Source organism: Carcharhinus amblyrhynchos, chromosome 4 (genome assembly GCF_965287045.1).
Source record: "Carcharhinus amblyrhynchos chromosome 4, sCarAmb.v2.hapA, whole genome shotgun sequence".
In the NCBI taxonomy this organism is placed as follows: Eukaryota; Metazoa; Chordata; class Chondrichthyes; order Carcharhiniformes; family Carcharhinidae; genus Carcharhinus; species Carcharhinus amblyrhynchos.
The window spans coordinates 102683568-103260283 of record NC_137327.1 but is presented as its reverse complement, the minus strand read 5'-3'; the positions used below and the strand labels follow the sequence as shown (position 1 = coordinate 103260283).

The 576716-nt window shown below is 41.2% G+C and overlaps 2 protein-coding genes across 6 annotated transcripts; one reads left to right on the top strand and one right to left on the bottom strand.

The window, feature by feature from the left end:
• The first annotated feature begins 17779 nt into the window (after positions 1-17779).
• On the top strand, positions 17780-149971 carry LOC145342282 (transmembrane protein 33-like). Of its 2 annotated transcripts, XM_080187714.1 has the most exons (9): positions 17788-17862; positions 35730-35884; positions 37982-38077; positions 40622-40716; positions 47590-47777; positions 56633-56700; positions 81884-82017; positions 137165-137248; positions 148437-149971. In XM_080187714.1, exons 2-9 carry the CDS (start codon positions 35741-35743, stop codon positions 148561-148563), a joined length of 936 nt encoding a protein of 311 aa, XP_080043840.1. In that variant the 5' UTR covers positions 17788-17862; positions 35730-35740; the 3' UTR covers positions 148564-149971. The 2 variants fall into 2 exon arrangements, with proteins under 2 accessions (XP_080043841.1, XP_080043840.1); XM_080187715.1 differs by lacking the exon at positions 37982-38077 and having other exon boundaries at positions 17780-17866.
• A 45775-nt stretch (positions 149972-195746) lies between these two features.
• dacha (dachshund a) lies at positions 195747-571624 on the bottom strand. 4 transcript variants are annotated; one of them, XM_080187709.1, is made up of 11 exons: positions 571161-571624; positions 393327-393442; positions 334649-334780; positions 285406-285578; positions 276647-276857; positions 264508-264588; positions 234026-234171; positions 230581-230728; positions 219334-219477; positions 217402-217470; positions 195747-196943 (listed from the first exon to the last, which is right to left on the bottom strand). In XM_080187709.1, exons 1-11 carry the CDS (start codon positions 571601-571603, stop codon positions 196909-196911), a joined length of 1698 nt encoding a protein of 565 aa, XP_080043835.1. In that variant the 5' UTR covers positions 571604-571624; the 3' UTR covers positions 195747-196908. The 4 variants fall into 4 exon arrangements, with proteins under 4 accessions (XP_080043835.1, XP_080043836.1, XP_080043838.1 ...); XM_080187710.1 differs by having other exon boundaries at positions 276647-276782; XM_080187712.1 differs by lacking the exon at positions 264508-264588.
• Between the last annotated feature and the right edge of the window lie 5092 nt (positions 571625-576716).

Below are 576716 nucleotides of genomic sequence, written 5' to 3'. Positions count from 1 at the left end.
GGACGGTCAGAGCTTTAAAGCAATAATGAAACTCAAGAATAATCGAAAGGACAATGTTACTGCTGTGTGCATGTTATGGGGAGAGAGGCGGTTTCTTAACAAAAACTGGTTCTGTTATTCGTAACAACTCAATTGTCATATTTCAGGGCTTAATTTTTCAGCACAAAGGTCAAGGATGAATTACTACGTTTGAGATTCTGGACAAGAAAGAAACCATGGAGAAGTTAAATATTTCCTCTGATTACAGAGGATTTTATTTGATTTGACTTGATTTATTATTGTCACATGTATTGGGATACAGTGATAATATTGTATCTTGCATGCTATACAGATAAAGCCTACCATTCATGGAGTACATAGGAGAGAAGGATAGGAGAGGGTGCAGAATGTTACAGTCATAGCTGGGGTGTAGAGAAAGATCAGCCAAATCTATAAGAAATTGAAATAGAGCACTGTTAGAGTTTAAAAGACTTAATTTTAAAAGCATAGAACCAGAGTAAAAGATAGAATTAGAAGGTATGCTAGGGACAGCTCGCAAGAAGTTGCGTTGCTTTGGTGTCATCTTTTTGAAGGAGATGATCCATAAAACATGCAGCAGTTATCCTTACTTGCCAGTGCTGCATGGGGATCAGGGATACGGGAATAAGGCAGGAGAATGGGGGTGGGAAAAGTATCAGCCATGATTGAGCAGATTCGACGGGCCAAGTGGCTTAAGTCTGCTCCTAGGTCTTATGGTGCCAGCTTTGTCAGCCTTTCAGGTGGCCGTGTCTATTCTTCAGGTAAGTACCCCGATAACAGAAAAATCCACAACAAATTCTGATAAACATAAGTGGGCATTAATCAGCTGAGAGGCCAGTGCTGTATTACGGCCTTAAACATGTCAGGATCTTTATTTTGAGTGGACTCAAGAATTACAAAGAAGGACTCACATTCTTTAAATACATATCTGGCTTCAACATTTTCCCTCCCTGCATTCCGTGCAGTTATGTTCCTGGAGAGAATAATTGAGAAGCACCCAGGTCTGTAATGCAGTACACAGTAAAGAAACAAAGTAAATCAGAAAGTTGTTCTTTAGTGGCCTTAAGCTTGGTTTTAGAAGACTGGGGAGTGCAGCAGGAAGGAAAGATTTACTGGGGTAAGGAGTTCCACACATGTAATATCCTTGGAAAGAATTACGTGGATTAGAAGACTATCCAATGAATTTAGTTTGCAGCAGAGTGAGCATGCAGGGACAGAATGGTATATTTCAAGTTTAGAAAATGGGAGTAAAAATCAGAAATGCTGGAAATACTTAGCAGATTGGACAAAAAGAGAGAAATAGAGTTAATGGCAAGAATTCTACACTCCCAAGAGCCAGCTGGTAGGTGCAGGGTGGGGATGCAGCTGGGAGCAAAGCAGGGATGCCAAACATATTGACCACCACTTCCACTGGAATTTTAATTGGTGCCAAGGTGGGTATCAGACAACCCATCACCCTGGGGCTAATTGAGGCCCTGAAGTGACCAATTAATGGACACCCCCTGCCACCGCTGCTATTTCATTAGTGATGTTGGGTGCCTACACCTGGAAGCCTGGCTGCAGACTTGGGGTGGGATTCCCCCTGTATGGTCACACTGTCCCCCTCAATGGTGATTGCCACCCTCACTTGCTCCCATGCCTCCTCAACCTCCCTCCTCCCAGCCTCCCAATTGTGAGACCTGCACCCCTCCTCTCATCAGAACTAGTGCGATTGGCCCCAGTCAAACCACCCTATTTCCCCTGCAGTTCAGCCTCCATGCTGCACCTCGGGGTAGACTGCCTGCAGACCCAGCAGCAGACACCAGGCAGTCAATAAATCTGATTGTGACTACTCAATACTGTTGAGGCAGGCTTTCTTGGCCATTATTCCGTGGAAGGGCTTTCCTGCTTCTAGCAAGGCTCCAAGACCTACTTTCTCTCTTACTGCTGAGTTCCAACTGCTATCAATTCAGCTACAACTAATCTCAAAAAACCTTCCTACCCTCAAGGTGCCAATGGTTGCTTAGCACCATTGCATTCTTTCTCCAAGCTCATGTTTACCTTTCACATTGTAAACTCTCTCAGCACAACACAAACACAGGTTGAACTGAAACCAAAATTCCCCACACATGCCAACACCTTTGTTTTACATGTATAGAACAAAAGTGTTATCCCTTCTTATATAAAAACACTAAATCCATATCATATTTCTAATATCCAACAATACAACTTAAAACTACCTGACACATCTATCATTTACTTTTCAGTGTGATGTATCTGTCCAATTTGCCAGTTGATTCACATGCACTTACCCTGAATAGTAGAGAATAAAACAGATATTGTAAATTGTATTATCTTTCCCAATTTCTGTATATCTGTAAAATTGTAGCTGAGGTGATGGAATTGTGAATATTTCAATCATTTTCTTGTATTTAAACTGAGCTCTTTCTGACCTTTAAGTCTCACATAAAATAATCCATTTTCTTGTTTAGCAATTTTTTTTTCTCAGTGTTAAATGTTCATCAGCAAACTTCTGCAAATTTGTTAACTAACTTATATCCATGAGTTCTAAAAATAAAGTTAAGATCTATCAAGCCAGGTTTCACTCTTGCATTTGACTTGTCCAATAGTAACAGCAGTTGGGACTGTTTCACTGTCATCATCACGGTATGGCACAGTGATTAACACAACTGCCTCACAGCTCCAGGAACCCAGGTTCGATTCCCAGTTTGGGTCACTGCCTGTGCGGAGTTTGTACATTCTCTCAGTGTCTGTACAGGCTTCCTCCAGGTACTCCGGTTTCCTCCCAAGTCCAAATATGTGCTGGTTAGATGGATTGGCCATGCTAAATTCACCCTCAGTGTACCAAACAGGTGCCGGAGTGTGGCAACCAGGGGATTTCCATAGTAACCATAAGCATAGACACAGGTCAAGGGAGGTGTAGGAAAAATACATTGTTAAGATGGCGGCGCGGGCTCGTTGGGCCAAAGGGCCTGTTTCCCATGCTGTGTTATTCTTTGTTCTTTGTTCATTGCAGTGTGATGTAAGCCAATTTGTGATACTAATAAGTAAATGTGCATGGTCCTGTAACTCCAATCCCACACATTAATGTTTTCAATGCTGAGCATCCTAATACTTCATTCCCTCTCCTCATCCACCATATGTCTCTGTCCAAATATATTTCACATTGATACATGCTTATTCCTACATCTCTGACTTGATAGGTGGAATTGATCGAGAGTTTTCATGATTTGGATGATCTGTATCCACCTTTTGGACTTCTTTGCTTCGACTTGACAGCAGACACCAGGCATTCTCCTCCAGAAGGACAGTGTCTGCAGAGCTGTCTCGGGGAGCTAAAGACCTGCAAAAAAAATTAAATAACAATGCAAAACCTTTGCAGAGGGTGCCTATGCAGCATATTCAAACACAAACCTCAGCCCCCAGACATCCTTTTTAGTTTTCTTTCAGCCCAGTCAGTTCATTTCGCACTGGAATGAAGTTGAAGCTACAATGTAAAGGCCACCTGGCCAATTGGCCTGCCCGTCAACTGTAAAAGCGGATGGGCCATGCAAGATTGCATTTGATTGGCTCCATAATGTTCTAAATTGGCTGCTTCTGATATACTTACCAAGCAAAGTATTGCACAAGTGTATAATTTCATACGCTTCTGAGTCAGGCATGTGTCCACATGAGCAACTAAAAGTCTGACCCATAGCTGGTTTAAGCATATAAGATGTCTGCCCGGATTTTTTAAATTTCTGTTGCAGTAGTGGAGACTTTTCCATTCTAATCAGCCTTTCGCCCATACCCTATTCCTGAATGTCACAGAATTTTTAAACTAATCACTGGAAGTTATTATTAAACTCTGTTCATTGTTTTACTTCTGTTTGGGTTTAAGCCAGCGTTCATTTTTTAATTACTGTCTTACGGTTACCATGTGTGATGGCACTAACCTCAAACCAAGACTGCACGCTTACTAAAATGGAATTTTCTCAGTGCAGTTGCTTAAAATGCTGTTATTTTGAAGATTTTGATCATTTTTCAAGTTTTTCTCATCCTTCCTCTATCATGGCTAGGTTGTTTGACTCTGCTGCTGGATTGGGATATTTTTCTGGGACCACCATGTGCCATTAGTAAGCTGAACAGTTGATCTTTTCTGCCACCACATCTTCAATGGAGCTTTTTTGGATGCTTAGAACTGTCATACTGAAGTCTTGGTGCCTTTTTCCAGGTCAGACTCATAAACATTGTTTTAAAATTGATTTTCAGAGATTATGGCTCCTTTGCAGATGCCACCATGTTGTATATTAGTTGTGACTGGCTAAAGAATGGCTGCAAGGTCATAGATATGTTTAAACAATAATTGATTTGTCAGATGAATGTAACTCTATGCTCTAAAACTGCAGGTGTTATTCGGTCTAAACATGAATTTTCTCCTTCTCAGCCCTGTGTCATGTGTCTCTCTTACATCATCATGTGAGTTGTATTGTTTTTCAAGTCCTATACATTAACTTTTCATGCCCTTATATTACAACCCTTAAAGGAGGAAAGAGGAGAATCAATGTATAGAGGTTTGCAGAGGAAATTCCAGAGCTTAAGATCTTGACAGCTGAAGGTATAGCAATCAATGGTGGAGTTCTCAAAATGTGGAATGTGCAAATGGCTAGGATAGGAGGAATACAAATTTCTCAGACATTTGTATGGCTGAGGAGATGATCATATAATCTGTCTTTGTGATGTTAATTGAAGGATATAATTATTGGCCAACAGACTAGGAATAACTACCTTGCCCTAATTCAACATAGTGCCATGGGATATTTCATATCAACCCAAGGATGTATTTAGGCTTTAACGTATTCCCAAAAGGTAGCACTTTCACTGTACCGCATTGGAGTGTCAGTCTTCAGCGTTAAGCCCTGGAGTGGGAATTGAACGCAGAACCTAATGGCTTTAGATGTAAATGTGCTACTAATTGAACCACAGATGACTCTCAAATTAACTCAAAATAATAGTTAATGGTATTAGTAAAGTAAACAATCCTCAGGTTTTGTCTTGTGATGTCAAAACAATAATGAAACAATGCCTACTTGATCTGATAAAACATAGATTTCTCACCATCCTTATCTTCATTTATCTTTCTATCCAAGGCACTGTGCTCATTTTATTTAAATGTTATATTTCCTTAAGCATTTTAATGCTTAACTAATTAGCGATTCCTCAAATCCAAATTGGTAAAAGCATTTGGAAATAATTGTTCTTTGCTTAAATTCTTTCACAGCGACTGTTCAAATTTCCCCAAATTAATTTCAAAGCTACATTGTGTTGATTATTCCTGCTGATGTCAAAACCTGAGTTGGCAGGAATGCCCATAAATGTTAATGTTATAACATCATCTGGATGCTGAAGCAACTTGTCTTTTTTGCCTCCTTCTCCATTCCCCCAAAATGTAGAATGTTGGCTTATTTTACGGCCATGGCTTTTAATAGTTGCTACTCATGGTTAGGTTAATAAGAGGATATCCATTAAAACAACAGTATATGGGGTCAATAAGCATAATATTAAATGTAATGTAAATCTTTAAACTGTTGAAATTAATGGGAATTAGGGAAACCTCTCTAATGGCTGGAGTCATACCAAGCACAAAGGAAGATGGTTGTGGTTGTTGAAAGCCAGAACATTGCTGCAGGGCAGTGTTCTAGACTCAACTGCTTCATCAGTGACCTTTCCTCCCATAAGTTCAGAAATGGGCATAGTTGCCGATGATTGCATAGTATTCAATATCATCCACAACTCCTCACAATCTGTCAACAATAGATACTCAGCACACTCTCAGACTGTTCCTTTTGGTGACAAGACTCATGTAGCAATTGTCTAAGAAAGTTTAGTCTTCTGCAATGTTCTGTTATATATTTAAAAAGGGTACAGGTTTGAGGGTGACTTGAGTGTGTGCTCAGGCTGTTGTTTTACTTTCAGTTTTGCATTTTGATGCAGAGCAAAGAATAATTTTCAATAAAACCTGCTGTATGCTACTTTGAATCTACGGGGACAATTCTCCCAAAAGTGTTGAATTGGCGTGAAAACTGGTCTAGATCATGATTGTTTTTTCAGTGCAGCTTCCCCACTCTGTTCAATGCAGAGGTCACAATCGTGAATATCATTAAAAACCCGGAGGGCAGGGCCTATTCACGCCAGAGGCTGACAGCTCTGGAACTCTGCGTATGCGCTGTTGCCCCGATCTGTCGGTCTCCCCTTTTGCTGGCCAGCTCAACTGCTGGCCCCATGACAATTCCTGAGCCTGGCCCAAACCATCCCCCATCTCAGAGCATCCTGATCTCCGGGCACCCCACCCCCCTCCCCAAGCAATGGTGATCGCCCACAGCCCCCACCACAGCAGGCCTCCCCCACCCTCCTGCTGACCCGCCCCCCGGCAGACCAATCCCCAATGGGAGGCAGACCAACCCCTGACAGAGCATTGCCCCCAGCCTGCCCTGATTGCTGGACTCCCTCCAGCCCAGACCGACACCATGCAGAGTGGCAGCAGGACTCCCCCATCCCCATCGATTGCCCCCCTAGTTCCCACCCCCTTGGCACCGCCTAATTCCAGCTGGGCAGTGCCAATATGCTTCCTGGGCATGGGCACTTTGCCCCTTGGACAGTGCGAAGGGGCACAGGCTGGCACTGCCAGGGTGTCCATGCCCAGAGGGCACCACCCCCCCACTGCCCGATCCCCTAGAGGGCTCTGATTGCCTCCTTCATTGCGGCAGGGTCTCCCGCTAGTTCCCCAAACGTGGGGAGCTACTCTAAACCCTGCCGAAATGAAATATTCCTGGCAGGGTGGGAGATGCTATCAGAGCTGGCAAGTTCCGTGCCGGGCCCGATAATGACATTTAAAACAGATTAAAAATACATTTAAAACAGATTAAAATCACTTACCTCTCTTCCCACTGGTTTCTAGTGCGGTCCTGACTGTGCCTATTCTCTAGCTCTGGGAGACGTGCATGTGTCAGGAACGCATGCTCAAATCCCGTAAAATGGCCAACACACATTTCCTGACCCAACCCGCCAGAAAATTTGTGGGTTGCGATGGGAAAATTGCCCCTAATGTGCAAATCAAGTCTTTTCATTTTCTGTTAAAACCCACAACCCCGAACATAGTTAGAGCATTACAGCCTGAAACATCAGTCTGGGAAGAAAGAGGACTAAGTATCAGTTCCAAACAAAGTCTACAGAGCAATAGCCTTGCCCACGCTACTCTAGGCATGCAAGACATGGATGGTGTACTAGTGTCATGCCAAGAAGCCCAACCACTTTCACCCGAGCTGCCTTTGGAAGCTTCTAAAGTCAGAAGACAGGACAAAACGCCAGACACTGAAGTTCTTACGAGAGGGCATGTTAAGCATTCATACCACATTGAGACAGTCCTAAAAATCAAAAGAACTACTAGTGGAGTAGACAATTTAGCATCTTAAGCCTGCTTCACCATTTAATATGATCAAAGCTGGTCTCACCTTGGCCTCAACTCCACTTTACCACCTGCTCACCACAGCACCTCAAGCTATTACTAATTAAACATCTATCCACCTCTTCCTTAAGTTCACTCAATGTCCCTCATTCACTATGTTCTGGTTGTAGTGAATTCCACTGACACATGGCCATTTGAGAAAAGTAACTTCTCCTCAACTTTGTTTTAAATCTGCCACTCCTTTCCTAAAACTATAACTTCTTGTTCTAGATTGCCCTACAAGAGAAAACATCTCCTCTATGTCCTCTTAGTCAATCCCCCCGCTATCATCTTGTACACTTCAATTAGATCACCTTTCATCCTTCTAAACTACAGGGATCATCAGCCTAACTGCCTAATCTCTCTTCATAAAACAAACCCCTAATCTTTGGAATCAATCTACTGATCAGTCACAACTGAATTGTGCTGGTATTGTTACTTATCAAAACAAATTTGCAATGGAGAACTTGAGCCTGAGTTGTGTTCTCATGGTGGCCAAAGAAAGGGCTACAAGGACATTCTGTACGCTTCACTGACGAGTTTTGATCTTGACATCAAGTCCTGGCATAAACTCGCCCAGAATTGCTGCACCTGGCGCAGCAAAATAAAAATGGGTGCGGTCATCTTCAAAAGAAGCACACGTCTGAGGCAGGGAGAAAGCACAAGGAAATCCCAGCAACTTGTTCAAAACTCGTGATATCCACTGATTGGCCTTAGCCATTACCTTCATACTCACAGGAACACGACAGAAAATCCCAGATGATGAACATTGTTGCTTTCATCTTGAAGGACAAACAAGACAACCCCTCAGATATTCAAGCAATTCATGGTCACATTCAAAATGACCTGCATAATGTTCAAGCTTCAGCTGATAGATGACTTATACCATTTGTGCCACACAGTTAATAACCATGTCAATAAGAAAGTTAAACAAGTTCCCCTTGATATTCCGTATGATTATCATGGCCTAATTTCCTAGCATTAGCATCCTATGGCATCACCATTGACTAGAAACTTAATTCACTAGACTTGGGAGAATTTTATAAGATTGTTTGTCAGTGCCCATCTAGTGTGAAAATGGGAGAGTTCCTAATCCGTTTTTCAGACGTGTTTTCACGCTGAGTCTTATGCACTCAGTCTTTGATAAAATGGGCTAGATCGTTTCTAGCCACGAGAGGCCTTGGGCGGGGCTTAAATCACCAGACAGCCAGCGGCTTAGATCGGTGCCACAAACTGTGTATGTGCAGAAAAGGTAAAAAAAAAAGCAGCCGTCCTGACAGAACAGCCTCCTCCTCCCCACCCCCCACAGACAGCACAGACAACACCCCCCCAACCCCTTTGTGCATGGCCCCCTTATCACCCTCCCTAACCCTGTTGGCTGACCGACATGACCCTCCCATGCACCCAATCGTCACACCCCTCCCCCACCCCCTCCATCAGCACACTTGCAAGTGATGACTTGGCTTCCTCTCCATGGTAAGAAGGCAAACTGTATTAAACTTGCTGGAATGCTCTACTGGGCGTGTGACTCACCCGAAATGCCCTAACAAGGGAAAACTCCATTAAAAACACCAAGGATGGACAGACAGGCAAGCAGTGCAGGAAGAAATGGCCTTCAGGAAGACAGCTCTCCATTTTTCTGATGCTGATCTGACCAGGTTGCTGGAGGCAGTGGAAGCAAGGCGAGACACCCTCTTCCCCCCAGCAGCATGGTGTCCCAGGGAAAGGGATGCAAATGCAGCCTTTGAGACGGTGGCAGCATGTGTTAGTGTCCTAGCACTGGCCAGGAGCACCAGGAAGCAGTGCCGCAAAAAACCTAATGATCAATTCTGGGCAGCTTATTTAGCATCTTCCTCCTAAATGATCCCCAGATCCTCCCACACCCAGCACCCTGCATGCTTCCAGCCTCTGACACCCCAAGCCCCTCTCTCCTCCTGCCTAAGAGTATCACAATCCTTGCCGTCTGAAGGCCACCCCGATACACTCCAGGACTCATGTTATCAGATTTTACATGAGACAAAGATATGTAGAGGGACAGGTAGAATTGAGGAAGCGGGAAGGCTGCAGAAGAGTTTGGATAGGTTAGAAGAGTGGGCAAAGAAGTGGCAGATGGAATACAATGTGGAAAAGTGTGAGGTTCTGCACTTTGATGGAGGAATGGAGGCATAGGTTATTTTCTAAATGGAAAAATGCTTAGAAATCAAAAACACAAAGGGATTTGGGAGTCATTGTTCTCTTAAGGTTAATGTGCAGGTTCAGTCGGCAGTTAGGAAGACAAATTGCATGTTAGCATTCATTTTGAAAGGACTAGATTACAAGAGCAAGGATGTACTTCTGAGGCTATATAAGGCTCTGATCAGACCTCATTTGGAGTATTGTGAGCAGTTTGGACTCCATATCTAAGGAATGCTGTGCTGGCCTTAGAAACGGTCCAGAGGAGTTTCACAAGAATGATCCCTGGAATGAAGAGCTTGTCGTATGAGGAACAGTTGAGGACTCTGAGTCTGTACGCATTGGAGTTTAGAAGGATGGGGGGAATCTTACTGAAACTCACAGGTTGCCGCAAGGCTTGGATAGAGTGGACATGGAGAGGATGTTTCCTCTTACAGGAAAAACTAGAACCAGAGGGCACAACCTCAGGCTGAAGGGATGATCCTTTTAAACAAAGATAAGTAGGAATTTCTTCAGCCAGAGAGTGGTGAATCTGTGGAACTCTTTGCTGCAAAAGAAGGTGGAGCCAGGTCATTGAGTGTCTTTAAGACAGAGATAGATAGGTTCTTGATTAATAAGGGGGTCAGGGGTTATGGGGAAAAGGCAGGAGAATGGGGATGAGAAATATATCAACCATGATTGAATGGCGGAGCAGGTTGGATGGGCTGAGTGGCCTAATTCTGCTCCTATGTTTTATGGTCTTACTTATGGTCCTTCTGAAGAATGCCTATAATCGCAGGGAGAGGGCAAAGACTGAGGTGGTGTGCCTGACATTCAGACCCCCACCCTCTTTGAGGAACAGGTACTGGAGCTTGCAGGAAAGGATGGGATATGGACTATTATTCACAATATGGTCAGGCTGGGGCGTAGGAGTGAGCATCTGCCAATCCACCGCTCGGAGATATCTCAAGTAAGTTGCATGTAGCCTGGATTCCTTTCCCTCCCTTGCACTTAACTTTGTGTCACATGTTGCAGGAAGGGACCTGGACATGCTGGGGCCACTTGGCCCCCTCTGCTGCTTCCACCCATTCTGCCCTGACAGCTTGAAAGACTCCTCAGAGAAAATGGGATGAAGGGAGCTCTGCAGCCAGCGTCAATTTTGCATCAGCTTCCACCTCGCAATTCACCATCCCAGAGACTCTCACATCTGTGGGTCAAATTAGTGACGAGGCACCTAGGTCACTCTCTGGTGCACATGACTCATCCACTGATTTACATCAGGTGGAGGAAGGAATATCCGAGGCCTCTGACACGTGGGGACCTGCTGTAGGCAAGGACTCACACCTGCCGCAGGTGAGGAATGGGCATGAAAATGGGCGCCATTCCGCGAGTCACATCACGCCAATTTTATGACTTTTTCCTGCCACAAAATGGACGTGATGAAGTTGTAAAATTCTGCCCGCGGCTTCTGCAAGTATAAGTGCATAATGGTTAGCATTGTTGCCTCACAGCACCAAGGACCCAAGTTCAATTCCGGTCTCAGGTGACTGTCTGTGTGGTGTGTGCATGTTCTCCCAGTGTCGGCATGGGTTTCCTCTGGGCATTCCAGTTTCCTCCCACACTGCAAAGATGTGCAGATTAGGTGGATTAGCCATGTTAAATTGCCCCTTAGTATCCAAAGATGTGTAGGTTAGAGGGACTAATGGGGTAAATGCATGGAGTTATGGGGAAGGTAGGAATTTGCATGGTTTAAATGCTCTGTCAGAGAGCCGGTGTTGACCTAATGGGTCGAATAGCCTCCTTCTGAACTGTAGGATTCTATGGCTATAGAATGTAAACTATATATTTGTAAATATTATTGGCCATCTTTTTGTTCCCTAAATATTGAACTATTTGTGGTATAATTTATGATTTTATTCAGTATATAATCATTTAATTATTTAGTTAATATGCAAAAAAAAGCCAAACTGTTGCAATATGACGCACTGTTGGGAAATGAATATGATTTAAGTTTTATCATCCTTTCCGCAAAAGAGAACAAAACTAGTCGTTTGATATGCTGTAAAATAAAATTGATATAACAGAAGCGAAAGGGTTAATAAATGTTCCAAATATATGCGGGATTATGTTTGGAAAAATTATTATTTTAGGAAAATTATGTTTTTCATTACTTTTTTCTCAAACTCAAGCTAAATTTACAAAGCTCCTCCCTTAGATTTAATGCTAAATTCTCTTGTACCACTGGCATTATGTCCCTTTTCCCTACTAGTAAATGATTTAAGATACTTATTCGATAAATTTAGTCTTTCCTGATTATCTATTCCTATCTTGCTTGCATCCTATTAATGGGCTCACATTCCCTATTTCCTTTCCTTTTCTTTTAATGTATTTATAAAATAATTTGCAATTAGCCTCATATTCCATTTTGCTCCTCACATCATTTCTTTCCTGCGTTGTTTTTTATAGCTCCCCCAGCACTCTTGATTTCCACTATCCCTTATAATTATGTAAGTATTTTCTTTCAGTTTGATACTGCCACTCGGCATATTTGTTAACCTCATTTGCTCAGCTACATATATGACTGTATGCTTAGGGCATCTGTGATCTTGAACATAAGAACATAAGAAATAGGAGCAGGAGTAGGCCATCTAGCCCTTCGAGCCTGCCCCGCCATTCAATAAGATCATGGCTGATCTGTCGTGGCTTAGTTCCACTTTCCCGCCCTCTCCCCATAACCCTTAATCCCCTCTCTTATCAAGAACCCATCAACCCGCTTCTTAAAAATATTTAGCGAGGCAGCCTCCACCACTTCAACAGGCAGAGAATTCCAGAGATTCACCACCCTTTGAGTGAAGAAGTTCCTCCTCAACTCCGTTCTAAACCGCCTCCCCTTTATCTTGAGGCTGTGCCCCCTAGTCCTACTTCCTTTTTTGAGTGGGAAGAGTCTCTCCACCTCTATCCTATCCATCCCATTCATCATCTTATACGTCTCAATGAGATCTCCCCTCATTCTTCTAAACTCTAACGAGTACAAGCCTAGTTTATTCAGCCTCTCCTCATAGCTCAACCCCCTCAACTCCGGTATCAGCCTAGTAAACCTCCTCTGCACTCCCTCCAAGGCCAAAATATCCTTGCGCAGGTGCGGCGCCCAAAACTGCACACAGTACTCCAGCTGCGGCCTCACCAATGCCCTATACAGCTGCAGCAAGACGTCCCTACTTTTATATTCAATCCCCCTTGCTATGAAGGCCAGCATCCCATTCGCCTTCCTGACCACCTGCTGCACCTGCAAGCTGGGTTTTTGCGACTCATGCACAAGGACCCCGAGGTCCCTCTGCACCGTCGCCTGCTGCAGTTTTTCGCCAAGTAAGTAATAGTCCTTCCTACCATTCTTCCTACCAAAGTGGACCACCTCACACTTGCCAACATTAAATTCCATTTGCCATTTCCTGGCCCATTCGCCCAGCCTATCTAGATCCTTCTGCAGACTCTCCACACCCTCCGCACAATTTGCCTTTCCCCCAATCTTGGTGTCATCAGCAAATTTCGACACCCTACACTCGGTTCCCTCCTCCAGATCATCTATATAAATGGTAAATAGCTGAGGCCCCAGCACCGACCCCTGGGGCACCCCACTAGTCACCAAGCAGCATAGATTTCTTTTACTATAACTCTGGCTGGCTAGCCTACATCAGAGGACTGTTAAAAGTAACTATGCTGTTGTGGTTCTAGAGTCACTTAGGCCAGAGCAGATAACGAGAGATGAGACTATAATTGGAAGTGTGGGGAATGTGGTATTGTTCACTTAATATACAATGAAGTAGGTTAATTTTTGCCTTTTGTTTCTAATTTTCTCCACTCCTCAGGCACTGATCCCTCACTGGGGTTCAATTCTGTATTCTAAAATGTTGACTTAAGTGATCTTTATTCACAAAATAGAAATAGAATGGTGATACACAGCAGATCAGTCAGCATCTGTAAAGAGAAGGCAGATATCATGGCATTTCAGCTGCATGTCCTTCATCAACCAAAATATTAGAAAATATTTCTTCCATTAGTTGTTTAATTATTCACCACCATTGATAACTGGGTGTGGCAGGACTGCAGAGATTTAATCTTACTCATTGGATCGCTTAGCTCTGTCTATTCTTCTTTCATTATTCGACATGTTTGTAGTCCAGTACTGGAACTCCACCAGATTAGAATTTCATCTTTAGATATTCCCTGTGCTATTCCTGGCATTCTGTTCTACACTCCTCATCGAACCACAGTTGAAGCGTATAAGATTTTGAGGAGATTTGTTTTCTGAGGGTAGATGTTGAGAGTGCATTTCCCCCAGTGTGAACCTAGAAATAGGGGACATAGTTCAAAATTAAGAGAAATGTCTTGGCAAACAAGGTTTTTTGCCAATTGCTGGAAAATGGGATTAAAATAGATAGTTGCTTGATAGCTAGTGCAGACACGATAGGCCAAAGGGCCTCTCTCCATGCCATAAAACCCTATGCTTTATAGGTTAGATGTGTTGCCCATGATAAATTTCCCTATAGTACCATAGTTAAGTGGATTAGCCAGGATAAAAAATATGCAGGGTTATGGGTGGAGTGTAGGCCTGGGTAAGATGTGGAGTTGATGTAGACTCAATCAGCTGAATGGCCTCCTACTGCACTGTAGGGATTCTACAGTTCTTTGATTCTATAATCTCCTATTTAAGACAGAGGTGAGGAGGAATTCCTTCCCTTAGCGTATCATTTGGACAGCATGGTAACACAATGGTTACCTCTGCTGACTCATTGCGCCAGGGTGGATCCCTCTTATCTAATCTGTTCATTACGTTCTCAAAACATTCTAACGTATTTGTCAAACACAATTTCCTCTTCATAAAACTAAACTGGCTCTGTCTAATCATAATGTAAATTTCTAAGTGTCCTGTTACCACTTAGTAATCAATTTCAACATTACTACAATGGCTGATGTCAGGCTAACTGGTCCGTAGTCCCTTGTTGTTTCCCTTCTTGAATAGCAGTGTTATACCTGCTACCTTCCAATTTATTTGAACTCTTACAGAATCAAGAGAATTTTGGAGGATTATACAACTGAAATAACATCTTACGGAACACTTGGATATTGCTCATTCGATCCAGTGTATTTTTCAGCTTTTGGTCCTGTTAATTTTTGCAGTGCTTTTCTTCGTTAAAATTAATTACTTTAAATTTCTCACTGCCATTTGAGCTTTGATTCCCCACTATTTCTCATGTGATACCTGTTTACGTTCACTGCTCATTTTCTTTTAATATATATGCAGAAACTTTTGCAATGTATTATTATATTTCTCGCTGGTTGGCCATCATTCACTATTTTATTGCTTTTTATCAATTCTTGTTTGTTCCTTGCTGGTTTCTAAAATTCTCCTAATCCTCACACTAAAGTTTATTAGTCATAAGTAAGACTTACATTAACACTGCAATGAAGTTATAGCGAAATTCCTACAGTCGCCATACTCTGGCACTTGTTTAGGTCAAGGCACCTAACCAGCACATCTTTCAGAACGTGTGAGGAAACTGGAGCACCTGGAGGAAACCCACGCAGACACGAGGAGAACAAGCAGACTCCAGACACACAGAGATCCAAGCTGGGAATTGAACCCAGGTGCCTGGCACTGTGAGACAGCAGTGCTAAACACTGTGCCATCATTCTACCCATGCCATTTCTTTGAATTTTTGCATGCCTTTTAGTCTAATTTTTCAATTTACCTTAGCAAACTATCATATCTGCGTAATCAGTTTTATTTACATTTAATATTCTTGTTTTAGTACAACCCTTCAAAATACAATTGAAGAATTCTATCATACTATGATCACTCTTCCCTAAAGGATTCCTTACCATAAGACTATTAATTAATCTTGTCTCATTTCACAAGACAAAATTGAAAACAGCCTTTTCATTGCATGGTTCCATGATTATTATATGATACTGTTTCAAATGCATTTCAGGAACTTATTCTTTAAACTAGTGTTGACAGTTTGGTTTGTTCAATGTGTATAAAGGTAGTGATTACTGTCCTTGTTACAAGCTTCTTTTAATGTGTGATGCATATTATGTACAAAAGGGAGGCCACTGTTAGGAGGAGGCTTATAGAAAACTCCCACCAGTGTGTTTTACCACTGTTACTTCTAATCCTATACACACTGGTTTTGTTTTCTGATCATCTGAGCTAAGATTCTTCTTCATTGTTGTTTTTATGTCACCTGTTATTATCCTGTTTCTGTTCCATTTTGCATGTCTCTGAAATGTCAAGTTTAATTCCCAACCTTGTCATAATAAAGCCATGTGTGTATGATAGCTACTCTTGCATATTCTGACAAAGCCACTTTACTTTTAACTTGACAGTATTTTCCCTTGATTTTACCTTATTCACTGATGCACTATTACTGTTAAAATCATTGCCCCTTCTAGTTACATTTATCTTCATTCAAATTACTACACTGCTTTATGATCTTAACTTTCATCTTTGGATTTATCTTGAACCCCTCCCAACTATTTTAGCTTCTACATTTTAATTATTTGAAGTGCCAAGGCTCTGGCCTTACCCTGGCTGAAGTAGAACCCATCCCAATGAAACTGTTCCCTCTCTCCAATACTGATGTCAGTGTCCCTTGTATGAATGAAAACCTCCCTGTATCCCACACCACTCTTTCAGCCTTGCTACTTTCTCCGATCTATGCCAATGATGCTGGAGTAAGGTGACTGCTTACAAGCTTTGCCCACCATACCCTCTAATTCTATCTTTTACTCTCATTCTCTGCTTCTAAGACTCTATTCTAACTCTTTGACAACATATTATGTCAATCTCTTCATATTAAGTTGATCTTTCTTTACACCCTAGCGATGACTGTAATACTGCACCCTCTCCTTTCCTTCTCTATGTCCGGTACGCTTTGTCTGTTTAGTGTGCAAGAAACACTATTTTCACTGTATTCTAATACATGTGACAATAATAAATCAAATCAAATTTGAGTGTGGTTCAGATTGCAATTCAAAGATTATTGAGTTTCTGCTTATTCATTTGCATTCTGTAACTTCCTCAGTAAATCTTAATTCCACCCTCCAGCTTTGGTCCTGGATGGACCACAAGTGATAATGTGGAGATGCCGGTGTTGGACTTGGTAAGAAGTCTCACAACACCTGGTTAAAGTCCAACAGTTTTATTTGGTAGCGCAAGCCACAAGCTTGCAGAGCACTGGCCCTTCATCAGGTGAGCTGGAGCTGTGTTCACAAACAGGGCATATATAGATACAAATTCAATTTACAAGATAATGATTGGAATGCGAGTCTTTACAGGTAATCAAGCTTAAAGGTACAGATAATGTAAGTGGAGAGAGGGTTAAGCACATGTTAAAGAGATGTGTATTGTCTCCAGCCAGGACAGTTCTCTTTAACCTTGACAGTTCTCTGTGCTTAATGCTCTCTCCACTCACATTGTACCTTTAAGACTTGATTATCTGTAAAGACTTGCATTCCAACCATTATCTTGTAAATGGAGTTTGTGTCTATATATACCCTGTTTGTGAACAGAACTCCCACTCACCTGACAAAGGGGCAGTGCTCCGAAAGCTTGTGGCACCAAATACACCTGTTGGACTTTAACCTGATGTTGTGAGACTTCTTACCAAGTCTCACAACACCAGGTTAAAGTCCAACAGGTAAACGCCACTAGCTTTCGGCGCTTTGCCCCTTTGTCAGGTGAGTGGGGAGTTCTGATCACAAACATAGCATATAAAGGCACACACTCAATTTACAGAATACTGATTCAAATGCGAGTCTTTACAGCTAATCAAGTCTTAAAAGTGCAGACAATGTCAAACCAAATAAACAAACTCAAGTTAAATCAGGACAAAGTAAAAGGGGCAACTCCCCAAAAGGAAGGGGAGCAGCCCGAACAAAAGCAAAGTACACAATGTGAGTGGAGATAGCATCAAGCACAGGTTAAAGACTTCTTATTGGACTACAAGTCCCAGAAGGCAGCGGGCGGCCGCGTATTGACGCATGCGTGTTTCTCCCACTCTTCTTCCTGTTGAGGTGACAACCGAACCTGCTCGTGCCGCGGTGCAGGCTCGCTGATTGGTGGAGTGCTCAGAGGCAGCTGGCCTGCTCAGTAGTGCAGCTGAGGCTGTGGTCGCGGTTGACGAAGCTTCGGAGTTGCTGCCTTGTGAGTGAGTGAGTGGAGTATTTAACCCTGGCGCCGAGTGAGGGGGTGGGCAAAGAGGGGAAAGGGTCTGTGTGCGCGAAACTCCTGTCGCTCCCGCCCCACAACTTCAGTCGGGGGCCGGGTGGCGGTGCTTCAAGCTGCTGTTGTTGTGCACTGATCGCAGGAGGGGGAAGTCTGGGCCTGGGCCCAGCTCCTGCTCCCTAAGCAACCCAGCAGAGTGCGCTGATTTGCGGCTGATTGAGGGATGGAGTTAGCTCTTCAACTACAGAGGGCATCATCTGCCAATGAAAGCACCTTTTCCCATCAGTTGGTGATGTCCTCTTAGGGATCATTTCTCGTGTTTCTCTAGAGAAATGTTTGTCCCCTTCATGTCCGGGGCTGTCGTGGGATCATCGTAACACTTTTTTAATTAATGTGGGTTTTACTTTTGCAATTGAAGTGCCTATGACATGGTGAACGGCTATTGTCACTTCTTTATGTCTTGACTTGGTAGCTTCAGTAAGGTACAAATGGTATTTTGTTACACATTCATGTTGATACAACATAAATGTAACTACAGGAGAGGAAAGCCCGGTGATGACTTGCATTTAGAAGGATGTCACTTTCAGAAAAAAAATAGGATAAAGTGCTTAGCAGGAGAAACGTTATGATAACTTCTTTGTGAGTTGTACCTTGACAGCTGTTCATGTTATGAGTGCAATCAGTGTTTAATTCTCTGATATTTTTGCTTAATGTTTTGTTTAATCTGTACCTCAAGTTATGTGTAGTTTCTTTTAGGAGTGTTTGTAGATTTGAAGATTTTTATCTTCCTACCTGAACTCTGCAATTTTATATGGATGCATTTGTGTTCTCTCTTTGTGAATGTTCCTCAAGTTGAGAGAGGGGCATTTCCACGTTATTAAAGTTCTGGCAAAGAATTCAGAGCAGAAGGTTGTCTTGTGAGCATTGCTGTTGATGAATGTGAAGAATGGTGTATTTGCATTTGCAGCGTTGAATGAACATGAGAATAGATCAGAGGATCATTAAGCAAAATAGTTTTGATAATACAGGGTTGAAGATAAGGGGATCACCAAGCAAGCAAAAAGATTTTCCTTTATAATTATGGTTCATGTGAGCAGAATTTAAATTTTTGACAGAATTGGGTTTGGAGAACATTAAAGGTTGCTGAAATAATTGAGCTCAACATGAAATGTCCTTTTGGAAATATTTTTGGATAACTGGAGACTTGATAGGAACAAGGATGTTGATTACTTCATCTACAGTTACTGTCTTTGGGTAACTTATAAGATGGTATTGTTGGTTAAGATTGGAAAAGTACAATAAGTACTTTGAAGAGTTGAAAGAAAGAAGATTTTTATTTCTGAATTAAAGAACATCAAACTGGATGGCAATGTAAGTTGTGAGGAGGATACAAATTGGCCTGCAAGAGGACTTGGGCAGGCTAAATGAATGAACTAGAACATGAAAGATGAAATATAATGTGAATAAGTATTAAGTTATTTACTTGGTGGGCAGAGTATTAATTAAATGGCGTGAGGTTGGAAAGTGTGGGTGTCCAGGATGGGGGGAAATCCCAGGATAAGGGTAGACCATTTAAAACTGAGATGACCTGAGGGGGTGATCTTATTGAGGTGTACAAAATCATGAGGGCATAGATAGGATGAATGCACATAGTCTTTTTCCCAAGGAAGGGGAATTGAAAACTAGAAGGTATACATTTAAGATGAGATGGGAAAGATTTAAAAAGGACCTGAGGGGCAACATCTTCACCCAGCATATATGAAATCAGCTGCCAGTGGAAGCACTGAGCCAGGTACAATAATAACATTATAAAAGCATTTGGGTGGGAAAAAAACTGATACAAGGATGGAAAAAAACTGTACAAGGATGGGAAAGGCTTAGGGTAACATGGGCCAAACATGGGTAATTGGGATTAGTTGGGAGGGCATAGACCAGTTGGGCTGAAGAGCCTGTTTCCATGCTTTGACTCTATGACTCTGAGGAGAAATCTCTACCCTCAGAACTAGTGAACCCAATTGGCCATGATCTAATTAAATGGCAGAGCAGACTTGATGGGCTGAATGGTATACTGCTGTTCCTGAGTTCTTGAGGTATATTGTACCCACATGCTTGAGTGTAAATTTGATTTGCTGCCCTCTATACAACACCTTTTTTCATATCTGCAGCATCAGTGTTATCCTCAAGCAATAAATTGAAAAAAAAACTGAGAATTTAGTAATTCATTAGAGGCATGCAGGTAGTGTGAACTGATGACACTTAATCAAATTAAGTTTGGTTTCGTTTATTAGTGTTACAAGTAGTCTTATGTTAGCACTGCAATTAAATTACTGTGAAAATCCCATAGTCGCCACACTCCAGCACCTGTTCGGGTACACAGAGAATTTAGCATGACCAGTGCACCTAACCAGCACATCTCTTAGGTTGTGGGAAGAAATTGGAGCATCCAGAGGAAACCCACGCAGACACGGGAGAATGTGCAGACTTCACACACACAGTGAGTCAAACCAAAAAAGGGAAATTATTAGAAAAGGATAAAAGCAAATTGCTGCACATGCTGGAATCTGAAACCAAAAGAGAAAATGCTGGAAAATCTCAGAAGGTTTGGTCAAAGGTTTGACAAAGAGTCATCTGGCCTCAATGCCAACTCTTTTCTCTCCTTACAGATGCTACTAGACCTGCTGAGATTTTCCAGCATTTTCTTCTTAGGTTATTAGGAAAGGGTCACTTGATAGAAAAGAGGAAAGGAATTGTGGCCCAGGGAAATCTGAATTGATGAGCGCAGATAGATGAACAATTGGTTGCAGCATAGGTAAACGATTAATCTTGCAATCAACTAGTAGCTGACTATATCCTTGGGTCATCGCAAAACACTTTATTTCTAAAGGCAGTTACTATTAGCTATAATCTATTGTCACGTAGGCAAATACTGCAGTTACTTTGCACACAGTCTGAATGTACAACTGGCCAGTTAAGTTATTTCTGGTGTTGTGAAAGAGGAATTTTGCACAGGTGAGCCAAAAAAGTATCCAGTGTTCTCTGGATTACAACCATTTCAGGCAGGAGAGACCCTTTGGATCTCCTAATCCACAGTATTCCTTTGGTGCGTTTCTAAAAACAGTGAATTTGATTTGTTAACAGGGCTAACTAATCGCTCCCTGATACCTATTCAGGTTTCTTTTGCTTGTAATCTATTCTTCTTCATACTGCTCTTTAAATTTACAAAAAAAACTCATCTGCAATTCCTATTTTCTTTTAATATCTTGAAATGTGATTGTTTGTATTTAAATTGTGTGTGAGGAAAACGCTTACCTAAATCCAGTTTGTTCAAGCCTTTCATGATTTCTAATGTAATGTGATGAGCTGGTAATTCTTTGTCTAACCCAACATTGCTATCTCAGAATGGAACTTTAATGTGTGCAAATTTCTTGACCTAGACAGTAGTTAGAACATGAAACTTAGGCCATGTGGAGTGATTGAGACAACTGACAAATGACTTTAAGGGTAAACTAGATGATTTCATAAATGGAAAAATGGAAGAAAAGGCTGTGCTGACTGTTATGGTGGGCAAAGGATCATATGAAACATTTTCCTGGTTAATACATTACCAGCTCAAACAGGAAAGAGGCATTGCTGGATCTGGGAACTGAGGTGGATTAATTGCATGACGTGTCAGCAGGGACGCATTTAGAAAACAATGATGCTAGTACCATAAGGTTTAGCTTAACTTGGAAAATAAGGAGCAACCCAAATTTTAAAAAAAAATTACTCGGTAAAGGTCCAGTGTCAGCGGATTGAGAACGGATCTGTCCTAGTTAAATCAGAATTAAGAATGACAGGCAAAACTGTAATTGAACAATGGTTGCCTTTAACAAGGACATGATTTGACCACAGATGTGGTACGTTCCCATGTGGAGGAGGTGGGTGAAGGAAGGAAAAAAGAGCAACAAAAGTCAGAACTCCCATGGCAAAGAATAAGATGAAGCAGAAAAATGTGCAATGTTAGTTTGCTAATTCAACCGAGAACCAGGCTGAATATAAAAAATTCAGAGGGGAAATGAGAGACCAAGCAATTGCAGCCAGTGTGAAAGGAAATCCAAAAATCTTCCATAGGCATTGAAGTTCAGGATAGGTGAGGCTGATTTGGGACTGAAAAGGAGACTAGGGCATGGCTGAGGTATTAGATGAGGACCTTGCAGCTGCCTTTATCAAGGAAGAAGATGCTGCCCAAGTCGTCATCAAAGAGCAGCTGGTTGAGACACCAGATGGGCTAAAACTTAATAGAGTAAGTATTATTAAGACTAATAAATTATCAGGACTGTCAGATTCATCTGATGATGCTGACGAAACTAAAGATGGAAATGGTGGAAGCTCTGGGCATAATCTTTCAATCCTGCTTAGAAAAGGGGGCGATGAATCAATACTTCTCAAAGTTGAACACCAATTACAAGAAGCACTGAAGGTGGCAAGGGCACAGAACGTACTCTAGGGGAGTGAAGGTGGGGAGGGCATTGTCCATCACAAAGACTGGGCTCAGTCACTATGATGGAGCTGGCCAAGCCCTAAAGGACATAGTTGCTAGATTGGCTTCCTCACTACCTGCCACAGATAACAAAAGACCTACTTGTCCTCACCAGTCGATGTGTCACAGATGCATCTGTCTATCGCAGTATTGCCTTTCCTGTGGTGATGAAGTTCTGCCTTCATGTAGGGGATACACACCATGTTATGAGGCACTACACCATGCTAAATGGTATTTAACAACTCAAAACTGGGCATCTATGAGATGCTGTGGGCCTTGGTGTTTGACTTCTCAGTCCTAATGATACCTCCTCTATTAAGGCGCCCATCTGGTATCTTAACCAGCTGCTCTTTCTTGATGACTTTGGCAGCACCTTCTTCCTTAATAAAGGCAGGTGCAAGGTCTTCCTCTAATGCCACAACCTGTAACCTCATGAGCCTGCAAATCCCAAATTCTACCATTTAGCATTAAAGACTTGTGTTCCAGAAATTGCCGTGCCCCTAGTTAAGCTATCCCATTATAGCTATAATATTGGCATCGATTTGGCAATGTGGAAAATTGCTTACAAGCATTTCTCATTGTAAGATTAAAACCAAATAGATTTTGAACAGAAGAAACAGAACAAATCCAACTCAGCCAATTACTGTCTCATGAGCCCACTCTCAATCATCTGCAAAGTGATGGAAAGGGTCATGAACAGCGCTATCAAGTGACGCTTTATTCAATAATAATTTGCTCACGGATGCTCAGTTTGGGTTTTGCCAGGATCACTCAGCTCCTGATCTCATTACAGCCTTAGTTCATTCGTGGACAAAAGAGCTGAGTGCCAGAGGTAATTGGGCTTGACATCAAGGCAGCATTTCACCAAGTGTGGCATCAAGGAGCCGGAGCAAAACCAGAGTTAATGGGAGTTGGCAGGGGGAGGAATCCTCTGCTGATTGGACACAAAGGAAGATGGTTTGATTTGACATATTATTGTTACATGTATTAACATACAATGAAAAGTATTGTTTCTTGCACAGACAAAGTATGCCATTCATAGAGAATGAAACAAGAGAGTGCAGAATGTAGTGTTCCAGTCAAAGCTAGAGTGTAGAAAAAGATCAACTTAATGCAAGGTAGATCCATTCAAAAATCTGATGGCAGCAGGGAAGAAGCTGTTCTTACGTCAATTGGTCCATAACCTCAGACTTTGCATCTTCTTTCCGATGGAAGAAGGTGGAAGAGAGAATACCCAATGTGTGTGGAGTCCTTAATTATGCTGGCTGCTTTCCTGAGGCAGTGAGAAGTATAGACAGAATCAACGGATGGGAGGCTGGTTTGCGTGGTGGATTGGGTTACGTTCATGACATTTCAACATTCATGACAGGGAGGCCATGTCTTAGTGGTATTATTGCTAGATTATTAATCCAGAAACTCAACTAATGATCTGGGGCCCCAGGTTCAAATCCCACCATGGCGGATGGGTGAAATTTGAATTCAGCAAAAAATATCTGGAATTAAGAAGCTACGGATGACCATGAAACTATGGTCGATTGTCAGAAAAACCCATCTGGTTCACTAATGTTCCTTTAGGCAAGGAAATCAGCCATCTTACCCAGTCTGGCCTACATGTGACTCCAGAGCCACAGCAATGTGGTTGACTTTCAATTTCCCTCTGAACTAGGAAGGGACAATGAATGCTTGCCAGCCAGTAACACCATGTCCCAGGAATTAATTTTTAAAAAGTCATAGTTTCTGGCAGTCTTGGGCAGAGCAGGAGCCATACATACCAAGCTGTGATACCACCAGAAAGAATGCTTTCATTGGTGCATCTGTAAAAGTTGATGAGAATCGTAGTGGACATGCCAAATTTCCTTAGTCTTCTGAGAAAGTAGAGGTGTTGGTGGGCTTTTTTAACTATGGTGGTTGGAGGTCAGTCATCACAGTTCCAGGACATTACTACAGGAGTCCCTCGGGATAGTGTCCTCAATCCAGATATCTTCAACGGCTTCATCAATGATTTTCCTTCCATCATATCAGATGTGGGAATGTCGCTGATGTTCAACACCATTCACGACTTATCAATCTCTGAAACAGTCTGTGTCCAAATGCAGCAAGACCTGGATAATATCCAAGCTTGGGCTGACAAGTGGCAAGTAACATTCACATCACATTTGCCAGGTGATGACCATGTCCAACAAGAGACGATCTAACCATTGCCTCTTGACATTCAATGGCATTACCATTACTGAAGCCCCCACTATCAACATCCTGGAGGTTACCATTGATCAGAAACTAAGCCAGACTAGCCCTTTGAATACTGTGGTTACCAGAGCAGGTCAAAGGCTAGGAATCCTATGGCTAGTAACTCGCCTCCTGACTCCCCAAAGCCTGTCCACCATCTACAAGACATAAATGAAGAGTGTAATGGAATACTGTCCACTTGCCTGGATGAACACAGCTCCAACAACACTCAAGAAGCTTGATACCATCCAGACACAGCAGCCCACTTGATTGCTACCCCTTCCACAAACTTTCAATAATTAAGAACTCCTTGCACTGTGGACGTACTTTTGTCCATCACCTTTTGGAGAAAAAGATACAGAAGTCTGAGGACATGTACCAACCGACTCAAGAACAGCTGCATCACATATTTAAATGGACGTACCTTGCATTAAGTTGTTCTTTCTCTACGCTGTAGCTATAACTGTAACACCACTTTCTGCACTCTTGTTTCCTTCTCTATGAACAGTATGCTTTGTCCGTATAGCTTGCAAGAAACAATACTTTTCACTATATGCTGATACATGTGAAAATAATAAAATCAAATCAGTGTTGTGATTTATCCAATGATGTTTATGTCCCTTCTAAGAATAAATAAAACTATTCCATTGCTGTTCTTGACCTCATATTCTTCGCCATTGCTTCAACTCCTTTTAACCTCTGACTGTACGTTGTCCTGCATCATCATCCTTTGCAGCCTCTGCTGAAATGCAGTGGATCCTATGCCCCCTCCAATTTCTCATCACTGTATTTACATCAGATTTTTGAATGGACCTACCTTGCATTAAGTTGATCTTTCTCTATGACTGTAACACTACATTTTGCATCCTCTCCTTTCATTTTCTACATACGGCATGCTTTGTGTAGCGCACAAGAAACAATATTTTTCACTGTATTCTAATACGTGTGGCAATAATAAATCAAAGCAGTCCCTCCACCACTGAACAGCAGCCATGTGTACTATCTACAACATGTACTACAGGAACTCAACCAAACTTCTTAAGGCAGCACCTTCCAAACCCACGCCCACTACTATCTCGAAGGATGAGTAGCAGATACATGGGATTACCACCACTCTGAGGTTCCCCTCCAAGTCACTTACCATCCTGACTTGGAAATCTATCACTATTTCTTCACCGTCACTGGGTCAAAATCCTGGAACGCCCTCCCTAAAAGCATTGGGCGTACTCGCACCTCAGAGAATGCAGCAACTCAAGAAGGCAGCTCCTCATGTGCCTACTTGCCCTTCAGGAGGTTGAGCAATAAATGCCCATCATGGTCTAGCTACCAATGTCTACATCCCATAAAATGAACTGCAGGGGGGCAGAGATCAAATTGAGCTGGGGAATCAACCCTGGCTCAATAGTGTGTAAAAAAAAAAAGTATGTTGGTGCAGTACCAGGCACATCATAAAATGAGCTTCAACCTGATGAAGCTACAACACAGGAGTATTTGCATGCCAGACAGCAAAAGCAATGTGCGATAGGCCAAGCTAAGCAATCTCACAACCAACAGATCAAAAAAACTCAGTCATGAATGATGATGGACAATTAAACAATAACTGAAGCAGGAGACTCCACAGAGATCCTTGTCCTCAACAATGGGAAGCCCAGCACATTAGTGCAAAAGATAAGGCTAAAGCATTTGTAACCCTCCCAACCCTGAAGTGCCAAGTTGATGTTACCATCTTGAGGTACACAGCATTACAGATGCCAGTCTTCAGCCAATTTAATAGCAGGGAATGGTTGAAAGTACTGGATACTGCAAAGATTTTGGGTCTTCCGGCAGTAGCAGGAGACATGTGCTACATAACTAGCTGGGCCCCGCGCCAAGCTGTTGGGTCCACAACTTTTCACTTCATTTATCGATCTAGAAAAAGGAACTGAGGGCGCTGTCCCTCCAAAGTTTAGAGATGATACGAAGATGGGTGGAGGGACAGGTAATATTGAGGAAGCGGGAAGGCTGGAGAAGGATAGAAATCATAGAACCCTACATTGCAGAAAGAGGTCCTTCGGGCCATCGAATCTGCACCGAACACAATCCCACCCAGGCCCTACCCCTGTATCATACCCAATAATCCCTCTAACTTATGCATCCCTGGATAGTAAGGGGCAATTTCTTAGCATAGCCAATCAACCTAACCCGCACGTCTTTGGCCTGTGGGAGGAAACCAAAGTGCCCGGAGGAAACCCACGCAGACACGAGGAGAATGTGCAAACTCCATACAGACAGTGACCCGAGCCAGGAATCGGACTTGGACAGGCTGGGAGAGTGGGCAGAGAAGTGGCAGATGGAACACAATGTGGGGAAATGCGACATTTTGCACTTTGGTAGGAAAAATAGAGGCATAAACTAGTTTCTAAATGGATAGAGAATTCAGAAATTGGAAGCACAAGGGACTTGTGAATCCTAGTTCAGGGTCCTATGGTTAACTCGTAAATTGAGTTGGTAGTTGGGAAGGCAAATGCAATGTTAGCATTCATTTCAAGAGGACTAGAATACAAAAGCAGGGGTGTACTGCTGAGGCTTTATAAGACTCTGGTCAGACCACATTTGGAGTATTGTGAACAATTCTAGGCCCTATATCTAAGGAAGGATGTGTTGGCCCTAGAAAGGGTCCAAAGGAGGTTCACAAAAAGCTTGATGTATGAGGAGTATTTCAGGACTCTGAGCCTGTGCTTGATGGAGTATAGAAGGATGAGTCTTTGAAACTTGCAAAATACTGAAGGGTCTGGATAGAGTGGACATGGGAAAAATGTTTCCATTGGTCAGTGAGACTAGGAATCCAAAGGCACAGCCTCAGAATAAAAGGACGATGCATTAGAACTGAGATGCGGTGGGGGGGGATTTCTTCAGCCAGAGAGCTGTGAATCTATGGAATTCAGTACTACAGAAGGCTGTGGAGGCCAGGTCATTGAGTATATTTAAGACAGGTTCTTAATTGGTAAGGAGATCAAAAGCAAGAGACCAGGCTTGAGAAACATCAATCATGATTGAGGTGGGGCAGACTCGTAGAAACATAGAAAATAGGTGCAGCAGTAGGTCATTTGGCCCTTCAAGCCTGCACCAGCATTCAACATGATCATGGCTGATCATTTGCTTTGAATATCCCAGTCCTGCTTTCTCTCCATACCCCTTGATCCTTTCCGCCACAAGGACCATGTCCAGCTCCCTCTTGAACATATTAGCAATCTGGTCCCAACATCCTTCTGTGGTAGAGAATTCCACAGGTTCATAACTCTGAAGAAGTTTTTCTTCATCTCAGTCCTGAATGGCTTGCCTCTCATTCTTAGACTATGACCAATAGTTCTGCACTTCCCCCACATCGGGAACACTTTTCCAATATCTAGTCTATCCAATCTCATCAGGATTTTATGTTTCTAGGAAATCCCCCCTCATTCTTCTAAATTCAGTGAGTAAAGCCCAGTCGATCCAGTCTGTCATCTGTATGTTCACCCTGCCATTCCAGAAATCAGTTTGGTGAACCTTCACTGGATTCCTGATGGTGAGAATGTCTTTCGTCAGACTAGGAGACCAAAATTGCCCGCAGTACTCAAGGTGTGGCTTCACCAAGGCCCTGTATAATTGCTTCCAAAAACTAGTGCCAAATAAACCTGTTGGAGTTTAAGCTGGTGTTGTGAGACTTCTTACTGTGCTTATCCCAGTCCAACGCTGGCATCTCCACATCATAACTGCAGCAACGCATCCTTATTCCTATACTCAAATTCTCTTGCTATGAAAGCCAGCATGCTATTAGCTTTCCTCACTACCTATTGTATCGTATGTCAAACTTCAGTGACTGTTCCACCATGACACCAGATCATGTTGCACCTTTTTCTGAACTGCCACCATTCAACCAATCTTCCTTCCTGTTTTTCAGATATTTATTCAGATAATCTTCCTTCCTCACGTTTATCCACTTAACATTGTATTTGCCCACTCAGTCAACCTGTCCAAGTCACCCTGGAGCATCTTAAGATCCTCCTCACAGCACACACTGCTGCCCAGTTTAGTGTCGTTTGCAAATTCAGAAATATTGCATTTGATGTCTTGATGGGCCAAGTGGCCTAATTCTGCTCCTATATCTTATGGTCTGTTCTAGTACAGCAACAGCAGAGACATCCCCCAAAAATGTAGAGAATGACCCAGGTATGTCTTACCCTCAAAATGTAGAACAAATCCAACCTACCAATTACTTCCCCATTGATCTACTCTCAATCAGCAAAGTGATGGAAGGTGCCATTGATGGTCATATAAGTGACATAGCAATAACCTCAGGTTGGGCTCCACAAGGACACCCCAGCTTCTGAGCTCATTAACAAAAAGAACTGATGAAATGAGAGTGGCCTTGACGTCAAGGAAGAATCTGACTGAGTATGGCATCCATGAGCACCACCAAAACTTAAGTCAATGGGAATAAAGAGAAAATCTCCACCCATTGGAGTCATACCCTGCAGAAGATGGTTGTGGCTGTTGGAGGTCAATCATCTTAATCCCTGAACATCTCTGCAGGAGTTCCTTGGTAATATCCCAGGCCCAGCAATCTTCAGCTGTTTCATCAATGGCTTACTCTCCATCATATGATCAGAAGTAAGGATGTTCATTGACTTTACATGTTCAATACCATTTATGACTCCTCAGAAATGGAATCATTGTGTTCATGTTCAGCAAGACTGGGACATGATTCAGACTTGGGCTGATCTGTGGTGCCACTGTCACTTGTGGCTTCAGTGGCAGGCGATGACTATCCCCAGCAAGAGAGAATCTAACCATCACTTCTGTTGACATTCGGTGGTATAGCTATTGGTGATCAATATTCTGGTGTTACCATTAATGAGAAACTGAACTGGACCAGCCATGTAAATACCCGCTACAAGAGCAGGTCGGAGGCTGGAAATTATGCATCGAGTATCACACCTTCTGATTCCCCAGAGCTTGTCCACAAGTTACTTCAGGACTGCAATGAAATACTCTCCACTTACTGGATGAGTGCAGCTCCAGCAACATTCAAGAAGCTCAACACCATCCAGGGGAAAGCAGCCAATTGAATTGTGTCTAATTCAGTCCCTCCACTACTGTATTCCATCTACATGTTGCACTGCAACAACTCAGCAAAGTTACTTCGACAGCGCCTCCTAGACACAGGGTTTTACCAATTAGAAGGACAAGGGCAGCAAAACATGAGAACACCACTATCTGCAATCCTTCTCTATGCTGCACACCATCCTGACTTGGAAATAATACATCGTTCCTTCACTGTTGCTGGGTCAAAGTCCTGGAGCTTCCTGACAGCACTGTGGGTGAATCTACACCACATGTACTTCAGTGGTTCACAAACCACTCACCACCTTTAAGGGCAATGGGGGGGGGGGGGGGGGCAGGCAACACGATCATGCTCAACACCGGTGCCCCATAAGGCTGTGTTCTCAGCCCCCTACTGTACCCCTTATACACCTATGACTGGCCAAATTCCCTTCCAACTCAAGTTTCAAGTTTGCCGACAACACCATCATAGTGGGTTGGGTCTCAAACAATGACGAGACATAGTACAGGAACAAGAGAAAGAATTTGGTGAACTGATGTGGCAACAGTAATCTTTCCCTCAATGTTAACAGCACGAAAGAGATTTACATCATCTTCAGGAAGCATACAGGAGAACATGCCTCTGTCTACATCAAGGGGGACAAAGTACAAAGGGTAGAGAGTTTCAAGTTTTTAGGTGTCCAAATCACCAACGACCTGTCCTGGTTTCACCATGCCGACACTACAGTTAAGAAAGCCCACCAATGCCTCTACAGCCTCAGAAGACTAAGGAAATTTGGCAAGTCGGCTATGACTCTCTCCAACTTTTACAGATGCACCATAAAAAGCATTATTTTTGGTTGTATTGCAGCTTGGTATGGCTCCTGCTGTGCTCAAGACCACAAGGAACTACAAAAAAATCATGCAATCCATCATGCAAATCTGCCTCTCATCCATTGACTCTGTGTATGCTTCTAGCTGTCTCGGCAAAGCAGCCAGCATAATTAAGGACCCCATGGAGCCTGGACATTCTTCCACCTTCTTCTGGAAAAAGTCTGAGGTCATGTGCCATCTGACATGAGAACAGCTTCTTCCCTGCTGCCATCAGACTTTTGAATGGACCTACCCTGCATTGAGTTGATCTTTCTCTACACCCGAGCTATAACTGTAACACTACATTCTGTACTTTCTCGTTTCCTTCTCTGTGAACGGTATGCTTTTTCTCTATAGTGCCCAAGAAACAATACTTTGCACTGTATGCTAATACATGTGACAATAATAAATCAAATCAAATCAAAGTATTGTGGTTTATCCAATGATGTTTATGTCCCTTGAAAGAATAAATAAAATAAAACTATTCCAATGCTGTTCTCGATCTCATGTCCTTCATCATTGCTTCAGCTTCTCCTAATCTCTGTCTGTATCTTGTCCTGCATCAGCTTCCTTTGCTGCCTCTGCTGAAAGTGAATCCTGTGCATCCTCGAATTTCTCATCATTGTATTTACATCCTTTGATATCTCTGTTTATAATTATCTGTGTAACAGTGACTATTTGCTTACTTCTGTTATCCAACCACCCATTTACGTTTTGTGAATTCCTCCCTGCTCTCTTTTACTCAGAGGCTATACCTTCAGTCCTCCAGGCCTAATTTTCTCTTCCTGAATCCTACTTCCATTTCCCTTTAAGAACATAAGAACATAAGAAATAGGAGCAGGAGTAGGCCATCTGGCCCTTCGAGCCTGCCCCGCCATTCAATAAGATCATGGCTGATCTGTCGTGGCTCAGTTCCACTTTCCCGCCCTCTCCCCATAACCCTTAATCCCCTCTCTTATCAAAAACCCATCAACCCGCTTCTTAAAAATATTTAGCAAGGCAGCCTCCACCACTTCAACGGGCAGAGAATTCCAGAGATTCACCACCCTTTGAGTGAAGAAGTTCCTCCTCAACTCCGTTCTGAACTGCCCCCCCTTTATCTTGAGGCTGTGCCCCCTAGTCCTACTGTCTTTTTTGAGCGGGAAGAGTCTTTCCACCTCTATCCTATCCATCCCATTCATCATCTTATACGTCTCAATGAGATCTCCCCTCATTCTTCTAAACTCTAACGAGTACAAGCCTAGTTTATTCAGCCTCTCCTCATAGCTCAACCCCCTCAACTCCGGTATCAGCCTAGTAAACCTCCTCTGCACTCCCTCCAAGGCCAAAATATCCTTGCGCAGGTGCGGCGCCCAAAACTGCACACAGTACTCCAGCTGCGGCCTCACCAATGCCCTATACAGCTGCAGCAAGACCTCCCTACTTTTATATTCAATCCCCCTCGCTATGAAGGCCAGCATCCCATTCGCCTTCCTGACCACCTGCTGCACCTGCAGGCTGGGTTTTTGCGACTCATGCACAAGGACCCCGAGGTCCCTCTGCACCGTCGCCTGCTGCAGTTTTTCGCCACGTAAGTAATAGTCCTTCCTACCATTCTTCCTACCAAAGTGGACCACCTCACACTTGCCAACATTAAATTCCATTTGCCATTTCCTGGCCCATTCGCCCAGCCTATCTAGATCCTTCTGCAGACTCTCCACACCCTCCGCACAATTTGCCTTTCCCCCAATCTTGGTGTCATCAGCAAATTTCGACACCCTACACTCGGTTCCCTCCTCCAGATCATCTATATAAATGGTAAATAGCTGAGGCCCCAGCACCGACCCCTGGGGCACCCCACTAGTCACCAACCGCCAATCCGAATAGCACCCATTGACCCCCACTCTCTGCCTCCTATTTGACAACCAATCCTCTATCCACGCTAACACCCTACCCCCAACTCCATGTCCTCTGACCTTCTGCAGTAACCTCTTGTGAGGTACCTTATCAAACGCCTTCTGAAAATCCAGAAAGACCACATCCACCGGCTCTCCTCTATCCACCGCCCTAGACACATCCTCATAGAACTCCAGTAAATTGGTCAGACACGACTTCCCTTTAATGAAACCGTGTTGCGTCTGCCCTATCAAGCAATTCCCTTCAAGATGCCTCGCAATTTCCTCCTTAATGACGGATTCTAACATTTTACCTACCACAGACGTTAAACTAACCGGCCTGTAATTCCCCGCCTTTTGCCTGGCACCCTTCTTAAACAACGGCGTAACATTAGCCGTTTTCCAATCCTCCGGCACTTCCCCGGAATCCAGCGACGTCTGGAAAATAACCACCAAGGCATCCACTATCACCTCCGCCATTTCTTTCAGAACCCTCGGATGCATTCCATCCGGTCCTGGGGACTTGTCCACAATCAGCCCCTCCAGTCTGTCGCGCACCACCTCTCTAGTAACAGTAATGTCATTAAGACCCTCCAGTCCTACCACCTTTCCATCGCTAACACCCGGCAAATTATTCACGTCCTCCTCCGTGAAGACAGAAACAAAAAAGTTATTTAAGACCTTAGCCATATCCCCATCCCCTACCACTAGGTCCCCTTTCTCATCCGCTAAGGGACCAACGTTCACCCTAGCCAGCCTCTTCCTTTTTATATATTTATAAAAACTCTTGCTATCCTTTTTTATATTAAGTGCTAGCCCAGCTTCATAGCTTCTTCTACCCTCCTTTATCAACTTTTTTGTCAATCTTTGTTGACATTTAAACCTTTCCCAATCCTCTTCTCGCCCACTGCTCTTAGCTACTCTAAATTCCTCCGCTTTTAATTTAACACTTTCCTTCACCTCCTTCGTTATCCACGGCTTATTACCTCTCTTCCTACTGTCCTTTTTAACCATCGGAATAAATTTCCGCTGAGCACCAAGAAAGATCTCCTTAAAGATCCTCCACTGCTCCTCAGCAGACCTACCTTCCAACGCGCTCCCCCAGTCCACATTCGCCAATTCTTCTCTCATCCTACCATACTCCCCTCTATTCAAACAAAGGACACGTGTCCGGGAACCCACTTTCTCCTCCTCCATCTGCAACAGAAACTCCACCATACAATGATCACTCTCTCCAAGAGGATCCTTCACCTCAAGGTCCCTAATTCTACCCGCCTCATTACATAGCACCAGATCCAAGATAGCTCGCTCCCTCGTCGGCTCCAACACACACTGTTCCAGGAAACTATCCCGGCAGCATTCCAAGAACTCCTCCTCGAGCCCACCTCGTCCAACATGGGTCGACCAATCAATATGCAGATTGAAATCCCCCATAACTACTGCCGTCCCATTCCTGCACGCCGCACTTATTTGCGCGTTAACAGCCCGCCCCACCTCCAGATCATTATTCGGGGGCCTATAGACGACACCCACCAGCGTCTTCCTCCCTTTGCTGTTCCTAATCTCCACCCACAACGATTCCACTTTCTGCTCTTTGGCTCCGATATCATCCCTTGCTACCACCTTGATGCTGTCCTTAATCAGCAGAGCTACGCCACCCCCTCTTTCCTCCTGCCTATCCTTCCTAAACACTTGATAGCCCTGTACATTCATCTCCCAGTCCCTGTCACCTTGCAGCCACGTCTCTGTAATGGCCACCAGATCGTATCCATTTGTGTCGATCTGCGCCACCAGCTCATCCACTTTATTCCGAATGCTTCGTGCATTCAGATAAAGCGCTTTCATCCCAGCCTTCTTCTGGACCCGATTTGCCGTAACGCCACCACTTGGGACATCCTCAGCCTCTTCCCTTACCTGTACCCTATCCTTAACTGTAGACCTCCTAACATCACCTACCCTCGCACCCTCCCCCCCCCTAATTAGTTTAAAGCCCTGTCTACAGTTCTCTTTACTCGATTCGCCAGCACTCTGGTCCCAGCACGATTCAGACCAACCCCATCCCGTCCGAACAAGTCCCACCTACCCCAATACTGGTGCCAATGCCCCATAAATTCAAACCCATTCCTCCCACACCAATCTCTGAGCCACCCATTCACTTCCTTTATCCTGTCAACCCTACGCCCGTCTGCACTCGGTTCAGGCAGTAGCCCAGAGAAGACCACCTTGTCGGTTCTACTTTTTAATTCCATTCCCAGCTTCTCATACTCCCTCCCCAGATCCTCAGTCCGCACTTTGCCTACGTCGCTGGCACCCACATGTACCACCACAACTGGGTTCTCACCCTCCCACTCCAGATTCCTCTGCAGCCCAGCTGCGACATCCTGTACCCGAGCACCAGGCAGACAACACACCCTTCTGTGCACTTTGTCATTGTGACAAAGGACAGTGTCAATACCCTTCACCCCACTATCTCCAATCACTACTACGTTCCTTTTCCCCTTCTCTTTGCCTATGTCCTGCTGCATCACTGTACCGTGTGCAGTTTGCTCACCAACCTCACCTGCCTCGTCCTCTTCCAGACTGGAAGCAAGAACCTCAAACCTGTTATGCAGATTAAGAGGCTGAGGCCTCCGCTCCTCACCCCCCTTCCTCCTCCCAGCAGCCCCCTTTTGTTCCTGACCCTTAGATTTAGACAGTCTAGGGGGGGTGGATGTCACTTGCACCCCATTGACAATGACACCCTCTCTCCCCCTGATGAGCCTCAGTGTCTGTAGCTCAGAGGCCAGCTCATCCACCTTGAGCTGGAGCTCCTCCAGCAACCTGCACTTACTGCAGACATGGTCACTGGGAAGGACCCTGGGGTCCACCAGTTCCCACATCATACAGGAACCGCACATCACATGCCCCTCCATTATTCAATATAATTTGTTGTGGGAAAAAAATATTTTCCTTGTTTTTTGCTGTAGTAGTTTTGAAAAAAAAAATTTTTTTTTTTTTCCTTGTTCTTTCCACCTGGCCTTTTTACCTTCCAGCCCTTTTTGATATTAAGCCCTAATAGCTCACTCTGCTTCCCTCTCACTCCACTGACCTCCCCTTAAGTTTACTTTGGCCAAGCTGTTCTCACTTAGTATCACTTCCTTTGGTTCCGAATTCATTTTTGCCTGGTAACACTCCTAATGAAGCTCCAATAGACATTTATCTGTGTTAAAGGTGCTGATATTGTTGTTCAGATACAATAGCACAAATGCCAAGTGCTTTTTAAAACTAGAGATTTAATGTATTTTTGTTTCAAATCAGAGAACTTTGAGATGGCAGAACAAGGATCAACTGACACCGCCAAGGCTGATAGTTCTACACAACCACCTGACTCTGCTGGAAGTGCTGGTGTTGGCGATGCTAAAACAACCTCTGGTAATGGTGATGTTAAAACAACCTCACCAGTTTCAGTCTCGGTAAATATCTGCCTATTTTTCTATAATTCATCAATAGCAGGGCAGCACAGTGGCATCGTAGTTAACGCTGCTGCCTTACCAGGGACCTGGGCTTGATTCCTGGTTTGGGCTTCTGTTTGTGTGGAGTCTGCATGTTCTTCCCGTGTCCATTTCCTCCAGGTGCCCTAGTTCCCTCCCACAGTCCGACAGACGTGCTGGTTAGGTACATTGGCTATGCTAAATTCTCCCTCACTTTACCCCAACAGGCACCTGTGTGGGGCGACTAGGGGATTTTCATAGTAACTTTAACTTCATTGCAGTGTTAATGTAAGCCTACTTCTGACACTAATAAATAAACTATAAAAAAAGGATTTACCTGATCTGTATGTGATTATAACTTGTGTTTCTACAATAGATTTATAAGAACAGAAACATCATAATCCTGTGTTTAACTGGCATAGTTCTTGTGCAATAGATAGAGAATCTTAGCATAAGAAAATATTTTTACAATTTATTTCTGTCTGCTGTTTATTTTTATCTAAATAGTTCTTGAATGATTTGGAAGAAGTATTGCGTCAGTACTATTATTGAACATGAGTTCAGAAGTTATAATATCATGCATATTTATAGCAAAAGTTCCACAGTGTATGTTATTTAACGACTGAGAATTCAGCATTCTCAAGTCCAGTGTCTGATTTATGTTCATGATAATTGTTTGTGCTTATGTGATATATACCAGTACTTGTCTGTCAAGTAAAATCAGCACATTTAATTTCCAGGTGTGCTTTTTGCCATGCGTAGAAAATTGTGATTTCGAAAGGTTATTGAATAAATGGATAATTTGAAGGAGTGTGGTACAGCTCATACACAAAAAATTAGTACTGGATGAGGGGAATTTTCTTCCGTTAAATATTGGGGAGATCAAAGTCATTGTCTTTGGTCTTAGCTTCAAATTCTATTTCTACTGCTTGCTCTCTGTCAGCAAGGCTCCATGATGAGCTTCTGATATGTAATGCTATCAATATGACTGCCTGTTTCCACTTTGCAACATCGCCTCATTTGGCTCTTGCCTCAGCTCATTTGCTGTTGGAACCTTCATTCTTACCTTTTTGTATTACCTTTTAGATTGACTATTCCAATGCACTCCTATATCGTCTTCCACATTTTACCCTCCCTAAAGAGGTAATCCAAACTCTGTTGCTCATATCCTTATTCACAGCAGGCCATGTTCACCTATCAAACCTGAGCTCACTGACTTGTATTGGCTCCTAGCCGAGAAATGCCTTGACTTTAAAATTCACAGTCTTATTTTAATTACGACCTTGCATTGTCCTATCTCTTGTAGGCTCTGAAATCTCCAATTCTCACCTCTCTCTCCCATTCTTTTTTTAGGGTCCTCCAGTAAACCCTCTTTGATCAAGCTTTTGGCCACCTGCACTAATATTACTAATATGTGACTTCATATCTCGTTATGTTTTATGATATTTCTGTTAAGTGCCATAAAATGGTTACAACATAGATCAGGGCCAACTGGCCCATTATGTCTGTGCCAGCTCTCTGTAAAAACTACTCAGCTGGCCCTGCCTTTTTCCTGCATCCCTGCAACTTTTTCTGTTCAGATGATTATTCAGTTCCCTTTTGAAAACCACAGTTGAATATCCCTCCTCCGCAGTCTGGAACAGTACATTGTAGATCTGATAGCAGATTTAAAGGAGAGAGAGCCGTTTACAATATTGGCTGACGTGGAGGCCAGGAGTGGAAGTTGGCTGAGAGGTTTAGTGGGAATAGGAACAGGATAGGGTCTAATGCACAAGATGAGCTGAGAGGGGACATGGCTGAGAACAATACTAGAGCAGGGTGGAGCTTCAAAAGGATTTTGTCGAGTTGAGCCAGATGGGACAGAAGCAGTAGAGGCATCTAATTGCCTCGATTTTGGTGATAAAGAAGTCTAGGATTTCCTCACACTTGTTTGAGGTAAGAGTATAGGTGACAGAGGTGAAGGGTTTAACAGGACAGTTTGCAGAAGAGACAAAAAGAGACAATCCTGGAATAATGAGCTATTTAGCAGGCAATTGCTGGATTTAATGGTATTTTAAGTGGTCCCTCTATGTTTTGCAGTGGATAGCTAAACCTGTGTCTACCATACCTGTGGGACTGTTCTTCCCTAAGTCAAAGGGATGTAGTTGTGATGGTTGTATCAGGGGGATGGTCAAGGTGAGAAAGAGAGTCTTAACCCAGGACTTTGCATTTTATGTGACTATTCACACACTTGGCAGTAAAATCACTGACTGAGCCATAGGTACCAAGCTAATGCCATCCCTTGCTCCTTCCTCACTCCTTTGTTTCTTTTTGAAACTCTTGCATTGCTCAACTGGAGAGACATGATGATGAGCTGCTGGCAGGCCTTTAGAATATGGAAAGACCCTCTATGTAATTCCAAAACACTGTAGCCCAATCTATGCGTAAGAGACCTCCAGTTTTTTTTTTAGAGGTACAATCATCTGCCCTGCAGTCCTATGACCTACCAATTGTAACAGCTTCCTCTTATTTGGTTAAAGAGGAAAACAATAAACTGTAAATGCGATGCTCCACCATAACTGTTAAACCAGCAATTCCAACAGAATTAAAGTTTATTCATTATTGTCAGAAGTAGTCTTACATTAACATTGCAATTAAGTTATGTGAAAATCCCCTAGTCACCACATTCCAGCACCTATTGGGGTACACTCCAAGAATTTAGCATGGCCAATGCACCTTAACCAGTCTTTTGGACTGGGGGAGGAAACTCCAACACCCGGAGGAAACCCACACAGATGCGGGATGAACATGCAGACTCCACACAGACAATGACTCGAGGCCGGAATCGAACCCGGGTCCCTGGCATTGTGAGGCAGCAGTGCATATCCTTGTTATTGCATTGGATGGGATGCGTTTTGCAGCCTGTGTGAACTTAAGCCTGAAATAATCAGAGAAAGAAATTGTAGTATATTACTGTGCTTTGCAGTCTTAGTAGTGTAACCCTTTGATCAAAATAGAAATAAAATGGAAAAAAAAATTGCCAGTGATTTTAGAGGGACTTAAACAAATGGAGAATAAATGACAAAGAAACAGGAAAGGAAACCAACTAATTAAAGAAGATATAAAAATAGTTGAATCTGGAGGAAAACAGCAAAACAGAATGGCCTGGACTTTCCGGGAATGTCTGTATATGTCGGATGTTAAAGAGACATTATGTTGTGTCTTTCCCCTTCAAGGAAATTTGCAGCAGTTACACTTAAAATAAAATTGGCATGTGCAAATTTCCTCAATCATCTGCTGTTCCGGAGTTATATGTGTCAACTCTCAGTTAGCTTATTAACATAACCCCAGTTATCATTCAAAAGAACAGCATCTGTGCCAGTTCTGAATAACATTAATTTGCGCCCAACTTGTAAGGTAGCAGGATCTAAAAGTTTATTTTTTAACCTGAAAATTTCTCCTTTCTAAGACCAGGTGTAGCTTCCATACTTGGGGTTGATTGCATGTGCTGATTTCTCCTGATTTTATGTTGATTTTTACATTTTTGCAGTTGGCAGGATTGGTGCAAATATTTATCAATTTTCAGCACAAGTCTGATCCCAGCTATTCCACTGCAGAAATAAATTTTATCTTAAAGAAAATTGTACACTTTTATAAAGTTGAGTACAAACAAAGCAAGTGCTGTATTTGCTTCAGTGATTGTGAAAAGTGATGCACTTTGACTTATATATAAAGCTACAAAATAATTTGACAAAGCCGTATTTAACACAGGGTTCAGATTATATTCTAAATGATTAGAATCAAACGGTTTATCAGTGTCACTTGAATTCTAAATGGTATGCTCTTAAAATGCTGTTCTATAAAATATGTTAGTGTGGCATAAATTCAAGTTGTGCAGATCCTTTTTTCAAATTTAAAAAGAAACTGGAGTGAAAGAAAGCATGTATGTCAGGCACCTGCAGTTTAGCCACAGAATTTAAACCAGTATGCCATTAGACTACATGGACTATCACCTCTGTTTTGTTTAGACAAAATTAGATATCATTAAGTTTATTTTAAGAAAACTGCAGACTTTAGATGCAATAACTCATGGAAATGCAAATTGCAGGAAGTATATTACAATGTCATTTGGTAGTACAGAACATGAGGAATGCTGAAAAAAGACAGTTGGTGAAGCTTTTTGCCTTGCATTCAGGACAATTTTCAAGAATACCAAATGTAAAAGGAAAAACAGTTTTACTCCATGAGAAGAGAAGGCCAATTGTTAATAGTGTCAATGACTGACTGTGCTAAGCATTGTTTAAAAGCAAACCAAGCAGGTTGACTCTAGTCAAGGCATTGCCCAGAGGATGAACTAGAGAATGGCTGTCACCTGCTTTGTTTAGTTGAAACAAACACTGTGTGATAGTTCTGCTATTTGTTGTCCGTTTTTCTTTCCTGTTGTACTTTACATTTTTTTGCTTGAAGTTGATCTGCTCACTTCCCTATCTTGGCCAGCTTATTTTAAAATATCTAAGCTGCTTTCTTCAATTCCACGTCTCTTCTCTTTAATACAAAATGGTCAGCCAAGCAAACAATGATAAAGTTTGAGTTCAGGTCATTGATATAAATGAGAAACAGTATTGATCCGTGGAGCTTCCCACTCATAACTACACCACCTAGATATAGAATATTTATTCTAAAAACATGCCTTTTTTAAATAATATTCTCTTTTTATTTCCTGCCACATAACGATAAAAGCAATTCATGATGAGCAACAAGACCGAATCTATCATGTGGCTGCTTCGATTATTTACACTGGTGTCAACATTCTTTTTTCTGTTTCCCATCTTGGGGTAAGTAGATTTACAATGATTGTACACATACATACCTAACATTACAGGCAAAATATTGAGAATTTTGAGATGCTGGAAGTCCTTAAGTTGGCGTATAGCATCTATTGCATTATTTATTAGAAAAGGTTGTGCTTACTGGCCAAAAGAACTAGATCTAGATGGTGTTTTTATTTAAGAACAAGTTGCACCCTACAGAATGTAATCAATGATATATATTTGAAGATTAAGATTAGCAATCAGTGTACTGATAGAACCAGAGATGTTTTGTTTTAAAGGCGTTCGTGAGGATCCAAATGGAATTTTATGACGGCACAGGTTAATAGAGAATGCTTAGATTTCTTTTAGCATTCTGTAACAAAGCATAAGAACTCAGCTGGTCCTGCAATAAAGGCCAACATACTATTAACATCCCTAATTGCTGACTGCACCTTCAGTTGCTTATTGATGAGGACACCCAGGTCCTTTTGTATATTTATATTTACCATTAAAGAAATACTCTGCACATCTAATCCTCCACTCTCACCAAATGCATGGCCTCTTTTTTTTACATTATATTCAACCAGTCATGATCTTGCCTATTCACTAAGTCTCTCCAAATTCTCTGGAAGCCATGTTGAATCTTCCTCACAATATGCATTCCCATCTAGTTTTGTGTCACCTGCAAACTTGGAAATGTTCCATTTGGTCCCCACATCCACATCACTGATGTATATTGTGAACAGCTACAGATCCATACTGTATGCTACCAATCACAGCCTAACAGAGTGGGAGTGACCCATTTATTCCTACCCTCTGTTTCCAGCCTGTTAACTATCACTTAATCCATGACAGTATATTACTTCATATTAAATGTACTTTAATTTTGCTAACTGAACTCCTGTGGGGGATCTTTCCTTTTAAAGATGCAGTATACTTAGGTCCACCAACTTTCCTTTATTAATTCTCAGCAGCACACTCAAAAAAAAAAGCAGGTTCATTAAATGTGATTCCCATTCATGAATCTACGTTGACTATGCCGAATCAGATCATTATGATCAAGTGTCTGTTTTATCACATCCTTAGAATTTTCCCAACCATTGATGTAGGGCTAAGAGGTTTATTGTTCTCTCTTCTTTTTCCCTTCTTAATTTGTAGAGTGACATTTGCTATCTTCCAGTCCGGTCCCTTTCAATCTGCAGGAACCCTTCCAGAAAAGGTAGAACTTTGGAAGGTGATTCTCAATACATCCACTATCTCCATAGCTATCTTTTTCAGCATTTTGGGATGTAGACTGTCAGTTCCAGGGACTTCTCAGTCTTCAGTCCCATTATTTTTTCCAATGCAACTTGCATGCTAATACCAATTTCCTTCAATTTCTCATGCTTTAATTCTATGAGATTTCTTGAATCTTCCCTAGTCAACACTCAATAAATAATCATTTAGCTACTCTGCCATTTTTCTGTTCTCCAGTATATATTCTCCTGACTCTGCCTGTAATGGACCAACATTTGTCTTCGCCAAACATTTACACCCTAGCTATGAGTGTAACACTGCATTCTGCACTCTCTCGTTTCCTACTCTATGAACGATATGTTTTGTCTGTATAGTGTGCTAGAAACAATACTTTTCACTCTATGCTAACACGTGACAATAATAAATCAAGTCAAATGTTTCCATACTTATAGAAGCTTTTACAGTTTGTTTTTTACTAATTTATATTAATATTCTATTCTCCCTTACAGTTTTTGGTTTACCTTTACTGGATTCTAAAAATGCCCTGAATCCTCAGGTTTACTACTATTTCTGGCAACTTTATAGGCCTTTTCTTCTAATCTTATATAACCTCTAACTTTATTAGCCACAATTTGATTGCATTTTCTTTTGAGGTTTTGTGCTTTAAAGGAATGTGCAGTTGCTGTCAACAATGCAATAATTCTGTAAAGATTTTCCATTTCATATGTACCATTATACTGTTTAATCTATTTTCCCTCTGTCAGTTTTCCCCTCATTCAAATTTAAAACCCTGGCTTCAGATTAAGTCGCCTTTGCTGCCACAGAAACATCTGTCTGATATCCTGACCTATAGAATCCCCTAACATTTATGTTCTCCCACCCTTGTTCCTCCTCCTGTCCAGTTGAGTCAGCTCTGGCTCTGGCTCCACTCCCCTGAGGAATCATTACCAAGCAGGATGGACTCATGGGGCTCCTGCACTACCTGCCTGATCTCTTGGCTGCCTGGTAGTCACCCATTCCCTCACTACCTGCATGCTTCTAACCTGTGGTGTGACCACTTCCCTAAATGTGCTATTCACGTGGTCTTCTGCCTCGCGGATGCACAACAGTGATACTAGCCACCACTCAAGTTCTGTAACCTGGAGCCCAAGCTTCTACAGCCGGTTTCATATCCTCCAGATGTGTTCATCTAGGATACAAGATGCGCCCATGACTTCCCACATTTCATTTGGCTGAGCTGACCTGCCATATTATGTCTTTTAAGAGCTATTTATTACAATTGGAATAAGTAGAAAAACTTACCAGTTACTCGCTAATTCCTGTAGTAAAGTAAGAACCGGCTACTGGTGAGAGAAATAAGATAGAAAAAGAAAGAGCATCTCATTTTCCTCCCTCTCTCCAGTGAAGAAGGCCAGTTTTTATGCTCTCTGATTCAAGCTTCTGAAAACCTAATTAACCTGCAGCTAGTTTTAAAGTTGGAATATAACTCAGCTTCTTCCAACCCAAAGAGCAACTTTTAGTTAATTGCTAAGTTAAAGAAAGGACTAGACTCCCAGGACCCTTTGAATATCAACATTTCCCAATGTCTCATCTGAAAATATATTCTGCTTTTTGCATTTTTTGTACCCAAGTGGATAACTTCACATTTCTCTATAATATATCCCATCTCTCATGTTCATCCCACTTACTTAACCTATTTATATCCTTTTTTTACCCTCTGCTCCCTCCTTGCAGCTTACTATCCCACCCAACTTTGCACAATCAGCAATCTTGAATATGTTACACTTAGCTGTCTGATCTAAGCTGTTAATATAGAATCAATGATCTCCAACCTTTCTAAGCCCAAGATCACTTTTAGCATCAAAATGCAGCATGCGATATATTCTTTAAAAACTCTTTCCTAAAAGCCCCCAAAACACACTTGTGCATAACCCTCACCTATTCTTACTGTGATATTTGTGCTTTCACACTATATCTGAGAGTGCTGTGAAGTGTGGATCGTGGTTTGAGATAGCCAGTCTCATGCAGTCCGTCAGGTGGGCATCTGTGAAATGATTGCGATGCTGGAAAAAGGTCACCTCAGTGGTATATGGAACCAAAGTAGGGTTTCACCTTGAGTACGCACAATATCAGAATAGGGTACTTCTCTCTGTTTACAAGTCCCCAAAAGTCTTTGTCCCTTGATCTAGCTGTCAGCTCTGTCATTTTGCATGGTGATAATTTCCATGTAAAGCCCACTGCTTTGCTCCAGCACTTGCCGAAATTTAGCTGTCGGTTCTCCAGTGTACCTTGGGAAAAATGGATTTGAGATAAACATAATGATTTACTCCATCTTGTCTAACACCTGAAATCATCTGAATTCATTTTCCAATTTGTTTAAAATTTTATTCCATCCAAAAAAGCAATTCAAATAGAGTCTAATTTATAGTCCCCAAGTGAGGAACATATAAGATGACTCATTGCACCCAATCTTGGGATTGATCTGACATGTCATCTTTGCCAAAAGACCAAGATGACTTTGAAAAATTGCATCAGATAAAGTCTCAGTTTAACCTCGTTGGCTATTCTGTCCCTTTGCTCTACCCTAGCCTGGGCAAACCACCATCACAGATGTCAACACACCTCCTCCAAGTGCAATGGGTTAGCCTCATCACCTGCTTTATCATTGACTCTCCCCTCAAGTGGTCACAGAATTTGTTTGGGTGGAGCCTTTTCTGTTTGACCTGATGTTGGATTTTCTCCAGATTTGTGAAGTGCTCAGTAATTCTGTTCTTTAACTGGGAGGACCACAGACCCAGTTTCAACTTGAATACGTTCACTGCACAGATCGTATGTCCGCCCCCTGCAGTTCAGTAACTCCAAATAAGTTCCTAGTTTTAGTGCTACGTGTTTTTGAACAAAATTTCTAGAAGTAGAAAATAACACCACCAATTCAGATGCTTGATACCTCATGTAAAAGAAGATGCTGAGACTATATCCCTGATATTATACAGTGGAATGTTATTGTACCAATTCTTTGTACATTTGTCTAGGAAATGTTGTAATTCCTCTACTATTTTTGCAGAGGGTGATTAATTTTCTTGCAGTTAAATCCATAGCATTATAAATGAAATAATGAGATCCATTTCTGCAGGTATTTTCTGGAATTTTAAGTGTATGGAGATGCTATTCCCACTTTCAGGACATCTGTCTTTATTTTCATAATGTATAATGGAAACTACGTTAACTTGTCACACAAGTACGTTTCTCTGCTATCTGACACTACAGCACTTTTAAAAATATTAATTCAAGGGATGTGAGTGTCGCAGCTGAAGCCAGCATTTGTTGCCCATCACAAATTGCCTTTGAGGTGTTGCTGAGTTACTACCATGATCCGCTTCATTCCATCTGCTGCCAATTCTCCCATAGTGTTGTTAAGAACAGAGTTCCAGGATTTTGATTCAGCAACATGAGGGACATAGATAGTTCCAAGTGGAATAGAGTTTGGCTTGGAGAACTTGCAAGTGGTGATATTCCCCTGCAAGATGGTGGAGGTTGCAGGTTTGAAAAACACTGTCAAAGGACCCTTGATGCGCTGCTATGGTGCATATTGTAGATGATACATGCTGCTGCATGGTGAATATGGTGCTGAGCAAGCAGACTGCTTTGTGGTGTGGAGCTTCTTTGTTGTTCAAGCTGCACTCATCCAGATAAATGGAAAGTAACCTATCATACTTCTGACCTTACCTTATAGGTAATGGCTTTGGGGAATCAGGAGATGAGTTACTCACCTCTGAATTCATAGTCTCTAACCTGCCCTTGTAGCCATGGTATTTATATTGCTAGTTTAGCTCCATTCCTGGTCTTTGATAACCCTCATGATGTTGATGATGATGGGGAATTCAATGATGGTAATGCCATTGAACTTCAAAGGGAAATAGTTAGATTCTCTTCTTGGGGGTTGTCATTGTCTGGGCACTTAGCACAAATACCATGTGGGTTCAGTGTGACAAACCTACACTGGTACTTTTCCATGATAAAGTGCGCATTTGACTATAAAATGGAAATTCTGGCAGCAAGTACATGTACAATATGTTAAAGATGTCACATCACCAGTCGATCGATGAGCATGGTGTTATTGGCTTCCAAAGGGGATTTCATCGATTAGACGTTGAAAGATTCCAAGTGAGCTATCCAGTGATTTATTCATATCAGTTGATGGGGGCCTGGATTGATGTATACTTCAGCCTTGATACGGTTCTTGGGGACTGCACTGAGAAGGCGCAATGAACATCTTGTTCTTTCTCATCTCTTTATGTCTGTGTAATATCAACACAGGTTAAACTTCTGGGATGCCAACTTATCCAAAGCGCTTTTATTCACCGTTTAGAAAATTAGGCAACAGAAGTTCTTGGGCATATGTAACAGAATCTGGGACAAAAATGTGAAATGGATGTGGCAAAAAGGAAAAATAGGCAGAAGAAAGGAACAGTGAGTATCAAAAGAGGGTGAATTAAGCCTCATGGATGGCATACCTTTTTGCCGTTAGCGCTTTAGAAGTGGATCAGATTTAAGCAGTTGATGGTGCATAAGGCTGACACATGGCATTGGAGTTGTGCATCTAAAGGATCAAGCTGCAGGCATGATGTAGGCTGCTCAACATTATTTCTTCCAGCATGCTGAAGGCAGACAACTTCACACAGCTGATTAAAATGCTGAGACCGATATTAGAGAGTATTAACCAGGTCTTCATGTGTATGAGAACATGTTCAGAAATCCATAGCTTAATGTGTGAGTTGCATTACCACTGGTGGAACTACAATAAATAAGATCCAGCATGTGTTTGTTTTTGTGGTCAGGAAGATGATGGCAATTCACTTTTCTGTTCAGTGATATTTTGTGTTGCTCACCATGCTGTTTTTGGGAGATTCTTGTAGTTATTGTAGAGCAAGTCACCAGTGTTTGCCAGTGATCTAACAACCAGTTCGATTTGTCTGTCTTTTGGGGAGGGTAAGATGTCATACTGAGCATTGGAAATTTATAACCAATTCTATCCCCCCTAACTAAGTCAGGCAGTTTCACAATATTCCCAGGCAGTTAGTAAATTGAGCAGCTAGTGTAGCTCATAAGTGGGACCTGGCTACGTTGATTTGTCACTGAGGCCTAGTATTGTTCCCATTTTGTTGCAGATAACCCTGCATGTCAAATCCTTAATTTGGTGGTAGTCCTCTTTCTGGATAAGTGAGTGGGAAGCTTATTAGTAATCTACTCCGGTGAGCAACACAATATTAGCTGTTCAAGTTATTAGCACCAACTAAGCACCTACTTGGGACTTTCTAAGCCCCAACTGTGTTAACCTGCTCTTAAGCTCTTGGACTTGGGTTAGTGAGATGTTTTTCTACATTTTGGGCAACAGGAAATTGGGATTTTTTTTAAGCTTTAATTGCAAATTCTTAAACATGTATCAGGTTTCCACATGGTAGATATCCAGTTGACTTTTTAAAAGAAGGGAAAATGTAAATTGTGCATGGATTTTCTACATTAATAATGGTAACTTGCCTTTTCCCACTTTGCATTTCCCTACATCGTACCATAGTTCAATGCTGCATCTTTGACAACTTTATATTAATTGACAATGAATATAAAGAAACTGAATATTTTGTCTTTGTTTCTTCTCCACAGAGTTGCTGAGGGTGGACAGTTCTATCAGAGGGCATTACTGGCTAATGCCCTGACCAGTGCTTGCCGGCTCCATCAGAGGCTACCCAGATTCCAGTTCAGCAGAGCCTATGTCACACAGGCACTTTTGGAGGACAGCTGCCACTACCTGCTGTACTCGCTCATCTTTATTACATCCTATCCCATTACCTGTATCCTTCGCTGTGCTTTATTGTGTAAACTAAATCATTTTTATGACTGTAATCAGATCATGTGGCAAGATTTACTGCAGTTAAGAGGGGAGAATCTGCAGATGAATAAGGTCTTGTTGAGAGGAATAATCTTTTGGGGCTTACTATTTTGATTTTTTTTCTTCCCTCCCCCCCTACCTGATTATTTGGTGTAAATTTATGTTGTATAATACTAGAAGCTTAAATTACAAGCTACCCAAGTAGTTGCACAATGGTCACACTTTCAGTGAAATGTGTGGCAATGAAGGTTTTTTTGGTATTTTCTGTCTCTCTTGATATGGAAATTTACTGATGCCTGTATCTGCCACAGTGAGTTTTTTGCCCTCATCATATGCCACCACACGTTGTGAGGAATTGGTAAGTTATTTTCTAATTGAATACTCATTTGACACAGCCTTAGTTGATAATTATGTCAGTTGATGTTGTAATTCTCATTCTTGATTTCCATCACTCCAGTAAGCTGTTTTTTTATGTCAATACTTGAAAAGCAATGTCCCAGCTTTGAGCAGAAATGGTGGAAAAAGCTGACCACTGTTGCTATAGTCAAAATTTGTTAAAGTTATGTCATGAAATCTATTGTTTCGTGTAGCTTATAATAATAGGTCCACCATGCTTCAAAATCACAGATGTAGTCACTGCTCACCTACTGCTGAAATCCTCATCTCTGTCTTTGTTGTTACGTCTAGACTTAAATTCTAACCCAAGTCTAGCTAGTCTCTCACATTCTAGCCACCATAGAATTGAGGTCACCCAAAACTTTGCTGCCTTCTTGCTTTCCTGTTTTCTCTGGCCTGTATCTCTTGTTTATGGAAATCTGTTCATTTCTGATTTCTGCGTCAACTCTCTTATTGTTTTCCCTTTTCTCATCACTTTTAGACTGATATCAAGTCCCTTTTGCACAACATTCCTGTGCTCATTGTTTGAATTGGAGACAAAGTTGACCAATGTCTCAATTTTAAATTCTTGTTTTCAAGTCCCTCCAGAGCTTCTCTCTTTCCCCATCTCTCTAATCTCTGGTTGCACAACTATCCAAGGTATCTGAGCTACCCTAATTCCGATGTCTTGGGCATCCCTGATTTTAATTGCACCACCACTGATGGCCATATCTTCAACTACCAAAGATTTAAACTGTGAAGTTCCCTCTCTAAATCTCTGCCTCACTACCTGTCTTGTTCCTTAAGCCACTCAATCTTTGGCTAAGCTTTTGGTCATCTGTCCAAATGTCATCTTACCTGGCTCATTGTAAGATTTATTTTCATAATAGAAATATAGAAAATTGCAGAAATAACCCATTTGGTCCTTCAAGCCTGCTCTGCCATTTGACATGATCAAGGTTGATCCTTTGTCAACGCCATAGTCCTGGGCTCTCCCTCCTCCCCGATCTCACTGCCATTTTCCAGCACTTTTCGCAAAAGAAAGCAATGCCTCTGTGAAACACCTTAGGAAATTTTATTATGTTAAAGACATTTTATGAACGCAAGTTGTTGGCTGTGTAAAACCATCTTGACAATCACAGATGAAAGCCTTTCGTAAAAAGGGCTGTCCTGAACTGGAACCTGAAGCTGACCATTAAGTACAGTAGATAAGTGATCTGGAAAATTTACAATAACCTGGATTTGCTCATTTTTCCACAAGAAAGACCTTACTGAGGTCCTAAAAGAACAGGCTAGGTTAAGCATAGTTGTGTCTTAAAAGCCTACCGTTAAAACTGTGCCGCAGGAAAACAGATGGTACTGTCTAAAACTACCAGTGCCACTTTTCAATTCTCCTCTCAATCATTAAATTAAGTTAAGGAAAATATATACTAAGAGCAGTTTTGTTCAGTTTCATAATCTTGAGATTGCTTTTTTGAAAACTGGGAATGGTTCAAGTGAATTTCTAAACAAGGTGGCTATCTTTTTATAAATACATGGGATAGCAAAAACACAAATGAGCTGTTCTGTTCCACAAACTCAGGTGTAGGGTTCTAGAGAGTGTATTAGTCTACTGTGAACAATTTGCTAACATTTTCTAATTTCATTCTGCCTATCAGTCTAAAAGCGGTGAGAAAAGGGAAAACAATGAGAGAGTTGATGCAGAAATCAGAAATGAACAGATTTCCATAAACAAGAGATACAGGCCAGAGAAAACAGGAAAGCAAGAAAATAAATAATCACAATAGCCTGAGATGCAGTCAAATGACAATGAGGAGTAAAAGGGAAGCAGGAGAGGTAAGGAAAAAGAGTACTTGTGGAGATGAAGTAGAATTACGGTCTAATTATACAAAAGTAGATGCAATTGTATTGCAATTTAGAGATGTATATAAAAGAAAATGGGAACCTACCAACCTTATCGAGATAAATCTATGTACTTAGTTGATTCATCAGATACAGCGCCTTACAGAGTGGTAAACTTAAAGTTGTGGATCAGTCTCAACTGGTGCCTGTAAAAGTGGCACTGGTCATAGGCCAGCATTTCTCTGCAAGCCCCATGACACTAAACAGCATCAATGTTGTGATTCTGCCTTAATAGCAAGTAACTAATTTTCCTAGTTTTATAAGAGTGAAATATTTCAAATTCTCTATAATTAAGCAGACCGGCTTGCATACCTTAAACACAAAAAAATTGTAATTTGAACAAGTTATCAATGTATGCCACAGTAGATACCACAACAGATTTGAGTATCTCCTGAAGATAGTTTCACTTTACTTCCTTAAACTGGATTTTTTGACTTACTGAATTACCCTACATATGTAAAAGCAAAATACTGCAGATGCTGGAAATCTGAAATAAAAACAGAGTGCTGGAAAATCTCAGCAGGACTGGCAGCATATTTGGAAAGAGGAACAGAGTTGATGTTTTGTGTTCATATGGCTCTTCAGAGATGAGAAGAGTCCCATGGATTCTAAACATTAACTCTGTTTTTCTTTCCAGTGGTTGCCAGACCTGATGAATTTTTTCAGCATTCTCTGTTTTTATTTCACTATATTTGTGTGAAATAAATATACAAGTCAAAACTGTTTCAAGTTGATGTGAATTGTTCAAATGACCATCTCTGACTGAGTCCCATCTATCCATTTCAATCAGTTAATGTGACATTGGTCATGGTTATATGCAGTCAGGGGCATGAATGACACTCCTGCTGCAGGAAAGAGTATTGGTGTGATGGAGGAGATGTAAAAATGCAAGGCTATTATAAAAGTTTGGTGACAGTTCGGTTCTTGATTAAAATTCTACTGCTACATACATTTCTTAATCTGTATGTTTTCAGAAAGGGTTATCACAACGTTTTAGGTCAAGAAGCTAAATCCGCATGGCCCCACCCTAACGTAAACGGCAACCAAATTCAACCCCTCCCTCTCTCTCACATGCACACACCCACTCTCGCCCCAAGCTGGTTGTTCTTCCTTTGTTAACAATCTGAAATCTTTATCAATTCAAAAAATCCAGGCACTGTTGTGTAGTGCTTGCTTTCAAAAAAAAAAGCAGCAACAAAACAGTACTAGCAATTACTGCAGTGCAGTGAAAGGCATGGTAATGTGGGAAGAGTCTAGCAAAGGCAGAGATGAAGGCTTTGTGCTTTAGCGACACAGAATTACACTACAGAAGGAGAAAAATATCTGTGCCCTCTTTCTCAATCCTTTCATGAGTGGGAACATTTTTTCCCTATCAATGCTATCGGGACCCCTTATGATTTTGAATACCTTCATTAAATCTCTTTGCAAGATTCTTTTCCCTAAGGAAAACAGTCCCAGCTTCTCCAATCTATATTTATAACTGAAGAGGTTCCCATGGATCTTTTCTACACCTCTCCAATGCCTTCATATCCATGTTGATATGTAGCACCCAGAACAAGATACAGTAGTCCAGCTGAGGTTGCACTAGTACCTTGCACACGTTCAACATATCCTCCTTGTACTTTTATTCTATGCCCTGTTAAGAAAACCTAAGATATTGTATACTTTATTAACTGTTCTGCATACCTGTCCTGCTACCTTCAATAATTTATGCTCATATGCATCCAATCTCTCTGCTCCTGTATCTCCTCCTTTTGTTTATATTGTCTCTCCATATCTTTCAAAACAAATCGCCTCTTGTTTCTCCACTTTTATACTTCATCTTCCACTGTCTGGCCATTCCACCAACTTGTCACTGTCCTTTTGAAGTTCTACACAATTTACAATACGCCAAGCTTTATCATTTTCAAATTTTGAAATTGTGCCCTGTACAGTAAGCTCTAGGTTATTAATATATATCAGGAAAAGCAAGAGCCCTAATACTAAATGCTGGGAAGTCCACTATAAACACTCCTTGAGGCTGAAAACATCCATTAACCACTACTTTGCTTCCTGACACCTGAAGTCAATTTTGCATCTGTGTTATTACTTATTTACATCATTTTGTTTATTTCAGTTTAGATTATGTAAATATTCTACAAATTCCAGACTACCAATTGGTCAAATTGACAGTGGTAGTTTGGGGTGGGGTGGGGGCTTGTGATTGGAGCAGCAAATGTAGTTGCTACAATTGGCCTCGGTTATTTTGGATTGGTAAGTGAAAAATCTGGGATCCAGTTATTATAACTCCACTGCAAAATATACATGGAAAACATGATGCACCACTCTGAAATATCATGTCAATATTAATTGGCTCCACATCACACGAAGGCCAATCATATACTCTAAGCCTGTATTTATAGAACCTAGAATCCTACATGTCTTGTTAGCTACTTTCTCAAGTGCCTTGCCACTTTCAATAATTCTTGGTCATATATCCCCAGGTCTCTTTTCCTGCACCCCTTTTAGAATTGTATATATTATTTTTAATTGCCTCTCTTTGTCCTTCATATCAAAATAGATTACTTCACACTTTGCGTCAAATGTCATCTATTACATGTCCACCCATTCCACCAGCCTGTGTTCTTTTGAAATCCATTGCAATATCCAATACTTCTGTGCGTTCTGCAGTCTTTGAAATTGTGCACTGTTACCCAAGTCTAATATATATCAAAAAAAGGTGGTTCTATATACATCAAGTAAGTAGATGAAATGTAACCTCACCCTTTTCCAATCCAAAAAAATCCATTTGCCATTATTCTGTTTCCTGTTAGTCTGTTAACTTGATATTCATGCTCCCACTTTCCCTTGGTTTCTGCTTTGTTGACAAAAGTATTATGTGACACTTTAGCAGACTTTGGAAGTCTGTGATTTATACTCATCAGTCCTCTCTGTTACATCCTCAAAAATGTCATTCGAGTTGGTTAAACACAATTTGGTTTTAACAAATTTGTGCTGGCTTTCATTAATTCATACTTGTCCAAGTGTTGATCCAAATGACCGTTTCTTAAAAACCTGTCCTAATTGTTTCCTGTTTTATCGCTGCTTCCACTTCTGCCAATTAATTCTTACTGAGTTGTGGTTTCACAGGCTATGTCAGTATTCCAGTATTTAAGAACAGTAGGCCATTGAGCCACTTGAGCCTGTTCAGTCCTTCCAGGAGATCAAAGCTATCTGTGATCTGTTGTTAATCAAATTCTCCTGCAAACTGGATTTGATAGGTCAGTTAATTTTAAATCTGAAACTTGTTACCAAAAATCTATTAAAGCTAACAAAAGATATGGGGCAAAGGTGGGTTCATGTAGTTGGGCCACAGAATTGTCAGCAGCAGAAGAAAGGAGAAAAGTGGGGACAAATAAAATTTTAGAAACAATCCAGGACGCGGTTAGCAGTTACTTGCTGAAGGGTAATTTACCTAAGGAAAATTACTGGCATTAAACTTTAGCTTATAGTTGCTGGAGTCATCCTTGCACCCCTGTTTTGAACAACACGTGTAACACTTGCAATTTTCCAATCCTGTGGTACCATCCTTGTCTCTAGAAAAGACAGGAAGATTATGGTGAATGCCTTTACAATTTATAACCTTATTCCTCCAAATATCCTTGTTGCATCCCGTCTGGTGCTGGTGACATATCCATTTCATGTACAGACAGCCCTTCTACAACCTTCTCTTTGTGAACTTGTAGCCCATCCAGTGTCTCAGCTACCTCCACTTTCACTATGACTTTGCAGCATTGTCCTTTTAAATGCAGATGCAAAGCACTAATTTGGTACCTCAGACATGCCCATTGCCTTCATGCATGGATTACCTTTTTGGTTCTTGGGTCCCATTTTGGCCCCTGATGACTTGGGCAAGGACATAATTCAAACTGGAATTTACATGGTTTCATCACTTATATAAACCCTGCATATGTTACCTGACAGTGTCTCAAAACTCCAAAGAGTAACTTGAAATGCCAGTTCTCAGTGGTGTAGATATGTCTGCAATAATGTGAGGAACAAGGTAAAACCCAGTGAGGAACTAATCCAGTTGTGTAAATAATTAATAATAGATTATTTATGAAAGTAAAAGAAAAACACTGAAGAGACTAATATACACCATGACATTTAAATACGTTAACTAAATACACTTTTATCTGAAGTTACCTCTTGTTCCCAAACTATATCCACGTTCCCCAAACTCACTAAGACATCCCTTTTCCGAGACAACATCCACTCTAGCAACTGAGTCAAATCCAGCTCAATACAGCTTAGATGCCCAAGTCTGGCAAAATGTCTTTTGCTAGCTCAGTGAAGGTAAAAAGCTGCCTTTTTTTGGAGGAGGAGATGTCCAATCTGCCATGGCTCTAAATGTTAGATGTAACAGACCTCTGTGTCTTTTTTCGTACATGGCGTTAGCGCCTCTGAAGATTTTGGTCTCTTTGGCTGTTAGATGGTGAATAGCCTTTTTTCCCCAGTGAGAGGCTATTCTGTTCAACTGCTTTGATATCCACCCTGTGGATTTGGCTGTCTATCTCTAATATTTCTTGCCTTTTTAAACAGTGGACAGGATTTTACGGCCACGCTCGAGCGAGACTGGAAATTCCTGCCCAAGGTGAATGGAGATTTCCATTGTTGGACCCTTGCCCACTCTGATTCCATGGCGAGCAAGGTGGTAGAGTTTTGGCATATGTTTCTGACATAGCAATTTTCAATTTCTCAAGATGTCTGTGAATCTTGTTACTTGTTTGCTATGTTTGTTTTCATCTCGAGTTCATTGTTATCCTTGTTAACTTCCAAATTTCTACCAACCATTGCTTTCAAATATTCAGGGAAATGATAACTTATTTTGTCGAGGAGTTTAGCCTAGGGATCATTGCCTAAATAATTGAGCCACGTTTCTTTAGGATTTAAGTCGGGAAACACTTTTACAAACAGAATGGTAAGGCATTTGGAACTGTCCCACAAACTACAATTGATGCTCCTTCCTCAGTGTAAAATCTGGGATTGATAGATTGTTATTCAAAATAATAAAGGAGACTAGGTGCAAGCTTGTTTATTGGAGTTACATCATAGAGATCTCATTGAAGGGCAGAATAAGATTGTCTGGCTAAATGCTTTGTCCTGTTGCAATGTACTAGAAAGCTGTCTGGTCCTGTTAAACCTAAGAATTGGCAGTAGTGGAAGAAGAGAGAAAAGTGGAGGTATGGATTGTGGGTATGAAGACAGAAGAAACATAGTTTTAAGGATTCATGCCATAACAAAATAAATTGCAAACACTTCTGATGGTGATGATGGTTAATGGTGGTTATTTACACAAGTTAATCTTCCTGAGTTTACAAAAAGATTCAAAAATGTTTACCCATCTAAAAACAAAATATGAATTGTGGCATATATGAATATCACATGATTTGAAATGAAGTTTTTGAAAAGATGTGCAGTTGTAGTACGCTGCAATTAAAATATTGATCTTTTTAACCTTTTGAGCTTTTCAGTAGGTCTGAATTTATGCTGGATAGACATAACAGGATGTGGGTAGGTGTTAACTAAGGAATCTTGGAGAATTTGGTGTCAGTTCTGCTCCTTGTAATTGTCAAACTAACAACTGGCCTGTGCTCAGTACAATTGGCACCACTTCAGCATGTTTACAACTGCTGATCAATAAATTAATCTCAAAGTATAAGAACAAAAGAAATAGGAGCAGGAGTAGGCCATCTAGCCCTTCGAGCCTGCCCCGCCATTCAACAAGATCATGGCTGATCTGAAGTGGATCAGTTCCACTTTCCCGCTTTCTCCCCATAACTCTTAATTCCCTTGTCTATCAGAAACCTATCTACCCGTGACTTAAATATGTTCAGTGAGGTAGCCTCCACCATTTCAACGGGCAGAGAATTCCAGAGATTCACCACCCTTTGAGTGAAGAAGTTCCTCCTCAACTCCGATCTAAACTGCCCCCCACCTTATTTTGAGGCTGTGCCCTCTAGTTCTGCTATCCTTTCTAAGCGGGAAGAATCTCTCTACCTCCACCCTATCTATCCCCTTCATTATCTTATATGTCTCTATAAGATCCTCCCTCAGTCTTCTAAACTCCAACGAGTACAGACCCAGTCTATTCAATCTCTCCTCGTAGGCTAACCCCCTCATCTCTGATATCAGCCTAGTGAACCTTCTCTGCACTCCCTCCAAGGCCAATATATCCTTCTGCAAATGTGGCGACCAAAACTGCACACAGTACTCCAGTTGCGGCCTCACCAGTACCCTGTACAGTTGCAGCAAGACCTCCCTACTTTTATATTCTATCCCCCTCGCTATGAAGGCCAACATTCCATTCGCCTTCTTGATCACCAGCTGCACCTGCAGACTGGGTTTTTGCAATTCGCATTTTTTATTCCAGGTTAGATGTACCTCAAGCAAATGAGCTTAGTAGAAGTTGAAATATTCTTGAGGTCTAATGACTTGGATCTTTTACCGATTTCTTTGACTTGCGTTTTCTAAACCTTTTCCTTATCCAGATTTACACAGTATGTTTGGTACCAGTGGCAGTATTTTCTTTACTTCATGCAACAGCTTACACCAGGAAAGTTTTAGATGTAAGTTTTGTTTTCTCAACACTTTTTTGCAACTGTGTACTTTGCATGATTGAGAGTACATTTAAAACTTTATTGTATATGATTTTGTTCCACAATATATGATGATAGTACCAGTTGTAGGAAGTTTGTCTGTTATCAAGTCGTTACACAGCTGCAAAGCTGAGAAATGAATTATCAGCCCTGTCAGAATAGTGTGTTTTTATTCATTTCCAGGATTTGCATACTGCCGGCCAAGGCTGGGATTTGTTGCTCTTTGCAGTTGCCGCTGAGAAAGGTGATGGTTGGCCACCACCTTGAACCACTACAGTGATATAACTGAATGACAAGCCCCTTAGGGGACAGAGTCAACTGCTTTGGGATAGAAGCCACGTGTTGAGAGGTCGAGGCAAGGACAGCAGGTTCCTTTGCCTATGGATGTTAGGGAATGAATTGGATTTTTGCGTCAGTCTGAAAGATTTGTGATCACTTTTATTGGTGACAACTTTGTATTTCCGGATTTTGTTTTATTAAACGGAATTCAAATACTCGTTGCCATGGTGAGAGTGGCACTCATGCTCTCTGGATTGCCAGCTTCAGGATGACTACTCTGGGAACATAACCATTATGTTACTGTATGAAGACCTAAACAGAAAATAATTTAAAGATGAGGAACAGAGGGTGTAATCGAACCAGCCTGCATCTGTTTTATGGTCATCTTCATCACTTTTATCATTGTAACCGAGGCCCTCTAAAACCAGATCAATTTTTGATTCAGACGCATACCACGAGAGCACTACATGACCAGCCATCTTTCTAGATTCATTGCTGTCTCCCCAGCCAAGTTCTTGCTGTTGCATTAGTGGACTTTGGCTTATAACTCTGCCTCAGAAGAAACATTGCATAGTCTCCTGAAGCAATAGCACAGCATTAGAAGCTCTGTTGAAATATTCAAACTCCCTTAACCTAATGTTGGAGCGGAAAATTGTTTTAAAAACTTCTTAAACAAAAGGCTGTGGTCTCTGAGTTGACCTTTTGTATGAACTCATCTAGTGTTTCCTGTATTCTTGGAAATATGAGTGTACACTTAATAGTAAATTGAATTTTAGATTGTTGCAACTGCTTGATGGAAATGGTCAGATTTATTTCAGGTTGCTACTCCAGGTTTCAAGGACAACAGCAGGGCCAACCGCCCCATGATTTTCTAATCCCACTCTTGACCTGATGTCTGACTGCTACCCAAACCATGCAAGTATGGTTAACAGCACCCCACTCCTGTGCTGGAACACTCTTTTAAGTGACACATCGTTACACTGCTAAATTTAGAATTGAAATCATAACTAGGCAGTTTTAAGCAGAGCTTACTATGACACAAACTTTCATGTCAGTGTACCAGATTCAGTTTTAACTATCAGTTTGGGGTGGCACGGTAGCACAGTGGTTAGCACTGCTGCTTCACAGCTCCAGAGTCCTGGGTTTGATTCCTGGCTCGGGTCACTGTCTGTGTGGAGTTTGCACATTCTCCTCGTGTCTGCATGGGTTTCTTCCAGGTCCTCCGGTTTCTTTCCACAGTCCAAAGATGTGCGGCTTAGGTTGATTGGCCATGCTAAGAAATTGCCCCTTAGTGTCCAAGAATGTGTAGGTTAGAGGGATTAGTGGGTATAATATGTAGGGATATGGGGGTAGCGTCTGGGTGGGATTGTGTTCGGTGCAGACTCGATGGGCCAAAAGGCCTCTTTCTGCGCTGTAGGGTTCTATGATATGTGTCTACACCGTTGAACCCTCTCTTAAAAAAAAACTCAGTTAATTTATACGCTTAATGATTTACACAATACAGATTAAACACAGGTTAAAATCTTCTATCTTTGTTCACGGCTAGGATTTTCCAATGCTGCTCACAGTGCATGGAGTTTTGGCTGAAATGTCTAATATGCCTTTCTTGCTCACAATGAGTACCACCATGGATGACACCAGGGAATTCTGCCCATGTCGTATTGTAGGACATAATTTCCAAGCCACAGAGCAGTAAATAGCAGGGTGGGGGTGGAAACCCTGGGTGGTGCTGACTGCTGCATTACTATTTACCCAGAAAAAGTTAAAAGAATTAAAACTAAGAGCTGAGTGAATACAGACTCAAAATAACCGTCTACGACTGCAGTCACACACCTCACCCCCCAGTTCTTGACCGTCTTATGTCAGACATTTGGGGCAGTTGGGACCAAGAAGATTTCCAGGTAAAAAGTAGGAGCAGAATGGCAATCTGACTCTGAACTACAGGCCCTATGTCTTTGGGTCTTGGAAAATTAAGAGCCTATCTCTATCTTCATTATTTGGAATAAGGTATTTTCTCTCTTAGCTTTCATGTCCAACTGGGTTAAAGAAATCTATTAAGGGAGAAAGAAGACAGCTTCAAAAACAGCTGAACAACATATCCTCTAACTTGGTAGGAGTTCTGCTATGAAAGATCTGCTCGCAATTTATTTAAAATCTTGGATGCCCTGCATATCCTGAAAGTGGGTTGCACTCTCCGTTTCAGTTGTCTTTAGTCTTAGGAACTAGTTGTGCAGAATTTTCCACCCAACCTGCCACATGTTTTGTGGAGGTGGAAGTGGCCCACCATTGGTGGTGGGATCTCTTTGTCCCGCCATTGTCAACGGAGTTTCCTGATGAATGCATCCCTCACTGCTGCAAAACCAGCGTTGGGGGTACCCTGTTGCCAAGGACTGGAAGATCCCACCAGTGTGAACAGCTGGAAAATCCCATCAGTTGTTATAAAGTATTGACCAACAATGAGCAATTACTAAATTAAAGACGGGTTGACGTTTTTAACCCTTGAATATCATGAAAATGTTTTTTATTTCAAACCTCTTCAATAATCATTTGTGTTAATTTGCAAATCTTCATATCTGGGAATTGATGATTAAACCAAAGAAATGGGGGGAAAAACATTAACCCAATTTAGGTCATGGTTCTACTGTGTAAAACTCCATCACAAAAGCAGTAAGTTCCTGGTGCTTTTTCTAAATAAGAGCCTGGTCTTTTCCCAAGACAGCAGCTAGAGTGTTATAAGCAGCTACAACTGCCCTCTAATTAACCTCACAATTTTACGAAAACCTGTTTTTCTTTAATTAGGACACTTGCCCACAAGATGTCTGAGCAGTGTTTTTAAAGGAACTTGCCATGTTGCGTATAGTTCCATCTTTATTGCTCAGCATCACAACTGTTTCAGGGTGCATGTGGGTACTGCTGATGGAGACCAACAATGGCAGTAAAAGTCATGGCTAATGAGAATTAGTTTATCAAGAAAAATGGTTGTGAGCTTTGAGGATGAAGAGATAAGTGATGTAAATTAAGTAACAAATTGTTCTTGATCATTGCTGATTATACAATATTCACCTTTTTGTCCCTTAATGAGGTTTTGATTTTTGAATTGGGAATTCAATAGGCAGTAACTGTTATTTCAGTGAGTCTATTCCACCATTCACTTGAGATCGTGGCTTACCCCCATATACTCACTTTTGCCCCATATTCTATTTGATTTTATCATTGTCATGTATACTAGTATACAGTGAAAAATATTGTTTCTAGCACGCTATACAGACAAAGCATACCATACATAGAGAAGGAAAGGAGAGGATGCAGAATGTACTGTTACAGTAATAGCTAGGATGTAGAGAAAGATCAACTTAGAGTTGGTCTGTTCAAAAGTCTGATGTCAGCAGGGAAGCAGCTGTTAAGTCAGTTGGAATGTGACCTCAGACCTTTGTATCATTTTTCCAATGGAAGAAGGTGGAAGAGAATATGTCTGGGATGCGTGGAGTTCTTGAATATGCTGGTTGCTTTTCAGAGACAGTGGGAAGTGTAAAAGTTAATGGATGGGAGGCTGGTTTGCATGACGGACTGAGCTTCGTTCATGACTCTTTGCAGTGGTCTTGGATGGAGCAGGAGATATACCAAGCTGTGATACAACCAGAAAGAATGCTTTCTACGGTGTCTCTGTAGAAGTTGGTGAGAGCTGTAGCAGACGTGCCAAATTTCCTTAACCTCTTGAGAAAGCAGAGCCTTCTTAACTATAGCATCGGCATGGAGAAACCAGGAAAGGTGGTTGATGATCTGGACACCTAGATACTTGAAGCACTTGACCATTTCCACTTCATCCCCGTTGATTTAGATGGACATGTCCTCCACTACGCTTCCTGAAGTCGATGACTATCTCCTTCGTTTTGTGGACCTTGAGGGAGAGATTATTGTCGTCGCATCAGTTCACTTGATTCTGTATCGCTTTCCTGTACTGCGCTTGATTGTTTGAGATCAGACCCACTCCGGTGATGTCATCAGCAAACTTGAAAATTGAGTTGGGAAGGGAATTTGGCCTCACAATTGTAGGTGTAAGGGGCTGAGAACACAGTCTTGTGGGGCACCGATGTTGAGGATGATCATGGAGCAGGTGTTATTGCCTACCTTTACTGATTGTAGTCTATGGGCTAGGAAATCTAGGATCCATTCGTAGAGGGAGGAGTCAAGCCGCAGGCCACAGAGTGTGGAGATGAGTTTTTTGTAGGAATAATGTTGAAGGCTGAGCTGTAATCAATAAATAAGAGTCTGACATAGGTGTCTTTGTTATTCAGGTATTCCTTTAATATCTTGAGCAGCTATTGTCTTGTATGGATGTGTGTTTGAAGCTTCTGCTATCCTTTGAGTGGAGGTATGTTTCCCAAATTAATTCCTGAAACGCTTGGCTATAATTGTTAAACTATTGCCACCTAGTCTTGGCTTCCCAACTAGGCTGAAACAGTTTTTCCCTATCTACCCTATCTGTCCCTTTATGATCTTGGAAACTTTGATCAGATCATCATATAACTTATTAAAAAAATTCATCCTTAGTTTATTTTCCAGTCTTGGAGTCCAGTAAGTTTACATTGCATTCCCTCCAAAGCCAATATATCCTCCATAAAATGTAATGCCCAAAACTGTGTTCTAATCCTCTAAGTATAAGGGCCAACACTCCATTAGTCATCTTGAATTTTTTAATGTACTTTTTTATGACATTTTAATGATCTACCAAACTAAACTCTTAAATCTCTTTTGACCATCTCCTGATTTGAGATTTCTGTAATTTAGGAAATGCTCTGTTCTATCATTTTTGGATCCAAAGTGGCCAGCTTCATGTTTGAAATTCATTTGTCACAATATTGCCATTCACGTATGTTATTATCCTTCTATAATTTTTCACTTCCATGTACATTGCTTATAACATGACCAACCTTTGTGTCACCAACAAGTTTTAGTTATGTGGCTTTCAATGCCATCATCTTAACAATTGATAATGATATTTCCAAAGGTACAAATGTTTAATTTAAAGATGCTTAATAAAAAATTGAGTATGGTAAATAAATTAATGTTGTGTTCGAACTGAGCAATTGCATTATGACATTGCTGAAGCAATGCTGTGCTTGTCAGAAACCTTTGAAAAAAATCTCAATTTGTTATTAATTAGTCCTGCCACAAAAGATCAGCTAATTTGGATAATTTTAAAAATGCCACATTTGTACAACTACAGAAAGGGTTGTTAAATGTTTGTCATCCCTGCATGTTTCAGATTGACAGCAGAAGGTGATTTTTATTTGCCACAACAGTCAAGGGCAATTTACAGATCAGTAATTTTGAAGAAAAGACTTGTTGATCTCAGCACACTCTTATTATAGCTAAAGGTGCGACAAGATAGATTTAGTTGTCACCTTGATAAATTGCAGCCCTACATCTGTACTCTACCAAATAAATAAAACGGCAGTATATCTCTTTTGTTCAGATGCTTAACAAATGTATATGGCTTGTCAATGCAGTCACTAGGAAGTGACAACTTTAGACTTGATGTATGATTTAATAATTCACTCAGGTTTGTCCTTCAGTAGAAATTGATTTATTCATTAGCAAATCCTAATGTACAGGTTTGAAAAATAAAATTCAAAGTCTTTCAATTTTTTTGATATAGCAATATGATTTTTTTACACAATGGAATTTCACTGATTAAATGTTAAATTTGCGGTATACTTTTCAGTGCAGATATGTTCATAAAATCTGCAATAACTGCGACGAATAAGAAACCCAAATAAAAGTCATTTTGAATAAGCTAAAATCAAAGTACAGACAAATGGATTCCAAATGCATTTTTTTGAACATTTGCTTGCTGGACAGAATTTGTCAAATGACTATTTAACCCTTGTGACTTTGAGGGTGGTGAGGGTCTTGCAACAAGGGTTAAATGTTTATCTAGGCTGACACTAGAGAAGATGACTGAGAAACCTGTGCATGATCAAATATGCTGTCCAAAATGTTCCATCAACCATTTTAATAGGGTTCAGGTTGACATTGAAGAAGCAAACCGACCAACATTCTTCGCTCAACCAGCATCACCAAAGATGCATTGTGATAATTCAATTCATACTGTTTGACAGAGTTTGCTTTATAGCCTCATGACCATATTGAGGCTATTGTTGTTCAGTTAAAATGCAATAGTGAGAACATTTTTATTGAGGACGCCTGAAGTATTTTCTCTTCCACGTTATTACCTGGCTTGGTAATATATCGCCATTCCTTCACTGTTGCTGGGTCAAAATCCTGGCACTCCATTCCTGATGGCACTTTGGGTGTATCAACACCTCAAACGGCAGTGGTTTAAGAAGGCAGCTCACCATCACCACCACCACCACCACTCGGGTAATTAGGGATGCGCAGTAAATGCTGGCCCAGCCAGCAACGTGCACGTCCTATAAATGAATGAACTATAGATATTACCTATAACTTAATTCCAGAAATTTGAAAATACACATGGCATTCATTTTTATGTTTTTGATTTACTGGACTTAACTGCCCCCACCCACACCTGCTTATAGCTCAGTGCTATCTGAAAAGCTGACCAATATGTCTTGTGTTTTGGAATGTTATTTTTATATGCAAGGAGCAGAAGGCCCCAATGTTTATCCCCAAGATGTCCCACACGTGAAATCACTGCTCAAACTACAATCAATTGCAATAGCATTCTCCTGAATTGACAATATGGGGGTGCGATTCTCCCAAAAAAATTAAGTGTCGAATTTGCATTAAAACTGGAGTAAATCCTGCTTTTTTTTTCCGGCGGGAATTTCAAACTAGATCCCCCACACTCTGTGCACTGCAGATTGCCAGCATGAATCTCACTAACAGTCAGAGGGTGGGGCCTATTCACGCTAGAGAGGCCGGCAGCATAGCGCTGAGCGGACCACTGCACGTGTTGATCTGTCAGGGCTAAGATTGGCGCCTGCACAACGGCATGGCACTACCAGTCTCCTGAATGCTTGCCAGCTGGATTGCAGGTTCACCAGACATGTCCAGGCGCGCCCTGATCACTGACTTCTCTCCCTCTGAAACTCAAGAGTGCAGAGTGGCAGCGGGACCCCCACCTCTTGGCATTGCCTGATGTGCAGTGCCAAAGTGCCCCCTTGGCATTGGAACTTTGCCCCTTGGGCAAAGTCAGGTTACTCAGGCTGGCACTACTATGTAATAATGCCTAGGAGGTAACAATGTCCCCCACTCTGTGAGGTGCCTTGATTGCCCCCCACTTTGCTCCAGCAGGGCCAGGCCCCAGCTCCTCGCAAATGGGGAGCTGCAGTAAACTCCGTTGGAGTGAAATACTCCTGCCGTGGGGGAGGAGAGGCAAGCAAGCCCCAGAAACTTCAGTCCCGGGCTCACTAATTACATTTAAAATACATGGTGATGAGGATTTGAATAATTTATGCAACTCCATGCCGATTTCTGGTGCAGAGCTGACGGTGCTGGAAATCCAATGGCTGGAGAAGTGCTGGCCTTGGTGCCCAGCGGGGAACCTATGAAACAACTTCTGCTCGAGTCTCCCAGCCTGCTGAGCTACAAAAGCAGTGCAGCGGGGTGGGAGAATTGCCCCCACGATCTCTAATATTCATAACAGGCAATAAATCTTAACTATAAACTTGCATGTTCAAATCTGTTGGTTTATAATTTTCAATTCCGTTCATAGAGTCGTAAAGCAATACAGCACGGAAACAGACCCTTCTACCCAACCAGCCTATGCCAACCTTGGTTCCCTCCCAACTAGTCCCAATTGCCTGTGTTTGGCCTATATTCTGCTAATCCAGTTCAGTTTCACTTAATTATCCATATGGAAATTCATTTTGGGTAACATTGCTTGTTTGATTTTTAAACAAAAATACCACTCACAGAGATCTAATTTTAAGTACATATATGTTTCTTAAAAAAAAATTATTCCAGTGAATTAGAAAAATCAGTCCCATCCTGGGTCCATATCTTCTGTATGAAATCTTATAGAGGAGGATATAAACAAGTTCAGGGACTGATTTGTCCTGCATCTGAGGGATTAGAGCCTTTCCCCAGAACGCAACTATCAATAATACTGAAGAAAGGGGTGCCCCATTCCCCAAGATACTGGTCACTTTTGTTAAAATTCTTTGAAAAGCAGACTTAAGAGAAATGAAAGTTGAATGCAAGGCTCCATTGAGATGAATTGCCATTCTGGAGCCTTGCTTCAAACCTTGCTGTGCAAATGCTGTTGCATTTATGCGAAAATCCTTTGCTTAAAAATGTAAAAATGGATGATGTTCTTTTAAAAAATTGTTGACAAACACTAAGCATTTATGTGTCACCAAATGAATAGCATCATTTAAAGGTCTATGTAAGGTATGAAAAAAATAAGACAGCTAGACTTTGTTGTTATGCTGATTTATAAAATTCTCCCATGTTAGCTATTTTTAGGCTTTCGGCCTGGGGTTCAGACTTGTTTTCCAAGTTGGGAAAGAAATGTGTTTGCTTTCATTGCTAGCATAATAAGTAAGGTCTGAAGGATCAGGCTGTATTATGGACTTCAACATCTAATCAGGAGATAGTAAGTTGTAGCTTCTATGCTAAATAGTCATTAAATATGCTTACCTTATTTAGATTAAATTTCTCCATTCTTGGCTGTTTTATTTCTTTTTTTTTAAGGAAAGAGTAAATACTTGAAGGAAAATCTGTAGTTTGAGAGTGAGGAAAGATATTGACGATTAGAACACAGCCATGAAATTAACTTTTTTTTACCAGATTGGAATTATTGCTGCTGTTACTTAGTATACTTTTCGGCTCATGTAAAAATACGTTTAGTGAAAAATCTTGCGTTCATGTTTGACATGTTATGTACCTGATAACATACTTTAATAATTGTGTCAGTGCAGTTCCAGTAATGAAAACTAAATTCACAATTGCTTTTCTCTCAATAATTCTGAAAATAACAGTACCCCCGTACTTAATTCTAATTGTCTTTGGGGTTAGGAGAGGAATTTCCCAGAATTCGCTTTTATTTGAATTTTTTTGCTGCTTGGGAATTATATGATTAGTAGTGGTGGATAGGGAACGTTGGAGATTGTGGTGCAAGTGGAGAAACCTTAGGGTGGAACTCTCTCATTTGGAGACTGGTTGCAGGTGGCTTCAGCAGTTCTTCAACCAGAACATAAGAACATAAGAACATAAGAAATAGGAGCAGGAGTAGGCCATCTAGCCCTTCGAGCCTGCCCCGCCATTCAATAAGATCATGGCTGATCTGTTGTGGCTCAGTTCCACTTTCCCGCCCTCTCCCCATAACCCTTAATCCCCTCTCTTATCAAGAACCCATCAACCCGCTTCTTAAAAATATTTAGCGAGGCAGCCTCCACCACTTCAACGGGCAGAGAATTCCAGAGATTCACCACCCTTTGAGTGAACAACAAGCTCCCGTGCCAGTTTCTGTGCATGGCAGCTCATCAACTGTACACGAGCAAGTTTCCCCCCCATTTCGCCTGGGGGCCAACAGTTGATACATCCATCTGCCTTTTGCTGATGGGTTTGAAGGTCCTAGCACCATATTTAAATACCAGTCCACCACACTCATATCACATTCTCTTCAGCCCAGCTATCTTCACCATACCGTGAAGGTTGTTAGCAAGGAAAAGGCTAACAGTCTTAAGTCTTTTCCTTGATTCTACCACCTTCCTCTATCAGCTGTGAGGCACCCATGCCCCAATTGAACCTCTACTCATTGATCACAGAATCCCTACAGTGCAGAAGGTGGCCATTCAACCCATCGATTCTGCACTGACCACGATCCCACCCAGGCCCTATTCCTGTAACCCTATTTATCCCGCTAATCCCCCTAGCACTAGAGTCAATTTAGCATAGCCAATCAACCTACCCTGCGCATATTTGGACTGTGGGAGGAAACCAGAGCACCCGGAGGAAACCCACGCAGACACAGGGAGAACGTGTAAACTCCCCACAGACAATGACCCGAGGTTGGAATTGAACCCAGATCCCTGGTGCTGTGAGGCAGCAGTGCTAACCACTGTGCCACCTCCTTTGCATTTGGAATCTTCAACCATACCCTTCCAGTAAAGTATGCTGTGTGCTTTTAGAGTCATAGCGATTTACAGCATGGAAACAGGCCCTTCGGCCCAACTTGTCTATGCCGCCCAGTTTTTTTTAAACCACTAAGCTAATCCCAATTACTTGCACATGGCCCATATCCCTTTTATACCCGATTTACCCATGAAACTGTCTAAATGCTTTTGAAAAGACAAAATTGTATCTAACTCTACTACTGCATCTGGCAGCTTGTTCCAGGCACCCACAAACCCTCTGGGGAAAAAAAAAGATTCCCATGTTTGTGAGCTTTTCATGCCGCCTTGTCAAGGTTCAGCTTCCATTCCCTTGAGCTTCCCCTGTGCCTTCCATTTCATTGTGAGCCTTCACCCTTCTGCCTCCAACTCCCCACTTTTAATACAGCCCTCCTCCCACATAGTCTTTCCCCTTCTTCCCCCTCCTGCTCCTCCTCCCTCCCCATTGAACTTTACATCTTTGCTGTGGTAGCAACATATCACAACACAGTCCTTTCCAGATAAACACTGCTGTGTTTCACCAGGGGCAAGGAGACCCCTGCACTCTCCAACCCCAGACACGGTACTGATCTGACTGACTGTCCAGTTCTGTCCATGAAGATCAGTTAGGCATGGAGAAAAAAGGCAGGAGCCCATATGCCAGGCAGAGTGGCGAAACAGCATATCAGAAGCAGCACAGAAAGTTGTTGCACTCGCCTTGAGATCTCTGGTGAATTGAGGACTGCCTTGTACATGCCATTCATTAGAAACCTGGTTTGGCACTGATGTAAATTGGCTGATTGGGAGAATTCTGCCCATAATAGACCAGCAGCTCATTTTCAGTGTGACTTTTTTTTATGTCTTTCTTCTCTTTTATACTTACCTGCTGTTTTACTGTAGTATATTATTTGTATTGTGTTTCTGTCACTTTGCTGCTCTTATCGTTTTCCTGTTTCATTTATCATTCTGTACATTGTTTTTCTTAAATGTTCCACTGTTTCAATTTATCCTCACCTTTTACTTTTAGTTATTCTTCTCTTCCTTCCAGTGCCTCTGATATATTGTTGCCTGTGCAAGGAAAACCTTTTCACGCCTCAAGGTAATGAGTATTTCAGAACAGATTCATAACTTAATTTCTTTTCTAACCAAATCTTTTTCGTTGTCATAGAATCATAGAAACTTACAGTACAGAAAGAGGCCGGTCGGCCCATCGAGTCTGCACCGACCACAATCCCATCCAGACCCTACCACCACATCCGTACATATTTTACCCACTAATTCTCTAACCTATGCATCTATGGTCAATTTAGCATGGCCAATCAACCTAACCCACACATCCTTGGACTGTGGGAGGAAACTGGAGCACCCGGAGGAAACCCACACAGATACGAGGAGAATGTGCAAACTCCACACAGACAGTGACCCAAACCAGGAATCGAACCCAGGTCTCTGGAGCTGTGAAGCAGCAGTGCTAACCACTATGTTACCGTGCTGCCCACCTTGTCTTGCTTTTTTTTCTCCTTTCCACCCCCATTCCTTTTTTCTCTCTTCATTGTCAACACCAATGCAGCAGTAGTAAGCATTTTCTAACTCTGCATTGTCATCTTAATTTCTCAAGTAGCAGGTTGAGAAAACAGGTTTACAAATCTTGTCCTTGTCCTTGTCATTGTCCCTCCCTGGCTGTGTTTGTCCACACAGTTAAAATTGAGCATTTTGTTTCGTCACAGTTAAGCTTATTCCAAATTTTAAGAATATATTGAAAAGCTTTCAGTAATAAACTTTATAGTAATTGATAGCAGTGCTGTAATTTTATTAAGATTAGTGGTTCCCTCTTGTGAGATTTCAGAAAATGTTTCCATTTCTTCGCTTTATATAATTGAAATGCCCTAAAATTTCCACTAGGTAGCGACAGTGTTCAATGCTATTACCTCTTGGCTGCTCACTGAATTTGTGCTTTAGATAATCTGAAGGCTTTTGAATTTGACAAGATTTGCTTCCACTGACCCACATTTTGAGGGTTTGCATGTGGCAAACAGCTGGTAACATTTCAATTAACAAACAAAATCTCAGCTGAATCCCTTATTACCAGACAGTTCTCTGATGAGTTGTATTTCAAAATGTTATCCAAGAGGTGACCATATTTCATCTGAAGTCCTTAGATGGGAACTTACTTTCAAATGCTAATTAAAAATTAAATTCTGCAGCAGATGCTAGGGTTCTTCGTTTTAATTATATACAATTATTTAAATGATTTCTTATAAGGTTATAGATGTAATACCTAAAATATATTATGCTTTATGTTCACATCCATTTCATTATAAACTTTCAAAGATATTGGACCTAAATGTCTTTCCATCTGATTTTTGAATTAAGGAATGTAGAAAATATTCTTCCTGGCTGAATGAGATCAGTCTAGCTACATTGTTCTGACAGTGGCTGGAAAAAAAAAGCCGATCCAACATATCTTCAGCAACTCGTGTAACTGCACTCCCAAGAATAATAGGAGGGTTACATTTTTATTACATTTATATTGTGTCTTCCATTTATTAAATATGTAGCAAGACTCCAGTGATTGATTCGGAAAGAATGCATTCTAAAGACTTAGAAAATTTGCTTTCATCAAGCATTTTGATCCTCTGATTTGCAAAATTTTGATTAGGCAGTTGAAGTTGAAAAGGGGATGATGTTCTTTAAAATAAATCTAATTATGGCATAGAGTTGTTTTTTTCCCTTGTAAAGAACATTTTTATTGTGTGTGTGTTCCATTACTATTCAATCATCCAGTATCATATAAAAGTAGAATGCCAATCATTGAGAATTTGTAAATGTTGCTTCCCTTATCCTTTTTAGGTTTTTTTTATCCATTAAAACTATTCCAATTTACAGTATTTTCTATACAAGAGTAAGCAAGTGAAGGATTTGCAGTTTTTTCAAAATTACTTGTGTTAATCATGCTGCGTTGCCCTTGAGATAAGTAACCATGACAGAGAGAATGAAGAAATTAATAAATATCACTCCACTTTGTATTTTAAAGATGCAATGAGCATCTGGTAACAATGTGTTTTAATGTGCCAGTTGAATACAGTAAAGTTTTTTTTCTTGCCTCTGTAGTTGCTTTGATGCAGGGTGAACAATGCAGCAAGTTAAAATTGTAGATGTCATCTTGTTTAGTCAGAAAATGCAAACTCATAAATTATTGTATCATTTAAATAAGACAGTGGAAAAAAATGTCTAGTAGTTGGAAAGAATAATTTACAGTGATGAAATATCCTTTGATCTGTTGGCAAATGATTTAATCATAATATGCATTGAAGTAAAAAGGCTTTCAATAAATCGTAATAAAGAGATATGGAAAATTATTTGCCTTTTGTTAGTATTTGTTCAGTTGTTGAGTAAATCGGAAACCTATTTGTAAAAAGACATCTTTCTTTTTATCTCCAAGATATAATTGATTCAAAAACATTTAGATGAAAGCATATTTTCTTTTATCAGATTTTGTTTGTTACAAGAGGGACCTGGCTTTAGGGAACAAGTGGTTTATTGCTGAGTTTGTTTTCATTAAAGAGAGTAGCAATATTGGGTTGAATTGCGCAGAGGTGTGCTGAGATGCTGGAGATTTGCCTAAAAGCCTGTTGTGACACAAGAGGCATTGTACCACTGTGATTTTCAGATATAATAAAAGAAAACACATGGAGATGCAATTCTACTAATGAAAGTACTGCATTAATTTTATTTTCTGATGTGTTGTTGTCATTCAGGAGACGTTTTTAATCATCTTATTGTTTCAGCACAACAAGCCATTTAAATAGCATTTGGCAGGAAGCCTCATACTTGGCTTTCATTCCTTTCATTTTAATACTGTTTGTCAAAATTATACATTAAAGGCTTTTAGCTGCTTCTATTAAATATTTTGCTTCAAATATAATTCATGGGAATAATAATGAACAGGCAGCTACCACAAAGAGTGCTTTATGCTGTGGAAGTTAAGCATTGAAGACTTTCACCATTTTCTTTAATGTTCATCTTTGCTGTTTGTTTAGATATTGATTTTTTTTTTCTCCCTGCATTGATGATGTACATACCAAACTGTACGGAATGTTCTGTTCACAATTCTAACTATTTGATGGCTATTCGATCAAAAGTGCTATAGCTCATTTAAAAATGTTCGTTCGTGGTATTTACTGCTTTGTTATGCTGTGGTTGCTGGTGTACCTGAGGGCAGTTGGTACTGCAAGGTTAACTCATAGAAGCAGATGTGCAAAGATATGCTTTCTACCAAGAAAGTAGACTCTTTATAACTGCTTTCTTCCCATTACAGCAATCACTGCTACAACAATTACTGCTCCCCCTATTTTTCTTTTGGCAGTTAATGGAAATTAAAATTTTTCTGCTTTCATTGAGCTCATCTATAATCGTTTTCACTAACGTCTTGACAGGAAGTTAATTTCACTTTCAGGAAATACAAACAAGTTTTATTTGTTTCTCAAGCTTGAAATTTACTTGCCCCAGTAAGAGAAAATGGGGATTTCATAGTTTTAATCTTTGAAAGTATGATGTATGGATGGGTAGCCCTTTTGAAGTAAACAATTTCAATTTTACTCATAATTTGTTTTTTTTGTGAATTAATCTAGGATATGTTTTCCTTAAATGTGATAATTGTATTCTTAAAAATTTGTCGCTTTATGTTATGAGCGTTTAAAAGCACTGAGAAGATTTACAGAAGCAAAATGACATACCTTTCTCTGCTACGACAAAGGAACCACCTTCACCCAAATCGGCCGGAAATTTCTATTACTACTTATATTTGTTATTCTATGTATGGGGTTCAATACAAATATAATGAGAGCTTTAACATTTTCTCCCATCTGTTGCATCATCTGCCTATTCTGAGGTGGAAACCCATTGTTCACAGTGTCCTTAATGTGAGGCAAAGATGGTAATATATTCACAGGCAAACTTAACCATGGAACCTTTTCAGTGATTCATAGAGCTGATACAGTTTTATAATTGACAATTGAAAATATAAAATCCATTGTTCAAAATTGCATATCCTTTGGCATCTTTGACACAAGTGAAATTTCTTCATAGGTTAATCATACATTCCTCCTCCCCTGCATGTCTTTAAGAATGTAACCTACCTTGACACTCATATTGGCCAGGACTCATTTGGTAGCTTTTTTGCTTCTGAGGCATAAGATTCCAGCTTCAAATCCCACTCAGGGCCAGAGTACAGAAATCAAGGCTGTCACTCCGGTGCACTACTGAGGGAATGTTGCAATACCGAAGGTGCAGTCTTTGGATGGGATGTTAACCTGAGAACCCATTTGCCTGCTTAAGTGGATGTAAAAGATTTTATGGCACTTTTAAGAAAGAGGACCAGGAGAGTTATCCTCGGTGTCCTGGTCGATATGTATCCATCAATCAGTATTGTAAACAGTTGTCTGCTCATTTTCTCATTGCTGTTTTGGGAAGCTTGCTGTGCACATTCTGGCTGCCATGGAACAGTGACTACACTTCAGCTTTATTGGTTGCAAAGTGGTTTGAGACACCCGGAAGGAGAGAAAAGTGCGATTATAAATGAAAGTGTTTCCTCTTGGTTTTGTAGAAATGTGTGTTCTGAGTGTGTACAGTCCACTTACTCCACTCTTGTTAAAAGACCCTGGATTTGCGCTAGTTATATTTTTACATGGCTAACAATTTATTCATCCTTACATCAAACATACGTTGCCAAAATTGTGGAAGAGATATTCAGTCTTTCTATAGAAGTAGCTTAGGGAAGGGTAGACAGATATAGCCATTATAGCATTGTTCTTTCTGCCTTTCTGGCCAAAAATGCTTTCCCTTAGAAGGGATACAGGAATTTAAAATGGGAAAACCAGGGATTTTGATACTAACTTCACAATCCAGTAAACCGGAGCTCCATGTACATATTAATTTGTTTCCTGAAATGTTTAAAACAGATGTCAACAATAATGCCAGACAGCACTGTATTCTACATGGGGAAAATCAAAATTGAATCACTGTCACGACTAACTTATCTGAGATGATGGCAGCCCAATGGCAAGCATAGAATTACTTGAATTGGGGAATGCCAATTTAACTATCTTAAATAACTCTACAATGCTTGGCAGTTAACTGTCAGTCACCATTAATTCTTCATGGCAAAGCCTGTATCAATCAGAGTTCACTTGCACCCAATTGGTACCTAATTCTCTCTCACATGAAGTTGTTGTTTCCCCTGATACTGTTATTCTTGCAATTGTCCTATGAATGCAAGATGAAAAACTACGACAAAATTTCTTTCAACAATATTTAAGTTCTGCAGTATTGCATCTTGGATAAATTACTTTTAAGTACCTTTAGAGGAGACTGAGGCTAATCAATAACTTTAAAGCAAAACTTAAGAGCCAGGTTCTAATGAGTTAAGTCCAAACATGAGCTATTTATTCTTCTTTTAGATGTTGATTTAACCTTCAGGAGTTTAGAGTTTGCTATTGTAATAGTAGTTGATGAATAATTAACATATATTATCAATATTCCTCTCTACTATGTTGGTAGCGGGTTAACCTATGCAATATAATCATTTAATTTTTACAGTAACTTCATCGCAGTGTTAATGTAAACCTACTGTGACACTAAATAAACTTTAGAATAGTAAGCAGAGTAAAGTCACTTCAGTGTGTTCAGTATTGGTCTCCTATTATCACCAGCAGTAATGTCTGATGTTTACCCTTTGACTGCATCAACACAATATTTTTAACCAGAAATAAAATCCATTGAATATTGAAATCATGGATTACAAAAAGTGCAAAAATTCAATTTGTAATGAGGGGGGCTAAATTTTAGGCTTTCAGATGAATCTGATTGCCTGCATTGCTTACATTAGCTGGGTATTGACTGCTCTATTATGGATGGTATGAGAACACTCCATGACTACCATATAATAACAGTGGGAGACTGTTACATGAATATGTAAATAAATTAAAAACTGCTTTTTAAAGTTGCAGAACATAGGGCATTCCAAATCAGCACAAATGCTATTATCTATCAAACTAAATATGGCAATCTCACTAACTCTAGTAAAGCATCACTGTTCAAATGCAAATCTTGTGTTTGTTTCTAAATTCTGGCAATTCTGCAAAAGTGGTAGTGGGAAAGTTCAAGTAAAGTAAATCACAGCAGGAACCAACTTCTTATCTCCCAAATCTTCTGCAACTCATTTGAAAAAAAAGCTTTCACATAAAAGTAACATTCGTGCTTCAGAACACTCCTATGGGGGATTTTTAAACTACTCTTAGCTAGTTATTTATGCATTATATTTCATAATACTGGATTATATAAATATTAATACTCATTTTATTGCAACTCTTGTGCCTTTGTTTAAGGGCTGCAAGGAAAAGCCTGGGAACTGCAGGCTGGTGAGCCTAACATCTTGGGTGAGTTGTTGAAAGGTATTCTGAGAGACAGGATTTACAGGCATTTAGAGAGGCAAGGACTGATTAAGGACAGTCAGCGTGGCTTTGTGAGTGGAAAATCATGTCTCTCAAATTTGACTGAAGTTTTTAAAGGGGTAACCAGGAAGGTAGGTGAGTAGTTGATGGTGTCTGCGTGGAATTTTTTAGCAAGGCCTTTGACAAGGTACCACATGGTAGATTGTTGCATAACGTTAAATCTCACGGGATCCAGGGTGAGATAGCCAAATGGATACAAAATTGGCTGGATGACAGAAGACAGAGAGTAGTTGTAGAGAGTTGTTTTTCAAACTGGAGGCCTGTGACCAGTGGTGGGCCTCCTGTGGATCCACTATTACTTGTCATTTATATTAATGATTTGGATGAGAATTTAGGAGGCATAGTTAGTAAGTTTGCAGATGACACCAAGATTGGTGGCATAGTGGACCGTGAAGAAGGTTATCTAAGATTGCAACAGGATCTTGATCATTTGGGCCAATGGGCTGACAAATGCCAGATGAAGTTTAATTTAGATAAATGCGAGTTTGATGTATTTTGGTAGATCAAACCAGGGCAAGACTTACTCAGTTAATGGTAGGGCATTGGAAAGAATAATAGAATAAAGAGATATAGGGGTACAGGTTCATAGCTCCTTGAAAGTGGAGTCACAGGTGGACAGAGTGGTGAAGAAAGCATTCGGCATGCTTGGTTTCATTGGTCAAAACGTTGAATACAGGAGTTGGGACATCTTGTTGAAGTTGTACAAGACATTGGTACGGCCACATTTGGAATACTGTGTACAGTTCTGGTCTCCCTATTATAGAAAGCATATTATTAAATGAGAAAGAGTGCAGAAAAGATTTACTAGGATGCTACTGGGTCTTAATGGTTTGAGTTATAAGGAAAGGCTGGATAGACTGGGACTTTTTTCTCTGGAGCGTAGGAGGCTTAGCAGTGATCTTAGAGGTTTATAAAATAATTAGGGGCATAGATCAGCTAGTAAACATCTTTTCCCAAAGGTAGGGAAGTCTAAAACCAGAGGGCATAAGTTTAAGGTGAGAAGTGAGAGATAAAAAGGGGCCAGACGGGTAATTTTTTCAGAGGGTGGTGAGTGTCTGGAACAAGCTGCCAGAGGTGGTAGTAGAGGCGGGTACAATTTTGTCTTTTGAAAAGTGTTTAGACAGCTACCTGGCTAAAATGGATATAGAGGGATACAGGTCAAACGTGGGCAATTGGGACTAGCTTGGAGGGTTAAAAAAAAGGGTGGCATGGACAAGTTGGGCCAAAGAGTCCGTTTCCATACTGTAAACCTCTATGACCCAATGACCAAGTATTCTGTCTCAACTTTGTGTGAAATTAATTGGATGAAGTTGTAGTTGATTGGTTCCAAGGATCCTCTGTACACCATCCAATCTATTCAGCAAAGCCATGGTGTCAATTTCACATCCAACTGAAAAATATTTAATTTTCTTATGAGATGTTTCCTTTCCGTTTTTAAAAGCTGACAATCAGCTATGGAGCAATTCCATCCCATTGTAAAGGACAAAGTGGAATACATGTAATTGCCCAACACAGATATTGAGTGCCACCGAAACAGTTTGGCATGGGGAATACTCTAGTACTTGTTTTTTTTTTGCCAAAATTGAGTTATGCTATCATTAACTGAATTACCTGGTATTGTTTTTATCTGTATTTAGGCAGACTGTACAAATTAGTGCCAGCAATGCACATAGTATTAAAAATTATGAGATAACTTCAAAAATACAAGCTAAATGTGCTGTGCTTGTATGCTCATTAAATCCACCTTTTATGAAAAATACATTTATGTAGAATGAATTGACTTCTAGATTGTGCTATGTCTAATCAATAGACCATAGAGATTTTTTTGGTGCTTCGGAATGACATTATTTTCATAGATGACATGCTGCTCACAGTTTGGGTGTCAAAATTGTCATAAAGTCAACTGTTACAGTGGTAAAAGATTTGGAAATTAGATACTATTTGCTAAATAATGCTGATTAGATGAAATCCACCAAGTGATTTAATTCATCTAAAGTTTAAGGAGACAGCTGTGCATTATGAATCAAATTGTACAAAACCATTCTGAAATTCTTTTCAGCTATCATTTTGATCTAGAAATTAGTCCTGTTCTGTGTTTTTAATGTGGAAAATGTTCTAATGCACTTTGCATTCGGGAAAATCAATGCTAGGCATCAGGATGACACAAAACAGTAAAATGGGTAAATTTTAAATGTTTTTAAAGATGGGGGAAACAAAGCAAAACGAGTTCCAGGAAATGGAACTAATGGCCTGGAATTTAAACGGCCTTGAAAAAAGTCTCAATCCCGTTTCCACCAGCTATATCAGCAAGACAGGCCCTGTGTGAGATTCCCATCCAAAAGTGGGTAGGGGTTCTTTAAGACTCAAAAATTGCAGCCGTATGGTTTGAATGACTTGATGTATTTGGCTTTCACCATCACTTCTTCAGGGCTGAGGTGGGTATCCTGATGCTCCATGCTACCATGCCAGTGAGATCACAGTTGAATCTGAAAGTCTAGTCCTTGTTGCCTTGATTCAGAAATGAGTTGGCAAGTTTGTAAAATGTGCAGATGATCCTAAAAGGGCAGAGGACGCGTTTTAAGGTTTAGGTCTGTATGTAGATAGACAAATACAAAGGGCCTGATTTTTACCATCGTGTTGCGTCCGTTTTTGGGCGCAGAAACTTGGTGAAGTCGGGCGTGAGGTGAGTAGTGCGACCCGCACCTGCCTCTGCACTGGGTCACCCTTTGCCAAGGCCCGAAAATGGCTGCAATCAGGACCGCTTAATGGCCTGGCCACCCAACCGTACCAGCACTTCTCCCTTTACCATTGTGTTTGCCCATCCAGAATCTGCGCAAAACTGACGTGCTCCATAGAAGTCCGATTTGGGTGCTCCAGTTTGTGAGGAGGTCACTGCCTCACATCTGATGACTCTCTGCTTGAGATCAGTGCAGGGGAAGGGGGAGGAGCCTGCACTTGAGGGGCGATGCAGTTGTGGAGAATGTGGGCCTGTTGCCACTCTGCCTGAGATCAGTGCAGGGGAAGGGGGAGGAGCCTGCACTTGGTCTGGTTGGTGGGGGAATAAGGGGGTCAGTAATGTTTTGGGGGTGGGGCAATGTGTGTGGAGGCCAGGGGGAGGCACTATCTGGCCAAGGAAGAATGTGGCAGGGGAGCAGCATTCTATTTATTTATTTTGTGCATGCACAGTTGAAGGTGCTGGTTGGAGCTGCAGGCTTTCAGGTATGTTAAGCCCTGCCCACAGACTTCTGCAGCGCTATTCGTAATCGCTGATTATTTTTGCAGGCAGATTGTGTTTATGGGGGCACCCGAGAACGAGTCTAAAAGTCAGACCATAAACAGTCCTAGTTGCAAGTCTGCCCAGCACTTAAATAAAATTTTACCATTTTGATTCTTAGTCACGAGTAAGGCTTACATTAACGCTGCAATAAGGTTACTGTGAAATTCCCCTACTCACCACAGTCCAGCACCTGTTCGGGTCAGTGCACCCAACCAGCACGTCTTTCAGAATGTGGGAGGAAACAGGAGCACCCGGAGAAAATCCACACAGATACAGGGAGAACGTACAAACTCCACACACATAGTGACCCAAGCCGGGAATTCAACCCGGGTCCCTGGTGCTGTGAAGCAACAGTGCTAACCACTGTACTACCATGCTGTCCCCTCTTCTTGTTGGCGGGATCTTCTGATCCCTCCAAAGGCGATCCTTTGTGACAGGTTGGGCGAGCTACACGAAACGCTGTAGACAGCAGCAAAATTGGAAGAGCCTGCGGTGGCCAGTGGCAAACCACATCTGTTGCCAGCAAACATCACAGGTGGGTGATCCTGTTCAAGGTATTGCTCTTTGCAAGAAAGGACAAACATCACTGGTTTACAAGCAGGGAATATAATTGGCAAAGTAACAACTTTGAACAGAAACTGGCAAGTAACGATGGGTTTGTTATTTTTAATGCCAAGATAGTATGTGAATGCATAAGAAAATCAAATGTAGCGAAATGAGTGAAATGCAAGTCTGCAGAGAAATAATGTATAATACTTTAATCATATGTCATTGTACTACTTGCGCTTCAAATTGCTCCACTGTAAAAGGGATACTTAGTGCCTTAGAAAAAGTAGAGAGAACAGTAGTACAAATTATCCCAAGTGTATAGCAGGTTAAATGTGTGTAAACAGCAGAAAAGCTTGAACTCTAGGCTTTAAACAGAAAGTTGAGGCAGAAGTGTGCAGTTCTTTGCAAAGAACGTTGCTTTAAAGTGAGACAAGTTGGGCAAAGGAATTTAAATTCAAGTTACTGCTAGTAGACTTAAAACTATTAAAGTCTGGGTGTGATCTGCAAGTGAATTATGGAATTGGAAGTTATTAAAGGAGTTGAAGATGTTAAATGCTGGAGTGACTGAATTGAAATACCAGAAGGATAATCATAAAAGAAGGAGGCCATTTGGCCCATCAAGCCTGCACCAGCAACAGTCTTGCTCAGGCCCTGGCCGTATCCCTGTAACCCCAAGTATTTATCCTGATAGCCCCACTGACACCAAGGATCAGTTTAGCATGGCCAATCAACCTAGGTCACATATCTTTGAAATGTGAGAGGAAACTGGAGCACTCAGAGGAAACCCACGCAGACGCAGGGAGAACATGCAAACTCCACACAGTTAACTGAAACTCAAATTGGACCTATGCCTCTGGCACTGTGAGGCAGCACTGCTAACTACTAAGCCACAAAGTAAGTAGCCTTTTTTGCATTTCACTTTTTAATTTTTTTCTCAAATCTCAAGAATATATTTTGTGTACTTCCACTTTCTAGTTAAATTATTAAATTGCCTTTCTGACATCCAGTGCTGGGTGAGCAGAAATTTCCTTCAATTAAGGGCTGGGAAAACTGAAGCCTTTGTCTTCTGTTCCCACTGCAAATGCCTTTTCATATCTAGTGATTCCACTCCTCTCCTGTGTAACTGTCAGAAGTTAAACCTGACTGTTTGCAACCTTGGTGCCATATTTGACCAGGAAATGAATTTCTGGCCCCAAAACTGTTCCATTGCTAAGACTGACGGCTTCACCTCTGTAACACCACCTGACTTTGCCCCTGCCTGAGCTTATCTGCTGCTAAAACTCTCATCCATGCCTGTGTATTCTCTAGACTTGACTATTTCAATGCATTCCATAAACTTATGCTAATTTAAAACTTTGCACGTGTCCTTACACCATGTCCTCTCATCCAATGGCAGCTGACCAACATTGACTCCAGGAACATCTCAATTTTTAAGATTGTCACTCTTGTTTTCATGGCCTTGTATATCCCCTTTCTCTCTAGCCTCCTCCAGCCTTTCAACCCTCCAAGATAAATGAGCTAATTTAATGCCAGCCTCCGAGCATCCCTGATTTTAATTGCCACCACCGTGGTGTCTGTGACTTAGCTGTCAAGCTTTTGAGCTTTGGAATTCCCTCCCTAAACCTCTCTGTCTCTTTCATCCTTTTAAGATATCCCTTAAGCTCTACCTTTTAAACTAAGCATTTGGCCATCTGCCCTAATATTGTTTTATGTGGCCGGGTGTCAAACATAGCTTTATGGCATTCCTGTGAAGTACAATGGGACATTTTGTTCTGTTAAAAGTGCTACATCGGCTGTTGATGATTTTGTTGTTGATTTTCCTCCCTTTGTAAGTTTTTTTTACCTCTCTTGAAAATCAGCTGGTCTTCTTTGTGTCTGATGGCCTTTAATCAACTTCTGAAGCATTTGTAATTCAAATAAATGGAAGCTTTAATTGGTAACTATAAATGTTTATAACATTGAAAACGTTGTTAACCAAAAACCCTGAAGTTCAGAAATGGATATTGAGAAGGTGGCTTTTGTGATTGTTCAAAGCATTTCTGATGTTTTTTGTCGTTGTTGTTATGAAATAGTTTTTCCTTTGAGTTACTGAGTGATGTCAGGGGAGATTACCCTATGGATTTAAAATGAAGTCCATACTTGAAGCAGCTGAATAAAGTTGACCCTTATAAATCATTTTGAGGTACATAGAAGATGCTGGACATCCCAACAAAAAATATAAATGTCATTTTATCATCCTGCCCTTCGGTTAGAATTTTATTTTCCTGTCTTAGAATGATTTGCATCTCTAGAAGGTCAAGTTTATTTTAAGTTCCTAGTTTGTAATTATTATCTGTTTTCATTTAAAACCATGTTAGCAGCAAGAATAAATCAACTAATCATTCATAAAAGTTTAAAATAACTGCATGCAAACTATGACGTGGCAATTACGCAGGTAACACAATTAAGACATCGATTCAAAGAATGTGTTGCATTTTAAAGCTAGCACACTGTTCTGTTGAAGAGGTGAATAACCATACTTTGCTTCATAGCTTTGAATTAGTTATAACCTTGCTGAAAGAATACCATTATTTTAGCTTTGGGGTCTTACAAGAACTGTGTATGCGTGTACTTTTCTGAATGACTGCATAAAAGCTTTTCAGCAGCTTATTGCTTCTCAGTTGAAAAGCACAAATTGGGCCTGTCCACGTTTGTGATGTAGTTAACAGGAATACGAAGGGGTGACTGGGTCAAAAGTGTTGCATTTATCAGGATGATTTGCAACTTAAAATATAATGCAGTAGACCAAAAGCATCACTCTTCTATTAATGCACTTCAATTTTAACTCTGAATCAATGACCACGTTCTTTGCTTTCCCAGCTAAAGCTTAACTTAAAGCATATTGGTTATTGCATTAAAAATGAATTAATTTTCAAGTGAATTTGTGAAGACTGAAAATATTTTATGCAGGGCAGCATACTCTACTTTGTTTAAACACTTGAGCGATTCCAGAAATATAGTGGATTTCTTGCTGTCAGCATTACATTTGTTGCATTATGTAATTGATTTGAAAATAGTTGAGTCGCCACAGTTTTGAGAGGTTCCTTTCAGCCCTTGAATGTTATTGTTTCACCTTTTGAATGTTGTAACGTGACATTTGCTGCATACAGTGCCATCACAACCATACATTTATGTTTTTTGATTGGGTTTATGTAGGTGTTAAACAGAATACTTCATACAAGGGATGAAGTTTAATGATGCTTAGTCCTGATGATGTACCCCAGAGATTTCAAACAGTACCCTGTACAACAGTAGTTGCATAGGAAGATATCAACTGCATTTGCTATATTTCCTACTTCATATTTTACCACAATTCATATTTTTAGATGCACTGTTAAATACAAACTAGCTTGAATTTTATGGGTAATGGGTGAGACAACATACCCTTTAGCAACCTTTCTTTGTTTCGTTTCTTATAGATCATTGGCCCCAACTCCATACCGTGGGTGCGATCCTTTTTAGACAAAATGACAACACACCAGCAGAGCCTGTTCAAGTTCATTGCGTGCAATGAGATTCTCTTGATGCCTGCAGCTGTCTTTATGTTGCTTGGGTAAATATTAAATCTAAACTTCACATCATTGTTATCATCTGTTTAATCCTGAAAGCACTAGTTAGTTTTTTTTTTAAATTGCATTGCTTGACTGAAATGTGTGCATTACAATATGTAAAAGCTGACATTTGTTATTTCACAAAGCTGCTATTCATTTGTACAGCGCTGGAAAATATTAGGCATTTACGTGACCATTGTCTCTCCTCGCAGATGTTTGCATACAAATGGTCTACAGCGTAAATGACAAGAATGGACCAATACTTGAAAGACTAACCACCCAAATGATCCCATCGTTAAATATCTTGTTTAGAAATATTTGATCTTTGTGTGTACATGTATTATTATCTCTGAACCAAAGGTTTGCAGGAAAAATCTTACCCTGGACATCTTTACTAAAAAAAAGCACATTGTGAAATTTGGATTCTTAGTGCCCATTATTTGGGTCCTTGAGTTGCCAAAAGATCCAAAACTGAGTCCACAGTACACATTAACCATTCTGTCATGAGAGATGCTCGATGTGATATTAGTACGGTTTTAACATGCACACAGTGTGCATCCCTTGAAAGTATACAGTGTAGGCAATCATGATGTCAGCGCAATACTAATTCAATGACCACACTACTATTTGGGAGCTCTCACTCCAGCTTAGTTACCAGTTAATCATGCACAGTTGAACATGCATTCAGCAGCAGGGAGGGACCCACCAAGACTATTTAAAGCGATTGTCAACAACTTAAAAATTAGTTGCTGATTTAATTTCTGTTAGCTGTTGCTGAATTTGGAGAATTGTTTGATATTGTTATTTAGCCGTATGGTACTTGAGCTCAATAAGACTAATGTGAAGAGATTTACAGCTTTTGAAATGTGGCTCTGGCAAATAGCTGGACAGATCTATGAACCAGTGAATTTGTCCACAGGAAGTCCCAGCATCTCATTGACTTTTAACTGAAGTAAAGTGAAAGTTGAGAAAGTTGATCACCTGAAAAAAACAGGGTGAGAGTCTGTTGCTGGTGACAGTTGAAGGTGAAACTTCATGAAGGGACTGTAGAGGTGGTCAGCATTAGAAATTGGATGGAGGGGAAAATGATAGTGGCATACAGAATTGTAGTGGACAGAGAGACGGCTCCGTAGACTTTGGCTAATTCTGGACAGGTGGCTGGACTTGTTTTGAAGTTGCTAGCGTCTACAGGGAATGGTCTGGCACAAGCTAAAGGACTTTATCCTGAAGTCAAGGCTTCTGCAAAAACTAGGTGCTCCTATACATTTCCCTTGGAATACAGCACACGAGGAAGCATGAGCAGAAGTCACCTAGAGCAGGGCAAACTACATGAAGAGGATGCAGCAGGAGGTGGAAAGGGGGTTTAGGCAGATGCTGTTTCCAGCCAGCATGCTTCAGGAGTAATTCCCCTACCTGAATCTCTTGTGAGGAACAGTCTGAGATGTCTGCACTTCAGTAAGGATTTCCTTACTGAAATGTGCCACCTGCAGCCTACATCCACAACTGTAATCGGAGTGGAGTGTCATGGACAGGAGAGAGAGGCAAACTAAACTACTTTATCTGCTCATCAACTGTCTGTAAGAATAAGGTATTTTTTAAATTGTTTTAAGTAGGCTGTGAAATGTTTATCCATATTGTAACCAGGTGATTTGTAGCAGTCATTTTGTAGTCTAGCAGAGGTCCATTTTTTTAAAAAAAACTCAAGAAAATATCACCGGTTTATTTTGTGTCCAGTGGGTATGAAAAGAGCAAGGGCAGCACTACTAATGATATGGAGATGGCCATGAACATCGATGCATTAGCCTTCTTCCAGACTGAAGACATTGCGAGATCACAGGGTTTGCCATCCACCATTGGCTGAGAGAGAGGACTAAAGCTCTCCAGCTGAAATGAGCTGACTCCATTTCACTCTTTTTAGAGAACATGTGGAGCTGCAATTACTTCACCATTATGCTAGGTGCTATTGACTGCAAGCAATGCGTGTCAACATTGAGACATACTGCAACTGAATAGGATTTAACTTCCTCAGTGTCACGTTGTTACGTGAGCATAATCAGAGAATCACCAGGCCAGTGCTTAGTATGCTAACAACAGTCATAATGCCTTTATTCTTCATTAACATTTGAGCCATTAAAGCAAACGAAAGAATGGCTAGTGGGAGATGAAGTCTATACTACAGACCATGTGCTTCATTATTCTCGAATGCAGTCCAGACTCTCATGAGCAGCCTATGTACAAAGAAAACCAGGCTGGCACCTACAATGTGACAGAGCAGACGGTTGGTATGCAGAAACAATGATTCTGCTGCCTGGGCTGCTCCGGAGGAACCCTGCTGTATTTTCCAGAGCGTGTTTCACAATACAGTGTTTGCTGCATGTTATACAACATTGCCTTTGAGGACAAGCCCATGCCAGCAAGTGAAGAGCAGCAGGAAAAGGAAGAGAGGAGACAATGTAAACTGAGAAACATACAAATATTTGTGGCACAGTTGGAGGAATTCAGACAACTTGTATTTCTGCAGGCTGAAAAAAAGCTGTTCAGTCTAACTTCCAACTCTTGGTATGTAGCCCTGTTGGTTATGACATCTGAAATACATATTCATAATTTAAATAGTGTGTTTTCTGCCTATACTGCCCTTTACTGGTAGAACGTTTGGAGTCCCACCACTTAGAATGAAAAAGTACTCCTCTAAATCTTCTACAAATTACTTTATGCCCCTCATTATTGACCCTCTGTTAATGGAAATCGATCCTTCCTATCCATTCTAATTAGTCCCTTGTAATTTTATACACCTCAATTAAATCTCTCCTCCAACACCCTTATTCCAATGGAACAGATCCAATCTTTCTGATTATTCCTTATTGCTAAAATTTTCCATTCTTGGCAACAATTTTAAAAATCTCCTTCATACTCTGGTATGATCTCTTTCATCCTGTAATGTGACCAAAAGTGTACACAGTACTCTAACAGTGACCTAACATGCCTTTTATATAGTTCTAGCGCAGCTTTCCTACTGTTAATGCTACACTTTTGTCAATAGAGGGAAGTTTGCTGTTTTGTCTTCTTGACCACCTTCAGGAATCTGTATACACATTCCCCAAAACCCTCCCTTCCTCCACACTTCTCTGAATCCTTCCTTTTCTTGTGTATTCCGTTGCCTTGTTTGTCCATCCCACATGCCTTACCTCACACTTCTCCAGATTGAAATCTATTTGCCATTTTTCTACAGCTACAGCTTTCTTTTTCACTATTAACTGTGTTAAGTAGAATAACAAATATTGGTTCATTGCAATTTAAGTGGAGAAAATGGTGAGAAATTATTTGAGTGGTTAATTTATTTCCCCATTTATTGCTGCTGTCATTGATACTTAAATGATTAGTTTGTAGTTTGATTGTGACCAATTATAGCAACAGAATTGCTGAATTACATTGAATAAGTGTACACGACTGAGGACACTTGACCGTTGTAATTGTGAAGAGGCTGTCTCGCTATTCAGGACTCTTAATCAGTTATTAAGCAGTATTGAGCCTGACTATATTGGCCAGTTTCCAGAATTTTGCATCATGTCAGCGTAGAAAAAGCTGAACGATAGATCCCTGACATTGTTGTCTACATGTTGTGGAAATGCCGGCATTGGACTGGGGTAAACACAGTAAAAAGTCTGACAACACCAGGTTTAAGTCCAACCGATTTATTTGATAGTACACTCACTAGCTTTCGGGGTTAGTCCCTTCGTCAGGTGAATGGAGAAACTCTCCATTCACCTGACGAAGGGACTAACCCCGAAAGCTAGTGACTGTACTATCAAATAAATTGGTTGGACTTAAACCTGGTGTTGTCAGACTTTTTACTGTGTTGTTGACTTCAGCGTAACAGTGTCCTGATTTGAAATAGTTTTTTGTGATGTTATGGAGCCTTTCACATCTTCAGGTCACTGGTGAGCAAACAAGTCATAGTCACTATAGAAGTCAAAATAGGTTAGGTGCAATGGCCATGCTAAGTTCTCCTTCAGTGTACCCGAACAGGTACCAGGGCATGGCGATTAGGGAATTTTCATTGCAGTGTTAATATAAGCCTACTTGTGACACTAATAAATCAACTTCAACTTAAAAAAAGTGAAATTCCATACATGCAATGAATAAATGTAAGGAGAAAAGAGAACTTAGTGAAAACAGGAGATTAATTAATGCAAAAGCACAGAAAAGTGAACACAAAATGGTGGGGCAGAGGTAAATGGAAAGGAGTCTTAATAGTTACAGCTCCAAACATCAGTTTTTCAGCAACTGATTTTGACCAATTTTGTGGCAAAAGCAAGGGACTACAGTAATTCAACAATCTGTTGTGTGATTGGAAGAATTACTTTGAGATGCATTTTGCCTAGTTTGCCCTGTACTTCAGTTAAAGGATAAACAGCTGACCAGTCAGATAAAAATAGGTTGTGTTGGCACACTCCACCAACAGCACAGCCTGCTATTAGCCAAGTCACTAATTTAGTTTTACTGCTAAACTTTGTTATCATTTTCTAAAGCTCTTCAGTCCTGACTACAAACCTCCTCCAAAATTCGAGTTCGTACAGTACTGGGTAACACTTCTCAGTTTGTAATAACTGTACAACCTTTACACACATTTCTCCCCAAAATGTAACCTTTATCTGTATTCTCATGTAGCAGTTCCCCTCCAACAAGCTCAAGAAACTACAAAACACCCTGGCGCATAGAGTGCTGGAAATCCATCTCCACGAATTCCCCCTTTAAAAAAAGAGCAGAGAAATCCCCCATTTCCCTGCCCATCAGGCTTTTAGTTTTTTTTTGCAAAAATCACCCCCATGGTTTTTAAATAGACCAATATTCCCGAGACTATTCTTCTATATGACTCATCTTGACCATGTGGAAGAAAGAAATTACATTTGCAATCGTGCCTTTTATGACCCGAGGCTATCCCAGCATGCTTCATTGTTACTTTTGAAATGTAGTCGTTGTAATATAGGGAAAAAATGGAAGATTATGGGACTGTTGTGTGCTAGATATGGCTGATTGGTAATATACCCTGCAATGTATCCTGTTAGGCCCTAAGTGCTGGGCAGACTTGAAACTGGGAGTGTTTCGGATCCAACTTTTAGACCCATTCTCAGATGCCACCATATGCGCACTGCCTGCAAAAATATCAGTGAATCCAAATCGTGCTGTGGCAGCTTGTGGGCGGGTCTTAACGTGCCCAAAACCCTGCAGTTCTGATCGGCTTCTCCAACTGCACACGCACAGGACAAGAAATGATAGGCTGCTCCCCTACCACATCCCTCACAGGCCAGATAACGCCTCCTCCTGGCCTTTACAGACGTTGCCCTGACCCCCTTATTCCCCTCATCCCGCCCCTGACCACACTGACCTCAAGCAGAGTGGCAACAGACACACCTCTCGCACACAGACTCACTCTCTCCCTCTCTCTCTCTCTCTCTCCTCTTCTCTCTCTATCCCCCCACCACCCTCCCCGATCTCCAGCAGAGAGCCATCAGGTGCTCAGCACTTACCTCCTCACTAACTGGAGCACCGGAATCGGACTTATGTGGAGCCTGTCTGTTTTGCACCGATTCTGGATAGGCAAACTCGTTGTTTTAAGGGGGGAATGCCGGTAAACTTGGGGGTGCAGCCATTAAGTCAATTTAAATGCATGCATGTTTTGGGCGCGGTCCCAATCACAGCCATTTTCGGGCCTTGATAAAGTGGGAACTAGCGCAGAGGTGGGTGTAGATCACGCTACCCGCCTCACACCCGACTTTACCATGTTTTCGTGCCTGAAAATGGGTGCAATGCAACGGTAAAATCCTGCCCATCAAGCCATAAGTGTGCTCTAAAATAAACTGAGCACCAATTTAAAAACACTTTGGCTTCAGGATCCAAGTTTTTCAGGTCCATTGCAAACTCTCCCTTGTGCTATTTGCAAGGTTCTTGTAGGTTTGATTTTGTTTTTCTGCTGGTAGCTGACCATGCTCCCGACAATTTTTTCAATATGTGCTGTTTTTTCAAATATCCTCATAATGTCCCAAAACTCCTCACAGCTAATGAATTACTTTTGAAATGTTGGCTGGAATTTTACTATATGTAAAATACCAGATTGCCACTGGAATCTGCGCGAGCGAGGGGCAGACAATAGCAAGGCCCATTGACCTCTGGCAGGATTTTATAGTTTCAGGATGAGTGAGGCCACAAAATCCCACCCGGTGCCTCTGATAAAATGTAGGCAAGCACACCTGTTAATTTTATGCGCAGCAAGGTTCCACAAATGGTAATTGGAACGGCCAGGTAAACACTTTATTTGATGGTGTTGAGGGATTAATAATGATGGGGCATCAAGGAACATCCTGGCTTTAATGATGCCACAACGAGGAATCATAGAATAGCAAAGCATAGAAGAAGGCCATTTGGTCCCTCAAGTCTGTTTTGGCTCTTTGAACAATCCAGTTGGTTCCATTCCATCATCATCATCTTTTTCATTCATCTAAACATGTAATCTTCTTTCACATTGAATCCTAAAGCATAGTACTCCTTCAATACTACATTGTGTTAAGACCCAAGAGCAAGGCTTGAAGAACCTTTTGACTCATCAGAGTGCTCTCATTGAGCTAGATTGACACTTGCAAAATAAATGCCTCATGTTAGTGATTTTTAAAAAGTTATTTCTGTTTTCATGCAATAAAATCTGAGTAACACTCATTAACAGCATTTGTTCCAAGTATAATGATAGCTGTGCAGCTTGATTTCATTTTACAGCAAAGGTTTTTATGGCAGAAGTTATATATCAGCAGTGTAATTTCCTCTATGGTTTCTTCATGTGCCTAAAGATTTGAAGGGACTGAGAGCACTGATCTTTCAGACTTTTCTTTGCAAATATTGACACACACCCAGCCCTCCACCACCAAACCCCAACCAAACATCTCACCGTAACCCAAAGGAAAACAGCACATTCTTTGCAAAAGTATGATGTATTTACTAAACTCTGCTTAAAAAAACTAAAATTTTAAAAAAGCATTCGAAGTATTGCAAAAAAATTGATTTAATTATATACTCATTATAATAAAAATAGCCTTCAAATATTCTTCCATGAGACCTCTCAAAATGTCCAGTAATACTGTAATAAAAAATATTGTTGAGTCTTGGGTTTTGTACAGGCAAAACAAAATTTTGTTCATAACTAAGAACACTTGTAAAGAACGGACATCGCCCACATCAGATTCCGAATCAATGTAGGTGTTAGCTCTAACTTAGTGGGAGCAAATTGATCTCTGAGTTAAAACGGTGTATGTTCAAATCCTGGTCTAGAGATTTGAGCATAAGATGGACTGCTGCAGTGTCTGTTGAGTCATCTTTTGGCTAAACATTTGAACTAAGTAGAAATAAAATATCCCATAACAACACTTCACTGAAGAATAAGGAAGCTGTTCTTGGTTGGTGTCCTGATCAATATTTATCCCTCAGCCAACATCATTAAACAGATGATTTGGTCATTATCATATTGTATGTGGGAACTTCACTGCATGCAAAATGAGCTGCTGTGCTTTCTACACAATGACTATGCTTCTAAAATATTTAGCTGGAAATCATTTTGAGACATCTTGAGGTCACGACCAACACAATATAAATGTAAACTTCTTCTATTTAACTATTCATCATCAAATAATTTGCCCTGTTGTGCCTGTGCCTGCTCTTTGAAAAAGCTGTCCAATTCCTTCTGTTTCTCTGCTCTTTCTCCATAGTATTGTAAATATTTCTTTTCCAGGAATGTATCCAATTCCATTTTGAAAGTTACGATTGAATCTACTTCTGCCACTCTTTTTCAGGCAGTCCATTCCAAATCATAACTCAAGTTTAAAATAAATATCCCTTTTCACCAGGTTTTTCTTTTGCTAATTTTTCTAAATCTATCCCCTCTGGATCCAAATCCCTTTTCTTAGTTGCTCTATCAAAACCCCTCAATGCCCCCAGCATCTTTATTCTTGAACAATATGACATGAAATACATTGGAACAATGTTGAAATATTGGTTCTTGTTTGAAATACTATCTTCTAACTTTCATTTTCTGCTGAATAGCAAATGGCTGCAACATTTTCTGCACCACATATGGGAGGGTACATTTTGAATAACAGGTGTATGGAAATGTTTGCCAGAAGATATTTATCATGTATACATCTTCAGTACTGTGTATGATGCTTTCACGTAAATCTTTTCCACGTATCCCCAGGATTCTTCAAGGCACATAAGGATGCAGAAGACTCACCTGGCGAAAGTGTCTTGTTGTCCTCTAATCATGCATCCAAATCTTCCTTTTTTTCAGGGTATTTACCTCCATTCCCCTATGTGAAAATTGACTCCATACGTTCGTCACTCTGTGTAAAGAATGTTTTTTTTGTTCATCTATATCTGTGCCTTCTTGATCTACTGTAATAGTTGTGATAGCTTGAGGTAATATTCTGGATTTACACTTACTAAACTGGTTCTCTGTAGACCCTTCAGTTCTTTCGTTCACCTTTCATGGCTTTAAAGGTCAAATTTATCCAGTCACCTGTTAGGGAAATGCTCAAGACTAGTCTTGTGATTGATCAAAAGATTGAATGACTTCTTTTACTCGGTGATTATAACTGGACACAATGCTAAAGGTATTCTGACCAGAAAGCCACATGGTGTAGACATGACTCCCAATGACTCTTTAGATGCTACTTATTTTGCTGTTTCAGATCAGTATTTATGTTAAGCATTGATTCTTGATCATCTGGATTTCAATCACCCATTTTTTCTTCCAGGTGCACTTGACAGTATCAAACTTCATCTATCATTATTTTGACCACTTGACTGATTTTGATTCTTATTTAAAAGTTTCCAGCCTTTCTCAACAAGACTCTGTCTCTGCACCTTTAGTAATACCTGATAATTTTATTTAAATCCCAGTTAAAAACAAATAGGAAACATTAGTGTTTGAAAGAGCAATTTGTAACATAATTCCTTAAACACTTAACTATTACTTCCTACCCCGAGCCGACTTCTTATCTGATCACGTTATTTACCATAAATTTTGAGCTTAAAAATAGGCTTTCCTGAAGAACTTAGTTGGATGTCAAGGAACACCACTTGAGATACAACTTTCTGCAAAAACTGAAGAAGATTTGCCATATAGGATAATTTCCATCCTAATCCAGTTGATGACTATTTACTGGGGTTATTGCCGTACTATTAATTCTTACATTTTCTCCTGATAATCGATTTGATTACTTTGAGTTATGGTCTAGGATTAATTACCTTGTTTTATTAAGGTTTTCTCTAAATTGTTCTTTAATAAAGTGATGAAGTATGCTTTAAAGAAAGCCATACTGCAATCCAACAGTTTTGGAACAGATACTGAATTAAAGTCCAAGGAACTTATTTCCCTCTTTCTGCTAAAGTGTCAGTATATTTTGGAGTCCAATTTGCAGAAATGATTACAAGTTTGAGTATCAATGACAGTTCACTTCACACAAAGCAAAGTGATGCAGAAGGTATCAATGAAGAACAAGTAACCAGCGAAAAATCCTGTTTCTAAAAAAAAGGCTGCAGTCAGATAAGTGCATGAAAACAGATCAGTCAAATTGTTCATAATGTATTTACACTACTATTGGCCAAATGTATAAAGATGGAGGTAACATGTAATATAATAAGCACATAAAATCATTTATCTGGAACAAAAATCGTTACGTTTACCCATAAAAATAATCATGGTGTTAAGAATGCTTGAGAGGTTTTCCTACATCATCCGGCACTTAAATTTTTTTGCAAAAGAGAGAAACTCATCATGGTAGTTTTAGTTTAATCTTGCTGCTATGGAGTTTCGCCATGTCGAGCCCACAATAGCAACAAGGTAGAAAGCACCAGGAAAATACATGCTTGATTCTGTGTGTCATCATAACTGTGTCCCCTGAATTATGTGCACATAATTCAGAACATTTTCAAACAGCTATGGGACAAAAGAAAGAAGGGAAAATTTAAACAAATAAAAGGATTTTTTTTTCCCATCAACTAACACAAAATAAGAATTCTAACCTCAAACTTTCGTGGTGGATTTTTGTGGTGAGTTCTGATGTTTGTGTCAGAGATATTTAGGACATTTTGAATCTAACCTCAGACGTCGACTAACTGATTCACATTACATTCAGTCAGATTCCGATCCTGGAAAATTATCACATGCCAGATTCAATTCTGAGTAGAGAGAATTATTTATTTTTCCTGATCAACTATTTATGTAAGGGTTGAGTTTCCAAAAGTATTCCTAAAGCTGAATTTTGTGCCAGTCCTTTTTAATTTTTGCAAAATATTCCTGCCACTTTGCTCCTTCCCTTTCTGTTCTAAAGGGATGCAATGGTACTTTGTGCTTTATGGAATCTCGGCATTTGGTCTTTTATGTATATGGAGACCTGGATAATGAATGTCACCAAACTAGAATCTTGGCTTTACCCTAGTGCACATTTTCAGCAAGATTGCTGCAGCCAATATAAGCCTGGCTAAAGTCAGTTAACTCAGCAGTGAGATAGATAACCCTAGGACTGTCTTTGTGAGGTTTGAATACTCATTCTATAAGCTTGCTCAGGAATCAACCCATCTCCCAGACCTGATGTGAGAATGACTTGCAGTGATAATGGTAGTGAAGATGCTTAACATGTTTTTGTATCATTCTTCATGTGTGTTTTACCAGAACTGTTTAATCTATTTAAAATAAACATCTTGAAAATAGTAGACAAGCTGTTGTCATATAAGTCTGTTAAGCAATTTTTATCTATTATTTAGGCTGTTGCTTATAAGAGACTGCATGTGGTTGCTAAGTAGGCTTTCTAGAACCTGTTTTTGAAAGGTTCATTTGGCGAATCAGCATATCTGCCAAAACGATTTAATGTGCTATAGCGTTTGGAATTTTCCATGCCTGCACTATAACGGTCATTGAAGCTTGGGGGTGGGAGCGGTGGTGGTGGAGTGAAACTGGGGGAAGCTAATTTATCACTGGAATGCTTCATCAGTTTGATGATGCAGTTAAAATTTGCCTTTGATGGTATTAAGTACTTCAGAGCTGCAATACTGCATGACATTTTTGATACAAAAACCAAATACTGCAGATTCTCAGAAATCCTATTTTTAACATTTGATAGCAAGTTTCAAATGTATAATACAATTAGTCTGTCATACTGTATATACATATCTTGCATCACAGGAACCTTAATTCCTCTTGTGCAATCTTTTAAAACAATAAACAGCATTACATTCATTTATGTACTCTGTTTCACTTCAACCATTCACAAGTCTGGTGAGGTTTTTTTGTTTCTTGTGGTTGATGCCGATAGTTATGTTTCATGGACATTTATCTCACCCAGGGTATGTTCCTTGGAAATCTTTGCAATACGTATGGGTACTTTTAGTGATGAAGGGTAACATAATACGAAAGTAAGCTGATTGAAACTTGTCATGAGAAGTCTTAATGTCTTTGAAAGCAATTGTGATTAAATATTGTATCTTGTATTTTAGCCATGTTATGCATACACACGCACTTGGGAATACTTGAAAATTTGTATCATGGTCAAACTGTTGATGGCAAGACTGCTTGCCTGTTTACTTTATTGTAAGAAAATAGCAGGTGATTAAATAGAAGAATCAGTAATAATTGTAACTGTTGTGCTACAAATTATTTGAACCTTTTATTTCCACACCAGCCCCAACTTGGAAATGTCTATACACAATGATACTGTTTAAAATTATATTGAGGGGGATGCGGTATACGCTGCACTTGGAATCATAGAACATTGTGGCATGGAGAGAGGCTGTTTCCTTCTCCAGCTTTCGAGAAAAGTTAACCCTTTAGACATATTTCCCTGTCCAACGTTGTTGGTCGCTTTTATCTTGATGCAGCAACTGGTTGCTACAATAATATATTAAACTACATAGTAAATTGATGCAGTTTTACACGATGAACTCCAGTGAACTGTGATGTTAGAGGTGGGTGCAGGAACAGGAAGGATCTTGGGAGGTCTCATTGAATAGTATACCATCCTAACTTCCACATATAGAACCTTTGCTTAATCAATCCTGAATACCCTGTCCAATATTATTGTAGTGGCACTGTGTGCCTAAGGGCTATAATGGTTCCAGTTCTTCCTTCTCAGAACAACTCAGGATGGGCAATAAATGCAGGCTTGTCGGTGTCGTCTATCTTGAAGTACTTTTTTAAAACGTTTTTCCCACGAAAATAGAGAAAGGATCAGAAGGTAATTAATTCTAGATTGATCTTGCAGCTTGATTTGAGCAGAGGGGATCCAGAAGTATCTGTCCTGTTGGCCAACAAGTAGACAACTCTTCAGAGTTAAAGGATTGGAAAATATGAAATAACTTCAAAATACACGTTTTAAAATAAGTTGCAAAATTTTGTAAAATTAGTTTACACTTTTTTTTAACCCCTTAATGTAGAAAACCTGCACAACGTGGAGTTTTGGCATCGCTGAAATAGGTGGATATTAAATTATATGAATTGGAAAATTAACAGTTCAATACAGTAAGAAACCTTTATGGAATAAGCTGATAGTTGGACATTTTAGTGAAATCTTATTTTGCCCATTAAGAAGAACATAAAAGACACAGCGAATTTAACCAGTATTGTAAGTTTGCGCAAGTCAAGTAAAATTGTAGGCAAGGTCTAGTTTAGGCTAATGAATACTATATTCCTATTATTGTCCTGTATTACATCTGAATTTTTTTTTCTGTGATATCAACAGTGCCTGCCTTTAATGCCAGTTTGATTTCCACTGTATCAAACTTCAGAGGTCAGATGTATTTTTTACTTCTTAACTGGACAGTTTGGACTCTTTCAGTTAGATTTGTTCCACTTGTTGTTACTGTCCCCTTTTAACTTCCTGGATAATTCTTTCGGGTAATGATGCATCGCAGTGATGTATGCACACTTGGCAAGAGCTGATGTGTGGCACAAATTATGTATCACTTACCAGGCAGTAGCCATTCCAACAAGAGGGAGTGCCATCACATTGGATTTGGATATCCAACAACGTTGCTATAATCAAATTCACCACTCTGGGGGGTTGGGTGTCACCGTTAACCAGAAACTTTTCCAGACTAGCTATGTAGATATTGTGACCTCGAGCAGATCAGAGTCTGGGATTTAGGCACAAGCGATCCTCATTTTATGTCCCCACTGCTTTTCCACAATCCTACATAACACATGTCAAGAGTATGATAGAATATTGTCCACTTGAGTGGATAAGTGCATCCCCAATTACTGAGAAAACCCAATGCCATCCATGACAAAGCAATCATTTGATCAGCACCCCATCCACCGTCTTTTGCATTTACTCTGTGCATCATGGTGCAGTTTGTACTATTTACCAGAAACACTGCAACAACCTGCCAAGATTCCTTCCATAATACCATCCGAAACCCATGAACTCAGCAGGACAAGGGCAGCAAGTGCATGAGAACACCAGCACTAGCTAGTTACCCTCCAAATCAACAACAATCTTGACTTGGGAACATATTGCTGTTCGTTTATTATCATGATGTGGAGATGTCGGCGTTGGACTGGGATAAACACAGTAAGAAGTCTCACAACACCAGGTTAAAGTCCAATAAGTTTATTTGGCAGCACAAGCTTTCAGAGCACTGCTGCTTCATCAGGTGAGTGGGAGTTCTGTTCACAAACAGGGCATATAAAGACACAAACTGAATTTACAAGATAATGGTTGGAATTTGAGTCTTTACAGGTAATCAAGTCTTAAAGATACAGAAAATGTGAGTGGAGAGAGGGTTAAGCACAGATTAAAGAGACATGTATTGTGTCCAGCTAGGACAGTAAGTGAGATGTTGCAAGCCCAGGCAAGTCATGGGGATTACAAATAGTGTGACATGAACGCAAGATCTCAGTTGAGGCCAACATCATACGTGTGGAACTTGCTTATCAGTTTCTGCTCAGCTATTCTGCGTGGTCGTGAAGGCCGCTTTGGAAACCACTTACCCGAAGACCAGAGGCTAAATGCCCGTGACTGCTGAAATGTTCCCCAACAGGAAGAGAACACTCTTGTCTGGTGATTGTTGAGCAGTGTTGCTTCATCTGTTGTCATAGCGTCTGCATAGTCTCCCCAATGTACCATGCCTCAGGACATCCTTTCCTGCAGCTTATCAGGTAGGCAACGTTGGCCGAGTTGCAGGAGTACGTACGGTGTACCTGGTGGATGGTGTTCTCACATGAGATGATGGCATCCATGTCGATGATCCAGCATGTCTTGCAGAGGTTACTGTGGCAGGGTTGTGTGGTGTTGTGGTCACTGTTCTCCAGAAGACTGGGTAGTTTGCTGCGGGCAATGGTCTGTTTGAGGTTGTGCGGTTGTTTGAAGGCAAGAAGTGGGGGTGTGGAGATGGCCTTGGCAAAATGTTCATCTTCATCGATGATATGTTGAGGGCTTCGGAGAAGATGTCATAGCTTCTCCACTCCGGAGAAGTCCTGGATAACGAAGGGTACTCTGTTCCCCATGTCTCATGTTTGTCATTTTAGGAGGTTGGTGCAGTTTTTCGCTATGGCGCGTTAGAACTGCCATTCAATGAGTTGAGCGCTATATTATGCTCTTATGAGGGCATCTTTCAGCATCTGGAGGTGTCTGTTGCAATCCTCCTCATCTGAGCAGATCCTGTGTATACAGAGAGCTTGTTCGTAGGGGATGGCTTCTTTAACGTGTTTAGAGTGGAAGCTGGAGAAGTGGAGCATTGTAAGGTTAGCCATGGGCTTGTGGACAGTGAAGTACTGAGGTGACCATCCTTGATCGAGGTGCGTGTGTCCAAGAATGCAACCAATTCCAGGGAGTAGTCTGTGGTGAATCTGATGGTGGGATGGAACTTGTTGATGTCATCATTGTTCGCCATGAGTCCAAAGGAAGAAATCGTCATCGATGTTTCTAGTGTATAGCATCGGTTGAAGGTCCTGTGCTGTGAAGAGGTCTTGTTCGAACCTGTGCATGAAGGTATTGGCATATTGTGATGCAAATTTGGTCCCCATGGTTGTCCTGTGTGTCTATATGAAGAACTGGGTGTTGAAGGCGAAGACATTGTGGTCCAGGATGAAGCAGATGAGTTGTAAAATTGTATCTGGAGATTGGCATTGAGTACTGAGGCAGTTGCAGCAATGCCATCATCATGGGAGATGCTGATGTAGAGTGCCAAGACCTCCATTGTGACGAGGTGTGCTCCTGGTTCAACTGCGTCACGTGCCGAGTTTCTGTAGGAAGTCCATAGTGTCACAACAAAAGCTGGGGGTTCTTTGTACAGTGGGTTTCAGGATGGCCTCGACGTAGTTGGAGAGGTTCTCGCACAGGGTCCCATTGCCTGATACGATGGGACTGCTGGGTGTATTGGCTTTGTGTATCTTCGGGAGGCGGTAGAGATCTCCCAACGCAGGGACAATGTAAAATGAGAGCACAGAGGGTACTCTGAAGGTCCGGATCCAAGGTCTTGATCAGTCCATTGAGTTGACGGTTGTATTCTTTGGTTGGATCTGCAGGTAACTGTCTGAAGTGTTCCTCATTGTTTAGTTGTCAGTACGCTGCTTTGCAGTAATGCGTTCTGTTAAGTATGACGATGGCCCCTCCTTTGCTGGTTTGATAACGTCGTGGTTGGACTTGAGAGCGCAGATAGCATTGCATTGTGCTTGGGTGAGGTTCGGGGCTGTCTTGTAAATGCGGCTGATGAGTCTGGCATTGATGCACCTACTGACAGCTTGGGCAGCGGTCTTCCGGACGAGTCCAATTCAACTCTTTCCTCTTCGGTTGCTGCACCATAGATCTCTATCAGCTGTTCCAGTTCATTGGCTGTCTCCGTCATCAAGGAGGAAATAGCGGGGCATCTTAAGGGGAATAGCTTGATAGAGCAGACGCAGCACGGTTTCGTTAAGGGGAAGTCGTGTCTGACAAATTTATTGGAGTTCACGGTGGTGGATAGAGGAGAGCCGGTGGGTGTGGTCTTTCTTGATTTTCAGAAGGCGTTTGACAAGGTACCTCACAAGAGGTTATTGCAGAAGGTAAAGGGGCATGGAGTTGGGGGTAGGGTGTTAGCATGGATAGAGGATTGGTTGTCAAATAGGAGACAGAGAGTGGGGGTTAATGGGTGCTATTCGGATTGGCGGTTGGTGACTAGTGGAGTGCCCCAGGGGTCGGTGCTGGGGCCTCAGCTATTTACCATTTATATAGATGATCTGGAGGAGGGAACCGAGTGTATGGTGTCGAAATTTGCTGATGACACCAAGATTGGTGGAACGGCAAATTGCGCGGAGGGTGTGGAGAGTCTGCAGAAGGATCTAGATAGGCTGGGCGAATGGGCCAGGAAATGGCAAACGGAATTTAATGTTGGCAAGTGCGAGGTGGTCCACTTTGCCAGGAATAATGGTAGGAAGGACTATTAGTTACGTGGCGAAAAACTGCAGCAGGCGACGGTGCAGAGGGACCTCGGGGTCCTTGTGCATGAGTCGCAAAAACCCAGCCTGCAGGTGCAGCAGGTGGTCAGGAAGGCGAATGGGATGCTGGCCTTCATAGCGAGGGAGATTGAATATAAAAGTAGGGAGGTCTTGCTGCAGCTGTATAGGGCATTGGTGAGGCCGCAGCTGGAGTACTGTGTGCAGTTTTGGTCGCCGTACTTGCGCAAGGATATTTTAGCCTTGGAGGGAGTGCAGAGGAGGTTTACTAGGCTGATACCGGAGTTGAGGGGGTTGAGCTATGAGGAGAGGCTGAATAAACTAGGCTTGTACTCATTAGAGTTTAGAAGAATGAGGGACATCTCATTGAGACATATAAAGTGATGAATGGGATGGATAGGATAGAGGTGGAGAGGCTCTTCCCGCTCAGAAAGGACAGTTGGACTAGAGGGCACAGCCTCAAGATAAAGGGGGGGGCGATTTAGAACGGAGTTGAGGAGGAACTTCTTCACTCAAAGGGTGGTGAATCTCTGGAATTCTCTGCCCATTGAGGTGGTGGAGGCTACCTCGCTAAATATTTTTAAGACGCGGGTTGATGGGTTTTTGATAAGCGAGGGGATTAAGGGTTATGGGGAGAGGGCGGGAATGTGGAACTGAGCCACGACAGATCAGCCATGATCTTATTGAATGGCGGGGCAGGCTCGAAGGGCTGGATGGCCTACTCCTGCTCCTATTTCTTATGTTCTTATGTTCATTGTGTTTGCTGTTAGCCTCTTGGAGTTTGTGGAAGAACTCCCGCAGTCTCATTCGCCTGATGAATTCCACTGTCCGCTGCGAGACTGATGGGGTCTATTTTGGTGGTGGGGCAGAAATTGAGCCCTCGGCTGAGAACTTCAATTTAATCTGTTTGAAGTGTGTAGTCTGACAAATTTGACAGTGGACTTCCCTGCAGTGATACTGTTTCCTACTGTGGTACTGGGGAAGGCTTGGTTGATGCTGATGGCGATGCCAAGTTTCTCAAGTTTCCTGTGTGCATGTAGATGGCATAATTCCTTTGTCTCGTCTGTTTGGCAGAGTTCTGTAGCTGGTCTGCATCCTGAGCACAAGTTGAGAATGTGGACTCTATCTTGGTTTCCAGGATGTGGCGTTTGCTGTGGAGCTGGTATATGAGGTGGTTGAGGAGTGTGAGAGAGGTGCGACAGCAAAGTCTGTGTTATAGGTTGACCTGAGTGAGTTCATGATCTGTATTCCTTTCGGTATCTTGTGTGCTTTCTTGCATCTTTGTAGAAACTTGATGTCTGTGTCGATATGCGCAATCTTCTTGGCAATCCTCTTCACTTGGAGCCAGCAGTTTGCAGTGTCAATGGTAGCCAAGATGTGGAGATGCCAGCATTGGCCATGGGTAAGCACAGTAAGAAGTCTCACAACACCATGTTAAAGTCCAACAGGTTTATTTGGTAACACAAACCACATGCTTTCAGAGCACTGCTTCTTCATCTTGCTTGGGCTTGCAAAATCTCAATAACTGTCCTGGCTGGAGACAATACACATCTCTTTAACCTATGCTTAACCCCCCTCTCCACTCACATTGTACCTTTTGAGATTTGATTATCTGTAAAGACTCACACTCCAATCATTATTTTGTAAATTGAGTTTGTGTCTTTATATGCCCTGTTTGTGAATAGAACTCCCACTCAACTGATGAAGGACTTTAACCTGGTTTTGTGAGACTTCTTATTGCCTTTATTGTCACCAAGGCAAGCGTCTGGAACTCTACCTAACAGCAAAGTGCTTGTACCTTCACTACACGTACTGCAATAATTCAAGACGACAGCTGATGACCACCACCTCAAGGGAAATTAGGGATGGAAATTAAATAATGACTTTGTCAGTGATGCCAGCATCCCATGAATGAATACAACAAGAAGTAATAGCCTATCCATTTGATCATTTTTTAAAAGCTCTTTTAGTCTTCCTCCCTCTATTGAATTGTGAGGAGCCAGTGTCTCCTCTTGATTACACATCATGTGAAACAATACTGTACTCAGAAAACCAGTACAACAAGCTTGCCATTTTTACATTTTCAATTTGGGATCCTGTTATCCATGTTCATTTATCAGTTTTTAAAATACACTTTGTTTTGAGCTTCAAACCCAACTGCTGTCTTTCCACTCTATACTAAGATGGATACTCATATTATCCAAACAATATCATATATTACCAATTTTCTTATTCAGTTTTGATCTCATTAAGGATCCAATTGGAGGAATGTGTGAACAACTTTGAACTATCAATGCCATAAATTTTTTGCTGCCATGATAGTAATAAGGAACTCAGAAGAGTTGATAACCTTAAAATATACTAGCAGGTCTGAAACTGAGAATGGCTAAATGCATGGATAGTATATAATGTTTAAAAATTCAGCTTTATTCCACTGGCAGTTGATATGTCTTGGAAGGAGTGCAGCTCAGATTTTGGCACTGAGGTCTCTTGGTAGTCTCTGAGCAATCTTGGTTTCTGCCACAATGCTAAAAATTTTCCTTCTCATAGAATCAGAGGTTTACAGCATGGAATCAGGCCCTTCGTCCCAACTTGTCCGTGCCACCCTTTTTTTTTGTTAAACCCCTAAGCTAGTCCCAATTGCCCGCGTTTGGCCTTCTATACCCATCTTACCCATGTAACTGTCTAAATGCTTTCTAACAGACAAAATTGTACCCACTTCTCCTACTACCTCTGGCAGTTTGTTCCAGACACTCACCATCCTCTGTTAAAAAAAAAAAATTGCCCCCTCTGGACCCTTTTGTATCTCTCCCCTCACCTTAAACTATGCCCTCTAGTTTTAGACTCCCCTACCTTTGAGAAAAGATAATGACTATCTAGCTGATCAATGCCCCTCATTATTTTATAGACCTCTATAAGATCATCTGTCTGCCTCCGACGGTCCAGAGAAAAATGTCCCAGTCTACCCAGCCTGTCCTTATAACTCAAACCATCAAGTCCCAGTAGCATCCTGGTAAATTTTTTCTGCACTCTTTCTAGTTTAATAATATCCTTTCTTTAATATAAAATATCCTTTATCCTTAAAATACAGCAGTTAGCTATTGCTTTGAAATATTTGCTGGATTCTGAGGTTTAATTTGGCTCACTTAAGTCAGCATTGCATTTCTGATGAAACAACCATTCTCATGATATTTGAGGACCAATTCTGATGCATGCTTCCCGAGATCAGGCCTGTGACTGGTCCCTGTTCTCAGTGCATTTGGTCTTGTGCATCTACTTAAGGGCAGGTTCCTTCTCCTTCCATTTTCGCACCAGTTTTTCCACTAACACCAAATTCCCTCACTGCAGCATGGATATTTGACAAGTTCACAAATATTCTGACTTATGAACTCAGCTCTGTACTTCACTTTTTTTAAAACTAGAGGACCGATTTCTGTTGGTTTGTCACCATGCGTGGTCTCTTCATGCATGACCTGTCTTAAACACTCATGCATCTTCTTGGCTCATTCATATCACCTGCTTGACCCCATGTACTGACAAGCATGCATTTCTAAGGTGAAAAATTGAGGTCCGACCCCTACTGCAAGTTGAGCATTTCTCAGTAGACAAGGCAAGTCAACTGAGCTTAAACATGATCTCTAGTGCCAAAAAATGGGGTCATTGTGTATGCTGGGTCAATTTATATACCATGATCCATGGTAGTTTATTCCTAGTTATTTTCTGTTCATTAACAACTCTCCTTCAACAATTTATTTACAAAGTGTCTTTAAAATAATAGTCATACAAGAGCATTCCAATGCAAAGTTTGGCTAGCAGCTACATGGTGCAAAGCTTAAAACTAGGGATGCACAAGATGCCAGAGTTGAAGGAGCAGATCTCTCCAAGGATTGAGGGACTGGAGGAGATTACCAGGTTCGGGAGAGGCAAGGTCATGGAAGGATTTGAAGGCAAGGTTGTGAAATTTAAAATTGTTTGGCCAGTTGCCAGTGTAGAGCAATGAGCACAGGATGATAGGGAAGCAGGATGCGGGATCCAGGACTGCATTGGACGATTTGGAGTCATGGAAGTGCAAGTTACTGGAAAAAATAATAGTGGTTGGATGGGAGTGGGCACCGCAATCTATAGCAGCTATGTGCAAGGGTTCCTCGCGATTGTAGTAGGGGATTGGCATTCTTCTGTGAATCTGATTTATCTGTTTGATTCAATATAAATTAGATGAGTTCATGTTTTTTTCTAGACCTACCCTGGTTGAAAGATAAATGAGGCATGTGCAATGTAGTTTGTCTACCTCTTTTTGATATCATGGGTAGATTTAACATTTTCTTCTAATTGCAACTTCAGCTGGACTTTGGTTCAAAGCTAAAACTGTTTTTATTGAAACCCTTGTTAAACTGAAAATAGTACTGTAAAATACTTCAAAGAGACTTGTGGCTGACCTGCGGAATGAATGTATGGCTCCAAATTTTATAATGTTGTTAAGCTGATTTCTACTGTGATTGCAGAAAAAAATAATTTTGCTGATGAATAAAAGTTGAGTTTAGCCAACCATGCTCTGTTTAAAAGAACACTAAGTGAAAACCTTCTTAATAGAACCTTGAAACTTGATTAAACTCAACGAATAACATTGAATAACATTTGGAAAAAATATGGTTACTTATAGATTATGCATCACTTACTATCCCCACCACTTGAACAGGCTTCTCCCAATCAACCCCCGAATCAGGCAAATGGCACTGACATGAGCATCAATCACTAAGTAGGCACTAAAACTGAGTTAAACCCATCGACCTTTTCAGGCAATTCAAGTAACCATCCTTGCTTTGTTAAAGCACACTTCAGCCCAGTTCAGTTCTCCTCAAGTCCAGTAGTATCTCTTGCTCTATCTTTCTTCCCCTTCTTCCTTCTTTTTCTTCCATCTCTCCTGTTTGGATCATGACTCGGGAATTTAGATTGAGGGCCAGTGCTGATTTGGGATGAAGATTCCCATTGTGCTTGTAAAAATTTTGTTTATACTAGCTGCCTGCCTATAATGGGCACATTTCTTTGACATCTACTTATAGGAACTGTATATCTTGTAAAGATAGCATACTTCATAGCTAACCATTGTAATTGTTTTTCTTATTCATGTAATGAAATTTGAATTCCTTTTGATCGTTCTTTTTGTCTTTGTTATGTCTGTAATGGTAAAGCCAGTACTGTCTGAGATTTAAGAACTTAGTGTGCCCAGTCAATATTTGTAACATGAGTGCAAAAACCTTTCTCCCAGGCAGGAAGGGGATCTCCCCTCCTCATGACCTCACAAATCCAAGCTCACCAGTTTCTCTCCCCCTCTCCAGGAGGCTCCTGGCTTCACCCTTCAGCCTGTGCTCTTGACTCAGGATCTACTATGGCCGGCTGAAGAATTTGCCTTTTGTCCTGAAGGGCTACTCGGGCAACCGCTTCCCTGGATTCCAGGATTCCTGGGCCGACAACCACTGCTGACAGGGTGTGGGGAGGGGGGTACCTGCCCATCTCCCTGCTACACATTTCTCTGCTTGAGTTGTTCCAGGAACTACACATCACATGGTGACTGCCAACTAAGCAATTGTGTGATTTGAGCCATGATGACTAACATATTAGAATCCACATTAGTGGCAGCATTTTTTTCATGCGTCACTGATCTGGGTAATTGGTAAGGGTTGGGATGATATCTTGCATTTCAACAAGATGATCTCAGCCCAGACGCTTTCAATGGAATTCAAACTTTATAATGGAAAGCCACATAGGGGTCTAAATCAGTCATATCTCCAGGGATTGGCAACTTGTCACTTCAGTAGTAGCCTCACTGCCTGTTGTCTCCTCTTCTTCTTCCAGAGCTGAAGTAGGCCTTCTGTCATTGAGTGCATCCCTTTGGTTCACAACACTCTGGTGCCTTCAAGACTCTTCATCGCTATCTGAGTCTCAAGCCACTGTTCCGCCAGCACTTCAGAATCAGTGATACTGTTGAGTGAGCTGCTTGCTTCCACAAGATTCACCATATGTTTGGCCTCAGGCAGCTCCTCTCTGAACCATTTTCTGAGGCTGCTCTCTCACTGCCAACAACAGATGTGGCCACTAGTGCCAAGCCACTGGATGTCTTGAGGTTCAGGATCAAAGACATCTTGTATCTATCTTATTCTGACTCCCTAATATTCCTGTTCCAGAGGAATACTCCTGAAGCAATTGGAAAGACCACCTTGTCAGCTTGATGATCATGCAGTTTTTTTTCTTCTCTCTGCTTCTTTTGCCTTTTCAAATATCTGATTTAGCCTCTCATGATGCTCAACTATCCACTTGTTAACCTGTTATCTCTGTCTGGATGCGTGATGAACCCAAGGAGAAGGGCTGTGGGTCTGTTCCAAAGAGAAGAGAGTGTGGAGGAATGTGAGATACTGTTATAAGCATGGACCAGGTCCAGAAGATACTCTGGCCCCTTCTGTTTATTCTTAACGCAAGGTGCACAATTGGTCACTTGGAGAATGGTTGAATTGTTCACACTCGTACTGTGGCTTTTGACAATACTTCATGGAAAGCTCCTGTAGGATCTTACACTCGAAATTGCACCTTTGATCAAAGTGGCACGGTAGTACAGTGGTTAGCACTACTGCCCCACAGCTCCAGGGACCTGAGTTCGATTCCCAGCTTAGGTCACTATCTGTAGGGAGTCTGCGTGGGTTTCCTTGGGGTGCTCCAATTTCCACCCACAGCCCAAAAGACGTGCTGGTTGGGTGCATTGGCCATGCTAAATTTTCCCTTGGTATACCTGAACAGGTGCTGGAGTCTGGCGACTAGAGGATTTTCACAGTCAGTTCATTGCTCTGTTAATATAAGCCTACTTATGGTACTAATAAATAAACTTCAAATGGTGAATCCAATCTGGAATACAGAAATAATTGAACCAGTTACATACAAACATGCTGGCTATGGTTCAGTCCTTTTTAATCACAGGCAAGAATAGTGTCTGTGTGAAGGCATCCATGAGACCTGTTTATATTAGACCTTCAAAAGGTCATCCAGACTCAGAGTTAGCTCTGTTTTCTCTCCATAAATGCATCCAGACCTGCTGAGATTTTTCAGCATTTTCTGCTTTTGTTTCAGATTCCGGCATCTACAGTGTATTGTTTATATTTTTAAAAAAGTAAAGAAGTTATGCTTCAGTTGTACAGGGTGTTGGTGAGATCACATTTGGAGTATTATGCTCAGTTATTAGTTAAGGAAAGAAGAAAATGCATTAAAAGCAGTTCAGAGAAGGTTTCCTAAACTAATACCACGGGTGGTTGGGTTGTCTTATGAGGAAAGATTGGAGAGGTTAGATTTGCATCAACTGGAGGTTAGAAGAGTAAGAAGTGACTTGATCAAAACCTTTAAGATCCTGCAGGGTATTGACAGTGGATGTGGGAGAATGTCTTGTCTCGTGAATGAACTAGGGATCACTATTTAAAAATAAAGGGTTGCTCATTTAGGACCGATATTAAGAGAATCTTCTCTGAAGGTCGTGAGTCTCCAGAACACACTTCCTCAAAAGGCAGAGCTAGATAGATATGTTTTTGACAGGGTGAAAGGTTATGGCTAAACAGTTATGTGGAGTTGAGGTTACAAGCAAATCGGCCACGATCTTGCCGAATGGTGGAGCAGGCTCGGGCGGCCTACTCCTGCTCCTCATAGGTTCATATGTAAATCCAAGGCAGAGTTCAATAGAAATTTGGACACCGCGGGCATCAGGACGCAGGATTGGGCAGGAAGGTGGAGTTGAAGTCACAGATCATCCATGTTTTTTTTGAATGGCCCAGCAGACTAGAGGGGCCAAATGGCCTGTTCCTGTTCCGATCGCTTATGTTTTCAGCCATGTCATTGGTCTTTTTCACATTTGGAGAGTTAAAGGTACGTTACAGATGTATGAAAGTCTGTAGATTTTCAACTTGCGTAGGTTATTTGCTATACGTAGTGGATGAACATGTGTGTAATTAAGGATGGTCATCCTATTATTCTGAGGATATTAGTTATATTTACTAAAGATTTTTTTCAGTTTTGATGATGCTTCACACAGGGTATGTTGTGACTCTGTCACAATCTGATTGTGCCATACTTGGTATAAATAACCACATTCATCACACACCTTTTTTCTACAAAATCAACATTTTTTTCTGTGCTCAAATTACATAAGACTCGATGGAAGAATGTCAAACAAATCTGTTTGTGTTATGTATTGTACTGATGGTTTTATTTTTACTATTTATTTATGAGTTTATATTCATCCCAGATGAGATTTATTTGATCTGTCACAAAATATACAACCCAGATGGTGGGAAAGAATAAATAAAATCACCAGGTTACAGTTTGTTCATTCACAATTCATTGCATTGTATGGACATATAGCTATATCATTTTTACTATTAAACCAATGAGATTCTTGCATCCTTTTTGGATCACAATTTCCAAATCCAAAAACAGCATTTAAAAAAAATCAACATTTTGTTGTAACATGTATTTATCTGATTAGATCATTTAGTAATGGTTCGAATACAGCTTAGTTTGTAGTTTAAAAACTTAGCAATATTTTTGTATGCACTGATATCAATAAATATTAATCATCTGTCTTCATTGTGAATGACCAATCTGTAATGCTGACTTGGCAGTCTGATAGCAAGTTGAAAATCTACCCAATGGATTTTTTTTTTAAAGGCCATTGATGTAAATGGACAAATCCAGGTTAAGTGCAGCTGAGTTGGGCTTCTGTCAAAACTAATCAAGACCAGCAGAGAGCAGAAATTTCTGGGTGTATCTTTCAAACTGAATATGGCTTGAATGTGGCACATCTTTCAGATCGCTTCCAGGGTATTAGCTAGGCAGGGCCAATTGTGGAAAGAAACACAGAATCAGTTCCAGAACATCCACTACTGTACTACTGCTCAATATATCTGCACAGGGTGTGTGGATTCCAAGCCTTGGTGAGCTCCTGCCAGAGGCATCTGCTGAGAGCAAGATCTAATCCATTATTGCTGTTGATGAAGGACAGAGCCCCATCCCAGTTGATTTGCAATACCACTCAATTTCTGCAGCTGGCAGACCAAGACAACATGGATTTCTGTCAGTTGAGCCAGCAACACAGAAATATGCTCATTAGAATAAACTTAGTTGCTGAATATGTATTGTCAGATGGACAATAAACCTTGAATCTATCTTCGAAACCGTTCATTGTTTTTGGTTATCTATGTGGAACCTGCTAAAGTTTATCTAAGGTAGTTTGCATCCTTGTAAATGTTTTTGACTGGCCAGCTTTAAAAGTTGTTTAGCATTCTAGGTAGCTATATGATATCGGGGAATGATTGCAACAGCAATTTGCCTTTTATCGAAAAAAAAATTCTAGAACATTTTACAAATGTATTAGAGTTATAAGAGCACAAAGAAAGACATTTGAAATATCAGATCTGTGGTAGCTCTCTATAGAGCAATCCACTCTGCCAGTTCCACACAGCCCTATGTGTATTTCCTATAAGTGCCCATCCAATTTTGTTTTGAAATTGTTGATCGTCTCTGCTTCCATCACCTTTGTGGACAGCAGGTTCTACCTAGGTCATTATCACATGCTGCATTAAAAGGTTTTATCGTACCGCTTTCTCCACTCCTCTCACCGCCACAAGTCTGTTACTCAAATTTGAAATGTGTCCATCCTTAGTCCTCGAAGAGTTAGCTATTATGACTAGTTTTTCCTTGTCTACCTTGTGCACCTCTTTCAAATCTACCCTCAATCTTCATTAGGCCAAGGAGAACAACCCCAAACTGACCTTATAACTAAAATCCCTCATCCCTGGAACCATTCCGGCAAATGTCATTATACTGGAAAGGAGCCTCAAATCTTCCTTAAATCATGGTGACCAGAACTGGATGCAATATTCCAGTTATGGCCTAACCATAAAGATTCCGCCTAACTTCCCTGCATTTGTACACAATACCTTATTAATGATCCTAATAAGGGCTCATTAGCTAATCCCTTATGATTAGCTAATCACTCTCTTGATATGCTCTACCACTGGTTGGTTTTTGGAACTGAAGATGAAACATATTTAACAAGTGCATATTTAAATTGTGTGAAATTAGCCTATAATTTGAGAAATAATAACACAGCTGGAAAAAGTCAGTAGGTCTGGCAGCATCTATAGAGAAAGAAACAGAGTGAATGTTTCAAGACAAATATGACTCTTTTAGAACTGATTTGAGAATTATAATAATACTCATTTGCTTTGCCACTTTGTGGCACATATCACCCCTAAGACAGCAGGAAAAAGAGTTATTGTGTCTGACTATTACATCCTTGTTGGAAAGGATAAAGATTGGTTTCTTACCAGCAGCACAGACGGAAAACGATTAAGGTAATGATAGTAATCCCTCAGTTCAGCCATCTGACAGCAGTGTTGTTTCGTAAACAACAGCAAACATCTTATTAAAGAAAGTCAGGGACAATTTTTAGAGCGTTATAACCTGACATCAGTAATAGCACTACCCATCACAGTGTAGAAGTGGAAGAAGTACTCATCCAATACAGGATGTTAGTGGGTACTTGATGTGTTAATTGTTATGGCTGACCACCAGTTGTAGCTAGTACGTAACTGAAAGGACCCATTAAATGGAGTGACGGGAGTGAGAATCTCGTGGAAATGAGAATTTGGTGCAGAAGGGTGATAAGAATTTTAAGCCAAGGAGCAACAGTAAATGTATAACTCAGTAATTATTTAGATCTGAAGAGATAAAATTGAAACAAAGTAAATAGAGGATGCCAGGTGGCACAGTGGTTAGCATTGCTGCTTCACAGTGCCAGGGACTCAGGTTAGATTCCCGGCCTGGTTTGGTGTGGGTTTCCTCCAGGTGCTCCGGTTTCCTCCCATAGTCTAAAGATGTGCAGGTTAGATGAATTGGCCATGCTAAATTGCCCCTTAGTGTCATGGGGACTAGCTAGGGTAAATGCATGGGGTTATGGGGATTCAGCCTGGGTGAGATTATGGTCAGTGGGTCGAATGGCCTCCTGCACAATAGGATTCTATGATTAAAGGGATCCAAATGATCTTAAATAAAAATCTGGTACAGTATATGTATGTATAGCCAAGAAATAAAAAGAACCAAGAGGGTACTGAGTTTAAAACAAATCTAACAACCAATATCTAAATCTTAAGTAAAGTGATGGAATAGCTGAGACCCTGTGCCATGTGGGAACTCCAGGGTACTATATGTGTGCTCAGTAACCATGTATGTAGCAAATACCTCATGTTGCTCAAACCCCAGGTTTTTTAATTCATTTGTGAGACATGGGTATTACTGGCTGGCCAGCATTTGTTGCACATCCCAGTTACCATTGGCTGGGCCATTTCAGAGGGCAGCTAAGAGTCAACCATGTTGCTGTGGCTCTGGAGTCGTATGTCAGCCAGACTTCCTTCCCGTCTAACGAACCAGATGGGTTTTTTGCGACAATCGATAATGGTGAGTTTCTTAATTCCAGGTTTTTTTCATTCAATTCAAATCCTGTTGCAGGATTTGAACATGGTCCTCAGAACATTAGTTTGACATCTGATTTATAATTTTAGGAATGACAAGTGCATGACAAGAAATATGTTCACGCAAACCCAGAGTCTCTGTTTCTTTATTGCACTTTAGCCTAACAACTATTAGATCCTGCAGGCGTTTCAAGCTGTTGTTTCTCTATCACAGATGTTTCGTTTGAAATAACTGGCAATAATTCTGAGATTTAGGTGGCTTTTCAGAGCTGAACTTATCACCCTAACAACTGCTAGATCAATTCATAATTCAAGTAACTGCTCAAAGGTACAACTTTCTGACAGCTATAAAGAAGGGCTGTATCAATATGTTTAAATGCAATTCCTCTTTTTGCTTTTTGATATAAAGAAAAGAAATATGTACCCACCGTTTTAATACTTTAATGACAACTATTATTGTAACTTGTTTGTAAAATCAACTATCTTAGTGGCCCCTCCATTTGCTACAATAACTTGTATTCATACAATGCGTTTGAAATCATAAAATATTACAAGAGGTTTTACAGGAATGTTGTAAAGCAAAAACTGACATCAAGCCACACAAACTGGTATTAGGGCAGAAGACCAAAAACTTGCTCAAAGACGTAGGATGTAAGTAGAAAGAAGAGGTTGAGAAGCAGGAAGTTTAAATAGGGAATTGCAGAGCTGGGGTCCAGGCAACTGGTAGTACGGTGGAGGAGCAGTTAAAATTATGGTGGGTTTCAAGCGGCCAGAATTAGAGGGGCGTAGATATCTTGGAAGGCTGTGGGATTTGAAAAGATTACAGCAATAGGGAGGCCTTAGTGGGATTTGAAAACAAGGATAAGAATTTTAAAATTGAGGATTTGGGCAGCAAAATTTTGGATGAACTGAAGTTTTATGCAAGATGGGAGTTATTTGGCCAGGAAACTGGGAATATTTGAATGTTGTATGGCATAGATGCAGGATTCTAGTGGCAAAAGGATTCAAGAATGGCAGAGTTGTACAATGTTGTATGCTAGAATGGAAATATTATGAAAGTTAATGCTTTCAGATTTACCCGTGTTTAGCAAGAGGAAAATGCAGCTTATCTAAAACTTAGGTCTTCATCGGTGTTTTATTTCACCTTTTATTTATTACTCTTCTACAGTCGTTCAGGTTTTTTTAATTGGAGCTCTCATGTTTTGTGCCCAATTTGAGCAGAAGGATTTTTGATCATGTTTGTTCCGACCCAGTCTGCCCAGATAAGTAACAAATCAAGCATTTTTAGCTGCCAAATATTGCTCTCATCATGTAACCCAAAGACAGTTATATGTAAATGATGACTTTCTTTTGGAAAGGAAGCCAATAAATGTGCAGTGTTGTTGGGATTTTAGTGAAACAATATTTTTACTTTGTGACACATGCCTTGCTGTGCAATGGTAGATTTTGCAGTTTGTTTCACGATTTGTGCCCAGGAGACCATCTAATAATGCAGAACACTAGTTTGAAGTAATAATGGTCATAGCAGCTGGTGCTACTCCTAAATAAAAGCATAAGCAACAAGCAAATTGTTTGTGCTTTTTGCAGGAGTTCATTGGCCTGAAAAAGCTGTTATGATAGTTTAAAGATGAGCCTTCAAATTTAACTGTCCATTAAGATGAATTTCAGAAGGAGACCAGAACTCAAATGTCTGTGGCAGTTTTCCACAGTTTTGGTATGAAGCATGAAGCTATTAACTCTGTTTGGCACTTTATTTTTTTTCCTCATGCTGATAGATAGCATCAGGGTGATTGAACCTTCAGTTGTCTCCATCCAGGACAGGAAACTGAATAAAGTTGCTTGAGTGAAGAGGAGCGGCTAAAAATGAAACTAACAATGCACATCTACTATGAGTTAAATCATTTCCTTTTGGAGCTGAGTTAATTGAAAAGAATTCTAAGATATTATTCACTGTAAAATTGTTTTCCTCATGCAGTGCATTTTGAGCTCAGAAAACAGCCCTTGCATGTGTGCAGCTATCTGCGTATTCACAGTACAGAAAGATTGTTTGTTCTGCTGCTGAAATTTTAGCTGATAACTGCGGAACTCGTATGAATGAATTCAGCATGTTAGAATCCCAAATTCTAAGGCCTTTCCTAATTCCCTCAAATTTTAATCGCTGCAATGGGTAGCCACTCTGGCCAAGACAACCTTTCTAATTATGGACCTGGGAGATCAAGTTGTTCATCTAACTTGAACATTGGAAAAATTATTTATTTCATTATTTTAATCAACAGTGCAAATTTGGTTTAATATGCTTTTGATGTCAGTAGGTTCAAAAGGGTAAAATAAGAGTTTTGTTTTGAATAAAGAATAACAAAGCATATTGTGATACATTTTTTAATGTTACTGTATGATTCACATTTATATATAATTGTACGTTCAATTGTTTAATAGGATTTAGTGCAAAGTCCATTATCCTTTAGAGCCCTGTAATTATTTTGATAAGACTTCCTGGGGATTTTCAGGTAATAAAAGTAAATGTTTAAGTTTTCAGTATTTTGTAAGCCTCTTACCTGCATTACTGAAAGTGATCAGTGTTGAGGTTTGCTAGGAATTGAGATTGAATAAATGAATTGTTAGGTTTTAATATAAATCTTCAAAATGCAGAGAAGATGGTTGTGGTTAGGAAGCCTGCCATCTTGTGGCACATTTTAGTAAAGAATGTGAACATTATCAAGAGGCCATTTATGGCTATTATTATGAAATATATTCCTTTCAAAAATAATATGGTTTAACTTGTTCAAACAACGCTTAATTGTTTTACCATATTGGAGTTGCTTCACGTAACATCTACGTTTTAAGAATTCACAGACATTCATTTTGAAATATACATCTTATTAAATGTTCAGAAGCAAAGTGGAGATGGTCTAGCACCAATGAATGCCATTTAGAACTGAGACTAAAAGGAATTTCTTCACTCAAAGGTGGCAAATTTATGGAAGTTCAGTCATGGAATATGTTTAAGACAGAGACCAGAAAAATAATGCAGAGAAAATGACATTAACGTAGATGATCAGCCACGAACTAGTTAAATGGTCGAACAGGCTCCAGGGGCTGAATGGCCTACTCTTGCCCCAACGTTCTTACGTTTCTGCATTTCATCAGAATAATTGAAAAGACATCAACTTGAAGTGTGAGGGGGAGTATTATCAGTCACACAGAGGCAGCTTTGGTGCAGGAAGGAGGGAAATCTGTGAAAAGTTGCCCAACATGACCCCACTAGGGATGGATTCAGAACAGCAACCCTGAAGGGGGTTAGCTAATTATTTGGAATTAAATGCCAGTTGTAGGTGAATGTTCGTGGCACCGAGACCTTCACAATGGTGGAGAGGCCTCCTACTGAGTCCAGTGCCTGGCAGGTCTCCTAGTGGTAGGCCAGCGTCCAGCGGGGCCTCATTTAATTCACCTCCCTTATGAAATCTTGGCTGGCAGACAGCCATGGCACTTTTCTCTCCCCCCACACACATGCGTGCACATAGTGGTAGCATTGTCGCTGTGGCCGCACTTACTGGTTTTGTTTTATTCAGGCATCTCCACCTTGAGACATACTCGCTGTCTCCTTCTACATTGGCATCTCCCATCTCTGCCTGTTGGCTGACCTCAGCCATTGACAATCCAATTGTCTCTGGTGCCCACAGAGCCTGCCTACTAGCCCTAATTGGACGTGGTTTTTGGAAATTAATCAGCTGTCTCCAGGAAGCTCAGGCTGGGACCTGCATATGGTTCTAATACCCTGAGAATTTTCTAGTGGTAAGATTCCGCCTGTTAACTCTGCTTGTCTCTCCATAGAGAGCGCATCATGCCAGACCTGCTGAGTGTTTCCAGAATTTTCTTAGACTTTCATAAATGATGTATATGTTTCTCAATTTTCTAGCTTCTATAGTATCAACAGATTATTCATTGAGATATATACTATTAAGCATATCAGTCCTCACACAGTTGATAATACTCTTAGAACATAGAACATTACAGCGCAGAACAGGCCCTTCGGCCCACGATGTTGCGCTCTTGTTTAATACTCTTGTTTTTAATTTGAAGATTGAGAGTTCTATTCCCATTCCAGAGACTGAAGCGCATGTCTAGGCTGATACCCCAGTGCAGCACTGAGGGAATGCTGCATTGCCAGGGTTGCTGTCTTTCAGATGAGGCAATAATTCATAGTCCTTTGTGTTTTCCCAGATGGATGTGAAACTCCAGTGGCACATATCCTGCCAATATTGTCCTTCAGTCAATGTCACCAAAAAGAAGCACTGATTTATGTGACCAATATCACATTGGTGTTTGTGGAAACTTGCTATGTGCAAGTTGGCAGTTTTCTACACTAAAACAATGACTACACTTTAAAGTAACTTTATTGACTGCAAAACACTTCGCAATGTCTTGAGACCATGAAAGGTGCTGTGCAAATGCACATCTTTCTTTTAATTCTGTCTTAAAGGTGGGGCTGAAGTTGGAGCCATATGATGCTGAAATTCCTCTCCATCTTCCTGTGCAGGGAGCATAGTGATTTCAGTACTTTTTAACCTGCTGAGGGTTTTCCTCAATGATTTAACATAACAGAACCCAGGGCAGTGGCCACAAAAGGATACCAGCAAATGCCTTCCGCATTCTAATGTTGTTAAAATTCAGTCTGTTGCAGAAAGATTTCACATGTTCCTACCCTGGTTTATTTCAGGAAATATTGAAGGCATTTGGGAAGAAGAGGGAGGGAGGGGCAAAGAACAGAATCCACCGGGAAATGTTTCCTCATGTAACATCCCCTTGTTGGCTGATAAGGATCAGATGGTCTGTTATTATGGAGGTCTATAATAAATTTCTCCTATTCTTCAAGATGAAGGAGCAAGTAAAATGGGTTGTGAATGATTTATGCACAATCGAACTGAAAAAAGTCTACCAGTGTGTAATATTGTAAAAATAGCTATTTGGCGGGCAGTATTGCTAAATATTTTGTCATTTTCAGACATTTTGTCAAAGCTGTTACCTTATACTCATCAGAATATTGGTATTCTTGTGACTGCCCTCATGAGTACAAGCTTTGAAAAAGTCTTTTTCCTGTCATACTGCAGCTGCAGTGCTGATTTTGTTTTTGGATTTGATTTACTATTGTCAAATGTATTAGCATGCAATGAAAAGTATTATTTCTTGCACTCTATACAGAGCATTGTATTCATAGAGAAGGAAACAAGAGAATGCAGAATGTAGTGTCACAGTCATAGCTAGGGTGTAGAGAGAGGTCAACTTAATGCAAGGTAGATCCATTCAAAAGTCTGACAGCAGCAGGGATGAAGCTGTTCTCGAGTCGGTTAGTACGTGATTTCAGTCTTTTGTATCTTCCTGACGGAGGAAGGTGGAAGAGAGAATGTCCGGGGTGCATGGGATCCTTAATTACGCTGGCTACTTTACCGAGGCAGTGGGAAGTGTAGACGGAGTCAATGGATGGAGGCTGTTTTTTTGGGGGCGGGGAGAGGTGTTTTGTATAGCTCTTAAGAGTTGCTAATATTAATGCATATATATTATCCACTTCAGCCTTACTCCATAGTGATATTGCAGTAATATCAGAAATAGATTATGTCCTAATTCAGTATTTTGAACTAAATCATGTCTGTGAGAATACTTAATACTTGCCTAGCAAAGGTTTTGTTCCAGTTTCCTCCAGTGTGCACGTTTAACTATAGCATGTTAAAATTTGGCAAACAGATGTTTATAAAAGTTACAGAAAAATTGCAAGCAGCTCGGCACAAAATCATGTAATATCCCTCAGGAGAGGAAATGCTAACAATGTTGATCCCTAATAATATGAGCACTATGAATAAAAATGTTTCTTCAGATCTCGTGAGAAAATTGTGAAGAGAAAGAAACAGTCACAATCTTTTGCACAGAGGAAAATAATTTAATTTGTGTAATATTGAGAAGTAATTCCTGGACTCCAGAAGAACAACAGTTTTACTTGGAAGCTCCCATTACCAGATTGTAATGTAATAAAACTGTAAACATCTAAAGAACGGAAATTTAATATGAACATTCTGTGGGAAGAAAAGAGTCAGCTTAAGTAAACACAAGTTGACTGTTCTATATTTAAACTGGTTAATATATTTGATTCAATCTAGGCATATCAGCGAGTTAGAACATTTTAATCTGAACAGAGTGTGTTACAAGTAATGAAAAGATGTGCCAGAATTCTTTGTTTTCTCTTTCAATATTTAGATTAAGCTAACTTACAGCTAACGATTTTAGTGAACAATCTGCAGCTCCATACTGGATTACGGAGTATCACAAATTATGTGGTTTGACTAGCAACATTTTTTAAAAATACTGCCCATGCGATATTTGAGTATTTCAAGCATTAAAACTAAGATTTTTATTGACAAAGATTGGAAAAAGTGATGTAAATTGCAATTGGCTGCTTCAAGATTCATAACCAAGCTTATTTTTCTGTGTCAGTGTGTTTGGTTTGTAACTTGTAAGTAATATTGAGTTTGTGGGTTAGCGGAAGATAGTGTATCTTTGATTCAATAGGACGCTGAGAATTAACAATTGTTACAGGAAGCTGTTTGAAGTGTAATTTTGTTAAGCATTGTTTTTTTTTCTGGATGTGATCTCAGCACTTTGTATATTTATCTAACTTCACCATTGATTATGTTTATGAATGCTGAACTTGTCAAGTTTGGCTCAAAACTTGATTTTAAAGGATAGTAAGTAGATAAGAACAGAAATTTGTTGTTCTGGAGCTCATTTCCGGATTCTGTGCTTGGGTTCAGGATGAATACAATTTGTAATGTCAGGTTGATACAACACATGGCATGATTTTATTGCAAAATGAGAAGAAACATGCATTAAGACAGTGATCTATCAAGTGCTTTAAATAGGCAAGTAAAATGAAGCACTAAAACAGACCATTATTCGTCTCAGCCAATATTTTGAAGGTCGCTTTAGTTTCAGTGACAATAGAGCATTGCACTTTGATATATGTATATTTATATCTGGCTAATTTTTGAAGTTCAGTAAGAATTTGCTTTCTTTTAGTTTTCAATAGGTTTGATTCTCTCAAGTTCTAAGAAAGTCTAATAGACTTTGAGGACACCTAAAAGCTTAGGTTTACATCAGGACTCTACCTGATGTGAAGCCAAACTGGCCTGGGGCAAATTTCTGGTTCCAGTGTACTCAGGGCTCCGAGAAAAAATGTGGCACCTAACTTGCACTGATGTATTTTGTAGGTTAGTTACCTAGCAATTTCCAGTTGGATTTTTTTTATGGAAGAAAATTAATCAAACTTTATCTTCTCTATTATCTTCTCAACGTACGCTGGTTGCCCCTCTCGGAGCGAACTTGTGTAAGGTGGAATCCACAATAGTGTCAGTTGTACATGGATAATGATTTAATGAGTTGATTAGCATTACTTTGTTCCATATTTTGTTCTTGATGCATAAAGCTTCAGATCTGTCCGAACATGGTCAAATATTTCAAGAACACAAGGTTTTTTTTATTTCACAGGATGAGAATGTCACTGGCTAGGCCAACATTTGTTACCCATCCCTAATTGCCCTTGGGGAAGGGTTAGTGAGACTCTGCCTTGAGCCACTACAGTCCATCTGTTGCAGGTATACCCACAGTGCTGTTAGTAAGAGAGCACCTTCCTAAGGGACACCCAGAGACAGTGAAGGAATGGTGATTTCTCCTCCAGTCTAAATGGCTAGGTAGTTTCTGATGTTGCACCCTGTTTCTAGATTTCCCAACTGGCAGAAACATTATCTCAGTATCCACCCTGTAAAGCCCTTGAAGAATTTTATGTTCAATTCAATCAACTCTCATTCTTCTGAACTCCAGGAAATATGGACCTGCTTTACCCAATCTCTCCTCATTGGACAATTCCCTCATCCCAGCAACCAGTCTAGTGAACCTTCATTGAAATCCCTCTGGGATAGTAATATCCTCCCTTAGCTAAGAAATCAGTACTTAACATGTGGCCTCACCAATGCCCTGTACAAGTGTGATAAAACTTTTCTAATCTTATTCTCTAATTACTTTGTGATAAAAGCTAACGTGACTTTTGCCTTCCTAATTGCTTGTTGTATTGCACGTTCACTTTCTGAGATTCACATACAAGGGCACACAGATCCCCCTGCATACAAATATTTCCCAGTCTCCCATCATTAGAAAGTATACTTTACATTTTCCATTCTCCCTTCAAAAATATACTTTTATTTTCCCCCAACTAAAGCAGATAACTTCACGCTTCCCATTTTGTACTCCATCTTCTTACTCACTCCCACAACCTGTCTATATTCCTCTTGCAACAAAAATAAAAATACTGCAGATGCTGAAAATCTGAGAGGAAAATAGAAAAATGCTGAAAATGTTCAATTGGTCAGGTTACATCTGGGGCAAGAGGAAAAACGGAGTTCATGTTTCTTCAGAACAGTTCTATTATCCCTCCATGATCTCTTAGCATTTTTCCATCCATTTAATTTTCCACCCCTTTTTGTTCCATTAACAAACATATAAATGATTTGCTCAGGCTCTTCTAATTCATTTCCATAGATTGTATATAGCTGAGGCCCCTTGTGTGTTACAACCTGTCAACCTGAAAACGTCTCTTTGTTTCAATTCTCTATATCCTCTCCATTAACCAGTTCTAAATCCATGCAAATGTATTACTCCACCCAACCCAATTTTTATATAATAACCTCTTGTGATGCACCTTATCAACTGCTTTTCAAAATCAAAATACATTTCCCCTTATCCATTTTACCAGTTTTTTTTAAACTCATTCATGAGATGTCACAGACAAGACAAGCATTTATTGCTCGTCCCTATTTTCTCTTGAGAACGTGCTTGTGCACTACTTTCTAAATTGCAGCAGTGCTGTTAGGAAATGAGTTCCAGATTTTTAATTCAGCAGCATAATTCAAAATCAAGGTGGTGTGTGACTTGAAGGGAAACTTGCAGGTGTTGGTGTTTCCATGTACTTGTTACCTTTCTTCTTCAGCATCTGCCACGCCATCCAAGGAGACGGGTGGCTCTGGAGTATGTGCAGCACTTCACATACCTCGGCAGCCACCTCTCCAAGGGGGACTATCATCAATGAAGGAGTCCAGCACCAAGTTGACTGCACCAGCACACACTTCTTCAAACTGCACCAACATGTCTTTGACAACAGGATTCAGGTTTATATGGCTGTTGTGTTGAACACCCTTCTCTACTGTAGTGAAAACACCATATTAAAATCCTCAAGAGCTTCCATCAGTGGTGCTTGCAACGAACCCTGGGGAGTGAATGGGAAGACTGCTGGACCAAAGCTAGCATCTTCCCTGAAGCTACATCTACCAGCATCAAAGTCCAGTTCCATTGGAACCAACTCCTTCTGGAAGCTGGAAGTCACCTCCCATGGCAGGCTCTTTTCTCCTAGCACTCCATTGGCCAAGACTCAAGACAACAAAAGGAAAAGGAATAAGGATGCACTCAAGGCTCCCCTGTGGCACTGATAGGGCAGCACAATGGTTAGCACTGCTGCCTCAGAGCGCCAGGTACCTGGGTTCAATTCCCGGGTTGGGTCACTGTCTGTGCGGATTCTGCACGTTCTCCCTATGTCTGCATGGGTTACGTTCCATAGTCCGAAAGACATGCTGATTTGGTACATTGGCCATGCTAAATTCTCCTTCAGTGTACAAACAAGCGTTGGAGTATGGTGACTAGGGGTTTTTCATAGTAACTTCATTGCAATGTTAATGTAAGCCTACTTGTGACATTAATAAATAAACTTTTAAATTTTGATTGGGAGAGAAAGCTGTAGACTGCTCATATGGCTCCCCTGGTCCATCAAGATGTAAGCTGTTTCAAGGGTCAGTAACTTGACAACGAGGTAGAACGGTGGTGGCAGAGTAAGACAAGGCAAGCCAATCCAACCTGCGAATTCCATCCCCCACCCCATGCAACATCATGCCCCCACCGCAGAAGAACTTGTGGATCCAGAATTGGACTTCTATCGTCTGAAGACTTTCCAAGCCTGACATCATCCTTGATTTTGAGGGACTACCATCGATGTCCCTTATTCTTCAAGGTGGTACAGATTAAGAACAGAGGAGGCCATTCAGCCCACTGAATCTGCTCCACCATTCAATTAGATCACGACCAATCTGATATGATAATCCTTGACCACAGAATCATAGCACTGATACAGTGCAGAAGGAGGTCATTTGGCCCATCACGTCCACACTGGCTCTCCAAATTAGCAATTGTTTTTGTGCTTTTTTTCCCCACCTTCTCCCCGTAACCCTGCACATTCTTCCTTCTCAGATAACATTCTAATTTTCATTTTAAATGCTTCAATTGAACCTGCCTCCACCACACTGTCACAATGCATTCCAGATGTTAAGGTGTTAAGTTTTGTTCAGTTGTAAGGTAGTGCACACACTATTGCTGTGAGCTGTTGATGGAGTGAGTGTTCAAGGTAGTAGATGGGGTGCTGATCAGTGGGCTAGTTTGACCTGGATGGTTTCAAACTTCTTGAATATTGTTTGAATTCACTCATCCAGACAAGTGGAGAGTATTCGATCACGTTCTTTACTTGTGCCTTGTAGTTGATGGATAAGCTTTGGAGAATGCGGAGGTGAGTTGCTCAGTAATTCCCAACCTGATACCTGCCCTGTAGTCACAGTGTTTATGTGGCTGGCCTGTTTAAGTTTCTAGTTAGTGGCAACTCCTACAGTGTTTATTGTGGGGGTTTCAGTAATGGCTGTGCCATTTGAATTTTAAGAGGGAATGTTTCGATTTACTTTTCGTGGGGATAGTTATTGCCTGGCACTCGTGTGGTGCAAATGTTACTTATCATGTATCAACCCAAGTCTGAATATTGTCCATATGGAATTGAACTGCTTCGGTATCTGAGGAGGTGTGAATGGTACCGAAGACTATGTAAATTTCAGCAAGTATCCCCTCTTCGGACCTTATGATGGAGGGGAGGTCATTGATGAAGCAACAAAAGATGTTTGAGCCGAGAACACTACCCCAAGGATCTCCTGCATCTGTGTCTTGGGATGGAGACGATTAACCTCAACAATCACAATCATCTTCCTTTTATACCAGGTGTCATTTTTGCTCTTGATTCCCATTGATTTCAGTTTTTCTAGGGCTCCTTGCTATCGCACTTGGTTAAATGCTACCTTGATGTCATGTGATTTATTCAGTTTCTTTAGGAAAGACAAAAATATGAAATAATAGAGAAAATCTCAGTGAATTTGACTTTGCCACAAAGTTGCTGCACAGACTGTAGCCAACTTTTCAGTCCTGACATCATTTGCCTTAATTGCACCAAATTCGGATGAGAAACACATTTAGGCAAGACGGGAAAACGCTGCCTCTGAGCTGCCTGAAAAACATGAAATATTTTTGTTTAAAGGAATATATTTTCTTGCTCTTGGAGACTGTATCCACCCACACTCTGGTGAGTGATTGCACAGTCTGCTCTGTCTTACATCCTTGTGGCCCTCTCTGCTGACTTTTGAATACTGGATGATCCTGAGGTCTCACAGACAAGACAAATAGCTGAGGCTTAAGTTCCATTTGTCTGGCATGCATGTCCCGTATATGGTCAGTTGCATGCGAGACTGGCCTCTGAAAATGATAGGCTGTGCAGCAGAGTGCAATCCACAGCAAACTGCCTCCCATCTGCCAAGATATTTGTGGGAGAGGCCCCAGAATTAGGAGATAATGAAGTATTATTTGCAGCAATGAGCAACAGGCAAGGTTAAAGGGCAAATCATTCTGCATGTTTTAGCAATTAGTTATGGAGCTGTATTTGCTTTGGGCTGAAAATAGGGCACCTGCCCCCTCAAAAAGCAAAAGATGAAGTAATTGTATTGCTTTTCTTGGACTCGGCATCTACAAGGTACAATGGTAGATTACAAGTAGCACCTATTAAGAACTATAGACTCCTTGTTTATAAAGTCTTTAGGCAGCTTTAAACTTTTGGATGTGTCTGTGTTAGAAGCAAACTGCATATGTCATATGAAAGCATATTTCATACAATTTTGAGAGAATTCCATTTCAATTTCTCGGCTTCAATGTAGCTGTCATTTTTGTGGCACATTGTTCAATTCTGATTTTCCAATAGTTCATGTTTTCTTCCGTCATCATCTTCAGTCAGTTTTACATCATTGAGACTGCATTAATAAGAATGTTAACAACAAAACAATTTGTACGTTATGCCTTGAAATGCTGTTTACTGTTGTACCATGTGTATACCTGAAGTTATTGGAGTTTAAAGTTGCACAACAACTTTATAAAATAAGGCCTGTATAATTCTTTTGCTAACCACAGGCACATTTATAAAGAGCCAATTTTACATCTGCAAATACTGATTTACCACCTCACTAACTTTTTAAAATGCTTAATTAGACACTCAGCAAACTTGGTAAATGTTGTCCTCTCAGCAGACTCTCCGTTCCTTTTGAAAATGTGCATGCTGATTTTATTTTGATGTTATAATACACCCTTATTGCTTAAAGGATTAATTAGGCCCTAATGAGCTAGAATGTGTACATAAAACCTCAAGTTTAAATTGCCACCTTTAAACCATTACTGCTGTTTTTGACAGCTGTTTGTATCTGAATGCTGAACCTTCCATTTTGTCACCTGAGAAACATTTCAGGACTAGTTTGTCACAATTGCTAAACAACCAGCAATATTTTGTAAATAAAATTCTATAGTCTTAAATATAAGTTAACCACAGTGGGGCAGGTGATATACTGTAACTTCAGCATGTGGGATGTTTATGGAGAACATTGATGTTTTGGTCTGCCATCCCTGTGGTAATTGTTTGAACCTTGAGCAAATTAGGCTCAAAGTTATTGAACTGGAGTTCAAGCAACATTGGTTGCGGACATCAGAAAGGGGGAAAATTAGCTTGTCACTTTGTTCTGGGGATAGTCACACCCCTTGGGTTAAGTAGAATTGAGAGCTGGTCAATAATCTGGTCATGGAGAGCATGATTGCGAGTTAGGCAGCAGTGGGAATCCAGGATGTGGTGCTGGAGAAGATTTGGCCCTTGGCTTCAACCAACAGATATAAGGTACATGCTGTCTATGTTGATTAGAACAAGGACTGCAGGGTGGATGGGCAAACAGACCATAATGCCGTGGATCAGGATAAAAATGAATTAGAAGCAGGAGTAGGCCATTCAGCCCCTCAAACCTGCCCTGCCATTTAATAGATCATGGCTGATCTGGTTGTGGCCACAGTCCCACATGCTGCGTAATCTGAGTCTCTTGTTACTCAAGAATATATCTACGTCTGCCTTAAAAACATTTGTTGACCTGCCTCCACTCATCTCTGGGGAAGAGTTCCAAAGATTCGTAACCCTCCTGGGAGAAGAAATTTCTGCCCATTTCTGACTTAAATGGGAGATGCCTATTTTTAAACAGTGTCCCCTAGTTACAGTCTCTCTCACAAGGGGATATCAGCATCCACCCTGTCAAGATGTTCTTCAGGTGGGAGGAGTGAAAAGCAGTATGGTTGTAATGGGGGACAGTATGGACACTGAGATGGATAGTCTACCCTGCAGCCACAACTAGGCGTTATATCTTGCCTGCCCAATGCCAGGATTAAAGACAGGAAAAATTTGGAGTGAAAGGGGCAGAAACCCTTTGTGGTCTATGTAGGAATGGACAACACACAACCCTAAATGATCTGCTAAGAGAGTTTGAGGCTTTAGGGTCCCGAATAATAAGCATAGCCTCAACAGTAATAATCTGGCCAGGAGGGGAAAAGGGAATATCTCGGACAGGTCCTGGGAGCCCTCAGAGGGATATTCCAACCCAGCACTCGACACCTATTGCTACAGTTTAACATGCCCATCTTCCTGCTAAGCATGGGCCTTCACCCACCACAGGTAAAACAAGGGTGGCAGCAGGTTGCAATCCTTCGGAGGTCAGTAAATGGCCAGTTAAAGGCCACAGTAGGCTCAAGGTCAGGCATGTCACCTGACCTCTTCCCAGCACCCCACCTAGATAAAAATTTCAGGTACCCGCTCCTCCTACCTGGCATCTTTAGATCCGCTGGCAGGAGAGCATAAAATCTAGCCCATTGTTATTATTAATGGCACTAGCATTTTGTTCCAGATTTTCATTGGTTATTTGAATTATGAAGTATTGGTTTTATTTGAAGGTGGACATTAAGATTAGTCTTTAGCTGAATGCGGGGACTGCTTGGCCACGCAAGAAATTAGTACTGAGTAGGTGTTGCTTCAAACTTTGCTGATATATCGTTTCTTAGGTAATCCTGCTCTTGATTTGTTCCCAAGTAGTCCAACGCATCTGCTTCTCTTGAAGTTGGTAGAAAGTTCAAGAGCACAGCAGGAGGAGTTATGAAATGTGAGACTCCATTAAACTGAGAGGAATGTACAAAATGAGGATGTTTAGTATATGGTACTAAATAGGGGTATGCAAATAATATTTTTCATATGTTCAGTCAGTGACTTTTTTAGCTTTAACTTTTCTTTCAATTAAAATTTAAGATTTAGATTCATTTTGGATCCAAAGTGATTTCTTGTTGAAATATTAACATATTTTTTGCCTTTTAAAGGTGACATCCCTGGCAACCTTAAGACAATGGTTTGTGCCTTGGTAGATCCACTCTGGCATATCAGTTTCTGCCACATTTGCTGCATAGGAAGACAGTGGACTGAGAATGTGAATGGTTCACTGGCTTCTGTTTTTTCTGGTCCTTCATCTCGGCTACTTGAGCTTTTCATTTCTGCTCACCCCTTCCAGTGTCCCTTCAAACAGTCAGTTTGCAGAGCTTATGACTGTCAGTGACTGTCTCCCAGTTGTCAGTTTGTCACAATTAATTCTGTGTCTGTGTGTGTCTCTGTGTCTGTGTGGAGAGAATATGCTTGCCATGCCCATGAGTGTGTAACTTATCCAAGTGAAATAGCAAAATACACTAACTGTTGCACACACATGCACTTGAAGTTCACTGACGCGCACGCACGCACACACACACACACCAATGGATTATAGAGGGAGAAGAGTAGATTTGCCAATTTAGGCCAGGATTGTCCAGGCCCTACGCGGCAGATGTCCGTTGATTTTGGCAGGACCAAAAGATCGCACTGGCAGAAGGGGCTGAAAATTTCCAGTTTTGGAGCCAAGAGAAATAAAAGGGGTCTGCAGTTTTGAGCCTCGGCTGGCTTTATGCTGAATTAGATGGTCTCTTACTTCAGTGGTCCTGATGCTTCTGATTTAAAGATGTGGATGACTGATTTGGCTGTTTTCCTGGAGACAGCAGTGCTTGGTTGAATTCTTTAAGAAGGCTTTGCTCAGATGGCCAAATGCCTTGGTGTGATCGATGACAGCATTATATATCGGTCTCCTTTGTTCACAACATTTCTCTTGCAGTTATTGGACTGAGATGCTAATGTCAATTGTGGATTTTCCACTTTGGAAACCACAGTGAGATTCAGGATAGATGGTTTCAATTGAGTCTGACAGGAGCAGTGCAAGAAAATACTTTTCCCACAATACTCAGCAGGGAGATCGGTCAATAGTTATTTCAATTGCTGCGGTCACCCTTCTTTTGCAGGGACACAATCATTGCATCTTGCACATCCAGGGGTGCTACCCCCTCCTTCCAGCAGAAACAGAGAAATTTGTGCAGGTACTGCAGGAGAGTGGTTTCTCATTCTTGATGAGTTCAGGCAGTGTTGCATCAGCACCTAGAGATTGACACCTGGCATGCGAGTCACCTTGCTAAGCTCCTCCACTGTGGGTTCAGTATCTGTCTTTGCCAGATGACAGACAGGCTTCCTATGATGTCTTGAGTATCCTTGGTGACAGCATTATCTCTACAGTACAACTTGAAATAATGTTCCTCCCATCGCCAACTCTTTATTGCAGTTGGTGATGATCCACCCTGCCTTTGTTTTCAGCAGAGCCATTTTCTTTGCTGATGGGCCTGTTGCCTTTTTGAACTTTTCATAATGCCCAGGAAAAGGCCAAGCTGTGGAATAGCACAATTCTCTTGATGCTGGCAACTGGTATCCAAATGAAGAACTTTCTGTGAGAAACAAGCCAAGTAAAGATTCAAATCTGACCTTGTCTCAAGATGAAACCATATGAGATCTGAATTTTATTACCACCTGGACCTACTGTCCTGAATACTCTCCTGGAGTATGATTCCATCTTGTTTAGAGTTTTGTTCTGTGGGCTAATACCAATTGGGAAATGCATGAGACATCGCAAATCATTTTAAGCGGGTAACTGGATTCAGCAGAAATGATATTCTGTCAGCTTTGTTTTTGAACCAGATTTAAATCTACATTGCAAAGACAAAAAAGCTGTGTTAACCATCCATTACTGCATCTTTACAGTAGTAATCTAGTCATCCATGGAATTTGTATAGTAGTTTTAAACTTTAAACAGATCTTGCATTCTTGAATTCCCCACTGTCCTGATGTAATAATTAATTTACAGTTTTCAAGTAACTAAGTCTGTGAAAAATCCTGATGTCCTTGAGTACAACAAAAGCAGTAGTAATTTGAAAATGTAAATTAAATTTGAAAACACGACCATATTAATTCCTTCTCGTATGTTGTAAATCACCAGACCTGGCATATAAGTCCACATATGCAGCTCCCAGGGTCATGTTTTTCAAATGTTTGATATGTTAGGCGATTACTTTCCTGTCCAACTACCCCTCTTCTCAGCCGCAACATAAAATGCTCACATTAGTAGTCAGCCTCAGCTTTTCGCCTCTTACTTACCAGTATCTTCTAATGGTGCAAGGGATCAAGCAGGTGCTATGGGCTATGTTGCAAAGTTGTGAGATAGTTTAAGATACATTCGCTGTTTATGTCAGATGACACTTCAGTGTGGTTACCACCATGCCTACGCCAGCAGTTCATTTTTTGTTCGGCCTATAAGTAACATTCGAAGCCTCAAAGATCCCTCCAAGAATCATCTACAAGAAATGTTCTCAAATGATTAATGGTTCTTGGGCTGAAGTTTCTGCAGAGTGATCTGACATTCTACTTAATTTTGTTCAATGTTAAATTCACATAACGCGCAAACAGGCTGTGCCACCCAATTGATCTATGCAAGTGTTTGTATTACACATCAGCTTCCTTCTATAATTTACCACTTTGATCCTCAGCCCTACATCTTCAATTTCCTCAAGTCTTTCAATGTTGTATCTGCTTCAGTGGGGACATTGAGAACTAGAGGGCATAGTTGTTCCTAAATCAGGTAAAGAGCTTAGGAGAAGTATCTTCACATAGGGAGGTCTTGTGGCACAATAGGTGGCATCCCTACCTCTGAGCCAGAAGTTTCAGGTTTGAGTCCCACCCCAAGACTTGATAGCCAAGGAAGGTGCATTCATAACATGGCCTAACAGGTTGAGTGTCAACCTGCAAAGTCTTCCAACACGCCAATAGCTGGTGGAAGAGCAAGAGAGGATCCTGGTCAGCCACGCTTGATGTGGAATGGTGCTCCTGAAGCTATAAGCCTTTGACAACGGACTAGTGTCCTGTTCCAGAAATTACTACCTATGGAAACAGACAAAAGTCTGGAATTAGAGTATTTACACACAGTGGCAAGAATGTGGAATTTGCTGCCATGTTGCGTGGTTGGAAGAGTTTCTCACCATCCACCACCCCAAACCCTTCATAATTTTGAAGACCCTAAACAGGTCTCTTCTTGGTCATCTCTTTCCAGAACAAGATTTGTGATATTGAAATTAATGTTCATTTTTTTCCAGCAGAGTGCACTTTGGAAACCAGTGGAATAAACTGTAAATCTTTTAAGATTTCCTGTAAAACAGTAGCTTTCAGGAAATTACTGGACCTTGAGTGACTGCGAACAGGTGCTTTCGATAAATACATATTGCAAAAAAGATGTCTTCCTGGCTGTATTTATACTGTAGCCAAACTACATGTGTTAGAAGTATTTGAAATGTTCAGCAAATATAGTAGATCCATTAAATATGTTTCCACCACTTTGTTTGAATGCTTATGGAACATTGCATTGTGGAACAAATATCAAATAACATTAACAAGCTGCGACTAGTGTTTTCTGTGGAGAGGAGAAATGTTAATTGCCATTTGTTTTACAGGAGACTGGGAGAAGCCACTCGTTTCATCATGGAAAATGCACAATGAATTTGATTGTTTGTTATTTACATGTTTCCTTTGCAAATTTCTGTTAAGTGTTTGGATTTCCTGTCCGCCTCTGAATTATAAGCACCTATCCCAGATGTAGGGTGCGGTCAAATGACTACTTTCTTTAATCTGGAAAGAAGAAAGTGAAAATGTTTCCCACTTTTATTGTACTGGAGAAATCAAATGAACAAACCGAGTTTTCAATTGTGCTTTTGGCACGTTTCCATTCAGTACCAACACAGATGGCTCTGTTGTTGCAGTGGAGGCAGAAATACTACATTAATGTTTAAAGGGATTAAAAATCCTCTTGGCAGTCATGACATATGTTACCACTTAATTGTTGCATTCGTTGCTTCTCCTGCTGTTAAAAAACCTGCAGTCATTTCGTCTGCAGCTTATAAAGTATTGAGTGAGTTTCATGTTCAAACCAAGCTTTCAACAAACCTTGTTCGTTTTTTTTGTGTTTTGTAAGTGTATTCATACATCTTATCAGATGTCAATGGCTTGTCACATTACAACGCAGCATAAGGAGGACATTCATATTACATGATATTGGACCATATGAACAAGAAGCTAGGAAAATGTGGTCGACCTACATCTGCACTGCACAGAGCCATGAAAGTCCCATCTTAAACTGGCCCAAACTGATTTTGTAAAAAACGGGTCATATTGAATAGTGGAATTTAAATTAAAATGTACTTCAATTATTTCAAATGAAGTTCTCGGGAAAGTAAATGTTCCTTTTGATTTGATTCTTGCAGGGGTCAGATAGAAGAGTGGATGTTTTTCTGGTACATTTGTTACAATCCTTGTATTTATTTGTATGGGCCATGCTAAAATCTAATAAGGCTGTTGACCCACTGATTGGCTAGGATGTTTCTACGCCTATTTAATTTGTGAATTTATTCATTGGACCGTAGGACCACCACAGTGGCATAGTGGTTACCACTGCTGCCTCTCAGCGCCAGGGACCCACAATCAGTTCCCAGCATGGGTCACTGTCTGTGTGGAGTTTGCAAGTTCTTCCCATGTCTGTGGGATTCCTCAGAGTGCTCCAGTTTCCTCCAACAGTCTGAAAGACATGCTAGTTCAGTGCATTGACTATGCCAAATTCCCCCTCAGTGTACCCGAACAGGTGCCAGAATGTGGTAACTAGGAGATTTTTACAGTAACTTAATTTCTGTATTAATGTAAGTCTACTTGTGACACAAATAAGTTTTAAACCAGGTGCGTAGAGCTGCATCAAATGATTAATATTCAACAGTTAAGATCATTGCTATGTTCTGTTGCACCATTTTGGTATATTTCAGGAATTAAAGTGTGACTCCTTTCAGCATTAAATGTTAAGCAGTTTTCTATTGAAAAGGTTAATGTATCCATTTTGCTCTTTCCTGATGCAAATAATGGTCACACACAGGGCAAGGTATTTTTACATTGACTTGATCAGTACGACATGTATGAATGAGAAGATATGAGGCCTCAGATCCAAAGGAACTAAAGCATGGTGTGTAAGCCTGCCCTTCATTTTACCAATTATGTATTTTATATTTTAATCTATAAAAAATATATTGGCTCAGAAATTTGAGGATGCCACATTTTCCAGGCACTAAATGGTTGTCTAAGCCTCTGATATGGCATGGCAGGACAGGCACACTTTTTGCAAGCTGTAATTGTGCTGTCCTTTGGCTGGAAAACGGTATTAGGTTCTTTGCAAATGCAGAAAAAAAACAGGTTGTCATTTGTACATGAGGCCCCTTGTTTGAAATTAAATTGCCCTGAAAGAAGCAAGTTCCTCCAGCCTAACAAGCAACCCTTAAAGAGGCCATCACAAAAAAAATGTGGTTTTAAAAAATATTGTATGAATGTATTGTACGAATGGAACGTTGGCCTTTATAGCGAGGGGGATAGAATATAAGAGTAGGGAGGTCTTGCTGCAACGTACAGGGTACTGGTGAGGCGCAGCTGGAGTACTGTGTGCAGTTTTGGTCGCCGCACTTGCGGAAGGATATATTGGTTTGGAGGGAGTGCAGAAGACATTCACTAGGCTGATACCGGAGATGAGGGGGTTGGACTATGAAGAGAGACTAAATAGACTAGGTCTGTCCTCGTTGGAATTTAGAAGGCTGAGGGAGGATCTTATAGAGACGTATAAGATAATGAAGGGGATGGATAGGGTAGAGGTAGAGAGATTCTCCCCGCTTAGAAAGGATAGCAGGACTAGAGGGCACAGCCTCAAGATAAGGGGTGGGGGGGGTGCAGTTTAGATTGGAGTTGAGGAGGAACTTCTTCACTCAAAGGGTGATGAATCTCTGGAATTCTCTGCCCATTGAAGTGGTGGAGGCTACCTTGCTAAATATATTTAAGTCACGGGTAGATAGGTTTTTGATAGACAAGGGAATTAAGGGTTATGGGGAGAAAACGGGAAAGTGGAACTGATCCACTTCAGATCAGCCATGATCTTATTGAATGGCGGGGCAGGCTCAAAGGGCTAGATGGCCTACTCCTGCTCCTATTTCTTATGTAGCATCAGAAACTGATCATATGCCAGCTGACGCAGGCCAGCGCTCCCTCTTGATTGACCCCCTCACATTTACATACCCTTCTCTTTTAACCTGCTTATTGGCGACGCAGCAGCCAGACATTCACAGCCTCTCACCAGCGATGTGCCTGGGGAGGCCCAGTAGGTCTCCATGGCTCACCAGTTTCAAACACAAGGCCCAGGGATCAATGTTGGCACAAAAAAAAGTTAGCCATTTTATCCTGTAAGTGAACTTATGTATCTTCTTGCATTTGAAGATGTTTTTTAAATCTCTTACTGTATACTGCTCACTCCACTCAGTCCACTCTTGTAAGTGGTTGTTACTCATGCTTCTTTCAGTTCAGTTGGGCAAGGCAAGATCATCTTAATTACCCTTAAATCTTGCTAACAAATTGCAGTAGATTATGCTGTTGTTTCTTCCTGTACAAAGCACCAACTATTTTCCTACTAAGGCTCACCAACATAAAATGTACGCAGGACTTAATTTATATATGACATGTTTATTTTGTATGGACTTGCACAGTGACATGGCATTTTGTGAAATAGTGAATGTATTTAAATTACATTTTAGCAAATTGGGAACCAATTGCTCTAAACAGACTATGACTCTTTGATGAAGAGTAAATATTGGGAATGAACTCAACTAAGTGTTATTCAAAGGGAAAATGAAAAACATTTTAACTCCATTGCACTTGTTATTTTGTCTTGATTTGATCGTATTGGTTCTGTGGATGAAGTAACTTACAGCATTACCTCAGCTGCAGCGGGAGCATTAGTTTTGCAGTCGGGCATCAGATGTTGCAGCTTTACCCTATAGGTCTTCAGATTCTGGGTTTTAATTAGGTGAAAACTTGGCTTTTGGGGCCAGCGTTAAAACATTCTAACGTGGATCCCATCTCAAAATTAAATATGGGCGTCACAATAGCACAGTGGTTAGCACTGCTGCTTCACAGCTCTAGGGACCTGGGTTCAATTCCCGTCTTGGGTCACTGTCATTGTGGAATTTGCACATTCTCCTCATGTGAGCATAGGTTTTCTCCGGGTGCTCCAGTTTCCTCCCATAGTCCAAAGGTGTGCATGTTTGCCACTGTAACATTACCCCTTAGTGTCCTGAGATGCGTAGGTTAGAGGGATTAGTGAATAAGTACATAGGGCCTAGGTGGGATTGTGTTCGGTGCAAACTCGATAGGCCCAAAGGGCCTCTTTCTGCAGTGTAGGGTTTCTGTGATTTCTATGAATTGAATCTTCAAAGGAAAAGAGGTGAATCAACTGCTTACGGAACTCACAAGTAAGCTACATTAATTAGAAATTAAGTTAAAATTAAGAGTAAGAGGAGAGGGTGGGAAGAGGGTGTTTTAGTTGTGTGGTTGATACTGGAATAAAACTGCTCCTTGCATGTGGATAGTTTTTCTGCTGGAATGAGGTATCTTTTGACACCTATCTTAACTGGGTAGTGAACTGATAATCACAAGAATTTGAGATATTTATACTTATGTACAGGGGAATGGCATGATGGTTAACAACATTATATCCCACGTTATTACTACTTTAAATGTAAGACTGAGATTATGGAAATGGTTTAAAATTTAGGTCACACCCTAGGTTTCACAGATATTAATAACAATAATTAAATTCTAAGCCCACAACAGTAAAATAAATGCCGCAAGCTACATTTTAGTCAATCTGGAATCAATCTAAAACCATTTAGAGCAGTACAGCCTGTTTATGAAGAATAAAAGTGTCAAAACCTGTTTCAATTATTTATTATTATAACACTGGATTTTCCTGTTGTATTATGTTATTGGAGTGATCTAATAGTGTAAAAATTAAATAAGTTACAAAACTGTTTAATGTGATTAATAAACATATACATATATAAAGAGCTGCTGATTTTTTTTGTCACTCCTATTAAATGACATTGATTGCCTTTCACCTCAGGGGCATGGCTTCAAATCCAGCCAGGACGAACAGGATAAAAGACCCTTTTGTTGGCTGTAAAGATTCTATGTGAAATAAGGTTAGACAGTTTTAATGTAGCTGCACAGCACAAAACTGTCCTTAATTCAGCACTAATTAGCAATCTCACGCAGGGAGGCCACAGGACTGCTGATGTGTGAAGTGCAAGAATACTGCATGAATGCACTACAGAGTGCTGTTCTAAGTTTGGGATTGAGGCACGTTGCTAGACAGAGGGCGATTTTAACTGCATCTGGCTAGGAGTGCTTTATACTAAGTGCCAGAAAAGCAAAGAGTTCCATTCCCCTGCACTAACATTCCTCAGCTTGATAAGCATTAAAATTTTTGAGGGAAAAAAGGGACATTCTTCCTTTTGACAATTAGCAGTTTTGAGCACACAGCAGTGTGTTCCAATGAATATCTGTTGTAGTAGAGTCAGTCATTTGCCAGCATAGAAACTTGAGCATCGCTTGAAAAAAGTGATATGTTACCAAAGCAATGCCTTAACCAGTCAGAGTCGTTCTGCCTGGTTTGAATTTAAATCTTCCGTGGAATTGCCTCCACCAATCAGAGTCCACTTGCCAACCAATCATCACTATCATCTTGGGCAGTATAAATAGTTGTTCCTCCATAACTATTGATCATTTCTTGCAAGCTATCCTGATGAGTGCAAGATGAAAAACTTTGATAGCATCTCTTTTTTTCTGTAATAGAATTGTTTAGTTGGTTTGGAAGTATTTGTCATGGTAACTGTAGCATGCATTTTGTCCATACAGGAATTCATCATATTTTGGTGGAAGAGAAAAATTAATCCTATGATCTATCTAACAGGCATACACATATGTGGTATATAGTTAGCATATGTAGCATGTTTTCCAGACTAAAATTGTTTTTTGCACCTCCAATGTTAATGTATTGAAGAAGAAATCTCTTTATGAATTAATTTAATCTAGGCCACTTCCTCTGTAATAAAATCATAATCCTTTTCTTAGGGTGAACAATGCTGATATTCATACAACATGGGGCCTGATTTTTTAACTCTGCATGAGTATAGGCTTTGAATGAGTTAAAGTCTCACCTTATCTGTGTCAAAATTAATTAAGCTTTGGTAATTGGCTCTGAAGAGAATTGCATAATTTTTATGTTTAGGGAAAAGCTGATATTTTATAAAGATTTCAGCTTCTTTCTTGTATTTCATTATGTAGATTTACAGAACTAGATTATGTTAACCTTATTAAATTTTCGGGTAATAACATTTTGAAACTCATGCCTTACAGTGCCCTCTTGGGTTCAATATCATAAGTCTCGTCCATAAGTTTAAAAATAGGTATCCGGACAGAAGTTCATTAATTTGTTTGAGTAATTTTAAAAACACAAACCATAAGACATAGGTACAAAAACAGGCCATTCGACCCATCAAATCTGCTCCACTATTCAGTGAAATCTTGATTGCTCCACTTTCTTGCCTTATCCCCACAGCCTTTGATTCCCTTATTGATCAAAAGCCTGTCCATCTCAACCTTGAACATACTTAATGCCCCAGCCATTCAAACATCTGCAGTAAAGAATTCCACAAATTCACTATCCTCTAAGGGAAGAAATTTCTCTTCATCTCTGTCTTAAATAGGCAAACACAGTAACAAGTCTCACAACACCAGGTTTAAGTTCAACCAGTTTGATAGTAATCCCACAAGCTTTCAGTAACGGTGTTCCTTCGTCAGGTGTGTGGAAGGTTCTAGTCAGAGAAAGACCTATAAAGACACACAGTTTACAGAATACTGATTAGAATGCACGTCTTTGCAGCTAACCTGCTATTCAAGTCTTAAAGATGCAGACAATGTGAGTGGAGATAGCATTAGCATAAGTTAAAGAGGTGTGTATTGTCTCCAGACAGTTCCTAGGCGCCACAGCAAAAAACCACACCGACCAGCTCAGAAGACAAACACGGGACACGATGGACAGAGTACCCTTCATCGTCCAGTACTTCCCCGGAACAGAGAAGCTACAACATCTTCTCCGGAGTCTTCAACATATCATTGATGAAGACGAACATCTCGCCAGGGCCATCCCCACACCCCCACTTCTCGCCTTCAAACAACCGCACAACCTCAAACAGACGGTTGTTCACAGCAAACTACCCAACCTTCAGGAGAATGGTGACCACAACACACACAACCCTGCCACAGCAACCTCTGCAAGACATGCTGGATCATTGACATGGATGACATCACCTCGTGAGAACACCATCCACCAGGTACACGGCACATACTCTTGCAACTCAGCCAATGTTGTCTACCTAATATGCTGCAAGAAAGGATGTCCCGAAGCATGGTACATTGGGGAGACCATGCAGACGCTATGACAACGGATGAATGAACATCACTCGACTATCACCAGGCAAGACTGTTCCCTCCCAGTTGGCGAACACTTCAGCGGTCACGGGCATTCAGTCTCTGATCTTCAGGTAAGCGTTCTCCAAGGCGGCCTTCACGACACATGATAGCGCAGTCGCTGAGCAGAGACTGATAGCCAAGTTCCACACACATGAGGACGGCTTCAACCGGGATCTGGGGTTCATGTCACACTATCTGTAACTCCCATGACTTGCTTGGGCTTCTAAAATCTCACTTACTGTCCTGTCTGGAGACAATAAACATCGCTTTAACCTATGCTAATGCTATCTCCACTCACATTGTCTGCATCTTTAAGACTTGAATAGCAGGTTAGCTGCAAAGACTTGCATTCTAATCAGTATTCTATAAACCATGTGTGTCTTTATAGGCCTTTCTCTGACCAGAACCTTCCACACACCTGACGAAGGAACACCGTTTCTGAAAGCTTGTGGGATTACTATCGAATAAACTGGTTGGACTTAAATCTGGTGTTGTGAGACTTCTTACTGTGTTTACCCCAGTCCAGTGCTGGCATTTCTACATCTTAAATAGGCAACCCTGTATTCTTGCAATTATACCCTCTAGTTCTAGATGCTTCCATACGGGGAAACAACTTCTCGCATCTGCTCTGTCAAGCACTCTGAGAATCCTATATGTCTCAATAAGGTCACCTCCCATTGTTCTAAACTCAGTGAGTGGGGGCTCAACCTTTCCTCATAAGAAAATCCTCCATACATGGGATCAACCTAGTGAAGCTTCTCCATTGCCAGTATATCTTTCCTTACATAAGGGGACCAAAACTGTTCACCCTATTCCAGGTGATCCAAACATGGTGTGGGAAAGCCCTTTAATCTCACTGTCACTCTGTGAATAGAGTAATAAAGTGCGAATAGCTGCACACTAGAAAGTAGCAGAGTAGCTGAAAGGATACTTGGGGGGAGGGGGGCATTTTCCCTTCCCATCTGCCATGGGAATTGTAGCAGGCGGGATGTGGATCATGCAAAGGTCTGTTGACCTCGGGTAGGATTTCCCGGTTTTGGGGTGAGCGTGGTCAGAAAATCCCACCCTCAGATTTTCTAAAAGTAAAGTTGTGAATGACCTTCACTGAGGCAAAATAAAATGATGGAAAAAAAGACAACATTTTAAATAGATCAAGTGCAATGACCCTTTTATTTGCAAAGTATGGTGTAGTAATTCAGCCACACGCTTGTTTCCATCATTAACACCCTTTATTGTGAACCACAGGAAAAGGCTGCTCCTGCAGCTTAGAGTCTTCACCTCAGGACCTACAACTCTGGTCCAGGTAAAGTTACAGGCTTGAAGACTGCCGCTGACTCCTTCCCATTGGACAAGCCTCCGTTCAATCAATAAGGCAGTTTGTACTCCATAAAGCCCACGGGTAGATCCATTAATGATACTCCGAGACCTTTGTGGCCATCATAACATATGGCACCTGCTTATTTTGTATTATTGCATAAAGATCAGTTGCATTCATTCAACAAGTGTTCAGAATTCTATTAACTATAATTATTTTTGGTGGAATAAAGCAACTTAAGAATTCTTATCAGGACTCTCGTCATTTATTGTTTGCTCAGATATATTGAAGGAGTAGATGTTGAATAGGCATGTTTATCCAAAATATAGTCAGTCACAAGGGAGAATGATTGTATAGCATGCCATCTCATTCCAATACATGTAGAGCAATACAGGTCAACTATTATAAAAGTAAGGTACTACTATAAAAAGTAAGTTTTTAGTAAAACTGTCCACTGTCGTCACAAAGTTGTAACTGCAAGAAAAGGCATTGATATAGTATCAGCTAGTTAACCCAGTTAAAAACTGGCTTATATCTTATTGATTTAATTGCATGACGGGTTTGGGGAATTGGTAATGTCTCAACAGGATTTTTTTTAACTATCTATTTGTTTTATATATACAAAAAATAAAGGTAAGTAAATGTTGTCTGTTACCGTTTGATCACTTCAATCTATTTATCAGTACTTGGTTTAGGATTCCGCTAACAGCTGTATGACTTCGAACTTAATTTTTATGTTCAAAGTTATTAAATTGTCAACCAGCTGTATGTGTTTATTTCACAGAGGCCGGGCTCATTTATTCCTCCCCTTTTTCTACTATCGTTTCCTGACCCTAAGATATGCATCTCGAAGGAATCCCTACTGCAGGTACGTAAAACCTTTTGCCCCGCCCACATCTCCCATTGTGTTTATATGTTTAAATCAGGTGATAATCGTGAGTCTATGAAATAATAAGTGGGTAGGTAATGGTATTCAGATACTAAGGATTATGAACCAAAACATTAAAAAGCTTTAAACGCTTGGTAAATACATAACAAACTGAATCATTTATATTCTGTAATGCAAAGTTTATTGAGTTAATGCACACGTAACAACCAAATATAGTGCCCTGTATCCAGCCAAAATAGAATATTTTTGATTATTTTATGTCTGGTTTTAATGTTAAAAGTGTAGTCATTTTGTATTAATTGTGTCATATGTCTTTGTTACATTTTAATCCTTTAGTCATTTATTTGTGAATTGATGCAGAAATGAATTACTTAGAGTTACTTAAAATTTTAAAACATTTGGATCCAAAGTGACTTCTAAGTAAGTTGCCTCCCATTTAAGGGAGGGGGAACAAAAAACCCACCTTGACATTATATCTCTCCTACATTCAGACCATCAGAAATTGAGTCAGAAAAGATAATCATGCTCTTTCAACTGACTACAAAACTTTCTGGTGTCATTTTCCTTATAGCCAAACCTGTTATTCAACAGTACTTTAATTATTCAGTACTCCTTACAAAGCAAATTTAATGTGTTTTGATGGAAAGCCAATAGCCATTTCAAACATCATAAAATATGACTCTAAAATGACATATTAATTGTAAACTATAGATATTGTAAGTGACTGGATGTTGATTGCAATGATCTCGTTGGTTCTTTTGTTTGTATTTGATCATTTTTTTTCCTCAAGGATGATGCATTGGGTTACTGGCACTTAGGAAGGAGTAGATTTGTTGTATATGTTCAGTTTTGCTCATTATCCTGGCAGTACCTGTTCTGTTTGGTAGCATTGATGAGAAACATAGCCTCATTGTGCTTCCTCATTTGTTCAATAAAAAAGTACAGCTGATAAATTGATTGAATTAAATCAGCAATAAATCTAATGATAATGGGGCTAAAGGCTATTGCATTGTTTTTATCAAAAGCTAAAAGATTTAGGTTACTTGAAGCGAAGACAAGTTTTAAATGTGAGATAGTCATTGCCAGTGCAAGGCCGACCTCCTCAATCTTTTTCAGTGGAGAAAACAAAGTGTAATGTTGGACACCATCATAGTAAAACTACAGAACAAAAAATGGTAGCAAATTTTTATTTCAAGAAAATTATAATACATGGTAACAATATGGAGCAAGTTGACAAATCTGCAACTGGAATGGTACATTGGCACAGTGGTTGACACTGCTGCTGATAGTGCTAGGACTTGGATTCAATTCCAGCCTTGGATGACTGTGGAGTTTGCACATTCTCCCCATGTTTGCATGAGTTTCCTCTGGGGGCTCTGGTTTCCTCCCACAGTCCAAAGGTGTGCAGGTGGATGGATTGGCCATGCTAAATTACCCCTTGGTGTCCCAAGATATGTAGGTTAGGAAATTATGTGGGGTTATGGGCATAGGGCAGGATTAGTCCTGGGTGAAGATGCTCTGTTGGAGAGCAGTGCAGACTTGATGGGCTGAATGGCCTCCTTCTGCACATAGGGATTCTATGATTCTAACAAGAACAGAAATATCAGTGGAGCAGTGGCAAAAGTAACATCAAAACAAAGGCAAGTACAGGAAAGTTTGAGAAAGCAGGAAAAGTGTTGGTGACTGTGAGTGGAAACGGGGTGTCAGAAACATCCCCAGATATGTGAATAGTCATGGATGGAAAAATTAAGAGTCATTGCAGAGGAAAAGTGTCAGTATAACAGGGAAAAGTAGTCTTACTGGAGACTGTTTTGGCAATGTTATGTTCATGGGAACGTGGAGGTTCATTGGGAGGCCAGGCTAAAACTAAGCATGTCAATCGATGAAAAATAAATAACAAGAAAGGAACCATCAAAAGTAAGAGCTGTATGTTGTTGGTTAGACTTAAAAGGTCATAATGAAGCCATGGACTGAAATGTTCATTCTAGTTATATATGGTAGTGTATACCATTTGCTGCAATGGTGATTTTCGAAGCAAGTTGAGGAAATTAACTCTTTTTGAATGATTAAAATGGGAGGAAGTCTATTGATACAGAAAAGGAGCAGCATTGGAGAGGGACAGGCCCCTAGAAATCTTTGAATTGATAGTGATTTGAAATGAATCTAGAAATCTGTGAAGTTAGCTTTTGTGTGAATACGTTTGATAACTCATTTACAAATATATATTGACCAGACACTGCCAAAAAACTTGATGGTGTTGTGAGGGTGGTCCTATGATGTACCTATAGGCATTTGAGCAAAGAATCATTAGGGTAACTTGTATCTTAAAGGAGATAGTGACTTACCCCATAAGAGGCACAGCAGTTATATGGTAATAAATAATTACACCAGCCGTTCTTTGAAAGATCCGGAACAGTTTGGATAATGACTGCAGCAACTGAATGGCAGTAGCTGGATTTGAGGGAAAAAAGTAACTTGCACATCTGCAAACTCCATACATTCACAGTAACAAACTGAGAACCCACAACTGTGAACTTCATGCAGTCACAGAATAAATGGTGAAGTTACACATGCAATTTGAGTTCTTTAAGCATTCATGACATGGTACCTTTAAAATAGACAAAATCAGTTAGTGCCAAGAAGCAATTACTCAATAGTGAGTCATTGAATTTCCAAAAGTAGCAGATGGATTATATGCATAACAGTGAACAGGAGATGTGTGCCATCCATTGCCCACTGTGGGAACAAATGGAAAGCAACTGTGTGAATCTGTTGTAATATATCATGTAAAAGTGAAGCAGATCTGGTTAAACTGGGGTAATTGTAGCACATTACCTGATATTAAATCAATCTTTTAATAAAAAATGGATCACAAAAGTTAAGCAAAGGAACTCTGTCATCTGTGGTGGAAAAGGGGAAAGCCAGATCAGAGCCTGGTCAGTTATTATCAATGATTAGAAATGATACCTCATGAACATGGTCAATTCTTAGAAATTATATGCAGGATTTCCCCTTGGCAAGTTAGCCACATTGGACTAACATCTCAGATTATGGCATGTGTAAACTCATCCTTGGAATAGAGTCGTTCACAAATTTTGCAGAAGTTGCCTGTGGGAACCTGTTACAGAGTAACAAATGAAGTGATAGATGGCTCAGTGGAATGTTGCAATGAAAACGACATGATAGTCATTGTGTTGTGCAGCAATAGTGAATGGTTAATTGTCCCAATTTACTTTTTGGTGCAAGAATAGTTTTACTGTATCAGTTACAACAGAACTCTGTTGTTCAAATTGTTAGTCACTTAGAGGAACTTTGAAATTCAAAATCAAGATCCAGTCAAATAGAGAGCTGTTTGCATGCCAGCACTGGACATATAAATCATACCACCTTTACTGAAAGAAAGGTGTAAGCCAAAAATTGATATAGCTTTGCAGAATGCTGTCTCCTTGCCAACAATCATACATTATCTATTAATATCAAAATGCCTTCATACTTCCACTGTTGATGAGTTTTATGGTAATCACTATTTTGACCTGAACAGGAGATAATGATTGTCTCATGAAGCTTATTTAATTCCCATGTTGTCTTTAAGGGAGTGCTTGATGTGGTTGAAGTGACCAATATGATCATGCTGAATCCAACCTGATTCTACCATAAATGAACTGGACAGTAAACTTTAAACTGAGACTTGTTAAACTTAAGGGGACTGGACGACCTGATGGCTTATTACAGGGTCCTTTCATTTTTAGGGCCTGGCTTTAAGAGGGTTGAGCATGGAATTGCTTTGACACTGTGGTATGAGTTACTCCTTCCGAGTCAACAACAGAGTCAGGAAAGTTCCTGGCTCCATAAAAGCAACCCAGGAGAAAGTGCCCCGGTCAGTAGCTCTGGGAAACAGTTGAAAATGGAAGTCATGAACACAACTACAGAATGAATGCAGAGGCTGCCAGGTGTGGAGACAGTCTGGGAATAAGGCTAGTCTCAGTGCTCCAACAAATGTAAAGTAGCCCTCAAATACCACACCATCCATGACTCGTACATGCCAATTCATGTCACTTTGTACCAATCTATGCCCTCTAACTCACCTGGATGGACATGGTAAGTATATGGGGAGCTGAGGGCTGCTTTGAGGTCTTTTATAATAATACTACCCAACCCCCATGGCCCTTTATACCATCTCTGCTGACACACATCCCTCTACTACCCTTATAGCCACTGTGCCACATCATGCCAACCAACTCCCCAATCCACCATTCTTTGCTGTTATACCCTCTCTAACTCACTTTGTATCCACCATGGGCAGATTTTGAACCCATGCTGAGATAAAAGTTTTACGGGCTAGATTTTGCATGCCCCACTAAGCGTTCTTCAGGGGGAGCATCTGACAACCCAGTACCTTCCTGCCCACCCCAAGCTCACTCTCATATAGCAGTCTGATGTCTGGTGAATCTGCCAGCTTTGATTGTGAAGGGCAAGTCATCGACCCCACTTCCCCACCCCACTACTCCTCAACCCATCATATGCTTCCCTAAGTGTGAGTTACAGATATGACTTTAAGAAAAACACACATTCATAAAAACTTATTCATGAGATTTACATTTGTTCAATTAAATAACCTCTCTCATTCGAGTGTTTTAGTCGCTGATGAAAACAGATGTTGAAACTCGTGGTCCCTCTTCAAAAAGTCTATAACCACTTGTAGCTGTCAGTCAAACTGTAATAGAAGGTTCTGTGATCAGTCATGCAGCAATAATCCAGTAATGGTAGTTCTCAGGCATGTTTTAGTAGACAGAGTAAAATGGCAAACAATTAATTTGTTCAGTGCTTCATACTGTTGCTGTCTTGCATATTCTTTCAAAGTTTTCTTTGTGAAGGTCCAGCTCTGTTTAAAAGATTTTCTGGATTCTGCATCCATCTTCTTTTCTGCATTTGAACAATTCTCTCAACCTTGCCATTTGTTCTTCTGGTTGTGATCTTAAATTAATGCCTCTCATTAATGACACTGACTGGTGGAAATATTTTTTTCCTTATTTTCAATACCAAAGCACCTGATAATTTTGACATGTTGCGTGGAATATTCCCATTTAGAAAGAAAAAAATTCTTAAATGAAATTGAATTGGCTCTATTTGAAGAATTTGAGTTTACAACAGTTTGTTTGATCAGTGATTGAAGTACTTTATTACCTCTGGCACTGAAAATGGACAGAAATAATGTTTTCACCTGTTTGTCTGTTCGTAAACACAATGGGGGCAATTATCCCACAAAAAGTGCTGAATTGGCAAGAAAACAAGTGTAAATCACGACTGTTATTTCAGTTCAACTTCAGACTCGAATCTCTCCTCTCTGTGCAATGCAGAAGTCACAGTCATGAATATCATTAGAAGCTCGGAAGAGCAGGGCCTATTCACGCCAGAGTCTGATAGTTCCAGGCCTCTGCATTCGCACTGGCCCCGAACTGTCAGCCTACAGTTTGCTGACCAGCTCGATTGTTGGCCAGCCCAGGACTGCCTCACCTCTCACCTCCCACCAACCCCCCCACCCCAATTCCTGATTGCAGCCCTCACAAGCATTCCCGGCCCAGCACCGTTTTTCCCGTCCCGTCCAAGAGTGCCCCAACCGTTGGCCACCCTCCAGCCCTGACCAATCCCCATGCACATGATCTCCCCTAAACACTGCCCACAACAGGCTCCGTCCTATGTCCTGCCCCCTTGACACTGCCTGAAAACTAGTGGGCAGTACCAAGGTGCCCCCTGGGCAGTGGCACTTTGCCCCTTGGGCATTACCAGGAGGCACAGATTGGCACTGCCAGGATGCCCATACCCAGGGGGCACCAGCTCCCGCTGCCTAACATCTCGGGGGTTCCCAATTGCCCCCTTCACTCCAGCAAGATCTCCTGCAAATTCCCCGAAAGTGGAGAGTTACTCTAAACCCCACTTGAGTGAAATATTCCTGGCAGGGTGCGAGATGCTATTGAGCCCAGGGAAATTTAGTCTCAGGCCCAATAATAGCATTGAAATCACATTAAAAATAGATTAAAATCACTTATCTGGTCTTCCGCGTGAGTCTTGACCGTGTGTGAATCCCACAAATCGGCGCATGCGCACATCTCCCAACCAAGCTCTCTGCCGAATAGCCTATTCCTGCTTCTAGATTTTATGTTTCTGTGTTATCAAACACCCCTACTTGTGGCAGATACCACCCAGTACAAATACTATGCACTTCTCATCAAATCCTCCTCCTTACTTCTTTCTTCCCCGCCCCCCCCCCCCCCCCCCCCCCAACCAAAAAAAAATGCTTATCACACTGTAAGCCAACTGGTCTCACTGAAACTCTTACGTCTACACAGGTGTTTCCAGACTTCACTCTCAAAAGGACGCATCTTGGCAATTTCTCCCAAACGATGGCTCCTCTCAAATGCTTTCACCATGACCCGCTTCCAGGATTTCAGTGTCTCCTTTCAGTGTTTGTTTGCCTTGGCTTGCCACAAGCATTTGAGTCACATCACACTAACAGTAGTGCTTCATAGGCTGTATTGAGGTGTCACCAATCTTAGAATTACTTCCAATATCGATCTGCTCGCCAGCCAGTGTCTCAAGGTCTGCACTTTTTAGCTCTGTCTTTACCTAGGAGTCTCTTTCTGCCCCTTCCTTTAATTTCAGGGCCACCTTAAGACTTTTATTTCATTCCCTAGTTTCTAAAACTATCTGTTCATTAGCTTCTGGAACTTGCCTTCTTCCCCTTACTCCACTGTACTGCTACTTGTTTCTGTGAGAGCTGCTATTTTGTCAACTACCTTGTTCCAAACGCTACTGAATCTTGCTTAAAACTAAACTCAAACATTCTTTGTAACCTGTGGGGCCTTTGGTTGCTAAGCAACAGCCTAGTCTTTCTTTAAAACTTACTTGTTTTCACGTTGTAAGCTCTCTAATCACAATGCAGCCACAGTTTGAAATTAAACCAAAATCTACATGCGTGCAAACCCAAAGAGAGAAAATGCTGGGAACTCTTAACAGATCTGGCAGCATCTGTAAGGAGAGAAACGAGCTGACCTTTCCAGTCCAGATGACCCTTTGTCAAAGCTTTGACAAAGGGTCATCTGAACTCAAAACATCAGCTCATTTCTCTCCTTCCAGATGCTGCCAGACCTGCTGAGTTTTTTTTAAACATTGTAGTTAGAGCATCAACCATTCAGGGAGAAGCCTTAAAGAAGAGCTGAATAATTGTGATAGCATTGAGTTAACACGGTGTGACGAAATGTGCGTTGTACTGAGTGCCCTCTTCACTTATATCAGTTAATTAGCCATAGACCACAAAGGATCATCCGCATCTGTGCCCATTAGAGACAATTGTTTATATATAATCTGAGAGACACCAGTCCACTAACATAGGGCAAGGCAAGGAGGTAGGCCTCCATGAATTACCACAGCCGGTACTGGGATTGAACCCGCACCATTGGTGTCATCCTGCATCACGCTCCAGCGATCTAGTCAACTGAGCTAACTGACCCCAATGTACTGCATTAGTTCAAGTCATAATTTTTATAGCTTCTAAAATTTAATTCACTAGAATTCTTTTGTTTCATTTACTTTATAGTTTACATTTAAAGCATAAATGTAAAAGGATGCACTGAGCACCTTTTGCAATACTTCAGTTGTTACTTTTTTATCCACAACATGTTAAAACAAATCTCTTCAGGTCACTGTTTGGGATAGCTAGCAATGCATGACCATAAATAGTTAAAATATTCTTTTTGTTTCATTAATATAGCCATTGGTATGTTTTTCTATTCCCATCCTCAATTTAATCCCATTTTGAACTGCAGAAGAGTAAAGGCTTTATATTAAAACTCCATATGTCTGTCAGTGCAGGATTAGTGCTCAGAAACATTTTGATTCTGTACCTATATACCAAGCCTCTGTTAGAAAGTATTTTAAATAAATGGTATCTTCTATTAGTAAAGAGAAAATGTGATGTTCAAAACTACATAGGTGTAGGAACTCAACTGTCAAAGTTAATAGAATTGAATCCCTACGAATGGAACCAAAGTCAATGTTGTGTGTAATGTGTACTGATGCAGCTTGTCAGCCAATCAGAATTATACAATAGCCTAGGGTGCAATCAAATTTTCATTAAATGTCAAAAAAATTCTTTCTAACCCAATTGTCTGAGCTGAAATTATCAAGGGCTTCAGCAGCTCCTACTGTCTTGTTGCTTTGAGTGTCTGCATCTACCGCTGCCCATCTGCCTATTGATTGGTAGGAAGCCCAGAATGGGAATTCCATCTCATTAATCATGTCACAGAACAGGGATTAAGACAAGTCTTTGGTTTAAGCTGCACAGCATCTGACCATTGCCCATCAGTGCAGTTGATAGCTGATGATATGCAAAGAATGCCTGAAGCCCCATGAGGTCATCTGCCAGCAGAACTTCTGAACAGCCTTCCTTCAGAACTTGGCAAGTGAAACTAGATAACATTGTTTTTTGCACCGAAGGCCAAAATAAGAAAATGCATAAAGTGAAACACTAGCATTGTCAATACGCTAATGGCTGAAGAAAAGTTTTTATCATTAACTCTACAGCTGAAATTGAAAGCTGGAATGGCCCCTTTTTTTTTCTTGCCAGGCTTGTGAATCAAATTATCATTATAATTATTTTATACCAGAAAATTGTTTTGGTTTCCAAAAATCAAATTGTTTTTTTTAACAGCGTAGAAGAAGCTGTTGCTGTTGGTAGTACACTGGCAGCTTAACAAATCTCTCAAAAGCATTAGTATTCACTAAAAGTGGTTACAGTATCAATAATAGTTGTTTTTATTAGTGCTGGAAATGAAGGGGTGAGTGCATCTGATCGATTGTAGTAAAATTCATAGAAAAATAGCATCACTGCCATTTAAGTGCTACATTCCAGGCAAGGGTAGTTCTCAAACAATATCTTGGAACCATTCCAAAATGTTGGCACCCTAATTTCATGTTCAACGGGTACATTCATAATGTACTTCCTCCTCCTTTTCAACTCTGCCCAATCTTGGCTTAACTTAATCACTGTTTTAAAACCTGGAGAGACACGGTGAAATGGAAAGTACAGTATTCAAGAGAAAGCTGAGGAATGGAATATGCGTTTTACTGCAGCCGAAGATACATTTTAATTTCTGATGTATGTAACTGATTGATGCCATACAAGTTCTCACACTCAGATACCACTGAGACTCATTCAGTGATTTTTAGTTCCTATTTTTACATTCTGATGCTATTCTAATTCTAATTTTGGAAACTCAGTCACTATGTTTACATGCATGCACAGGCAGTTTCAAAATTGTAAATATAAAATGTACCTTCATCAAGCTGCTTTTCTTGTATCTGCTGCTTTATTGATTGAAGCTGTCATGGAGCAATGAATCCTTTGATTGCATTCTAAATGCAAGCACCATTAATGTGTTTGCTGTCATTGAAAATTCTGAGTATTAATATAGCAGGGAGTAGGGGCACTGGTAATAAAATAAATCCATTAATGGAAGTAAATGCATTGAACGTCAGATGAAAGTGTCTGTATTTTTACAACAGTTCTGTTTTTCATATTGAAAACACTCGATTTTCTTACTAGACTGCTGACTTGTGTGGTGAGACAGATAAGGTTAATTCTACATTAAAATCTACATGATTTGTGTTTTCATATTAAATTGGCAGTGAAAAGAATTTAATATTAAATTTTCAAATGAACAGATGGAACACTCTCCGCACTGCTTTAACCCCCACCTAGCCCCTCCACATCACTGCTGTTGTTTTAGAAACCATATATCTCTATGTTCTCTCTTCCATCAACATTTGTACTATGTTGTGATTGACAAAGAAACTTATTAATGCAATTTGGTTAGGGTGAAAGTTTTTTTTTAAATCCTGTCTGTAGGTTATTGCATCCCCTTTCTGCTTGTATCCTCTAAATTATACATCATCTTGAGTCATAGGGACAGGCAAGCAACTCGCCCCTGACCATCTGGTAGTACTGTTCATTCATTGCTTTGTATATAGTGTACTCAAAGGAATCACTGTCCCTCTAATTTTGTTTCCTTCATGTGTCTCTTCCTTGTGCTAGTTGAGATACACAAGACAAATTTTGGGACTTGTGCACCAACCATTGAAATACTCTGCATACATTGAAATACTCTGCACAATTATCTGTTCACTTTGCAAGATATTAAATTGACACTTTAGGGATTGGGAGGAAGAGTGCTGGGGGTTTGCTGGTTAAAACAACATATTATTGACAAGTGCCGTTATTATTTGACATATCTACCACTTATCCTCCCTGTGATTTTCATAAAGTTGCTGCATTGATTTTTCTTTGCTATATAGTTCCTACCACAACATCCATGTCTTGAATCAAACTTGCAGTCCAGCGAACAGGAAGGGTGCATGACCCAGTGCTGTTTCTCCCTCTATTTTTTTTTTTCCTTCATAGCTATAGAGCCAAAATTGATCATTCAGATGAAGAATGAGAATTAAAGTTGAATGGTCATCATGAGTTCAGTCACCTCATATATTACATTGATCTAATCGTGCCAAACAGCAACATGGTTCCCCACAGTAGCTGCTTCAGCTACTTACTTTTGTTGCATGGAACATTCCAAGTTGTCTTGTGTTATAATTGAATGAAGAAGCCTAGTTAAAGTTTGAAGGACAGCAGAATGCTTCAGGCTTTTCAGCATGAAATATCTTGGGAAGTGGGTAACTGTATTATAGAATGTTTGATTTTGTCTATCGACCAATACATGTGCAACACATGACCTCGGGGGGCTCTGTTTTATGATAAATAACTTTATAATGTAAGTTATTATCATAAATGGAAATTGGTTACAACATTTGATCATTGGTAGTGTGACTGTGTGAGTGAGATAATAAATCTTTGTATCGGTCAATAACATACCTAGAGGATGCCATGTGGTGATTTATTAAATATTTTAATTTTCTTACATTTAATTTAATCAGCACAACTCAAGTGCCATTCTACATTAGCCAGTTAAACAGTCTTGAGCAGACAGGAGAACCACTCGGTATAAAATGGGGAGGCTTTTGATTTATTACCATGCTCTGAATACATTGTCTTTCACAGCAAATATATAACATGTTGTGATCTGAAGAAGTTAACTGCCTTTCTACTCTTTATTAACAGGACATTGTTTTATGAACTTCGAGTGGCAATAGAGCAGATGTCAGCCAGACCTTCCTGCCCAACTTTCGTCCGAAGTGCGTGTCACAAAGCTATAAAGCTCACCTGTAAGCTTGCTCCAGGGTCATAGAATTCAAGATTCTCCTTAGCACAAATACTTTACAAATAGTGGAATTTGTTACAGTTTAGAATTCTGTAGAGCATTCCTATAGTTTATGCCAACTACGTCACGTTTTGTTCTCTTTTTATGGAATGATGTTGAAATGTATTTTGGTACATGTCTAATATGTGTCTGCTGCATATTCAATTTCAATATGACTGGGATTTCCAGCACAGAAGTAAGTTTATGTCTAGTTAATGAGAGGTGAGAACGAATATTGGATGAATGTAGGCAGATAATATGAGGACTATCTACATGAAGTTCAAGCAAGTAGAAATCTAACATTGGTACATGTGTAAGTATAACCCTAACATGAAAACTATTTAACACCTGCCCTCCACAGGTGTTGAGGTACAAGGAAATAATTTATAATGAAGAGATGGATGTATGATATAACACAAATTTGATGCTGGATCAGTGTAAATCCTCAGTAAAAGTTGCATGTTTTGACATAATGGTGTAAATATTTCAGAGATTAGGTCAAGTAACTAAATAATTACTTCAAAATGCACATAACTAAATTTGTTGCTCAACCTCTTCATAATTTGTCAACTTCTCCCATTTTAATGATATAAATGACTTTCATTTTCTCAAAGCATGCCCTCAGGGACTGACAACTTTAAGCTTTTGTCTAATAATATTAATGATATAATTAAGTTAGTGGCTGGAAGTTTCTGGCTCTTAGCATCAGTGGGATCTTTTGGTTCTGCCGATGGTGCACCCCCACCATGGGTTTCTAGAAAAAGTGGGGTGAATTCCATGGGAAATCCCAATGACAGCAGCGGGCCCAGTAGATTACGCCGCTGGCCAACAGTAGATCACCTCCAGCTGCCGAGAAACACGCCACAGGGAAGCCAGAGAATCTCGTCCAATATCTCTTATACTTTTGTAAAAACCCTCCCAATAAAGAATTTGCAGAACAATTTTGACCGTTTTGCATCAATACCAAAAACGCTGTTGTGGATGGGTAACTCTCAGAGACACTGGCCGTAATTTTCTGACCATTCCCACCGGCAGGATCTTCTGGTACTGACAATGGGTTTACCTGCAGCAGGACCTCATACAACGGGGAGCCCCATTGACAACAGCAGAACCAGAAGACACCTCCGCCATCTTGAAACTTGCTGTGAGGGCAGGGAGGTAGAAAATCCCACCCACTGGGAATGCCATTTCTGATTTGCCGGGTTAGAGGAGTAGGTGATATAATGACAGATGTTCTAATGCGGTGAAGCATGTTTTTCTATCTGCCTTGAATAAACAGCTGCCACTTTTACCTTTCAATTCAAATACTCCTTGGACATAGCAGCTTTTATCAATAAATTAAACTAATCCAGATAGAGCAACTTCCTACTGATGTGCACTATGGAATATAAGAACATAAGAAATAGGAGCAGGAGTAGGCCATCTAGCCCTTCGAGCCTGCCCCGCCATTCAATAAGATCATGGCTGATCTGTCGTGGCTCAGTTCCACATTCCCGCCCTCTCCCCATAACCCTTAATCCCCTCTCTTATCAAAAACCCATCAACCTGCATCTTAAAAATATTTAGCGAGGTAGCCTCCACCACTTCAACGGGCAGAGAATTCCAGATTCACCACCCTTTGAGTGAAGAAGTTCCTCCTCAACTCCGTTCTAAACCGCCCCCCCTTTATCTTGAGGCTGTGCCCCCTAGTCCTACTGTCCTTTCTGAGCGGAAGGAGTCTCTCCACCTCTATCCTATCCATCCCATTCATCATCTTATACGTCTCAATGAGATCTCCCCTCATTCTTCTAAACTCTAACGAGTACAAGCCTAGTTTATTCAGCCTCTCCTCATAGCTCAACCCCCTCAACTCCGGTATCAGCCTAGTAAACCTCCTCTGCACTCCCTCCAAGGCCAAAATATCCTTGCGTAAGTACGGCGCCCAAAACTGCACACAGTGCTCCAGCTGCGGCCTCACCAATGCCCTATATAGCCGCAGCAAGACCTCCCTACTTTTATATTCAATCCCTCTCGCTATGAAGGCCAGCATCCCATTCGCCTTCCTGACCACCTGCTGCACCTGCAAGCTGGGTTTTTGCGACTCATGCACAAGGACCCCAAGGTCCCTCTGCACCGTCGAATAGTGCATGATCTAGTTTAAACCAGCACTTGCAATAATTACTGTCAAACCAATCAGTTACTAAAACGAAAGTAAAATGTTGCAAATGCTGGAATAAAAACAGAAAATGCTGGAAACACTTGGGCAGAATCACTGGAGTTACTTCAGATGCTGCCTGGCCTGCTCAGTGTTTGTAGCATTTCTTGTTATTTCAGTCAGTTACTAATGCAGGAGTGTCACTATTCCCTGGTTACCCACGTAATGTGAAGGAAATTCCACAATTTCAGAAGTCAGTAAAACACTGATTCTAATTTTTTTTTAAATCTTATGCATAAATAGGCACTGAAATTTAATGAACCTGATTTGGCTCCAGTCTACTGGCTGAAGAATCATTTGGAAACTCATGCTGCTTCGCAAGGGGAGGCTTGTGCAGCTTAGCTGGCCAGCATAGACCTTTCCTGTGACTTCAGATCTTGTGGGTGGAAAAGCTACCGAGCGAGAGCTGTTAACCAGTCAGAGGCCAGCACTTGCCATTGCTGGCAGTGCCACTGGGAATGATGGCTGCTGTTGATGGTGTCCCATGGTTTTCAGCAGAGATCAGCATTGGATCTCTGGACTCAAAGTGAGGGTGGGGAGGAGGTTGCATGAACAGACAATAGAAGTGATTCTTGGAAGCACAGAAAGGAAGATGGATCTCAGCATCAACTCCCATACCTATTATTCAGCCTTGATCAGGCACAAAGTGTCTTTAAAAGAGGAATGCTACCCCCACCAACCTCCCAGAAGGCTGCAGACAAAGCTAACATGGTTTGTTGGGTGATCTTTGGGAGGTAAACTGAAAGCCTTGCCACTTGCATTTAATTAATTCCTGAGCCACCAATAAATTCTGGTGGACTCAGGGTCAATTGGTGTGAAAGTTTTGAGCCTAATTGACATTCCACTATGGGTGAGCGAGTTTCCCCATGGGCCCGTTCCCACCTCTGATTTGATTGCAGGAACTGCTGGGAGGCTGACTGAAAGTCTGTCCCATGATCAAGTTTATGCCATGATGGTGTGCATTAAATCCAGCCCATAGTCTCAGATGTTAATACATTTTCTCCAGGTTTTTGCACAATATGCACTATATCCTGTTGCTACTTTTAATCAGGCTGTAAATAGATCTGATCATTCCACTGGGAAATGGCTTGGCCAGAACTCTGAGATGAGGTTTTGTATGTATGGACATTGTGCATGCGGTGGGGGCTTACAACTGTGCTGTATTTGCTTCCCCACTTTTTTTATTTTAGTTTAACTTGCCACGCTCTCCTCTTTCTCAAAGGAGTTAAGTAGGTGAAATAGGGATATAACTGGATAACGAATACTAAACATAAGAATTTAAGCAGTTAATCCCATTCAGAAAGTCACCAGAGTCTTTGTCTCTCGGTGTCCTATGTGGGCAATTATTGATGGCTTTGACAGGATGCTGGGTGAAGATGCTAGGCTACTGGAGGAATGGGTAAGGGAGAAAAGGGCCAAAGTGCAAACCCAAACTCAACAGCACCCTGCAGTTTCCACATGCAGCAAATTCTTTCATCTTAGCCAGACAGTGGGAGGAAATGCCAAACAGAAGCTGGCTACTTTCTCATAGGAAAGGGGCAAATGTCAGCTGATAAGTCACAGCAGGCCACTCTTGTGTATTTCCTAGCAACTGACTCAAAAAGAAAATTGCAAAGCCCCAAGAGCAGGTTGCTTGGCCATTGTTCTGGCTGGGACATGAGGCATGTTGGCATATGTTGAATTTTCAAAATTGCACAACTCCATTGAGCAGTCATAAAAATCAGGTAAATTTAGAGCAACACAACTAAAAAATCTTACAAAACACGTCGGTTAGTACACATTTCTCTCTTCGACACTCTGTTGCTATTTTTGCAGTGCTATTAAAGGAACGTCGTCTGTAGTTTCATTCAAAAATTTGTTTTTTGCTTGAAAAAAGATGACAAATATATTGTTCAGTGGAAAACCATTAGATTTGGCATGTCATATCAACTGTGAATCATTGCTCAGTACAAAGAGAATTTTCAATAGAGATTTGAATACAATTTTAATCCATAATCCATGAATGTGAATGGAATCCGAAAGCTTTGCTTATGAGCGAGATAAGAATAGTAGTCCACAGTTTCCCACCAAACATTTTATTTTTATCACAAGTTCAAAATTTGTACCTTTGAATACTGTTGTTTTATTGATAATTATAAGCTTACAGAAGGGTGCTTTAGTGCATTTTATAGCCGTATAAAATGGCTTTTGGCAATGGTATATTTTTCACATCACACTGTAATTTAATGTGACAATCTTAGGATAGATAGTACCTCAAATATTTGACAGATGTATAGCTGCTCAGGGGGCTGTTAAAAAATCTTTAGCACCACCTCTGAAAGGGGATTAAATAAGTTTACAGATATTAATTGGAAGCGTAGGTAGATTTGGGGGCAGTGCTGATATTTGCAATGGAGGTTAAAAAAAAACAAAAGAACAGCTGTGAATGCTGAAAAGCTGTCATAAAAACGGAAATTAGAAATGCACAGCAGGTCCATCAGCATCTGTAATAGGCCCAAAGCCAACACATAAAATGTGGATAAATAAATAATATTATCCCTTGCTAAATAGGGCCTATTTCCAAAAATGCAGGATGCATCCAACTTTACTTTTGTAATCACAAGTCTCAAATCTATCTTTGTGTGGAGTGGAGATTGTAGAACTCCACATTTATCCTGATTAGCCAAAAGAGCTTAATTTTTTTGATTGGAGAAGCCCTTCATTCGAGCTTTATTTTCAGTGGCCAAAATATGTATCGCAGGTATTTGCAAATTTATGCAAAATCTATGTTAATATAATCCATGACTCAGATTTTCATCTCCCAGTAGAGACAAGAATGGGGTCTAGAACCCTGAAATCTTTATATTTTTGCCTGCAAAAACAAAATTTCCTCTCCCTTCCTGCCTCCATGGTTGACAGTAAGAAGTCTCACAACACCAGGTTAAAGTCCAAAAGGTTTATTTGGTATCACAAGCTTTCAGAGTGCTGCTCCTTCATCAGGTGAGATTTCTTACTGTTCGTATTTAGCAATTCTAAGCAGTGCAACAAATTTGTTTTTCTTAACGTGTTATTTTCAAATGCAGTAACGCATTTTGCAAACCTTAAAAATAACATGTCTCCCTAATCAAGTCGTTACCACTTCTGCCAGTGAGGGATGAGTATGGGATTGGTGCAAAGCAACTTTATTGCAGTTTTTTTTCAACTGTTACAGCTCTAACACTTACCTGCCAGCCAAGGGATTCTCTGTCTGGGAGCCTTTAATACATAAAGGAGCCTCTGTAGGCCATACCCAGCTCAGCTAAAAATATGTTAGCAGCAGATCTCCATTACAGCCTTAGAATCTTCAACTGTTATGTACCCCCTTCCTTTTGTCATCGGTGCAGCAACACCTTAAAGTGCCTCATTGAGTACGGGCACACGTCCAAGGACGTGAGGAACCAAGATATGGAGTACCCTGAGGCAGTACCTTGCAAAAGGGGCTACAGCAACAGGATCACTTACTCAAACATGAGTGAGCAGCAGTGGCGGAGGAAGCTCCATCTGCCCTGAGCAGTGGTAGCTGAGCTTGCATTCTGCAAGACAACTCGTAGTCAGAAGCATAAACTCTTAATGGTATTTACGGTCAACATGGCCCTGAACTTCTTGCCAACAGCTCGCTTCAAGCTGAAGCCAACCTGTGCTTCAAGAACTTCTCAGCGATGACAGGATAATGGAGTACAGATCTGTGTAGCAAGCTCCTCAAACAATGCCAGCAGTGTGCAAAGAAGGCCATAAAGGGAAAAAAAAATGCCAGTTGAAGGACCAGAATTCATAGGACCCAAGTGATAAAAGCATCATGGAGGTGGCAGTTTCATTATTATGTGGCAATGGTACTGGACAATGGGGGTGGTCAACTACATGCATGTGGTAATAAGAGCTCCCATCCAGATTGCATTAACCGAAAAAGGCACCACTTTTTAAACGTGCAACTCCTCTGTGACCAGCACAAGAGGTTTCTGCATGTGTGCACCTGTTATCCAAGCAGTTGGCACGTCTTGTTCATCTTAAAGGAATCCAGACTGCCATAACTGTTCTGACCAACCCACCCAGCTGCATGGATGGATTCTGGAGAAGAAGAAAAAGTGGCTGTTCATATCCAGGCTGCAGCTATACAGAACCTTAGTTAGGCCTCATTTGGAATATTGTGTACAATTCTGGTCACCACATTACCGGAAAGATGTGGATGCTTTGGAGAGTGTACAGAAGAGGTTTGTCAGAATGTTGCCTGGTCTGGAGGGTATTAGCGAAGAGGCAAGGTTGGATAAATGCGGTTTGTTCTCACTGGAATGATGGAGGTTGAGGAGCGACTTGGTAGAGGTTTATAAGATTGAGTGGTATGGACAGAGTAGATAGTCAGAAGCTTTTTCCAAGGGTAGGAAAGTCAAGTACTAAGGGACACAGGTTTAAAGTGTGTGGGGGAAAGTTTAGAGGAGAAGTGTGGGGCAAGTTTTTTTTTAAGAGGGTGGTGAATGTCTGGAACATGCTGCCTGGGGAAGTGGTGGCAGCAAGTATAAAAGTGGCATTTTAAGGAGCATCTAGGTAATATGAGTAGGGTGGGAATGAAATAATGCAGACTCCGTAGGTGCATATGGTTTTAGTTTTGCAGGCATCATGACCGATGCAGGCTTTAGGGGGGTGCAAAGGGACTGTCCCTGTGCTGCAGTGCTCTTTGTTCCAAGAGCCATTTCACACAAGAACAATAATTGAACAGACCATTGGGCTACCTAAGATGGGGCATGGATGCCTTGACCATCCGGAGGTGGGAATTGGGCTGGTAGTGCTGTACCATACACACCATACAGGAGTCGCAGACAGTATGCTCCATAACCTGCCACAGAGAAGGGTTTTAGTACTGGAGCCAAAGGAAGATGAGGAAAGGGACCTCTCCCCTGACGAGAAGCAGCAGAAAGAGGGGGAGATTGAGGAGAAAGGCCAACAGGAGGGATCTCTGAGACTAGGCAGACAATATCACCAGTGACTTTTTTTAAATTCATTTGTGGACACTACTGGCTGACCAGTTTTTATTGCCCATCCTTAGTTGCCCTTGAGAAGATGGTGGTGAGCTGCCCTCTTGAATCGCTATAGTCCATGTGCTGTGGGTTGTCATTAGGCAGAGAATTCCAGGATTTTGACCCAGCAACTGCAAAGGAATGATGATATATTTCAAAGTCAGTATAGTGAGTGGCTTGGAGGGGAACTTGCAAGTGGTGATGTTCCCATGTGTCTGCTATTTTTGTTCTTCTAGATGGAAGTGGTTGTGGGTTTACAAGGTACTGTCTAAGGACCTTTTATGAATTGCTGCAGTGCATGTTGTAGATAATATACACTGCTGCTACTTGAGTGGTGGTGGAGGGAGTGGATGTGGTGCCAATAAAACAGGCTGCTTTGTATAAGAACATAAGAACATAAATAGGAACAGGAGTAGGCCATCTAGCCCTTCGAGCCTGCCCCGCCATTCAATAAGATCTGTCATGGCTCAGTTCCACTTTCCCGCCTTCTCCCCATAACCCTTAATCCCCTTGCCTATCAAAAACCTATCCACCCGCATCTTAAATATATTTAGCAAGGCAGCCTCCACCACTTCAACGGGCAGAAAATTCCAGAGATTCACCACCCTTTGAGTGAAGAAGTTCCTCCTCAACTCTGTTCTAAACTGCGCCCCCCCCCCCCACTTTATCTTGAGGCTGTGCCCTCTAGTCCTGCTGTCCTTTCTGAGCGGGAAGAACCTCTCCACCTCTACCCTATCCATCCCTTTCATCATCTTATACGCCTCAATAAGATCCCCCCTCATCCTTCTAAACTCCGAGTACAAGCCCAATCTATTCAGCCTCTCTCCATAGTTCAACCCCCTCAACTCCGGTATCAGCCTGGTGAACCTCCTCTGCACTCCCTCCAAGGCCAAAATATCCTTGCGCAAGTGTGGCGACCAAAACTGCACACAGTACTCCAGCTGTGGCCTCACCAGTGCCCTGTACAGTTGCAGCAAGACCTCCCTACTTTTATATTCAATCCCCCTCGCTATGAAGGCCAGCATCCCATTTGTCTTCCTGACCACCTGCTGCACCTGTAGGCTGGGTTTTTGCGACTCGTACACAAGGACCCCCAGGTCCCTCTGCACCGTAGCATGCTGCAGCTTTTCGCCATGTAAGTAGTAGTCCTTCCTACTATTATTCCTGCCAAAGTGGATAACCTCACACTTGCCAACATTATATTCCATCTGCCAGGCCCTCGCCCACTCGCTCAGTCTATCTAGATCCCTCTGCAGACTTTCTACACCCTCCGCACAATTTGCTGTTCCACTTATCTTTGTGTCATCAGCAAATTTCAACACCTTACACTCGGCTCCCTCCTCCAGATCATCTATATAAATGGTAAAATAGCTGAGGCCCCAGTACCGATCCCTGGGGCACTCCACTAGTCACCAACCGCCAATCCGAATGGCACCCATTGACCCCCACTCTCTGCCTCCTATTTGACAGCCAATCCCTTATCCACGCTAACACCCTACCCCCAACTCCATGCCCCCTAACCTTCTGTAACAACCTCTTGTGCGGCACCTAAAAAGCAGGCTGCTTTGTCCTAGGTGATGTCAAGCTTCTTGAATGTTTTTAAAGCTCACCCATCCAGGCAAGTGGAGACTATTTCATCACACTCCCGACTTGTGCCTTGTAGATGATGGATAGGCTTTGGGAAGTGAGGAGATGAGTTACTCACTGCAGTATTCCTAGCCTCTGACATACTCTTGTAGCCCTGTGTTTATGTGGAGAGTCCAGTTGAGTTTCTGGTCAATGGTAACCCCAAAGATGTTGACAGTAGAGGATCCAGTGATAGTAACACCTTTGAATATCAAGGGGCGGTGATTAGAGTGTCTCTTATTGGTGATGGTCATTGCCTGGCATTTGTGGTACAAATGTTACCTGCCACTTGTCAGCCCAAGTCTGGATATTGTTCAAACCTTCTTCAGACCTGATCACTTCAGATCAGCCATGATCTTATTGAATGGCGGGGCAGGCTCGAAGGGCAAGATGGCCTACTCCTGCTCTTATTTCTTATGTTCTTGCATTTGAACACAGCTTCAGTGTCTGAGGAGTCGTGAATGATGCTGAATATTGTGCAACCTTATAACAGAGGGAAGGTCATTAATGAAGCAGCTGAAGATTGTTGGGCCTAGGACACTACTCTGAGAGACTCCTGCAGTGATGCCCTGGAGTTGGGATGACTGACCTTCCACACCACAACCATCTTCCTATGTACCAGGTATGACTCTAACCAGCGGAGTGGTTGCCATCTGATATCCATTGATTCCAGTTTGACGAGGGCTCCTTGATGCCACATTTGGTTGAATGTGGCCTTAATGTCAAGGCCTGTCGCTCTTACCTCCTTGGATGAGGAGTCCATGCCAGATGACTTTGTGGTCAAGATTAGCTGACAAAGCAGCATTTCAAGTGAACCCTCCAAGAGTGCAAGTGCTGACATGGAAGGCAGACAAAGGAATTAGAGGCACCAAGGGAAAAGCATTGATGCGGTCAAGTGTGCTCCCACATACAGGATTCATGAAAGCCAACTAGATGCTTGTGCTTAGGTAGTGTGTGAAAATGAATACATTTGACCGCATATGTAGCACAACATTTTATGAACCTATTGTAAATATTTGTGGATTCTCACATAGGTTTCTATTTCACTATATGCGTTTTTCTTTTCTTACTCTACATAACACTTGCCTGGTTAGTGCTCTGATAGTGTGCTCCACTTTTGAACTCTCCAACAAAATAGCACCTTTAACTGTTCTTTGGGCAGGAAGAGCCCCCTACACCCCCACCGCAGACAAATCTAATCCTGCATCAAACCACAGTTGTCTAGCTGCACCTTAAATCTGCCTCAGCCTCCAAGACACAAATAACAGGATTTACCCTCTCCCACCAATAACTTTGAAGGCAGAGGACATGTTAATAAAGTGCGTGGCCTGTCTGCCACCAACCTACTTGCCTCTGCCTCCAATGCAATTATACCATTGGCAGGAATGGTATTAGGTGACTTGTCCACCAAGGTTTATTGAGGTGAAGCAATTGATGCCCACTCAAGGGCCTCATCCTACCACATCAAGATTCAGATAGCAGCAGAGAGGTCCATGTCAAACAATCAACCAGGTAGATTTTGTGGGTGGGGGGGTTGGGGTGTGTCTTCTTAACCTGCCCAATGGACCCAATGTCGAGCTTTACCAAGGTGTAAACCTGTCAGACCTCATAGTCTCTCAAACCCCAGCTCTCACACTTCTTTCATCCTCGCTGACCCCTGAACACTAACAATGTTCCAAAACATCACAGCTCGCCTTCTCATCAGCCATGTGCAAAACCAGCAATAGCTACTGCTTCTACCTGCGTCTTCGGTACATTAAGAGTTGCCAATCTCTGACTGACCCACAGCCCTTTGAGGAGATAATTCCTGAGCCTGAGAGACGGAAATTCTACCTCCAACCTATATTACTGGCCATTTGAACAATAAAAGACTGAGGGGCGGCCATTCTTTCCCTGGTTTAGTTCTTCCTGACCACACCCCCTCAGTCCAAAGATGTGCAGGTTAGGTTGATTGGCCATGCTAAAATTGCCCCTAGTGTCCTGAGATGCATAGGTTAAAGGGATTAGTGGGTAAATATGTAGGGATATGGGGTTAGGGCCTGGGTGGGGTTGTGGTCAGTGCAGACTCGATGGGCCGAATGGCCTCTTTCTGTGCTTTAGGATTTCTATGATTTCTCACCCCACTGACTTCTTAGCCAGGAGTAGGGACCACAGCTCGCCTTATAATTCAGCACAAAAATAGGGCATTAAGTGAGCTTGCAGGCAGGCTTGCATTTTGAAAGTTGGGGAACAGTCCAAACTTTGTTTTGCAAATCTGGGCCTGTATTGCAGCAGATGATAAATATTTTTAAAAGCTATTGTATGTTGTTTAGCTGAATGTTAATAGGAGCTTCATAAGCAACTGCTTTACTGTCAAATATGTACTGTTCAGACAGCCCAAGATGTTGCATCGTGTTCATTTAATGTAGTTACCATGGGTTGTATGTGAGGGCTGAAAGCAGTGCCAGTGCAATATTACATGTGTGGCAGCAGAACTGGAAAAAACATTTATAGTGATTCAAAACTTAGACTGGCATTATTTCCTTTGTTGTAAACAGCATTATGGGTAGAGACTCTTGGCCCATTTACACTTATTTCAAAGGACCCAGCATAATTTTTCATTTTTGTAAGCCGTGAAGAATTGAACAAGTGTAAATCTTCTCATTTTACTGTCTGCCAGTGTACAGAAGTTGCCATCCTTTGATTCTGTACTGAGTTGTCAGATCACCCCTGCTGAAAACACCAAATTCTCATCATTTAATATATAATTTGTTATATGGAAGGGACAGCAGGATCAAGCCTGTAATGCAACAAATTGTTGGTAGACTTGGATTCATCAAACTTATCTAGTCATAGTGCTGAAACAAAAATCATGATAACTCTAAATTTCAGAGGGCTGACGGTTTGAGGTTAAGAAATGTAATGCATAATTCCAGGTGTATCTAAAATATTTTTACTTGTTACCTTGAGGCACATTAGCACATTGAGGGATTCTAAGTACTCCATTGTCCCATTAAAATTTAACAACAGTTAATGATTTTATTAACAAGTCGTCTTAGCAACACTGAATGATTGACTACTTGTTATGCTTGTTTACTTGTTATAGTAAGTTCCAATCACTTGTCATTCGTGAGTTAATCTCCACGCTCCTGAAAATATTTATATTTTCCCCAAACATCTATCACTATCCTCTGCATATTTTTATTATCTTTGGTGGAAGTTGAAAGTTATTTCTGTGAGTGGATAGTACTATTAAAATGTGTAATATTAAATATTTAAATAATCTTTTAGTACAATTCTAGCGAAGGTACAGACACAATATAAATAGCAAAATATTGCGTAGAGTAGCAGAGTAACCTAAAATGAATAATATAGTTTTGAAAAATAGGTATTAGTTTTATATTATGTGTTTGGGAACTCCAACTCCATAAACTGGCATCTGGTCAGTAGAAGTTGTCTTCAGATGAGGGAAAAAATGGACATCTGGCATGAATTCATTTTTTTATATATTTAAATAGCTTTGCTATTTTTGTCTGTTCATCAGCTCATAGGGAGTTGTATGTAATGAAGCATGTAGCTGTAACTAGGCTATACCTCAGCTGGAAAATGTCAAATTATATTATGCATTTCTTAAAAGCATAAATCATGCTTAAGATTTCTTTTTTAAAATCCGAAGGTAAGAAGCGACAAATTGAATGATTTTTGCGAATAAATAAGTCACCAGGAATTACATAATGCATTTCAAAAAATGTTGCATGTTACTGTTGTCAGAAACAGGGCTCTCTGGAGATTTTAAGTATTCATGGTACAAATGTGATTATAAAGATCGTAAGATTATGCAGATTTCAAAGGGTCAGGGGAATCTCGGACAGCTTCTATGCTTTGAATGCCAGATTTGAATTTTAAACCAGATCTTTGAGAAGTGAGCACAGTAATAAGGGAGTTTTATTTATTTCTTACGTATCGTCAATCAATAAAGCTGTGTTTTGCAAAGTTTTTTAGTAAAGAAGGCACAAGCAAAGTAGACATTTTTTAGAAATATATATCTATGTCTATTCCTTGTGTCTGCAAACTCATCCAGCCTTTACCAGAAATGTTTATCTTTGAGATGGCTTGACTTCGTAATGAAGACTAAGAACAGAAACTGATATACTGAGGGATCAGATTGCATAAAGTTTGCAATCACTATTTCAGTGATGGCACTTGCAACAGAAGTGCAATATCATCTTGTTATAGATGCTTATTCATAGATCATTATTTTTGTGCTATACATTCTAAAAAATGTGAACTAGAAGTGTCAAAATAATAAACATATTTCCAGTGTCTAATGTGGTTGTTTTGCTTTCTTTAAAAAATCAAAACATACGTATATAATCTATGGCTACACATATTTTGGAATCTGTAGTTTTCACAACATCAAGTTGCTTTGGTCAGTAAGGAAATATATCACTAATTTCTAAGATATTCAAATATCTTATGCTTGGCTAACTAAAAAAGGAGAAATGGACTGTGTCAATCTCTCCTCGAAGAGTGTGATTTGTATTTGTTAAAAATCAAAAAGCATTGCTGCTATCTTGGGTAAAGTGACCATTTTACTAAATTATTCTGAAGAATTGACAGATGACCTTGGACCAAATCCATAACAGCAGGTTTTATCTGTTAATATGACCAGCAGTGCTAAGCACACTGGGAAGTGTGTTAAGCAAGAAATGCAGAGCCCCTGTAAATTCAAATACATGAAATAAAATGCCTTGTTTAGTTTTGTAACCACTGAAAAGTAAGCTCTTTAAGATAATGTATTTTAATTGTACGCAGGTAATGTGCATTAACTGGATTTTCATGAGTACATACGAAGTGATTATAGTTGCTTGATGTGGACTAGAGTAAAACAAGAACAGGTTGACAGACAAAATCCTTGTAGAAATCAAAACTTATTACAACTGTGATGCAGTTGAGTTGGGAGGTACAAAGTTGTAATGTTTAGCACTAAATAAACATAAGACTGACTAAAGATTGATTCCAGCATTATCTCTCACCAAATGGTTGTCCAGAGATGAACAAAATAGAACGTAGAATATTACAGCAAAGTACAGGCCCTTCAGCCCTCTGGTTTCACAGTTCGGCACAATCTAAAGCCCATCTAACCTACACTATTCCAATACCATCCATATGTTTACCCAATGACCATTTAAATGCCCTTAATGTTGGCGAATCTACCACTGTTGCAGGCAGGGCATTCCACGTTCTTACTGCTCTGAGTAAAAAACCTACCTCTGACATTTGTCCTATATCTATCACCCCTCAGTTTAAAGCTATGTCCTCTCGTGCTAGCCATCTCCGTCCAAGGAAGAAGGCTCTCCCGTACATCTTATCTAATCCTCTGATCATCTTATATGCCTTTATTAAGTCACCTCTTAACCTCTCTAACAAAAACAACCTCAAATCCCTCAGCCTTTTCTCATAAGACCTTCCCACCATACCAGGCAACATCCTGGTAAATGTCCTCTGCACCCTTTCCAAAGCTTCCACATCCTTCGTATAATGTTGCGACCAGAACTGTACGCAATACTCCAAGTGCGGCTGCACCAGAGTTTTGTACAGCTGCGACATGACCTCATGGCTCTGAAACTCAATCCCTCTGCCAATAAAAGCTAACACACCATACGCCTCCTGAACAACCTTATCAACTCTCAGGGAACTATGCACATGGACACTGAGATCTCTCTGCTAATCCACACAACCAAGTAATTTACCATTAGCCTAGTACTCTGTATTCCTGTTACTCCTTCCAAAGTGAATCACTTCACAATTTTCTGCATTAAACTCCATTTGCCACCTCTCAATCCAGCTCTGTAGCTTATCTATGTCTCTCAGTAACCTGCAACATTCTTCTGCACTGTCTACAACACCAACTTCAGTGTAATCTGCAAATTTACTAACTCATCCTTCTACACTCTCATCCAGGTCATTTGTAAAAATGACAAACAGCAATGGCTCCAAAACAGATCTTTGCAGTACACCACTAGTAACTGAACTCCAGGATGAACATTTCCCATCAACATCACCCTCTGTCTTATAGCTAGCCAATAATATGCACAGGTGGCAAGAAGTGGTGGCCAATGTCAAGTTTGTATATGAGATCCACAGGGTATAGGAGCAGACGCAGAAGGAGCACACCTTACGGAGCCTCCTGATGCCTAACATTTGCCAGATAGATGTTACCAGCAGCCATTCCACCAAGTTTTTGCTTGTCACCTATCTACTGCTAGTCCACACCAATCTCTCAATTGATTGCCATGCTTACTGATGCTCTACATTGTTTGAGCTGTAGCTTACGGCAGACATCCTTGGTGCATAAACACCTTCGCAATGTTTCCCATGCAAAAGCACTGTTACAGTCATTGCGTATGTATAGTCACTTATTGACATGCAGGCTGGGATTTTATCAACAGCGTACCAATCCTGATGATGTAACTGGAATTGTGCACCACTTTTGCTTTCTCTCTTTATGCCATTTCTCAAGTGATTGTAAATTCTAAATGTCAGTGGTAAGCATGCAAATTGTTTAGGGGGAGGGGCATAAAGTTTATTAGTGTAACAAATAAGCTTACATTAACACTGCAATAAAGTCACTGTGAAAATCCCCTAGTTGCCACACTTCAGCACCTATTCAGATGCACTGAGGGAGAATTTAGCATAGCCAATGCACCTAACCAGCACATCTTTCAGACCTGAAAGAAACTAGAGGAAACCCATGCAGACACGTGGAGAATGTGCAGATTCCGCATAGACACTGACCCAAGTTAGAAATAGAACTCAGGTCCCTGGCGCCATGAGGTTACGGTGCTAGCCACTGTGCCTCACGGCTCGTCATTAGTGATATCTGCTGTCAGCTGATAATGCTGCAGTGCATGCAGCTGGCCTTTTGAAAAGCCTTCTAGTCAAACATGGACATCCTCCATCACTGCAACAACTTTCCTGCCCAACTTCATTGCCTTTAACACAAGACTTGAGACCACAAAGGTGATTTTCAAAATTAAATTTCACTTCTAAAGATTTCACGTAACATTGATTTTACTTCTTCATGTATATATCATCACTGTTTGAGGTCAGCTTAATCAGAGAGCTAAATGTACTGGCATGCCTGATAGTTTGCACACATTGATGATTACCAGGGAGTTAGGAACATTTCCTATATTGTGACAGGAACATTGTTGTGGTTTTTTTTTTAAGTTCACTCTTTATTGGATGGTGATGTGTCCAGTATTGTACTCACCACTGTGAGCAGCACAGCTAAAGTTGCATGCTCAGCAGACCCTCCTTTCTGTACATTGTTAAAGATATTGTCCTAGAACACTCTCAGCTGGGGTAATTGCAATGGTAAAGGTGAACCCAAAGCCCTTGCCAGCCAGCACCCTGCGATTGACACACATTTGGACAGTGCTGACAGTTCCTGTTTCTGATTTGACTGACTTTACCCAACCCTCACCACACCTAGGACACCTGGCTCTTCTAATTTCAATCTTCCATGTGCCCCCCTCCCCCACTAACCCTTGTTGTTTCTAAGACTCCATGTAAAGTGCCATTCCTTTTGCTCGCCTCCCCTGTGCCGTAGAGTTAAAGGAAATCTGCTCTCCTTACACACAACTGCACAAAGCCAATGATCATGACACGGGTCTGCCAAAGTTTTTGTTCATCGCTGTCTTTACACTAAAGGTAGGATGTAATTTTACAATATTGCAAGTAGGAATCCACCAGAGGCTGGCATTATGCTCCATACGTTGCAAACACACCACTGCCTTTTTCTTTGTATATTAACCTACCACCAGGAAATCAAAATTTCTCATCTCCCACCCCCTGCCCGCGCCCCCCCCCAGCCACTTAAATCGCCCTATGTGTCATGTTTCTGGCTCTTGTGGTGTCCATAGAATCCCCCAAGGTACTTAAGCAATATACTTAAGAATGGCCTCATGACTGCTGTCAATGCCCTTCAACTGCGGAACAGGCAGTACTGAGGTAACATTGATCAGCTACCTCACGTTGCTATTGCTCCACAATGGAAATGAAATAAAGGTGTTGCTATGCTTCATCAGTTATTTGTTTGATTTCTGTATGGACAACACTTTTAATTCCATTGCAGCTGATCCCAGTACAAATGGAGGCAACAGCTGACCAGGATTGCAATTGCTTACATCATTATTGCACACATTGGTAGCAGTGGATGGCACCTTTCAATAACTCAGTCCATACTGACCCTGAGCGCACACGGTCACTTTCCAAAAGTTACTATCAAATTGGTTTGCAAAGACCTGCAGATTTTTTGATTCATTTGTGGGACATAGGCGTCGCTGGCTGGCCTGCATTTATTGTCCGTCTATATTTGCCCAAGAGCAGTTAAGAATCAACCACATTGCTGTGGCTCTGGGGCTACATGTAGGCCAGATCAGCTAAGGACATCATTTCCTTCCCTATTGACATTAGTGAACAAGATGGGTTTTTTTCAGAAACTCGACAATTGTTTCATGATCATCAGTAGATTCTTAACTCCAGGTGTTGAATTCAAATTCCACCATCTGCCATGAGCTCTATTTCTGGTTTAATTGGCGATAATAGCAATACGCCATCACCTCCCCTATGGTGAAGTGAGGGTAGTTTGGTACTGTCATCCTTATTTGGATCTTGTGATATGCTGCAAACAAGTGCATTTGTAGTAATTTATAAACAACATCACTAATATTAACCCATTTTGCCAATTCCCAAGGGAATTTGCAGCTTCTACTTGGAAGCTTTGTTCCCTTCCTGAGTTCCCATGAAAATTTGCATTAGAAGAGCTTCCTATTCATGCCCTTTTTTTCCGATGTTCTTAACCTTTTGACTCCTTTAATTATAATTGGTTTCCAGTTAGTTAGACAAAACTGAAAGAACACAAACTTTTTTTTTAAATAGAGCTGAAAACCTTTTGCAAAGCAAAAAACAATAAAGGTCAGCATGGAAAATCCATTACAAAATCAAAGAAAAACTCATAAGAAATCTATCCCACATGGTGCTAAAGAAATGGTCTAAGATCAAGCCAAATCCTACCTTAAAGGTATGAAAAACTTATGCTGCAATTTACCTTAATATATTGGGCGGCACAGTGGTTAGCACTGCCGCCTCACAATGCCAGGGATCCAGGTTTGATTCCCAGCTTGGGTCACTGTCTGTGCAGAGTCTGCACGTTCTCCCTGTGTCTGATGCTCCGGATTCCTCCCACAGTCCAAGAGATGTGCTGGTTAGGTGCGTTGGTCGTGCTAAATTCTCCTCAGTGTGCCAGGGTGTGGCAACGAGGGGATTTTCACAGTAATTTCATTGCACTGTTAATGTAAGCCTACTTGTGACACTGATAAGTAAACTTCATATTTTAATAAATTGATAATGTTTTTCATTAAGGTGACATTCAACTGACCTAAGAGATCTGTTAAGTGCCACTTGAAGTGACATAGGTCCATTATATGAATTTAAACTATGTTTTCCAGTGCCTTAGAATCGATTCTACACTATGCCTCTGGACTTGGTAACTAAAAAATACACCCTGTTAAACCATACCATCTGCTGATAGTTGTTTGTCAAATCTTCAGAAATTCATTAAAATTTGTCAGTAATCTTTTCAGAAAAAACACAGCCAAACATCTTGGAAGAAAGAGGTTGAAAAATGTTTTTTTGTTAATCACTGGACCTAGCTAATCATCTCAAACCCGACATTCTGAGAGTTAGCAGTAATTAGATTGTTCAGCATCTTATTTTTCTACGTCCCTGTTTTTCCACTTTCTGCATTTGATACTAACTAGCTGATTTGTCCCACGCTGTAAAGTTCACTGGACGAGAGTTTGTTGGAGACTTTGATCAAAAGAATTAGTATGTTAAAGGATAGGTTTGCTTATGCTATAGAGCATATTATTTAAATGGAGAGAGCTGAGAGGTATGGAGGGGTGCTCAGTGTTACAACTGAGACAACATCTGGAGAACTATGTACAGTTTTGGCCTCCTTCCTTAAGAGAAGGATATAGAAGTGAGGCAATGGCATAGTAGTATTATCATCAGACTATTAATCCAGAGAAAGCTCAGCTGATGTTCTGGGAGACCCAGGTTCAAATCCCACCACGGCAGATGGTGGACTTTGAATTCAATTTTAAAAATCTGGAATTAAGTATCTACCGATGACCCTGAAACTAATGTCGATTGTTGGAAAAACCCATCTTGTTCACTAATGTCCTTTAGGGAAGAAAATCTGCCGCCCTTACCTGATCTGGCCTACATGTGACTCCAGAGCCACAGCAATGTAGGTGACTTTCAGTTGCCCTCGGGCAACAAGGAATGGGCAATAAATGCCAGCAACACCCATGTCCCACAAATGAATTTAAAGAAGATATAAATGCATTGGAAGCAGTGCATAGAAGACATACCTGACTGATAGATGAGGGGAAAGTTTGGACAAGCTGGGTATGTATCCATTGGCATTTTGAAGAGTGAGGTGAGACCTTATAAGATTTTGAGGGCTCAAACTAAAAGAATGTTTCCACTTCTGGGAGAGACTGGAACTTTGAGATGCAGTTTAGAAGTGAAAGGTCATCCATTTAAGACAGATTTGATGAGACATTTTTGCTCAGTGGTTCATGAGACTTTGAACTCTCTTCCTCAGAGAAAGGTGAAGGCAGAGTCACTGAATATTTTTAGGGCAAAGGTTGATAGATTATTGACTAGTAAGGGAGTTGAGGGTTATCGGTAGTAGTCAGGAATGATATTAGGGCCATGACGAGATCAGACATGATGTTAATGAATGGTGGACATGGGTCAAGGGGTGGAATGGCCTACAGCAGTTCCAGATTCATATGGAGTCTTCCATTGCCTCATGGAGAAGGACTGAGTTTGCAAAATAAACACAGCACAAGTTTTTCACTGATATGAGGATTGTTTCGTGTCCACAATAATGTACATAGTACACATGTACACCTCTGTGCAAACCACATGGGATAACATTTTGGTAACAATCTTAGTCTGCACACGCATTGAATATCAGCCAGAAGCATGCAGAACACACAGATTGTAACCAATGTGTAACATGGATTTGATGCTGGTAGCTGCTATTCTGAAGATCATATTTCCAGCCTACACCAAATCTTAAATACATACTGACTAAACATGCATTCAGTAGAAGGATACAACCCTAAACAGTGCTTTTTAAAGGTATTGTCAATTATTTACAAGTTAGTTGCTTTTTCTTTTACTGGCTGAACCTGTAATTGTGCAAGTATTTGGTTTCCAGAGTTATTTAAAGTTGCTGAAGTCTACAGAGAGTGGTGTGGACATGATGAATGACCTAGCCCTTATTTCAAATATTTAGACGCAAACCACTTGGTTGCAGTCAGATATATTCGCCTTGGATTGTATTATCACAGGGAAAATGAACTGAGACAACATAATAGGAGAAACTGCTGATAGAAGGGCACACAGGAGGCCATATCTGCCTGGGAGGTATTCAGGGAGAAATTCTACCTGAGGCTTAGTAAAGAACAGCACGTGTTTATACAGCAGCTTTGACAATAATAAAACATGGAAAAAGTGCTCCGGGGAAGTTCTGAAACAAAATATGGCACAGAACCATGTGAGGAGAATAGGTCAATGACCAAAAGCTTGGACAAGGTTTTGAGAACTCTCTCAAAGGAGGAAAGCAACGTGAGAAAGTGTAAGGAGGGAATTCCAGAATTTGAGGCCTAGGCAGCTGACTGCACAGCCTCCAATAGTGTGCCAACTAAATTCAGGAATGCTCAGGAGGCCAGAGTTAGAGGGAGTCAATGATCTTGAGGGCTTCTAATTTTGGATGAGATTACAGAGATAGGGAAGAAGAGGGGGGAAATTGGGAACTCTAAAAGTGAGGCCATGGTTAACAGGGCAACAGTATAAGTCAGCAAGCACAAGGGTGATGGGTGAATGGGATTTGATGAAGCTAAATCCTGGGTCATGGCGATAACAGTAAATCAATATGAAGGTGATCATGACCGTGAGTTTTAATACATCCAGCTCCTCACAGGCTGGAGTTGTTTGCAACTTCTCCCAGTCCTTCACTATTGTGTGAGGAAGATCATCCAAGAGAATCGTTGGTATTTCTTTCTGATTGCCTACTCCCTAATTGGGCTTGGAATGAATGCTAGGGAGATTATTAAAAGGATCTTCCTGATTCCGAGTGAACCAGAGGCAGGCTGCCATGAGCATGGTGTAAAACCCATGAAGAAAAATGTTTCCTTCAAAGTGGCTGAAAATGTACCGACTTTTCTCACCCATGGTGCCAATGGGTTTCTTTATTGTTTTCTCACTGATACCGACACTTTGAAACAAAATCTGAGAATTCCACCCAATGTCCCCCTTTTTAGCAACGCCTATGTCCAATCCTCCCAAACAACTCAATTTTTTTTGGCCTTTTGTTAAGATTTGTAGGGTGAAAACTGTGTATACTGAGCAAAATAAAATATTTTGCACATCATTCATTAAGTTACTTGTTGACGCAAAGTCAGTGAGGTAGCATGGGACAGGCAGTATGATACAAACTCTTCCAAGCTTTCAAAATAGTAATGATAAAATGTAATATATGCATTGGTTGCAAATTATTCTGTGTTGCACTACTTTGATCTTATGGTATACAAGGAATGTTGTGAGCACTTTCTGGTTTCTTTCTAAAGGGAAAGTGATGAACCTGTTACCCTCTGTACACAAGGCCTCTGTCATTTAATGCATGTGTGAACAAATAACTAATTTGACACAACATCACTGGTAGGAACAAGTGCATAAGAGTTAATTTTATGCCCAGACGATAGCAGATAGCTTTAAGAAATGCATCTCAAGTCTTTTATGTGTGACAATAACAGATCCAAACAGGATTAAAAAAAATGCATTCATACATATGCAGATTAAGCATGTATGTATTAGGACATAATTTAACTTTAATGACCATAAGAATGACTTAGAATCCCTACATTGCAGAAGGAGACCATTTGGCCCATCAAACGCGCAGGGACAACATTCCACTTAGGCATTGTTCCCATCACCACATATATTTACCCTGTTAATTCCCCTAATACTAAGGGGCAATTTAGCATGGCCAATCAACCTAGACTGCACGTCTTTTGACTATGGGAGGAAACCCATGCAGACAAGGGGAGAATGTGCAAATTCCATCTAAGGCCGGAATTGAACCTGGGTCCCTGGCGCTATGAGGCAGCTGTGCTAACCACTATGCTACCCAACTGGCCCCACGTATTTAACTCTGGCTAATTGTGAGTAACACCATGCAAAATCCACGTGTGTTCGAATATTCTGGTTAGTTATGATTTTGTTGAGTGACAGCAGATTAAAAGTTTAAGCTAGAACCTGCATTTTAGGAGAAGAGTGACAGATAAAAGTTTATTTTTATCAGGTCAGATGAATAAGGTGGAAGGAGACCCATGTTGAGCGTAAATGTCAGCTTGGCCTGAATGCCATGTTTCTGTGCTATCATTTTTATGTAATGTAATGTCAAACTTTAAAAAGCTAATCATTATTTAAGATGAGATTCTCACCTTTGAGAAGCCTGTTCCCATTTACCAGTCCTAGCCAGATATTGTAGCACTTCTTTCGAATCAGCAAGCAACAGAATCTGTGAGGAAATCACAAAAAACCCACAAGATCCAGCATAGAATCATTTTACATCAAATTGGAAGGTTTAATATGATTTATACTAGCCAACAACACAGTCTCAAAAATTGTTGGCCTTTTATTTCATCATAAAATGCTGCCACCTATGAATTAGGTTCACTCAACTTTTTTGTTCCTCCCAGCCAGTGCCAAGAGAAAAGCTTCATAAAATTGCTCCCCCCTCATTTAATCCCGCAAAAAAGCTACCACAGAGATTAAATTCATTTGAAGTCATGACAGACTTTTGTAGAGAGGTTTAGGCTCGGTGGACGGGATTTTCTGATCCCGCTTCTGACAAGAATCATTGCAGACGGAATGGAAAATTTGATGGACCGTCCAAAGGCCCATTGACTTCGGATGCAAATTTCCAGTCCTGAGATGGGTGAGAGCGGAAAATCCCAACCTTTGTGATGAACAAACATTTTAGGGAGATCATGCCGATGAGAATAGAGCTTTTCCTGTAATTGGGTGCAATGATTCTACTTCTTTATTTTGCCACAATTTGCATATTGTTCCCTTGATCAAGTATACTAATTGCTAATGATTAAACCTGCTAAAGGCGGATTATTGAAATGAAGTTCAGTTTTGGAGTACCCATTTTCAGTAACCTCTGCAAAAGAAATTAGCATTCTTATATCTTGTATGTTTCTCAGAAATGTCTCCATGATCTACACAAAATTCACTATTTTTGAAGTGCATTCACGGTATTGCTTGAGGGAGTATGAAGTGTTTTAAAGTGTTTTAATGTAATCAGCCAAAACTCACATTTGCTGTTGAGTTTAATTAGCCAACTTGAAACTGAAGGTAGTTGCAGACCACTGTTGCTTGTATCATATTAAAAGCTGGTGGCACAGTGGTTGGCACTGCTGCCTCACAACGCCAAGGACTCAGGTTCAATTCTGGTTTTGGGTCACTGTCTGTGTGGAGTCTGCATGTTCCCCCTGTGTCTGCATGGGTTTCCTCTGGGTGCTCCGGTTTCTTCCCACAGTCCAAATGACGTGTTTGTTGGGTTCATTGGCCATGCTAAATTCTCACTCAGTGCATCCAAACTGTGGCCAACTTCTGACACTAATAAATAAACTTTAAAAAACTACTGACAATCTGGAAAGGGAGAATCTGAGAGGTAGAGTCCTCACTAAGTAAAAGCATTGCCAAATTACTGACACAAAACTGAGTGGAAGATCAGTCATCACAGAGGGGGAAGAAACCGAAAATATCAGAATTGAGTCCCTTACTATGCCAGAGGTCTAAAGAATTGCAAATGTTGTCCCTTGTTGAAAAAACTGGTGTAAAGGTGAATACAGCAACTATAGGTTTAAGCTCAATGGTGGAAAAGCTGTTTCGAACTTAAAAGTTTTTAAAGTTAATTTATTAGTGTAACAATTAGTTTTACATTAACACTGCAATGAAGTTACTGTGAAAATCCCCTAGTCACCATACTCTGGCACTAGTTCAGGTACACTGAGGGAGAATTTAGCATGGCCAATGCACCTAACCAGCACATCTTTCAGATTGTGGGAGGGAACTAGAGCCCCCGGATAACATGCAGACTCTGCACAGGCAGTGACGCAAGCCGGGAATTGAACCAGATGTCTGAGACAGCAGTGCTAACTACTGGACAGCATTAACAGTCGCTTGAACAAGTATGGATGCATTAAAGAAAGCCGCCATGCATTGATAAAGGCAAATGTTCTTTAGCTAACTTGATTGAGTTTTTTAATGCTGTAATAGAGACCTTCTTGAGGATAATGAAGTTGTTGTGATTTCCAAAAGGCCATATAATAGGATGCCATCCAAAGTTGAAATCCATGGAATAAAAGGGTCAATGGTGGCATGGATATGAACATCACTCAAAAACAGGAAAAAGAGCAGCAACAAATGATTGCTTTTCAGACAGGAGGAAGGTGCATCGTCGGGTTCCCCAAGAGTCAGTACCAGAAACATGTTTTTTAAGATCAGATTCAAGGTTAGTCTTGGGTGTACAGGGTACAATTTTAAAATCTGCCAATGAAGTATAAGGGACAATTTTCAGACCACATTCGCGGCCAGACAGAATGGTGACATGGGTAGAAAATAAGGTGCAAATTGGGAAATGTGACTCTCGCCCATGAGACTGCATTTCCTGATTTTCCCTGCCACCTGCCGGTGATGTCATGAGGTTCACAAGAACCTCATCTTAATGATTTTGCATACATTTCAATCTCATTACCCAGTGCCCCCTCCCCCACCCCCCACTCAATATTCAAACCTCGACTACACGATGTGAGTGAGCCCTGATGATTGTTGGGAGTACTGGGGGATGGAGGGGGGTGTGCCCCTGATAATTCTGTGGGGGGAGGGGGTTTGGGGAGTGTTTAACTTCAGCGCTCTTGGAGGCGCTCTTTAAAGATCTCTGTGAAACCAGCCTTGCCCCGCCTTACCAGATTGATGGAAGAAACCCCAGCCACTTTTTTTCCCTCTGCCTGAAAATCTGAACTAAGAACTTGGCTGTCCAGCTGAAGGACAGAATGCTAGTTTTCAGTCAGAGCCTGAAACTTTGAAAAGATATGGGAAAATTCTGACCATAAATTAAAAATATTGTGAACTGTGAGGAGGATAATGAAAGACTTTGAGAGGGCATAGACAGGTTAACGGGGCAGACAAATGGCTGATGAAATTTAATGTTCAGGAATGTGAATTGATACACCTTGGTAGGAAGAATGAGCAGAGGCAATACAAAATAAAGTATACAGTTCTAAATTGAATGTTGGAACTTGAGGTATATGTGCACAAATTACTGAAGGTGGTAAGACAGATTGAGAAAGGGCGTATCCTGGGCTTTGTGAATCGAGTCATTAAGTACAAAAACAAATAAGTTATGATGAGCCTTTACTAAATTACCAATTGGGCCTCATTTGGAACAGTAATTGTCCGCAATACGTTAGAAAAGATGTGAATGCTTGGGAGTGTGCAGAAAAGATGTTGGAGGAATTTTCCGATCCTGCCCGCCACAGGAATTACAGCAGGCAGGGAGTGGACATTGCAAAGGTTTGTTGACCGTCAGGATTTTCCGGTTTTGGGGTGAGCACAGCCAGAAAATCCCAACTATAGGGAATGGTTCTCAGGATGTTGTATAACCAGACTGGAGGTGCTGGGGTTATTTTCCTTAGGGAAAGGATGGTTGAGAGGAGTTTAAATGATGTTTAAAATGATGAGGGACCCAGACAAAACAGAAAGAGAGAAACTGTTCCATTGGTGGAAGAGTTAAGAACCGTAACTTATGGTGACTGGCAAAAGACCCGACAGTGATGTGAGGGAAATCTTCTCCAAGCAGCAAGTGGTTAGGATCTGGAGTGCATCGCCTGAGATTGTGCTGGAGGCAGATTCAACCCTGGCTTTCGAGAGGGAATTGGATAAATATCAAAGGAGAAAGGTGTTTGCCGGTCTCTTCGGAAAAGTGTAGGGGAATAGGAGTGGCTGAGCTCTTTTTGCAGAGAACAGGTCTGGACATAAAAAGGCAAATGGCCCTCTTTTGCACTATAATTCCTCAACAATTCTATGGTTTAGTTTCTTCATTGAGACTGTTATGAACATGAGAAAATATGCTGTTAATTAGAGAATGAAAGACTATGTCCACCACAGCAGATGAAAAGTTGAAGCTGAAACCCACAGAAAGGTATGGTGTGGCTGAAAGAACTTTCTAGCAAATGCTGTTCTTCAAATAATCAAATGTTTTCACACTGTAAGCAAATTAAAAGTTAATAAAGATAAATTATCCAGTAGCATATGGTTCATCTGTGTCAAATTAGAAAGAATCATACTTAATTTGCATTCTCAGTTTGTGAGGAGAATTAGCTAGTTCAGGCAAGATTATGGATTAAAAAGATAATTTTGAATGGCATAATGGAAATATATATTAACTGGGTCTTTTCATGCACTATAGAACATTGCATATGATTTGATTTTCTTCCCCTGATGTTTCAAACCAGTACTTCAAGAATCATTTGAAGGAAATTAGGATAAAAAACTATCAGATATAATTTTTCAACTTTATTCTTTATTAATTAAGTCACTGAATGTGGCTAAAATGCTCAAACTCAAGAAAGGATTGTTCGCTATGATCAACACATGGTGTCCATCATAGACATGGATGTATGATGGTTGATAAACAAATTCAAAGGTTTAGATGCCCTAAGAACAATCAGAATTTGTTTTTGTTAAAGCCATGAGTACTTTATTTGTTACTGCACATATCTCTCCCCAATATGTCCCAAGGCCGTTGCCAGAATTTTACCGGCCTGCCTGCCACAGGAATCGGAGTGGGCAGGAGCGGAATATCGGAATGTCTGTTGACCTTGGGCAGGATTTTACAGTTATGGGATGAGCGAGGCCGTAAAATCCCACTTCTTATCTCAAAATTGGAACCCGATCTCTCCAAAGAATTCCAGCAGCTTTAGACCTACTCCTGACACAGCTCAAGTGCGCAATTATGTATCACACCTGATATTATGTATTTACCTAATATCAGGTGTGAATGAGGCAGCTGCATACATATTTGCTTCCATGAACTATAGATGTGCATTTTAGAATTCGCCCCCCTTCAACAATTGGAGGGACTGGATTTAGGGATGGAAGTTGCAGATTCATAGAATCCCTACAGTGCAGAAAGAGGGCATTCGGCCCATCTAGCCTGCACCGACAACAATCCCAACCAAGCCCTATCCCTGCAACCCCATGTATTAACCTTCCTAATGTCCCCTGACAATAAGGAACAATTTATTGATTTATTGATTGGCCTGGCCAATCAATCTAAATTGCCCATGGAGAAAACCAAAGCACTTGGAGGAAACCCATGCAGACATGGGGAGAACATGCAAACTCCACACAGACAGTCAGCAGAGGCCGGAATTGAACCCGGATCCCAGGCACTGTGAAGCAACAGTGCCACTGTGCCACCCCCCCATACCCCTCCCATCAATTTTGCTAAGACAGACAGCAATTCAGGCCATAGTGATTTAAGTGAGAGAGTAAAAGGAGGCTTTTGACAATTGTGAGATTCATAACACAGCAAAGAATGGAGCTGAGCATAGCAAGTAAAAGGACATAAGAACATAAGAAATAGGAGCAGGAGTAGGCCACCTAGCCCTTTGAGCCTGCCCCACCATTCAACAAGATCATGGCTGATCTGAAGTGGATGAGTTCCACTTTCCCGCTTTCTCCCCATAACCCTTGTCTATCCTTGTTTATCAGAAACCTATCTACCCGTGACTTAAATATATTCAGCGAGGTAGCTTCCACCACTTCAATGGGCAGAGAATTCCAGAAACTGACCACCCTTTGAGTGAAGAAGTTCCTCCTCAACTCCGATCTAAACTGCACCCCCCCGCCCCTTATTTTGAGGCTGTGCCCTCTAGTCCTGCTATCCTTTCTAAGTGGGAAGAATCTCTCTACCTCTACCCTATCTATCCCCTTCATTATCTTATACGTCTCTATAAGATCCCTCCTCATCCTTCTAAACTCCAACGAGTACAGACCCAATCTATTCAATCTCTCCTCATAGGCTAACCCCTTCATCTCCGGTATCAACCTAGTAAACCTTCTCTGCACCTCCTCCAAGGCCAATATATCCTTTCGCAAGTGCGGCGACCAAAACTGCACACAGTACTCCAGCTGCAGCCTCACCAGTACCCTGTACAGTTGCAGCAAGACCTCCTTGCTTTTATATTCTATCCCCGTCGCTATAAAGGCCAGCATCCCATTCACCTTCTTGATCACCTGCTGCACCTGCAGACTGGGTTTTTGCGATTCGTGCACAAGAACTCCCAGGCCCCTCTGCACCGTAGCATGCTGCAGCTTTTCTCCCTTTAAATAGTAATCCCTCCTACTATTATTTCTACCAAAGTGGATAACCTCACACTTGCTAACATTATACTCCATCTGCCAGGTCCTCGACCACTCACTCAGCCTATCCAGATCTCTCTGCAGACTTTCCGCATCTTCCACGCAATTTGCTTTCCCACTCATCTTCGTGTCTTCAGCAAATTTCATTACCCTACACTCAGCCCCCTCCTCCAGACCATCTATGTAAATGGTAAACAGTTGAGGCCCCAGCACTGATCCCTGCGGCACTCCACTAGTCACCAAGACTCAAAAAAGAGGTCTAAAGAAGAGAGTAAGCGGTGCAAAGTGCAAGATTAAGAATAGATTAGCAGCTAGCATAAAAAGCAACCCAAAAATTTTTTATGAACATTAATAGTTAGAGGATAGTCAAAGGAAAGATGTAGCTGACTAGAGATCAAAAGGAGTCTTGTGGAGGCAAGGGACAAAGCTATGGTACTAAATCAGAACTTTATATCTGTCTTAACTTTATAAAAAATGCTGCTAATGTAGTGGTGAAGAAGGAGGTAGTGGCAATATCGGATAGGATAGAGGAGGGACGAAAAAGATTGACAGATCTAAACGTAGAGTCTTGGGTTACCAAGGGAAGTGGAATGGAAATTGTGGAGGCTCTGGCCATATTCTTCCAGTCATTCCTGGGTGTGGGTATGGAACTGGAGGACTGGAGTTTTGTAAATGTTATGCCCTGTTTTAAAAGGCGAGAGGAATAAACCCAGCAATAACAGTGTCAGTTGTGGAAACACTTTGGAGACGATAATTGTGGGCAAAATTAATTGGCATTTAGAAAAGAATGGGTCAGTATGGACTTATTAAGGACAAATTATATTTGCCTAACTTGATTTGAATTTTTTGATGAAATAAGGGAGAAGGTTAATGAGGGTGGTGCAGTTGGTGCTGCATATGTGGACTTGACAAAGTATCACACAATAGACCTGTCAGCAAAATTAAAGTATAGGATTAAAGGAGTAGTGGTAACATGGAGTAAACAAATCACGAAGGAAACTAAAGCAGTGAATAGCGGTGAAATACAGAGTGATGGACTTTAGGAGTCAGTAATGGAAAGAGTGCTGTTGTTGATTCATATATTAATGACCTGCACTTGGATATAAAGGGCACAGTTTCAATGTTTGTAGCTAATGCAAAACTCAGTAGTATAGTAAGCAATGAGGGACATGGTAACATTCTTCAGGAGGACAGAGGCAGACTCCTGAGAAGTAGACGCGCATGCAGAGATATTGAAATGATACATTTTGGGACGATGAATGAGGAGAAACATATGAATAAAATGGTGCCATTTTAAATGGGGTGCAGGAATCGAGATCTGGAGGTATCTGTACACAAATCCTTCAAGGTTGCAGTATAAGTTGAGTAGGATGTTCAAAAGCATATGGAATTCTTAGCTTTATTAATAGAAGAATAGTATACAAAATAGACTGTAGTATTCTAACTGTAGTGTGAATCACTCTGAATCACACAGTCGTTAACATTGCTGCCTCACAGTGCCAGGGACTCAGGTTCGATTCCCAGCTTGGGTCACTGTCTGTGTGGAGTTTGTACACTCTCCCAGTGTCTGTGTGGATTTTCCCTGGGTGCTCCGGTTTCCTCCCACAGTCCAAAGTTGTGCTGACCAGATGAATTGGCCATGATAAATTCTGCCTCAGTGTCCCCTGTACAGGGGCCAGTGTGTGGCGACTAGGGGATTTTCACAGTAACAATGTTAATGTAAGCCTACTTGTGACTAATAAATAAACTTTATTCTGACACTGCTTTGTGATATATTGGTTAGACCACATCAATATGTGCCACTCAGCTCTGGTCCATCTTAAAATCTATTAAAACAGCATTTATCATAGCCTCTGGAAAACTCATAATGCAAGTACTGCATGTTCCTGCTGTATTTAATGACAGAACATTGTTTGAATTTTTTTCTCTGATCCCAGCTAGCGGCCAGGCAGGCAGGGTTGGGGTGGAGATCAGTGTGGGTTAGGGGAGAGATGGGAATACAGGTCAGGAGCAGAAAGATGAGAGCATGGGTCACAGAGTATGCCGGGGTAGAGGGAGATTGGAGTGTGAATCAGGGAGGCGAGAAGATGAGATAGAAGAAAGCACCAGAATGTAAAGGAGACTACACTATGTGCTGGGGAAAATCAGAGCATGGCTCAAAATGTGGGGAGGTTAAAGGGTGGATCAGGTAGGGATGATTGGATCTTGAGTCTGGGTGGGGGAGATTAGAGCATGGGTGGTGGTATGGGGCAGTTGTATGATGGATTGTGTGGGGAGTGAGATTGGACCATAGATCATTTCTTTTGGACAATGGGAATATTAGTTACTGAGAAAAACATGCAAGACTTTTTTTTCCAAAAAGCATTTTGATTGATTCAGCAACAAACTATCATGTTGAAAAACTGACATATTGAGATAACGATTTGTCATTCCAAATGTTAGCATTTGGCCTTCCATTATAAATGTTGACGCTGGCAGTTTTAATATTAAATGTTGACACGAAAAGCTTGCCTCAAAGTCTGTGATATGAGAAATAAAGTTTGTGGAATGGAAGTGCATGCCATGTACATGATTTTTAATGTATATTAAAATTAAAAGTACATATACTGAGTGACATTGATTTGTGTGACATATTGCAAATTTTATTTGTTTCCACAATTTACATATTTGTTTCGTTCTACTTATTAACTGTTCTACAAATTCTCCTTTAGCTGACAAACACACAAAGGAACCATTGTGATTCCAATGCTCAATAAGCTGAGTTTAGACACTGCAGCGTCTCTGTAACTGAGGTTAGATGTTCTGTTCCAAATGAGAACAGACAACTCCCTAAGAGTGAAGATGAGTATATTATACAGCACTGAAACTCTGATGGAATAAGCACTCTAGCTCAATAGCTGTATGATCATTGAGCACTCTAGCTCAATAGCTGAAATATTATAATAGAGCATTGACCAATTTCAATCTTTGGAAACCTTTGGGCTTGTACATTTACATCTTGTGTTCCACAATTTTGCTGACCAGTTAAGTTCTTTCACTGGTTTGCTCCTATCGTTGAATAAGGTGAACCTATTGTTTGAACAGCTTAATTAAAATAAAGCATTATTCACTAAGGGCTAAACATTCAGCTGTGCTGGGTTTTTTTTAACACCAGTATCATAATTCATGGCCAGCCCACGCTCACTGAGGTAGTCAGCATGTGAATTTGATGTTGCCACTTCATTTAACTGTGTGCAACCAAGCATCACATGCACTGCTGGCTGTATCTGCGCTCAACAGGGAGCCAAGCAGCACATGATAATAATGGGTGGTGCAGCCAGCCTTCCATTCTCAACAGCAGTCTGTCCCTCTTAAAGGAAAGCTTAATGAATGATACTGCTGCAATTGTAAACAAGGAAAACGGAACACCAGGGAGAGCAAATTCCGGAGTCACAATGCAACACTGGAAGCCCTGGTGTGGAATCAGATGGGATGAAGGATGCCATGATTTTATTGGGAGTATTAGAAGCCTTTCAAGGACTTAGGCTCTGAAGATCAGGCAGCTCAGTGCCATAAGGGATGAAATGTTAATTCATCCAAAATCCACTCACTTTTACAGGATTATAATCAGGTCCAAGAGGTTCAGTGACATATGGGTGATCAAGGCTAATCAACGTAGTTTCTCATGAAATTTCATATTCTCCCCAACTACTAGCCTCTCATGTTGATCAATGCACCATAACCTATCATTCACCTAGCTGTATTCACACATCACAACCAAATCCTCCACCTCACCTTCTACTTATACTGGCAGCCTCACACACACCTCTTCTGCCCCCGATGAGAAGACAGCTAGAAGAGATGTATTACTCAAATACAGTGCAACACAATTCCTAATATTCACACTCTGTGTGCAAGATGACATGGAACGGAAGGGAGGAAAGCAGAGCCAGTGGGGGATAAGAATGACTGCATCTCTTGTCCTCCATGTGGGAGATGGTTCTCCGCATCATGAGGCAGACTGCAACAGAGCCATAGCATCTGATATTAATGAGAACATTATCTGAGGATGATGGTATGTTCCTGCCTTCTCCCTTCTCAATTCCCAGCTAACCCTCATCTTGCCACCAGGCACGCTGACAAAGCTGCTTGATGGTTTGACCAGGGATCTCTGTCTTTCTTCCCATCCACCCTTCTCCTGTCCCTTCTCATCAAGCTTCCCCTTCTGATTTTCTGTTTTTAGACAGCCTCCCCAGGAGGATGATACAGACACAATGATGAAAATACCTCATCATTTGATGTCACTTGCACAGTTCAGATACTGACACTCCACTTGAAGACTGGTACAGTGTTGGGTTCAGCATGTGGTGAGCTACCAGTCACACATAGGCTGCACCAGACCAGAGGAAATTATGATTTGTGTGCCAGCCCATTGGAAGATAATGTTATTGATGAGTTCTGCTACAGAGAACTCAGATGAGGATCTTGTTGGAGTGGCATATTGGAAAACATGCACACTCAGATGCTTGGGTGCATTGGTTGGCCTCCTGCCACTGTCAAGGAGCATGCTAAAGTCTGACTCCAACATAGCAGAAAGAATCACTGATACCACTTCTCTCTGTAGCCTCTGCTCCATATCCCATTGTGTTGCAGACGCAGACACTGCAGCTCTGACCCCAAACTTTTTCCAGTTTTTGTGTTACAGGTCACCAAATCCACCATACTCCCGACCAAAACCAGGAACTTTCAACAGAACCTTCAAAAACACCTGAGAATACATCGGGAGACTTTGCAGTAAAATGAGTTATTCAGAAAGACCTTACCTGCAACTTGGATGTCTGATGCTTTAATTAAAGCTAATACTGGACTGTTCTTGTAATTGAATGTTTGATCTTTGGTGAGTACAATGCAAATTCTTTGAATGAGCTTGCATGGTCCAAATGTGAAAAAATGGGTGTCATAAACAGGAATGCATTATGTACAGCTGCCACTTCTAGTGTTGCCTACTTGGCAGGGCATGTTGAGAAAGGTACATGGGGCATCCCCTGCATGCACCAGACGCAGCTAAAGTGGGGACATCATTACGTCACACAGCCCTTCTAGCCAGAAGGGTGTTTGGCTTCTGCAGTGCCACTCCTATTGCTGCCACAGATCTAAATTTCATACCTTAAATGTTTGTAACATAGTAATGGAGCCTTGATTGAAATTTCACCTTTAAATTGAATTGATTTGGTTTATTATTGTCACATATATTTCGATACAGTGAAAAGTATTGTTTTTTTGCATGCTATATAGTCAAAACATTCCATTCATAAAGCACATAGGGGAGAAGGAAAGGAGAGGATGCAGAATATAGTGTTACAGTTACCAATAGGATGTAGAGAAAGATCAGCTTAATATGCAATAGGACCATTCAAAAGTCTGATGGCAGTAGGGAAGAGGCTGTGAAACTTGTGCAAGAAAATTTGCAGAGAAATTACGTTTAATTTCACAATTTAAGAAGTGATATTTTGGCATTTGAATTATTACTCAGATGGGCACCATCCGATTTGAACTTGTTCCTGCAATTTTGAGTTGCAATTCACAAAGCCATGTACATCTCCATTATGTTTTGCCTGTGTGAGCTGCAGTGAGCAGTGCACTCAAATATCCATTCTAGTGCTAAATTTGCTTTTTGTTTTGATGCAGCCATTTGCTTTTCTTAGATTTAGCTCCTAAGAACTAGTGACAACAAAAAGCAATATCATAAATTAATCATTGTTTGGGATGACGGATGTGTGTTTAACAGCTTTTTCGCGTTCACTTTGTGAACCAAAGGAACATGGTGCTGCAAACACTTCCCCAGGTTTCACAAACAAATCCAGGGACTAGAATATAAAATGAGTTCAGTTAATGGACTGGCTGTTTTCACTATTTAATTTCACCTCTTGAATCCTTGCGGCTACTTCATAGGTTGGGCAACATGAAAACTCACTCTAGCTAAAGCTTAATGAGGTCCCTAATGTTTCCTTCATATGTGTTCACTTGTCCTTATTTCACCTTTAATTTAATTTTACTATTACATGTTGGTTACATCGCCATCATTTACTGTTTCTACACTGAATTAAGATAAAAGTGGGACCTTTACTAATGTCACCTTCTCTAGACTATTCAAATATTTAAAATAGTCGCAAAGTTTATGTTTGTAGGAAAATGGCCTTTTAAGTAATTTCAAATGATTGTCACACTTTGCACTTTTCATTTTACGTCATTATACAGTTTTCGTCTGTTGAAATATGTTGTGTCATCTTCACTCCGTTCAAAATGAAGAGAAATTAGAAACCTGTTCTTTAAAAGGTCTCAAAATGATACTATCATTAAGTTTTGGAACTATTTGGTGCAATCATACAATGTGCTTCTCAATTTCTGGTTTCATGGAGAAGATTGTTTTCTTTGTATATTAAAGTGGTTAGTGGCACAATGGTTAGCACTACTGTCTCATAGAGCCTAGGTTCAGTTTTGGCCTTGTGTGACTGTATGTGTGGACTTTGCACGTTCTCTCCGTGTTTGCATGGGTTTCCTCCCACAGTCCGGAGCATCTGGAAGAAACCTATGCAGATGCAGGGAAAATGTGCAAACTCCGCACAGACAGTAACCCCAGCTGGGAATCGAACCTGGGTCCCTGGCGCTGTGAGTCAGCAGTGCTAACTACTGTGCCATCGTGCCACCCAAAAACTGGGAAATTATGCCTGTGATGTCACTGCTAGCGATACTGCACGTAGCATCAAAGAATTAGACCATCTGAAATTCTATGAAATGTGAAGCTATTTTAACAATAGCAGCACCAATAAAATGAGCTCCTTTCAAATGTTTGTCTAATGTGCAGTGTCTTAATTGACGTGTGATCTCACTCTGACATTCTAACACCATGATTAAGGGTATTTCACAGACTATTGACACCCAAAACAACAGTTAAAGATCTTGGGATCACACACATAATAAAATTGAGATTAAATTTCACTGTCAATCTTGCAATCTCATTGGGCGTCCTGCTCCCGCCCTCCCTCGCTGCATCTTGTTTGTCACTCTGCAAACAGCAGTGGCCTGTGAGACCATCTCTATTACCATCCAAAGCAGCAAGCAGAAGGCAGCAAGGGCTTAGAATGGGCATACAACAGTGGTGGGAGGAACTACATCTATGGATGGAATGGATGGCAATTCACTGATCCAGTCCCGTGGGGAATTTTCCCATCCCGTCTGCCACAGGAATCGCAACAGGTGGGGGAAGGGCGGGTCTTGTAAAGGTTCATTGACCTTGGGCAGGCTTTTCAGGTTTTGGGGCTAACGCAGCTGGAAAATCCCATTCACAATGTTAAAGGACAGTTCAGTGCATTGCACTATAGATTCAGAGGTTAAAATGAAAAGATCAATGGTCTCAAGCCCTCAGTACAAATTGTACGCCAACACTCTTGTTAGGACTTTCTGGTCCTGATACTGGCAGGCTGATTGTGGACAAGTCCCCAGGACCGGATGGAATGCATCCAAGGGTCCTGAAAGAAATGGCGGTGGTGATAGTGGATGCCTTGGTGGTTATTTTCCAGACGTCGCTGGATTCCGGGGAAGTGCCGGAAGATTGGAAAGCGGCTAATGTTACGCTGTTGTTTAAGAAGGGTGCCAGGCAAAAGGCGGGGAATTATAGGCCTGTTAGTTTAACGTCTGTTATAGGTAAAATGTTAGAATCCGTCATCAAGGAGGAAATAGTGAGGCATCTTGAGGGGAACTGCTTGATAGAGCAGACGCAGCACGGTTTCCTTAAAGGGAAGTCGTGTCTGACAAATTTACTGGAGTTCTATGAGGATGTGTCTAGGGCGGTGGATAGAGGAGAGCCGGTGGATGTGGTCTTTCTTGATTTTCAGAAGGTGTTTGACAAGGTACCTCACAAGAGGTTATTGCAGAAGGTCAGGGGGCATGGAGTTGGGGGTAGGGTGTTAGCGTGGATAGAGGACTGGTTGTCAAATAGGAGGCAGAGAGTGGGGGTCAATGGGTGCTATTCGGATTGGCGGATGGTGACTAGTGGAGTGCCCCAGGGGTCGGTGCTGGGGCCTCAGCTATTTACCATTTATATAGATGATCTGGAGGAGGGAACCGAGTGTAGGGTGTCGAAATTTGCTGATGACACCAAAATTGGTGGAAAGGCAAATTGTGCGGAGGGTGGAGAGAGTCTACAGAAGGATCTAGATAGGCTGGGCGAATGGGCCAGGAAATGGCAAATGGAATTTAATGTTGGCAAGTGCGAGGTGGTCCACTTTGGTAGGAATAATGGTAGGAAGGATTATTACTTACGTGGAGAAAAACTGCAGCAGGCGACGGTGCAGAGGGACCTCGAGGTCCTTGTGCATGAGTCGCAAAAACCCAGCTTGCAGGTGCAGCAGGTGGTCAGGAAGGCGAATGGGATGCTGGCCTTCATCGCGAGGGGGATTGAATATAAAAGTAGGGAGGTCTTGCTGTGGCTGTATAGGGCATTGGTGAGGCCGCAGCTGGAGTACTGTGTGCAGTTTTGGGCACCGTACTTACGCAAGGATATTTTAGCCTTGGAGGGAGTGCAGAGGAGGAGGCTGATGCCGGAGTTGAGGGGGTTGAGCTATGAGGAGAGGCTGAATAAACTAGGCTTGTACTCATTAGAGTTTAGAAGAATGAGGGGAGATCTCATTGAGACGTATAAGATGATGAATGGGATGGATAGGATAGAGGTGGAGAGACTCTTCCCGCTCAGAAAGGATAGTAGGACTAGGGGGCATAGCCTCAAGATAAAGGGGGGGGGGCGGTTTAGAACGGAGTTGAGGAGGAACTTCTTCACTCAAAGGGTGGTGAATCTCTGGAATTCTCTGCCCGTTGAAGTGGTGGAGGCTGCCTCGCTAAATATTTTTAAGACGCGGGTTGATGGGTTTTTGATGAGAGAGGGGATTAAGGGTTATGGGGAGAGGGCGGGAATGTGGAACTGAGCCACGACAGATCAGCCATGATCTTATTGAATGGCGGGGCAGACTTGAAGGGCTAGTTGGCCTACTCCTGCTCCTATTTCTTATGTTATGTTCTTATTGTGGGTGGCACAGGAAAATTTAGAGAGCCATTGACTTTTAATGACGTCTCAAATGTTCTTGTCCCACCTGGAATGATATCTACTGGTGTCAGAGCTGGAAAATACCACCCTTCATGTCATTGGGTTTGAAACCTCACTAAGAGTTATTATTTGTACTAGTTTTGAAAATCCCCACCGTAATCTCCCCAGTTTCAGCACCGGTTTTTGCCACCACTTTCAGAGCAGTCAAGGCAAATCAGATGTTCAATTAAATTACCTGTATAAGAAGCAGTACAGAAAGATACTGATGTAACCACATTCCTTACATGGTATGAGTCCTCAGTACTTAAATGATAACAATTATAATGTGACCAATACTTATAATGTGAGAATTGTAGAATGGTTTATAATTTTAATATCATTTTAATTTAATATGATCCTTTTAAGATCTGGTCCATCACTCCTGTTACCTGCTGAATTTATCCTTTTTTTGTTGTGACATGGTTGGACAATGTTTGTATGTTTTTATCCTGATTATTAGTTTATTTATGAATTTTTCAACATAAGTCACACTGCAATTCAGCATTTGAACTGTGAACAGGTTTCTTGAATAAAATGCCTTTCCTATCATTATACCATCATCAATGAAAGAAGAGTTGCACGCATTCTATTTATTAAATCCTTTTTTTAAACAATCTCAAATAATTAGATTACAGTGAAAAGCCAATGCTAAATCAGATCAAAATGTACAGTGGTTAAAACAGTGATGTCCCATTCAATAACCGTCATGTTCGTCCTGCTTGGTGATAGATATGTTGTTCTGAAGTTTACTGCGATAGGAGTAAGCTTAAGAGTAAGCTGGGAGACATGTGGTATCCACCTCTGCTCAGCTTCTAATGTGGGTCAGTTTTGGTATTACTGAGTAGAAGTTGAAGTTTCCTGACTCTGGAAGTGGAGGTAATCAGAGAGCAGGACGATACGTGGTCAATTTCTGGTGCCCCTTGGCAGCAATCTACAGGAACTGCTGGGGAAGAAATCAGGCATCTGCCATCTCAACTTCAAATGGTAGACCAGGACTCAAACACTAAAGTGTTCTTGCATAAACACTGCAGTGCGTGGCTCCTTTTTTTTAATTCAAAGGAACTGATAACTCAGATTGAAATCATGCAAAGAAATGTCCTCTGTGCTGTTATATTAAAATTCTTCCATTTTAATTATTGGATCAATTTCCAAGCCAAGAAAGGACTTTGAAATACCAAGAGTTGGTAGTGCCTCACCCCCAAAATCAGAGCAATGCATTGAGAATGTTCAAAAATGGCAGAATTTTACAGCCCCATCACAGAATGGGAAGGACCATAAAATGGGCCATTGACACTGATGGGACTGTAAAGTCCCACTGTCATAAAATTCCACCCACATACTCTTTTAAATGTATGCAGGTTGAATAGAAACAACTTCTACCAAGTTTCAGTTTAACTTCACATTATGATGTATATTGACTCAATCATTTAAGTAATGAGTGATAGCGTGGCATCAGGCGTGACCAAATACAAGTATTACTACTCCTCTGTATCTCACCCTGGAGGAAAAGTGACAGTAATTCCTGGAAAATTGTCTGTTCAAGCTCAGGCTAAATGCCTGGGTAACTTTAAATGATAATTTGGTGATAGTTACAGATGAGGCAGGAATATCACACGGTTCCCATTGTTCACAGTACCTTTTAAGTGAATCAGTAAAGTGATATGTAGGTGCTCCATTGTAATTTAGACATGCATTACAGATCAGAACAGTAGAAAACAATTGGGGAAATTGATGACGAAGATAAAGTGATTACATGGAGCTGTTTATTATTTGTTTACAGATAGAATCAGATTCAAGGAAGAAGTATATAAATTAACAAGAAAAGCAATAGTCCTGAGAATTGGAAGCAGTTTAAGATTCACCAAAGGAGGACCAAGGGATTGACGAAGAAGGGAAAATTAGAGTATGAAGGTAAGCTGGTGGGGAACATTAAAACTGAATATACAAGTTTCTATAGCTATGTAAAGAGAAAAAGATTGACAAAAACAAATGTGGGCCCCTTACAGTCAGAAACAGGAGATTCATAATGGGGAATAAAGAAATGGCTGAGGAATTAAGTTTGTACTTTGCTTCAGTTGTTACAAAGAAGACATAAATAATGTACCAGAAGTGCTGAGAGAAACATGTTTTAGTGAGGAGCTGAAGGAAATCAGCATTAGTAGAGAAATGGTTTTGAGGCAATCAATGAGATTAAAGGTGAATACCTCTTCAGGTCCTGATAATCCTAATCCTATAGTATTTAAGGAAGTGGCCCCAGAAATAGTAGATCCATTGATTATGATTTGATTTGATTTATTTTTGCCACATGTATTAGTATACAGTGAGAAGTATTGTTTTTTGCATGCTATACAGACAAAGCATACCATCCCAAGAGAAGGAAACAAGAGAGTGCAAAATATAATGTTACAACTGTAGCTAGAGTGTAAAGAAAGATCAATTTAATGCAAGTTAGGCCATTCAGCAGTCTGATGGCAGCAGGGAAGAAGCTGTTCTTGAGTCGGTTGATATGTGATCTCAGACTTCTTTATCTTTTTGCTGATGGAAGAAGGTGGAAGAGATAATGTTCAGGGTACATGGGATCCTTAATTATACTAGCTGCTTTGCTGAGGCAGCATGAAGTGTAGACAGAGTCAACGGATGGAAGATTGGTTTGTGTAATTGATTGAGCTACATTCACAAACTTCTGTAGTTTCCTACAGTCTTGGGCAGAGCAGGAGCCATACCAAGCTGTGATACAACCAAAAAGAATGCTTTCCATGGTGCATCTAAAAGTTAGTGAGAGTCGTAGCTGACATGCCAAATTTCCTTAGTCTTCTGAGAAAGCAGTGGCGTAGGTGGGCTATCTTAATTATAGTGTTGGAATGGGGAGACCAGGACAGACTGTTGGTGATCTGGACACCTAAAAACTTGAAGCTCTCGACCCTTTCTACTTTGTCCCTATTGATGTAGACAGGGGCATGTTTTCCATTACACTTTCTGAAGTCGATGATAATCTCCTTCATTTTGTTGACATTTTGGGAGAGATTATTTTTGCTGCACCTGTTCACCAGATTCTCGATCTCATTCCTGTATTCTGTCTCATCATTGTTTGAGATCCAACCAACTATGGTGGTGTCGTCAGCAAACTTGAAAATCAAGTTGGAGGAGAATTTGATCACACAGTCATAGGTGTACAAGGAGTATAGAACACAGCCTTGGTTATTTTCCAACATTCTTTGGACTCTAGAGTAGTTCCTACAGATTGGAGGGTAGCTAATCTAAGCCTGCTATTCAAAAAGGGAGGTAGAGAAAGGGAACTATAGACTAGTAAACCTAACTTCGGCAGTGGGGAAGTTGCTAGAGACTATTATCAAGGATTTCATAACTTGGCATTTGGAAGGCAATGGTATAATCAGGCAAAGTTAATACAGATTTACAGAAGGGAAATGGTGCTTGACAAATCTATTGAAATGTTTTGAGGGTGTAACAGGCAGAGTTGACCGAGGACAGCTAGTGAATGTGGTCTATTTAGACTTTCAGAAGACTTTCAACATTGCATCACATAACAGACTACTTTGTAAAATTAAAGAACATAAGATTGCAGGTAATGTCTTGAGATGAATAGAAAGCTGGTAGGTAGATAGGAAGCAAAGAGTTGGCATAAATGTGTCTTTTTCTGATTGGCAGTCAGTGATTAGTGGGATTCTGCAGGGATCTGTGCTAAGATTTCAACTGTTCACATTACATATTAATGAGTTGAAAGAGAAAACTGAATGTATTATCTCCAAATTTGCAGATAATACAAAGGTGGGCAAGAAGGTGAGCTGTGAGGAAGATGCAGAGCTGCTTCAACATGATTTGGACAGGCTGAATGTGTGGGCATCTCCATGGCATATATAGCATAATGTAGATAAATGGGGAAGTTATCCACTTTGGTAGCAATAATAGGAAGACAGATTATTACTTGAATGAGTGTAAATTGAGAAAGATGGACCTTGGAGTCCTTATGCATCAGCAACTAAAAATAAGCGTGCAGGGACAGCAGGCAATAAAGAAGGCAAATGGTATGTTGGCCTTCATAGCAAGAGGATTTGAGTGCAGGGATAGCGATATTTTGCCACAATTGTGACGGCATTGGTGAAGCCACATCTGGAATGTTGTATGCAGTTTTGGCATCCTTATTGAGGAGGGATGTCCTTACTATAGAGGAAGTACGGAGAAGGTTTACCAGGATGATTCCTAGGATGGTACGTCTGTCATATGAGGAGAGACTAAGTCGGTTACAATTATATTCACTGGAATTTAGAAGAGTGAGAGGGGATCTCGTACAAACTTATAAAATTCTAACAGCGTTAGACGGGCTAGATTCAGAAAGAACGTTCCCAATGGTGGGGAGTCCAGAACTAGGAGTCATAGTTTGAGGCTAAGGGGTAAACCTTTTAGAACTGAGGTGAGGAGAAATTTCTTCATTAGAGGTTGGTGAATGTGTGGAATTCATAAGAACATAAGAAATAGGAGCAGGAGTAGGCCATCTAGCCCTTCGAGCCTGCCCCGCCATTCAATAAGATCATGGCTGATCTGTCGTGGCTCAGTTCCACATTCCCGCCCTCTCCCCATAACCCTTAATCCCCTCTCTTATCAAAAACCCATCAACCCGCGTCTTAAATATATTTAGCGAGGCAGCCTCTACCATTTCAACGGGCAGAGAATTCCAGAGATTCACCACCCTTTGAGTGAAGAAGTTCCTCCTCAACTCTGTTCTAAACCACCCCCCCTTTATCTTGAGGCTGTGCCCCCTAGTCCTACTATCCTTTCTGAGCGGGAAGAGTCTCTCCACCTCTATCCTATCCATCCCATTCATCATCTTATACGTCTCAATGAGATCTCCCCTCATTCTTCTAAACTCTAATGAGAACAAGCCTAGTTTATTCAGCCTCTCCTCATAGCTCAACCCCCTCAACTCCGGTATCAGCCTAGTAAACCTTCTCTGCACTCCCTCCAAAGCCAAAATATCCTTGCGTAAACTACCATAGAATGTATTTGAGGCCAAAACGTTGTCTGATTTCAAAAAGAAATTCGACATAGCTCTTGGGCAAAAGGAAACTAGGAGCATGGGGGGGAGGAAGGTAGGATCAGGATATTGAATTCAATGATCAACTTTGATCAAAATGAATGGTGGAGCAAACTCAAAGGGCCAAATGTCCTACTCCTGCTTCTCATTTCTATATTGCTATTCATCTGGATTATCTCAATTAATATTAGCAGAAATATAGAACCCTACAGTGCAGAAAGAAGCCATTCGGCCCATCGAGTCTGTACTGACCACAATCCCACCCAGGCCCTACCCCCATATCCCTCTAACCTGCGCACCTCAGGGCACTAAGGGGAAATTTTAGAATGGCCAATCAACCTAACCCGCACATCTTTGGACTGTGGGAGGAAACCGGAGCACCTGGAGGAAACCCACGCAGACACGAGGAGAATGTGCAAACTCCACACAGACAGTAGCCTGAGCCAGGAATCAAACCCAGGTCCCTGGAGCTGTGAAGCAGCAGTGCTAGCTACTGTACTACCGTGCCGCCTGCAACACAGATGCAAAGGTGTTATATATTTAAAAGGACTGCAGGTTGCTTTAAGAGTTGATCACATAATTTGATGATGATATCATTAGGGTGTTTGCATAGGCTGCTGTTTTATTTACACCTTTGTACTCTGTGCAAACTGAGAACATCAATAAAACCTGCTGTATGTTCATTTGAACCTATGAGTGCAAAACACATCTCTTTCTGTAGAAAAACCCACAGCCCTAACATAATTAAGACATTACAACAGGGTAGATAATGAGCACATTGTTCTTGCATTAAAAATAATGGAGCATAAGCAGGATTGTGAGGATGTGGATTTCACATCCAGAGTTTATAATTGAGACAGAAATTTCAGCTCTGATTTTAATCTGGCATGGGAGGCGAGTGTGAGGCTGGTACAGTAAGTGGCTGTTTTGCCTTGACTCACCAATATCAGGCTCAGGCTGTTGCGCCAGGGTCCTGGGTTCGATTCCTGGCTTGGGTCACTGTCTGTGTGGATTTCCTCCAGGTGTTCAAGTTTCCTCACTCAGTCCAAAAGATGTGCTGGTTAGGTGCAATGGCGATGCTAAATTCTCCTTCAGTGTACCCAAACAGGTGCTGGATGTGGAGTTTAGGGGTTTCACAGTAACTTCATTGCAGTGTTAATGTAAGCCTACTTGTGACATTACTGAATAAACTTTAAACCATTAAATAAGTAGCCCAAGTGTATTACAGCAACAAAATGCAGAAATTGTGCAAAACCCTGAGTTAAAGCTGAGGAAATGTTCAGATCGATTTCCAATGTCTTAAGTATTGATCAACTTTATTAAACAAAAAAAAACCACTTTATATTACTGGACAGCTTGATCAAGGTGGAGCTCTTGTGATGGTAAAGATTCTCAGGCTTTAGCAGAGTAAAATTGAAATGTTTATCTTACCACATCTTCCACCAATTTTAGAATATGGTTACATTGCCTCCAAGATGAATTGGCAGATAAAAATAATCATAAGCGATGTTGCTACAGTAGGGCAGATGTTTACTGCATGGTAACACTTATAATGCCGGTGTTCATTTTACTTACAAGATTAATAAGAGATCATTTGTCATACACGAGAAGCACTTTTCTCCTTGTTAAATGGATTACTTCACAATAACCTTTTGACAGAGGGCATTGAAAATTAGTCGGATGGCAAAATCTGCCATCTGAATTGAACGGCAGGTATGTTTTTCCAGCTTTAAGGAAACAATGCTCCAGACTCCATTAACCTCGATTTTTGTCCTCCCTGTTATCTCCATTTTTAAACAAAAACAGTATAGGTTTATGATTTAAATGGATGCAGTTCAATAAACATTTTAACAAAGAAGCTTCTCCGCAATTTATTGACCAGAGCAACATTTTGAGCACCATGGCCTGGCACCCTTCAAATTGTTTTCAGCTGACCCAACAATGGCTCGTCAGAGCTCAGTAACATGATAGCCATCACATGCTGATAATTAAACACATTTCAATGTGAATTACACCTTTCCCTTAATGTGTGGGCTAAAGAAAGGCCTGTGCAGCAATGACAAGCTTCTAATTTACGTCAGGCCAAAATAGATTCAGATGCAACTTGTTTGCTGTCCTGAACTTCACAGTTTACAAAAATGTGAGAAACATACAGCAACTGGATTTCGATAGTCATTTTTTTTCAATGTGAAATCTCTTGATAAGCTGTGAGCCGTCATAAACGGAGTGAAGTTTATGCATTTGAAAATATAGGATTGGCTGTTCTGGATGCTGCGCATTTATTTTCTGCAATTCAGTATTCACCATGAAGGAGGAAGCGGGAAGGCACAAGGTTCAGTCTCTAGATCAGGTGAGTACCTTCTGTGTTAAAGCTTCAGTATCTTAGTGGACTGGTGGATGCAATTTGTGTACGACGAGAGGAAACAACTGGCTTATCTTTACAAATCCAATCACTGGTGGTGCAAAACCTAAATGGTTGCCTCACACTGATGGAGCTGTGAGTTTGATCATACCCGCTATGTCTGGTGTGATCACTGTTAGTAAGATAAGTTCATCAAAAAGCAAACACAGGTCAAGCTCTGTAGGTGTTGTTTCCTCCATGTTTATACTGAATGGCATTGCACCACAGTGGTTAGCACTGCTGTCTCACAGCACCAGGGACCCAGGTTCGATTCCCAGCTTGGGTCACTGTTTGTATGGAGTTTGCACTTTGTCCATGTGCGTCTCCTCCAGGTGCTCTGGTTTACTCCCATAAACTGAAAGTTGTGCTGGTTAGGTGCATTGATCTGGGCAGATGGTAGGTGTGGTGACTAAGGGAATTTCACTGTAACTTAATTGCAGTGTTAATGTAGCCTTACTTCTGACTAATAAATAAAGTGAATGAAATTGCCTTGGTAGACTTTCGTACATTCATAATCCAATTGCAATAAATCCAAGTGTTTCTTGTTTATTTTCAATATTATTGGAAAAATAAATACTGCTCACATTTTATAATCTAGTTTCACTGTGACTATTATAAGTATATTGTAATTAAACTATTTGGAAACTCAATTTGCATCTGAAATGAACTGATTCTGACTAGTCCTGAGCCGTGGATTTGAATCCACTGTATTCACTTTGCAGCCATTGTGGAACCCCTCACCAGGCACCAGAACAAATCATCCAGACGTTCTTCACTGTGTTGACAGTAACATGGGCGAGTGGTGCTCATTGCCAATGAGTTCTGGGAGGATTTTAAATACAATGGTTCTTGAAAACTGTTTTTTTAAAAAAAACACACAAAATGATGACTAAAACTATGGCATTGAGAATAGCAGGCAATTTAAATGTGTGATGGGAATGATCCGGCATTGTGACTTGATATTGCTGATGAGATTGTGTGGCCTGCTTGTCAAGTGTCCATCATCAAACACTACTACCACTTTGTGCCCAAATAAAATCCAGCCTGGAAGCCCAAATAATTGATTGTTAAAACACATGGTAATTAAGCTGTCCACAATGTGAATGGAGTACAAACAAATTGAAGGTCGGCCATACTTAAGAGCAATGCCATATGACAGGAAATGATTCAGGGACAAAGCAATGTCAGGAGTGCAGGAAGGGGAATTTGGCTTTTAGTTCCAACAGCTAGGTACAAAAAAAGGTATTCATTATGTACACTGTCATTTGTTTTATGATATTAGAATTGAATGATATAATTAGGAAAACAATGAAACTTCAGAACATTGGGATACTGAAAGTTAAAAGTTGCTCCCTGGGGCAGCGTCATTGATATCTCAGGCTGCATGCGTGCAAAGCTCATCAACAATTTCTGAAACATTTTCTGATGGTTTTATACAATTCTGTATTCTGGTGAGGTGGTATCGCTAGTCAGCGTGAGTTTTAGCGTTTAACAAACCAAAGCTATAAACTCTCTCTAGCTGGGAAACTGATCACATTTGTACGCCACCACATCTTAAGCGTGAATTTCCCCTAAAAAGTACATCGGGAAAATGTGCCACTTGAAAGTGCCTCATGCTGGGAGGTGGTGTTTCCACCGGTACTGATCTTGTGGATTCAGTGCCCTGAGTCAGAGATGAATTATTGAGATGGGTTTAATAGCCGTCAGTTGTGATGAAGCTTGGTCTTTTCATTCGATGGCAAAATTCAGAGACAAATGACGACATGAAATATTGATTATTTTCAAAAATGCCAAGTGGCAGCAATATCTGAATAAGTACATAACTCATCCAATTTCCTGTGCATATGGTGTATGTGCTCTGATTCATTTTCTCACATGTAGCTCCCACTTGCACCCATTTGTTCGAATTGGTAAAATGAATACTGCCTCCATAAATAGTATGCCGATTCTATGTGCAAAACGTGTCTCTGCCAGCCCTGTGAAATGTTCTCAATTAAATCTGTCCCATTTCTGTGATATTCTTAACATCTTCTATCACAAAATTCCATCCCCACTCTTGAAGCAAAGGAATGGGGGCCGGGGGGTGGGGCGTTCTTAAGTGTGTGATAGAGGGTGTAATTCAGCTGTCCCTCTGACTGAGTACATGTCCATAAATCATTAATAAAGCAAAAATATAAATGATCTACATTATCCAACAGAAGACTCTTAATTTACTTCCAGTTATTTACAATTCATTTCTTCACTTAAAGTGATGATTACATTGGGGAATGTTCCTGTTTGGAACAGAGTGCAGACATAAGCCATTTGCCACTGAGGTTTTTATACAGTGCTGCATTAAGTGTTTAAGTTGCTTGTGTAAGCTTTCTTTAACAATGCCTGCACATGATATGCAGGGAGTTTGTGGCATTTTTATTTCACTACAAGGCTATAAACTTAATAATTAACATCAGCACCATTTTACTGTCAAGCTGAACAGCAGGGGACAATGTTTTGTGAACAGCTTTGCAAAGACAAAAGACAAACTGAAAGTTCTATTAACATTGTATCTTTACTAGTTAACATTCCTTTCTCTGATCAGAGGTTGAAGTTTCAACTAAATATTCTGAACAAAAGTATGGTAGCATATACGAGCAACTAGCCATTTAAAAAGGTTTCATTTCCTAACATTCTACTGCATAAATTTCACTTCCTTCCCCCGATATTTGAGCAGAGTGTAAAAGATGTTAATGACAAATCAATGCGTCTCTTGAAGATGGATCACAAAACCCAAGGACGTCATAATTCAGCAAAACAGTTGTTGCTTTCTCCCTTTCTTCTTTCAAAGGTCCTTTTGAAATCGACCAGTTTTAACAGGGAAAGCTTTAATAGTTAGTCTTTTTTTTGTTGTTGTTGCAGGATTCCTTGAGCCATTACAAAGTCCTTCAGTTTTCTCTGGGCTAATTGTACTTAAGAGCTTTGAATCAAGCTTGTGCTGTAAATTCACCAATCCGTGAAGTCACTTCAGTTTAAGTTGGCCACCTGTGTGTTTTAAAATAGCATGACACACTACTTTTCAACCAACCAGCATGTCTCTTGCTATGTACACAGTCTGGCGCAGCTAACCTGTTACAAAAACATCGCTGCGTTTTGGCAATATTACCTGCAGCACAGATGACACTACAGCACAAATCCATCATACTGGGTGCAGTTACTTTTTTTTTCCCTTTTTTAAATTATGAGTCCTGTAGAGTAGACAAATGGGTCAACTGAGGCTGCATTGAAGGAAAGTGGCTTGAAGTACATGCTGTACCAAGCCATGGATTTGTTGGAGTGTGGAAATGTTGTCAGTACGTGGGTCCGTTTGATAATTCTCCCTCAGTACAGGATGGATGCTTTCATGTATGTTCTATCTGCAAGAGAACGAAAACCATTAGTGGACATCAGGAGAGTAATTTAAATTCAAGATTGGATGTGGGAGCACGGAGGGGGGGCGGGGAGGGGGGGGGGTGTCAGAAGTCTGATGACAACAGGAATAGGACAATGATGGAATGAGAAGTCAGCCATTTAGTCTTTCACTTCATCTAAGTTTTGTTTCACTGCCCAAACTGACCATTTCCTTCGCTAGAAGAATGAATCTTCTCTCAATTTAATCCACTTCCCTTTTAAATATTTAGATCATGGCTGAGCAACTAAATCCAATCGATAAGTGAATGGTTTGCCACACGGTGGAGTCAAAATCATAAGCAATATTACAACTGGATGCTGTAATGGATGAGTTGCATTACTGGAGGACATCACTTTCATCCTTGTTGTGTTTTGGCTTGGGGCTCCAACCAGATGAAAATTCCTAGTTTTTTTGACTGTTGTGACTCTAAATATGGATCCACAGAGGTTCTGATGGAAAATCAGCGATCTGAAACATGTCTCCACAGATCCTGCCTGAGTATTTTCAGCATTTTCTGTTTTTATTTAACACTTTTTCACTGGTTTGTATAGCTGCATGCAATGCGTTACACTTCATTCTGATTACTCTAGCTTTATTCAAGGAAATTGATAACTGTTTTCTTTTTGCACTGCATTCAGCTGCATCATTTGGATACATCCCAGATTTGGGTTAAATTAAGTCTGGTGCCCAATGTGCTAACAGTTACCTTCGTAGTATTAGAGTAAATTTATGTGCTCATGTCTTTATATAGATCAGGTTATCACCAAGGCAAATGGCAGGATTTTCAGGCCCTTCCCACTGGTGCGATCTTCCAGTCCTACCAGAGTTGACCCGCGCTGCAGGTTCCCCAGTGGCAGGTTGGGCAGACCATGTAAATTGCCATTGACTTCGGCAGGACCAGAAGCTCCTACCAGCGACCAACTTCAAGCTGCCATTGGAGGGGCTGGAAAATTCCAACCAGACTCCCAACCTATTATCAATTTTTTTTTAAGTAAATGTTGCCATTTTTAAATTTTGGGTAGAGTGAACATCTTTCAAAAACCTTCTCCAGATCTATCTTCTTGAATATACCTTCAGTTTTTTTTTGCTTCCCCCATCTAATCCATTACTACCTACTGCTGTTTGTTTGATATCCTGTGTAATACCATCATTCTTCTCTGAGGAGGTACTAACTACATTAGCTTGCTGATATCTATCTTCTTTACTATCAGATTTGCCTTTAGCGGTCAGCTCCCTTATTAGTCTGTTCTCCAGGGTCCATTTTCCCCTTCCCGCTGTTCCCACCTTCACTGCTGCCTTCATAATTGGATCTCACTGTCAAACTGGCAATAATTGCTAAGTTTCACTGAATCTCTGGCAATTTACCTGCATGCCAGAATGATCAATTATTTGAGTTATTTTGGAGGAGGAGGGCATTCTTGCTTCTTGCCAACTACATCCAGGCCAATCACTTAATTACAGCATTCTTTATTTTTCCACTTTCCCGTTTCCCTCCCCCAAAAATTTATATTTTCTGGGCTGAATTTCTCCCTTTTGGTCTTATTATATTTGTTTTTTGGGTACAAAATGCATGAGTGGTTTCCTCTCTTTTACTGCAGTGTTTCTCCTAAGTCTACAACACTAACAAACATTTTTCAGTGGTGGTTTAACTACTGCGCAGAGATAGGGTGATGTCTATCAGTAGGCTAATCCGATAGGAGGCCTGATTAGTCATTATGCTCAGTCCATGGTGTCTGCATTATTTTGAAGTGGTGAAATGTTTGGATGGACAGCAGTCATGTAAAAAGTGCTCAGCCGCCACCTCTACATTGCAGAAGAGTGCCATTTTTTTCATTAGCGTTACAAGTAGGTTTATGTTCGCACTGCAATGAAATTACTGTGAAAATCCCTTAGTCGCCACACTCTGGCATCCGTTCGGGTACACTAAGGGACAACTTGGCGTGGCCAATCCTCCTAACTAGCATGTATTTTTGGACTGTGGCAGGAAACTGGAGCATCCGGTGGAAACCCGTGCAGACACTGCACAGACAGTGACCCCCAAACTGGGAACTGAACCCAGGTCCCTGACACTGAGGCAGCAGTGCAAACCACTGTGCCACCATGCCACCCTAGCTTTACTGCAATGAAAGACGTATGCAAAAGGGCAATTACATACAATGCTTTTGATGGAAGTTGAAACTGTAAAAAAAACAAATTGTAGAGTTATTAAGAAACTGCCATATGACAACCTTGGCTAGGCATGATGAACAATCTCCCCCTCCCCCCATTCTGTCCCCACTGGGGAACTCTTGAGAATCCAGAGGTCCAGATCCCTGTTTAGAAGCTCATAGTGTAAATTCAGTAATAAGCAGATACACATTTCCTTTGTGCAATGTCTGATTGCAACTTATTATAGAACTTGTAAATGCAAAGGCAGGTTAACTTAACAAGTACAACAGTTCTTTTGTACAGTTTAGTGAAGTTACAATTATCATTTCATACTGTCTTTCAGCACAACTTTACAGTAAATAAAACCATAGCAAGCTGGACAGAACCATGATCCAATCTTAATTCTAAAGCCACTGTTCAGTACATTAAGAACAGGAAAAAGCTAATTAGTAACTGAGCACTTTCTGCATTTACAGTGTTTTAGAGCTTACAATGTGATCTAATAAATGGGCAGGAAGGATATAAACTAGAATAGCAACCAGGAAAAATACGGAATGGTAATTCTCCGGATTGTGACTGAGCTGGGGGAATTTGATGACGACTAAACTTCATTGATACTTTATAAGTAGAAGGCATTGTCATGACATCACCTTGGACATGCAGCAGATTAATTCACTCTGTGAACCCTACCATGTAAGAAAATATTCCCTTAGGTGTAAGACATGGGTAAAACTTTTGTTTTTGAGTAAGCCTTTAGTCCCAAGAGCTGCACAGGAAGAATACTGTAAATGTACAAACCACATTTGGAATCCCAGGGCTATTCCTGCATCTCCAGTCAACCTCCTCTTTTATGCATCTCACCACCCCCATCCCTCCTGCCACCGCCACCCCCCCTTTTACCTCCCCACTCAACCTGGAGAAACCTGTTTACTTCTGAAATCACAGCAGAAAATTTCTGCACTAAAGATGTTCAAGCAACACATTCCTCACACCTCTCTGGGCTCCGGCTCAAGTCATGGCAGGAGCGGATGCTCTACCCCTCCAGCTGTATGTGTGAACACTGACAAACCTTGTCAGTTCTAGGTCTGTTTGTGCATTGCAATGCAGCAAGACCTCCAACTCTGCTGATTTTAAAAGAAGATCAAAGTCATCTTGTTGTTCTAGTTGCATGTATTCATTGTTCATGATTAATTTTGGAAATTTCTTAGTGCTGTCTGTGTGTCCACTAATATTTTTATATATAGATATATGCTTAAAGTATTATGCATTTCCAATAAGCACAAGTCCCTTACTGTATGCAGTAAAAGCATGCTAAACCTAAAACTGGGTAAAGGTTGTTCATCCATGTACTAAGTATGTTAATTGATTTTAAGGAGAGTTAACATCACACCAGCGCTTCAGCTGTATTGCTGCTGACTCCACAATCACAGTAAAAGAACTCTCCAGAGATGACCCAAATAGAAAAGCAGGAGTCTTTCCAGCAGCCCTCAGAAAAGTAGCAGCAGCTAATCTCTGAGACAATCGCAGGAGATTTCATAAAAAAATTATTAAACAAAAGACACATTGTCCATGTGATGCCAAAATTTCCCACAATTGTCTAGAAGAAGAAAGGTATCATATAAGGCTAAATGTTTTGAACAATGATAATGATCCATTACTGCATTGGAATCCATTATATAATGAGAATTTGCAATATGTTTAACTCATCATTCATCACTGCAAATCTAGAACTGGCTTGAGTTTGTACCTCTTTTGCCTATGTGGGAATTTACAAATATTTATGTCTGCAATTTGTGCTAGTTAATATCAATTTTGTTATTTGGATAGTCTGTCTCCAATAGTGACCACTTATCTATTTCATTTAAATGCTATTCCATTTCTGTGTTTTTTTTTTAATGTGTGGATTTTCTCTTCTGGGAGTGATAAATGTCCTCTGTGCCATGATTTTTAAAGGTTGGATCTGGTAATCATTCATCCAATAAAGGGGATCAGAGACCAATGAGAATCCACTTGATAGCTCTGGAAACATAGAAATGCATAATCTCTGAGGGTAGTTGTCAAGGAAAGAAGGGGGAATCTGTTGCCCAAAATATGAGATACTCTGTGCATTCCTTTTTGTTATGAACAGTGTCTTGGAGCAGTTTACACTTGGGATAGTTTGATTAGTAAAAGTACCCTCCCTGCCCCCACTGAATTTGTGTGAGATGAATGAGATTCTTAAAGCAACATTGGAAGTTTCAGGAAAAGTGTCCAAAATCACAGGGCAGCTTTTAATGGGTAACAGCTGATTTCAAGTTTGCCACCTCCATAATCCTGCAGATGTTTGCTTTGGTATTGTACACATGCCAAAAAACCAAATCAGAAAGATATTCTGACCAGAAGCTGAGTATAATTTCTTATGATTTAGACTGTATCGTTGGTTTCTTTCCCCCCTGTAGACTCTTAGAAAAAAAAACAGCCAGTAATTAGAGATAGTGAAGTATCTCAATTGAAAATAGTTAACTTCTGATGAGAAGTTTGCCTCTCGTTGCATTTCTTTCAAAATCGTTAGATGAATGCTTTAAAAATGCATCAGTCCATTGGCCAAATAACTTTCTTCTGAGAAACGTTACTCAGAGCAATCAGCCGAAAGCATCCGATCCTCTGAAAAAACTTTCTAAATGAATTCACTTGATTTGACCTGTCAATCAACCAATGTTGTATTTGTTCAAAATTCCCAAAGCCTTATTCATATCACTTGATGTGTATTACAGCAGTATAATTTTTATTAATTTTGTATTGTTTCCCTGCAACAATTTTCCTGTCCCACGAATGTTAACTGATTGCTGGGTTAGGTGGGGGCAGCAGAGGAAGAATCACTGACTAGAGATCAGGGCCACACTTTTATAACGGTGGGAATCGGAAGATGGGACGAATCCCACTCTCATCTCAAGACTGCTAGCAGCTGGAATATTGACGATGTTCTGAAGAGGGAGTGGACAGGTTAATACACCCACCTCTGTTCCCAAAAAGCCTTGGCCTGATGCTTTGAAGACATTTAGTGACTCGCCAATATACAATTAAATCTTCTGACCACTTTACAACTCCCCTTCTCCTTCACACCTCCTCTCACTCATTCTCCGCTCTATGAACAGATCTCTCAAGACCTCTCGTACCAATACTCCCACTGTCCCTTTTGCTCATGGGCTTCAACCTGCAAACCTCTTGTGTGATACTTGTGTTGCTTTACCTCATCAAAAATGTAGTTAAACACAATTTGTCTCTGTAACATTCATGCTGACCTTTTACAAGTCAATCCATGTTCATTTGATTATTTCATTTTGTGCTGATTGACTAACCTGCACTCGCTGCATCTATCCTCAATGTCTTTTTTTGAAAAACAATGATGATGTTTGAGTGCTTCCTGACTGCTGTGTTCACACAGAATAATATCCTCAAGACCTTGCTTATTCACAAACAATCACCAGACAACAACCAAATCGTGACTTGCGCTGCTTTTTTGGTATGCAGCTGACAAAGATACCGATATCTCACTTTCAAAGCATGCTGAACGAGATTGGAGCAAGAATGTGACTTCATTTTATACCTTTGGTAACTACAAATAGCATTGAAATGAGGCGTTGGTTATTAACTAGGGCCATTGCACTAACATTTAACTGCTGTACAACAACACTCACCAAGCATTGTTGGCTCATCCAAACTTTGTAACAATCTCCCAAAATGCATCACATTTCACAGATTTGTCAATGTAACAATGGAACAGAGATTCTGGTTCTCTTTACATTTTCGCTTGAGAAGTTCTTGTACCAGATGTGAACGCCACGTTAAATTCTGGGATCAGCTTTTCTCCTCACTTTTCCTTCATAATAGGAAAGGCCACAATGCATAAAAAAAGCTATAAAAGTTATCTGGCCAATCAATTCTGCCCCATCCGGACACAAAACAAGAACACTGCGTAACACCAGAAAATTAATGAAATACCAATGAATATTTTGCAAATCATTATTTTAATTGCCAGCAGGAAAGTTCACAATTGAGCCCTCTAATGGTCAACAGTCGCCAACTTTTGAGGATAGGGAGTTAGAGCAAATAGATTTACTAGGATGCTACCAGGTCTTGATGGTGTGAGTTCTAAGGAGAGGCTGGATACACTGAGCACCATTCTCTCTGCATCTGTACTTAGAGATTCAAAGGCTATGTAAATTATTTTTGCTTCTATCACAGTGTTCAGAATGTTATCTTGAATCCATAAGTTTTTATGGTACAAGTTTTCCTAACATGACAAAGATAAAACTAGTAACAAGAGTTCAGTGATTTGCGTGAGTGTGATTCTGAATGGTTTTCTGTGGGGAGATCTCGTACAAGTTTCTTGCACAGGGATTATTAATGACTGGCTGAAGTTGTTCCACCATGCTTCCCTGTGCCTCAACCAGTTTGTCCAAAGTCTCACAAGGTGGCTGCAGGTCTGATCCTGGTCATTGGTGATCTGGGCTGGACAACTGGGGAACGGCAATGAGCTTCCACAGTATTGGATCAGGATGGTGAAAACTAGTCAATAGCTTCTGTTCACTGCTAGCAACATTTACATTGATGCCCACATAGTCATTACTATGCTGATGGCCACCATCAAGGTTCAAATAGAAAATTGATGTCTGATGATTTACCCGAGGATGCTTTTACCACTGGAACTACAGCAAAGAATGGACAGTTTTCAAGAGAGAAGGGAAAAAAAAGTTGCAACAAAAGAAATGCTGTTCATTACAATTACTAGCCACACTTTCTGATGCCATTTTTGCATAGCAGAGAAACAACATCTAAAGTTTGTATTAGGTAATTCAACTTTCCACATCTGTGGGCAGGATTTTCCAATCACACTTGCCCCAAGGCCAGAAAATCCCACCTGAGGTCAATGGACCTTTGCGTGGTCCATGTCCCGCCCGCTATGATTCCCCTGGTGGGTGGGACAGGAAAATTCTGCCCATCTTGAACATATTTGGTTTGGCAAATCAGGCATGCCTTGCTGCACAGTCCATTAATTTGAACTGTTGACTCCGGAGTCCATGTATTCTTAAGAGTTTCATCAGCTGAGCACCATTCTCTCTGCATCTGTACTTAGTCAATAAAATAATGTTCAGCACTTTTTATTTGCTACTCTGCGTACAAATTAATTTAGGAAACTGTGTTGATATAATGTGTGGCTGGGGATTTTGAAGCAGCTTTTAGCTCTGTTTGTGAAATGGAGTCAGTCCCAACTAAGGTAATCAAAATTAATGAAATCAGTCGTCAGTGCCAGCCCAGCAGAATTCTGAAGTTTGACACAGAGTAAAGAGAAATAATTAGATTTCACTGGTATAATGGATAAATAGTAGGAGGCCATTAAGGGGAAACATTCTGTGGTCAGCCACTGTCAGTACTGTTATATACAGCCTAAAAAGCTGCAACTGCGTTTGAAAACAGATTCTGCAACACTCAGCAGAATACAAGGGGGCACTGATAATTTGAAATGACTTTGTATCTTGTAGATGGAAAAACATTCTTCCAGACCTATCACATCAGATTAAGCACTTTGCTGTGGAGATCCTTGAAATTTCATAAATTCCATTTTTTTTACTCCTGCTTGGTAAACCCTGGTTTATTTATTTCTGACCTTATTTCCCTCTTGCGGACGTCCTTCAGCTAAAGAGGTAGCACAAGCGTGGCTGGAACACTCAATACTGTCCAGCTATGTTCTAGCTACCTGTGTGGCTGTTTTGTTTCCATATAGGATAAGTAACTGAAGCCTAATTGCCCTTTTGGGTGGATTTTTTAAAGATCCAATAACTATTTCAAAAAGGAAGAACTCTTCTGAGTCCTGGCTGATATCCATTCCTCTCTGGTCATGTACCTTCCTGCTGCATACAGGATCTAGCCACAGTGATTACACTTGCGAACTACATCATTTGGCGATAACATTTTTTTGCAATGTTGTGGAATAGGGAAAAGCGCTCTCAGAATGCGAGTACATCCTTTTCCTTTATTTTACTGGAACTCAAATCCTTCAAGAATTACATCTCCTATAATTTCTTGTGTCTTAGTCCTACCAAAATAAAGAACAACATCTGGCAACATTTGATTTGTCTTCTGGGCAACTGTCCTTTTAAGTAAAGTTTATTTATTAATGTCATAAGTAGGCTTACATTAACACTGCAGTGAAGTTACTGTGTGAAAATCCCCTAGTTGCCACACTTTGGCACCTGATCAGGTACTTTGAGGGTCAGCATGACAGCTCAGTAATCAGCACTGCTGCTTCACAGCTCCAGGGACCTGAGTTCAATTCCCAGCTTGGGTCACTGTCTGTGTGGAGTTTGCACATTCTCCTCATGTCTGTGTGTGTTTCCTCTGGGTGCTCTGGTTTCCTTCCACAGTCCAAAGATATGCGGGTTAGATTGATTGGCCAAGCTAAAATTGCCCCTTAAGTGTCTTAAGATGCGTACGTTAGTGGGATTAGCGGATAAATATGTACGTATATGGGGATACGGCCTGGGTGGGATTGTGGTCAGTGCAGGTTCGATGAGCCAGATGGCCTTTTCTGCACTGTAGGGTTTCTATGATTCTGTGAATTCAGCATGCACCTAACCAGCATGTCTTTCGGACTGTGGGAGGAAACTGGAGCACCTGGAGGAACCCACTGCTGTGAGGCAGCAGTGCTAACCACTGTGTATTCTCCCATGTAATCTGAAAGAGCCCCAACTTTAGATTGAAAATTTTACCACATCCTGACCCTTTTCTTTCCTAAGAGTCTCCATTTCTTGAATTATCCAGGCCATGGTTATGTAAAGATGTTTGTACAAAGCCACAGAGTTAAGTATGTTTCCCTCTTTCTCTTCTTTTCTCTCTCGTCACCATTCTGATAATGGGTAGAGATGAGAAATGGTTTCTAGCTGTTTTTGCATCTCAAATTTTTTCTCCTTTCCATTGTTTTTATCAATACTTTCCTTTCCTTAACTCCTTGCCCCCAAATGAGCTTTTGATGCTTACTTCCCAATTTTAACTTTGAACATAAGAAATCAGAGTAGCAGAAGACCAGTCACAATAACCTCCCAACATCGGAGCTTGCTCCATCATTCAAAATGACCGTGGCTTCATCTCCCTTTCCTGTCTCCCCTAAAACCTCTTGCAGATCAAAAATCTGTCTAACTCAACTTCAATGTATAACCCAGCCTCCACTGCTCTTTGCAGTAGAGAAGTTCAGAGATCCATGATTGGTTTTAAACTATTCATACTTTTGCATATTTTGTACAACTGTGAAAGTATTGTCCTTGAGTATAGTGGGGACATTTTTAATATGTCCAGCACCGTTGGATTTATAATTGTTTAACTGTCCTGTTCACTGATGTAATAATTACACTGTGCATAACATCACATAACATATGCTGTCATTCCAGAACAATGTGTGCTTTGGTTGCTTATCACAATGTAGACTTTTTTCGTCTGCCATGGGAATCGTAGCAGGTGGAACATGAACCATGCAAAGGTCCACTGACCTCAAGCAGGATTTTCTGGTTATGGGGCAAGCACAACCAGAAAATCCCACCCTACATATCAGCTATATGAATTATATCTTGTATTATTAAATGTGCAACTCCATGTTCATATGTTACGTGGAACTGAAATCAAAATGCACTGAAATGCAACTGGAATATTGATCACACTTTTCTGACTATCCATCTCCATAAACCTAAACCTTGATATTTCCTCTCTCATAAAAGCTATATCAGGTACTGTTATAATCTCCAGAGAGCATCCTTTATTTGGCACAGTCCCATATTGAGATTTGAACAAAATGCCTCCCAGATGATATTAACCTTTATACCACTAGCCTTTTTATCTATGGAGTTAATAAATTGAACAGGATTTTCGGGTGTGAAGAATATATAAAAAATATTATGGAACTAGCACGGGCACTGTGGGCAGGAATACAGGATACAGGTCTCCAACAGCCATTGGGGTCTTTTAATAATTGAGGAAAGCTGATTGAATAGTCCACATTTTTAAAAAAATTGCTGAAAAATTAATTGCAGCACATTAGCCGGCCAGAAGCAGTTTTAAACACAGGTTTTGAATGTTACTGTAGACTTCAAGTTGGCTGTGATTCTGGTATTTCAAGACCATTTCTTCAAGGTGGTCTTGCTACAAATCTGTGCCGCTTTGTCTAGTAAGACTATATTGCATATGTGTTAATATGGGTGCAGCATATCTTGAGCAGTCTTTTACAGAAGTTCAGGTTAATTTGTATTCTGTAAAACCTGAGAACACGCCATCTCCTTTGCATTTGTCAATATTTTAATGTAATTCTTTTAATCTCTTGAATTTGCTACAACTTCAATTTAATTGACTTTAAAGTGATAGTCAGCAATGTTCTACATAACAGCCCTGACACAGTTGAATTCTTGGAGACCACAATAATTCATCATCTAGTTCAAGATTTCACTACAAAAAGGTTTCAGTTTAGCCATTCAAGGTATTATGTCTTCTGGTTCCCATAAACTAGAAGTAATCCAAAATGCTGATGTTTCATTGAATGTATTTCTTTCAGTTGTCCACGTGGCTGGTGGGCTGATTCATTGTTACTTGGCATATGACTACAGTGCAGCAGCAAATGTGGCACCAGGATATAAATTCACGTAATATATAGTTCCTAGTTCTTTTACAAATAATATAACATAAGCATTTAAGCTTGATTTTGGGAATTAATAAATCCTATGAAAAATGTAATCGACTTTCTCAGTTCTGAAAATATTTAGTCAAACTCCAAATATTATCCCCCAAGTCTTTGACACAAAGTCCTTTAATTTTGGAAAGTGTGCATAAATAGAAACTGTTTTAAGGTGTTCAATTTTGAGTAATTACAAGTTCCAAATATTTTGTGGCCTATTTAAAGTAGGTATAATCTATTTGTTTTAATTTGTGGTTATGTGTTACAAGCTGCTACAGCAGAAACACTGGTTTACATTAATAGCAGGTTTAAAAATGACTGAAGGCAATGTTATCTTTTGAGTGTTTGATACACTTGTATCCAATTTCTCCATGCTATTTTAACTAGCTACAACTCGTTTAAATTGATAGTCACGTGTGAAGAACAATAGTGTGGGTTTGTAATTTTCAGACTACCGCCTGCCTCCATTGCAGCTCGGAATCTCTCCCCAACTTTTATCATTCTACCTGTATAGGTAAACCAGCATTCCCTAAACCGGGATTGAGAATTTAAGTCATGCATTAAACTGAAGTAGTAACGTATTCTCGTATGCTGTATTCTTGCATGGAAGTTATGCCCACAGTCCAGATTGCCTTGGCATTTTGCTTTGCCTGTCATATAAATGGTCAGGTTGGAGGTGTGACAGAGTTGCTGTAATAGCAAAGTAAACCAGCAGATAAACAGAACTTAAACTTTTTCCAAAAAGCAAGATAACAAAAGTGATCAAATTCTTGTATAATGGCTCCACAAATTTCAAGTTATGCCATTATAACCTGGAAATACAGTTGAAAGAGTTGAACCAGGACATGCCAAAAGCTGGCTGCATTTATCCCTGGCGAAGAATTCCAACTACAGCTGTCGAATAATCAGACCAATGGGAAATGCTTGAATGCCATCCATGTTAATGAACACTGGCCACTGTTTGTTGCCCACATAGTTTAAAATAATGACCATCTGCTTTCTCAGAAATTCTGATCCACCACTGCTACCTCAATGGGTAAGCTTCAGAAAGCGTAGGGGAATGACGCCAATCTCCTCCAGAAGTTAGAGCAGGAGACCGGAAGAGCCCTGTGGAATTTTTACCCTAGCCCCTCTTATCTGATTATTAATTAACTGCATTTATTATTGTCACATGTATTGGTATACAGTAAAATGTATTGTTTCTTGCAATGCTTTACAAAGCATACTTTTCATAGAGAAGGAAAGGAGAGAGTGCAGAATGTCGTATTACAGTCATTGCTAGGATATAGAGAAAGATCAGCTTAGTGTAATAAGAGGTAGGTCAATTCAAAAGTCTAATTGGAGCAAGAAAGAAGCTGTTCCTGAGTCGCTTGGTATGTGACCTCATACTTTTGTACCTTTTTCCCAATGGATGAAAGTGGAAGAGAGTATGTCTGGGGTGCGTATGGTCCTAAATTATGCTGGCTACTTTTTCAAGGCAGCGGGAGGTGTAGACAGAGTTAATTCTGTAGTTTATTGCGATCATGGGCAGAGCAGGAACAATACTAAACTCTGATACAACCAGAAAAGATACTTTCTGTGTGCATCTGTAAAAGTTGGTGAGAGTCGTAGCAGACATGCCAGATTTCCTTAGTCTTCTGAGAAAGTAGAGGCACGTTTTTACATTTGCTTTCTCAAACAATTTCAACACAGCTCAAATTCACAGGGGATGCGGTGGGCCAATCAAAGTCCATTCAGTTCGGCAGGACCAGGTGATCCTGGTAGTGGGCAAGGCCAGAAAATACTGCCAATTGTTCTGGATCAGGGTGAGTTGTACTGCCAGCTTCCCTATTGTATTGGTCGGTGCCTCTGTTTTACGGGATATTTCTGAATCATTGGCTCAGAACCTCTGTGGAGTGGCAGTCACTGTCAAATTGACACTCTGCTCCTTTTTACTTCGCTGGATGTGGCGCTGCACTTTTCTCACCCAGAAATCTAACCCATGCCTGGTGGCAACAGTTCTGGAGTCCTTCCAGTACAGTACAGACTCATCGAGGGATGTGAAACCACCTCTCTTTTTACAGAACTAGCTGCTGTAAGCCAATGCCAGCCACTTTGACAGGACAGCAAATAAATATATTAAGTAAATGGGTGGGGAGGCAGTGGCATAGTTAGTTAAGGGGGACAAGGGGTGAGAGGTGTCAAGAGGATAGTTGGGGTGGGGAGGGGAGTATTAGAGGGAAGGGTGGAGTGCAGTATTATAGTTACCCAGGTGTTAGAAGTAATTGTAATCCTTCTAATTTACTATTCTGCTAAGGGAGAATCACATTTTGGATGGTTCCAGGTGCAGGGCAATTCTCGTCAGAAGTTCAAACTTCCAGAGCAATTCCCCATGCAATCCTTGCCTGGGAACGACTGGGGGGTTTCCCGTGCCTCTTCTGGCATCATCTGTCAAATTTCCTCTGTCAATTCTCCAGTGTAATGTCATCCTTTCTGTGGTGACCTGCACTTTATTGTAGTTAATTAGTTGCTGCAACTAGTTTTAGACAGTTTGAGCAGAATCTCCTGGCTCCTGTCCTTTACACCTCAAGAAATTAACCTTGCATATCTATCCATAAAGTAGATAGCTACCTTATCTGTCTAAGGTATACCTTATTTACCTGCCCTAATATCTTTCAGGATCTGTGGACATGATCACCAGATCCCTGTTGCCCTATACTACTCAAATTTATTATGCATTACCTTGTGTTATTTTATTTTCCCAAATGCATTATTTCTCAATTCTCTGGGTTGAATTTCATTTGCCACTTTCTGCTCATCTGAGCCGTCCTTTTTGATACCTCCCGAATACGAACCACTGCAGGATGTCACTGGAAGCAGCCTTCCAGTCACACACAACATGCAGTGACCACGGCCCGTGGGTTGCTCCCTGCCACAGAACCAACTCTGGATCTGATCTTGCCACTTTCCTTGGACCCCATGGGCTTTTGTTCTTTTAACCAGACTGCCATGAGGGACGTGGTTAAAAGCCTTCAAAAAATCCATCTAGAGAACATCATATGCACTATCACCTTCAGCCCCTTGTCACCTCCTCAGAATAGTTCAATCACCTTCATCAGAAACAACTTTTAAAGAACACATCCATTTTGAATGTTCGGTCTTTCTAACTGATGATTTATATTATTCCTCAGATTTTTTTCAATAAAACGCCCAATGCCAAGGTTAGGCTGACTGGCCTATAATTACTTGGTCATTTTCTTTCTCCCCTTTTAAACAATGGTCCAATCTTAGCAATCTACCAGTCCTCCAACACCAAGTAACCAGCAAACATTGGAAAATTGGAGTCAGATTCTATTATTTCTTCGCTTACTTCTCTGAGAAGTCTTGTGCTGATCTCCATGGGGGAGCTAGATACCGAAAATAACCGTATTTCACAAAGCACCCCTAAAGAAGAAATGATCAACCTTTTGGATCTTTGACTTTAAATTAAGTACATTCTGATTCATGTTAAACAGGAATTAACCAGCAAATAATTTAAATGCAATGGTAAATTTAACTTTAAATTGTCATACAGCAAAGATGCATCTTGTATATGAACATTCACATCACTCCCGGCACACATGCAGCATTGTGTAGCAGCAGAGTCGGTCAGGAATCCTATCCAGTAACCTTAGAGTTTCATGGGTATGATTGTCATCAGCAAGGCATGTTTCTATGAATCCTCTCCCTTGGGTCATAATAATCCTAATACTGCAGTTTTGAGGAGTGCCTTTTCAACCAAATAAACAATAACACCCCAGTTCGTGATTGGTCTCTGCCGCAAAATGCTCAGCTCTCTGGTACCTCCCAATCTATTCACAAAGTCTTCAAGGTCTCACACATTGCCTCCAACAGCTTCTGTCTCCTTTATTGCCAAACAGAAAAATGGACCTCTTCCTGAGAGAGATTTGTTTCTTCTCATAATAATTTAGCATGCTCCCCTTTCCTGTCTTGTTTGCTTTCTGGAGAATCTCCTTCTGTGTGCTGATTGCCTTCACCCACCTGTTCTCCTTTGTGTTTGCCAGACACATGGCTTTTGGTCTTAACTTCCTTCTTGTTCGCATTGTTTCCAGGTCAAGGGTTGCCAGATCACATTGCTTATTATCCAAAACAAGTATGATCCCTTTACAATTGATGCAAATTTTAAAAATTATTTTACAAACATTCTTAAAAACAATTACAGATTCTACAGACATGAAAAAAAATTACAAATTTTCCTTATTGTACTGCTTCAGAAACAAAAGTTGTGACAATCTGTGGTATATTTGAGCCTGGCCTGGCAATTTATCTCCTTTCAAAGATTTTAAACACCTTGCTATTTCCACTCTCAACATATTAATCTTATCCAATATTTCAGTCCTCTCCATCCACAATGTCTGTATTATTGCCCTCTGCAGACAGATGCAAAGTATCCATTAATAACATGCCCGTATTTTCAACCTCTCCACATTTGTGGTCTCTAATCAGCTTTATTCTATCCTTGGTTAATCTCTTGCTCTTTACATATTTATAAAGCATCTTTGTATTATCTTTCATTACATGCTGATTTTGTTTTCATGCATCACTTTGCTTTCCTAATTCCTGTTTTAAATTTCACCCTTACACTTTCAAATCAACTAGGCTTTTTGCAGTATTTGGCCTCCATCTAACATAATCTTCACCTTTTCCTCCCACTTCTTATCCTGTATGTTGACATTCAGGAGGGGACTGCAGATGAGTGGCCTCCAGGATAGAGGCTCAGACAGGCAACTATACTTCCAGCCTTGGGCTGAGTCCAAAAATCACTTGCTCCAATGATTTTGTATCCAAAGGGTGCATTTATCCACGGAGTAGTGAAGGACAGAGCAGCAGAGCAAAATGTACCCATTTACCAAAACCAGTGAGCATTATATTAATTAGCATGTTGCGAGGAGGAGGAGAAATCTTTGTTCGTTACCCCCAGGATAAGCCCAGTAGGCAGGGAAATGCATTTAAAGCAATCACAAGGGCAGTCATGGCCTTTGTAACCTCCCCCTGTCCAGTATGATTAATAGTGGACCTGTAGCTGTCTGATCACTGACTCTTCAATGCTCATCACCTTTTCCCAACAATAATAATAATGATATGTAGAAATGTTTTGTGTGCATTCAGTGTGCAAGTTTCAGTTTGATGTGCATGAGACAGTTTGTCACAAGCCTTCATTCCATCCATCTACAAACTTGTCTGAGGCTCACTTCTAGACATCCATTAAGCATTCTGTAATTATCTACGAAAGTGCCTATAAATATAGGAATGTGTTTGTGGGTGCAAAAACACACAAAAAAAGGATTTCTAATGAGGTAACTCTAAAAGCAACATATCCTTGCAAAAATAGTTTCTTGATTTCACCCAAAACTAAACACTTACTGAAATCAATTCTGCGTGGGTTCTCAAAATGGCCTTTTACTATTAGCATCAGAAATCACTGATTTGCCGATGTCCTTCTGAGAGATGACAAGGACCGAAAATACAGGATAAGTCATACTAGCACATTCGGAATGCACTCAGCTAAGTACAAGGGCATACTGGAGGTACTTTGGAAAGGTGTTGCATTTCGCATAACTGAAGACCATCAATCTCAGGCCAGGGGATGGGGGTGCTCTGGACTGTAAGTATTATGAAGCACTGATTTTTAAAAAGACAAGTGTGTGGATTTCAAGAACAAAACGTGGTCAGTTTATTTAATATGTGTCCCTTCTTATTTTGTCTAGTCATTTGAGTGCCTTAGTCGGTTAACGTATAGAATCATGATTTCTGATATCTTGATGCAAATGAAGATGTAACTAATGCCCCAGAATGTTTGTTTAATACATCAATAATGTTTGTTTAATACATATTCAAAAAAAATCTTGCAAACAGGGTAAAAAGATTGTTACCTCACTCATTTTCTAAAGTTTCGGATAACATTTCTATGAATTGCATACCTCATAAATTGTATACCCTGTCACTTTAATCTAAACTGTGATGCTTAATTTTGCATACAACGGTCAGATTTGCCCACATTATTCTAAACAATCTTTCACTTGTCATTCAAACAACTAGGCTGTATTTGAAATGGATCTTGAAGTGCAGGCTAACCGCTGAGAACTTCTCAGTTCATGAGTGACAAAAGGGCATTTCACACTCCTGAAAGAGCCCCTATATGTAATTCATCTCTGCTAGTGTGATGCCCTCTATATCCCACTACAGTCACTAACCATGTTGCTATGGGGATGCCAAAGGAACAGTTTGAATGTGCAAATGTTTTATTGCAGTTCAAGGATTCCAGTGTCCCGAGCAGGACTTGCTCACAAACAATGCCTACTTTTCCATTAATGTTTAACATACTTGTAAATGCTTCTATGTTGTACAATTCACTCATTCAACTAAATCATAGTTTACTGATTCCGGTCCTGTCAATTCATATGAAGTTCCTTCCCATTTTGAAACAATAAATGGCCTTCTGAAGGAGTGTTAGCTGCTGTGACTAACAATAAAATGAGACAATTACATTTGTATTCTACATTTTTCTTGTTTGTGTAACCTGAAGCACTAAAAGTTGATGTTTTTGACCCATCTGTGGGATATTCTAAGTTGGCCCTGTGAATTCTACCACAAAAATGTCTTGTCGAGCTCCATTCCAGTGATCGAAGAGTCCTTGCTTTTGCTGCATTGTTCAACTCTCTCTCCTAATGATTACATATGTTAATCAGCTCATATCACACATTGTGCCTGATTAATCAATTACTAGCCCTGTGATCTCGTAGGTTTCTCTGATGGCATTTTTGGAAGAAAACATGTTAATCAGTATGGCTAAATTAATATAAAAATGCCGAGGTTGAAAGAAGGTATAAAATAGTGAAATGGGTTCTTGCAGTTTCATGGCTGATTGCTGGGGGTGCTATTTGGTGATTTTTGTTATCATGGTTTTCCACATCCTGATGTGGAGATACCGGCATTGAACTGGGGTAAAGACAGTAAGAAATCTCACAACACCAGGTTAAAATCCAACAGGTTTATTTGGTAGCAAAAGCCACTCGCTTTTGGAGCGCTGCCTCTTTGTCAGGTAAGTGGGCGTGTCATTGTGCCAATGAGATGTTAATTTAAGTAACTTCTGAGAAGCACTACATGGAAATTGTAATGTCTCTCTAGATCTAACAAAGTTTTCCACAAGTGTTCATTTTTTTCTCATGGAAATTAGTGTAAAGATGGATTACTGAAGTCCAAACTATGCAGTACTAAATTGAAGCTCTGGCTTTTTTTTATTTCCATGTCTGAAAGAAAGCCTGGCAATAAAAAATTTTAAAATTGAGTGAAATAGCAACCCTGGCCACTTCCACTCGGGATAGAGGAGCAAGAGATGGAAACTGATTTTTGTTTCTTGGTTGTTTTACATATAATTTTTTAAATAAAGTTTTCATGAAACTCTTCACCTTCAACAAAAGAAATGTATCTCGTGATGAACAGAGTTTTGTTCCTTAAAATATCGTTCCACAAATTGTCCTTCCACAAAAAATACACACAGTCAATAACAATTCTGAAGTATTTTGCCTGATTACACGTTTTTTTTAATCCTGTATGCCTTCTTCCTCACCCCTGCAAGTAAAAAGAAACTGTACTTGTCACTCCATCCCTGCCCAGTGACACAATGATCAGATAACTAACCACTGCAGGTTACAATCCTTGCTAGATGACTACAGTTACCAAGAACTCTAAATGGGCAGCATGATTTACTGTAAACCTGTGCACCAAGTGCCACCATCCTTCTGATCACACACACATCATGCTTCAGTTGTTTGCAGTCATGTATCTCCAACCTAGTTGGCACTCAGTTCTGGATATGTGATGCATGTTTATATACCTGGCCTCCAGATAATTCCTTCTTGCAATTTCAAAACTGAGTTTCATCAGCTATCTGATGGCTATCTGGCCCTGTACAGGGCAGACATTACTTGAACGTCAACCAACTTGTTCTGGCCATCCAAATCCCTTCTTTACAAATGGAACCATCTCGAGTAAGACATTCGCCTAAATTTCTATCCCCCACGTGAATCATAGCAAATGGAATGGATAATTTGATAGACCGGCAAAAAGTCCGTTAACTTTGGGGAACTAGAAAATCCTGCTCACTGAATAAAATCAGTGCCTCTTTTCTCATTGAGAAAGAGAGACATTTGGTTAGATTCTTTACTTGTGTGTGGTATTTTATGCATGGAATCTTTATGGAGCAATTGCAGTTCAACAAATATTATCACAGAATAGAAAATAAACAAGAGTAAAAATTCAAACACAAACTTCTCAATAGACGAGACTTACTGCTACAGTGAGAGCTTTTACATAAACACAATGGGTCAGCGAAGAGGTTAGTCAAGATTTCCATTATTGTGACATTTCAAGTGGTTTATTTTAGCAATGTCATTAAATATTTAATTTCGAGATTTGCTAAAGGAGAATCTAATAATTTCACCAAATTATTGTACAGCATAGTCCACCAGAAAATATACAAGTTACTAAAACCATTAAGACAGATTCACTGAATATCTTTCAATGTTCCAAATTTGACAAGGTTAGAAATAGAACAGTTTTGTTTGGATTAGTAGATTGAGAAATTTAGAGATGAATTGTTGGTTTCTTCTCCTGGAGTTTCCCTTCCAGTTTTAACAAGTGAATTTATGGGAGGAAAAGTTATTGAGAACAATATAGGAAAGACAAACAAACAAACAAAGGAAGCCTTGGAAAGGAAGAAGCAGCCCACAATCAAAACTTGCGTGTTTATCACATATCACTTGTAATGAGACACAAATCTGGGTTCAACATGTGCACATAGATTTTTCCTGTGGGAAAGTACAAACAAGCAAACATAATAATTTCCAAGACGGAATCTTGGATATGGACAGTGAAACGCTGCCGCATGTCACCTGCATTTGGTGGGATTTTGAATCACTTGTATGTTCTCTTTAGTTAACACATTCTATATATTTTTGTACAAATGATTTGGTGACCATTTGAAATGATAAAGATAGCGAAATGGCTTCTACTAAAAATAGCAGTTTACACGGTAAGGAGGAATCACTGTCCCATCACCTCAGTAGTGGTCGGCATTTGTTTTCCAGCAGTTTCTGGTTCAAGTCTTGAGGCTGCCTGTTTACCTAAGAGTGAACTTCAACAGATTTTTAAGGTGTTGAAGATTACTCTGAGATCAACCATGGTGTTAAGAAGGAGGAAAATTAATGCAGGACAACTCTTGTATTTTTTGAATAATACGTTCTCTCTTGTCGGCCAATGAGATCAGCACAGTTTGCTGCTATGGGTGAAGTCCGTGCAAGAGAATGACTTTTCTTAGTTGGAAGGGGATACATGACCAGGAGGACATGTTAGAGGTGAAAAATGTGAAAACTTTACTTGTGATTTGTATCGCTGTTTCAAATCTCCAAACAGCAAAGCAGAACTGTGATATCTTTCAATGCTAAAATTATCTAATCCTCTTTTTGACTGTTCTTATGCCCCCAGAAAGGCCCCTGAATTTCACTACTTTGTATGTACTTTCACTACAGCCTGTGCCCACCTTGTACTGCTGCTGTTGTGTCAAGTTGAGTCCCACAGTGTTCACCTTCCATCTCAGGAATTACTGCATCTAAAAACAAGAAGATTAAATCAGTTTTGCTGTTGATTTTCAACTGGCTGAATTTCTTATCTTTCACATTTTTATCTTCTTTAAAAAATAACGATTTACTTCTGTATGTAATGTGATACGTTGACTAGAAGGGTGAGCTCTGGTTTGCACGGCAACTATCATGTGATCACTAATGAGCAAAAGGGTTTAGTTCCAACAGTTCAGTAACTCTATTAACCTTTGATCTCATCAAATCCGCAACGTGCATAATGTTCCGAGGGTAATTTTTACACACATCAGAATGTGTGTGACTATAATTAAAATGTGTTCATTATGCATAATGAAAAGCTATAACACAATTTGGAAATGAGTCCAAGTCATGTGCAAAAAAATCATTTAATTCATTTGTTATTATCTTCACACTGCTGAGAGATTTTCAGTGTGGCCATTCTTGGATGATAGGAGCCAGATCACCTTTCCAGAAAGGAACCCTATTTTTTTAGGCTACCTATTCCACGCAGGGTGGGTCACCAGGCAGATTAACTCCACTAAAGTGCTTGGATATTTTGGCATTAAAAGGATGTGAGGCAAATTTGGAAACTATATTAAACTTCTGCCTTTTATAATCTTGCACAATACATAAAAATAAATGTTATTAATATTCTGACTTGATGTTTATATGCCCTTGAAGCCTGTTCTGCATTATGTCTCCATGAAGGCAATTCTTTAATGTTTGCTAATCTTCCTTTTGCATATTTTTCAGTTACTGGCATTTTGTGCAGTAATATATAATTAAAAGAAAATTTCATGTTTATTTTCACCTGACAAAATAATCAGGGGAACAAATCAGCACATTATACTCCCTCACGTCTGCTGTTTGTATAAGCCTTCCATCCATAACTGAGTAATCAATCATAATACAAGCCTCCTATGTAAGGCTATACAAAGAACGCTCCCCATTTCCCCATAGCAACAGAAAATCAATGACCTTAAATTTATATTCGATAATGAACTTTAAAAAGCTCAACGTCATGGTTCAGTTAATATTTATATCTAATTTGCCAAATAAACAACTCCATATGGCCAGCATGTTAACGGTTAATAATATAATCTGTGTCTCCTTATGTCCTCTACTGTGAAAAAGGAAGAAACTTAATTCAGTGCTCAAAAGAAAAAAATGATTTCCATTTTTGGTAGGCACCCATGTCTGGAGGTAATGGAATAAGTAGCCTAATGATGCAGGATTCATTCTAAAGACATAACTCCATTCACCTGACGAAGGGACAAACCCCAAAAGCTTGTGAGTTTACTATCAAATAAATTGGTTGGACTTAAACCTGGTGTTGTCAGACTTCTTGCTGTGTTTAGCTCAGTCCAACGCCGGCATCTCCACATCATGGCTACTATTCCAGGAGCTGCTATTGAACTCACTAACAATGAAGATTGTTAGGGTAAGGCAAGACCATGTTGGAATATATCCTGTGAACAATTATATTTACACTCTAGCTGTCTAATTGGATGACACTTTATTTTATTGTCTGTCAAGTCAGTTTATTCATATTAACTTTTCCTTCTCCTAAAAGTGAGTTAAACATAGAAAATAGGAGCAGGAGACGGCCATTCATCCATTCGAGCCTACTCTGCCATACATTATGATCATGGCTGACCATCCAACTCAATAGCCTGTTCCTGCTTTTCCCCCATATTCTTTGATCTGCCTTGCCTCAATTCTAATCCTTCATTGGTTCTGACAGTGCCTACCAGAACTGTTAACCTAGCTTTCATTTTGCTCCATAATTTCTGATGGATCGTGATATGCATTTCCACTCATTTCAATTTTCATTCATAAGAATTGCACTGCATGTCAAGTGATGAGGTCCATACCATTGAGCACCCTGAGACTTTCTGTAGATGTCGCCTGTTGTAAAGCTTGCTCCACTTGCTCTCGTCGCTTTGACTCGAATTCGAGTGCTTCCTGTAATTTCCTCTTTGCCTTTTTCTCTTTCTTCAGTCGCTTCTGAATTGTTGCTAGATTTGTAAAATACAAGTTCAGAACAATTGTCTTAATGTAATTTTTTAAATTTCACTTGAGACTGAAAGTGTTGTTTTATGTTTTGCGCATTTGAATGATTTATGGAATCATAAAGTTTGTAAACCCTAACCGAGTACAATCTGTTGTTTCAATTGGACAAAGTGTAACACTTTTTGTGTGGGGGATACTAGGTTTATATATATTCCTGCTAATTTCAGGTTTCCCAATGCCCCAGTGTGTGTGTTTAACACAGGATGGGGTTATAAAATGGGTTGGTTGCCCATTCGGCCACCTTCCCACCCACCCCATAATACGGGCAGGCACTGAAATCAGCAGCCCATCCGTCAAATTAAAATGACGAATTTAGGATAAATTACAACTGTTATCAAGCTTTTTGATCCTAAAAATATTCCGCAATGTGTTTGGCATGGGTTGCAGGGTAAAGCAGGATGCCTGAATTCTTCTTTTAATCTCAAATGGTTAAGGAGGGGGAGGAAGGAGGTGAGGAGTTGTTTTGGTTTGGGGGGGTTGGGGGGGGGGGGGGGGGGTGGTGGCGGGGGGGCGGTGGCTGATCTTTGCTAGTCATGAGGTGACCACCTCCATCCCTGCACTGATTCTCTTCAATGCTCCCAAACCCCCTCAGCCCAAGACCCCAGACCTGCCAACTCTAGCGACTGTAGACCCTGGGCTCCTTTATTCGGTTGCAGTCCTGGCAGATGCCTTCTTGGCACTGCTGGGACTGATGGAGTTGCCAGCCAAACAGATTGGCTGGCAGTTCCAGGAGGGTGGGACTTCCACCCCAATCAGGGGCAAAAGTCCCACTCGGCCTTCGTTAATGAGTTCTGTAGTGCTTTATTGCTGTGGGATTGGTTGGCATGGAGACAGTGTCAACCTTTCCCTGTATTATTCCACCTCGCGTTTTATTGGCTAATACCATAATTTTATAATTGTATAACATCATTATCACTACTTTTGGGATCTAAATTTATAAAGAATGATGTTACATTCACGCAGCAATGGTTTAACACTGCATTACAATGTATATTGGCCAACTTATTCATATTAACTATTTTGTTCTCTTCAGATGTTGCCTTCATCATTGCTTGGCAATCCAATGTAATTAATAGACCAAACTTTTGTGAAGTGCACAGGTGAAGCAACACAACATCAAAAAAGGCTCCCCAAAATTATGCACAGTCTTCCTCATGCATACACTGCTGCCAGAACAGAGAAATCAGACTGTGCCGTGAGAGATTTGAAAGCTGTTGGAACTAATTCAATCAGCACTTCCCAACTGCAAGTTCAGGGAGGTGCATTTAAAAATGGTGAAAATAGAACCAGAATGATAGGGTAATGATGGTAACATTATCTGTGTGTGCTTAAGAATTTGGATCTGCTACGTTTCCCTCACTGGGTTCAGTGGTGTAATCATCCTGTTGAACAGTCTGATGGTCTGCTTTTTAAAAATTCTTTCATGGGATGCAGACGTCACTGGCTAGACCAGCATTTTTATTTCCCATCCCTAACTGGCCTTGAGAAGATAGTGGTGAGTTGCCTTTTTGAACTGTGGTGTAGGTACACCCACAGTGCTGTTAGGGTGCGAGATCTAGGATTTTGACCCAGTGGCAGTGAAGGAATGCCGATATTTCTCCAAGTTGGTTTGAGTTTTAAAATCCATATTTAAGTTCCCAGTGTCTATCAGCCTGGGATGAGTGTAACATTGAAACCCTCTTGTGTCTTAAGCAAATGTAATCTCCCAGTCTTTCTGAAAAAAGCATATATTCCCACTTTAGGGAATCTTGACACAAAAGTGATTAACACTAGAAAAATATGCTCAAGTCCACAACCACCAGGGCAGAGTTTACTTCCCTGACAGCCTTCTGTTGATTTTCTATTGTCGATGTTGCATTTTGAACAGGTTCTCTTCAAAGAATCTGTCAATATCAAGGTGGCTTGATGGTATTTGGATAATCTAACATTGCTTCTTTTGTAAATGAATGCCCCATCTGACATTTGAATCACTTCCTGACTGCTGTGGGATGGCCAGCCCAGCATGGGACAATCTGGAGCAGGAAACCAGTTTAGGCAAGCTTCTTTTTAATGCATCCGAAGACCATTTATTTGTGGGTCCTATCTGCCAAAACAGGCTGAGGGTTGGGTGCTCCTCTGAACATCTTCATGTGGAATTAAGTGTTATCCAGTTCCAGCTACAACAATGGAGCTGGGAAGGTTTAATGTAAGAAATAAATGGATGTTATAATATGCAAAAGGGGATTTTTGACACAGCATGGTACAGGGTAAGAAATCAACACAGATACATGCAATAAAATAATCCTTGTCAATTTCAAAAGTTATGATCAGATTGGATTTTTTAAATGAAGTCTTGTAAGTTCTATTGATACTCTTCTGTATTGTTAATAAAAATGATACAATTAAGCTGGAACATTGATGGAGTTGCAATTGTTCTCAGTGAAATGAGGGGCATTTGAAATTGCACTTTAAAAATGGAACTTTTATTTCCAGATGGCACCAGTTGGAGAACTGCAGACTCTTGTAAAGACAAGAGAACACAAAATCACTTCTTTTAAACATTACTTTGAGAATAAGACTGACCAATGTACAGGTGCATTTTCAGGCTGAGATTTGGGGGGTGAGGGGAGTGGATTTTCTGGCCACACTAGTCCCGAAACTGGAAAATCCCACCTGAGGTCAATGGACCTTTCCATGGTTCACCCCCTTGCCTGCTACAATACCTGTGGCGGACAGGGTGGTAAAATTTGCCCCCATGACTTTGATCAGGCATCCTTGAACAGGGTGTTATTTATGCTTGTAAGATGCTTAACCAAATGGTTCTTTTAACAAAAGTCATCGCAAAAATCAATGATGGTAGCGGTATAGTCAAATGAACATTGTTTTCAGAATGCGTTCACTGCTGAAGTGATTTAAAATTTGCCTTTCAACCTATCAGCAATGACAAACGCAATATCTCCTGCCCTTGCAAAGGTACAAAAAGTAGAATGGTTTCCTCATTTAACACAGATTTTGCAAGTGATGTCTGGGGATCTCTTTCCTATTCATTTAGACTGCTGTTTAATTACGTAACCTTTTTAAATATTGGGAAGACGGAAGACATTGCGTTTGGTTCTCACTCCAAACTCCATTTCCTAATTACTGGCGACATCCCTCTCCCTGGTAATTTTCTGAGGTTAAATCAGTCTGTTTGCAACCTTGGTGTCATATTTGATTCCTAGATGGACTTCCAATCTTCTGGTCATGCCATCACTAACACTACCACTTCCATAACATTTGGAGATGGGGCAAATTCAGACATTCATCATACAGGGAGAGGGCTGCTGAAGCCATCATTCATATTTTCAATACTTCTGGACTTGACTATTCCAATATACTCCTGCCAATCTCCAACATTTTTACCCTCCATTAACTTGGAAGTCGTCCAAAACATTGCTGCCTGTGTACTAGTTCAGAGCAAGACCCAGTTCTCTATTATCCCTGTGCCTGCTGACCTACATTGGATCCTGGGGAGGAAGTCTTGTGGCACAATGGTAGCATCCCTATCTCTGCCCCAGAAGCTCTGGGTTCAGGTCCAATGCCATGACCTGTTAGCTATGGAAGGAGTGCTCATAACATCATGTGTGTGCATATAGATATGCTACGCAAATTGGATCTATGTCAAGCGACACTTTTAATTTTAAAATTTTCTTCCTTGTTTTCAAATCCCTCCATGGCCCTCCCTATCTCTGCAATCTCTTTCAGCCCGATAACCCATTGAGATATCTGTGCACCTCTAATTCTGGCCTCTTCAGCACCCTCCATTTTAATTTTGTGGCTGCATCTTCAGTTATCTAAGTCCCAAGATCTGAAATTCACTCATCACACCTCTCTGTTTCTGCTTCAAGATGCAACTTAAAATTTATCTCTTTGACCAAGCTTTTGGTCATCTGACCCAATATTGGTTTCATACTTTATTTTAATGTCCCTGTGAAGTGCCTTAGGATGTTCTCATTACGCTAAAGGTACTATCTTAGTGCATCTGAGGCATTCTCCGAAAGATGAATACATGGGATTTAGTGGGATTGAGGGTTACAGATAGGCCTGGTAGGTAGGGATATGATCAGCGCAACTTGTGGGCCGAAGGGCTGGTTTGTGCTGTAGTGTTCTATGTTCTATGTTACTCAGTTGCTACAATCTTGAGACAGGAAGAGCTCAGATATTCATAGAAACCCTACAGTGCAGGTGGCGGCCATTTGCCCATCGTGTCTGTATCAACAACAATCCCACCTAGGCCCTAACACTGCAACCCACATATTTACCCTGCTAATCCCTCTTACCTACACATCTCGGGGCACGAAGGGGCAATTTAGCATAGCCAATGCACCTAACCTGGACTGTGGGAGGAAACCAGAGCACCCGGAGGAAGCCCAATATTATTATGGTTGTTGTTGGAGTATTAAAGCTCATGTAATGGGTGGTACAATGCTGTTACATATAGTTGTGGTTCATTTAGGTTCCTTTGCAGTCGCTGCGTCAAATTCCTGGAATTCCCTCCCTAATGGCATTGTGAGTCAACCCACAGAACATGGGCTGCAGCGATTCAAGAAGGCAGCTCATCACCACCTTCTCAAGGGATGGGCAATAAATACTGGTCAGCCAGTGACACCCATGTCCTAAAAATGAATGAGAAAAGAAGAAAATATAGAAAATATGACAAACAGGAGAAGATTATTTCTTGAGCAAATATAAATTATTATTCTGGGATGCTTCTCCCAGAAAATATAACTGTGTTGTTAATATATCATTTAATCACATAGGGTGTGCTCTCTGATCTAATTCACAGCAACGTTCAAGTTGCAAAGCATAGATGAGGGGGTAGTCACCAACAATTTTCCAGTCATTGTACAGATCTAATCATGTAAACTTTTTCCATTCGCTGAAGTTGGAAGCTGGCAACTGAGGAAAACTCAGCTAAGTTGTACTTCGGAGTTAAACATACTTGGCTGTTTAAGTTGCCAGTTAGCAGTGCTGTTGAGCAGCTAAGAGCAGTTGCTGGCGTTTAAATTGTAAATTACTTTTTAGTCCATGAACCAGTAGACCCAGAAGGGGACAAGAGTCCCAACTGCTCCAACTAGACTTGCCATTGCCTCTACATGTGTAACGTTAAGTGCAGGGATTTTTTTATTTTGAACAGTAGCACGATTTTAAACAGCTGTTTGGCAAACTGTCAAAATGACATGTACTTCTTCACCCTCCTCCTACTACACCGTACCTGTGGTATTTTGGAACATGAGCATTCCTATCTCCATCAATTTGAGCCACACCACACTAAATATATTTGTACAAACCCCATTATAGAATCCCGACAGTGCAGAGGAAGGCCATTCAGCCCTTTCAGCCTACGCCAACTCTCCAAAAGAACACCTCACTCAGGCCCAAACCTTGCACTATCTGCACATCACTGCACATTTACCATGGCCAATCCACCTAACCTGCACATCTCAGGTCAGATGAGATGCTGTGGAACGAGAGGAGACTCGTAGAGAATAAGTACCAACATAAAGTCAAGTGGCTTGTTTCCAAGCTGTAAATGCTAATTAACAAAGTTGTTGACCCATTTTAAACCTATTACCACCTTTACTAAAATATTAGAGAAGCGAATTTCACAGTCATATCTTAAAGCAGTAGGATTTCAGCTGACTTGTACTATGAATAGTTACCTGAGACATGTTTGTTAGCTCTCTAGTGATGGTTGGAGCATTACTTTATGAAACTAAGTCCTACTTGTTGGTTGGAAATTATTGCTTATCAGAATGTTAAGGTGGTGGAAAATAAAACACCAGTAAACCATATAAATTTAACAAAGAACATGTTATATGGATGCAAACTTACATGAATGACAGACATCAGTTTGTTGCAATTGATAATTTAATCATAAGAGAAAATTATACAGAAAAAAATTATACTGCTACAACTAGGCAAAGTTGGTAGTAGACTAATCTGATTTAGTCTGCTCAGCATTCTTTTGCAACTGATATTCTCATGGTAGGGAGTCAGTGAAATAATGCTCTATATAATAAAAGTTTACTAATGTCCTTTAGGGAAGGAAATCTGCCAACCTTACCTGGTCTGGCCTACATGTGACTCCACAGCCACAGCAATGTGGTTGACTCTCAACTGCCCTCGGGCGACTAGGGATGGGCAATAAATGCTGGCCTAGCCAGTGATGCCCATATCCCATGAGTTAATAAAAAGGGGTGGAATCGCAAACTTGATTTGCCACATGGCAGGTTCACAATCTCAGCATAACGTTTGAGGTGGCACAAAATTGAACAAAGAAAGTTGGATAGGGAGTTTTAACTCATTCCACGTTGTGACGGTCAGCCAAGAGTCGTAAGACTCGCAAATAACAAGTGGATTGATTCTGGTCTGTTTGGCCATTGTATGTAAACTGAGGGGCCATTTAAGGGAAAATTACATTTGTTTTTCTTAAAATAGTTGCTAACTGAATAATATCTTGTGCACATATCAAGATTTTGGAGGTAAAATTGGATGAGGCTTGAAAAGGGGTATAAATGGGGCATTAACCCATATCCAGTCATTGTAATTCAGACAGCATACAGACGAGAATGATGTCTAGTTTAAATGATAGGAGCGTGCAGTCAGCACTAAGTGCATCAAGTGGCTTTGCACCTTAGCAGGAGATCCAAGCCCGTGCAAGCCATGCACCACTGCTAACTTGTGCCACAAAACTGAGCAGAGGTGACACCAAGCTGCAGCAGATGGTGGAAGTGACTAAGGAATAGTATCCTACCTGCAAGAGGAGTGAAGGGGACAAGTGTCAGAGTAATGGGGCGGAAACTGTGGTCCAATGTTCTTTCTTTGCGACCTTGGAGGCTTTGGAGCAGGAGATGGATGGTGGCTGGGCAAGTACTGATATATGCCTCACCTCGACGGAGAAGACCGTGTTGGCCATAATTGGAGTGGCCAAAATGGAAGCTGTAGCGAGGGGTGGGATTGCAACCATTGAAAATAACCATTTTACTGAGTAATCCATATCTTACACCCAACTTCCCCATCATCTTTTCTCACTTACAAGCTCCAGCTGATGTAAGCATGCAGGTCTTATTCCCTCTCACCACAACCTCAACCCCATCCTTTTCTCTTTCTGGATTCCCTAGAACTACAACCTGGCCAGACAATGGTAAGAGTATGAAGTCCAAGAGGATGATCCTGATGAAACATTGTCACTTGATCTCTGACTTGCAGTCATTAGCTCAGATAAAGTGTAAAGTTTATTTATTGGTGTTACAAGCAGACTTACATTAACACTGCAATGAAGTTACTGTGAAAAATCCCCTAGCCGCCACACCCTGGCACCTGTTCAGGTACACTGAGGGAAAATAGCCAATGCACCTAACCAGCAAGTCTTTTGGAATGACACTTGGTGGGGTAGAGGCAGGTCTTGTATGTGTTGAGTCACTGAGTACATGAATTGGTACAGGCAGGTTAGGGAGGAAAGAGTTGTGCAGGTCCCACCTCATCTCGAGGACATGAATAATCAGTAACAGAGCGAATAAGGAAATATTTCCACTTGTATAACATCTGCTCATTGTATTATTGGGAGGAGCAAAGGGCTGCATTGTGTACGAGGGTGGAGGGGTGGGGGGTGAAGGGCAGCAATGTGTACATGGGGGTGGGGGGGTGAAGGGCTATAATGTGTACATGGGGGTGGGGGGGGTTGAAGGGCTATAATGTGTACATGGAGTGGGGGGTGAAGGGCTGCAATGTGTACATGGGGGTGGGAGGGGTGAAGGGCTGCAATGTGTACATGGGGGTGAAGGGCTGCAATGTGTACATGGGGGTGAAGGGCTGCAATGTGTACATGGGGATGAGGGGGGTGAAGGGCTGCAATGTGTACATGGGGGTGGGAGGGGTGAAGGGCTGCAATGTGTACATGGGGTGGGGGGGGTGAAGGGCTGCAATGTGTACATGGGGTGAGGGGGGTGAAGGGCTGCAATGTGTACATGGGGGAAGGGGTGAAGGGTTGCAATGTGTACATGGGGTGAGGGGGGTGAAGGGTTGCAATGTGTACATGGGGTGAGGGGGGTGAAGGGCTGCAATGTGTACATGGGGTGAGGGGGGTGAAGGGCTGCAATGTGTACATGGGGGGAGGGGGGACTGCACTAAAACCTTCATGGTTGCATCTGCTTTCACAGCCATGGCCAGTGTCATCCTCATCCTGCTCCAGTTTGTCTGCAAGAGCTGAGAGCTTTCAGTAAGCACATCATTCGTATAATGGAGAATAAAAAGCTCCCAGCACTGCTGCTGAGATGAGAAAAATGCTCCTTCATGGATACGGCAAACTGTGCAGAGCCCTCCTCCCCATCCTCCTAGCCCTTCTTTCTGTGGGCTTTGCTGAGTCCCGCTGACATGCTGCAGCCAAGCAGAACAGTCAGTTACCCCTCGTGACGGGGAACAAGTAGTCTGACCAGAACCCTTAAAGTTAGCACCACGACATTCAGCATCACCCCCTGACTACTTCACCAATGTTAAATAGCACTAACATCACACCTCTACAAACGTGTGATGGGCCAGGAGAAATGAAACAGTGACTAATTTGAGAGTATTTGATTGGACCAGGAGTAGGTCATTTGGCCCAACGATTCAATTAGATCATATTCATCCAACTCAATGCTATATTCCTGCACTATCCCCTCATTCCATAATGTCATTAGTATCTAGAAATCTAACAATCTCAGTCTTGAACATGCTCTGTAAGTAAGCTTCCACAGTCCTCTGGCATAGAGAATTTCCAAGATTCATCACCCACTATCTCAGTCTGAAATGGTCTGCCCATAATTCTGAGACCATGTTCCCTGGTTCTAGACTCACCAGCCAGGGGAAACATCCTATCTATGTCTATACTGTCATGCTTGTATTAATTCTGGAAATTTCAATGAGATCACCTCTCATTCTTCAAAACTCTATGCCTAGTTTTGTTTCCTCAGTCTCTTCACATAAAACAATTCCAGGGGTTAATCTAGCAAACTTCAGTTACGCTCTCTCTGTGGCAACTGCATCCTTCCTTCAACAAGGAGACTAAAACTGTACAGCATGCTGTGGGAGCAGTCTCACCAGGATTCTATACAAATGCAGCAAATCATCTTTACTCCTGTACTTAAATCCCCCTCATAATAAGAACATAAGAACATAAGAAATAGGAGCAGGAGTAGGCCATCCAGCCCTTCGAGCCTGCCCCGCCATTCAATAAGATCATGGCTGATCTGTTGTAGCTCAGTTCCACTTTCCCGCCCTCTCCCCATAACCCTTAATCCCCTCTCTTATCAAGAACCCATCAACCCGCTTCTTAAAAATATTTAGCGAGGCAGCCTCCACCACTTCAACGGGCAGAGAATTCCAGAGATTCACCACCCTTTGAGTGAAGAAGTTCCTCCTCAACTCCGTTCTAAACCGCCTCCCCTTTATCTTGAGGCTGTGCCCCCTAGTCCTACTGTCTTTTTTTGAGCGGGAAGAGTCTCTCCACCTCTATCCTATCCATCCCATTCATCATCTTATACGTCTCAATGAGATCTCCCCTCATTCTTCTAAACTCTAACGAGTACAAGCCTAGTTTATTCAGCCTCTCCTCATAGCTCAATCCCCTCAACTCTGGTATCAGCCTAGTAAACCTCCTCTGCACTCCCTCCAGGGCCAAAATATCCTTGCGCAGGTGCGGCGCCCAAAACTGCACACAGTACTCCAGCTGCGGCCTCACCAATGCCCTATACAGCTGCAGCAAGACCTCCCTACTTTTATATTCAATCCCCCTCGCTATGAAGGCCAGCATCCCATTTGCCTTCCTGACCACCTGCTGCACCTGCAAGCTGGGTTTTTGCGACTCATGCACAAGGACCCCGAGGTCCCTCTGCACCGTCGCCTGCTGCAGTTTTTCGCCACGTAAGTAATAGTCCTTCCTACCATTCTTCCTACCAAAGTGGACCACCTCACACTTGCCAACATTAAATTCCATTTGCCATTTCCTGGCCCATTCGCCCAGCCTATCTAGATCCTTCTGCAGACTCTCCACACCCTCCGCACAATTTGCCTTTCCCCCAATCTTTGAAGACCAACAAACCATTTGTCTTCCCAGCAGCTTGCTTCATCTACAAACTAACATGTAGTGACTCCTGAACAAGGATTTCTCTCCATTTAAGAAGTACTATGTCTTTCTGTTTTATCTATCAAGTGAACACCTTCACACTTGTTTACATTATATTCCATCTGCCAATGGTCTTGCCCATTTACTTAGCCTATCCAAGTTCCCCTTGAAGCCTCTATGCATCTTCCTCACAAGTTAACATCAACAGTACCAAAACTATAATGCTGTGTGGTGTACTTTTTGACTAAATGTACATTTAAAATTCGGGAATTCTATTCAATAGGGATAATGGAGAATGGTTTTGTACATGGAAAAACCAACTACCTAAATATGAAATTTCCAGAGTTAGTATGTATTAATAAAACCATCTCATTTTTGTGTAACTTTTTCATCATTATAAAGTACTTGGATTTAGTCGTGACAAGATTACAATTCAAAAATTATTTTTCATGGAACTGCTTTTTTTGAAAAGTTAGTACAATTTGGTGATCTAAAATCTCTCTCTGGTGCCAATGAATATTGCAATGGAACTTTCTTGTTAAACATTGAAAACAATGTCTAACTAGGACTTGATTAGACTGAAAGCTCCTGCAGTAATACAGACTTAAATTTATGCTGAGGATTCTTCCTTGTTCCACAGCATCAAAGCTTGGCAGCTGTTGAGATCATTTATGTGCGTGAACTTAGTCTGGATAAGTGGCAATATCACACTCTGAATCCTTATGTCAGGACCTTATGTTGTGACATCTTCATCCACACGGGCTGTAACCGCGACCAGGCTGACAGTCCTTTCCATCTTGCACAGCTACCTCTGTAACTAAACAGAGGCAAACAAACCAAAGCAGACCCAGCTGGAGCATTAAGCTTTGAGTGGGCTGTACTATTTCTGCTTTTTATTTTCTTGCTCAATTAGCATGTGACCTACCTCGATTGTGCTGTTCTGCTGTGAGCTGTCGCTCTAAGGTTTCTCTCATTTCTCTTTCCCTGAACAGCTCCAGTTTAAGTTCTTTCTTCTCCTGCTGTATCTGCTTCTCTTGCACACGTGCATTGTCGACAGCCACCTTCAGAAGACCCTGTACAATTACAGAACTGTGTTGAAATAAGAGCAACTAAACTTCAGTAATACAGTAGAGATCCTCAATACAAGTCCTGCAGCAAAATATTTTTTTCTACATTTTTGTACCGTATCACACTCTGTCTCTTGCTATTACTAATCCCATCTTTACTGCGGCACTGTTCATTACCCGAATTGAAACAACAAAGCTTTTTGAGATCCCACTTTTGATGGTAAACTTTTCTTCTCAATGTCTTCCTCTAATCAGATAAACCGATTTTAAATAAATATGATCTCATTTCCATTCTTAACAGATGCAAACTAACATCATAGCAACCCTACAGTGGAGAAAGAGTCTGTTTCGACAACAATCCCATCCTGGCCCTATTCCCGTAACCCCACATATTTATCCTGCTAATCCCTCTGACACTAGAGTCAATTTAGCATAGCCAATCAACCTAACCTGCACATTTTTGGACTGTGGGTGGAAACCCATGCAGAGACAGGGAGAATGTGTACAAAATCCACACAGACAGTGATCCAAGGCCAGAATCGAACACGGGTTCCTTGCATTGTGAGACAGCAGTGCTAACCACTGTGCCACCATCCTGCCCAAATGCTTTGGATTATCGGTCTTCTAGGAGAATAAGACAATTTTCAAAGGCTCTGTATCACTGAAGGCTGACATTTGGGGGAAAACATTTTTGTAACTCAGGCCAAGAACAGATCACTATAATTATAGCAAATAGGAACTGCGGCATTTATGAAAGATTGGGCAACTTTCTTTGGGGAAAATAGTAATCGCGCACTAATCTGGTACACTTTCCCAAATAGGAACAGAGAATCCTGTTTGGTCCAGAATCATGATAAAGTTTCAAATCAGATAAGAAAATGTCTTGTGACAGTCAGGTTATCTTTTACTGGATTCCAGTTGAATTATTTGTGAAAGATCCTAATGCGAATGAGAAATAATTGAATATTCAAGTTGACTTCCGAACTTATTTTCTTCCACGTGACAGAATACAGAAACGCAATTCACTCCATTGCCATTATGCATACTTTGAAAAATAATTCTGCAACATTTTAAAGGGTTTATTTAAAGAATTCAGAACCGAGCTGTTGAGAAATTATACAGAAAACGTGTGCAATGATACAGAAATTTAAAGTGTCTGTTTAGTTTAAGTTTGTTAGTGTCTTACATTAACACTGCAATGAAGTTACTGTGAAAATCCCCTCGTTGCCACACTCCGGCACCTGCTCGGTGCACTGAGGGTGGATTTATCATGGCCAATGCACCTAACCAGCATGTTTTTCAGACTGTGTGACAAAACCGGAGCTCCGGAGGAAACCCATGCAGACACGGGGAGAACGCGCTGATTCCGCGCAGACAGTGACCCAAGCCAGTAATCAAATCTAGGTCCTGGCACTGTGAGGCAGCAATGCTAACCACTGTACAACTGACACCCAGTTTAGTCTTCTATCTTTTCAACAAGTGTATAAAATTCAACAAGTTAATGACCCTTGTGTAAAGAAGAATATTTTCATGTTTTATGGAGTAGAAGAAAAAGGTGGAACAAGAAAAGCTAGACTAGTCATAGGTGGGTGGGAGGGTGAAGTTTTTACTTGGAATTAAGAAGAGGAATGGCAAAAACACAAATTTGGTGAGTTAGCAGTTAGTATCAGAACAGGCACCATTTGTGGAGGAGAGGGCATAACTAGAGAGTAGCCCAGTTCAGATAAGTGAAGAGGACTTACTGAAACGCAGCTGGAAATGATAGCTCTGATGGGGTTGTAAATCATTTCACATGAAGGAAAGGATTTGTAAGTTGATTAGTTTTCCTAAAAGGGGAAAAATGTCTGCATGGACCTTGTATAGGGGAAAATGTGGGCTAAGGGACTCTGAGTATGTTGTAACTGGTGGAGAAGATGTTGACTTCTGCATTGGTGAACTTGAGCATTGAGCTGTTGGGGTAATAAACTTAAGGCATGTATTGAAATTAGAGAAACAAGTTTCTTAAAAAAAAAATCTGCGATTTAATCAAAGGAAACAACATATTGGACATGCCAACCTTGGAAATGGACACTTTCTTTATAGCATATTTAAATTGGATTCTTCACCTTTAAATAGGCTGGAGTTTGCAAACATTATCCAAATGTATTTTATAATTTAAAATCAATAGAATAGTGTTTCATTAGACTAGGCTCATGTCAATGTTATTTATTATGCAACACATGAGATGTTGAATGGTTAATGATATAATTAATCATTATTAACTACAATTTTCCATATTTATTGCATCACTGCTTTCAGTGATTAGGTCTGCCTCCTTTGGTGGGAGGAAGGGATTATATTCATGCCTGTTGTGTTACTAAAGTAAGATCCCAGCGGATTGCTCAATCGGTATTGCATTGTGGAAAGGGGTCGGAAGCCTGTTAAACTAAATGCAATCTCTAAAGGATAGTAATTTATAATAATCTGGGACATGATTATGGGCCAGTCTGCTATAGAGAATTCCTTTTAGCCAGAACGATTTGCTGCTCCTAAATGGGTGATCCCATTAAGTCGAACTCTTGTTATCTTTCTTTTTACCAGACCTTAGTCTATTTGTTTCTAAATAAAGGTCCCGAGAGAGACTTTGATCACATCAATTTTTAATGAGAACTTGTTGAGCCCAATTATCACCCTGAAAGCCCCTCCCTATTATTGTAACTTGCTACAGAGCTTTTCTCCTTCCCTGTTTTGATTCTGGATTTTTGTTTATTCCCTGCCTTTCACCTCATCGTTTGGTATGCTTTCATCCACCAGGTTCAATGTTCTGAACTTCGCTCCTTAATTCATGCTCTATGGGTGGAATTTAATGCCCTTCCCTGTGGCAAGTTTGATGGTGAGGAGCATTTGATTGGGTGAGAGGATGGCGGACGGGCATTCCTTTGCCTTTTGGGTAAGCTGTTTGGGTAAGCTGACATAATACCTTTGGTTGGTGTCCATTTTCTTTTTGCAATTGTGGGCTATTTTTCTACATTTAAAGTGACTATATAAAGTCATGTTGTTACTTCTGCTGCTTCCTGGTGTTTGCTGTAATGCTATTACATTACAAATACAAGGAACCTTTCTCTTTTATAATGAGTCATTTTAAATTTATATTTTATCTGTCCCTTCCTTTGGCCACTGCAGCATCTGATGCTCTTCCATAAATTACAAGCACTAGGATCGATGGGAACTTGATAGGGTTAGTAAGCTATCAAATCACAGTGAACATCAAACAGAACTCTTCCCTATTCTATTGCTAACTTTTTCATGCTGTTTAGAGTTTACCTGAATATTGGTTAGAAGTGTTTCTATTGAGGACAGTCCATCAGCAAATAAAAATGGTGCTGGAAACCCAGGCGGCAAGGCTTGTCCAGCCATGTGGAACTTCTCGATGCTTGTTCTGATGGTGGGCATCATGAGCTGAGTCTCATCTATATAGTGTAAAAATGGAACCGTTAAGTGAAAATATATAGAACATTCAGAACATACACCAGTAAAACTCTAGTGCATGCAGTTTATGTTGAGCAGCATGTATTCATGGATTGAGCAAGCTAAGATATGGTAGATTTACTTATGGCACAGAAGAGATCAAGAAGTTGAAATCATCCTCGTATACCTTGCATTCCTCAATTCATTGATTATGTACAAACTCCTATAAATGAGAGAATGACACACAGACTTGCATGTGGTTCTGAGTTCAATCAAGGCCATGCTGTGTACACATATAAACCCAAAGTAATTGCACTGTGTACTGACCATCTGTTGTTTTTTATTATTGTATACACAAGATGTGCTTTTCCCCCTTGGAAAAGATTGCATCTTACAGCTGATGAGTTGACTGCATGGGTAAAGGAGTTATTGAGAGTGAACACAGGGTTGTGCTGTCAAAGATACAACAGTACAATAAGTAATTATCAGTCAAAACTCTGAATCTGTAATTGAATTTGTATTTTTATTAGCGGAATAAATAATAAAATGGCATTGTGCAAAAAAAAACTTCACAGTTTAGATGCCTGGCTTTAGAAATGCGTTCTTTGCTCTGTGAAAATTAATCTTCAAATATGGCATTCCTAACATTATTAGTGCGGAAGGTCTTTATACTTTTTGAGTCACAGGCTCATTATAGCAATGCCAATTTATAGATTCCTGCCATTCACCTCTGCATGCTATCCAATCAGTGAGGAAAAATCTGAAGGCACAAGTTGGAGGTTGGTGCCATAAATAGAAACTGAGAGTGACACAAATTGTAATGGTTCATAAAATGGAGTTCAATCAACATAAGAAACCCTTTAACAGAAGTAGACTTCTTCTGCTCCTCACAGCACATGGAATACATGTTTTTATGGGTTCTATAATATTGCAATACCTTTCTGTAAATTCTATGATAATATCTTTCCATACCCCATTCGTTCAAGTAATTGATCGCTTGTCTCAGGAGCAGAAGACTGTTCCTGAGTTGGGAGCGTAGTGACTCTGAAAAATTGGCTTGGGAGAAAGTACCTTGGATGTTCTCATTTCGTTCTGGGGAGGGGTTGTGTTAACAGGAGATGGGCCCACTCTCCCCAGAAACAGATGAGTGTATAGCCACAATGACTACTGAGCACCAAGGGGCAAAAAGTCTAAAAGGTCAGCCTCAGTGGTTCGGGAGGTTTGTTTGCAAAAGACAACAAAAAATATCTCTTTATCCCTTGCCCCTCATACCCATACAAACCACCAGCAACCCCTTCCCCAACTCACACACTCCCCTCGCCACATTGTTTTCCTCCATGGTCCATCATATCTTCCATGCCAACCTATGCCCTCTACCCAATCCCAATGCTCCTCCACCCACCTCCTTTGCCAACCCATGCCACTTCACTCACCACCACTTACCCTTTCACCCTCAATGCTAACTCTCCCTGCACCCACCACGGGCAGACCTCATGAGACGAAGTGAAATAAAGTTTATTGATGATTTCAATATTTAAAGAAACACTCAAATTTCTTTCACTGCTTAATCCCTTTTAAAAGGAAACACTTCATTAATGTATTTAATCCTTTATAAAAATAATGATTTTATTTTTAACTACAAATTCAGAGGCTCTTCAACTCTGTCAATCAAACTGTGAACCAACAGGTATCCCACTGTGATATTGATAAGTCATGAAATCAGTCATTTCACACAAGTCCTATAATGATAGTGAATAGCTAGCAGTCATCTTGTTTTAATTTAAAGAGCAGATGATTTGAATGCCTTGAAAGCTTGACATTTCCAGTGAATTTATTCACTTTAATGAACATTAATGTCTATTTCTAACAATCTCAAATGGCACCTGACATCTTCCAAAGAAGTTTCTGGATCAATCCAAAAGGGCCCCCTAACTCTCTTAAAGGTACCTAACTCTCCAGAGAACTCGAGTAACTTTAGATCTTTCCCTGAAAAATATTAAGTCCACTATTCACTTTTCAGACATCTGAGTGATGAAAATTGCAGCTTTTTAAAGGCAGCTGCACTTCATGTGAACCCACTCCCACTATGGGCTCCAGGATTTGAGGTAGGACTTCCAGAATCAGGGCCCTGTGTCAGTTTGCTAAGCTGGAGATCTATAGAATCCCTACTGTGCACAAGAGGCCACTGACAAGGCCCTCTCCTGTGTCCTTTCCCCGCAACCTTACACACTTTCCATGGTAATCCATCTAACCTACACACCTTGGGACTGTGGGAGGAAACTGGAGCACCTGGAGGAAATCTGTGCAGACATGGACAGAATATGCAAACTCCACACAAACAGTCACCCAAGGCTGGAATTAAATCCAGTTCCCTGGAGCTGTGAGACAGCAGTGTTAACCATTGTGCCATCATGCTACCCCTCTCCGTCTTTGCGAGAAATCGGACCTAGGTGTTTGAATCTCCTGTTGTTACCCAAACTATCTTCACAGTGGTGTTCTCCCCATAGGAGAAGAACAATTCTTGGCAATTAAAAAAAAACAGTACTGAGTTATAAGCAGAGGCTAGATAGATTGGGACTTTTTTCTCTGAAGTGTAGGAGGCTGAGGGGTGATCTTATAGAGGTCTATAAAATTATGAGGGGCACAGATCAGCTAGATAATCAATATCTTTTCTCAAAGGTAGGGGAGTCTAAAACTAGAGGGCATAGGTTTGAGTTGAGAAGGGAGAGATACGAAAGTGTCCAGAGGGGAAATTTCTTCACACAGAAGGTGGTGAGCGTCTGGAACAAGCTGCCAGAGGTAGAAGTAGAGGCGGGTACAATTTTGTTTTTTTTTTTAAAAAGCATTTAGATAGTTACATGGGTACAGTGGGTATAGAGGGATATTGGCCAAATGCGGGCTATTAAGATTAGCTTAGCAGTTTTAAAAAAAAGGGCAGCATGGACAAGTTGGACTGAAGGGCCTGTTTCCATGCTGTAACCCTCTATGGCTCTACTCCTAGAAATGTCCAAGGCTAAACTCGTCTTATTATCCCAAGTCAAAGCTTCATGTATGGTGCCAGATTGTCTTTAACAACCAGAACAAAATGTATTTTCAACCCCAAATAGACAATTTTCCAGTTTTCTGATTGTGACAAAGAATTGAATGCTGTTTCATACTTACTACAGTTAATAGGTTGCAATATTTTTGCTTCAAGTTAAATGATCAATAAGTTTTCAGCTGTTATTATTCCAATTCTCTTTCATACAAGCCAACTGTTTTGGCTTGTCCATCTCCAATCCAATAATTTGGTGCGGTGAAGTCATCTATGTTTCTCCTGATATCTAACAAGATACCTGTCACTTTTTTATTAAATGTGTTCTGTCACTTGAAAAATTCTCCTTTTTTATGTCTTGTTTCAGCCATCGAAAATATCTAAAAAGGTGCCAAGATATCAGTGTCTACAGCATGAGCTGTGCTGGAGGCCTAAACTGGTATAGTTTTTCTTCAATCGACTGCTGTCACCTATGAAATAATTCATCGCAAAACAGCCTGAAAATTGAAATGTAAAACAAACACCGCTAATAAAATACAAGGTCATAAAGAATTTTGCACAGTCTATGGCCTGCCTGTCTGCACTGCTGCTTTCAGACAAACAATGTTTTCCAGCAACTGTGATATGTAATTAACTGTGTGTACGATTCACTTCAGAGAATTAAGGCAACATTTCAAAATGAAAATAAATTATTTTTCAGAATGAACTTTTTAAAAAAAAAACGCCCACGCACACAAAGAAATTTCTGTATTCCTGCTTCTGGTTAGGCTGCAGAATATTTTCCACCCTAATTGCCCAATTTTTCTTCTTATGCCAATTTCGCCACCCCCACACCCCCCCACAGTCGTCACCAGTTTTTTTTGAAAAATGTTGCGAGTATTTAAATGCTTGCTTTACTCAAATAACCTGTTCTGCGCTTGTGCAATTTAATTGGTGGAATTAATTCCTCCCCCCAACCCCGTGTGTGCGTGCACACACACACACACACACACCAGCTGATGCAGGGGGGCATTTAATCAGGTGGAAGTGCCAGGCAAGGACTGCCTCGTCTCCCCATCTCTGCCTGATAAAACCTGGGCAACAAGGCTTGTGAATGGTCTTTCTGCATAGATGCTAACTGAGATTCAATTAATGCTCGTTTAACTGCTTCATCCTGCTGTTGGCATTCAAACAAGTCAGCCAAGGAGTCACCATAGGTGGAGCCCAAAACCCTGTCAGGCTTGCTTATAGGCTCACAGGTGGAGGTGGGGCATGGGGAGCCCCCTCATGCACTTAGTGCCTGATCAAGGACCCCACAGCAGGAAGACAGGGGCTAATATAGAGCTGCCCTTTCTTCCGAAAACCTTCTCTAACCAAGTCACATTTAATAAAAAAGTGACAGGTATCTTGTTAGGCATCAGGAGAAACATAGATGACTTCACCGCACCGAATTATTGGATTGGAGATGGACAAGCCAAAACAGTGATCTTCATCTCTCTCTCTCCCTCGCTCTCTCCTGTGGCTTGGTGGTCTCATTTTCCTGGTGACTCTGCAATGGAGAGTTGCCATCCTCTGGCCAGCGATCTTGGTGGTGGGATCTCATCACGAGGGTCCTGGGATGGCCTAATACTGAGTTATTAAATGGGTGGTGTGATAATGCGGCCCCTTTTAAGGGGCAATCGACAGAGTCATATGATCGTTCCAGGGCCTATCGGAACGGTGCATGTGAATCTCAGCCTATCAGGTGTTAGGGCACCGGTCCGGGTCGGTGGAACCTGCAATGTGAGCCTGGGAGTTGGGGGAACTAGATCTGTACTGATACCGAGCTCGTCTGTATATTCAGGGAGTCAGTTAGCTCGGTTGGCTGGACAGCTGGTTCGTGATGCAAGTATTGCCAACAGCGTAGGTCCATACCAGCTGAAGTTATCCATGAAGACCCCTTGCCTGAGGTGTTATAGTCTTCTAGTTAAATCACCAACAGTCAGTTCAAGAGGTAGAGCAGCCTATGGTCATCTGGGACAATGTCAATTTTACTTTTACCTCTATGTATGGTTATAACTATTGTTCAATAAATTACCATTGAGATTTAAGGCTTCCTCATCAAATTACCTTCTGTTACAAAAGTTGGTGATTTAATTCTGATGAACATTCCAAACAGAGCTCCTGTTGGTGTTCCAGCCAGCAGGATACCCCTGTTGCCTATGATAAATTCTGCCCCTGATGTCTGATGGAACAACTTGTTCAATGTTAGAAGAGTTTGATATTCTATCAGTGTTTTCCCTAAACCCTTCGGTTCCGTGTTTTAATCATCAGCCCTGCAAACAACAGAAACGTCAGAAGAATTGAACTGGGATAAAGCAAAAACCGCTGTGAAAATCTCATTATCATTAAGGTGGTCACTTGCTATCAGATAATGAGAAAAAAAACCTGAGTCTGTCATTTCACACCTTTTTAAAGGCATCATACTTGAAAGTGTGACCTTGGGGCATTGCAGCTCCAAAGTCACACCTCAAAGCTTCACGTCCATAGAGTAAAAGAAATTGTGACTGGCTCAAGAAGTAACTCATCTTGAAAAACCAGTAAAATATCTAACTGTCTAGATGTTGACAAATCAAGAGTAAAAAGTTCCAAACCAAGATAATTAACACAAGGAATCAAAGCAATTAAATCCCTCATTCATCTTTTGAAAGTCACTATTTGAGCTCGAAGTGTGACAAACTGCTCACCTACTTTCTGTACGTTGATCCGAGTTAAAACATTTTGCACTGGCGGAGTTGTATTTGAGCATTTATTAAACTATAAAATGTTGGATATAAATAAAATACAACTCAGGAGGTGGTGTGGTAGTGAAAGGAAGTGTGATGAATCATCCATAAATTTGTTCAGGTAGAAATGCCTCCAACCATATCTCTCAGTGCCCCACTGCCAGTATGGACTATCCCAGCCATTACAACCAATGGTTTACATTGGCTACTTTGCCTAGGCACTGGAGACTTCAAGGAGCTGTGCTTCAATTTGATTGTGCTGCCATGGGAGTTGCAATTTTCCATCTGCCCTTGCAGAATGATGACATCCAGCATGCACCAAAATGACCAAGATAGCAGAATAGCAAGCTAGAAAAGAACAAGGGGATTGATTATCTGCTAAGAAATTGTGCTGTGAGTAAGATTGTAAGAAAGCCTCTTTTGGACAGGCTTGCTCCTTAGAGGCAGTAGGGGTGGATACAAATGTGGGTCAAATGAAGAGTGGGACTTATTTAGACTCCATACAAGACACTTGCAGAAGAGTGTTGGGGAGGGCACTAATGATCTGGCTCATGCACTAGAACTACAGCTTCAGACGTCCAATAATCTTCTCAGTCCTAGTGAGCAGCTGGCAGTGGCTGCATTGCATCTGTGATTCAGTGGTTCCCACAGAGGGGAAAGTAGCATTTGCTTCAAGGGATATCATTAATTCCATTGGATCCATCCAAGCATTTTGGGTGTTGAAGTGAAGGTCTGAGGCAGTCTGGACTGGTGGTGGATGAAAAGAGTCATGGTAGTTGCCAAGAATGGTAGCACTAACATGGAGGCAGGTCTTGTGGCCTTAGACCAGTAGGGCATTGGAAGAGTGGAATCTCTGCCCACTGGTGGGTCTGAGGGCATCAAGTGACCAGCAAGATGCAGTGGAACACAGCAGCATCTTGAAAATGGCTAAGATCTGTGGCTGATGCTTGCAGCCAGGAGTAAAGAGGTTCAAAGCCACGGTGACACTGGTTATTGGCACGGTGACCTTGCTATGAACTGTGAGGTCCTCTGAAATGAGGTCACGGATGTCTGGGACCATACCTGGAGAGACGCTGTCTCTCACTCTACTGGTTCTTTGTTATCTCCAGGTAACTTCACCTTTGGCAGTTGAAGTGAACTGAAGGTTTAGTTTCCCTTGACTTCCTGGCCCTCTGTTTTCTGTGCCCACACAATGCCTGGGGTTCCTGTGGAGGGTGTTGCTCTTCATTGCCAAGCAGCCCAAAGTCCGACAGTTGTGCCTCATTGCCAGCTGGAGTCTTTGTTCTATACAGTTGGCTGCCTAGTTGTCGTCGGCAGCCTTGTCTTCAGCTCTTCTGCCCCTGTGATGCCAGGGTATTCTCAAACTCCTCTAAAGCACAGGCAATGAGTATCCACTGCCACCTGTGCAATGCCAGTTTTGCCCTATGGACTTTGAGGCTGGAGTGATGCCCTTGTGCAGCCATGACTGGTTCTCCACTCATCACCCATTTCACTTCAGATGGTCAGTTTCTGAAGGCATAATAATCTGTCCGCCATCAGAATATAAAACTCCAACTGTGACAAACTCTTAAAGAGCTTCTAACCAATCACTGCTTAGCTCAATTGGTTAGCTGGCTAGTGTGTGGTTTAGAATTACACTACGGTTCAATTCCAGTTCAGACTGAGGTGGACTTGGGACCTGCCTCTTTACCTGCCCCATGCCTGTGGAATGGTGCTCCAGAATCTATATAACCAGTTGCCTCTCTCTAATAGTTCTGTTTGTGTGATAGTTCTTCTATGTTTCTATACTTAGTAAGATAGAGGGTTATAGGCAAGTCTAGTAGGTAGGGACATGTTTGGTGCAACTTGTGGGCCGAAGGGCCTGTTTGTACTGTAGTTTTTCTATGTTTCTAATAGACTAGAAGTCTATGATCCCTCATGAATTCTGCTTAATTACCTACCAACTGAATTGGCCTTAATTGGAACGAGAGCAGAATACTTGTCTCATCTTGTCTTCTGTGTGAGCTTCCTTGCATTTTGGTTCCATTGCTATTTGCGTTGTACCAATGATGGGAAATCTAGCAGTGTTGATCTCAGTAATGCTTACCTTGTGTCAACAGATAAATAGGTGCTCAGTGTTTTTTCAGTAATGTACTAATTATAGTCATTTTTAAATGATGGGTTTACAGTCACAAAATATTAATGTAATCAAACACCTGACCTTTTTGTTTGAAACCTCCGAGTAAAAAAGATTAATTCTGTACTCAAAACAAGAGAAGCTGACATAGTTCTAAAGGTGAAAATAGGCATCTCTTCCTCAGGTATAGTTTTGATAGCATGTGTCCACCACATCAATGCAAATGAACGATAGGGGTTCCTTGTTACTTTACAGCACTGCACCACCAAAATGTAACCTGCATGGCTGAATTCAAAATATGCAAAGCCTTTGAAGGTTATTGTTTTATGTATTGCTTTATGTCAAAAATGACTATTTACTGATTTATTGGGCTGAAACCACCAATCAGCTTCTAAAAGACCAAACAATGGTACTTCTGTGACTTAAACCAGCAGCCTTTAAAATGGCTGAACATTAACATTCCTGTATGCTGCCAATTATAAAACCACTGTAACGGAGCCAGGCTCCCCTAGAAGAATCCATCAGAGGAATGTGAATAGCCCATCCTGAAGCATTTGTAAAATATTCATACAATCACACATTGATTCAACTGGCTATTGAACAAGACATCAAATGCAATCACCTTAAACAATATATCCTAGCTGAGATGGGAACTTTTCCAGCCATAATCTAATGATGTCTAAATTACAGACGTGGAATCAACTTGCTCTGATCATGGTTGGGCAACTGGTCAGTTAGCTCTCTCCCTCTTTATCCAGGTGGCAAGCTTGAGCCCTGCCTGTTGTGTGACCATCTACCTACTACAGATATTTTTTAAAACCAACACAGCAACTGCTGAACTCGATTTATTATATTTAAATATTTTCTTCTAGAGTTCAACATCTTTCTATTGTCTTGACTCAGAATCCAGAAAGACCATTCCATCCAGAAGCCAGACTACAAGATCTTAATATTAATGACTTTTATTGGAAATACTTAATCTATCCTCCCATTTTCTAACTTACACCCGTGTGTGCGAGTGCGAGTGCATAACTCTTGACTGCATTTGTATGTGTGGGAGTTGGAGCATTTTTATTATTTTCATTTAGATTGGGCATTAACTACAATAAATGCTGTTCTCTTTTAAAAACTTTCAGGAAACCTGTCTGAGTGTGCCTTTTACAGTCACAGCACATAAACAGTTAAAGTCTCACTGAATTGCTAGCGTATTCTTAAAGAAAAACCTGGTGCAGTCAAATCAGGGGTGGGAATAGAAGAGATCCATTCACTCATTCTCATCTGGTCATAACAATACAGATGTGTCACTCTGAAGGTATTCACTGAGGCAATTGAATTTTCTTATCCACTGCTGGTTCCATTCAGTTTTTAAGATTTGCAGCATAACATAATGAATTCTCCAGTATCTTCAACCCAGTCTCCACTGTATGTTTGACACAGAGCTTGAAATTTAAATTGTTTCTATGCAACCCCACCCCGGTCCCCACCTCTCCCCAGACAGCATCCCATCAACACGGGGAAATAAAACAGAATTGTGAATGTCTATTCATTCTCATAATCTGCCCCTGGAGAACAGGAGGAGATCACACATTAGATTGAGCTTCCAGAAGAAGACAAATAGGACAGGCAGTGCACTGAGGGTGGGAATTGGGATGACAGTAGCAGAGGTCACATTGATTTCCAGCAGGATTTTCCAATGATAAGATAACCTCCTGCTCTCTCTTACCCATTATTCATTGACTGCCTATCCCATAAGAAATACATTTCTGTTTTGTTTGCAAGGGCATCATCTGGTTTCAGGTTCTTTTTAATGTAATTTTTTTTTGCTGGGTTTCTTTTCAAAGTCATTGGAATGAAATCATGGCATCTTTTAAACTCAAGTTAATACACGTTTTAAAATTTGACTGCTGTCACATTTCCATAAACGCTTTTGGATGAAAGAGGCAGTCTGCAGCCTAGATCCCAACAGTGAGATTCAGAAACACATCTGTGATCATTTTGGGTCATAACTCTCAGTTTTGGTCATTAACAAGTACTGCTGGTGCCAGAGCCTCATTTTTGTAATGACCTTTTAATCCTAATACACAATTTTCTCCAGCAGTTTACTGGTTTGATCCGTGATGATAACAATGAGGTTCTCAAAAATAACCAACTATTTCTTTTCTCAGTAATTCCATAATTAAAACAATATGTAAAATGATCAGAGTATTTTAATGACTTGTTTGTCTCTGAAGTGTTTTTAGACTCTTGCCCCAGGTCAGTATGGCCTGTTAAAGTGATTTTAAACTCGTGTCCGCCCATTTTTGGAATAATTTCAGAGAGCATATGGATAACTGGCTAATTCTTTATCATCATTGATATTTTTGGACAAGCCCCTCTCACCAAATTCATTGTTATACAGGAATGTGGGGTGACAGAGTGAAATTTGGCAGTATTTTACTGGAAAGATGAGTGAGGTGAAGCTTAGAAGGGGTCAGAGGAGTCCCGATCAGCACAACTGCAATGTTGTAACAATGAGGAAATGATTTGATTGACAGTGGCTGCTGCATTTGTAATGGCATCCATCAATTTATAAGTTGCCACCATGGGCCAACCATTCAAAATTATGATAGCTTTTTACTTTGTACACACAAGCCTAATTGCTCCCTGCCAGCCAGAAGTATTTGAATAGCTAATATGACTGAGGTCAAAAATAATCTAAGAGGATTTAACTTGATGACACTTTGGGTTCATGGTTCACGCAGCATATTGGGGGTGGCAAGGTGGCACTATGGTTAGCATTTCTGCCTCTCAGCACCATGGGCCCGGGTTCAATTCCAGTCTGTGTGGAGTTTGCACGTTCTCCCCATGTCTGCGTGGGTTTCCTCCAGTTGCTCTGGTTTCCTCCCACACTTCAAAAAGATGTGCAGATTAGTTGATTAGCCAAGGTAAATTGACCTTTAGTGGTAAGACGGATTAGGAGGGTAAATAAGTGGTGTTGCGGGGATAGGGTCTGGGTGGGATTGTTGTCAGTGTAGGTGCGATGGGCCGAATGGCCACCTTCTGCTAATTTATAATTTATATTTTTAAATGGAAAATTAAAAATCCCTCCCCAGTCCCTGCTCCATTTTCATGTCAAGCTGTAGAAATAAAACGACTTCAAATGCAGCCTTTGTGCGGACAGGCTGCCAAGCCCTGTGCCCTCTTTGTGAGGTAGTAGCAACTCTCTCTGCCAAATCTAGGAACTCCCCACAACATCCCCAAGACCATGGTAGAGCACGTTTAGGCACTTTATCATAGCAAAAGTTGGGTTCCTGACCATTTCAGTAATGTTAGTGTAGGGCCCATCTTGCTGCTAAATGTTTGATTTTTTTAAAAATAAAGTGATGTGCAAAATAGTTGAATGGAGCCAAATTTGGGAAGTGGGCATCACATCAGCTGGTTGGACTGTGTGGCGCATGATAGCATTGATTCAGTTGCCTCCATGACTTCCAGGGGGCATCTATGTAAGTGGCCAGGTGGCAGTGCAGTGCACATCCCAAGGAGGGACACTGACTTCAGTAGTGCCAACAGCAACACTCCAGGTTTGAACCTCATACCCACCATATTTTTATCTGGCAATTGTATTTCTCTAATGCTTGTCAATAGCACTTTAATTAATACCATTCATCTCCTTTGAGAGCAGTGTGTATGATTAGCAGAGTTTAAACAAAAATCATTTCAGGTTTATGTTAGCTGCTTGATTGAAAAGGATTTTAAATTGTAAACATTGGTTAGAAACATGTTTTCCTCTAGCAATTTGCAGTCTGAAATGTTTGTGTTCATTTTTATTTTTATCCCAAATGAAGTGGAAAGATTTGCAACGTTCACCCAATTTTGACATTATCTTTTCATTTTATTGAATTTGAGTCTAGATTGAAAGTCTTCGCGGTTGCTAGTGATGACGGTTTTGCCATGAATGTGGGTAGTCAGAACCTGGTTCTCTAAGGATGTGGCCCCAAACTTACCTGTGACTCACAATAACTGTCAGACATCCTCATAAGGCATAATTTTATGATCCCCCAATGTGGGTTCTGGGGTGGGGTGGGGTGACCTCACTCTGCAGGCTCCCAATCAGGGCTACCACCAATACCATACTGAGTCATACTTAATACTGATTACTAATGTTTGAAAAATAATCCATTCTCCAACTATTATATCTCACATTTTGATCAAAGAAGCATCACTTTGAAAGCCCGGAATAGGTTTGGATAATTTTGCTACAAAGCATTTAGAACTATTTTTGGTGCAATTGACTTGAATTGCGTACGGAAATCTGTAGCCAAATTCTAATCACTGCTAGTATTTCAAACAAAATTTCATTTTGGAATCACCTATTCCTGTACTCGTCATACAATAGCAGATGACCAAAGTTCCAAATGATGGTTAGAGAATTGTAGATAGTTTGGCCAATGGCTTGTATCTGAAAGGCAATTAGTCTATTTGTAATCTTGCTCTACACATTTCTTTCACTATTTATTGCACTTCTTTTTGACTGATGGGCTGGAATTTTCCCAATGCACCCATCACGGGAATTGTAGTGGGTGGGACGTGGATCATGCAAAGGTCCGCTGACCTTGGGCAGGATTTTCCGGCCTGGGCAGTGTGAAAAATCCCACTCACTATGTCAGTTTAACAATGACTGAAGTTCAAGCTTTTTGATATCTGCTCGATATCACTCCTACTATGTGAGTTAGCATTTGATCATTTCCCAATTAACTGACTAACTATTTACGCAACATAATTGTACCCAATGTTTCAACAAATTTGATATATTAGATATATCAAATATACAGGTATTGAAATTAATATAATCAAAACGTCTAATTATTGTGTATGCAGGTCATGTCGAATTATAGAATCCTACAGTGCAGAAGGAGGCCATTCAGCACCGACCACAGTCCCCACCTCGCCCCCCCCCCCCCCCCACCCCCTTCCCCCAGGCCCGATCCCCATTTACCTATCTAGTCCCCTTGACACTAAGGGGCAATTTAGCATGGCCAATCCACCTAACCCACACACTTTTGGACTGTGGTAGGAAATCAGAGCACCTGGAGAAAACCCACAAAATCCACACAGGCAGTGACCCAAGCCAGGAATCGAATCTGGGCCCGTGGCGCTGTGAGGCAGCAGGGCTAACCACTGTGCCATGTCGCCACCTTTCTCCACTTGTGTGACACATGATATCCTATGTGACTCTGAAAAGGTATGCTTTCCCTTTTCATTCTTCTCAACCTGACTGTGGCCTTTAATATTGTTGATTACACCATCCTCCTCCAACACCACTCCACTGTCATCCCAATGCTCTCACGTTGTTCCATTCGTATCTATCTAAACATAGCCAGAAAACTATTTGCAATTTCTTTGTTTCCTGCCACTGCACTAGTGCCTCTGGTGAGTCCCCAAAGATCTATCCTTGGCCTCCTCCTCCTTCTCATCTACATGCTGCTCCTCAGTGATACTATTAAAAGGCACTCCATTAGTTTTCAAATATGCACTGATAATACTCAACTTTAGCAGCACCTACTTACCTCCCCAATCGCTAAACTTTTAAACTGCTTATCCAACATATTGTACTAGTTGAGTAGAAATGTCCTTCAATTAAATATTCAGAAGCTGAAGTTACTGTTCAGAGGCCCTGCTCCAAACTCTGGACCATAGTTACCAACCTCTTTCCTTCCAAAATTAAGCTAGTCTGTTCACAATATTGGTGTCGCATTTGATCCAAGATGATCTTTTTACCTTGTATTTGTGCTTCAATGACTACTTGACAAGGATCCCAAGCTCATCATGATGATCGCAGTGGAGTTCTGTTTTGACAACTGGAGAGACTCTTGACAGCTATTAATTGGTAATAATAAATGATTCTTTCTGTGGCCTCTTTTGTCAATGTCTCAATGTTTGCACAAGATTAAGAGGAGTGAAGCATTTGAAGCCTCTCCCTGATATTTTGGGATTGCAGGAACAGAGGGTTTTTTCCCCAAAAGATTTGTGAATGGATGGGCATGATTTTACCATTTTGATTCTAAGTGCTGAATCTGGGAGTGTTCCAGATCCGATTTGTAAACCCGTTTGCACTCTGCCTGAATAAATTGCAGCGATCCTGAATCACGCTGCAGAAGTCTGTGGGCAGGGTTTATTACGCCCAAAATTCTGCAGTTCCAATCAGAGCCTTCAACTGTGCATGTGCAGTAAATAAATTTTGAAAAAATGCTCCCTGCCACATTGCTTCTGGGCCCAATGAAGCCTTTCCCCGGCCCTCACAGACATTGCCCCATCCCCACAATATTACTGTTCCCCTTCTCACCCCAACCCCCACCACCTCTACTGATCGCGGCCCCCTACTCCCCTTCCCTCCCAACCGATTACATGCAGAATGGCAGCGGACCTCTCCTTCCCTCCTACCAGAGAACAATCTGATCTGCCTCCCTCCTCCCTGCCCTCCACCAGAGAACAATCTGACCAGCCTGTCCCCCCCACCCCTATCACTGATCTGAGTTAGAGAGCTGCTGGAAGCTCTGAACTTCCTCTTTAGAAGCTGGAGTGCCCAAAACAGACCTTTGCGGACCCATGTCTGTCTCACGCCAAATCTTGATGAGTGAATGCAGTAGTAAAGGGGGAAATGCAAGTAGGTTTGGGCTTCCAGCTCACTAAGTCAATTTAAATGCATGCAAAAGTCAATTTAAATGCATGCAAATGCATTTAAATTGGCATCATGCTTGAGCCATTTTAGGCACTTGGTAAAGGGGGAACAGGCAGGAAGTGGTCGTGGATCATCAAACTCACCTCATGCCCGACTTTACCAAGTTTTTGCATCCAGTCGCACTGGGTTTCAGAGTCATAACTTCTTCTCTCATTAGAGCTACAATGCCTGGCATGGAATTTAAAGCACCTAAAGAAACTTACTTTTGTATTCAAGGGTTAAAAGGTGCTATTCATTCCCACTTGGGGGTAATGCATGGAGTTTATTGACCAATCTGTTTTAAGGCTACGTAGAGAAAAACTGTCTGATAAAGATTTATGATGTTTATGTAAACAGTCCCAATTTTTAACTTAATCATTTGTGATCAATCCACACAGGTAAATATGTTGCTAGGCTGAGATCTCTAATGTACACAGACATTTAAGGCTGTAAGACAAATGGGTAGACTGAAAAAGCTGTATATTCAATGAGTTAGAGACATGATTAAATCTCAGAATGACTGGTACAGATGTAAGAACTAGTTGAAAAAGCACTTTTTATGCAGCTAATGAATGACAATTCATTTCATTTTGAGGGAACCTCCAACAATAAAATGATCTATTTGTAGTTTCATTTTTCATACATTTCAAACAAGCTATAAGAATGAATACTACACAAAAGGTCTGGCAATCAGAATGGGACTGACTATTTTTTCTTCAAAGTGTTTCTAAATAAATCACAGGTTCTAAAACAGAGGCTCCCATTCTTGAAGAATTTGTGACATCAGATTTGTAGAGTTATTACAATAACGTGGACTTCTATAACAAATATACAGAGAAATATCTCAAAGTACTTTACAGGGCAGTGGACAAAGTGCACACAATGGGCAGGAGGTGAAGAGAAGCTGAGGAGGGAGATGAAAGCGTAAAACAAAAGAGCATTGCAAAAACTTCAGAAAGCAGTCGGTGACTAGATGGAAATGCGAGAGAGAATAAATTCCAGAAGGGGAGGATGAGTAGTGGACAAAAGAATGGTACAGCTGATTGCAACAAGGGAACCAGTGTTAGAAGAATGAGTGTACAGAGTATGTACTTGAGAGTTACAGGAGAAAGCTGAAACCAAAAGAGAAAACGCTGGAAAATCTCAACAGGTCTGGCAACATTTGTAAGGAGAGAAAAGAACTGATGTTTCGAATCCAGATGACCCTTCATCAAAGGCACAGAATGTTGGAGATATTTATATTGCAGGGTGAGGGAATGAAAGATGAGCCATAGCCACAGAAACCAGGGGAAAAGACTGCTAATGGCAGTCTATAGAGACAATAAAGGGTGTGAATGGCCAAACGGCAGAGAAGCTAAAATCAGATGGTAAGCTGTGACAGATGAAGATGTTGGTTGGAGTGGGGATGGATGGGATATGGGTAAAATTTAGAAAAGGGGTAGAAAAGGTAAGGGAAGAGTGGGGCGGGGAAGAAAAATGAAGAGAAACAATAAAGAAATAAAAGGTGGAGAACAGTTAAAAAAATTAAATAAAATAGAATGAAAACAAAGGGGTCGAGGTGAGGTAGAGCTAATCATTTGAAGTTGTTGAATTCGATGCTGAGACCAGAAAAGTTGTAAAGCTGTAAAGTTCCTAGCCGGAAGAGGAGGTGCTGTTCCTCCAGTTTCCGTTAAGCTTCACTGGAGCTTTGCAGCAGGCCAAGAACAGACATGTGGGCATGGGAACAGGATCATGTGTTAAAATGGCAAACAACTGAAAGGTCAGGATCCTGATTGCACTCAGTAAAGTTTTCACTCGGTCTACGCTTGATCTCTCCGATATAGAGGAAACCACACTGGGAGCAGTGAATACAATACGGCCAAATTGAAAGAGGTGCAAGTGAAACGCTGCTTAACCTAGAATGAATGTTTTGGACCTTGGATGGTAGGCATTGAAGAGGTAAAGGGGCAGGGGTTACACCTTCTGCGATTGCATGGGAAGGTGCCATGAGTGACGGGAGAGGTATAGTGGAGGAATGAACTAGGTTATCCTGAGGGAATGGTCTGGCTAATCTAGACTGAGGGAAGATAATGGAGGCATTGGAAAGGTAAGGATGATTTAATTTAGCTCTGTGGATCAGCAATATAGAGATGTGGGATATGGGTTGCAATGGAGACCTCGACCTTGGAGTAAGGGCAAATAAGGGTTTCAGCAGCAAACAAGGAGGGTTGACACAGAAGTGAGTAAATTGTTGAAGCTGAAAGAAGGTCATTGTAGTAATGGATTTGACAATTTAGATTTTCTAGTCAGTCAGTACAAAAGCAGGTTCTCACTACGATTTTCAGAGGCTGTTCATAGGTAACTAATTTGCAATATGGGGGTGCATAGTTATGTTGGAATTTCCTTGATCTTTTGCACCACTTCTGAGATACACTGGATAAAACCCTCTTTATGTAGTTGAAATCCCCCTGCAAAAGATCAGCTTGCACGTGTTTCCCAGATTTAAGTGAATGATGCGCTTATCTAGGTCTATCCTCAAGAATTTTGAGTGCAGCACACCTGGAGGTCACCTAGTATCAGTGCAATTGAGACTTATGGTTTGTAATTCATGATTTGTTTGAATGTTTTTAAAATCAAGATCTAATCCAATTTCAATTAAAGATGTAGGACAGAATAAGGCCATTCGGCCTATCAAATCTGCTCTGCATTCAATCATGGCTGATATGATTCTCATCCCCATTCTCCTGCCTTCTCCCCATAACCCTTGATCCCCTTTTTGATCAAGAACATATCTATCTCTGACTCAAAGACGCTCAGTGACCTGGCTTCCGCAGCCCTCTGTGGCAATGAGTTCCACAGATTCACCACCCCCTGGCTGAAGAAATTCTTCCTCATCTCAGATTTAAAGGAGCGTCCCTTCACTCTGAGGTTGTGCTCTCAAGTTCGAGTCTCTCCCTACCAGTAGAAACATCATCTTCATGCCCACTCTATCTAGGCCTCTCAGTATTCTGTAAGTTTCAATTAGATCCACCATCATCCTTCTAAACTCCATTGAATATAGACCCAGACTTCTCAACCGCTCCTCGTACGACAAGTCTTTTTATCGCCTGGGATCAGGGCAAGTGGCTGCTATGTAATGAAATTATTAGAACCCCTTCTTCCCTCACAAGTTAAGAAACACTATGCAGCTATATGGCTGTATTGATGAATGTACCCATTCTGGACAATACTGGAAAAGAAAAAGTCTTGAGAACAAGGTGCCAAGGCAGAAGACATGCCTGTTCTTGTCACTTGCACACATTGCCTTGTGGCATAATAGAATATAGTCCACAGGGAATGATAAATACTGACCAAAATATTTGCACAGTCTCAGCACAAGTGAGAGCCTAGAAATTCTGGTCTACCTTTTGGTCTGACTAATTTGGAAAAATAACATTTTGGAAGTTCCGACTAAATCCGTCAGTGTTTGCAACACCATTTCCGCAAACATAAAAGTTTGAAAATAATGGAAATAATTAGCATATTTTAACTTCTGATTTTAGTGGGAAGTAGATATAGTTTAATAGATGTAGTTAATAATTTTCAATCCCCTCTGATTGAGCTGTTTCATGTCATTAACTGCATATTCAATTACATTTTGCACGAGGAATCACTTGGGTATCCTGCGCTGATATAGGCTTTGTACAATGTGGTAATCTGGCAGTTATTAGCTTAGAATTGTGGCATTCCCCAGTTGGAACCTTAATGCGCGGTCTGATTGTATTGGGTGGACAACAAAACACCCTAGGCAAGATTTTTCTGGACGCACTCGCCCCAAATCCCACCTGAGCTCAATGGACCTTTGCATGGTCCAACCACACCCCCATCCCCACCCACTACAATTCCTGTGGCAGGCACGACAAGAAAATTCCCCCCTCTAATTCTCACATAGCAATGCCTAATGAATCCGCCCCCCCACCCCCCTCACTCCTTGCAAGCAACCCTTTCTTTTCTTTGATTTGTCACTGGATTCCCTATGTCATAAGCTGGGGAAATATGATGGGTTATTTCATCTCCATTTCAGCTACCATAGCGGTTTCCTGTAATGGCCTCGCAATGAAGTTTCACTGCCACGTGGCACATGGTCGAACAGCTTGCTTGGACTGAAAACTAACCAAATTAATCCAACTGAAGCAAGTAACAGCCAAAATGCTAAACTATTCAAACCCATACACAACATTTCTGGGACCAGTAGCAACTCCTTGGTCTCATGAGTTTGACTACATCCAGAGTCTTTGGTTGTAAATTATGCAGAAACAATCCAATCATCCAGGAAAGATATTCATCCCAGCCAATGATGTGAATAAATGTCATTAGTTAAAGTTTAGGTGAATATGATATCTCAAACTTTTCCATTAATCGCTTGTAAATATTTTATGAATTGAGTTACAGGTAGAGCAACAGATGCTGGAATTCACGGAATGCCATGCACCTTACATTGTTCCACATTTCTTTAGTTCTCCCCAAACAACCAGGCATGTTTCCATACTGAGACTGCTCTGACACTTAACATAAATTACAATGATCATCATTCCATTCACATACTTTCCGAAAAGAAGGTAGTTTTTTTTTACCGACTAAGAAAAAACTAAAACTTGGCAAAGTAGGGAGCAAATTCCAAACTGACATGTATTAAGGTAGGAGCCGACAGCTGATTGTTGGTTTGGGGTAGTACCCAAGAAACTAGTTAGCTTTCTACATCTGTGGTTATTTGGAAATTCGTTACTCATCCTTTTCATGTGAGAATATTGTTCAGCAGTTACCTCTTTCAAAAGCATAAAATGGAGCTTCTAATTGACTTTTATGTAGCATAATTTTCCACCACAAGCAACATCTGTGCACCTGTGAATATTCTGTTGGTCCATTAGAAAGTTAAACATTTAGCATCTGATATTATGACCCATTACAATATAAAAAGCAGTGCTCTGGTTTAGCTTTGTTTGTTGAGTCATGATAATCTAATCTAATATTTTTTCTATTTTCTGTAAATATAGCATATGGACTGAGGTATGTTGAGTCAATAAAGCTAGGTCTGCAGTAGCCCAGTGTTTGTTGGTGCTCTGTCCCCTTGCCTTTATTAAGAGAAATTAATTCAGTTCTGCTGCTTGATGTAAACAAAAGCTGAACCAGGCCATCAATTATATAATCTTAAATCATGCAATTTGTTTTTTGAATAAAACATAAGCGAAACACAAAATAACCTTGGCTGGAGTTAAATAATAAATACAAGCTGAATGATATAATCTGGTCCATTTTAAAGCACACAAAGCAATTCAACTTCTTTTCCTTTTTTCACTCTTAATTGTATTTAATTATCGTACTGGGATAGAAATTCATCTCTGGCAGTGATGCAAAGCAGATTGACTGCCCGTTGTACACAGTGCCTGATGCTATTAAATTCCACCGAATGCAAGAATGCTAAACATCAAGCGTTCAGTGCAAGGTGCAATATATATTTTCCTGCCTGTTTTACGTCACCACTCTAGATGAATTTCTACCTCCTGGAGTGCAGCATTTGAGCGCTCTTGCAAGTATCCAGATTACTTAACGTAAAAGCAAGATACCTGTCCTGTTGGGGAAGAGGTAGGAAAGGAGTTACACTGATGAGTGCCATCAATCCTAATCCATCTACTGGTGATTCTGAATTATCTGGCAAGTCAAATGTACCTGCATATTTGCACAAATGTTACCTGTAGAAATTTAGCTGTGTGTTGATTCGAAGGAGATGAGTTCATCCACGGCCCAACATTGTCACAGAAATGAGGAGCGGCAATCAGCGTGATTAACTAATATGTTCCTCCCATTATTAACCAGTGAGAGGTGTGCCAAGCCAGTGCAATAGGAGCAATCGCGTTATTGGATTGTGAAAATGCCTTGTTTGAAATGAGGCCAACTCTGCTGTCAGTTAGGTGTACAAACCATGACTGATTAAATCAGTGGGCAAACTAATGTACAACTATTCTGACCTAGTTTCAACTACAATTGAACAGTAACTAGTGGAAGGCTACAGACATCTGGTGTAAATTGAAGGAATGGAAATTAAACTTGTTACTGTTTTTCATGTAGGTGTTAAAATAATAGCAATGACATCAACCATCATCACAGCTAACTATAAAATGTGGATGAATATTAAATTGATTGACAAGAAAAATGGCCCAGAACCAGCACTTAAATCTAGGTAATTTTATATATGGGTGATTTCTGCTCAAAGCTAACGGACTGTGGTTGCTGATTCTGTATGTGATGCTGTTATCACATGGTATGTAACTACTGAAGGTGTCCCATGTTTGCTGAAACAGGATCTTATTCCCAGTGAAATGCTTAATAAACGTGTTAGGACTGAGGATGTTTGATGTTTTAAGGCTGTCGCACTAAAACCTTTGTTAATACCTGAATATATTTTATATTTAACTGATGCTGATCTGTCTGGAGACTTGTCTGTCTGATGTATATTTCAACAAAACAACTCGGCTAATAAATAGTGACTGACAGCCGAATATTTAATGGGAAGAAGTCAGGATGTACCTGCAAAAGAAGAGTGTGCTACTGGGAGAAAATTATTGCAGCTTTTTTGAGGATAGGATTTTACACAAAATTTACAAGGCTACTGAATGAAAATGTCCCCAAATTAACAGGATTGTCAAACAAATATCATTTCTCCGCAGCTATAGACTGGTCTGTCATGCTGAGGTCGTGAATCAATGCAACATTGAAAATCAACCCATTTCCTACTAGGCTCAAAAAAGATAAAGGACGTGATCTTACTGGTTTGACTTGCTGGTCGATCAGTGTGGCAAGCCTGGAAGATAGCATGCGAGGCCAAAAATCCAATTCACGATTGCTACCTTTTTGGCCCTTCTTTACCAGCAAGAACATGCCCAGCAAAGGCACGAAGCCTACACATGGAACTGACCACAACTGAATGTAGTTACCGAGTTTAGCACAGCTGCCTCTATCTTCCTGCCTGCTTCCCCACTCGCTGCTGAGAGGTCACACTGGCGAGAATCAGCACTACCATGCAGTAGTGGGGACCAGGTTTCATGCCCACAATGGGGGGGTCTTGGAGGCCACTGAGGTCACTGTGGGCGTGGCTGGGCAGTGCCTGAATAGACACTGTGGCCGGAATTTTACGCAGTTGACCAGCAGATTGGGACACCCTGTGCATGGTGCCCAAAGGCTCTGAAGCCGGCATCCCTGGTGTACTTAGGCTCTGCCCCCACCCCCCCGCCCACCGCCATTGAAAAAGGTGTGCAAACCATTCCCCTCCACAATAAAATTACTGAATTAACTTGTAATGTGTATCATCAGAATTCTTATTCATGGCACAGCGACTCTGTGGTAGGAATATGCAACTTATTTTTCATCTTATTGAAATATAGTACCTCAGCTATACAACTGGCGGGCTGCAACACCCCAATTCTCATTCCTGTGTGATCTAAGAAAAGTATCTGTTGATGGGCTAAGTGGTTTGGAGCCCAAACCTTCTCTATCAAACACTCTCTCTCTCATGGTTGTTGAGGTGAACCACGGCATCTGAATTGATTACTTGAAACAAAGAGTGCACTGAAGGAGATTGTTCAGCCCAGCCTGCCTATGCCAGCTCTTTGAGGGGACTCCTAATCAGTTTCATTGCAATGGGCATTGTTGCCATTTACAAGTTGTGATCCAATCCCCTTTTGAAAATCAAGACTGAACCAGGTTCAGCCACCCATTCTGATCATTCACAAGGTTTGGTTTAATAAAAATTTCAGTGAATTATCCATAAACACCACAAGATCTCTTGTTGTCTATGTAGCCAGGTATGAACATTTGGTCTTTTGCCATCGTTCTAAATGAATAAATAAACAAATTCTTTGGATTTGTTAATGGAACACGGCTGTTGTTTTTTTGCACAATGGTAAATTGTGGAAATCAGTCACTTCAATGTAATTATTAGATTTTGCTTGGGTTGGCCATGAGTCATTAAGCTTTCTGGCTCCGGTAATGTACCAGGTGTCAGGAAATTCCAGAGCGAGTCACTGTTGCTGGATTTGGTCCCAGATGTCAACAAATCCATTGTTGGGACAAACTGGCCCCAGCTCCATAAACATGAGTTTGTTTAATGGTTTAATCTATGTTGTTAACCCAGCTTTCAAACTAGTTAGGAAGGAAACTGCCATTACTAATCCCCCACAAGATGGCCTGTTGAATTTTAAATCTAACCAATGTCAAATGCCTGCCTGCTCTAGTGATGCACTAAGGTGGGCGGGCTCAACAATTTTTAATTTAAAAAACAAATAAATATTTCTCATAAATTGAAAAGATTTATAAAAGGTTGTGTGGTTAATGAAAGCATAGCAGCTGCAGTCTGCAGGAGATTAATTAGTTATATTGGAAGAAACACTGGGTGGAATTTTCTCCTCATGCATCTATGAATAAAGGGGGAAAACTGTGTGGCATTTAATAGAAAGCAGCCTGGTGTTCCAAGAACTTATGTGGTATTGTGCCATCCTATCCCAGCCTGTGGAAAGTCCCATGCAGTGTGAGTATAAAATATGAGAGTCAAAACAGTTTGTCGGCAGAAATCCAATCCTGAATTTTTTTTATTCTCCTCCTGCAGGAGTTGGCTCTTGCACTGCAACAGTTTGCCGGCATCGGGCATCTTCTAATATCCCACCCGAATGCTTATTGTGCCTTTTGTGAGCTATGACGTTAAGCTAGGGCAGAAGGCATTGCATCTGTCCAATCCTTTCTTAGCCTCCACCCCCAGGTTAAAAAAATATAGAGATCAACTAATCCAATATAGCCAACCACTGAACCTGGAGTCATCTTTTGCCGTATGGTTCAACCGCTTGCTGCGTTTTCAGGGTCACAGAATCTCTTTTCCAGACCAAGATACATTCTGTATCAATCAACTTTGACAAATTTATTATTTGCCAGAGTAGCAACCTTTATTCCAACATCAACCTGTTTTTTCTGTTGGTACATTTAACAACAAGAAATGTTAGGTCATTGAAGTGATGCTCTACAATCCATATTGGGGCATTTTGCATAAATTCAGTTCTGGTTTTGCATTTGAAAGACTTGTTAGATCTTATTGCTACTAGAGATTGCAGACGTGACTTGGACATTTTAGGAAATAGAACCATAACTTTTTGAAAAACACTTAATGGAGGAATACAAAATCGGCATGGTTTTAGCACCCTTTGTAACATCGTGAGGTCAGCAACTACACTTGAAATGCAAAATATCTAAATTTAATTGAATCGTGTTTGTGTTGAAGTACATTTTTTTAAACGGTATTTTCTGAGCATATGGAGTTAAAACAAAGATTTACTCAGCAGCTTGTTGATATTAAAACATGGAATTTGTCCTTTTATTTATATGCATGTGAGCTCAGACTAGCCACAGGGCTGTCATTAATCTTTGCAATAAACTGCTCCAAATAGCAGTAACTGTTAAGCATTAGTTCTGGTTGAAATTAGCATTTTTCAACAGTCCAGTCAGGCATTACTGTGTTGGTGCATTAGAACCAGCTTTCAGTGTTAAAGGCTGCAAAAACTGGCTGTAAGATATGGTTGGTTGCTAGCCAGAGAAAGACCTCGGACAGGGAAAAAGAAAGTCACTGTTTCCACAAGATGAAAGCAAATGGTAACAAAAAAAGATAGATGTGCATAAGAACAGTGATATGCTTAATTGGCAGGCATTAAACTTGAGCTTTAGAACCATTTTCACCTTTGCATCTGAAACGTGAAGCTCATTTCCAAGTCAATCTAGAAATGATAGTGCTTTGGTTTGTAGCTAATTTTCCTACACTCTATCACAATCAAATAAAGGTTCAATTATCAGAAAATCTCAATGTGAGCTATGTTTGCACTCAACTTGTAACGTAGATGATGTTTCCACTGTGAATCATTATTTATGCTTTGCCTGCTTACCAATGATTAGAATAGCTATGGAACAGAGAAATCTGATCAGAACCATTCTCCTGACTCAACCTGTCAGCCCTGATATCAATATGGTATAATGTCAAGCCCAGTACATCATGCAAACCAGCTTCCCATCCATCGACTCCATCTACACTTCTTGCTGCCTCAGAAAAGCAGCCAGCATAATTAAGGACCCCACACACCCTGGTCATACTCTCTTCCACTTTCTTTTGTTGGGAAAAATATACAAAAGTCTGAGGTCACGTACCGACCGACTCAAGAACAGCTTCAGACTTTTGAATGTACCTATCTCGCACTAAGTTGACCTTTCTCTACTCTCTAGTTATGACTGTAACACTACATTCTGCACCCTCTCCTTTCCTTCTCTATGAATGGAATTCTTTGTCTGTACAGCATGCAAGAAACAATATTTTTCACCGTATGCTAATACATGTGACAATAAATCAAAACAATTCAAATCAACATTTTCCGGCCCCATATCATTTTGGAGTCCGGATATTTTTTCTTTTTCTAAGCATTTAGAATAAAGCTGCTTGTAATATATCTCCACTGCTGCTAAGTGCAATGACAAATCGAAAGTCAACATTGGAGTGGCAGTTGGTCAAACCTCCATCACCATTTCAGCTTTGTCCTCTCCAATAACAATATGGGTGCACCTTCATCACATTGCAGCAGTTCAAGAAGGCGGCGGCATTCATAGGCAATTAAAAATGCTTGCCTTGCCAGTGATGTTCACATCCCAAGAACTTTTCTTTTACCGAGTTGGAAATCAGTCAATCTATCCTCTCAAGCAGCCAATAAGGTCTTCTAGAACTCGTATAGTATTTATGCCATTGGGAGTTGGGAGAAGTTGGGCAACAGTCCATTAAATTATTGGCCTTCAATAGATTGCAACTTTTCACTGCAAAGAAATAAACTTACCAACAAATTGTTTGTTTTTAACTGACTGAATACTAAATAGGTCACTTGATATGTTTGTCTAACTTCTGCCTTTAAGATCAGAACTATTTCTCTAATGGACCTTTTGACCACCCGATGTTTTGCTTGATATTAATGACATTTATAATTAATGTTTCAATTTATTTTGTTGAATTTCAATCTAAAAGTGTTTTAATTTGAGATGTCTGCTCAAAGGCCAGTCTTCTGAGTTTCAGTTGCATGATTATAATGGAAAGCCAAGATGCATTTACCTCCTTCATCTTTCAACTGGGTTCCAGTGCTTAGCATTTCATAAGAACATAAGAACATAAGAAATAGGAGCAGGAGTAGGCCATCTAGCCCTTCGACCCTGCCCCGCCATTCAATAAGATCATGGCTGATCTGTCGTGGCTCAGTTCCACATTCCCACCCTCTCCCCATAACCCTTAATCCCCTCTCATCAAAAACCCATCAACCCGCGTCTTAAAAATATTTAGCGAGGTAGCCTCCACCACTTCAACAGGCAGAGAATTCCAGAGATTCACCACCCTTTGAGTGAAGAAGTTCTTCCTCAACTCTGTTCTAAACCGCCCCCCCTTTATCTTGAGGCTTTGCCCCCTAGTCCTACTGTCCTTTCTGAGAGGGAAGAGTCTCTCCACCTCTATCCTATCCATCCCATTCATCATCTTATATGTCTCAATGAGATCTCCCCTCATTCTTCTAAACTCTAACGAGTACAAGCCTAGTTTATTCAGCCTCTCCTCATAGCTCAACCCCCTCAACTCCGGTATGAGCCTAGTGAACCTCCTCTGTACTCCCTCCAAGGCCAAAATATCCTTGCGTAAGTACGGTGCCCAAAACTGCACACAGTACTCCAGCTGCGGCCTCACCAGTGCCCTGTACAGCTGCAGCAAGACCTCTCTAAGGGAGAAGGAAAGATGCTGACACCCGTGCCATCATTGCTGAAGACCTCGTACTTCACAGCCCTGGTCACCATGTTCTCTCAGTGTCTGTCAAAGTCACCATGGCCTTGAATTACTTTACTTCTGATCACTGACGCCAACTTTGCCAAGGCTTGTCAGTACAATCATTCTTATGACAGACATGACTTTGCAGGAACAGGTGGCTCCAGGTATGGCCACCATCACTTGAAACCTCCAGCTCCACTTGTATGGCATCCAGGCACCCAGTGAACGCCCTCTTAGTTTCATCAACAGGAAGGAATTCAACTTTCTTAAGTTCATTCCAGTTGTCTGCGACCACAACTAGAGTTTCTTCTACATGTTGGGCTCACTTTCCTGTCAGCACCATGACTCAGTGAGTCTCTGACAGTCCAAACTGCCTCAGATCTTCATTCCAACCTCCAAGATGTGTACAAGGCAAAGGATACCCCTTGAAGAAACGGCTACTGACCAGTCGATGGGAGCCCCATACAGAGGCACAAATGCAATACTGCCAATAGCAAATCCTCACAAGGGCAACCATTGAGAAGGCTACTGAGCTTCAGAGGATGTAGTTCTGATGCCTAGACTGGTTTGGTAGCACCTTCCAATACCCCTCTACTAAGGGCGAGTCATTGTGCTGGTCTACTGCACTCTCTGGGAGAGCCTAGCTATAGAGAGGTATAGACCTTGAGCTCAATGAGGCCCTGAAAGAGAAAGCACACCCAGGGAGGAAGTGGATGCAGAGGTAAGAGAAGAGATGATGCTCAATAGAGAGGTGTCTTTGTCACATGACGAGGTTACATCCTTCTGCTATCCTTTGGGAAGGGGACCTATCTCTTTGACTTCAAGGTCTTCAGCATCAATGCCCTGCCCAAATGCCAGACCTGTAGCTCTCCTGTGACACCTCATTTCACTCTAGTACACTGGAAGGTTAGAGGTTTCTCCCTTAAGGCAACCTGAAGCCTCAGTAATGGCTGTGCTGGGATGACTAAATGAATCCCATGCCTCATGTGACCCACCTCTGCTCCTACCCCTGTTGCCTCTGTGAATAGGAAGGCCATATCAATAAAGGGCTTTTAGACATGCATATCTTGATTTCAATCAATTTCCTACCAGAGAAGTGTTCTTGATTTTGCAACAAAACCTATTTCCCAACTCCAAGGCGAAAATTAGCACTTTCACTTTTGGTGTAATTAGGTAACTGGGGGTAAGTTTAACCAGCTCCCAGGAGGTAAGTCAGTCATGCTATTAAGAATATTTTGAGCAACCATCTTAATATCATTCCTATTTGTAATGCATGTTAGCTGTGTTTTCTAGGTCTTGGGGAACCCAACAGGTAAAAGAAGGAGGGGCCATATCCCTGAGCTGAGTGCTTTTACAGCACTGTCTGTGGGCAAAGAGGAGTAAGGGGATTTGTTAACTGGTCCTGTCATCTCATCAATCCATACAATATCTTCTCACGACAACTACTATGACTGCAATCCTGAGTGTTTTATGCATCACTCAGCCTCCTCCTCCTCGCCGCCGCCCCCCACCCCCACCCCCACCCCCCGCCCCCACATTGCATCCTTTTGTCTTTAGTTTAAGACATCTGCAGGACTTTCAGGAAAACCAGGAAGTATTTTCCTCCCCAACTCCCCTGGCTCCGAAAACACCCGTTCAGTAAACGTGCAGAAGCCAATGTCCATTTGATACTATTTAAACATTTGATACTATTTAAACATTGATCAAGTTCTAGTACTTTAATATTCAAGTTAGCACACAGAAACGTAACATATCCCTCGGACATCCTGGCTATTTGTGTCACAATAAAAAGCTTAAAAGGTTTGGCATCGGTCCCGTGCTTAATTTAAGCAGTACTGATTGCAGGTGTGTTCCAAAACAATTCATATTCTTATCTCAAAGAATGTATTGCAAATTGCTGCAGAAAATGTCTAATAGCCAGATGTAAATTGCTTCTGATGTGTTTGTGTGTAACTTGAAGGCAAATGTGTTGATCAATTCCATATGTTACATCCAGTTTGCACACGGTGGCTATTAATCAGTGCAGTATTTCCTTACTATGCCAGGGGCCTCTCTGCTTTCTTTGCATCTGTGACAAGGTCACATTCTCTCATCGCTTCAAGTGCACTTTTTATCTCTCAATTTTTTTTTAGGCTGATAAAATGTTTAGAAAAACTCAGGAAATGTCCCACATTGACCAAACCCACAGCACTTATTTCACTGTCAGTGACCATATCAAGTGTTTTGCACCTGTTTTTCTCTCTCCAAAGACCTAATTTCACCTGACAATGATGGATTGGAAGTTTACTACAGGGAAACCCTTAGCTTCAAGACTAAATGAAGGAACATAAGATGGGCTTTATAATTGAACTTCAAAATTTGCATCAAGCAGTTATCAGTGTATAATACTATTGTGAAAATATTGATATGTTTTGAGGATTTAACCTTTAAATGTCTTTAGTGGTTTCTTTCGTTCGTCCTCCCAATTTAAGGCTGCACCTCGCCGCCCCCCTCCTCCCACCACATCTCTCTTTTTATTAATATTTCACACTATTCTTCAGTCAAGAAGGGGCAGGTAACTTATTCAGACACAGGCTTCTAATTAATATTCTTGGACTCGGTGCTAAAAGATACCTGAGCAACAGAGGCTGGCCTGCTTTCTGTGAGGAATACTTCACTCCTGCTTATTGGTACTTCTGATAATGTGGAGTAGCAAAGGTACTGTGATGAGGTGTCCTCTTTGTAATATGATACTTTGCTATATTAATACACCCCCACCATTAACCATCGATGTTAATGGCACATTTCTTCTTCTTTCTACTGTGCCCTTGTTTAATACTTTCTGAATGTGAAAAGCACATTGGTGAAAGATTTGGAGATTATTGTTGCACAATATCAGAAGAATTTCGACCATGATTTCTCCTGTTGCCTGACTTTCTTTGACATATTTAGACACGATTCAATGTGAATCGTGAATTATACTTCACCAAAACGAGGCTTCCCCCACACAGACTCATGCTCCATTATTTTCGATTTAAATTAATTCCAGTCAAAATGAGCTGTTCACTTAAAGCCTTATAGCTTCAGCAACAGGGTACTCCAATTATCTAAGGTGGTCTCACAGCCTCAGCATCAAAGGTGACAACTCTACAGGCTTTCAAATATATTGCACTGTGTTTTATATTAATATCTATGAATAAGAAAAGTGTATTGTTCTGTAGAACAATTTGGATCAATGTTTATATCAGCAACGAGGATTCCTGATGAGATCAATGCCTAATAAAAGCAAAAGCTTTATTGAAAAATGCTACTTGCGCTTAACTGGAAGGAAATGGCTACAGCTGGAAATGTTATACAACAATACATCAATCCTAATGTATAAAATATGTGGCTTTTTATTTGGTTTTTTTTTAATATGGTAGCTTTGGCCTAATTATAGTAATCATTACACATCAATGAGTAAAATATTAAATGACTCATAACTTTTGTTTAAAAACTCATTGTCTGCAGCAGAAGCAACCTTCGTAAATGCACAGGTTGATGCTTTGCAAGTGTCCACGAAACTGTAGCTCGCCATTGAATTCCATCTGCACATTACTTTTGGGTCACCCATTTACATATTTCCACCCGTAATGTTTTAATGGTGACATTAGCCTATTTAAAATAAAGTCATGTACGTTTGCCAGGCAGAAAAATACAGTTAAGATGAGAAAATTAGGATGGGGAGGAGAGAGGCAGAAGAAAAAAGCATTTCTGTAATTACGCTTCTTAAAAAAAGGCGACACAGCCTTTGCTGACTTATCTGAATATGATCTTTCTGATCTCTTCCAGAGACATGGAGATCAAAGCATATTCCGGGAGCTTTAACAATATGGTTATGCAACTGTTGTCTTTCTCTTCCCTTAAATTGAAACTAATTTAGATCGCTGTCCTACCTTTCTCCTTTTGGCTTCTCTTAATGCTGGGCCCATTATCATGATCAGCCAGTTCTCCTTCTCGAGTCCCAGGCTGGCCAGCTGTTGGAAAAGAATCGTAATATTCTACAGTTTATTCAACTGATCCAATACCAGAGATGTACTTTTTCAGCCATTCACATTCTTCCTCATTCTCACAAATCCCAGGCATTAAGCTTCTTACTAACCTGGGGTTTGGAGCCCCATTCCTCAACAGCATCGTATTTATTGAACTTTTTTAACAAAAGCAATTGCTTTTGTTCTTACCAACACAAGAGCACAAGTAATCCAACTCACAAAAACATTCCTTAGCGTAGCATTTTGCAAAACAATGTCATGCTTCTTTTATCTGTTGCCATCAATATTAGCTTTCTTTCCTTTTAAGATAATTGTGGGTTTTTTAATGATGTATAATAATATTGAAAGTAACTTTCACCAATCAATGGTGTGCATTGTCCATTCATTGCAGAAGCTGGCTAATTTTTATTTGCATTGATATCAGTGGAAATGAAGATTGAGCAGGTTCTTTGACACAAGGGCAGTCTGGTCTATTAGTTCGCTGCCCAAGCACTGAAGATACACTCGCTGCTGGATTGGATGTGGTTGTGTGTGGCTGATTGTGTAAATGATGCATTTAGTGCAAATTGTCTGTTGTCACACTTGAGAAGTTGCATCTTGTGAATTGCACAATGGTAAATGCAGATTGCTTGCAGCTGATTGGCTCACAATTTCTATTCATAGAGTAGCAACAAATCTTCAAAGAATAGGTAAAAAGCAGATGAATCAAACCATGGGAAAAGCAGAGAAATAAACGTTGAATGAAAAACTATTGAGGGGGCGTGAAGCAATGCATTAATCAGAATGGTCTGTAAAATCATGTATTACCGGGCATAAGGCTTGAGCCAAAACAGAATTGCTGTATTTTTATTTTTACTGATCGTACTTGGAGAATCTTGAGACTTGTGATCATACAGCTTCATAGCGCCTTCATGGTTAGTTGAAAGACTTTTGGGGGCAGATATTTAAATGTCAACGAGGTTGGGACCCAGTATGTGCACGAATTCAAAATTGCAATCCTGACGGCCATCTCAGCATTCTTGCCTCTGGAAGGATTTGCCCGGCATTGGGGTGAGCTGGGGAAATGGGAAATCCACTTGCCACCATGTAACTGCCCATCAGACTCTCTAAGCTTGGTGAGGGGCCTGACCAGTCACGAATGGGGGCTATTAATTCAGCAAACCCAAACAGTCTGTGCCCATTTGTTCTCAGCTATCGGATTCACCGTGGGGACGAAAAGTACGAGATCCAGCACTATATCCTTTTCTTTGCTTGTATGATCACTGTAGTATAAATGGTTAATGGCTAGAGTGCACCAACAATGAGGTTGGGTCACATGTAACTGGAACCTGAGGGATGGAGGTTCGAATGAAGTCCTGCTAAGGTCTACCTCTGAAAATATTTATATAGTAATAAATGTTCGCTAGTTTGCAACAGCATGGCTTTCAGCTCTTCCATCCAAGGCACAAACAGCCAAGTTTTGATAATAATACATGGTTGCAGTGGCCCGCTGACCATTTACCAAAGATCACAGTTGATGCTGATTAAAGGCTGAAAGAGTTAAAACCATTGGCCCAACAGGGGCTCACTCAAAAGACACCAACAACGCCGATGGAGCATCCAATCTCTACCAGAATCCTACAACAGTCAACTGGAGGTGGACAGGGCCCAGAAAATGTCTTACTTCTGCCCAAGTCCCAGACCTTGTCGAGGACCAAGCTTCACACTGGGGATACTAATGTTGATTCAGTCAATAACAGAGTGTCTCTGGACTTGCTTAGAAAGCAGGTATGGGTCAGCGTTCTCCTTTTTTCAACCGGCAGCAACTCCAACGACATTTTAAGAAGAGTCGTGGAAGAAGCCACTAAATACGAACAAGTCATCAAGGCGTTCAATTCCTATCTTAGCCAACGGTATAATATCACAACAGACAGAGTTAAATTCAACTGGCACAGTCAGGGACCTGAAGAAAATACTGATTTGTTTTATTCCATTCTTTAAATTGCAAAGCGGATGCTCAGTGTGGATCGGGCAAACCCAAATCCATTCCTTGCTTGTTCCAAAAACCAAATTCAAATTCCAATTGAATCCATTTCAAGGTCCCCACAAGAGAGACAAATAAGATCCAAGCTGACAAGATAAGGCACTAAACCCCATCTTGAGCAAGATCTGATGCTTGGTCATAGCCAAAAAGCCGAGAAGCAAGAAAATATTGATTTTTTTTTAAAGAAATATTATATATATAAAAGACCTGCTTTGCTTAGCAGATAACTGTGAATATAGAACATTGAGGGAGGAGCTAATATGCAACCACACTGTAGGGAGGGTGAGAGATAAAGGATTATCAGATTGTTAAGAACCCAGAGAAGAGCTCACTTTGTCCAAAGCAGCAAAGCTTGCAAAATTCAGCCAAGTAGGCTGAACTCTGCAAGCAAAATAGAGTACTTATCCAGGTGGGCAAGGAGCCTTGTTGGGAGGCAAACCACTGACTTGGCCCAATTCATAATCCATGGGGTTATCAACCCACCTGCTAGGGTCAGGAATGAAGGGGTGCAGGCAGCACTATTGTTCCACATCCGTATTGTGGCAAGAAAAAAATCTCATCGGTATAAACCTGACCCAGCCATCAAGGCCGAGTACCGCAACATAGAGTAGAACCACAGAATCCATACAGTGCAAAAGGAGGCCATTCGGCCCATCAAGCCTGCACCAACAACAACACCAACAACAATCCCACTCAGGCTCCAAGCCCACAACCTCACATCATTTATCGCTCTAATTCCCCTGATACTAAGGAGCAATTTATCATGGCCACAGCCAATCATCCTAATCCACACATCTTTGGACTATGAGACAAAACCGGAGCACCCAGAAGAAACCCACGCACACCTGTGGAGAACATGCAAACTCCACATGGACGGTGACCCGAGGCCTGAATTGAACCCAGGTCCCTGGCGCTGTGAGGCAGCAGTGCTAACCACTGTGCCACCATGCTGCAAAAGGGACCATTTTTAGTGTGCTGCAACAGTAAGAATCTTCAATGTTCAAATCAAAAACATGAAAAAAAATTCTACTCTGCAAATATCTAGGAAACAGTTGATACTGAAGAACGGGATGTATGCAGGGTGAAGTGGTAGAGCCATGGGAGCATACCTTTCATGCAACAATGTAGTTAATGACCACAAAACCAACTTTAAGTTGCAGTGGTTGTGGCTAATAGACCTTCAGCCTAGTGTGTTTCAGCATAAACAGCAGGGGACACAAGGTTGCTTTGGCAGATAAGGCAAAGGGGAACCCAAAGAGATTCTACAAATACATAATGGACAAAAGAGTAACTAGGGAGAGAATAGGGCTCTTAAGGATCAACAAAGTCATCTATGTGCAGATCCACAAGAGATGGGCGAAATCCTAAATGAATATTTCTCACCAGTCTTTACTGTTGAGAAAGGCATGGATGTTAGGGGACTTGGGGAAACAAATAGTGATGTTTTGAGGAGGCGGTGCTGGAAGCCTTAAAGCACACCAGCACCATCACCTCTCTTAAAGTGTGGGAGACTAGAGAGGAAATTGTGGGTCCTTAGCAGAGATATTTGAATCATCGACAGCAACAGGTGAGGTACCTGGAGATTGGAGGGTAGCAAATGTTGTGCTTTTGTTTAAAAAGGGCTGCAGGGAAAAGCCTGGGAACTACAGGCTGGTGAGTCTCACATCTCACTTACAACTTAATGAGTAAGCTGTTAGAAGGTGTTCTGAGAGACAGGATCTACAGGCATTTAAAGAGGCAAGGACTGATTAGGGACAGTCATAATTGCTTTGTGAGTGGAAAATCATGACTCACAAATTTGACTGAGTTTTTTGAAGGAGTAACCAAGAAAGTAGATGAGAGCAGTGCAGATGATGGCGTCTACATGAACTTTAGCAAGGCCTTTCACAAGGTACCGCATAGTAAGTTGTTAAATCTAGGATCCAGAGCAAGGTAACCAAATGAATACAAAATTGTCTTGATGACAGAAGCCAGAGGGTGGTTGTAGAGGATTGTTTTTCAAACTGGAGGCCTGTGACCAGCGATGTGTCTCAGGGATCAGTACTGGGTCCAGTTATTTGTCATTTACATTAATGATTTGGATGAGAATTTAAGAGGCATGGTTAGTAAATTGCAGATGATACCAAGATTGGTGGCATAGTGGACAGTGAAGAAGATTATCTCAATTGCAACGGGATCTTGCTCAATTGGGCCAGTGGACTGACGAATGGCAGGTGGAGCTTAATTTAATAAATGCGAGGTGATGCATTTTGGTAGTTTGAACCAGGGCAGAACTTACTCAGTTAATGGTAGGGCACTGGGGAGAGTTATAGAACAAAGCGATCTAGGGGCACATATTCATAGCTTATTGAAAGTGGAGTCACAAGTGGACAGGGTGGTGAAGAAGGCATTTGGCATGCTTGGTTTCATTGGTCAGAACGCTGAATACAGGAGTCAGGACATTTTGTTGAAGTTGTACAAGACATTGGTAAGGCCGCACTTGGAATACTGTGTACAGTTCTGGTCACCCTATTATAGAAAGGATATTATTAAACTAGCAAGAGTTCCGAAAAGATTTACTAGGATGCTACCAGGACTTGATGCTTTGAGTTCTAAGGAGAGGATGGACAGACTGGAGCCTAGGAGGCTTAGGAGTGATCTTACAGAGGTCTATAAAATAACAAGGGGCATAGATCAGCTAGATAGTCAATGTCTTTTCCCAAAGGTCGGGGAGTCTAAAATTAGAGGGCATAGGTTTAAAGTGAGAAGGGAGAGATACAAAAGGGTCCAGAAGGGCAAATCTTCACACAGAGGGCTGTGAGTGCCTGGAACAAGCTCTAAGAGGTAGTGGTAGAGGCGGGTACAACTTTGTCTTTTAAAAAGCGTTTAGAAAGTTACATGAGTAAGGTGGCTATTAAGTGATATGAGCCAAACATAGGCAATTGGGACTAGCTTAGTCATTTAAAAAAAAGACAGCATGGTCAAGTTGGGCCGAAGGGTTTACATGCTGTAAACCTCTATGACCTTACCGGGAGGCTTTAACTTTAAACAAATCAAAATATGGCTTTGCATGATGTTGCTCACCATACAAGCTAGCTACTTAAAGAGCATTGTTCTAGACTGTTCTCTGACATATGGTAATCAGCCCTGCGCCAATTTGGGCGCGGAGCTGAAGGACCTGGGAAACTCACAATTGCCCGGACGCCAGTTGCAAGTCCCTCTAAAGACCCCCTGCTGATGTTTCCTTGCCCACTGCACAAGGCTGGAAGAATCACAGCTATTGTGTTACTGAGACCATTGTACCTTAAAATATACTTTGTAATTTGTGAGTAATTGTAACAGTAAGGGGGGAAGAAGTATTGTATTGTAATCCGATTTTTTCATGTATAGTGTCTTTTCCTTGTCGTGGTCCAAGGGTCTTTTGAGCCATGATTCCATTTTGTAATCTTCCAGTTATAACATCAACTGAAATTGTTACACAGCTCAAACCTAGAATCCTTCCCTCTAAAGATTCAATGCCATTCACCCCATCTTTAATCTTCTATTTATTCCCTGTACCCCCTTCAACACAGTCAGGAGGCTAAAAGCCTCCGCACACCAATTAGTTTCCCTCCTACAACTGTTTTTGCTAGTTTCCCTCAACAGCTATTTTCTTTCATGAGATTTGTTTGTGTTTTTTCCAGACAAATAAAATTAGAACGAAGAAAATGCCTGTCCTTCTCTTCATTTATTCTTCTAACCGCAATCTCCATTTCTTTCTCTCTCCCTGCGAGAAAATAGCATTTAATTCAGAGGAACATTAACCTCTTTTGCCCTCCACTGTGCACGGGTGATAACTCAAAATTGTTTCATTCTGAACTAGTATTGAAAGAAGAAGAACCTCATTCTTCTCCCTCTGTTTCTCTGTCCTCGGGTGTGGTAGCTCACCCTTTCTCTCCACTTATTCTCTCTAATCTCAGCTGCTCATCTCTCTTTCCATTTCTTCACATCTCCCAACTTCAAACCATTTCTGAAGCATATCACACAGCACAAAACAAAAATGTTCTCAGATGTGCAATCATTCACTGCCACCAGCATTCACCTCCCCCCGATACACACACACACACTACACACGGTAACCTCTACCTCCCATCTTTTGAAATTTATTTTCCAAAAGTATTTTGAGGAAAGCTACCAGCTAAATCGTGTAGGGAACTAAAAAATATTCCATTGAAGCAATTAAACAATGAAAATCTGTAAGACTTTAGAGATGCTGGAGCCTCAAATATTAATTCGAATGAAGATGTCAAAAGATAATTAAATTGATAATTTAATAATGTTATTGAAAAATATGTATTTCTAACTGAATTTTGCTTAAACAATTTATTTCAAACTTTAGAAATGGTAGTTACTAACAGAAAAAAATGTTGAATAAGGAAGGATAAAAAAATTCCAAAAGAATTTTAAACAATTTTTGAGACCAAGGAACAGATTGGTTTTTGATTGGATTTACTATTGTCATATGTATTAGTGGACAGTGGAAAGTATTGTTTCTTGTGTGCTATATAGACAAAGAAAACCATTCATAGAGAAGGAAACGAGAGAGTACAGAATGAACTGTTAGTCATAGCTAGGGTGTAGAGAAAGGTCAACTTAATGCAAGGTAGATCCATTCAAAAGTCTGAAGGCAGCAGGGAAGAAGCTGTTCTTGAGTCATTTGGTAAGTATTGGTTGTTTTGTATCCTTTTGCTGATGGAAGAAGGTGGAAGAGAGAATGTCTGGGGTATGTGGGGTCCTTAATTATGCTGGCTGTTTTGTCAAGGCAGCGGGAAGTGTAGACAGAGTCAATGGATGGGAGGCTGGTTTGTGCAATGGATTGGCTACATTCACAATTACAAGTTAAGATAGGAGAATGTATTACAACTATGGACATTGTGTTTTAGATGAGGGAAGATGTTGAAACAAAGGGCAAGATTTTTCCCAGAAATTGGCAAAGACCAATGGTGGGCAGGGAAAGTGGTGTTAAGCCCGCCAATGGCAACGGTGGCTTTTCTCTCCATACAGTGCAGCACTTGTGGAGGGCCGAAGGGCCCGTTTCCTGTGCTGTATTGTTCTTTGTGTGAAAAATTTTATCCACTTGTTCCATGTGTGTCACTGATTCACCCACCCTGCCATCACCTCAGCATTTCAATCATCAGGACGCCAGTACACACCAGCCACAGTTTGCAGGTTGCTGGATGCCTCCCTGTGGAGATCCCTGGAAGCAGTAGAGGCCTGATGTAATGTCCTCTACCCAAGTCCACAAAGAAAACCAGCCAACGAGGTCACCAACCCACCATGGGACATGGTGGCAGTAGCGGTCAGTGCTAACGCCCTGCAGAAAAGGACAGCCATACAGTGCAGGAAGAGGATGAATGATCTCTTCCATTTTGCCAGGGTAAATCTTCTCATCACTCTCAACTCACACATCCTTCACACATCCACAGGGATCTCATTCACTGCCAGCTCAGGAGAAACCATCACTCTCTCCCACGCACATCTTCATCTTCCCTACAGATCATGTCCTCATCAGCTCTTGGATCCCGTTCACCATGCACACATGCCAAGCATTCTTATAATCCATCCAGGCTCATGCCCAGCTTACACTCTCTCCATCTGTCTTCATGTAGGAAATATTGGCTCACAACAAGTGGGAGCAGTCCAAGTGAAGTAGAGGGTGCCAGAGCTTAAGGTGCTCACCATCTTTGAGCACAGAGCCATCCAGCTGGCAGGGAGAGGACGTTGACCACTCCTGTGCTGATGGTGACATCAGGGGTGATGAACCAACATTGCATCATCCATCAAGTAATAGTGCAGAGAGTCATGTCTCCTGTTTCTCAGGCCCCTGCCATGAGCTAATGATATCACCTTTCTGTCACAGGGACATCTCAGAGGCAGCCAATGCAATCCACCAATCAGGCCCTCGATTCTAGACCAGAGAGCAGTGCAGAGGAGGGATTCACAGACCCCGACATTGAAGGCCTATCATTTGCTGAGTCCCTGTCAGATAATGAGCCTCCGGACTCGGTTATGCTTCAGTTGTTGTAGCTCCAAAGATAAACTCATGAAAATCAGGAAGGGATGTCTGGTACACTCTTCAAATTGAAAGGCTGCACCCAAGAGTCTGGCCATCTTATATATTCGGCAACACAACATGGTCCACACTGCTGCAGGACATGCACTCCATGTTGTAGGCACTTGCCAGGATCCATCAGTGCCAATACCAGAGGATGGCAGAGCTTCTCAGTCTCACTCCAGCTACCCCTTCATCTCAAGGAGGTAACCAGGGGCCCTCAGGCACCCTTAGAGAGGAGGATCAGCTGATGCATACCCCGGGGCCATCCATCCAGTTGGTTCCAGAAGTACCCCAATCCATCTGAATCCCCTCTTCCTGTGACCTCTTCAGCTGTAGCAGAAGAGGGCAAGGTGGATGGTACTGCCACACAGCAGGATGCCAAAGTCAGGCTGGGGCCCTGCAGGTCTCAGTCCTCCAGAGGATGCTGCCGAGGTTATCACAGCCAGCAGGACAGAACAGACACAAGCTGCCTCCACTTCCATTGTGGACATTGGGGATGTTGTAGCAGCAGGGTTAGAAAGGTTAAGAAGCTCTCGTTTCTCAACATAGGCACGGGTGTTAAGCACTTGTAAATAAACTCTCATCATTTGCACCATATCTATGGATCCCATGTTGTGATGCGCTGTGTTCCTGTAGTCCTTACTTGAAAGCTTGATTTCTACATCAAAAAAAAGGCTGGATGCTCGATCCAGCACTTCTTCCATGCGTCTTGTGCAAGGTTCCCAGCACAGTGGTGGCTTCCCCTCACAGTGACTGAACACATCAGCCATGTCTGTTTCTCATAGTGATTGTGTTAGATGCCCATAATGTAAATGGCCCATGTCACTCATTTCAGTGATCGTCAATGTGTACTTTCTGAACCTTTGAGCTATCTTGCCTACCTCCCCCTCCATCCCATATGCCTCAGCCCTGGGTGACACTGAACCTCAAAGGTACAGGTGACAAAGGATGATGTTGGATTGGGAGAGGTGTCAGAGTTTGGAAAGCGGCTCAGAATATAGTAGTTGGTCACACTCCCAGGGAATCGAATACACACCTGGACAATGTGTTTGGTGTGGTTGCAGACCAGCTAAATATACAGCAAGTGGAAGCCCCTGTGTTTCACATAGTTTACTGTTTGATGCCTTGGAAATTTGAGTGCCATGTGATAGCAGTTGATGCCACTCTGCATTATGCAATGCTGGAGATTTGCTCAAAGTCCATCACTTTTGCATCCTGGCTTGCCTCATCCTGCTCAAAATGGACAAAGTTGTGTGTCTTTACAAAGATTGTGTTCATCCTCTCCTGGACGCGCTTGTGTGTAAGGACTTGCGAAATCCTGCAGAGGTCACCTGTAGAGCCATGAAAGAAGTCACTGGTGTAAAAATTAAACACCGCAGTAACTTTCCACAACACTGGCAATGGATTACATCCAAGTCCCCATGGCAACTAATCGTGCAGAAGGGTCCTCTGCCACCCCTTCCTCTTTATAATTCTGCTCCTGCCTTTGGCACTAAGCACTTCCAGTGAGGCTGCCGCCTTCTTTCCTGCCTATGAGTGAGAAGAATGATAGTGACATCATCAGGCTCCGTGTTTTACACACTGTCCTCAGTATCACAGAGAGAGACTTGATGATTAGGATTTCTCTCTCCAGAACCACTTTATGCCCATTCGTCATCTAACTTTCAAAGCCTACTGACTCATGTCCTGACCACAGCATTGATGCTGGTTGGGTAAAAGCCCATACCACCCACACTCCATACTACAGCATCACTCTGCTGCATCCTGAGGTCTCAACTCAAGCACAGGCATTGTCCAGTAGTTCACTTCAAGGCTTTGCTCTATGGGAGGCACTTTTCATTATGCACCTCAGCAAGGGTAGGAGCGCTCTCTCACACACACTGTGGCATTGCCAACTGTCTAAGTGCCTGAGCAGGAATAATTGTATGAGTATTAGACTCCAGGCATGTGAATTGAGTTACAACTGAACATTCTCAGCTGCAATGGCGTAATGATCAATGACATGTCTTTCCATTCACCTTGCACTTGTCAATATCTTACCTCCAGAAGCAACCCCGCCCCGGTCAAATTCAGTAAATCCGTGAAGACTTCCCATATACACATTGCATTGCCCCACACATTCCTTCCCTCTACGAGGGTCTTCCAACAAATCTATTGCCTAACAGCAGAAGACAACCTCAGGAATGGTGCTTTTCACACCTGACAGACTTCCCTCCCAGTACCCTGGAGTCTTTTCCCCCCTGGTCTCCTTTGACGAGGCCCCTGGTATTCTTCCAGTGCTACCCTGGTCTCGCTCCAGTGCTATCCCGGTCTCCTGATGTCAGAGCCTGGAACCCCCATATCAAAGATTGGTCACCCACCCACCCCCCCCCCCCCCCCCCCCCCCAACCTCTTCAGAGCCTGTTCTCTCCCAGTCAAAGGCTGGTCATCCCCCAGTCAGAGTCTGCACTCTCAAGTTAGCCCTCTTTTAATATATGAAGCCACTCCTCTAGTGTTGCGCTCACCTCTGAGCTTTCCTCAGAGTTGTGCTCGCCAGCTGCACACTCTTTGAAGCCAGTTGTTATTTGCGCTGTTCTAACATCGCGCCACCATGGATGGAATTTGTTATTGTGGTGGGGAGGTGGTTTCGGTGAATGGGCCCAATAATGAAATGAAAGTGTATTATAATGATGTTCCTAACATTAACAGGGATGGGGGTGAAAGAGGGTGCAATCATGGCACCTCCTTTCCATGGGGATGGGGTTGCTGTAAAAAGCCCTTGGACTTCTCATGATATTTTTCACTCCCATTGCCAAGCCTACCTGACGCTAACTGGAACAGAAAATTGCAGCCTAGAAGTTATCCAGACAGAAACTCAGTCCATACCTAATTAATACATTCAACAGGTTAGTGAAATTAACATTACAAGTAACAAATGAGCATTAAAAAAGACAAATTTTGATGTGAAATGTTTTTTAAAAATTCCAAATTGCTGCAGAAATTGCATTTGTTGTTATTCATTCTGAACTTTGTTCATTTAAACAGCTCACAACCTCTGAAAGGACTATATACTCAAGCTGGAGGAAACATTTACTATAAAGCAAAATTCAGTAAGTACACTTAATCATGCTTCATAGAGAAGAAACACTGCAAATAGACCAGCAAAAAAAAGGTCATATTGTAAATTTAGATACAAAAACAAGTTGACTCCTCCACCTCATTACATGTAGAAATTTCTCAGTACATCCATGGAACCTACCTGCTGTAATTGAAGAAATTATTTGTAAAAACAGTAACTTTGTAGCCTCTCTAAAATATTTCCTGCCAATGAATTTCCAAATTCTTTCTCAAGTGATCTGTGACCCCAATTACAAACTTGACTCACTGTCGCAATATCATGGGAGATATGCTTGTGCGTTTGTGTATACATGCATATGTACTTGTAATTTTAATATATTCAGAGAAACATGGAAATAGTTGTTTACAGATTTTCTAATGTTGATTTATCATTTCCTCGTAACTCACTGTGCAATGAAATGTCATTCATAAACTTTGCAGTAATTAGATCAGTTTTATACATTCACTATCATCATTGCAGTGATGTCCACCGATCTGTCAGTGAAATAAAATCACCACGTCTTTATGTGAGATATATAGATGTGTGCATATTGGTAAATTCAATTCTTATCTTGAGACTGAAGTAATCATTGGAAAATAACGATCTATTTTTGATCTTGGCTCATGCCATTATGTAAGCTCCAATTCAAAGTGACCAGTGTATTGTTGTTGCTATATTCTCTCAATGCAGCAGCTTGGTAATTATTTAAAACTGTGTAATAATGCATTCAAACATTAATAATGGCTTAAACAGACTGCAAGTATCAGAAATACTTAATCAACACAAAAGAGCTGTAAATTTCGAGCTGTGTGTAATAGTTCAGAAAGTTCAATAACAAGAACTTGCTTACATATTCTGTCAGAGGCAATGTCATGTTGGGATGGTGAGCTAGACACACTGCTGCTCTGGTGTGAAGAGGGGTGACTTCCAGGCCGGTGACTGTCTTCAAGGGACGGTGCTGGGGATGGGCTATTATGAACCCGCTCCTGGTGGCAGAACAAAAATTCAAGAGGTTGTCCAAGTAGATGAGTGTAATCTTTACTGGCTTGTAGTGGCATTCCCTACATTCCGAAATACAAGGTTAATTTTCATTATTCATTCACGTTTGTATATACATACTTAAATATTTTCTTACTACTGATGTTACTGTGGAAAATACTGTCATTAAACATTTAAACATTTCAACATATTTCTACTCAAATACAGGTCAAATCAAAATATTATGTTCTTTATTAAATGATCATTTGGGTACTTTCTGCTCACTTGTATTTAAATCTAGTCAATAAATTATTTACCATTAACACATCCCAAAGGCATCAATTTACCTACAACACTATAAAACATCTGTATTGAAAAATAATTTATTTATCAAAGTTTACTGATCCCATTTTATAATTCAGATATGAAACGTAACATCCTTTATCATACTCATAAGAACATAAGAAATAGGAGCAGGAGGAGGCCATCTAGCCCTTCGAGCCTGCCCCGCCATTCAGTAAGATCATGGCTGATCTGTCGTGGCTCAGTTCCACATTCCCGCCCTCTCCCCATAACCCTTAATCCCCTCGCTTATCAAAAACCCATCAACCCGCGTCTTAAAAATATTTAGCGAGGCAGCCTCTACCATTTCAACGGGCAGAGAATTCCAGAGATTCACCACCCTTTGAGTGAAGAAGTTCCTCCTCAACTCCGTTCTAAACCGCCCCCCCCTTTATCTTGAGGCTGTGCCCCCTAGTCCTACTGTCCTTTCTGAGCAGGAAGACTCGCACTTAGTGTGATCGTTTAATGTAGTGAATTATTTCCATTTCCAATACTTTGTGGTCCATATAGCCTGGATACCAACATGAGTAAATCCAAAAACATAAACACCCTGCATGTGCGAAAGGGCTAATATAATATTTCTGAGTGAAAGTAAAGTTAATCAATGAACACTGCTCAGTGATTTGTGAGCTCGTGTGGGACTCCCAAAAATATAAAAATGTGAATGCCAATCTGACATTTGAACTCTGGTGCCTTCGATGAGGGGAAAGAAAATCAGCAATTTTTGGGAACCTGCAGGATGGAGGCTTGGTTAGAAATGAATTGCTCCATTTTAAGAAGAAAATCCTCCCCACAGATGGGCAACTCTGACTCAACACACAGCACAACATTTAAATCCTATGTTTGCAATCTTCCATTGAAATGGCTGAAGGCGAAAAATAGAGGCAATAGTGGGGAGTTAGGGGGAAAAATGAATAATGTGACAGAGATACCACACAAAGCAGTTGTTTAACATAGCTTTCACAAACCACACGTGAAACTGTTTAGATGGATGTTTCACAGAAAATGGATCTTCATATTTTTCAGACGGAGAAAAATGAAGATTTTGTCTAGATAAAGGGAAGGCTAATTTGCATTACAGCTGAAATGATTCTACAAAGAAAATGGCATTTTTTGAGAATGGTGTTGTCAAACCTGAACAAGCTTGATGCCTAAAGTTGCTGCAGTCAGGCTTTGGTCAGACATCGTTCAGCTGTGGGTGAAGTTAGTCAGAATTGGCTTATTTCACACCCATAACAACATCCTGGATTTGATGGATAGAACTCCCAGAGCCAATTCCCAGTCAGGGAGAAGCCAACGGTTTCCAATTGGGTCTCACCTCCAAATGCATGATGCGATTGAGGAAGCTTGCAAAAAGGGCATTTTAAATTTGAAATGAAATGGTTATATTAGTTAGAAATAAAATTGAGTAACTGAAATGAAGGCCAATATCATGTGACACCACTGAGGCTGAAAATAGTGCAAGGGAAGGTGAAGCTAATTTGGAAGTAGTGATCAAGTGGCCTCCATTATACACTCTAAAACCATAAGGATCACAGGAGGAGCAGAAATCTGAGAGAGGTAAGGACACCAACTGTTTCGATGTCCTGAGAAAAAGTGTAGAAATCTGGATTGATGGAGAGGAGGAGGTGGAGGAAATCAAATTTCTACACTGTAGTCGGAGCTTCGGACAAAGAAGAAGGGAAAAGTTCAGAGAGAAGTTAACCATGAGAGAGGCGAGGAAGGCGGGGGCAGAAAGTAAGAGGTGGGACACTCAAGTTGTGAGGGAGGTTCTCTACACAATAACAAGATTTTAGTTGTTCTCTGTCTGTGTGTGCAGAGGGTTCATGAATGGGTTTTCCCCAGTCTGAGACCCTTACTTCATCCTTGGATAGATCAAGGTAAAAGAGGATGAAGAGAAGAAGACAGAGCCAGTAAAATTATTTAAAACGGATTCTTGATTGCATCCTGTGTGTTTTTTAAGTTACTCTTAACACCCAAGCTTTATTTCAATGTAAGCTGAATGTACTTTTAAATGTTTCAACCAGAGGAAACTGGAATTCCCCAAAGCTGTTGGAGAACTAAGGGTTAACTCCTGCTCACAGCAGCAAACCCGGGAATGCAAAAGTTAATTTTGAGTCATAAAAGGATGAAATCAAATCCCCACCGTGTAATAACAAACATAACCAATATGTGTTCATTCTATGCTCCATTTACTACAAATAGTGTTCAGTAAAGAAGTTTCTCCAAGTAATGCACAGCCAACAAAAGGAGTGAGGTCATGTGTTTTCATCATGACCCTTTTGACCCTCACAGGAAATAAGCAGAGTTTAAGCAGAATGAACTAACTGACTATTTGGCACAAATATCCTGAATGGGTATAAAATAAATTGCATTAGTAAATGGTGTTATTTTAATAAACTATCTGGCCAGTAAGCAGGTGCTAATCCCTGATAGAGTCTCACATTCTAGCAATTTAAATATGAAAACCGCTAGTGTACCTAACCTTAAAGGGGTAGTGCACTAAATACTTAACATAGACTGCATAGGTTCTATTATTTAATAGAATGTTTTAGCTAATTAAAACTTTAACCACTTTAAATTTCTATCTTTCGTTCTAGTACAAGACCTTGTTCCTTCATGCATCATAGCAACTCCTTGTTAGAGAAACACAAATCTCAATCTGAGCTAAGAATTTCCCTTTTCCAAAATAAACTAAGTGCAATGGCCATGTCCCCAAAGTGGTTTGCAGCTGTCTCTGAATCCAGGTCTAAATCTATCCTGTGCTTCAAACAAAAGACTTGCATTTATTTCATACCTCATCACGTCTAATTTGTCTTCCAGCAAGAACCTCCAAATAACAATGAAATGACTAACCAGCTAATCTGTTTGTGGTGATGGGCCAGGACACTGAGGGCTTTTTGTTTCTCTTGTAATAGTAGTTGTAAGATCTTAAAACCCCGCCTAAGCCAACGGAGTAGGCCGATGGAGCCTTGAACAGTGCAGCACCCGCCTGCCCCCCACTTTGTCTAAATTTTACCCTCAAATTCTGGAGGCGGAGCTCCAATCCAAACAGTCAAAGTGAAGAGCCTGCTGGCAACTGAGCCAAAACGATACAAATCGCGATTCCGATGATTTAGCTGTTTAAGCCAGAGAGTAATTGCATCTTAGAAGTCAGGCATGCTGACACTCGGACCCGATACAGAGTTGGCCAATCATGGGGCCACTGCACTTGATCTCAGCAGTCCTTGCTTAGAATAGGAAATACTGCTCCTGATCACCGTCCAGATATCTGTGTTTAAACATGGGACGAGGATGGAATTGAATTCTGCTGTGCACAGTCACTGTCAAACAAGCTGCTAGCATTCACGGCAGACATTCATTCCTGAGTAACATCCAGGTAATATTTCAGCTAGCTGCCTCAAGTGTGTGGGACCTTGAGAAAATTAACAGGGAAATGGGAGGAAACAAACTTTTTAAAAATTTAAGAAGTGGGACTCTGCGTCACAAAATAAAACATCAGGCCCTTGGGGAACATTTAAATCTGAGACTAGGTAGCTATTTTAATGCCTTGTTATCTATTTTAGGCATGACTAGTTTAGGAATTGTGCTTAAGCATGTAACTAAACAAACCTATTATCAGTCAGTGAGCTAATGAGTCGACATGCATTCTGTTACTCAAGCCCTACAAGCAGTGCCTCATTAGGTAACTACTATCCTGTGGAAGCCTGTTTTAAATCTGATAAGTAACTATATCATTTGCTAAATAAATCAAGTGACTAATGGTATGACATTAAACCAAGCAATGAGAGTTTAATGATGAAAGTAATCATACACGTGTGAAACTATCTCGCTGTACTGAAGAGGAAAAGAAATGTCAAATGTGTTTATCCATATTTATTTTCTCAGGTACGAACAGCCAGAAAAGATGCATGAATATTGCATTGGTTTATACTGGTAAAACATTGTGATCCACGATATAATGACAAACATTGTGTGTATCACCAATGTCAGAGAACATTTCACACAGTGAATTACTTTTGGACTTTAGCATCCATTCTATGCCAGCATTGCCCTACAAAAGAAAACAATGAAATAGATAGTGGGCTGATGCATTTAATTTTATGATATTGAGAGAGGAGTGTTTGACCAGAACATTTGAAAACGGTCTGCACTAAATGGAATTGAGCTTTATTGTCCAACAACAGAGTAGAAAGACTGGACTTTAATTTAGCATCTCATCAGAAGGATATGATTGCCTGACTAAAGAAAATGGTATTCATTTCTCCCAGCAGGACTCCTAACGATGTAAAGGTTATTATGCCAGTATTAGCCCTGTCATAGGTAAAGGGCAGCTCACCCCTAATAATGATCTTGGATAAAAAGGTCACTTCCCATTGCAGATAGTGGTGGTTTTATTTTTTTGTGTCCAGCTATCATAGCAGCCAGTACCAGTTGTGACAGGTTTATAAAGGTTAAGGCAATGGTATTATCTTTGCGCTTCTAGCAATGATGCTATTCTCCAAAAGCTTGCAACATTACTTCCTGTCTCTGCAGGAAACACCTTCTGTACTGCAAAATGTTCTGAATGCTGTGATTTGGTTTCCATGTCATACTCTCAGCAGGTTGAAAGAAAATGAACTATTTCCACTTTCAAAAATTGCCAACTGTCAAATGCTTTAGCCTGACAATTACTCAGTAATGTTATCATATGAATGTTACCAATGAGTCTGTTATTTTAATGGAGGTTTGAACCATTGCTTTGCAAGAAGAAACTACCTTTTTATTGCGTCGCAATGTTCACAAAGGCAAAACAATAAGGTCATCCCACTTAAAAACTAAAGCTGTGGATTTTTTTCCCCGGAATTGCTGTATTTTCCTTGTATGCAGCCTTTCTATTGATACTTATATAGCTGGAATGGTGCAATGTTAAACTTTGCACATTGGATTTGTGGCCTGATGAAGACAAAGATGAAAAACTGGATGCTCTCTTGTGCCCCCTGCTGGCAACTTCAGAATGCCCAAAAGCCTCCTGGCAAGGAGGTCTTGCACCACACACATTAGTAGTATCCCTACCTCTGGACCAGAAGTTCCGGGGTCAAGTCCAGTGCCAGGACTTTTTAGCCGTAGAAGGAGCATTTATAATGTGATTAAATTGGCTGATAAAACAGTTTGGGAATCCTTCCATCATTTCCCCACTATACTTCAAAGGGAAAAAAAAGCATTTGAAGATACACTTAAGTCATCCCCAGCCACAAGTAACAAAAGCCCGAAAGACCAATGGGGAGAGGAAGAGGGAGAGCAGGGAGGGTTCAGAAGGTAACCACCTCCTAACGATTCTTTGAAAGAAATGGCCACTGCAGATTCTTGATGCAATTCTGTCACAAGATATGCAATAAATTGATGACATAACTGCATCATCCTCCATGAGGTGGAGGATTGTGCAGTTGTCCAGAACCTTTAGTCATGAAACTGTAGACTATAACAGCCAACAGTTACAGCTCCAACCCTGCTCAGCTGGGCACAAACCATAATGAACTGCAGCCTTCATCATTCCACAGCTCAATAACCAGTGTTCAATTAGGTTATGGCTTGAATTCTCAATGAATAGTTAGCACAGCAGCTCCTTTATAAAGACAAATTGTCATGAAGAAAGTTGATTTTTCTCCCAAAAGTTCTAATCTATAATAAAAATGAATTATTGGCTTAATGTAGTAAATTTGGAAATAGACATTGACCAAAATTTCCTTGAGTGGAACATCTCAGTGTTGCATATTTAATCAGATCTCTTCCCCCCTCCTCAGCTCATAAATGTTTAGCCCTGTAAGTTGTTGGCAGTGCAAGTTGACAATGACATGGGGAGGAAAACAGGGTATCTGGGAGCTTGGTGATGGGAATGAGAAACGGACAGAGAAAGAATCGAGGAGGAGGGTCAGTTGCAGCAAGTGAATTTAATGTTATATCAGGTACAGAAAGGGAAACAAAGAATTGATTTAAGAAGAGAAAAGAGATACCAAGGAAACAAAAGAAAAAAGAATAAAAATTTTAAAATCTCTAACAGCACTTTACTGCATGAAAGAACAAGGCTTCAAAGTTTTTTACTTTCTAGTCCGGGAAGGTTGATAGGCAATGATTAACTCCAACACCAAAAGTATACTTATGCTTCTGATTACTAGACTTCATGTTCTATGAGAGTTTAATGGATAATTAATGAAGAAATATCGCAACTTCATGCAATTCACAGCAATTTTAAGGGAAAGTTGCCATTTTCGCAATGTTAATGATAGAGCAAAGCAAATTGTCCAGCAACTAATGACAAGTCACAACTCATGAGGTGTTGCTTCCTTGCCATTAATAATTGTGTTCAAAGTCTATCAACTCTTGATGTGATTGATGGAGTGCAAACTGCCCATTCAATATTCAGTAGCTTAATTAAGAAAACAATGAAGAAAAGGCCAAGGGGGAACATTTTCAGTATATAGTGAGTTATTTATAAATAAAATTGAATGCGCGTTTGAGCGATAACTTCAATATAACCAAAGTTCTCTCCTATGGAATCTGACCATTTTTGACTTTGCCCAAACCCGGAACTATGTTGCAGATATGTTTACCACGGATTGACCACACAGCTGGAATACTGTGAACAGTTTGGTCCCTTTTATCTAAGGAAAGAAATGCTGGTATTGGAGGCAGCCCAGTGAAAGTTCAATGGGTTGATCTTGGGTAGGGAGCAATTTTCTTATGTGAACAAGTGGTTGAGCCTGTACTCATTTGAGTTTAGAAGAATGAGAGGTGACCTTATTAAGACTTATAGGATTCCCAGGAGGCTTCACAGGTTAGATGCTGAGAGGTTGTTTCCCTTTTGGGAGAGTTTAGAATCAAAGGCTATATTCTCTGAGCAAGGGGTCAATGATTAAAGATAGAAGTGAGGAGGAATTTCTTTTCTTGGGGGAGATCGTGAATCTGTGGAATTCTTTAGCACAGAGAGCTGTAGAGGCTGGGTTGTTAAAGTTGTTCAAGGCTGAGATAGACAGATTTTTAATCAGTAAGGGAATCAAGGGTTATGAGGTGAAAGTGGATCAGATCAGACATGATCTCCCTGAATGGCAAAGCAGACTCAATGGGCCGAATGACCTACTTTTGTTCCTATGTCTTGTGGTCTTGTAGCTTGAAACAATTTTATCCACAAACTTGTATATTGACACTTCATACAGGGGTCGAAATTGAACCTTCCAAGCTGGAAAATCCCAGTAACCTCGTTAGGTATTGGTGTACATTCAACTTTTACTTTTACTAGTTCAACCTCCTGGATCTGTCTAAAGTGCTAAATTATGCTTCACTACAAGGAGTCATGGGCAGATATCTAATGCTCGCATCAGGACAGCGATGGGAGTACTTGAAAAGGGTCACTAAATGGAAAAGATTCCTCGGAAAGTGTTCTTCTATTTCAAATTATCCAGGTGGCTGGGGAACGGTTATACTGGAAGTCTTTCCCTAGATTTTCCTTCTTTTAAGGAATGACTTTTAAGAACTTTTGATGACCGAGTGTTTGCCTCAAATAGTAGTACACCTATTCCTGGACCCAAAAGGAGGAAATTGCAGGTGTACTCTTGCACACCCCTGTGGGTCAGTTACAGAATAGCAGGTTTAGGCATGTTACTATCCATTCTCAAATTAAGAAAGGTAAATTAAATGAAGAAGAGAACAAGTGGTGGAGAATCAAAAATTTCAAAGTGTGTCGTGGTAAGGTGAAAGCAGCAGTTGAGATGAAAAACAATATTGAAAGCTATCAGCCATTTGAAGCATATCTAACACTATCTTTCCACTCACCACGCCTACTGCACCCATGCACACCCACCATCAATAAGGATAAACCACGAGCATACTATCTCAAATCTAACTGCACCATGTATATAAGGCTGGTTCAGTATAGATAAGGGAACTGAAATCTGACTGTTGTTCTTCATTGCACCTTTAGGAAAAGCCCAACAGTTTGTTTTATGCATCAGGCTTATGTGTGCGTGCAGTTGTCTGTACCCTGGATAGAAAGTCAAGTTTACAGGCTGCATGTTTCAGGTCAGCACACGGTACAATTGATTTGTGCTGTATTCTATTACTGTGCAACTTAACCTTGAGCTTTAAGGTTTTTCACTCCCATCATTCTCAAGTAAAAAGTCAGGCCACATTTGGATGTGGAATAGCCGTCAGAGAAATAAAACAGTTCATCAGTTTTGATATTGATTCCGAAGGAAAGCAAAATCCTAATTACCAGTTATTTCCACACAAAGATTGCAATGATTTCAGGCTTACCTTAATAACAGAAGCTCCTGCTCGGGAAAGGGGACTGTGCATTTGGGCTGCCACTGCCATGTTAGCTATGGTGCTGAGGTGACTCATCTGGCTCATTGCCATGGTAACCGATGCAGGAGGTAGGCTGACAGGGATGAGGGGGTGGGGCATCATCATGAATGGCAACTCTAATCCTTTTATACAGAAAAAAAAGGTTGTATGCGTTAATGTCTTTTCCACTCGAATGTGACCATCATTCCATCTCCGATTTAACATTTTGTGTTATTTTAAATTGAAAGGAACAACTCTTAAATACCTAACAACTAATATAATTACAATCTAATATAACAACTCTTAAATATCTGACAAAAATGTTAAGATACGTTTTAATGTTCTATAAGTCATACCTGTGGTCATTTAGTTGATTTCTAGCTGGCATCTCAATAATGGAGGATGCAATGATTCCTTAAAACCTGACGACCCCCTCAGCAGATACTTCACTCACCCAAGAGGTCTATATACTGATCAGGAGTATATGAGTGGAACTCTCCGGCCACGCTGGTCTAAAAGCCAGAAGTCTCCATCCGACCATCGATGGCTTTTCACATTCTCTGCAACCTGCCCTCTAAAACTCCAGAGGCGGACGGGATGGGAGAATTCGAGTCTACATTTCTTTTGTTGCTTACTTTAACTTTATATGTCTGGGCTCTAATGAGTAAACAATTTTGTGTAGGGACTTACCCTGGAAAGCGTATATATAAGTGCATCATCTCTGGCACCACTTGGATGGCCGTTATAACTAATATTACCACTGAAGACAATGTTGCAAGAAACAATAGCAAAATTTCAAATCACAGTTGTGACTGAATGGGCAACAACCTGTCGATATCAGCAATTAAATTCTGGGATCTCCTCCTTAAGCACTTAAGTTTTTCTTTGATATCCTTGGCATAATGCAATGTTTAACGCTTGCATTGTAATGGCTGTGTCATCTTCAAGCAAACCTCAAATTGAGACGAGGTTAGAAAAAAGAAAAAGTTTCTTGTGATGCTGCTGTAAATGAGGTTACTAACAATGTTGGTTAATAAATGTGTTATATAGAAGTTCCTAATAATATAGCAGTGGCAATTTTCTTGGTTTTCTCATGCACATAAATCAACATCTTCATCAACATTTGTGAAGACACCATTTAAACATAGTTTTTTGTTTTTAGTCATGTTTATTACAGTTAAAAGACAACCAACCACAGAGTACTTGTACTTTATTCACCATTTATTATCTAGAAGTATGTCCAATAGATAATGCAGGTCATTTTCACTGCTGCTGAATCTGCCCCATTTCTAACGTAGGATGGATTTGGAAACAATGGTCTGTACGTTCTGAATTTTGAAACTTAACTTTGATTGCAATTATAAGGGGACAATTGGTGAACCTTTCAGTTGTAATTTTAACAGTACATTCAAATCTTCCTCAATGTTGAGGGATTATCTAGTGTGGGCCCACAACATGACTTGCAGCAAGACATCAAATTCTGAACTGAACTTGCTATTGGCTGGGTGCTGTTTACTTTGGCAATCACTCGTGATCAGAGGCACCAGACAAATTCTCCCTCAAAGAGAATTCTGGAGTCTTCAACAGTACTAGTTTATATATTTTACTATCAGAGGCAATGCCAGTAGCCAGTATTTACTTAATGTGCTTAACATAAAAAAGTGCCAAGGTTAATTGACACAACTGTGAACAGATAAAATGCTGTAATGTTGGTGATTAACTAACGAGATATCGCTAAAACATTTAGAATTACGAGTTTTCCAAATATTCCTCTATTGACCCAAACGGTATTATTGATGTAAATTATTATCCTTCTTATTTATTGTTTTATTCTAGTAGAATGTACGGCATGGTAGTATAGTGGTTAACACTGCTGTCTCGCAGCTCCAGGGACCTGGGTTCGATTCTTGGCTTGGTCACTGTCTGTGTAGAATTTGCACATTCTCCCCGTGTCTGCATGGGTTTCCTCTGGGAGCTCCGGTTTCCTCCCACGGTCCCAAGATGTACGGGTTATATTGATTGACCATGCTAAATTGCCCCTAGTGTCCTGGGATGAGTAGGTTAGAGGAATTATCAGGGATTACAGGGATAGGGCCTGGGTGGGATTGTTGTCGGTGTGGACTCAATGGGCCGAAAGGCCTCCTTCTGCAGTGTTGGATTCTATGATTCTAGAGCAAGTCTTCAGAGCAATATTGCAAAGCTTTTCAATGATTATTTGAGAGGTGAGCTCAGTAAAGCTCCATCAGAAAATGCCAGCATAACTTTCAACCCGACTGTGTGCAGAGCATTATATAAGTGTTGATAATACCAGATAAAAAAGGTTCCACCTTGCTTCTACTTGGCACTGTATGTCAAGAAGAATCAGCTTCCCAGGGCAGCATATTGGCACAGTTGTTAAAGCACAGCTGCCTTACAACTCCTGACTCAATTCCAGCCTCAGGTGACTGTGTGTGGAGTTTGCACATTCTCCACGTGCCTGCGTGGGGTTATTTTGGGTGCTGTGGTTTCCTCCCACAGTCCAAAGGTTAGATAGGTTGGCCTCTGTAAGTGCATGGGATAGAGCAGTGGGAGTGGGCCTGGGTAAGATGCTCTTTCAGAGATGTGCTGGATGGCCTCCTTCCGCACTATAGAGATTCTGTGGAAACCAGGTATGGTATCCAGGGTAACAGAGTTCAAGTGAGGATGACAGCAGGACAAGATATATTGTTTTTGGAAGATCAAAGATTTCATTCTAAAGTATATTCAAATTCAATAAAGTTCCTTCTGATGAGATTATACCTCAGTTTGCAAACACTCGTGCTGCTGCCTTCTTCAAACAGTGATGCATCCAACTACCTGAAAGTTAAAATAGTCAAATTTTGAAAGGATAAGTAGACTGCCTATTTTAAATAGTCATGTACTTGGTTTCCACCGTCAGATTTGAATGCAAATCAGCCACAATATCCTTCATTTGACATTGTTTTGAAGCTTAATTTTTTCATGATATATTAGATGTACAATAATGAACTATAATGTACTTTGTATACAGTTACTAGCCCACTTGATTCTGAGTTCACAATACAAAAAAGTCTGATTTATGGTATTTGTAAGATAGCAAAGAATAGAGCCCACATACAGCCCAGAATCACACCTACTACTGCTCCAATCATCCTCTGGCACTCATTTAACCAGCATGGGCTATTTGTTGTAGTGTCATTATGGAGATAAAGTTCAAGATCCAATCTGAGCTGAGACGATCAGTACAAAGAAATAAGTAACCAATGGGAGACCTTTGTCAAGATATATTTACCCTTGAGTCTATTGGAAATGTATCTTAATGGGGTTATTGGGATAACGCAACAATGTCCCCAAACGTTGCTAGAGGGCAGGCAGAAAAAGCACGTCTTGCAATCTTCACCAATCAAAATCTACCATGGCTTTGTGAACAAGGCCAAAACCTGAGTTCCATCAAAAATTCTGTTGGCTCCAATTCCACGATACCAGAATTCTGTGCCAGGAATGGAAAATTCTGTGTGTAATTGTAAACGGGACAAGACCAGGTCAGTCGGGAAATTGGTTACAGAGGATTTGTTCTAATTTGGCTGTATATGGCAGCAGTATTAACAGGTGTTCAGAAAGCAGATGAAGTATGAGCACCTACTCATCAGGCTTCAGTGTAACTGTCTGAACTGTTTAATTATGGATGATGGGCAGCTCTGCCTTCAGAGACCTCGTGGATTGAATAATCTCGTAGAGTCCTGTTCTGGCAGTAAATATGAACTCATCCATGCACAACATTACAATAGGAAAGTCAGTGAGGCAAAATGTTGAGGGAAAGCCTGAACCATAACACCCTCATTCGCCAAATCAGTAGATGTAGCAGGCCAGGCTAGCGTGTTAAGAAACTAAACATGTCCCCATTCTTTTCAACTCTACTAAATTAGACCTGTGCAGGAGCAATCTTGATGTAACTTTCTCTTTTGCAATTTATATGCAGAACCTTTGTTCTCTACCTAACTCATTTATTTCTGATCATTCCTCGTTGCGGTAATTGGAAACTAAATAACAGCAGCATGGTGAAGGTAACTATTTAAGCAATAAAAACAGCCTTTCAGTACATCTTTAGTTCTTGATCAACTGCACACTGGTAGTTCAATGGCATAGAAATAAACACACCCTACAATTCATGGCTATATTCTCAACCACCAGAAGAAGTTAGATTCAACCTTCTGTCTCACTACAATGTCCAGTTCACATATAGATTTCACACCTAGATATATAAATCACAATGTTAAATTGCACTTGTATTGTGAGTCATTTCCCTATAATGATAATGTTTACAAATCGGCATCAAATCGTGTTTTAATGTACCAGATTGTACTGATGATGTGATGAGTTGTTTGGAGTTCCCAAGGAGGCCCATGGGTGTTAAACTAATTGCTGCTAAGAATGAGGATCCCTGTGTTCATGACTGGTTATAAATCCTCCCCTCCCAGCAGGCCAGGGAATTCCTCGTGAGCTTGCTATTGACGGTTGTGATTCTTGCTGAAGGGTTAGCTACAGAGAGTATTTTCAATGATTGACAGTTATGCTTAAGGTGTATTATGAACTGAGCGACATAATGTCACTCCAGTATTATTGTTCTCGCCTTAATATGTAAACAGTTTAGTCACTGCGCTGGAAGATACGAGAAAGCTACACAAATTGTGCTTTAGCCATGAGTTAATTCTGTTCGTGTTCCAGTTTTTCTCCTTTTTGCTCCTCCTCCTCTGAACGTTTTGGAAGTGTGGTTCCTGAAATGTGCAATGGTCCTTTTACTGAGTAATCATGCTCTCCAACCACTTTTACATCCTTTAATAGATCACAAGGTCTTATCTTTATAGATGACTTAGTTTGGCTGTCATCAACACACACACAAACACACACATACACACACACAGGTCTTTGCAGGCCTAAAAGAAAAGATACATGTAAACTGTGCTTTACTCTTGGCTCAATTCTGTTGGGATAGGCTAAGCAGGTGTGTGGCTAAGAAATTGTATTGACTAGACAGTGTGACATGGTTGACAACGTCCTCTGACCCTCTGGTAGTGGGTGACTGGAGTTTCTCTTTGCCCCACAAAGATTTACTTCCACTTGAAGTGCTTGAACAAATGGATCATAAATTAGGTAATTAAACACAACCGGAGAACACTTGCTTCCTCATCTTGGCAGACTGAGCAATTGAGTTCACAAGTACAGTATGTGAATATGAAACAGACAAAGTAAGCTGATACTTTGTGGAGATGTGTTTTGTAAGATTATCTGTGCCTATCATAACATCCTGTTAATAGTGTTACATTTTATTAGTAGAAGCTCTAATACTCGGTGTTCAAATAGGCAATGTGAGATCTACAATACATATACTTTAAGCAAGTTTAGTCAGCCAGGTGCCTGAAATTTCAGTTTAGCTTTTGTTCAATTTATTTGCAGCATGGGAGACTTCACATGTCAAATGGTTACTTATCTTTTAAAAAAAATCATCATTTGACAAAATTACACTTTGGATAAGATTTCATCGTCCTTTCTATGCCACTTGCCAACTAAAATATTTGTATAGTAATATTTGTTTCAAGATCTGTCATAAGAATAAAGATACTTGGAAAGCTGATTCCACATTTATTTCAGATGTCTTTTTTAAAAAAATAAAGCTGTATTTTTTTTGAGCATGACATGAATATATTTTTGTCACTTTTGCATCTGCATTATTGGTGTATTCCTGATAATCTATTAATGTACCACGTTGTGAGAAAGATGTTCAAAACTTGATCAAGACCACTACACCATTTATCTATCTCTCCAGATTAAATTACCACTACCTCGATCATTATGGTTGTGTTTCTCCTTTAAGTTGCACTTTCAGCAACTACCATTGCAAATTTACTCAATGACCTGTGAAATGCAGCTTTTCTGAATTAACGCAATTCATTTCAACAGGACCTTGTCATTGTTTGATACTGGCCGCTGTCAGGCCAATCTATTGGTGCAGTGGTGTAAGAGCAGCAATATGTTCTGCATTCTGATAACAAAATGCATCTTCCCCAGCCCCTTTATATGTACCTCTACAGTAGGAGAGTGGTTAGTGTAAGCTTCCTGAAATGTTAAGCAAAGTTAAATAATTGGGGCAAAAACTAAGTTTCTTTTGGGGTCTCATATCTGAGTGTCAATTTAATCCATTCTCCTAGAATCAGGAAGTATTTACAATAAAGAATACCGGCAAAGGTAAATAATAAAAAATATCCAAAAGGCAAAGTGAAATAACTTGTATGATATTACTATATCCATTATACTTACATTGTTGGGTACTGTAATACACAGTGACATCTAGTTTAATATTCATCAAGATGTTTCTATTATTCATATTCTTTATAGTATTTTAGATTTATAAATATACAGTATCAAAGAAATGTGTCCTACAAAGTGATACAATTTGGAAAATGCTACCAATTCAAATTTTTATTTTTTTTTTGCAATCATCTTCCAATTATTTAAGTATTGGTAGAGTAATATATCCATTCAGTTGTTTGAACAGAATGTACTGGTGATGCTCAGTGGAGTAGTCATGTTGGAAATTAATATTTTTATTGCATACTGGTGCGTCGTATTTAAAATGAGAACACATTAAATTGGTAATAGAGAAATCTTAAAATCAATGTGCATGAGATTGCTCATTATGCAGATAGAGATCTGTGGGTAAACAAGCAGGTGGTGTTTTTCATTACAGATTTGAAGACTGATTATTTTTGATGATAATATGAATTAAATTTCTTCTCTGTAGAGTTCTGACTATTACATAAGGGAACATTCTTAATAGATAGAGAATGCCTACAGCAACACTAATGGCTTTGGTAAATACCTGAGGCAAATGTGCTGTCACCTTGACATCCATAATTCACTGGATGCTTGCAGAGAGGTATTTGTAGTGGCGTATTAATTATAACCTTCTGACCTTAAAGAAACAATGGGATGTCTTTCATTGTGACTTAATGTTTGGACTAAATCTGAAACCCAGTCAAATTTCTAGTAGACTTGTATCGTAGCATGATCATTCATTTTATTAGTATTGAGCTTTTTACTCTTGAAGAGGAGACCTGTGAGATGTACAAAAAGTTAAATTTGGAAGATTGTTTTGAGTAACATGATGCTGGTGGGGAGAGGTTAGGCAATGGGACACATTCAGAACAAGGCTCGTGTCAGTTATTTATTACACACAGAATGATGAATACTTGGAAAGACTTCAGGATAGAATATCGGAGACATAAATAAAATTCCTGTAATCATTTCAGAAAGAATTGAATGTTTTGATGATGGAACTGTCAAACTTTCTGGATTGGATAATCTAGGTTGGCTGGAATGACCTCCTCGTCCACATCTACCTCATCACCTCTTGTGGTATAAACGTCCTGTAATGTTACACGTTGTATTTGCTGTGATTCAACAAAGCCTCCATTTTCCTCTATGCTGGGAAGGCATGTAAAACACTGGCCAATCTGTTCTTCTGAGCATCATGTTTTTAATATACTGGATCTTTGTTCTTTTGATAGGACCAAAGATCACATTTTATAAGAAAGAAAAACTGTGATAATTTAACTATTGAGTTCCGAGTTCTGATACTAATGTGACCACCAACCAAATCAATGAAAGAATTTCTGTACGTTGAGAGATGCTTTCTTTCAGGTTTAAATTAACACAAAATGTGGCTTACACATTGACCAAAATAATATTGACTTTTTTAAAATGACTGAATATGAGCAGCTTGGTAACACGTGGGCTGTGTTTATAATGAATTGATGCCATCTTTAGGGTGTGCTGTAATGAAAGTTTGATCGTGTATCCCACTGTGGCTCATGAGTGCACTATGACCAAATGGCAAGAGATGTCCATCCTGAGGTGCACAATTTTCACAGGTTGAGCTTGCACTAGCTGCAACCTAACTTCATCCTTGGTTTGTGCTTTTCCCAGGAAAAGAGAACTGGAAGCAAACACTTTGCTAGAGTTGATGTTTACTTCAGAAATGTCATTCAAAATGCTCTGAACCTTAACCGAAGGCCCACATAGAAAATCAAAAGCGATCTTTCAACGTTTGTTTATGCATAAGGGTTTGTAAACTAGAGGATAAAGTCAAACTAGTTGTGACTTTTCAGAACAAATCATTCTGCTAACTCGCTTGAAGTTACTAATGCTACATTTGATGGGTTTGAATATCGGGCTCATCATCACAAAATGGTTTGTCAGCAAACGTTACAATTTTTTAAAAGCAAGTTGTTGAACAAGTCACAGCAACTAATCCAGTTTATGAAGAAACTGTTTTTGTAAATAATTCTTCCGATGAACAGGAACTAGTTTATTCTTTTGCCTAAATTCTTCTTGTTCTTTAGGTCTTTTGTACTTGAGTCCATGAATAACTTCAGTATCTACTAATTAAAATATCACTGTCAGAGCCCCAGAGATTCCCTAACTCCAGATAACTAAAGCAGTCACAGTAGCACGAGGTCATACATACTGAAGCTAATCCCCCCACCTCTATATCCCCCATCCCCCACCAACCTCAGAGTTTAGGGACATTCCTATCCTTCAATACTTTTAAAGAATGTATCAAACAAGTGTTATTGTTCAAAAAATTGGAGCTTTTTTTTGTTTTGAGCCTCAGGCTGACGTACAAAGGTTTAACTTTGTTTTTGCAGTAGGAGCTGATGCTTAACACTGAAATGCTCACCTGGCTCTTTAAGTAGCTAGGCGAGGCAACTGGGTGCTGGTCATGGTTACCAAAGTAATGAGTGTCTGAATCCATTGACACCAATCTTCTTATCCCTCTGAATTTACAGTTCATTACTTCCCATCAGCAGCTAAACTGGATAACAAGATTCCACCAAGCAAGATGATTCTGGAACTGCGATTTGTGGGATTTTGTAATACCTATGCATTGCATGCTTTGCACAGCTTGCGCACTACTTATGAAGTATCCATTTAACTGAAGTGTGCAAGGTTTGAAATGCAAGAATAGCTAGCTGGGTGCTAGCTCCAGCTGCTATTCTTAATTGGTTAATGCTTCCCAAGACATCCTCGGAATTGGCCACCTCCAGTAAGATTGCTTTGGCAGCAAGATGGACATCACCCAGCAAGATTGGGACTACTTTGTGTCTACGCCTCTGAAAATCTTTACAGGTGTTAAGACTCCACCAGTTGACTTTAGGGCACTCTGGCCCTTAAAGATCCTTTGTCACCTGTTTGGGCGCTGCAGTGGTGATTCTTGACCCAAAAACTGGATCAAGACTGCGGCGATGTCAGAAGAATGGGAGAAATCCTGTTCTGCCAGAACATCATTGCAAAGATCCAATCAAATCCATTCTGCGTTGCAAGCTCACACTCTTAAACACCGGTGATGAGGCTATCCAAACATTTTTCATCTGAATTGGAGGCCTTTTCCCAAATAAGGCCATAGTTCAAATGCAACATACAACTTTGCAGATCTGTATGGCTTTTGCCATTCCCAACTGATGCAGGTGTTCTCTGAACCATTGCTACGTTATGGCTGCCGTATTCATGAGGTTATCAAATCACAGTGAATCCATTCAAAGTCCATGGGTGTTGAATGCATGTTGAAAGCTAGTATATCTAGAATGAGTTTAACTGTAGCTCAACAGTTGCGTCACAATATATCTACCAATACTAATAATTAATGCTCCAGTCTGCTTTATGCTGATATAAGGGATTCAAGTTGATGAAAGCATTCAGCTGTACCTCATGTTTTAATCAACTGTCTGACAGCCATTCCTGCAAAAAGCACACTAGAGTGGTCATTATAACCATATTTAACCATCGGTCAAGTGTGCGAAGATATTAACATAATTTTCAACATTTTTAAAAGATTAATATCAAGAAATGAATATTTAAATCCATACCTGTGTCCCCAAACATTTAATCTTGTGAATCTAATTGCAAGGTGTCCTACAATTTTTTGTTGAAGGGCAGTGTAAGTTGATAAAAGGGTATCCGATTGTGTTGCTGGTCTTAAATATTTTTCTTCTTTGATGAACTACAGATATGAATCAGAAAGCTGATGATAAGCTGGGACTAAACAGCAGAAATGGAAATGTGAGCATACAATCCATTTGTAACTGAGGGTCTCTGGTTGATTTGAAGGATGAATATGCAACTCTTTTTCATCAATCAAGCCATCTCTATTCTCTCTCCCAGTGGACTGCACTCCCGCATGTTCAGAGTGTTGCTCAAGTTATACATAGCACTGATACAAAATGTTTCCACTCTGGAAACAATGTCAAAAATGTTCAACTTGAGGAAAATTTTAATGAGGGGTGAAGGTTTCAGCCAACAGCATGAGGTGCAGGACATTTAGATGTTGAATGGCACATTTTACTATATGAGAGATTCTATCTAATTTCAAAATGTTGCTACGTACATAAGAACATAAGAAATAGGAGCAGGAATAGACCATCTAGCCCTTCGAGCCTGCCCCGCCATTCAATAAGATCATGGCTGATCTGTCGTGGCTCAGTTCCACATTCCCGCCCTCTCCCCATAACCCTTAATCCCCTCTCTTATCAAAAACCCATCAACCCGCGTCTTAAAAATGTTTAGCGAGGCAGCCTCCACCACTTCAACGGGCAGAGAATTCCAGAGATTCACCACCCTTTGAGTGAAGAAGTTCCTCCTCAACTCCGTTCTAAACCGCTCCCCCTTTATCTTGAGGCTGTGTCCCCTAGTCCTACTATCCTTTCTAAGCGGGAAGAGTCTCTCCACCTCTATCCTATCCATCCCATTCATCATCTTATACGTCTCAATGAGATCTCCCCTCATTCTTCTAAACTCTAACGAGTACAAGCCTAGTTTATTCAGCCTCTCCTCGTAGATCAACCCCCTCAACTCTGGCATCAGCCTAGTAAACCTCCTCTGCACTCCCTCCAAGGCCAAAATATCCTTGCGTAAGTATGGCGTCCAAAACTGCACACAGTACTCCAGCTGCAGCCTCACCAATGCCCTATACAGCTACAGCAAGACCTCCCTACTTTTATATTCAATCCCCCTTGCTATGAAGGCCAGCATCCCATTAGCCTTCCTGACCACCTGCTGCACCTGCAAGCTGGGTTTTTGCGACTCACGCACAAGGACCCCGAGGTCCCTCTGCACCGTCGCCTGCTGCAGTTTTTCGCCACGTAAGTAATAATCCTTCCTACCATTATTCCTACCAAAGTGGACCACCTCACACTTGCCAACATTAAATTCCATTTGCCATTTGCTGGCCCATTCGCCCAGCCTATCTAGATCCTTCTGTAGACTCTCCACACCCTCCGCATAATTTGCCATTCCACCAATCTTGGTGTCATCAGCAAATTTCAACACCATACACTCGGTTCCCTCCTCCAGATCATCTATATAAATGGTAAATAGCTGAGGCCCCAGCACCGACCCCTGGGGCACTCCACTAGTCACCATCCGCCAGTCCGAATAGCACCCATTGACCCCCACTCTCTGCCTCCTATTTGACAACCAATCCTCTATCCACGCTATCACCGTAACCCCAACTCCATGTCCCCTGACCTTCTGCAATAACCTCTTGTGAGGTACCTTGTCAAACGCCTTCTGAAAATCAAGAAAGACCACATCCACCGGCTCTCCTCTATCCACCGCCCTAGACACATCCACCCAGAGCCTGGAGTTACTAACCCAACAGGCTCTATCTATCATCTGATACAAAATATAAGCGAGGGTAAGTTATTGAACATAATGCTCTTGCCTTCCCCCCACACCCCACTGCCCCTGGGAGTAAGGTGGTGGTGTGCCTAATCTGAGAGGATACATTATGAGGACCCTGCCATCTTCCTGTCTCCACCTGATTAAGCCTAATCAGGAAGGCTTATCAATAGCTAAGGAGCCTTATCCATCGCTGCTGATATTCAGTGTAAGGAGTAGTAGACACTCAGCCCAAAAAGCGAAGCTGGACAGGTTTTTGGGGGTGAGGTTCTCTCAGTCATACGTAATCGGGGTCCAGCATCAGACCACAGAGAGCCAACCCCATTCCTCTGGCCTCTGTTCCCTATTTCCCTCTCCCTCTCAACGCCCATCCCACAGTTATTGACTTGGGCTCCCTAGTTGATCTGGGCCTCTAGGTGCACTACCAGCAGCTGCCACTGCTCCTGGTGGCTCTGACAGCAATGACTGCTGTCCCCAGAATTCTTAATCTCAAGGAAGGCTCAATGCTGGCCATTTCAGTGCCTAATATGATGTGATATGTAGTACTTAATATCACAATAGCCTTCCGTAATAGAAGCAATGTGGAGCTCTGGCCAATTCTCCAACTGGTGGGTGAGAAAAGCAAGTTGAGGGGGTGATCCTATGGAAACCTTTATTAAAACATTTTGTAATTTAGAGGAGATACAGTGAAAGTGTTTCCCCTTATGGGGAAGGAGTATAACTAGACCCATCAATATAAAATGGTCACCAAGAAATGGAATAGGGAATTCAGAAGAAACTTCTTTGCTCAGAGAGTGGGAATCATTACCACAGGGAGTGGGGAAAGTGAATAGTATGGATGCTTATAAACTAGACAAGCGTATGAGGAAGAAAGGGATGATTATGCTGCTACATTCAGATGAGGAAAAACAGGAACAGAATTAAGTGGAGCATAAGGATTGGCATGAACATCTTGGGTTGAATGTCCCGTTTGTGTATTATGGATCTTTTGTGATAAACAGCACCCTATCCAAATTATGCTTGAAAATATATTACTGTTCCTTCATTGTCACTGGGTCACTGTCTTTGAGTTCCCAAACTAATACTGCAGCTATACCTACACCAAATGGACTGCAGCAGATCAAGAAGGTAACTCGTCACCACCTTCTGAAGGGCAATTAGGGATGGCAATAAATGTTGGCCTTGCCAGCGATGCCCACATATCCCGTGAACAAATCAAAAAATCCTGGGTGTAATTAAACTTCATGCAAAATTATAAAATCACAAATTGAGAGTACTTGTTCAAAGCCTTTCTTATTAATTCTTGGATATGTAAGTGTGTGATGTAATATATGTGTGGAAATTCAGCAACAATATTATAAGTTTAAAGTTTATTTATTAGTGTCACAAGTAGGCTTACATTAACACTGCAATGACGTTACTGTGACAATACTTGATCACTACCTTCAAACCTATGCTAAAACACAAACTAAGTTGCTGAAAGATATGTGGTTGATAACACTGCTCTAATTTTCTAATACAGAAATAATGGGCATCTGGATCTCTATACACAATGTATGAGAGAGGTGCCCCTGAGTTATTTAATATAGGCATGTAATATGCACAGGAATTATGAGCCCATTGAACTATATAAATTATTTTAGAGAAATAAGGACAAGATTATGTGTCGAAATAACAGTGAGGCTAATGACGCTTGTCGTTATCTATTGGTATATGGTATAAGAACTTCAGTGAGAAGCAGATGCACGGTTATCCAGAAGCTGTCCATATTGTCATTAGTTTTATGAATACAGCACGTTCCTGCTTGCCTCACCATTGGCATGCATTGAATGTTGTAAAGTCATTGTATTTGTGCAATAGATATGAACTAAACTTGCCACAAATATTTAGAGTTAGTAATTAATAGCAGAAGTATCCTTTAAGTAACATGCTAGTATTAATGACTGCCAATCAACCTCTCTGACGGTGAAGATAAATTTATGGCAAGCAGAGTCACATTCGTTCAGGTGTTGCATTGCTTTAGGTGTTGATAAACACTTCAAATCTTTTTTAAGCATCCTTTTCCATTTTTTTCGCCTCTCTCATTCCAATTGTTCTTTCCCTCTCTTTTTCTCTTTCTGCACTCGGGCAGCACGTTGACACCGTGGTTAGCACTGCTCTCTCACAGCGCCAGGGACCTGGGTTTGATTCCCAGCTTGGGTCACTGTCTAAGCAGTGTCTGCACATTCAACCAGTGTCTGCATGGGTTCCTCTGAGTGCTCCGGTTTCCTCTCAGGGTCTGAAAGACGCACTGGTTAGGTGCATTGGCCATGCTAAATTCTCCCTCAGTGTACCCGAACAGGTGCTGGAGTGTGGCAACTAGGGGACTTTCACAATAATGTAACTGCAGTGTTAATGAAAGCCTAGTTGTGATACTAATAAATAAACTTAAAACTTGACATTGAATTCACCCACCCTTAATTTGCTCTCCTACTGAAATCCTTTCTTTATTTCCTATTGCTTAAATCTTTTTGGTTAAGGACACACCATTTTAGGTGGCCCTGTTCACTCAGATTCCAGGGGTGGGATTTTCCAGCCACGGCCGCCCAAAGCTGGAAATCCCCACCCGAAGTCAATGGACTTTTGCACAGTCCGCCTCCGCCTGCTACGATTCCTATGGTGAGTGGGATGGGAAGATTCCGCCCCAGATGTCTGGTTTCCCTCACTACAATGTTCACAGTTCACAATTGCAGTGTGGGCAAGTGTATCCTTCGGGATGAAGGGTGCAGGCACAGACTTAACTCAGGACAGACGCTATTAGATATTAGATTAATCAGCCATTAGATTTTTGCTACAACAAAATCTGGTCCAAAGCGTATTTCCTGCTGGGTAAAGCTAAGCAAGAAAGACTGAAGAATTTCCATTTCAATCCACCCATTTAAAAATGAACAGACAAAAAACAATTAATTCACTGATGAGTACAGCAGTAGAAAATGTAAACCATATTAACATAACCTGTATGAATTTCTAATGCATGCTATTCATTTGAAAAATTCTTCAATTTTACAGTTTCCCAAAAAAAAGATTGACCACAATCTGAGGTCAAGGTAACCTGAAAGTAATGAAGATGTATTTTTTAGTTATTTTACTGGAAGGATCCAGTTCTAGTTCACAAAGCTGGAGCAATGCAGAAACGATTAAGAGATGGCACATACAAAGTTCATTGGCATGGTGTCACAAAATGATGTAGGCTTACCTTGTTTCCAAGTGAGTAGGCAGCGCCACGGGCCACTAGCTGTGTGACCCACGTGGAATTCCTCAATGAGATGGTCGTGTGTAGCTGGGTGCCTTGCATGAACATATTGAATTGGCACTACCCTGATGTTAGACTGCCCAACCAGCTAATCTAATGCCAAGATTCCAAATTTAGCGAACAGAGGTCCTGGCAATGCCTGCATTGTCCAGTCCTTAAAAGGAACATGGAGCAGAAAGATGGGCCCTGCAGTAGGACCAGGCACTTTGGTTGCTGATGAGTTAAATTTGTGGAACATTTTCAATTAGAAAACATTTTAAAATAGTTGGGAGTGTTTTTGGAGGTGTTTTGGTACCAGGGTGTTACTGCCTTTTCCCAAGGATGCTGGAGGACCTGTCCACACACAGGGTGCAACGGATAGGGAGAGGCAGTACCTGTGACTCTGTATTCTCAAAACAACAGGTAAATGAAGAAGGGCAATTGAAGTGGGAAAGCTTTGTGCTACGCTCCTGGCCAGTGGGCTGACTGACAAGCCAGCCAATATCTTGGTGTGCACACTCACTGCCCTCCTCTATGCTCATCATCAGAGTCCTTTTCAGCACCACTTGATTTTTCTTATTCATTCGTGGGACATTGGCTTCACTGGCTGGCCAGCAATTCTTGCCTATCCCTAGTTGCCCTTGAGGTGGTGGTGGTGATGAGCTGCCTTCTTGAATCACTGCAGTCCATGTGCTGTACGTTGACCCACAATGCTGTGAGGAAGGGAATTCCAGGATTTTGACCCAGCGACCATGGAGGAACGATCATATATTTCCTATCAGGACGGTGAGTGGCTGGAGGAGAACTTTCAGGTGGTGGGGTTCCCATGTATCTACTGCCCTCGTCCTTCTTTGAAAGCGGTCATGGGTTTAGAAGATGCTGTCTGAGGATCGCTGGTTAATTTGTGCAGTGCATCTTGTAGATATGATAAGCCACAACTCCACTGCTGCTACTGAGCTTCGGTGGTGGAGGGAGTGGATGTTTGGGGATGTGGTGCCAATCAAGCAGGCTGCTTTTTCCTGTGTCAAATTTCTTGTGTTGTTGGAGCTGCATCCATCCAGGCAAGTGGAGAGTACTCCATCACACTCCTGACTTGTGCCTTGTAGATGGTGGTTAAGCTTTGGGGATTCAGGAAATGATTTACTCGCCACAGTATTCCTAGCCTTTGACATGCGCTTGTAGCCATTGTGTTTATGTGGCAAGTCCAGTTCTGGTCAATGGTAACCCCAAAGCTGTTGACAGTGATTCAGTGATAGTAACACCATTGAATGTCAAAGGGTGGTGGTTAGATTGTCCCTTTGTTGGTGATGGTCACTGCCTGACATTTGTGTGGCTTGAATGTCACTTGCCACTTGTCTCCTCGGCTTCCAGTGCGCTCGAAAACAAACTATCTTTTATTTCTGGCCTGGCTGTAGGTCGACCGTGTCCGGTGCCTCACAACATGCTGATGGCCTCCAGGGTATACGCAGTGCCAGTATCTGAGCTGCTGGCTGCAAGCGGTGGATCTGGTGACAGGATCCCTTTATCAATGCTGTGCCGTTGCGCTCTCCTCCTCCTGGAGCTTGGCAGACAGCAGTTCTTGGTTGGTCTGAAAGCAGGAACTTAGGAAGGGAAGGTTGGTGTGAGGGAAGGGGGTTGGAGACATGAAGCAAGAGGTTCACGTCAGCAGCAGCTTGCCATTCATGCCATAGCAAGACGAGGGTAATCTTTAAGTTTAAAAGGGCCGTAAAGCAGGAACGTATCATCATCATGAGTGTGCTCAGTCATGCCCAAGATACAAACCATCATCTCCTTCATCAGGTTTAGTGTATATCAGGTACGTATATCAAATTCACACCAGTCAATGCATTTCAGTAATGATTGTCTGGGTGAGGTACTGGTATCTGAAGAAGCAGTTCATCTCCAACAGTAACTTTCAGATTTCCATGTTTAATAATGCATTCAGTGGAAGTTATTGTATGTTTTTTCTAATAGATAACAGATCATTAGATATAGGAGCAGAAATAGGCCGTAAGGCCCAATAAATCTGCTCTGCCATTCAGTGAGATCCGATTTGATAATCCTCAACTTCATTTTCCCAATGTATCCCCAAAAAACCCCGATTCCCTTACTACTTAAAAATCTGTCCATCTCAGCCTTGAACATTCTTAATAACGCAGCCTCTACTGTCCTCTGTGTGGTAAAGAATTCATGATGTGGACATGCCAGCATTGGACTGGGTTAAACACAGTAAGAAGTCTTACAACATCAGGTTAAACTCCAGTAGGTTTATTTGGTAGCAAACACCACTAGCTTTCGGAGCGCTGCTCCTTCGTCAGGTGAGTGGGATTTCTTTTCACAAACCACAAAAGAATTCTACAGATTCACCACGCTTTGAGAGAAAAAATTCCTTTTCATCTTAAATGGGCAACTCCTTACCCTGAGATTATGCCCTCTGGTGCTAGACTCTCCCACAAGTGGAAACAGCCTCTCAGCATCTACCCTGTTAAGCCTCCTCAGAATCCTATATGTCTCAATAAGGTCTCCTCTCATTCTAAACTCCAATGAGTAACAGTTAGCGCTGTTAGCTTTATATCTACTGTCAAACCTACCCCAATGATGTAGCAACATATTTTAAGCTAAGCTTGTTGTGCCGAATATCATGTTCACTAAGCAACGGTGTGTTTTATGGAGAAATTTGTGGGAATTATATAATTCAAGGCAAATATTAAATGTATTACATTGAAAATTACTGAAAATTTGCATGGATCAAAGCACAACATTTCACTAGCTGCAAGATGCACTTTCTCAGAAACTGAATGCATAACTATACAATACTTATATTCATTTATAGAACGCAGTAAGATATATGCCTTTTTTATTGCTTTTAATAACATTTTATGGGTACAAAATAGGATTTAAGTGTTTATATTGGGCCTGTCCCATAAATCTCAGCATATGTCTTTATAAAAATGGTAAGTTTTATGGATCTCACAACATAAACATGTAGTTTCCTTGGGACATATAAACATAAAGTGAATTGTAGCTGTTCATCTTGCAAACAAAGCTGCCCTTCCTCCCAGGCAAGAATGTGGTCTCCCATTTTGCCTGGTGTGCATGTACGCTTTTGGAAATCCAAACAAATCTGTTCCTGCCCGGAGGGCTTCAGGTGTAACTCTTACTCTCACGGGCTCCAACTCACTTGCAATAAAAGCATTTGCATCAAGCTGAACTGACACCGCAACACTCCATTGGCTTATGTGACCAAGTGTTTGATATCGAAATATTGGTCAGATATAAATTGCTGCCGAGGCAAGGGCTTATGTTATTGAGTTCAGAAACATAACCTTACTGCGTGCCAAGGTAATCAAATGCAATTATTGTCATTTCCCTTCAGCAACTCATCATTTACAAGCGGCAGCCCGGTGTTCCTGTGATGGTGCCCATTGTCAGTACACATCTTTCTCAACTATTGTGTGATGCATGGTATAATGCAATGGAATTGAAATGTACCTGTATTATGTGCAGTTTATTAAATGGAAAGTTATGTTCTCCTGAGGAAATTGTACGGAACCCATGGAATTACTTTCAGTCAGCGATGTGCACCGTGCTAAGAAATTGTCAGATTTTTACTGGCGTACACCTTAAAGTCTGATTAATGTGTAACTTCCTTCTCACAGAAAAAACCCATTAAAAGTCTGGTGCTGACATTCACTGATATTGTAGCCTATTGTTTAAAAAGGAAAATGCTTCTCCAATATTACATGAGAAATCTTTCCCTTTCGTGGACCTCTCTATTACTCGCTCTGTAACTGCTTTGTCTGCACAGCCGGTAGGTATGCTGAAGGATTGCCTTTTAGTCATTATCAAACCTGTGAAAATATCCTTCGCAAGACTACTTCCAAAGATTCACCAAACAACTGTGCAAAAGCAATTAGTATGGTAACACACTCAGAGACTGATAAACACCTCCTTATGCACTGACTGCATTTGACAATTTTCAGCATTTCGTAATTCCTCAGGTACTGAAGTAGTTCTTATCCATATGCAGCAAAACCTGGACAGTATTTATGCTTGGGTTGATTAAACGGTAGATTTCATTCATACCACACAACTGCCTTGCAATGACCATTTCCAACAAAAAAAATCTAACCATCACCTTGACATTCAATGGAATTTCCATCACTTAATTCCCCCATTACAAGACCTTGAAGGAGTTACCATAAAACCAAACATATAAATATTGTGGCTACAAGCGCAGGTCAGAAGCCGAGATTTCAGCTGAGTGATTCACCTCATGACTCCCCAAAGCCTGTCCGCCACTTATAAGGCATAACTCAGGATTGTGAAAAAATACTTGCCATTTGCCTGGATGAATGCAATGCTAACACTCGAGAAGCTCGACATCATCCAGAACAAAACAGTCCACTTGATTGACACCCCATCCACAAATATTCACCCTTTCCACCACCAATGCATATTGGCAGCAATGTCTACCATGTACAAGATGCACGACAGCAACCCGCCAAGTTTCCTTCAACAGACAGCACTTTCTGAACCAGCAACCCTTGCCCCCCTGGAAGGACAAGGGCAGCAGATTTAGGGAAACAACCCCAACTGCAAGTTCCACTCCATGCTACACACCATGCTAAATTGGAACTATATCCCCGTTCCTTCACTGGGTCAAAATCCTGGAACTCCCTTGCTGATAGCACTGTGGGTGTACCTACTTACACATCTACGGACAACAGCGGTTTATGATGGCAGCTCACCACCACCTTCTCAAAGGCAATTAACGAATGGCAATCAATACTGGTCTCACCACATCCCAAGGAAGAATTTTTTTAAAAAGTAATGTGGCTGCTCTGTCACAAGGGCATCTTTTTCCTCATGGGGCACGGGAGATAGATTGAAGGTGGATAAACAATACAATTCTTCACCGATGAATGGGGTCGTAAAGAAAAGAGTCCGCATCTTGTAATAAATGGTGCAATCGGCAACAAGTATCTGAATAGGTGGGACTATTTTAATCAGTGTTTTCGTGATAAACTATTCTTACTGGAGAGCCTGGCTTTCCGTGTTCGCGTAGCATAAACCACTCGGGTGATTATGACAGCTCACATGACTAGTAATACCAGAGTTCGCTAACAAATTGCATGTGTTTGTCATATTTCTTCTGAACAGTGCCATCTGCCATGAGTGGCATTTCATGGCTCTTCACCCTGACTCCTGCCAAGGAATCATCTGGCAGTGCCTAATGCTGCACAAAAAAGGGATTACGGATGAAATACAACTGAGAATATTGATAATTTTCTGTAACTGGTGAAGAATGAAGATGAATGAGGCAGCGGAAGGAAAAGCAATTAGTTCACCAGCCTTTACAGCTGTGTTCTTGGATTGGCTCCCCAGGCCTTTTTACAACCAGCATACACCCAAAAGGAAATAGAATTTATTGTTTTTAAACTGCAAAGATGTTGTTTTTAAATGCACAAAGTCTCCCATTTCAGTGTTCATTGAGTAGCTTTCTCTTGCACTGATTATTTGAAAGTAGTTTCTTTTTGAGATGCCTTTTTGCTTATAAAATTTAATCTTTTAAATATTCACATTTTCTTTCCTTTGCAATGTTAGTTAATTTGAGGTTTGGCAAAGCTAGTGGGTATGGCTGGACACAGGTTTTAATGCAATGATATAACATGTTGCTGCGGAATCAGTTTATCTTCTCTATTGCCCAATTAATCCACCATCCCTTCGTATCACTATTGATTCTCCCTTACTCTTCTACCCCTTCATCTACTGTACCCATAACACTATTGAAAGTCAGTAACATCATTGAATTATTTTTACTTCTTGGTCCATTCTTTAAGAAGTCATTGTTCAAGAGGTGTGCGTCAGCTAAACCTCTCCTCCACAGCCTCCACTTCCTTTCCTTGTCACTTGAATTCTAGTAAAAATCTTTAAAGCCATTCTCTGGCCTTCCAGCTGTGTGTTTCTCACTGATGGGAGATGGCATGCTGTTCACTGGCATGACAGGATTCTCTGGTCTCTACGCAATCAGTGGGATTTCCCATTGATGTCACGTCACGCTGCTGTGAAACCTGTGGGCAGGGGCGCACTGCCAGCAGGACTGGAGAATCCCTTATACACAAACGGCCGGGGAATTGCCTCCATTAATTGACTACAACATAGGAACTGCACGGAACAAGAACGTGGACCAGCATTGAGATGTTCTAGAGGTCTATCCAGCTCCCTGTATCTCCTTGAAAAATTCGATAGGTTTTCTTAGCAGGGGATATCCTTGAATTATTAATACTACCATTTCTAAATTACATCGTATTATTTGTGTAGAAATCACGCATACGTGCACATGTGTATCCCACTGCTGCACTGCAATCAGGAGCTATAATGCACCAGTCCATCAACCATGTGGAAAGCTGTAAGAAAAACACTTGATGAAGCGTTTTGAGTTTAATAGTGTGATTATTTCAAACTTATGGGAATTAGAAGGCGCAACATGATGGCACCAGATGTCCATAAGTAAGACTCAAATATTTTAAATAGATTTGAATTGGATTGGTTAAAAAAAAAAATCAACCCAGATTACTGCCAGAGAAATACTGAGAAGTCCTGCAAAAACAAAATGGTTGCAATGAATGCACAGTGGCTACTGGAAAATGAAGCTTGATGAGGACAGTGTTCAACACACCATTTGAACAATACAAATTCCTGCATCTATCTTTTGATCTTAGAGTTCCAGCAGAATATTATCAAGACATACTAAGGATGTAAAGAAGCAGTCAGCATAGTTGATGATAACCAGAAAATCTGGGATCAAGCTAAACACAGACAAAGGCATCGTGGAGATGCCAGTTCTGCAGAATGTAGTGCACACCTGATGGGGTCAAGTCCTATCCTGAAAAAGTCATTGTCGTTTTCGAGATTGAGGCCATAAAGAACATAAGAACATAAGAAATAGGAGCAGGAGTAGGCCATTTAGCCCTTCGAGCCTGCCCCGCCATTCAACAAGATCATGGCTGATCTGAAATGGATCAGTTCCGCTTTCCTGCTTTCTCCCCAAAGCCCTTAATTCCCTTGTCTATCAGAAACCTATCTACCCGTGACTTAAATATATTCAGCGAGGTAGCCTCCACAACTTCAACGGGCAGAGAATTCCAGAGACTCACCACCCTTTGAGTGAAGAAGTTCCTCCTCAACTCCGATCTAAACTGCAGCCACCCCACCCCCCGCCACTTACTTTGAGGCTGTGCCTTCTAGTTCTGCTATCCTTTCTAAGTGGGAAGAATCTCTCTACCTCTACCCTATCTAGCCCCTTCATTATCTTATATGTCTCTATAAGATCCCTCAGCCTTCTAAACTCCAACGAGTAAAGACCCAGTCTATTCAATCTCTCCCCATAGGCTAGCCCCCTCACCTCCGGTATTAGCCTAGTGAACCTTCTAAAGAGTAAGTTTGATCCAGTAATGAGTTCTTTCTTACTCCTCATGTCAGAAAACACAGCAAACCTATGAGAGTTGATGTGAGAAGACGCTGAGTAACAGTAGTCAGCGTCACATTAAAGACTTTGAGAAAACAGCCTGCTAGAGACAAGTCTGGGAGACTATAACAGAGAGAAGCCTATCGTTCTGCGAGTAAATGTTGGTACAAAGGAACTGGGAACAGCCGTAGTGCAAGAGTGAAAATCAATCACATTTTCATCCAAAGCTCTAGCATCATCTAAGTCCTTTAAGTCCAAAATGGCCAACATAGTTGTGAGAAATTTCATACAAATCTCCATGGGAAGAAGTTCATTGTAGAAATTAATCATCATCCATTAGAGCAGCTCGACAAGAAAAATCTGTGTGGAACATCACCAAGACTGCAGAAGCTAGTCTTCAAACTTCAGAATTAGAATTTTACATTGAAATACAAACTAGGAAGAAAAATGATGCCAGTAGATGCCACATCTCAATTGTCAACATATGAGAAGCATGACATAGAAAATCTAGGTGTAAAGAACGATCATCTGGTGAATGTAACTCCACTAAAATTGAGGCAAAAATAAGACCGGCAAAAATAAGACCAGCAAAAATGAACGCTCTCTCAAAGTGATCCAGGGAGAGCCTGATAAGATGCAGCAAACGCAATCAGCAATCTGGCAGCACTGATCTATCAGAGGTGACATTTCACTATAATATGCTGTTCAGCAAGCCAGATCCAGAATAATCATATCCAAAACTGATGCAGGAAGTACTTCTCCAGAAGATGCAGGAATTACTTCTCCAGAAGGTGCATGAAGGCCACAGGAAAATGGAGAAGATCTGAGAGCCAGATTAGCTGTGTATTGGATAGTCATTGACAAAGACATCCGATGATCTGTGTCTACATGCACTGTATGCCAGAAATACAAAGAGACACAACAGAAAGAGGAAATAGTACCTACTGAAGTACTGCCTAGGTGATGGCATACTGTGGGAGTCAAACTTGTGCACACAAGGTCAAGAATGGTATCTCATATTTGAAGGTGCCTCCTGAAAATTCCTTTGTATCCAAAAGATGAAAGGCTTGAGAGGTACAACAATCATCTTCTGTTTGCTGAGCAAGGGATTTCTGAAGCAGTAATATGTGACAATTGAACCCAATTCATTTCCAGAGATTTAAGGATTTTGCTGGGTTCAACATCACCACCTTATCTCCAAGAAGGCATGAGTTTGTAGAAAGATGAGATGAAAGGTTAAGAGAGCCTCAAGACATGCCAGAAACAAAGGAAGACCCTAACCTCACCTTTTATTGTCAACTGATCTACACTTCTCAATGTTGACATGAAATCACTTGCAGAGCAGTTGAATGGGGGAAAGTAAAAGGTGACCCTGCCATTCAATATACATCCTCTGAGTGAGCAGAAGAAAGATCAATATTAGAAAGAAGGAAGTCAACACTTCAACAAACATGGAAAATCTCTTCCCGAGCCCATCAACAGGCGGCTGGAAAAGCTGGAACCCACCACCCATCCTTCTGGGGAAGCTAAGACTCTAAGGTCATACGTTAGTAAGAAGGAAACCAATAAGCAAACAAGAAGAAACAAGAATTCCTATTAGAACTACACCAGAGCTGCTGAAGTAGAAAAGATCATGAACAATGCCAGCAACTTCTCAAAACTAGTGAGACAACATTAACAGCATCACCAAGAAGTAGTGCAATATCAACAATATCACCAACTGATACTGCATGAGCAGCATCAAGCAAGAGTCCTACAACACCAGAAGAAACACACATATCGCTCATGTCAACTCACCACTGACAGCAACAAACAAAATCCTACCAAATGGAGGCACAACCTCCTGTCATCTAAGCAATACCATGTTATTGCCAGGTAAAGGTGAAGTCCAGCCAGAGCGGGTTAACATGTGCTAACTGTGTAAGAGAACTGAATCACGGAATATCACATTACTACCTGTGATAACGTACATATTAGCGTAAATTGTTGAAATGATTACATTTAACTAATATACTATTTAACAGACTCTATTGTGCTTAATTTAATTCTAAAATTGTTAATTTTCAGATATATAAAAGAAAAAGTTAATGACTGGAATAGTTAAATTGATCTATAGAGGCATTTTATGTTTAAAGGAAGAGGCATTGTTATAAACTAATAATATAAACTAATTGTTGGGTAAATGGTTTTCCAGGGTGCTATATTTGCTGCTGCACTGCAGTTAGATGCCAAGTTTATTTATTAATTTGTGAAACATGGGTGTCACTGGCTGCCCAGCATATATTGCCCATCCCTAGTTGCCCTTGAAACTGAGTGGCTTGCTAGGTCATTTCAAAGGGCAGTTGAGAGTCAACCACGTTGCTGTGGCCCTGGAGCCATATGTAGGCCAGACCAGGTAAAGATGGCAGATTTCCTTCCCTAAAGGACATTAGTGAACCTGATGGATTTTTCCGACAATCGACAATAACTTCATGGTCATCAGTAGGTTCTTAATTCCAGATATTTTTTACTGAATTCAAATTCCACCAGCTGCTGTGGCGGGATTCAAACTCGGGTCCCCAGAACATTAGCTGAGTTTCTGGATTAATTGTCTAGCAATAATACCACTAGGCCTTCACCTCCCCTACAGTAACAATGGGCCCTATTTTACCACTGGGTGGACTTGAAGTTGGGACTGTTTCAGATCCGACTTTCAGAGTCGTTCTCAGACACCCCATGTGCCCTCTGCCCGAGAAAATATCAGTAGTTCCAAATCGTGCTGCACAAGCCTCTGGGCAGGCTTAATGCGCCCGAAATCCTGCAGCTCCGATTTGACACCGCCAACTGCACATGCACAAAAAAGAAAGGATAAAGTGCCGCTCCCCTGCCACATCGCTCCAGGGCCAGATGTATGTCCCTCTGGCCCCCACAAACATTGCCCCACCCCCACAACATTACTGATCCCCTTATCCCCCCCACCTCCTTTCTCCCTCACTGATCCCAGGCAGAGTGGCAGCAGACCACCCATCCCCCATCCCCAACAGAGATGTACTTACCTCCTCATTAACTGGAGTGTCTGAATTGGATTTTTGGGGAGCATATCTGTCTTATACCGATTCTGGATGGGCGAATGTGGTGGTAAAGGGGGAAACTGCTGGTAAAGTTAGGCGTGCAGCCCATTAAGTCAATTTAAGTGCATGCAATGGAAACGGGCGCAGTCCCGATCGTGGTCATTTTTGGACCTTGGTAAAGGGGGAACCGGTGCGAAGGTGAGCAATGATCGCACCACTTGCCTCATGCCCGACTTTACCAAGTTTTCACGCCCAAAAATGATGGTAAAAATTGGGCCCAATGTGTCTGTCCACAAGCCACATTGATCGCTGAAAGAAATAATGTAGCCCCTGTATTTTAAGTCTAAATATGTAATTATTTCAAACTTGTGGGATCCAAATGACATAATTGATGATTTCTCTAAATTATCTGATCCCCACTCAGGCTAATTATAGGGAAACATTAGATATGGAAGCATATATTTACACTGAAATAGAAGGTAATGCAAACATAGCCATCCTTTTCTTGCATGTTTATGTTTTAATTTCAACAAAATTTTTTCTGGAGTTTTCATACTTTTTTCACAACCGCGACAGCTTAGATTTTTATAATATATTGAAATGTAAGAAAATGCCCTGAAACACTGTGCTGTGGTGGAACTGGATACCAAAGAATAAGGGAGGAGAATTTCTGATGTTCAAAAGGGAAGAGTTCGGAAGCAAGTGAGAGAAGTATCAAAGTAGAGGAGTTTAGGGAAAGCATTCCAAGGTGTCAATCATAGTATTGCAACAAGAGGTGAATGTACAGGAATCCTGAGTGAGGTAATCCCCGTTCTTAAGGGATGGTAGAACTTTTAGCGTCATGGAGAATTCACTATTGTTATTTACCTGAGAGTTGGAAGTGAAAATGGAGATTGACTGAGTCAATGTTGAAAATATTCTTTCTGAGCTGTACCAGTGTTATGAAATTAGTTGATATGCATGAAACTAAAAATGTTCCCCTTGAGTGATTTATTGGTACTTTTAATACAGTGTGATTTATTGATGCTTTTAATACAATGGGAACCCTAATTGATGTCTCCTCGTCCTTTTTAATACAGCATGAATGGAAGCATCCTGGCTGGTAACAAGATATCCACAATACCCTGCTGTAGTTATTTGTGTATCAGAGTTTTTCATACAATATGGCCAAAATTTTCCGGTCATTCACACCCCGCTGCCCCTGCAACCAAGGACAGAGAATGTGCCCCTCTCCGTTCACTGCAGCGGGACCACAGAATCCCACCGGCATGAATGGCCGGAAAATTTCCACCATACATCTTGATATCATGAGGATGAAGCAGTGTGATATTCTGAGTGATGTTCAGTACATGTGCACTCTACCTAGAATACATTGTGTAATACTGTACTAGACTTTCTGCTCTCAAGGAAAATGAGAAAAGGATTAATAATTCTCTTGCGGTTTAAATAAAGAGCTTTTCTTGACCTTAAATAAAATTTGTTGTTCATCGGGGAGGAAACATAAGAAAATTATCTCTTTCTTCATGTAACTTTGTCTGATTGTCTAATTTTTTGTTCGCCTCTTATTCTGTGGTCTTCCAGTGTATTTTTTTTTCACCCACTGTAAAGATGCACTCTCTGCTGTGCTGCCCTTAAAGGGCACTCACCACACCATCTTTAGCTGTTAAACTTTCTCTTGTCATCTCCGTATCTCTTTATTTGATTCCAGTTCTAATCTTCCCACTTCTTTCTTCCCTCTTTATATGTTTCCTCTTCCTGTCTGTACTCTAGTGTGTCTCTCCATTCTTTCTTTTTTCCGTTCTCTGTTCATAAGTCACATCTTACGTTTCTTTCTTCCAATCACCTCCAACATTTCCAGAGTACAAAGAAGGGGAGGAGAAATCAGGTGCTGGGGACTGAGGGGGTTTTCTAGCACTTGAGAGAAAGTAGGGAGATTGTATTGGAAGGAAGTGGGGCCAAAGACTTGTGTTGTGGCACATCTGTACTCTGCCCATGTGGTCATTATATTGTTGTTACATTGGATATGAAACCACAACCGCCAAGGGTGGCACAGTAGTTAATGCTGCTGCCTCACAGCGCCAGGGACCTGGGTTCAATTTCGGCCTCGGACGGTTGTCTGTATGGAGTTCGCACATTCTCCCCGTGTCTGCATGGGTTTTCTCCAGGTGCTCCAGTTTCCTCCCACAGTCCAAAGATAGGCAGGTTAAGTTGATTGGCCATGCTAATTTGCCCCTTAGTGTCAGCAGGGTAAATAAGTGGAGTTATGGGGAAAGGGCCTGGGTGGGATTGTGGTTGGTGCAGACCCAATTGTCCAAAGGCCACTTTCTGTACTGTAGGGATTCTACGTCGCCACTGAGAAGTCCAGACCCTGCTTTGTAAATCCTAGGGTGGACGGGAGAATCGTATAAGGCTAACAGCTGAGCAGGGAATGTATTTCAAATGGATGAGGAGGAAAGATCACAGCCATTCAATCTCTCTATCATGCGTGCAGTGTGACAGCAGTGTGTATCATCTACAAGACGCACTGCAGTAACTCACTGAGGCTCCTTTGACAGCATCTTCCAAACTGATGACCTCTATCACACAGAAGGACGAGGGCAGCAGATTGGGGCTAGGGAGCAAAGTCATGAGCCCTGATATTTCTCTTGTTTCCTGACCTCTTATTCTTTCCACACCCACCCTGGCCAGTTTAACCTCTCCCTAAATCATGCATGGTATTTTTTCCCCCCTTTCAAGATTCATGAATGAATTCATCAGGTTCTAGTCAAATGAAATGTCGATTGTTGGCATCTTGTTACAAATATCATCCAATATACATGCAGTATGGGTTATTAATATTAAGAGCAGCAACGATATAATGCAGTGTTAGTTTGTGAGTGCCCTATAAGTGACTCCACCATGACTATTAACCAAGCCAGAAACTACAAATTTTATTTTAACAGCAACACGTAATATTGTTATTTTGACAGGAAAATATCCCGTTAGTTATTTATAACACTGTGCAAATTTTGTTGACTGCCTCAGCCCTTATTAACATGTTCTGCAAATTGCTACATATGGACACAGTGATGGTAAATTCATAGTATTGGGTAAGATGCAATAGAATCATAGAATCCAACACTGCAAAGGGAGGCCATTCAGCCCATTGAACCTGCACCGACCACAATACCACCCAGACCTTAACCTCATCACCTCATGAATTTGTCCCAGCTAACCCCTCCCCTGCACTAAGGGGAATTTAGCATGGCCAATCCACCTAACCCACACATTTTTGGACTGTGGGAGGAAACCAGAGCACCCGGAGGAAACCCACACAGACACAAGGAGAATGTGCAAACTCCACACAGACATTGGCACAAGCGGGGAATCGAGCAGGTTCCTGGCGCTGTGAGGCAGCAATGCTAACACTGTGCCGCTCCTAATACTTGCAACCCAGATAAACTGCACAAGAATTTTTCCATTCTGTAAGAATAGAAGACTTTCTTCTGCCCAGGTGCTTGATATTATTCAATACAATTATTTCAAATGAGGGGTGCAATTGGATTCTATTTTATTGGTAATCAGCCAGAAAATCCCACTGGTAGCCAATGGCGAGCTACCTCTGCCACTGGAGGACATACTGTGAGGAGGTGTGAAAATCCTGCCCATAGCTTGTTGAAACAGCTGCGGCCCAGGGGAAAACACTGCTTGATTGACAGCTCTTGCTCAGTGATCTATTCTGTCAATTACACAATGTTGATTCACACAAGATAAAAAGGTGCCAAGTACCTGCAGTTTCTGCTATTGCTATGTCTGGATTATAGGGATGCAGAGAAATCAGCTTAAATAAGTAGAAAGTTATGAAAAATTATTTTTTATAGAGACTTTACACACACTGTATTGATACTATAAGGTTCATTAGCTCTGCACCAAGGGTATAGTGAGTGAATTACATAGCTTGGCATGAAGGGCTTAAGGGTCCACGGGGGTGAGTGGAGTGGCATAGCTTAGTATGGAGGATATGAGGGGCCATAGATATGGGTGGGTAGATGCATGATGTGACATGGGGAGAGTGTGGGGCTAAGGGCTAAACGGCTGTTTCTTGTCTTACTGATTTTATTGTAACTGGGACAAAGTCCCAGGGCACTGAGCAAGGCCTTACAAACAGCCCACAGTTTGTGCAGCTGCCTCCAAGTTTTTTCCAGCTGTGAGGTGGGGGGAGGTCAGACTCATGTTATCAGTGTCATTCCCCAAACAAACGTCACACTTTTGCTGACGCTTCTGAGGTGGGGTGCACCGAGCTGTGAAATTTCCCATCTCCCACCGCCTACATTTGGGATGAAAGTTGAGTCCTGTGTCATTCCAACAAATATAAAAACTAGGTATCTAATGTAGTAAGAGATGTGATTCTGAGTTTTGGGACAGATGTAGATGGAACTATATTTTGCACCTGGGAGCACCTGACCCCCAACACCAGTGCTCAAACCACAGTAACATCCCTAGTCCTGAAGCGCACCAAAATAATTCTTCAAGAAAATAAATCCCTTACTGTCAGAACTATAAAATACCTGCAGCAGAAATAACAACTAATCTCAATCAGTGCTAAAGCCCATTTACTAGAAAATGTCCTCATCTATTAGAAAATGATCTTGTTATTTCTTAATGCTAATTGTTTTCAATTCCCAGTTCTTTACAAGAACACTCTGTTCATTATGATATAAACATTATGATATGTTACTTTCTGTTACTCGTCCCTGTCTGCTCTCAGTTCTCCCTCACACTGAATAGCTATCCAGGAGAATGGCCCAGTTTGTTTAATAGCCATGATTGTTAATCTTCTTGCCTGCTTGACTATTCTTTCACATAGAAAATAGTCACGAGGAGTTTAGGATGCTTATGGATTAGTTTCCACACATAATGCCCATTCATTAATCTAGGTCGCTCACAAGTGACACTAGAACAAAACATTCTCAACAGGTACTGCAGAACAATGCACTGGACCTTAAAAACAATAACAACAATAATAGCTTACAACTACACAACAACGTTAGCACAGCAAAACACGGCAAGGCACTTTAAAGAGAAGCAGAAATAAGCAGACATCAAGCCAGAAAAGGGGATATCAGAAGGACTGGGTCAAAGTGGTGGGATTTAATCAGACCCTTAAAGATAGAAAGGGGATGCTTAGGTGACAAAGGTTTAGAGTGGGAATTGCAGATCATGGGGGGCTCAGTGACTCAAGTTATGCTCACAAATGGTTGGTAAAGGAAGGAAGAGACACATAGGACGTTGGGGAGGGCAAGACAGAAGCCATAATATGTTATAATGTAACCAGTGTTAACACTGGTTACATTGTATCAAATTCCAGTGTTAATACGCCATGAGGGTCATCTGACCTGGTAAATAATGTAACCAATGGCAAAATGATGTGGTGGTCAGCCGATGCAGGTGGGCATTGCGGTGAGCTTGCATGGTCTGACAGTTGGTGCAATGAAGTTTCTTTATTAAACTTTTTTCTTTGATTTACTTTGTGAAGTTAGTTCTTTCCTTGCTGGCAAATTATGTATTCTTACTGCCGGGTGAACATGCCGAGGCTGGGCCCGTGGCAAGCCGAACAAAAATCCATGGATTTTTGGTGGCACCTGGACGACCCCACTGGTGGCAGAGCTGGAAAATTCCAGCCATGAAAATGGGTTCTTTGAAGAAATTGAGCGTTTGCATTGAAAGAATTGGAAATTCAGGTCTTACAAAGTGTTTGGGTGAAGAGGGTAAGGCTGAATATCCATAAGAGTGTGCCAATTCATCTTTGGCATAGTTGGTAAAAGAGCCCCAGAAACCCAGAAAATGGTACCAACTGTAATCCTAACCCAGAGCTCCTACGGTAATGTATCTTCTTTAGAGATATTAGGTGCTTGCCACAAGTTTTTTAAAGCTTGTGTATCTAAATGGGACCACACTTAGGATTCTCAGAATATATTGGTTACAATGTGACCCAAGTTGGATGGAGTTTAGTACTAAATAGACTGAAAAGAATTTTTGCATGAAAATGCAATCAAAAGGAATAATCCTGACTGTTTCTCTGAGGACTATAGGAGAAAAGTTTGTTGCTGTGCGACCGGTCAACAGGAATCATTTTAACTCTTTGGAAAAGTCTGTTGAGGAACAATAGGTTTACAATCAGCCACCAGAGTATACATGGAAAAAAAGAAGCTATTAAATTCTAAGTACAGTGCAAAAATGAAATTCTACAGTAAAGAGGCTTGTTCTTTATAATAATTACTGGAGCCACTTTGATCACGCATACACAAAAACAACCTTGGAAAAAAAGGCTCATTTCCCTTTGATACAGAATGTTTATGGATATTTTCTGCATGTGTGATCAAAGAACCAGGTCAAACTATGTTTCCTTGTGTTGTTAATCAATTTGAAATTTATGAGGGGTTGAAATATGCACAACATACAGCAGCCATTACAGCCCGATATACAGTTTCATGATCAAATAAAGGGAACCAATGTACTGGCAATTATACTGTTACTTTTGCAGTTAAACAAATTGGATACACAGACACTCAGAGGTACAGGATACCACTCCGAAGATATGGTTAACGCTTTTTGTTCTATTCTCTGGCTAATGCAAAACAACACAAACCAAGTAAATGTACAAATTGGACAGCTTGTTAAAAACAGCCAGCACTGTTCTGATGCTCTCTCTCTACAGGCTATTTAGTGTGGGGAATTTCTGGGTTGCAAGCCAATTTTCACAATCTATGTGGGCAGCCTGAGGTATTGTATTCACTGTCGAAATAGCAGGTAGCTGTGATTTATAATTTGTTTTTACCAGACTTAATTTTTGACGCATTGAAAGATACCTTTGTTATGTATCGCTAATAATATGGCCCCCAATGCCAGCTATACTTTTCCTTCTCATCTCTGTTTTCGAGTTCTATCAACAAGGGCAGCCCGGAACTTCTTGTTGTAATTTTTTTCCCCAATTTTCATTCTTCCTCCACACTCCCATCGCACTGTTTAATTTCTGTAGTGATCCAGCAGCTATTGACAAAGACTGCTGGAACATTATGGCCAGAATAATCCCACCTGGGACTAAGTTCCATTGCTGAGGCTGGAGGCAAACCACGCCATTATATTTCTGGCACCGACTTCACTAATTATGCACCGGGGGCTTAGCACCAGATTCTGTTGCGAGGTGGGCATGAGGGTCTGAGTCCAGCCATCAGATCTGGGTGGCATACTGAAAGGCTTCCAATCTCACAGACCCACTGTTGGAGGAAGAAGATGGACCTCTCACAAAAGAAGATGGATCTCCAGGAACACTCTGAGGCTGGAAGGCGGACCGTCTCGATGACACTGAAATGGATACTCACCACATCCATGGTGTTCTGGGGTCCTGGGTTGCTAGCAGCCTCCATCCCAAACTCCAGAGACAGCCCCTGGCATTGGTTCAGGCAAGTCCTGACTTTGGCACACCATGTTGCTCCTGACAGTTTCTGGACCAATATATTTTCCCACGGACATCATGGAGAATTGGGAATGGAGGGAGGATTCTGGTTGGGCTTTCACTTGCATCCCATTAGCGGGATGGAAATCAGTTTCACACCGGCCTGGAGTCGGTTTCCTAAACCAACATAGCAGACGCCAGCGGAAGACCCAGGTGGAAGTTCACGTCAGCGTAATATCAGTTTTTGGACTCCCATCAAATACTGTCCCCCACCCCACACACGCGCACACACACACCATTAAACCCACCAGCCAGGTCATGGGAGATTTCTTCCCTAGTCTACCTTTGGATCTGAACAGCAATTGGAATACTTAAGTTCCTAGCCATAGCTGGGGTCCTGGTTATATTGTATATATCTGTTGTGTCTGAAGCGAGGAGAGGGTGATTGGCATTTGAGATCAGGACTTTTAGCTGAACACACTATCAGTGGGGAAAGCTGGCATCCTTGGTCTGGTGTCTGTTTGCTCTCTTTTTCTGATTACTGGTACAGTTCTGGCCAGGATTTTCTGTTTTGATTCTCTGTGAAGAGGTTCTGTATGTTCACTCTGAGATATTTCAACCTTTAAAATGGTGGGTGGGAATTACAGATTGGGTTGCCTTTCCTGTTTCCATTTTAATCAAGCTACCCATCTTCTCCTTTTCAATTGCTCTTGTTTTAGTTCCTTTTCCTCTGTCACTGCCTTAATTAGTTTGTAAACTTCTCTCCATTTTTGATGGAAGCAAAAGCATTCCAAGAGCGCATTCCTAGCAAATGGATGCTCTGCTATCAACAATGAAGGTGGGTCAATGGGGTGCTCCCTGAGACAAATATGTTCAAATCAGAAGCTTCTTCTTTACTGCTTTGAAGAGTGAAAGGCAGTTGTCAGTCAGTAAAGAAACATCATGACTTGACTGTTCCCAAATGCAACCTTTTACCTTAATCCTTCTGAGTCCTACACGCTACCTTGGAATTCCCTGGGAAGCTGAGAGAATACTTCATCTTGGATAGCTAAAAGGTTTAATCCTTAACATCAATGAGGCTAAAATAACAGCTGAAGTTTAAAATTTATTTATTAGTGTCACAAGTCATCTTACATTAACACTGCAATGAAGTTACTGTGAAGTTCCCTAGTCATCACATTCCGGCGCCTATTCCGATACACTGAGGGAGAACTCAGCATGGCCAATGCATCTAACCTGCACATCTTTTGGACTGTGGGTGGAAACTGGAGCACCCAGAGGAACCCGTGCAGACACGGGGAGAACATACAGACTCTGTACAGACAGTGACCCAAGCCAGGAATCAAACTCGGGTCCCTTGCGCTATGAGGTGGCAGTGCTCACCATTGTGCCACCCCATGTGCTTTGCACGAAGAGTGTCGGCGAAAAGGCACGTGAGGAAATTAAGAATTTTATCCCAATGTGGTTGTGATTCAAATATACTTTATACTTGGGGCCAATGAAAGAGTAGAAGAAAGAAAAAGGGATGGCCACTAACTCCAAAATGCAAACTGAGTTGAATATGTTTTCTTTGAGCAAAACCTGAAACTTTGGATTTTGTTGGCGAGATTACTCTCCAGGTGTAAATGAAATGACAACAGTCACTTGCTGCATCTCCAGCACAGTTGATCATCACTAGAAAAGGTTGCAGTCTGATTATGAACAGATGGGCCTTCTCTGCACTGCATACAAGATAGTCAGAGGAAATATGATGGAAGGTCACCAACATGAAATATGTATTTTGCTTTGCTCATCACAGATGTTGACCGACCTGTCAGCAATTCCAGCATTTCCAGTTTTTATTCAAGTTTTCAGCATCTGCAATATTTTGCTTTTGTTGCCTTCAAAAATGTCATTGTAGCTAAATCTTAAGGGTAGCTATTTCCTTTTGGGGGAACGTAGAGAATTGTACATATCGGCTGGAATTTTCCGGTTCCATTTATATCAGGTGGGTTCGACAACAGGAATGGAGAATCTTGCAAGGACTCCCACATCACATTTTGCTCCGATATAACGTGTTTGTGCCCTCTCCCCCTCAGTGATGCAGTGCCTTTTCTGATGTTCAACATCCGGAGTATCATATGAATACATTATCAGGTCCATTGTAAGCTTGAATCAGCCCCCCACCCCTATCAGATAATCCATCCATGTTGGCATGAGGGTAGAACAGCCTGAATCACAACTGGTCTCCCAAGGCAGACACTTGGAAAGCTCACGAGTGCCGCGTTCAGGGGGGATCACACCCAACCACTGCCAAGGGACAATGCCAAGGGGTTGTGCAGGGGGTTCCAGGTGAACTGATTTGCACTGAGCGACTTTTAAAAATGGCACCTGAATCTTTGGGGTACCTCATTGCAGGCAGGGCAGGTGAATCAGAGGCCACCCCACCAGCATTACATCATGGGGTGCTCCCTTTGACGCTCCTACATCCGGCACTGCACTGTTGATGTTGCTTTTCCTGCCCATTATTAGCCTTTGCCGAATTCCGGGAAAACTCCACCCACTAATTTCCCTGTCAGTGCAATATTTTCTAGAACACTTCAGAGCGGACTTCTCGAGGAGACAATTATCCCTGTCACACTGGATCCAATGAAAAAGCTATCAGCATTTGACCAGCTCAATGCTTCACCTTAATGATAATAACTTGGAGGTACAGAGGTCAGATCGAAATGATCTCCAATTCACTCTCAAATAATTCCAAACTTAATCAGGGATTGTCATTTCACAGAAAGCAAAATGAAACTCTGAACTTCTTCACACCACGAGCCAGAATCAAACCTGCTTTCTGATATTTTTCCTCTATCTATTGACATAGTTAGGGAGTTGAAGGCTCAGAGAAAGCGCACCTGGGGCAGGATTTGTTCTGCAATTTTCTGAACCCCATTGTCAGAATCAGATGGGATCAGAAGCCCACGCTATGGGCTGGGCTTTTTCTAAAAAGAAATGGTGGCTGGGTCCAATTCCATGATTCCCGAACCCATTCCCAGGCCTTCTGATTTTCAGTAATGCCTGTTAAGGATGAGAGCTGGTTCCAGTCATGAGCTTGCACCCTGCACTCTGGACACAACTGGCTCCATTGTGGACTAGGCATGTACTTGACCTCTGTAATTTTCCTGGAATTAGACCAGTGTTTCAAGGCATTGTGGCTCACAGCATCTCAAAGATGTAATGAACGTGGTTTGCATGAAGGAACATTTGAAAGATAAAGGTCCTCCTATATTCACCCACCCATACCAAGGTATGCCACTCACTGACACTACTATACTCTGTATAGGACCAATGAACTCTGAGGTGACAGTAAAGTGTGTAAAGAAAAATCTTTTAAATAATAATGAATTGATAATTTTCGACTGATTTTAAAAAAAACACAAAATGGCAATCATTCAGACCCTTTATTGTATCAATAGTTCAAACTGCAAGTATTTGAAACTTCTCTATCCTGAGTGAGCAAATAAACATTGTGAAATTGACAGCATGGATCAGAGAGCCAGAGCCGTCAATTAAGCAATATTTTTTCCAGGGCCCAGCTGTTTCAACAAGTGAATGGATTTTTAGGCTCTCAGTTAAGCTTTGTCATGAATGCTTGGCTGAGAGCACAGAAATCCTTTCATGCCTTTTAAAGAGGCTGTCTCCACACTTGACATCCCCTGTGGCTACTGCCGAACTTTTCAGCTGGCCTGAATGCAGTCTGCACCCACAAGGATAATGAACATCCCTTCCTTGCAGGCACTTTCTCCTGAGGTGGGCAGGCTGAACTGGGAATTTTCCCTGCTCCCGCTACTCACTGTAAGGATGAAAATCCAGCTCCACTTAGAGAAGCAGCTATTCGACCCTGTTATCTTCCACAAATGATGCAATTATTGGGCAAAAGGTGGGCTCACCATTCAACTAAGAGCAGTGGAGAGACTCCCAACACTAAAGACCCCATAGGAGGTTCTCCAGCTTATAAGCAGCAGAATGCTGATGTGTGATAGAGGTCAACCAAAATGGAGGTATCCACTCCCCAACTTTATCAAACTTGAAGTAACTTTCAGTAGTCTGGACCCCATTGTATGCAATGTGGGGAGGAGGATGGGTAACCTCTGTCCAGGGCAGTCTGTGGCTGTTGCTAAAGCTGGAGGTGGGGAGTGGGGTCATATGTGCCTCTAAGCTTACCTGCCACCCCACCCCCCCAATCTGTCACCCTAGGCAATAAGTATATCCCCTGCCAGCTGTGGGGATCTGGAGGCTGTCGAAAATCCCAGTTGGCCTTCAGTAATAGGCCTCAATGGGCCTTTAATAAGTTCAATTAAATCCCGTGTTCATTGATACACTCCAAGGTACTCATAAGCCATCCGTCTGCAATAAATTCCCAATATACCTCATGATCACAACATAGAATTGGAAACCTACCCTCAATGAAGCAATGCTCAAAGATTCTTTTTGTGTTGCTGTGTACTACGAAACAAAAGGCCACACACATATTAAAACAAATATCAGCATTCCTAATGCTAACCAGACCAACCTGTGTGGCTTGCAAAAACCAGTAGGACTGACCCTTCAGTCCATCGTTACTGCTGGGTTTCAACTCTTTTCACCATTCTCAGTACAAGTTATAAAATCTCTTGTTGTTCAGTGAGGAGAAATTCTATAACCAATAGTCTTAGATCATTTCGCAAAATGTTGTTGGAAATTTGAGAAGACTCTATGGAACCCTATTTATTGTGGGTATTGTATCTTTATAAACTTCCATGGGATAAGTATTATCAAAGTTGGAGAAGATGGCTGTGTGCATCTCACTAAAACATTTTATTGCATTCCCTGTAAAGTTATATCTGTTTTATTGTTATAAATGGTGTGCCAAGAAAGGCCAAAGATTACAAATGTTATTACATCATATAGGATTTAATACCAGGATTTTATGGGGCAAATTCAAAATCCTTTTGGGCATTTTAATAAGCGATGCTAACAATATGTGCTGACTTGGCAAGATACCAATAAGCTATAACTGTGTCACATCAGGTGATGGAAAATCAAATCTATCTTGATTCATTTATTTTCATTTCTATACTCTCAGCACTGAAACTTTGTATGTTTATTTCTATTGCAGTTCTTAAGTTTGTTGCCATGGCAGCAAAATGAGATTATATAAATCTGACTCCTGTTTACAGGCTCCATCTTAACACCACTCATTTTATTATAAGAGCATCATCTGTTGTAAGTATGAACAATTCCCACATCTAATTACAACCAGGATTTCAGGGTCATTAAACAAAATACATTTGCATCAGCAAGACTGGAAATGGAGACTAAAATCACAGAGCTTCAGCCATGAACCTGCACTTGATTTTCTTTCCTTTCTATTGCAGCATTTCCTCCTTGACCTTTTTGATCTTGTACAGGCTTAACTCTGAGCTTTGAAATAAGGTAAAGACAAGGATGTTCACACTGTTAACAGTTTTGTTGAATATGGAACAGTATAAAATCTGACTGGTGGTGAGGCAACCATTTTTATAGAAAATTCCCTCCAAAATTAGTTCAACAGTCCACCAGTTACACCTTAGGCTAAGAAACACATGGGGCGGTATTTTCTGGGTACGCTCACCCCATGTCCAGAAAATCCCATCTGAGGTCAATGGGGCTTTGCATGGTCTGTGTCCCACCTGCTACTATTCCCGTGGCGAGCGAGATGGGAAAATTCCACCCATGGAATACAAGATTGGGTTAAACACTACATTAAGGAAGAAACTTTTAAGAAAAAACTTTGGTATGCTCTAAATGATCGTGTGCCATCAATATCTTGCAATTTGGCTTTTTGACCTTGAAATTATACTATACGAAGATCAACACACATATTTAATGCGAAGCCAACATGTCAAACACTTGTATGTTAATCTTCACACAGCACCATTGTTAGACCGTTATCTTCACTGCAATGCTGATTATATCAAAATAAAATCTTGCCCCTCCAGCAGGAATTCATTTGTTTGAATATTCTTTTTGGAGATGACAGAATTCAGAGTTTGAGAAATTCATGCATAAATCATGACGATCATTTATTTTTAGGATGATGATGATGGTGATACAATAAAAATAAACAGACTTAATTAAGAATATATCTCTTTCTACCCAACATAGTCTGTGAAGTCTACCACTTCAAAAATAGAAAAGCTATGAAAGTTATTAAATTAGTCATAATGATAATAGGAGTAGGTTGAAGTTACACTATTCCTTTCCTAATGTTCTGTGCTGGCAACTTCTGCAAAATATTCAATTCAGAGCCAATTTAGAAAGGTTATCCAAAGCTAAAATGGTTACAATATTTAGAAGGAAATTATTTTGAGTTTGTGTGACAAGCATGGCAAGAGGCAGTTGTGTGAAACGGGTGCAAGGATTATAAAGCTTCATTTATTGTGCAATTAAAATAAGGAAAATGTGGCTGTGTCAGAAGCTAATAAGTGATTCATTTCAGGTGCACAGCTAAAAAGGTTCTGCTATGAATTGCAACCTAGGCATTATCACTGGCCTAATCTGCATCACCTTTTCTTTGCTGGCTCTGCAATCATGGTTCATGGTTTGTTAAATAATACATGTGATTCTCTTTTAAAATGTCAACCTTTAGTCCCAACCCCACTGCAGTAGCCTTTGTGATGTTGATTTTCCCTGACAAGATTCCATTACAATTGACTGCCCAGCAAGTAAACCTGTAGATCAGAGGCTAGTGAGTTTTTTTCATCTTCAGCTGCTGTCTTTCTGCGATGCCCGAGCTGTATTCTCCATTTCCTGGGGGCTAAGATTACATTGTAAAATACTTTTTACTTTAGTGGCAGATTGAGCTGTCAATATGTAGTTCTTCTGTCATCAGCTGCACTTAGAAATATAAATCTCCTCACTCTGCATGTTGCAGTGGCAGTGGAGGTCTAGTTTTCACGGATCTTGTGAACTGCTGCCTTACTGACTGCTGCCAGTGCCTTGTCTGGCAAACTGAGTGGACAAACCAAGCTACAAGCAATTCTCTTAAACAAGTGCATCGTAATTGCAAAAGTACCTATTGGAGCTATATAACTAAACCTCAGCGATATATTTATAAGATTTGAGAAAACTTCCATTTATATATCACCGTTCACCATCGCAATACCTCCCAGGGCATTTTATAGTCAATGAAGTACTTTGGAAAGGTCATCACTTCTGTAATATGGGAAGTTTGTGCTACTTTTTTAAATCAAAAAAAGATTGTATGTTTTGACAGAGGCACATAAATATTCATAGATTATCGTATTTTGTGTCTGTGGTTGGATTGTAGAGGGCAAGAGGTTAAAATTATCACATGATCAAGGATGATTATACTGTGGGAGAAAAAGCCATCAGCTTGTGATGTAAAAAAAAACAGCTTAATGCAGTGACTTCCGTAGGAACTCCCTATTTTCAAACTTTATCTGAACTCCCTGTTTTTCAATCAATCCTGTACAGTATTTTCACATTGTAACCAGGATCTAATTGGCAGCATGCAAGCTATCAACAGTCACTGCAACTCCCCTTCGTATTTGTTAGCATGAGATCTTTTAAAAGTAACATTAAATTGAGTGAACGCAATGCAAATTTTTACACCAGGAGTAAATGAGTATTTTTCTCCTTGAAACTCGGGGCTATTTTCAGATTCTGTGGAGATTAACAGTCATGATGGAAGTGGAAATTGTTTTAGCCATTTTGCGTTTCAAGCTAATGGGAGGACAGGAATTGAACTTAACATTCCAGGAACTGGGCTTGCCTTGCACTGTTTTGTAAAAAAGAATATCAGTGTAGATTTTTCCATCCTGGTGTGAAGGTGCTGGGAATGGAATGCCGAGATTACTGTATTAGACAGCTGTCTCCTGAGGTTAGCACCTCTTAAGTACTTCCAATGAGCCCCGAGTCCAGGTTCCTTGGCGTGAGATATTATAATTGCATCTGCCATCAGCCGTTCCAAAGCTGCAGCCAACACTGAAAGCAACGTAGTCATTGCTAAGGTAAGCAAACTCAAAGAGGCAATGAAGCTTCCCCAAAGGCTTCAAGCAAAAATAGCAACTGGCCAAAAATTAAAGAATGATCCAACAGATATAGAAACAGCAAACCGAACTGATGGGAAAGGGATAGAGTGGCACAGATTCAAATCACCTTTCCAATGATTGACAAGGTGAAGATTCTGCAGAATGGACATAGGATGAGAGAAAAGTTGTTCCAATTGGCCATCCAGGATACAGTTCCTAGAAGGCAGCAATGCAGCATGCCTACTAGGAGATGCCACCGGTGCAAACTTCTGTTTACGCTGCTCATATAATCTGGGCAAGGATGTGGAGGAAGATGCCAAAGTAACTCTGCCCAACTATATTGTTCATTTGATCAATGCTCAAGCATGCTCACTCCAAAATATTACCATCAACCTGTCACAAACATTGCTGCAACTTTTCTGCTGGCTCATGCCACAGCCTCACATAATCTTGAAATTTTCTTTCATTGTCTCTCATGCATATTCATGTTCCAACACATTACACAGTCAAGAAACAACTTATATTGACAGTCTTGCCACGGACACATTTTGAAACGTGTCTGCACACTCCAATCATTAGAAAACAGCCCACATGCATGATGCAGAGTCACTCACTGACAGACAGGTTGTGCTGCATATTGGACATTTTGTTAGAGCTGTTCCTTTGCTTTATTTGTCAAGACCATTAGGAATCATTGTAAGATACCCTCTGTCCACAAAAATAAAACCCATTCTTGGCTTTCCTGTCATTGCCTGTCTCTACACTTCCTTATTGGCTTTATAAATACATAGGAGGCAAGTTTAGGTTATACATTGAATTAAAGAGTGCTAGACCCTTGTTACTTTGGTATTCAGAATGACTGTTACCACTGTCTCATAATGTCATTCTTTAGGCTTGAGGTTTAACTCTTTGACCTTTAAGAAAATATTTAATTCCAACTTTATCCCTACCTCACCATGTCTCCATTGAAGCTCCAAAATGTTCCTAATTGAAGACATAAATGATGGGCATGAATCTGATCTCTCGGCTCTCTCACGATCTTACCAGCTCGCCCCACTCTTCGGGCAGCAGGATGAAGGGTAAGATCACCGCCTTAGAATGTTTCTGGGAAAATTCCACCCACTGTGTGCGAGTCTGTACATTATATGGGAAATCAGTCAACGCCCCTTCCACCACTAGCCCCCTCTCCCCCTACCCCCCGACACCCCCCTCCAGATGCAGAGTTCCCCTCTTTCTGACTTCCCACCCTTGGGCCCTGGCCCCCTTGATGCTGCCTGGTGGGCAGTGCCATGGTGCCAGGCTGGCAGTGCCAGGCTGGCACTGCCTCCCCTGCTACCGACCTCCCGGAGGGGTCTCAGGGGCCTCCATTTTCACTAGTGGGGCCATCATGTCTGACCCCTGTTTCTGGGGACCAGCTGTGGTCCTCACTGGTGGGAACTTTCACTGGCGAGGTCAGAAACCTAAGTGAACCCAGGCAATAGCATCCGGGGCTTGCTAAACAGATGTAAATGACCTAAAAATATTTAGATCAGCTTCACACCTTCCTCGGGCGCGAGGCTGATCTTGTCATAAAAGACGGCCTGGGAAGATCGAGACCTGCTGGGCACAAATCCCATTTTATTTTGTGTCCCACTGAAATTGCCTGCTACTAAAACAGAACAGCAGGCCGGGAAAATCACACCTGACATGTTTGATTATTATGTTGATGATGCCTGTTCCTCCTCACCCTCCTCCCTACTCTGAACAGTTCAGTGTAGTTGACTCTGTAATCCTCATCCACGTCTCCTGTGTGCACCACTGCATCTCCAGCAATGGCTCCCCTACTTTCTTAACGTCTTGAGCTCCACAGCCCCACAAGGATCAATCCTTGGTCCTGTCTTTTATCTCATTTACATGCCGTTCCTTAGTATCAACATCCGTGAGACCAGCTTCTATACAAGCATTTGATACTCAGTTCATCCTCTGAAGCACTTTTCTCCACCCCTTGACTGCCTCATGGCTGACTGTCATCCTGTATTACAGACTCTCTTAGGAGACTAGCTGGGCGATGATTCCACAATCAGAGCCTCTGTCACTTCTGCACGAACTTTTTCAGTATCTGCAGGTCGGCCAGGTCCCTATGGCATTTCCACCTTAAATCTGAATAATCTTTTAGTCGCATTTATTTCTTTTTGGAATAATGATCCCTAATAGCAAATCTACACCCATATTCGGTGATCATTCAATCCCAATATCCATTTCCTTTGTTAACACTGAGGCAAAATATGGGTGACAGTTCAGAAATGATAATGTTGTGAAAAGACAGTGGGCGAGATCTTACAAAAGCCGTTTCAAAATAAACTTGCACCTTGTTTAATGTGGCAACTGAGAATTAATTCTAATCCTACCAAATCCATCATTTGCTTGACCACGATACATTGGAATCACTCGCATTCTACCATCTGACTCGAGCTGTGCACGCCATGCTCCCGCTGCAGCAAAGTCAAAGAAGTTGGCGCCCGGCCCAATCTCCGTTCACTGCAGTGAGATGGGAAAATCACAACCACCAGTGAGGTCGCAGAATCCGGCCCAGTAGGATGGAGAATCTGCAATGTTTATTTCTAGAGGAGTAGCTGGACACAAACCAATCCGAACGGTCTTTATTAAGACCCTCTCATTCTTTCTGGAAAGTTCAGAAGACCCAAGTCAGCTGGAAGAAAACCAGTTAGGAGAGAAATGCCAAAATTATTTTAAAAATATTTTACATGAAGTCCCTGTCGACATGGTCATTAAAGTGTGGATCCTCATTGAACAATTCCTTGGTATTACTAACTGTAATTGATACGATGTGCATTCATTTTTATTTGTTCGTTACGATCAGAGGTTGAATAACAAAAACCTTTCTCCTTCAGGGAGCAATGCAATTGTGATCCTAATAGGTTAATCTGGTTGCAGATTTACCACCTGACCCACATACGCTGCTCATTCTTGGGCTCGACTGGTGCCCTGTGGCAACCAGTGAATTTATATTGATCTGGTGCCTCCAAAATGCTCTTCATTGTTTGATGCTAACCAGTAAGCATAAAATAAAACAATCATAGACTTGCAACCTGGTTAACTCATTACAGATGACAAAATGTGCTCCTACTATTTACCCGTTCATTCAGCTTCATTTTTTACTTTAAATAAACTTATTATCGAAGGGTAAGATTGTCTAAAGCCATACTTGACAGTCCCTATGATAACCACTGCACCTAACTGGAGGCTTTTGTTTTATTGCAATAAAGGCAAATAAGATGTAATAAAATTATATCACTGGAGGTGCTTTGCTCCTCTTGCAAACAGAAAAACAAATCCCCCATTGTGTGCTTATGAAAATAGGTTGGGATTGCTTATGCAATTTGTTTCCAACCAAACTCCTATAGGAACACTGTTAGGGTAACAATAAAGTATGGAACCTTACACCTAACTCTGTTCTTATGGCAGGTAGCAGGACCAATCAATGAAATATTTTTATGTAACTGTGCACACCAGTCTTAATGCTTTATGGATTACAAAGCACAGGCAGCAATAAATTGAAAGCAATTTACTAAAACAATAAAGCATGGTATTTTGAATTTGGAGTATCGCAGAATTGTAACAGGTTGTTAGTCATCGGGGAATGGCAATGCAGAATCATGCAGAAACCATTAAATAAAGACCAAGACTACGATAGTTGAAGTAAAAACTACTCAAGGCTGAGCTTCCTAGCCACTCCAGTGAACACTCAAACAGATACTGTTCAATGAACTGTGCTATTTAACACAAAGGAAGATGATCTGTAACTGATAAGGCAATTAATCAAAATAGTAGGTTTGAAAACTTTTGGAATATTTCATACTTGGGGCTCAGAGTATATAAGTTGATAATAAATTATTGACAATTTTACTGATGCTATAATTCATTAACCTGGCTGTTCCGTGAAGTCAAAAGCTGAAACCAGGAAGATTTCCATTCAATACAAATAGGGATTTGGAGATTTTGTACATCTTGTGCATGGGAAGATAATTATAATGCAAGTTTCCAATAATCAAAACCATTCGCATTATGCTACTATATTGTCAACTTACATTGAATTCAACCTTAATTCAGTGTCACTCAATGCAAAAGCCAGTTCAAAATAAACTTGCACCTTGTTTAATGTAGCAACTGAGAATTAGTTCTAATCCTACCAAATCCATCATTTGCTTGACCACGATACATTGGAATCACTCGCATTCTACCATCTGACTCTGACGCAGTTGCGTTCAGCAATCAGAAAGGCAAGTTCCACTTGTAATGATTCTAAAATATACTGCTCTTGGAGAGGATGGGATTGGAAAATCAGCTGCTGTTGCCATTCATCCCTTAAACCTCCCCCATGGCTGGCTTACATTCCAGCAAATGCTCTACTTTCTCAGAAGTCTAAGGAAATTTGGCATCTCAGCTACGACTCTCATCAACTTTTACAGATGTACCACAGAAAGCATTCTTTCTGGTTGTGTCACAGTTTGGTATGGCTCCTGTTCTGCCCAAGACCGCAAGAAATGACAAAAGATTGTGAATGAAGCCCAATCCATCACGCAAACCAGCCTCCGTCCATTGACTCTGTCTACACTTCCCGCTACCTCGGCAAAGTAGCCAGCATAATTAAGGACCTCACACACCCCAGACATTCTCTCTATCACCATTTTCCATTGGGAAGAAGATACAAAAGTCTGAGGTCACATACCAACCTACTCAAGACAAGCTTCTTCCCTACTGCTGTCAGGCGTTTGAATGGACCTACCTTGCATTAAGTTGATCTTTCTCTACTATGGCTAGCTGTGGCTTTAACACTACCTTCTGCACTCTCTCATTTCCTTCTCTATGAATGGTATGCTTTGTGTAGCACACAAGAAACTATACTTTTCACCAAATGCAAGTGGCAATAATAAGTCAAATCAAATCAAAGCACAGTACTTTGTTCTGCTACACACTTCAATGCAAAGGGATATAATTAAGAAATTAAGCCAAATAAGACCAGTGTGTGCATACAAGTATTTAAGGTGTACTTGTGAACATTTTTTCTCTTTTTTCAATTTTTTCTCTCCAGAATTAAAATTTTTTTTATCTATACTTTTGCACACTTTACACACAGCTTTTACAGAACTACTTCTTACTGCAATTCCATTTGCATTATTTTATCAGTGGAGTAGTACTGTAACAGTTTTCAGGTGAAAATACTTTTGAGGACAACAGCTTTCTTCAGCCAATTTCTACGCAGTAGCATAGCAAAACAAAAAGATGCCACAGTCCCAGAGGACCATAGACTGCTCTCTCCTTTGATTTAATCTGAGGATCGCCAAACCTTAGATGAAGGGCAAGGTTGTGAACGTGGGGCATTCTTGGATAACCTTAGCCAGTAGGGGAATTGAAACCCTGCTGTTGGCTTTGCCAAGAACCTGCCGTCCAGCCAATTCAGCTAACTGACCCCCCAGTAGTAGCAAAGATAGTCAACAGAAAACTACAAGGCAGCAGGGGGATGTAGCCGGCTGATGCAGTGGCAGACATTTTTCTCTGTCCGTCAACCTGGAAATAGTTAAGCTCTAAAATCAATAGCAGCTAATGAGAATGTGCCTTGCACATAACTGTACAATAGTTTACTAAAATAGATAATTTTAATGAGATGTGAGTGAAGCCAGAAGCAGTAGTTTGTGTTCTATCTGGTTTCATCCCATGAAAAACCTTGCTATAAACTACTTACTAATTCCCAAATGCAGCAGTACTTTACTTTGTTCAAGTCAATGATGAAATAACACAAATGATGCATCAATATTTGTGCTGTCACTGAGATGTTATCATTTGTTTATAAATTTAATCTGATCTTCACAATTAAAATATGCAATGATATCTCACTTTCATTCATTCCAAATCTCCTCAATATCCACATCTCTCCCCTTTGCAGTTTATTCCAATGTCTATTCTCCTCTCTCAACCTGGTTCTCATTTGAGTGTGTACTGTTTTCCCCTGATTCTCCAGTATCTGTCTCCGGTACCTACCTCTGTCTACCCATAGTCTCCATTTTTCACTTGTTTTATTCCCTTTACAATCTATGCTGTCTTTAGTCTGCTCCTCAACCCACTCTCAGAGACCGCATGGTCTCTCACCTATTTCCTCAATTTCTACTATCTTCACTTTATGTTCTCAACTATTTCCGCATCCTCTGCTTCTTGCTTTCCTGTCTTCTTTTAAAACTTTATCCCCTGATTTTCTCAGGAATCTAGGGTGGAGTTTTCAGTCCCATCCACTGCAGTAATTGTTGTGGGTGGGATGGAAAATTTGATAAACCAGCAAATGGTCTACTGAGTTTGGGTGAGAAGTTCTGGCGTCTGCTCTGCTATAAAGGTTCAACTTCCAGCCCCTAGTGTTCTGTATAGCTGGGTCCTGAGTTTTATTGCAATGATTTCATTTGGCAATTTGCTTTTCGACAAACCTTCTTGAATCCCAAGACATTTAAATGTCACGCCATTTTATTTCTTAGAACACTGTTCTTTAAGCATATATTGCGTTCAAAATCCTGGAATCCCAACAGTACAGAAGGAGGCCATTTAGCTGATCAAGTGTGCACCAACCACAATCCCACCCAGACCTTATCTCCGTAACACCATGCATTTCCCCTGCTAGTTCCCCTGGCAGTAAGGGGCAATTTAGCAAGGCCAATCAACCTAATCTGCACATTTTTGGACTGTGGGAGGAAACCCACACGACACGGGGAAAATGTGTAAACTCCGCACATTCATCCAAGACTGGAATCAAACCCGAGTCGCTGGCACTGTGTAAAATTTACTAATTTATCAATATCAATGTTAACTGTTCATTTGATTCTTTATGCTCTGACAATTAAGCCTGGTTAGTGAAAATGCCAAAAAAACATGAATTTGGTGAAAAGGATTTTGAACTATCGATTAATGTTTTTATGTATTCATTTTGACCTGCATCTTTTACATATCCTACTGTGCCTAAAGATTTATGCACACCATGGAAAACTGTGGACCTTTTAGAAAGTCGGCAGTTCATCAGTTCAGTTAATCCAATAGTTTGTGATCAATCCAATAGATTGTCTTTGTTACTCAATATTTCCTGATGGAGACACGACTGCTGGAAGGTTTTCAAGAACAACCTGCTTTATCAGATAGTGAGATGCAATCTGTATTCTGTAATCAGACTGCCTGTCCTAATTTTATAAATGTTTGGAAGCATTACAACACATAAGGGTGAAATTTTCTGTTCCACCCGCCACAGGAATCGTTGTGGGCGAGGGGCGAACCAGGGAAAGATCTGTTGACCTTGGGCAGGATTTTCTGCTTTCGGGCCGAGCGTGGCTGGAAAATCCCAGCTATAGACGTTGAAAAGATTTTGGCCCAAAATTTGTCTGTGAGAATGAGTTGGAACTTTTTCCTCAATAATTTTTGTTCTGCAAATTGCAAATAGTAATGGTAAAGTCGAGAAAGCAGAACGTCTAGAATCTTAATGAATAATGTTACCAAAAGTCTATCTCCTTAGCCAATGATTTTAAGGATGAAGAGAAAAAAAGAGGAAATGATAGAGGAAGAAATAGAATCCAATAAGACAGCAAAAGAAATAAAAGGAGAAATAAAGTTTGGATTAAGAGATAGAAAAAGTGACCAAAAAAAAGAAAGCCAACATTTAAAGAAATCTCTATGAACAGTTTATTATCTGCAAGAGTGACACTCCTCAGTTTTGACTGTTCTCTTTCTGGGCCGATCATAAATTATTCTCTTAACCTTGGTCTTGTATGATGAAATAGCAGCTCTAACTACTGAGTTTGATTCATACTTGCCCAAGTCCAACAATTTCATAAGATTCATGGGGAGGTTGACTGCAAGGTCCAAGTTTTTGTGATGGAACTGGATGGAACTGCATTCTGGCAATTCATCTTGTACCTCTGCCTTGCCGCAAATTTCTGTGTTGCTTTTTAATACACTCATAACATCAAGTGCCACAAACTTATGTTTGCTTTTGCAGCAGATTCTGGGTGGACTTTGAGAGTGAGATTTTGCAAAGTAGTAGATTTTTGGCAGGATACAGCTGCCATGCTGGCACTGTGATAGGCACGTTGTGTTAAAGATATGATGATAACTATTCATGGCAAACTAACTCCAAATAACTTTTGTCTTTGAGTAGCTCATACTTACAGACTGGGAACTCACCTGTGCTAGAATTCAGTTCTTCATTCTCAGACTCAGTGCCATTTTGACTACCGTTACCATGGAGATTATTCATCGTCGCAAGTTTCAGTTTTTGTAACTTCATCGCTTCAGCCATTGCTGCAGCAGTTAAACCTAACAAACAAATGATGAAAATAACATGTCACTATTTGAAAGACAGTGATTTTGTCTATTATAGTGTGGAAGATTGTTAAAATATATTATACCTGTAACTGATTAGTGTCATCTACTCAATAGTTAATAATAAAATGCTATCTGAAAGCTGTAAAGCTAAAGCACTATATTCTAACAGTTTTAAGTTGATGTATTGAAGTTTATGTGCACATCAGTGCAAAAAAGCCATGGTATAATTCATTGAACCAGACCAACAATCTACCTGCTAAGTGCTTGGATGATGTATAATATAGGTTCAGCCTAAAGTATTCTATTTCCAATTAGAAAAGACAAGTCAAAATGCATGTCTTCGCAGACATTTATATCCATCTGTCTCAAAAGATAGTTCCAGCATTTTTATTCTGATTTTCAGGGGTGGGGTAAAATTATGCCACTAGAAAAGGAGGATCATTCCACACTGCTACGTTAAGTAAAGACTCGCAATGATGGTGCCCGCGACCATTTACTCAATCATCCCAGAGCTGTGTGGGAAGGGGAGAAATAAAAGTAATTTATGAGATTTTTCAAAATAAAATTAATGAGATGAAAAGTTTCTGTTGAAGTCACAAAATTAAAGATGTGATTTCAAGGGAATAAATTCTACTTTGGACATAAAATAAGTAGAATAGATTCACCATCCTCTCTTCCCCCAACGTGTCCGTTGAAGATAAACCTGTGAAGACTGTATACAAGTACATGGGGAAATACTTGAATAGAGTAACAGTTCACCTGTTCCATAATATCGTCTTAATGATCACCAGGATGCACTTGGAAGGATTAACAAGGAAGAGTGCAGTGTGTGACTAATAATTACTGGTAATCTCTGCTTACAAATAGCCTTCTAAGTCCAATATTCACAACAAAATAATAGTGAACAGCTTTGAAGAATAGTAGACACCATGGATGGAATTCTCCCGTCCTGCCCACCACTGGAATTATAGCAGGTGGAGGGCAAACCATGCAAAGGTTCATTGAACTTGGGCGGGATTCTTTGGTTTTGGGGTGAGTACAGTCAGAGAATCCTACCCCGTGAGTGGAATTGAGGGTGGCAGTGATGCCATATCTGCCACCAATATTGGCAGCACCATTGCCAACCTGATCATTTGGAGCCCCAAGAAAATTAGGTCCCTAATTGCCCACTTAAGGATCTCAATTGGTGTCTGGGCAGAAGATTGCTCGCCAGCTTTTTTCCCACCCCAGGCTTAATAGGAGGGCCACAGAAAGGCAACAGAATCTCAAGTCTGCAACTCACCCCCCCCCCTCCAATCACGTGGCCTTCCTGCCTCCAAATCACCCATGTGAGGGTGTTAAACTCTGCCCCAGGTTTTGTTGTTTCTTACATTACAGCAGTTATTCCATTTCAAAAACACTTCATTGGCTGCAAAGCACTTTGAGATGTCTGGTGAAGAGCTATATAAATGCAAGTCTTTCTTTGTGCTCATTACACACGGAAGCAAAAATTCAGTCGTTCCAAAAATATAGACCGAAATTCTTCGGCCATTCACACCATTGAGATTAGCCCATCCTGCTGCAGTGAATGGAGATTTTGCGGAGCACCAAATTCGCTGTCCTCTCTGGCAGGGCATAAACGGCCAGAGAATTCCAGTTGTAATTTTAAATTATGCACTGCATTGTTTATTTTTATTTATGGGCAGAGGTTAAATGCAAAAACTATATGAAATGTTCGAAATAAGTCCATTAACAACTTTAAATGGAAAAGACAGGCTAATAATATTCTTGGTGTAAGTTTTTCCTCAGAGGTGGAAACATTATCCATTCTTTACTCTATGGGTGTTGGTGCAATGTGCACTTGCAGCCTATCAAGACATTTGATATTAAATATGTATTCAATGTTTTCAAATGGCCAAATTAAGAGCACGCTCTTACCGGCTGCTCACGCCACAGTCCTGCTGCAACGAAGTTGGAGAATTTGGCGGACAGCCTAATCTCCGTTCACTGCAGTGGGATGGGAAAATCCTGCCGGCATGAACGGTAATAAGATTCCGGCCTAAGTTTCTTGTATGATCATTTGCTAAACTAACTGCTCACCCACCTTGGAAAGGAAAACCAATTGGTAGCATATTATGTTAGCTCCTACAGTCTTTCAGTATCCGAAAATTTAAGATAAACCTTTGATTTTTGTTCCAACATTTAACAAATCATCCACTTGGGCAGGTACTTGGGTAGGTGTGTACAATGCAGGGTGTACAACAAAGGGTGTTTTTTTTAAAGTCCTAAACACTAACTTATGTTCATGATTTGTTTGGGATTTTGATTTTTTTGAATGAGTGCTGCAAGGATTGTGACCAATGGCTTGTCTAACCTCCAAAACAACATGTAATCTCAACACAAGTTCATGAATTATTTTATAATATTTATATTCATTTACTTAATATTACACTGCTAAATTCTGATACCCAGCCACTTGCAGAAAAATGTTGGCCATGGATTAAACTGATGCAAAAGGTCACTTTATTTGCTTTCCACTGGAGTCTATTTAATCATTAATTCAATAATTCAATGTAAGCAAAAAAACAAAGACAACTGCTACAAAAGCACATTGTACATAAAAGTGATTAGACTTCTAAAGTATGTTGTTATCTGTGGGTGCGATTTGGCAAACATTGTAGTGTGGACAAAGTCATGATTTTCCATTATAATGATGAGCATCGAGCTGCTGCATCTGACATAATAAGACAGGTGGTGTCATGGTTCCCTTCATGCCCACTGAGTTAGACATACTTTTGTCCCAGTCTGCTTGCTTCTAACTCACAAATCCAATTATTAAAAGCAATATTCTGTTGATGTTGGGAATCTGAAAGGGCCACAGAAGATGCTGTAAATACTCAATGGGTCTGGCAGCATCTGTGGAGAGAAACACCAGAATTGACATTCCAGACTAATCAACATTTCTAATGAAAAGTCATCAAGCTGAAACACTGACTCCATTTCTCTGTCCCCAGATGCTGCCAGACCTGCTGAGCATTTCCAGTGCTTTGTCTTTCTGGTCGATCATCAAGACCGAGGATATGGTATGTCAGGTTTCCACCCTGTCCCCCAAGAAAATAGCACCAGGGCGCACAGACTAACAGATACAACACCGGAGACAATGCTGGTATAGGTGGGCAAGAGGAGAGTTACCATGGTTCCAGAGCACGGACTAGAAAATCTTTGCGCTCCACCCTCAGAAGGGAATGGGAGCAGAAAGCTGGGAAGGTCAAGTCCCCATTATCTGAACCTGAGAACCTGGCAGCAGTGCCACAAGAATTCTAATGATCTCATATGGGTGGTTAATGCCAGAGTGAATACATCTTCAGAACACATCTCCCACCCATCACTGCACCAGATGCTCACACTGTTCAATGCACCAGACCTCTATCACTCACCCATCAGCGCTCCCTGGCACTCAAGATTCACACCTAACATTCAGATGTGCCACTTCAGTCTCACATGCGTACCAATGCTGTCTGCACCACACCCATCTCCCACTACTCCATATACCTCCAGCTATGGCAGGCACATCATCCAAATACAATACAACACATCACAGGCATTCTTCCCTCTTTCTTGCAGGACAAAGTGACATATTGTGTTATCCAAAGCTGAACCAGCGGGGAGCAAGACACCTGCATCAACTGAGCACGATGGCAGAGATGGTTCTCTGCATCATGGAACTGGCTGTGACAGGGTCCACAGCTAAGAACATTGAGGAAGATGATACCTCCTTGCCTTGTGTTCCTTCTTGATTCCCAAGATGCCCTCATCCTGCTATCTCATATGATGAGCAAGCTGCTCATTCTGTGAGCTTGGACTTCTTGCTTGTCACCCCACACACGTTCTCTCACAGCAGCCCCCTTCTGATTTCCTGCTTTTAGATACCCACAAGCTGCTACCTACATAACTGCAGCAGCCTGAGGAGGAAGAAAGAAAGCAAAAAGCACAGCACTGATGAAGAGGCCCTGTAACTTGATCTGACACTCACAACTACCAGCCACTGGCACTGCACTTACCTTTGAGACTATTACAGAATTGGGATCAACAAACTGGTGAGTCACTAGGCATGAGTGAGCTACAACCAAGCCAGAATGAAAGGAGGCTGAGGTAGCAGATGGTAGTGCAGCCGAGGACTTGGGTGCAGACTTCGATGAGGGCAGCATGGCAAATAGCATTCATTGGAAATGTCCATCAAGAAGTTGGGTGCATTGACTGGCCCGCTAGGCAGTGCCCTGTCACTGTCAAGGAGCATGGGGGAGTCCAGCTCCAACTTAAAAGGATGCATGGTGAAGTTTGCCCCCTCTGCAGGCTCTGCTCCACCTTCCTAACATGTTGCAGAGCCAGGTATACCACACCTACTACTTCCATACCTGTTGCTGGACAGGCCACCTACTCCTCTGCCAACCAATCTAGGAGTGCAGAAACACTCTCTGGCAAATGTGCCAATATGCCCCCAAAAACTAACCAGCACTTACCAGCAGAAAATATTCCATTAATGTAACTATGCTTCAATTAATGTTCCCAGTCCTCCAAGGCCTATCTTGTTGCTTTGTGCTTCTTTTCACTGTGCATGGGTGTGGGTGTGCGTGCTCAGATCACTGATAAACTCAATGTAGACAATGGTGTGTAGCACTGCCTGCCCATCTACTGGGAAGCAAAGCAGGTCTGGTGTAGTGCACTTCGGAGTGGCACTGATGCCAATGAATATTTCACCTAATCTGTCATATGGGATGGATCTGGTATCTATTTACTTTGGGCTGGGCTGCATTTGTGTACATAGGAATTTAAAGATATTTACACATTAACAGTGGCTATTAAGCTTATAATCGTAAGCGTATAAGTATTTAAGCAGCCTGTAACAAAACTCCTCAAACTAACACCTCCATTTTTATAAATGGCTTCCTCAAAAAACACAGTCCAGTTTTCAGATAAACACTAAATTTAAATATGGCTCATCTTCCAGCTGAGATAAAGTAACCCATTAACCTAGTAGTAGGAGGCCAAAGGCGAAGTGGTATTTGTGATTCAACATTATTATGTTGAAGCCATTCAGGCTCTGTTGATACTTGTGGCAGCGCAGTCCAGGAAGGGTAAAGTGAAGTAAGTACGTTAGAACCATTATTCAAACTCACTGGTAAGAGCTCATATCATTCTCCATGATACGCCTGGAATCTCCAGAAGTTGAATATTAATCTCCTAAGACACTGCGGTGTGAGCAACCTCTGAGAACAGTCACAGGGACATTTTTAGGGAAGAGTTTTGTCAATTTTTATATAACATTTTGATTTATTACTTCTAAAATATACTGGATATGGAAATGGAAAGTCATGCGCTCAAGCCTAAAGGAATGTCTCCAGCCATATTTGGTAACCCTGCCTCTCAGAAACATCTGCAACATGGATTGAGCAGGTCTCAGCTGGAGGAAGCTGCATTGACACAGTAGAATCATGAGGGGTGGAGCAAGCAGACAAAAAAAGGGAAGAGCAAAATCTAGTGCAAAACATCTATCAGAATCTCGTTTGAAACGGAGACACACATTTTAAAGCCATAGTCGATTATTTTCCTTTCTGGTGAATATTTAACAATGCACAATTTCTTAAGTCCTATGTTATTGGACCAAAAGTAGTGCATCAAATGCCTGCTGTCTGATTTACCCTTTACAGCTCAGCGTTTTGCGAGTGTAAAGCTTCTGCAGATCAGAGACAGCCATTTGTTTTATCTGTCAGTTCACTTAACCAACTGTGAAGTCATGAGAATCTCTAAATCCTTTGAGGGCTGTGGTATTTCAGTCTCCAAGTCATAAATTGTAATGTTTCCATCTCTTCACAATATTCTAAGAATAAATTCATGCAGTTTGGTTCTGCACCAAACTATGTTGAAACATTTATTACAACAAAGGCTGAGAAAATTTACATGTGTAAAAATCCTTGCCGATGTTAAATAAATGAATCGAGCATTTTGAAACTTGAATAGATCTATCACTGCTCAATGGATTAAACCCTTGGAGAGTGACAAGACACTTGGACACCACCTGGGATGTTTGGTCTCTCTGGCCTGTGTAATAACACAAGACTTTTACATGTAATATTGTCAAGGTACAAAATATTGAATAACAGATGGTTGGGAATGCAATACAAAGGTGCACGTGGCCCCAAGAGATTACATATGCCTTCGTAATTCATCTCCCTACCATCTGTTATTTTTAAAATCTTTCTTTCCCTAAGTAAGCCAGGCATCAGCCAAGTTTAGTGGTCTGCAGAATTGAAAACACCATGCGTAATTAAAAAGCACAAAATGTTGAACTATGTTGGAGAAGTAACGTGATAAGAAAATGGTAATTTTGCATGCAGTTAGTGTGCCTTTGGTCAGTTATTGTATATCCATATGCAGTGCAATTCTAACTCTCTGCTGATCTCACCAATACTCAATAAATCCACACTGCTCCAGAGTAAATATTTCCTCCTCCAACACCAATCCCCATTGCCACCACTCGGTCAGATTATTAGTTTACTTTATTTTTTAGTTACTTTAATATTAACTCTAAAACCAACTCCTGTACAGTTGGCTCGCACTTACTAGGAAGATAGGAAATCTCATTTTGCATTGGACCCTCACAGTTAGCGACTGTGCAGGTTACATTTCCTTATTTAAGGAAGGATGCAAAAATATTGAAGGCAGTTCAGGACAGGTTTATTAGATTAATACCTGGAATGTGCAGTTGTCTTATGAGGGTTGGCTGAACACACTGGGTTTGTTTCCACTGGAGTTTAGAATAGTAATGGATGACTTCATTGAAGTACATAAGATCCTGAATGGTCTTGATAAGGTGGACGAGAAAGAATATTTCATCTTGTGGGGGAGTCCAGAACTAGGGGGCACTGTTTTAAAATTAGGGGTCACCCTATTAGGACAGAGATAAGGAGGATTTTTTCTCTTAGGTTTGTGTGACTTTGGAACTCTGCCTCAGAAGGTGGTGGAGGCTTGGCCGTTGAATGGTTTTAAAGCAGATAAAATCTTGTTTGACATGGGAATCTCAAGTGATTGGACGTAGAAGGGGAGTGTAGAACGTGAAACACAAACAAATCAAACATGTTCTTAACAAATAGCAGAGCAGGCTTGAGGGGCCTACTTTTGCTCCTGTTTCATATGTTTGTTTGATATTCACAGATAGCTGAATTAATACAAAGAACAAAGAACAGTACAGCACAGGAAACAGGCCCTTTAGCCCTCCAAGTCTGTGCCGCTCACTGGTCCAACTAGACCATTCGTTTGTATCCCTCCATTCCCAGGCTGCTCATGTGACTATCCAGGTAATTCTTAAATGATGCCAGCGTGTCTGCCTCCACCATCCTACTTGGCAGTGCATTGCATGCTCCCACCACCCTCTGCATAAAAAACGTCCCTCTGATATTGGAGTTAAACCTCCCCCTCTCACCTTGAGCCTGTGAGCCCTCGTTATCATCACCTCCGACCTGGGAAAAAACTTTCCACTATTCACCCTATCTATATCCTTCATAATTTTGTACACCTCTATTAGGTCTCCCCTCATTCTCAGTCTTTCCAGGGAGAACAACCCCAGTCTACCCAATCTCTCCTCATAGCTAAGACCCTCCATTCCAGGCAACATCCTGGTAAATCTTCTCTGCACTCTCTCTAAAGCCTCCACGTCCTTCTGGTAGTGCGGCGACCACAATTGGAGGCAGTACTCCAAATGTGGCCTAACCAGCGTTCAAACAGCTGCAACATCAGACTCCAGCTTTTATACTCTATACCCCGTCCTATAAAGGCAAGCATACCACATGCCTTCTTCACCACCTTCTCCACCTGTGCTGCCACCTTCGGGGATTTGTGGACTTGCACACCTATGTCCCTCTGTGTTTCTAATACTCTTGATTGGCCCTTGAATATTGGGCATCATTTAAAGTCAAAATTGTCAGCTAAATGTCTACAATCATTCAGTACTTAAAGGGATAAATAGATACAGCAATAAATATATATATCACACCTTTTCCTCTCCTTGACCACAAAGGGAACATTTTATGGTCTTAGACATGCAGAGACTTTCAGCGAGTACAGCAGTTGTTTAGATGTCACGAGTGAAACCACTGTGGTTTTAGTTGACTAAAATCTGGATAGTCAGTTAGGAAATGTGTACTTCCAGCATGTTTTTATCTCTCCTCCACAGTTTTCCTCCTTCTGACAATAATTATCTTCCAACGATGCCAAACCTTCAGCAATATCATCTGTCTTAGCCTCCTGGTTTAGCTGTGAGCTTCAAGATGGTGCAATGAGTTATTGCATTTCAAAATTACTAAACTACGTCAGGTTTCAGCTAATATTAGTCACTTGTAAATAGCTGTTGGTCCCTCTCTTGCTTGGGATGAGGCTATTTTTTAATTCATATCTGATTTATTACTGTGCTGCTTGCCTGCGGAAGTGAAAAGACACAATGTCAACACTTTAACACATTTTATAGGTCACATCAAGCACCCATAATGGTGAGTAGCACATTGCAGTAACACTGGATGGGTTCCAGTTAAAACTAAGCACTGGGGAAGATGGTTAAATTGGGACGATACATATTGGAGCCACAACTGCTTCATTGGATTTCATAGTTCTGACAAAGGAGGACACAAAATGAGAGAATTTATATTGGCTGCATTGTCTCAAGCTTTCTAGATGCTGCACAGCTTTTGGAAATAATATGTTACCAGATCTTACAACACAATGAAAATGGCCAAGAGCACATCATTGTTTGTAAGCACCTGAATAAATGGAAAACCTGATATTGGTGCAAAAGTTTTGCTCTAGTGACATCCTCAAAGGGTTTAAAAATGGAATTTTCTCCTTTTGGCTTGAGGCACTGACAGTTAACTGTGTAAGTGATTTACTGTATGCATTTTAATAATGTCAATATGTTATCTTTTGCTAACTACAAGCTTTAATCCACAATAAATATAAGCTTATGACAATATAATGTGCTAATAAATATTTCAATGTACAACATAACCTTCAACACTTAACGTTTTTGAATGTTGTACAGATTTCCTTTCCTGCTGAAAGCTTCAAGCTTTGCTATAATCAGCAAGAAAATAAATGCTGTGACTTTGAAATACTAGAAAGTGTTGCTAGGCTACGAGTTCTAAAACTTAGAACAATCATTTGGCCAATATTAATTCAAACGATTACATCTTTAAGTTAATTTATCAGAAATGACTGGCAAACTTATTAAAATTGTTCTGGGAATCTGATAAATTTAAATGTGCCCAGTTATTCATTTATCACTCAGATTTCATCAGCATGACTAAAGCTACAATCAGAATCAAGAATATTATGACTTAAAAAAAACAAATCGCACAGTAATACTTGGCCCATTACTCACCATTTCATTTGCTGCTGACCTGCCGGTCTGGTATAAAAGCTGACAAGAAGATTACTTATAATGTTGCTTTTTTAACAAACCAAATTAGATGACTTTTTTTGTAGGGATCTGAATTCATAATCGTGACTCCGAAAGTTCAAACGCAACAAGAATCGGACATCTTAAAACAGCTTATTAATCCAAATGAATTTTAAATGGGATCACAGCCCTTGCACATTAGTGAGGAAATCTTTCTGCCAAAATGTTGACTGGAAATCGATTTGTTCAGGACTGCTAATTATTGCAACGAAAAAGAGCAAAGACCTACAGAGTCAACATATTTCAGTATGAAATTAAAAATTTATCCATCACCGTCTAATTTGTGTACGACTACACAGGCCTGTCGCACTGTTGAGCTTAACATTGCTAAGTCAAGAAATGTAAAATGTTATACCCTTTTACAGAGCTGTGCAGGACTTGTTTATCAAAATATTTGAATTTTTAAACTCCATGGTGGACATTTTTATTAGTTTAGCTTTCGACATGAAAATTCTATGCATTTCTACCATGACAACCAAGTGCTCTCTGCAAGATGAAATATTGGGCGTCAGTTAGAAAGATATTTTGCACAAGATACTGTGAATGCTGCTTCTTTATGACTTTTTTATTTGTTCATTGGATCTGAGCTTCACTGAACAACCCAGCATTTATTGCCAATTGCTAATTGCCCTTGAGAAGACACCAAGCTTCATAAGTTTACTTTGTGGTTGACATAGTAAATAAGGAGTTTTCTGCATTTAATTTGACACAGTTTTAAGTGTCCAGAGTTAAAGATGGAAATAGACTTTGTTTACAGATTTTCAAAACGTTGGCCAGGAATGTTCCAAAAATTAAAATTGGACCTTGAAAATCTCAGGACGTCCCAAAGCGTTTTACAGTCAATTAAATAATTTGAATTGTTGTCAATGCTGTAATACAGGAAAGGGCAAGTCTATATTGGTTGAATTAATGGAACTTTCCTCTAAATGCAAACAAAATTTGGTCAAGGCACTAGCAGTCATTTCGAACTTAAATACTAATGTGTCTACACATTGGGCTTTTGTTTAATAATTCCTGCTTTTGCATCTTTAAATGGGGAATGACAACTCTGTGCTCCATTCATCCTGGGGAAGCTCTGCCAAGGTCCTTGGTTCAGACAGGATATCCAAACTCTGGAGAAAAATGAAATTGGCACCGTTTGAATTAAACAATGGGGGAGAAATTCAACTTGATGTCATAAATATTTACAATAACTTGAATTTATATATAGCACATTAAGCATAATAAAGGGTTCCAAGGCACATCACAGGAGTGTTTTGAAACAAAATTGGGCACCAAGACATATGGAATGATATTAAGATAGATGGTCAAAAGCTTGGTCAGATGTAGGTTTGTTTTAAGGTGCATCGTAAAGAAGGAAAGAAAGGTAGAGAGTTGGAGAGGCTTAGGGAGCGGATTCTAGACAATTTTAGATCCTAGACAACTTCATCAGAATGCCTGCTTGCCACTCAAATCCTTTCATTCAAATGGGGCTTGTTACTTTACTTCGTTAATGCCTCAGGCAGGCACAGACTGGCATAAGAAGCAATCGCTTTATTGACTGGCCACTAGCTTCAGCTGCAAGTTAATTTCTTCCCCCATTATATCTGGAAGATTTGCTTGGGACAAACTTGCCTGCTTCATCGAAAACTCCTTGAGCGCCAGAATTCTACCAAGAAATCAGAGTGGGTGAGGGGTGGATAATGGGAACGCCCGCTGACCTCAGGCGGGATTTTCCGGTCTCAGGTCGAGCCAGGCTGTAAAATCCCACCCCATTTGTTCGAACAGACTCTGTCTTAAAGAAGCTCAAAAAATGTTATCTTTGTGGACCAATTCCAATTTTGGTTTATAAATATTGTGCTGATTCAATATCTTGCTATATTTTACAGCCTTCTGTGTATTAATTGATCTGCAAATTAATCTCCCTAAAAGTTGTGATCCATAGTATGACAGCCTTTCAAAAGGACGTGTTTGGCATCCCACCTGATCACCAATGAAATATACACCAAAACAGAGGGTCAAGTAGCAGATTGAAAACGCTACCTCATGTATGACATGCATAAAGGCTTCAGGTCACAATATAGTCAAATCAGATTCTGCATGTCAATTCTTGTACTGAGTGCAAGAAAAAAATGTTGAGAGAAACTGTGGCAAGTCGACAGACAGGCAAGTACCACTTGCCACTCTTTCATTTGTATATAATCATCATCATTCATATTTGCACTAACATTTGTTTCAAACTATTTCTAACATTTGTGAAATCAATATATTATGTTTATACCTTACACGATATCTAATATCCAATTTCATTTGATATGATTTGATTTATTTTTGTCACATGTATTGGGATACAGTAAAAAGTATTGTTTCTTGCGAGTTATAGAGACAAAGCATAATGTTTATAGAGTACATAGGGGAGAAAGAGGGAATACAGAATATCATGTTACAATCATAGCTAGGGTGTAGATAAAGATCAGCTTACGATACAGGTCTATTCAAAAGTCTGATGGCAGCAGGGAAGAAGCTATTCTTGAGTCGTTGATATGTGATTTTTTTGTATATTTTTCCTGACAGAAGAAGGTGAAAGAGAGTATGTCCAAGGTGTGCAGGGTCCTTGATTATGCTGGCTGCTTTTCCGAGGCAGCAGGAAGTGTAGATGGAGTCAATGGATGGGAGGCTGGTTTACTCTATGGACTGGGCTATGTTCACAACCTTTTGTCATTTCTTGCAGTCTTGGCCAGAGTAGGAGCCATACCAAGCTGTGATACATCCAGAAAGGATGCTTTACATGGTGCATCTGTAAAAATTGGTGAGAGCTGAAGCAGACATGACAAATTTCCTTAGTCTTCTGAGAAAGTAGAGGCATTGGTGAGCTTTCTTAATTCCAGCTTTATTTTTCATGGGGAATCAGAAGTTATGCACAAACGATGGATTTTACTCCTGTAGCTTTAATTTATTAACAAAGGGAGTGGAGGTGGGAAGGAGGAGCAGGGGCTTACAATCGCTGTGATGGGAGTTTCAGGGTCTAGCAAAATTTTGGATGGGATCTCAGGACTTGGGAGGGACTGTCAGCATCCCAGAAACACTGAAGACAGAGGTATAGTCAGGCAAGTGCTGGCATCTCAGATCAATGAGAGAGGGATCCTTGAGATCTCTCGAGCAACCAACAAGTTCAAGGTTTTCAGGGCTTCTGGGATTATAAAGGATTGGGAATGCAAGTTAGATTCTGAAAAAGCATTATGGTATCTGGAATTCAGAAAGGTTGGGACCATGGGAACGGAAGTCAAATCACTGACAGACCTCCACCTCCCCAATTCGGCCTAATAATTAACTTCCTCCTGTGAACGAGCCCATAGATCCTTATTGCACGCTCAAGTAACCCAACTGCCACTTCCCCCATTGCCTTTACTTTCTCACCTTACAGCACTTAAACATAACTTTTTTTTTGCTTCTACAGCTAATGGATGGAAGTTCAAAGCTGGGAAAAAGTAATTTCCTGATGTGCATCCTGCCCTTTGCCCGGAGCACAGAAGCTGAAATTGCAGAACAACCCTGTGGGAGCTTGGCAGTTATCACTATCTCTAGTAAATTTAGATTTCCATAAATAAATAAAATTAACCTCAAAAATATTCAGAAGTTCACTTTTGTGCAGTTTCCAAATTTCCAGATGTACAAACTAAGCCACAAAAATGACCAACAAGTGAGAAACTCTTTAACTCACCACTCAGCTATATAAATAACGATTGCCACTTCAGTGAAGTATGTCAGGACAATCAGCATCCAATTAAATATACCCAAGTACCTCCTTCCCTTCAGGAATGAACAGCAGGGCTTCTAAAATAAAATTACTGTAAACTACTTGGGGCTTATAACAATTTGTTTTTAATTTGTTTGCATAAAGCATTACATTTTCATGTTTCTTTGTACACTTTTTTATATACATATCGCCAAGCCAAATATGGCTCTTTACGTCTGATTTACACATGGATAAATGATCCACTGGTTCTTTATTTACACTGAAGCTCTGCTAGAGTTTTACTGAAAAAAAGATATGCTGTTGAAGCTATTCATCCAGTACTCATCAGGACAGATAGAAGAATGCTAGGTTTGAAAGGGAGCAACAATTTATACGACAAGAGAAAAGGTGCTGATCAGTTGTCAAGTTGACTTTGATTGCCAGGACGAATGCACCAGAGAACTACTGTTCTTGAAGACATTCCTTTTGGACCCATGGACATTAGTAAGGTTCCTCATGGCAGGCCAATACAGGAGGTGAATTCATATGGGATCTGAGGTGAGCTGGTAAGATGGATACAAAACTGACTTGGGCATAGAAAGCAGAGAGTAGCAGTACTTTTCAAAGTGGAGGAAAATGTAGGTGGTCTGATTAGTATTTATACTGGGGGAGTAGCGCATAGTGAGGAGGATTGTCAGAGAATACAGCAGGATATAGACTGGCTGGAAACCTGGACTGAAAGATGGCAGATGGAATTTAACCTGGACAAATGTGAAGTGATCCAGTTTGAAAGTATACTACTGAAGAAAGTATACAGTAAAGGTGGAGCCCTTAGAAATATAGGCCTACAGAAGGATCTAGATGCACAGATCCACAGTTTCTTGAAGGTGGCAACTCACGTGGACAAGGTAGTCAAGAAGGTGTATGGCATGTTGGCCTTGTTCGGTCAGGGCATTGAGCACAGGATTTGGAAAATCATGCTGCATGTTTATAAAACTTCGGTGGGGCCACATTTGGAGTATTGTGTACAATTCTGGTTGGCACACTACCGGAAGTATGTTGAAGCATTGGAAAGGGTGCATCAGGATATTGCATGGTTTGGAGAATATAGACTATGAAGAAAGGTTGAACAAACTTGGATTGCTTTCATTGGAGCATCAGAGAATGAGGGGGGAACCTGATAGAGGTTTACATGATTATTACAGGCTTGGATAGAGTGGATAATCAGAGTCTTTTTCTGAGGACCAAAGGGTCAATTACTTGGGGGCATAGGTTGAAGTGAGAAGGGGAAGTTTAAAAGAGATGTAAGGGGCAGGTTTTTCACATAAAGAGTGGTGAATACCTGGAACTCACTGCTGGAGGAAGTGGTAGAAGCAGATTCTATAACAACATTCATAAGACATCTGGATGGATACAAAAATAGGCAGGGAATAGAGGGATATGGACCACGTAGAGGCGAGAAAATATTAGAGAGGCATTTGTGTTGGCACAGACCTGGTGGACCGAAGGCCTGTTCCTGTGCTGCGCTGTTCTTTGTTCAGAGGATGGATCCCTGCATAATAATATGTGTACCTTTTAGCAAGTGAGTCACAGTGTGAGCCCAACTGATCTTAAATTGGTTGTGCATAATTCTTAGCACTCACGACTGTTCAGCAAGTGCTGTCCATTCACATCTAATGTTTTATTTAAAGTTTAAAGTTTATTTATTGGTCACAAGTAAGCCTTACATTAACACTGCAATTAAGTTAGTGTGAAATTGCCCTAGCCACCACACTCTGGTGCCTGTTCAGGTCAATGTACCTAAGCAGAATATCTTTCAGACATTATGTTCTGAGTGTTGAATGCACAGGCTAGTTGAATACAATCAGTGTGCTGCAGGAAAAAAAAGTACTTATCCAGCAATACTCAAATTCTGTACTACCAATCAACTAGAATTGTTTCTTGTAGAGATATACTTGAAGTTTACTAACCACAGAAGCTTGCTACACATGAGGAAAACCATAAATGAATAAAAAATATATATATTAATGGTGCTGCTACACTCCTGGTGATTGTTTGAAACTGACAGCTCATCACAACAATGCAATGCTGAGTTATACTAAGAGCTTCACAACACATTAGTTAAGCATTGTACGGATGAACAAGATTTGATCATCAACCTGGAAACAGTAGATATTTATTTTAGCACAAAGTGGGGCTATCTGAAAATTCAGTGAAGTTTTTAAAAAAATTTTCAGTGATTCATTCTTAAGTTCATTTATTAGATTGCAATTATACCAGAGTCAACATTAGGCTGCAGTGGTGCAAAGTCACTGATTTGGATTTGATCGTGTCAGCCTCAGGACAGCACTGCAGGATTCCACAGCGCAGGGTCCAAGGCCCAACCAGCTCCAACTGCATCAGTAATCTCTCCTCCACCACAACATCAGAAATAGGGATGTTCAGTAATCATTGCGCTTGTTCAGTTACCACTCGTAATTCCTCAGACGATAAAGCAGTCTATGCGCGAGGGGCAACAAGCCCTGAACAATGGTCAGTATCGGGCTGATCAGTGGCATGCCCACTGGATAAATCCCAGGCAATGACTATCTCCAACAAGGGTTGAACCATCTCTCCGGGACTTTCAATGGCGTTACCATTGTCGAAACAACACTCGGGGATCAACTTAATTCAATCAGCCATATGAATACTGCAGATACAAGAGCAGATCAGAAGCTGGGAATTCTTTGGTGAATGACTCACCTCCTGACTCCCCAGAGCTTCTCCACCACTTACAAGGCAAAGTCAGGAGTGTGATGGAATATTCTCGACTCAGCGGAATTGATCAGTGAGCTTGTCCTTGGATGAGTGCAGCTCCAACAATATTTAAAAGACAAGCACCACCCAAAGAAAATTCCATTTGATCAGAGTCCCATCCACCACTTTAAACAATCACTCCCTGCACACCAGAGCACCACAGAGGCAGTACCATCTCCAAGATGCACCACAGCAACTCTCCAGTGCTCCTTTGAAAGCACCTTCTAAAGTTGGGACTGCTATCACCTAAAACACTGGGGGCAGTGGGAACATGAGAAGCTTCAAGACACGTATCCTCCTGACTTTCCAGAATATTGCAATCTTTCATCATTGCTGGGTCAAATTCCTACCTAACATTGCTGACGAAGTATCAATGCCACACGGACTGCTGCGGTCCACCACTATCTTCTCAAGGGAAAAAACAATAAATGGTGGCCTTGCCAAACAAGCCTATAGCACGAGAATGAAAAATTTTTTAATAAAATGATAGGGGTGAGAAATGTGAAACTTAACTTTGTCCTGAGGGCGCAAGAGGCAGTATGGACCACAACCTGTATGGCCCACGTAGAGTCTATTATTATATAGACACACATAGCTATATCCCCCACAGATACCCAAACACTTTCCTAATGTCACAGTCCAGCTGGCTCATAGGATGCCAGAATATCAAAACTGGGGCAACAGAAATGCTAACAACGTTCACCCTTAATTAAAGGACCAGGCGCCCTGAATGCAGATATCTAATAGTTATCAAACTTCTTCCATGGGAAACTATCTGAAGGCATTCTTGGAGTGTTCTTGGAGGGATTTTTGGGTATTTGCCAGAGAGTGTTGCCTCATCCTCACAAGGACTGCAACAGGTTTGAAGGCGGTAGCAACCACGCTTGTGGTTTGTCTGAACTCTCGGCTCTCCTTAATGTTTAATCTGAACTCCCGGCTCTCCTCGCTGTTTTATCGTAACTGCCGGCTCTCCCAATCATCCCCATGGATCTCCCCCTAGACCCCACCCCTTTGGCTGTGCCAAGATGCCCCCAGGCATGGGCATTTTGCCCCTAGGGCAGTGCCAGGGGGCACAAGCTGACACTGCCGGGGTGCCCATGCCCGAGGGCACCACAGCCCCATAGCCACCCAAACTCATGCGGAGGCCCCTGATTGCCCCGCTTTCACTCCCCACTAGTTCCCTGAAAGTGGGGAGCTAGTCTGGACTCCACTGGAATGAAATACTCCTGATAGGGTGGGAGATGTTAGTGGACCTGGAGAATTCAGTCCCGGTGCCCACTAATCACATTAAAATAAGATTAAAAACAGATGCAAAGTACTTACCTTGTATTCCTGCCAGTTTCCAGTGCAGCTCAGGCAACATACGCTAATCCCATAAATCGGCCGACACGCAATTCTCCCGGCCCGCCATGTTAAAAAATTAACACAGCACATTGGGAAAATCGCCCCCAACATTGCCAGTGTCACCTGACCCCACCAATAGAGTTGAAAGGAGAGAAAGAAGGTCCAAATTTCTCCATTCAAACCATTCTATGGAGACGAGATTACTAATCATTCTGATGAGGTGATTTGTCCTTTCCACCTCACTCTGGATGGGTCTAATTGACTCTCATGCCCATGGTCCCCTGCAAATGCAGTTAAATCCTACAGATTTAGTATAAAGGGTTAACAGATGGGATGTATGTAGATGATGATGCCCCACTGACACTAATCAGTCATGTTTTAGAATTGACAGAGAGAGGGAGGTTGGACTCTTGTTTAAGTTTATTCATTAGTATCACAAGTAGGCTTACATTAACACTGCAATGAAGCTACTGTGAAAATCCCCTAGTAGCAACGCTCCAGTGCCTGTTCGGGTACACTGAGGGAGAAGATAGCATGGCTATTGCACCGAACCAGCACATCTTTCAGATTGTGGGAAGAAAACAGTGCACCCAGAAAAACCCACGCAGACATGGAGAAAACATGCAGACTCCATGCAGACTGTGACCCAAGCCAGGAATCAAACCCAGGTCCCTGACGTTGGGAGGGAGGAGTGCTAACCACTGTGCCACCATGCCACCCTGATGTTAAAAATAACATAAATAAACAACTGTTGAGAGCTGGCATAGTACATCTGCAGCCGGTCTACGAATCAAGACCCATGTTTAGATTCAAAGACAAGAACGCAACCTCAGAACATAGTGACAGCTCATAGAAACACAATTTTATAATCAGTGTGGTAGATGTACTTAATACACTAAATTAACATATAATTTAAAAAAATGTTCTTGGGATTTGGACAACACTTAAAAGGTGGCATTTATTGCCTACCCTTAGCTACTGTGAGGGCATTAGGAGTCACCTGTAGCACACAGCATGGTGCTGACAATACTTATACACCTAACCAAGTAGGGGTTGAGGCAATTTGAATTTTTATATCAATTCAACTATTTTCAATCATTTTAGCCAGAAATGGCCAGATTTCTACATTCAGTTCCACAATTTACTATGATTGGGTTTGAACTCATGACCCTGGGCCACTGGTCCAATATCAGAACCACACATAGTCCTGCGTATAGCGATTTGTCAAGGTTAACAAATACCCAGGCCAGCAAATTTATTTTCTAGAATCAAAATGGACAATGGGGGAACGTTTGTGGAACATTTCCTGAAGGAGTCATTGGGAGTTGATTTGGTGACTACAAAACTGGAAAGCAGTGAATCAGGTATGGAGGTGGGGGATGGTACGCTAACTACCAGTGGGGTTCCCACAGGAGACACTGGCTTCAGTTAGTTACCCATCTTCCCCAATCAGCACACTGATTTTAAACTTATTGGCATGCTACCAATCCTGCTCAGGTCAAAATCAGGATTGCTTTTGGGGCCTCATGATGTCTTCAGAACTGAATTAGCATGTGTGAATTAGCTCCCCAGCTGGCCAATAGTGTCACTTAAAATTGGAAGTGGCAGGATCCAGGCGTTTTCCGCGAGTAGGTGCCCCAGCCATTGTTAACTGTCACCCTGCCTGGCTTCCACTTGCTCAGTTGGATCAAAACTCTCCTCCACAGCCTCTGTATAACAGGAGGATTGAGGCACGTAAAGATGAATCAACTGAACATCAATTCCAGGTAAAATAATTACAAATGAATCCAAGAGGTAGGCTGCAGCAGTATCTTTGTGGCAAAAGCAATGAGAATCAGCCAATATTAATTTGAGAGAGAAAAGATAATGCCTGGCAAACCACTGACCTCTCGAAGGATGTCACAAGAAAGACTTCTAATCAAACAGAAGGCCTTAATAATACAGGGTGAAACAGGGGATTCGGTAAGAAATTTGTGAAAGGTATCATGAGCCATCAGATTGTTTAGTGACATTCAAAGGGGTCAGTATTGAGGTCTTTATTGTTTTGAATCCAATAGTGCAATGCAAAGCAACAAATGAGAGCTTGTTGAGTACACTGTCAACTAAAAGAGGTAGCCTGGGAATAGTTATACAGAAGTGTTTGAATTGAATGTACAATTAGACAGATAAATGGCAATGATATTTAACAATGTGATATAAAGTAGCTGAAAATATGATTGGAAGGAATACCTGGCCATTTATCCAAAGCAGCCCCAAAAAGGTGCCTGCGTATAGAGTCAGAAGGGCAGAGGTTTTATAATGTTCGGTACTACATTTCACTCTGGTGACTGAGCCACAACAAAGATCGAGAGGCATTGGAGAGGGTGCAGAAGAGTGAAACTAGACAAACTGTAAGGAAAAGTTATGAAAAATAATAGGCATGCGCAAAATATGTAAAATAGTAAATGAAAATAAATCCGGAATGTTATTTTACATGAAGCTGGGGAAACAGAGAAGTAACTTTAGAACATATTAGGAAGAACTCAGAACATTAAACATTTGGAACACTCTCAGGTAGGCTAGCTGAGATAAATTTGTGGGTGGGTGAAATTGCACGTGGATGTTATAATGGATGGTTTGGGGGTAAATGTGACAAACCTCATTAGACTGAATGGATTTTTAGCATCCCTGACTTTTTTCTGCTCCTTTTTCTAAGTGAGCTTACTTTAGATTGGTTATTGTTTCGAATTGTTTCACAGATGAGAAAATTGCCTAATTCCAGTGTCCAGCAGGATTTACTAATTGTTGATTTGAATTAAAAGTATATGAGACTCTGACAAACTAGGACAATAGCCATGTGCTGGTGTTTCTATTTGCATGAGCCAATGATGCCATAATGTGTACTTATAAATTTTTCGGACCTTGAAGACTATGAAAGGGACAGAAGTTATCATGATTTTGATGTTGCTTGTTCCCACCTTTGTCTGACCACAGTTGAATTTACATTAGACCTTCGCCTCTGACATTCATTGTATCCCACCATGGTCAGATAAGACAAATGATCAATAGAATAATTCTTAACTATTAGCCTACAAAAAAAATGCCTTTAATAGTGATCAGTTATATACTCTTATCAACTGTGAACTTGTAATGACTTTAGATTACGGTTCTCTATATCTGATTAATTACAATAACTGTGGCGTATTGAAGCTATATTTATTTTTCTTATCCTTACATATCACTTTACACAGCCTTTTCATCAAAGAGGCAAAACCAGTCAGTAAGCTGGTAGTTAACATGGTTCCACTGACCTGAGGCATTTTTTCCAGTTAATAAACCCTGAAAGAAAGGTTCTTTTTAATTCTTGTCACTGACAAAAAAATGTTGTACAATTACACCAGTGTTCCATCACATATATCAAGGAGTCCTATTTACTCACAATCTCCAGCTGCATAATGCACAATAGTATGATTGTCTCTGTGAGATTTTTTTAAACAAAACCTTTTCAAAGGGCCAAGATCAAAAAGCAAAATTAATAGATGTTTTGCAGAGGTCGTACTCAGAGAAACTGGAACACTGAAGATGAAAGAGAGTCACTTACCATGCAAAGAAGTATAAATCTTGCTTTCCACCTTAGCCAAATGGTCTCAAGTTTTAATGTTAGAGACAATGTTTACCCCAATTGTCGGCTATTATTTTATTCGCAAAAAGTTGAGGTCAGAGATTTCTTTTTGAATTTAGAAATGAAGCAAATGAGGAAATCAATTTGTTGGCGAATACCCTCCGTTTGAAATCTACAAATTGCAATTTCCCCCACATTCTTTGATGTCTGTTTGAATCTTTTATTTCGTGTGCAGTTTTTTTTTCCAACGGTGTGTAGATGTTGCAGCCACAGGGATTTAATTTCCTCAATGTTTTTTCTTTAGCAGAGTGGTTAATTTGTCTGTGCTAACATTGTTAACCCATCGGGTTAGTGGCAATGTTAAATAGCACAAACAGTAATTCCATGCAAAGTGTATTGCTGTCCTAAACAAACCATGATGTGGAGATGCTGGCGTTGGACTGGGGTAAGCACAGTAAGGAGTCTCACAATACCAGGTTAAAGTCCAACAGGTTTATTTGGTAGCACAAATGCTCCGAAAACTTGTGGTTTGTGCTACCAAATAAACCTGTTGTACTTCAACCTGGTGTTGTGAGACTTCTTACTAAACAAACCAAATGGAGGAAATTAAATGCCAGTGTGTTAAAACTGTTTTCCATTTAAATGCTTGTTACTCATTCAGCACCTGCAAGCAACTACCTATTCTTTATAAAAATTAAAAATTTGCTTTGGTGACTTTTTCATATTCAGATACAAATGCATCAACTGTAATTGTTTCCATACTTTCATACTTCTTGCGTGACCTCTTAAAACAAGGATTGTTATTTTTATTGCAGATTTTAGTTTCAAATGGTAAAGTACCTCTTTCCTCTCCTGTATATTGAAGGCATTATTGTAGAATCACTTAGTGTAATTGCCCCTCAGAGTCAAAAAGAAAAATGTTTACTAATTAACCACATGATTGCTAGAAACTCTTTCAGTCCTTAAATTGTCTTTGTGAAATATCTATTTTGCACTTCTCAAGGCAGCTGATTCTGAAGCATCATGTGTCATGACTAAAGGGAATTTAAATTCCCTATACAGGCTCTGGGTGGCTGATAATAAGATCCCTGGGCAAGCCTGTTGCTCTTCCAACTCTCCATGCACCTGTATAGGAACAGCCAACTACTAATGTTGAAATAACTTCCCTGGTACTCCAGGCATACTTGCCCCCAAAGCATTTGGAACACCATGGCTATGCTTTTGATTTGCAGTAGCCAAGGGGTTGTTGGCTACTCAGTTAGTGTCAGGGCATATTCCAGTTTGGAAGAGGAGGCATGTGCCAGAGGAGTGCCAGGATCTATTAACAATGTCTTGTCATTGGTGGGCTGCACCAAGCCAATTTGGAATGGGTTCTATTCAGGCGCTGCTCCATTTCTTCGGTCTTATTATAGCGGTCTTCAGTTTAACATTGTTCTGACAGCTGAAGGACGCACACAGCTTCTCCTTCAGCTCATAAAGCTCCTGCCTGCCATTGAACGATTGGCCTAATAACTCTAAGCAAACAAAGGATTCAGTTATTCTGCTGGGACTGGTCTGAGACAGGTACAGGTCCAAATGCTTACCAGTTTCATAGAGAACTATTATACCCTTTGCTCAGGTGCATTTGTTACACTCTTTAATAAAGAAATTTTAAAACTTTGTTCATTTCCTTGATGAGTGATGACAAGCCCGCATGAACGCTCCATGCAATAAACTTACTGAAATATGATGCTGGATGGCCCTGGCAGAACTTACACCAGAGGTGCTCTTTACCAAAGCTCTTCCAGTGGGAACTGTACTCTGTGCAGCAGAAGTGGTATGAAAGTGGATGCTAGAGCATGTTATACTATTCCTGCTGTAATACACTCAAATCAGCACTCTGATTTGTAAGTTATGTGTAATAATAATTACATTTATATAATAACAAAGTTGAAATGGGTCTATCTACTTTTCTTTGAGTTATGCTAACTGTTAACTTTGTAAATATGGTAAACGTTCTCCACAAAGTAAAATTCCAAAAGCAGCATGAGATGAATAACCATCAGTCTACTTGTATGTGATATTGATTGACAGAACAATATTTTTTCATAATTACAATTTTACCTGAACCAAAGGAACAGGCAGATTGAACTTCAGTTTAATGTTTCATCTGAGGATTAGCACCTCAAACAGTGTTAAACCCTCTCTTTACCTTGTGTGGGGCTCCAGCCAACATCCTTCTGATCCAGTGGATGTCTCGTGCTACCAATCTATCCAGGCTGTTGCATCCGAGACAAGTAGTGCAAAATAGCTGCAATGTGAATCTAATGCAGTTCAGTTCTGTTGATCTAGAACAGCCTATCACATTGTATGGGGCAAAGAAGGAGCATTAAATCAGTTGGATTGGGGACTCAACTAAATGGAAAATGTTGAAATTCATAGCAAGTCAATCAATATTTGCAAGAGAAAGATGCTTAACGTTTTGCAAGGCACTCTTTATCAATGTCTGTACTTCCAAATGTTTTGCAAAATTTGGGGTTTGTATTTCCAGCATTCCAATCTTTTAAAACACCGCAGCAAGAACTTGAAATAAATAACCAGAGTTATAGAGAAAATAAGTTTGATGAATTAACGAATGCTTAGCATTCAAGTGGTTAAACTATGTAATGGAGATGTTAACGAGAGAAGTTGTATGGACTTTGAGAACAGTAATGATCTTGACCTTTTGGAAGCATTGCAGCTTGTTTCCCAAGGATAAATCATTGCTCATCGAGATATCACTTTCCTGTATTATTCATGTCTGTGGAAAGCAGAGGTTTGAAACCTTCTGATTCACTATTCTTGTATTTCAGAGGACAGCAACCAAGAATTATTGTGAAAATGGAACAAAAGAAATGGGTTTGTAGATGGCCCCCAGCTGTAATCATACCTTTAAATCTTGCATTGTGAGAAACCCAACAGTAAAAAGTGGGGCAATTTAGAAAAGATCCTTTTAAACTACTTAATTTTTTTCCAACAATGAATAGAGCTTATGCCCTTGTCCCTTGTATAGAAGCTTAAATAATAATGAAAAACCCACTGTATCATCAGCCATACTGCAGTCATAAAGTAACTGTATCATTACACTTTCAACGGGAAAAAAAAAATCACTCATTATTTCGCTTTCATCTGCCTGTGTTTTTTTTTGCAAATGACTCATAAAGGCCCAGATGATGAACACAATGCATATAAATACACAGCAAAACAAATGTGATGTGGGGATATTGGGAACTATTGAAACGTGATTCCCTGTGAACAGTTTCTGCTATATGGGACACTCGAGAGGTGCGGCTGCCATTTGTTTATGAATGTTTTGCAACACTGTGCTGGGATGTTTGCCGCTCGCCAAATTCTTCAGTATGTCACATGTATAATTGAATATATTTAAAAAGCAATTCAGCAATGAGGTGTTCCTGACTCTTGCTGTAAATAAGATAGCAATAAGCAGCTAATCATTACAGAGAGCGCAACCAGCCTGTGGGTCCATATTTTGTTGAAGTGAAATTACAATGGAATTAAAGTGGATTATTTTTTATCAATTGGGAATAAGCTGTTAATTACCTCCCTGCTGTACCATCTTTTTCAAGGTTGCAACTGTTATTAGCTCTAGATTAAACTGTTGAATTAATTTTCCACTTACTTGCTATTTCTAGACTTTTTTTTAATTTACCTAATAGACTATTTAATGTGAAATTATATTAAACTACCTAAATTATTGGAATGATAAACAATTTGGAAATTGGTTAAGATTCATTTGAATGTAAAAATATTATCACGCTTTCAATTACTTTCTTGGAGGACTGGACATAATGATTAAAATTGTAATGAAGTTTATTTTTGAAATTAATATCTAGGAAGGCATTAGAAACTAGAATTTTAGAAAATTATATTTTAAATGGTCCCAGCAAAGGGCATCCCAGTATATAGCTACGTGAAAAGCAGATCCAGTACTGTCTTGGGAGGAATATTTTAAAATGCACATACCACTTAACTGACTGCTTTTGAAACAATTCTGAAGTTTTTTTACTTCATGTTTTCAGCACCTGCAGTACTTTGCTTTTATATCATCCTAAAATAACTCCTGATTTGGCAAAAATACGTGCCAAGCTGCCCCCATGGTTCAGTGAGTCAACACGATGCACAATGTGATATTGAGCCAAGCAGTACAGGAAAGTCCGAGTTTATTCTGTGGCCTATGGAAGAAAAATTATTCAAGGAGCCTGTGCATGTTTACTATCTAGGTCACTATGACAACACATGACCTCTGATGGAAAGAGTGTGTGAGAGCGTATTTCACATTAAAACAGGGGACTGTCGATTAAACTCAAAGAACAGCTACTTGCGTGTTGAGCAGCAGGTTGGGAACCTGCATGGCCAACGTAAATCTCATCACAATACTGTCTCCGTGTTCATTCAATGCCCTTGCTATGCCCAGCTGTTAAGTCCTCTGAACAGTTATTTGCACCAACAAGTTAAATTGAAATATTCAAAAGAATCACCAGAAAAATCAACCGAGAAAATTTTCTTAATTACTGTAAATATTTCAATTATTTTAAAAGCAAAGTAATGATTGTAGCACTCGTTTAACTATTTGTTTTAGAATTTCACAAACTCATGATTGGATAACCTGACTAAAAGCTTTGATTTCTACCAATGCCACTGATGTGCTAATTAATACTTTCAATTTATGATTTTCTTTACCTCTTGTCTGATCTTCAGTTTCATTATTGTTTGTTTTATCTTCACCCAACTGCTCCCATAGTCTCTTTATTGGTCTCTTTCCCTGGCCCGGAATGGCGGTGAGCAGACTATTGTCTGCTACCCCATAAAGAGGACTTGGCCTCCTTGAAGTGAAATGAAATACTGGACTGTCAGTTTTCCTCCGTTGCTGATGAATCTTCAGGGTAAGTTTTCAAACTCATCAATGGTTTGAAAAGCCCAACAGCTGCTATATCTGAGGCAAAGTATAAACACAGATCTTGTTTTTTTTTTCATTTTCTTGGAATGTGGGTGTTATTGGCAACGCCAGCATTCACTGCTCATACCAAATTTTCCCTGAGCAATTGGTGATGAGTCACCAACAACTGAATGGCTTGCTAGAACCAACCACATTTCTATATGTCTGCAGTCACGTAGGCCAGATGGGCTAAGCACAGCCAATTTCCTCTCAAGGACAACAGCACTGAACCATATGGGGTTTTACAGCAATCCTGTGGTTTAAGGATTATCATTAATGAAATCCTACCCTTTTGGAGAGTTGATCTAACCTTGATATCCTGAAAGGCCTCCTCCTGCATTGCATGAATTCTATTACCATCGCATTTGCACCCGTTTTCAGATAGTAGCAATGTTGAGTTGGCTGCAGTTATGGGTGCTCAAGTGAACTGAAATCTGAACAAAGTTGATTGTCGATTGATAAAGAAATGTGAAACACTGGAAATGTTGAGGGCAAACACATCCAAACAGAGAAGAGGCAGGTTGCATTGTACGTGGATAACTTTGATTAAAAGAGAATTGAAATTATGTGCCTAATACAGAGGAAATGTATCCTCCTCAAATTAGTGACCAAGGCCTTGGATTCTAATGCAACAACTGATCCTCAAAAATGTCTTACAACACTACCAGTACCTTGGTCTCTTTGATTTGGTATTAAGCTGGGGAAAGTGTAACTGTGCTTGCAATGAATGAATTCAATCTCCCCAGAGTTTTGCAGTTCTCTTCACTTTCTAATTAACTAAGACAGTCATATAATTGATAAAAATTATGCCAGACTTCTTTTCATTTTTGTGGTGATTTTGAAACTTTGGTGTCAGTTTCTTTCACTTTTAGAAAAGCAGGGTGACCTTTGTTGTGGCAAGTTGCATATCATTTAGATCTGTTCAGAACTTTTCATACTGAATTAGAGTCTTCAGGTAATAAATAATGTGAGATAAGGAGAGAAACCTGCATGGTTTGATGTGAGATGTTGCATTGTGCCAAATCACGCGTTACCCTTCAAATTCCAATGCTTTCTATTCTGTAAATAGCAAGATAACTTGTTTGGAATAAAGCTATATAAAATGAATATTCAAGTACTGATTTAAAAAAATATATTTTATCATCTCTTATGGCAGCACGGTGGCACAGTGGTTAGCCAGAGACTGGGGTTCGATTCCTGGCTCGGGTCACTGTCTGTGCGGAGTCTGCATGTTCTCCCTGTGTCTGTGTGGATTTCCTCTGGTTTTCAGTTTCCTCCCACAATCTGAAAGATGTGCTGATTCGGTGCACTGGCTAAATTCTCCCTCAGTATACCCAACAGGTGCCGGAGTGTGGCAACTAGGGGATTTTCACAGTAACTTCATTGCAGTTTATGTAAGCCTATTTGTGACACTAATAAATAAACTTTAAATCAGTGACAAATTAGTTTGCCATAGCAACAAAGGCTCCTTACAGATGCCCCATTGAAAAGCAATGGACTTCAGCTGCTGTCCACATTAACAAATCCAGCATTGTTTTATCATTCAGTACTGGATTATAAAGAATGTTTTTGACAAGTTTGAATGGAAGGACAATACACTGGGATAGTTATCACAAACTGTGTGCAAGTACCTTCTGGTAGTCAGCTAAGGCCAACGATAACAGATTTCTAACAACACGTCAGGTAACTTCCATCTTGAAAAACCTAGCAGGATTGGGAATTTTAACTCTGGGTAAAATAAGGACATTAAACCATCCATTTAGCCATGGGAACCACGGCGGCACAGTGGTTAGCGCTGCTACCTCACAGCGCCAGGGACCCGGATTCAATTCTGGCCTCGGGTCACTTTCTATGTGGAATTTGCACTTCCTCCCTACATCTGCATGCGTTTCCTTTGGGTGTCTCCCACAGTTTCCTCCCACAGTCCAAAGATGTGCAGGTTAGGTTGATTGGCAATGCTAAATTGACCTTAATATCAGGGGGATTGGCAGGGTAAATGAGGGTTACAGGAATAGGGCCTGGGTGGGATTTTCGGTACAGACTCAATGGGCCAAATGGCTTCCTTCTATACTGTAGGGATTCTATGACTTTAGGTCAAAAAATGTTAAAGATTCTGGATGTTGAAGAACTGTTATTTATTTCCTCTCCTTCAATCAGATCATCATTATTTGCCAAACCTTCCATGTAATCTACTCTTTACATAAATCACTCCAGACAAATCCAGAATTATTTAAGTAGTAGTGGATTAAATTTTCAATAGCTTTACACCTTTCACTTATCAATTTTATCGCCCATTTTGTTAGGGATATACTCTAAACCCATCCTCCAAATAAGTTACTAAATGTTTCCGTCTTGCAGGTAACCTGAGCAGAAATTTGAACAAATAACCTGCTTGGGAGTACAATGAAAATCCCCACTGATCAGTTTTCTGTATTCCAGAAAACAACTGAATCAAAGATACTGAAACTGGGCTGCTGCTCTGTATGGTTTCCATTACTAGCATTGAACCTGCAGTAAGCAGCCATCAGTTCTGAGCAGCCAGCAGAGTGAAAATAATGCTTGATCCATAGGTTTCATTATATTCCACCTATAAATTCAGTTATATGTTCTTGATGTTGGGATAGAAACTAGGCTATGGGTCGCAATCCTTTGGATTGCACAAATCTGATTGCATGATGTATCATGTTCTAACAGTTTTTTTCATTCAAACATGGAATGTAGGCATTGCTAATTAGGCCTGCATTTATTGCCCATCCCTAATTGTCCTTGAATAAGTGATTGTGAGCTGCGTTTTTGAACCATTACAATCTATCTGCTATAGGTACATCCATAGTGCTGTTAGAGAGGGAGTTCCAGGACTTTGACTCAGCTACAGTGAAGGAACAGCAATATATTTCCAAGTCAGGATGGTGGGTAGTTTGGAAGTGAACTTCCAGGCGGTGGTGTTCCTTATGTATCTGCTGCCCTCGTCCGTCCAGATGGTAGTGGTCACTGATTTGGAAGTCGCTGTCCGAGGAGCGCTGGCGAGTTCCTGCAGTGATTCTTGTAGGTGTAAACTCCTGCCACTGTTTGTTGTGATGAAGGGAATACAGTTCGGTTTCTAGTCAATTGTACCCCTCAGGATATTGATCATGGAGGCCACAGTGATGGGAATGCCTCTGAATATCAAGGGGAATATCAAATATCAAGTTAGATTCTCCCTTGTTGGAGATGATCATTGCCTGACATTTGTGTGGGGCAAATGTTACATGTAGCTTATCAGCCCAAGTCAAATGTTGTCCAGTTCTTGCTGTATTTGGATATGGACTGAGTCAGCTGTAAATGATTGGGCCTAGAAACTACCTTGATCAACTTAAAGTAAAAGTACTTAAGGTAAAGTTTATTTATTAGTCAGAAGTAAGGCTTGCATTAACACTGCAATGAAGTTACTGCGAAATTCCCCTCATCACCACAGTCTGGCACCTGTTCAGGTCAATGCACCTAACCAGCACATCTTTCAGACTGTGGGAGGAAACTGGAGCAGCCGGAAGAAACCCATGCAGACGCAGGGAGAACGTGCAAACTCCACACAGGCAGTAACCCAAACCATTATTTGAACCCGGGTCCCTGACCTAACCATTGTGTTAACCATGCCATCCAACTTCTGCAGTGATATTCTGGAGATGGCTGGCCTGCAACAACTACAACTATCTTCCTTTTTGCTTGGAATGAGTTCAGCCAGAGGAACGTTTCCCTGATCCCCAATGATTTCAGTCTTGCCATACTTGGTCAAATTTGACCTTTAGAGTTTAGAAGAATGAGGAGAGATCTAACTGAGATATATAAAATGCTAAAGGAGATTAACAAGGTAGATGTAGAGTAATTGTTTCCTCTTGTGTGGGGAATCTAGAGCCACAGGTCATTGCTTTAGGATAAGGAATAGCAGATTTCCAATAGAGAGGAGGAGAAATTACTTCTCTCAAAGGATTCTGTATCTCTGGAATTCACTACCCCAGAGTACAGTGGATGCCAGCACATTGAGTCAATTTAAGGAGGAGATAGGCAGATTTTTAACTAACAATGGGTTGAAGTTATGGGGATGGGCAGGCAAGTGAAGTCGAGGCTGAGACAAGATCAGCCATGATTGTATTGAATGGTGGAGCAGGCTAGAGTGGCTGAATTCCATACTCCTCCTAGTTCTTACGTTCTTTATAACACAATATGAATAAATCATAAGAACATAAGAAATAGGAGCAGGAGTAGGCCATCTAGCCCTTCGAGCCTGCCCCGCCATTCAATAGGATCGTGGCTGATCTGTCGTGGCTCAGTTCCACTTTCCCGCCCTCTCCCCATAACCCTTAATCCCCTCTCTTATCAAAAACCCATCAACCCGCGTCTTAAAAATATTTAGCGAGGCAGCCTCCACCACTTCAACGGGCAGAGAATTCCAGAGATTCACCACCCTTTGAGTGAAGAAGTTCCTCCTCAACTCCGTTCTAAACCACCCCCCCTTTATCTTGAGGCTGTGCCCCCTAGTCCTACTGTCTTTTTTGAGCGGGAAGAGTCTCTCCACCTCTATCCTATCCATGCCATTCATCATCTTATACGTCTCAATGAGATCTCCCCTCATTCTTCTAAACTCTAACGAGTACAAGCCTAGTTTATTCAGCCTCTCCTCATAGCTCAACCCCCTCAACTCCGGTATCAGCCTAGTAAACCTCCTCTGCACTCCCTTCAAGGCCAAAATATCTTTGCGCAGGTGCGGCGCCCAAAACTGCACACAGTACTCCAGCTGCGGCCTCACCAATGCCCGATACAGCTGCAGCAAGACCTCCCTACTTTTATATTCAATCCCCCTCGCTATGAAGGCCAGCATCCCATTCGCCTTCCTGACCACCTGCTGCACCTGCAGGCTGGGTTTTTGCGACTCACGCACAAGGACCCCGAGGTCCCTCTGCACCGTCGCCTGCTGCAGTTTTTCGCCACGTAATAATCCTTCCTACCATTCTTCCTACCAAAGTGGACCACCTCACACTTGCCAACATTAAATTCCATTTGCCATTTCCTGGCCCATTCGCCCAGCCTATCTAGATCCTTCTGCAGACTCTTCACACCCTCCGCACAATTTGCCGTTCCCCCAATCTTGGTGTCATCAGCAAATTTCGACACCCTACACTCTGTTCCCTCCTCCAGATCATCTATATAAATGGTAAAAAGCTGAGGCCCCAGCACCGACCCCTGGGGTACTCCACTAGTCACCATCCGCCAATCCGAATAGCACCCGTTGACCCCCACTCTCTGCCTCCTATTTGACAACCAATCCTCTATCCACGCTAACACCCTACCCCAAGAAACATTTGAGAAAAAAGTGCACATTTTAAACAAAATTCATTTTAAAACCAGCTTCTCTCGAACTGAAAGTTGGCAGTCAGCTGTGCACTGGAACATACATTAAATAACGTGGGTACTATTTTGCTTGGAACATAATCCTAATGTTCTGAAAGAGCCAGAATGCTGTACGTGGGAAGCAGTTGACACTTGGATTGGCAGATGAGAATGGTATGCTTAAATCTGTTTACATGCAACGGACTATTGTGTTTCTACATTGGCAACACTGTAAAATACAATGTGCTCATGTGAATATATTATTTCTAACTTTGCGCAGGAGAGGAAGTGAGATACGGCACTTGCCTCATAGCGCTCCACTCATTATGTTATTTCTGGGATCACTTTTGTGATCTTGCACAAAGCAAGGATGAAACGTAAAATCAGGGTACTAAATATAAATGGTGCTCAACAAGCAACCATCGTGTGAAACTCAAATAAGCTATTTCCCCAAAATCAATGGGGAACATTAGTCTCAGATGAAGGGGCCTGGCAACAAATTTTTATTATGACTGTTGGAATAATTGATGACACAGATCGAACTCTATTATCGACACTTTCAATTTGTCACTCTATTCAGCCAAAAAAGATGCCAATCACAGGCCATCATTTCGATTTGAATGTCCTTTCAGGGTCTTCAGCATATAGTTAACTGGAAGTGACATGAATAACTGTGTGTCATGAAGCAATTTTATCAAAGAAAATCCCAACAGTGAGAAATTTCCTATACATTATCAAATTAAAAATAATGTAGATTCATTGGAGAGGAGTGGGACCTTAATGTAAGGGACAATAGCCTGAAGTCATTAGAATAAGTGGAAGACCACTTTTCATACTAAAAAATGACTGCAACCCACAACGTTCGGGGTTGCAATGAATGCTTTGATAATTACACCTAAATTAGACTTTAGAATGGTGTCAATCTTTCAAGCTAAGGAATCTAATGGTGCAGTGCAATAGATTTATCACTAAATTGTACTCGTGCAGGAACTAATGAAGACAAGCATCATCCATTATGGAGTTCAGGTTTTTAGGACAGAAGTCAACTTCCCGGACCTATGTCTTCAGGCTCACACTCTTTACTATTGCTCTTCACTCTGAATCTCAACTTCAAAACAGAATATTAAACAGACAGCGTGTTCAGTGTTGAAATTTCCTTCTTTAATACAGGTGGCACAGAGATACAAACTTTTTTTTCAACATAAGAGTTCTGGAAATGTGCAGCAAGTCTGGCAGCATCTATGGAGAGAGAAACAGAGTCAGTGTTTGACGTTTACTCTGTTCCTCTTTCCACAGATGCTGCCAGATTTCCTGATGTGTTTCCTACATTTTCTAATTAATTTCAGGTTTGCAGTAACCACAGCTGTTTTCCTTTTTTAAGACATAGGCTGTGTTATGTGATAATGGTGGCCAATTATATGCTTCTGAATATATATGTATATACATACTTACCTGTGGCTCAGCCTGCTCTAGGCTATCGATGCAAGGGTGCACAGCACTGCTAGAAGCACCGCTACCCAAACGAATTCCGCCATTCCCAATCCGCAGCTCATATGCCTGCAACAAAATCTTTTATTTGTACAATCCAACATATTTTTAATGCCCACTATCTCAGAGGCTACATAGAACATAGAACATAGAACATAGAACACTACAGCACAAACAGGCCCTTCGGCCCACAAGTTGCGCCGATCACATCATCACCTACCAACCTACAGACCTATCTATAACCCTCAATCTCACTAAACCCCATATACTCATCCAGGAGTCTTTTAAAAGACCCCAGCGAGTTAGCCTCCACCACCACTGACGGCAGCCGATTCCATTCACTCACCACCCTCTGAGTGAAAAACTTACCCCTAACATCACTTCTGAACCTCCCTTCCCGCACCTTAAATCTGTGTCCTCTCGTAGCGACCATTTCAACCCGGGGAAATAGCCTCTGAGAGTCCACCCTATCTATTCCTCTCAACATTTTGTAAACTTCTATCAGGTCGCCTCTCAACCTTCGTCTCTCCAGGGAAAAGAGTCCCAGCTCCCTCAACCTAACTTCATAAGGCATACATCATAATATACAACTGAAAATAGGGCACTGAAGTTGCCTCACCTGGTTCTTCTGTCTTGTCCACCAGCATCAAACTATGATGGCAACAATGTGGCTCTTCTCCATTCAGGAAATGGTCTCATCTGATCATCAGGTCTTTTTTTACATTTCTCCTACCTCTCCTTTTGAATGCCTCATCAGCTGTCATCCTCCCAAGGAGGATTTTCATACAGAGATCTCTTCACTTTTTTCTTCATGTAGCTTGACCCTATCCAAATCTAATCCCTGACAAGACAACTACCATCAAAAAGCAAAATGCTATGGATGGCGGAAGTCTCTAATAAAGTTTAAAGTTTATTAATCACAAGTAAGGCTTACATTAACACTGCAAAGAAGATACTTTGAAATTGCTGTGGTCGCCACAGCGGTGCCTGTTTGGGTCAATGTACCTAACCAACACATCTTTCAGACTGTGGGAAGAAACCAGAGAGCCTGGAGGTAACCCATGCAGACACAGGCAGAACGTGCAAACTCCACACAGTGACCCAATCCAGGAATCAAACCCGTGTCCCCTGGTGCTGTGAGGCAGCAGTGCTAACCACTGTGCCACTATGCCACCACCCACAATAGAAACAGAAAATACTGGATACCCACTTGGCCACCACCTGCCCCTGGCTGTTCTGTTGCTCCCATTGACACATTCTGCTGTCTTACCTTTTGCTGCACTCTTCATGTCTTAATGGCACCATTAACAATTTTCTTTGTCTTATGTCCAGGACAAGTCTGTCCATAACTCCTTCGCCCTGGTCTTCTACCCTATCACCACCCATTTTGCAAATATATAATCCTGTATGTCTAACTTGCTTCAATTCTATAGAAGAGTCATTCAGACTCTTCTATAGAATTGAAGCAAGCAGAGAGTCATTCAGATTCTTTCTCTCTGCAGATGGTAGCAGAGCTGCTGAGTTTATCCAACATTTTCTGCTTTTAAGACCACTGTCATCCTCTGGCTCACAGCTTTCTGGCATTGTTAACATATCCCTTTGCACAGGATTTATTCTCTTCACCTTCAAGATTGCCATCATTATAGCTCTTAACTTCTCTCTGCAATCCAGGTTTACCATCGCTCACCTTCCTTCCCTTTCTCTTAAAGGTTCTTGAGTGCAATATATTTATCCAGCTTTCCTACCATTCACTTTTTCAATTCCTTTATACATTACTGCTCAATGGCATCAAACTTATGTATGAAGTCAGCTTCCAAATGTATGCTAATGATACTGATGTGGAATGTTAAGGGGCACATGTTCTTGGATCATGGGATCCATCAGGGGCCTATCAGAAGGATGGGTGTGAACCATCATCTATCAGGTGTGGGACCTGGTAGAAGGGAACTTTTAGTGCGAGACCATGAGTCGGTGCAACTAGACCTGTACCTGTATTGAACTTATTTTTTGTAGTTTTATCTTTCCTTCAATAAATCACAGTTGTGATTCAAGACTTCCTCATTGTGATACTTCACACTACAACACTGGTGATGAGAATAAATCGGCCTTCATCTGAAAGGGAAGAGTGAGACTCTGAATGAAAAATCTGCAAGGGTGGTAAAAACAGTTGTTGTGCTGACCTTGGTTGAGTAGCTGTGCCACTGTTTGGGAAAATCGATCTGTTTGATCTGGAGATTGAAAATTGGAGCCAGTGCATCAAAATACTCTGATGCTTTCTCATAGCCAACAGAATAATACCCAAAGAAAAGCAGAAAATTATTTTACTCAGTCTGCAAGCCTCAAACTTGGAAACTTGTGAGACACCTTGGGGGTGATTCTCCCAGCCCCCTGCACTGCTCCAGTAGCAGGTAACAGGAAGGGTCACATACAAGCCAGAAGCAGATCAGACAATCCACACCCAGCTCCCAAAAAAAAAATGAGGACTCCAGTGAACAAGATTGAGACAGATTTGGAAGAGAAGTCCAAAGTTTATAAGATCAACATTGTGAAGTTAAACAAAACACCCCCCACTGAAAACTCCCTTATGATCAATGGACATCCAGTAAATATGGAGGTCAATATAAGTGCTTCAGCCATGGTAATAGGTGAACAAACCTATAAGTATTTCTAAGGAGGTGTACAATCCATGAGACTCAAAAACCTCAGCAAGGTTAGCAATCCATACAGGGGATGCACTGAAGTTATTGGGCACAACATCTTACCAGCGCAATTCTACTCAACTACTCCTGACAGTAGTGAAAGGACAGAGGCTTAGCCTTATGTTTGAGACTGATTGAAGCGAATCAGGTTGAATTGGCCAGAAATAGTCAGCATTACAGATGGGGTTTTCCAAGAGCTTTTGTATGCATATCAAGAGGTTTTAAAAGAGAGTTGGGGTTCGTACCGGGAGTAAAGGCTAAACCAAATCACATAAATACTGGGTCAATGCCAAATGTTTTCTCAAGCCCAGCCTGTCCCTTCTGCATTGCATCAAAAATTTGAGGAGGAGTTGAAGAAATTGGAAGATGTAGGGGTAATTAAACTGGTACAATTCTCAGACTGGATTAGTTCCAGTGCAAAAACCAGACCTCAATGAGGATTTGTGGTGATTACAAGCCGCCTGTAAACAACTGCTCAAATAGTTCGATATCCCATCCCTAGGATGGGATATCGAAGACCTTTATGCAAAACTGGCAGGACAAATCAAGTACATGAAATTGCACTTACATCATGTGTATTTGGAGGAAGTTTGCAAAAGATTCAAAGGAGCTGGTGTCTGCTTGAAAAGAGAAAAATATACTTTTCAGGCTGATGAGGTCAGATATTTTGGATCCTGAGTCAATGCAAAAGGATTGCACCCAGCAGAAGAAAAAGGTAATAAAAGAGGTGCCTGCACCAAAGAACGTAACAGAGTTGGAGTCCCACTTAAGGATGGTCAACCATTATGGCTGTTTTTTACTCAACTTGTCTACCATTTTGGAACCCTTACGTCATCTCCAAAAAAAATCACTGTTGGAAATGGGAAGATGCCCAGAGGAGAAGCTTTGACCAAGTGAAACAGGCTCTGCAATCATCCACTCACTTGCTCATTTTGACACAGGCAAGTAAATCATAGTGTGATGGAATAGGGACTGTATTCTCCCATAAGATGGAAGGAGGCATGGAGTGGCCTGTCACTTTTGTTTCCAGGACCTTGTCGGATGCTGAAAGGAGGTATTTGCAGATTGATAAGGAGAGTCTAGCAGGTCTATTCTCTGTTAAGAAGTTTCATCAGTATGTGTACAGCTGCCATTTCACCCTCATTTCAAATAGTAAGCCATTGTCAGAGCTATTCCACGATGACAAACTGATTCTGCCAATTGCATTAGCCTGAGTTCAAAGATGGGTGTTATTGTTAGCTGCTTACGGCATTTCAGAACAGGAGGGCCACAAATTTTTAATGCTGGTGCCCTGGGTTGGCTCCCACTTCCACAGATGGTATCTTCACCACCCCTTCCACAGGAGATAGTCCTTACTTTGAATTTTCTGGACACTCCGCCCATTCTGTTGGCCCCCATTAAGACATGGATCCAGAGGGACCCTGTCCCTTTGAAAGTCAGGAGAATGGTTTTGACAAATCCGAGCAAGTCTGGTCCAACTTGCAACTCAGCAATGATATTACCCGCATAGTTGGAGTGATTTGGTGCGAAAGCCAGTGCTGGTATCACACACACACATAACACACACCCACCCACACACACTCACCCCCCGCCCCGGCAACAACCACTCCTCCAGGAGTCGCACTGCACACATCCTAGACAAACCAAAATGAAGATGTTGGCCAGAAGTTGCATGTGGCCAGGAATTGACAAACAGAATAGAGGGTGCGGTGAACTCTTGTCAACATTGTCAAATGCAGCAGGCCCTTCTGCCCACAGCAAACCTACACCCCTGAGAGAGGCCCGGCTGAGCTCGGACAAGGCTCCACATTGGTTTTGTGGACTCTTTCATGGGAATGATGTTTTTGATCCTGTGGATGCCCAATCGATGTGGCTATCTGTGCTAATTGTGCGCTCCATGATCTGGGCAGCCATCATAGACAAATGTTTGCAATTCATGACAGTCCAGAAGCAATTGCTTCCAGCCTACTCCCACTTACTGCTGAACACTTATTCAGAATGAACGGCATCCAACATGTATGCATGACCCCATTACCACCCTGCTTCCACTGGTTTGGCAAAAAGGGCAGTGCAGTCTTTCAAATGAGGAAACAGTCCAAAATCCACTGTCACTCTGGTCATATATTACCCCCCCTCCCCCCAGAACATCCATGCTACTAGAGGGATTACACCATCCACATTGTTGATGAGTTAATGCCTGAGAATCCACCTCAACCTTGTTTTCCCAAATTTGACAGGGAGAGTGGAGGTTAAACAAGCCTGGCAAAATGACTATCATGATTCTGTTAGCAGGGACATTTGACCTGAACAATTTGGTTTTAATTTGGAACTTTGGGGCAAACCAGTGTGAGTACCCAGGAAGGCAATGCAGAAGATTGGCCCAGTATCTAATATCAACAAGCAGGGCTATGAACTGTGGAAGCACGTTGGCCATATCCGAGGGCGGGAAGCTGCAACCCCCTTCGCCAGTTGTCTGGCTCCATAATAGGGTCCAATGTGTCAGCAGCTGAGTCAGTGCTAGCAGGACCTAATGTCTTCCAGGAAGAATCTCAATAGGCCGCGGAAGCAGAGGAAGAGGACATCAACTTCAGTTCAACGTCACAATCTCCTGACCCACTTACCACTATGGAAGACTCAGTTACCCCCTAGCTCAGAGAACCCAGGCGCAGAGCTGCACTGCTCCACGATCATCTGGAAGACTCCAGAAGTGACTGACTTTGTGAACTTTGCCGAATGGCCCCTCTTACAAATTTTGACTGTCTACATCTCTACAGAGGATTTTTAGTTTGTATTATAGTAAAGGAGTTTAACAGTGTTGGAATGTGGTAGCATGGCCTCTTTCGGGGGTGCATGTTCATGGGTCATGGGCCCCAAATGGGGGCTATCAGGAGGAAGGATGCAAACCGTTAGCTATAGTGTGTTAAAGTGCAGGTTAGGAGGCGATCTTTACTGTGAGCTCCAACAGTCAGGGGAACTAGACCTGCACCTACATTGAGCTTATTGTGTATAGTTTTATTTTTCCTTCACTAAACCACTGTTGTGATTCAAGGCTTCCTTTCGTGATACTTGTGCTACAACATGGAGCATCAACTTTCTTCCATCAATAATGGCTCTGCAACAGCCTGTGGTCAGATTGCTCAAAGGAATATGTTTTCCTCCAACTTAAAAGACCAAGTCCATCCTTTTCTTGCCTTAAACTCTTTAGCCTTTCTGCAGATAGTCTTTTCCCTGAAGCCGGACCAGTCGTATGCAGGACCAGTATCCTGATGTCACAAGCTCTCTTACTAAGACCACCTACATCCAGTTGCATAACAGTGCCCTCATCTCAACTTCACCATTGAAACTATTATCCAAGTATATCACCTGTCTAATCTCGAAGCTATTTAAAATTCTGCAGCCCATCCACTTCCTCACTACATCCTTCCATGTGACCAAGTGGTATAAGCAGAGAGACAGAGTTGCAGGGTTGCAGAGACAGGTTAGAGTGAGGTAGTGGAAGAAAGAAGATTTTAGTATTTTCCAAGATTAACCAGTACACAAATCGTAAAGTCACCATAATCCCAGATGACCATTGTTGCTCTCTCCTTTGAGGTGATTTTAACCTGAGGATCACCATACCTCAGGCAAAAGGCAAGGTTGAGGAGGTGGGGCCTTTGTGAATAATCTCAGCTGGTACGGGAATTGAACCCACATTGTTGGCATTGCTGTGCATCACAAAGCGGCCATCCAGCCAACTGAGCTAAACCAGCTCCAAAACAACAAAAGTAAAAGAGCACAAAATCACTAAAGATTTCCAAAGACCAGCTGATTTCCCATGTCTTCCCCACTCCATGATATGTAGCAAAAATTTTCAATAATTAGCCCTACTCTGCTCTTCCCAAAAGCCTTCGACCACCTCGTCATATATTCAAACACTGTTCCAAAGCCCTGGGGTTGGGTTTTTGGCCCTTGTCAGGGGGGGGGGGGGGGGGGGGGAACGACAGAAGAGAAGAGAAGAGAAGACCCAAAAACAACTCCACCAGTTGACACGCTAATTCCCAGTCTCCAAACTCCACCTGGGCAATTTATGCAGCGATTGGATTGGTGGCTGGCTGTTAGCTGGCTAACAACCTAATTAAGGCTAATTAAAGGAAACCAATTGGCCAGTTTAGATGCCTGCAGATAGGCACCTAGTGGAAGGTCAAGGTGGAGAAGAATGAGTGCTCCAGGCAACCCAGAGATCCCTCGCAGCCTGCCTCAATGCAGCAGGAGCCAACAACCACATTGTAGAGGACCTCTCTGCCAACAGTGGTGGCCTACCCATGGAATCTATTTTTGAATTAAAGATTTAAAAGATTGGAGAGAGGATGTGTCCATTTGACACACCCTCTCCCTTACTTATCTTTCCTCACAGCCTGCTGTGTCTCTCAAGATGCAAGGCCTCTGATCACCCAGCTTCAACAGCCTAACCCACTATCCCTAAATAGGCGGTGAACCTGTCTGTATGTCAATTAAGGGGGTGCCTCTTTGCAAATCCCGGTGAGTTACTGCTTCCCTCTTTGGCTGTAGGTTTGGCACTGGGGAAAGGCTCTGATCTCTCTTTCCTAACCTTGGAGGGAGAATCCAGCCTTATCGACGGCACAGTGACACAGTGGTTAGCACTGCTATCTCAGTGTGCCGGGAACCGGGTTCGATTCCCAGATTGGGTCACTGTGTGAAGTTTGCATGTTCTCCTGTGTCTATTTGGGTTTCCTCCCACAGTCTGAAAGATGTACTGGTTAGGTGCATTGGCATAGGTGCTAAATTCTCCCTCAGTGTACCCGAACAGGCTTTGGAGTGTGGCGACTAGGGGACTTCCACAGTAACTTCACTGCAGTGTTAATGTAAGCCAACTTGTGACACTAACAAATAAACTTAAAAAACTCCCTCTTTGGTTGCCTTCAATCAACTCTCAACTGTTCAGCATCTGTTTCTCCTTGTGATGTTCAGCACAATAAAGATGTAATATAGATACAAGTGGTAGCTGGCACAGGATAAACATTTTAAAAAACCTATACAAGCCACCTTAAGAGGACCCATTGAACAATCTAATTGTCAATATATTTGTTCGGTTTAATGTTATCCTTCCCAGTGCGAGGCCATTGCCATGAACGAATCATAAATAAAATCCGCAGTGCCTGTTACTCTGCTATTTGCCATTATGAGACTATTGTGTGATAGAAAAAGGTCTCGTACTGACTCATGTGGTATTCTTAATTTATTCCCCCCCCCGCCCTCCCCAGTGTCTCCCACCACAACGAACAAGCTTGTAAAGATTGCTGCTTTATCCCAGTGTTACAAACCTGAAAATACTGCCTCAAGACACGGGTAAAGTTTTGAACAAAAAAAAAATCTAAATGTTTTTCAGCTAAGAGCACACAGCACAGAAACGTGACACACTCATCCAGGCTAAAAATCCCAGTGACAAGATTGTATGCACATGCGAGCAGCATGACTTAATCGATAAGATATTTCAGATTGAAAATGCTAATGCAGCAATGATGCTGTTTGTGAACGCTGTAGAGTAAGCATTTAGGATGCTAGCATAAAATTATGCAGTAATCAAAACAGAGTCTGTGAGTAGAATCTAAGAATAGGAACATCATGTCAGAGCTGCTCTGCCATCAGATTTATATGGGAATAACATGTCGTTTATGCATCAGCACACAGCAAAGGAAAGCAATCCCTATGAAGCTAATCTAATAATAGACTGTAAGTTAGTGATTACTGTTTCATGTAAAGTAGTTCTTGGTTGCACTAATGGCCTAATTCTGAGGGACTTGCTACTTACTGTGGTGAGACTGGTAACTGGAACAGTTCTGACAGATCTACAGGCTCAGGTTTACTGCATGGATTAGCTTGAATAGCCATATTAAATGAAACAGAATAAAATAAAAACAATTTTACACTGAGTGAAGGCCTGACTTATAGGAACTGGCAGCTTCTGTGGCCCAAGGCACAGAATTAGTTTTGCCACTCGATAATTTGACTGATTCACTTCACCGCCCAGAACAGGACATTTTATGCTTGATTTATATGTAATCAAGTCACCTGCTCAGTGCTGGGAAAGGCCAAGTCAATCCTAATCTGTTGAGTAGTGAGTATCTGTTGAAGAGTACAACACATCAACATGTTTCCTGCCATTCCACAGAGATTTTATTAACAAAGTTATTAACTCCTTCTGTCCCTGTTTTTTTTTTGCAAGCTGCAATAAAATCATTTCCATCACGGCGTACAAAGTTAAAATGAAATTTAAACTAACCAAATATAATTATGCACAAAACTGACTTAAATGAAATTACAGGGACCAGCAAACCATTACCAAAGACTATTTGCCAGAGATTGTATTTCGACTCATTGTACTTGGATCATTTGTGACCAAGTTGCAGGCCATTTGTGAGAATGCCATTGTTTTCTTTTTCAATTGTTCACCTTGAAATACAGAAGATCTCTTGCAGGAGACTAGTTGGGTGCAGCGAAATGCAAGTAACGTGAACAGTTTTTCTGATTTGATTTGATTTAATATTGTCACATGTACTGGGATATAGTGAAAAGTATTGCTTCTTGCACGCTATACAGGCAAAACAAACCGTTCATAAAGTGCACAGACTACTACAAACTGTGCAAATTTTAACTTCAACTCATTTCATCACACTCGGAAACCTTTGCAAATTGGGATAATATTAGACTAATTTCACATTGCAGGATCTGGATCAGATTCCTCCCTTTGAACTGGCACTATAAGGTGATTGTTGTGCCCACCGGTCTCTAACTCCAGTGGATAATTCTGTGATACCTTAGGTTAAACAGAAAAGGATTTGACTACATTTGGTGACATGATCAGCAGAAATTCCTATTCTTCAACTGCTAGGCAAAAGTATCATAGTGAGCCCAATTTCGGCACCTCTCAGGTATATGCCAGTAAGTAGCGACCAAGGGTATTTTTGATTTGATGTATTATTGTCACATGTATTAGTATAGAGTGATAAGTATTGTTTGTTGCAAAGCATACCGTACATAGAGAAGGAAAGGAAAGGGTGCAGAATATTGTGTTACAGTCATAGCTATGAATCCTGACTAATTCTTTCCTCCACCCGAACCTATTATACGAGTCCAACTCAGCTGGGCTTAGCTAATTCAATATCGATGGAAGGCAGAATCTGGGGCTTTCCAAGTCTGGAAGATTCAGTGGTACCAAAGCATTTTAATCAACAGATAATTTTTGATTTATAAAATGGGAGGTATTAGGCTACTGAAAATAAGGATTGTGGCTCTGCAGTTGAAGAATACTGAACAAAATATTGTCGAACCTTCATGGAGTTAAAAATAATTCTAATTTTCAAGCAGTTATCAAGTTATGTAAACTTGGGTCACTAACTAAAAAGTTCAAATGCTTCAAATCAACTCTGATCTCCCTTAATTTTTTAAAAAAGAAGCTTGCCCTATTCAGCACAGTTTGCAGCTGGATTTATGAGGTGCAAGTGCATGATTAGGCACAGCCCTGTCATTAACAATTAAAGGTGACCTTGTCATATTTAATAACATCAGAGCACACACACTTTCAATGCTTTAAAAGCTGATGAAGGTTGTCACCGTACCTGTACCAGTCTCAGCGTAGACCACAGTCTTGTCTGTTGTGCAATTTGCATCAAGAGTTTTCAGACACACATTTTTATGTGTAAGAACTGCACAATACAAATTCTCTTCAGTTATTTTGGGGCAAACCAGATGGAGCACAGACACTATGGGAAGTGTCATTTATCACAATGACAGCAAGTAGGTAGAAGTGCTCTTAGCAGCCCAGGATAAGTCACCTTTTTTCATATATAGCAGCTTTAGGGTAGCAATATTGAATTTTAGAAAAGCGTATTTTTTATTAAGTTTAAGTCACAACTTGCAGAACACTGCAGTATGTTAACCCATTCCCACCTAGATGTTTGATGCATTTCCATGATTTTTCACAGGAATTCACAGGAATTCACAGGAATATGGGATCACAAGAGATAAGGGAATGATACATTTTGAAAACAGCTAAATCCCTGAGTACAAAAGAAGAAAGCATTTCAATTGTCCCCCATTCTGACATCCTGCAATCTCTGGTATCACTATTCATGACCTTGGAATGCATAATATCCTATAGGAAAATCACATAAAGGAGCTTATCCCTAATTTATAATGTGATTTCTGTGCAACTCAAGTAGTTGTCACATTGGAGGGCAACCATTCCAACAATCTTATCTTAATTGTTCAAGATGTCTGACTGTCAGCTGCTCTTGGCAACATTAAAATGCGTTCGGATAGTTGGAGACATGGTGAACAACATTCAGTGCGTTTAAAATGTTCCAACAGCTTGAACAGGTAATGAAACATGGCTTCTATTTGCATTATTGTTAACACCAAAGCCACACTTCATCATTTGGTGCAGCTTGAAAGATGGCTTCAACAGTGTCTGGTTTCTATCTTCTCACTTCCCCATTTCTTCCATCTGTGCCTGGTTCTCTTTCCCTTCATCTGATTGTGAGATCTCTGAAGATTAATTCTTCTTGGAAGTGGAAGAGAGCCAGAGTAATGAATGCCAGCACTGAACTCGCAGGCCCTCCATTTGTGTAACAGTGCAGGATGACCAAACTCATGGATAGAAATGTCATAGAAATCATACAGTACAGAAAGAGGCCATTCGGCCCATCGAGTCTGCACCGACCACAATCCCACCCAGGCCCTAACCCCATATCTCTACACATTTACCCACTAATCCCTCTAACCTACGCATCTCAGGACACTAAGAGCAATTTTAGCATGGCCAACCAACCTAACCTGCACATCTTTGGACTGTGGGAGGAAACCGGAGCACCCGGAGAAAACCCAAACAAACAGTCATGAGGAGAATGTGCAAACTCCACACAAGACAGTGACCCAAGTCGGGAATCAAACCCAGGTCCCTGGAGCTGTGAAGCAGCAGTGATAACCACTGTGCTACCGTGCCGCCCATTGTTGGATCTTGTGCATCCCCTAACAAAAGCTGGGGCTTTTAGCAACTCCAACATCAAGTCTAATACTTTTTCCAAGGCACACAAACAATTCCATGTTTCCAGCTTTATGAGGAACATTAATGTTGCGGCTGTAAAATCTTATCCTCAAAACAAATACGAAAATATTTTCAATCCCTCAAAAAAAAAATTCTGTTTTACTTTGGAAAAGTTTCAAGCGCTATCAAGCCATCAAAGCCTAGGTTCTTTTGTCACTGAATTCTTCACTCTAATTTAAAATTAAACTACTGAGTGGCTAAAAACGGCTACAGGAAGTGTTCCAATCCAGTCTAGTTGAAAAATGAGTCATGGCCAAATTGGCAGTTTTTCTTCACTTACAATGGTAAATCTATGACACTGCAACAGAATTAACAAGGCTGAACCGACGAGAGTAGCTGCACTCCAACACTGCTGAGTAGGGGCTGCTACAAAGTGTAGACCTAAATCTAACAGACAAACAAGAAAAGAAGATAACAGAGATTTTGAAAGCCTTGAACCCTGAGTGAATTTTACATATGAATGTTATGTAGTCAACATTAGGGTTCAGTGTGAAAATGAGGCCACTGAATGTATGCCATGGCAGTTAAGCAATTAGCAGAATTATGTGAATTTGAACAGCTAAAAGATGATCTAATTAAAGACATCTGATTAAAGTCTTAGGCATGGGGGGACAGTTACGTAAGAACAAACTGAGAAACTGATACTATGAGGCAAGACAAAATGCAGAGGTTGTGAAAAGCCTGCTACAGCAAATATATGGCAGAGCAAATCAGAAGATACATTATGCTGAGAATCAGTCTAAGCCAAATAAGATGAACAATCCCAAAGGGCAGGATGCAAGTATTGTAGAGGGCAGAAGGGATAGGAAAAGAAAGACTGTCCAACATGTGGAAGGCAGGGTGGTATTTTTCTCCCTCTCTGCGGCAGGTTTCATGATGGAAGGAGGTGGTATGCTGTTCGCTGGTGGCAAGATCTTACGGTCCTGCTGTTGTCAATGAGGTTTCCCATTGAATACACCCCTTGCCAACAGGAAACCCGTGGTGGGGGTGCCCTGTTGGCAGGACCGTAAGATCTCACCAGCATAAACACCAGTAGGATTTTGGCAGCTATAGCTACAAGAAGCAAAATCATTTCAAGGACTTTGCAGGAAATAGCAGAATAAGATGCCACAAAAGAGATTTCAGCAGAAGAATCTGATGAAGACTGTTGTAAACAACACAACAGGTTGGTTCCATCAAGCTTATAGGAGGCAAATGGTTTGTGTCTGTTACAATGATGGCCCCAGACAGCGACTTTCAAGCAAATAAGAAATGTCAAATAGACCACTGTTGCATCTTGCAACATAATGACCTTCACTGAACTGTGCAAAGCGACTCAACATGGCAATCCAACAGTGAAGCCTTCAGAAGTAAATTTGAGGATAAAGGTGGGTTGATACTCATCCTGAGAGGACAATTTAAACTGACTGCACAATGCAATGGCAAGAAGGAAGATCTAGAGTTCCAGACCATCGAGGGACACAATGACTAGCTGATCTCAGCTGGAGCAAGTCTAAAGCTTGGACAGGTAAGCCTTAATGTGCCAACAGAGAAATTGTAACAAAAGACACAACAATAAGGACAGAAAAGGACCCGGAGAGGGGGAAATGAAAGACTGCAGGGATAGAGAGAGAGACATTATTCATATAAATGATTTTGGACCATGCCAGTGCACTGAGATGTATGGTCAGAAGGCAAATGCTCTACAATAAAATGTTCAGATCATCACCGAACTGGAGCAAGATTCCAGCTGAGCTGATACCTTTGAAAAAGTATGATAAACTGAAGTCTTCAATGAACCGAACCGTGCGAGGTCAGGAAAAAGGTACCAGGAGGAGAGAATGATGCTAAATTGGCAACTCAAAGCGGGAGTTGAAGAAACTCGAGCCAATATTCAAGTATAACCTCGGCATTTATGCTCAACTATTAAAGTTACTCCTTCACAGCAATTGTCCAATCGGGGAGAAGGGATCTCAGCTGTATTGAGTACAGAACTACCATCAAACCTAGAGGTCCACAAGTCCATTAGAACTGCAATGGAACAATAAAGCAACACAAGCCAGGGGAATGACAGCCTTTGAATAAGGACCATCGCCCAGATGTACAGTCAATGTCACATGCACATGAACCATTCAGTGGCTGACTATTGGAACAAACAGTTGTAAATGCATGAGAACTATGGATGCATAGTAGGAAACTTGGGTAACTCACATTCACACAGGATCATACAAATATGTTTTATTCACTAGGGAAAGGGGGAGGTTTTGCAATGTAACCAGTCTGGTTGACACCTCTGGCTTTCTGTTGTCATTGTGACCATGCCATGACGTCTCCTCTGAAGACAAGCATCTTAAGATCAGTTGAGTGAAAGCCTCTCATAGAAACAGACACTAAAGAAGATCGCTGTCTTATACGTGAAACAAAAGGGACATTGCAACTCTGTAGGCTGTCTTGCAAGCACCTTATAAAGCTCAAACAGAACAGCATCTACTGGCACAATCCATACCCTGATGGTGTCACTTATTTGCCAAGCAAACCTGCTGCTACAATGTTTTAACTTCTGGTAAAACTAATTTTAGACACCTAAAGTGGCTTTGCAAGGAGTCTCAGCACAGCAATTAGTCTGAATGAGTCCCAACAGCACCTGAGCACCTGGTCCTGAAAACCTAGACTGTTGCACTGCTTCACTACAAAAGGAAGAATTGCTTTTACAAACCAGAATTGTTCTGTAATAACTTAGCACAGAATTGTTATTTAACCCGGTGTACTAGAGAAAATGATAAACACCCCTTTTAACACTGAAAGAAATAAAGACTTGCATTTATATAGCATCTTTCATGAAACATAGACATTGTTGTAATGCACGAATGGTAACAGCTAATATACATAAACTAATCTTTCACAAACACCAATGTGGTAATGTTAAGTTAAAGTTAATTTATTAGTCATAAGTAGTCTTACATTAACACTACAATGAAGTTACAGTGAAAATCCCCTAGTCGCTACACTCTGGCACCTGTTGGCCAGTTTCCCTAACCTGCACATATTTGGACTATGGGAGGAAACTGGAGCATCTGAAAGAAACCCACACAGACAAGGAGGGTGTGCAAACTCCACACAGACAGTGGCCCAAGCTGGGAATCGAACCTGGGTCCCTGATGCTGTGAGGCAACAGTGCTTACCACTGTACCACCCAAATGATCAGATAATCTGTGTTTGCAATATGGTTGAAGGATAGCTATTGCCCAGGACACAGGGGAAAACACCTCTTTCTTCTTCAAAGTGGTGCAGTGGAATCTTTTACATCCAGCTGAGAGGGCAGAGTTTAATTTCTCGTCCAAAAGGCTGACAGTGACCCTGACAGTGCAGCACCCCCTCAGCACATCACTGCACTGCATTTTATTTATCTGACACTCCAGCAGCACGATAGCACAGTGATTAGCACTGCTGCATCACACAGCGAAGGACGCGGGTTCGATTCCTGGCTTGGGTTAATGTCTGTGTGGAGTTTGCACATTCTCCCCATATCTGCATGGGTTTTCTCCAGATGCTCAGGTTTCCTCCCACATTCTGAAAGACATGCTGGTTAGGTGCATTGACCCAAACAGTAGTCGAACTGTGGTGACTAGGGGAATTCCAAGTAAACTCATTGTAGTGTTAATGTAAGCCTTACTTGTGACTAATAAATAAACCTTAAATCAGGGGCTGGCAATGATTTTTTTACTTGAAGAGCGCTAAGAAATCTGCTTAAAATAAAAATGGATTACAATTAGCAAAGCATCATTGTTTTTCTTGGAATGAAACATCAATAACTGATTTACCTACCAAAGCAAGAGAAGGTTTTTTTTTGTCTTTATGTTTTTAAAGTAGAATTTGTAATAAAGAGAATTATGTTTTTTTATTTAAAATTTGTAGGGTCATATTTAAAACAGTATTTTTTTACTCAAAGTATTTAGAACAAAGACAATTTTCCAGCCCATTGATTCTCATGATACAAAAATAGCCTATTTAGAATAATTTATTGTTTTCAGCAAAACTGGAAATATTTATGGCACAACTATAAAATTTGATCCTCAAACCCAAGGACTTATTTAATACAAATGCACAGACATGCAACCAAACAGCTTTACTTCAAGCACGATGCTGTTTTTCATTAAGAAAATCATTTGAAACCATTAAATTTATCATAACTATTAATATTTGAGTCCCTCAGGAAAGCTTTGTTACCTTCCAGTTTGCTAAGTTGACAATCTTTTCTTCCTTGTTGTTTCAAGATCTTTTTCCCATGGAAATAAGAACCAGCCCTGAAAGTCTGGGAACGGCAAATGGGATATAAAGGAGCTGATTGCAGCTCTGGGGCCTCAGGTCGCCAATCTCTGGCCTAGATTGTCAGGCTCAAGGCCTGGAGTAGGACTTGGACCCACAACATTCTGACTCTGAGGTAAGAGTGATGACATCTGAGCTACGGCTGCCGGGAAATGCATCTGTGGGCCAAGACTAATAGTGTCATCTCAGGATTATACTTATTAATGATCAGCTTGACAGTGATAACATTCTGAAAGCTCCCCTAGACGTGATTTACACTGAGGGCACTAATTTTCTTGAGTTACGAAATAACAATGGAGTGAATATTAATGCAAAGGCAGGACAGGAGCAGAGTGAGATAGATGCTTTGAAACATAAATAGAAAATCGAATCAGGAGTAGGCCTTTTGGCGCTTTGAGGCTGTTCTGCAATTCATTATGATCATGGCTGATCATCAAATTAAATACTCTGATTTCCACCTTCCCCCCCACCCCCATCACTTTAGCTCCAAGAACCATATGTAATTCCTTCTTGAAATCACACAAAATTTTGGCCTCAACTACTTTCCATGGTTATGAATTCCACCAATCCCTAGGTGAAGAAATTTCTCCTCACCTCAGTCCTAAAAGGTTTACCCCCTAGTTCTGGTTCTCCACCATTGGGAACATTCTTCCTGAATCTACCCTGTCTAATCCTGTTAGAATTTAAAACTTAAGGGATCCCCTGTCACTTTTCTAAACTCCAATGAATACTATCCAAAATGACTCCTCATATGAGTCTCTCCTCACCTCAGTTCTAAAAAGTTTACCCTTTATCCTCAAACTATGACCCCTAGTTCTGGACCCCCCACCATTGGGAACATTTTCTGAATCTACCCTATCTAACCCTGCTAGAATTTCCTATGAGATCCCCTCTCACTCTTCCAAACTCCTGTGAATATAATCCTAACCGATTTAGTCTCTCCTCATAGGGCAGGCCTGCTATCCCAGAAATCAGCCTGGTAAATCTTCACTGCAGTCCCTCTATAGCAAGAGCATCCTTACTCAGATAAGGATATTGAAACTCCACACAATACTCCAGGTGTGGCCTCACCAATGCCCTGTACAATTGCAGCAAAACATCCTTATTCCCATATTCGAATCCTCTCACTCTAAAGGCCAACTTATGCTTTGTCTTCTTTACTGCCTGTTGTATCTGTGCGCTTACTTTCAGTGACTGATAATGAGTTTACTAAGGTCTCGCTGAGTATCCACCTTTCTCAATTTACACCCATTCAAATAATAATCTGCCTTCCGATTTTTGCAATCAAAGTGGAAACCCTCACATTTATCCACATTATACTGTATCTGCCATGCATATGCCCACTCACAGTCTGTCCACATCATCTTTGTATCCTCCTCACAGCTCAGCCTCCCATCCAACTTTGTATCATCTGAAAATCTGGGGATAATACATTTAGTTCTCTCTTCCAAATCATTAATATATAATGTTAACAGTTGGGATCCTGCCACAAATCCCTGCGGGACCCCGCTAGTCATGGAACCCCTACAGTGCAGAGGAGGCCATTTGGCCCATTGAGAATGCACCAACTCTGACAGAGTTTCTTACCCAGGTCTTCTCCCCTGCCCTATCCCCATAATCCCACTCATTTTCTGTGGTTATTCCATCTGCCTACACATTTGGAACATTGAAGAGCAATTCAGCATGGTCAATCCACCTAATCTGCCTATTTTTGGATTGTAATAGGAAACCGCAGCATCCAGATGATACATGTTGACACAGGGAGCACAGGCAAATTTCACACAGTCACTCAAAGCTGAATCGAACCTGGGTCACTGGCACTGCTAGGCAGCAGTGCTAATCATGCTGCTGTCACTGCCTTCCAATAGGAAAAAGACCCATTTATTCCAACTCTTTGCTTCCTGTCTGCTAACCAGTTTTCTATCCATGTCAAGAGACTACCCGCAATCCCACATACTTTAATTTTACATAGTAATTTGCCATGCGAGACACTGTGGAAAGCCTTCTGGAAGTCTAAACAAACCACATCCATTAGTTCTCCCTGATCACCCCTACTAGTTACACCCTCCAAGGATTCCAGTAGATTTGTAAAGCATGAACTGCCTTTCGTAAATCGACGCTGAGTTTGATTATACCATTGCTTTCTCAATGCTGTGCTATGAAATCCTTGATAATGGACTCAATTGGTCTTATTGTTCCCTGTTTTCTCTTTACCTCCCTTTTTGAATAGCGAGCTTACATTAGTTAACCCTCCAATCTGCAGGAACCATTCTAGAGACCAAAGAATTTTGGAAAATGATCACCAATGCATATACTATTTCTAGGGCCACTTATTAGTCCCTATAGAATTATTCACTTTCAGTCCCCTTAATTTCCCCAAAACCATTTCTCTACAAAAGCTGATTTCCTTCAGCTCCTCAATAAAACTGGTTTCTCTCAGAACTTCCAGTACATTATTCATTGCTTCTGTCTTCACAAATTAAGACAAGCATGAATTTAGATCCTCTGATATTTCTTTGTTTCCCATTATGAATTCTCCCATTTCTGACTGTACGGGACTACATTAGTTTTTGGCATCTTTTTCTCTTTACATACTTATAGAAACCTATACAGTTAGTTTTTATGTTCCCTATGAGCTTACTTTCATACTCTCTTTTCCCCTTATTAAATCAATCCCTTGGTCCAACTTTACCGAATTTTAAACTGCTCCCAATCCTCAGGTCTATTGCTTTCTCTTGCCAATTTGTATGCTTCTTCTTTGAATATAATACTATCTCTACTTTCCTTTGAAAGCCATACTTTGACCTCAGTTCCCCATCCACTCTTGCACCAAATAGGAATAAACAACTTTTGGAGTTCACCTATTTGTTCCTTGAATGCCTGCCATTGCCTGTACACCATCCTTGCAGTAATTTTCCCAATCCAATACAGCCAACTCATGCCTCATACTATCATAGTTAACTTTACTGAGATTCAAGACCCTGGTCTCAAAATCAACTACCAACTATCCACTTTGATAAAGAATTCTACCATACTATGATCACTTATTCCCAAGGGTTCTTTCATAACCAGATTGCCAACTAATCATTTCTCATTGCGCAGTTGAAGGGGGAGGGTGAGCAGCCAGTGGTTGTGATACACATTAGTACAATTGCATAGGTAAACAAAGGGATGAGGTTCTAAGAGCAGAATACAGGGAGCTAGGAAGAAAGTTAAGAACTCAGACCTCAAGGTAGTGTGTTTAAACTAATATGCCTGGGGGATGGGAACCTATGTAAGGAATCCGAGAAGGATGGAGCAAGGACAAAATGTGGGGAGCAGGTTCCAACAACATCAAAAATCAGGAAAAAAGTTAAAAAGGATAACTCAGGAGATGTTATTAATGGAAGTGTTAGAATTCAAAAAGAAGGTACAAAAACTAGCATAAAGGCACTTTATCTGAATGCTCGTAGCATTCGAAACAAGGTAAACTGAGTTGACAGCGCAAATCATTGCAAACAAATATGATTTGGTGGCCATTACAGAGACATGGTTGCAGGATGGTCACGACTGGGAGTTGAATATGCAGGGTATCAAACTGCTTGGAGAGACCGACAGGATGGTAAGGGTGGTGTTGTAGCACTGATATTTAAGGATGACATCAGGGCAGTAATGGGAGATGATATAAGTTCTATGGAAAAGAAGGTTGAATCCATTTGGGTGGAAATTAGAAATAGTAAGTCACTGATAGGCATAATCTAAAGGCCACCAAATAATGACATCATGGCGGGATGAGAAATAAACAAAGAAATAACTGATGCATGTAAAAATGGTACAGCAATTATCATGGGGGATTTTAATCTAAATGTCAATTGGTCAAACTAAGTCAGTCAAGGCAGCCGTGAGGAGGAGTTCATAGAATGTATCTGCGATAACTTCCTTGAACAGAATGTAATGGAGGGAGCAAGCTATCCTGGATCTGATCCTGTGTAATGAGACAGGAATATTTAATGATCTTACAGTTAGGGATCCTGTTGGAAAAAGCGATCACAGTGTGGTTGAATTTAAAATACAGATGAAGCGTGAGAAGGTAACATCCAATACCAGTGTCTTGATGCTTAAGCAAAAGGAGACTACAAAGGGATGAGGGAGGAGTTGGCTAACGTAGACTGGGAGCAAAAACTTTACAGTGGGACAATTGAGGGACAGTGGAGGACTTTCAAAGCGATCTTTCACAGTGCTCAGCAAAAGCATATACCAGCGATAAGGAAGGATTGTAAAAAAGGAGATAATCAGCCATGGATATCTAAGGAAATAAAGGAGGATATCAAATTGAAAGAAAATGCATACAAAGTGGCAAAGATTAGTGGGAACTTAGAGGATTAGGAAATCTTTAAAGGTCAGCAGAAAGCCATGAAAAAAGCTATAAATAAAAGATGGATTATGAGAGTAAACTAGCTCAGAATATAAAAACAGATAGCAAAAGTTTCTACAAATATATGAAACGAAAAAGAGTGGCTAAAGTAAACACCATTCCTTTAGGGGGTGAGAAGGGGGATGTAATAACTGGAAATGAGAAAATGGCCAAGGCATTGAACAGGTATTTTGTGTCGGTCTTCAAAATAGAAGACACAAATAACATGCCAAAAATTGATGACAGGAAGGCTATGGCAGGTGAGAACCTAGAGACTATCATTATCACGAAAGAGGTAGTGTTGGGCAAGTTAATGGGGCTAAAGGTGGATAAGTTGCCTGGTCCTGATGGAATTCATCCCAGGGTACTAAAAGAAATGGTGGGAGAAATAACAAATCAAATGCATTAGTGGTAATGTACCAAAGTTCACTGGACTCTGGGGTGATTCCTGCAGATTGGAAAACTGCAAATGTGATGCCACTGTTTAAAAAAGGTAGACAAAAGGCAGGTAACTATAGGCCGGCTAGCTTAACTTCTATAGTAGGGAAAATGCTTGAATCTATCATCAAGGAAGAAATAGCGAGATATCTGGATATAAATTGTCCCATTGGTAAGATGCAGCATGGGTTCATGAAAGGAAGGTCATGTTTGACTAATTTGGCAGAATTCTTTGAGAACATTACATGTGCAGTGGACAATGGGGAACCTGTGGATGGGGTTTATCTGGATTTTTAAAAGGCATTTGACAAGGTATCGCACCAAAGACTGCTACTTAAGATAAAGGTGCATGGTGTTAAGGGTAATGTATTAGCATGGATAGAGGATTGGTTAACTAACAGAAAGCAAAGAGTGGGGGTAAATGTGTGTTTTTCTAGCTAGCAATCAGTGATTAGTGGTGTGCCTCAGGAATCAGTGTTGGGGCTGCAATTGTTTACAAATTATATAGATGATTTGGAGTTGGGGACCAAGTGTAGTGTGTCAAAATTCGCAGATGACACTAAGATGGGTAGCAGCGCAAAGTGTGCAGAGGATGCTGAAAGTCTGCAAAGGGATACAGGTAGTTTAAGTGAGTGGGTGAGGGTCTGGCAGATGGAGTACAATGTTTGTAAATATGAGGTCCTCCATTTTGGTAGGAATAACAGCAAAATATTATTTAAATGGTAAAAAATTGCAGCATGCTGCTGTGCAGAGGGACCAAGGTATCCTTGTGCAGGAATCTCAAGGAGTTGGTTTGCAAGTGCAGCAGGTAATTAAGAAGGCAAATGGAATTTTGTCCTTTATTGCTAGAGGGATGGAGTTTAAAAACAGCGAGGTTATGTTGCAACTGGAGGCCACACCTGGAGTACTGTGTACAGTTTTGGTTTCCTTACTTGAGAAAGGATATACTGGTACTCGAGGGGTTATACAGGAGATTCACTAGGTTGATTCCAGAGTTGAGAGGGTTGGCTTATGAGGAAAGACTGAGTAGACTGGGGCTATACTCATTGAAATTCAGAAGAATGAGGGGAGATCTTACAGAAATATAAAAGATTATGAAGGGAATAGATAGATAGAAGCAGGGAAGTTGTTTCCACTGGCGGGTGAAACTAGAACTAGGGGGCATGGCCTCAAAATAAGGGGAAGCAGATTTAGGACTGAGTTGCGGAGGAACTTCTTCACACAAAGGCTTGTGAATCTGTTGAATTCCCTGAGCAGTGAAGCAGTTGAGGCTACCTCGTTGAATGTTTTTAAGGCAAGGATAGATAAATTTTTGAACAGTCCAGGAATTAAGAGTTATAGCAAGCAGACGGATAAGTGGAGCTGAGTCTACAAAAAGATCAGCCATGATCTTATTGAATGGTGGAGCAGGCTTGAAGAGCCAAAAAGCCTATTCTGCTCCTAGTTCTTATGTTCGTATACCCTATCCAAGATGGGCTGTTCCCTTATTGATTCCTCAACATATTGGTCCAGAAAACCATCCCGTATACACTCCAGAAATTCCTCTTTTATTGCACTGTGACGAATCTGGAAACCTAAAGGAATTTAACAATCTGCATAATTGCCATCATTGCATTCTATTTTCTGGCCATAGCTGGCCAGATTTGGTGCCTGGTTGGCTGTCAGGCAGGTAGGCCTTTGGCATCAGGTTGCAGCCAGAAAGTGAAAGGAGAGGGGAGGGTGGATAATCAGGTAAATTGGATCCAGCAGTAAATGGAAAATAAGTTACTTCCTGGATCCAGTGGTTTTCAGTTCCCTTATCGATGACTACAGAAGATTTTGGAGTCTCCTTTCAGTCTTTTCTAAAGGGCATGATTGGATTATGGATGAAGAGCAGGGGATGAGGGATTAATCATGACAGCTCTTTCATAAAGGCCAACAACAGGCTGAATGGTCTCCTTCTGTGTGCTATTATTAGAGGTAAGTTTTCTCCTCTTACCAAAAAAATAGCAGTTTGTATAATGGCATGGAAACTTTGAAACATCCCAGGAAAGTGTGGAGGGGCATTATTAAGTAAACGTTGACACTGAGCCACATTGGATATTAACACAGATACCAAAGAGGTAAGTTTAAAGCATGTCTTAAAGGAGTAAAGCCATGATGAGAGGTGAAAAGGTTTGGTTGGGAATTTTGGAGCTCAGGGCCAGCAACCGAAGGCACAGTCATCAATAACGGAACAACTAAAATTAAGGATGTTTGAACACCAAAATGAGAACAGTGGTATCTGGTAGAGTTAGAGGACTGGAGGAGATTATACAAAAAGAGAGGGCAAGGCCATGGAAAGATTTGGAAACGAAGATGAGAATTTTAGAGTTGAGGCGCGACTTAAATGATATCCAATGTAGACCAGCCAGCACGGAAGTGAAGGATGAATAACATTTGGTGCAAGTGAGGGCGTGGGCAGCAGAGTTTTGGATGCTGTATAGTTTACATAGAACAGAATGTGAAGACTAGCTCAAAGTGTAATAGTCAAGAGCGTGAACTTCCAGGATGTATCTGGACGGTTTACAGAGTTGACAAGATGAGTCATACAGGCCAGGAAATCCTAAGTTTGGTTCGATCTGTGTTCAGCTGGTTGATCTGAATAAAGACAACAGGAAGGTTGTAACACTTATCCTCAGAGCCCTGGGTTGAAGAGAGATGGGACTCAAATCCCCTATTTCTGATTGTTATCCAGGCCTGAATTTTTATCCGCGTAGTGGGAATCGGGAAAATTTTCAGATTGGCTCGCCCATGTCTGCCAAGATGGCAGAGAGGGGTGAGTCCAGACATCCATTTTCCTTGTTGAAACAACTGCACCACATGAAAAACATTGCTTGATATTTTCCCTTTGGTGTAGTTGTTTCAACAAAGGGAATGGATGAGGGATGGTGATTAAAAACAGGGAGGTTATGTTGTAGCTGTATAAGATACAACATGGAGTTCTGTGTACAGTTTTGGTCCACTGACACTGGAGGGGGTACAGAGGAGATTAGCTAGGTTGATTCCGGAGTTGAGAGGGTTGGCTTATGAAGAGGCACAGAGTAGACTGGCCTGTACGCATTGAATTTAGAAGAATGAGAGGGAGATCTTATTGAAACATATAAAATTATGAAGGGAATAGATAAGATCGAAATAGGGAGATTATTTCCACTGGTGGGTGAAACTAGAACTTGGGGGCGAAACTAGAACTTGGGGGCATAGCCTCAAAATAAGGGTGAGCAGATTCAGGACTGAGTTGAGGAGGAACTTTTTCACCCAAAGGGTTGTGAATCTATGGAATTCCCTGTCCAGTGAAGCAGTTGAGGCTACCTCGCTGAATGTTTTTAAGGCAAGGATAGACAGATTAGGAATCAAGGTTATGGTGAACAGGTGGGCAAGTGGAGCTGAGCACGCAAAAAGATCAGGCAGAACAGGCTTGAGGGCTAGATGGCCTACTCCTGCTCCTAGTTCACATGTTGTGATTGACAGCTCAAGCTCTTTGATCTTTGCTGTCAATTTCACAATGTTGTTTGACACAAGTTTAAGATTTAAGGGTTTATGGTTTTTATTATTGATACTTTAAAGGGTCTGGATGGTTGATATTTTCATTGTCTTTCAAATGAAATGACCTTTTAAAACATTGTATAAAGTTATGAATGAATTACTTTTGAAAAATCTTTTTACACATCCTACTGTCACTGTAGGTTTCATTGGTTCTATCTATTGTATAGTGAGTCAATGGGCATGGAAATGCATAGGGAGCATGAGGGCCAAAGGGGATCAGTTGAAGGATATAGCTTGGCATAGGGGGCATGTGGAGGACCTTTAGACGTTACCTTTTAAAAGGTCTCCTCGTGTGGACTAAGTGTTCACAACCCTTCTGAGGGGCGGTGAACCATGACTTTGTAAAAACCTGGCCCAACTTCATGAAAAGAAGCCAGGTCAGAGGTACTGGTTGCAGGCTTTGACAAACCCTGCCCATACCCTTAATAGGCACTCTCAAAAATGTGACAGCCAGAATGGGGTCAGGGATCTTGGATTCGCCCGATATTTTTAAATGTTTTCCCAATTCAGTGAATCAGCTAAAACCCACACACTATATCTCTACTGGTAGCACACTTTCTGGGTGTCACGTAAGAGGTGGATCAGAGTTGGTTTCACGCTACCGTAACCCATTATTGAACGGACCACTGTCAAATCTCACATTTGAATTCCAGGCACTTATTAAAATACCAGAGAGAGACTTGCCCCTGTACAATTTTATTTGGCAGAAAGTCAACACATTAGGGAGAGAAAGGAACTGGAGGAAGCTGGCAAAGGGATTTTTTTCAGAAACAATATTTAATATTTAAAAGTCACAGATACGTTGTTATAGAACATGTAAAATGCATTATCACCTTACTAGTAAATATTTTAAACAATACATTCACTTTGTGAGAGCTGTATCTGAAAGCAATCTAACTGTGCTAAATATGTTTCATGGATGGAGACACAGATGTTCATTAATTCAAGACCTTAAGAACTAAATCACAAGCCGTCAGAAATTTAAGTATTTAGAAACAGAACCTTCCTTGACTTTTTAAACGAATCTCATTGTGTCTTCGAGAAAGTGGCAATATATCTTGACCAAATGAATTGCAAAAGTGACATTGGATCTGAAACAATGTAACAACAAAGCTATATTGTTTTTATGAATACTCAAAAAATCCAATATTCCAACCTCTGGCAAAGCATAAAACCCCCTGAAGGACAAGCCTATTCAATCAATATTAGTTCATTTCAATTGAAGAGCCTTACAACGTCTGTGCTGATGATTTTATGGATTTCATTACCTGTTGGCGAGATGATTCCTGGTGATAAGAGACCTGGGACTGCATGGGACATAATGCGAGAATTTTCTGGCAACGTGACACTCAGGGTACGTTTTGGAGGCCTTCCAGGTCTTGAGCTGTCAAGGGAGAAAAGAAAAAAGTAGGTTTTAATTTTATTTTTGGTTACTTCCAAACAAAGCGTCTTTAAAGGTGGTGACCAAAAATAGCCAACTCTAGCAACAAACATTTTGCAGGATGAAAAATCAACCAGACATTTTACAGCCACTTGGACCATGCCTTCTTCTTGTCAACACTTTAATGTCAATTTTTGGTCGAGATAAAACAGAGCAACAAATTTGAGCCTAGTCTTTATTCAACACTATTCATAATCAAAGGGATTTTATTACTGGAGCATGTTAAATTAAATGTCTTTATTGCTCTAAAGGGACTTTTTAATGGCTATTGATTTCCTAACAAATGCAAGAAATATAACACAACTTGGCTGTACAAATGTTGAAGTGCAGAGACCTGAAATGAATGGAAAGATTTAGAGTATGCAAACTGTACTGGTAATGAGCAGGTCAGATATGATGTTAAAAGGTTCTCTCCCAAGTGAAGTTAAATCTGTGCAAATGTACTTATTTTAAAATGATAAGATTTCAAATGACACCATTCCGAAAACTAAATTCAGGTAGAAATGCGCCCCCCCACCCCCTCCATAAAAAGGGTAATTAAAAAAGAAAATCTGATCTGTTTTGAATTGATTTTCAAAGCACACAAGAAGGCTGGCTGAAAACGAGATAGGAATTAGAACTGATTGTTTAGATCATAACACTGAACGTTTCCAGAAAGTGAATTTAACAAGATTCGTAAAAGGAAACTAGAAATATTTCATAAGAATTTCCAAGAACTTTGGGCAACTGAGGGGATGGGAAGCATAACACTGCAGGTCACAAAAGATGAAAGGGAGAGCTTTTCTTTTACAAGATAAGTTGCAAATACATTACTGACTTGTTCAGGGATTAATAACTTTATTCTCACTGCCTGAAGATCTCATTTGTGCTGAATCCCCTACAGCAACACAGTCTCAATCATAAATCCCCAAACAGATCAATAGTATACATTTTCAAGTGCATGGTAAAGGAAGAGTGCAAACTGCGCAAAAGATTTTCATTCAAAATAATCTGTATCCGAAATCTTCAACAGAATGAACCAGGCTTTCTGATTTAATATTTCTTTAACAGATTAGGAACTTGCAGTAATGAAGGTTATTTAAACTGTCAAAAGCAGGAGGATACAAAACAACTGTTTTTAATGAGCGGTTTTAATGAATCTTTTTGAAAATAAGTTTCCGCTATAGAGTCGTAAAGCCTGACCAGATTTGTTGATATAAGGCTGCCATTAAACTTCCTTCATTTTCAAAGTACTGTCAAAGTGGCTTCGTTTCTTTTGCGCTGCTGTTCAACAGCAAACGAGGAACATGTTCTCTTTCCAACTGATGGTTCCCACTTTCTGACCCCTCTTTTCCAGTCAAAACGCAAACTAGATCTCTCCAGAATAGCCAAAGCTCAACTTTTGATCTCATTCAGTCTGTGTCAAGGTGAGCTGGTGAAATCACTGCCAGGGTCACAGCTGAAAACTACACTGAACTGGCATCACCTCTGCGTGCCCACTAAACAGAGTGCCAATAGTACACTCAGTATAAAATTCCTCTGCCATATTACAGTAGTGCACAATTTGCCCTCACAGTTCGGAGTTTCGAAGCCTTCAAAGATGTGTAACAACCCTCTTTGAATGCTTGTGTTCAAATTTACTCTCGCTTATTTTTAATGCTGCTGTTTCCTCGCTTGTTGTACTTGTCTCCCCTTTCCAGCTGTGTGAGGATAAGGTGATTCTCATCTCACTGCCACAAAGTGCCTTCAAGATACCACCAATAACTCACCCACGGGTTGTCCCTTTCACAGAAATGTCTAGCCTCTGATTGCCACATGCTGTCGTGTCCAATTAGCAGCTTGCTTTGTGGAGAAGTAGAACCAGAAATGATAGTCTGCTGCTCACTCGTCATTACCGATTAGGACACCTACACTCTCTGCCATTGGAACATTCATCCTGCTTAGCTTAAGGAGGAAGCACTGCCTTTTCTGATTATTTTAGTTAACCCTGACAAATTCTCAGGGGGAGGGAAATTGCTCCCGCTCACATAATCTCAGGGCATAGCTGAAGTGCCCTCATTTGTCAAGTTGGCAGTATCCAGGTGTCCAGGATTAATCCCTTTGAATCTGATAGTAATACCTGTGATTAAAATGCCATTGCCAAGTGTGGCAAAAACTAGACAGTGTTAGTGTTTATTTTTCCTTACCAGGAGTGCGCTTTTTGTCTTCACAGCGATAGTGCAGGGTGCTGCCAATCTGCACCAGCCTCACCCCTCCATGAGTTGCCTGCAAACCAAACCCATAACAGTTGGCCGAATTGACCCAGGGCACTGATTGACAGGCTGTATGCCCAGTTGGCATTCACAGCTTGACCGTTTCCCATAGGTGAGGCTCAAAGCCCAATCCGCAGCAAACCGCAATCCAAGATATTAAGGCACAAGTTTCAAGGGCGCTGCCCATTTCTTGCCAGTTTCCGACAATAAATCAATTTTGCCCCTTTAGTATTTATCAGGTTCTACTAATTCAGACTGGAGTTACAGCATTAAGATTTTCCTGGGTTGCATTTCCTTGCTCCTTTATTTGTGCGTTAAGGTAGTTGTACACCTTTTATGCAAGGGTCTCATCAAGACCTCACACCGATAGAAAAAATATTTAACTGAATACCATCCACAGCTCCCTGGAAATAGTGCTGGGATTTCCTTTCTTGCTCTGTCTCCCTGTGGGCATAAGGAAAATTCTAAAAAAAAGACTTACATTTCGATAACACTTTTCAAAACTTTAGGATATCCCAAAATGCTTTACAACCCATTATGCACTTCTGAATTGTGATTACTGTTGTAACGTAGGAAATGCAATTCTCAATATGCCCACAGCAAACTCCCACAAACAGCAATAAGGTAATGCGACAAGCCCAACTGTGCCAGGATGGCGCACCCTCCAAAGTGTTGAGCGTCACTTTGCAGCCATGCGTCATCTTGAAGTCTTTGGAGGATGTGTGCATGTGTGACAAGGCTTTTTCTGTACTTTGCACCTTAACCACGTGCCCTGCTAAGGTGTGGCCACACATGTGATAAAATGAAAAAGATGTAAGATGATAGGAAGGTTTAGCATAGATGAGCAGTCAATACAGAAGCATGACTACATTTCCAGATCTCTTAATGTGTGCCAGCTTCTCTTATTCCTATTTCTGGCACCAGGAATTAATAATGACAATATTCAGCCTGACTAACACTTCCTGCCATTCCTCCGAGAGTGAGCTGGAATGCTAACCCGGCCTGATCTCCTTGCACCGATGGTCCATATTTGCACCTCAGACAGCAGATTGGGTCAGTGATACCCTGCCAGAGACTGCAGGTGGACTGCTCTCATCTGGAACAAAGTCCCATGGCCAAAGTGGAAAAGGGGAGTGTTTCCCACTAGAGGCTGACAGGAAAAAAAACACCATATCTTCTTGCCACTACCTTATTAATTATGCATCCTGGGGTTTAGCGCCATTTTCTGTGAAGGGGCAGATTTGATTGCACCCATCCCGCCGTCATATCTGGGTGCCATATTGAAAAGATGCCCACCATTGAAGAAAAGAGATAGACATCCAGAAAAAAAAACAAGATGGATCTCCAGGAACACTTTGAGCCTAGAGGATAGAACACATCGATGACACAGGGAGAATCACCTGATTGATGCTCCCCTCACGCACTGCTGTGGTGTTCCAGGATCCAGGATTGTTGGTGGCCTCTATCCCAAACTCCAGAGGCAGCCTCAGGCTTTCTTCAGGGAAGTCCTAATATCTGCACGCCATGTTCTTCCAGACATGTTCTGTATTGACTTCTTTTCCTATGGCGTCAAGAAAAATCAGGCATGGAGGATGGGCGGGGGGGGGCAAGGAGTCGGGGGGTGGGGCGGAATATTCCGGTTGGGCTTTCATTTGCAGAATACAAATCAGTTTCACACTGTTCTACAATGGGATTCTTGATACACCATGGAAGACACAAGCCTGAAATTGATTTTTGGAGCTGCTGCCTAATTCTCTCCCCTACCCAACATTGATCCCACCGGCGGGGGCATGGGAAAATTCTGACCCTCTGTTTTGTCTTGTCTTTTCAGCTCCGCCGCCTAGCTATTCTCCACCCATCAGCCGCTAGTTCAAAGATTACTGCACAAACCATGAAGATTTGTGCGGAAGATTTGCATGACGGCGATTGCTCTCATTGCCAGCCAACATCAGGGAAAGGCCACAGAGCCAAGAGTGATGGGAAAGCACTGTTGGTCACTTTGGACCAATTGGCAGAATGGCCCATCTTTGTCAAATTAAGATAACACAAATATTCCTGTATGTGACCAAGAAACAAAAATCAGGGTTTGCAAAACATTTGTGGATAAGCCAGTACTTCTTTAGATGACTGAAGCATAGAGGTGACAATTAAAAATGTATTCCTTCAGGTGGTTCGTGGAGTGCTTAGTGGACTTAAAATCCAGTGCACCCATACGATATATAGACACACACACACACACACACACACACACACACACACACACACACACACACACACACACAGGATGTAACCAATTCACCTTGAAAATATGAATGAATTTCCTTTTGAAAAACTGTGATGTGAACAGAATATTCACAGAAATCTGCTCAGATATATAGAGCCGGATTATACAGTGGTAACCATGGTGAAACTGTCAGTGGTTGCTGTCATTACCACTGTGAAACTGAGAGCAACGTCTGGAGTCCACAGATGCTAAGTTAAATATGGAAATCCAGAAGTTGCTGTTGGTTGATTCCTCATTGCTCCACGGTGTGCACTGTTGAAGTCCCATAGACATCTTCTGAATACCTCACAGAAATACACTGAGAGGTATTCGGAACTTTTTTTTAACGGTAGCAGTCTCAAAAAAATTCTGCCTTGTCAAATGAGGCATACCTTGGACGTTAACAATGTACAGATTGATAATTATCCCTCAATGGCTCTAGAAAGCTACTATTCTATTTTATTCTATTGAATGTCAAATCTCCCCATTTTGATAAAGTCAGAGATTTTTGATGTCAGAATTTTAAAAAAACTTTATGTCAGCTTTTACCCTTATCCCACATCTTTGTCCCACTCTTAACTGTCTGTAAAATGCTTAAAATGTGAAAGAAATGACATTGCAGATTTACTTCTTGCTTCTCTAACTGTGACAATTCTTCAAAATGATTAGTGTGAAAGATAAGACATTGCAGATTTACTTCCTGCTTGTCTGACTGTGAGAATTCTTCAAAATGATTAGTGTGAAAGATAAGACATTGCAGATTTACTTCCTGCTTGTCTCATTGTGAGAATTCTTCAAAATGATCAGCTACTTAGCCTGCGTAATAGCTGGGCAGCAGAAATTCCTTTATACTGATGCTGAAATCAAGCTAACATTGGAAATGGAAAAATCTACACCAGAGAGATCAGATCTTTGAAAGCAGTTTTCTTCAAGATCACCATTTACCACAAAACCCAAAATATTTCACCAACAAATCAACTCAACTACAATCCTACAGAAATGTCCTCCAGTCAGGTCTCCTCACCGGATTAATGCAGGTTGAAATTCTCCCAAAAGAAACTAAGAAAATGTCCCACCCGTTTTTTGGGTGTATTTATCTGAATGAATCTCCGATTTAAGAACATAAGAACATAAGAAATAGGAGCAGGAGTAGGCCATCTAGCCCTTCGAGCCTGCCCCGCCATTCAATAAGATCATGACTGATCTGTCGTGGCTCAGTTCCACATTCCTGCCCTCTCCCCAAAACCCTTAATCCCCTCGCTTATCAAAAACCCATCAACTCGTGTCTTAAAAATATTTAGCGAGGTAGCCTCCACCACCTCAACGGGCAGAGAATTCCAGAGATTCACCACCCTTTGAGTGAAGAAGTTCCTCCTCAACTCCGTTCTAAACCACGCCCCCCCTTTATCTTGAGGCTGTGCCCCCTAGTCCTACTGTCCTTTCTGAGCGGGAAGAGTCTCTCCACCTCTATCCTATCCATCCCATTCATCATCTTATACGTCTCAATGAGATCTCCCCTCATTCTTCTAAACTCTAACGAGTACAAGCCTAGTTTATTCAGCCTCTCCTCATAGCTCAACCCCCTCAACTCTGGTATCAGCCTAGTAAACCTCCTCTGCACTCCCCCCAAGGCCAAAATATCCTTGCGCAAGTACGGCAACCAAAACTGCACACAGTACTCCAGCTGCGGCCTCACCAATGCCCTATACAGCTGCAGCAAGACCTCCCTACTTTTATATTCAATCCCCCTCGCTATGAAGGCCAGCATCCAATTAGCCTTCCTGACCACCTGCTGCACCTGCAGGCTGAGTTTTTGCGACTCATGCACAAGGACCCCGAGGTCCCTCTGCACCGTCGCCTGCTGCAGTTTTTCGCCATGTAAGTAATAGTCCTTCCTACCATTACTCCTACCAAAATGAACCACCTCGCACTTGCCAACATTAAATTCCATTTGCCAGTTCCTGGCCCATTCGCCCAGCCTATCTAGATCCTTCTGCAGACTCTCCACACCCTCCGCGCAATTTGCCATTCCACCAATCTTGGTGTCATCAGCAAATTTTGACACCATACACTCGGTTCCCTCCTCCAGATCATCTATATAAATGGTAAATAGCTGAGGCCCCAGCACCGACCCCTGGGGCACTCCACTAGTCACCAACCGCCAATCCGAATAGCACCCATTAACCACCACTCTCTGCCTCCTATTTGACAACCAATCCTCTATCCACGCTAACACCCTACCCGCAAACTCCATGCCCCCTTACCTTCTGCAATAACCTCTTGTGAGGTACCTTGTCAAACGCCTTCTGAAAATCAAGAAAGACCACATCCACCGGCTCTCCTCTATCCACCGCCCGAGACACATCCTCATAGAACTCCAATAAATTTGTCAGACACGACTTCCCCTTAACGAAACCGTGCTGCGTCTGCTCTATCAAGCAATTCCCCTCAAGATGCCTCGCTATTTCCTCCTTGATGACGGATTCTAACATTTTACCTACAACACACGTTAAACTAACCGGCCTATAATTCCCTGCCTTTTGCCTGCCACCCTTCTTAAACAACGGCGTAACATTAGCCATTTTCCAATCTTCTGGCACTTCCCCGGAATCCAGCGACATTTGGAAAATAACCACCAAGGCATCCACTATCACCTGCGCCATTTCTTTCAGAACCCTCGGATGCATTCCATCCGGTCCTGGGGACTTGTCTACAATCAGTCCCTCCAGTCTGTCGAGCACCACCTCTCTAGTAACAATAATGTCATTGAGACCCTGCAGTCCTACCACCTTTCCATCGCTAACACCCGGCAAATTATTCACGTCCTCCTCCGTGAAGACCGAAACAAAAAAGTTATTCAAGACCTCAGCCATTTCCCCATCCCCTACCACTAAGTCCCCCCTCTCATCCTCTAAGGGTCCAACGTTCACCCTAGCCAGCCTCTTCCTTTTTATATATTTATAAAAATTCTTGCTATCCTTTTTTATATTAAGCGCTAGCCCAGCTTCATAGTTTCTCCTACCCTTCTTTATCAGCTTCTTTGTCAATCTTTGTTGACATTTAAACCTCTCCCAATCCTCTTCTCGCACACTACTCTTAGCTACTCTAAACGCCTCCACTTTTAATTTAACACTTTCCTTCACCTCCTTCGTTATCCACGGCTTATTACCTCTCCTCCTACGGTCCTTTTTGACCATCGGAATAAATTTCTGCTGAGCACCAAGAAAGATCTCCTTAAAGATCCTCCACTGCTCCTCAGCAGACCTACCTTCCAACGCGCTCCCCCAGTCAACATTCGCCAATTCTTCTCTCAGCCTACCGTACTCCCCTCTGTTCAAACAAAGGACGCGTGTCCGGGAACCTTTCCTGTGTGGATCTGATTTCACTGAAACAAAGAGCCTCGGAGACCGGATGTCGGGCACAAGTCCCGCGAAGGGTCTCCCACTGATGTCTCTTGGCCTGCTGTACAACTCGAGCAGCGCAGCATTCTGGGAGAACCCTGGCCGTTGTGCCTAACCTGGGTTCCCACATGTTAAAGCCTAACAGATAACAACAAAGCTTAACAAATAACCTCATTACCATTAAGCCTAGTGGGGTAATGTTTTCTCTTATTGGTTCACCCAAAATCAGCTAAAGCAGTGCAAAACACAGGAATTTCAAATGCAAGTTGTGTCCATGATCTTTTGTGTTGATTATGCTTGTAAGCCAGTCCCGCCAACTGAGCTGGTCGTGTCATCAGATCTAATTAATCAGCATTGCAAGTTTCTTCTAATTGCACCAATTTATGTCCATCTGAGGAGACTCTTAAAAATAAGTTTCTATTTTTGAGTGCAAGAGCACTAATGGACACCTTTTAAAACTTTTAAAATATTAACCTCTACCCCAGTATACATGCATGGAGTGTACGTGAGGAGTTTTCTAACTCCAACTGTGACATTTATGGACCCGATGCTTACTCCACAAAAGCAAGATAGATTAAATATGACAGCAAAACTATTACACAGACAACTGACTATTTAGAATCATTTGTAATTTCTTTTTGCAGCACGTTGGATTAGTTATGAATCAAACGATGCAGAGTTTCTGCAAAGCCCGCTCCTTTCTTGTTTAACAATGCCAATGGACGTGGAGTGTCCTCATTAACTGTGAGCAGGTGGTGACTCCAGTACACTGAGCAACTCAATGAACAATGAAAGTTATGTTTGTGGCTGCAAGCTTCTCTTCCCTGCACACACCAATTTAGTTAATTGTGTTCGCAGAGTCATCCGGGGGAGATGCCAGGAAAAAGCACGGCACTGTTTAGCAGGAAGACAGGAAGATTAAAGATCATTCATCTGGATTCCTCACCTCTAAAATTTTATCAGGCAGCTCAAGAGAAACTTACATATATATAGCAATCTGAACTTGGTAAAATGTCCCTAGGTTCTTCATCGGAGAGTCTCCAAAATGTGACACTGAGGAACGTAAGGAATTATTGGGAAAGCTTTGTCAATGATGTACATTTTAAAGAATGCATTAAAGAAGAAAAGAGGAGCAGAGGGGTTGGGAAACAAGAGTCTGCCTGTTCTTACAGTGTTGAAGGAAACTTAGAGGAGAAATACTTAAAAAAATCCCATATCCCCAATTTTCATTGCTAATACCAGTAGCTATTCTTATAGCTGCCTACATCCTGAGCTCTAGAATATCGTTCCTGAATCTCCCTGCCTCTTGTGTCTTTTAAGGTGTTTCTTAATAATGTCAAATTTTGCTGATATTCCTGTGAAGGGCTTTGGGGTATTCTACCATGTTGAAGGTATTATGCAAATGTAAATTATTGCTGCTGAATCTGACATCCAAGCAAACAACTCAAACACTTACTGAGGCTGACAATGTGGAGCTGTGTAGTTTACACGTGGACATTTCATTTCAATCGGGAGGCCGGCAGTGCGGGGGGTCACTGTGCGTGCGCCGATCTCGGCGCTGTGGTCCACTCAGTGTGCTGATTTCAGCCTCTCCAACAGGAATAGGCCCCGCCCTCTGAAATTTAATAATATTCGGGCTTGAGGCCTCTGCAGTGCACAGAGTGTTAGAGATTCTTCTCTGAACTTTCACTCAGAAAAACAACGCGAATTACTCCAGTTTTCACGCAAATTTGGCGCTTAGCATTTTGGTGGTGGGATGGGGGGGAATTCCAGCCAATACCTGCTTTTTCAGAGCCTTCAGTAAGTTTCATGCACCTTCCAATTCAGCAATCAAGAATGGGGAAATTGGTGGCAATGCGACTCTCTTTGCACACCAATCACACCATACCTTTTCCATTGGGTGTTTCAATGTAATCAGCAGAAAGCTCATGATCAGCTTCTGATCTTTCCCGACAGTCCAAACATTCTGAAAAGATGTTCTGAAAATGAGAAGAACGTTTTCGCAAGTTTCACTTTGGCTTTTACTCTTCCCAATGCTACACTGTTTACCTGCTGCAGTAATTTAACACCACTGGCTCAGTTATGGTTTCTGCAAATGAGAATACTTATCAAAGCAACTACTCCTGGTTAATCTCCATTTGGAAAGATGTCCCAATAATGCCTTTTGGTAATTGCCATGAAACACAAATTAAAGTTAACCTTGCGACACCTGAGGGTGCTTTTGTTTTAATAGGTGTGCTCCCACCCCCCTTCGCGCTCCCGTGCTTCCCATCTAATCTGAGCAGTTGTGATCTGAAAAGTTAGGAAAAATCAACAGAAATATTAATAGATCACCATCCTAAACATAGAATCATATAATCATACCGTGCTAAAAATGCCCTTCGGCCCATCAAGTCTGCACCAACACATGAGAAACACCTGCCTTCCCACCTAATCCCATTTACCAGCAGTTGGCCTATAACCCTGAATGTTATGATATGCCAAGTGCTCATCCAGGTACTTTGTAATGGATGTGAGGCAACTCTCCTTTAACATCCTCCCAGACAGCACATTCCAGACTGTCAACATCCTCTGGGTAAAAAGGTTGCGCTCACATCCCCCTAAAACCATACCCCTCACCTTGAACCTAAGTCATGACTGACCCTTCACGTAAGGGGAACAGCTGTTCCTTATCCGCTCTGTCCATGCCACTTATAGTCCTGTATACCTCCATCAGGTTGCTCCTCAGTCTTCTCTGCTCCAACAAAAACAACCCAAGCATGCCCAACCTCTCTTCATGACTTAAATGTTCCATCCCAGGCAGCATCCTGGTGGGTCTTCTCTGCGCCCCCTCCAGTGCAACCACATCCTTCCAATAATGTGGTGACCAGAACTGCTCATGTGCTCTAGCTGTAGTCTCACCAAAGTTCTATACAAATCCAACATCACTGCCCTGCTTTTGTAATCTATTCCTTGATTGATAAAGGCGAGTGTCCCTTATGCCTTTTTCACTAACTTGCTGACATGCCTTTCAGCTTTCAGAGATCGATGGACAAACACACCAAAGTCCCTTTATTCCACATAACCTCCGAGTGTCCTACGATTAATTGAGTACTTTCTTGTCAAATTACTCAATTACTCCTTCCAAAGTGTATCACCTCACACATTTTAGGGTTAAATTCTACCTGCCACTTAGCTGCCCATCTGACCATCCCATCTATATCTTCTTGTAATGCCAAAGAGAAAACAGTGCTATCTCTGCAAAACTATATACATTACTAGGACAGATCAATAGAAACAATGTGCTAATAAATAGGGTGGCACAGTGGTTAGTACTGCTGCATCACAGCACCAGGGACCTGGGTTCGATTCCCAGCTTGGGTCACTGTGTGGAGTCTGCACATTTTCCCTGTGTCTGCATGGGTTCCTCCAAGTGCTCTGGTTTCTTCCTAGACTCTGAAAGACGTGCTGGTTAGGTGCATTGGCCATGCTAAATTCTCCCTCAGTGTATCCCCACAGGCACCAGCATGTGACGACTAGGGGATTTTTGCAGTAACTTTATTGCAGTGTTAACGTAAGCCTACTTGCGATATTAATAAATAAACTTTAAAGTTCAAAGCTAAAATTTTAATCAACAAATGTCAGAATCTGGAGTCCCTAAATCAAGGGGACCCCAATTTAGAAGCCTCTGAAATTATGGGAATTTTGAGAAACTTCTGGAAAAAGGGATAATAGGGTGGCATCAATGGAAATCTGCGTCACTTCATATCATTTAGATATGAAACTCCCTTCAATCTGCATTAATACCTGACTGTAGAAATAAGGCTCTATTTGTGGATCATTATGATCTTTTAAAGTTTTTAATTTTTAAAATTAATGACACAAGTAGGCTTACATTAACATTGCAATGAAGTTACTGTGAAAATCCACTAATTGCCACATTCCAGTGTCTGTTCGAGTACACTTGAGGGAGAATTTAGCACAGCCAATGCACCTAAACAGCACTCGGAGGAAACCCATGCAGACACTGGAACAATGTGCAGGCTCCACACAGACAGTGAGCCAAGCTGGGAATTGAACCTGGGTCCCTGGCACTATGAGGCAGCAGTGCTAACCACTATGCCACCGTGCTGCCCACTTTAGTGTGGTTCTCATTTTTTTTAGCAACTGCACAAAGAATTTAATCTTTTTTTGTTTTTCAAATAATGACGATTGTAATGCAGCCAGGCAGGAACAATTTGAAAGTGCACAGCTGTATTTGAGAGAGTGACTAAAGAAAGTCTGGAGCAAATTCAATCTACCCTACTGTGGATCTAATTCCATTGTTGTTAAAATCCTAAACACACAGCACTTTCACAAGAGGCTGAATTACTATCATCTTATGAATAATCTCTGACTACAATAGTTCTGATCTCATTCTTATTGATAGCTTAAAAAGTGAAATAATATGCTTGCTGGCATATTTTTCCAAAGGAATAATGCCTATTTTGGCTTCTTTCAAATAAATGAACCTGTAATTATTTGTAATCCCGAGCAGTGCAGTCAACAGAAATATAAAGGACATCTTTTACCTGCTTTAAAATTCAGATGGTGGACGTCTATTCATCACATTATTATCAAGGGTCTTGAATTCACTCACTGAAGACTCTTGAAGGTAAAGGTTTATTGGAAGTCTAATAAGAATTAATTGTCTATTGGTCATGCTTTGTTCTAAAGATAATTCTTCATGTGCAAGTTACTTAAAAATATCATGTCTTCAGAAGTGTGATTGAAACAGATGTATTTAGAAAGATAATTTGAGAACTCTGTTATCCACCAACTGGAGTCTAATTATTGTTGATCTTTGGTGGTGCTGTGAAATAAAATCTTCATGGAGAAAATGGAAATAGCTAACTGTATTTCCTCTTGGAAAAATCATTTTTAGTAAGTTCCAAAAGACATTCAGTTCTCAAACGTTTGTGCTAGTAGAAATTAAAAGATGTAATTAGCAAAAGGATAAAGAAGGGGCTGTATACTGCTGCCATGGGGTTCAAAGGCAGAGGGTTTATTAAATTGAGCAGGAAACCAGACCACTGCCTACTGCTGTCCCCACTGCAGTTATGCCAGGCGCTGGGATGGTGTCAAGCAGCCTGCCCACTAGTGGACTAACTGATGCCCTTAAGTGGGCAATCAATGCTACTGCATAAGATTCAATCAGGGATGGCAAAGGCCCACACCTACTCACCAGCACAGCAGGATTCCCTATGCACTTCTGAAGTGAAGCAACGGTTGCAACTTAGGAAATATGGCAACCAGTTTGCACATACTACAGCTAAACAGAGTGACGGAGAGGGAGTATCACTCCCACATGCCCTTTTTTTTGTTTGACCGTGGTCCTACACTCATCCCAGTTTATGGTGCATACCGTGGCATCTCCAAACCATATCCTCAGTGCCTTCAGCTACTCTGACCTGACAAGGAAGGGACAAAAGATTGGTCAGCCAAGTTCTCAAAATGCACGGCCTCACTCTTGCCTCACCATACTTTGATTTCTGGGGTTGGAGCTGGTCACAGAAAGATGTTGCCTCAAAGGGCACCATCAGGGAGTGACAGGTTGTGCAGCCTTGCCTCTTCCTTGTTGTTCAACTTGTCACAGCTGGAAGGACTGCCTTGACATTTACTGGTTTAGTAAATTCTTATGTGTTCAAATATGCCATCATATATTGCACACAGAGATAAATGAAAACAGGAAGTGAGGAGCAGGTCAGTGAGCATGTTTTTGCCCTTTTCCAGCACTTTCTCTTTTAAATCAGATTACCATTATTGTTTCTCATGTATTATCACTAAATGGAAAGAAAGATTTGCATTTTTATCACATATTTCATGACCTAAGGATGTCCCAAGCAGTTTACTGACAACACATTTTGAAATGATGGCATTGCTGTATAGTTGATAATGCGACAAATAATGCTAATTATATAAGCATGAGGAGAGAACTGGTTATGGTTGAATGGGTAAATAGACTAAAAGATTTGTCCATAAATAACAGTGCAAGACATTTAGAGAAACAATTCAAAATGTTCAACAATAATATATTCCACTGAACACAATGTTCAGCCAGAAAGATCCATCCTTGGCTTACTCCAAAAGTTAAGGATAGTACTGGATAAAAGGGACAGGCTTATAATATTGTAATGGTGCTAGCAAGACTGAAGGCTGGGAGGGCTTAAGATATCAGCATAGCACCATGAAAGAAAATAGAGTACAAGGGCAAACTAGCCAGAACTATGAACTTAGATTATAAGGCTTTTACAAATATGATAAGGAAGAGAGTAGGTAACGTAGACATTGATCACGTATCAGCAGAATTCTCCCAACCGCGGCAGAGGTGGGGATGGGGAGTGTTCCCCATGCAGAGTCCAATGGGAAATCCTGCAGTATCTTCTATCCCTGACATAATTAAGGGTAGGCTGGCTTGATAGCGCGTGCCTTGCCCTCATACCTAGGTGCCTTATTGAATAACTGCCCAACATCACTGACCTACCATTGAAGAAAGAAGATGGATTTTCTGAATAAAGAAAGGGCCTCCAAAAAGGGCTGAAGGATGGATCTCCTTGAAGGCACTGAATCTGGAAGATCCAATTGATAGAAGCTCCCCCAACCCACCATAGTGGTATTCCAATTTCCAGGGTTGATGGCAGCCTCCATCCCAAACTTGAGAGGCAGTCTTAGGCGTTCTTCAAGTAAGTCCCAACTTTTGCACACAATGCTGGTCAAGGCATGTCCTGGACTGGCCTGTTTTATCCACCGACATTGCAGTGAAGCAGACGTGGGAGGAAGATCCCTGTTCAGCCTTCATCTGAATCCTATTAACAGGATACAAATCAATTGCACAAAGGCCTCTATCTGAATTTCCAAAGCCACCATGGCAGGCAACATTGGAAGATCCCACTGTATTTTCACACCAGCAGGCAACCAATTTTTGGGCATCCCGCTGAATTTTTCCCGTCACCTGCAATTGATCCCCCTCGTGGGGCATAGGAGAATTCCACCCATAGATGAGACAGGAGAAATTATTCTGGGGAATGAGGAAATGGCAGAGACGTTGAATAAATTTTTCTGTCTTCACATTAGAAGACACAAATTACACACCAGAATTAAAGAGTAACTTAAGTGCTAAAAAGAGTGAGGAAATTCAAATAATTAATATTGGTGTAAAATATAACAGTGAAACATAAGTGAGTAAAATACGACAAATCCTCAGGAGCTAACAACCTACATCCTCGGCTTCTAAATGAGGCAGCTGCAGAGGTAGTGGCTATGATTTTCCAAAGTTCCTCAGATTTCTGAATAGTTCCAGAGGACTTAAAGCTAATAAATGTAACACGACCATTCAGGAAAGGAGGGAGAGAGAAAACAGGGAACCAGAGGACCGTTGGCCAACACCAGCCATCAAGAAATCACTGGAATATGTTATTAAAGAACTCTTAACAACACACTTAGAAAAGCATTGTACAATCAGGCAAAGCCAAAATGCTTTTATGAAAAGAGAATTGTTTTAACAAATTTATTAGGATTTTTCAGTATGCAACTGGTTGGGGTAATAAAGGGGAACCAGTAGATGTAGTATATCAGGATTACCAACAGGCAATCAATAAGGTGCAACACAAATAGTTAATATGCACGGTAAAGACTCATTGAGTTGGGGGCAATATATTAGCATGGAATGAGACAGGAAGCAAAGAGCGGCATAAATGCTTTGGCTAGTGGTGTGCCACAAGGTTCAGTGTTGGGGCCTCCACTATTTACAATCTGTTAACTTTGCTGAGGAGATGGAGCATAATGAATCTAAATTTGTTGATGATACAAAACGAGGTGAAAACGTAAGCTGTGGAGAATACACAGAGAGGCTGCAAGGATATATGGATAACTTGAATGAGTGGGCAACGAGATGGCAGATGGAGCATAATCTGGGAAAGTGTGAAGTTATTCACTTGGTTGGAAGAATAGAAAAGTAGAATATTTCTTAAAAGGTGCAAAATTTGCAAATATTGATATTCAAACTTGGGCGTGCTTGTAAAAGGAACTCATCTCAGTCTGAAATGATTGTCCATGATCCTGAGACTGCGTCCCTGTGTTCCAGATTTCCCAATAATAGGGTGCAAGGGGTATGGGCTAGCGGGACTAACAGTGTTTCAAACAACTGGGCCAAAGTCTGAGAGATCTGAGAGAGGCTTTAACCATGATTCTAGGGTTGACAGGCCAAACTTGATCACACACCCACCACCCTGGAACAAAAATTAAGTTCAATGGGGGCCCTTTAAACAGAATCAGGTCTGTCCAGAAGAAAAATGTCGTGACTCGAGGTCCCAGCTCCATAGGGAAAATCTTGCTCTTAATCTCAACCCTCTGCTCAATTCCTGGATCATTTAATGAAATAGAAGCTCTTGGTTATAGTTACCTTCACATAAACGTTTCTAATGCATGTTTTTTCTCTTGTTGAGCTCTGGACTTACTGACAATAGAAGTATGTGCACATTTGATGTGGTCTATGAATGTTATCTTGCGCAGAACATGAAAGAGCCGTCATGTTTCAAATCAAATGATGTGAAAAGGATTTTTCTCATATTTTCCATTTTGTGTTAATATTGATGTTGTCTCTTTCCATTCTGGGGAAGTGCTAGTAACAACTGAAATAGCCTGGAGCGTTCATGGATCAGGCATTTGCATTCAGAGTGCCAGAAATTGGAGGCCCATATTGCTACAGCCCGATAAACAATTAAATTAACAATATGGAACTCAAATGTGACTTCCAGTGTTCCTTATAGATAATTGGGATTCCCAGTGACAGACGAGATCAGAAAATCCCCATCTAGGTGACAAACTGGCGAGTTTTTGATGTTTTGGCTTTTGCAAGATTCTCCTCTCCAACCTGCCACCAAACCCACTTTGATTTGATTTATTATTGTCACATGTATTATTATACAGTGAAAAGTATTGTTTCTTGTGTGCTATACGGAAAAGCATACCGTTTAGAGGGGGAAAGGAGAGAGTGCAGAATGTAGTGTAACAGTCATAGCCAGGGTGTAGAGAAAGATCAACTTAATACAATTCACTTGATGAAGCAGCAGCACTCTGAAAGTTGTTGGACTTTAACCTGGTGTTGTGAGACTTGTAACTGTGCCCACTCCAGTCCAACACCGGCATCGCCACATCATAACTTAATATGAGGTAATTCCATTCAAAAGTCTGATGGCAGCAGGGAAGAAGCTGTTTTTGAGTCGGTTGGTACGTGTCCTCAAGTTTTTGTATCTTTTTCCCAATGGAAAAAGGTGGAATAGAGTATGTCCACGGTGTGTGGGGTCCTTGATTATTGCAGAGTAGGGAACATGTGAGGGAGTTGAAAAGGGAGGTGATCGGGCTCGAGAGACAGGCCAGAGGGGGAGGGAGGTCCAGAAGTTGCCTGGTCATAAGGGGAGGGCACCTTCAGTCAGAAGGGGCCTTCTGATGGAACACAGCCCACCCTTTTTCCTGCCCGAGATCAAACTTCGTTTCTTTCTGGCTCAGAACTGTCATCCACCCTTAAGCCTAAAAATGGAGACTGGAAGGTCAATTGGGTCAAGGGTAGGCTACCTGTCCAAGACCCTGCCCGTCCCAGTGTAAAATCACTACCAAATCAGGGTTGACAAGAAACTGGACAGAATCCCATCCATGTAATTTCACACCTCTCCCACTGCCCCATATCAAAACCCACTGGGAATGGCAGGGAGTGTGAAGTTCTGGCCATTATTCCATATTCCAAGATTATTCAAAAGAATACGATGTGATATCTCTCCCTACAGAGCTTTGCTTTAGTTCTTCTGCTAGTTAAACTTCATTTGAACCTTTTACTCTTTTGGAGGTGAACTGTATCCACAGCTACTAGCAACATGACACTCTGGCTTACTGATGGCAAAACAATCAGACTGCAGAATGAATGCACTCTATTACATTACTAATCTGATTACAGCCAGGCGGTGCCATCGATGCAAAATGAACAATCAACATTAATCACTTTTGTGGTTGTTCGAGCTCTTAACTTGATACTTTGTGTTATTTATTGCAACGGGTATACAAGCAAATGCTGTTTTATTGCACAATATGGACTCAGTACATGATGTCCACTTTATCAGAGACAATTTTTCACTTGTTAGCTCATTCCGTTGAAGAGCAAACTGCACAGAGCAAGGGTTAGAACCAAAAAAAAGTGCCTAATGTAAAGGAGGCCATTTCATCACTAAAATCCATCTCATTGTTAATAATTTGTTCTCGGTGTACTGAGCCTTCAAAATTAACCGATTCCTTGATATTGGTCATTGGAACATCTTTTGCATCACATAATACCCCACATATTGAGAAAAGTGTTGTTCTAAAATGTTCTAAGGATTGTAACATCACGTCTTGCTAATAGATACCTAATGTGGACGCTTTACTTAAGCATATAGTCAGAGAAAAAGTCTTAAAACCAGCCAGACAGGGAATGCAGAAAATAGAAAGTACAAAATCCCACCACCAACATTTATAGCCTTGGTTCTTTGTTCATTACTTGATAGAAATTAGTATGAAGTATAAAGTTGTCATACGCTGAAATGTTTGAAATTATTAGTCCAGTCAATGAAGCCTCTTTTAGAGGTCCATTTTATCCCACAATAATTTCATGTTGTGAATCATACAATAGCTAATAACACATATCAAACGAATCTTTGAAACCCAGCATATAATAAATCATGGCACAACAGAAATGTTAAGATATGGGGACACGATTCTCCTCTCCTTCTGCGCTAATAAGTTAGCGCAGTGGGCCCAGGGATTTCAGCGGAGCCAGATTAGCACGATCCACGCTGGGCATATGGCCCTGAATGCTTCTCCCCACACCAGATTTCCGGTGCCGTCAACTCTGTGCCAGAAATAGGCGTGGAGCTGCATTAGGTTTGTAGGAGGGGATTTTAATGTTATTTAAATGTGATTAATGCCGGGGACTGAAGTCTCCAGGTCCGCTAGCACCAACCAACCCCCACTCCCCACCAGAGTGTTTCACTCCAGTGAAGTTTCGAGTAGCTCCTCACTTTCAGGGACCTAGCGGCTCGACCCCATTGGAGTGAACAGGGGGCAATCAGGGCTGCCCCAGAGGGTCAGGTGCAGGGGGACAGGGTGCCCCTTGAGCATTGGTACCCTAGCAGTGCCAGCTTGGGCCCCCAATGCTCATCAGGCACATAGGGCAGTGCCAAGGAGGTGAGCATATGGGGTGGTGCCCAAGGATGGGCCCTGTGGAGGGGTGGGGCCTCGGGTTAATTGTGGGGGTGGGGTGTCCTGCTGCCATTGTACATAGGAAATTGTGGGGGAGGAAGGTCCGCGATCTTGGTGGGGGGGGGGGGGGGGGGGGGAGCTGGCAGGAGGGGGTGCAGAGGAGAGGGCAGCACTGTGGGGTGAGAGACGATGGTGTCCAAGATAATACTTGATAGACTTGGTTGACTGCAGGGGGGAGGGAAAATAGGGACGGGGCGGGGCAGCTGGAGATTGGGATGAGCTGGGAATGGCCGTTGGGGGGGTGGGGGTGGTGAATGCCAGCAATCTGGCCATGGGGGGGCGCGGTGCGCGGTCGGAGGAGGGCCAATGTGGTGGGGGTCGCAGGGCTGGCCAGTGATTGGGAGGCCATCAGTGTGAGGCCACTGTGCATGCGCCGATTCCAGCACTGACAGATTGGTCCACGCAAGCTGATTTCAGCCTCTCCAGCCCGACTAGGCCTCGTCCCTAGTTTTTAATGATATACACACACAGTGCACAGAACATTGGAGATTCTTCTCTAAACTCCCACAGAGAAACAGCGTGAATTACTCCAGTTTTCACACAAATTCGACACTTAGAATGTTTTTCGGAGAATTCTGGCCATGATGTCGAAGTCAGCTAACGCATCCTATAGGGGCCACAATGCTATATTAGCTCAGAAATGAAGGCTAATGCATACTTGTAGAAATTTTGGCAGTATCAAATATGATTATTTATACATCAGTGCTCGTATAAATATCTGTTACAGGATTTGATGAAAATCTGAAAGTGTTAATTTTTCAACATCAAAACATGCTAAGAAGTGGGAATGGTCATTATTCCAGCATATCGAATTAAATGCAACATCATTTACATCTCTATCAAGTATTGTCTTGTACAGAGCTTGATGTGCAAGTTCCAGTATCATCACCATCATCTCTCATCTCCATTTGAGAGAGATTAAAACAGACTGAATATGAGAACATTTTTCAGAACTTCTCATATATGACCATCATAACTTAAGGAACTATACTGGTGGACAATCCTGCAGCCTGTCTCATAATATATTTTTCTAAAACTGAATTCCTAACTTCCAAAAACTCTGAACTTGCGAATAGCCTAAACTGCTTCATTTTCACTCACAGTTCCCCAAATAGAGTTCCCAATCTGGATGACAATCCTGTCAAAAATCAAATGCTTCACTTAGATGGAAAGCCACAAGGCGGATTACGCGAAGGCCTCATGTGTATAGCATAAAAGGAGGAATAAAAGAGTTTAATTTATATTGGATGGCTCAAAGAGCTTTGCAGTCTATTACTTTTGAAGTATAGTTACTATCATACAGCAGAAAATGCAGCAGCCAATTTGCATACAGAAAGATCTTGCAAAGATCAATGTGGCAAAAGGAATGATCATATGAAATAGGAACAGGAGTAAACCCTTGGGTCTGCTCCATGGTTCAATAAGACAATTCTCCCCTTGGTGTGCAAAAATCTATCTGAGTCCTGAACATACTCCTCAAGTGAGCATCCACAGCCACCTGGGGTCAGGAATTCCAAAGCTTCACAGCCATCTGAATGAATAGATTTCTTCTCATTAGAGAGAAATGAACAATCTCTGATCCAGAGATCATGAGCCCCGAGTTTTAGGCTTTCCAGCCAGGGGAAACAGCCTCTCAGCATTTAACCTGTAGAAGATTAGATATGATATCAGTCTACTGAACCCTTGACGCACCATCTTGAAGGCAAATAGATCCTTCCTTAGGTATATAGACCAAAACTGTACATAGAACTCTATTTTGTTTTATTTATTAGTGTCATAAGTGGGCTTACATTAACACTGCAGTGAAGTTACTGTGAAAGTCCCCTAGTCGCCACGCTCTGGTTCCTGTTTGGGAACACCGAGGGAGAATTTAGTATGGCCAATGCACCTAATCAGCATGTCTTTCAGAGGAAACCTAGGCAGACAAGGTGCCAAAATTCTATCACCCCACCAGCCACGGAGTCAGAGCAGGTGAGTGGTGGACAACAGAAATATCCATTGATCTCAGGTGGGAATTTCCAGTCTCGCTCCAGTGACGCCATAAAATCAAGCCCAGGGAGAACGTGCAGACTCCACACAGACACGGTGTGGTCTCTTGAAGCTCTATAATTTGAGCACAACTTGTATTCTTCTAAGTTTACAAAGACCCATTCTACTCTGCCTGAATATGTGCAGCTCTACCAACACTCAAGAAGCTTGACATCAAGGACAAAGCAGCCCGCTTGATTGGCAATCCATCCATAAACATTGACTCCCTCTACCACTGGCAAACAGTGGTAGTGGTGTGTACCATCTACAAGATGCAATGCAGGAATTCAGCAAGCCTCCTTACGCCACAGCTTCCAAGCTCCGAACCACTATCAGTTGGGAGAACAGAGAGTGCAGATATCTGGGAAGATAACCATCTGGAATCCACCCCAATCTACTCATCATCCTGACATAGAGATATATCACCGATCCTTCACGAGGTCAAAATCCTGAAACTACCTCCCTTACAGAACTGTGGATGTACTTACAGCTGAAGAAGACAGCAACTCATCATCACCTTCTAAAGGGCAATAACACCATAAGATCCTCTGGCATAGGAGCAGAATAGGCCATTCAGCCAACTGAGTCTCCTCCGCCTTTCAATGGGATCACGACTGATATGATGTGATAACCACCAGTGGACTTTGCGAGGCAGAGGTTAGCATTGCTACTTCACAGTGCTAGGGGCCCAGGTTCCATTCCCGACTTGGGTCACTGTCTGTGTGGAGTTTACATGTTCTCCCCATGGCTGCGTGGGTTTCTTCCGGGTGCTCCAGTTTTCTCCCACAGTCTGAACGACGTTGGGCACGTTGACCCGAACAGGTGCCGGAGTGTGGCAACTAGGGGAATTTCACAGTAACTTCAGCGTGGTGTGAGTGTAAGCCTTATTTGTGACTAATAAAAAAATAAACTTTAAACTCAACTCCACTTTCTCACCTTATCCCCAAAGCCTTTGATTGCCTTACTGATTAAAATTAGACCATTAGACGTAGGAGCAATTAGGGGATGGGCAATAAATGTTGGACTAGCCAACAATAAAAAATGAATTGTTTTGAAATAATCTGGTGAACTTGTGCGTACCCACCAGTGCTCAACCCACTAATTCACCACCCACTCTCCACAAGGCAAGAATACCCTTCTTTTGGTAAAGAGACCAAAACTGTACACAATACTCCAAAGTATAGTCTCACAACTCCCAATATATATAACTCTAAGCAGGACTTCCTTGTTATACGCATATTCCAGGCACTTAACAATAAAGACAAACAAACCATTTGCCTTCCTAATTGCTTGCCGTAGTTGCCTGAATCTAAAGGACTCTCAGATCTCTCTGAACACCAACATTCATTAATCAATCACAGTTCTTTTGAAGATACACTGCCTTTCCAGTCTTCCTATCAAAATGAATTAATTTCACACTTAGCCACATGATGCGTTATCTGCCACCTTCTTGTATAATCACTTAACCTATCTATTTTTCCTTTTGAAACCTCTTTGCGTTCACCTCATAGCTTATTTCCCACTTAACTTCGTATTGTCAGACAACTCAGATAAATTTAATCAGTTTCCTCTTCTAAATTATTGATATAGATTGTAAATAGCAGACGTCTAAGCTCTGACCCTTGTGCATTCTATTAGTTACACCCTGACATCCTGGTTCAGTTTTCAGGTGTTGGTTGAAAGGTAAATATTGATTAAAAACTGGGGAACGACCCTGCTTTCTCAACTAGTACTGAGAGGACGGATGGTAATGCATCGCACTGCACTGAAGTGGCAGCCAAGATTATGTACTCAAGACTCCACAGTAGGTTTTAAACCTATGATCCAATACAGAGATGAGTGTGCTAACACGGAACCAAGGCTGACATCTTAGAAACTAATTACAGAGCCTCCTGTTGGTTCGTTGCATAGTTCTTTTGGTGATAACAATTTTAAGGTGTACAAGAACTAACAAAAAGGAAATAAATGAAAAAAAAAACTCAGAGCCCACAGTGGGTTTCCTCCCACAGTCTGAAAGATGTGCTGGTAAGATGCATTGACCTGAACAGGTGCCGGAGTGTGGCAACTAGGGGAATTTCACAGTAACTTCACTGCAGTGGGAATGTAATGTAATCCTTACTTGTGACCAATAAATAAACTTTACTTTAAGATAACTAACCCAAAGGCAATTACACCATCCCCTGATAAATGGGATATGTCACATGTCCCTTAACAGGTATGTAAAATAAATCTAGGAATGCTGCATCAGGACAACTGATGACTGCAACTTTCCATGGAGTTAAGTTCTTAATTGGAGTCATGCCATCAAGGCTGCTCTCCACAGAGAATAATGCCAAATTGAGGACTGAATCAACAAAGCTCACAACCAAAGCTAGCAGCAAGCGGACCAAATTTGACACAAGAAGGTTCATTGAAATAGATTCCATGAAGTTGGCCACCTATCTTGTCTCTGAGTGTGGAAATTCTGGGGCAGCACGGTAGCACAGTGGTTAGCACTGCTGCTTGACAGGGAACCGGGTTCGATTCCCAGCTAAGGTCATTGTCTGTGCGGAGTGTCTGTGTCTGCATGGGTTTCCTCTGGGTTCTCCAGTTTCCTCCCACATTCTGAAAAAAATTTCCTGGTTAGGTGCATTGACCCGAACAGGCGTCGGACACTGGCAACTCGGAGAATTTCACAGTAACTTCATTGCAGTGTTAATGTAAGCCTTCCTTGTGACTAATAAATAAACTTTAAAAACTTTAGAACTTTGAAATAGAAGGACATAAACAGGAAGGAAATAAATTACATAATGAGGGAAATGGGAATTCTTAGGCCAGTTGTAAATATAATAGTGTTCACTGCTATTAACATATAAATCAGACAACAACCTCTTGTGAAGGCACACGCATGGTGAAATATAGAAATCAGGAGGCTACTGTCCAAGATATCCAGCTTCTCAAGAAACTTATCTTTAGCAACATCTCAAGCGATTCACCAATGAAATACACGGAACAGTGTAAAGATGTTGTATTTTAACTGATATTAAATTCACATTAAACTCACCAGAAAAAAAAGTTACATTTCATCCTTTCCAATCTAAGTGCATTTCTAATTGTGAAAAATGTCTAATTATGCCAAACAAGCTCTCTGGCACTGAAAATTAACTTTTAACAAATATGGAGCCTCATTCCTTCTGATTTCAGTGAGTCTGAAATGTTTTTGAAAAATTCAAAACTTTAACTAACATTTTTCAACTTTTTCTTTTGATCTCTTTTTTTAAGTCTCTTTCTGACTTTCTCTCGCTCTCAATGAAATATTTCTTTCCCTCATTTTATTCTGCTTTCTGTACCCGATTTGGCATTGAGTTCACTATTCCAACTGACACTTCCTAGTTTAGACTTTGAGTTCTGCGTTTCACAATCTTTCAGTTCAATTGTTTGAGAAGATATACAGTTGTGTGCCCTGCTCACACAGGTCCCAAACGCTGTACAGAGAAGGCTATGCTTTCTGGATAATAGGCTGACAGGAACCCCCCATGCAAAAGTCCATAAAACACTAAGAGTAACTATAAATGTTACTGACCAAACAACTTTGTTAAACTCACAGAAAAAAAAAAATGCATTCAGCATCTCTGGTCAATAATATAGTGCAAGCCCCTACCTTCACCCACAGAAAAATCCTTTCTCCTTCATTATTGCCTAACTAAATGTCGAAATAAAAATGTAGCTTAGCAAATTTTTTAATGTCCCAAATTTCAAATCTGCTCATTAACACTTTGGAAAATAATTTCACATTGTAACCTCATGAATAGTTCCATCCTATTAAATTCTATTAATCAAAGCTTGTCCAGCAACCACCATTTTATGATGTGCAATATCTGCAACATATTTCCTCCTTTTGGAACACATTCTCACACGCTGGATGGACTGTTTTATTAAAGATCCATCTGTACTACCCCTGCTAGTAAAACAAAAGCTTTGTTCTGTAAAGATCCACACAGTTGGATCTGACATAAGCCCTAGTCCATGAGTCCCGTCTGCTACATGTTCAGTACCAGGTCCTGAAAATGACCACTTACACAGTAGCCGTGTAAATTGTGGCACAGAAACAAAGGCTGCGTTACTTTTGCACTGTTGTTTGCATATTGATAATAATATGGGAACTGGCTGTGCTGACTTTCAATCTCATCTGTTTCTTCCCCCAGATTGTAAATATAATGTTAAATAGGAGTATCCGTCTGAAAAGGGCCCAAAACATTCATTAAGGCTTAATTCATTCAGGCATATTTCTTGGCTAAACAGCAAATGTATCTAACTCCGATCAAGCCTGGCTGACATCTTGATGAATTGCTCTTACATGGCTTCATAATCTGAAAGCCCGGTATATTTGGTCAGCTCTTTAGTGCCGAAAGAAAGGCATAAGCGGCAAAGTTTGTCATGTGGTGTTACTGTCAACTGATCAATGTTCTTTTGTGCTGCAGAATAAGAAGGGATTCTCAGACTATTTGTATTTGTAGCTGTGTGTATGATTTTTGAGATCAGTTTAACACGGCTGTGTATTCAAAGAATGTTTTTGGGCTGCAATCTCTTGGCATGCAAAGCATGTAAATCATTAATCGCACATCATAGCTCTGCTGTTCCATTAAGCAGGGGTATCTGAGCCAGGACTTGAAAATTACTTCTTACAAATGGCCATGTAAACTTTGGCAAAAAGCAAAAGCTTGCTGTACTTTTGCGAACAACTGCAGAAAATGTACGATCACATCTTTGGAGTGTCGTAACTGAGCCGAGGTGGTTGAAAAGCTATCAGTAAAATTTTGCCAGACTGGGGGGAAAAAAGTGAACTTGACCAAGTAAAGCTGGATTTAATACTTTCAATTGGGTAGAAAGACCTGTAATTTCTCATAATGATGCCCTAAGGCCCCCAAAGTGTGCAGGGAGAACAGTGGAGCCCAGTGTCCCTGGGAGTAAAAACTGCCGCAGCATCACACACCAATGTGCGTAACAATATTAGAAGCGGGAAAGTTGCTGATTACTGCCAGCTGGACTGTAATATTCATATCAGGAAATAATTTTTGAAAGATTGATCCTAAAAGCAATTGCAGCCCACAAAAACATATTTTGGATGCAGTTCACAGCAATCAGAAATTGTAATGGAAAAATGCTGAACATACACGGTGGCACAGTGGTTAGCGCTGCCGCCTCACAGTGCCAGGGACTCCGGGTTCAATTCTGGCCTTGGGTGACAATCTGTGTGGAGTTTGCACGTTCTCCCTGTGTCAGCGTGGGTTTCCTCCAGATGCTCTGGTTTCCTCCCACAGTTCAAAGATCTGCCACGTGAGGTGTGTTGATCATGCTAAGTTGCCCCTTAGTGTCCAAAGATGTGTCAGTTAGGGGAATTAGTGGGGTAAATGCATAGGGATACAGGGATAAGGCGGGTTGGATGTGGGTAAGATGCTCTGTCGGAGAATCGGTGCAGACTCGGTGGGTCGATTGGCCTCTTTCTGCATTCTATGATACAAGATAGGTGGTGCTGGGATAGTTGGTTCAGTAATAATGACCATCCATGACTCATAATGCAGGTTTGGTTTGATCTGACTCAAAGGACAAATTCTCTCAGGAAGTTAGGTGACAGACTTTTGCCGGGCCCAGAGTCAGCGCTGTGGAGGTTTCACACCTGTGAGAGGTCTGTGGATAGCCAGGAATTGGTCTTTGGGCCTCAAATATATATTCAGGGAAAGCTGCTAGCAGTCAATGCTTCTCCAGAGACAGCACGCTCAAGGGGAATTATCAATCACCTGCAGCTTGCCTCACTGGGAAAGTCTGCCGAGTGAGTTGGACCTGGCCAGGGGGAAGGCTCGTGGGGGCGTCTGCAAAGACTGTGGAGTTCGGAAAGGACTCTCCATTCTTCCTGGCTCCACCAGAAAGTTTGTATTCCTGTCACCCTGTATTAGTTCCCATGTTCTTAAGCTTCCTAGGTGACAGGCACTGCTCCCTGAATTGATTCAATTTCTTACAAGAGATCAGCTTGTTCAGTTGAATGTTAGATCTGCAAATCAATCTGACAGTGAGGATGGAGGTTTGCACACCTGTTTTAAGAATCTCCCACAGCCACAATTAAGGGAGTTGGGCAAGCAAAGCAATAACCTTCCTGCAGAACAAGCATTTGGTTTCAAAGTGCTGAGATTAAAATAGCTATTGTTCCGACTTACCACCTCGCATCTCTTAAGTGCGAGAAATCTATTAACATTGTGCATTTCCAGAGATGCCTGGTTTATACTTTCTTAACCTCAGGTTTCATTCTGCTATCTGGATTTTGTTATTGAAATTTTGGGAGGAATGCTTTTGCCCTCGTTACTGCTGCTAATCAGATAATAGTTTCCAAACTGATGGCCACAGTGCATTCTGTTTAATTATTATACTGTTCTATTTCAGCGAGAATAGTGTCAAATTTGAGCAGATACAGTAGTGTTTTCACTGAGTGAAGATGTGCATTTGTGTCCAAATGGTGTATCTGTGTTCCACTTCTGATTTTATGTTGTAAATAAATCATATCAGATAAGTCTGAGTCCAATGCCTTCACTGCTGCTTCATCCCAAGCCATCTTTTTGGCAGCTTGCTGTTGTTGTGCCAAATGAACATTCACAGTCGACTAGAACACCTGCCAGCCCTCGGTGCTAATGTGCTTCTGAGAAAATAATGATGAAAACTGAAAACATATCTCGAACTGCCAATTTACTGTTGTAACCTTTCCATTACTCTGAAGCAAATTTACAACTTCTGAGAACGATGAAAGGGAGAAAGGCTCGCCGCGTTCACCTGAAAAGTGGTGCATTGTGTGTGATATTTTTATCTGCCTTGTTTTGGAAAGAGAAAAGGGATCTAAATGTATCACTTCACTAAAGCTGATGGCCTTTGAGACTTCAGGCACAGTGCGGTTTTTTTTCCGCAAGGTGAACTGAACAAGAGATCTGAGGATCCCTCAGGATGAATAAAACACATTTTCTCCTTTTGTTACACATGGATTTGCATTGTCAAAATTGAGAAGAGCTCTTTGCTGAAACAGCACAGGTGCTTCCCATTAGCTTATTGTATGGCTGTATTCTGTTTAGCTAAATGTCAACACCCTACAATCAGATAACATTGGAAAGTGTGAGGCATCTTACTTGTACCATTTTGTTATTTCAGTAATCTAACCACTCTATCAAAAACTGTAATATAAAAAAACGCTTAAAAATGAGGCCAAAAACTTACAAGTCAGGGTGCCTTTGAAGATATTTAATTAAAATCTAATCCTGCATTCTTAAAGGCTCACATAAATTAAGCTGTCATTCAGGAGATTTATGCATTCGCATTTGCATATTACATACAATTCATCAATTACTCATGTTTGAAAGCACTGCCTTTCCCTGGGAGCTGATTGCCACTGTGCCAACATGCGAAATGAGAAACAAACTGTGCCCGCTGTACCTCTGGAGGAAGCTACTTCCATATGTCCATTCTTTACTCACTCTGCTAAAGAACTCCAAAAAAAATCACAGATTGTACGCTACAAAAAAAATTGTACCATTAACTCCTTCAAGTGCTTTTCATCAAGTGTCTGTTCAACAGCAATGGGCCCAATTTAAACCATCTTCTGTTCACTCCCCTCCTCTTGCCTGTTGTTGATGCCAGTTTTGTACTCAAAATGGAGAACTGCTGATTTTTTTTTGCTATTCGTGTCACCATTAGACTAATATTATCAATGAACATTTTGTGCATCGCAGGTGTGGACTGGATATTCAGAGTATCGCAAGAATGAGCAAATAATCCTTGCTTTTTCTTCTGATCCCAGGAGCCTGTGGTTGACAAATTTGTTTAGCTCCACATCAAAATATAATCTGCATTCATGTATGATCATCTTTTATTTGGTCCTCTGTGTTGTGAAAATTATTGGTTCAATGCATCACTATCTTCAACATCAGTGACCAACTGCGGGCACTTTTCCTGCATTTCCTCTCCACTGAGGAATCCCGGAAAAGGAGGCAAATTCTCAAAATCAGAGCTGAACAATTCAGGAGGGAAACTGGGAAGCAGCTCTTCACACAACGTGTATTGGAAATGAGGAATTCTCTTCTTCAAAACTTTCAAGACGGATTTGTCGATTTTTGTTAAAGGTGTCAAGGGATAATGGATTAAAGAGAAGTTGGGGTAGAGATCAGCTGTAGTCTTACTGAATGCCAGAACATGCCGTGAGGCCATCTTTTGTTCCCATGTCACTGAGAGACAGGTGCTTTAATGATTCAATGGTTTGGGAGGAATGTACATCATCAGCATGTGAACTGGTACCTCATAAAAACATCGGACAAAAGTTAGAAAGAGATTTTCATCTTAAAAGGCAACAACCTTCCCCATTCTGGAGAAAAATTTCAAAAGGAAAGTACTGGAAATCTGAAAGAAAGGTGAAATACTTAGCAGGTCAGGGCAGCATCTGTGGAGAGAAACAGCGTTCATAGGCAGGATGGGTGTCAGGGTCAAGTTCACACTATCTGGGAAACAATCACATTGCTGTGATCTCCCCTGAATTGATCATTTAGTTGCCAGAAGATAGGCTTGCTGTCCAATTAAAAACAGTGGACAGGCATTTGAAGGAGGCCCTCCAGTGCTGAATAATACAATGGCAGTCTTTCGAGGTAAAGTGAAAGAGGTCCCTCAAGGTGGAAGCTTTCCTTTCTCCAACTTGTTTAACTTTTAAATAAAAAACATGCTGTTAGCAGCCAGACCATCATTAAAGCCCACCTGAAGCTAGGTGAGGAGGGCCTCAAAGCTTGCCTGGAGCACTGGTGACCTCTGTCTGCCAGGAGACTGCCTCCGACCAGCTGTCATCAATTGTCCTGAAAACTCATCTGGTTCACTAATGCCTTTTAGGGAAGGAAATCTGCCATTCTTACCTGGTCTGGTCTACATGTGATGCCAGATCCACAGTAATGCGGTTGATTCTTAACTGCCCTCTTAAATGGCCTCACAAATCACTCAATTCAAGGGCAATTAGACTTGAGCAACAAAATGCTGGCCTTGCAACTGATGCCCACATCCCAAGAAAGAATTTTTAAAAGATGGATGGCCTGGTCGTCAGTGCCTCCAGTCAGTCCCTGACAATATGTTTTAATGAATGACTTCAAAGAACTTTAATTGGCTACCTGCTACTTGTGGTTGACTAGCCCTGCTATCCCCTCTCCCCCAATCCTGCCTCTGGTAAAATGGCTCAGGATTGGAACAGAGCCATCAAACCTGCACAGTGGCCCACCTCATCTAGGTCTATGTTAGGATAGAGGGCAGTGCAATTAAATGATAAAAGTGTTCCTAATCTGAGACCAAAGGAGTGATCATAGACGAGTTAAGAAACAAAAGATGTCTCTCAAGGAGGTGGGAATGGCAGGATCATGAAGAGCTGCTGTTTGAAGGAGAACAAAAAGGAGATAAACAAACAAAGGAAGAAGAAATGAAAAGGTAGCAGAGATTGTGATGGAAAATTGTTGAACTCAATGTTCAGACGGGAAAGTGCCAGGTCGAAAGATGAGATGTTGTTCCTGGAGGTTGTGTTGTTGCTTCATTGGGACATTGCAGCAGGCCAAGGTCAGCGATTGCTCCATAAGGTGGAGAATTAAAATAGCTGGAAGCTCGGGGTCAGACTTTCAGACTGAAGAGAGAAGGTTCTCCACAATACAGAGCAGGCCACATCACGAACAGTGAAGACTGTATTCTAAAGTAAAGAAGTATCAGCAAATTGTTGTTTCACCTGAAGAAACATTTTGGGGCCATGGGTGGAATGTCTTCATGGTACCCACCAACACTTACTGGTGGCTGCCTTTCTACTGGGAAGGTTATAATGAAATCAAAGTAGGGTTAAAATTACAAAAACAGCAAGAGTAAAATAAATTGCAAGTTGATCAAATCCATTGTACACTATTATTCTGAAATTTCTCTTTTTTCAGAAAGGACACTTTGGGTGTGGCCTTTCCGGCCTGCTGTGCCGGTTGACCAGCATGTTGGGCCAGGAAGATAGTGCATGAGGTTTTCATGCCAGGTGCGAACCAATCTGATGCCGAAAGCCATCTTCTCAGTCCTGTTTTGCCGGCACAATGTGTGAGTTGAACTGCTTGTTGAACCTTTAGCCCTGGTGTATCCCAACAGACTGAAACTTGACTCGTTCAAACACCAATCTTTGCTGTTCAACAGGCAGGTATCAACAGTAGCACTGCACTGAGGGAAGGTGGAACTGCAGCCACTGCCGAGACAGCCCCTCTGCTGCAATCCAACTGACTTGATGTGAAGTGCCAAAATGCCATGTTCTGACTCAACATAAAGGACTTGCCATTATGCTGTGAAATGATGGTGTAGCAAGGTCAACATGCAGACTGAAACAGTGGAAAGAGCTGTGTTAAACTAGCTAAGAGTGAAGGAGTTGACCAGTTGTAAATAAATTACTAAGTTAGCAAAGGAGGAACTTCAGATGTACACTATAAGAATTCATAAATAGTATTCTATAGTGCTGCATCAAGGGTAAATGCTTTCCTTTGTGTGGTTTAAATTGCTGTCATAATGTCCAGTCACCTGACATTTGGCACACTCACACATCAAAACCACTTTGCTAGGAGCCTGAGATAAACATAGCCACGCGCTATATTGATAAGTAGGGCTGCTCACTCTGGACGGGTGGATGGATGGACATTTCCTCATTTACTATTGTAGCAGCTGGGCTGTGCCATCACAAATATGATTTTACTCAAATCATTACAAGCCAGTAAACAAACAGAATGATTGACTCCCACTTCCACAGTAATGATTCTCTTCTTTCATTGCTTTGGTATACAAATATTTTGAAACACATTTATTGCGCAGCTGTGAGCATTCATTTGGACTGCACTAAAATCATTAAAGCTGGTCTAGGATGTACAATAAACTTTTAACAAGAGGTCTGTGCACCCCCTTCTTTAATAAGTTCTTCCTACCCCTAGCCTTATTATGAACAGGTTTTGATCTTTATGTAGAGAGCTTCCTATAAAGTAATGAATTTAGATTCCACCACAATTCTATTTTTTAAACCCTCTGTCCCCAAATTGCGCTGGGGTTGTATTCTGCTGGTACTGCAGCCCCTCCCCACCCCAGTTCCTTAATGTTTAAGGGTGTAGTGGGCAATGAGTACTCAATTTGATAGTATAAGAAGACCATACATAAACATCTATAAGCAATCTTCAAAAATAAAGACCTTGTGCCACAACTGAGTGCGATCTTCACTTGACTTTCACATGGACATAATTTCAGCTGAGGCCACTAGGCACAGAGCAATACAGTGACCAGTCTTTTTGTTTCTCCTTGTTCCTAATTCTAAGATGCTGAGACCAAAAATTGTGTTCCGACGTCATCTCTACTCGATTGTCCAACTTGGCACAGATCAGGTATGCATGATCCAGACTTCTCTGGATGTATGCTTTATTAGGAGATCAAGCACTATGCTTACCTGCTAAGTTGCCGAATCTGACAGAAAAAAAAGTTCAGTTATTTTGTGAAAAAAACTAGGTGACTTCAAGGTTTTGTCACAGGGAGAGTGAATTATTTGCAACCTGTGATAGTTTTCAACAGTAATCCAGGGTCCCCTTGTAATCAGAATAGTGTCAAACTTAGTCCATAATTACAGTGACATCTTCTGTAATCTTCAATTTAAAGCAATGTGTATTGTAAGTAATGTAAACATTCACACACATTTCACTGGTCGACTACCTACCTCTCAAGCAAGAGTGGTTAAAATATGCACACTCCTAGTCATTAACGCTGTTGAACATCACTGTGTACACTGGCCATTAATAACGAAGTATAGCCAAAATGGGGCATTTGCTTGCATATATATGGCATTTAAAAAATTAGGAAAATGCACATGAATGCATGGGATATATGCGACCAGTGTTTCATCATCCAAGGCCAACCTATAGTGGATCACACACACAGACACAGACAGTCAGAACACTTGGATACAATCAGCCATTGCCTGACCATTCTTTCCCATCTCCTGATAGCCCACCTTTTCATTTTCTTTAATAAACCTTTAATTGATGGGAATGCACATGAAAATTTCTGACAGGAAAGTGTGTTCAAGTAGAGAATAAAAGCAGATGAAGCTGTCCATATAGTTTAATCTGTGATTTAACAAATCCCAGTTCAATTCATCTTTAATAAAATCTATCTCCAATTTTAAAAGCTCCAGTTTATTAATACCAGTACAGTTCATTCTTGTTACTCAAGACTATGCTTTGGTGGTTAATAAATTGTTTTTGCTGGTGTCAATATTTCAGCTAGTAAATCGATTGGAATAGTTGAAGGAAGTGAACATTTTTCATTTCAAATCTTTTTTAAAAATTACCTAATACAAAAAGGATAAGACATTCTTATACCTTAGCAGGTTCACGTTTTCACTGAAAAGATTAGTTTTATTTCTCTTTCTTACCAACAATATCGTCCAAATGAGGGCTATTGACAGGTCCAATAGGTTCACTATTGTAATTGCCATCAACACTAACTCCAGAATCTACTCGATGAGCTAATGATTAGAGCACGAGCCAGTGTAGCAGAAACCACATAGGCACATGCTCAATTCCTGGACTGCATTCAGTTTGTGGTTGGGGCAAGTTCAGCTGGGCTTCAAGACAGCCATCAGCAGGAGCTCCTAGACTTGACCACTACACAGATAATTATCTGAGGGCAACACAATGGCACAGTGGTTGCCATTGCTGCCTCAAAATGCCAGGGACCAGAGTTTGATTCCCCACTTGGGTCATTATCTGCGCAGAGTCTGCACATACTCCCCGTATCTGCGTGGGTTTCCTCCCACAGTCTGAAAGACGTGCTGCTTAGGTGCATTGGCCATGCTAAATTCTCCCTCAGTGTACCCCAGGTATCCAGAATGTGGCAACTAGGGGATCTTCACAGGAACTTCACTGCAGTGTAAGCCTACTTGTGACACTAATAAAGAAATTTTAACTTTAGGGTTAACAAATAAACAACATTTTGTTCAGATGCTCACTAATCTTGTGGCAAAATTGCCCAAATAGTTTGACTCCCTAAAAGCCCTTGAGTGAAGTTGAGCAGAAACAAGTTTGCAGCAAAATGCCCCCTGGACAGTATATGACACTTGGGTGGCATTTTGACAGTTCTGTCAAAGAAGACTTGATGAGTTTCTCTAGTGCATCTTGTAAGCAGTACACACTGCTACCACTGTGTCAGTGGCAATGGAGTGAGTGTTTAAGTTGGTGGATGGAATGCCAATCAAGTGGGCTGCTTCGCCCTGGATGGTAAGAAGCTTCTTGAGAGTTGCTTGAGCTGCACTCATCCAAGCTTGGGGAAAGCATTCTGTCACATTCCTGACGTGTGCCTTGTAGATGGTGGACAGTCTTTGGGGAATCAGGAGGTTACTTGTCACAAAACTCTCAGCCTTTGACTATTCTTGTAGCTACAGTATTTATATGGCTGGTCCAAATCAGTTTCTGGTCAGTGTTAAACCCCAGCACAATAGTGGGGGATTTAGCAATGCTAATGCATTGAATATCAAGGGGATATGGTCGGATTCTCCCTTATTGAAGATGGCCATTGCCTGACACTTGGGTGGCATGAATGCTACTTACCACCTGGCAGCCCAAGCCTGAATTTTGTTCAGGTCTTGCTGTGTCTGGACATGGACTGCTTCAGTGCCTGAGAAATTGTGATTGTTGCTGGACGTTGTGACTGAACAAAGATACTTCTGGCGTTTTGACGGTGGGATGGTTATTGAAGAAGCAGCTGAAGATGGGTGAGTCTAGGATACTATCCTGAGAAATGGTGATGTGCTGGAACTGAGATGATTGAACTTCAACAACCATAACCATCTTCCCATGTGCCAGGTATGACTAACTAGTGGAATGCTTTCCCACTTACAGCAATTTTGCTAAGGCTCTTTGATACCTCACTTGATCAGATGCTGCCTTGATGTCAAGGGAGTCACTCTCACCTCATCTCTGGAGTTCAGCTGTTTTGCCCACGTTTGAACCAAGGGCTGTAATGAGATCAGTGTTACATGTTAATATTAATTCTTCGCAGCTGCACTAAGCACTATGTATTAATGGAATTACAGAATAGAATCATAGAATCCCTACAAAGCACAAGGAGGCCATTTGGTCCATTGGGTCTGTACTGCCTCTCCAAAACAGCATCTCACCCAGGTCCACCATCACACTATCCCCATGCATTTACCCTCTAACCTACACATCTTGGGACACTAAGGGGCAATTTAGCATGGCCAATCCTCCTAACCTGCACAACTTTTGACTGTGAGAGGAAACCCAAAACTGAGAAGAGAAGTTCTTCACGTGTGATTGACATAACGGACGAGGTAGATGTGAGTAACAATCCTCCACAAAGCAATTAGAGAGCTGGGTGTGTTTAAAAGGAGGCTGAAGCTAGTTGCCTTGTTTGAAAAAAATAATCAAGGCAGCTGCTGGAAATGTGTTGCAAAGTGTGCATACGGAGTACCTTTGTTCGTTAAAAAAGGGAGTATTCAACATCTTGCAACCCTTTGATGAAAATGTGGAGTGATGGAGCTCCTATACCGAGTGTTTTTTTACTACTTTGTGCAGGCAAACAAAATAGCTGAAGATAGCTGGAAGAAAATTCAAGCTACAAATAAAAGTAATAAGAAGCAGAACAAACCAAAAGGGCATGTAACTATCCCCCTCTGGTGTTGCAGCAATGGTGTCTACCATCATGCCATCAGATGAAGAAAGACCCAATGCTTTTGCATCTCGAACCTTGAGCAAGGCTGAAAGTAACCATGCACAAATTGAAAGGGAAACATTGGAATTATTTTAGAGTAAAGAAATGTCATCAATTCTTTACAGAAGAAAGTTCACATTGTTGATGGGCCATTATCCATTAATTATCGTTTTTGGACCATACATAGGAAATCCATCACTGGCATCAAGTAGAATGCAGAGATGGACATTGATATTGTCTGCACATACTTATACCATCTAGTATCGACAATCAAGTCTACATTGTAATGTGGATGGATTGTCAAGCTTACCACGACCTAGTAGTTCATCAAACTGCTCAAGCGGAAGTATTGTCTACTTTGAGCAGGTAGACAGCACAGCAGTCACTTCTGAACAAGTGAGCAAGTACACTCAGAGAAATCCAATATTCTCAGAAATGACGGACATGGTATTTTGAGGGAAGACCTCAGAACTAACAACTAACTTGAAACTACTCCTCTGGAAGATTGAAGTTGACAATACAGTCTTCTTTGAAGACTCAGAGTGAAGATTGTGCCACCATTGAGAAGATGAGTGTTAGACAAGTTAAACATGGGGCATTGCAGATTGGAACATTCAGGCAATAGCCAGGAATTATTTGTGATGGCCTGGATTGATCACAGAAATTGAAGAGAAAGTTGAAATGTGTTCTTCATATCCAACAATGAGAAACCAGCCACGCTTAGTACTGCTGAAACCACGAAAGAAGAGCCATGGAAATGAGTGCAAGTAGATCTTGTGGGACTTTTGAAGGGCATATACTCTCAGTAACAGTCAATGTTCTTGCTAAGTGGCCAGAAGTTGCTATAATGAAATCAATTTCATCAGAAAAGACTATCGAAAGGCTAGCCTTTAGTGGATTTGGATTTCCTGAACAATTAAAAAGTGACAAGGACCTCAATTTATCTCCCAAGAATTTGAATGTTTCCTGAAAGAGAATGGTATTCAACATATTAGGTCTGCACTGCACCATCCTGCCATAAATGTGGTTTGCTGATCAAATATCTCAGCAAATTCCTACTAAATGTACAGGAATACCACCCATTCTACAACTAAAATCTCTCCTGTATTATTAACGATTAAGAGCCAACTATCGTTGGCATTGACTTTTTGAAACCTCAAAGTGAAATAAATCATACAACAGTAACATGGACAGACAGAACAGCGGGAAAGCAAAGCAAAACTTTGTGCCTTCACTGGAGCTTTGGCTAGGAATTACTGCACAGGGAAGAAATGGATTCCTGCCACAATCCTTGCACAGACTGGACCTGTCTCATATACTGTCCAAACCAGAGGTGATGACATCTGGAGGGGGCATGCAAGCAGCTGTTGGCCAGGAGAATCAATCCACTGGAAATGGAACCTGCTGAAAATCTGGATTCAGCCGGACAAAGTCCCTAACCTGAAACTTTCTGCAACTCTGATACCAACAGAGGCTGTTGTGGACCAAACACAGAACCAATCTCTGGTTAGAATATCAATGCCGGTCCAACCAACCAGTGATGAAAAACAAGCAAAAATGCCAGAGGTTACAATCAGCGGACAGTCTTGCTGCCAACCATTCCGAGAGCAATGATCTCTAGATCATCTGACTTACTCACTACTGTTTATGTTACACATGTTTGAATTTGTTGGGGATATTCAGTTTAAAGGGGGAGGAAACGTTATGTATTATTATTGATTCTTGGAAGCTGCACTAAACGCTGTATATTAATATATTCATGTATTCACCAGCAGTGACATCACTGATCAGTGATGTGGGAAACTGCCAGAGGGAAGAAGCAGCCACTTAGTGAAACCACCGTCTAAATAAACTGTTACCTTTAATTCTCTGTGCTTCCGAGCATCAATTCTGCAATATACAACAGTCTGGAGCTGAGTGATCCTGGGTAGAACCCAATCAGAGCATCAATGAGTAGAATGTTGCGTCCAAGTGCCATTCAATAGCACTGTTACCTTCCAGCACTTTTGATGAGCGAGAGTAGACTGATGGGGCATTAATTGGCTGTTGTTTGTGAACAGCATCTACCTGGGTAATTTTCCAAATTGTGAATAGATGCCAGTCTTGTAGCTGAACAGGAATAGCTTAGCTCGGGGTGCAGCTAGGTTTGGCGCACAAGTACTTGCTGGTACTACTGCTAGATTGTTGTCAGGACCCATAGCTTTAGTTGTATTCAATGTCTTCTGTTTCTCCTATCACCTGGAGACACACCATAGAAAGCATTCTTTCTGGTTGTATCACAGCTTGGTATGGCTCCTGCTTTGCCCAAGACTGCAAGAAACTACAGAAGGTCGTGAGTGTAGCCCAATTCACCACGCAAACCAGCCTCCCATCTATTGATTCTGACTACATTTACCCCATCTCGACAAAGCAGCCAGCATAATAAAGGACCCCTCGCACCCTGACCATTTTCTCTTCTATCTTCTTCCATCAGGAGAAAGATACAAACATCTGAGGTCACGTATCAACCAACTCAAGAACTGCTTATTCCCTGTTGCCATCACTCTTTTGAATGGACCTACCTTGCATGAAGTTGATCTTTCTCTACACCCTAGCATAACAGTAACACTAACATTCTGCATTCTCTTGTTTCCTTCTCTATGAACAGCATGCTTTGTATTGTGCACAAGAAACAATACTTTTCACTGTATACTAATACATGTGACAATAATAAATCAAATCAGATCAAACTCCAATGGTGGGAGGAAAGTAATGTTTCAAGTCAGTGACCAATGGTTATGAAACATTAGTAGAATCATAAAATCACAGAAACCCTACAGTGCAGAAAGAGGCCATTTGGCCCATCAAGTCTGTACCAACACAATCCCATCCAGGCCCTACCCCATATCCTTACACATTTACCCTCTAATCCCTCTAACCTATGCATCTCAGGATATTAAGGGGCAATTTTATCACAGCCAATCAACCTAACCTGCACATCTTTGGACTGTGGATAGAAACTGGAGCACCTGGAGAAAACCCACGCAGACACGAGGAGAATGTGCAAACTCCACACAGACAGTGACCCAAGCCGGGAATTGAACCCAGGCCCCTGGAGCTGTGAAGCAGCAATGCTAACCACTCTGCTAATTCTGTTTTTCTCTCCACAAATGCTTATTAGTCCCAACATTTTTTTCTGTTTCCTCTTCCAATTTCCAACATCCTTCTTTGAACCAAAGGAGACAGTTTGACCATGTTGCAATTTTATCTTTTCATTGATAACAGTCAGAAGGTATGTCCATGATTCACGAGAATTATTTTCTCTCCCTCGCTCTCACTTTCCCCCAATTTCACTCTCCCCCATCCCCATCTCAGACCCTCTCCACCATTATTCTGTTTCCTTCTCTTCCTTTGACCTCTCTCCTCTTTCCCTCTCTTCTCTTCTCACCACTTCTCTCTTCCCCTTCCTCTCTTCTTCTGTCTCACACCCACCTCATTTTCCCACTTAGCTTTGAGAACAGTACAAAACCATTAACCAGAATGAGTCTTGGCCATAGTCTCATTGCATTGTCGTCCTTATTGAAACCTGGTCTTAATTTTTCTCAGTTCTGGCGCATCCTGACAGTGATATGTGAGGCTTCTCCCACAATTGGCCCTTTTTGTGAAATGGGTAGCATTTCACATTAGTGTGACATTTAGTGGCTGAATACTACATGAAATCACGCAAAGATTAATCCAATTATTATTTTATATAATCTGTTTCTATTATGGTGTTTCAGTGGGTATCCATACAGCTTGCTGAGCATATTATGTACACAGCAACGCACAAGATGTGTTTGTACAGGTTCATAACCTTCACATACATTCATCACACTGATGCGGAAAGGAGGATGAATATTAAATACAAGTATTCCCCACAGCTTTTAAATAAATTGAGCATTTTACTAATTGAAGCCTAAAATTATTCTTAAACATTGCTACGCTTTTGGTGAAGTTCCACAAGGACAGAGCTGGACTTTAGGTGGAATTTTATTGATCCCTGGGTGGCAGGAACAGCGGTGGACAGGCTGATAAAACAGTGAGCAGCCACAGCGGGGCTGCTTCCTTTTTCTGTTGAACTGCTGGGAAAGTGGACCAGCTACTTGCTCCAAGGGGGTGGGCAAATAATTTGCAAGGGTCAACAGAAGTCCATTTTGGTGGGGCTGCTGACAATCTGCTGAAGATGAAGCAGTGCCCACACCATGTGGAGGTACCTCCCCTGGGGCAGTCTGACGGTGCCACTGTAACTGAAGGCTCCACAGCCCACGATGGGAGGAAAGGCAACCCTTTAGTCCCAGCAATCAGTTGGAGGGGTTTCCATGTAATTGCCCACAGACATGTCGAATTTAAATTTTTATCTCCTTTTCTGAGTGCGCTATCCAATTTGCCTCAACAGCATCCGCAATCCCTCTGATTCAGTTGGCAGCAGTAGTAGCCTGCACGCCATCCTTAATTTTTTTTTAATTCATTTGTGGGAGATGGGCGTTGCTGGATGGCCAGCATTTATTGGCTATCCCTGGTAGCCGAGGGTAGTTGTGAATCAAACACATTGCTGTGGCTCTGGAGTCACGTGTAGGCCAGACCAGGTAAGGATGGTGGATTTCCTTCCCTAAAGGAAGGACCAGATGGGTTTTTCTGACAATGGTTTCATGGTCTTTAGTAGATTTTTAATTCCAGATATCTATTTCATTGAATTCAAATTCCACCATCTGCTGCAGTGGGATTCGAACCTGCGTCCCCAGAACGGTAGCTGAGTTTCTGGATCAATAGTCTAGTCCGAATACCACTAGGCCATCACCTCCTTTGAATTGAAAAGCAGGCTGGCTGATAGCCAATTAGTGGACCATTGACAGTAAAATTGCCCAGCCTGTCTCCATGGCAACAAATGCAGATTCAGGGCCCACTATTCACTGTGCCACCGGGGTCCCCACGTCCACAGTAAATCCAGCTCTTTGAGTCAATGGGTTCCGATGGCCAGTCAAACTCATTGTTGCCTCAGTACCGATAACTTACTGAACTAGCAGATCAAATTCGTTGTGGCAGTGAGGAAGAACTTGCATTTACATTGTGGCTTTCACATTCCGGGGTTTGTCAAAGTGCTTTTGAAGTCTGGCCACTATCATTATACAGTCAATTTGTACCCAGCAAAGGCTCACTCGCAGCAACGAGATAATCCATATTTTTGTTCTTGTGTTTGTCCGACGCTTGTCCAGGATACTGGGGTATATGGCACGCGAGAATGTCATCCACTTGAACATGCAAGCTCTTTTCCCTCAGCACACCACTGGAGAATGAGCCCAGAGTATGTACTCAATTGGGCTTTAGCCCACAACCTTCTCATTCCAACTCCAGTCGGGGATAGCAGCAAAGGAGACTAATGGCAATGTTAGCAGTAAATTGATGAAATATCAGTGAACACAGGGAAGACATTGGAACGGACTAAGCAACAAGCTTTGGGTAAAAATGGGTCTCCGTACCAGTATTGTCCAATAGAATTTGATGCTCGCTAAACCTATGGTGATCAATTTCTCACATTTAAATATAATATATATATATATATATATAAAACTAGAATCATAGAATCCTGCAGTGCAGAAGGAGGCCATTCAATCCAACCACAATCCACATAAGCCCATACATTTACCTAGCTAGGCCAACCTACCCAATCTGCACATATTTGGACTGTGGGAGGAAACTGGAGCGCCTGGAGGAAACCCATGCAGACACGGGGAGAACGTGCAAACTCCACACAGACAGTGAACCAAGCCGGGAATCGAACCTGAGTCCCTGGCACTGAGGTAGCAGAACTAATCACTGTGCTTCAGTGCTGCCCCAATTGCACAATATTTTGAAAATAGGTCTGAGGTGTTAAACTGTTAGCGATAGAAGGGGCATTATTTGAACCACCTTCATTTCTTCTCTCACTGTCCATAAACAGAAGGTTGTTTTGATTAGTTTGTTGTCGGCTCAGGTGCTAGCACAACTGCAGTGTTTCAGTTTCTGTTGCGAGGTGCTTTAGATTGGTATGCCAAGAGGCAGACAGCTCCTACGCTTGGGCCAGCCTTTCTGGGCACAGATGGCAAGAAAATGGCCTTTTCAAAGGAACTTCTCTGTATCTTTACCAGGTAGGATGACAGTTTTATAGCCTGGGGATGTTGTTCATGCTCATTTTAAAGGCAGTGCACAGGCCTGTCTGGTTACCTCATGATTCTACACTAAGTTGGGTGGTATGGGGTGCAACCTGGTTGCAGTCCCTCAGCTGGTCAGCTGGGTAGTTGGCTCCATCTCTTTTTAAACGCTACTGCCCCAGTGTGCATGGTCTACGCAGTTCTTGCTGTACCACTTGGTGGCATTTCAACTAAGTGAGACATCACCCTTATTCTCTCTGGGCCAATTTGAGAACTTTCCCCTCCAATTCGATTTTCAAGTTTGCTGACGACGCCACCATAGTGAGTCAGATCTCAAACAATGACAAGACAGAGTACAGGAACGAGGTAGAGAAGCTGATGAACTGGTGTGGCAACAATAATCTCTCCCTCAATGTCAACAAAACAAAGGAAATTGTCATCAATTTCAGGAAGGAGAACATGCTCCTGTCTACATCAATGGGGATGTAGTAGGAAGGGTCAAGAACTTCAAGTTTTTAGGTGTCCAGATCATCAACAACCTGTCTTGATCTCCTCAAGCTGACAATATAGTTAAGAAAGCCCACCAACGCCTCTAATTTCTCACCAGACTAAGGAAATTTGGCATGTCAGCTACAATTCTCACCAACTTTTACAGATGCACCATAGAAAGCATTCTTTCTGGTTGTACCACAGCTTGATATGGTTCCTCCTCTGTCTAAGACTGCAAGAAACTACAAAAGGTTGTGAATGTAGCCCAATCCATCACACAAACCAGCCTCTACACTTCCCGCTACCTCGGCAAAGCAGCCAGCATAATTAACGACCTCACGCACCCCAGACATTCTCTCTTCCACCATCTTCCTTTGGGAAAAGGATACATAAGTCTGAGGTCACGTACCAACTGACTCAAGAACAGCTTCTTCCCTGCTGCTGTCAGACTTTTGAATGGACCCACCTTGCATTAAGTTGATCTTTCTTTACACCTTAACTATGACTGGGGGAAAGGCAAATTGTGCGGAGGGTGTGGAGAGTCTGCAGAAGGATCTAGATAGGCTGGGCGAATGGGCCAGGAAATGGCAAATGGAATTTAATGTTGGCAAGTGTGAGGTGGTCCACTTTGGTAGGAAGAATGGTAGGAAGGACTATTACTTACGTGGCGAAAAACTGCAGCAGGCGACGGTGCAGAGGGACCTCGGGGTCCTTGTGCATGAGTCGCAAAAACCCAGCCTGCAGGTGCAGCAGGTGGTCAGGAAGGCGAATGGGATGCTGGCCTTCATAGCGAGGGGGATTGAATATAAAAGTAGGGAGGTCTTGCTGCAGCTGTATAGGGCATTGGTGAGGCCGCAGCTGGAGTACTGTGTGCAGTTTTGGGCGCCGCACCTGCGCAAGGATATTTTGGCCTTGGAGGGAGTGCAGAGGAGGTTTACTAGGCTGATACCGGAGTTGAGGGGGTTGAGCTATGAGGAGAGGCTGAATAAACTAGGCTTGTACTCATTAGAGTTTAGAAGAATGAGGGGAGATCTCATTGAGACGTATAAGATGATGAATGGGATGGATAGGATAGAGGTGGAGAGACTCTTCCCGCTCAAAAAAGGCAGTAGGACTAGGGGGCACAGCCTCAAGATAAAGGGGGGGCAGTTTAGAACGGAGTTGAGGAGGAACTTCTTCACTCAAAGGGTGGTGAATCTCTGGAATTCTCTGCCCGTTGAAGTGGTGGAGGCTGCCTCGCTAAATATTTTTAAGAAGCGGGTTGATGGGTTTTTGATAAGAGAGGGGATTAAGGGTTATGGGGAGAGGGCGGGAAAGTGGAACTGAGCCACGACAGATCAGCCATGATCTTATTGAATGGCGGGGCAGGCTCGAAGGGCCAGATGGCCTACTCCTGCTCCTATTTCTTATGTTCTTATGTTCTTATATTCTGCACTCTCTCGTTTCCTTCTCTATGAAAGGTACGTTTTGTCTGTATAGCGCGCAAGAAACAATACTTTTCACTGTATGTTAATACATGTGACAATTATAAATCAAATCATGCTTCCTGGTCCTCATTTAAATTTGCCATAAAGCTGTAGGCTTTCTAGCCTTTGATTTTGGAAGAAGAGTTGTGTCCCTTGGAACACCACTGCCCTCACGCTGGAGCTTCAGCTTAGCTCCGTTGTGAGGCATGTCCCTCAATATCTACTCATTGGTTTGGGAACTCCCTTTGTCCCTGTTTAGTAATGGAAAGAAGGTTTCTCCCAGCCATATTTCCAGCCATTCCTTAACCTTTTCCTTTTCTGGTTTAAGAGTTTGCCTTCCTTCAGGCTGTTCACCTATGTGGGGCACCACTATAGTTAAGAAAGCCCACCTCACTAGCTCTTTCTCTGCTCTGGGACTTCTCTGCACCCTGTTTAATTTGGAGATATCCTGGGAGTTTGTTTTAAATTATATTGGCCCTTTCATGACCTCTTTTAAACTTAGTGGCCAGACTTTGACCTTGCTACATTCGAGTTAATGTTTGAGTGGTATTTCACATTTTTGGGGCCTCTAGAACTTCCCCTGCTTTTTGCCCTCCTGCAGATTTCTGCTGGTTAGCACTGGCCTCTTTCCTGTCACCTAACCTCTTGCTGTCAGTCAAATCCTTTCCAAGAAGGAAATCCAATTACACTACTGGTAGTTCAGGGACAATTCCTACTGTAACAAGCCTGAACAAAGGTCTTACTGGAAGTGGACCCAATTGAGGGATGCAAACACAGTTTCTCCACCCATTTCACTGATCAGGGGACTTGGTCTTCAATGGAGTAAGTTTAGGTTCCCCCTCCATCAGGGACTGAGTGGCCCCTCTGTCCCGGAGCTGTATAACTGATTGTCACTTTAGGTATGGGTATGGTGGTTCTGCTCCTGAAAGATCAAAGTTCTGGAAGCTCTCTGGGAATCTGTCTGGCTCAGACACAGAGTGCTATACTCTCCAAGCACTAAGCTTCTGTAACGAGAGTCTCCACACTACCAATGAGCACATCCTTTGGGGAATTACTCATATGGAGCCCTATTGGGCCGATAATCTTCCCTTGTAATCTCCCGCACTCGGGCCTGGAATGTGAAAACACCAGCCTCTGTGAGTTCTCCCTCTGGGCTGCAGGAGGGCTTCGTGACGCACACCGGTGAATGGGGAGCCTTTCCCCTCTACGTCACTATGCTTAACTTACCAATTCTCATAGGAATGGTTTAGAAAGGATTTGCCTGAGATTCCAGGCCTATGAGTAAGATTATAGCTTTCTGTTGTGATGGCTTCGTTCCTGTTTGGAGTGTAATTGCCTCAAGTAATACCAACTCACCCTCATGGGTGCATGGGATTGTGAGTGACCTTATCCATCGGTCACATGCAATTTGCTTCAGCCATTCAATGTAGATTTATGTGGACTTCTTATGAATGTTTTGGAATTGGTGGCAATAAGTTCCAGGACTAACTTGTAGGCATGTAGGATGGCAGCCTTGGTGGGTCATGACTCATGGACACATCGGAAGCCAGCTTGGAGCAGACATCTGGGGCTGTACCTGACAGCTGCCCTTGAATTAAAAAGGTCCAGATATGTGAGGGCCATTTTAGTTGTTCTGCTAATTACCCAAAGGCAGCAAAACAAAAATGGTGGTGAGTGATGGATTCAGTGTTATGATTGAGGTCTAAATCTAGCTGTTCTATCTGTATCGTGAGATTCAAATGTTTCACTTCTCTACATTGTACTGGGTCATTTTAATTGAATTTCCCTAGCGACAGCTTTCAGTTGTTCTGCATAAAGGGCCATTAAATTTTCACCATTCAAATTCCCTCATTTAACCTCCTTTTGTTATCAAAAATTACAATTTTCTTGGTGTTAGGTAGCAGGAATTTGCTGTAGGAAGCTATTTGTCTTTAAAATTTGTTCCAGCCACCAGGTTTTGCCCTTTTGGCTTCCATTTGACTCCTCTTATTCAGATGTTGCTCATGTCTAATAGAACATTTGTCAAATTCAAATGGGTGCTCATGATGAGCCCCCAATTTCTATCACGGGCAGGAGGGAAGTTAACCTGAAAATGCACTATTGCCTCCTCATACTATGCGTCCAGAAACAGAAACATGTTTTTAGCCATATATAGTGGCATATTTCCCAACCTCTCAGTTTTGGTGTGATCCAATTTCTATTCATAACCCCACAGCAAACATGTGATAGGATGGACTCACAGGGTTAGTTTATTTTCACACATGCAAAATCACCACATAGCCCCCTGTGCGCTAAACAGGGATAAAGGAAGGAAGGATTTACAGGGCAAAAAACACACAAAAAAATTATTTTTTCACATGTATCCAAAGTCCAGAATCAACGAGGTATTTCTAAATGGAGGTTGGCAAGCTGCAAACAAATGTTGTATAATTCATGTTCCCAGTAGAATTGATCTCACACAAAGATATAGGCATGCAACAGTGAATCAATCTTCTCGGCAATGGTATGGAAATTACCAAAGAAACAGTGTAGACGGAGTCCGGTATTCAATCTGAGCTGAGCCCCTTGTCTGTGAGGCTGCTTTTAGAGGGTAAAATGACAGACCCTTGTAGTATAGTGAGACAATGTAACTTGTTCTACCAGCTAGAGATTGATGTCACATGTCTCCCACCTTGTCACAGTATCTTTGATGAAAGGGGTGCATCTCCTGCCTGGGTTCCTGAAAGGATTAAATGTTCCAACCATTAAGACTTGAAAGGAAGCTTGCTGGGTCCTTAGTCCTAGCAGATGGATTGGCTCCAGTTGGTCAGCCTGACATGAAGTACAGAAAGCTTTTGTACAGTTGGGTGAATGTGGTATGGTTTGAATTTGGTTTCTGCAGCAAGCAAGGAATTGTTAGTGGCTCTTCAGAGATAATGAGGTACAAGTTTCTGTGATTCTGCCATGGTGGCTCCTTTTGTTCATGGGTCACAGATGCAGCCATTTTAAAGAGGCTTTGTCCAGTTTTAGAAGTAGTTGTGAGGATAGCTATATCTATTTTAGAAAAAAAATACGAGGCCTTAGTCCCCTCACATATCCATCAGGTATTAAGACTGCTACACTCGCCACCAGTGCCAGGAGAGCGGCTTCAAAAGAGTTTTGTTATCCAACTGTTCCACAAATCAAACCTGCTGTATACACTCTCCAAGAGTAGTGACAATCTGTCAACTGAAATGTTCTATTTCGGACAAGCATAAGCGGTCTCTGCTTTATCAGAATTGATATATCAGAAGACTCAGGGAAGGAAAAGAATTGACAAAATGTTATGAATAGGCTTCCACACTCTGATGTTTGCCTTGCTTATCTCTGTTGTCTCTCATTTACAAACACAGCACCCAGATATTTAATAGACCTTCAGCCCACGGCCAACCTCCTGTAATTTCTTTGTTCATGTGAAGACTGTCCTATTCCTTTCAATGACTCATTTGAACAGATGTATTAAGTTGAAGGCTGAGAACAGTGAGATGTTTCTGCAAGATGTCCACTTGACAAACTCGCACATTTTGACCATGCTTGACAGCCATGCATCGCCCACACGGCTGAAAGGCTAGCTCACAGCTAAACTAAACCTGGCTCTCCAGTTAGCATCTGTATCACTAGATTCCCCAAGAAAAATCAGAATGTTGTCCTTCCAAATGTTGACTCTGCTTTCACAGCACTTCATAGAGTAGATCTAGCAGATATTAATGTATTATCTGTTTGAGGCACGCAGAGAACCGCAATAGAGAAGAGATCAAACAGTGGACTATTTTCCTTGTTTCATGATCAAGTGGTCTTTCAGCTTCCATGTCACTAGAAACCCAACAACTGAACTACATTCTGATCATGGTCCAAATGATTGGACTTCTGCCTAACAGCAATGGGGTTGATTCTCCTTGTGAGCGATAGAAGTTGACTAATAACAGTCTAGCAACTGACACCCATACTCAAACCCACCACTGCATTGTTTACACAACTCAGTATTTTGTGGCTGTAAAATTGATCAGCATTAACTCACTACATGGTGAGGGGCAACCATATTAGAAAACCCTGGTCTATGCAAGGTCTACAAGTCCTGAAGCAATTATGTTAAAAAAAATGATGATTTGAATATTGCTGAGAACACGCTTTTGTTTAGTGAATATCAGGGGTCTTTCCGTAATTTATATTCCCAGGGGAACACAATTCAGAGAATCAGAGCTGCAACGTTGTAGAAATGCAAAATACCAAGGATGCTAGAAATCCGAAATAGAACCGTGAATGCTGGAAATACTCGTTATATTCATGAGCAGGTCTAATAAAAGATAATGGACTTGGGTGTTGAAATTGCTGGTGAATTGGGGACCCTTTCTGCCATGGCTCTCCAGCGTTATACCAGCCCCAACCTCCCCACCACCAAGCCCACCACTTGGGAGATGGTAAAATTTCACCAATTAACCGCACTTCTCTCCCCACAGATGCCAACAGACCTGGTGAATACTTACAGCAGCTTGTTTTTATTTCTGTAACATTGGAGCCCAATCGCAGTGTGTTCTTCGCTCAATCCCCCTTTCGGAGTCTAGGAATAAGGATTCTGGGGCAACCCTGACTGTGAATATTATCGATCTATCTATCAGAAAATACTGATGACAATTCCTGTCAGTGAATATTAAGGATAATCCCTATAATTAAAAATCCCTGATATCGCCGTCCATGAATGTAGATGAGAGGTCCAAGCCTGGAACAGTACTGATACTCCTTTTCGGGAATACACATCAAATATTAAACATATCTGACACCCTGTTACTTTTAACACTCTGCACATGTGTCAATGATATTTAAAGCTTTGCAAACCCGAATAGCTGACAGATGCCAGGAATGAAAAGGGTTTGCGTGAGTAAGCATTTGTTCAGTTTAAGTTGTAGAACAAATTAGTCAGGCAAGAATGGAGTAATTGCATTAAATAGGAAACCAATCTCTAAAGAGCAAAGCGTTCAGTGTTGATTTGATCAATGTTTGGTTGCAGGATCTGAAAGTCCCGTGATACATAAATGAGAGAGTCGACCAAATGGTAAATTCTGCTCTACCTGCACAACCTCTTGCCTCTTTTCATAGAAAATCTCAATCCCCAGAATCCAAAGCCATTCTCCAAGTCCTCCGGCCAGCCTATTGAGATCAGTGGAGGTTTTTTTATAAGCAGCAGCCGAGCTTAGTTGCACATCTGTGTTCGATATTATTTATTTTGTCATAAAATTCCCAGACAGAGAAATTAATGACCATTTTTATAAAAGCTTTCTCTTTTACAGAAAAACATTTCTTTTTCACATTTCTGTGAATCCTAATAATAAACAGATGCATCATTTGTTCGCCTCTTGTTTGAATTTCTCAGCGACTGAACTCCACCAGTTTTACTTTTAATTCTCACTTATTGGACTTCTCTGTACAATAAACTTGTGAAATAAGAAATCCAAGATCACTAATCTGATCTTAATGGATACAATTAGACATCTTGCAACAAGATTTTGCATCAAGAGCTATTAACAAGCTTTCTCACGGTGCAGATAACCCAATAATTCTTTCCAGTTTCTTACAAACAGTCAATTAGATCAAGACTAATACAAACATTCTATTTAAAGTTATTTGTGAGTCACAAGTAAGGCTTACATTAACACTGCAGTGAATTTAAATCAGAATTCCTTTTTTTGTCTCATTTCTCCTGCCAACCAATAAATTGCACATCACCACTTGCTAGTTCTTTGACTTTCTTTTTAATAAACTTTAAATATTTAATGGAACTTTTTTTTCCATGGACTCAGTGGCATTTTGGCGGCTCATTAGAGGCAGGATTTTCCCTGCAGGCTTGGGGACTCTGCTGTCAGGCTCAAATGGGACTGTGCCATGTGAGCAACACTCACCTGGCTGCAAGTTTCCCCAAATTACTGGGATTATCACCCAATTAATGTCAGTGGGTTCTCCAAACTGAATGGAAGATCCTAGCTGCAGCAAAGAAGCAGTGGGATGCCTTTGCAGGTAAGCGAGCGTATCCTTTATAAGATAGAGGCACCCGCTCTTCAACTTTTTAAAATTTATTTAACAAAAGCTCCCAGCAGCTTGGGCCACCACTGTTGAGGGGAAACAGCTCCACAGGACAGCGTGCGATTGCAGCAGAAGCCAGGCAGGTGAAGAAGGCCTCTAAGCCTGTGGAGAGGGCCGCTTCTAAGCCTACCTGCAGCACTGGCCTTCTAGTCTGCTGCCAGTTGGTTACTATTCCCAGATAGGCCCTGGGGCTGACTTAGAAAATTCAGTCAGCCTCCAACAATGTGCCTAGATGGTCTTTAATTAGTGTTTGTGGGCAGGTAGACTTGCCAATCCCCCTATCATGAGAATGGCTCAGGCAAAAGAGGAATGGTGCTTGGAAAACATGCCCAGCTTTACATGCCTGCCTGCTCCCACCCCACTTCCCCACCCCCACACAGAATGGCTTAAAACCTCAGCGGCAGGTATCTCCGCTTTGTGTGCAAGCTGAGCCACCAGTATCCAACATGGAGAGAATCAGAGCTTTACTTCTCACTCTACAGGTACCCTTTCACACATACACTTCCCAAGGGCAGTTGCTGACTGGAGATCAGCAGCAGAGTTCTGTGGAAATTCATCCACATGAGCTTTATGCAATGGTGGAGCTCCAACTTGCGCCCAGCTGAAACTGGGCTCAGCACAAACCAGGAATTGTAGAAGACTCTGGTCAGTAACACTGAGCACTTTGCCAAGTAATTCCGTTAGGAATTAGGGAAGCTCATTAAAAGCTATTTTCAGTGAATCTGAGGTTGACAGGTACAAAATAGCACAAGCATATTTAGTATATTTCAAATACAACACAATCAGATGGTGGAATAACCAGATTGTAATCAAACAGCTGCTTTGAAAAACTATATAGGGATCCATTCAAAGGCTGAAAATCAGAGGCAGCATTTAACAAAATATGTCATTTCTCGATGAAGAAATCAGCAACATTTACAGAAGTGCTGAAAACTTACAACAATCCTTTCATCCCAATTTTCAAAAAGCATTTCAAGACTAACTAATTGCAAATATCACAAGCTGAGTGACTCTCCTCATAATGCAGAGATTTATTCTTTTTTTTCTTGAGTCCCCATATTTGAAATTTTCTCCTTTTAGCGTTACAGCAGGTGAGATGTGGATTTGATCCTGTGGCTGTTTAATTTAAAGCCTATTAGTGTCACGAGTAGGCCTACATTAACACTGTACTGATGTTACTGGGAAAATCTCCTAGTCACCACACTCTGGCACCACTGTGAGTACAACTGAGGAAGAATTTAACATGGACAAGAACATAAGAACATAAGAACATAAGAAATAGGAGCAGGAGTAGGCCATCTAGCCCTTCGAGCCTGCCCCGCCATTCAATAAGATCATGGCTGATCTGTTGTGGCTCAGTTCCACTTTCCCGTCCTCTCCCCATAACCCTTAATCCCCTCTCTTATCAAGAACCCATCAACCCGCTTCTTAAAAATATTTAGCGAGGCAGCCTCCACCACTTCAACGGGCAGAGAATTCCAGAGATTCACCACCCTTTGAGTGAAGAAGTTCCTCCTCAACTCCGTTCTAAACCGCCTCCCCTTTATCTTGAGGCTGTGCCCCCTAGTCCTACTGTCTTTTTTGAGCGGGAAGAGTCTCTCCACCTCTATCCTATCCATCCCATTCATCATCTTATACGTCTCAATGAGATCTCCCCTCATTCTTCTAAACTCTAACGAGTACAAGCCTAGTTTATTCAGCCTCTCCTCATAGCTCAATCCCCTCAACTCCGGTATCAGCCTAGTAAACCTCCTCTGCACTCCCTCCAGGGCCAAAATATCCTTGCGCAGGTGCGGCGCCCAAAACTGCACACAGTACTCCAGCTAACACATTTTTTGGGCTATGGAAGGAAATCGGAGAAGAAAACCCACGCAGACACGGGGGGAATGTGCAGACTCCACACAAACAGTGACTCAAGCCGGGAATTGAACCCGGATCCCTGGCGCTGTGATGCGGCAGTGCTAACCACTGTGTCACCATACCACTCCGTGTCATAATCAGCCAATTGTCATAGATTATCAGCCTGCTACACAATTGAGCAACATCATGTATGAATTTCAGTGCCACTGTGATGCCAAGTGCAAGGCTGTATGACTCAGAGATTGGCCAATCTGATCAGACAGCCTGTTCCTTTGGTCATTTGTATTAGGCAGAATATAGACCTACACCACCAGTCCGTGCTTGCAAAATCCTAACTAAAACATCTACTGTTAGATATGATTCTGCGATTGGATAGCACCTGCTGAACAATCCTGAATGTGCTAACAGCTACACTAAATAAGATAATCAGACAAGCTCATAACATGGCTTATCTATACTTGCTAGAAATGAAACACATTCGTACAAAGGAACCTACTTTCTGCAAACTAAAGGAATATATTCCAGCCTTTTTGAATTACCTGAGAGCTTTAGGAGCTTACAGTTTCCTGTTGCTTTCGCCAGAGCAATGCCTCAGGTAATAAGAGGTGACTTGCCAACCAATCAGCACCCTTTAAATTTGAGTTTTGCTGAAAAGAACATTTTGTTGAAGCTTTTTGCCTTGCACTCATCAGGACAATCACAAAAATACCAATGTCATGGGAAACAACAACTTTTTACTGATTGGGTGCAAGTGAACTCTGATTAGTTGCTGCGTTGATTGATGAGCTGCCTTACGATATATATGACAGGGTTTGTCCTCACTGCCCGATGTGTCTGCATATAACAGAGCTGCCCAAGACACAAAAAGTATGTCCCTTTCCATCAGATCTCATCTACGACCAATTCTGCACAACATGAAGTGACTAAGTAGTTGGGCAAATTTGACAACCAGTTGTGAACAAGTTTTCCACATAGACAGGAAGGATTCCTTCACCGCAGAGGGCTTGCATATTGAAAGCAGAGCCTTGTCCAGGTGCTCATTTGACATTGCTAGTCTATTTATCAGTGTTCGACTAAAGGAAGCCATAAATATTTGCCTGCATCACTATATCATGGCGATGCAATCCACTACCGTTGTGTAAATCAGTATTCATCGAGTTTATCAACTCAGCAACTCACACAGTTTGACTTCAGCTTGAAAGACATAATGCCTGCTCAAGTAGATGATCTTGCCATGGCATCCCCTCTAGGCCCAGTTCTTGCAAACATCTCTGTTGGGTCTCATGAAAAGTGATGTAAGGACACCACAGGGCGATTCTCCAATTCTGCCCCTTTAGTTTTTCTGGTGGGTCAGATCGGGAGACTTGCGCACGCATTGATTCGCAGCAACGCATCCGTCTCTCACCGCTGGAAATCTGGGAAAACGCAGGAAACTGGCAGGAAGACCAGATCAGTCATTTTAATCTATTATTAATGTTATTTAAATGTGATTATCAAGCCCAGGACTGAATTCTCCAGGCCCGACTGCATCTCCTACCTTGCCAGTACAATTTCACTCCGGCGGGGTTTAGAATAACTCCCTACTTCCAAGGAACTTGCGGGAGACCTCGTTGGAGTGAAGGGGGGCACAATTAAAGCCTCCAAGGGGTGTCGGGTGAGAGGGGGTGGTGCCCCCTGGGCATGGGCACCCTGGCACTGCCATCCTGTACCCTCTGACACGGCCCAAGGAGCAAAGTACCCTGACAAGGGGGCACCTTGGTACCACCCACTGGGCAGTGCCAAGGGGGCAGGGCCTATAGGCAACTGGTGGGGGTGGAAAGACCCGCTGCCATTCTGCATGGGGATCGACCAGGCCTTGAGGGAGGCCAGGCCAGCGATTGGGGCGGGGGGCTTCCTTCTTAGGATTCTGCCTCGCATATGGATTGGGGAGCTGCCAGAGTGGGGAGAGTGGGAAGGGGGACTGCTGGGGATCAGGGCACTCCAGGATAGCCGGGGGTGGGGGGGGGTATCGGGGCTGGCCCAGGAATGCAAGTGGGGGCCGCAATCGGACCATGACAAGAGCTGGGGAGGCAGCAATGCCGGAGTCCTGGGCTGACCAGCGATCAAGCTGGCCAGCAAATGGGACTCTGACAGACCAGGGCCACTGTGCATGCACTGAGGCCCAGAGCTGTTATCCTCTGGTGTGAAAAGGCCCCACCCCCCCCACAAGCTTTTAATGATATTCATGATTGTGATCTCTGCATTCCACACAATGTGGGAGATTTGGGTCTGAACGCCCACTGAGAAAATAACCGTGAGTTACACCATTTTTCCTGCTAATTCAGCACTTCGAATTTTTTTAGAAGAATCATCCCCCCCAATCTCTCACCACTCCCATATTTCCGATATGTGAATGAAATGTTTGCAATATTTCAATTGTGTAATAATTTCCTTGCATGTCTTTATGGGCTCCACCTTGCATTCAAATTTATGTCACTCAAATTCACCTTTGAAATGGAGCAGTCGAATGAACACCCCTTTCCTCGATGTACTAATTGAAAAATCTGCCGGGGTTTCTGTACACAGTCTATCACAAGCCTACCTTCACAAGGTAATAGCCCATTGGGATTCTTACAATTCCACATGTTATGTCACGTTAAGACGCGGCACGGTGGCACAGTGGTTAGCACTGCAGCCTCATAGCACCAAGGATGAGTTCAATTCCAGCCTCAGGTTACTGTATGTGTAGAGTTTGCACAGTCTCCCCGTGTCTGCGTGGGTTTCTACTGGGTGCTCCCATTTCCTTCCACACTCCAAAGATGTGTCGATTAGATGGATTAGCCATGCTAAATTGACCATTAACGTCAGAAGGATAAGCAGGGTAAATGCTTGGGGTTACTGGGATAGGGCCTGGGGTGGGATTGTTGTCAGTGCAGACTTGATAAGCTGAATGGCCTCCTTCTGCACTGTAGGGATCCTATGCCTTGATGATCCTGAATGATTGCAGCCTGCAGTTAGGACAAGTAGTGCGAACTGCTTTTAATGGTTGGCACAGTAGCACAGTGGTCAGCACTGTTGCCTCACAGCTCCAAAAACCTGGGGTCAATTCCCAGCTTGGTTAACTGTCCAAAGATGTGTGGGTTAGATGCACTGGCCATGCTAAATTACCACTTAGTATCCCGGGATGTATAGGTTAGAGGGATTAGCAGGGTAAATATGTGGGGTTATGGGGTAGGGCCTGGGCAAGGTTATTGTCAGTGCAGACTTGATGGGCCGAATGGCCTCCTTCTGCACTGTAGAGTTTCTATGATGCTAGTCTTTACTGGATCAGGTCATTTCATGCTCTGTGTCACGAACAGGCCTAAGGCCAACAGGCTTGGCCCTGAAAAGTGCCCGGTCTACTTCAGTTTACCCTAAAAGGCTAAGACGTCTCAAAAATTTGAGCAATGGGTGGGTGAAGCTGGTTGTTTCATACTGCTACTGTGTAGTAGCAACACGAGTGGTATTCGTCACTAACAGTTTGCTGCCATCAAGCCAAAAAGATGTACCTATCACACAAATGAGTAATGTGATATATGAGTTTCAGTGCCGGTGTGATGCTAGGCACTGAAAGAATAGTGAATCATATCGTTCAGCATATCCCTTCTGCTGTTCACAATGAGCAAGGTACAACTGTACCCAAAAGGCCTCTGACTGTAAAACTCTGACACAGTTTACAATATTAGATGTCATTGTGTGATTTGTCAACATTTGCTAAATAATCTTTAGTGCGCTAAACATTACACTGACAAAGATTCAAGATTGCCTGTCAGGCTCACAGCCTGGTGCATTTATGCATACAGAACATAGGAACATAAGAACTAGGAGCAGGAGTAGGCCATCTGGCCCCTCAAGCCTGCTCTGTCATTCAGTATGATCATGGCTGATCTTTTTGTCAGCTCCACTCACCCGCCCATTCACCATATCCCTGAATTTCTTTATTGTTCAAAAATTTATCTATCTTTGCCTTAAAAACATTCAACGAGGTAGCTCAACTGCTTCACTGGGTAGAGAATTCCACAGATTTACAACGCTTTGAGTGAAGAAGTTCCTCTTCAACTCAGTCCTAAATCTGCTCCCCCTTATTTTGAGGCCTTGCCCCTAATTCCAGTTTCACCTCCAGTGGAAATAATTTCCCTGCTTCTATCTTATCTATTCCTTTCATAATTTTATTTGTTTATATGAGCTCTCCCCTCATTCTTCTAAATTCCCATGAGTGTAGCCCCAGTCTACTCAGTCTCTCCTCATAAGCCAACCCTCTCAACCTCGGAATCAAGCTAGTGAATCTCCTCTGCACCCTCTTCAGTGCTAATATATCCTTTCACAAGTAAAAAGACCAAAACTCTCCATAGTACTCCAGATGTGGCCTCACCAGCATCTTATACAGCTGCAACATAATCTCTGGATAAAAGCAAATGACTGCAGATGCTGGAATCTGAATTGAAAAGAGAAAATGCTGGAAAATCTCAGCATCCATAAGGAGAGAAAAGTGCTGATGTTTCAAGTCCAGATGCTCCTGGTCAAAGCTGGGCTGTTGAGAGATAGAATGATTTCAGCCAGGCGGAGGAGAGTGGTGGTGGATGGGAATTGTTCAGGCCTCTTTTCATGAGAGAACTGAAGAGCTCTCAGATCATCCTGGTGTGGGACGGAGGTGCAAAGAGATTGTGCATCCATGGTGAATAGGAGGCAATTAGGGCCTGCGAACTGAAAGCTGTCAATGCAGGGCATCAGAGGAATCCTGGATGTAGATCAGGAGGGAATGGACTAGAGGAATGAGGATGGATTCAAGATAAAAGTGGGACAGGAGCATGCTGACACAATGGGCCTACCAGGACAGTCCTTTTTGTGGATTTTGGGAAGTAGGTAAAAGAGGGGTGTCCAGGGTTGGGAGACTATGAGGTTGGAAGCTTCAGCGGGGAGGTTGGTGATGGTGTTGGAGATAATGTCTTGATGTTCTGTGGTGTGATCATGGTTTGGGGGAGGTCCAGGGGCAGGAAATATCTGAGAGTTGGTGCTCCGCCCCTGTGAGGTAGAAGTCAATACACCAGACAACAACAGCACCCTCTTTGTCAACAGGTTTGATGACAATGTCAGGGTTGGACCTGAGAGAGTGAAGAGCAGAAAGTTCAGAGAGAGAAAGCTTGGAATGGCTTTGACAAAGGGTCATCTGAACTTGAAATATCAGCTCTTTTCTCTCTTTACAGATGCTGCCAGACCTGCTGAGATTTTCCAGCATTTTCTCTTTTTGGTGCAACGTAACCTTCTTGTTTTTAAAATCCATCCCTCTGGCAATGAAGGGCAACATTCCATTTGCCTTCTTAAATACCTGCTGCATCTGCAAACCAACTTTTCGTGATTCATGCACAAGGACACCCAGGTCCCTCTGCAAAGCAGCATGCTGCAATTTTTTTACATTAAAATAATTGTCCATTTTGCTGTTAATCCTACCAAAATGGATAACCTTACATTTACCAATATTGTACTCCATCTGCCAGACCCTTGCCTACTCACTTAAACTACCTGTATCCCTTTGCAGACTTTCAGCGTCCTCTGCACACTTTGCTCCACCACTGATTTTGGTGTCATCTGCGAAATCTGACACACGACACTTGGTCCCCAACTCCAAATCGTCGATATAAATTGTGAATAATTGCGGTCCCAACACTGCTCCCTGAGGCACATCGCTAGTCACTGATCGCTAACAAGAAAAACACCCATTTACTCTCACTGTTTGCTTTCTGTTAGTTAACCAATCCTCTAATCATGCTAATATATTACCTGCAACATCGTGCACCTTTATCTTACGTGGCAGCCTTTTGTGCAGCACCTTGTTGAATGTTTTCTAGAAATCCAGATACACCACATTCACGGGTTCCCCATTTTCCAGCACGCTTGTAATGTCCTCAAAAGAATTCCAGTAAATTAGTTCAACATGACCTGTTTTTCATGAACCCATGCTGCATCTTCCCAATGGAACAACTCCCAATGTCGCACTATTTCTTTTTTGATGATAGATTCAAGCATTTTCCCCACTACAGAAGTTAAGATAACTGACCTATAATTGTCCCACCATAAAGTTTTTGCTCCCAGTCTAACTTAGGCTTTTTGTCTGCCTCCTTTTTTAAACAGCGGCGTCACATTTACTGTTTTCCAATCTGTTGAACTGTCCCAGAATATAGCGAGTTTTGGTAAATTACCACTAGTGCATTTGCTATTTCCCCTGCCATTTCTTATATAATCCTGGGATGCCTTCCATCAGGGCCAGGAGACTTGCCTACTTCAGCCCCATTAGCTTGCCGAAAACTACTTCTTCAGTGATAATGATTGTTTCTAGGTCCTCATCTGCCATAGCCTTCTTGTCATCAATTTTTGGCATGTTATTTGTGTCTTCCACTGTGAAGACCGACACAAAAAACCTGTTTAATGCCTCAGCCATTATCTCATTCCCCATTATTAAATCCCCCTTCTTTTCCTCTAAAGGACCGATATTTACCTTAGCCTCTCTTTTTCATTTTTATACATTTGTAGAAACTTTTGCTATCTGTTTTGATATTCTGAGCTAGATTACTCTCATAATCTATGTTTCTTCCTTTTTTTTGTGGCTTTCTATTGACCTTTAAAGATTTCCCAATCCTCTAGTTTCCCACTAACCTTTGCCATTTTACATGCATTTTCTTTCAATTTGATACCCTCCTTTACTTCTTTTGATATCCGTGGCTAATTTTCCCTTTTCCTACAGTCCTTCCATATCACTGGTACATACTTTTGCTGACCCACTACAAAGTTTTTGCCCCCAGTCTATGTTAGCCAACTCCTACCTCATCCCATTCTAGTCTCCTTTGTTTAAGCACATTTTACCTTCTCACGTTCCACCTGTATTTTCATAGAATCCCACAGTGCAGAAGGAGGCCATTCAGCCCATCGAGTCTGCACCGACAACAATCCTACCCAGACCCTATCCCCATAACCCCATGCATTTACCCTAGCTAGCCCCATTGACACTCAGGGGCAATTTAGCATGGCCAATCCACAAACCCACACATCTTTGGACTGTGGGAGGTAACTGAAGCACCCAGAGGAAACCCACATAGGCACAGGGAGAACATGCAAACTCCACACAATGACCCAAGCCAAGATTCAAACCTGGGACCCCGGTGCTGTGATTCAGCAGTGCTAACCACTGTGTCACCGTGCTGCCCTATTTGAAATTCAACCATACTGTGATCGCACCTTCTGAGAGGATCCCTAACTGTGAGATCATTAATTATTCCTGTCTCGTTACACAGAATCGGGTCTAGGATAGCTTGCTCCCTCATAGGTTCCATTACATGCTGTTCGAGGAAACTATCATGGATACATTCTATGAACTCCTCAAAGCTGCCTGGAGCAACCTGGTTTGACCAATTGATGTGTAGGTTAAAATCCCCATGATAATTGCTGTATATTATTAATGTATCAGTTATTTCCTTGTTTATTGCCTGCCCCACCTTGATATTACTATTTGGCGGCCTATAGACTAGGCCCATCAGTGACTTTTTCTCCTTATGATTTCCAATTTCCACGCAAATGGATTCAGCCTTTTTCTCCATAGAACCTATATCATTTACTAGGCTGATGCCGGAGTTGAGGGGGTTGAGCTATGAGGAGAGGCTGAATAAATTAGGCTTGAACTCGTTAGAGTTTAGAAGAATGAGGGGAGATCTCATTGAGACATATAAGATGATGAATGGGATGGATAGGATAGAGGTGGAGAGACTCTTCCCGCTCAGAAAGGACAGTAGGACTAGGGGGCACAGCCTCAAGATAAAGGGGGGGCCGGTTTAGAACGGAGTTGAGGAGGAACTTCTTCACTCAAAGGGTGGTGAATCTCTGGAATTCTCTGCCCGTTGAAGTGGTGGAGGCTGCCTCGCTAAATATTTTTAAGACGCGGGTTGATGGGTTTTTGATAAGAGAGGGGATTAAGGGTTATGGGGAGAGGGCGGGAATGTGGAACTGAGCCACGACAGTTCAGCCATGATCTTATTGAATGGCGGGGCAGGCTCGAAGGGCTAGATGGCCTACTCCTGCTCCTATTTCTTATGTTCTTATCTCTCCCTACCATCCTGATGTCATCTTTAAATATCAGAGCCAGACCACCTCCCTTACCTTCCTGTCTGCCCTTCCAAATAGTCTTGATACCCTTGGATATTTAACTCCCAGTCATGACCACCCTGCAACCATACCTCTGTAATGGCTATTGAATCATATTAATTCACAATGATTTGTGCCATCAACTCATTTACCTTGTTTCGAATGCTGCAGCATTTAGGTAAAGCGCCCTTATGCTAGGTTGTATACCTTCTTTCTGAATCCTAACACCTCCATTAATAACATCTCCTGAGTTCTCCTTCCTTTCAACTTTTTTCATAATTTTCCATATACTTGTAACCTCCTCCCCACAAGCTAACCTGCTGCTTTGCTTCCCATTAACCATTATACTTCCTGTAGTTTTACCCTTCCCTTCCACCACCCCACCACCCCACTTGCAAATGGGAAAGCTACACATATTAATACACAAGCACTGTTTTTTGCAGACATAAAGAACGTGCGCACACATTGTGCCTGTTTCAGCTGAACAAAATAAATGATAGCCATTCAATAATTCATTACTCAGGGCAATGCCTTGACAAATCAGAGTCAAGCCGCCTGGTTTAAATTTTGAAACAATGCTTGGAGTTAACTGTCAGTCACCACTAACTGGTACATTCTCCCTGGCAACTCCTCGACCAATCAACACCCTCTTCTTCTACGGTAAGAAGCTGTTGTTTCCCCAACATTGGTATTCTTGTCACTGTCCTGATGAGTCCGAGATAAAATCTTTGACAAAAGGGGTGGGATTTTACGGCCTCACTCACCTCAAGACTGGAAAATCCAGCCCGAGGTCAATGGGCATTTCTATTGTCCGCCCTTCACCCTCTCCGATTCCGTGGTGGGTGGGGTGCTAATATTCCAATGAATGCCTTTTTTCAGCAATACTCGAGTTCTGTACTATCAGATGTTATTTGTAATACAAATTGTTGTGATTGATGAGTGTAAGACAAAAACTTCAGCAAAATGTTGTTCTTTTCAGCAATATTCAAATTCCGCAGTTAAGTCTGCAATAACAGGATTACAGGTTGAGTTATTGCAGGCTTATGAAAACTATTTAGCCTTCTACAAAATTTCCTTCAGCATTTCCAATTCACTGCTGATCATGGCCTATAAATTTTTATTCTGCTGATTCTGATCAAGTTTATTCCAAAATTGGAACCAGAGATAAAGAGACACATGCTACCAGGTGATGATGCATATTTTAGTTTTTGGTTAAGTAACAAATATACCAAAGTGTTAGTGTTCAGGCTTATTTATTAACGCCACAAGTAGGCTTACATTAGCACTGCAATGAAGTTACTGTGAAAATCCTCGAGTCGCCATGCTCTGGTGTCTGTTCGGGTACACTGAGGGAGAATTTAGCATGGCTGATGCACCTAACCCTCACCTTTTTCAGACTGAGGGGAGAAGCCAGAGCACCTGGAGCAAACCCACATAGGAAGAGGGAGAACTTGCAGACTACGTACAGACAGTGACCCAAGCCAGGAATCGAACCCGGGCCCCTGATGCTGTGAGGCAGCAGTGCTAAGCACTGTGCCATCATGTTTGGTCCAAATGGATAACCTACAAATCAAATGTCGCATTCACTTTAATACAAGGTCACTTTTTTCCCCTTATTTAAATCATTCAGCCATAAAAGAGTTGGGTTATAATGATCACTGATGAAAAGCTACTGAGGCCCCTTCCTGGGCCCTCCGCATCCACATATATGAACATTTTTGCCCATCTTACTGTGTATTTTTCAGTTCCATTATCTTGCTGATTAGTCAACATCTCATCAGATCTTGACAACAGAAGACTCGCTCTAATTTCATGTGTTCTTCACCTTTCATACCAGCAACCTCGGCCAACAAATTCTATTAAGTGAAGCTTTTGCTCAATTGTGTTTTTCTCAGCTTATTTCCCTAACAACCAAATGTTTATTAAAGGCATGTTTTTTTGTCCATAAAATTGCTTTGCTAATCTTTCCAGTCTTTTCCAGCTGGTAGTGCCATATTTCATGGAGAAATATACAGAGCAACAAAATGTTCATTTTGAAACATTAGTTTATGTTTTTTTGTTTTGGCAAAAGCACACTGTGGGAAAATAAAGGTCAGTGCAATTAAATTATAAGCAACAATTTATTTCTGTGTTTGTGCAGCGAAGGAAAATATCATAAAAAAAACCAAAATAGTAAAATTAGCTTTTAAATGTATTGATGGTATCCAAGATAGTAGCTGAAATCTGATTGCCCCCTTCCCCTATCTTAAGATATACATAGATAAGAAGGGCAATATCTAAGACATAGACTAGTAACAAAGAAAGAAAAGGAGGCATTCCAACTAGCGGAAAGCCAAGTGTTTGTGTGAGACTCGGACTGCCATTAGCACAGGAATGTTAACATCCAGTGCTTATTAACTTGACTGCATTCCTCAGATTTAATTCTCCAACTCCATCAACAAACGCAGGAAACTGTGGACAGTGCAACTAGATTTTACTTTTTGGCAGCAAAACTATTTTCTCTTTCTGTTGGAACGATCTATGCTGCAAGTACCAGCCTGCACAAAGCATTTTATTTAGTCAGGAGCCTGTTTTCCAACTGTTGCACAGCATAACTGATAAAAGTACAAAGCCCAGTACTACGCCTCTTTCCCCTTCACTGATCCTTTCCTTGTAAAGAAGCCATCCTGAAAGAAAGCCTGCTTCATTTTCAAGAGTGAATTTAGCTCTTGTTTTAGTTAAACTCCTTCATTATATCCAGCGCACATTGCCATGGCTAAATAAATGTTGAGCTGAAAGAAATCGAATAGGATAAAACGTTTCTCAATGTCAAATATTTTATTAAAGGACAAGGCCTTCTTGTCATGGTTTCAGGCAACACTTTGTGACAGCGTTTCCACTGTCCAGCGTGTTTCATTGTTTTGTGTGAATCGGTAATGGTCTAGTGATTGCTTATTTTACTTCTTCTTGCAACCTTATTTTAAAAACACTTGGACACAATGGTTAGCACTGCTGCCTCACATTGTTAGAGATTTGGGTTCGATTCTAAGCTTGGATCATTGTCTGTCCAGAGTCTGCATGTTCTTCCTGTTTCTTCCGAATGCTCCGGTTTCCTACCACAGTCCAAAAGATGTGCCCAAGCAGGCACCAGAGTTTGGGAACTCGGGATTTTCACAGTAACTTCATTGCAGTGTTAATGTAACCCTATTTGTGACACGAATAAACAACTTCAAACTTTGTTGCAGCATTTCCAGAGTGTTGAATTGTCAAGCGTGAATAAGTCATGGTCTAATGATTGCTTATTTTACATATTCTAGCAACCTTGTTTTGAAGAACACATATTGAATGTTATTCCCTTGAAAGCTTTACTATTAGGCAACTAACTGCAGAAAGGGAGACTGCTGGCATCTGATTTAAATAATCTTCGACAAACACTTACACACACACACGCAACAGCAAAGTTGCCAGGTTTCTGTTGCAGAAAGTGATCTCCTTTGCTTTCTATTCACCATTTGGTACATCCACTCAGCTTGCTGACTAAGATTTGTGTTTAAATTATATTGATTATTTGTGATGGTGAATCAAGTGACAAAGTTAGTTGGAAGTGTCAACCTTTCCACGATTTCAAAGAACAAAGAAAATTACAGCACAGCAACAGGCCCTTCGGCCATCCACGCCTGCACCGATAATGCTGCCCCCTACCCTTCTGGGGACTATATCCCTCTACTCCCTTCCTATTCATGTATTTGTCAAGACACCCATTAAAGTTCATTACGGTGTCTGTTTCCACTAACTCCTCTGGCAACGCGTTCTAGGCACCCCGCCCCGTGTAAAAAATCTGCCTCATTCATCTGCTTTAAACCTTGTCCCTCGCACCTTAAATCGGTACCCTCTAGTAATTGACTCTTCCACCCTGGGAAAAAGTTTCTGACTATCCACTCTGTCCATGCCTCTCAATCTTGTAGACTTCGATCAGGTTGCCCCTCAATCTCCGTCGTTCCAGTGAAAACAACCAAGTTTCTCCAACCTCTCCCCATAGCCAATGCTGTTCATACCAGGCAACATCCTGGTAAATCTATCGTGTTGTTTGCTAGTGGCAAGATTTCGTCAGTCCTTGTGCAAGACAGAACCCATAAAAATTCTCTGTTATGTAGGTGCAAGTGGCGTTGTGAATGATGACTGTGTAGAAACTAAAGTCATGTACTCCACCCACAATTTCCATGGAAACAAGCATCCTGTGCCAGCCATGCAATTTCCATAGAAACAGGCCGACTGCCTTTGCAGTGTCGCACGTGTGCTCAAGGTAAAGAAACTCACACTGCACTGTGGCCACGATGCTTTAGCGAGGTTGGCTGGTTAAGAACGTGGATCCGTGGAAGGAAACAAAGCAGAGGTGAGTCGCAATCACAACATTCTGATTCTGCACACATAAGAAAGATGACTTTCAAAATGCAGCCACGTTTGGGATGTGAATTTCACACTGAGATCCACGCACCAAATCACATCACCAAGCCCGGCTAAAGTATGTTACGTGGCTTGAAACGCACCAGGGTTAAAGTGCTGAAAAAGTTTGCTGTCCCAGCTACATCAAAGTCATTGCTACCATTCAGGTTATAATCTCTGCTGGACCCATCAGTGTAGATCAACACCCTTATCTCTTCAGTAGGACCACAGATGAATGAGGTTATGAAAGATTCAATTAATAACTGTATTCCAATTTTATACTTCTGCATTCATTATTACCCACCCTTAAACGTACAGTACATCATTCTTTGAGACCAGTAGATATTTTCATGAGATGAATGCGACAATAATTTTTACACATGGTAAAATGTTCAAAAGGCGAGCATGTCCTATGCTATTTCATTAATTTTTAACCTAAGATCATTAGGTTAACTGGCAGTTGTATAAGCAAAAGCACCTTAAAATTCAGTTCTTCTAACAACAGGTGCTCTCACAGATTGCCAAAGCTCATATTTTTGTAATTACTCACGGTCCCATATTTTATTCATTTAACATAATTACATACAAGGCTCTGGAATGATTTTTCATTGTTCAATCTGCTTTGAAGAGAGAAAAAGTAGACGCCTTGGTAGGGATCATTTATTTTGTACCTTAATATTCAAATCTACATACAATAGTTGCCAGCTGGGATTTTCTTTTTATAGTAATTGTACACCCAGAGTGACTGAATATGACCATTAAATAATTCTTCGAAGCATCGAAAGACAATGGGCTTCCTGCAGTGATCCTTTTTTTTGTGCTCTATAACCACTTCAACATCAATTCCAACTTTTCAGCATTTCTCTGCACCATGTTTACTGCCCTCTCGCTGTGTGATTAGCGACTTCTGGTTTTATTTATATGTTAATAACAAGGAGCCATAGCTCACTCTGCATTCTGAGTGCCAAGGAAGCCACGTTGCAAAAACAAAATTAGTAGCTGGGGAAGAGTCAAAGTCCTTTCTGCCCTGCCTAATTAGCAACATTGTTGTATTTTCCTTTAATGATTGTATAAAGGCAAGCCTGGATGTTGCATGAATGCTGTGGCTAGCCGCTGTTCAAAAGGGTTCGAAGAAACAAAAATAAACTTGGCCAAATGCTGAAGCACAATAGATGAAACGATTGCTGGACAAACACTGTAAAAGTATCTTTTAAAACCTTAACTGAACCGAAGAATGAACACTCCTCAGCTGTCATGATGCTGTAGCAGACTTCCATCTCAAGGGAACCGCAAGTTCAAACTGCAACTTCAATTCAAACCTTGGCATCCCTGAATTCCTTGCCAAGTTCCAAGCATTCTGTGTTGGTCCAGTAGATGGCACATAGTGTGGCATCATTACTCAAAAGGTGGTGGAGGGGACAAAAGCCTGAAATAGTGGAATTGCACCTCCTGTCAGATGCTCATTGAACTACATTGGTGCTGGTCAGAAGAGCACCATCCATCAGACCGTCATGTCCTCTGGGCTGAAAGATGACTGACAACAGCTTACACACTTTCAAAAGGAAACTAAATGGGTACACAAGAGAAAAGGGAATAGAGACATTTGCTGAAAGGCTGAGATATGATAAATGGAATGGGAGAACAGTCTTGGGAAGAATAGACATTGACAAAATGTAGTTAGGCTGAATGGCCTGTTTCTGTGATGTAGATCCTATGTAATTCTGTGCAATTATGGATGCAGCAAAAGAGTTAATTATGGATAATGGAGTTTGTAAGTTGATTCCCTGAGAAACATTTTATTTCAGATGTCTCTGAAATTGAATAGAAAATACATAAAACACCGGATTGGGTCATTTGTTTTAAGGGATTTTTAAGAGTATGCATTCTTGAAAAGAAACATTCCAAAAGTCTTTTCAAAAGCTGAAAAACTTGAAAGCCCCAGGGCACAGGGCAACTTTAAATACATTTCATATCCTTTCAGCTTAGTTTAGGTTTGTTTTATTTCATGTTTAATTGATTTGCAGACAGCCCGTGTTTATCTTATTCATGCAGTGCATCGTGAAATGCATGGTGGGTGTAAGGACTAAAAGTCATGTTCAAAACCAGTCCCATAAATTATTAGTTCAGTTGGGAGTAGGTCTGAAAAGGACAATGCTGTCAGCACACATAGCGGGCTTCTCGGGAGGTACTATGGTGTAGATAGAGCAGTTCTCCCCTGTTGAGATGCACACAGCATTCTTCAAACTACGATACTAATAATAACCATCAAATATATTACAATGCAAATGAAACCAGAAAAACATAAAACCACTTCAAGTTAATGTCATTTCTTCCAATTTGTCTTCAGTGCTTTAAGAGGCTTATGATTCCACCAGGATTTTTGATCTATTCTCCGCGAATCTTCTTCAGCTGCTGCATAGAGCATTCCAACTGGAAGATTTGTAAACCATCGTTTATAATGGTGTTCCTGTTGTGAAGGGACCACAGCGTACCCTTCTACTGGGATACTAAGCAACAGCTTGCTTTGGAGCTCACCCATACTAGTTGATCTCAACCAACACAGTAGTTAGCACTGCTGCCTCACAGCGCCGGGGACCTCGGTTCAATTCCCAGCTTGGGTCACTGGCGGAGTCTGCACATTCTCCCAGTGTCTGCGGGGTTTCCTCTGGATGCTCCACTTTCCTCCCACAGTCCCAAAGAAAGTTAAGTTAAACTTTAAGTTAAAGTTAAAGTGCACCTGTTCGGGTACACTGAGGGGGAATTTAGCATGGCCAATCCATCTAACCTGCACAGCTTTGGACTGTCAGAGAAAACCGGAGCACCTGGAGGAAATGCACGCAGACACGGGGAGAATGTACAACCTTCACACCAACAGTGACCCAAGCCGGAAATTGAACCCGGGTTCCTGGCGCTGTGAGGTAGCAGTGCTAAATTCTCCCTTAGTATGTGCGTATAGGTGCCGGAATGTGGCAACTAGGGGATTTTCACAGTCATTGCAGTGTTAATGTAAACCTACTTGTGACACTAATAAATAAACTTTAAAGTTTAAGATTTAAGTCACTGGAAAGGGCTATTGAATATATACATATATAATTTGAACATACACTTGAAAAGGAAAGATTTGCAGGGCAGTGAGGAGAGAGGAGGTGAGCGTGGCTGACTGGGATAGCTCTTCCAAAGAGTCAGCATAGGCAGAATGAGCTGAATGGCCTCCTTTTGTGATGTGTTGTACTATGGGTTCTGAGTTGAATGAGTTTCAATGTTCTAGAAGAGATGCAACACTGAAGATGAACAGAGCAATCAATGGAACTGAGGGACTGTATGCCATAGCAATAAATACTATTGATAGATTTAGAGCGGTTGTGCTTTAAAGTCATACATTTCAAAATACAATTTCTCTGCCTTCTGAATAAATTGATACATACAGTGCTGTGCTTTCAAACACTGTATAAATGAAGTCCTCCAGACAAGAGCATGATAACCATTCTTAGTCCCGAGGGCCCTTTCGATGTATGACCTCTATTCATACCATTGCAAAGACATTGTAAAACCCTTACTGGAAGTTATAGTTTTGCTGCAACTCAGCTAAAGACAGGGGACTTACAGCCACAGCCAGAGGTGAAAGAAAAGTGTTTTTTTATTTCATTTTGATCTTAATTATAACAAAAAATGTATCCAGGAAAGATGTGGGCACTTACCCTATTATTGGATTCAGTCCTGCTGCAATAACAACAAAACTGCTCTCTGTCCTGACTCTCAAACTCCAAGGTTACAATCCATGAGAACTTATATCTTATAAAGCACAACATCCGGGCAATAACTCAGTTTCAAAAGTTTCCATTAAGAAGACAAAGCCCAATAATTTTTAAATATAAACTGTACTCGCCTTAGGGACTTTAGTCAAAATATATGGAAAGACCGACATCAGGCAATTGTGTACCACAGTCATAGGTGGGAGTTTCACTAGGATTTAACCAAGATGATGGAATGTTGGTCTGTCAGTTATGGTGTAGGCCCAAAGATATAGGCAGTCGCAACCCAGCTCCCAGCTATTATAAATCCACACATGAGATGGTTCATAATTTACCACACATAGGCAGATTGAATCAGGCAGGCCATAAGGAAAGCTGCTCTGAGAAACTGAAATGTCACATTAATGTAATAGAAAGTGTTCTGCATTTGGGGTAAAGCCATAATGTTAAGCAATCTCTATCATTGCTTTGGTCTGTGCTATAGATTGTTTAGGAGTGCTTTGTGCTGTTGTTGGATTAAACATTTTGAGGGGAAGCAATGGCCTCGTGGTATTGTCACTAGCCTATTTTGGGACCCCGGTTCAAAACCCACCACAGCAGATGGTGGAATTTGAGTTTAATAATAAAAAAATCTGTTATTAAAAATTTACTGATGACCATGAAGCCATTGTCAATTGTCAGGAAAAACACATCTGGTTCACGAATGTCCTTTAGGGAAGGAAATCAGCTGTCCTTACCTGGTCTGGCTTACAAGTGACTCCAGAACCACAGCAATGTGGTCAATTCTGAACTGCCCTCTGAAAAGGCCTGACAAAGCAGTCAGTTCAAGGGCAATTAGGGATGGGCAATAAATACTGGCCCAGCCAACAATGCCCAAGTCCCGTGAATGAATGAAAAAAAGGGAGGTTACAGTTTCAAACACAGACAAGTCCAAGCAAATACTGACCAATCCCTCCTTTGAAAGATAATAACTACAATAATAATGAAAGTTGACTCTAGCATAAAAGAAATATGAAGTTTATACCAAAAGCGTGTTGAAGCTTGTAGGCAGACAATATTCATATACTCAATTCCTTTTTGTAATAATAGGGCAAAAATATGAGTTACTAAGTCAACTGTTACTAGACCCAAGTATTTCCCAAAATATACCATGGTTCATCGTGTACTATGTTGTATTGAATGCATGAGCAAGATGCAAGATTTTCACAGTAACTTCATTGTAGTGTAAGCCTACTTGTGACTAATAAATAAACTTTATTACTACGTATTAGATTTCTTTATGGAAACAGGCAATGATACACTATTAAAGTGCTTTTTGCTCTTCTTCCTTTACCAGTTCCTGGTAAAATGTGCTCACCAGGAAATGGGCTCCACCATGTAGGAGATATATATTGTTTAAATGATATACTCGACAGATGCCAGGGATTGATGGAGGGGTTTATTTAACGAGGAAAGGCTGGATAGACTGGCCTGTATCCATTGGAGTTTAGCAGATTGAGAGATGATCTAAATAAAACATAAGGTCCTGAAGGGGCTTGACAGTGTAGTTGCTGAAAGGGTATTTCCCTTTGTTGGAGAGGCTAGAATTAGGGGACACAGTTTAAAACTGAGGGGCCTTCCATTTAAGATGGAAATAAGGAGATTTCATTTTCCTCAGACAGTCACGAGTCTTTGGAACTCGCTTCCCCAAAGCACAGTGGAGGCAGGATCATATAAGATTCTTGACTAACAAGGCAGTCAAAGGTTATCAGGGTAGTGGAGTTGAGACCACAATCCGATCAGCCACGATCGTACCGAATGGTGGAGGGGGCTCAAGGGGCTGAATAACCTCCTCCTGCTCCTAATTAGGATGTTCCTATTGACTTTTTGTGAAGACACTTTATTTTTTTGCAACCCTGAACCATGCAAGTGCAAACAGAACCCAGGGCTTCCATACACTGCTCTTGTTCTATTGCCACAACTTCACTGAGCGTAAATTAGTGACCTGTTTAGGAACATCGGAACAGGACTGGCCATTGAGCCCCTCGAGCTTGTTCCATCACTCAAAATCATGTGTGATCTCTGACCTAATTCCATATACCAGCTTTTGCCCCATTCCCTTTAATACCTTTGGTAAACAGAAAAATGTCAACCACTGATTTAAAATAAAGAACTGGGGGCGACATGGTGACACAGGGGTTAGCATTGCTGCGTCACAGCTCCAGGGACCTGGGTCCGATTCCCAGTCTGTGTGGAGTTTGTACGTTCTCCCCATGTTTGTATAGGTTTCTTCCCAAAATCCAAAGGTATGTGGGTTAGGTGAATTGCCATGCTAAATTGCCCTGAATGCATAGGTTAGAGGGATTAGCAGAGAAAATATGTGGGGTTGTGGGGATAGGGCCTAGGTGGGATTGTTGTCGGTGCAGACTTAAAGGGCCGAATGGCCTCCTTCTGTACTTTAGGGCTACGATGAGTTTATATAATTGGTCCAACATTAACTGCTAATTACAGAAGAAACTTCCACATTTCTGTCACTGCTTGAGTGTGGAAGTGTTTCCTAAATTTACTCCTTAAAGACCTGTCTTGAATCATGCCCACTAGCGCTAGATATTTTAGTCAAAATAGTTTATCTACCCAATTAAATCTCTTTAATATCTTGAAAACTTGGATCAAATTATCCTTTACTCTATTAACTTTCCAGCAATACAACCCTAGTTCCTGTGTTTATTTCAAGTAATTTAACCCTTAGCCTTGATTACATTCTTAGAAATTTATGTGGAATTCCCTCCAAGATCAGTGCTGAGCCAAAGCTGCCTAAGGTGCGGTGTGTAGAACTGAACAAATTCTGCAGGTGTGGCCCGACTAGAGTTTTACACCGCTGCAGCAAGATTTCTACCGCCTTGTATTCTAGTCCCTAGATACGAAACAGAATGATATCAGCATTTTTGATTACCTTCTCTCCCTGTTCATGCAATTTTAATGATCTAGATACATGGGCCCCTAAAACTCTTTGGACCTCCAATGCTTCTATTTTTCACCTTTTAAAAAGTATCCTGAACTTCTTGTTAGGTCTAAAGTGGATGACCTCATATTGGCATAAGGATTTCAATGCGAGCAAAGGTTTTACCCATTCACTTAAACTATTAACATTTCTTTAATATGTTGCACTCCCACTTACACTGCTTTCACCTATCTTTGTTTCCTTGGCTAACTTGGATTTGTGGTTCAACACTCTATCCACCGAGTCATTAATAAATATGGTGAATAGTTGAGGCCCGAACACAAATCCCAGTGGGACATCGCAAGTTACATCCTTCAAATTATCTGCCCATTACCTGACTCTCTGTCCTCTGCTGCACATTCAATATCCTGACCAGGTCAAAAATTTACTTTTAATTTCATGAGCTTCAACTTTAGCTAATGGTCTCTTCTGACAGACTTTATCAAATGGCTTCTCAAAGTCTATAAATAACATCCTCTGCCCACTGACATTCCCCTGACCACTAATTTAATCACCAATTCAAAAAAAAAAATCATGGGCGGGATTTTCTCAGAAATTGTGGGCAGCACAGTGGTGCCTCACAGCTCCAGGGATCTGGGTTCGATTCTCCGCTTGGGTCATTGTCTATGTGAAGTTTGCACGTTCTCCCCATGTTTGCATGAGTTTCCTCTGGGTGCTCTGGTTTCTTCCCAAACTCCAAAGATGTGCGGGTTATGTGCATTGGCCATACTAAATTGCCACTTAGTGTCTGACATGTGTAGTTAGAGGGATTAGCAGGGGAAACGTGTGGGATTGTGGGGATAGGTTCTGGTGCGATTGTTGTTGGTGCAGACTCAGTGGGCCGAATGGCTTCCTTCTGCACTGTAGGAGTTCTATGATTCTAAATGTAACAAGAGGTTTACTCACCTGTTTCTCCAGCAGGGTAAGTTATGAGAGTTTGTGACACTCTATGCGATACAAAAGCTGTAATCAATTCCCATCTGTAGGGATGGGGGAGCCAATTTAGGGCACCACTAAATGCACGCTGATCTTCCAGTGTGCTGTGCATAAGAGTGCACAGTATATTGAGATAATTATTAACCCCTCATTGCCAACAACTCCCCCACTCCCACCTATATATTCTCCTCCTTAATCTGCTTTTCCCTATGCCAATTTTCAAGTGATTCAAGGAATGATCCAGGGATGATAACCATTGAGGGACTTTTTAAAAATTTAACTCTGAGGCCGAGTGCTTTTTGAACAGGATTTCTTGCCAACTCTTTCCTATGTTGTTGGTCCCAATGACTGACTCCTCCCACTTCCTCTTCAATATCCTTTCAAGCCATTTGAGAAACTCTGGCACCAGGGAGGCAACATACCATGTAGATTTTGTGACCATACTTTCAAAGATTGCTATCCGTCCCTTAATTAGTAGGATCATTTCTAAATCGCCATGACAGACTTTTCGTTCTCTCTTTGAACAGCCTCCTGCTCCAAGGTGTCCTGGACAATATTCTGGTTGTCTATGCATCAGCCTTCATCCTGATCCTCACACCCAGAGCCATTATTCTGCTGATCCTTATCCTCTATCTCACCTAGCTTCCCCTTACTCTATACTCTATTGGTCCAATACCAACCTAGTTTGGAATCTGAACCTTTTTACAAGATGTGACCAAGGTCTAGGCAAACTGTCCAGATTCTCCTGTCCTCTGTATCAGAAGATAGCTGAACTCCTTCATTGATTTCAAAGACTGGAGTGTATTTAGTGCTGGAGGTTTTCTTCACCCGGCTGTGCAATGGATTCAAATTGTGAATATTTGGCTAAGTTCCAAACCTTACTAATTGAGTCAGCTCTGCAGGAATTGTTGATAAAAATCCTTCATTATGAATGCTTGGCTGAACTGCAGATCCCACTCATGTATTCAATTCAGCAATAATTGTTCATACAGCTGTCAAGGGGATTGAAATTTTGCTTATCTTGACAATTTTATGATCACTTAGTATGATTATGGTGTTTTAAAGTGGTTTTTGAATGACTGTATTTATCTCGACAGCTTTATGAGCATCTTAAAGACGTCTCCATATTATTATATGGCATGAGTTCTATCCATGATGGATGCAAGATGAGTGAACATAGGATGGTGTGGACGTATGGGAGGTGGATGAATGGGCATGGGGGCTCAAGATATGATGTGGTCAATGAGTAGGCATGGATATGAAGAGGGCAGGAGGTTTATGGGGGTATGGGACTGGGATAGGGATATAAGAGATGAGGGAAAGAGACTTCACATTCAACTCTAAAACTGGGCAGATAACTCAGTGAATGGAAGTGGGCCTTCTAGCCTGCCTGTCTCAGGATCCATCTGTCTCCATTTCCATCCTACTTTAGGAGGAGGTGACCTAGAATCCAACCTCTGCCAGGTGAAAATGAGAGTATGGCCACTCAGGAGGCAAGTTGGCGATGTCATAAGGGAAATTTCAGCCCTGTGTTACATTTGTTACAAAGGGATTAAAGAAGTCTTATTAGACTTAAGTGAGGGCACACCTTCAGTTTTGGGTGCAGTTTTGGTCTCCATACTTCAGGAATTAATGCTTGCCTTAGAGGGACTGCTTCCTGGTCTGCCAAGCACATATGCCTGATGAACAAAAAATTCAGGCTTCAGAACCACAGTCTCACAACAAGGCCTAGGCCACTTAAAACTAAAATGAGGAGAAAGTTGTTCCCTCAAGGTGCTGTGTGTCTTTGAAATTCAAGACAGAAGGTAATAGGTTTTTGGGTACTAAGGGAATTAAAAGTTGCGGCAATAGGGTAAGAAGGTAAATTGAAGTAGAAGATTGGTTATCTTATTGAAAGATGGAATAGGCTCGAAGGGCCAAATGGCCTGTTCCTGCACCTATTTCTTTTGTTCTCGTGTTCTTAGTAGCTTTCAGGCTAGTTAAATGTTTAGTAAACACCAAAGCACAAAAAATAATCACCAAATTAAAAATACCAATCACTAAATTCCCAAATCAAGAAATGTGTGTATCTGTATCGGTAACTATGCAGGTCACTCCACACGTTGTGCTCATTATGGTGCTACCTTTTGAGTTGATTTTGTTTGTTGATGATTGCCAGCCTATTCCTCCCATTAGGATCTGCTGCAGCCAGCTCCTGCTCACTTGTTAAATCTGCCTCCGGATTACACAAACCACAAGTAATGCCTCATTCTCCCCTGTGTGCATAATTACAACTCTCGATCAAATTCTAAACTTCCCACTATGATCACAATGCCATTGTTAATATTGCAATCTCTGTTTGTGCTCTGTCTCAGCTCCACATTTAAACAGCAAAGGCAACACTGAGGGAATTTCAGGATTCGGCGTCAGAGCGTGTCACCTACCCCCAGGTTCCTGTCTAGGAGCTTTACTTAAGAAATACAGAAGAGGAGCTGAGAATGGGAACTCAGTGAAGAATCAGTGGTACAATTCCAAATCTTAGCTCACACTGAGATTGGAAGCTCAATGCAACATCACCGACTCCTTTCACCAGTCTTGGCATCTTGTCACATCTGGTTGTTACATTTATCTCAGAGATCTGGCAAATTAATGCTGACTCCTCCATTGTGAGCATAGATTACTCTCTCCAGCCATCAGATACTAGTCTGTTCGGAACTTAACCTTGAAGAATGCCTTTTATTCTTGTGTAGTAAATATTACATCTAATGATGCAAGCAATCCATTTATTTCATAAGTTTATTCGAATATTCAGAGCTTGGGAATCAGGTCATCAAGAGACGTCCATAGGTGGAGATCAGTCCCATACAAACTTCTTGCAGTCCTCTTTTAATTGAACAGGATCAATGCTGTATATTCAATCCTGGCCCGACTATCAGCACCATACTCTGTTGATTCTCAGTAGCACTTTATTTACAGCACCCTCTTTTGTACTCAAAGACCATACAAGTTTTTTGAGACTTAGCCCATTTATTTATGCTCCTACAAGTCAGCTTCAGATTCATGACATCTTCTGACATTGATTGGCAACACAAGTAGGCTGTCGTCGGAGTTTTGTAGGAATTATATTTGATCTACAGAAGCTGCTTAACTTGGCAAGACACGCTTAGAGTGAGTGAGTTGTAAATTTCTCACAAGGAAACCCTAACATTCAAAGGATTACTTTTTTTTCGGTACATTAAAAGTAAATGTTTAGGTCAAATAATAAAATGAATCAGGCAATAATCTAAATGGTAAAACAGCTTTTAGCCATAAGCAGTAATATTCTGCAAGTTTGATAAGTCATTTAATCCTTACACATTCATAAGGCCTTAGAGTGGATTTTACCCTTAGGTTTTTTTACAATCCATGTGTCATTTGCACAGTATTTAAATGAGTGCGAATGGATTAAGATACTATAAGAATGTTCTGAAAGGTCTCCAACAAACACCCCAGAAGTCCGTAAAACTCTTTTATAAAGTAGCCAAAGAGCACTGTGAGGTTTTGTTACCATAGTGACAGCTCATAAATCATCACTTATTGTCTGCCATTATAAATGTGACAGGTTCACACTGTCATAAAGCTCCACACACTTTCTGTTAATTTTAAGGTGTTTCCATACATCATTTGTTTTCCAAAAGAAATGTCTTGACAACCGCTGAACGCTTAAGCTCGTTACCAGGTACTGGGCTTTTCATGAGGCAACCTTTCCTTCCCTACCCCCTTCCCTCGTTATTTGGCATTTTGCATTAACAGTTTATCTGTTCAATTCATAAGTACATTTCTTAACTTTCAGAAAGCATAATATGCTCAGCATAGCAGAAAATATAAGGGCATACCAGTTGCTATGGTGACTTAAACAGATCAATTTTCTGTCATAATTCTAAAGGAGATACTCTCCTGTGGTTTAAAGTACTAATTACCAATGCAGAATGCTTGCTAACATGTTCAGCTCACAGTACAAAGTTGTGCATGGCTAATTCATGAGCTGAAACAGTTTTGAGTATTGGTACAGAATGAGTAATGTCTTTGACATCTGTGCAGTCCTTAAGGGTTGTTTTCATATTCTTTCATGCTTCCTTGGCTTCAGTTTGCCCTACATCTTCTAACCAAAAACTTTGCAGAAAATCCCCAAAATCCAAATTTAGGCTGAAGCTTTATACTTATATAAATTGCACTGAGGATAGGTTTCTTTTCTGATGTGAAACATGTTTATTTCAGCCTTTGGTGCTAACATATGGCTCATCACTGGTGTTCAGTTCTGTTCATTCCATTTCTTTTGTCCTGCCACACACTAGTCCTTTTCAGGGATTGATATTCAACTTTGTTCCCAGCGCTTTTTTTTAAGTTATCCATGAACCTTTTCACAGTGTATCCGTCTGATAAAGCACAAAGTAACAGCTTGTTTGGAAACAATTTACACAGTGGAAAAGGGGCAACACAAACTTAGATCCAATGGGTTTTCAAAACTGAACAGTCCTTCCTTTGCTTTCTGATAAAACATTATGTTTTAGATAGTCAGCAGCTGCATTCTAATCCTAGAAAACTTTTGAAGTTTCCTTGAGTTAATGAACAGCATTAAGGTAATGTGGAATACTTATTTAACAGTTCACCGCAATCTTTACTCATGCTTTCTTTTGTTAGGGCCCATCACAGCAGTACTTTACCATTATTGTGTTTACATTTCATATTTAATCATTGTACAATATACATTAAAAAAAACAAATGTTGAAGTTGTGCTCCATGCAATTATTAACTAGGTTGGTAAAATACATTTGTTACAAATACAATGTCGCTTTCACTAGTCTTCCTGTTTATCTACCCTCTGGGCGAAACAAATTTCTTTCATTATATCATAATTTCTGAGTGGTTATTCATCAGAAGCTGACAAACTGCATAACCATTAACAATTGCCCGCATTCTCTAAACGACAGGGGTATATTGCCACTTGTATATGCCACAGCAACCACCAGAGTGCTCAACGAATGAACACATTGGGAGGAAGGCCAGTGGTGGGGAGGATGTCTCCTTCACCTGTCTGAAGCAGTCAGCTTGAGGTTTACCAATTTACCAGTGGATTGGGGAGCAGTCAGCCTGCCTCACTCTAACAGGTGTAACCTCTTTGCTTTAAAACATTTACAGAAGCTCAGAGGACGCTGCTTTCTTGGAGAGTCCTCCCTTTTATCACCAACATTGGCACCTCCCTCCCATGATGGTGGGTCTGCAATCTTTCAGTGCTGAAAGGCCTCCAATAGGCCATCCAGTCTTGAGACCACCACCATCCTTAAATCGGACAGAAGTCCTGGAAACAGCCACATAATTGGTCACCTCCTCGAAAATTGCTTCCAGATGCCCACTACCAGGTACCCACAGTTTGTCCTGGCATCAGAATCAAGACCCTGGAATAAAAATCCAGTCCATTGGTTCAACCTTATTAATATAAGTATTCCTAGTTAAATTGTTGGAAACTTTAAAGAGACATGCAGCACAGAAGGAGGCCATTCGACCCACTATACTGTGCCAGCTCTTTGAAGGAGCTATCCAATTAGTTCCACTGCCATGCTCTTTCCTTCTGGCCTTTTCAAACTTCTCCAAAGGGCTTCAAAAGATTGATGATGTGTTTCTCAGCATCTAAAGTAACTGGATGAAAATCAGCGTTTGCTAAGTGTGTTCATTTTAATTGCATTAGAGTAATGATTGCCTGAGATGTGACTGTATGTCAGGTTTACTGTAAAAACTGGGGTGAAATTGGTTTGTATCACAGCCCCAATGCAGTCACCGATGTCCTTCTGATCAGGATTACTTACGTTGAATCGGTTTCAAAATTATATTCATTAATTTCAGCTTTACTAGTGAAAACCCAGTATCATCAAATCCTGGCTGCACACAGCAAATAAGATAACAGTAGTCTGTGCTTCCCTGACACAGTAATTAATACATAAATATAGTCAAGGAAACAAATTAACACTCTTCCTTTTTAAGTTTGTTGCTGTCACTGATTTAGCCCCATGAGACAAGAAGTTCTTGGCTTATGCTAAGTATGTTATGCTGCATCTGGCAGTGTTACTATTTGTAGTGAAATGCCACATAAAGCAGAATTTAATCACAATGTAGGTTTCTAATTACCCCGCAGTTTCAGCAAACATACTTTGAAGCAGATTGGATTGCTTATTAATATTGGTAGAAGTTCATTGTTTTATTGTTTTATGGCCCAGGTTTTAGCAAATTTACATAACCCTTTGCAATCTAGAGGAAGCACAGCTTGTTACAGGATGAGAGTGTGCATTTTGAGTTTCCTATTTCCCTACAATATTTCTTTAGATAATGCAGCAATCTGAAAATTTGTGCCAACCCTTCCCAATCTTACCCGCCACCCCACAAAAAGAGAAACTGCTTATTCAACACGATTTAACTAACGCCTCCATAAAACAATATGCAGCCTTACTTGCAGGCAATATCATGCTGGGTCAGGTTTCAGTCAAACAATCAAATGACCTGAGATTTCTGCATGTTATGAAGCCATTGGAAAGGGGAAAATTGGACAGGGTTTATAACTGGCAGCCCATAGGTGGCATGGTGGCACAGTGGTTAGCACTGCTGCTTCACAGCACTAGGAACCCGGGTTCGATTCCCGGCTTGGGTCACTGGTTTGTATGGAGTTCGCACGTTCTCCCCGTGCCTGTGTGGGTTTCCTCCAGGCGCTCCAGTTTCCACCCACTGTCTGAAAGACGTGTTGGTTAAGTGCATTGGCCATGCTAAATTCTCATTCAGTATACCTGAATAGACGCTGCAGTGTGGGCTGGGGGATTTGCACAGTGACTTCATTGCAGTGTTAACGTAAGCCTACTTACGGCACTAATAAACTTAAAAACTTAAACCATTTGCTACCACCTGTTTTCTACACCCACTTAGTTGGGTTTCACCTGGAAGGTATCATAGTTTATTTCTTAGTGTTGCAAGTAGGCTTTCATTAACTCTGTAATGAAGTTACTCTGAAGATCCCCCAGTCACCACACTCTGGCACCTGTTCGGGTACACCAAGGGAGAATTTAGCATGGCCAATGCACCTAACCAGCATGTCTTTTGAAACTGTGGGAGGATGTCAGAGCACCCGGTGCATCTGGAGGAAACTCATGTAGGCACGGGGGGAAAACATGCAAACTCCACACAGACAGTAATCCAAACCAGGAATCAAACCCAGCTCCCTGATACCGTGAGGCAGCAGCGCTAACCACCGTGCCACCATGCTGCCCCAGACGTCAGAATTTCACATGATGCTGATTGTGTAGTGGAAGAGAGACCTGGCCATAAAAAGTCAGTTAACTGTCTGTGTAAGCTAACACAATTCATAGAATCATAGAATCCCTGCAGCACAGGAGGAGGCCATTTGGCCCATCGAGCTTGCAACACCAATAATCCCATCCAGTCTATGTATACGCTTTAAGCTATACATAGGTACATGTTTTTACTGTCACATCCTCTCCTGTTGACTATGTTGCATAAAGTTAAATCTCACAGGATTCAGGGCGAGGTATCTAAATGGATACAAAATTGGCTTCTTGACAGAAGCCAGAGTGTGGATGTACAGAGTTGTTTTTCAAACTGGAGGCCTGTGACCGGCAGTATGCCTTAGGGATCAGTGCTGGACTCACTGTTATTTGTCATTTATGTTAATGATTTGGATGAGAATATAGGAGGCATGGTTAGTAAGTTTGCAGATGACACCAAGATTGGTGGCATAGTGGACCGTGAAGAAAGTTATCTCCAATTGCAAAGGGATCTTGCTCAATTGGGCCAGTGGACTGACAAATGGCAGATGGAGTTTAATTTAGACAAATGCAGCGCGATGCATTTTGGTAGACTGAACCAGGGCAGGACTTACTCAGTTAATGGTAGGGCATTAGGGAGAGTTATAGAACAAAATATCTAGGGGTACATGTTCATAGCTCCTTGAAAGTGGAGTCACAGGTGGACAGAGTGATGAAGAAGGCATTTGGCATGCTTGGTTTCATCGGTCAGAACATTGAATACGGGAATTGGGACGTCTTGTTAAAGCTGTACAAGACATTTGTATGGCCACACTCGGAATACTGTGTTCAATTCTGGTCACCCTGTTATAGAAAATATATTATTAAAGAAGAAAGAGTTTTGAAAAGATTTACTAGGATGCTACCGGGACTAGAAGGATTGAGTTATAAGGAGAGGCTATAGATTGGGACTTCTTTCTCTGGAGCATAGGAGGCTGAGGGGTGACCTTATAGGGATCTATAAAATAATGAATGGCATAGACAAGGTAGATAGTCAATATCTTTTCCCAAAGCTAGGGGAGTCTAAAACCAGAGGGCATAAGTTTAAGCTGAGAGGGGAGAGATACAAAAGGGCCCAGAGGGGCAATTTTATCACAGAGGGTGGTGAGTGTCTGGAACAAGCTGCCAGAGGTAGTAGTAGAGGCAGGTACAATTTTATCTTTTAAAAAGAATTTAGATAGTTACATGGGTACCATGGGTATAGAGGGATATTGGCCAAATGTGGGCAATTGGGATTAGTTTAGGGTTTTAAAAAATAGGCGGCATGGACAAGTTGGGCTGAAGGGCCTGTTTCCATGCTGCAAACCTCTATGACTCGATGACTATCTACTGCTATTTCAAATAATAACACCGCCTTGACCAGAAACAAAAATAGACGGTGGGCATGATTTCACCAGCTGTTCATGCCATGCTTCCACTCAGCGACTGAGGACAATCTGGCACCCAGCCAAATCTCCATTCACTGCAGCAAGATGGGAAAATCCTGCCAACCTGAATGGTAGTAACATTCTGACCAATGGCTATATTTTCCTCCTGTCACTATCTGTGTCGGAATTAAACAGGAGCCTTGTGTCTTTTTTTCCCCACTTACATTCATAACTTCAGCAAAAGTTTTCAAATTTTTAACATGATTCATCAAACGCACTGTGTGAGGGTTAAATGAGACAAATTAAAGGAAAAATGAACAATGCATAGCCAATTTAAGGAATAGCCTTCATTCTGAAAGATGGAACAAGCATCAAGGAAGCAAACATGAAGATTCAGGATTGTCTTTGGTGGCTGGATTAACATTTGGATATCATCATAATTCAGAGTAAGAAGAATCATGTTAATACATATTTGCTTTTCCCATACTGTAGTAGATCTCATGATCCATGGCATAAGTATATTGAAAATATATTTTCAATTTACATACTCAGTTCTTCTATTTGTGGACTCTCTCCCATCCTAGGCATTCATCTTCGTAACCTTGAGATCCCAAGTGCTTCATCAGTCAACTTGAGCTGAGAGATGTGCTCATTGGTGTGTCCCTTGCATGTTGGATGTCATTCCATCCCCTATAGTTAGCTTCCCCGAAGCATCTCAACCATTGGGCTGGTTCTGGATTTACAAAGATCCTCAGGCCCAATGCCAGCACTTCTCAGAAATTGAAACTGTTCCCACCAACGCCATTCCAATCTCCGTATGTTTCTGCAGGAAAGACCTTTTATTTAGTACAAATCTATGGCAGATCAGCCATGGGTCCTCCAGCAGAGACCATGCCTCATGAATTTCAATCTTCCCTAATATACAGGTATCATCGCTGAGCTATAAATCACTGGGATGATAGAAAATCAATAACTGAGCAGTTCCGTCTATACATTTGACATGAAAAAAATTCCTTCAGGGACACTGGCAATGAATTGAGAGAAGTTGGTTATTAACTTGTATAGTATGCACGTAAAGTTAAGTGTTCATAGCATTACAAAAGGCACTCAGGCAATTAGAGATAGCACATGTAGCAAAAAGTTTAAGTTTAAAATAGTTATCTCCTGTGTATCTGTAATGATTTTTGTGTTTACTGAGTTGTCTATTTTCAAAAAGAAAAGTACCAGCAATTCTTGGAAAAGAATCGATCATTTTTGTCATTCCCAAAATGATCTGTTTTCTGTATCATAAACTGCTCAAGAGGTAGTTATTACCCTCCAATCTTCCCAGAATCAGGATTAGCTTATCTGTGCACTTATTTGAAATGAAGGGCGAGAGTTAGCCATGTTGCATTCAACCACAGCCACCAGAAAGCTACCCCATAATAATTGGGAGCTACAACAGAGCATGGCCGGTTATTCCCCAGTTAATATTAGTGCTGGCTCAATTTCAAAGCATATCACTTGACAGCCCTTGCTCCAGGCTGTACCCTTGTCAAATTTTCTACAAAAGAGCCTGCTCTGGGACTCTTCACAGAGCTACCGTTAATCAACAAAAATTATGCAGCAAAGAAAGTAGAAGGCTCTCCATGCGACCCTGGGGACACAGAAAGAGGGAACGACCAGTGCACTTCCAAATGCTGCTGTAACTTCCAAATGAAGCATGAGCACTCCAGGGACTCGGAATTGGGTCTGACAGTCTGTTACCACAGGTGCACCATTTTTACAAGTGGTAGCTCTGTGACTACATGACTTCCAGCTGTTGTGATCTTCTATCAGTCAACATTAACCCTACAGTATCTCTTCTGTGGTATGTCAAGTTACAGCATTCCTAAAATGTAAAGGCTCACTCCAAAAACTGTTTCTTTCATCTCTGTCAGACGAGATCAGCGACAAAAGGTTTTCCAATGTTACTGAATGAATTGTCATTTATTCTTCTCTCCATTCCTATAAAACTCAAGATTCAATATTGTGAACAAATTTTCTTGTGCCACTTCTACTGCTGTTTGTACAGAACAGGGGAACAATGATAAATACCTGTTCTGCATACCTGTGATTATTTGTGAACATAATTGTTAAAGTACAACTTAAAAAAACTTGCTTATTTTAATTCTATGTTATCTATTTCTCTAATGGAACAGTTCCAGATCAATATAACTGCTTCATTTGGACCTCTGTTTTCTCAGTCAGGATAAAGAGTTTATATCCATTTGTTTGTGAAATCATATCATAACTCATCAGACAAAGATCTCCCGTTCAGCTTGCTTCTATCCACGTTCATATCAATCACGTTGTCTTACTTCAATGCGGAGATTCCTGGCAAATTTGGTATTTAATTTAGCCTGGAGTCATGATGTTACAGTTGTTGATAAAATGCTTTCTGACTACTAGATGTTGATGTTGGAAGCCACAACAACATTTTATACGTATATAGTGCATTCAAGACCACAAGATATACAACACCCCAAGGTGATTAATGTTAGAAAAAGCCTTAGGATCAAATTAACATTAATTACTAAGATTAATCCCATTTTTGCTGATATGGTTACAACACCGAGCCATTATTAAACAGGACACCATGTACCCTGGGCATTAACCAAGGAAAAATAGGTCATAAAGTCTTGGGGTTTGATTATTAGGCCCCATCAATTCAGAGGTCAGAGGTGAGTGTGAACTAAAAACAGACCCACCAGCCGGCCTGGCAGTTCTGCTACTACATCCCATCCCCAGGCCATTGTGGGTGGGGACTGACAGGAACACCCATCCAAAAGCAACAGGTAAATGACATGACTCATTAAGGGCCACTTTAGGGCAATTAATTTTCCAGGCAGTCTCCAGGCTTCTATAGGTGACTGGACCAGTTCCAGTGCCTGGAGGCAACCTCCAAGCAGCAGACAAGGGGGTCAGCACTTAAGGCAAGCCAAAAGGCCCACCTTGCCTGGCTGGAGCAATTGCAGGCTGCCTTGTGAGGGGCACTCAGCCCATGCCCCACAGTGATGGCCTCATTGTAAAACCCCTTTTATTTAAACTTCAACAGAAGTTGGAGAGGACACCTCCATTTTGATGTTCTCCCTTATTTACCTGTCATCACAGTGTGCTCCTCCTTTCAAGCTGATCGCCCTCCAGCTTCTGGGATCCATCTGCCATTCTTAATTGGATAGTGAGACTGTCCTCTACCTTTGGAAGTGTCACAATATGTGACCGTTTCCCATACAATGCAGGCTTCTGATCCACATTTCAGCTTGATGCAGAGCTCACAAGCCCACAAGGAAAATGATGCCCCAGGAGTCAGATCAACATAAACAGAAATTATTTGACCCATTGAGTCCATGTCTGCTGCCTGTAAAGTTTGCCAGCCAATCCTATTTCCCCACTGTATCCCCCAACCCTGCAAGTATTTCCCTCAAAGGCCCATCCAATTTGCCTTTGAAATCATTCACTGTCTCCACTTTCACTACCCTCAAATACAGCAAGGTTCTTCCTCACATTCCTCCCTGTACCTTTTCCTCAAAACCACATATCTTTGTCTACTCATCCTTGTACCATCAGCTAATGGAAACAGTTCTTTAGCTACCTTATCTAAACCTGTCATAATCTTGTACACCTCTACTAAATTTCCCCTCAGTCTCCTTTGCTCCAAGGAAAAAGCTCCCAGCTTCTCCAACCTAACCTTTTAGTTAAGCTTTCCTTTCCCTGGAACCATTTTAGTCAATTTCCTCTGCACCCTCCTCAGGGCCCTCACATCCTTCCTAAAGCATGGTGATCAGAACAGGATGCAATACTTTAGTTTTGGTTACCAAAGTTTTATGAACGTTTAGCAAAGGTGCCCTGCTTTTGTACTCAATAACTCTATCTATTAAGAGTAAGATTGCATAAGTTTTGCTAATTATTCTGTCAAATGTTCTGCTGTCTTAAAAGATCAATGCACATGAAGCCTCAGATCTTCACACCCTCTTTCAGCCCATGCCATTGGGTCTGTATTGCGTCTTCCTCTCTCTTCTGCTTGAATGAATTACCTGGCATTTCAGTCGATCAAATTTTGGCACATATTTGCTCAACCTGCCATCCTATGTTCTTCCTGCTGCAATCGATCAGTGACCCTTGCCTTTGCCACTCCTCCATGTTTGGAACACCCACAAACCTTGCAATGTTACTTCTGTTACATGCAGAAAAGACATTGGTCCCAGCACTGACCCTTGAGAAATATCGCTGCTACCAACCTCGAGTCTGAAAAAAACATTTACTATGACATTGTAAACCAATTTTTTAATCCAAGCTAACACTGAGCAACCGATTTTGTAAACTTCAGCTTTATTAATCAGCGTTTTACATGGTACATTGTCAAAGACTTCCTTAAAATACATCTAGACGATACCCATTGCCTTACCTTCATCAACCTTCTCTTTGCTTCATTAAAAGAAAATCAATTCCATTAGTCAAGCCCAATCTGCCGTTTACAAATCTGTGTTCTCCTTAATGAGTTCAACCCTCTGCAGGTACATGTTGATTCTGTCCCTGATTGTGTTTAAAAGCTTATCCCCCATTTGCTGGTAAACTGACTGGCACATAGTTTTTATCAATGTCCTTACACCCTTTCTTAAATCAGGATGTCACATTTGCCATTCTCCAATCCATTGGTGCCTTCTCCTTCTCCACAGAACATTGGAAGATTATGGCAAGCCTATCCATTATCTCCATTGCCACCTCCTTTTGCAACCTGGGCCGCAAGCCATCCAAACCAAGATGCTTAGCAACTCTAACCGTAGCCAACCTTTCCAGGTTTTCCTGCCTGCCAATTTCCATCTCTGCTACCTCTGATATTTTGTCAGCTACCTCTTCCTTGGTAAAAACCTATATAAAATGCTTATTAAATATTGTAACCTTGCCTTATGCCTCTAAGCTTCTACCACCTTCTTTGTCCCTAATAGGGCCCACACTCGTTCTCACTAACTGTTTACTATTTACATGCTGGCAGATGATTTTTGGATTGCCTTTTATGTAAACTGTCATTCTATTTCCATATTCTCACTTCCTCTCTCAACTTACTGTATTTGGCTTGATTCTTGCTTGAAGATTTGACCTGGGATGCATAATTTTTGTAAATAAATGCATTCCCATTCTGGTCTTCATAAGAATCAAAACATATTTTGTTTTGGGACATTCCTTAAAATACTCATGATTGTGAATCCCCATATATGAAGTGATTATATTTCTGGAAGCGTGTAAATTTGGATAAACTGAAGAGACCTGACTCAGAATTAATCTGCATGCAGTTACTGCACCATTTAATTATAGGAAGAGATGTTTTATGATCAATAAATGTGTTGTGCATTTTATTGTTAGGTAATAATGTGCAGGCTATGTAATGCATTGCAAATACAAAGATGAGCACTCTGCACATGCTGATTTAAACAGTAAAGTGAAACTTCCAGTTATGTAGATTGATGGATGCTTTGCGTTGTTAAATATGCAATAGTCGCTGCTGCATTCTGGTATTCCTGTTAAACAAAACGTAATAACTTCAATACATAGTAACATGCATCAAAGTGTGGCATTCTCCCAAGTCCCTGCCGGTAGGTTCAACAGTGAGTGAGGTGTTGGTGGGGGGAGGGGATGTGTGTGTGTGTGTGTGTGTGTGTGTGTGTGTGTGTGTGTGTGTGTGTGTGTGTGTGTGTGTGTGTGTGTGTGTGTGTGTGTGTGTGTGTATACTCGGTGGAAGGGCCAATAATCAGTTTTACACCAGTGTGAGTTTACAGCTAGATCTTCCATTGGTGCCCACCTTGGTGTATCAGCAAACCAACTGGAGGCCACTAATTGGATGCAGATGAAGGCCTGACCACCAATGGCTGACTTGCTACAATGCCAGTGGGAAAACATGCCAACGCTAAACACATTTGGAACAACATAGTGTCCAGATATGGGGATTCATCCGAACAACATCTAGGCTGCCTCTAGAGTTCAGGACGGGGTCACCGGCAGCCCTGGACCACAGAATATCACTGCAGTGGAAGGGGGAAGCTTCCAGATTCGGAGGCCTGGAGGGGGTCCACCTTCCAGCCTCTGAGTGGTCCCAGATATCCATATTCATTTTCAGGAGATCCATCTTCATTCTTCAATAGTGGATCAGTAATGTTGGGTGCATTTCCAATATGGTGCCCAGATAGGAACATGGAGCAAAACACCCAGTTGCACAATTAATGAGGTTGCGGCCAAAGGATTTGCCATGATTTCTTGCCTCCACAGCCGGAAACACTTCACATTCCTGCTTCCACCATGGGGTTTAGTCCCCCAGATGGGGAATTCCACCCGATCTTTCTCCAGCCCAATGCCTCACTGAAACTGTAAACTTCTGTGCAATCCACAGCAACTGTATTTCTCACACTTCAATATCAGCATCCTCTTGAAAGGCCACCCTTAACTCCTCGGAGATAAAAACATAGCAACTAGAAGCAGGAGTAGGTTATTCAGCCCTTTCAGCCTGCTCCACCATTGATTCTGCTCATCGAATTCAATATCCTGATCCCGCCTTCTCCCATATCCTTTAGCCCAAGAGCTATATCTAATTTCTTCTCGAAATCAGACAGTGTTATGTCTCAACTATATTCTGTGGTAGTGATCCCTGCAAAACCGCACTAGTCACTGACTGCCAATCCAAAAAAGATGCATTTATGCCAACTCTTGGCTTCTTATCTGCTAACCAGCTTTCAATCTATCTCAAGACATTATCTACAATCCTGTGTGCCTAACCTTACACTGTAGTCTGTTATGTGAAACCTTGTCAAAAGCCTTTTGAAAGTCTAAATAAACCACATCCATTGGTTGTCCTCGATCAACTCAACTATTCCTAACTTTAATTCTATATCGAAGGGAACAAACTTGAGAAAGGAAAGAAAGATTAAAGAGTAGAATCCCTACAGTGCAGGATGACATTCAGCCTATCAAGTCTGCACCGACACTACAACAGAACATTTACCAGGACCTGCCCCCATAATCCTACATTTTTACTCCACTGATTCCCCCTAACCTACACATCTTGGGGCACTAAGGTGCAATTGAGCATGGTCTATCCACCTAACCTGCGTATCTTTGGCATCTGGAGCACCCAGAGGAAACCCACGCAGACATGGGAAGAACATGCAAACTCCACACATACAGTCCCCGAGGGCCACAATCGAATCCAGGTCCCTGGCACCATTAGGCAACAGTGCTAACTACTATGCCACCGTGCCACCCACTATAATTCAATGAGGCGCATTTTATGCTTAAGCTGGGCACAGCATCTGGTCAGATCCCATCTAGCATGTTGTATTCAATTTTGAATAGCACACCTGAGGAAAAATAAATTGGCTTTAGACACAGTACATTCACCACACTGATACCATGGCTGAAAGAGTTAAATTATGGGGACAGGATGCAGAAACTTGGCTTGTATACTGTTAAGTTTTCAGTGGTTGAGAGGAGATCTAATCAAGGCCTTTAAAATAATAATGTGACTCAATCACAGAAGTTATTTCCTCCGGTGGGGGGAATCTGGACCAAGGGAGCCTAATCTTAAAATTAGTGCCAGGCCATTTTCACACAAAGGGTAATGGAAATCTGGAACTCTCTCCCCTGAAAGGCTGTGGATTGTAGGTCAATTTAAAAATTTCAAAACTCAAATTGATAGGTTTTTTTTGTGATAATGTTATCAAGGGATGTGAGGCAAAGTTGAGAAAGTGAGCTGAGGTAGAGGGCAACCGTAATCTAATTGAAAAGCAGAACAGTCTTGAGAGTTGACTATAGTATTCCTGTTCCTCTGGTCCCAGTTCCCACCATTCTATTTGAATCTTTTAAGTCTGGTCAAAGTCAACCATGACATTATAACTTGAACAAGCTACCCACTGAAGATGCAGGAAATGGAGCAATTATGCAATGCATAAAGTGCTTTACTCTATATTTGGTTACAACATATCGGATCTTAAGTGTTTGATGTTAACAGGAAATGAAAAAAATTCGGCTTCATTACCCATCACTGGCATCTCTCACAAACCAGAAGGAAAGTGGAGATATTATCTGTGTAGCTGACCACCGGGGATTTGTGCCCCCGAAGAACTGGCTTGAAATGATTCAAGCTCATCCATGGCCAATCCTTCCAGGTAGTAGAGAATGGAAGCGCTCATCCCATCCAAGAAGACCAGAATTAAAACGAGGCCGCAAAAGGTGAATGAACAAGGTGCTAGTCCATCACAGCAAACCACCCAGTTCTTCCAGCAAACTTGTGCACTTGAGACTCAGACCGGAGCAGCAGTCCAACAACCTCAAGGGTCTTTGACAGACAGGTAACCTAACCCATCCTCACAGAGCAAATCTGCAATACAATCCTGCCAAACCATGGAAGAAAAGTAAGAAAATGGTCTAAAAAAAACATCTAAATAATGCAAGGCACTTCTGTGATATATTTCAGAATAACAAACATAATGATGTTGTCCCATTACTCCTTGTTCATATATTAAGCTGCTTGGGATGAGTTCAAATGTAACAGATGTGACTGCTGCAGAAGGATCTTTCCCCAAGAGGCCGACAGTTTTAAGCACAGGCTGCTCACCGCCTTCTCAGTATTCTCCACCACTCCTGCTCACTGCAGCATCCTGCCCTTGTGCCGTGTCTTCACTTCATGCTACAACAAATCCTTTGCAGTGCAGACCGGGACTTCCAGAGAAGTCTGTTTCAGGTAATGGCCTTCAGCAAAACCGACAGGATTCTGGTGCTGCCAGATTTCACTGACCAGGTCAATGGTTGCACAGAACAGTGACTTACTTAACCCACAGCGGAGAGACTGTACAAATCCTTCCCATACAGACTTCTGGTCACCCAACTGGGATTCCCACCAACTGGCACTCAAGCAGCGGCAGTGTTAGATAAAATGGTTTACTCTCAAGATACTGACACTTTCTCTTTCTCCATTCAGGTTCCTCAAAGCCACTAGTTTTTCATAAGAACATAAGAAATAGGAGCAGGAGTAGGCCATCTAGCCCTTCGAGCCTGCCCCGCCATTCAATAAGATCATGGCTGATCTGTCGTGGCTCAGTTCCACTTTCCCGCCCTCTCCCCATAACCCTTAATCCCCTTTCTTATCAAAAACCCATCAACCCGCTTCTTGAAAATATTTAGCGAGGCAGCCTCCACCACTTCAACGGGTAGAGAATTCCAGAGATTCACCACCCTTTGAGTGAAGAAGTTCCTCCTCAACTCCGTTCGAAAACGCCCCCCCTTTATCTTGAGGCTGTGCCCCCTAGTCCTAGTGTCTTTTTTGAGCGGGAAGAGTCTCTCCACCTCTATCCTATCCATCCCATTCATCATCTTATACGTCTCAATGAGATCTCCCCTCATTCTTCTAAACTCTAACGAGTACAAGCCTAGTTTATTCAGCCTCTCCTCATAGCTCAACCCCCTCAACTCCGGTATCAGCCTAGTAAACCTCCTCTGCACTCCCTCCAAGGCCAAAATATCTTTGCGCAGGTGCAGCGCCCAAAACTGCACACAGTACTCCAGCTGCGGCCTCACCAATGCCCTATACAGCTGCAGCAAGACCTCCCTACTTTTATATTCAATCCCCTTCGCTATGAAGGCCAGCATCCCATTCGCCTTCCTGACCACCTGCTGCACCTGCAAGCTGGGTTTTTGCGACTCATGCACAAGGACCCCGAGGTCCCTCTGCACCGTCGCCTGCTGCAGTTTTTCGCCACGTAAGTAATAGTCCTTCCTACCATTCTTCCTACCGAAGTGGACCACCTCACACTTGCCAACATTAAATTCCATTTGCCATTTCCTGGCCCATTCGCCCAGCCTATCTAGATCCTTCTGCAGACTCTCCACACCCTCCGCACAATTTGCCGTTCCCCCAATCTTGGTGTCATCCGCAAATTTCGACACCCTACACTCGGTTCCCTCCTCCAGATCATCTATATAAATGGTAAAAAGCTGAGGCCCCAGCACCGACCCCTGGGGCACTCCACTAGTCACCATCCGCCAATCCGAATAGCACCCGTTGACCCCCACTCTCTGCCTCCTATTTGACAACCAATCCTCTATCCACGCTAACACCCTACCCCCAACTCCAAGTCCCCTGACCTTCTGCAATAACCTCTTGTGAGGTACTTTGTCAAACGCCTTCTGAAAATCCAGAAAGACCACATCCACCGGCTCTCCTCTATCGACTACCCTAGACACATCCTCATAGAACTCCAGTAAATTTGTCAGACACGACTTCCCTTTAATGAAACCGTGCTGCGTCTGCTCTATCAAGCAATTCCCTTCAAGATGCCTCGCAATTTCCTCCTTAATGACGGATTCTAACATTTTACCTACCACAGACGTTAAACTAACCGGCCTATAATTCCCTGCCTTTTGCCTGGCACCCTTCTTAAACAACGGCATAACATTAGCCGTTTTCCAATCTTCCGGCACTTCCCCGGAATCCAGCGACGTCTGGAAAATAACCACCAATGCATCCACTATAACCTCCGCCATTTCTTTCAGAACCCTCGGATGCATTCCATCCGGTCCTGGGGACTTGTCCACAATCAGCCCCTCCAGTCTGTCGAGCACCGCCTTTCTAGTAACAGTAATGTCATTAAGACCCTCCAGTCCTACCACCTTTCCATCGCTAACACCCGGCAAATTATTCACGTCCTCCTCCGTGAAGACAGAAACAAAAAAGTTATTCAATACCTTAGCCATATCCCCATCCCCTACCACTAGGTCCCCTTTCTCATCCTCTAAAGGACCAACGTTCACCCTAGCCAGCCTCTTCCTTTTTATATATTTATAAAAACTCTTTTTCAGGCATTGCTACAGTCACCCAGCCATCCAACAGTTCCATTTTCAGCCACAGGCCCAATTTTCAAACCAGGTTTTATGCCCTGCCACCTGGAGAGTCAACAGGGAGCGCATCCCCGCCAACACTGGCTGCTCCCTAGCCACTTAACTTTCGGCATACTAAGGGTGTAAGTTCCACCTCGATCTGGGGAGGAGATCCTGTCTTAAACAGTTGCTGGCAATTGGATGGCCGGCAGTTCTGTAGTCCCAGCAGTGCCAATTTTGAGCATTGCCCCCTGTTGGGACCACAGCCGGTCGCGAAGAGAAGGAGCTCATGGAAACTGGATGTCAAGTAAATCCAGGTTATTAGCGAGGCCTGGTTGGCATGCCCCAGTGAAGGGTGAGGGGGTTGAGGGGCTGGGAAGGGCGGGAGTGCTTTGAGAAGTCAGGTGGGGAGGTTTAAAGTGGGGTGTGTGACTTTGGGGCAACTGCCACCAGTAGTAACAAAGGACCCCCCATTGGAGGTACCCCCTCCTTGCCAAACATCAGTTCGCCCAGTAAGAAGTGCCGGGGGGCCTGTTTGCCATGGGTCTCCCCCTGTCACAGGTAAAATAGCAGCAGTGGTGAATTGAGAAGACATTTGGAGGCAGGCGAGTTGATGACTCTGGGTAAGCGCATGCTGCATGTTACGAGCTGCTCCACCTTCAAAACCACTAAAATGGTTAAACTCCACTCAATGTATGGATTTTCAAAGTAAACTTCAGGTTGGTTAATGTTAAGTGGTGCAGTGACTTAAACTGGTCCGAGCTCACCGCAACAGGTCCACAGCAGACGCCATCTCCCTGGCCCTACACTCAACCCAGGAACACCTTGATAACAAAGACACTTATGTCAGTCCCCTATTCATTGACTCCAGCTCGGCTTTCAACATCATTATTCCTACGAAAATCACCTCCAAACTCTGTGGCCTGGAGCATGACTCCTCCCTCTGCCACTGGGTCTTAATTTTCCTAACTAAAAGACCGTAGTCAGTAATGGTAGGCAACAACACCTCCTCCAATGTCATCTTCAACACTGGTGCCCCGACTAGGCTGTGTTCTCAGCCCCTTATACACCTGTGTGTCCAAATTCCCCTCCAACTCAATTTTCAAGTTTGCTGATAACACTGCCATAGTGAGTCGGATTGAAAACAATAACAAAGTACAGGAATGAGATAGAGAATCTGTGAACTGGTGAGACAACAATAATCTCCCCCTCAGTGTCAACAAAATGAATAATACAGTCATCGACTTCAGGAAGCATAGTGGAAGACATGTCCCTGTCTTCATCAACAGGGATGAAGTGGAAACGGTCAAGAGTTTCAAGTTTTGAGGTGTCCAGGTCACCAACAACCTATCCTGGTCCCCCCATGCCGATGCTATTGTTCAGAAAGCCCATCGACACCTCTACTTTCTCAGGAGGTGAAGAAAATTTGGCACATCCACTACAACTCTCACCAATCTTTACAGATGCACCATAGAAAACATTCTTTCTGGTTGTATCACAGCTTGGTATGGTTCCTGCTTGTCCAAGATAGCAAAAACTAAAAAGGTTGTGAATGAAGCCAAGTCCATCATGCAAACCAGCCCCCCCATCCATTGACACTGTACACACTTCCCATTGCCTTGGAAAAGCAGCCAGCATAATCAAGGACACCACGCGCCCAGGACGTTTTATCTTCCACCTTCTTCCATCGGGAAAAAGATACCAAAGTCTGAGATCACGTACCAACTGACTCAAAAACAGCTTCCTCCCTGTTATCGGACTTTTGAATGGACCTACTTTGTATTAAGTTGATCTTTGAGCTATGACTGTAATACTACATTCTGCACGCTCTCCTTTCCTTCCCTATGTACGGTATGCTTTATCTATCTAGCGTGCAAGAAAGAATACTTTTCACTGTATCCTAATACATGTGACAATAAGAAATCAAATCAAAGATCAAAATTCTGCATAAAATTCATTCTCTGTATCTCAGCTACCTTCATAATGAGATCTTCTTCCTCCTGCCGTTATGAGTTCCTTATTATCCTGCTGCACTGGAATTCTCACTAGAATTTCATTGCTCCACCACTGATAGTCATGCATTTAGCTGCCTCAATCTGCTAGATGAATGTAGTAGGTGTGGCACAGTGGTTAGCACTGCTGCCTCACAGCTCCAGGCAACTGGGGTCGATTCCTGGCTTGCGTCACTGTCTGTGTGGAGTTTGCACATTCTCCTCATGTCTGCGTGGGTTTCCTTCAGGTGCTTTGGTTTCATCTCACACTCCAACGATGTGCAGGTTAGGTTGATTGACCATGCTTGAGTGTTCCGGGATGTGTATGTTAGAGAGATTAGCAGGGTAAATGTGTGGGGTTTTGGGGATAGGGTTTGTGTGGGATTGTTGTTGCTGCAAACTTGATGGGCTGAATGGGCTCCTTCTGCACTGTAGGGTTTCAATGAATTCCCTCCTAAAGCTCTCCTTTCTCCTTTAAGTTGTTTCTTCAAACCTGCTTTTCTCACCAAATTTTTAGAAGGTAAAACTGGACAGCCCCAAAACAGACATGGGGATCATGATGCAGGATTAGCATGTATCCATTTCTTCTGATACAGGAAGCATGTGCAACCTGCTTATTTGTTTGATAGCTGCTTGCAGCCCAGTGCTAAACCCATTGTTGGATGGCTGCACATCTCACCCAGTGGCCCGCATTTTTGAAAGGCCTGCACCATTTAAATCTAATCTGCAGTACTTGAAGCCAAGCTGCACTCTGAGAGGGTGACCACTGGTTCTAGGCTCCCAGCCAGGGAAAACACCTTTCCACTGGGCAGGAAAAGACATGTCCTCAATCTACAGGGGAATGAAAGGTACTCCAAAAAAACTCTTGAAAAGGAAATGGGACCAGATCAATCATGGTCAATGCCAGCACTGAGGTCCCAAGAACTTGAATGAGATGCCACAGAAAGTCTACAGGCAACACACGTGGTCAGAGTCAGTGACTTCATATTCAAATGTCATAACCTCGTACCTGATCCACTGACTGGTCTCAGACACTGATTGATACACCACTTACTTCGCATATCTACTAACAATGATTTTCTAGGTGCTCTGTGGTCACTTTCTTAATAATAGCCTCTAGCATTTCGTTATCACTAATGATAAGCTAAGGAGAGCGAGCAGAGATTTGTTACGGGCAAACTCTGTCTGGTTATCTTGACTGAAATTTTTGATGGGGTAACGGAGAAGATTGATCAAGGTATAATGGTACACGGTATATATTTGAACTTTTCAGAGGTATTTAATCAATGACCACATGGGGAACTTATTAAGAGATGAGAAGACCATGGAATTAAGGGGCAAGTGGTGACACAGATATAGAATTGACTCAGTGACAGGAAGTAAAGGATGTGGTGGATGGAATCTTTCAGACAGGAGATGGTTTGCAGTAATGTTCTCCAAGATACATGTTTCAAATCTGTTACTCTTTTAAAAATTGTATAGACTTGGGTGTAGAGAGCAGCATGATCAAGTTTGCATATGATATAAAACCTGACAACTTAATAGAGGAGGGTGAAATATACAAAAGCATGGTAGACTGAGTTCAGCCTGGAGAAGTGTGAAGTGATGAACTTTCGGAATAATCCAATGAATCCCCAAGACTGGAAATTTCCACCTAACGTCAACGGACCTTTGCATGATCCCCCAAATTTTCTATCCCAATTTTCTGACTCATTACGATTCCCGTGATAGGCAGGATGGGAAAATTCCGCCCACTGTGTTCTATGAACGGCAACATTCTGAAAAATATAAGTGAGCACTCCGAGGACCTTGGTGTCCATAAATATAAATCTTCAAAGGCGACAGGATAAGTTGATACGGGTGGATATAAAAGCATATGGCTTACTTCAGTTCAAATATAGGCACAGAATGTAGGAATATAGGATCATGCTTGTACTTTGTAAATAACTGGTTGGGCCTCAGGTGGAGAACTGTAGGCAGTTCTGGGCACCACGCTCCAGGACATCAAGGCCTTAAAAAGGATACAGAAGAGGTCTGCCAGGATGTCAACAGGAATGAGGGACTTCAGTTACGAGCAGAGGTTTAAAAAGTTAGAACTGCTTTTCTTGGAATAAAGATGGTTAAAAAATGACCCAACAGAAGTTTTCAAGGTGATGAGAGGTTTTGATACAATGGATAGAAAAAGATTGTTCCCTCTGGCAAGTGTGTCAATATGTGGGTATGTGTCAATAACCAGAGGTCATCCATTGAAAACACTGGCAAATGATTTAGAGGGAAAATGAGGAGCATTGTTCACTGTGAACTGCTAAAATTGCAAACGCTCTACCTGAAAAGGAGATGGATGTTGATTTCACAAATAACTTTAAAATAGAGTTGGATATATACTTGAGGTTGAGGAGCTGACACGATTATGGACAAAAGGGAAGGATATAGCACCAAACACAGGTACTCTCTCAAAGAGCTAGCACAGGCTAAATGGTCAAATGGCCGTTTCTTGTGCAGTATATTTCTTTGCTTTCCAAAATGGCCACAAATTCAGATCATTCACATGCTGTTGCAAGTGTTTGCTTTCTTTTAAGGTCTAGGGGTGGTAGCAATGTGAAAGATGGTAGAATTCTCTGTCTCAATGAGAGAACAGTGCCATTGTTGTCTTTCTTTATTGCTGTCGTATAATGGTGTTAATGATATTTGTCCATAACACATTATCCTGGCTGCTACCTGATCAATTATAAGTGATTCTAAAGTAAAATACTCAGGTTTAAAGTACAAGACATTTATATTTTTGAATAGGTAAGAATATAACATTTCAATTATTGTTAGTGCAAGTTGAATGAGTAAGAATGGTGTCTGTTCATGTATTTGAAATTATATGTGACTAGTCGTTTAACTCTCTCATCTATTATTTGTCCAGTACTGGTGGTTTGAATGTAAAACTAGGCATCACAATAGGGTTGAATAGATGTATATTAGAAAGAGAAAGAAGATTAATCTGGTGTAAGTTATGTTATGCACACTTGGAACTTACCCCTTCCACCACAATTACCGTGTCTGCCTTTACAAGCCTTTACAAGTGCATTAGCACAACTGATATTTTTGACCACAGCAAATTCAAATAGCATAGTTTGATATGACAAAATATCCCTCTAATGTTTTCACTACTTGTAGTTATTAACTATCAACTTACAGTGTACTCATTTTATTATGTCAAGTGCAGAGCATCTTCTGCAGCCCGATTGTAGGCTTGGAGTCACCAATATAACTCCAAATCCAAAGCAGAATTCAGTCAGAGTAAGCAAAATGCACCTTTCATTGCTGACAATGTGGTCATGTAACTCGACCAGCAACCACATTGTTACATCTGCAACTCCTTAATGTGTTGGCCAGACAATGAACATTGGCAAACATACTGCAAACCATTGCATAGAATGCCGTATTGATGGAGTGCTGAGTTTCAGGTGAGATATTAAACAAAACTACTGAGGGTGGGATTTTCCCACTGGCGAGATCTTCCAGTCCCGCTGATGGCGCACCTCACCTGGGTTTCCTGGCAGTGTGGGGTGGATTCAGTGTGAAATCCCAGTCACAGCAGAAGAACCAGAAGATCCTTTCGCTGGCTAATGGCAGCCCACCTCCTGCTGCCAAGAAACAATCTGCATGGGGGTGGGGGTGGGGGGGGAGGCACGGAGAATCCCACTCTCAGAACCTGTTTCTCAGGAGGAAGATATCAAAGAATTGTGTTGTACTAACCAAAGGGAAATAGGGCTCCTTCCTTCTGAACAGTCTCCTTCAAGCAACACAATCAGAGAAAGATTTTCATCATTGTATGGGGATCTTGCTGCATTCAAATTGACTGTTGCAGTTACCTACAAATTATACTTCATTGCATGTACAGAAAGCATCTTGAGTCATTTCCAAAAGGAAATCTTTCAGCAGATTTAGATGAAGTGGCGTATTGTATCAAACTATTAACCCCAGTGTTAAAAAATAATCAATTGTTCCAAGGAAATCCCAAATGCAGTTACTTGGGATACCTCGAGCTTGCACATTTCTTCACTCCCATACACTTCACTATTATAGAGTAGATTATTATAGACTTACACAAACATTCTCTGGTGAGGTAGCAAGTCAGCCTATTTTGTAAATTGTTTGGTGAAAGTTGGAGACAATGGTGTTGGCTTGGTGGAAATTCTAGCCAGAATATTGGAGCAAGAATGTTGACACTTTTTTATCAACTCAGCTTGAAGAAAGATTGTTTTCCACAAATAATGGCTGCCTTTCCGCAGTTTCAATGCAACTTAGTTGTTATATCACTTATGGTTCAAGTGTACATGATTAATGGTACACCTAAGCTCCCAATTCTCCAGATTTACAGTTTGCAGACATACTTCCAAATGTTTAAGAGAACTTGAAACTTGGGAGAGGATGTCAATCACTAAATGTTAGTATGGAGGTTGAAACACAGACAAAAATGCTGGGAGGCAGCATTTCTTAAAGAGAAATAGACCTTTCAATTCAGCCAAACGATGATCAGAAAGTCATGCCTTTTAAAGTTACTGTTAGTTTGCAAAGGTAATAAAATGACTAAACATTCAGTTTGTCAACATCTGGATAGACATTTCATGACTCTGCATCAACGGCTTATTTCCAGACATTCTATCTCTTCCTTTGCAGTACATTAGTAACCGTTGTAGGAAGGATACAGCTTTGCAATACCAGTCTTGGAGCATGGCCAACCTTTGCTGTTTGTGATGGAATAAAGGTGACCACATCTTCACATCTTGCTCTTGCACACTCCGATTCAACAATCCTGTTTAAGTAATCTAACCTCGCCAAAGGAGCGTGAGGAAGTTGTGGATCTCAGGATAAAGACTGATGCAGCTGAATTGTGAAGAAAGGCCTTTCTCTTCCTGCATTAGTTAAATCCTTTCTTTAATACCTTAAAATTATTTTTAAAAATGCTAGCTACACTAAGTTTAAAATTCCATATTGATATTTCAAGCATCTGGATGAATGTTATTGCATGAAATTACTGTTTTCAATTTTGACAATCACTAATTTGCTTAGTATAAATGAATTAGCATTCAAATTTAATTGAAACAATGAACCAATTGGTTACAAGTGTGTGATAGCCTGACCCTTACACAGACTATTCACCCAAAACTCTTTCTGAATTTCAACTCCTGGGAATAATTCTGGTAACTGAAACAAGATTGTACCAAGCAATGTTCTTAGTGATGCTCTCCCATGTATTTATTTGTAGGAAATTTGAGACAATTGTAAGATGCTGTTGGAAGTGCAAAATGGACAAATACAGATCAGTGACAGTAAAAAGCTTTCAAGCAATAAAAGCAACAGAGATTTTAACCTTTCTTTAAAGCTTATTAGATTATAATGAGATAACTTTGTTTTCATTAGAAATCCAGAATTTTAGAGCTATATCCGGAAGAATGTGGGCATAGGAAAGTTCTTAGTGGACAATCAGGAGAACGGTCATAAAACATGATGGCTGGGAAATAAAGGGACTGCAAACTGGACATCCATAGAAACGCCATTGTTCGTTAGTTTATGAAGTATGTTGCCAATTTACACTGTGAAATCAGATTAATTTCTTTAAATTGCAAAACAACATAAACTATCACTATAATTCTAGCATCTATGAGGGTAAAGCAGAATCAGTCAAAGCATTAAAGTATGAACCAGGCAGAAACCTACTTCAATGGATTAAAGCCAGTATGAAATGTGAACGACGTGGCAAGAAAGCATTTGAATCTAATGACAGGATGACAAATCGAATCGAGTGCCTTTTCTTGATCGTGCTGTCTTATACTTAATGATTTTATGTGTTTGATTTCTATTGCAGCTTAGAGTGATCATATTTCTAGTAGTGTGCCTTCTGACAGATCTGTGATTGCTTATTTCTCATCCTTGCTTTTAAGTCCTTCCAATCTACGTAATCTCCTCCAGCACTACAATCCTCCATGATATCCAATTCTGGCCTTTTGGACATCCCCAATTTTAATTGCTCCTCTACTGGTGGCCACACCTTCAGTTGCCCGAGTCCTAAGCTCTGAAATTCCCTCCAAAAATACACCTTTAAGATGCTCACTCTTCAACCAAAATCATCTGACCATATATCTCCTTATGTGGTTTGCTGTCATATTTTGTTTGTTAAAGCTCTTCTGAAGCATGTTTTAATATTTAATAAATGCTTTCTGGATACAAGCCATTGTTGGCAACAGCATAATACACTGTTTGCTGCAGAGGACCTATCCCTTTAATCACATCAGCTGAATTCAATGATGCATTTAGGGCGGGATTCTCCGATCTCATCCATTCCTGCCCCACTGCCAGTGAGAATGGAGAATTTGACCCTCAGCCAAAACTCCATTCACAGCAGCGGCATCAGAGAATCCCAACTGCAGGCGAGGTCGGAGATTTCTGGTGTTAATGTCAGGTTCAGGATTTACATTTGTGGTGTCTGGCCCCCTTAAGCAGTGATTGACCAAAACAGTCACATGGCCCTGATTGAAAACCAATCAGGGAACCAGGGTGGGGGCTTGCCCTAGCAAGCGTGCACTTTTGACTCAGATCAATCCTGGCCACTGACTGGCAGCTACTAAGCTGCAAGACTCTGTAGGTTGGTATGTTGTAAATAAACGTTAGTTGTTTCATACCCAATTGCAATAGCGAATTACAAAAACCTTTGATTATTCCATGCACTTACTGCAGTTTCCAGTGATTCAATCAACAACATATTAGCAATTTGTCCAGAATTCAGGGGCTCAATGAAATTAGCACTTCATTATTTTAGATTTAGGCTGTATAAAGATCTTCACTTAAGTAAAATCCCTTCAGAAAAACAGACCAACTGTAAATGTTTCCTATTATTTAGACAGTAAATTATAGCAGATTACTTGTCTTTAGGTATCGAGTTCATCCTCTGTCAAACTACGTTCGTCTCAAAGTGCGGCAACTGGTTTTTTTCGCTTGTCAAAAGTCAGGACAACTTGTTTGGGAAGCCACTGGAGTTGCTGGTCCCTTTGACAGAATTTTTAACCCTGTGTAATATGATGCTTTTACCCTTATCTTTTAGAGTGCCCCCATGTGGTTCTTTTCAACCACTGAAAGCAGGCAACTTCAGTTTCTGTCAGAAATTGAACATAAGAAATGAGAAATAAGCAATGTGCTAAATAATCATATTTATAAGATGGATAGAAATAAATTCCCCACAACTACACAAGAAATAAATTGTCATGAATGGCTATTGATTCTCGCCAGAATGAGACAAGAAGAAATAACTGTAATATATGGTATTAAATATGATTTTCTCTGATAAAAATGGAACATGCATTCTACTAACAACTCTTTGTTCAATAACAAGTTACTGAAAAGAAAATTTTTCCATCAGCCATTATCTGCTAACTGGCAGGTCATGAATGAGAGGACTACATATCCTATCCTCTGCCCGTGTGTCAAATTTTGACTCTTTTCCTTCTGTCTGCATACCAGAGGATTCCCTGTTAATATTTCCACACAATCCACTTTAGACTTCAGTGAAATGGGTGGAGAAAATAAGGGGTTCTTGAGCCAACTGGATGCTTCTTTGATGAAAAGGTGGAATTCAGACATTACCTTTGGAAGGAATTTAGGATGAAGTCTGAGTACCACACTGTTCTTGTGCCAATGGAAGAATGGAAGAATGTTTTGTGACTAAACTTGTAGTTCCCCCATTCATCTATCTGGCACATGGAATTTTCCGTTTTTTGCACAGTGCTAGCTGAGGTGTGAAAACCGGTGTGCAGCTTGTTGGCGACAAAGCCGGTTTGTCTCACCACATTGCACAGCACTCTGCATTAAAAAAATCTGCTGGCAAGGCAGGGCGGCAACACCAGGAATCCTGAGATCAGGGATGGCTTTTAAAAAGGAGGCCCCACTCCCACCCACACACAAGGAGGGCTATCCCCACTCACAAGGGGGTCATTCTGTCCTATTCCTACTTCTAGTTTCTATGTTTCTGATCCACCTCATCTTTAATGAGATGTTAATTTATTAAAATAACATTCCCAAATTTTCTGAGCTCAAAATCATGGCGACAGTGGCCCAGTGGTTGGCGGTGCTGCCTCACAGCATCAGGGCCCCAGGTTCAATTCCAGCCAAGGGTGACTGTGTGGAGTTTGTACATTCGACCCTTATCTGCATCAGTTTCCTCTAGGTGCTCCAGTTTCCTCCCACAGTCCAAAGGTGTGTAGGTTCGGGAATTAGCCATGATAAATGTGTGGGGTTACGGGAATATGGCAGGGAGGCCTGGGTAAGATGCTCTTTTGGAAAGTAAGTGCAGACTCAATGGGCTGAATAGCCTCCTTCTGCACTATAGGGATTCTATGGACTCTCAGGCCTGAAAGTAGAAATTATAAATATGATTTATTTTATTTATTAGTCACAAGTAAGGCTTACATTAACACTGCAATGCAGTTACTGTGAAATTCTCCTAGTCACCACAGTCCAGCACGTGTTCAGGTCAATGCACCTAATCAGCACATCTTTCAGACTGTGGGAGGAAACCAGAGTACCTGGAAAAAACCCACACAGACACTGGGAGAACAGAGAGAACAGGCAACCTCCACGCAGACAGTGACCCAAGCCAGGAATTGAACCAGGTCCCTGGTGATATGAGGCAGCAGTGCTAACCATTGTGTGATGTGTCCAACATTGGCATCTTCACATCATGTTATAAACATGGGGTTTGGACTTTCATTCCAATGCTCCAATCTCGACACTGGATTGAAATCGGGGTCAGAAAGCCAGAACCACCAAAGGCAGGACCTTGGAGGGCATTTTCGAGAAGGCAGCCGGGAGCCCTATTCAATTAAGGACAGTGGGCAGAGGGCCTCCAATGCTGGAGGACCAATAGGAGGTCTTCCAACACCACAAGATCATTAACCCCATTGTCAGAGATAGGAGCTGCTGATGTAGTTAAAGAGAGGGAACCCTTTGAAGATTTTTTAAAAAGTGGTCACAGCTTCCAGACTGTTGTTATGGAAGGGAAACACACTACAGGACAGTCTGTGGCCTCAGTTATTGCCATTTTGCAATTGTGACTTCAGAATGTGGGGTATGAGATATAACAGCTAGTTGGATTGCGATCCATCTTCCTGTCTGTTCCCCATAACCCTTGACCCAAGTCAACCAAGTGTCTGCCTAACTCAGCCTTAAATAAATGAAATGAACCAGCCTACATTGCTTTCTGGGAAGAGAGAACCACGGATTAATGAACCTTGGAGAAACAAATCTTCTCATCACCTCCGCCTTAAAAGGGGAGCCTCTCATTCTTAAACTGCAAACTTTAACTCTGGACTTCCTCACATCTTCTTGATATCTACCCTATCAGTATCATATACTTCAGTGAGATCACCTGTCACTCTTATAAACTCCAACTTATAAGGTCCAACCTGTTCAATCTATCATCATAAGAAAAGACCTTTATCCCAGGAATGATTTAAGTGAACCTTCTCTGAAGTGCTTCTAAAGCAACTAAATCCTTTTTTCAAATGAGACAAAAATTGTACACAGTACTCCAGGTATGATCTCACCAAGGCCCTGTACAGCTACCGTAAAGATTCTCCATTTTCAGTTTCATTCCTCACCAACTTTCCATTTGCCTTCCTGATCACTTGCTATAACCGCATACTCATTTCTTATGATTCATTTGCCAGCACATCCAAATCCCACTGAACCACTAGCTGATGCAGTCTTTGTCCATTTAAACAGTATACTGCTTTTCTATTCGAAATGTGGACAAATTCTCATTTTCCCACATTAAACCCCATTCACCAAACTTCTGCCCACTCATTTCATCCATCCAAATTCTTTTGTAAACTCTTCACCTCCTTTGAAACATCACTTTCCTATCTATCTTGGTGTAATGGGCAAATTTAGCAACCACACATTCAGTTTCTTCATCTAAGTCATTCACATAAATTGTAAATTGTTGAGGGCCAAGCACTGATCCATGTGGCATTTCATTAATTACAGCCTACCAATGTGAAAAAGGACCTTTTTATCCTTACTCTCTGCTTCCTCTGAACTAATCGATCCTTTATCCATGCTAATATGTTACCCACTACACCATGTGCTCTTATCTAGTGTAGTGTATCAAATACCATTTGGAAATCCATGTACAACACATCCACTTCATACCTTGTTATGTCCTCAAAGACCATAAGACCAGAAGATACAAGAGCAGAATTGGGCCATTTGGCCCACTGACAGTGCTCCACCATTCAATCATAGCTGATACATTTCACAATTCCATTCTCCCACCTTTTCCCCATAACCTCTGACACCCTTAACAATCAAGAACCTATCTATCTCTGTTGTAAATACACTCAATGAACTGGCCCCCACAGCCTTCTGTGGCAAAGAATTCCTTAGATTCACCATCCTCTGGCTGAAGAAATTCTTGCTTATCTCAGTTGTAAAGTATCGCCCCTTTACTCTGAGTCTGTGCCCTCGGATCCTAGTCTCTCCTACCAATGGAGGCATCTTAGAATCATAGAATCCTACAGTACAGAAGGAGGCCATTAGGCCCATCGAGTCTGCACTGACCACAATCCCACCTAGGGATTATCTCCGCAACCCCATGCATTTACCCTAGCTAGTCCCTCTGACACTTCTCCACATCCACTCTATCCAGGCCTTTCAGTATTCTAAGACGTATTATAAATTAGCTAAACATAATTTCCCTTTCATGAAACAATGTTAACCATGCCTGATCGCATTATGATTTCCTAAATATCTTGCTATGACCCCGTTCATAATGGATTTTTACCAATTCCCTATGACACGTTAGGTTAACCAGCCTATAGTTTTCTGCTTTCTGTCTGCCTCTTTTCTTGAATAAAAGGTGTTAGCTATTTTCCAATACACTGGGATTCTTTTTTATGAGCAATGTTGGCCCTCACTAAAAGAAGTGCCACCACTTCTTTTAAAACCCTGCTCTGTGAGCCATCTGGTCCTCTGAGTTTGTCAGCCTTGAGGTCTGTTTGTTTTCCCAGCAGCTTTTCTCTGGTGATGGTAATTGTATTAAGTTTTTCTCTCCCATTCACATGGTAACTTTCAAGTATCTTTGGGAAGTTTTCTAAATCATCTACAAAGACAGATAAAAAGAACAGACAAATAGGAGCAAAAGTAGACCATCTGGCCTGTCAAATGTGTTCTGCCCTAAATGAATAACTTCATACTTGCCAAATTATACTCCACCTGCCATCTTTGCAGCCTCTCTGTGTCCTCCCTACAGCTTCCCTTCTCACTAACTTGGTAGCATCAGCAAACTTGGATATGTTTTTCTGCCTATTCATTTAATTCCTTAACATAAATTGTTAATAGCTGAGAGCAGCACCAATCAAAAAGTCAATTTTTGCCTACTTTCTGCTTTCGATCTGTTAACCAATCTTTTATCCATGCAAAAATATTACCCCAAACTCTTTCAACCCTTATCTTGCCTATTAAACTTCCATATGGTACCTTACTAAATGCCTTTTTGAAATCCAGGTATACTACATCTCATGGTTCCCTTTTATCTACACTACTAGTTATATCTTCAGAAAACTCTAATAAGTTTGTCAAACAAAATCCCCATTAGTAAAACAATGTTGACTTATGCTACTCTTAGAACACATTTCCAAGTACAATATTAAAACTTCCTTAATAATAGATTACAGCAATTTCCCAACAACTGGTGTTAGGCTAGCTGGCTTGTAGTTCACTATTTTCTTCCTCCCTCTTTTCTTGAAAGGTGGTGTAACATTTGCCTGCTTTCAATCGAATGGAACTTTTCCTGAATCAAAGGAATTTTGGAGAATTATAAGCAGCAGATCCACTATCTCTGCAGCTTTCTCCTCTTAGAACCTGGGGTGTAGGCCATCAGGTCCTGAGAACAAAAACAGAAATTGCTGGAAAATCTCAGCAGATCTGACAGCACTTGTGGGGAGAGAATACAGCCAACGTTTTGAGTCTGGATGACACTTCAACAGAGCTCTGTCCAGGCAACAACCACATAAACCACCAACACGGAGACTATCACGATAGTGGGTCATTTTAGTGATGAGGCTTCCGCGGCACTAACTGGTGAGCAATTCACAATAGCCGATGCACATTGAGTGGAGGCAGGCACATCCGAGAGCTCGGGCACACAGAGCTCTGCCGGAGGTGAGGAATCAGATGGCCCTAACCCAGATGCTGGGCCTCAGCCTTTGTTCATCCTGAGCTGGTGAAGATGCATCAGAAAACCTGGGTAGTTGTGGCTGGGCTGTCAGCAACAATGCTGCGATTGTCATTAGCCCTCAGCAGTTAGCCATTGTTGCCCAGGAGCTATCCCGCAGTCTGAGCTGGTCTTCAAAAAGCCCAAGGATGTCAGACTGCCTCAGGACAAGGTATCGTGGACATTCCCTGCGTAGTGTGCACAGACCTGCATGATGATCGTCCGGTGGTCACAAGCAATCTGGCTGTTCAGGGAGTGGGACCCCTTGCGGTTAATGAATGGTTGCTCTTCACCTCATGGGAACCACAGGGTGATGTGTATCCTGTCCACTGTTCCCTGGACATGGGCATCCCTCTCAAGGCCACGAAGCCTGCAGCCCGGGCCTCCTGCTGAGCCTGCCCAAAACTGATGTTTGGCCTGCTCGGGAGTATGCGGCATCTGTGAAGTGGCAAACACACCTGTGTACTGAGGCCTGTGAGATCCCACAGGGGTCGCCACTGGGTGCCTGAAATTGCCTTGTTGCATGAAAGTTAAGGGCCCCATCACCTTAACTTCTACTGGAGCAGGTGGCCATCCCTCTCCTCAGGTGCCAGGTATGCAAGCACCTCACACAAGTGCTAGACCTTGTCCTTGGATAGGTGAAGCCAGTGACTGCATGTAACCTCCGACAGCCCCTCGAATGAATGCCCTGGTCCAAGACCACCTTGGCCTCCACATCCTCCTTCTTCTGAGCACCCTTTCAGGAGACTGCTTTCCCACTCCTGGCCTTCAGCCTTCCTTCGTGAGGGCCTGCCACTGGCTGCTCCTGGAGTGTGGCCTGCCCACACCCTCCGCCTCCTGAGCTGCCTCCTCCTCCTCAACTGCCTCCACGATGGCCAGCTCTAAATCAATGAGACCAAGATCCATTCTGCACAGAGGGGGTTAGAGAGAGACAGAGAGAGAGAGAGAGTTTGATAGATTCATGTCACTGCTTGCATCTACTCCAGCAACAGCCCCGCCCCCCAGCCCCACCACTACCAATCATTGATTAAAGTCCAGTACTCCCACTTTTGGATGCTGGCAACACAGCACAATCTGTGGTGCCGTGCATCACCTGATTAGATTGCAGGTTGGTTGACTATTGCATCCCCTTGAACCACTGCAATAAATGCAACTACACGCATGTGTTGCATGTCAGGCACACGGGACTCCTAACTAACACAAGATGGGCTCCCTTCACTGCAGAGTACATGCAGTGTATGAGTGCCCATGTTAACCTGAGTGCCCCTGCCTGGAGCTGCTTGAACTGAGCAGCACATGGTGCCCTCCACCACCACCCCCTCCCTCCCAACCCTCACCCTCCCTAAAACTCCAGCACTCGGTCCAGTCCCACACCACACAGGCAGAACACTGAATCAGCACAGCGGCAGCAGAAAACAGCCTGGTTGGCAGTCCGTTGAGGCCCCACCCACAGGACCAGGGCACAGCACCTGAAGATCTCCAGGAAGCTCCCCACAATGAGCAGCAAATCTCCAAGTCCTGTCTCCAGCCTCCCCAGCACTCCGGGGCTGCAACTCCATGAAACTTCCCTCCTTACTTCTGGTCAACACTGACACGCCGACTCCTGACTTTTAGTTGTAAACCACGTCAGAGTGACATAGGGCCAGAGGGGTGGAAGAAGCTAATAAGGGCAGAGATTGTTTTCACGGACCTGTGAATCAGATAGTAAGGTATCTAAGTGCATGCAAATGACCATTACGCTGGTTTTCAGTGTGATTCTGTCAGCGCCAAAAAACTTGGGTAGGGAGACGCTATCGTGGCAGGAACGCATGTGCAAATTGGCCAACGCGAGCATCTCCCAGTCCGCTGCACAGTAGGATGGGAGAATCACCCCCAAAATATTTGTTCAATATCATTTCATCATTCCTCATGATTATTTCTCCTTTCTCTGCTTCAAAGAGACCAACATTTAATGACTAATTTGCTCTCATATTCTATTTTACCCATTTTATCAACTTTTTGGTGGCTCTGCTGGTTTCTAAAACACTCCCAATCCTTAGACGTGCTACTGATTTTGCAACATTGTGAGCCTAGTCTTTTAATCCAATGCTATCCTTAGCTTCCTGACTGAGTCACAAGTGAGTTTGTCTTACTGGATTTTTTTTCAATGGAATGTATTTTTGTTCAACTTTTTTTTTAATTTAAACGTTTCCCACTGCTCACTTATCTCCATACCTTTTAGTCTATTTATCCATTCAACCTTAGCCAGTTCGCCCCTCACACCTATGTAATTGGCTTTAAATTTAAAGATTATTGATTGCAATTAGTTTGTCACTTTCAGACAGAAAATGGAATTCAGTTGTATTATGATCAGTGGATCATTTACTAATCAACCTTGCTTCATTACATAATAGTAGATCTAAGAAAAAGTGTTATCCCTAATCAGTTCCACAACGTATTACTCTAAGAAACTGTCATAAAGACACTTGACAAACTCCTCTTCTAGACGTTTCTTGCCAATTTGATTGTCCCGATCTATCTGAAGATTAAAGTCCCCCCATAATTAATAAATTCCATTTATTCTAAACTTCAATAAGTTCTTGTTTGCTCTGACCAATGGTATAACTACTGAATATAAAATACTCGGACCAGTGTTTACTTACTTTTACACAAAATACCTGTTCAACACTTCCACCATTTCCTTGTTTTCCATGATTAATTCCCCAGACTTACTCTCTAGAGGACCAACTATAGCTTTAGTTACTTTTTCCTTTTTTAAATACTTGCAGAAGCTCTCACCATATTTTATATTGTTAGTTAGATTTTTCTCATACTCTGCTCTCTCTCCCCTTTATTTCTTTTATCATTCTTTGCTAGTTCTTAAAATCTAACCAAACTTCTCATTTCCCTCTCATATTTGCAAGTTTGTATAATGTTTCTTTCAATCTGATGTAATCCTTAATATTTTTCATGTATCCTTTTCAAAGTATTTCTTCTCTCTGGAATTATGAATGTAAAGTACCTCCTTAAAAGACAGCCACTGCGTTACCACTGTCCTACCCTTAGGATGGCATGGTGATGCAGTGGTTAGCACTGCTGCCTCACAGTGCCAGGGATTGGGTTCGATTCCCAGCTTGGGTCACTGTGTGCAGAAACCCATGTCTGTGTGGGTTTCCTCCGGGTATTCCAGTTTCCTCCCACAGTCCCAGAGACATGCTGGTTAGGTGCATTTGCCATGTTAAATTCTCCCTCAGTGAGACGTATAAGATGATGAATGGGATGGATAGGATAGAGGTGGAAAGACTCTTCCCACTCAAAAAAGACAGTAGGACTAGGGGGCACAGCCTCAAGATAAAAGGGGGGCGGTTTAGAACGGAGTTGAGGAGGAACTTCTTCACTCAAAGGGTGGTGAATCTCTGGAATTCTCTGCCCGTTGAAGTGGTGGAGGCTGCCTCGCTAAATATTTTTAAGACGCGGGTTGATGGGTTTTTGATAGGAGAGGGGATTAAGGGTTATGGGGAGAGGGCAGGAAAGTGGAACTGAGCAGCGACAGATCAGCCATGATCTTATTGAATGGCGGGGCAGGCTCGAAGGGCTGAATGGCCTACTCCTGCTCCTGTTTCTTATGTTCTTATGTTCTTATGTACCCAAACAGACGCCGTAGTGTGGTGACTCAGGGATTTTCACAGTAACTTTATTGCAGTGTTAATATAAGACTACATGAGATCAATAATTTTTTTTTAAACCAAGTTTTCCAGTTCAATTTAGCTAGCTCTGTTCCATACCCTAATGATTATCTTTATTCAGGTTTTTTTCCCAGGAGGTGCTGGGGCAATGGTATTTTCACTGGACTGGTTATCCGGGGCCCAAGTTTGCAATCAACCATAGCAGATGGAAATCATCTAAAATTATGATGAAATTATGATCGTCGTAAAAACCCATCTGTTTCATGAGTAACCTTGAGGGATGGAAGCTTGCTGTCCTTACCTGGCCTACATGCAACTCCAGGCCCACAGCAATGACCCTTAAGTACTCTGTGAAATGGCCTAGCAAGCCATTCAGTTGAGTCCATTTGCTTCAAATAAAACCCAAATGAATTGGGAGGGAATACCCAGCATCAGCCCGGGCACTGGAAATGACAATGTTGACCCCACAAAGTGCTCCTTCCTACCATGTGGGGATTTGTGCCAAAATTGGGAGAGTTGTTGTGCAGACTAATCAAGAAACGGCCTGACACAATCATACTCACAGAATCATACATTAAAGACAATGTCCAAGACACCACCATCATCAGCAGAATCAACCCAAGCCGAGGTGGCAACACAGTCACATACAGTTGGGAGGGAGTCCAGGAAGTCACCAGCATCAAATGTGGACCTCATGAAATCTCAAAGCACCAGCCCAAACACAACCTCCAGCTCATTGGCTCTGAGCAGAAGCCCTTTGAAGTCCAGACACTTAGTGCAGATGGGTTTGCCTTGGATCACACTGGTGTTGATCAGCTCCCAAATGCTGCAGCCACAACATATCGCCTGCCCTGCCAATTTATTATGTGTCAATTAATAAGTAAGTACTATTAATTCATCTATTTTTGCCTTAATTTATTTTAATTAATAAACCCTACTTTCCCCAATAAGCTTCACTAATGCTAGTCAATTTACTACTAATAAGACTTTATGATTATTAATAATTTACACCAGTTTTAAACATAAATGAGACAAAATACTCACGTGGGGTAGCACAGTGGTTAGCACTGCTGCCTCACTGCACCAGGGACCTGGGTTCAATTTCAGTCTCGGGTGACTGTCAGTATGGAGTTTGCACATTCTCCTTGTGTCTGCGTGGGTTTCCTCCGGGTACTCCTGTTTCTTCCCACACTTGAAAGATGTGTGGGTTAGCTAGGTTGATCATGCTAAATTGCCCCTTGGTATCAGGGGGAATTAGCAGGGTAAGTACATGGGGTTACAAGGATAGGGCCTGGGTGGGATTGTTGTCAGTGCAAGCTCAATGGGCTGAATGGCCTCCTTCTGCACAGTAGGATTCTATGATATTCTATGATGATTCTACAAACTACCTGTTTTCGCGATGACATTACACTTGACTTTTTCAGAATGCAGTCAGTCTGTTCGGGAGCCAGAGACTGGCCGTCGAATTATTTTAGACTAAGGTGCCTTTCTCTCTGTTTTCAATGTTGCTGCTCCACACACCTGGGGCCGGAACATGCCAGCAAAATGACATGCCGGCTGGCAGCAGGAAATTCAGGCTCACCCACCTCTCTTGCTGCTCCTGCAGCCTTCCCAAAATCCAATCCATGAGTCCCAGACTCCGTATTACGTTACTGGGAGTATTTTGTGTACTGTCCCTGTCTTCTGGTGGATATGGTTACAGGGATTGTAGACAAGCCCATTACTGGAAAGAGCTCTGCAGAGTCTGCTTTCTGAGGTGACTTTCCCTCGTGTCGAAATAAAAGCAAAACACTGCAGATGCTGGAAATTTGAAAAGGAGAAAATAATGGAAATACTCAGCAGGCCTGACAGCATGTGTGGGGAGAGAAACAGACTTAACATTTCAGATCAATGACTTTTTGTCAGGACTGTTTAAAGTTGGAATAAGTTCTAATGAAGTACAAAAACAGGGAAAGTGTGTATGAGAAAGCACATGGGCAACATTTGTGCTGGGGTAAAGGCAGCAATGATCAAACGACAAAAGTGATGCTGATGCCAAGCAATAATGGGGTGGCAATGGCGCAAGTAAACAAACAACAGATTGGTCCAAAGAAATTGTAAATTACAAAAGAGAAAGCATTGCACTGGGGACAATGGTTATGAACTGTTGAACTCATCGTTGAGTTCTGGCAGAAGAATATCAATTTAAAAAGTTAACACTCATTCTGTGTGGGCAAGATGAGAGGTCACATGACAGCAGGTTATAGTCCAACAAGTTTATTTGAAATTTACAAGATTTCAAATAAACCTGTAGGTCTATAACCTGGTGTCATGTGACCTCTCATATTATCCACCCCAGTCCAACACCAGCATCTCCACATCATCCTCTGTGGGCAAAAGAGAAAATGCTGGAAAATCTCAGCAGATCTGGCAGCATCTATATGTCGTATCAGTCATTCTCTGTGGGAATGCTGCCAAGCCTGTTCAATATTTCCAGCATTTTTTTTTGTTTCCTCATTTGGATTGATTTGATCTTATTTATTATTGGCACATGTATTAGCATGCAGTGAAAATTATTGGTTCTTGCGTGTTATACAGACAAAGCATACCATTCATAGAGAAGGAAACGAAAAAGAGTGCAGAATGTAGTGTTACAGTCATAGTTAGGGTGTAGCCAAAGATCAACTCAGTGCAAGGTAGGTCCATTCAAAGGCAGCATGGAGGAAGCTGTTCTTGAGTCAGTTGGTAAATAACCTCAGACTTTTGTTATCTTTTTCCCGACGGCAGAAGGTGGGAGAGAGAATGTCCAGGGTGCTTGGGGTCCTTAATTATGCTGTCTGCTTTGCCGCGGCAGCAGGTAATGTAGATAGAGTCAATGGATGGGAGGCTGGTTTGCATGACGGATTACGCTACATTCACGACCTTTTGTAATTTCTGGCTGTCTTGGGCACAGCAGGCGCCATACCAAAATGTGATACAACCAGGAAGAATGCTTTCTATGGTGCATCTGTAAAAGTTGGTGACAGTCCTAGCTGACACACCAAATTTTCTTAGTCTTTTGAGAAAGGGAAGGCTTTGATGGGTATGTCCATTTCTGATGGATGGGGTTATCATTGGTCACTAGCTTTGAACTATCCGCTGCCACTTACCACTGATAACCTCAAGTCTAGAACAGTCAAGTTCAAAATGCTAATTATCATCAATGCTTGGCTTAAATTAGTTCAACGATTGATCTACCTGGCCAGTTCAGGGATTTTGATTTGGTTGAAACAGTTTCTTTTCTCAAAGTATTTCAATTTTGGAAAATGCTTATACAATGCAGTCTTTGATCCTGCAATAAGCTAGAGATTTGTACTCTGATAACAAGAATTTCAGCCATTGTACTGACTTGAAAAATCTGCTGCTTGACTGCTGAGTCCCGGGGAGAGTAAATGTTAAAAAGAGGACTTGCAGAATGACACTGAGCTTCAGCATTGAGCTTGCAAAAGGTATTACTACTTAAACATTCTGATTTTTACTAGTTCTCCAGTTCCTGAAGTTTGGAATTGCTCGTGGGAGCTGTGCCAAAAGAATGGATGCCAGCACTTGAAAAGGAATAGAAATGAAGATTGATCATGTTGGATGCTACTTAGAACATTCAGTATAAGAATAAGAATCCCTTAAAAAGACTAAATATCCCCAGAGATTTGTCCCCAATGATTTACTCAAAAGTATCTGGATGATAATGATACAAACTCCAAATGTTAGGTTGCACTTGACAAAAACAAATCTAAATCAAAGTAAACCCAAGTAGCCAGATGGCAAATTTGAGTCTAAGCATTAAAATAGTGAGGCATGACGACCTGCCCTGGCAAAGTGTTGCTGTTGCTTTGAGTCATTGATATAGAAATCTTAACCCGCAATTTGATATTGAGGTCACCCAGATTAGCGTCAAAGTACATTTTTAACGGAGTTACTGTTAAAGGAATGTTCAACACTGGGGATTTGTATATAAATAAACACCACTTAACAGTAACAAATCTTCCAAGTGTAGATTTTATTTTGCTATTGAGAATAATGGCCTTAGAACAATAAACACTATCTAAAGCCAGACAGCCCTCCAATATACGTTGGTTCCTCGAACTTGGCTTCATAAGCACTCCTAATTTTAACCGCTCCACCATTGTCAATCATGCCTTCATCTGCTGTGATCCTAATTGCTGGAATTATTTCTCTAAACCTCACCATCAATCCTTCTTCCTTTAAGACAATCCAAAAAGACGACATCATTTGACCAAACCTTTTGATTTGATTTATTCTTTCAGAGGAATATGAGAGTTGCTGGCAAAACCAGCAATTGGTGCCCATGCTGATCAACCCTCTGGAAGTTGATTGTGAGTTGCCTTGTTGAACCTTGGCAGTCCTAGTCCACTGACAAAAATATAGATCCATGTTCAGGATGATGTCTGCCTTGGAGAGGACCTTGCAGGCCAAAAGGATCCTAAAGGTCTGGTCAAAGGTATAGATTTTAAGGGGTGTCACAAAGGAAGAAAGAGAGGTAGAGAGGCAGTGAGGTAAAGGGAGGCAGCAGGTGAAGGCATAGTTGCCAACAGAGAAATGATTAAACTCAGGGAGCCCAAGAGGCAAGAATTGGAGGAACCCTGATATCTACTGTAATAGCTTTTTATGTGACTTAGTGTGAAATATTATTTAGCAATGCTTCTGTGAAGTGTGCAGGAAGTTTTACTGTGTGAGTGGTGCCATATAAATTCAAGCCATTATTGTCATGATGTTCAATTTTCACCATTAACATACTCTCCATCGTATTGTGTAGCACTATCACTGTGCTAATTGGAGTAGAATTTGAAGAAATCTAGCAGACTGGGCATCCATGAGGTGCAGTGGGCCATCAACAGCAGCAGAACTGTACTCAACCACAGTCTGCATTCTCATGGCCTGAAGTATTCCCCACTCCACCATTACCCTCAAGCCGAGGATTAACCCTGTTTCTATAAAGAATGCAGCATTGCATGCCAGGAACAGGGGCAAAAGAGCTGAAGTTGAGAGGCGAGGGGAGAGTGATTGCCATTGACCTCAAGGCAGCATTTGACTAAATGTGGCATCAAGGAATCCAGAATTTTCCCCTGATTCCCACTGACACCAGTTTTACTGGAGCCTCCTGATGCCACACTTTAGTCAAATGCTGCCTTGATACATATGCATTGCATCTTTTGTTGGTAAATAGAAAAAAAATTGCTGCAGATTTGAGAGACAATGCCTTGTTAATAACAAGGACGTATTCAGTCACACAAATTGGCATTAGCAAATGCCTGTTTGGGACAATATTTTTTGGGACAATAACACAGCCATTTCCCAATCTTGGTAAGTAAATTAATTTCCATAAGGTTGCTATTATATTGTGGTAATGTGCCAGCTAACAATATTAATCCACTTAATCTCAACTAAACTTCACAATCATCACTGTCCCGTTTTATTTTTCTAAGTAAATATCAAGCCTCAAAGTATATAGTTCATGGAATAGCAATTGTTCTAAAGGCAATGAATGGAATTTAATGCCCGCCCTCATGGCCTGTTTGGTGGCAGGAGGGCGCAGAAGTGACCTGGCTGCCTCCCTGCCTCTGTGCCAAAGTCCATGAATGGCTCATGAACACCCCTTCTGGCCCTGTGCCAGTTGAAACCAATAAATGGGAAATTACTGGTATCCATTCAGTGGTGGGTGAGACACTCACTGTGTGTGAAGATCAGTAAATAAACCCTGTGTTGTTTGTGTGTTTTCAAGGGATGGGAAGCATTTCCTCATTCAAAGGTACTTGGTGACGGATCTAGGAACCTACCATTGGAAAGTAAGGGGTATTGCTGAGAGGCATCCCACCCTGGCTGCTGAAACACCCCCTTGCCCTCATGGTGCTGCGAAACCATGAAGAGCTACAGGCCTCTGATTGGCCGGCAGCTCTTGACAGGCAAGTCTCCTACCACTAGCACCTTTAATCCCAGAGAATGTCCACTGCTTTCCAGTTAAGTGCCTGATTGGCACTTAATTTGGTGGGCCTTCCCACAAGAGGCAGCAATAGGTTTCACCAGCTCTTCAGCCAATAGGCCAGAACCCCTTTACTCCATTAATGTTACTGTTTAATGTCTCTTAATAAACAATGCTGTCTGTTGCGTGTGAATTGCAACCTAAGTCATTTGATGAAGTTATTCCATTTCCTTTACACAACATTCCATTTCCTATTAAACTGTATCAGAAGTTATACAACAGCAAATAAAAATGAGCGTATCTTCCAAGACATTTAAAATTCCAAACATCATTGCCATGCAACGTATTGTACGCTTGAGCATTCTGAGAAAGGTGTGTTTGTGGAAACATTTTTGATTGGTGTAAAAGGGTTTCCGAGGTGCTATGGACATCGCAAATTGAATGCTACTTAGATATTAAACCAGTAAGCGCAGCTAACATAGCAGGGTTCATTATTATCATACTGTGACATCTCAGACACGATGAGGAAACCTTACATTACTTCAGCAAAGAACGTGCATCCAAAAGCAGCAATTACCTGTGCTGCAGAGGGACTATAATCATGCTAATTTTGCAGAGATCAATATAAACAGCATGGTCTGTAAAATGTTGATACATTTAATTGGACCCTATTATAATATTTATTAACAAATTAGATGTTTAATTGTTTTTGGATAAAATTCCATATTGTTTAAAATATTTTAAAATGTGGCACATTACAGCAAAATTTAATTGACTCCTTTATCAACTATTGTGTTCAAATGACCAATAAATGACCAAGGGCAGTAAGTCAGCTGAGAGTGGTGGGTCACAAAGATTAAGGGGCAGGATTATTATTTTTTTGACAGACTCCTATCCTTCATTCTTAGATAACCAGATGTTTGAGCATTATCTGTATTGTCTGCATCCCAGCAATTGTGTCAATTCAAGTTTCTGATAAACTCCACCATCTCATATATCTTAGTTGCATGTCATTCATATCAATGGCACTGTCAGGCACTGAAGTCTCTCTCTCCAACCCCAAAAAAGAAACTGTTTCGATAATTACTCGGGGACAAGACTCGGGAGAGGTGGGATGGGGGCGGGAGGGGGGGGACAAATTCAATGATTTTTTTAAAATCTCCATAAATCATCTTTTTTGTTCTAAGTTTCTCTTCAAATTCACTTTGCTAATTCCCTCTCTGATCAGAGGTCTGACAATAAGAATATCTTCAGCTTTGTATATTATAAGAATATCTTGCTGCCAGCCTCCAATCCCAGGTCGACTTTCCTATTAGATATATTGGACCCTTCACAGGCCATTGCAACTAATGTAGACAAATACAATTCTTAATTTGATCACTGCAAACAGGAAAATTGCAAATGCCGGTCTCCCTTGGGGCACAGTAATACAAATGACACATCAGTGCCAAGTATTGTTAATCCTCCCTGCTTTCCGAAAGCTTACCATATAATGCCATTTAAAAGTAAAAGGAACATATCCATAATGTTACCCTAATGTTGCACTGATGAAAGTCTTGTGATGCTCAGTAACACTCTTTATACGGATCGTTCAAATTATATGAAGCAATTTTTGTGCTAAACGATCTCACTGCTCGTTACCTTTACAGGTACAGATTTTAAAAAAAAATAATTTATCAGTGCCACACATAGACTTACTTCACTGCATTGAAGTTGCTGTGAAAATCCCCTAGTTGCCACACTCTGGTGTCTGTTCGGGTACACGGAGGGAGAATTTAGCACGGCCAATGTACCCAACCAGCACGTCCTTCACACTGTGGGAGGAAACCGGAACACCCGGAGGAAACCACGCAGACATGGGGAGAACGGGCAGACTCGACACAGAGAGTGACCCAAGCTGGGAATCAAACACGGGTCCCTGTAGGCATCAGCGCTAACCATGTGTTACCGTGCCGCCCAGAATTCATGTAATGTTGGGTTACTCTTTTCCCAGAGAGCAGCAAGTTCCTGGGATACATTGCTGTCTAGTATGGTTGATGCTGACTCTCTGTACATCTCCAAGAGAGAACATGTTCAGGACAGAGATTGCATTATTTACAAGGCAAATGTCTTTCTAGATAACATGTGATTTCCTGAACTGGTTTCAGCCGGCTGAGTGGTTCAAAGGGGAATTTTTCAGGTATAGTTTTTCTCCCCCCTTATTGACCCTGGGTTTTCTTTGCTTTGTTATTAGCTCTTGCAGAGTATTACATGGCTGCGAGGCCAGGGGAGAAAGGGAGGAAGTGTATAGTTGTAATGATTTAGCCCTCATGGTGTGGAACCAGCTGATCTTTTCCTGCTTATTAATGTCATATGCTCATATGTCAATATATTTTTCCTTTTACCCTGTTAAAGAATTTGGCACAGTGGTCATCTCTATGTCTTTTCTTTCTACAGACAACATACAACTGTGTGAAAGCCACGTGATTTATGGTTAGCAGTCATGATACCTGGGCACATTGCAGATTCCCTTCAATTAGGAGCTAACTCCTCATCAAGTCTTTGTTTTGATGTGCATTTTGTATCAGTAATATAATCTGCATATCCAAGTCCACATCAGCATAATGCATGCCCAATCATTCATGGCTACTTGTTTATAAATCTATATACATGTCACAGAAGTGCCAATGTCTTTGCAATTCCAAAATAATTAGAAGCAGCAAAATTATAAGTTAACCTGTTTTCTTTTCTGAAAATATAAAGATAAATTTTTTTTTCAATAATGCAGTCCTCTTAAAAAAAAACAACCCTGATCACAACAGTGTGGGTTACTTTGCAAAACAGAACAATGTGCAGAAAGCATTACAACAATAGCATCATATATATTGAAAGATCATTTATATACTATAAGGAGAGTTAACTTTATAGCTCTGTTGTTAGAAAACATGCCTGGAGCTGTTTGGGACATAAATTATTCAGAACCAGAAAGGAAATTAATTGTAAGTCTCCATGGTCAACAAAATAGGATCAATGTTTTATGCTTCACTTAGGATCAAACCATAGTCACATGTTTATGAATGACAATAACACTCAATACAAAGAGAAACACACAACTTAGCAGAAAGGAAAGCTATAGTGGACAATTTTCAAAGAGCCACCTGAAGTCAAAAAATCAATACAAAGCTTTGATTGCAAGAAAGAACAGACACCAGGCATAGCAATTACCATTTGGCTTGCATTAATCTTACAGTTTGACCTTTGGAATTGTACAATGTGGCTGTAATCTATGAAAATATCCATACACGACTGTTTTTGATATTTGCTTGCGCTTTCTATTCTCCACTTTTGGTTTTCCAAATCACGACACAAACTATAGTGATACTATGCAAGTTTTTCAATTTGCTCTATAAGCACACTAATAGACTCTAAACAGCTTTGTATTTGATGTATCTCAATGCTTCTATAATTAATGGATTATTAATTTCAGTGAGAAAAGTAACAACATTTTGGAACATTATCAGTTCTAAGCACTTTGAAACTTCAATTCATTTTCTTATGATTAAGTAAATTCTGATATGATTAGTTTAAAAACACATTAGACGTTGATTTTCATGGCTTCACTTCAATTGTGACAGCAAATTTTATCATATAAATTATTAACTTAAAATTTATCACAACAACCAGTAATGATTTATTCGTGTTTACTATTATTTAATGTCGCACAGAAAAATTACATATTTCACAACATAGTCTATCAGTAGAGCAAAAGGTTCACCAATCTAGCCTCTTCTTAATATGTTACCTGAGCTTGATCCCATCTATTACCATAACAGTGTCAAGACCCTTATCTCATAAAAGGCAGCTTCCTCCCTCAACTTAAATCAATAGCTATTTCCGCATTGCCTAACTCTCCCATGTCAAAACTGCCTTCAGGACCGTCTTCTTTAACAATATGCTTTCCTATTATGATAAATCAGGGCTTTTTTGTGTTTTTACTGTAAGGAATTCTATGCATCATGTAGAAAACAGGTTCTAGGTTGCAGCTTTAACAAAAGGTATTTGTATAGTCTGATGTTCAGCCAGCACATCTGGGTTATACTGTTAACAGGATCTCACGCACATTATGGTTGGCAATATTGAAGCTCTGCTTGTGTGTGCTCCAAACCACAAATGCAAAGCCCAAATCTCTACCTAGCTCATTTTTAACATGTAAAAGCAGGCAACGTTTGAAAAGCCCATGTGATGTGAGACTACCTAAGTTTAGGTCAGGGTTGACACCTGCTGCACAAGACCCAGGTGTTGGCAGCAGAGGAGCATCATAACAATAAATGTTGTTGAGGTTATTGGGGGATGCTTCTGTGTTCTTGCACTGGTTCACATAGGCATCATTGGATGTACATTGTTCATGTTCAGTAGATGTTCTGATGACTGAGACAGAATACACGACATGCTCACATCATTCTCAAGACGCAAGGATTTGTGAAAGATTTGTGCAAGCTGAGATGGGAAAATTTGTTTAAAGATATAAGGGCAACTCTAAAAATCAGCCAGTGAAACTAAAACACCAAAAAAACATGTTTGTGCCTGAGGGTGCTTTAGTGTTGACTCAGATTGTGATGCACCTTGTGTGATTAATTGACAGGTGGATTCTCCCATTGGCTTTAGAAGTAAATGCTTATCTTTACTTCTTGTGGATTCTTCTCAGCCTTGGGTGGAAAGTACCATATTAGAAATAACAATGGTATCAATGTACGGGAGGCAGAGGTACAGTGGCATTGCCACTGGACCAGTAATCTAGAGACCCAACATTATGTTCGGGGGACGCAAGTTCGAATACAACCATGACAGATGAATTCGATAAATATCTGGAATTGAATGTTTCATGATGACCATGAAACCATTGTCAATTGTGATAAAAACCCTTCTGGTTCAATAATGTTCTTTAGGGCCATCTTTACTTGGTCTGGCCTACATGTGTCTCCAGGACAACAGTAGGAAACTCTTAAATGCCCTCTGAAATGGTCAGCAAAGCCACTCAATTCACAGGCAATTAGGAGTGGGCAATAAATGTTGACCCTATTAGTGATGTTTACATCCCATGAAAGAATTATTTAAAAATCCTCAATGAAATATTAGCATCGGATCAGTAGGCCAGTGTGTTCCTCCCTGCATTTGGACAGTCTTCCCAAAGATTGGTCATCACTAACATTGTCTACCCATGGCAGGCAGCTGGTGTGAGGGACTAACAATCCATGTGAGTGACGATTGGGGATGCTGCCGAGATCTTCCAGGTCTCAGAAGGAGCCACCACTGAGCGTCAAGCCCAGCAGGTACCTGGAGGTGGGAGGCCACAAGGTCAGGATGGCAAAGCTTCCTGTTCTAACTGCACCGCTGCCTTCCTCACCAGAGCAGTATTGATCATGGGCCAGACTTCAAATGGGTGCCATACTGGGGAGGCATCTTCTTCACATGGGTGGCTTGGCAACAATGGCTAGGGTGTTTTTTTTTAAATCTAACTCATCTCGAGTTGGAGGCACAGACACACTCCTGCCAGTGGGCATGCTAGCCTTCCACTGCTGCACTGGGCCTGTAGCCTCAGGAACCTACCTGCCATTCTTTGGAATGGCTGACTCAGAGAAGATCTCCCAGACAGGAATGCAGGTCAGGACCTGGGAATGCTCCTGCCCCTCAATTCTGCTTAATTCCACCCACAGTTTTGCATGGAAGCAGGCAAATGAGGGGGATGGCAGCTTCCAAATCTTGGTTTAGACTGAATCAGCCACAATGGCACAATTATTCTCAGATGTCTGAGTTGAGAATGAGGAGAAAATAGCCCAGACTTCTGCAGCTCGGTACACGTGTGATACTTGAAAGAAAGAACCAGGCTTACCTGTAATTAACCCTGGAGTAAAAACAGTCTAAACAGCCCGCTGACACTCAGTTTGAGCATCCCCATTGAATGACTACTTGGATCGGGTGTTGGATGGTTGTGGGTGCTTTGTGTTGTAATATTTTCTACCCGCAAAGAAAGAATCCTGTGTCAACTGAAAAACATCACGGTGAGAGATAACTGAGGTGTAATTCCTCCTCTCTATAACATTCATGAAAAAAGCCAGTGACATAAAAGTCAGTGACATTTTCAGTCGATCAGTAGATGGGAGTTTCACCCAACTTACAATGAGTTCAGTGAAGACTTAATCCAGGCGTTAAAATGATGAGGCAGAAAACTGATAATGTATATACAAGAAGATGGAGCTTGGTGAAGCATCATAAAAGTTAGAAATAATCAAACATTGTGCTCAACATGACGGCTCCTGATCTGCTGGAGCTGTGAAAATGTTGCAGCAAGAAAGATAACTGGTGCACAATGTGCAATAAAGGATCGATTAAATAGATTTAATGGAATTTTGCTTGAATGGCCTTTAAAGAGGGAGAGAGAAAAACTCGAAAAGGTTCCATGGGAGTTTAAGTGACACGGCTAGCGACTTTGGTAGGACCAGGGTTGGTCGGCCAAAAGGTCTTTTGTTCTTTGATGTTTTCTTAAACAACATCCTCATGCAAACCTGCATAGGTTTTTGTGACACCTCAAGCATTCAGATCTATTGCCATGTAATGGACTAGTTAGTAACACCCAGATCCAAACAAACATAATATAGAAACTGCACCAGGATTGTTATGGTTGTTCTTTGTAAAGCCTGTAAAATCACCTGTGCCATAATTGTGTTTTGAGGACATAAGAAAATTCTTATTTATGAGGTCGCACTTGACAACATAGCTTTTGTACAAGACTGCTGGATTAGAGAGTATGCTTACAGTGGTGTCACTCATGCAGAAATAATACTCTGACTTTCTCATCAGCTGTTCTCCATTTCAAAAGCAAATTCTTAGCTACAGGTAAAGCACTGGTTGTGCCTTTTTTTTGTAGTCCTACCTACTAGCATTACTTGTATCAGAACTGCCTCAGAAAAGGAACAGAATTAATTTATTGTAGCCATACACAGTTATATGTAACAGCTGGTCACAAATGTTTCCCTGACACCCTGAGGTTTAAATGGACAATGAATACACCAGACAGCTGGTGCATGAAATCAATAATGAGAAAATGAGTTCTACTATATGTATGTTTTCTTTGTCTGTTTCAAGTGGAAGGCCAATCATCTTGTGAACTTAAGGGCTGAAAGGATATATTACAGGTATCCAATTAGTAAAGAAGAACATCTCGAGGAACAATGTAACAGGAGAAGTAGAGAAGCTATGTATTGCATTAGGAATACGGGGAGATCCATTAATAGTTCAATTCCCGCGCCCACCCCCTGTCCCCTGCACCACACCAGCACCCCCCAACCCCCCGCCCATCCTCCAAGCCTCTCAAAGCCGAGTGATTCATTGCTTATTTCACAAGCCTGGGAAAATCTAAATTGCATTTGTTCAGGACAAAACATTCAGCATGACTGAATAAGCAAAGCACATGGGCATAAACAACAATCAGTGTTCTCGCTGTTTTCCTTTCCTTTAAATTTCAGATTATTCACCAAGATACTTGGGTGACGTTTACACTGAGGCTCAGCACCTTGCCACTGGGCTGATAATTACTGATGTTAATTTATTGTGTCATTAAATTTTACTGCCTTTTTATTTATTTCCATGAAAAGTAAAATAAGAGAGGGGAGAAAAGGCTTTACAGAATGGTTGGTCATCAGTCCTTTAGTGAATTAAAATATAACATGTTATTTCTTCAAGAGTTTCTTTACAAAATAATTTGCAAAACTGAACTAATACGGATACGATTGCAGTGTTCACAAAGTAAACCTTCCATATTCTTAGCAAAGTATCGAATTAACAGGGTCATATATTTGAACACTGATTCTGGACTGCAAGTGGCACAAACTCATCATAAAGAATTTCACACTTATCAAACACTTCTTTGTTTACAGTGTCATTACAGCTCAGGAGAAGACCGTTCATCCCATTGAGTCTATGTCATCTCAGTGAATTAAAAATAAAGTCCGTGTTGCAGGCTGAATTTAGCGGAACAGTATTGTCGTACAAAGTTCCTGTCTATGTGGAGTTTGCACATTCACCCCATGTCTGCTAGGGTTTCCTCTGGGTACTCCAGTTTCCTCCTACAGTTCAAAGATGTATGGGTTAGATTATGACCATGCTAAATTGAACCTTAGTGCCCCAGGACGTGTATGTTAGAGGGATTAGCAGGGTAAATATGTGAGGTTTCAGGGATAGGGCCTGGGTGGGAGTGTTGTTCGTGCAGACTCAATGGGCTGAATGGCCTTCTTCTGCATGTAGGGCTTCTATGATTCTAAGTTAGACTACCATTTAATCATAGCACAAACTATTACTAAACTGGTAACTTAATAGTAAATCATTTTCCATTATAAATCCTTAGGAAAGATTTTTTTGCAATGTAGCATTTTATTTAAATAGTAACAGTTTTAAAGTGTTACTTTTGCTGACAACAACCTCTGCCTTCCAAATCAGAATTCTATCCACTTAGTGTTCGTTCATTCACTGAGTACTTATTAGGCAAAATTATTACGAACATCGCTTTCAGTTATTGATGCACAGAGTCTGCCATGAATACTGCACTAGTGAGTCAGCCTTTGCAGAAACTTAGCCAGCCAAGTTTCAATCACTGTTGATGGCAAACTATCATTTTGGCTTACTATAATTCAATACTGTAATGGTGGGTCACCAATTGGCAATAGTATGGGGGGAGGGGGAATCATCTTAGTCATGAGCCATAGTTATAAATGGCATTCACTCTGGCTCACTGCCACCACTGTCCAATTTCCCTTTCCATTCTATAGGCATGGATTGATTCAATACTTCAAAGCTGTTCCACACATGGACTGTTACTTGTCCATTTGATCTCTTGATGGACATAAGTTCATAACTTTTCACTGCAGCACTGGCTCCTCGTGATGGTTGGGTGTTGTACCTGCCAGGCAACAATGCACTCAGGGTTCAACATCCAACATGCCTGTCACATATTGAAAAGAAACTTGTCATGTCACCCCTTGGTAAACATGCCAACTGAACTGGATTGTAACAGTGGTGTCCCTCAGAGAAAGCAGTGCTGTGAAATAAACAGCTCGAGTGGCAATAATGGAGTTGGAGGGATGGATGAAAAGAGTAGAGAAGCCACACATTAAACTCAGTTGTGCTGTCTGCTTTTTCCGTGCTCATTGTATTTATTCAGCAGCATAAAAAGAGTTAATACACCAACATGCAATCAAGTTATTCCCAATAAAAGTAATTAGACACTCCACTTAAGATAAACACACCACTTAAGAATATACTGGTGAAGTGTGCAATGTTTTTTAAGTGCATCATTGTTCGAAAGTAGCAAAGTTATCTTCATTCAATACATTCAACATCTGTCCTGATACATTTACACTAACAAGGATAATTTTCTTTTAAGTGTATAATTTTGCAGTCTATACACACAATGCACACTTAAGCAGTAGATTAATGGCCCCATTCTTGTCTTTGCAAAAGCTAATGTGTTAATTGTTCATTTAAATGGGTCTGTTTAACACCTCATTATTCACTAACCACTGGAGGGAAGCTAGAGTAAATGTCATATATCTAAGTTTCTTTCAGCTGTCCTAAACTGTCCAAATTTTATAAACATTAACAGTGTTTTTCTAATTGAGTCAGTTTTGGTCCTGTAAGATACCTAAACATGCTCCACCAAGTATGCGGCTAAATTATAACAAATCCAAACCTGTTTACTCAGAAATCTTAAACTTCTGAGAGAATTTTCCTAAAGTGCAGATTAAAAATATCAAAATAACAGTCTCTAAAAAGACAAATATTGATCACAAAAGTAAACAGGCTACTAAAGTACATTGCTGTCGCTAAGTAAAATTTGTAAGTGGATTCATTGTATTTTGTACAGTGTTTGTGAAAAGCCAGTTTTAATTGAGGTACGTTTTGAACTTAGATCAGGGTTTTGTATCAAACGTAAACAGAAAATGCTGGAAAATCTCAGCAGGTCTGACAGCATCTGTGGAAGCCATGATGTGGAGATGCCAGCATTGGACTGGGGTAAGCACAGTGGTAAGAAGTCTCAACACCAGGAGCGCTGCCCCTCACCTGACGAAGGGGCAGTGCTCCATAGCTCGTACTACCAAATAAACCTGTTGGACTTTAACCTGGTGTTGAGAGACTTCTTACATGGCATCTGTGGAGAGAGAATAGAGTCAATGTTGAGTCAAGATAACTCTTCATCAGAGAAACGCCGGCTCTGTTCTCTCTGCACAGAGGCTGTCGGACCCGCTAAGATTTTCCAGCACTTCCTGTTTTTGTTTCAGATTCCAGCATCCGCAGTATTTTGTTTTTATCTCAGGGTTTTGTGTGTTTTATTAATTGTGTTAAAAATGGTTATGTATTTGCTATACAAGAGAATTGTGCAGACATTAGAGCGTGAGAATGCCATAACCCTTTTCAGTATGTTCCACCATTCGATTAATCAGTGGTGGCTGTCACTTGATTCTAGGTATACTCAAGGTCTCAAGTTTCTGACATGGGGGCTTCATGTGACTGAGCAGATGATGCTCAACCTACAGATCTTTGGGCATTTGGGACAAGATGTCCCACAAGGTAGTAGGATTCAGAGTTTAAGATTTGCTTCCTTTTCTTTCCTCTTTTGCCTTCTATTTGATCCCACTATTCTGAAATAGAGTTGGCTGTGTGAACATTTTCCAGATGGGCCATGAGCTGCATTTGAAATTCCTTGATCTGGCCGTGTTGCTTAAGGGCTGAGACTCATTCATAGAATTCCTAGATTCCTAGGATCCCTACAAGTGCAGAAGGAGGCCATCAAGCCTATGCTGGCAACAAACGCGCCCAGACCCTATCCCCATAACCCCACACATTTACTGCTGGTCGCCCGACATGAAAAGGCAATTTAACATAGCCAATCGGCCTAACCTGCACATCTTTAGACTGTGGGAAGAAACCGGAGCACCCAGAGGAAACCCATGTGGGACCCAAGGCTGGGATTGAACCCATGTCCCTAGTACAGTGAGGCAGCAGTACTAACCACCATGCCACCCCAACACATTGATTTTTTTCCTCTGGGACTTTTGGGTTTTGCGATGTCTTGATTCAATTAGATCATGGCTGATCCACATATTGGCCTGGAATAAATGGAGGTCTTGCCCACCATCTCTCCAGGTGTATCAGCTCTTTTAGGGAAGGCTCATCAAATTGAGTGCCACTCGGCCAATTAACTGAACAGCAATGGGACCATGAAAGCAGGGGTTGTCGTCCCACCTACCTAGCGCTGTGGGCCAGAGGCCAGTAGTTGTTTTGAACAGCAGCGCCACTTGGGGAAGTGGTGGTAGCTGTCAGAAGGTACGACACTCACCAGTGGTAGAAGGGGTTCCAGTGTCTTTCTATGATGTGGCAGATCAGGAATCTCTCCTGCTCTTACTGACTGCCATTGGTATGTGTTGGAAAGTTTTACAAATTGATACTCACTATGTTTGGTCACGTTACGAGGAACCTTCTTTGGTCATCAAGCCCTGGTTTAGATTTGAACCCTGTGCTTCTGGCTTAGAGATAACAATGCTACCCACTGTGCCTTCAGATCTCCAATTATGATTATACATAAAAATAAATTCATTGACTGTGAAGCATTTTGAGACATCCCGATGGTATGAGAGACATACTATAAACTATAAGTTCTTCTTTGCTTAGATAAAGTGCTGACTTATCTGAAGTAAAAACTTCTTAAAAATTTTACTATACTTGTAACAAGAATGCACCAAACTACTAAGGCAATACAGCCTTGACACCACAGATGAACAGAAGCATGGACAGAAGATCAGTTAGTTTTGAGATGATGTTCCCTGTCACCGTGGGCACTTTGAACCAAATAGACGATAAAATGTGAATTCCAGTGCAAACCAAATTCCTATTAGTTATTTTGATGTGGTGCACATGGGTCAAGGGTGCATATTTAACTTGCAATCATTCTCATAAGGCATATTCTGCACTTCCTACTGATTTGAAGGCAACAAGAGAGTGATACTGTTGTCCAGACTATATTGAACAAGGGTACTGACTTCCACTGATCACAGTTATACTAACACTGATGCAAATTCTCACTTTTAAACTTGTGTTTTGAAGTGTATTTAAAAAGATATTTATAGCTGTACAATTTCTGGGATTGAGAAGAACTGACTGTCCTGTAGGTTTTAATCAATCAGTAAAAATCTCAACCAACAATAATAAGAGGGTAGTTTGCAACTGTTCTTATCTGTATTTCAATGAAGTTCTGTCTTCTACCATTGTACAAATATGCAAGTGGATAGTGTAATCAGAGCTTTTCATCTGTATCACTGTTAGAATGCTCTTGGTATTGCAGTGACTCATAAATGGTGTGAATAGTTGCGTGAATGACATCATGCTTCAGTTACATCACGCACAGGGGAATAAACAGATCTTCAAATTATCTGAAGCTGTGCTAGTTAAGCCGCAATATCCAGCCAATTCTTCAGTGGTCAGACAAAGCTATCACCAAACAGCTCGTTTCATGCTGAATATTAAACAAATGGGCGAGATAAATCTCATTTCATTGATTGCAGTTTTTGTAAAGAATGGCCATTTACCTGCTTCTGCAAATTGTACCTCAGTTTCCAAAAGGATTACAGAGCTTTCAGTTGTGAATATTGGATGTTGCTCTGTGAACGATCAAACATGCTTCATTCTCAATTCATGTGCCAAGTGTTCGTGAACACAAACCAAAACTAAATTTATTCAGTAGGTGGAAATGAGGAAACCATGCACTATTTCTAAGGCACATGCCTTCCTCCCAGAAGACCTTGCAACATAATGTTGCCTTTGACCTCTTGTGAAGATGGTGACAGATGGCTGGGATTTTCCATTCAAGTTTGCTTTGGGTGTCATGGCAGGTGGGAGTGGAGGAAGCTAAAAGTTGGTTTTATGTCACTGGAGAAGCAGTTTGCATTGTGCACTCCCCTGATAATGGCGGGCCACGTTTCCTGCCACAGCACATTGGGAATGACTTTCCAATATATTTGCATCTCTTTGTAAGGACTCGTCATTGGAATCATCTTCCCACTTGGGATCATCAGGATGTGTTAGTGTCAAATTAGAACAACTGGCAGAATTTTCTGTCCATTCCCACCGGAGAGATTTTCCCATTCCGCTGAGGCGAATCCCTGCTGCATGTTCTCTGGCAGTGGTGGGTGCAAACCACTGGAAGCTGGTGGGACCACAAGGTCCAACCAATGGCAATCTGTCTCTGCCACCATGAAACATGAAACTGGGGTGGGGGAAAGCGGAAAATCCGGTTCAAAGTGTTTCGCAATGGTATGTAAGCGACATGCATCTGGTAACCTGCTGGTTCCATCACTTCACAATTCTTTCACCTACCTTGCATTGTGAAGTGCTCAAGAAAATGAGCACCAGATATCGCAAGCAGCATATCACTTTCAGGGGAGTATCACAGCCAAGTCTCTACCTATCAGACCAGTGGTAAGATTGGAGTTTTGAATGAGCTGCAGGGTTAGTGCTGTACTGGGAAAGTGGGGGAACTGGCCTCAGGCATGGAAAAAGGCTGGGCTGGGTGGTATGTGTGGGGAACATTGCACTCAAGCACATGACTCAAGGGGAAAGGTGCTGCAGGGGGTTAGAGTTCTCAGCAACAGGATCGGGAGAGAAAATGTTACAGAATGACAGGAGCCACGGGGGCTAGAATGGGAGGAACGTTGAGTGAAGAAGCATTTCAGTTTAAATTGTTGAGCTTGCAAAGACTGTCCTCCTCCCAGTCTATGCAAGTTCAGTCTCAGTCAAGTCTAGCATGCTATGCGCAGGATGTGGTCCTAACATCAGGCGCTTTGCTTCATGGGGTTTCTGCCATCATAGGGGGCTGCAGATGGCAGATTCATTCATGGAAGGCAGCCAGAAGATGGGGAAAAGATATTCTGAGGATATTGAGGATGTTTGGCCTCAAGTTGAAGAGGGGTGAAGTCCATATGAGGAATAGATGCCTCAAAAGTGTTCTATGTCTCCCAACACAGTCCGTTTAGCTTGCTCATCATTATCTTCAAATCAGTCCACACATTTTCCCATCCTAACTTTGAAACCTTCTCCAGTTTTATGTCCCACTCTGCACCCTTCAATTCCATTTGTATGGTCTTCTGTGCAACACACATTGCCTCTCTTCATCCCCCCACCAATCTCTTTGTCTCATCAATGGTAGCAGCAACCTCAGCAGACTTGGTTCTTGGAATTACTTCTTCGTTTCACCCCTTTCATTTAAAATCTTTCAAAAACGTCTTTTCAACCATGCTTTTGCCAACTTATCTGAAATCTCCCACTATGGTGCGGCATCTGTTGTCTTATTTTATCCATCTGTACAGCACCTTGGCATGCTTTTCTATGTTTAAAAGAATATGCAAAAGCATGCATGTTGTTGATCCTGGTGTTGTCACTAACATGCATTCAAAGGTCACGCACACATGTTTACAACATGCAACAACCATACCAACTTAGCCAATCACTATTTTTATTTAATTTGTCTTTTTTTCAATTTTTCTCAAAGTGCTGACGATAATGCATGTGTTGGGTTGGGCCCCCACCATTGCCTTCACCAAACTATGCATACTGGCTGTGCCATGAACCTTTGACAAAGTGTGAAGAACACCAGGCTAGCAATGGGGATGTAATAAATGAGACAAAACCCACAAACTGAAGCAACAGGAAAAAGAATATAAGAACATAAGAAATAGGAGCAGGAGTAGGCCATCTAGCCCTTCGAGCCTGCCCCGCCATTCAATAAGATCATGGCTGATCTGAAGTGTCTCAGTTCCACTTCCTGCTTTCTCCCCATAACCCATAATTCCCTTGCCTACCAAAAACCTATCTACCTGTGTCTTAAATATATTTAGCGAGGTAGCCTCCACCACTTCAACGGGCAACGAATTCCAGAGATTCACCACCCTTTGAGTGAAGATGTTCCTCCTCAACTCCAATCTAAACTGCCCCCCCCCGTTATCTTGAGGCTGTGCCCTCTAGTCCTACTGTCCTTTCTGAGCGGGAAGAATCTCTCTACCTCTACCCTATCCATCCCCTTCATTATCTTATACATCTCTATAAGATACCCCCTCATCCTTCTAAACTCCAACGAGTACAAACCCAGTCTATTCAGCCTCTCTTCATAGTTCAACCCCTTCATCTCCAGTATCAGCCTAGTGAACCTCCTCCGCACTCCTCCAAGGCCAAAATATCCTTGCGCATGTGCGGCGACCAAAACTGCACACAGTACTCCAGCTGCGGCCTCACCAATGCCCTATACAGTTGCAGCAAGACCTCCCTGCTTTTATATTCTATCCCCCTCGCTATAAAGGCCGGCATCCCATTTGCCTTCCTGATCACCTGCAGAATTGATTCCAAACAAGCATACCTCAATTATTTCTCCATTTCTGAATACTGAAGGTTTCAGCATCTTAAAGGGACATAGCAAATAAATCATCAAGCCATCCCACAATAGTAGTAAAACATTCTGAATCCAGTGGAAACTAACACAGATTAGTTTAAGTAAAGGCCCTCAGAAAATACAGGTAAAAATATGACAACTAATTTTTGCCAAAGTTCTTGTCAGAAAACATTGATAAGACCATAAGGTCATAAGACATAGGCACAGAATTAGGCCACGCGGCCCATAACGTCTGCTCCGCCAGTTGATCATGGCTGATTCTTTTTCTTATCCCCTTTCTCCTGCCTTTACCCCATAACCCCTAATCCCCTTATCAATCAAGAACCTATCTATCTCTGTCTTAAAGACACTGAATGACCTGGTCTTCACAGCCTTCTGTGGCTGTGAAAGAGTTCCACAGATTCACCATTCTGGCTGAAGAAATTTCTCCTCATCTCTGTTTTAAAGGATCGTCCCTTTAACCTGAGGTTGTGCCCTCTGGTTCTAGTTTCTCCTACTAGTAGAAACATCCTCTCCACGTCACCTCTATCCAGGCCTCGCAGTATCCTATAAGTTTCAATAAGATCCCCCTTCATCCTTCTAAACTCCAATGAGTACAGACCCAGAGTCCTCAACCATGATGAGGCTATTATTGTAAAAATAACTGTTTTCACAGCAAGAAATATATAGCCATATGAACAGAGCTGAAATGTGCTGTGATCTTCCACAGTTCTGTACACGTATACAGAATAAAAAATGAATGGGAATTCTGATGGCATCATAAACTTCCAGAGTAAGCATTTTATAAGGTCACCAGCATATTGATATTGTATTATTGCTTGCTGTATGCTAGCACAAGCCATTTGTTTTACATAACATAAATTTAAATGCTCATATGAGTGACTGGGATGTCTTAGCAGATGAGAGTTCTATCTTCCAGGACAATCTGTTTGTTTTTACACATTCATGGTCAATATAGGTGTGATTATTATATCAGCTGATGTTACAGTTTTCATTGATGGCCCTGGGAGTGAATTCCCTCCTGTTGACAATTTTGACAAAAATGTTGTCATGCCGACCTTTTCATTAAATTATCAATGGGGAGCGGGAAGAATTTCAACTCGCTATGGTGAGAGAGCTCTTATTTTGAGCAGTGAGTTGCAACAGAATTACTGCTGTGCTTTTTTTTCCCAAATAGTCTTGCTCCAAGCACCTGAAATACTACTCAGAAATAAGCTGACAGCAATACAAGTTGGCTCTGACTCGACACCAGACAGCCTTTAGTAGTTGCTGTGTGTGCTCCCCACACCCACCCCCTCCCATATTGGTATCTCCCCAAAACAACACAGCTTATTATCAGCAACTCTGCACGAGGATAATCATGGCATCAACCCACCCACTACAGCATTGTCACCCTTCCTGCCATCAGCATTATCTGGCCCACAGAGGATTTCACATAGAAACAATCCAGTAGAATTCACAATATTTAGTGCAGGTGGAGTATTGCATTGTCTGTGATTCAAAACAACAAACCTTGATAATTCAACGACCTAGGAATTAAATTTGTGGCGTTACTCATATTCACTCATTTCATCATTGCTGGCAAGATTAAATCCAAACCAGTTTCTTCCTCAATGTGACAATAAACTGACTATTCAGACATTAAATATGGGCTTAAATTGTCCCACTTTACACACATACAGGTCAAGTTTTTTTTAAACTGCACCCAAATTTTCCAATTCAATTTGGCTGCATTGATTGGCAACCCAGTGCCTTCAGTGTTTATTCACAGTCAGTTCTTCACTCTTAGCTGCGATCAGGCTGTGTGTATGCATAGAATCTGTGTGACCAGTTCACCAAAGCACACATCCTGGAACAGTGAGAAGACGCAGGCTCCCCAGTTTTCAATCCTGTTCAGTCTGAAGAGGCATCAAGTCGAGATCAGATACTTACCCAGCAAGAGAAGGAAATTTCAGTGGACAAATCCTTTCTGGGATACAATTGCACCTATCTTTGGGAACCAATGTACAGCAGAACCAGTAACAGTTTAAGAATAAGTCACTAAATTTCACAAGAGATAAACTCGCACAAAGACTAGCTCTCACCCACATCCCATTCAAATGAAGTACTCTACCTACCCCAGCTTTAAAAGTAAGATTTTAGTCATGATGTAATTACTTCAGCCAAACTTAATTGTTCCCACTTTAGAATTCAAAATGGGCACTTACTTCAATGCATGCAGTTTTTAGCCTTCTGCTCGTACACAAATCAACAACATAGATGGAAAGTACCTGACACACATATTGCTATGATAATCACACATATAATGAATGGGGCTGTGCACAGTGGAGAGTTCGTGAAGTTAAACATGAGTTTGGACAAGATAAAATTGACCTCAACCTTGAACCCACCAGCCTCTGCAGATGGCTCTCTCAAAGTGAATGGCATCTTGGTTAAACACAATTTCCAGAAGGATGAAAGGTTCAACCTGAAAAACTTCAACAGACTTTATAATGTTTAAGAGAAGGAATTTTATTAGCTTGGCAACTAAATTAATTCAATACCCCTTTATTTAGCTTTTCAACTAATAACAATGTAACTGGTTTCCAGAATTCAAGATCAGCCTCTCACATTTTACATTTCTATGGCCAAAACATATTTTGTGGTCAGGTCAAATAATACATTTTGATATTAATTTATTTAAAATTTTAATGATTGGTTTAGCATAGAGTACCAACATCTCACTATCCAAGAAGATGTAATTTGAAGTTAGGGCAACAAGGTGAAACTGGCATTTAGTTTTTCAATCTATTTAGATTTTTATGGCAGCTGTCTAATATCAGTATTTGTTGTAATGGGACATGTGAGTGGGCATGAATCGGTACCTGAATAATCTTAAATTAAAACACAAAAACCAAAAATATCATCAATTTATGTAATTTCTGACAAATCCGAGAACCCACACTTTGAAGGAGCACTTCCTGCTGAAGAAAATGTTTGCCAATCTTTTATTTATTTGTCATAGAATCACTACAGTGCTGAAGAGGCTGTTTGGTCCATCGAGTGAGTACCGACCCTCTGAAAGAGCATCCTGCCCAGGCCTACTCCCTGCCCTAACCCCATAACCCTGCGCACTGATCATGGCCAATCCATCTAATCTGCGCATCTTGGGCATTAAGGGGCAATTTAGCATAGCCAATCCACTTAACCTGCACATCTTTGGACTGTGACAGGAAACTAGAGCACTCCGAGGAAACCCACATAGACACGCGGCAAATGTGCAAACTCAACATATGGATTTTATAATTTCATTGTCCAGACTTCCAAATGATTTATAATTTCTTCCACTCCTCTCATTTACGACCACAAGCAAATCATCCACAACAGGCGATTAACTATGGGGGAGGGAAATCTCAACTAAACCTGACACTATCCTCACTTAATAACCAGATCTGTACATTTGCAATAGAGCTTGGCATCCAGTGATCTAGAATGGGAATCATGTGTGATTCCCAAACTGCTAGCCTGGGTGAGATGCATAAGCTTAGCATAGACCGTGGATTGAACCTGGAATTGCCCTGTGGTCAATTATTTTCCGAGTGAAGTTGCAGGGATGTTAGCAAGAGTGATCTAATTTAACAATGAAATGTAAATTGTGCCAAAACGCATCAGCTGCACAGAGCATCACCGTGACAAAACCGGCACACCGCTGTTCAAACTCCTCCCTCAATGTAAAAGAAACAACTTGCCATGCACAGGTTCCTATTCGCAATATCACTTTTTAAATGGAGTTATTTTGTAACTTCAGAGAAAAAGAACTTTGGAGGCAATATTTATTTAATCAATACAACATTGAACAGGAATGAAGAACAAGAGAGAAAAAAAAACTGACATGGCAGTAAAAAATGTTTTGGACAAACCACTAAAGAATATCACTGAAATTATCATTTAACTATTATATAGAATGTTATTATTTTTCAGATGTTGCATCAATTTTGTGAGCATAGTCGTATTGCTTTGAGCATTGTGAACTCAGTTTTTTAAATTCATCCCAAGCTGTTTCAAAAGATGTTTTTGTAATATAAATACCCCGAAAGGTATGGAGAACAATAATGATCACACTCTGCATTAATTATAAGTGTTGATATGAACCAGATGGTGGAAAATGTGGGCAGTTCATTGGGTTTGACAAGATGAAACACACTGAGGAAAGGACGGTTTCTCACCCCACCCCCATCAATGTACCATTCTATTTGTGCACAATGTTCTCTCAACTAAACATCCAACAGCCAGACAAAATGGGCTTACACCAGCAGCAGACAAGCTCACGCCACTAGATACCTCAGAAGTGAACAGGAATGAAGAGAGGCAGATGACCAACCTGTTTGCTTCCCAGCGACAACCAACTTTTGAATATTTTGGACGTAACTACATAAGGTTTTGCAAAGAATTCAACTTCACAGCTGCCAGTATAATGGACAAAGTAACCCCTGCATACCTCTTGTAATGTTCAAGCATTGCTAAATATTTATATACTAAATTAATCAAAGGAATCAAAGGGACTCCATGTTCTTCAAAGTCACTTGCTGTAATCAGGTTCCCATTCCTAACTGGCTTACATGATTCCAAATATACCACAAGGTCAGAAATTTTTTACATTCTTTGATTAATGCTGAGAGCTGCAGCATGTTTAGACAGGGTCAGGACCTGGGCACCATTTAATCAAATTTCTCTGCTGCCTGTCCCAGTGGAACGCAGAGAGAAGAAGTCTCTCATTGCGAGGCTGCACTTCAAATTTCCAATTGTTTACACGCTGTTAAGTAATTATTTCACTCCTGAACCTAGCCTTCAAGAGACACTGACCTCCTCGGAGAAAATTAGCGCTTACTCAGCTGCGTATAATCTAGTTTTTTTTTCCCCTTTTGCAAAAGTGAGGGCTCAGCTCAAACAGTTCTCTGTGTATATTTTAATGTATAAGTCTGTGTTAATGATCTCTCTAATTGTGTGCTTATTTGTCATACATGAGAAGGCTCTTCTCCTTATTTGCTGATGTCATCATTTTACCCTGCAATATCAACCTTTTTTTTTCCCCTTTGTGTGAAGTTCACATTACCCTTGTGGTTGCACAAATTACTCAATATTTGTTCAGGAGTTTCAATAACACACTGATCCTCTATGTGTCTCATCTCCAGGGCAAAGAGCAGAAATGAATACCAAGCAAGAAAGAATTACAGTTTCACTTCTATAGAAAAAAAACTCTCAACACTCTGTCTCAGTAGAGAAAAAAAGATAGAAAGTGTAAAATATAAGGCTGGAACTTTAAAATGTAAAACTAGGCTGTTGTTTCAACTGAGACCCTTACTCAGATTTGGGCCCCCTCTACTTTAATCAACCGTCTTCTTTCAGATGTGGATCTCCTACTTTGATTCGACAATTTTATCAGATCACTTAACTCGACAAAAAGATGGTAAATGCTTTCATCTCCCAGAAATCTGCAAAGCTTCAGTTTTTCGGGATTAGATTAGCTTTGCTTCACCCAGGTAAACAGGTTGCATGAACAGCACAAAATCAAACTACTGTGGATGCTGGAAATCTAATGAAGTCAAGAGTATATGAAATGTTCAAGTGTCAACTTGGTCTAATTTTTGGAGCAAGCAGGGAATGGATTCAGGGTCACCTGGTCCACTCTGTGCATTTGATTTTGTAACTTTAAGAATGGAATAAAACATTTTTTAAAAAAGTCACTCCTCAGCCTTTTGGCTAAGATCAAACATCAGATCAAACACAAGATGGGGTGCAATGCTTTATCTTGTCAGCTTAGATGTTGTATGTCTCTCTTGTGGTTTTTGGAGCAAACAAGGAGATTGATTCAGGGATGCCCTGTCCACACACTTTTTAATTGGAAGCTGTTGCTGCAAGTCTGGCTGGATGGTCACTTCTTGGCCTTTTGGTTAAGATCAAGAGTCTTGTCAGCTTGGATCTTGTTTGTCTCTCTTATGGGAACCATGAATTGGATTTGTAGGATCATAGACTCCTAGTACAGAAGGAGGCCTTTTGGCCCACATAGTATACATCAACCACAATCCCACTCAGGCTCTATTCCCATAACTGCATGCATTTACCCTCAGCTAGTCCCCATGACACTAAGGGGCAATTTAGCATGGCCAATCCACCTAACCCACACATCTTTGGACTGTGGGAGGAAACCGGAGCACCCAGAAAAAACCTGTGTAGACACGGGGAAAGTGTGCAAACTCCACACAAACAGTAACCCAGCAGGGAATCGAACCCTTGTCCCTGGCACTGTGAGGCAGCAGTGTTAACCACTGTGCTACCGTGCTGTCACTAATTGGGTTTTCATTTTTGGAGCAAGCAGGGAATGGATTCAGGGCCACCCGGTCCACTCTGTGCATTTGACTTTGTCACTTTAAGGATGACATAAAACATTTTTTTAAAAAGTCACTTCTCAGCCTTTTGGCTAAGATCAAGCGTCAGATCAAACCCAATATGGGGTGCAATCCTTTATCTTGTCAGCTTAGATGTTCTATGTCTCTCTTGTGGGGACCACGAATTGGATTCAATTTAGATTTGGTTTTCAGAGCAAGCAAGGAGATTGATTTGGGGATGCCCTGTCCACTTTGTGCATTAGCTTTCTAAATTTAAGAAAGCAGTAAAAAAAAACACTCTGCAGTTCTGAGGAGGTGCTGCGTTACTGAAAATATCAGCCTATAACTGTGCATTAACCAAGATGCTGCCTTCCACTTTGATAGGTCAAATGAACGTTAAAGGTCCAATAGGATGAGTAGGGTGAAAGTGGTGGTGGTGTGTGGGGAGTTCTTCAATACCACCAGCATCACTAAAAATAGAATGAATAGTTGTTCATCTTAGCAGCGATCAAGCAGGCATTACTATGGGTAAAACTGTTGCTAGGATCACAGAAACAGCAATAAATTCACTTTAAAGCAATTCATTTTCTTTCTTTTACATCCCCTCAGGTGGGCATAAGTGATTTCATGGTAATTTGGTGAACAGGAGAGTTCTCCCTGGTGTCATGGCCAAGACTTATACCTCAGCCAACTTGATGAAAACAGATTATCTGCTCATTATCATATTGTTGTTTGTGAGACCTTGTTGAGAACAAATTGGTGGCCGCATTTCTACTTTGCAACAATGACACTAAGGGGCAATGACATTGTTGTGAAGTAGAAATTTGGTCGAACCTCCAAAGAAGCGATTTTTCACATTTGTAGGATAGAACAGATTCTCAAACAAAACAAACATATTCTCTAATTTAAAAAATGCTCCTACATCGAATGGACACCTGATTTACAGCCAGTATTGTAAAATGTGGAGTCAGTTGTCAAACAGAGTAAAGTGTGTATCCTCAAATAAGTAATCCTTCCCAGAAATTTTGAATTGGTGTTAAGTTTTTGCGATATGCACATCCTAAGATAGATGTTTGTCTCAGAGGCTCCAACATATTTTCATAGAATCATAGAATCCTTACAGTGCAGAAGGAAGTCATTTGGCCCATCAAGCCTACACTGACAACATTCCCACCCAAGCCCCATCTGCATAATCCCACATATTTATCCTGCCAATCCCCCTTACGCTAAGGGGCAACAATTTAACATGGTCAATCCACCTAGCCCGCACACCTTCAGTGGGTGGGAGCAATCTGGGAGCACCCAGAGGAAACCCATGCAGACACGGGAGAACGTGCAAACTCCACATAGAAGTGACCCAAGGCTGGAATAAAACTCGGATCCCTGGCGTTGTGAGCCAGCACTGCTAACCACTGTGCCACCTTGATGCCCTCTTATCAGCAGTGTTTCGAGATATCTCAAGGTCAAAAAGGGCACTATATAAATGCAGCAATTTTTTTTCAGAAATATCTATTACATGCAAAGCATCTTAAGGAAATGAGTTAAAACATATTTTCTGTTCGGCTCAGCAATATCAATTTTTTTCAGTCTTTCATTTTTATTCATTCTATTTTGTTATTGTAATTTCACATTCACAAGAAATCATTTTAATAGCTATTATATGACAGGGATGTGCTTCTGGTTTGAAAGGAAAGTTGATACAACAAATGGGATTAGAATGGAAAGGGAGTTCCTGCTGCTTGTCTTCAGATGACTGTATTAAATGAATAATGACATATTGTGCTGCAGAGCTTTCAAGCCTCTGAGGTAAACGTCTATCTTAGGATGTGCACATTGCGAAAGCTGTTAACAAAAACTCAAAATTTCTGAGGAAGAATTACTTATCTGTGGATGGACTCCGTTCAACAACTGACTCCACATTTTGCTATACTATCTGTAAATCAGGTGTCCATTCGATGTAGGAGGATTTTTAAATTAGAGAATATGTTTGTTTTGTTTAAGAATCTGTTCTATCCTACGAATGTGAAAAGTCACTTCTCTGGAGGCTCAACCAAACTTATCCAGTGAACTGCTAAACCAAATCAATTAAGGTCCCATATTTGACATCTATTCTCTGCTGAACTCAGCAAAGATAGGATGCTCTAATTAACCTTGGTGCCACATTAGTCAGGGACAAGATTCCTGCTCAGTGCCTCATTGGTCAGAGACAAGATACTTCCTCCTTACGTTACGTAGAAACTCCTCTTGGAAATGCCAAAGAACTGGCATGGGCATGACGGGCTGAAAGGCCTCCTTGCGTTTTGTCATTGACCTATTTGTTGTGGTTGTTTGGCAGGACTTGAAGACCTTGCCATCCAGCCTTCCCTCCAAAATTTGTCATTCACTCTTTTATACCCACCTGCACAAGGGCTTTGGTTCAGTGTCTCATCGGAAAGTTGGCATCCTCAACAATGCAACACACTCTGAATATTACAGTGAAGCAACAGTGATGATGGACAGGAAGCCATCTTGATGCAAGTCTTACAGTCCGTCATAACTATGTAAAGGAGAGGACGGCTGTGGGTTTGGTTGTAGTCAAATTGTCTGCCAATGCTGGCTGTCATTGCTTACAGGGACAAAACTCGAAGTCAATGCTTGCACAGAAATACTAGACAAGGGACAAGAGGTGAAGCATCACCCATGCAACCACACCCCAGCAAGGGCTTGGTTTGGAGAAAAGGAGGCAAAAATCAGGGACAAACAAAGAATGATAAATTTAATCTGCAGGCAGCAGCAGAGTAACTCCTAGTGGCTCAACTAAGCAGCAGCATAGTGTGTCCATAACGGTGCCCAATTTGACTATTCACTCTCCTGAATTATGTGTGTTAGGGAAGGCAGACTAAAATTGAAAAAGCAATTGGGACAATATAAATGAGTAGAATATTACTTTATACTTAGACTCTCTCTGACTCTTCATTTTGCTAACCCACAGTGCAGGAGAACATCAGCTGGAAGTGGCCTGCAGATCTCTATATAATTATTATATTACTGACTGGCACAAATAATGACTTTGTTCTATACTTCAATAGGGTTATAGCAATCCTCAGATAATGTAATATTTGTGCAGTCTTTATAAGTGGTTTCATCAACTGAAAGTAAAGCTGTTTGCAACTGCCCTTATTTATTATACTGTGATTACAGCTGGCATGTTTATTCATTCTGAAGTTAGTCAGAAAAATATAAATATAGAATTGAAAATATTGTTGCTAAGTACTGAAATCCATAACTCTGGAAAAGGGTAATGCAATCCACCATTACAGTAGTTAAAGTATGTTCTCCCATTCTTTACATCTGACATGAAGTTTATTATTAATTGCTATGGTTGCAAAGTGTTCCTGAAATACAATCTCACAATTATAAACTATAGATTTTTTAAAAAATTGAACATACCAACAAGGAGCAAGAATTCAACCCCTCTGAGCTTGCTCCATCATTTAATATCATGGCTGATCTGACAATAACGTTAAATCTGCATCCCGTCTACTTACCAGGAAAAGTAAAGTTAATGTTTATTTATTAGTCACAAGTAAGGCTTATATTAACACTGTAAGGAAGTTACTGTGAAATTTCCCTAGTCACCACACTCTGGCGCCTGTTCAAGTTAATGCACATCTTTCAGAATGTGGGAGGAAACCGGAGCACCGGGATGAAATTCACGCAAACATGGGGAGAACGTGCAAAGTCCACATAGACGGTGACCCAAGCCAGGAATTAAACCCAGGTCTCTGGCGCTGTGAAGCAGCAGTGCTAACCATTGTGCTACCGTGCAGGAATCTATCTACCTCCAACTTACAAATATTCAAAGACTCTGCTTCCACAACCTTTTCAGGAAGTGAGTTTTTAAAGACTCACAACTGATTACATTAGAAAGAAACAACTAGTATTTAAACATTTTAGTCCATTCAATTAATTTTTAAGTGCAGTTATTGTAGTTCTATTGGCAGTATGACAACTAACATGCACAGCAATATCCCAGACACAGTAAGTGAGATATATGAATGTTTTTGATAGGCTAAATAAGGAGAAACTGTCTCCAGTGCAGAAGAGTCAATAATTAAATTACACAGATTTAAGGTGATCTGTAAAATATCCAGAGTTGACATGAAGAAACTTCATTTTGAACACACCAAGTCATTGCGATCTGGAATGCACTGCCTGCAAGGATTGTGGAAGCAGATACAAGAATAACATTCAAAAGAGAATTGGATAAAATTACAGGATAATGAGGAAAAGGGCAAGGTGAGCAGCACTGATTGGATAGTTCTGCCAAGGAGCAGTTTTGGGCATGATGGGCTGAAAGACCTCCATGTACGTCACATCATTGATTTGTTTCGGTGTTGTTGCTTGATGGGTAAATGTTGACCAGGGCACCTGAAGATCTTGCCCTCCTAGCTTCCCTTCAAATTGTGCCATGAGCTCTTTTATACCCACCTGAACAAGTTTCAGTGTCTCATCTCCAAGTTGGTACCCTCAACAATGCAACACACCTTGCATGGTGCAGTGAAGCACTCGCTTTAATTGTAATGGTTACTACTGTAGTGAACATGAACTTCCAACATTCTGAATCAAAAGGAGTGGGGGTTAAGCCAAATTGATTTATTGGATATTTAGTTTCATGGAATAAATGGAAAACCGAAGTGATATTTAAGCATGTTAAAACTTTTTTTTTGCATACTATTCCATTACAATTTCAAAGTACATTTCTTAACATATAACTTATCCATAACAAAACAATATTAAATGTCAATAATACCAAAGAAACTGCACTTACACTAAAATCGCGATGAGGGACAGAAAGCCATCTTGTTTTAAATTGTTCAATCCACGGTAACTATTTGAAGTCAGGCGGTCAGATATAATACTAATAGATTAAGTGACTAATTAATTAATATAATGGAACAGAAGGTTTGACACACAATAAATATCAAGACAACTGTACTACCTCAGAAGGGTGATTTTCTAATGGGCAGTGTTCCTGCCTCAGACCAAATCAGGATGCCAACTGTTTCTGCCAGGTGCCTGCTAGAAACACCCACCATCAAATTTTGCTTTTGGAGTCACGGTTCTTGCTCTCATTCCATAATTTTGGATGAATATCTCACCAAGTCTTCTCTTTAGACTGGCATTAAGGATAAGCTGCTTGGTTAACTTAGTCTTATGGTCTCAAACTCAGAAATCAAAAGGAGAGAAACTGAAAAAAAGACCCAAAGAGATTGTTTTAAAGGCCACTGATGTACATTTTAAATCTCATGCTCCTCGTATCAAGCCCATTATGAGCTGGGTTCTTAACCTGAATAAGTAATTAGGTTCATCCTCGCAAAACTGCAGCATGTTGCTGCACAGAAAAATGTGTGCCCATGCATTAGTGCCAGGGCCAGAAAAAAATTACACTCAAATGTCATCTCCAAACACCCATCGCTGGAATGATATTTATAATTAAATGGAATATTGGAAATCAGAACCAAGTATAAGAAATGTTGAAAATAAAGCAGAGCAGGTCCATCTGCATCAGACAGACAAGCTAACATTTTCAGCTGGATTCCTTCACCAAACCTTATTTGGTGACATGCTCTTATTATTATGAATGGAGATATATGTAATTGGAACGTATTAATTTTATTTCAGTCATAGTTCTGAGATGTGTCTTTGGGCTTGGGTTCAACTCTGCCCTTGGTTGACTGTATGGAATTTGCACGTGTGTCTGCATTTCCTCCCACTGTCCATGGACATGCAGGATAGGTGGATTGGCCATGCTAATCTGCCCCTTAATGTCCCAAGATGTGCGGGTTAGATGAGTTAGCCATTGGAAATAATGTGGGGTTACGGGGATAAGGTGGGGCAGAGAGCCTGAATATGTTACTCTATTAGAGAGGCGGTGCAGACATGACGGGCCATTTGGCCTCTTCTGCACTGTGGGGATTCTATGGTTCTACGATGATTCTCTGATTGGGGAGGGAGTCTGAGTTTCTGCTGGGTTACGTTGGCTTTTCCAGCATAATTCACTTGAAATCCACCGAACGGATGGCAAGATTTTGAGTGCAAATTGCATTAACTGCAACTCAAATTTCCACGATATTTCGCTCTAGTTTAAAAGACACTTGTGCTAGAGCTGCCCCCAATCATAAAACTAGCCACAGCCCCAGATCAAATTAATGGCCATTGGGACTTTCTGCTAATTGAGCTCATTTCCAAGACACCCAAGGAGGCCGCACAAAAATGACTTGGATCTTTTGGGTGCAAGGACACGAATAGGAATTAAAACCATTGAATGCATTTTAAAAATGTACTATGAAACTGACTACTACACAGCAATATAACCAGGAAATTGCTCTGTATATTTTTTTTAAAGGTAGTTTAAAATCGGGATTTTCACAGATGGCAATTAAGAATGCTTACCTTTGTGACAAGCTCATTTTCAGCAGTATTAATAAAACTACACCAAGTTACCAAAATTAAATGTAACGAGCAAAAGTTTTTTTTTTAAAGCAGATTTTTTTTTTGTGGTCAGCAAAAGTTGAGTGGAAATTCGAAAAATGAAATCACTTCGCAAAACAGCCGCAAAAATCAGTTGTTGCATCCAAAGCAGAAAGCCTCCCCTCCGGTGTAACTGATTAAGGATTGATGAGTGTTACCTTTTTGGCGCATTTTATTAATCATTTTCTCACTCCACACAGCAGCAGCTCTGCTGCTTTCCTTATGATTTTACTGTCATCACAACCTTAGCCCATGAACCCTTGACTGCAGGACAGGAAACTCAGTTCCACCAGCTGACAGTTACAAAGACTTGAGTTTGATGAGTACAATATTTTCTGATTAAATATCTTATTAATCCTGACCAACAGCAAAGTTAAAAGTCAAAATGAACTAGGCTACAGATTTCTGAAAATTATTACCTTATTGACTGATGCAAACAAGGACATCCTTTCAACTGCCCTGAAACAGTCATTGTTCCAACTGGCTCAAAGCTGTATTGAAATTCTTTCTTCTGGGAGATGTTGTTGCTGATTAATGCATTCCTAGATGTTTGTCATCAATATTAAGTTATTCTGCCTGGTGGCACTTCAAATTAGTATTGACCATTTCAAATAATTAAATTCTTTTCATAATTGAACAAGGACAATAAGGAAATAGCTAATCAGACACATAATTGTGGTCAATGAGCACCAACAAGCTTCTTTTATATTCATTCATCGGATGTGGGTGTTGCTAACTTGACCAACATTTATTGCCTATCCCTAATTGCCCTTGAATAGAGTGGTTTTCTCAGGTCATTTCAGAGGGCATTTAAGAATCAACCGCATTGCTGTGGTCTGGAGTCACACGTAGGCCAGACAAGAAGGATGACAGACTTGGCAGGAGGATGCTAAGAAGCTGCAGGGTGACTTTGACAGGCTAACTGAGTGGACAAATACTTGGGCAAATGCAATATATAATCTATTACTTACGGGGCGAAAAACTGCAGCAGGCGACGGTGCAGAGGGACCTCGGGGTCCTTGTGCACGAGTCGCAGAAACCCAGCTTGCAGGTGCAGCAGGTGGTCAGGAAGGCGAATGGGATGCTGGCCTTCATAGCGAGGGGGATTGAATATAAAAGTAGGGAGGTCTTGCTGCAGCTGTATAGGGCATTGGTGAGGCCGCAGCTGGAGTACTGTGTGCAGTTTTGGGCGCCGCACCTGCGCAAAGATATTTTAGCCTTGGAGGGAGTGCAGAGGAGGTTTACTAGGCTGATACCGGAGTTGAGGGGGTTGAGCTATGAGGAGAGGCTGAATAAACTAGGCTTGTACTCGTTAGAGTTTAGAAGAATGAGGGGAGATCTCATTGAGATGTATAAGATGATGAATGGGATGGATAGGATAGAGGTGGAGAGACTCTTCCCGCTCAAAAAAGACAGTAGGACTAGGGGGCACAGCCTCAAGATAAAGGGGGGGCGGTTTAGAACGGAGTTGAGGAGGAACTTCTTCACTCAAAGGGTGGTGAATCTCTGGAATTCTCTGCCCGTTGAAGTGGTGGAGGCTGCCTCGCTAAATATTTTCAAGACGCGGGTTGATGGGTTTTTGATAAGCCAGGGGATTAAGGGTTATGGGGAGAGGGCGGGAAAGTGGAACTGAGCCGCGACAGATCAGCCATGATCTTATTGAATGGCGGGGCAGGCTCGAAGGGCTAGATGGCCTACTCCTGCTCCTATTTCTTATGTTCTTATGTTCTTATAATGTGGATAAATGTGAAGTTATCCACTTTGGTGGCAAAACAAGAAGGAAGATTATTATTATCTGAATGGTGGCAATTTAGGAAAAGGGAAAGTGCAACGTGATCAGGGTGTCATGGTGGAACAGTCATTGAAGGTTGGCATGCAGGTACAGCAGATGGTGAGGAAAACTAATGGCATGCTGGCCTTTATAGCAAGAGGATTTGATTATAGGAGTGAGGATGTCTTGCTGCAGTTATGCAGGATCTTGGTGAGGCCACACTTTGAGCATTGTGTGCAGTTTTGGTCTCCTAGTCTGAGAAAGAACATTCTTGCTATTGAGGAGGTCCAGCGAAGGTGCACCAGACTGATTCCTGAAATGGCAGGACTGACATACGAAGAGAGATTGGATCAAATGGGCGTGTACTGACTGGAATTTAGAAGAACGAGAGGGGATCTCATAGAAACATACAAAATCCTGCTGGGACTGGACAGGCTCGATGCGGGAAGAATGTTCCTGATGTTGGGGAGGTCCAGAACTAGGGGTCACAGTCTAAGAATAAAGAGGTAAGCCATTCAGAACTGAGATAAGAACTTTTTCATTCTATTATGATTCTGTAGAATTCTCTACCACAGAAAGCTATTGGGGCCAGTTTGTTAAGTATGTTCAAAAGAGCTGGACGTGGCCCTTGTGGCTAAAGGGGTCAAAGGGTATGGACAGAAAGCTGGCGTGGGATACCAAGAATGCACGAACAGCATATTGAATGGTGATGCAGGCTCTAAAGGGCCGAATGGCCTATGCCTGTACCTAGTTTCTATGTTCTATGTTTCCTTCCTTAGCATTGTTGATTGTTATAAAAACCCACCTGGTTCACATTAGTGAGCCAGGTGTGTTTTTAGAACAATCGACAATAATTTCATGGTTGTCATTAGATTTCTAACTCCAGACTGAATTGAATTGAATTCAAATTTCACCATCTCTTGTGGTGGGATTTGAACCCAAGTCCACAGAGCCTGATCGTGGTTCTCTGGATTATCATCCACTGACAATACCACTGTCTCCCTTAATCTCATCTTTAGCTCTGACAAAGGTTCATCCAGACTGGAAATGTTAGCTCTGTTCGCTCTCCACCAATGCTGTCAGACCTGCTGAGATTTTCCTGCATTTTCTGTTTTTACCTCATCTTCAAGGTGTGTGTGCCCCCTAATATTCTCAGCAATGGGAAATGCTCTTTGAAAACCTATTGATTCCAGATATTTCACTCATTTGAACTTGTCTAAAATAGTGGTCAAAAACAGTAAACTTTTATTTGGCCATTTAAAAATTTTTTAGGTCATTCTTTTCTTAATATCTTATATTTTTTAAAAAATGAACTTTCCATAATAACATATACACGTAAATACTGTGCTTTGAGTCAGTCTGAGCTGTGACCACAATTAAAAAGGGTGATCTTAACTGTACCTGCCCAATGGAAAAATCGGTGAACAGGCAGCCAAAAATCAGCGGAGAGACACCCTGCTACCTTGCTGCTGTCTTCAGTTTTAACTGGCTCTTCCAAGCAGATAATAAAGCGACTCACCTGAATTGGAAACTCACTATGGCTTTTCCATCAGGTAGAAACAGGCAAAGAAACCAAAAGTACATTTTTTAAAAACTTAATTTTGCTTCTGTTGGAGTGCCAAAAGTGCTCTTCTGAACAGGAACGTTTAGGCCTCTTGTGTCCTGATCTTCCTCCATAACTCAGTTTTGAAATTCAAAAGCAGTAGAAATACAATTTTATTTCAGGTCACTTGGTATAACAAAGCAATATGCCAAAAATATTCTCACAATATTTGATCTCATGTAGAAGAATACAGAACAGGTTTTCTTGTCTCCATCAAGTATAAAGTTCCCAACATTCCAATCATTGTTACTGAGCAACTGGGGTGAATTTCCGGTCAGGGGGTTTTGCCTTGATTCAGTCTCATTTTTAGCTTTAGACGTTCACCAGTGGTGGGTGAGGGAGATGCAGCATGAACAGGCTGTCTGCTGTGTCAGCTAGCAATGTCTCACTAAGGTGCCAGGAAAGAGCTTGGAGCATTCTCTCATTTTGATATAGAATCTCTACAGTGCAGAAGAGGCCATTCGGCCCATCAGGTCTACACCAACTCTCTGACAGAATATCTTTCTCAGGCCCTCTCCTGCATCCTGTCCTGTAACCCCACACGTTGCCATGGCTAATCCATCTAACCTACATATCTTGAGACACTAGTGGGCAATTTAGCATGACCAATCCACCTAACCTGCACATCTTTGGACTATGGGAGCACCCGGAGGAAACCCATGCAGACACAGGGAAAACTTTCAAGCTCCACACAGACTGGAATTGAACCCGGGTCCCTGGACCTGTGTGGTAGCAGTGCTAACCACTGTGTCACCATGCCATCCACTGGAACCAAAAATCTCTTCCAAGATATTCTTCCACTTGGGTGCCACAAGATGAGTGGTGGTGCATTATTTTCCCCTTCTTGTCAATAGATTGGGGGTCTTGGTGCATTTACACTAAACATGTCAGTGATCCCACCCTGAAGTTAGGAGAGCTACTGTCAATGGCAACAAGTGAGCAGAGTGTTCTGTTTCACCAGTCTCCCAGAGGAAACCCCAAGAAAAATGATTGCCGAGAAATGACTTAATTATATCATCAGGTGAACTCTAAGTGGTTTTGTATGAAATTCCTTTCTCTGTTATTTTAGCAATGATTTAGATCCCATTTTAAACCACATATTGCACACCATAATTTCTCAGCTTCTTTAACTAAGCTAAAATTGGTTTATAATGACAGTTCAGTTAAGCATTTTTCTTTAACTTTAAGTTCTGGAAATTCTGGCCCACACTCACCACCATGCAATGAAGCATGCACCTCAGAGGGCCATGAGGAACGGCCCCCGGGTCTTTGCAGCATATTCGGGTAAACTGTCACCAGTCTGCAGACAACACAACTGAACAATTCCTGCCTTTCTGGCTCCATAGAATGAACTTTTAAATATTATGTTTTTTTTTATAGAATACCTGGGTGCCACAGAAGAATTCTGATCAGGTCAGATGTGACCCCTGCCTTGCTCATTGCCAATTAATTCCGCAATGAGGGTTTCTAATAGGCGTTACATAATTAATTACAATATTTAAGGGACCTCCAGCCCTTTTGGCATCTCTTTGGGATGTCTAAAAAAGGAAGCCATGCATTTAGCAGTGGGATCAACTTCTATGCAGATTGGATGCAGTCCATCATGCTACTGAATTGGCGCATACTTCCCAAGAAAGGAGAACGGCACATGCCAGGTTCTACCTCACTGAGCTAATAGGCTCCACAGTTTCTTCAGAAATTCCTTCAGGATACGAGGCTGAAATAGCTCCCTTTTCCAACTTTGACTGCTGTCGGTTCAGTACAAACTGCAAACTTAGCTAGAAATTGTGTTCCAAAAACAAGTGCAGGAAAAAACAAGTACAAGAAGTACAAAGTAATACAGAGAAATACAGGACACTATATGAAAAATAATTTGTGTACTAATCCGTCACAAAAATTGTGGACATTATTTCCAAATGCACACAGCCAAGTCTGAAACCTAACACACTGCATGTCCTACTGCCCAGTCAGGCAAAAAAGAAGCCTCAGCGCAAGTTATCAATATATGGCTGATGGCTGTCAGTGGTACATGTATAAAAGTTAGTGTGAGACCTTGGCTGGTCTTTAATTGAATGTCAAATGTTTTTACATCAACTCGAAAAAATGATAATAAAGCAGATAAAAGAATATAAACCTGGGATTAAGCTACACAAAATCAATTTATCGGAAGCATCAGGTTTTTGCTATATATGAGTGACACTGATCTTGTGGGAGCAATGAGTCTATGGCTGACTTTAGGTGAAATTGTATTTGATAACCTTAAAGAGACACACTCAGCTGCATACATCTTCGCTTTAGCATTAGAATAATGAATTATGTCTTCTAAGATATACTGCTGTATGGTCTATTATTGGGAACTGGATAGCTCATATGTCCTACATCTATGATTTATTCATATTGTGTCAGATTGGGCTCAAAGGCAGCACTCCTGTCTCCAGATCAGAAGGTGGCTGGGTTAAAGCCTCATTTCAGAAACTTGAGCACGTGATCCAGACTGACACTGACAGAGGTACCACTAGAGGTCCTGGGTTTTTTTTTTAATTGGGAGTGTTATAGAGCAAAGAAATCTAGGGATACAGGTTCATAGCTCCTTGAAAGTGGAGTCATAGGTGGACAGAGTGGTGAAAAAGGCATTCGGCATGCTTGGTTTCATTGGTCAGAACATTGAATACAGGAGTTGGGATGTCCTGTCGAAGTTATGCAAGATATTAGTAAGGCCACACTTGGAATATTGTGTACAGTTCTGGTCACCTTATTATAGAAAAGATATTATTAAACTAGAAAGAGTGCAGAAAAAATTTACTAGGATGCTACTGGGACATGATGGCTTGAATTATAAAGAGAGGCTGGATGGATTCTGACTTTTTTCCCTGGAACGTAGGAACCTTAGAGGTGATCTTAAAGAGATCTATAAAATAATGAGGGGCATAGATTAGCTGGATAATCAACATCTTTGCCCAAAGGTAGGGGAGTCTAAAACTAGAGGGCATAGGTTTAAGATAAGAGGGGAGAGATAGAAAACAGTCCAGGGTGACAGTTTTTCGCATAGAACGTTGAGTGTTTGGAACAAGCTGCCAGAGGTAGTAGTAGAGGTGGGTTCAATTTTGTCTTTTAAAAAGTATTTAGACAAATACAGGGGGAGGATGGGCATAGAGGGATATGGGCCAAGCGTGGGCAACTGGGATTAGCTTAATGGATAAAAAAAGGGCAGCATGGGCAAGTTGGGCTGAAGGGCCTGTTTCCATGCTGTGAAAAATTCTGGCTTTACGGCCGGGATTTTACCATCGCGTTGCGCCCAATTTCAGGTGCAGCATAGTCGTAAAGTGGGGCATAAAGCAATTAGTGTGATTGCCACCGGTTTATGCAACCGATGCCATTTTATGATGATAGGATTTCCACTGTGGTCAGCCTCTGGCCAGAACTGGCAGTGCCACCCTGGCACCTAGGCAATACCCACGGGGTAGTGCTGGGGTGGGGCCAATGGGGGAGGGTCCAGTGGGGGATCAAGGGTAATGGGGGAGGACGCCTGCTGTCACTCTGCAGCAATTGGTGAGGAGGACAGCAGGGCTGCGATCAGCAGAGGGGACGGAGGGAGAAGGGGCCCGCTGGCACTCTGAAGCAAATCGGTGGAGGAGGAGGGCAGCAGGTTCGCAATCGGTAGGAGAGGGGGCATCAGCAATTGGTCAGGGCTTCAGGGGCCCCCGATTGCAATGGGGAGGGGGTGTGGGGGGCTGCCTGCTCTCTCTGACAGCTCTCTCTTTGACTGTCAGACCTCTGCTACTGCGAAAGCCCATGTGCAGCATCAGAGGCCTGCAACAGGCTCACTCAGAATTTTGCAGCCAGAGTGTGTAGGGGGCAGCAGGGACCTAAAAACACACCCAAAAGATGGATCGGACACTTTCTCAGTTTCAAGTCTGTCCAGCGCTAAACAAGAAATGATGAAATACTGCCCTATGACTCTATGCTGTTCAGCCGAAGGCCAGTCACTCTCCTAAGTGAACACAAAAGAGCCCATGGTTTCATTCAAAAGTTAGGGGGATTCCTCCATTATCCTGGCCAACATCAATCAACCTATTAAAACTAATAGTCTGCTGATTTATCTTATTGCTCTTGGTTGGAGTTTGCTCTAAGTACTGATTGTCATATTTTCCTAAATCAGAACAGTGACTACACGCCAAAAGTACTTTCCTGTGTATGGAATGTCCTGACGACATGTAAAGTATTAACCTCAAGCTCACTTTTTTTCCCCCCCCATCAGAAAATGAGGCCTCAAATGCATTAAAATCAAACACCTCATACACCTATGGGGCAATACAAGTCTGAATGCTGAGAGTGGCTAAGCTGTTTACACTAATCACATACTCAATAGATTAACTGCGAATGAATTAAAAGAAGCAAAAAAGAACGAGTGAGAAACAAGCAACCAGTTCAAAGAACTAATTCCCTCAATTTTGTTCTTGCAGAATACCATTCACAAACTGTACGTACTACAAAACTAACAAGATGCCTGAATAAGGTCTCCACACTGGTTTACTTTTTACATGTGTATAAAATGTTACGCAAATAAGAATGTAATGCTATAATACCAGCCAGAAGATTCTTCTCACGATCAACTTTGCTTTTGTCTGGGGCCTGGAGTTTGACTCTGAGCTTTAGGCAGTGGGATTTCCAACAGCCATGGATAAATTCATTGCACTTGTGTAAGTGCAAAAATTAGAAAGACGTATTGAAGTTATAAAGGTGTATGCAAGTTATAATTCTTCATTCTTGCCCTCGTGGCAAGATAATAACTAGAATGCGCTACAGCAGCCTGACTAAATATTCACAAATACAAAAAATGCTAAGGAGTGGGGCAGGCAAACATCATCAAATTTTTTAGGCTTTTATAGTTTCAGTCAGTAATTAAAAAGCTTATGCTGATGGTGATATTTTAAATGAGTTCTTTTCACGTCTGTAATTAGACCCAATGTTTGAACCAGTGATGATGATGTGGGCATGATGTTTATGAGGCACCCTGGTGTTGAGCTCGGAGGTCACCTAGGTATGCCAGGGGCAATTTTCAAACGGCGGTATTGAGTGAGTTGACATTAGGAGGAACCTTTGTTGACTGTACTGCAGCTACACTATCAAGAACTGCAAATGCATGTGAAAAACCAAGAGGGAAACAGAAGAGAGAGGACTGATGGAGACAAATGGATGAAATTTTTCAAAGTGGAGCAATCTGATTTGGGACCCAATGGCCTTTTCTCATGCTGAATATATAACAACTAGAAATAGAACATCTTGGGGAAATAAGGTTACTTGCATCAGTTTTTGTGAAAGGACAGTAAATACTAAATTTTGGAGATGGTTTTTCTCAGCATTATGTTCAAGGCATACTTGTTCCTTCAATGTAAATTGGAGGAAAAACAGGGCAAACACTTATTATGATTGGCTCTCTGCTCCCTTGGCATTTTAGATGTATGGCTGGTATATTCCCAGGAAATGGGTGGATGACTGGAGTGGGCTGCGATACGCAAAGTGAATATAAATGACAGGAGTGGTGACAGAATATCTCACTTTCCTGGGTCTCTGTCAGGCAGGGCTCTAACACTGAATGGCCTTCTGAAGGTGAGCCTTTGAGATTGTTCCCAAAACCCCAGATTGAATGGGCTCCCTGCAACTTTTATATCCACTTTCAACCACGTTAGTGTGCCCTCCCCAGAGCGAGCAAGGAGGATCAGCACAGCTACTGCTTTTGGGCAACAGAGAATGTTCTGAAGCCAGTATCTAAGAGCATGACTGCATGTCACTTCTCAACTGCATTTGTGGGTGCAGACACATTCCAACGGATGTTCTTTTTCACAGCAGTATATTACGGCTGCAGTAATAATGACCAGAAATGCCAACAGGTTCAGGTCCATTTGGATGCATTCGCATGGAGTTATATCTGGTGTAGATGTACAGGTGATAAAAATTGACCTCACCTTGAAAGATATACGGCCCCTTCCAGATGAAAGTAAGGTTTGTAATATTTTTAAAATCACAGCACTCAGGCAATATGTTACTTCCATGAATTGATTAATTATTGTCACATGTATCATCATACAGTGAAAAGCATTGTTTCTTGCACACAAAACAGAATTGAGTGCTGCATTATAGCAATGGTCAACTGAAGAATATCATAAAGCACACTCCATCAACGGGATTTTCAAAGGGATCCAATGCAGGCAGGAATTCCAAATCACAGTCCCAGGGGTTTATTAAGGATCTCGACACAGGGTTTGACATTTGCCTTTTTTTTTTTAAATCTTCCTCAGAATTACCTCCAGTGCGTCAGACATAGCTTCCCTCGTCTTCCATGGTCCTTCCATCTTCGGTTGTATCGATTTTCAACTCCTTAAGCCTATCCTGAACCTTAGCATCACTAACACTAAAGCCCCAGAACACATGTAACCTGTTTGATGCGGGATGCCAGTCTATTCCCTGGTTAAGGTTAAGCTCTCCAAAAAAGTGGATAATTAAGATATGAACCATCTCCTCTTCGTCGCCATGTTAACTGCATTGTGCAATGTTTGAGGGGTTTTGCCCTTCACTCTCTCCAAACTCCTGCAATTATAGTTTCAGCAATAATGTCTCTTCCAATAATCTTGCAATCAATCGAGTCCCTACAGTGTAGAAGAGGCCATTCGGCCCATTTAGTCTGCACCTGCTCTCTGACAGAGTAACTGACCCAGGGCCAAAACCCCATAGCCCCACACATTTCCCATGGCTAATCCATCTAATTGACACATCATGGGACACGAAGGGACAATTTTACCATGACCAGTTCACCTAACCGGCACATCTTTGGACGTAATGTTTCTGTATAATTTCACATATAGACCCTATAACAATGTAGTATGCCCTCTCTGTAAATCTTTTGTTTTTAAAAACTTGTCACTTTAAGCCTTTCTCTTTGTCTCCATTGAGATTGCTTTTTTTTTGCATTAAGATATATCCACACAATTGGCCGAATGTTACATCAATTTAAATGAAGAAGTCTCAGGATTGATAACGCAATCCCAAATCCACATGGGCGGGGCAGGCAGTGGGACTGCAGGGTTGCTGGGATGAATTTTACAGTTCCCCCGCTGGTTATTTGTAGGCCGGGGTGAGGGGAAGTATGTAAAATAAGCCAGATGGCCAGACTGTTGCCTTCCAGCCAATCCCAGATCAGTCCCATCTACTGCAGTGAGATGGGTCAGGTGTCAGGCCACAATCCCACCCTTAGGCCAACAGAACCCTTAAGTAACAATTAACAGCCACTTAAGGGCCTCACTCCACTTCCATCACAATTTTCCAGTCTGTAGGGGAAGGCTGAGGCAAGGCAGGCAACCCAGCAGCTTTGACAATGTGGACTGCTGCCAGGAAGGGATATCTCAAGATATTTCACACTCTTTGTCCCACCATCCCACCCATGCCTCCGGCCTAATTTGACCTCCCATTCTCCTCCTCTCAGGTCCTCAATGCTCACCAAAATTCCCAGGCATGCTTGAAGTTCAGGAGACATTTGCTTCAAGGGGACTGCTTGTAGTCCCAGCAGTGGCCACTACTGTCATCTGGCGCTGCTAGGCCTACAGCACAGCCTGCCAATCTGACCGGCCAGCAGCTCTCTTGGGTGGAAATTCCTATTCCCGAGGATCAGAAGTCCCACTTTGCACTAATTTAAGGCCACGTCCAGAGTAACATTGCCGCAGGGCAGTCAGATTTCATGTTGCTGAGGTACCAAATCAACTTTCAGGCCGGGGAAGGGGGGTGACCTGCCTGTTTGTTAGCAGTGGTGGCCGATGATAAAGCCACGACCAACTGAGGGTGGCAGACCACCTCCCAGCACTGCTGACCCAATCAGATGGCCGACAGCTCAGCAGCACTAGCAACAGAGGTTGCTGGGGCTCAGGCTGCAGGGAATTGAAAACGGCACTACAGGAGATGGCTATTGCTGCTGGGAGGTGGGCTACATGGCCCATGGGTTGGCCAAAAAAATGAGCCCAACTACAGGAAATGGCTGAAAGGCCACAGTATTTCTGACAGCCTCTCTGTAAATACTCCACGGGAGCGAAAGCCCCATCACCAAGTAGTACACAGACTCACTGCTGAATACAGACTGGGAATCTGACACACCTGCTTTAAATAGGGAGCATGAGGCTCCCTAATTTAACCCTCAATTAGGATTCATCTGATGGTTTACTCTCTTGCAAGCCAACCTCATTAGCCTGGCTGAAGTCTTCACACTCTCTATGCAACAAAGGTCTGTGCCAATGCTAGTAAAATCTTAGTGTGCTGGTGACATGACCAAATGAGCATTAACTGGCCAATTAATTGAATTAAAATTCCAAGTGGTTTCCAGCTGATGAACAGCTGAGCCACTGGCATTCCGGCTTCTGGGAATATCCCATCTTTACTGGAAGATGTCCATTACCTTGCACTGCCACTTTACCAATCCTTCTTTCCTCCCAGCCTGTCTCCAGAGGGCTGGTAAAATACAGCCGGATGTGGAAAGACTTCCATTTACTCTCAATGTACTTATTCATTAATGGCAACCCAATTTACATGAAATCAGCTTTCATACTCCAATCATTTTCCTACCATTTTGAATGGCACAGTAGTTCAATGGTTGGCACTGCTGCCTCACAGCATTAGAGACCCAGGTTACATTCCGGCCTCGGGTCACTATTTGTGTGGAGTTTGCATGTTCTCTCTAAGTCTGCGTGGATTTCCTTCAATTGCTCTGCTTTCCTCCCACAATCCAAAGATGTGCAGTTTAGGTTGATTGGCCACGCTAAATTGACCCTCGTATAAAGAGGGTTAGCAGGGTAAAAATGTGGGGTTACAGGAATAGGGTGGGATTATGGTCGGTGCTGACTCAATGGGCCAAATGGCCTCCTTCTGGACTGCAGGAATTCTATGATTGTAGAATCATTGTACTGGCACTATTGACCAATTCACTCAAAGTTAGATTGCTAACATCCAGTGCTTCACTCTGTGAAACAGTTTTAATTAAGAACCATTTTGACTTAAGTTTGGATATTTAAAATTTGAGAATCTTTCCTTATATCCTCTTAAAGTCACCAAATCTAACTGCAGTTAAAGAAATGCTTGGTTAGATCAGGATTGTAGGCCAGAGGATTGACTTTCTTTTTAAAGTTGTGACTGTTGAGGAGTTAGCAGCATTTTTGCCAGGGTTTTACTCTTCACATTCTTCAGACTTCACTTATCCATCCATTGCAGGATGATGGTGGGCTTGTCAGCAAAGACAGCGAACACTTAGACCCTTGGCTCTTACATCAATTAAGAAAGATTCAATTCTTGGAGGATTCTGCACATTTTAAATCAAGACCTACATCCATACGTACAAGGAACGGGTGTAGGCCTCTCGGTTCCTTGAGTTTGTTCTGCCATTCAATAAGATCACGGCTGATCTGATTTTAACCTCAACTCCACATTTGTGCTGACTCTCGATAACCCTTTAGCCCTCACCCCGCTCCACACTCATCAAAAATCTCAGCATTATCATGACTACAATCCTTGCTTCTTCAAAAAACGAAGCGTAATAAAGAATTTTAAGTATGATGATGGGCAACACGTGGAAATGAAATAAAAACAGAAAATGCTGGAAAGGCTCAGCAGATCTGGCATCATCTGTGAAGAGAGGAACTTATGTTTTGAGCCCATATGACATCTTCAGAACATACTTGTAAATGCATTGTTTTCTTTCTATTACTTGCATAACCCCAAACAGTTTCTCACGATGAGTACAGTATATACTATTTTGTAACTGTAGCACCCTGTAACTCTCCGTAACTTTTCCTGCGCAAAGAAATAAGGTGGGGTTGAGAGCAATTGGGTTTCAGGTATCTTTTTCATGCAGCCAGTCTTAAAAGTAACCCAATGGATTGTGTGTCAGGTGTCTGCTATGACACTACATTCTGCACTTTCTCCTTTCCTTCTCCACATACGGCATACTTTGTCTGTACAGAGCACAAGAAACAATACTTTTCACTGTATACTAATGGATGTGACAGTATTAAATCAAATCAAAAATGATGCATTGCAGGCTGTCCACGTAATGAAGTTACAGGGTTAGTGGTTGAATCTTTTTTCATTATTTTTTGGACGCTTTAATCTGTGTTTTGAGCACGAAATTCTGTCCCTAATAAGAAAAGCAATTCTTGCATCAATGTAGTACCTTCCATGACCACAGGTCATTCCAAAGCACCTTACAACCAATAAAGTGTGTTTAAAGCATAGTCTTTGTTGTAATGTAGAAAATCAGGGAGCTACTTTGGTCACAGCAAACTCCCACAAACAACAATGTGATCACGACCTAACAGTCAGATAGAATCATTTTGAGATGTTGATTGAGTGATAAATATTGGCCAGCACAGTGGGGCCAATTCTACTACCTCTTCTTCAAAACAGCACCAGCAGATCTTTTCATCGGTTTCAGAGAGCAAACAGGGCCACTGTTTAAAAACAGCTCCAACAGTGTAGCACTCCCTCTGGGCTGCACTAGAGTGTGAGCCTTAATTGTTTGTGTTCATGTTCTGGAGTGGGACACAAATGCACAGCCTTCTGCCTCAGAGGCAAAACTGCTACGAACAGAGGCACAGCTGACACTAGCTATTATTATTGGTTATTAACCTCTTACCTGAAGTAAGCTTTCCAACTATTTTTAGTAGAAATTAAAGAACATTAGCAAAAGGTTTACCTAGAAAACTGCACGATTTTCCACTCAACATCAAATTATTAAATGGTAAATGTAAACACAATGGCCGTAATTCTGACAGGGCCAATGGGAGTCTCACCCACCAGTTGGGGAATCCATGTAAGTCCCACATAGGGCAGAACCAATGGAATCCAATTAAATGGCCTCCAATGAGTCCTAAGTTAGACTGAGGTCCACAGTGATGGAAGTCCAACCCACTGAGAGTTGCCAGCCATTCAGAGAGCACAGATCATAATTTTCTCCTGCACTAGTAGGAGTAGTAGTTGCTGGCAGCACCACACACACACACCAAAGGCCCAGGGTCATTGCGGGACTCCAGACCAAAGGTGAGTGAGAAGGGAATGGAGGTCTTAGACGGGGAAGCGGCTTTTAGCAGCCACCCCTATCCCAATGCCGGGTCCCATGATTGGACACAGAGTGCCTGACTATGAGGGGCCTCCCTGGAAGGCAGCAACAAACCTAACAGATTTTGCTAGACGCCTTCGAAGGGTCCAGGAAAGCCAAATTAATTCCTGAGCCGCCACTAAACTGCAATGGGCTTATGGATAAAGGGAGTCAACTGATTCATTAATGAGCCTAATTGACATCTCACTGCTGGCAGTCCTGCTTATGCCCCTTCCACTCTCCCACTTAGTCCAAGGAGGTTTTTCTGCTCCAGGGACACTGACACGGGGCCTCTTCAAGGATTAAGTGGACCATATTTCCCACCACGATGGGCTGATTAAATCCAGCTCAGCGTGTGGCTCTCAGTTCGCTGCTTCTAATTTGGTAAAAATTAAGTTAATAACTTTTAATTAAATGTTACATTGAAAGCCTTGTCATGTTCATCCAGTTTATATTTGGATCATTTTTCAAAGATAGATAAACTGAAATATTGTCAAGCATTGAAAATGAATTCCTCTTTACTGAGGATAAGAAGAATTAGATTGTCTGGAACTCGAACATAAACAAACACTGCCATGCACATATAATCAATAATACCCATCACTGAAAATGAAGGGCTGAATTTTTGTTTGGATAAGGAGGTGGGTCAAGAGATGGATGAAGCTGTAATTCCACATCCCAAATCGGGATGCCAGGTTTCCAACACAGTCCCATCTCCTCATGATTTTGGAAGAGGGAGCGAGCCCCCACACCACATACAATGAGCACTACAGCACAGGAACAGGCCCTTCGGTCCCCCAAGCCTGTGCAGATGTGTGGTTTCCATCCCTCTGTTCACCTCCAATTCACGTGTCCATCAAGATACACCTTGAATGTTGCTAACGTGCCAGCTTCCACTGCCTCCACTGGCAGTGCATTCGAGGCATCCACCATTCTCTGTATGAAGGATTTTCCCTGCACGTTTCCCCTAAATTTACCACCTCTCACCTTGAACCTGAGCCCTCTTGTAGTTCGGTAACCAGGCTATCAATGCGTAGTGGAAGCATTCCAATGAAGGGACCTGAAAACATTAGTATGGACCCCCCGATCTGGGTGCATGAAAGGCAGGCCCTTTGAGTATGAGCACTTTAGAAGTGGTTATGGTTTCACAGGGAGCAGGATCTTGAGGTGAGGCAGGGGTTGGGCAGGTTGCTAATTAATTGGAAGCAGATCCTGCATTTTAGCTGAAATCTAACCTGACTTTTACTGAAACAAAAACTTTTTAAGTTAGTGAAAGGCAACAAATGCAATTCCGTCCACAAAACTAGTCGTGTTATTGTTGAATAATGATTCTTTTGATGTAATGCATTTATTTAAAATCTTATCTTTAGCATTTGAAATTTGTGTTAGTCAAAAAAAGTAGTAAATCAAAACTAAATCAGAACAACAAATAATTTCTGATCACTTTAACTTATTGTACTTAAAAAAATAGAAAGCGGACTGGGAGTCCAAGAGTCACTAGCCCTCCACAAACAGCTAACAGACTGAGCAATCTTAAAAGAACCCAAAGCTCCATCTTAGCAGCAGAATATTTGTAACATGTTATATGCTGTAATGCTCCCTCGACAACAGAAATTAACCTGCAGTTGACCTCAGCATCAAATGACTGCCTTTCTATCATTGTTTTATATCGCTCTGACATTTTCTTTGAAATGTGATGTTTGAAACTTAGGTATAAGTAGAAACAAAATATGAAATAGCTCCTTGCAGAGTATGGTATGATTCTGCAGCTTGCTATTTTGAGGAAAAATATAGTGATGCGTGTGTGTGAGTGATAATAATACATATTAATAAAAAAAACACACTGAAGAGTTCACAAAAATGTGATTTGGTTCTGAAAGTGTTAATAATCTTCAAAACCATTCACAGACCAACAATGTTATCTTTCTGTTAACAGGCTGTAAAACAAAGCTTCTAAACAGTGCAAGCATTATCATATAATTCACAGTTCAATTTGTCACTACTGGCAACATTCCTAATGCCTAGAAAATGAATACTTATGCGTGGAATAATGATACTTAAAGAGTAAAGTCAGCACTGGGAAATTCATTAATGTTGTTGCAATCTGACCAAAGTAAGTGAAATTTAGCATTGATACGAAAATAAAGCACCACAATCAGTAATGTAAAACAATTAATTACATTTTAAGTGCAACAGTGGAAAAGCAAAGTCAATTAATGGGCACCATGCTCTTAAAGACATTTTGCTGCTTAACACATTCTTATATTGAGATTGCTTTTCAACAATGAAGGCTCAGCACAGTGTCTTAATTGAATTGTCTTGAATTCTGGGGCAAGAGTCTAAAAGTCTAATGACTGTTTTAAAAATCTACTTTCAATTAGGTTGTTCAAAAGAATTCAATAGGATATACAGATTAGTGCCAGGCGAACTGTGTAAGTCAAAAAGTCCTTTCAGGATTCCTGTGTTAATGATTATTTACAATGAATCATGCATTCATTGTTCCTCTGTTCTGACATGATCCTTTATTACTGTCTTTTTTTAATCCACACAAATGAGCCTAGTGTAACAGCTGTGCGATCTTAATGACAATTTCATCTCAGTTTTAATGGTTTGGAGCAAATAATTAAAACCTGTATTTACCTTCCGCTGCTTAGCTGCAATTCAGTGTTTTTCATTTTGTATCCAAGCAATGACATATTGATGTCACAGATAATAAATCACTCCAATTTGTACGTCTCTGTGAACAACAGCCTTAATCTTCATTTATGACTACAAAGTCCATTTCATGGAAGCCTCTGATAAAATACTCAATTACCATTTTTCTGCCGCATATACACTGCACAATTCAATTGTCATGCTGATAAAATGTTCAGCTTAGCAGATAAACTGCATATAATTTCAGCGGAACAAATGTCAGGAACATTTAACATAAGCAAGAATTTGCTGATTTCTTTGCAGTCTATTTTCGGCGAGCTGACACCCGGATTCGATATTTTTTTGCCTAAAGCTGACAATTAGAATATTTTCCTGACACCTGCTCCCAACAGTAAAACACTTAATATATTAAAAATTAATAAGGCGGCAGAATACTGGAGTTCCTGGGTCACTTGGAACAAAGATTACAAGGTACAGAATCCAATACAAACAGGAAGGAGTAAAGGACATGAAAGAATGAAGGGAGCAAATGAATGACAGGCAAAAGAGTAAAAGAGCAAAAAGATAAGACAGTAAATTTAGATTTGATTATAGAATTGTTATTCATTCACATGATAGTTCTTCGCCCCTCTGAGATTTGAAAATACTGATTTCAGGATTTGCTTGACTCTATTTTCCACCTTGCTTGTTTAATTTTATTACTTTCGCCATTTTCTTTTTGTTTTCCATTATGAAAATTATACCATTGAGCTTTCTTTCCTCTTTGACAATCATATATTTGAAACTTTGAAATGTAACTTGGCGTTGGCCCGCTAACTTATTCCGCATGCACTGTCTGTACTGTCGACCCAATCCCATGCCACTTACTCAACTGATGCCATCTGAACCCAAGACCACAATCGGTCAAGTGGAATATTTTGAGTGAAATAAATGGATATCTTCCACCAATTATTTTGTGTTGGTACATCAGAAAATAAAGAAAGACACTTTCCAGAGACTGCCACAGAAAAGTGCCAAACAAAGAAAGCCTAAGTAAATTATTGATCTGAAAATGTGCAGTAAGTTACATTTGTTTCAGAAAACAATAGGTCACAACTTCTTGATAGCACAAGTACTTCAGGATTATCACTGATCATGGCTTAAAAGGTTGCCTATTAAGTGGAAGCACAATAGTATGCTTATTGTTAAGGTTTACGCATTAAAGGCAGAAAACCTAGAGTAGAATGAGAAAGCATTACATTTCACAAATGCTCCAACTGCACGAACCAACAAAAATAAACTATCTTCAAACATAAACATATCTTTCTCCTGGGCAACCTGCTGCTTTTATGTCAAGAACCTGAGTAATAAATTCTAGGTGGAGTTTAGCCTTAGCATGAAGAATTGCAAATAACAATTTCACTCCTTTTTCTTCTGTCCTGAAGGCACTAGGTCATGGTTCCAAGGGTCCCAGCCACCCTCCATCACCTCTGTTTTTGTGTTTATAGTTCCTTGGCCCTTACATCTTCCCATTTCACACATCATTCATGAGGAAGAGACGATAAGTAGGTGACTCACTCTGACATTGCTGTTTGTAGGTTGGTTGATGTGCTGTGTGTAAGAATCTCACAGATTGTCTTACCCTTTAATTGGTCATTCTAAGTGGGGAAAGCATCTAATCTTCAACCAATATCTGCTTGATAAGATCAGGAATTCAACAAGCAAGAAATCAGAAGCAAAAGTCACAGTCTATCATTCCATAGCACACAATAGCAAAATACCTGCACATTTATAGCACCAGATTGACAAAGATCATCACCCATCGGAACATAACGTAAATTTTTAGTTTCTGTATTTTGGATGCTAGAAATCTTGCGAGTGAAAATATGGGAGAAAGGAACAAAATTCTGCACAAAGTAACACTGACTTAGTGTCTGATGGAAATCTATAGGTGGATAACTCGTATAAGCAAGTTATGTGAAAATAGGATTTGCTCTGAAACGTTCAATTTAGAGCTGTTCAGCCAGCAAAGTGTGTTGGATTCCTAGCTAGAAGGTTGCAGGACCAAAGTTTCAAGGCTCATTATCCGCCATGCTTTGCTAGTTCTTGTTCAGGCTGCTAGTGACGCATTCTGTCTTGGTGAAGGGGTGCAGTGAGGAAACGATCAGTGTATGTTGTTTTGTCTTGAATGTGCCTCCTGTTTGTTAGTCAAGTGGCAGAACTGATAGTCTGAAAAGTTTTGCAGTCCAGGTCATCCAGCCCCTTCTTGGCTAATGGGATGCTGGATAGCAGGCAGCAGTATCAGAAGAGGAAAGTAATGCAGGAACCCCAAAATATGTAAATAATCATCATTTATAATAATATACAATCAGAGGGATTTCTGATTTTTTTCTTCAGCCAAGCCCAGCAGATCTGCCATAGAATGATTAAACTTATGTGGCAACACAATTGGCAAAACGCACTCTAAATACATATAAATCATCAAACAAATGAATCATGAAATGAATATGTAAATTGTGCATTTAACCTCTCTTTACACAGCAGTGACTGTCATTCTCTTGTAAATTTAAGACCATTGTAATCTTGCAACTCCAAAAATGCTTTGGTAAAAGCATGATATATTCAGTAATAAGTAAACAGTGAGTTGGAACCCCTGAGCAATTTGAATCATTATTGGAACGGGGTGAAAAAGGCATCACATTCATGTGCTAATGTAGGTTCTAGATATGATATGAATATTTGCCTAACAAAAAACCTCCTGTCTTTTACTTGGTGAAAAAATAATGAATGTCAACATAAAATTCCCTTTTCTGCCCTTTGCTCATGGCTGACGTTCAATTATAACAAGAAAAACAGCAGCTCATCTCTGTGCTGGGAAAGAAAATGAGTCAGGCACTGATTTATAGCCTGCTGAAAATCCATCCTTGTAATGGACCAATCTTTACATGAGACTGCTATCCATTACTTTAACTGGGGCCTCCCTGCCCTGATGGTGCTATAGGACATCTGTCAGCACCAAAGAGCTTCAACTAAACAATGGCATCAACAGACAAATTTCCTTTTATCTCAGTGTTAGTGAAACTCTCTGGGCTCATCGTCTAATAAACCTGGCTTCAAGTAATTGAAATAATTTAATTAACCAATGTAATTTGTAAAGATGAGGCTGCAGTTAAAGCTGCCGTATCTCCTTTCAAACTGACATTCTTATTAAGTCAATTTCACAAATTCAAACTCAGCCAACCAGAGATTTCCCCATAATTGGGCTGACTTTTAGCAGGTCCATCACAAAATACTCGGTTGGCTGGTTTCAAATTTTCTGAACAAACACACAATGGGGAGAAAAGTCCTACATGTACAATTTCAGACATTTCTCTGCACCTAACAGCTGGTGACATGCTGACCCTCACAGAAAAAAATTGTGGAGGATTCTTTTTTGTCCAATTGTCCCATACTAGAGCTCTTTGCTGAAGTCACCAGCATTTCAACTCCCCCTGTAGTTTTCTAACACTAAAGACAAAACTGCCAACATTTGAACTTTTTGTTTGCCAAGCAACAGAAAGAAGTGGGAAGAGAAATCAAGAGCTGACTGACTTCTTTCCAGTAAGTCCTTCCCTCCATTTGGACAGAAACAAAGTGTATGTCAAAAGAATTTATATAAATACCACTGTGTTCAACCAAAAACAAATGTCCAAATTAACCATTCTCTTCCAATGTTCTCAGACAGACGGTTGCTCGGACAGTAGTTTCATGTTGAAAAGCTATCAAATAATATGCAGCTTCCTTGTAGATATTATAGATGTGCAATTTATGCAGTAAAATCCTGTGGGCTTTTTTCATGAAGCTATTATAGTCTTATGAGACCCACGGGAATTTTTTTTAACACAGGGCATTTACAAATAATGAGAGGAGTTGACATAAAAGGTAACTTTTTAACCTAACATTTGAATCAGAGGTTTGATTTTATGTTGTAACTGACCATACACCTTAACCTAATGTTAATTATCTGTGCAAACATTATGATGTCACTGAATCTGATTTCAGTGAGCAAAAATAGAAATTAGCTAACACCTATTGTGACATTCTGTAGTGTTAGCTTGTCATCTTCCATGGAAATTTTAAAAAAACTTTAATTTGGATGGGTTTTGTTGAGAAAAGTGAAGCGAAATCTTTCATGTTAAAAGTACAAGTAAGATCATTTTTATAATTCTGTTAACAATTTACTATTAGTTCTTAACTGTTGCGTCACTGTCCTTGTTTACATATTCCTAGTTTATAAACTCTGCGTGTTATATGTATTATAATCTTAATTCTTAATAGCGCATCCACTGGCGAGAAAAAAATGAAAATGTAATCCAAAAAAAGCAATCAAAATGATGAAACCTGATAAAGCCTGTCTGCCTGGAGTCCGAAACTTCAGAAAATTACGTTTGACTAGAATCTTTACAAACACGTCCATTCAGAAGCTTATTGCTTGAGAAAGTTTTAAAGGCTGCTTTTTATCTGTGTACTCGCTAAACAGAATCAAATAAACATTATTCTAATTTAGCACGGACATCTATTGGTTCAATTTCTTCAAGAGGCCATGTTAAAATTTACATGTCACGATAAAACCTCTTCTTATAATAAAGTATTATTTTACTGAAAAAAATTCTTCTCTAAAATTGCCCGATTATCCTATAGCAAAATTGTCTGCTTATCCTAAAGCAGTCTTGTTTTTCCCACCTAGCACAGCCAGGAATATCATTAGCAAACAACCAAAGAGATTAGCGGAGTCATAGACTCTTTTGTCGTATTTGAATATGATGTCGGTCTGGGTTGCATGGCTGTCTGGACTTTGAGTCAGTGAAATGGTCATTAGAGTGAATGGAAAGGCTGCTAACAGTGGCTACTAATTTAGACTGTCAGAGCGTCCTTTGAAATTTTCAGGGTGGAAAAGAAAATTTTTTAAAAGCCTTTTCCAAAATATAGCAGAATCATGCATCGACTATATTGTGCTCCCACATTTATATTGATGATGTGGTTGAACTGTGCAAAGAGTTAAATGGCTGAGAACATATCTGGAACAATTTTACGTACAGCAGCTTCTGTTGATGTCAAACACAAAATGGAACAGTTATACTGATTAGTCATCGCCTGATATGGATGGTACTTTTGTGGCCAATGAGTATCATATCTGCAAAGGATCTGGCTTCATTCCTGCTACTGTTTAACCCTGCATATATTTCTAAAATAACCGACACTCAAAAGTGATCTGCCTGATCAGAATGACATATTTATTGCCTCATTCTCTGGCCTTACATGCAGGCTGAAAAATCAACATTTGAGTCATAAATTTTCTTCACAGGCAATACTTTGTGCATGAAAACAGCACAGGCTGGCCTTTACCAAGGCTGAACGTGATGTCTTAAAATACGCAGGAGCTGATTCAAGGAGTAGATATGCCTTTTGACACTGTAAATTAGTGATGCGTTTGGACAGATCAATAGCACTGATTTAAATTATCGCAGTTTCCAAAAGTTCTATTAACAAAATTGTTGTTAGGTTCCTGAATTCTAAACACCACTGGCTTGTGTCTGTTGGTGATCCTAAAAGATAGTTATGAATATTCAAGTGAACCAATGTTTGTTAGATTGTAAATGTGTTTCAAAATGCAGAATAGTGTACAAGAGATCTGTGTTTTGCATTGTCTGCAGAGTTCAGTAAGGTTCACAAATGAGTTTGAATGGCGGAATAAGAATTAAGACTTGAGTTCCTGAAGCACCTTGTATCAGAATATATACAAATACCATTCAGAAACAAGCAAAGATAATCAGATGGGTCATAATACTATAATGACTCCTCACAAGGAGTGTAATCTGAGTTTGATCACAAATCTATTGCTTTGCTGCTGTGGAAAATACTGTAAGATGAACAATTACACAGCGTGCTTGTTAATTTTTAGTGACGTCTTTAACATATTGATTATTGGTGTTACATCAATCAAAGAAATGAAGGCCCTAATGAAATGAACTCTTCTTCCACTCTCCTGGCATACTCCAAGACACGTACAACTTCTGTCCGACCTTATGTTGTATTGTTGCAGTGACACGTGTTTACAAAATACACCCAGAAAATCTGACAGATCTAGGTTTCAAAATGTTCATTTTCATTTAATAAGGTGGAAAGGTGATGTAATGCCATTCTGTAAAGCATGCTAAAATTACTATTTTTGATTAAAAACTAACTGAACTACTCACTGCTAGTAACATTACGAGTTTAATAAATTGTCTCAAAGCTACTTCTCTGTCATTGTCTGCTCCAATTTGGCACATGTTTGAAATAGTCCTATGGAAAAATAAATTGTCAAGTAACACACAATTGGAATCTTATGAATATGGAGAGATCATGAGACCATCCAACATCGTGGCAACATGCAACTCCTCATTATTTCTGGAGCAACACTGTTTTGGAACTGTCTCAATGACACAATCTCTTTCTGTGCAATTATATGTTCAGTTTAATTAATTGGATCTTAATACACTCTAGTGAACTGTTACTTTGCATGAGCAATTTAAATTCAGTGTCTGAATTGTTTCCTGTGTCCAGGGGTTTAAATAAAACTAATTTTTACTTCCCCACCGCTACATGTAACATAGTTGTGTTTTAAGATGAGATATATATTAGAATATTTGCAATCTTGCAGGGAGAGCAGATTTGGCAAATAGTTTCATATATCATACAATGGTTCCAGTGCAGAAAGAGGCTGTTTGGTCCACTGTATCTCTGCTAGTCCTCTTAAGGAGTAATTCACCCAGTGCCACTCCCTGCCTTTTCCCAATAGCCCTGCAAACTTTTACTTTTCACGTAGTAATCCAATCCCTATTTGAAAATCTAAATTGATCCTGCCTCCACTATACACTCTCAGGCGATGCATTCCAGATCCTAACCAGCCAATGGGTAAAATAGCTTTTCCTCATGTTGCCATTACTTCTTTTGCTAATTACCTCAATCTGCAACCCCTAGATCTAGAACGTTCAGTTTCTCCTTATCTACTCTGTCCAGATCCCTCAAGACTTTAAATACCTCTATCAAATCTCCTCTCAGCCTTCGCAAAGGAGAATGGTCCCAACTTTTACATTTTTCTACATAACTGAAGTTCCTCCTATCTGGAATTATTCTCGCAGTTTTTTTTGTACTTTCTTTAACGCTTTCACTCTCTCTAATGCCTTCACACCTTTCTTGAAGTCTGTGTCTCAAATTGGATACAATAAACCAATGGAGTCCAAACCACTGTTTTATATAAGTTTGATATAACTGTTGCATTTGTAATCTGTGCCCGTATTGATAAAGTCCAGGATGCTTCATACATTAACTGCTCTTTCAATCTCTCCTGCCACCTTAAATGATTTATGCGCATATATATTCTGAGATCCCTTTGTCCCATTTTTCTTTTAAAATTTTACATTGGATGAATGTGAAAAGCAATCAAAATTAATCATTTCACCCTTCTCTGCATTAAATTTCATCTGTCATTGTTTGTCCATTCCAGCAACTTATTTATGTCCTTTTCAGGTTTTACACTGTCCTTCTCATGGTCTTCAATACTTCCAAATTCTGTATCATCTGCAAATTTTGAAATAGTGTTCTGTACACCAAATCTGAATTAGTCTGAATTATTATCATATATCAGAGGGTCTAACACTCATCCCTTGGGAACTCCATTATTAAACCCTACTCCAGTCCAAAAAAAAAACTTTAAAAAAAAACTTCAGCATTACTCTTTGTTTCCTGTCACTCAGCGAATTTTGTAGCCATTTTGCTTCTGTCTCTTTTATTCCATGAGCTATAACTTTGTTCGCAAGTCTATCGCGTGGCACCTTATCAAATGCCTTTTGGAAATCCATATACACTACTGCAACAGCATTACCTTTATCTACCCTCTCCATTAACTAATCAAAAACTCAAGCAAGCTAATAATTTTTCCTTCACAAACCTGTGCTGAATTACCTTAATTAATCTGCATTTGCTGGTGACAATTAATTTTCCTCCAAACAATCATTCCTAAAAGCTTCCCCATCACTGATATTAAATTAATTGGCTTGTTGGATTTATCTATATCCCTTTTTTGGAGCAAGGGTGTAACATCTCCTGTCCTTTGGCATGGCCCTTGAACCTAAGAAAAAATTGAATGGCCAGTGTTTCTGCAATTTCCACTCTTACTTCCCTGAATATATTTGGGTACATCTCATCCAGTCCTGCTGCCTTATCAATCATAGTTACTGTCAGTCTATTCAATACCTCACCCTTTCAATTTTAAACATTTCAAATGTCTGAATTACTTCTTTTTTTAATTTATTCATGGGATGTAGGTGTCACTGGTTGGACTAGCATTTATTGCCCGCTCCTGATGGCATTTAAGAGTCAACCATTGCTGTGGATCTAGAGTCACATATCAACCAGACCAAGTAAGGATGATAGTTTTCCTTCTCTAAAGGACATTAGTGAACCAGATGGACTTTTAAGACAATTGGCAGTGATTTCATAGTCATCATCAGGATTTTAATTCTAGATTTTTTTAAATCAAATTCAAATTCTACCATCTGCTGTGGTGGGATTCAAACCCAGATCCCCAGGGCATTACCGCGGGTCTCTGGATTAATAGTTCAGCAACAATTCCAATACGCCACTGTCTCACCCTTCTTGCAACATGACGGTGGCAACATCTTCTTCCTTGGTAAAGACCGATGCAATGTATTAATTTACTCCATCAGCCATACCCACTACATGCATGCATAAATCCCCTTTTTCGCCCCCAGTCATCTACATCTTTCTTACCAGCCTTTTACTATTTATCTGGCTATGGAAGACTTTTGGATTTCCTTTTATGTCAGCTGTCAATCTTTCTTGTACTGTATCTTTGCTTCACTAATTTGCTTTTTAAATTCCTCTCTGAACCTTCTATTTTCAAATTCACAGCTGCACAAAAAAAAAGTGCAGAAGCTGGAAATCTGAAATAAAAACAGAAAGTACTGAAAAAGCTCAGCATGTTGGGCAGCTGAGGAAAGCAAAATAGAGTTCATGTTTTGAGTCCTGCTTGACTTCTTCAGAATTCTCCAGGTTTCTGATTCTCTCTCCAGAGCTGCTGTCAGACCTGCTGAGTTTTTTCAGATTTATTTCCATTGTATTATCCACTTGCTTTTGTCATCAGAAAGATGTTCTGCTTCATTTTAACCACCACCTCTATCTTCATTTTAACCTCTATCATTCACTGTCAGGGAGTTCTGGAGTTGTTTGCCCTCACTTTCCCCTTCATGGGAATATATCTTAACTGTACTCCAACAGCCTTTTCTTTAAAGGCAGCTGATTGTTCAGTTACAGCTTTGCCTACTAATCTTTAATTCCAGTTTATCTGGACTGGATCCATTTTTACCCCATTGAAGTTGGCTTCCCCCAATTAGTCTTACTTGGATTTCCCTTGTCCTTTTCCATAGCCAATCTAAACCGTATGATACAATTATCATTGTCCCCAACTAACATCTGGGCCTAAATTTTCCAGCCATTCCCACTGGCGGGATTTTATAGGGGAACTCTCATTGTAGGATTTCCAGCAGTGAGAGGTGCAGGCAATTGTAAGCCTTGTTGACAATGGCAAGACCAGAAGATCTCAACTAACAACCAATGGCAGACCACCTCCGCCACTGCAAAACATGCCACAGGGGTAGCAGAAAATCCTGCCCTTGGAATACTTGGCCCAACTCATTTCTAAGAACCACGTTCAGCTCTGTCTCCTTTCTCGTTTGACTGGAAGCATACTGCTGTAATAAGTTATTCTGAACATTCTCCAGGAACTTTTGCCCTCTCTTTCCTTTACGCTACTATCCCACTCTATATTCAGATAATTAAAGACCCAATTATAAATGCTCTATAATCTTGGAACTCTCTATAATTTCTTACAAATTTGATCCTCTACATCTTTCCCACAATACAGCTATAGACTGAACTGAGCAATGTAATTGCACCTTTTTTGTTCCTTAACTCCAGCCAGATTCTGTCTTTGACCCCTTTGGGACACCCTTGCTTTTTAGTAATGCAATGTTCTCCTTAATCAATACTGCCATCCCTGCTCCTTTACTATCTTTCCTGAATACCTTGCATTCAGGAATATTTAATAATCCTACTCTTCTTCAAGCTAGGTCTCTGCATTCACACAACTTCATATTTCCACATGGCTATCTGTCTGCAGCTCACCAATCTTACCTACCACACTCTATGCATTCACACACCTTCACTTTAACCCTATATAGACTTTATCACTTACCCTTTTATGCAAATCTCACCTAATATCTTGCTACTTCCCATTCTAGTACTAGCCAACTCTCCAAGCACACTTTTCCCCTTGGTATTCCTCTCTAGTATTGCCTCCTGGTTCACAAACCTTTGCCAAGTTAGTTTAAACCCTTCCCCATCGCACCAACAAATTGCCCTGAAAGGAAATTGTTCCCATCTCTCTTTAGGTGCAACTTGCCCAGCCTTGCCTCCCCCAAAATTGATCACAAACTTTCAAGAGTCTAAAGCCCTGTCTCATGCACCATCTCTCCAACCACACATTCATCTACTCTGTCCTCCCACTTCCATATCCACGCACATGGTACCGGGAGTCATTTGCAGATGACTGCTTTTGACGTCCTGCTTGCTAATTTTCTACCTAGCTCCCTAAATGCTGACTGTAGACCACATCCCTCTTCTACTTATGATATTGATACCAATGCAGACAACAACTGTTGGCTCCTCCCCCTCAGGGTGCTCTGCAGCTGATTCTTGATCCAGACATTACAGAGACAATATACCCTACTGAATTCATGATTTTGGGACACAAATACCTATCTGAATGCTTTATCAAATATCCTTTCATTATTGCTATTCCAGTCTTCTTCATGCCCCCCCCAGCACAACTGAGCAAATGATCGTGCCATGGACTTGATTCCGGTTGCACATCCATTACTTTCATCAGCATTCAGAGCTGAACACTGGTTGGAGCAGGAGATGCACTTAAGGGACTCGAGCTTTCTGCCAGTTTCTACTTAACTACCTAGTAGTCGCCTTTTCCTATTCTCCCTGCATACTTTGAAACTGTAGGCATACCACAGCTATGAACATGCTTTCCTCAAAACTCTCAGCCTCATGGACGTGCTGTAGCAATGTCAGTTGTAGTTAAGTGCCAAATCCCTTCCTGCATATATGGTTATCCCGGACACTGGAAAGGTCCTAGTGTTCCCACATGGCGCAGGATGATCATTCCAGCAGTTGGAATTTCCCTGCCATTCCTTTTCCTATTAAGTGATAAAATGTACTACTTAAAAAATAAAGACTCACCAGCTATTCACTTTTCTTCTGTTGTCACTTAAAAATAGAGGTTAATTCAAATGTTTTACTTGTCATTCTAAAATTATTAATTTCCCATCTCCTTAGACAAACTCATTAAATTTGAACAAAGAACACCAAAACTACAATGCTCACCAGCCAATCAACTCTTGGCCTCCCTCTGATACCAGTTTAATATTTAATTCTTACTGATCCTGACCTATTTTACAGTGATCATTCACACTCATCCCACTCTGTTTCAGTGATCCCAAACTGCTTCACACCGGTACTGACCTGCTACACACTCCTTCCTGCCTGCTTCACAGTAATTCAGACCTGCTTCATATTTTTCCTGGTTTGCTTCATAGTGATCCTGATCGGCTACACATTCCTCCTGGTCATCCGTATCTGTATTCAGATGGAGTTTAACTGGACTTGCATTTGTATTATTGCTTTTTTTAGTCAGTGTAAGGCTAATACTAGAACTGCATCACTGACTTCTTATATGATAATGGTTCAATGATCAAAACTTTGATACCAAGGAATTCAAAGGCAAATGATACTGAAACTCAAGAACTTAGCTGGACAATCTGAATTAAAATAAGAACAAAATGCAAATAAACATTGTGTTATGATTAACAATATGATTTTGAAATGTATGCCAAATAAATAAAAGAGGGGTACATTAATTGTTCAATCTGTAACCAGGGAGAAGGGGGGTTTAGACCTTCAATTTTTATTTTGAGTTAATAGAGACTGCATTCAGTTCAAGTCAGAACAAGATGAAATTTGTATGATTTTGGTGTCAGGGTTTAAACAGAAGGCAGGCTGTCCCAAGCCTATTCACAAGCAGGGCACATTATATTAGTTGCCTGATGCAGACAGGAGCTGTTGACTTATAGTTAAGATTCACAGATTTGCAACCAGCCATTTAGATGAATCTGATGCCAATCTCTTGCTTTGCAATTCAAAAGGTTCAATGTTTTTACTGCATTTCAAAATCACATTTACTTTCGCAGAAGTGTTAATACACGTTATCTGACCCAGAGCAGCTGCAAAGTCCTTTCTTTTGAGTTTTCTGTGAGATTATTATATGCCTTCTAATTTAGCATTGATAGATAATTAGAGCCTCCTATTAAGTAACCATTAAATCAAAAGGAGTTGATAATTTTGTGTTTACCAACAGTCTCTGATTCAAATAAACAAAAAACACCATGTTTGGATAAAAAAGGAGAAAGACACTTAGACCAAAAGTTGTCTAAATGGTGATGTTACCCCAAAGAATCCAACCTGTTTGTGACTGTTGTTTAAAATTCAGTTACATTAGGTGCTTGGCAAAAAACATTTGATCCCAAAAATTAAGAACACAAGTGTGACAAGGTACATATTAAAACTAATTTAATTGTTTAACAAAATGCATACTTCTTATATATTACTTTTTTTTCTGTTATGTTTCTACACTTTAAGACATATGCTTGTAAATAGGCAAAAAAAATCCTTATTAAATCACTTTAGCAATATCTTTTAACATCTTCAAATTATATTTTGCAATGATTACTATACTCTTGTCAGATAAGTATTCATCTCGCCTTTTGTTCTTATCACTGTTTTAGACATAAAGACATATAAACAGCAATTATCAAGGAAACAGTGGCTTAAAGAAAATATAGGCAACTCATACAATCCATTGCTACATGTTTCCATGATAGAGAGCCCCTACTTTACTTAGTTTTTTATATCAAAACATACTCCATTATCATGAACAACGCAAATAACAGTAGGTGTGTTTTTATGGTAATTCACGAGTGTTAAGAGACAAGGTGTTATTTTGTTGATAATTTGATTTCTAATGTCACATGGAACTCAAACATAAAATCTAAGTTTCAATATCCCGTGTCATCTTTTTACAAACTAACACATTGAACCACTTTCAGTATTACAAATCACTGCTAAAAAATAATCTCACATTTCAGATACTTTGATGCCTTAAAGTTACTTATCTAACAAAGAATGATTAAAGAGCTTGGGAGACTCTTATCTCCCTGCTCCATCTATTGTGTTTACAAAAGAAACCCTCATGTTATTTTTCTTCTGTTCAGGCTGCCACATGAATCTAAAATTTAACTTTATTTTATCAGCTGTGCTGAAACTGTAAGCCAGGTGTTCTGAAACCTACCCACGCTCTGGAAATTACATCAGGGGTATGGATTACTTCTATTGTGGCTTCAAAGAAAGCAATAAAATGTTCTGCATGCTCTCCTTCATGTTCCTTAATTTCTCTCATTTTATTTGAGCACCCAGAACAATTCTGAAAGTCATTAAGCCTGAAATGAGCCTGATACAGACTTGCCTTTTTGTAGGAAGAACACCCACTCAGCCCACTCTCACCCCGTCACCAAAATTATACCGTAAAGTACCATGCAGCCCAATCAGTTACAATTGTAATATGTCAGTCAGGTTCCTTTTACTGACAATACTGACCAATTGGGTTAAAATATACCAAACTATAAAAAATACATTTTTTTGGATTAATCGAAAAGTAATGTTCTGGTGTAAAGAGCAAGGTCATCTGCCAATAACAAAGTAATGTAGTAAATCATTTGTACTTCACAAATAAATTCCACATCAGTAATTAAAACCACGCTTCTTGGCTTGTGCTATCAGCTCATCAAATACATTCCTCATCTAGAATAACAGATCCACATCTGCAGTCATTATACCATGCAAGATAAATCAATCCACTGAGTGATGCTTTGGGGCATCATGTCTCCCTTTAAACTTCACTGTATTTATTTCCCCATGACACATCTGACATTCTATTTACTGTAGGCAAATGAAAATCAACATAGCATATTGCAATCAGTGCACAAAATATACTTTGATTCAATCCTGTTAACAGTGTTGTCTACCTTGGTTGATGCCAGGTGAGTTCCTAACTTGGACCTCTTTCTCAACTGGTTTAAGTCAAAATTTTAAATTTCTTAAAGCTTATTAAATGATTCTAAAAATATTAAATATTTCCTAATTTAGTTCATTTTGTGGTTAAAAAGTAAACAGTTTTAATATATTTTGTTTGCATGGATATATTGAATTATAATTCATTTAGTATTCATCACAAGAAAAATCCTGTACAATTTATTTTTATCTGACTGCTACCTTATTCCCAAAACTAGAACAACTGAAATTGCCAGTTCTGCAGCATTTGTTCTTCACACAGATAGTACTTACAGAAACAGTAATGAAGCTCATTTAACCTCGATTTTTATTAACATGTATATTTGTATATATGTTAACGTTTATCTTGCAGGCTATTTTCTGGAATTATGAATGTCAGTTCCAATTTTATGCATTCCTGATTGCATATATCCAGATTCAGAAACATCTATTCAAGACATCACTCCTAATTAGATGATTAGTGCTCCGAAGGACGGTAGATGGGTCATTTACATAATTTAATCATAAAAAGTTAGCAATGCATATTTCTGTATGCATTTGTACAATTATCTTCTTTCCTAGGGCTGTGATATTAATGTGATTAAACAATATTTCTGCAAACAGCAAGTGTGTACTCTATTAAACCTCTGCTAGAGGCAAATGAAAAATTAATTTTTGAAGACAATCATTTTTTTTCCAACATGACTGATAAATATAGCTTATCTGACGGAATATTTCTGAAATGCACTTTGCAAAAGGCAAAATGACATGGGGCTAGAAATTATGTGGTAAAAATACTGCTGAGCCATTACATCCATGTATAACAATAGAACAGTGGAAACATGCACAGATGTTCATCAGTAATGCAATTTCCATCCAATTTCCTAAATGCAGTCCCTAAGTGCAAAATAGCTTAACGTTATGTTTAGCTTGCAGTTCTTCAATAAATAATGAATGCAATAAAACCTGCAGATCAATTTCAAACCGAGGAATTATAAAGGATTGTTTTACTCGCCTACTATTCCTGATCCGAAAAGTTTTGTTTTAATTCAATGAGTTTGACAGGTCGGTCAATTGCAAAGTTACAGTCTGGCAGAAGCCGAGCTGGCAATGCATGCTTACCATTTATATATCTGTCAGGATAACAAGCTAAGAATAACACAGAGACATCAAAACATGCACAGAATCCATATCCGAGGCGATTCATTTAGATGTGCCCCCATTGATTTATTGTACAAACTGCAACATCTGCAGTCTGGAAAGACGCTCTGGAAAATTAATTCGCGATCAATTCAAATGGAACAAAAAGAAATGTGCACCCGATAAATCAACCTGCAGTTTAATTTGGTATCTTGCTCTATTCCGCGTCTCGAATTATCTGCTAATTGTGAATGTCTTTGACACTTTGGAATAAGTTTTTTTTTGTTTGATTAGAAATGACAACAGCGAGTCCTGCAGGCTAAAACAGAAAACATACAACCCCCGGCGAAGCGGCGCTGATCATCGGTCGCTGGGAAATGAATACAAAGGTTACGGTGTTTGGGGTGGGGGGGGGGGGGTGCGGGCGGGGGTCGGGTAGCAAAAATAAACTACCTTTGCCTAGTTGCCGAGTTTAACTTCGCGCGGGTAACGTGGTGCTGGCGCGGACATTCAAGCCCCTTGTGTTAGTTTTACACATGCACAACGCGAGCATCAAAGTGATGCACTCGTATATTTGCCACGGTAGGGTATCATATGGTCCTTGCAAAACGATGAATAGATATAATTAGAAAATGTTTTCATTTTGGGGTGGCTGCTCTTGCATTCATTTGGCTGATCTGGCCCCGATAGTTTCAATACTACACGGAGGGTTCACGGGGAGGGCGGGTGAAAGAGCGAAGCTGAAACGTGACTGGGGACGGACAGAGATGAGTTTGTAGATGGTGCTACATGCCAGGGCTGTCGAGTTTTCCTTTCTGCCTTTAATGTTCCGCATCCAAACCTAAAGGGATCTGTCTCTAAAGTGAGAATTCCACAATGTTTCTGATCACTGAAGCCCCCTCCCCATTGACCTGAGATTAAAATTCCCAAACAGGTGACAATGGGAAAGGAGAGATGGGTGAAAACAACGAAAGCAAAAGAAAAAGTATTGAGCAGAAAGAGAAAATAAAATTCGGGAGACAAATATAAAGAGGAGGTCGAGCTCACCTTGCGTTGGTACAATCATTAAACAAAGTTTCAAAGTCTTTCCTGGATATGAGTTTGCAGCGGTTGACGCCGGGCTGGATGGCTCCGAGTCCTCTGAGGATCCTGACCTGCTCTACGGTGCAGACCACGGGCGTTATATCCAGTCTCTTTAACTTGGTGTAAACCGTGTGCAAACCGCCCACCAGATGCTTGAGGAAGAGATCAAAAACCTGCGGGAGGCAGATCAGCTCCTGCCCGTCCACATTAAAGGACGCCACTTTGACTCCACGGAGCTCGACCATCTTACACTCGTTGCCGCTGTTGATGCTGTTCCCAATGCTGCTGAGTTTGGGAGATTCGGAGGGGCTGGTGTACACAGGCTCGGCCCGGAACAGGCCTCCTGTTATAGGGGTGGAGGTGGGTGTGAGTGGGGGCGGTGGGATAACGGGAGCTGACACAGCCATGGCCACTTCTCCACATGTACTTTTCAGTGTCTCTGTGTATCTGTGCAACGTAGTAAAGAAATGAGTGTGAGAAGCTGCAATCACCTACTCTTCCCGAGACCCCGCCCCCATCGTACAACTGACACTGCCTTCAGCCAATCGGCTGCGTCCCTGCTCCGGACGCCGTTCCCATTGGGCAGTGGCCTTGGATCTCCGCCAATCATGTCCAGGGGCGGAGCTTGCTGCTGCCCTTCGCTGAAATACGTGCTAAGCATGCCTCAATAAATCAGTGAATGGACATGAGTTGTTCCGCTTGCCTTTAAAGCTGTACTCCCTCCCATCCATCCCAATGTACTCCTTCCCATCGATCCTAATGTACTCCCTCCCATCCATCCCAATGTATTCCCTTCTATCCATCCCAATGTACTTCCTTCCCCTTCCCAAAGTACCCTCTCCCCACTTCCCAAAGTACTCCCTCCCAACTTTCCCAATGTATCCTCTCCAACCCTTCCCAATGCACTCCCTCCCATCCATCCCAATGTATTCCTTCCCCCTTCCCAAAGTAGCCCCTCCCACCCTTCCCAATGTATTCCCTCCCATCCAGCCCAATGTATTCCACCTTTCCCAATGTATCCCCATCTTTCCCAAAGTACCCCTCCCTCCCTTCCCAATGTACCCCCTCCCACCCTTCCCAATGTACCCCCTCCCATCTTTCCCAATGAATTATGGGCAGTACAGTGGCACAGTAGTTAGCACTGTTTCCTCACAGCGTCAGTGACAAGGGTTCGATTCCCGGCTTGGATCATGTCTCTGTGGACTTTGAATGTTGTCCCATGTCAGCGTGGGTTTCCTCCAGGTGCTCCAGATGTGCTGATTAGGTGCATTGACCCGAACAGGCGCCGAAGTGTGGCCACCAGGGGATTTTCGCAGTAACTTAGTTGCAGTGTTAATATAAGCCTGCTTGTGACTAATAAATAAACTTTAACTTTTAACCCCCCTCCCACCCTTCCCAATGTACTCTCTCCCACCCTTCTCAATGTACTCCCTCCCACCTTTCCTGATGTACCCTCTCCCACCCTTTCCAATGTATTCCTTCCCAAAGTTTGTTGACGTTTCGAGATTAAAATTCTCCCACCTCACACCTCATGTTATCACGATAAAAGTAACATGTTAGGAATGCTGGAATCTGAAACTGAAACTCAGTGGGTCTGACAGCATCCATGGAGAGGGAATAGAGCCAACGTTTCAAGTCAGGATGGCACTTCATCCAGAGTCTTCTTATACCATTACTTTGTTGGATAAACGCTTCTTTGAAAAGATATCAATTTGTGCAAGTTCACGCATGCAAGGGGCTGATTTGAATGACTTTTCCATCATCCTCTTTACCAAAGGAGGTCCTTGCTGGAGGTTACTTGAAAAAACTAGTCTCAAGACCGGAGACATTTTTTTATCCGGAAAACATATGGCCTTCAGAAACAGCGCATTTCAGTCTTACATTCAAACATTGTATTTTTCTTTGATGTAACACGGTAATGTCACATATGGCACACACACACACACAATAACATCATTAGTATGCACATTCATGTCAATAAAACGTAAAAGAACGTTTGGTTAAACGTGGTTTAACAAATATGAAACGCGTCTGGTTTTGCATCTTCGGATGCTGCCTTGTGTTTTTGGCTTCACCCAAAACTTAATTCAGAATCATAAACAAAAGAGGAAGTGATTGAATAACCCTGGGATCGTCTGTAAAAAAAAGCACAATTAGAAACCTCGTGCCTCGTCTTATGAATGATGGTCAGATGTTAGAAAACACACTTTGTTTCTTCGTTTTGTAGAAATGAACCTTTCCTGGCACCGAGATCCAGTTAACGTCGCCGCGATACTGAGGACGGAAATCCTTTCAAGTTATTGCCCACCGCACGTAGGTGAAATGTTCACAGAAATTCTGTTATAAATTTTAAATATACATTTGCCATTTTTATTCAGTCCCCAATGTTAACCTGTGGTTTGCGTCAGTAGATTAAAAATAAGCAGATAATATCTGATCATTTTGTTGACATCTTTTTGTTTGCCAAGAATGAAAAGGAGGATGCTGGAAACCTTCAGCTGGTCTGACAGCATCTGTGGAGGGAGATGAACGGAGAGGATGATGACTTGGTGTTGTTTCACCCACCGCGAATGCTGCTTGATCTTCTGAGCATTTGTATTGTTGCCATTGTTTTTATTTCAGATTTCCAGCATCTGTAGTATTTGATGTGTGTCTTTTTTGCATGGAGTTGGCGGAGTTGCAATGGGCGGGCAGAGAGGCCTCCACGCCAGATGTATTACTTTGGATGCCATGAGGCCATTCTTGCTGTTAGGACTATCAGTAGCCGTTCAGATATCATCTGTTTATTTTTAATCTACTGACGCAAAACCACAGGTTAACATTGGGGACTGAATGTGTATTTTAAATAACCTCGCATTGTTGTTAAACAGCACATGACATGTTATCTAAAAATAGACAACAAATCGAAGTTATGTATAACACATGGACGATTCGGAAATAAGACACAAGGATTTCTGTCCGGATTTGTATATTTTTGATTAGAATCAAGGGTAGGGGGTTTTATTGTGGTCGGTGCAGGCTTGGAGGGCCGAAGGGTCTGTTCCTATGCTGTAACTTTCTTTGCTCTTTAGCACGATCAGAATGGCATGTCACCTCCTCCCATAAATACTGAACTAAGCATTAATCCATGCAAGGCCATCCATATGTGGACCATGCGCCCATGGTATTTATATAATAGCGGACGAATACGTCCTACAATAGCAACTGGCTAATATATTCTGAATGATAGAACAACAATTTGTAACGTTAGCAACGGCGGTGATTACAAATCACATTTGAATGTATTAACATCATCCACTCTTTCCCCATTTCTTACATTTTTCCTACAATAAAACCTCAGTGGACAACTTCTTTCATACCACTCTATCAATTGGTTGCGACTTTTTACGTTACATAAACACATGAAGTTTTTCACGAAGACCCAGCATAATTGTTCAGAAACAAAATACTGTGGATTCTGGAAATGCGAGATTAACAGAAAGTGCTGGAAACACTCAGCGGGCCTGGCAGCGTCTGTGAAGAGAGGAAAAGAATAACAAAACATTAATCTCTCTCTCCTCACAGATGTTGTCAGACCAACTGAGCATTTCCAGCATTTTCTGTTTTTCAATCAATTATTATTTGTTTTTGGTTCAAACTTTGTTACAGAAAAGTGAACTACAGAATAAAGAAGGGGGCTATTCAACCTATTGAGCCTGCACCGGCTCTTGGAAGGATCATTCGACCTCGTCCCACTCGCCTGCCTGATCTCCCTAACCTTGCACATTATTTTTCTTCGGAGAGCATTCCGATTCCCTTTTCAGCACCTCCATTGAAACTGCCTCCACCGCCCTCTCAGGAACCTCCTTACGGAAAAACAACCACGCTCTGGGTGAAAAGAAACTCCTCCCATCACTTTTACTCTTTTCGCCCATTATTGTGAATCGGTTCCCTCTAATTCTTGCTGCTCTCTTGAGTGGGAACAGTTTATCACTTTTTACCTGCTCATACCCCTGACGATTCTTGAATATGTCCATCAAGTTGACAGTTTTCATTTCGCAAATACCAACACTTGCGTCAAAAGAAAACTCTGCCCTTCAAGGAAACAAGCAAAATAATCCCAGCCTAGGGCTTTGTACAGCATCTTTATATTACTCCTGACCAGTACATATGTACTATGATGATTGGCTTCTCAGAAATTTTAAAGGATCACACGTAATTTTATATTTTTTACAACGTCCTGGTGTATAATCATTATAAATTCAGAATGTGAACACAAGGGGGTCACAATCAGAGTCTGATAGTCACTATAACTCGGGCATTTAACAAGTTATTAGAGATGTATTGTTGGTTTTGTTCACTTTTAAATAAAACTTTTATTTATGTACGGATGAAATGTCCCAAGGCCCTATCATACCCTATTTACAATAGCATCAAAGATGTTTTGTCAACCCTGTGGACAATTTGCCGTGCCAGTTATAAGGTTAAAATGAGTGCCGAGGTGCTGGTTTGAAAATCAATATTTTCGAGCTAATGGCTCCAACTACGGATCGCACTTGTTTTGGGAAGTTTTTATTTCAACAAAATGCAAAACCGGGTCACATTTCCCAGCCGTTCTTACCACCCTTTAATATTGCACGCAGCGATTTTTAACTTTCTCGACAAGAACATCGTGTTTGCAAACGTGTTGATATATACATTGCTGCGGCGGACCCAGGGATGGTTGAGGGCGGTGATGTGATAATATCGATATTAAACCAATGGATATCTACCGGGGAGACTGTTTTAAATGCAGCCACATCATTTAGGGGGTAAAAGAGGTCAGTAACTTTTCTGTTAAACTAATAACATTCTGCCAGATCGCCGATGAGATCGACCTCCATTCCATCGGTCGTCTCCGATTCAATTGAAAACACAGCTTATCTCGTTTCATTCATTAATGTATTGCATTTATCTACATTAAAATAATTTGACTAATTACATGTGGAGTAATCTCCACCTACTGAAAACAACTTCGCTAAGAATCTAGCAAGTCTACCGATGTTTAAACTTTCATTGCACGGTATTTTCATTTGATGCACGGAGCTAAGGGTTTCGGTGGCGTGGTCTCTGCAGACTGTAAGAGGGATTGGTTAGACCATATTGCTGATTAAATATCGCACAATATTCAAAATAATATAATTACATTTGCAGATAGCGCGATGATTATACTACAACACAACAAAAATAAAGTGTTTTCTATACCTGCAGACCTGTAAATTTAACCTGGAATTGTACGCGCGACATGTCCATTTTCTTTCTAAGACTGGAGGTTATTTTTAGCAAACAGGTGGAACATTTTCAGGTTGAGAAGTTGAGAGCGTTGCAAGTATAAACGACTTGATCATGTACTAAATTCAAGTACAAGCTAACTTGAGGTTTTCACATAGCCAGTTCAACTCAACAGAAATAAAATGTTTTTTGATTGAAAGGACTGTGATCTTCAGAAATAAAACTTTGCACCAGCGAACCGTAAGAATGGGAAATGAAATATTATTTGGG

Coding starts and splice junctions, on each gene's coding strand:
- LOC145342282 (XM_080187714.1), top strand. CDS start 35,741: ATGGCAGAACAAGGATCAACTGACACCGCCAAGGCTGATAGTTCTACA. Junction 47,778..56,632: donor TACATCCTATCCCATTACCT/GTATCCTTCGCT, acceptor AGATTTACACAG/TATGTTTGGTACCAGTGGCA. Junction 137,249..148,436: donor CGAAGGAATCCCTACTGCAG/GTACGTAAAACC, acceptor CTTTATTAACAG/GACATTGTTTTATGAACTTC.
- dacha (XM_080187709.1), bottom strand. CDS start 571,603: ATGGCTGTGTCAGCTCCCGTTATCCCACCGCCCCCACTCACACCCACC. Junction 334,781..393,326: donor AGGAATCATCTCGCCAACAG/GTAATGAAATCC, acceptor TTTGTTTGTTAG/GTTTAACTGCTGCAGCAATG. Junction 196,944..217,401: donor CACAACAGCAGCAGTACAAG/GTGGGCACAGGC, acceptor GTTCTCTTGCAG/ATAGAACATACATGAAAGCA.